The sequence below is a fragment of the Agelaius phoeniceus genome, chromosome 28 (genome assembly GCF_051311805.1).
Source record: "Agelaius phoeniceus isolate bAgePho1 chromosome 28, bAgePho1.hap1, whole genome shotgun sequence".
Classification (NCBI taxonomy): Eukaryota; Metazoa; Chordata; class Aves; order Passeriformes; family Icteridae; genus Agelaius; species Agelaius phoeniceus.
The window spans coordinates 4,527,671-5,094,744 of record NC_135292.1 but is presented as its reverse complement, the minus strand read 5'-3'; the positions used below and the strand labels follow the sequence as shown (position 1 = coordinate 5,094,744).

Genomic DNA, 567,074 nt, shown 5'->3' with positions numbered 1-567,074 from the left:
ATGCAGTCTTCGCCTCTGGGGTAAGGGACCTGGGAGAACTTAGCTCCTCCCCCCCCTTCAATAAATTGAAAAGGGGGGCTAGGTCTTCAGTTGGTATACCCAGCCAGGGCCTTACCCAATTTAAAGACCCACACAGTTGGTGGACATCCGCAAGGGTCTTGATATTAGTTTTTATAGCCAATTTCTGAGGAACAATGGTCCTCTTAGTTATTTCAAGGCCCAGGTACTTCCAGGGTGGCATCTTTTGAATTTTCTCTTGCTGGAGCTCGAACCCTGCAGCAACCAATGCATCGATTGTGAGGTCAAGAGCGTGGGCAAGTAGGTCTGTGGTTGGGGCGCACACCAATATGTCGTCCATATAATGATATAGGATAATTTCTTTTGTGACTGCACGTACTGGGGACAGCAAGGAAGCGACGTACCATTGGCATATCACTGGGCTGTTCTTCATGCCCTGTGGAAGAACACGCCAATGGTAGCGCTTGCTTGGGGATTCACGGTTGATGGCAGGAACCGTGAACGCAAAACGCGGGGCATCGTCCGGGTGCAAGGGAATTTGAAAGAAACAATCTTTGATATCTATTACGGCCAGATTCCAATCCCGAGGAAGCATCGTTGGGGACGGCATCCCTGGTTGGAGAGGCCCCATATCTTCAATGATGTTATTAATTTGGCGGAGGTCGTGAAGGAGCCGCCACTTATCTTTATTGGGCTTTTTGATAACAAAAACCGGAGAATTCCATGGAGATGTGGTCTCTATTATGTTGCCCTTAAGTAACTGCTCCTTAACGAGCTCGTTGAGCGCCTCTAATTTTTGTTTATTGAGCGGCCACTGCACTACCTGTACTGGCTTGTCAGATTTCCAATTGAGCTTCCAGGTAGGGCGCTCATCAGTGGCCGCCGCCCGAAAAACCTGGGGAGCTACTGGGAGGTCAATTCGGGCTCCCCACTGGGCCAAGAGGTCTCTCCCCCACAGGGGTTCCGCATAATCTAGAACGAATGGACGTACAGAAGCCAATTGTCCATCCGGCCCCGTAATTTGTACGATGCTTTTTGACTGCTTAGCCAATTGTAAACCCCCAACACCACGGATGTGCCCTGGCGCGGTTTGCAACTCCCAATGTGACGGCCATTCCCGTGAGGGAATGATCGTCACATCTGCCCCAGTGTCCAGCAGGCCTTTGATTTGTTTGCCTTCTCCCCCTTTTGTGATATAACAATTTAAATGCGGTCTTTCTCGTCCCAGGACTTGGGCCCAAGCGACAGCTGGGCTAGAGTTTTTGGGTGGATGGCCGATGGTCCAAGTCATTTCTGGGACAGGGATTGCTTGAGCTATCACTTGTCCCTTGGGCAAGAAGACCGGGGGCTGGACACAGTGCAATCCGACAGTAAACTTCTCTGGGTCCGATGGTAAAAGTCCCGGGATGATGTTTACTGCCGGCGGTGTGTTTTTGGTGTCACCAACCACGACGTACTTGCAGCGAATCCGTCCCCAGTTACCTGGGCATTCCGGGTTTACTGCGACGAGTTGAAGGTCGGAGGTCCTGAGATGTAGAGGCTCCGAAAGCTGCAACCTGAAAGGTGTAAAAGCAGAAAGAGTCGTTAGAACTGGTCTAGATTGGAGTGCATTAGCAGAAGTAACGTCCGGTGAAAATTCGTCAAAATCGGTTGGCGGCGGTTTCTGATTTTTCCCCTCCGTGCGCAGTGATGTTAGATTTCCCGCCTTATTTTTGTCAGAGCGCAGGGGGGCACTGCGCTCAGATCTTAGTTTTTTTGCTGGTTGGCCCCCAACTGGCCCCGCTCCCTTTTAAATTGATGGAACTCTGCCCGCAACGGGCAGTCGGGCATCCAATGCCCAACTTTCCCGCATAAATGGCATGGCGCGGTAGGTCTAGGGTGACTGGCGGCTCCGGCGAAGGAGTCAGGCGGGATCTCTTCTGCCGTGCTGGCTCGGGGTAGCGGCGCTCTTTTCTTTTCGGCTTCCCTTGATGGAACGAGCTGGACTTTTCGGACGCAGACTTCGAGCATGTCTGACAACAGGGGCGGCGGGTGCAGGGGCAGGCTGAGGATGGCGTCTCGACACGCTTGATTGGCATTCGAAGACGCCACTTCTCTGAGGATGGTCTCTCGAGCCCCTTCGTCGGCCACTTGTTGATCAACGGCTTTCCTCAACTTCTCGACGAAGTCGAGGAAAGGCTCGTCTGCGCCCTGAAAAATCTTAGCAAATGCAAGAGGAGGGGCTCCCCTAGGCAGCGATAGGAAAGCCTTTTCTGCCGCCCGAGCTGACTCTTGAAGTGCCTCCCGGGGTATGACACTCGCCTGCGAGTGCCCATCTGCCCAGATCCCGGTCCCCAGGAGCTGGTCGATGGCCAGGACGTTGCCCATGAGGTCCACCCCAGTATGGGGCTGACCCCACAGGCCCGGGAGAGCCTCCGTCACTCCCCTTTTCCAGGCCGCCTCCCACAAGGCCCGCTCACTAGGATTAAGCAGGCACTTGAAGAGGCGCCTGATGTCAAAGGGGGTGAAATCGGCTTCAGAGAGCGTTGCCTGCAACGCTCCCTGGAAATATTCGCTGTCCCGGCCATATTCTTTTTGTGCTTTGACCAGCTCCTTTATTTGAGATTGATTAAGAGGGACCCACTGTCGGCGCACCCCACCATCTCCCTCATGGTGGTAAACGACCGGGGCTGCGGATGGTATGGCAGCAGGCCCCGGTCTCCGGCTCTCGACGCCCCCCCCCCCCGACCCCAAAGCGTGGGAACCGGGAGGAGGAGCGTGGGAACCGGAAGAGAAAGGGGCAGGGGCGCGACTGGGAACCTGGGCAGGAAGGTCAGATGTAGAGGGACTCTCCCGGGAGGCGGAGTCAAGGGGCGGGGCATACTGATCGGCAGGAGGGGTAGCAACAGGAGGTGGAGCAGTGGGAGGTGGTCGTGGAGGGACCATGGGAGGAGCTACGGTGGGAAACGGGGGAGGAGAGATGGCTGGGTAGATGGGAGGAGAAGTGGGAGGTACTGAGGGGGAGTCTGAAAAGGAGGAGGGATTAAAGAAGGGGCAGGACGAAGAGGCGGGACATAGGGAGTGGCTGAGTGGCAGGAAGGGGTTAGGACTTGGTGAGAAGGGGTTCTGGGAAGAAGGAGAAGGTTTTCCCGCCAACTCAGCCATGCGGTCGCCTCCATCTTGGGCTTTCTGGGAGCCATTTTGGGTCTTCGGAGGTGACCGGGGGTAGACTGGGGATTTTGAAACCGGGGGACAAGAGCACTGGGACTTAGAAGCTGGGGATCGCGAACGCGGGGATTCTGGAACTGAGGATTTCGGGAAGGGAGCTGGGGGGACAGGAGAAGGTGAGGGGCCCCTAGGAGTCTGGCCAGGACTCCCAGGGCGAGGGGGCTGCGAATTCTGAGGGGAGCCAGGGGGAGGATGGGCGCCCTGCGCTCGGCTGGTAGAGCGGGATGCTCCCCGCAGAACCCCAGGCTTCAATCTAGAGGGTTGGGAAGTGGGGTTAGGGGTAGAGGGTAAGGTACCTGAACTGGGAGAATGTTTAATGCGAGCTGAGGTCTTTTCCGAGTTTCCCTCTTCTTTTAAGATTTTTCTAATTTGAGAAACTATTTTAGCCAATTGCAGAACGGATGCGTCTCCCGACCTGGTCAACTCCGAGAGTCTAATTTTGACTCTCCGCCAAAAAGCCGGATCCTTGACCAAGTCAGGAGAGATTTCAGGGAACTCGGAAGAGACCCACTTAATTAACTTTTTAACCTCGGATTTTTTATAAGAACAACCACCCCCAATAAGGATTCCCGCAACTTGGATAGTGAGCCCCTTTTGGGCTGCAGACAGCCGTGCACCCATGGCTAAAAGATCTTAAAGTCTGCAACCACAACCCAAAGCCCTCCTCGTCCCGGAAACGAAAAAACTAAACTAAAACGACTGCCTGCCGGCCCCTGCGGATCTATATTTTGGGGAGGGCAACAGAGTACCCTGGGGACTGGGGAGGGCCGGGAGAGTGATAAAACACTCACGTGTCCGACGGGCAGCCAACAAAAACCGTGACGAGGTGGGTCCTGCGGCGAGACGGCTCCGGGTGCAGGAGTTCCCGTCTGGTCCCCGGGGAGCGCTGCCACAGAAGGCCTGCTCTACCACGGGGTAGTGCGACGTCCAGAGGACGATGCAAGTCCAATCCACGGGGTCCGTGCGAAGATTGTAATTCCAAGCTCTACTGGCCTTAAAGGCAGCAGACCAGGAGCAGGCAGACGAAGCAGAGGGGCCCCACGTTGGGCGCCAGCACTGGAGCTGTGGCTGTAAAATACTTGTGCCCAGGCTAGAAGTGAAGTAGAGAACCAGCCACCTCCAGCTGTTCCGACACTCCTCCGGCACGAAGCCAGGAGGCGTGTGTCGACCGTGGGTCGATAGAAAAGGGCAAGAAGCCGCTGATGACGAAGGTCCAATGCCGCAGGAGAAGGAAAGAGGCGACTCTCTACTGGCTTGGGGTAAAAACGGGTTTAATGGGGAAGGACTAAGCAGGGGGGGGAACCAAGCAGAGAGAGCCCCGAGCCCTCTCGGGACCCGGGTTTTAAAGGCAGGGGGTGGGGTAACACTGAACCAATCGCAAACTGGGAGAAAGAGATACATTTAAGATGGATAGGGAGACGGAGCCTATGAAAACCGATCTGGGGCGGAGCCCCGGCCCCTCAGCCAACCACACGACGCTCCAGCCAGAAAGTTCTGGAAGAAGAGGCTGGGTGCCGGATGACAGACAGGGGACTCGGGGAGGGGCCAGGGGTGTTACATAGTAGGTAACCGGGGAAACAGGGGAGGGGTGCCGGGATTGGCATATAACAAGATTCAGGCTAAACCATAAAATACAAGAGGGGGAAAACCGAACAATCCAAACGCAGGGGGAAACTGAGCAATCCAAACGCAAACCACAACAGTCCTTGTCCTTCCTCGCCCAGAGCAGGAGCTGAGCATGGAGAGCAGGGAGGACAAATGCCCGCGGCAGAACCTGGTGGCAGAGGCCGTTTTGAGCGGCTCCACGGTGCAGGAAGCCAACGGGGAGGAAAAGGCCCGGAGATGCCGCACGAGGAGGGGCTGCAAACGCAGATGGCGGGGATGTGAGGGGGAAAGAGCCAGCCTGGGCCGGGAAGGCGGCCGGAGATGGAGCCAGAGCTCAGAGCTGGTGCTCCATGAGCAGCTCCATGATGGGGAGAAGCCCCACATGTGCATGGAGTGTGGGAAGAGCTTCAGGTGGAACTGCCGCCTGATCGTGCACGAGAGGATCCACACTGGGGAACGGCCCTACGAGTGTGGGGAGTGTGGGAAGAGCTTCAGCTGCAGCTCCAACCTGATCAGCCACCAGAGGACCCACACTGGGGAGAGGCCCTACGAGTGCTCCAAGTGTGGGAAGAGGTTTCAGACCAGGTCCCATCTTCTCCTACACTATCAGAGTCACACAGAGGAGAGGCCCTTCCAATGCCCCGACTGTGGGAAGGGATTCAAGCGTAACTCCACCCTCGTCACCCATCGGCGCATCCACACTGGGGAGAGGCCCTACGAGTGTGATAAATGCAGGAAGAGGTTTCAGACCAGCTCCAGTCTCCTCCGGCACTATTGGATTCACACAGATGAGAGGCCATTCCAATGCCCCGACTGTGGGAAGGGATTCAAGTACAACTCCCACCTCGTCCTTCACCAGCGCATCCACAGTGGGGAGAGGCCCTACGAGTGTCCCCAGTGTGGGAAGAGCTTCTCCTGCAGCTCTAACTTGACCCGACACCAACGGAGGCACCGGTAAGGGAAGCCCTGCGAGTGCCCCGAGTGCGGGAAGAGCTTCGTGCGCTGCTGCAGCTCCATCCCCTACTGGAGGAGGCACTTTGGGCACAGCCCTGGTCACTCACATTCCCTGTGATCCATGTTGGGAACACTCCTGGCTGCTTCTCCTTTGGTTTGGCCTGAATTTTTTTCTCTTCTCCATCTCTCTGTCCTCCAAAAGTCCATTGGGATGGAACAGTCACCTCAAAACCACTCAAATTCCACTGAAAATAACTGAATTTTAACCCGAAAGGGCTCAATTCCACCTCAGATTGCTTGTTCCTTCCTCAAAAAACTCAATCCCAGGCCAAACTCACTCCATTCCACAGCTGTCAAGTTGAGATGGAGTTGGAAGGAGATTGGGAGAAGTGGGATCCCAATTTGGAGCAATGGGATGGGGATGGTGTGGGGCTGGGTGTGTGGGATGTATTTGATAGCAAATAAAACTTTCAGAGTTACTGATTTCTGTCCTGTTCATTTTCAGTCATTTCTGTTTGCCGAGTGCCACCTTCTCAGCTGATTCAATTCCTATAAAAATCCCATTTTTAAATCATCTAACCCAAACAATCCAAAAACCAATATCAAAATAAAACCACCTGCACACAATTAATGTTTTAAAAATAATTTTAATTTTTCAAGAGTACTTAAGGGTGTTTTAAAAGTTTAATTGTTTGGTTGAAATGTCTGAGAAATTGTAGTGGTGTTTGGTTTTGTGTTTAGTATATTTGTAATATGAATTGTTTAACTAAGATGTGTTAGATTGCATGGTAGTTTCTTTAGATAATTTTATCTAAAGTACATTAGTCATCGAGTTAAAATTTTCAAAAGGTATTTCCTGATATATAATTTGTTTATTTATATGCATTGGTAATATTATAATAATAGTTATTGTTGGTTTGAGTTTAATCATTGTTGGAGTTGAATCATTGTAAAGAAGAGTTGAGATTTTTATATTTTATTTTTATTATAATTTATTTAATTTCAATTATTATTTCTTTGTTTATAGTTTTATTGCAATTTGTTGCGGGGATAGGAAGGAAGTTCAAGGGCAGGAACATTTTTTCCTGGCTGGGAACTGGAATTCCAGACCCAGGGAGTGTTTGCAGGACCCCACAGACTGGGATCAAATATGGGCTGGGATCAAATATGGGCTGGGATCACCTGGACTGGGATCACATGGATGGGGATCGTGTGGATCAGAACCCTCCAGACCAGGATAGCCGGAAGTGGGGTCAAATATGGACTGGGACTGTATGGACTGGGATCCCAGGGACTGGGACCATATGGATCAGGACCACACAGACTGGGATCGAATATGGGCTGGGACTGTTTTTTAAAGTAACTTTGTTCTATAGTTTTTATTTCTGTTGTTAATTAAGCTCAGTGAAATAGCTGCTTGTGTTAAACTGCCTGCTTGGATGGGATAACATCCAATGCACACGGGATGAGGACACCTGTACAGATCTGCCAACTATCAGCACTCCCTGTCTGAAGGCAGAGTGCACCAAGGCCCAAAACCTGGAGGTGATAAAGAGAATGGACTAAAGCCACAGCCAAGGAATCTGCATGCTCTAAAAAGGCAGATCCAGGGCAGAGCCATGCTAAACAGTTCTTGGAAGATGTAAACTGGGTGCATCTTGGCACTCAGGCAGGAGCACCCTGTTACCTTCAGGGATCCCCTGAAATACCTTTCCCCTTACATCAGCCTGGTGCATATTCATAGAGCCTCATGCACAGCAGCTGGGAAGGGTTTAACAGTTTACTGGGTATATTAGCGTTCAGAAACACATAATCACCAGAATGATTATATGCAGGTGCTTTTATTGAAGAGCTCTGGGTGTCAGGGGTACCAACCCAAATCTGACTCCGACATGGGTTTGGGATGAACATGTTTTTATATTCTATCGTTATATAACTTTCATGTTAATGATTAAACTTCAATTGTTCTATTGTATACATAGATTTCAGCCAAGCATGGGCTCCTTGTGGCCCCCCTCAAACTTCTAACATACTTTCTCATGATTCTTCTTATGATTAAACAATAATTATATTTAATTACTAAACAATCATCACATCTAACAATTATATCATTTATCATGTTCTGCTTACGCAGGTGCGATTTCACATGATCTGGCAAGCACAAAGCCTAACATTTTCAGAGTCTATTTTTGACATTTTTCCAGGGCCCCACTATCATTCTCCCCCCTTTGAAAGCATTTTCACTTCACTATAGGTGTAAATGTGTTCACTTGATACAGTCCTTTATTTCTCAATTTATTCTTGACGTTCTTCAAGTCCATGGTTGATGTAAACGTTGTCGTGGATGCTGTCACGCACTGGAGAACCAGAAGATGGTGGGCTCCACTCCACTTTTCTTTCAGCGGTTCTTCGTTCCAGTTCTTGATGTACACCTCATCTCCTGGATGTATGTTATGAACTGGGTTCTCGAGAGTCAGTGGTCTATTCCACACGAGGATGCTCCGGAGCCGAGCTAAAGTTTCCCGAGAGACAGAACATAATTATACACTTCCTGCTTTCCTGTGACGTGCACATTAGGGTTAGGCTCAGGAGATTCATATGGTTTCCCATGCAATATCTCATAAGGGCTGACTGACATCCCACTCCTAGGCTTTATCCGAATCCTCAACAGTGCTATTGGCAAAGCCTGGGGCCACTGCAATTTGGCTTCTTGGCATATTTTACTGATTTGCCTCTCTAGTGTCTGATTCATCCTCTCTACCTGTCCACTCGACTGGGGTCTCCATGGTGTGTGGAGGTCCCAAGTTATCCCCAGCAATCTACTTACCTCTCTTACTACTGTAGTTATGAAATGGGGCCCCCTATCTGATGATACCCTAGGGGCACCCCGAACCTGGGAATAATCTCCTGTAGTAACCACTTTACTGTTTCCTTTGCTTGGTTGGTGCGACAGGGAAGGGCTTCTGGCCACCCAGAGAATGTGTCAACCCCCACTAACAGGTATTTGTATCCTCGAGTTCTTGGCAGTTCTACAAAATCTACCTGCCAATAGTCTCCTGGCTCTATTCCTATCCGAATTCTTCCTGGCTGTGCCTGTCACCAGCCACTGGGTTGTTTTTCAAGCAGATATCGCACTTTGACATTACTGATTTTGCCATTGTTAACATCCGTACCGACATTAAACTCTGCTTTAGCAATTTTACCAATGCCTCTGCTCCCCCGTGACATTCGTTATGTTTAATTTGTAGAACTTCTCTCATTATGAAGGGGGTACCGCTATCTGTCCTTGTGCAGTCACATACCATCCCTCTGAATTCTTTTGTGCATGTAGCAAACGTGCCAGTCTCTCATCTTCTACTGAATATTTTGGTTCTGGAGGCAAATTGAATTGGGATACATTAAGCTATAAAGGTATCAATGCCATTGTTGTTTGCACCTCTCGAGCAACCTGTTGGGCTGCCCAGTCTGCCTTTTGATTTCCCTCACAGATTTTGGAGTTTCCTGATTGCTGTGCTTTGCAGTGTATGATTGCCACTTGTTCAGGTTTTTGTACCGCCTTTATCAATTGCAGGACTGCATCCTGATGTTTAATGTGCATACCCAGAGAAGGACAATAGTCCCCTTTCTTTCCACAGTGCTCCGTGTACATGCACCACTCCAAAAGCACATTTTGGGTCAGTCCAGATATTTACCCTTTTCCCTTCACTTAATTCTAGTGCCCTGGTTAAAGCAACCAGTTCTGCCTTCTGGGCAGATGTATTTGGTGGTAATGCCTTTGCCTCCACTGCTGTACTGACTGTTGTTACCGCATACCCAGCGTATCTGGTTCCATTTTCCACGAAGCTGCTCCCATCTGTAAACAGCTCCCACTCTGGCTGCTCTAGTGGGACGTCTTTCAGGTCTTCTCTTGCTGAGTAGGTGTACTCTATTACCTCCACACAGTCATGCTCTAATGGGCCTTCTTCAGTTGTGGTACCTGGGAACAAAGCTGGATTCAAAAGGTTAGTTGTTTTTAATGTGACATCACCCTGCTCAGTCAGGACTACCTGGAATTTCATCATCCTGCTTGGCGATAGCCAATGGCCCCCTTCTGCTCTAAGACAGTGGTTACCATGTGTGGTACATTGACATCTATGTGCCTTCCCATCGTGAGCTTCCTGGCTTCTTGTATCAGCATCACAGTGGCTGCGACTGCCCGCAGACATGGAGGCCACCCGGCACTTATGCTGTCAAGTTGTTTGGAAAAGTAGCCCACCGGCCTTTTCCAGCTTCCCAGACCTTGGGTCAGGACTCCGAGTGCTAGGCACAGCCTTTCATGGACAAACAGCTGAAAATCTTTAGACAGATCAGGTAAGCCTAATGCTGGAGCAGTTGTCAGTGCTTCCTTTAATTTTAGGAAGGCTTCTTTCTGTGGCTTGCCCCAGGTGAATGGCTGCATCTTCTGAGCTTCACACAGGGGCTTCGCAATCAGTCCATAGTCCATGATCCACAGGCGACACCATCCTGCCATCCCGAGGAAGACTCGCAGCTCATGTAGGTTCTGGGGCTCTGGAATAGCACAAATAGCTTGGATACGGTTAGTGCCTAGTTTTCATTGCCCTTGTGAAATTTCACATCCCAGGTAGATCACAGTCTATTGGGCAATTTGTGCCTTTCCTCTGGATACTTTATAACCTCCCATTCCCAGTAAATTTAAAATCTCAATGGTTACCTTTATACAGGTTGCCTTTTCTTTTGTAGCTGTTAGTATATCATCAACATACTGCAACAACAGGTATTGGTCTCTTGGTACTTGCCCATTCTCGGTCCAAATCTCCAGCTCCTTTGCCAGTTGGTTTCCGAATAGGGTCGGCGAGTTCTTATATCGTGTCCAGGTGAGCTGGGTCTTTCTCCCATTCCCTGGGTTTTCCCACTCACCGGCAAACAGTTTCCTACTTTCTTTGTCAAGGGGGAATGCAGAAAAAGGCATCTTTTAAATCAATTTCAGTAAACCACTTATATATCTCCTTTACGGATGTTAGCAATGTGTAAGGATTTGTTACCACTGGAGAAATGTCCTTTGTTATTTTATTTATTGCTCTCAAATCCTGCACTAATCTATATTCACCATTTGGCTTCTTTACTGGAAATATTGGTGTATGAAATTCTGATTCACATTCTTCTAAAATTTGGTATTTCAAGAATTTCTCAAAAATCTTTACTTATTCCTTGCCGTGCTTCTGGTTTTATGGGATAGTGTTTGACTTGTAGAGCCCTTGCCCCTTCTTTTAACTCTACATGCACTGCTTGTGCCAATTTAGATTTCCCTGGTATATCTGTCTCCCATACAGAGGGAATCACTGCATCTCCTACCTCCCTAGGGATAGAGGGAACAGGTTTTTCTTTGATCATTAAAATCTGTCCCATCTTTGATTCAGATATTTTCAGTATAAGTTCTCCATTTTCAAAGGTTATTACCGCATCAAGTTTCGCTAGCAAATCTCTCTCTAAAAGCGGAATTGGACACTCAGGTACGTATAGGAATTCGTGTGTTATAACTCTGTTCCCAAAACACAAATCTAGGGGTTGCAAGAATGGCCGTTTTTCCTCTTTCCCTGTAGCGCCGACTATTGTTGTTTCCTTGTCCCCAATTTGTCCTTGCAGATCATTCAATACCGAGTAAGTAGCTCCTGTATCTATTAGAAATTTGACCTCTTATGTCCTAATTGTTTATTTATAACAGGTTCCTTAACTTGTTCTACTGGCTCTGTGTCTAGTCAGCTGGTATACTCCCCCAAAACCATCCCCTTGGTAACCTGCTGGCACTGATTGCCCTGGTGAAACTGGTTGTTCAAGTGTGGACATGGTCCAATGCCCCTCCCGCTTGCAATACGCATATTGATTTAGGTTTAACCCCTGCCTGACTGGTCTCCTATTTTGACTATTCCTGTTACATCCCCTGAAATTTGGGTTCCCTTTTCCTTGTATTACTGCCAACAGATTCTGCTGCTGCCTTTTACTAGCTTCTCTTTCGCGATTGTTATATACCTTCCAGGCTACCTCAAGTAGCTTATCCAAATTCCTTCGTTCTTCCCCTTCTAATTTTGCAATTTTCTACGAATATCGTCCTGTGACTGGCCCAAGAATATGAGAGCGAGCTGAACCTTTGCTTGTTCTGTGTCCATTTGGAGATCTGTATATTTTCTTGCTACTCCTTAAGCCTCCCCAAAAATGCAGTGGGAGATTCCTTCTTTTCCTGCCAAACTTCATATAGTTTAGACCAATTTATAGTTTTGGGCACAGCATTCTGAACTCCTATTTGGATCCACTCTTGGTATTTCCATAGTGTCCCCATATTGCAAAATAAATTAGGGTCCCAATTTGGATCCTCAATTGGGAAATTCTCATCTCAATTCCCTGTTACGAATCCATTTCTGATGTTCTCTCTTACCCTTTCTTTGGCTGCCTTAAGTACCATCTCTTTCTCAGTAGAATCCATCAAAGTATGTAATATTAATATATTAGATATATTAATATATTATATATAGATATATATAAGATATATTATTATACTATATATATATATATATATATATATATATATATATATAATATTAATATACATATTATTGTATGTCATCCCAGTCAGGATTTTGAGGTTTTTATAACCATTTTTAATACTCATGCCATTTTATCAGGATTTTCTCTATGAATTCTGGCTGATTGTTTCCAAATAACTAAATCTGCAGCAGAGAAAGGCACTTTTATGAATACTGGCCCTTCCACTCCTACACTTTGTTGCAAGGGGGAAATTACAATCCATTTTTGTCTGCCTATGTCTTTTCTATCCATAACTGGGGCAAGGTTAGACCGACTCCTGGTTCTGTGGGCTACCCCATCGTTGATTCTCTCTCTCTCCTTCCTGCCACAGTTAGGTTTTGCTCATCTTCCGAGGAAGAGAGATCAGGTGACGATGGGAGAGGAGAATAAAGAGGGAAGGGTGTACTAGACGAGACAGGTTCAGGACTAGGTGGAGTAGGAGCAGGCAGTGGGATAGGGACAGATGGAACAGGTGGGATAGGGTTAGGTTCTCTTGTTCCTATTGGAGCTACCTGTAAATCAATATCTGTATAATTTTCCCTACTCAGGCTTTCTTTCAACGCCAAGTGTTCTAAACAACGTTCCTCACAAACCCCACACTTATTGCTTGCAGATGTTTTAACCATCATTAATCCACATTCATCCTGCCATTCTGGCTTTCCCCATAAAGAGAAAAACAAATCAACATACAGAATCTCATCCCATTTTCCTTCTTGTTTACACAATGACATTAACTGCGAAATAGTGTTATATTGCAAAGTACCGTATTTTGACCATTTTTCACCATACTCCAAGGCATATTCTGGCCACCATGTATTACAATAATCAATCAACTTAGCTTTACGTAATTCTTCCCCAAAATTCCCCTGTTTCCAATGTGCTAGTAAGCACCCCAAAGGAGAACTTTGCGGGATAGAGGTGTTGCCGCCCAAAATCCCTTTCAGTTTCTCCATTCCAAATATACCACAAATTGCCGAACCCACAACGCTTTCGCGATTGTCTTATGGAACGGCGCCTGGGCTTGTACCAGCAGGAATTCCTTTAGCCCAACCAAGCGTAGCTTTCGCTGCGTCTCATTGGCAGGCACCCAAACCAAAGTAAAAAGCACCTTACCTTTCTCCCGGGGACGTGGCGAGCGGCAGAAGCGGTCGCGGCCGATCGAGCTCCCTGAGAATCCCTCGGTGCCGGCTGGAGCGCGGTCGAGTCACGAAACTCGCTCAGCAGCACCCGCAGGGTCCAGCCAGGGTCGCCAAAATGTTAGCGTTCAGAAACACATAATCACAGAAGCGATTATATGCGGTGCTTTTTATTCAAGAGCTCTGGGAATCGGGGTAGTTTCCACCCAAATCTGATTCCGACCATACATTCAAGGTGAACCTGTTTTATCCTCTATCATTACATAACTTTCATGTAATTATTAAACCTATATTGTTCTATTGTATACACAGATTTCAGCTAAACATAGCCCCCTTTAAATTTCCAACACAGTTTCTCACAATTCTTCTTATGGTCATATAATAATTATATTTAATTACTAAACACTCACTATATCTAACAATTATATCTTTTATCATACTGCTTACGCAGGTGCAGTGACCTGAGAAAACACAAAGCCCAATATTTTCAAAGACTATTTTTAACATTTTCCAGGGCTCCACTATCACTTTTATTTCTTGTGGGAAAAAAACCTCCATATCAAGCAGGCACTCATGGCCAAAGCTGGGCAACTGCCTCTGGAATTCCTTATACCCAAGGATAGCTCCCAGACAAAAGCTGCCAGGAGTGACAAGTCTGGCTGGCCTTGGCTTCCTGAGGGCTGGCCCTCATCTGCCTCTGAAACACTGGGGCTGGGTGGTTTCCTGCCTTATGAAAAGAACTCTTCTTCCTGTCCAGGCACCCACAGCCAAAACTGAGATTGCACCTCCAAAATGCCCAATGTCCAAGGAAAGCCCCTAGACAAAAGGTGCCAGGAGAGACAGGTCTGGCTGGCTTGGCCTGAGGGTGGCCACCTCTCATCTTCTTCCTAAACACTTGGACTTTGTGCTTTACTTTCCTATGGGCAAAAACACCCATCTTGACCATGGCCAAAACTGGGATTCCACCTCCAAAACTCCGTACATCCAAGGATTGCTCCCAGGTGAAAGCTGCCAGGACAGACAGGTCTGGCTGCCCTTGGCCTCCTGGGGGTGCCTCTCCCCTGCTGTCCAAACACTGGGGCTGGGTGCTTTCCTTCCTATGGAAAAGAACCGTCCTTCTTATCCATGCAGAAATGGCTGAAATTGGGGTTCCACCTCCCAAATTCCCAATATCCAAGGGTTGCTTTCAGACAAAAGCTGCCAGGACAGAGAGGTCTGGCTGGCCTTGGCCTCTGATGGCCACCTTTCATCTGTCCCTGAGACACCACCGGTGTTCTGTGCTTTCCTTCCTATGGAAAAGAACCATCCTTCTCCTCCAGTGTCCATGTCTGAAACTGGGATTCCACCTCTGAAATTCTCAATATCCAAGGGTTGCACCCAGGCAAAATCTGACAGTACCATCAAGGCTGGCTGGCCTGGGCCTCTGGTGGCTGCGCCTGCAACAGCGGGGCTGGGTTCTTTCCTTCCCATGGAGATCCCTGGGACACTGTGGGGACCTCATGGAACCAAGGGGATCATTGTGGCCCCACTGGAGCCCATGGAACCAAGGGGATCATTGTGGCCCCACTGGAGCCCATGGAACCAAGGGGATCATTGTGGCACCACTGGAGCCCAGGGAACCAAGGGGATCATTGTGGGACCACTGGAGCCCAGGGAACCAAGGGGATCATTGTGGCACCACTGGAGCCCATGGAACCAAGGGGATCATTGTGGCACCACTGGAGCCCTTGGAACCAAGGGGATCATTGTGACACAGAGGGGCTCCATGGACCCAGAGACCATTGTGGCTCTGTGGGGCCTGATGGAACCATGGAGACCATTCCAACCTTCAGGGCCTGGTGTCACCAAGGGGGCATTATGACACCTCAGGGCCCCATGGAAGCAAGGGACCATTGGGACCCTGTGGGACCCCATGGAACCCTGGGAACATGGAACAGCTCTGGCTGGCTTGGCCTCCCAGGGGCCACCTGACAGCTCTGGCTGATCTTGGCATGTCAAGGGCTGCCTCTCATCAGCTCCTGGAGCACTGGGGCTCTCTGCTTTCCTTGCTATGGAAAAGAGCTGTCTGACTTTCCAGATGGTCATTGCCAAAAGGGGTACTCTCCCTAAAATAATTCCTATTTGCAAGGGTATCTCACAAAACAAAACCTGCCAGCTCTGGCTGGCCTTGGCCTCTGGTGGTCACCTCTCATCTGCCCCTGAAACACTGGGGCTCTGTTCCTTCATTCCTATGGAAAAGAACCAGCCTTCTTGTCCAGGGACCATGGCCAAAATTAGAATTTGGCCTCCCAAATTCTGTATATCCAAGGATTGCTCCCAGACTGCTCCCAAAAGTTTTGCCAAAAGTTTTGCTCCCAAAAGTAGCCAGGACAGACAGGTCGAGCTGGCCCTGTCCTCTGGTGATTTCTTTAGACCCTGAGCTGACTGTTTTCATTTGGAAAAACTTTGGAGAGGGCCCAGAGATGTCCCAAGGAGGGGGGGTTTGGAGACCTAGGGCCCATGAGCACTGTATAGGGACAAAGGAGCTCTGTGCTCAGTGGGGTGGAGACTGAGGACAGTGGAGCAGAGCCATGAGAGTGTTTAAAGAGCGATTTCAGGGATAGTGGATCCTTTTGACATAGTGGAAAACAGCCAGAGAGAGAAAGAATTAACGCCAAGGGCAGCTGGGGAGGCCCAGAGTGGCAGCAGGAGAAAGGAATTTCCCTGTCAGGGCAGGGCTGTGGTGCAGCACGTCCCCAGCAGGAGCCTGGAGCAGCCCCAGGCTTTGTGTGGGCAGGCAGGGGCAGGCAGGAGGCAGAGCTGTCAGCAAAGGAAGGGCCCAGCCAGGTGGGGCAGCCGGGGGATGCCCAGAGCCTGCAGGGACAGAGGCCAGGGCAGGGACACTGTGGGACAGCCTGGGCTGCACAGGGCACAGGGATGGGCAGCAACTGCAAGACAGCCCTGACAGAGCCAACCTGGGCAGCGCTTTGGCCATGGCTGCTGGCCCTGGGCCTGAGCCAGGAGGGGACAAGTGACCCTTGCAGGCCTGGGGCCTCATTGCCTCCTTGTCCCTGGTCAGCAGCCTGGCAGGGGCCGCCCCACGCTCCAGCCCTTGGCATTGCCCATCCCCACATGCCAGTGCCCATCCCGGGAAGAGCCCTGAGCAAGGAGGGAGGGACAGGATCTGCCTGGCCAGGCCCTGGGGCTCAGGCCTTGGCCCTTTACATTCCTGAAACAAATCCAGGTTTGCTCAGCACCAGAGACACCTTTGCCTTGTTTGTCCCCAGATGCTATCAGTGCCTCCAGTGTTCTGCTCTCCCTGGAACCTGGGGACACTTTCTCAGTGCTGTCCCTCACAGGGATCTCTTTAAAGTACAAGAAACTTCAGTATTTCAATCTCACTTGGAGCTCTTGAGAAGTCTTTGAGCCCACTCTGAGGGACTGGGTGTGATGCAAAGAGCAGCAAAGGCCCAGAGGGTGATTAAAGTCCTTGTGCTGTGTCTGTGCTGCTGAGCTGGGCCGGGCTCCTGGCCCAGAGGCAGCTCCTGGCAAGGGCAGCAGAGCTGCAGAGAGACAGCTCTGGCCAGGAGCAGCTCCTGTGCACAGCCCAGCAGGGCTGGGGCACTGCCAGGGCCCCTCAGGGACACCAGCAGGGCACAGACAGAGCTCACAGGGGCTCAGCACTGGCCGGGGCTGTGGGATGTCCCCGCGGGGGCTGTGTCACAGCAGCACCTCTGGGGCTGTGTCCCAGAGCCACAGAGCAGCTGGGATGGCAGCAAGGGGCTGTGTGACAGCACAGAGTGGGCTGTGTGACAGCACTGAGGGGGTTGTGACAGCACAGAGCTAGCTGTGACATCACAGAAGGTGGCTCTGTGACATCACAATGTGGGTTGTGACACAGAGTCACAGAGCAGCTGTGTGATGCCACAGAGAAGGCTGTCACATCACAGGGTGACAGTGACATCACAAATGTGCTGTGTGACATCACATAGCAGCGGAATGACATCATATGGAGGTTGTGTGACATAACAGAGTGATTGTGTGACATCACAGGGGCAGTGTGACATCGTGGGGGCAGTGTGACATCACAGGGACAGTGTGACATCACAGGCAGCATTGTGACATCACGGGGGCTGTGTGACATCCCGGGGGCTGTATGAGGTCCCTGGGGAGGTCACTCTGCCCCGGCCCCCTCACAGCTCCCCCCAGAGCAGTCCAACCCTGCTCGTGCACAGCGGGGTCCCCTGTCCCCCCGGGTCCCCCCGGGTCCCCCGGCCCCGCAGCCTCCCCCAGAGGATGTTCCACGAGATCGACCCCAGAGCCTGACACGGGGACGGGGGGCTGGGGCCCTGGGGGTGGCACAGGGGGACAGGGACCCCCCGGCAGCGTCCCCGTGTGCCCCAGGGCCAGAGCCTGGGCCAGGGCTCCTTCACCCTGTTATAGATAAATATCATAATATTGGCTTTTTGCAAATATTAAAATGGATTTTATATGTGTGGTGTTAAAGTAACTTTGTTCTAAAGATATAGTTTTTATTTCTGTTGTTAATTGAGCTTAGACATTGTAGTGAAATAGCTGATAGAAGTGTGCTTGTGTTAAACTGCCTGCTTGGATGGGATAACATCCAATGCACCCAGGATGAGGACACCTGTACAGATCTGCCAACTATCAGCACTCCCCGTCTGAAGGCAGAGTGCACCAAGGCCCAAAACCTGGAGGTGATAAAGAGAAGGAGCCAAAACCACAGCCAAGAAACACACATGCTCTGAAAAGGCAGACCCAAGGAGGGGCCATGTAAAATCATTCCTGGAATATGTAAAGTAGTTGATGGATATGCATGAGGCTCTATGAATATGCACCAGGCTGATGTAAGGGGAAAGGTATTTCAGGGGATCCCCGAAGGTAACAGGGTGCTCCTGGCTGAGTGCCAAGATGCACCCGGCCATAATAACCTTTGCTCCATGGTCCTGGTCTCCCATTGTCCTTTATTAAACTTTGTACATTTTCACAGGAGAGTGAACGTGTTTTTCACAAATGGAATCTCAAGGGAACAAGGGTCAGTTGTTAAGCCAAGGCTCTGCTTTGACCAAGTGGGGCCTCATGGGACACAGGTGCCACTGGGACATTGCCAGGTCTGGTAGGAACAAGGCTCCATTATTGCACAGTGTTACAGATGAGTAATGTCACAGTTGGGTCTCACAGTGAGGAGATAGATACTATGTGTGTGTTAAGATGTGTAGTGATGTTATTGTCATCTGTCCCCCATAGTCCTCTTCCCCTCCCCTTGTAATGGCCTTGGTGGTTGGGGCATTTGGGGAGGGCAGGTTTGTCACTGGAAGGCAGGCATGGCAACACCTGCTCTCCAGTCAGGTTGCAAGAAAGCATTCTCCACCAATGGACGGCCACAAAGAGTTCCCTGACAGACTTTGGGTGGGGCTAGGATTGCCTGGTGCAACACCAAAAGCCTAAAAGGAGGAGCAGCCAATTTGTGAAGGAGCCATGTGGCTGATAGCCACGGGGTGGGGAAGGGCTCCCAGTGCTGTGATTTCTCCTGTTTCAGTCCTTTGTTGTCATTTTTTTCAAGGTTGAATCAACCTTAAAATTTTAAAAGTAGCGGTCATTTGTCACAGAAAGCAAGGCCTCAGGGCGCCCAGGAGAGCGGCGTGACAATGACATCCCTGGGAACCAAGTGTCACCTGCAAACACAACGGGGCCTCATGGAAGCCAGGGGCCACTTGGATATTGCCAGGGCAGGTGGAACTCAGTGTCCATTGTGACACAGCACAGCCTCGTGGAACTCAGCAGAGCATTGGGACAGCCTGGAATCTCATGGAGCCAAGGCTCTGCTTTGGCAAAGTGGGGCCCACAGGACACAGGTGCCACTGGGACATTGCCAGCTCTTGTGGCACCCAGTTTCCACTGTGACCCAGCAGAACCTCATGGAAACATGGGGGCCACTGTGACGCAATGGAATCCCATGGAAGCAAGTGTCAGTTGTGAACGCAGCAGGGCCTCACAGAACCCAGGGGCAACGGGGACCGTGCTGTGGCTCGTGGGAGCAAGGGGCCATTGTGACCCAGCGGGGCCTCCTGGAACCCAGGAGAACATTGTGGGCCCATGGATCCTCATAGAAGCACGGCCCCATTGTGACAAAGTGCAGCATCACAATGGTCTCCTGGGTTCCATGAGTCCTCTCTGTGTTTAGAATTGACACTTGGTTCCCCAAGATTCCATGGCATCCCTCTGCTCTCCTGTGATTTGAGGCTGTGCTGTGTCACAATGGACACTTGCTTCCTCCAAGGCTGGAGATGTCCCAGTGGCACTGGGCTTCCATGAGGCCGCGCTTTGTCACAATGGGGCCTTGGTTCCATGAGATTCCATTGTCCCACAATGGTCTCCTGGGTGCCACAAGGCCTGCCTTTGTCACAGTGGAACCTTGCTTGCACCAGCCCTGGCAATGTCCCAGTGGCACAGGGGTTCCATGAGACCCTGCCGTGTCACAATGGGCCCTTGGCTCCATCAGGTTCCATTGTGTCACAGCGCTCTCCTAGGTCCCATGAGGCCTTGGTCTGACACAGTGGTGTCTTGCTCCTACCAGGCCTGACAATGTCCCTGTGGCACCTGTGTCCCATGAGACCCCACTTGATCAAAGCAGAGCCTTGCTCCCATGAGATTCCACTGTGTCACAATGTTCTGCTTGGTTTCATGGGAACCTGATGTGTTGACAATTGATCCTTGGATCCTAGAGATTCCATTGCATCACGGCTGTGTCCTTGGTTCCATGAGGCCCAGCTTTGTCATAACTGGACCCTGGTTCCATGAGATTCCATTGTATCACAGCGGTGTCCTTGGTTCCATGAGGCCCTGCTGGGTCACAGTGGAGCCTTTGTGCCATTCGTTTCCATGGTGCCACAATGGTCTCCAGCATTCCATGAGGCCATGCAGCAAAAGAGTGGACCCTTGAATCCATGAGTTTCCATTCCATCAGGATGATCTCTTGCATTCCATGAGGCCCTGCTGTGTCACTAAGGAGCCTTTGTTCCATGTATTCCCATTGGGACACCATGGTCTCCAGTGCTCCATGAGGCTGAGCCATGAAACTCTGGGCTCTTGGTTCCATGAGATCCCACCACGGTGTCACCATGGTCTCCTGGGTCCCATGAGGCCCCTCTCTGTGTCACAGTGTTTGCCTTGGTTTCCTGAGAAGCTGATGTGTTGACAGTTGACCCTTGGTTCCTTGAGATTCCATTGCATCCCAGCGGTGTCCTTGGTTTCATAAAGCCCAGGTTTGTCACAAGGGAGCCGTGGTTTCAGGATATTCCATGGTGCCACAATGGTCTCACCACTCTCTGAGGCTGCACCGTGAAACAGTGGACACCTGGTTCCATGAGATTCCGTGGGGTAACAGTCAATTCTTTTGCTTCTTTTCTGCCAAGGTCGGGATGAAATCCCAAGACAGCATTTCTTGTTTGGACTCAGGTGTTCATTAGCTCTTGTCTCTAGAACAGTCTCACAAGCTGTGAGTTCTGCAGCACTTCGCTAACAAGGTAAAAATGGAGCCCCATCTCTCTCTCTCTGCAAGGTCTTTTGAGGGTAAACTGTCCAATTAAGAAATGACACCTAAATTACTTTTACTTTTAACCCAATAACCAATCACCCGTGCCCAACATAAGGGACTTTTTTATCCAATTACACAATACCACCCAAACCCGAGGAGGAGGAGGAGGAGGAGAAGGAGGAGGAGGAGGAGGAGGAGGAGGAGAAGAAGAAGAAGAAGAAGGAGATGAAGGAGATGAAGGAGAAGAAGGTAAAGAAGGAGGAGAAGGAGGAGAAGGAGAAGGAGAAGGAGAAGGAGAAGGAGAAGGAGAAGGAGAAGGAGAAGGAGAAGGAGGAGAAGGAAGAAGGAGAAGGAGAAGAAGGAGAAGGAGAAGGAGAAGGAGAAGGAGAAGGAGAAGGAGAAGGAGAAGGAGAAGGAGAAGGAGAAGGAGAAGGAGAAGGAGAAGGAGAAGGAGAAGGAGAAGGAGAAGGAGAAGGAGAAGGAGAAGGAGAAGAAGGCAAAGAAAAAGGATCAGCCTCCGCCCTAAAACCTCCATCTTGCTTTATATATATTACTATATTCTAAAACCTTAAACTCCAAGTTGTCCACCATGTGATATTCCACCCTTCTAATCAAACTCCACACCCATAATCCCAGTTCTGTCATTCCATTTTGGAAGCCTTCTCCACAGCCTCAGGTCAAATGCAGTGTTCTCTTGGGGGTCAGTGTCTGTCAACTCAGAAAGTCTGAAATTCTCAGCAGCCCGGGTTCCAACAGGTAACAATGTTCTCCTGTGTTCCAGTAGGTTCCATTGGGCCTGGCTCTGTCACCATGGACACCTGGTTCCATGGATTCCATGGGGTGACAATGTTCTCCAGTGTCACCATGGACACCTGGTTCCATGGATTCCATGGGGTGACAATGTTCTCCAGTGTCACCATGGACACCTGGTTCCATGGATTCCATGGGGTGACAATGTTCTCCAGTGTCACCATGGACACCTGGTTCCATGGATTCCATTGGGTGACAATGTTCTCCAGTGTCACCATGGACACCAGGTTCCATGGGATTCCATTGGGTGACAATGTTCTCCAGTGTCACCATGGACACCTGGTTCCATGGATTCCATGGGGTGACAATGTTCTCCAGTGTCACCATGGACACCTGGTTCCATGGATTCCATGGGGTGACAATGTTCTCCAGTGTTCCATCAGGCCCGGCTCTGTCCCCATGGACACTCAGTTCCATGGGCAGTGTCCGTGTCCCAGTGGCACCTGTGTTCCATGGCACCCCTGTCTGACCAGGGACAGTTTGTTCCAGGACATTCCATGGAGTCCCAGCGGTCACTTGGGTTCCATGCAGGTGCCTGGGCAGCGGGAGCTCAGCCCAAATATCCTGGGGGTCCCTGGGCTGGTGTTTGTTGGGACCTTTGGATCTTGCAGGGCTCCAAAGCTGAGCTGCGGATGCCCCTTGGGACAGAGTGGAGCATCATGGAAGCCAGGAGAGCCTGATGGAGCCAGGAGACCCTGATGGAAGCCAGGAGACCCTGATGGAGCCAGGAGACCCTGATGGAGCCAGGAGAGGCTCATGGAAGCCAGGAGACCCTGATGGAGCCCGGAGACCCTGATGGAGCCAGGAGAGCCTGATGGGAGCCAGGAGACCCTGATGGAGACCAGGAGAGCCTGATGGAGCCAGGAGACCCTGATGGAGCCAAAGCTGCAGCGGGACACAGAGGGACCTCATGGGAGCCCGGGCTGGGGGAATCCTCAGGGCTGTGCAAGGAAAGGTTCAGCACAAGCAGCCCTGGAGCGAGATGTGCAGTGTGAAACAGGCCCATCACTTGTTTTTTAAATTTTAAAAGTTTAATAGAAATAAAATGGTTATAAAAATAGCAATACAATTAGAGTAACAATAATTTGGACAATTTGAATTAGGACAATATGAGACAATAGAGAGAAAGGGTTATGGAGGTCCGGGTACCTTTTTCTGGGCACCACGAGCCCGAAAAGGGACACCCGTTAACAAAGGATTAACCCTTAAAAACAACAGCCTGTTGCATATTCATACACTTCATCCAGGATGCATAAATTCCATTCAAACACAGGATTCTGTCTGGGCAGTGCCACCTTCTTCCTCCGAATCCTAACAGCGCCTTCGAGGCGGGAAAAAGTTCATTTCTTCTGATAAGAGGGAAATAAATTCCTTTTCTCTGAAAGATTTAGGTGTCCTGTGGCTGCTATCACACTGCGAGTCCTTTCTTTAAAAAAAGAATCCTTCATAGCATCGTTTCTATTTTAACATTTTTTATAACCTAAAACTATATTTAACACAAGAGAATTAATACAGCATTGCTTTCTAACACAAGACATATAATATTAATTTTAATATTTGCGAAAAGCCAATCATAAAATACATGCATTTTTCACATGCAGGCAAAGCCAGCGAGGCAGCAGAGCAAGAGAGAGAGCAGAGCCAGCGACACAACAAACGCACCGAGAGCGAGAGAGCAAGTTTGAACAGAGTTTGCAAAGGGCAAAATCAGCTCAGACCAGGTTAGACTGAAGAACAAGGAGCACCAGGCATGGGCTGATGGTCCAGGTAAAAAGTTCCAGCGTGAGGAGGACGACAGAAGCCTTCATCAAAAGAGCACCAGAAGACTGAGGGCCGCCACAGGAGGAACGGACGCAGGCGCTGAAGCCACACACGGCTGTAAAACCGGGACACAGCTTTATGCAAATGTGAGTATGCTAATGAAGTGTTGTAATTGTGACTTTTAAAATGGAGCTGAAGGCTAAAGGAGACCGAGTGGGTTTTTGCCAGAGAGATCCCCCTCGCTCCCAGCGCTGGATACACAAATCCCTGCTCTGTCTGACTGCAGAGTTTGATTTCCTCGCCCAGTTTGTCCCACTCCCCCTTTCCCTGCCCTCTCCTCCCCTCTCCCAGTCCCATTTATGGGATTTGGGGTCATTTATGGGATTTGGGGTGATTTTTGGGATTTGGGGTCATTTATGGGATTAGGGTCATTTGGGGGATTTAGGGTCATTTGGGGCATTGGGGTTCTTTGTGTGCCTTTGGGGTTATTTGGGGTTTTTTTGGGGGTTATTCAGGGTAAATTTTGGATAATTTGGGGTAGTTTTTCACATTTTTGGGTTTTTAGGGCCGTGTTTGTGGGGGGTAATTCAGGGCACTGTGTGGGTTTGGGATCATTTTATGGGATCGGAGGGGAATTTAATGGCTTTTAATAGAAATTTAGTAGGATTTTAATGGGATGTAATGGGATTTAATGGGAATTTAATGGGATTTAATGGGATTTTAATGGGATTTTATGGACTTTTAATGGAATTTGATGGGATTGTAATGGAATTTTATGGGATTTTAATGAGATGTCATGGGATTTTAATGGAGTTTAATAGGAATTTATTAGATTTTAATGGTGTTTAATGAGAATTGAGTGGAATTTAATGGGATTTTTATGGGGTTTTAATGGGATTTGATGGGGGTTTCCCCCAGTCCACAGCTCCCTCCCACCTCAATTTGGGGGTCCCATCCCCCTCTTTCCCGCCGCTCTCCCGCCCCTTCCCCATCGTTCCCCCAGTCCCCAATCCCCTCCCTCGTGCTTGGTTTTGGGGGTTCCAGGCCCCTCCTGCTCCCTTTGGGGGTCCCGACCCCCCTTTGGTTGAATTTGGGGCCCCCCCGCCCCCCTTCTCCCCGCGCCCCCCGCTCCCCCCGCGGCCGGGGGGGCTCCCAGCGCCCCCAGTGCCACCAGTGCGGCCCCAGCTGCCCCCGCACGCCCCATCCCCATCGCCGGGGTCACCGCCCCCCGCCCCCAATTCCGCTCCTGGGCACTGAGAGCCATCAGCGACAAACGCTCTGATTGGCTGGGAATGGCCCCGCGCAGTCTCTGATTGGCCAGCGCTGTGAGAGGCGCTGGGTTCTGCCCGGCACGCGATGAGTCACAGCCGAGCCGGGCGCTGATTCGCTGGAAATCGCCGGGCGGGGCCAGTGCGCCGAGTGTCTGCCCGGCAACGGGATCGTCATCAGCGCCCTACGCTCTGATTGGCCAGGATCTGTTTCGGGCTGGGGACGGGAGGAACTGGGCACCCCCAGGAGCCCCTCGGGTCTGGGGCTTTCGATCCCCCCTCGGCCCTCGGGGCGGCCCTGGGGCCACCCCAACACCCCCAAAATTGGGAGGGTCCGCGGGGCCCTTTGGAACCCCCAGAAATGGGCGGGGAGCGGCAGGAGCCGCCCCAAAAAGGGATGGAAGGGTCCGGGCCGGGAATGGGGGAGGCTCTGGGGATGGCTCCGGCCCGGATCGGGGCGGGCTGGGATTGAGGGAGGCTCGTTCAGCGGCCGGGGAGGGGCTGGGCCTGGGGAGGGCTCCGGGATTGTGGGGATGGGGCCATTCCGGGACTGCGGCGGGGCCTCTCCCTGGGGTTGGGGTCCGGCTTTGGCTCAGGGACCCTCCCCGTTCCTGTTCCGCTTCCCGATCCCGTTCCCGTTCCCGATCCCGCCGCTGGCTCCAGGGAATGTCCCTGATCTCAACCCCGACCCCAAACCCGAGGTGAGGTCAAACATTGGGGTCAAACACCCCAAATCCTGGGGTCAACTCCCCCGGACCCCAAATCCTGGGGGTTCAAACACGGGGGGGGCCAAACACCCCCAGACCCAAACTCTGCGATCTCAACCTCCCCCCCTGCCCCCCAGCCCGAACCCCAAATTTTAGGCCTTAAACCCCCCAAATCCCAGATCCTGGGGTGTCAAACACTCTGCAATTTGCAAATGTTGGGGTTAAATCCCCCAACCCCAAATCCTGGGGTTTGAAACTTTTGGGGTGTCCAATACCCCCCGTTCCCAAAGTCTGGGGTCAAACACCCCCAAATCCCAAATCCTGAGTTGTCAAACACCCCCAAGCCCCAAAGTTTGGGGTCTAAAGCCCCAATCCCCAACTCCTGGGGTTTGAAACATCTGGGGTGTCCAACCCTCCTCATCCCCAAAGTTTGGGGTCAAAGCCCCCAATCCCCAAACTCTGGGGTCAAAGGCCCCCCGATCCCAAACTCTGGGGTGTCAAATCCCCCTGATCCCCCCAACTTTGGGGTTAAATCCCCCCAAATCCTGGGCTCAATCCCCCGAATCCCCAAACTTTGGGGTCAAAACCCCCTGATCCCCAAATCCTGGGAACAAAACCTCTTAAACCCCAAATCCTGGGAACAAAAACCCCCAAATCCCAAACCCAGGGGTGTCAAACATGCCCAGTTCCCAAGGTTCGGGGTCAAAAATCCCCGAACCCTGAGGTGTCAAAATCCCCTAAACCCCAAATTTTAGGATCAAACCCCCCAATTCCCAAAGTTTGGGGTCAAACACCCCCAAACCCCGAATTTTTGTATCACACCCCCACCCCCCCCACCCCCAGTCCCAAAATTTGGGGTTATTTGGGGTTTATTTGGGGCAGCTCCAGGTGCAATGTCTGTGGAGAGACCCTGGGTACAATGCTGGGAAAAACCCCAATAACCCCTCTGGAACCCCAAAATCCCTGGGGGCTGGCAAAGGGGATTTGGGGTGAAAGAAGAAGGATTTGAGAATGCACAAAGAAGGATTTGGGATGGAGAGAGGGGATTTGGGTGGGAAACTGGGTCCCTTTTTGGCGCAGGAGATCTTCCTGGCGCTGCTCTGGGTGATGCTGAAGCCCTGCAGGGCCTCGCGGGCGGCGCCCGCCTGCACCTCGGGCTCCAAGTGCACCCAGGCGATGTCGCGGGGCCCAGGCACCAGGGCAGCTCCTGAACCCCGGGAACCTGGGCTGGGAACGGGGCCAGGAGAGCCCCAGACACCCGGGAGTGTTCCCCAGACACCCGGGAGTGTTCCCCAGACACCCGGGAATGTTCCCCAGACACCCGGGAATGTTCCCCAGAAACCTGGGAATATTCCCCCCCAAAAATCCAGAAATGTTCCCCCCCAAATGGAAAAATGTTCCCCAAAAAATCCAGAAATGTTCTCAAAAGAACGCCTGAAACATTCCCCCCAAAATCCAGAAACATTCCCCCAGAAATCCAGAAATGTTCCTCCAAAAATCCTGGAACATTCCCAAAAAATGAGGAACTTTCCCCAGAAAATCCAGAAACATTCCTCCCCAAACTATACAAAACCAACCCCATTCCCCATGCAGAAACATTCCCAAAAACTCCAGAAACATTCCCAAAAATCCAGAAATCCCTCCCCAAAAAATTCAGAAGACCCTCGCAAAAAATTCAGAAAATTCTCCCTAAAAAATCCAGAAATTTCCACCAAAATTCAAGAAATTTCCTCCCTAAAATATCCAGAATTTCCTCCCCCCAAACCCTGGTCTTTCCCAAAAATGCAGACATTCCTCCAAAATCCCGATCCTTTCCCCAGACAGTCCAGCCCCAAGCCCCCCTCACCCCTCTCGCCCCCCAAGCCCCAGAATCCCCCAATGCCCAAAGGGCCCGGAATGCCCGGAATGCCCGGGATGCCGGGATTGCCCCAGATCTCCCTGGGTGCAGAGCATGGGGAGCAGCAGCTCCTTGGGCTCCTCAGGGAGCGGGGCAGGAACAGGATGTGCTTCGGGGCTCTGCCCGCAGCTGGGGAAACGGGAGAAAAACCCCAACAGCAGCAACAAATCTGCCCCAAACCTGCCCCAAGCAGGCCCCAAATCTGCCCAAAGTCACTCTGGATACACACCAAACCATCTGCCCAAAATCCCACCAAAATCCTCCATGCTTTGACCCAGGCCTGTCTCGTCATTTTTAAGTCTTTTTCACAGTTCCAAGAAATGATATCTCAGCTTGGTGGGAAGCCTCCTCTAAACTGATGGCATTGTGACATCTACTCTCAGCAATCAGATGCAGCCCCAATGATTATTACAGAACCACTCCAACAGTTTGCTGGGTTTAAAGCATCTCTGTGCTGAGGGGATTTTGGAGGAGACAGCTCTTGCATGGTTCATTAGTCTGTCGCCCCCAGACCTTTACTCCTCAGCGCTGTTCCCAAGAGCCTTGTTTTCAATGACGTTCAGGGAATTCTCTCCCACTTAGAGCTTGGGTGGGGGCCAGGCCTTGGCTCTGCCTGGACGGGAATTTGCCAACAGACCCAGATGTTTTCTGCATCAAAACTGGATTTGAGTTGCTTTGACTTGGCCATCTGACCCTCTAGACATGACAGTTGAACTCTTTTTAAAGGCAGCTTGGGAATTATTATCTGGAAATAATGATCCAAGTCCCCCCTGAATCGAGGTTTGTCAGCTGTTTGCAGACTCTGGGATGATGGTACATTATTGCAGAGATTGCTATTTACCTCATTCCACCTACGTTGTTAGCTTTGTCTGCTATTTGAAATGTTCCTGATTGTTGTATCCAAATTATTCCCAATTGCTGTAAGTTTCTTGTCCACTGCATGTATTATTTTACTGTGATGTTGCTTCATACTCATAACAAAAGACATGCATCTCATTCTTAAAAAACAAAAAAGAAGAGGAATGAACGCCTTAAGAACGTTCAAATAATGCAATATTTACATGAGGAATTTGGAAACAAGATCATCCCATCTAAATCCCAATGGAGTGTACCACAGTGCAGCCTGATTGATTCATTCCCTTCAGGAGAAGATGTGCCTGTGTTTCATCAGCAGCAGCTCAAAGCAGTCACCTGTTCATTCCATCAGATACTGATCAGCTCTGAAGAAATGAGGCCCAGTGCAGAGAGAAGTAACCTCATCACCTTGCAGCCTTTGTGGCCAGAGCAGGAGCAGGAGGAGGCCTGGCCAGACACGGCTGTGTCTGGGCACTGACAGAGGCAATTTGCCAGCAAAAGCCTCCTGGCATCCTCATGGTACAGAGCTCCTACGAACCTTCTCCAGTTATTCCCTGTTCCAGCTGCCAGGAGACATTCAGTGGTGTCAAAGATCAACATTTCCAGCTCAAAGACTTTCTCACACTTCTCAACTCATTGGAAACAATGGTCATTTCTTTCCATTTCCCCAAGAGACATTGGACATTATTCTTTTGTCTTCTCATGCTGCAAAACCCTGTGTCAATGACTTGATGGAATTTGGTAAGTTTTGTGGATTGTAAGTGGTCTTTTATCTCTCTTATCCCATATCTAACAGATAACCAGTGATAACCTTGATGAGATAATGCCCTCACAAGAGTGAGCTGTTTCAGCATCAGAACATAGGAGCCTTTTTTAAATGAACGAGAAGGGGGAGATGTCACAGGCAGGTGGGATAATGATAAAAGAAAGGCCTTATGAAATCAGGCCTTGTTCTGCCACATTAACAGCTGGCCTGCCATCTCTTCTGAGTGCAGCTAAGCAGTTACAAGTTCCCATGGGAAGCTCTTGTGAGAATGAGACTTTGTGAACAATCTGTTCTGAGGGTGAAAAACAAATGCACCTGCAACAACAAGGGATTTGTCCGTGAGAATCAGTGAAGAGAACAGGTAAACAATACAACAGAGGGATTTGATGCACAAGTAAAATCTATTTTATTAACCAATATTAGAATAACCTGCAAGAAATCTATGAACTAACTAAAGTTGCACACGGGGTCTGTCAAACTGTGTAAAATGAGTTGTGTGAATAAAGAGTAAAGAGTTCTTCTCCAGCTCAGCTGTGTCCTCTGGGATTTGAGTTCCCCCCTTCTTTGGGGCTTTGGGTTCCTGCTTTTTGAGGCTTTGGTTTTCTTCTTCTCTGGGATTTTGGTTTCCTTCTTCTCTGGGATTTTGGTTTCCTTCTTCTCTGGGGCCTTGGCTTCCTTCTTCTGTGGTTGTTTGCTTTTCCCCTTCTCTGGTTTTGGGGGTTGCTTCCCCACAGAGACACCCTTCTTTTCCTTCTTCTGCCTCTCTTCCTCCTTCCCCCTCTCTCCCTCCTCTAAGGCTTTTGCCTCCTCCTCAAGCTTTTGAGCCGGCTGCTTCAGCTCCCTTGTGCAGACAAAACAGAAACCATGGCTGAGAGTCCCCACCAGAAACTTGGGCTCCCCAGTCCTGGCTGGCCCTGCACTTCATTCCTTGACCCTGAGGCCATTCCCGTGAATTCTCCTCAAGCCACAGGGCTTGGGAACATCCCAAGGGAGGGCATTGGTGGAAGGGGACCTCCAGGCCCAGCCAAACCTCAGCTTTGCCATCAGAGGCTCTTGACTGTGCCAGCTCCCTCTGAAGGCACAGCCAGACCCCTCCAGGCCCTGCCCAAGGCTGATCCAGCAGCTCTCTGTGCTGCTGCCTGAAAACGCCCTTTGTCTCTTGGCTTCCCAGTTTAGAGCAGAGCACAGATTGCTGACAGCTGCTCATCTCCCCTACAATTCTTACTCAGCTCATTCAGCCCCCTTCCCCCTGGGCATGGCTGAAGCATGATTGTAAAGAGTTCAGATTTCAGCTGAGGCTTAGAAGCGATTCCCATTGATCAGGATGTAAGTTAGACAGGCAGACCATAGGTTAATGATTGTGAGATGCTTAAGCTGGAGCTGATTGTTCTATTGTTTACCATTAGGAGCTCCTTTCTAGAAGGAAGTGGAGTCAGTGAACTGTTATAAGAACATCTTGAAACCAGGAGAACAATGGTTTAGCACCTGGGCTTGATGTCAATCAGTCACTAAGCAGGGGACCTTGGATGGTGCCAGAGGGTCACAGAGACCTGATGAAGACATTCCTGACTTCATCCCTTAAGACCACGGACCCAATTCAAGACCACGGACCCAATTCAAGGGAGGAATTGCACAGGTGTGAAGGACCAATGAGCTCATTTGAATACAGAGCAGGGATGGGAGGTGCTGGGCTTGTGCAGATGTATTGTATGTAAGATCTTGGGCAATAAAGAGAGGGCAAAGAACCTTGGGCAGCGCGGTCGCGCCTTTTAGGGACGGCTCTGGTGCCGCCCGCCGGTGTTAATAAACACATCACTGTCAAACTCTAATTAGTTAGAGAGTCTCTGCCCGTGATCTTGGGCTTTAACGACCCATAGCCTGCTCCTTCACGAGAACAATGCTGTCAGTCAGAAAGCAGAGGCTGCAGGAACTCCTCTCCTGCAAGGCAGGCTCTTGTCAGGCAGATTTCCTGCTGGAGCCCAGCTGGGACCAAGCAAACCAGTGCTGGCTGCCACGGAAACCATTGGAAGCAGCCTCGTCCCTCTCCTCCCCATGAAACCAACTCCAGCCTGGCCTGAAGAAGTCCTGATGCACAGGCTGGCTTGGAGCACCTCCACTCCCAGCTCCAGCCTGGGCCTGTGTGTCCTGGGCTGGGCTGCCTTGCTGGAGCTGAGCTTCTCCTGTGCTTGCCCACGGCTGCAGCTGCAGGGGAGCCTAAAGGACAGGAGCTTTTCTGGCTGCTGTCCCAGCATAAGGAGAGCCCTGGCAGATCAGCAGTGCAAGGGCTTCATCTGGGGCAGGAGCAGGGCCCAAAGCAAGGTTTGCTCTGTGCCCCACGCCTGCCCATAGCACAATCCCAGTGCTTTGGTGAAGAAGGGAGATGATGGAGAAGATGCCACTCAACACCATGGACTTCCAGACCCCTCTAGAGGCAGTGCCAAGGCAAGCCCAGAGCCCAGCTCCCTGCAGGCAGCAGCTGAGCCAGGAGGGCTCAGCACTCAGATAGAGAAGAAGATGTTGTGTCTCAACAGGAGAAGGTCCTTCCTCTCTTGGCAGCCAGGGAGCTCAGAGTGGCCATGCCTGTGTTGCTGCTGCCTTTGCTGTGCAGCACCTCTGAGCTCAGAGTCCTTGGAGCAGGGGAGCCCTGCAGGGACAATAACCCATGGCAGAGCAGGAGCCCATGGAAGGCTGACTCACCTGTCCCTGAGAGGGGCCTGAGAGGCACAGTTGATCTCGGGGGGCTCAGGGAGGAGCTGACACGTGAGGCCTCCCCGGGCACCAGCCCCTCGTAGCTGGGGCCTCCCTCCACATGGCACAGCTCCGGGACACTGCAGGTGCTGCTGAGGTGGCCAGAGAAGGTGGAGGAGACCTGCTGGCTCTCTCCTGGCTGCAGCACACCTGGCAGGGGCAGGATACTGAAAGCCTGGGGGGAAGACAGGAGAGATTGAGGTGCTGAGCATGGAAATGGATGCAGAAGAGCATCTTGGAGCAAAGGGCAGCTGTAGCCAGAGGGGCCTATTCCCCAAACACTGCCAGAATCACCCTCACCTCATCCTGCATCCATGCCACTGACCAGGGCAGGGACCATGGGCAAAATCTTCTCCCACACTCACGGGCCAATGCATTAATTAGTACATGACATGAAAGGGAGCTGGGATGTCTCCTGGCAGTAGAAATTCTCTCTGATGCACAACTTGCCTTTAAAAAGTTTAAAAGCTTCCTGCTTTTAGAAAAGGAGGAGACTCAGAGTGAGAGCTCCTGGAGCTGAGGGAAGGAGTCCAGCCCAGCTCATCTGACTCCTGAGGCTCTTGCCCTCTCTCTCTGGTTTAAATGCCGCTTTCTCAAGGTGCTGCAGCAAAAGCTCCTGCCAAAATTTCCTGTGGAGCACCTGAGGAGTTCCAGGGGGAGCAGTGCCCTGCACAGGTGCTGCACAGCGTCCTTGGGCAGCCCTGCAACGTGTCCTGCACGGCCTCTCCAACAAGCAGCTGCTCCAGCAGCACTTTGTGATGGGCCTGCAGGGATGGGAGGCCCCTCTGTGGCCAGTGCTGAGGGCCCCCAGTGGCACTGGCAGCTCCAGCCCTGCTGGCCACGCTGACAATGGGCAGGGAGACAGATTCCCTCCTGCCTTCTCCGCTCCCAGGGGAGCGTGCGCCACGTCCAGGGAGCACCTGAACCCCTCCGAGCCTCGTGGCAGGTGAGGGTGCTCAGGAGTTGGTGCTGGCACCTGGAAAACAAGCCATTTTCTGTGCTGGGAGGCAGAGACAGCCACTTTGCAAAGTCTCCCTTTGTCAGACAGCGCCAGGGCCAGCAGGGCAGCAGCAGCTCTGGGGGAAAGCAGAGCCCTGCAAACAGGGAGTCTGGCTGCCTTGGGAAGAGGCTCCATGGAGATCAGGATCATCCCAGCTGGCTCTGGGAGGGAAGCTGGAGATCTGACCAGGATGATGCAGGGAAAAGCCTCATCTTACACTGGGAAGGAAACAAGGCACAAAATCCCACACTCAGCACAGGCCTGTAGGATCTGAGTCAGCTTCTCCAAGGAAAACTCTCCTGTTTCTCCCTCCCCCTCAGCCCATGTCCAGCCACTGGCCCTGCTGCCCAGCCCACTGTCAGGGCACAGCCCAGCAGGGCAGCAAAAAGGGAGCTCAGCATGAGCAGGACTTGGTGCTGGCAGGCTGGGGAGGAACACAAGCACGGGATGGACAAGAAAATCCACCTCTGCTCCTGAAGAGTGGGGAAAATCCTGCACTTCTTTCAGGGCTGCGGCTGGCTCCTCCACATTTCTGACCTTGAAATGCCTCCATTGAGATGCCAAGGAACCCAAACTGCTTCTCTTCCCCTTTGGTGGGTGGGGTTTGACTTTAGGAGGGTAAAGCTCATCTCTGGAAAATAAGATAACCATGAACAGGGACCTGCAGTGGGAGGGAGGGACACCTGCACCAGCAGGAGCTGTTTGTGCCTCCCATCCCTCCTGTCCTTCTCCCCAGCAGCCTGGGCCTGTTTTCCCCGGCAGAATCCCTGTCCCTGTGCACCCTGCCAGGAGCAGCTGCACACAAAAACCAGGGGGGTCTGAGTGGGATTTTTTGGGATTTTTGGGGGGGATCTCACCTGTTTTCTGTTTTATTTTTGGGGGTTTCTCCTGGATTTTTTGGGGTAGGTTTGGGATTTATTTGGGTTTTTTTGGGGGGAGGGTCTCACCTGGACTTTTTGGCATTTTTGGAGGACCTCACCTAGATTTTTGAGGAATTTTTTGACGTCTCTCACCTGGATTTTTTTGGGGGGTCTCACTTGTTTTCTGGGCTTTTGGGGGGGTCTCACTGGGATTTTCGGGGGGGGGGGTCTCACCTGTTTTTTTAAAAATTTTTTTGGGGAGGTGTCTCACCTGGACTTTGGGGTTTTTGGGGGATTTTTTGGGGAGGATCTCACTTGGTTTTTTGGGGATTTTTTGGGGAGGATCTCACATGGATTTTTTGTCATTTTTGGGGGAATCTCACCCAGATTGTTTGAGATTTTTCAGGGGGGTCTGACTGGGATTTTTTGGGATTTTGAGGGGTCTCCCCTGGATTTTTTGGGATATTTTTGGGGTGTGTCACCAGTTTTTTGGGGATATTTTGGGGTCTCAGCAGCCGCAGCTCTGCCGGGCGGGGGCCGGAGCCCTCCGGGGCTGCCGGGGCTGCCGGAGCGACGCGTCCCCGTATTGGATCCCCGAGCCACCCGCTCGGGACCCAGCTCATCCCCGAACACGCCGGTGACAGCGCTGGGGCCGTGAGTGCCCAGGGCCTGCACTGCCACCACAGCTGGGATCTCTGCTGAGCTCTGGGGCTGCACAATCCCACAGGGCTTGGGGCTGGGGTCGAGCACAGCAGAGTCCTCCTTGCGTTTCTGGCAGGGACAGAATGAAATGCAGCTTCAGAGGCACCTCTGGAGAAACTTTAGACTCCTCAACATGCACCGCAACAGCAACTTACACACGCGTTTACAACTGCCCAGGACAAAGGTAAAAGGCACAAACAAGATGCAAGAATTGTAGGCTTAGCACTCCCAGGGGATCCTGCAAGGAGGCTGCCAGCACAGGCACTGGTGTCTGTGGATGCAGCAGCTTTTCACAACCCTCTCAGATCTCCCACAAGAAAAGCCCCTGAAGACCAGAACATCAACTGTTTCCTCAGGAGCTTCAACTGCCTCCTAAAGTTTACATTCGGGTAGGATCCTGTTCTCAGCAGATCTTTAAGGCTGAATAGAAACCAGCAAGGTCTTATCCAAACCCTTTTTTCCCCTAATAATCTCCTCAGTAATATTTGACAGGACGAGGTGGATGTGATGCCAAACCTGGGGAATGAGCCTGTAGCAGCCAGGAAGGGGCTGGGATTCCTCATGAGGATCTTCCTCTCATGGGGCACCTTCAGGTGGCACTCACCGTACAGCAGCACTTGGGGGGACACTTGGAGCTCAGGAACGAGACATCTGGGCAGAGAGATGACCCCAGGGCAATCAGAGATCCTGAGAGAATGGAGAACGTTTCCCCCCAGAGATTGTGCAATGGAGCAGAACACATTGGTCACTGTCCAATGCACATTGAGCAGCCCTACAGGGATAAATTGCCTTCTACCTCTGCCCACTCCAACACGTCTTGTCAAGGAGGCCCAAACCCTGAGAGGCAGCACCCAGAGGCTGCCCAGTGCCCCAGGCAGAGCCCTTTGCCCCACAGCTGCCTCAGCCCCTCCTGTACCCCAGAAGGCTTGCAAGGACTCCTGGAACAGTCCCAGTGAGCCACGAGCTCTGGGGGAGCCTTCCCAACAAGGATCAGGGCTCCCCAAGGCCCAAGGAACACACAACCCCAGTGTCTCAGTACAAATGACTCTCTTCTCTGCCATGGTGCTGCTGCCCTGCCTGAGAACTCAGCTCTTTGCCCCAGCCCTGGAGGGCACGAGACAGCAGCTGCCCCACAGAGGGGCTGATCAGCCCCTGCCAGGCCCTGCAGCTCCCTGGCTCCTGCACTGCACAGCTCCAGGCCCTGCCTGGCCCCAGCTCCACCTGCTTTACAGAATGGCAGCCCAGGCACTGCCTGCATGGCTCTGCCTGCGACAGGGAACAGCCCCAGGGAGCTGCATCCCTCTGGGCATCACACTGACACCCACAGCAGCACAGCAGCATGGAATTCTGCTGCAGCAACCACGACTGTTGGGCTCAGCTCTGACAACATTAGAGCTCAAATTGGGAAGCAGAGGGAAGGAGAAAATCTGGAGCTGACCTGCCCCACCAAGGGCTGCTTTCCCCTCGTCAGACCTTGCCCTCCCCACTCTTGCTGGGAGCCACTTCCCCCCTGCCATGGGCCCTCATGGACAGAGCCAGACCCTGACTCTCAGCAGCTGCTTGGTGTGGCCCAAACCAGTGCACGGTGCTCACCACCAGCACAACTCCACCTCTTGCAGGAAGAAGGAGAGGAGGCCCTCGGGAAATTTGTTCCCCCTCACGCACCAAAGCCCAGGCCAATCAATGATATCATTGCTGGTGCCTTTAGAAGAGGGCCCAGGCCCGTGCTGGGCTGTGAGCAGGGGTGCTTTTCACCACAGGCTGCTGCCCAAGCACTGCTGTTCTCATGTCCAGCTGGCACAACATGAGGGCATCCAGCAGCACTTCTCCTTGGCAGCTGCAGCCAGCAAAGCCTGGGCAAGGCAGTGCCTGGGGGAGCCAGGCAAGGGCTGGGACCTGGCTGTGATGATCAGGGCTGCCCCTCCCTTGCCAACACCCTCCAGGTGCACCAGCATTCTCTGGTAGAACTCCATCACCGTGTTGGAGCACAGGGTCACCTGGTGGGAGAGAAGAACAGTCAATTCTCCCTTACAAAAGCTCCTTACCCACGTGTGATATCCTCCAGATCCTGAGGGAGGATTTGGCCTTAATTCTTCTGCTGCTCCATGTGCAGAGCACAGTCTCAAGAGTAACAAAAGCCTTCTGGCAATACCAGATTTGTTAAACACCCCTTGCTATCAGGGCACAGGTCAGCTACATTGAAACATTAGACTACAGCTCTATGCACCACTGCATTCAAATTAAGGGGCCAATTTCTCATCTGACTACAATGACATCCGTGCAGAGGAAATCTGACTTGAACACAATGAGTTCAGCTTCACAGCAGGAACCAGCTCATCTTCCTGTTCATTCAAATCAGCCTGGCCATTTTCTTCTTGATCATCTTCATGCTCCTCCACATGTCTTTCAAGTCTTTGCATGTCCTCTTGAAGCGAAGCCTTCTCTGCTCCATTTCCATCCTGCGCCTTCTGGCCTCTTCTTCAGCTCTCCGGGCCGCTGCTCTCTGCTTCATGGCCGCCCTTCTGGGCCTGAGGCAGAGGAAGAAAGGCAGGAAGAGCAGCTCAGCAGCAGCCCAGTAGGGCCCCTGCTGCACGGCTGCCCAGAGCAGGGGTCCCCAGGCAGGCTCGGGTGGCTCTGGGGTAGCCTGCTCCAGGCCCTCTTTGCCCAGCTCTGCATCCTCATCCCAACTGATCACCACGGGCCGTGGGAAGTGGAAGAGGAGCAGCACCAGCAGGGCAGGGACTGATTTGGACACCATGGTCTGCAGGAGGAGAGAGACAATTTGTGCTGCTTTGCACAAGAGTTGCAAACCCGTGTGTTATTAGGGAATGGCCGCTCCTGCTGTGCCAGAGCGCTCGAGCAGGGCTGAGAATCTGGTGTCAAAGTGCATTCATGTGCTCCATGTTGCATGGGGCACCCGTGTGCAGGAATAGAGAACAACTTCCCTCAGATGGGATCTGCTGTGGCAAGGCCCCTCTGGTTTTCTCCTCCACGCAGCAGTTTGCATGCAGAATGTGGGCAGATGTAACTTGGAGGTCCTCCTGCTCACCCTTGGGTTCCCCTTGCAGAGCCTCAGCCCCTGCGTTCTGTCAGGGCCCCTGGGCAGGTGGGATATTCCCAGAGGAGAGGGGCCGGCTGTGTCCCCATTGCCCCTGTCCCTTATGTGCCTGTGCTCAGGAGGGCACAGAGAGGATGGGGACTCCTGCCTGCCCCGTGTCCTGTCTGCCTGCCGGGCCTGTCCCAGGGCAGCCGGGCTGTGATTGCTGTGCTGTGTCCCCCTGTCCCTGCTGTCCCTGCTGTCCCTGCTGTCATGGCCCACTGCAGGTTCCACACCTACACAGCCATGGTGGCTCCTGAGCTCTGCAGGGACCCGAGTGACAGTCTGAGTGGTGGCACTCCTGGTTTTCTTGCATTTGGCATCGCGCAGAGCAGAGGCTGGATCACAGCACCAAAGGAGCAGCTGCTGCAAGGGAGGAAAGGAGCCTCTGCATGGCCAAGGGCTGCTGTGGTGCCCCTGTGTCAGGAATTCCCCACAGCTGACACCTGAGTCCAGCATGGACACTCACAGACACAGCGTTTGTTCAGGCATTGCCTTTATTGCATCTTGACAGGGACTGCAGCTGCCTGAGGGAAGTCACCCTCCCGAGACAGGAGGGCAGAGAGTGTAATTTAAATTAACCAATTGTGATTATAGGCATTCGTAGCGACAGTCTATATACTGTATATATGAATATTAAACAAGACACAAAATAATTATTGGATCATGAAGATTAAGCAACATTTGCTGGTTTAGATAAAAATAAAGTATACTTCAGTTTTGGTTAACTGCAATAATTCTTGGTAATTTTGATGAATTATAAGTTCTATATAATCTAAAGAAAAGTGCAATTATTTAATTACTACATATTCTTAAAATATTTATGATCTCTTACAAGAGTATTAATCTACATTATAGTAATAAAAAGTTTGGAAAATGTTTCTAAAGACAACTATTTTTAAATAAGATATTTTAAATATTTCAAAACTATTTAAGAATTTGAATCAATCTCCAAACATTGGCCCGATGCCTTCAGATGGTGCTTTCCTCCGAGCAGATGCAAAGCCTCTGTATGGGAAAGGGTTAAAATAGATGCAGTTCCTACAGATCCCGTGAGGAGAGAGAGGGCAGAGGGGCAGGGTGTGTCAGGAGCCCGGAGCCTGTGCCCCGGCGCAGGGCTGTGCTGGGCAGCAAGCGCAGCTCTGTGCGCCGGCTGCTCACAAAGATGTGCGGCTCGCCTTGGCCGGCCCAGAGAGCATCTCCAGCAGGAAGCTTTTCTTCACACAGCCACTGCCTGTGCTCCTCCAAAAGCCTGCCCTGCCTACCTTCAGCATCCTGTTTGTATCCCTATTCATTCCAATCAGCCTGGCCATTTGCTTTTCTATTTCTTTCGTGGCCCGGCGCATTTGCTCCATGTCTTTGAATCTCTTCCTAAGGAGCCGCCTTCTCCGCTTGCTTTCCACCTTCCTCCTTCTGGCCTTTTCCTCAGCTCTCTGGGCCGCTGCTCTCTGCCTCGTGGCTGCCCTTCTGCGCCTGAGCCACCAGCCCAAAAGCAGGAGCAGCGGCTGAGCAATTTGCCAGAGCTGGTGCAGGTAGCGCAAGGCAGCCAGGAGCCAGGGTCCCCAGCCAGGCTCAGCTGGCTCTGGGGGGGCCGCTTTCATCTCCTCTGCACGGGGCTGCCCATCCCCGTGAAATCTGTCCACCACGGAAAGTGGGAACAGGAAGAGGAGCAGCACAAGCCCAGCCAGGACTGCTCTGTGCGCCATGGTCTGCAGGAGGAGAGAGACAAGGCTTTCACTGGGGCTGCCAAGGGAGCTTGTGGGGGCTGAAGTGAGGCCCGGAGGCGCAGGGATGTGAGGGCAGAAGCAGAGGGCCCCGGGCAGCTGGCAGGCAGCAGGGCCTGTGCCAGTGGGCCAGCAGCAGCAGCCCCGTGCCCCGGCCAAGGCGCCGGCCCCAGGGGCTGGCCCTGGGTGCAGGGGGACAATGCAGGCCCGGGTGCGGCGCTTGTGGCCCGGCCCTGGCCCGGCCCAGCCCCGCCACGTGCGCACTCACCGCTTGCCCAGGCTGTGCTGGGCCAGCGTTACCTGCGGGGGCCGTTTCCAGCTGCCCCCATTGTGACACGCTGCCCCTGGTGTCAAAGGGGCCAGAGGCATCACAGCCGGGCCAGCCCCGCCCTTGGTGCCCAGCCCAGCTCAGGGGCTCCCAGTGGGCCCAGCAATGAAAGCCCCGGCAGGCAGCAAGTGCAGCCCCTCTGGGAGGGGATGGGCCCCAGGGGCTCCCTTCACAAAGCAGACAGAAGTCCCCACTGATAAGGTTCCAAAGGGAAAAGATTATAATCAATAATGTTGAGTAGGATACATATTATCAACTATGAAAACACCTGAGGTGCTTTTCCTAATGGGACTCGTTCTTCTGTGAGTGGGGTTGGGTGATGGTTGCTCAGTTTTTCTTGCTTGACTTTTCCCTGATCCAGTCCATCCAAGACTTCTGTGAAACCTTCCCATTATCAGACAGCAGAAATAAAGAACTGCAGTGAAACCACTTCTAGTCCCCTTCAGATCAAGAAGGTGCAGGGGGATGGTTCTGGCAGAGAATTTGAGCTGCTCTGGACAGAGTCGCACTGCTGTGTTAGCAGGGACTGGCTGCTTGTGTTTTCCTTTGGATGAACAGAATCTTCCTTGTGTCCCCAGTGAGCACATGGAGCTCACACCAGCAGTGCCTCTTGCCCGTTCCCTGCCCAGCCAGACCTTCCAGCCCAGCTGAAATGCCCAGCGTGGCCTTTGAGCACAAAGGGATTGCAGAGCCAAAAGCATCTGTGTAGCCACCATGGTGTTCAGCGGCTGCTGCTCGGGGAAGGGCACTGAGAGGAGGCCACTGCTGCTCTTGTCAGAGCGCTGCTGTGCAGGGATGTCCCTCGCCCTGCTCAGTCCCACATCTGCCCATCTTTTGGCCTGCTCTGAGCTCAGGTGGATGCCATCTGCTCCCAGCAGACCCAGCTGCTCCACGGTAGATGCACAGGCATGGAATCCAAAACCTTGAGTATCCCCTGAGTAGCCAGGCATTCAGCTGTTCAGTTTGTCACGGCCCACAGCAGGGGTTAGAACAAGATGGTTTTTCAGATCCCTTGTGACCCGAAGCATTCCAGGCTTCTAGGATTTCTCCATGACTGACTTTGGTCCCCTCAAAAGACCTCCTCTCTCCTCTCTTCCCTCCACCTGTGGAGAACGCATTCTGATGCTGCTGCGGCTGTTGGGACAGGTTGGTGGATACTCTTCCTGCCATCCCATGGGTGTAAGCATGACTCCTCTCTGAAGCCTTTGTCCCTGAATCAGTGCCTTCAAAGAACAGTTATCTCCCCTCCTTCCTTTTCCATTCAGCACTTGAGCACACACAGCATTTCTCATCGTTTTCCACAGAACAGTACAGGTGCCAGTTCCCATCTTGTGGAGCCCTCTGCCATAAATCAGCCTGACAGGTTTATTCTCTACGTAATGGGAAATGATGACAAATGCAGCTGCATAATCTAGTTAGTAACTCACCATAATGACTGCCTCTGGGCTGATTTATGGGTTTTGTCATATGTGAGCTTTCAGAACTTTAGAGATTACATTTTTCACAGTTTTTTGTTGGAATCTCAGTTTATCAGACTTTACTGCAGCATTAATCACTTGCAGTACAACCCTGGACTCCACAAATGTATCACATCAGCGTGAAAAAAGGCAGAGAAAACAAGAACTGTTGTGAATTAATGAGCCGGGTAACACATGTCTCACAACAGCGATGAAACAACCTGTGTTCTTCTTCAAGCCACAACAGAAAGTCCCAAAGTCTGGTTATTTAATTTTTTTTTCACAAAACACAAGCAGCAGCAAAGAACTGAAACAACACAGCCAGGCTTGAAACCTGAAAGATCTGCAAGGCTGAGTCTATCCTAGTTAATGGTGAAATGATGTGTGAATCTGTCCTAGATGTTCAAATGAAGAAGATTGATTCCCAGTTATAATATGGCTTCTAAGCAAAACACTGGGATTATATAGGAGAAATGCATGTGTCATGAAACAACCAAGAAATCAGAGAGACACTTCCAAGCTCTGCTGTGAAGGTCTGGGAAATGTTCAGAGTTAGCATCTGTGGAGTTTGGTGCAGGATAAACTGGAACAAAAGGCCATCATTACCCAAATTGATTTCCTTTGGGCTGGTTTGTTGGCTTTTTGGTTTGTTTTTTGGGTTTGTTTTGTTTTGTTTTTTTGTTTGTTTTTTGTCAGATAATGTTTTATAATACTCCAAGAAATATGTTGAAAAGGTCAGCATGATCCATCAGACACAAGCAGGGGGGCTGGGGTAGATGCAACATGTTCCTTGCACTGGAGGGTAGACAGAGGCAAGATCTGGTTTGGGGTCAATCACACCTGGATCAGGGAGGTGGCTGAAACCTGGGCTGGCCAAAGCCTTAGAATCACAAAATATCCTGGGCTGGAAAGGACCCCCAAGGATCACCAAGTCCAACTCCTGGCCCTGCAGAGGACACCTCCCCAAGAATCCCACGCTGTGCCTTGGCATGTGCTGGTGGGCAGGAGCACACAGCTGGCCGTGGCTTTGGGTGCATGGGTAAGATGAGATGGTGAGGAGCATCCCTGCTCCCTGAGCTCCTGGAGAGCTGCAGACACTGATCACTGGTAAGGACAGCACCAGGGCCATGGCCTGGGGCTGGTGATCTGGTGTCTCCTTCCTGCTGCTGCTTTCTGCTACAGATAACAGCCTGGTACCAAGGTCTTGTTGCTGAGGTGATAAATGGCTGGGGAGATTCCCTCCCTGCTCTTGTCTGCACGAGTTCTTATGCTCAGCACCAGGAAGGATTGGGCCAGAATGGAGGCATTTGGGGTCTCAGGGCTGAGGCTGAGACAGACAGGCAGGCAGAGCAGCTCCTCCTGGCTGATGCAAACATTAGCCCTGTGCTGGCCAGGCCAGTGATCCATAGCTATGGGTCCACAGTGATGGTGGTGCTGGGTACTCACTGGGAGAAGAGGAGGTGTAAAATGAAGCTTCTGAAGCTGCTTGGGATCCTGGAAGCTGCTCAGACCCCACTTGACCACAGTGGTTGTTTGGCCAGCTGAAGTGATGGAATTCATTGGGCTGTGCAGGGACAGTTTTCTGTGCAAACATGAAGGACTTTCAGGGGGGATGAAATACGGCCTCATAGTAGAAACAGCTGGGCTGAACACTCTTTATTCCAGCTATGAATCTTTGCTCTGAAGAGCAACAGATTCCACCTTTCATTAAACCAGAACTTGTTGTTGTTGTTGTTGCTATTTTGAGGAACATAAATGACCTTTCTTGTTTATTTTATGAGCATTTTTAAATCTTTGTTGTTTATTTTATTAGCATTTTAAATCATCTGGTCACCCACTGCATGCATGAAACATGAGATGTTACCAAAGTGTAGCTCACTTCAGACAGGGAGTGCTGATAGTTGGCAGATCTGTACAGGTGTCCTCATCCTGGGTGCATTGGATGTTATCCCATCCAAGCAGGCAGTTTAACACAAGCAGCTATTTCACTGAGCTTAATTAACAACAGAAATAAAAACTATATCTTTAGAACAAAGTTGCTTTGACATCTACCATCACTCAGCGAGAGGTTTATTGTTATGGACACATAATATTGGCTTTTTGCAGAGATTAAAATGGATTTTCTATCTGTGGTGTTCAAGTAACTTTGTTATTGTCTTGATTTGAAAAGCCAGGTGTCTGCTAAGGAAGGCAGGAGCCTCCCCTGGAATGGAAAATGTAAACCCCTCCCTCTGAATTGTTATAATTTTGAAATTAGGGAGCTTTCAGGCAAAGATATGGGAATAGGAATAACAGTTCTTTTTTAGGAAAAATTAAAAATATAAATGCAGTAGTACAAATGAAAAAAACCCCACTGACAGAATCAGAACAGGACCTGACCCCCTGTGGGTCAGGGTGCTGGCAGCAGTCCCATTCAGTGGTGGCTGCAGCCCTCCTGCAGTGCCAGGTGTGGCTCTGTTGGAGCAGGGATCCTGGAGAAGGGTGGAGTTTTCCTCTGAAGGTCCAGGGCTGCTGTAGATAGGCCTGGGAATCTTCCTTCCTCTGGGAATCCAGTTGGAAAAGGCTGATCCTCTGGGAATGCCGTGGAGAAGAAAGACAGCTGCTCCTCTGGGAATCCAGGAGGAAAAGGCTGATCCTCTGGGAATCCCGTGGAGAAGAAAGACAGCTGCTCCTCTGGGAATCCAGGAGGAAAAGGCTGCCTACAGTGTTCCAAATCTCAGATTCTATCCAGGTAGGAATGCTTGGCTCCTCCCCCTGGGCGGAGCATCTCCCAATGCAATGATGTCATTTAATCAGCCATGCAGTGACACCCAGTGGCACATTACCAGAAGATTAATAATTAATAATCAATGGCCTATTAATGGAACACACCTCCCCACAGGGAGGATTGGTTGTGGAAGAGAGAAACTGCCCAATGAACAGAAGATAACTGCCCCACCACTGACAGATGGCAAACAGAACACACACTTATCTTGCAGTCCAGGACCCGTCCCCACTGGCTTCCCCCATTCTCCAGAGTTCATGGTGTCCAGGGAGGCTGCAGCTGCCGGTGCCGGGAACAAACGAGACGGGTCTGGGTTTCAGAAAGCTCCAGAATCCATTTCTGACCCCCGAAAGACAGAGCAAAGGCAGGGCCGTGGGGCTTTTATAGGGTATCCCAGGGCTGGAGTTTGGTTTGTGTTGGATCGGCGGGAGAAATGTGGCATGCAATATGACTGATCAGCAAGTCTCAAACTTTACTGATAGTCACACATATTTATATTGGTGTTAATAAAGCTCATACATATTGCAAAGAAGAGCTCATTATTGGTTAGTTACTTATCGGCCAACTACGCCTACTTCTGCATTCTTGTGGTTATTCTGTTGAAACTATTCTTCATATTTTTGGCAAAAGAGCCTCTTCCCTATCCTGTTGTTGCATCAAGGGCATAATGTCCTTGCCTTATATGGACACTGACTGCTGACTTCTAGACTTCTCTCCTTCTTGCTTAACCAGGGGTATTATGTCGACGTGACCTTTCTCAGCCAGCCAACTGTCCACAAAGCTCAGCGGGACAAGGCTCCTGTCCATGCTCTCCCACATTCCACAGTGCCCAGGCCACACCAGGAGTGCTCAGAGCTGCAGCCAAAAGCTTCCTATCGATCCTCTCTTGCAGAGGACACCAGCACAGAGGCACAGGTGCCACCTCCTCCAGCTAAGCCCAGGAGATGCACCTCCTCACCAGCTGCAAGAGCAGGACGCTTATGTGCCAGCCGCCCCTCCCAACCCCGTTTGTTCTTCCCCTCGTGCCTTGAAGGCGCATCCCCACCTTGAGACACCCAGGGTGGGAAGAAGAGCTGGCCCCGGACGATGTCCTTGTTAGTGTGGAAAGGAAGGTGCCCACAGAGCAGCTCATAGAGCAGGATGCCCAGGGACCAGATGGTGGCTGGCTGGCCATGGTAGCAGCCAAAGAGGATCCACTCCGGTGGGCTGTACTCCAGCGTTCCTATGGGACACGGGCGCAGCTCATCAGGCCCATGCTGCTCCCTCCCTCCCAGCCAGCTCCCATTCCACAACAGCCAGGCCCTGCCCTGCCAAAAAGCAACTTGGCTGCAGCTGGCTGAAGAAGGATTCCCCCTCCTTCCTTGCCTCCTTCCTTCCCTCCCTCTTCCCCCTCTGCCAGCCAAGGGGGGAACTCCACTGCGAAGCTGGGCCCCGGCTTTGGGCTCACCTGACATCCGGGTGTAGAACGTGTCCTGGAGGATCGTGCCGCAGCTGAAGTCAATGAGCTTCGCGTCGCCCGTGGCCAGGTTGACGAGGACGTTGTCGGCCTTGATGTGGGGGTGCAGGACGCCGCGGCTGCTGCAGTGCCCCATGGCCTCCAGCACCTGGCGGAACAGCCCCCGCGCCACGGGCTCCGTCAGGAACCGCCGCTCGTGCAGGAAGTACCAGAGGTGCTGACAGCGCTGCGGACGCTCCATGAGCAGCGCGAAGCCCTCGGGCACCTCGAACACGTCCAGGAGCCTCACGACGCCGGGGAAGCCAGGCCACGACACCATCCACAGCAGCGCCAGCTCCAGGGGCACAAGGGCGCCCTTGCGCTGCGGGGGGACCGCGATGCCCTCAGCGGGGCCGATGCTGCGCCGCGCCTCGGGCAGCCCCTGCCCGACCCCGCCGTGGTTCGCCATGGCCCGGCCCGGGGCGCTGCGCGGCCCCCGCTCACTCCACGCTCGCTGCCCTCGCAGCGTTCCGGCTGCCGCCCTGCCGGGCCTCGCCTCAGCCCCGCCCGGCACGCCCCGCCGGCTTCTCCCGCTGGCCCCGCTCACTCCCCAGCCGTGCCCACTCCGAGATGCGATCCCGGGACACTCGCTTGATGGCCGCCTGCGAGCCAAGGCTGAGCTCATCGCCTGCCGCCCTCCGAGCCGCACCCGTCTCTTCCCGGGGCGCCATCGGTGAGGCGGGGACCGGAGTAAACGCTGCCGCAGCCGCCGCTGCCCAGCAGCGGGCCCTGCCGCTAGAGCTGCTCTAGGGCAGGCCTCTCCGCCCGTGCGGGCGGCACCGCGCTGCCGCTCTTCTGCCCGGGGCACCCGCCCGCCCGGCGCGCTGCTGCTTGCCGAGCTGCCCCGGGCTGCGGCGGCTCGGGGCCGGCGGCCGAGCTGGCGAGCGGCGGAGGTCGGAGCGGGGCAGCTGCCGGCCACGCTGTCTGCCACGGGGCGAGAGCCGGGCGGCAGCGGGGCGGCTGCGGGCGGAACCGCGGCAGGGGCTTCGTTCGGGGCCGGGGCCTCGGCCGGGGCTGGGCCAGAGCCCGCGCCAGGCGCAGCCAAAAGCCCGCGCTGCTCCGCCAGCACCAGAGCGAGCGGCTCTTCCAGCGGCGCCACAGCCAGGACGGAGAGAGCCCGGCCGAGGCGGAACCACGGCGGGCCGGGCAGGGGCGGGCACGGGGCGGCCCCGCCGAGGGGCGCCTTGCGGGACGCGGCATCAGCCGGGCTGGGAGAGGCGGAACACGGACGGCACAGCACGGGACGGGAATAGAGTGAGTGTGAGAGGGAGAAGGGGATGGGGAGCGAGTGAAAAGTCGAGTGGAAAACCAATCAAGAGAAGCGCTGCTGGTGCTGCTGCAGAGCCGCCGGAGCTCGCGGCCGTTCCTGCGTTGCCCCCGCGAACCCAACGGAGGAGCCGCCGCGCGCCCCAAGGAACGAAAGAGAGAAACAAACAAATCACAACTCAAAATCATTCCTATTAGAGAAGTAACCAAAGAAAACAATGTAGCAATAACGAAGACTGTTGGCTTCTGGCTTCTTTCTTCTTTGCATGAGACCAAGCTTTTCATGGGGAACAATTGCCTCTTCTGACAATTTTGCCAGAGTGGACAGGAGCAGAGCATTTACTTTTCAAGTAGAAAAGGGAAATCGTGTCAGTAATGTCATCTCTTTTCATCCTCTGTTGACACAGTTGCAGGCTGTCAAAAGACATGGTCTGCAGGGTGGAACTTGGGGCCAAGTTTCTTTTTCTGTCAGAGGATGAGGAGGGGAAGTGTCCCAGAATCATGGAGTCGTGGCATGGTTTGGCTTGGAAGGGATCTGGAAAATCCCATGGCTGCAACCCCCCTGCTGTGGCTGGGGACCCCTTGCACTGGACCGGCTTGTCTAGAGCTCCATGCAGCCTGGCCTTGAACACTGTCAGGGACGGGACATGCCCACCTTCTCTGGGCAACCTGTTCCAGGAGAGTCTTTTTTCTGAATCCCTTACCTAAACCTAATCTCTCTCCATTTGGATCCATGCTCCCTTGTCCTGTCCTTGCCTGCCCTCGTACAAAGTCCCTGTCCAGCTTTCTTGTGTGTTGCCCTCAGGTACTGGAAGGCCGCAGCTGGATCAAGGCTGGGTCTCTTTCCCAGGCTGAAGAAGCCGAGCTGTGTCAGCCTTTCCTTGCAGGAGAGGAGCTGCAGCCCCGGCACCATCTGGGTGTCCCTGCTGGGCCCCTGCTGCAGCGTGTCCACGTCCTTGCCGTCCATGCCGGGGAGCCCGGCAGAGGCGGAGGCAGCGCTGCAGGTGCAGGGTCAGCGGCGGGGAGGAGACCCGGCCCTGGCAGCGGCTCCGGGAGCAGCGATCGGCGCTGGGCCGCCCGCACTGCAGAGAGCCGGGGCCCTTGTGCCTGCCCTTGTGCCCAGGGCGCCTTTCCCCGCCGCCCGCCCGCCCGCCCGCTCGGGGGAAATGCCCCCTGTGCCGCCCCTCAGGGCCGCCCCTCGCCGCTGCCCCGGGGGCTCCCGGCGCCGCCTGGAGGGGCCCAGGCCTCGGCCTCACCCTGCTCAGCCCGAGGCCTGGAAAAGCAGATTCAAACACCCACCCAGAAAGTGCCCCAGGATGCCAGGGTCAATCTTTTGTCACCAGCACGGCTTTGCTATCAGAGTCTGGACGGGAGTAGAAAATCACCAGGGGAAAAGAGCATGAACAAGTTCTGCCTTGGCACTACCTCAAGCTGTGGGGTACCAGTTGTTGGTTTCACTGGCTCTGGATTGAAGGCACTTGAGACAGTAATTCATGTTCAGACTCAAGTGTTTATTATTTCTTATCAGTAAAACAGCCTCATTACTGGGAGTTCAGCAGCTTTTCATTAGAAGGCACAAAATGGCCAACAATCTCTTGTTCCAAGGTCTTTTAAGACTAAACTATCCAATTAGGAACCGACACCTAGATTATTTTCCCTTTTAACCCAATAACTGATCCCAAAGAGCCTGCAATGTGGAATTTCTGCCCAATTACAAAAAGCCACCCAAACCCATGAAGAAGAAGGAAGAAGCATGAAGAAGAAACCCAGGACGAAACACTGTGCCCTCCATTTTGCTTCCATCCACAACATACTAAAAATCCCAAAACCTCAATTTCTCAGAGTCAGAGTGGACCAAAGCCAAAAAACTGGAGGTGATAAGAATGGACTAAAACCACAACCAAGGAATCTGCATCGCCCTGAAATACCTTTCCCCTTACATCAGCCTGGTGCATATTCATAGAGCCTCATGCATATCCATCAACTACTTTACATATTCCAGGAATGATTTTACAGGGCCCCTCCCTGGGTCTGCCTTTTCAGAGCATGTGTGTTTCTTGGCTGTGGTTTTGGCTCCTTCTCTTTATCACCTCCAGGTTTTGGGCCTTGGTGCACTCTGCCTTCAGACGGGGAGTGCTGATAGTTGGCAGATCTGTACAGGTGTCCTCATCCTGGGTGCATTGGATTTTATCCCATCTGTCGTGAACGGCGGGAGAAATGCAACACACTATACGCGTGAATGACAAATCTCAGAAGTTTATTGAAAACTCAGACATATTTATATTGGTGTTAATGAAGCTTATACATATTGCAAAAGCTGAGCTCATTATTGGTTAAAGCACACTTGGATCAACCACACCTACTTCTATCTTCTAATAATTATTTTGCTTCTATGTTTGCATTCTTCTAGCTTCTCTACCTAAGATAACTACATTTTCTGGCAAACGATTTTCTCCCCCGTCTTCCCGTTTCAGGGAAGGTCACTGTGACCTTTGTCAGTGATTGGACACTGGTTGCTCAGTTCCCAGCTTGTTTCCCCTATCCTTATCCATCGGTATCACATCAAAATGTCCTTTCTCAGCTAACCAATTATCCAAAAAGCCCTCTACACCCATCCAAGCAGGCAGTTTAACACAAGCAGCTATTTAACTGAGCTTAATTAACAACAGAAATAAAAACTATAGAACAAAGTTACTTTAAAAAACAGTCCCAGCCCATATTTGATCCCAGTCTGTGTGGTCCTGATCCATATGGTCCCAGTCCCTGGGATCCCAGTCCATACAGTCCCAGTCCATATTTGATCCCACTCCAGGCTATCCTGGTCTGGAGGGTTCTGATCCACACGATCCCCATCCATGTGATCCCAGCCCATATTTGATCCCAGCCCATATTTGATCCCAGCCCATATTTGATCCCAGTCCGTATTTGATCCCAGCCCATATTTGATCCCAGTCTGGGGGGTCCTGCACACACTCCCAGGGTCTGGAATTCCAGTTCCCAGCCAGGAAAAAATGTTCCTGCCCTTGAACTTCCTTCCTATCCCCTCAACAAATTGCAATAAAATTATAAACAAAGAAATAATAATTGAAATTTAAAAAATTATTATAAAAATAAAATATAAAAATCTCAACTCTTCTTTACAATACTCCAACAATGAGTCAAACCAAACCAACAACTATTACTATAATATTACCAATGTATATAAATAAACAAATTATATATCAAGAAATACCTTTTGAAAGTTTTAACTCGATGACTAATGTACTTTAGATAAAAAAATCTAAAGAAACTACCAAGCAATCTAACACCTCTTAGTTAAATAATTCATATTACAAATATATAAACACAAAACCAAACACCACTATAATTTCTCAGACATTTCAACCAAAAAATTAAACTTTAATAACATCCTTAAGTACTCTTGAAAAATTAAAATTATTTTTAAAACATTAATTGTGTGTGGGTGGTTTTATTTCAATATTGGTTTTTGGATTGTTTGGGATAGATGATTTTAAAAATGGGATTTTTATAGGAATTGAATCAGCTGAGAAGGTGGCACTCTGCAAACAGAATTGACTGAAAATGAACGAGACAGAAATCAGTAACTCTGAAAGTTTTATTTGCTATAAAATACATCCCACACACCCAGCCCCACACAATCCCCATCCCACTGCTCCAAATTGGGATCCCACTTCTCCCAATCCCCTTCCAACCCCATCTCACCCTGGTGGCTGTGGAATGGAGAGTTTGGCATGGGATTGAGGTTTTTTGAGGAGGGAACAAGGAATTTGAGGTAGGATTGAGCCTTTTTGGGTTAAAATTCAGTTATTTTCAGTGGGATTTGAGTGGTTTTGAAGTGACAGATTCATCCCTCTTTGCTTTTGGAGTAGAGAGAGATGGAAAAGAGAAAAAAATTCAGGCAAAACCAAAGGACAAGCAGCCAGGAGTGTTCCCAACATGGATCACAGGGAATGTGAGTGACCAGGGCTGTGCCCAAAGTGCCTCCTCCAGTGGGGGATGGAGCTGCAGCAGCGCACGAAGCTCTTCCCGCACTCGGGGCACTCGCAGGGCTTCCCTTACCGGTGCCTCCGTTGGTGTCGGGTCAAGTGAGAGCTCCTGGAGAAGCTCTTCCCACACTGGGGACACTCGTAGGGCCTCTCCCCAGTGTGGATGCGCCGGTGCTTGACGAGGTCAGAGTTGTACTTGAATCCCTTCCCACAGTCTGGGCAGCGGAAGGGCCTCTCCTCTGTGTGAATCCGATAGTGCAGGAGGAGATTGGAGCTGGTCTGAAACCTCTTCCTGCATTTATCACACTCGTAGGGCCTCTCCCCTGTGTGGGTGCGCCGGTGCCTGACGAGGTTGCAGTTGCGCTTGAATCCCTTCCCACAGTCAGGGCATTGGAAGGGCCTCTCCTCTGTGTGACTCTGATAGTGCTGGAGGAGACTGGAGCTGGTCTGAAACCTCTTCGCACACTTGGAACACTCATAGGGCCTCTCCCCAGTGTGGGTCCCCTGGTGCAGGATCAGGCTGGAGCTCTGGCTGAAGCTCTTCCCACACTCCCCACACTCGTAGGGCCGTTCCCCAGTGTGGATCCTCTGGTGCCTGATCAGCTCGGAGTTCCTCCTGAAGCTCTTCCCACACTCCACGCACGTGTGGGGCTTCTCCCCATCATGGAGCTGCTCATGGAGCACCAGCTCCGAGCTCCGGCTCCATCTCCGGCCGCCTTCCCGGCCCAGGCTGGCTCTTTCCCCCTCACATCCCCGCCATCTGCGTTTGCAGCCCCTCCTCGTGCGGCATCTCCGGGCCTTTTCCTCCCCGTTGGCTTCCTGCTCCGTGGAGCCGCTCAAAACGGCCTCTGCCACCAGGTTCTGCCGTGGGCATTTGTCCTCCCTGCTCTCCATGCTCAGCTCCTGCTCTGGGCGAGGAAGGACAAGGACAGCATGGGATTTGCCTCCGTGCCACAGGCAAGGGCAACGAGATCCCCCCAGGGCTGTGCTGCAGCCGGGGGCCGTGCTGGGCTGGGAGATGGAGCAGCACAGAGGGGAAAGGGGCACTGACTTCCTCCTCACCTGCCTCAGTGTCCCGGGGCATCTTCCTCTTCCTCGCAGCCTCTCAGGGTTGGCAATGGGAAATCCTGGTTTGGAAAAACAAGGGATGAGCACGTTTGTAGGAGCGTCGGGGGTAGCACGGTCGGGACGGACGGAGACGAGAGATCTCTGCAGCCAGGTCGTGGAACTTGCGGTTTATTGCAAAGGACCTGGGCGCAGGGCCCTGCTTGGAGCTGCCAGCCACAGCTTGGAGCAGGCCTGAGAGAAGAGAGGAGCAGAGAGGATGAGAGGGTGAGAGACTAAGAGGGTAAGAGTGTAAGAGAGTAAGGTTCCCGTTACAATACAATGAATCTTCTTCTGTGTTAAATATTCTATTTCTCACTAACGAGTCCAGTACAAGATACAAATCCTATAGCATTTACATATAGCCTGTAAGAATCATTACATCACCATACTGTATTACATTTTCAACCCTAAAAACTCCTCTTTGGACCCCTTCAGCTGAGCTAGTAGGGTCTGCTGTGACCCTTGGACCTGTCTGCAAGCAGTGGGAGTTGTTTCATCAGAAGAGGATAACATTCAGTTGGGCCACACCATTGTTTTCCACTTGTTCAGTAACTAAGGTATCTAAAAGCTTGCTTTCATTTCAATCTTGCTTATAGTTTCTATATTCTCAAAATCTTTTGCCAGACAATCATATTTATAAGGCTTTCCTGTTTCATCTCCCCCAACACACGTTGAGTTTAAAGGTCCCCCCGCCTGAGTCCATCTCTACAAGTCACTGGCCATCTGGGCTCCAGTAAACCCTCCTAAACACCAAGATTCAGCCCGGAAAAAGCCTCCCAGGGGTTCCCCGTCCCTGGTGCCTTCCCTCTGGTGTTCAGGGGTTCCCCCCTGTCCCAGCTGCTGGGGTCACCCTTGCATTGGGGGTCCCCCTTCTCCTGGGTGCCCGCCCTGCCCAGGCTGCTGGCAGTGCCAGCAATGCCAAAAGCTCCCCCCTCTTGGCTCTCCCCATTTCGGGATGCCGGGGCTGTTTGGGCTCCCGGGCTCCCTTCTCCCCTCATTCTCTGCTCTGCGCTGCAGCGGCTCCAAGGAGTCCCCCCTGCCCCTCTCCAGGCTCTTGAGGCTCCCGCCAATGGCGGCGCTCCCCCCTCTCTGGCCTCCCCACTTTGGCCTCCTGGGGCACACAGGGCTCTGCTCCTCCAGGCTGCCTCTGCCGGCAGCCGCCACCGCCACCCCCCGATGTCCCCCCGAGGGGCCTTTTCCGCTCAGCCTTGGACTTCTTCATTCTCCAAACATCCCCCCAGAAACCCAACCCAGGGACCCCCCGGGATATCCGGGCCGGGCTCCCCCTCCCCGCTCACCGGAGCCATGGGGGGGGCGATGATCCCACAGGTGGGGGCTGCGAATTCAGGCAGGGATCGAGACCGCGTGGCTCCCTGAGCTCAGCCTTGATCTGCCTTTGTCCCTCCTCTTCCTCTTCCTCCCATCATCCTCTTCCATCCCCCCTCCAGCTCCTCTCTTATGCCCACCGGCTTCTCAACTTCCATCCCTGCCCTTCCATCCCTTCTCCTCCTCCCTAGCCCCACCTCCTTCTCCTCCTTCCATCGCTGCTCTCTCTCCGCCTTCATCCCTCCCCTTCCATCCCTCCTCCCTTTCCTCCTCCCCCCTTACCCCGCCTCCTCCTCCCCCTCCATCCCTGCCCTTCCCTCCCTCCTCCTCCTCCCCCAGCAGCAGCCACACCCTCGGTGCCCCGTTCCCGCAGCCCTCGCAGCCCGCGGCAGCAGCGGCCATGGAGCCGGGCCAGGTCGGCATGGGCAGCGCGGGGCTCTCGGCTGCTCCCAGCCGCTGCGGGCGGGGGGAACCCGGCCCGGGCCAAAGGAGAGGCAAACTGGGCAAACTGGGGGCAGATCACAAAGCTAAGGATGCAGCAGAAAATGGAGCTGAAAGAGTTATTTTAATATTCACTCCAAACGAGGAAAAACTGGAAATTCCAAAGTTTAGGGAAGCCGAGAAAAAAGAATTAAACAAGCTAGGAAATGAACAAGATAAATCAGGGAAATAGAAACTTCTACATGACTTAATAAAATGTGCTTGCTAGGAAAATATTAGAAGACGTGCATCAGAAACCCCACTGGCGTACTCAAGTTTTGTGTGATCATTTTTTAAGGAATTTTGGGTGCACTGGGATTTTTGGTGTAGCAAAGCAAGTAACTGAAAGATGCTTAATTTGCCAAAGGATAAATAAAAAGGTGATGAGAAAAACAACATTAGGAGGTCATGAGTTAGCTCGTCGACCATTTCAAAATATCCAAGCAGAAGTTTAGATTTGTTAGGTTCTGGATTTATTTGGAAAAAAACCCATTTAATCTAGAAGAAAGAGAATATGGCATATGTTAGACAGGAGATTTTAGGAGAATAAAAATCTTTGAAGTATCAGAAACACCCGAGGAAAAAAACAAGAAAATAAAAAGGGGAAATGAAAGGGAGGGGAACAAGAGGAAAAGTCAGAAAGAGAGTGGGATCCTCTGCAGCTCTTGCCCCCTCCGTTGGCGGCCGAGGCGCCTGTCCCGGGTCCCGGCTCGCTGCCCGCCTCAGCTCCGCCTGCCCCGGTTTCCATCCCAGGTGCGGGCTCACTGCCCAGGGCAGCTCCACCTGCCCCGGCGCTGGCGGTGAATTTGTGTGCCCTGGCCCCACTGCCCGGCCCGCGGCCGCTCTGCCGGCCATGCTGGGCAAGATGGGGTTGCTCTGTCCTGCCGCGTGGGCCGAGGTCACCGCGCCGACCGCACCGAGGGCGGGTCCCAGCCATCCCATCCCCGGCTGCCCTGCCCGTGCCAGCTGCGCTGGGCAGCGCCGCTGCTGCTGCCGGGGTCTCCCACCTGCCTTTTCTCTGCCGGGAGCTGCCGGATCAGCCGCCAGAAGCCATGTGGGGGCTGCCCACGCTCCGGCTCGGCCTCCACGGGAAGATCCCCCTCTGGCGATTCCGGCAGCAGACCCTGCCCACACTGCGACCGAGCCTCGGCGGGATATCCTCCCCTGACCCCTCCTGCTCTGAGTTACGTCCCCTTGGTAACCACAGCTCCGGCTGTTCAGGGAAAATCCCTCTCTCTACAGGAAGCACCTTATCGAAACACGAGGAGCTCAGTTAAAAGGCAGCCCTCTCCAAATTCTTTCTCAAAACACGGGAGAAAGGCTACAGAAGGTAAAAAAGTGAAAGAGTTAGATGAAGGGATTGCTCTATTGCCGTGAAGAGAGGTTCCCATGGCAGGGATGCGCTGCCCCGCCCCGCGGGAGCCACCGGCGCCCCTGCCGGCCGTGCCCGGAACTGCACCCAAGGGGAAAGCGCCGCAGCCGAAAGGCCGGGACCGGCTCCGGGCTCTGTTTGTTGTCACTGCCGGAGCTGTTGATACACACTACTATTATTATATTATACACACTAGTAAAGAACCGTTATTCCTAATCCCATATCTTTGCCTGAGAGCCCCTTGATTTCACTATCCTAAAAATTAAGAGGGAGGGGCTTTGCATTCTCCATTCCAAGAGAGGCTTTTTCTGCCTTCCCAAGCAGACGCCTGTCTTGTAAAGCAAGACAAGCACCCACAGGCACTGAGGGGGGCTGCAGGAGGGGCAGAAGAAGGCCCTGCAGCACTTGGGCACAAAGGCCCAGCAGGTGAATGCAAGAAGGGAGCAGCAAAAGGCCAAGCTGAAGGCAAAGGCCAGGGCAGAGCTCCTACAGCCCCTGAGGGATCAGCCCCAGGGCCCAAGGGGGCCCCAGCACCCAGGGCACGGCTCGGCCACAAGCACCCGGCAGAGGCATTGCCCTCCTCGGCAGGGCACAGCCCACCCAAACAGCCCCTGGCAAGGAATCAGGGCTCCGGCTGCAGGGCACAAGGACACTGCAAGCAGAGACAGCAGCACCCTCAGGACCAGCAAGTCCAGCCCGTGATGGACATGGATTGGCAGGGCTGTCACAGCTCCCATCACACCAGGGACCCTCCACACTGGAGCCCTTGAGAACATTCAGGTGGGTCTGCATTGAGAGGAGGCATTTCCTGATGGACACAGGGGCCTCTCAATCTGCTCTGAATCTTAGACCTAAAGGGGAAAATAGTAAAGGAATATTTTAATTTTTAAGGGAATGAGTGGGAAAGATGAGCAGGTATGATTTGTTCAACCACTATTAGAAGCTGTGGGGGATAGGTTTGAAATAAATGAATTTCTTTTTCTTCCTCCTGTGATTGTAATTAACTAGGAAGGAGTTTGAGAGCTGGATTTTAATACTGTAAAAAGGGATACAGAGGCTAGTTCTGTTGTACCTCTGTGTCAAAAGTCTGACAAGGCCTATGCTGAAGTGAACCCAGAAGTGTGGGCAGCCCCAGGGAAATACAGAAAATTAGATATGGAGCCTCTACAAATTAAAGCAACCAGGACAAGCACTACCCTGTTCCAAGAGAGGGAAGGAAGGGCTTACAGCCTGGTATTGAGTCCCTGTTAAAGGCAGGGCTTTTGGAGCCAAGGATGTCTCCCTACAACACTCCTATCTTGCCAGTCAACAAACTGGATGGATGGACACAAGGGGGAAACACAGAATTTTCAAGTGTTAAAATTAAGATTAACTGAGGCGAGTGGCCTGGGCCTTCCAGACAGGGAAAAAGAATTTGAATTATAGGTGGACGTTAAACAGGGTCTTGCCAAAGGAATTCTTGTGCTAAAATGTTTAACCCAGTGGCCAGAGAGCAGCCTCATTGTCTGCAGAATTGTGCAGCCACAGCTTCCGTGGGAGCAGAGGCCTGAAAACTGATGACAACAGGAGGATCTCCTAGAGTTCAAGTCTGGCATCAAGTTAAAGCTTTGACAACCAAAAGAGCCTCTCAATGGATGAGCAGGGCTCGGTGATTACAGTATGAAACTTGTTCAGTGGCACAGGAGGATTCAGAACTGAGGACAGGGCAAGGGTTTAACCCAGCCTCCTGTTTGAACAGCCTGGAGAGGGGCTGGCAAGGAACCCAGGACTGCACTCAAGGGACAGAGCTCCCGAGCCAGGCTGGGAGAGATTGATGGGACATTCCCTGGCCTGAGGGAGACAATGTGTTTGTGCATGGCTCTGCAAGGGCAGCAGAAGGGAAAAGAGCTACAAGACAGGCTGTTATTAAGGACGGGGAATCAGACAAAGCGCAGGTCACCGGCCCATGCTCAGCTCAACCCGCGGAGCTGTGGCTGCTTGTAAGAGCCTGGCACTGAAGTGCCCTGAGCAGGAAGGCTTCAAAATCTTCTGCTGACACCATGGCACCTAACAGGGGGGCAAAAGCAATTCTGACTGCTTCAGCAAGCACTGGATCACTTATTAACCTATTTCTAAAAGAAATAATTCAAAGATAATGGATTGTGGAAGCCATAGATTCAGATGGGGAACTCATTTTACAGGAAAGACCCTTCAGGGGGTTATGGCAGCTTTAGGAATACAATGGGACCTCCATAACCCCTGGCAAGCCCAGAGCTCGGGTTGGGTAGAAAGAATGAATGGGGAAATAAAGAAACACCTTTGGAAGCCGGAGATGGAAACCAAGATGCCATGGGTACAGCTTTTGCCATTGGCCTTGGCAAGAAAAAGAGCCAGACCCAAGGCAGATATTCAATTATCTCCCTTGGAATTCATGTCTGGAATTCCTTACCTGGGCAATTCTCCACCTAGTGCAGGGTGGAAATAAGGGATGTAAATGTAAGGCAGGCTGTAGCCAGGATCCTGTCTCCTGTGGAATCTCTCCCCCAGGAAGCTGGGCTGGCACAGAGCCTGCCCTGGGACTTTGCTGTTGCCAACACCCAGCCAGGCCATCGGCTCCTGCCTAAGGAGTGCAAAGCAGCACCACTGGTGGCCAAGGGGCCCACGCCAAGTGTCCCTGAGGCCAGAAACAGCCGCCAGCACAGCTGAGCACGGGGGGACCCCTCAGCCTGGCCTCAGGGGCTCTGAAGCCCCGGAGATTTGCACTTCCCGCCTGCAGCAGGACCATGGGAGCCCCACTGAGCCTGCCCTGAAGGCAACGCAGCAGCAGCCAGGGCTCCACAGCGGGCCAAGCCCCTGGGCCTGCCCACAGATCCTCTGCTCAAACCCTCGGGAATCCTGGCCACCCTCCCCTGGCACCTCCAGCCACTGCGGCCAAGCCTCGCTGCCGCTGCTGCAGCTCCAGCGCTGGCTGGGCCTGCACTGCCACAGCTGCTGGGGAGCACCGCGGCACAATTCCACCCTGGGGCTCACTCACACCCACACTCTGGGCTGCCTGCGACTGCACTGCTGCAAAATGTACCCATCCTGCTTCTTTTAAATCTTATTTCTCTGCTCAGAAAGGTTTCTCTACTCAAAGGTTTGCCTTTGGGAAAGAAATTTTAAAGGTTTTATTTAAGGAGTTCCCAGTCTGTTCGGATGTTAAACTCATCTCCACCACTCAATGGAGATGAGTTTAACATCCGAACAGACTGGGAATAGCCCAAAAGACACCCACAGAGATAAGGACCAGCAACAAAACATCAACGCCCCGCAGCAAACAGCAACCAACAGCTACCCCAGACACTGCCCCCGCACAGCTGGAGACACCTGGTCTGGAAAAGGCTGAGAAGGAAATCCAGGAGTGTGGGCGGAATTCACAGCAGAGGGGAAGAAATCCGAGTCTAATAGGAAACCAAACACTAAAAACTTACACGACTTGGAAGCAATGAACATTAAAGCAGTGGATTTAGATTGGTTCAGACTACGTAAAGTTTAGGAAAAATCGGGTAAAACTGACATGTCATGGAATGATTTTTTCTGTACAGCCGGGCTATGTGTGGATGAAAGTATTTCTGTTGCCCATCCTGTCCAGAACCAAGCAATGCCTTGACTCTCTCACACTAAAGAGATTCTTGGAGAGTTTTTGTTTTCCCTACAGTTTCAGTGATAAGATTACAACATGAGAAACATTTTTTATAATAATCCTACTTTATATTGTCAGGTAGGTTTGGGACAGAAGGGTGAGAATCAATTTTTGGTCAGGGTTTTTCCATGTTCGCCTTTATGTTGCATTTTGCAAAATTGAAGAGCTTTAACCGTGATACTTTTAACTCTTAAATAGTTAATACTTTTTTTTAAAAAAGCAGATTCCGGGGGCCACATGTGACTCACCAGATGGCAGCCCTGGAAGAGAAGCTTTGGTTCTAGTCAGCCAGGAGAGGAGCTTTAGGAATGCAAATGAACCCTGCTGGGCAAAGCCTGGCCAATGTACCTGGGTCTCTTGCCTGGGGCAGGAATTGGGCTGGTTCCCCCTGCCCCTCACCCCGAGCTCTGCCTGCTTGCGCTGATGGAATTTGCACAGCTCAAGGCAGAGCCCGGGGTGAGGATATCTGACCCTGCAACAAAAACGGGTGAAGCTGCAAAGGGAAACAGCAAATGGAGAATGTTGGGAAAACTTCACTATAAATAAATGGGGGGAATCATCCCTCTGCCCACTCCAACGTGTGCTGTCACTGTCTATGTTATATAGGGTGGATTAGAGCACTGAGATGTTCTTGCTCCCACAAGTTCCGGGAAATCAGTTGGGAATCCAAGTATTTGATGATTTAATTAGAGACAAATGGTCAATTGATGCAGCCCTGGCTGGAGAGAGCGGCCAAAAATGGGGAGAAGATGAACGGCCAGCAGAACAAATCCTACAACACCATGGACCAGCCCCTGGGAACCCAAACCAATTCATATCAGGAGCCACAGAACCCATTTCTCATTTCAATGGCACCATTAGATTACAAGCTGCCCTCGGAATAACCAACCAGACAGCTCCAGCTCCTGACCTTCCTGCTGAGCAATCCACTGAAATGAGGAACACAACATTTCACCATGGGATGGGATCAGATCATTTGTTAGCAGAGAAAAGAGGAGTTTGTGGAAAATCAAATGACTCAAACTGGTCTTGGCAAATAGATGACAAAGCCAAAGTGGTGAAACAGATAACAAAGGAAACAAAAAAGCAGCTCATGTACCAGTCCAAACGTGGAAAGGATGGGAATGGGACATGGTTTTGTGGTTCCCTGGCAGACCATGGGTTAAACGAATGCTGCTTCTGCTCTGATGTGCTACAGCACCTCTCACCTTTTTACCATGCTCCACACCTTGAGAGTGCAGCTCATTCAGCAGCTGAGCGAGGGGCCAGGGACTTGTAGATAAGGAAGTAACGGGCGAAACCACCAGCTTCAATAAATGTTATTAATTAACATGGACTGCTGCTCGCAGAAAGTCCCGCTAAATTCCTGAACGTCGAGAACAAAAAAGACTTAACAGAGCCGTGAATATCGGCTGTTCTACAAAAGTGGGGGTGCACATTAACGAGGACGTGCAGTTGGCAGATCGGGAGGTCTGAACCTTCCAAGTACCTCAGCCAGTGGGCAAAGGGAGAGGGAGATGAGCCGGGAAAATGAGGATAAAAAGGAGGCTGCGAACTACAACAATGGCAGCGAGCGCACGGCAAATGCGCCACGGCCTCTCCCTCTGCTCAGCAATAAAGTCACTTGTACAGGACTCCTCTGTCTCCTCGGGGCACAGAAACCTCCGGCCACGTGAATTTCCCCGCACAGCCCCGGGCACGGGGCAGCCGCCCCTGTGCCAGCCACAGGAACCGGGCCGAGCCAGCGCTGCTCCGGCAGCGGCTCCTGCCGAGGCAGCGGCCGCAAGGAGACCGCGGGCAGCCGCTCCCGCAGCGCCCTCACGGCAGCGGCACCACGGGCCGGACACGGCACAAGGAACCCGCCTGAGCCCCCTGCCGCCCCCGAGGCCCGCAGCGAGCCCCGAGCCCCCGCACAACCCAGCGCGGCTCCCACCTGCGCTGCGGCCGCCTCCCAGCTCCGCCGCCGCCTCACCGGTGGCTCCCGGTCACTCCCAGTATGGTCCAAATCACTCCCGGTAAGATCCCAGTTGCCCCCGACACGGTCCCAGCGGCTCCCAGTCATGCCCTGTATGGTTCCTTTCACTCTCAGTCCCTCTCAGGAAGAGCCCAGTGTGGCCCCAGGCACTTCCAGGATGAGCCCGGTCACACCTTACCCGATGCCATTTGCCCCCGCTGTGGTCCCAGTTGCTGCCAGTATAAGTCCAGTCACCTCCAGTTTGATCCCAGTTACTCCCAGACACTCCCAGTACTATGCCAGTCACTCCAAGTGTCACCCCATCAGTCCCAGTATGATCCCAGTATGACCCCAGCATGGGGCAGCTGCTCCCAGTATGATCCCAGTTGCTCCCTGCATTATTCCAGTTTCTCTTCTTCACCCCTACTACAGATCTGATCACTCCCAGTATGATTCCAGTCAGTCCCAGGATGATCCAAACCATTCCCAGTCCACTCTCAATAGTCCCCTGCATGTTCCCAGTAGCCCTCAGTGTGGTCCCAGTATATCCCAGTATGATCTCTGCTGCCTCAGTTCTGCTCCCAGTGGGTTCTTTTCCCAGTCTGTCCCAGTCCATTCCAGTCTGTCCCAGTCTCTCTCCAGCAGCTGCTGCCCACCCCCCCCCCCCCCAACCCCATTCCCGGCACTGGGACCCCCCCCTGCACCCCCTTATCCTGCACCAACACCCCCCTGCACCCCCTTTCCCGGGTATCCTCCTCTCCCAGCCCCTGGATCCCCCATTTCCGTGAGCCCAGGGAGCCCCGGGCCCCCATTCCCGGCCAGCCCGGGGCACCTCAGCCCCAGCCTCCCTTTGCTGGGAAACCCGGCCTGGGCACGGGGCTCTGCGGCCGCTCTGGGATTTATGATCCCCCAAAGGAAAGGGAGAGAAGAGCAGAGAGAGAGCGAGAGAGAAGGAGATTGGGAATCAGGGATCGGGTCCCAGCGCCCAGCCCTGCTCCGCCGGGGGTGGGACCCGCACCCGCAGCAAAAATTGGCTCCGCTGCTCCCGCTGCTTGCCCGGCTTTGGGCCGAGCCCAGCGGGGTCCGGGCAGAGTTTGAGCGCAGGGCCGGGAGTTCAGCAGAGCCCGGCCCGGGGGTCCCGCAGGGCGCGGCCCTGGGGGGTCCCAGACGGATCCCCGAGGGATCCAGAGGGGTGCCAGGAGGGGATCCAGGTGAATTCCCTGGAATTCGCCCTTTCCCCCTCCCCCCGCGCTCCCTCGGGCACTTTCGCTTTCGCGTCTCTGCAGCCGCGATCGGGGACGGCTGCGATGGCCCCAGCGCTGGGGCTGGGGGTGCTCCGGGGGCTCCTGGGGCTCCTGGGGGACCCGGGGGCCGCGACCAAAGGTGAGTGGGACCCCCCGAAACCGGGACCCCCCTGAACCGCAATTTCCGGGCACCGGGACCCCCTTGATCTTCCATTCCCGGGCAGGGGAACCCTCCTGAACCCCCATTTTGGGTCATGTCACCCCCCCTCACTCCACTTCCCCAGCACCGGGACCCCCCTGTACCCCCTCATCTGGCACCGAGATCCCCTGAACCCCCATTTCTGTTCACCGGGACCCCCCTGAACCGCAATTCCTGGGCACCGGGAACTCCCTAAACCTCCATTCCCGGGTACCGGGACTCCCCTGAACCCCCATTTTCGGTCCTGTGACCCCCTCAGCACCCTTTTTCAGCTCCGGGACCCCCCTGAACCCCCATTCCTGAGCATGCGGACCCCCTTGAGCGCCCATTTCTGGGCACAGGGACCCCCCTGTACCCCCTTGCCCAGCATTGGCACCGCCCTGTACCCCCTCATGTGGCCCCAGGACCCCCCTGAATCCCCATTTCTGGTCACCGACGCCCCCGGAACCGCAATTCCCGGCCACCGGGACCCCCTTGAATCCCGAATTCCTGGAAGGAAACTCCCCCCGAACCCGCATTCCCCGGCACGGGAACCCCCTGAACCCAAATTTTTGGGCACTGGGACCCCCCTGCCCCCCCTAATCCGGGCCTAGGATCCCCCCGCACCCCCGTCAGTGCTCTGGGACGCCCTGCACGCCCATTCCCGGCCACCTCGTCCTTCCCAGACCCCAGACCCGCCCTTTTCCTCGGCTTTTGGACCCCCAGATCTCCCAAATTTCGGCGTCCCCCCAGTTCCTCATTCCCGGCGCTTCCTGGAAGGGGTTCCAGGGGCTCCCGGAGGGTCCCCTGGGGTTCCAGGGGGTCAAGAGACCCCCCTTGAACGTTCATTTCGGGGCACTGGGACCCCCCCTGTACCCCCTTCCTCAGCCCCGATAACCCCTGCACCCCCTTATCTGCAGCCTGGAACCCCCTGAGCCCCCATTCCCGGGCAGGGAAACCGCCCTGAACCCCAATTTCTGGGCACCGGGATCCACTACATCCCCTTACCCAGCACCGGGACCCCCTGAACCTCAATTTTCAGGCACCAGGACCCCTTGAACCCCGGAACTCAGGAATGAAACCCCCCGGAACCCCATTCCTGGGCACCGGGACCCCAGTGCATCCCGTTATCTGGCCCTGGGACCCCCTGCACCCCTTTTCCCAGCACCAGATCCCAGCCAGGCCATTATCTGGCACCGGCACCCCTGAACCCCCCATTCCTGGGCACCGGGACCCCACTGCATCCCCTTACACAGCACCAGGACCCCCTGAGCCCCCATTCCACTGCACCAGGACCGCCGTGCACCCCCATATCTGAGACTGGAACCCTCCCAAACCCTCCATTCTCAGGAAAAGGGACCCCCCCTGCACCCCCTTATCCAGCACGGGGACCCTCCTGCACCCCCTCATGCAGCACCAATGCCCCCCCGCACCCCCTTTCCCGGCCCTCCCCCTCTCAGACACCCCAGCCCCCGCTTTTCCTTGACCCCAGCACCCCCTGGACCCCCACTCCTGCCTTCCACAGCCCCCACCCACCACCTTCCTCAACACCGGGGCCCGTGCACCCCCTTTCCTGGGCACAGGGACCCCCTGGACACCCCATTGTTATAAAATTGACTCAAAACGAGTAATTTCCAATCAAAGAATTTATTAATTATTGAAGCAGTTATACTACGTAAGCAAAGGCTCAGTGCTGGGCGACAGGGGAGTCTCCGCTCCACTACTGCCGCCCCAACTAGTTTCTGATTCAGTCCTTTTATCCTCTCCATCCTTCAGGAGTCCATGTTATCTCAGAGTTCTCTGCGCCTGCGCTGGTTGTTGCTAGGGGGTCATCCTTCTGTCTCCTGGTGGTCGGTGATAAAGGCTGCGGAGTCTTCCTCAGCCGCGTCTTCTTCACCCTATGTCCTTATTTGGTGACTTCTCTGTGGAAAATTACCAAAATCTTATGATTAACGCAATATGTGCCCTATCAAGTTTAAGCAAGCAAATGTCCTGCCTTGCAGACTGTTTATCTGCCCCTGCCCCTTCCCCAGCTTTTCCCTGGTCATTATCTCTGTGAGTTATCTGCTTGTACCATTTGTCAGCGGGAAAGGTTTCCCTGCTGGGTGTTTATCTGCCCCTGCCCTTTCCCCAGCCTTTCCCTGGTCGTTATTTCTGTGAGTTATCTGTTTGTACCATTTGCTGCGTGGGACTATGTGTGGGCTCCTGCAACCGCTTCCCTGGTATCCTTGTGGCTCATATCTCATGAAGTAGTACAGAAATAGTCAGCAGACAACTCTTGTAACACACTGGTCTCTTTTTCATGATGAACAAAATGTAGTCCCTCATCTCACCGTCCTGTCCTTGTCCTTCCTCGCCCAGAGCAGGAGCTGAGCATGGAGAGCAGGGAGGACAAATGCCCGCGGCAGAACCTGGTGGCAGAGGCCGTTTTGAGCGGCTCCACGGCGCAGGAAGCCAACGGGGAGGAAAAGGCCCGGAGCTGCCGCACGAGGAGGGGCTGCAAACGCAGATGGCGGGGATGTGAGGGGGAAAGAGGCAGCCTGGGCCGGGAAGGCGGCCGGAGATGGAGCCAGAGCTCAGAGCTGGTGCTCCATGAGCAGCTCCATGATGGGGAGAAGCCCCACATGTGCGAGGAATGTGGGAAGAGCTTCAGGAGGAACTCCACCTGATCGTGCACCAGAGGATCCACACTGGGGAACGGCCCTACGAGTGTGGGGAGTGTGGGAAGAGCTTCAGCCAGAGCTCCCACCTTAACTCGCACCAGAGGATCCACACTGGGGAGAGGCCCTACGAGTGCTCCGATTGTGGGAAAAGGTTTCAGACCAGGTTCCATCTTCTCCAGCACTATCAGAGTCACACAGAGGAGAGGCCCTTCCAATGCCTCGACTGCGGGAAGGGATTCAAGCACAACTCCGACCTTGTCAAGCACCGGCGCATTCACACAGGGGAGAGGCCCTACCAGTGTCCCCAGTGTGGGAAGAGCTTCTCCAGGAGCTCTCACTTGACCCAACACCAACGGAGGCACCGGTAAGGGAAGCCCTGCGAGTGCCCCGAGTGCGGGAAGAGCTTCGTGCGCTGCTGCAGCTCCATCCCCCACTGGAGGAGGCACTTTGGGCACAGCCCTGGTCACTCACATTCCCTGTGATCCATGTTGGGAACACACCTGGCTGCTTCTCCTTTTGTTTGGCCTGAATTTTTTTCTCTTCTCCCTCTCTCTCTACTCCAAAAGCCAAGAGGGATGGATCTGTCACTTCAAAACCACTCAAATCCCTCTGAAAATAACTGAATTTTAACCCAAAAAGGCTCAATCCTACCTCAAATTCCTTGTTCCCTCCTAAAAAAAACTCAATCCCATGCCAAACTCACTCCATTCCACAGCCACCAGGGTGAGATGGGGTTAGAAGGGGACTGGGAGAAGTGGGATCCCAATTTGGAGCAATGGGATGGGGATTGTGTGGGGCTGGGTGTGTGGGTTGTATTTGATAGCAAATAAAACTTTCAGAGTTACTGATTTCTGTCCCGTTCATTTTCAGTCATTTCTGTTTGCAGAGTGCCACCTTCTCAGCTGATTCAATTCCTATAAAAGTCCCATTTTTTAAATCATCTAGCCTCTAACAATTAAAAAACCAATATCCAAATAAAACCATGCACCCCAATAAACCTTTTAAAAATAATTTTAATTGTTTTGGAGTACTTAAGGATGTTATTAAAGTTTAATTGTTTGGTTAAAATGTTTGAGAAATTATAGTGGTGTTTGGTTTTGTGTTTAGTATATTTGTAATATGCATTGTTTAACTAAGATCTGTTAGATTGTATGTTAGTTTTTTAGATATTTTTTATCTCAAGTATATTAGCCATCGAGTTAAAACTTTCAAAAGGTATTTCTTGATATATAATTTGTTTATTTATATGCATTGGTAATATTATAGTAATAGTTGTTGATTTGGGTTGAATCATTGTTGGAGTATTGTAAAGAAGAGTTGAGATTTTTATATTTTATTTTTATAATAATTTTTTAAATTTCAATTATTATTTCTTTGTTTATAATTTTATTGCAATTTTTTGAGAGGATAGGAAGGAAGTTCAAGGGCAGGAACATTTTTTCCTGGCTGGGAACTGGAATTCCAGACCCTGGGAGTGTGTGCAGGACCCCCCAGACTGGGATCAAAGATGGGCTTGGATCAAATATGGGCTGGGACTGTTTTTTAAAGGAACTTTGTTCTATAGTTTTTATTTCTGTCGTTAATTAAGCTTGTGAAAAAGCTGTTTGTGTTAAACTGCCTGCTTGGATGGGATAACATCCAATGCACACAGGATGAGGACACCTGTACAGATCTGCCAACTATCAGCACTCCCCGTCTGAAGGCAGAGTGCACCAAGGCCCAAAACCTGGAGGTGATAAAGAGAAGGAGCCAAAACCACAGCCAAGGAATCTGCATGCTCTAAAAAGGCAGATCCAGGGCAGAGCCATGCTAAACAGTTCTTGGAAGATGTAAACTGGGTGCATCTTGGCACTCAGCCAGGAGCACCCTGTTACCTTCAGGGATCCCCTGAAATACCTTTCCCCTTACATCAGCCTGGTGTATATTCATAGAGCCTCATGCACAGCAACTGGGAAGGGTTTAACACTTTACTGGGTATATTAGCGTTCAGAAACACATAATCACCAGAATGATTATATGCAGGTGCTTTTATTGAAGAGCTCTGGGTGTCAGGGGTACCAACCCAAATCTGACTCCAACATGGGTTCGGGATGAACATGTTTTTATATTCTATCCTTATATAACTTTCATGTTAATGATTAAACTTCAGTTGTTCTATTGTATACATAGATTTCAGCCAAGCATGGGCTCCTCATGGCCCCCCTCAAACTTCTAACATAGTTTCTCATGATTCTTCTTATGATTAAACAATAATTATATTTAATTACTAAACAATCATCACATCTAACAATTATATCATTTATCATGTTCTGCTTACGCAGGTGCGATTTCACATGATCTGGCAAGCACAAAGCCTAACATTTTCAGAGTCTATTTTTGACATTTTTCCAGGGCCCCACTATCATTCTCCCCCCTTGGAAAGCATTTTCACTTCACTATAGGTGTAAATGTTTTCACTTGATACAGTCCTTTATTTCTCAATTTATTCTTGACGTTCTTCAAGTCCATGGTTGATGTAAACGTTGTCGTGGATGCTGTCACGCACTGGAGAACCAGAAGATGGTGGGCGTGGATCTCGTGTCAGAGCCTTTATTATCTTCTGGTTCCAGGATGTTTTCTTCTGTATCTCTCCTTTTAAGATGCTGTGAACTAACCAAATTGCTAAGAATACAATTAGTAAGATTATCACAGTCTCAATGACAGATTTAATCCATGAACTCACATTCCACCCTAACCCTTTAAAGATTTTGCCTAGCCAGGTCGTAGTCAAATCCTTTTGCTCTTCTTGTGCTTCATGCTCTCTTTGTTTCAACTGATTGATGTCATATTCTACATCTGCAGTTACATTTGGGATGTGAACGCAGCAATGACCAACCCGTCCCTTTAAAAATCCACATACTCCATGCTCTTTCAGGAGTAACAAATCTAAGGCTAATCGATTTTGTCATTTCTGTGCTGGCTTGTAATTGTAGTTTAATTCTTTAAATCCTTCCCAGGTGACTCTTGCCAGTCTATCTACCTGACCTGTAAGTTTGTACAGCATCTCCCTACTCTGACAGTTTGCTGTAGGACCAAGCAAAGACTCTAGGGCCCACCCAAATTTCACTCCACCAGAGGGTTCTTGCCAAGTGTCATCTGGATTTTCATTGTCTAGAACTTCTCATCTTGCTCTTACCTGCACAAGTTCATGTTTTCCGTTAAATGGGGACTTTTTCCAAATTGGAGATGAGGTTGGGAGGCCTAAAGTAATTTCCTTTACTTTCCCATCTACAGGCAGATGTGTTGTCCAGGTGCCATCGCTTGCTGCCCATACAAATTGTCCTGGACCTCGGACTGTACTCCTGGTACATCCTACAACTGCTTTATAATTCACTCTGCCTTGTTTATGTTTGATCCCTCTGCAAGCACAGCCAGTTTGTAGGGCTATTGCCAGGGGTGGCATCTGCTTTATCTCTGCATCATCAGAAGTGCAGTCATAAGTTTTATTACATGCCCACCAACTTACTTGGTCTGCCCTCGTTCTGCTACTGGTGGCAGTGTTTGTTACTGCTGGATCTGTTTCATTCTCGGAGCCTTCCCACTTAATGCCCCAAGGGGTGTTTGCCATACATTGGAATCTTTGAAGGATACTCACAGACCACGCACTGTCCCAAGGCTCTGTCTGACCTTTCTGATCCTTGGCCTCACACTTCCATACCAGAGTGGTTTCTGTAACATTTTCTGTAATCTGTTTATAGTGTGGCAAATAGCATTGCCATTGTGTGATGCCTGCTGATTCTCCCATAGGGGTTCCTAGTGTGCCATCACTTAGAATACAGTCTTTCTGGCCCATGGGTCTCATCCATGTTCCTATTTTCTCCCAAGTTTCCTTGACTACTTGCCTCAATTCGGGTACCTGTTTGCATGCAATTGTTTTGTTCTTTTGTATTTCAGGTAGTTTTGATGTTGTGATTCCCCAATTTACTGGATCTCCTGCTGCCTTTGGTATTGGCAGACAGGAAGTTATTCTACAGGTGTTTTGCATTTTGGCAAAGTGATTAATCCAATCATTACATTCTCAGCCCAAACTGCATTAGAAACCTTTATCACCTGTGTTTCTGCTTGTACCTCTCTCTTCATTCTAGAATGAAGAGTGTTTAGTTGATCTTTTTGCATTCCACATCCCAAAGACATTAATGACCATAACGTTAGCACAATTACTGATAGCATTCTCAAAGTAATTAAACACATCTTATCTGCAGCCTTGTTGGTTCCACAGTTTACACAGTCCGTGATCCAGGATGGATTTTCTTCACTCGGGTGTAGTGAATCCAGGGGTCCACACCGGCTACTTTGGCTGCTGTAAAGGTGGTCAGCAGTACCTGGTGGGGCCCACTCGACTTTTCTTTCAGCGGTTCTTCGTTCCAGTTCTTGATGTACACCTCGTCTCCTGGATGTATGTTATGAACTGGGCTCTCGAGAGTCAGCGGTCTATTCCACACGAGGATGCTCCGGAGCCGAGCTAAAGTTTTCCCGAGAGACAGAACATAATTATACACTTCCTGCTTTCCTGTGACGTGCACATTAGGGTTAGGCTCAGGAGATTCATATGGTTTCCCATGCAATATCTCATAAGGACTGACTGACATCCCACTCCTAGGCTTTATCCGAATCCTCAACAGTGCTATTGGCAAAGCCTGGGGCCACTGCAATTTGGCTTCTTGGCATATTTTACTGATTTGCCTCCTTAGTGTCTGATTCATCCTCTCTACCTGTCCACTCGACTGGGGTCTCCACGTTGTGTGGAGGTCCCAAGTTATCCCCAGCAATCTACTTACCTCTCTTACTACTGTAGCTATGAAATGGGGCCCCCTATCTGATGATACCCTAGGGGCACCCCGAACCTGGGAATAATCTCCTGTAGTAACCACTTTACTGTTTCCTTTGCTTGGTTGGTGCGACAGGGAAGGGCTTCTGGCCACCCAGAGAATGTGTCAACCCCCACTAACAGGTATTTGTATCCTCGAGTTCTTGGCAAGTCTACAAAATCTACCTGCCAATAGTCTCCTGGCTCTATTCCTATCCGAATTCTTCCTAGCTGTGCCTGTCGCCAGCCACTGGGTTGTTTTTCAAGCAGATCTCACACTTTGACATTACTGATTTTGCCATTGTTAACATCCGTACCGAAATTAAACTCTGCTTTAGCAATTTTACCAATGCCTCTGCACCCCAATGACATTCGTTATTTTTAATTTGTAGAACTTCTCTCATTATCAAGGGGGTACCACTATCTGTCCTTGTGCAGTCACATACCATCCCTCTGAGTTCTTTTGTGCATTTAGCAAACGTGCCAGTCTCTCATCTTCTACTGAATATTTTGGTTCTGGAGGCAAATTGAATTGGGATACATTAAGCTATAAAGGTATCAATGCCATTGTTGTTTGCACCTCTCGAGCAACCTGTCAGGCTGCCCAGTCTGCCTTTCGATTTCCCTCGCAGATTTTGGAGTTTCCTGATTGCTGTGCTTTGCAGTGTATGATTGCCACTTGTTCAGGTTTTTGTACTGCTTTTATCAATTGCAGGACTGCATCCTGATGTTTAATGTGCATACCCAGAGAAGGACAATAGTCCTCTTTCTTTCAGCAGTGCTCTGTGTACATGCACCAGTCCAAAAGCATATTTTGAGTCAGTCCAGATATTTACCTTTTTCCCTTCACTTAATTCTAGTGTCCTGGTTAAAGCAACCAGTTCTGCCTTCTGGGCAGATGTATTTGGTGGTAATGCCTTTGCCTCCACTGCTGTACTGACTGTTGTTACCGCATACCCAGCGTATCTGGTTCCGTTTTCCACGAAGCTGCTCCCATCTGTAAACAGCTCCCACTCTGGCTGCTCTAGTGGGACGTCTTTCAGGTCTTCTCTTGCTGAGTAGGTGTACTCTATTACCTCCACACAGTCATGCTCTAATGGGCCTTCTTCAGTTGTGGTACCTAGGAACAAAGCTGGATTCAAAAGGTTAGTTGTTTTTAATGTGACATCATCCTGCTCAGTCAGGACTACCTGGAATTTCATCATCCTGCTTGGGGATAGCCAATGGCTCCCTTCTGCTCTAAGACAGTGGTTACCATGTGTGGTACATTGACATCTATGTGCCTTCCCATCGTGAGCTTCCTGGCTTCTTGTATCAGCATCACAGTGGCTGCGACTGCCCGCAGACATGGAGGCCACCCGGCACTTATGCTGTCAAGTTGTTTGGAAAAGTAGCCCAGCGGCCTTTTCCAGCTTCCCAGACCTTGGGTCAGGACTCCTAGTGCTAGGCGCAGCCTTTCATGGACAAACAGCTGAAAATCTTTAGACAGATCAGGTAAGCCTAATGCTGGAGCAGTTGTCAGTGCTTCCTTTAATTTTAGGAAGGCTTCTTTCTGTGGCTTGCCCCAGGTGAATGGCTGCATCTTCTGAGCTTCACACAGGGGTTTCGCAATCATTCCATAGTCCATGATCCACAGGCGACACCATCCTGCCATCCCGAGGAAGACTCGCAGCTCATGTAGATTCTGGGGCTCTGGAATAGCACAAATGGCTTGGATACGGTTAGTGCCTAGTTTTCATTGCCCTTGTGAAATTTCACATCCCAGGTAGATCACAGTCTATTGGGCAATTTGTGCCTTTCCTCTGGGTACTTTATAACCTCCCATTCCCAGGGAATTTAAAATCTCAATGGTTACCTTTATACAGGTTGCTTTTCTTCTGTAGCTATTAGTATATCATCAACATACTGCAACAACAGGTATTGGTCTCTTGGAACTTGCCCATTCTCGGTCCAAATCTCCAGCTCCTTTGCCAGTTGGTTTCCGAATAGGGTCGGCAAGTTCTTATATCGTGTCCAGGTGAGCTGGGTCTTTCTCCCATTCCCTGGGTTTTCCCACTCACAGGCAAACAGTTTCCTACTTTCTTTGTCAATGGGGATGCAGAAAAAGGCATCTTTTAAATCAATTACACTAAACCACTTATATATGTCTTTTACGGATATCAGCAATGTGTAGGGATTTTTTACCACTGGAGAAATGTCCTTTGTTATTGTATTTATTGCTCTCAAATCCTGCACTAATCTATATTCACCATTTGGTTTCTTTACTGGAAATATTGTGTATTAAATTCTGGTTCACATTCTTCTAAAATTTGGTATTTCAAGAATTTCTCAATAATCTTTACTTATTCCTTGCCATGCTTCTGGTTTTATGGAATAGTGTTTGACTTGTAGAGCCCTCACCCCTTCTTTTAACTCTACATGCACTGCTTGTGCCAATTTAGCTTTCCCTGGTATATCTGTCTCCCATACAGAGGGAATCACTGCATCTCCTACCTCCCTAGGGAGAGAGGGAACAGGTTTTTCTTTGATCATTAATATCTGTCCCGTCTTTGATTCAGATATTTTCATTATAAGCTCCCCATTTTCAAAGGTTATTACCGCATCAAGTTTCGCTAGCAAATCTCTCCCGAAAAGCGGAATTGGACACTCAGGTACGTATAGGAATTCGTGTGTTATAACTTTGTTCCCAAAACACAAATCTAGGGGTTGCAAGAATGGCCATTTTTCCTCTTTCCCTGTAGCACCGACTATTGTTGTTTCCTTGTCCCCAATTTGTCCTTGCAGATCATTCAACACCGAGTAAGTAGCTCCTGTATCTATTAGAAATTTGACCTCTTTATGTCCTAATTGTTTATTTATAACAGGTTCCTTAACTTGTTCTACTGGCTCTGTGTCTAGTCAGCTGGTATACTCCCCCAAAACCATCCCCTTGGTAACCTGCTGGCACTGATTGCCCTGGTGAAACTGGTTGTTCAAGTCTGGACATTGTCTCTTCCTGCTGAACTTCATATAGTTTAGACCAATTTATAGTTTTGGGCACAGCATTCTGAACTCCTATTTGCATCCACTCTTGATATTTCCGTAGTCTCCCCATATCGCAAAATAAATTAGGGTCCCAATTTGGATCCTCAATTGGGAAATTCTCATCTAAATTCCCTGTTATGAATCCATTTCTGATGTTCTCTCTTACCCTTTCTTTGGCTGCCTTAAGTGCCATCTCTTTCTCAGTAGAATCCATCAAAGTATCTAATATTAATATATTAGATATATTAATATATTATATATAGATATATATTAGATATGTTATTATACTATATATATTTATATATATATATAGTATATATAAATATATATGTAATATAATAATATACATATTATTGTATGTCATCCCAGTCAGGATTTTGAGTTTTTTATAACCATTTTTAATACTCATGCCATTTTATCAGGATTTTCTCTATGAATTCTGGCTGATTGTTTCCAATTAACTAAATCTGCAGCAGAGAAAGGCACTTTTACAAATACTGGCCCTTCCACTCCTACACTTTGTCGCAAGGGGGCAATTACAATCCGTTTTTGTCTGCCTATGTCTTTTCTATCCATAACTGGGGCAAGGTTAGACTGACTCCTGGTTCTGTGGGCTACCCCATCGTTGATTCTCTCTCTCTCCTTCCTGCCACAGTTAGGTTTTGCTCATCTTCCGAGGAAGAGGGATCAGGTGATGATGGGAGAGGAGGATAAAGAGGGAAGGGTGTACTAGACGAGACAGGTTCAGGACTAGGTGGGGTAGGAGCAGGCAGTGGGATAGGGACAGATGGAACAGGTGGGATAGGGTTAGGTTCTCTTGTTCCTATTGGAGCTACCTGTAAATCAATATCTGTATAATTTTCCCTACTCAGGCTTGCTTTCAACGCCAAGTGTTCTAAACAACGTTCCTCACAAACCCCACACTTATTGCTTGCAGATGTTTTAACCATCATTAATCCACATTCATCCTGCCATTCTGGCTTTCCCCATAAATAGAAAAACAAATCAACATACGGAACCTCATCCCATTTTCCTTCTTGTTTACACAATGACATAAACTGCGAAATAGTGTTCTATTGCAGAGTCCCGTATTTTGGCCATTTTTCACCATTCTCCCAGGCATATTCTGGCCACCATGTATTACAATAATCAATCAACTTAGCTTTACGTAATTCTTCCCCAAAATTCCCCTGTTTCCAATGTGCTAATAAGCACCCCAAAGGAGAACTTTGCGGGATAGAGGTGTTGCCGCCCAAAATCCCTTTCAGTTTCTCCATTCCAAATATACCACAAATTGCCGAACCCGCAACGCTTTCGCGATTGTCTTATGGAACAGCGCCTGGGCTTGTACCAGCAGGAATTCCTTTAGCCCAACCAAGCGTAGCTTTCGCTGCGTCTCATTGGCAGGCACCCAAACCAAAGTAAAAAGCACCTTACCTTTCTCCCGGGGACGTGGCGAGCAGCAGAAGCGGTCGCGGCCGATCGAGCTCCCCGAGAATCCCTCGGTGCTGGCTGGAGCGCGGTCGAGTCGCGAAACTCGCTCAGCAGCACCCGCAGGGTCCATCCGGGGTCGCCAAAATGTTAGCGTTCAGAAATCACATCAGCGATTATATGCGGTGCTTTTTATTCAAGAGCTCTGGGAATCGGGGTAGTTTCCACCCAAATCTGATTCCGACCATACATTCGAGGTGAACCTGTTTTATACTCTATCATTACATAACTTTCATGTAATTATTAAACTTATATTCTTCTATTGTATGGACAGATTTCAGCTAAACATAGCCCCCTTTAAATTTCCAACATAGTTTCTCACGATTCTTCTTATGGTCATATAATAATTATATTTAATTACTAAACACTCACTACATCTAACAATTATATCTTTTATCATACTGCTTACGCAGGTGCAGTGACCTGAGAAAACACAAAGCCCAATATTTTCAAAGACTATTTTTAACATTTTCCAGGGCTCCACTATCACTTTTATTTCTTGTGGGAAAAAACCCTCCATCTCAACCAGGCACTCATGGCCAAAATTGGGCAACTGCCTCTGGAATTCCTTATATCCAAGGATAGCTCCCAGACAAAAGCTGCCAGGACTGACAAGTCTGGCTGGCCTTGGCTTCCTGAGGGCTGGCCCTCATCTGCCTCTGAAACACTGGGGTGTTGTTCTTCTATTATTTCTAGAGTCCCATATTGTGGTTATTAGATTTCTAAAGTCCATACCTCTCTGATGTATTCTCATGGCTGCAGATCTTCACTGACTCCTTCTGCTGCATGCTGTTCTCTCTCAGGTCAGGGTTCCTCCAAGGCTCTCCCTGACTGGCTTACCCACCCCCTTTTATCCCGGTCATTTTCATCAGTTACAGCTGCAGCCCAATTAAGGACATCACAGCTGCAGCCCATCAAGGGCAACCGGGACCTCTGGGGCAAAGCCTCTATACACATATTCAAATACATTACCTCTACTATATTTCCCCCTTTGCTTTTACTTAATTTAACAGTTATACAGATGTTAAATTACAATACATACATTTCTCATGACTCACAGGTCATGCACAACCCACATTCTCCCATGACTCACAGGTCATGCACAACCCACGTAGGTCCTTGCTCAAAGGCCATACTCTTTCACAGCTCCTTGACCCAATGGCTATGTTCCGTCGCAGCTCTTGGCTGCCACAGCTCTCGGCTGTCTTATCTTCTGCGAGCAACCACCGCAGCTCTTGGCTGTTCTGTCGCAGCTCTTGGCCACCACAGCTCTCAGCTGTCTTATGCTCTGCTAACTATCACGTTGGGATCACCACTTGTTGTTCTTCTATTATTTCTAGAGTCCCATATAGTTGTTATTAGATTTCTAAAGTCCATACCTCTCTGATGTATTCTCATGGCTGCAGATCTTCACAGACTCCTTCTGCTGCATGCTGTTCTCTCTCAGGTCAGGGTTCCTCCAAGGCTCTCCCTGACTGGGGCTGGGTGTTTTCCTTCCTATGGAAAAGAACCGTCCTTCTTATCCATGCAGAAATGGCTGAAATTGGGGTTCCACCTCCCAAATTCCCGATATCCAAGGGTTGCTTTCATACAAAAGCTGCCAGGACAGAGAGGTCTGGCTGGCCTTGGCCTCTGATGGCCGCCTTTCATCTGCCCCTGAGACACCACCGGTGTTCTGTGCTTTCCTTCCTATGGAAAAGAACCATCTTCTCCTCCAGTGTCCATGTCTGAAATTGGGATTCCACCTCTGAAATTATCAATATCCCAGGGTTGCTCCCGGCAAAATCTGCCAGTACTGTCAAGGCTGGCTGGCCTGGGCCTCTGGTGGCTGCGCCTGCAACAGTGGGGCTGGGTTCTTTCCTTCCCATGGAGATCCCTGGGACACTGTGGGGACCTCATGGAACCAAGGGGATCATTGTGGCACCACTGGAGCCCATGGAACCAAGGGGATCTTTGTGGCACCACTGGAGCCCAGGGAACCAAGGGGATCATTGTGGCACCACTGGAGCCCAGGGAACCAAGGGGCCATGGTGGCACAGAGGGGCTCCATGGACCCAGAGACCATTGTGGCTCTGTGGGGCCTGATGGAACCATGGAGACCATTCCAACCTTCAGGGCCTTGTGTCACCAAGGGGGCATTATGACACCTCAGGGCCCCATGGAAGCAAGGGACCATTGGGACACTGTGGGACCCATGGAACCCAGGGAACATGGAACAGCTCTGGCTGGCTTGGCCTCCCAGGGGCCACCTGACAGCTCTGGCTGATCTTGGGATGTCAAGGGCTGCCTCTCATCAGGTCCTAAAGCACTGGGGCTCTCTGCTTTCCTTGCTATGGAAAAGAGCTGTCTGACTTTCCAGATGGTCATTGTCAAAATGGGTACTCTGCCTAAAATAATTCCTATTTGCAAGGGTATCTCACCAAACAAAACCTGCCAGCTCTGGCTGGCCTTGGCCTCTGGTGGTCACCTCTCATCTTCCCCTGAAACACTGGGGCTCTGTTCCTTCATGCCTATGGAAAAGAACCAGCCTTCTTGTCCAGGGACCATGGCCAAAATTAGAATTTGGCCTCCCAAATTCTGTATATCCAAGGATTGCTCCCAGACAAAAGTAGCCAGGAAAGACAGGTCGGGCTGGCCCTGTCCTCTGGTGATTTCTTTAGACTCTGAGCTGAATGTTTTCATTTGGAAACACCTTGGAGAGGGCCCAGAGATGTCCCAAGGAGTGGGGTTTTGGAGGCCTTGGGCCCATGAGCACTGTATAGGGACAAAGGAGCTCTGTGCTCAGTGGGATGGAGACTGAGGACAGTGGAGCAGAGCCATGAGAGTGCTTAAAGAGTGATTTCAGGGATGGTGGATCCCTTTCACATAGTGGAAAACAGCCAGAGAGAGAAAGAATTAATGCCAAGGGCAGCTGGGGAGGCCCAGAGTGGCAGCAGGAGAAAGGAATTTCCCTGTCAGGGCAGGGCTGTGGTGCAGCAGGTCCCCAGCAGGAGCCTGGAGCAGCCCCAGGCTTTGTGTGGGCAGGCAGGGGCAGGCAGGAGGCAGAGCTGTCAGCAAAGGAAGGGCCCAGCCAGGTGGGGCAGCCGGGGGATGCCCAGAGCCTGCAGGGACAGAGGCCAGGGCAGGGACACCGTGGGACAGCCTGGGCTGCACAGGGCACAGGGATGGGCAGCAGCTGCAAGACAGCCCTGACAGAGCCAACCTGGGCAGCACTTTGGCCATGGCTGCTGGGCCTGGGCCTGAGCCAGGAGGGGACAAGTGACCCTTGCAGGCCTGGGGCCTCATTGCCTCCTTGTCCCTGGTCAGCAGCCTGGCAGGGGCCGCCCCACACTCCTGCCCTTGGCATTGCCCATCCCCACATGCCAGGGCCCATCCCGGGAAGAGCCCTGAGCAAGGAGGGAGGGACAGGATCTGCCTGGCCAGGCCCTGGGGCTCAGGCCTTGGCCCTTTACATTCCTGAAACAAATCCAGGTTTGCTCAGCACCAGAGACACCTTTGCCTTGTTTGTCCCCAGCTGCCATCAGTGCCTCCAGTGTTCTGCTCTCCCTGGAACCCGGGGACACTTTCTCAGTCCTGTCCCTCACAGGGATCTCTTTAAAGTACAGGAAACTTCAGTATTTCAATCTCACTGTGAGCTCTTGAGAAGTCTTTGAGCCCACTCTGAGGGACTGGGTGTGATGCAAAGAGCAGCAAAGGCCCAGAGGGTGATTAAAGTCCTTGTGCTGTGTCTGTGCTGCTGAGCTGGGCCGGGCTCCTGGCCCAGAGGCAGCTCCTGGCAAGGGCAGCAGAGCTGCAGAGAGACAGCTCTGGCCAGGAGCAGCTCCTGTGCACAGCCCAGCAGGGCTGGGGCACTGCCAGGGCCCCTCAGGGACACGAGCAGGGCACAGACAGAGCTCACAGGGGCTCAGCACTGGCCAGGGCTGTGGGATGTCCCCGCGGGGGCTGTGTCACAGCAGCACCTCTGGGGCTGTGTCCCAGAGCCACAGAGCAGCTGGGATGGCAGCAAGGGGCTCTGTGAGAGCACAGAGTGGGCTGTGGGACAGCACTGAGGGGGTTGTGACATCACAGAGCTAGCTGTGACATCACAGAAGGCGGCTCTGTGACATCACAATGTGGGTTGTGACATAGAGTGACAGAGCAGCTGTGTGATGCCACAGAGAAGGCTGTGACATCACAGGGTGACTGTGACATCACAAATCTGCTGTGTGACATCACATAGCAGCTGAATGACATCATATGGAGGTTGTGTGACCTAACAGAGTGATTGTGTTACATCACGGGGGCTGTGTGACATCACAGGGGCTGTGTGACATCACGGGGGCTGTGTGAGGTCCCTGGGGAGGTCACTCTGCCCCGGCCCCCTCACCGCTCCCCCCAGAGCAGTCCAACCCTGCTCGTGCACAGCGGGGTCCCCCGTCCCCCCGGGTCCCCCCGGCCCGGCCCCGCAGCCTCCCCCAGAGGATGTTCCACGAGATCGACCCCAGAGCCTGACACGGGGACGGGGGCCGGGGCCCTGGGGGTGGCACAGGGGGACAGGGACCCCCTGGCAGCGTCCCCGTGTCCCCCAGGGCCAGAGCCTGGGCCAGGGCTCCTTCACTGTGTTATAGATAAATATCATAATATTGGCTTTTTGCAAATATTAAAATGGATTTTATATGTGTGGTGTTAAAATAACCTTGTTCTAAAAATATAGTTTTTATTTCTGTTGTTAATTGAGCTTAGACATAGTAGTGAAATAGCTGATAGAAGTGTGCTTGTGTTAAACTGCCTGCTTGGATGGGATAACATCCAATGCACACGGGATGAGGACACCTGTACAGATCTGCCAACTATCAGCACTCCCCGTCTGAAGGCAGAGTGCACCAAGGCCCAAAACCTGGAGGTGATAAAGAGAAGGAGCCAAAACCACAGCCAAGAAACACACATGCTCTGAAAAGGCAGACCCAAGGAGGGGCCATGTAAAATCATTCCTGGAATATGTAAAGTAGTTGATGGATATGCATGAGGCTCTATGAATATGCACCAGGCTGATGTAAGGGGAAAGGTATTTCAGGGGATCCCCGAAGGTAACAGGGTGCTCCTGGCTGAGTGCCAAGAGGCACCCGGCCATAATAACCTTTGCTCCATGGTCCTGATCTCCCATTGTCCTTTATTAAACTTTGTACATTTTCACATGAGAGTGAACGTGTTTTTCACAAATGGAATCTCAAGGAAAAAAGGGTCAGTTGTTAAGCCAAGGCTCTGCTTTGACCAAGTGGGGCCCACAGGACACAGGTGCCCCTGGGACATTGCCAGCTCTTGTGGAACCCAGTGTCCACTGTGACACAGCAGAACCTCATGGAAACATGGGGGCCACTGTGACGCAATGGAATCCCATGGAAGCAAGTGTCAGTTGTGAACGCAGCAGGGCCTCACAGAACCCAGGGGCAACGGGGACCGTGCTGTGGCTCGTGGGAGCAAGGGGCCATTGTGACCCAGCGGGGCCTCCTGGAACCCAGGAGAACATTGTGGGCCCATGGATCCTCATAGAAGCACAGCCCCGTTGTGACAAAGTGCAGCATCCCAATGGTCTCCTGGGTTCCATGAGTCCTCACTGTGTTTAGAATTGACACTTGGTTCCCCAAGATTCCATGGCATCCCTCTGCTCTCCTGTGATTTGAGGCTGTGCTGTGTCACAATGGACACTTGCTTCCTCCAAGGCTGGAGATGTCCCAGTGGCACTGGGCTTCCATGAGGCCGCGCTTTGTCACAATGGGGCCTTGCTTCCATGAGATTCCATTGTCCCACAGTGGTCTCCTGGGTGCCACAAGGCCTGCCTTTGTCACAGTGGAAACTTGCTTGCAGGAGCCCTGGCAATGTCCCAGTGGCACAGGGGTTCCATGAGACCCTGCCGTGTCACAATGGGCCCTTGGTTCCATCAGGTTCCATTGTGTCCCAGGGCTCTCCTAGGTCCCATGAGGCCTTCGTCTGACACAGTGGTGTCTTGTTCCTACCAGGCCTGACAATGTCCCAGTGGCACCTGTGTCCCATCAGGCCCCACTTGATCAAAGCAGAGCCTTGCTCCCATGAGATTCCACTGTGTCACAATGTTCTGCTTGGTTTCATGAGAACCTGATGTGTTGACAATTGATCCTTGGATCCTAGAGATTCCATTGCATCACGGCTGTGTCCTTGGTTCCATGAGGCCCAGCTTTGTCACAACTGGACCTTGGTTCCATGAGATTCCATTGTATCACAGCAGTGTCCTTGGTTCCATGAGGCCCTGCTGGGTCACAGTGGAGCCTTTGTGCCATTCGTTTCCATGGTGCCGCAATGGTCTCCAGCATTCCATGAGGCCACGTGTAGAGAGCTTTTTGGAGAATTGGTTAGCTGAGAAAGGACATTCCGATGTGATACCGATGGATAAGGGTAAGAGAAACAAGCTGGGAACTGAGCAACCGGTGCCTAATTACTGACGAAGGTCACAGTGACCTTCTCTAAAACGGGAAGACGGGGGAGAAAATTGCTTGCCAGAAAATGTAGCTATCCCAAGGTAGAGAAATTAGAAGAATGTACACATAGAAGCAAAATAATTGTTAAGAGATAGAAGTAGGTGTGTTTGATCTAAGTGTGCTTTAACCAATAATGAGCTCGGCTTTTGCAATATGTATAAGCTTCATTAACACTAATATAAATATGTGTGGAGTTTCAATAAACTTCGAGATTTGCTATTCATCGCATATGGTGTGTCGCATCTCTCCTGCCGCTACGACAAATGGTGACCCCGGACGTGTTCCTTCGGGACTAGCCACGGTCGGAGGCGTAAAAGTCATGTGCAGGTCCTTTCGCGGCTGGGGACGGCAAAAAACACCGCTGAAAAAAGAAGGTGTCGAGTGCCCCGGGTGAGCTCAGAGGAGTGCCCGGCTGCTACGTGCTGCCGGACCTGAATAGAGCCGCAAGAAGCGCGCAATCGTCGTTAAAATGGATAAAGACAGGCAAGCAGCATATGATTTATTTACTAACTTTTTATGAGGGCGTCAGATTAGAGGGATAGATTTACAGAAAGAACTTCCTGGGTTGTTAGCTTATGGGTGTGCACAGGGGCTTTTTCGTAATCCACATACAGTGCATGAATTGTCGGAGTGGCGTATATTCGGGGATAAGCTGTGGCACGCAGTCATAGATGACGATAAGACCACGAAAAAGTGGGGGAAGTTATGGCGAGTCGTTCATGATGAATTGCTAAAATACCAGGCAGAGGAAAGAGCTGCCCGGCAGGCCAGTGCAGCTCATGAAAGGAACAGGAGTTATGGGGACTGGTTTGGTTCCCCGCTGCCTCCTGTTACGTCCACAGTCAATCTGCCGCCGGCATCGCCTTCTACCTTAAACGGCAGTTCCCCACCCCCATCGGTGCCTGCTTTAAGCAGCGCGGCCCCGCCAGCTTCGGCGCCTGTTTTGACGGGCACCCCCTCACCGATTTCGGTTCCTGCCTCGGGTGGCGGTCTGCCGCCGGCACCGGCATCTGCAATAAGCGGCAGCTCCCCGCCAACCCCAGCCCCCGCTCCAGACAACGGCTCCCCGCCGCTACCAGTTCCTCTTTCGGGCAGCAGCCCCCCCCCGCGTGTCCTCCAGCCGTGCCGTCCGCGCCGCCTGTCCCGGTGTTAAGCCCTACACCTCCTCCGCTTAGCGGTTCGACCGTCCCCGGGTCGGACGGTGACCTTGCAAGGGCCGTTGCTCAGCAGCGAAGGGAGGCATGGGTGGCAGTAGCTAAAGAATTTATGGACACGGGGGATGAGGAGGCAAGATCGGCTGCTATGGAAATGGCCTGCCTGGTGATCTATTCTCCCCAGCCGGGCGGAGGGTTTCAAGCCACAATAACTGCCCTGGACTGGAAACTGTTATTGCAGTTACGATCCACAGTTAGTCAATTTGGAGTAACTAGTGAACCCACAAAACAAATGCTGGATTACATCTGGGGCACTCAGGTTTTGCTGCCGGCAGATTGCAGGACGGTAACACGGCTCATTTTTACTCAACACCAACAGCTTTTATTTAATGCCCATTGGCAGGCGATTTGTCAGCAATGTGTCGCAGTGGTACGGCAACCAGGAGACCCGTTACATGGGGTGACCCTGGAGGAGTTAATGGGGTTCGGGCCGTTTCTTAGAACGGAGGCACAAGCGTTGATTGGGCCCGAAAAGTGCAGGGAGGCTATGCGGTTAGCACGTTTAGCTATCGACAGAATTAAGGACCCGGGAGGAATTCCTTCTTACATGGGAATGAAGCAAGGTACGGAAGAGTCTTTCGGAGCTTTTATAGACAGGGTAGCCAGCGCTATTGAACGAGCAGGAGTCCCTGAATTCATGAAAGGGTCCATGCTCAAACAATGCGCACTTCAAAACGGCAATCAGCTTACCAAGAATGTGATAAATACCCTGGGGGCTAATTGGTCTATAGAGGAAGCTTTAGAGCGATTAGCTAATGTCCCACTGGGATCACAGGCAATGTTAGTAGATGCTATTAAAGAGCTAGGGGCCGGGTTGCAGAAGCAGGCAGAGTCCTCTCAAAACCAAGTACTGGCAGCCCTCGCCCCGCTCCAGGCAGCTGCAATAAATGCTCCACGAGCTCCATCCACTAGCCGATGCAGGTGCTACCGATGTGGAGGAACGGGACATGCGCGATGGGACTGTCCCACCGTCAGTGTTTGGTGTAGCCGTTGCCGCCTGGACACCCACAATACCGGAATCTGCAGACGCCGCTCGGGAAACGGCAGAGCCAGCGCGCCCGCCAGCCGCCGTGCCCAGACACAAATAGCAGCTGTCACAACTTCGACTCAACCTGCCCCCAGCCCGCAACTGCCGGGAGCCTTGGACTAGACCTCGAAGCAGCAGCAGCCGTGACTTTGATGACTACTCGCCCGGAAAAGGTTCCAACTGGGGTAAAAGGGCCACTCATTATTGACGGCTTACCTATGGGGGCTCTGCTTTTAGGGCGTTCCTCGGCTACGATGATAGGATTATTTGTTTTAGCTGGAGTAATAGATGCTGATTACACAGGAGAGATTTCTATTATGGTGCATACTCTTTTTCCACCGATGCGGATCGAAAAAGGACAAAGGATAGCTCAATTGATTCCTTTGCAGCAGTTGGCTAAGACTGTACCCCCTCACCAGGCACAGTCCAGAGGAGAGCATGGATTCGGATCCACGGGGGGCCTTGCCCTTTTGACGATGAACGTAAATGAACGGCCAAAGCGCACTGTCATTTTGGACTATCAGGGCGAAAGGCGAACCTTGGAAGGACTGTTAGACACTGGCGCAGACTCCAGCATTGTGAGTCCGGATTTTTGGCCCCACAATTGGCCATTGCAGTCAACTACTATGCCAGTAACCGGAGTTGGAGGCCTGACACTTGCAAGGAAGACACCTATGCTATCTGTGACGGTTGAGGATAAAACTGTATGGGGTGTTTTGTCAGTTGTACCTTTGCCTCCTACTGTGCAGTGTCTAATCGGTCGGGACATTCTGGCTCAGATGGGTGTGGTTTTGACAAATGAGCACCCTTTAGGCTAAGGGCCATTGCATGGACTTTCCCAATCCCATTGACCTGGACCACGAACACTCCGGTATGGGTTAAGCAGTGGCCTTTAAAAAGGGAAAGTCTCGAGCAGGTTCACATGCTGGTATACGAACAATATAAACAAGGACATTTACAGCTGTCGACAAGTCCATGGAACACGCCCATCTTTGTGATTAAGAAGAAGTCGGGAAAGTATCGCTTAATACATGATTTGCGAGCTGTGAATGAACAGATGGAGCCAATGGGAGCCCTACAACCTGGTTTACCTAACCCGGCTATGCTACCAAGGGACTGGCCACTTTTGATTATTGATCTGAAGGACTGCTTTTTTACTATTGCTCTGCATCCTCGAGATACTCGGAGGTTTGCATTCACTTTGCCGTCTTTAAACAGAGCAGAGCCAGACAAGAGATTTGAATGGGTTTCTCTTCCCCAGGGAATGCGGAACAGCGCCACCTTGTGTCAACTTTATGTCGCTGCAGCTCTACAGCCCTTGCGACATGCCTGGCCTGACACAATTATTTATCATTATATGGATGACATTCTATTTGCACAACCAGAACCTTTTGCGCGTCAACAAATTCAGGCAATACATGATGCTCTGAAGCTCCATGGACTGACTGTAGCTCCTGAAAAAATTCAGTTGTCTGCACCGTGGAAATATTTGGGGTGGACACTTACTGATCAAATTGTTACCCCTCAGAAATTGCAATTAAACATCAAATTACATTCATTGCATGATGTTCAGAAATTACTGGGGGATCTACAGTGGCTACGCCCCATTGTTGGTATCCCTAATGATCTCTTGGATGAGCTTCGACCTTTACTGAAGGGGACTGATCCGGCACAGCCTGTTCGTATAGCCCCTGAACAGGCTGAGACACTGCAGCAGATATTGGACTGTGTTACACAAGGCAGTGTTCGGAGACGTGATCTCGACCTTCCTATACAGCTGACGGTTTGGTGCGGGCCAAGATTTTTACTGGGTGCACTTACTCAGCATAACAGAAAAACGGGGGAGACATGGGCCTTAGAATGGATATCTCCTCCACTTCAACAACAGAAAACCCTTCTTCAGAAAATTGAAAGTCTAGCTGATCTGCTTAAAAAGGGTCGTGAACGGACAATGCAGATTATGGGAAAGGAACCTGATCAGATACAGATACCAATGAAAAAGGATACATTGACCTGGTATCTGGCAAACAGTATGGAGTTACAAGAGGCCCTGCTGGGAGCCGGTAGCGTGACTGCCACTGATGATATTCCCAATGTACCATTGAATTGGGTAGGACAATAGGGTTGGATTCAATGCCCAAAAAGATCACTGAAGCCCTTATCGGATGCTACAACTGCCTACACTGATGCAGGAAGAAAATCTAAAACTGCTGCAGTGACCTGGCGAGAAAAGGGACAATGGCATCATCATATACTCCGAGCTACTGAGGTGGACACTTTACAAAGATGGAGCTTTTGGCTGTTGTATGGGCCATGATGCATTTCTCTGGACCTCTTAACATTGTAACAGATTCTTTGTATGTTGCGGGAGTGTGTGAGAGAATAGAGGATGCCTCCATAAAAGAGGTTCAAAACAGGAGGTTACATGAGCTGTTTATGCAACTGCAGAGAGCAATTAGGCTAAGAAAGCATTCCTTTTGTGTTATCCATATCAGAAGTCACAAATGGGATATTGGTCTGGGAGAAGGTAACATGCGAGCAGATAAGTTAGTCTCAGTCACACAAGCAACTCCGATTCCCAAACAGACCATAGCCAGAGAGGCACACTCCATGTTCCACCAGAATGCAAAAGGCCTCCATAGAGAATTTCAAATATCTATGGAGGAGGCACGGGCAATAGTCAAAGCCTGTCCTATATGCAGTCATCATAATGGAGGCTATGGTTTAGGTCTGGGAGTTAACCCAAGAGGGCTGAGCACAAATGAGACCTGGCAAATGGATGTCACACATGTGGCAGAGTTTGGGAGGTTGAAGTATGTACATGTTACCATAGACACTTACAGTCATTTTATATGGGCCACAGTGCAGACTGGTGAGAAAGCAGGGCAGGTAGAGAGACATCTCAGCAGCTGTTTTGCAGTAATGGGAGTACCACAGCGTATCAAGACAGACAATGGGCCTGCTTACAGTAGCAAAAGAATAAAGCAATTTCTGCAAATGTGGGGAATAGAGCACATAACCGGCATCCCCAATTCTCCTATAGGACAAGCGATTGTTGAGAGAGCAAATGGTACCTTAAAAAGATATCTGAGTAAATATAAGGATACCAGAGAGCCACAAGAGAGATTGTTAAAGTGCTTGTTTGTTTTGAACCACCTGTGTGTTTTTGGGGAAAACAAGGTTCCTGCTGTGATTCGTCACTATGTACGTGAAGCAGATGGTGTAAAGAAAGATGTGTGGGTGAGATACAGGGATCCCAAGTCAGGACAATGGCAAAGTCCTGCTAAGGTGTTATATTGGGGCCGCGGATATCTTTGTGTTTCTACTCCTACAGGACCTTTGTGGGTACCTGCTAAATGGACCCGAGCAGCTGTGCTTGATGGAACATCTCGACCGGCTGAGCGAAGGGGATCGTCAGCGGGTGGAGACGAAGCTGCTGATCATCCTTCGACCGATACTTCTCAAACTGAAAGGACACTGTGATGAATTTGAGGGCATGTGTTGCATGAATCTCTCTGATCATGCACGATCTGTACACTCACAGCTCTCTGAGTTACGGAGGTTAACTGGGAACTTACAGGTGGAATCAGGCCTTGGTATTGATGGATGGCTCAAATCTTTAAACTTAGGATCATGGTTACGTTCAATTATTAAGGTTAGCATTGTAGTAGCTATTGTAGTTTTGTTGTTAGTATTAGTTTTGCCTTGTTTTTGTATATGCTTGCAGAATATGGTGCGAAAGATGATAACTACTGCATTTAATCAAACTATGCTTGTTCAACAGAAAAACAGGGGAGATGTAGAGAGCTTTTTGGAGAATTGGTTAGCTGAGAAAGGACATTCCGATGTGATACCGATGGATAAGGGTAAGAGAAACAAGCTGGGAACTGAGCAACCAGTGCCTAATTACTGACGAAGGTCACAGTGACCTTCTCTAAAACGGGAAGACGGGGGAGAAAATTGCTTGCCAGAAAATGTAGCTATCCCAAGGTAGAGAAATTAGAAGAATGTACACATAGAAGCAAAATAATTGTTAAGAGATAGAAGTAGGTGTGTTTGATCTAAGTGTGCTTTAACCAATAATGAGCTCGGCTTTTGCAATATGTATAAGCTTCATTAACACTAATATAAATATGTGTGGAGTTTCAATAAACTTCGGGATTTGCTATTCATCGCATATGGTGTGTCGCATCTCTCCCGCCGCTACGACAGCCACGCAGCAAAAGAGTGGACCCTTGAATCCATGAGTTCCCATTCCATCAGGATGATCTCTTGCATTCCATGAGACCCTGCTGTGTCACTAAGGAGCCTTTGTTCCATGTGTTCCCTTTGGGACACCATGGTCTCCAGTGCTCCATGAGGCTGAGCCATGAAACTCTGGGCTCTTGGTTCCATGAGATCCCACCACGGTGTCACCATGGTCTCCTGGGTCCTGTAACAATTCACACTTGGTTCCATGAGATCCCACCACGGTGTCACCATGGTCTCCTGGCTCCTGTAACAATTCACACTTGGTTCCATGAGATCCCACCACGGTGTCACCATGGTCTCCTGGGTCCCATGAGGGCCCCTCTCTGTGTCACAGTGTTTGCCTTGGTTTCCTGAGAGGCTGATGTGTTGACAGCTGACCCTTGGCTCCTTGAGATTCCATTGCATCCCAGTGGTGTCCTTGGTTTCATAAAGCCCAGGTTTGTCACAAGGGAGCCGTGGTTTCAGGATATTCCATGGTGACACAAGGGTCTCACCACTCTCTGAGGCTGCACCGTCAAACAGTGGACACCTGGTTCCATGAGATTTCGTGGGGTAACAGTCAATTCTTTTGCTTCTTTTCTGCCAAGGTCGGGATGAAATCCCAAGACAGCATTTCTTGTTTGGATTCAGGTGTTAATTAGCTCTTGTCTCTAGAACAGTCTCACAAGCTGTGAGTTCTGCAGCACTTCGCTAACAAGGTAAAAATGGAGCCCCATCTCTCTCTCTGCAAGGTCTTCTGAGGATAAACTGTCCAATTAAGAAATGACACCTAAATTGTTTTTAATTTTAACCCAATAACCAAGCACCCGTGCCCAACATAAGGGACTTTTTTATCCAATTACACAATACCACCGAAACACGAGGAGGAGGAGGAGAAGGAGGAGAAGGAGAAGGAGAAGGAAAAGAAGGAGGAGAAGAAGAAGAAGAAGAAGAAGAAGAAGAAGAAGAAGAAGAAGAAGAAGAAGAAGAAGAAGAAGAAGAAGCAGGTGAAGAAGGCAAAAAAAAGGATCAACCTCCACCCTAAAACCTCCATCTTGCTTTATATATATTACTATATTCTAAAACCTTAAACTCCAAGTTTTCCACCATGTGATATTACACCCTTCTATTAAAACTCCACACCCATAATCCCAGTTCCATCATTCCATTTTGGAAGCCTTCTCCACAGCCTCAGGTCAAATGCAGTGTTCTCTTGGGGGTCAGTGTCTGTCAGCTCAGAAAATCCAAAATTCTCAGCAGCCCGGGTTCCAACAGGTAACAATGTTCTCCTGTGTTCCAGTAGGTTCCATTAGGCCTGGCTCTGTCACCATGGACACCTGGTTCCATGGATTCCATGGGGTGACAATGTTCTCCAGTGTCACCATGGACACCTGGTTCCATGGGATTCCATGGGGTGACAATGTTCTCCAGTGTCACCATGGACACCTGGTTCCATGGATTCCATTGGGTGACAATGTTCTCCAGTGTCACCATGGACACCTGGTTCCATGGGATTCCATGGGGTGACAATGTTCTCCAGTGTTCCATCAGGCCCGGCTCTGTCCCCATGGACACTCGGTTCCATGGGCAGTGTCCGTGTCCCAGTGGCACCTGTGTTCCATGGCACCCCTGTCTGACCAGGGACAGTTTGTTCCAGGACATTCCATGGAGTCCCAGCGGTCACTTGGGTTCCATGCAGGTGCCTGGGCAGCGGGAGCTCAGCCCAAATATCCTGGGGGTCCCTGGGCTGGTGTTTTTTGGGGGGAACCTTTGGATCTTGCAGGGCTCCAAAGCTGAGCCGTGGATGCCCCTTGGGACAGAATGGAGCAGCATGGAAGCCAGGAGAGCCTGATGGAAGCCAGGAGACCCTGATGGAGCCAGGAGACCCTGATGGAAACCAGGAGAGCCTCATGGAAGCCAGGAGACCCTGATGGAAGCCAGGAGACCCTGATGGAAGCCAGGAGACCCTGATGGAGCCAGGAGACCCTGATGGAAGCCAAGAGAGTCTGATGGAGCCCAGGAGACCCTGATGGAGCCAGGAGACCCTGATGGAAACCAGGAGACCCTGATGGAGCCAGGAGAGCCTGATGGAGCCAGGAGACCCTGATGGGAGCCAGGAGACCCTGATGGAGCCAGGAGACCCTGATGGGAGCCAGGAGACCCTGATGGAGCCAAGGGTGCAGCGGGACACAGAGGGACCTCACGGGAGCCAGGAGAGCGTTGTGAGGCTGTGGAACAATGTGGCACCGAGGTTTCACTGGGGCTTGGCAGAAGCTCCTGGAGACAAGGAAGTGCTGGGAGCCTCCGGAATCAGCGTCTGCAGGAGGATTTTCTGCTCCCTCCTGGGATGCTGGTGGACAATAAAGCCTGAGGCAGCCTCCCAAGGGTCCGGCTGTGCCACCAGCGGGGGCCACATCTGGGGGGACGCCCGGCCAGCCCTGGCCCTGCTGCTCCTCCTGGCCGGGCCTGGAGCTGCTGGGAGCCCGGGCTGGGGGAATCCTCAGGGCTGTGCAAGGAAAGGTTCAGCACAAGCAGCCCTGGAGCGAGATGTGCAGTGTGAAACACGCCAATCACTTGATTTTGAAATTGTAAAAGTTCAATAGTAATAAAATGGTTATAAAAATAGCAATGCAATTAGAGAAATAATAATTTGGACAATTTGAATTAGGACAATATGAGACAATAGAGAAAAAGGGTTATGGAGGTCCGGGTACCTTTTTCTGGGCACCACGAGCCTGAAAAGGGACACCCGTTAACAAAGGATTAACCCTTAAAAACAACAGCCTGTTGCATATTCATACACTTCATCCAGGATGCATAAATTCCATTCAAACACAGGATTCTGTCTGGGCAGTGCCACCTTCTTCCTCCGAATCCTAACAGCGCCTTTGAGGCGGGAAGAAGTTCATTTCTTCTGATAAGAGGGCAAGAAATTCTTTTTCTCTGAAACATTTAGGTGTCCTGTGGCTGCTATCTCACTGCAAGTCCTTTCTGTAAAAAAAGAATCCTACATAGTATCGTTTCTATTTTAACATTTTTTATAACCTAAAACTATATTTAACACAGTACTTAAGAGAATTAATACAGCAGACATATAATATTAATATATACATATATTATATATAATAATTATATAATGTATGATTATATAATATATATAACAAAATTATATAATATATAATATATATTATATATTATATATTATATAATTATATATATAAGATATAAGATATATTATATATATTATATATTGTTATATATAATATATAATATATAATATATATTATATTATATTATATTATATTATATTATATTATATTATATTATATTATATTATATATATTATATATATTATATTATATATATAATATATAATATATAATAATATATAATATATAACCCTATTATATATATATAATATTATATATATATATATATATAATATTCTAACACCAGACATATAATATTCATTTTAATATTTGCGAAAAGCCAATCATAAAATACATGCATTTTTCACATGCAGGCAAAGCCAGACAGGCAGCAGAGCAAGAGAGAGAGCAGAGCCAGCGACACAACAAACGCACCGAGAGCAAGAGAGCAAGTTTGAACAGAACTTGCAAAGGGCAAAATCAGCTCAGACCAGGTTAGACTGAAGAACAAGGAGCACCAGGCATGGGCTGATGGTCCAGGTAAAAAGTTCCAGCGTGAGGAGGACGACAGAAGCCTTCATCAAAAGAGCACCAGAAGACTGAGGGCCGCCACAGGAGGAACGGACGCAGGCGCTGAAGCCACACACGGCTGTAAAACCGGGACACAGCTTTATGCAAATGTGAGTATGCTAATGAAGTGTTGTAATTGTGACTTTTGAAATGGAGCTGAAGGCTAAAGGAGACCGAGTGGGTTTTTGCCAGAGAGATCCCCCTCGCTCCCAGCGCTGGATACACAAATCCCTGCTCTGTCTGACTGCAGAGTTTGATTTCCTCGCCCAGTTTGTCCCACTCCCCCTTTCCCTGCCCTCTCCTCCCCTCTACCAATCCCATTTATGGGATTTGGGGTCATTTATGGGATTTGGGGTCATTTGGGGGATTTGGGATCTTTGTGTGCCTTTGAGGTTATCTGGGGGTTTTTCTGGGGTTATTCAGGGTAATTTGGGATAATTTGGGGTAATTTTTCACATTTTTGGGTTTTTAGGGCTGTGTGTGTGGGGATAATTCAGGGCCAATTCTGTGTAGGTTTGCAATCATTTTATGGGATGGATGGGATTTTAATGGATTTTAGTAGGAATTTAGTAGGATTTTAATAGAATTTAATGGGATTTTTATGGGGTTTTAATGGGATTTTATGGGGGTTTCCCCCAGTCCACAGCTCCCTCCCACCTCAATTTGGGGGTCTCATCCCCCTCTTTCCCCCCGCTCTCCCGCCCCTTCCCCATCGTTCCCCGAGTCCCCAATCCCCTCCCCCGTGCTTGGTTTTGCGGGTTCCAGGCCCCTCCCGCTCCCTTTGGGGTTCCCACCCCCCTTTGGTTGAATTTGGGGCCCCCCCGCCCCCCTTCTCCCTGCGCCCCCCGCTCCCCCCGCGGCCGGGGGGGCTCCCAGCGCCCCCAGTGCCACCAGTGCGGCCCCAGCTGCCCACGCACGCCCCATCCCCATCGCCGGGGTCACCGCCCCCCGCCCCAAATTCCGCTCCTGGACACTGAGAGCCATCAGCGACAAACGCTCTGATTGGCTGGGAATGGCCCCGCGCAGTCTCTGATTGGCCAGCGCTGTGAGAGGCGCTGGGTTCTGCCCTGCACGCGATGAGTCACAGCCGAGCCGGGCGCTGATTCGCTGGAAATCGCCGGGCGGGGCCAGTGCGCCGAGTTTCTGCCCGGCAACGGGATCGTCATCAGCGCCCCGCGCTCTGATTGGCCAGGATCTGTTTCGGGCTGGGGACGGGAGGAACTGGGCACCCCCAGGAGCCCCTCGGGTTTGGGGCTTTCGATCCCCCCTCGGCCCTCGGGGCGGCCCTGGGGCCACCCCAACACCCCCAAAATGGGGACGGTCCGCGGGGCCCTTTGGAACCCCCAGAAATGGGCGGGGAGCGGCAGGAGCCGCCCCAAAAAGGGATGGAAGGGTCCGGGCCGGGAATGGGGGAGGCTCTGGGGATGGCTCCGGCCCGGATCGGGGCGGGCTGGGATTGAGGGAGGCTCCGTTCAGCGGCTGGGGAGGGGCTGGGCCTGCGGAGGGCTCCGGGATTGTGGGGATGGGGCCATTCCGGGACTGCGGCGGGGCCTCTCCCTGGCGTTGGGGTCCGGCATTGGCTCAGGGACCCTCCCCGTTCCTGTTCCGCTGCCCGATCCCGTTCCCGATCCCGATCCCGCCGCTGGCTCCAGGGAATGTCCCTGATCTCAACCCCGACCCCAAACCCGAGGTGAGGTCAAACATTGGGGTCAAACACCCCAAATCCTGGGGTCAACTCCCCCGGACCCCAAATCCTGGGGTTCAAACACTGGGGGGGGCCAAACACCCCCAGACCCAAACTCTGGGATCTCAACCTCCCCCCCTGCCCCCCAGCCCGAACCCCAAATTTTAGGCCTTAAACCCCCCAAATCCCAGATCCTGAGGTGTCAAACACTCTGCAATTTGCAAATGTTGGTGTTAAATCACCCTACCCCAAATCCTGGGGTTTGAAACATTTGGGGTGTCCAACACCCCCTGTTCCTAAAGTCTTGGGTCAAACACCCCCAAATCCCAAATCCTGAGGTGTCAAACACCCCCAACCCCCAAAGTTTGGGGTCTAAAGCCCCAATCCCCAACTCCTGGGGTTTGAAACATCTGGGGGTGTCCAACCCTCCTCATCCCCAAAGTTTTGGGTCAAAGCCCCCAATCCCCAAACTTTGGGGTCAAAGGCCCCCCGATCCCAAACTCTGGGGTGTCAAATCCCCCTGATCCTCGCAACTTTGGGGTTAAATCCCCCCAAATCCTGGGCTCAGTCCCCCCAATTCCCAAACTTTGGGGTCAAAACCCCTTGACCCCAAGTCCTGAGGTTTGAAACATCTGGCGTGTCCAACCGCCCTGATCCCAAAGTTTGGGGCTCAAACCCCCTGATCCCCAAATCCTGGGGAAAAAAACTCCCAAACCCCAAATCCTGGGAGCAAAAATCCCCAAATCCCAAACCCAGGGGTGTCAAACATCCCCAATTCCCAAATTTTGGGGTCAAAAATCCCCAAACCCTGAGGTGTCAAAATCCCCTAAACCCCAAATTTTTGGATCAACCCCACCCAACCCCCAAAGTTTAGGATCAAACCCCCCAATCCCCAAAGTTTGGGGTCAAACACCCCCAAACTCCGAATTTTAGTATCACCCCTCCCCCCCCATCCCCACCCCCAGTCCCAAAATTTGGGGTCATTTGGGGTTTATTTGGGGCAGCTCCAGGTGCAATGTCTACAGAGAGACCTTGGGTACAATGCTGGGAAAAACCCCAATAACCCCTCTGGAGCCCCAAAATCCCTGGGGGCTAGGAAAGGGGATTTGGGGTGAAAGAAGAAGGATTTGGAATGCACAAAGAAGGATTTGGGATGGAGAGAGGGGATTTGGGTGGGAAACTGGGTCCCTTTTTGGCGCAGGAGATCTTCCTGGCGCTGCTCTGGGTGATGCTGAAGCCCTGCAGGGCCTCGCGGGCGGCGCCCGCCTGCACCTCGGGCTCCAACTGCACCCAGGCGATGTCGCGGGGCCCGGGCACCAGGGCAGCTCCTGAACCCCGGGAACCTGGGCTGGGAATGGGGCCAGGAGAGCCCCAGACACCCGGGAGTGTTCCCCAGCCACCCGGGAATGTTCCCCAGAAACCTGGGAATGTTCCCCAGACACCCGGGAATGTTCCCCAGACACCCGGGAATGTTCCCCAGAAACCCGGGAATGTTCCACAGACACCCGGGAGTGTTCCCCAGAAACCTGGGAATGTTCCCCAGAAACCTGGGAATGTTCCCCAGAAAAACGGGAATGTTCCCCAGACACCCGAAGCCTTCTATGCCCCATTTCCATCCTGCGCCTTCTGGCCTCTTCTTCAGCTCTCCAGGCCTCTTCTCTCTGCTTCATGGCTGCCCTTCTGGGCCTGAGGCACAGGAAGAAAGGCAGGAAGAGCAGCTCAGCAGCAGCCCAGTAGGGCCCCTGCTGCACGGCTGCCCAGAGCAGGGGTCCCCAGGCAGGCTCGGGTGCCTCTGGGGTAGCCTGCTCCAGGCCCTCTTTGCCCAGCTCTGCATCCTCATCCCAACTGATCACCACGGGCCGTGGGAAGTGGAAGAGGAGCAGCACCAGCAGGGCAGGGACTGATTTGAACACCATGGTCTGCAGGAGGAGAGAGACAATTTGTGTTGCTTTGCACAAGAGTTGCAAACCCGTGTGTTATTAGGGAATGGCCGCTCCTGCTGTGCCAGAGCGCTCGAGCAGGGGTGAGAATCTGGTGTCCAAGTGCATTCATGTGCTCCATGTTGCATGGGGCACCCGTGTGCAGGAATAGAGAGCAACTTCCCTCAGATGGGATCTGCTGTGGCAAGGCCCCTCTGGTTTTCTCCTCCACACAGCAGTTTGCATGCAGAATGTGGGCAGATGTAACTTGGAGGTCCTCCTGCTCACCCTTGGGTTCCCCTTGCAGAGCCTCAGCCCCTGCGTTCTGTCAGGGCCCCTGGGCAGGTGGGATATTCCCAGAGGAGAGGGGCCGGCTGTGTCCCCATTGCCCCTGTCCCTTATGTGCCTGTGCTCAGGAGGGCACAGAGAGGATGGGGACTCCTGCCTGCCCCGTGTCCTGTCCGCCTGCCGGGCCTGTCCCAGGGCAGCCGGGCTGTGATTGCTGTGCTGTGTCCCCCTGTCCCTGCTGTCCCTGCTGTCCCTGCTGTCCCTGCTGTCATGGCCCACTGCAGGTTCCACACCTACACAGCCATGGTGGCTCCTGAGCTCTGCCGGGACCCGAGTGACAGTCTGAGTGGTGGCACTCCTGGTTTTCTTGCATTTGGCATCGCGCAGAGCAGAGGCTGGATCACAGCACCAAAGGAGCAGCTGCTGCAGGGGAGGAAAGGAGCCTCTGCATGGCCAAGGGCTGCTGTGGTGCCCCTGTGTCAGGAATTCCCCACAGCTGACACCTGAGTCCAGCATGGACACTCACAGACACAGCGTTTGTTCAGGCATTGCCTTTATTGCATCTTGACAGGGACTGCAGCTGCCTGAGGGAAGTCACCCTCCCGAGACAGGAGGGCAGAGAGTGTAATTTAAATTAACCAATTGTGATTATAGGCATTCGTAGCGACAGTCTATGTACTGTATATATGAATATTAAACAAGACACAAAATAATTATTGGATCATGAAGATCAAGCAACATTTGCTGGTTTAGATAAAAATAAAGTATACTTCAGTTTTGGTTAACTGTAATAATTCTTGGTAATTTTGAAGAATTATATAATTAATACAATTAATTATAAATTAATTATAATATATTATTATATGTAATCTAAAGAAAAGTGCCATTATTTATTTACTACTTATTATTAAACTATTTATGATCTCTTACAAGAGAATTAATCTACATTATAGTAATAAAAAGTTTGGAAAATGTTGCTAAAGACAACTATTTTTAAATAAGATATTTTAAATATTTCAAAACTATTTAAGAATTTGAATCAATCTCCAAACATTGGCCCGATGCCTTCAGATGGTGCTTTCCTTCGAGCAGATGCAAAGGCTCTGTATGGGAAAGGGTTAAAATAGATGCAGTTCCTACAGATCCCGTGAGGAGAGAGAGGGCAGAGGGGCAGGGTGTGTCAGGAGCCCGGAGCCTGTGCCCCGGCGCAGGGCTGTGCTGGGCAGCAAGCGCAGCTCTGTGCGCCGGCTGCTCACAAAGATGTGCGGCTCGCCTTGGCCGGCCCAGAGAGCATCTCCAGCAGGAAGCTTTTCTTCACACAGCCACTGCCTGTGCTCCTCCAAAAGCCTGCCCTGCCTACCTTCAGCATCCTGTTTGTATCCCTATTCATTCCAATCAGCCTGGCCATTTGCTTTTCTATTTCTTTTGTGGCCCGGCACATTTGCTCCATGTCTTTGAATCTCTTCCTAAGGAGCCGCCTTCTCCGCTTGCTTTCCACCTTCCTCCTTCTGGCCTTTTCCTCAGCTCTCTGGGCCGCTGTTCTCTGCCTCGTGGCTGCCCTTCTGCGCCTGAGCCACCAGCCCAAAAGCAGGAGCAGCGGCTGAGCAATTTGCCAGAGCTGGTGCAGGTAGCGCAAGGCAGCCAGGAGCCAGGGTCCCCAGCCAGGCTCAGCTGGCTCTGGGGGGGCCGCTTTCATCTCCTCTGCACGGGGCTGCCTATCCCCGTGAAATCTGTCCACCACGGAAAGTGGGAACAGGAAGAGGAGCAGCACAAGCCCAGCCAGGACTGCTCTGTGCGCCATGGTCTGCAGGAGGAGAGAGACAAGGCTTTCACTGGGGCTGCCAAGGGAGCTTGTGGGGGCTGAAGTGAGGCCCGGAGGCGCAGGGATGTGAGGGCAGAAGCAGAGGGCCCCGGGCAGCTGGCAGGCAGCAGGGCCTGTGCCAGTGGGCCAGCAGCAGCAGCCCCGTGCCCCGGCCAAGGCGCCGGCCCCAGGGGCTGGCCCTGGGTGCAGGGGGACAATGCAGGCCCGGGTGCGGCGCTTGTGGCCCGGCCCTGGCCCGGCCCAGCCCCGCCACGTGCGCACTCACCGCTTGCCCAGGCTGTGCTGGGCCAGCGTTACCTGCGGGGGCCGTTTCCAGCTGCCCCCATTGTGACACGCTGCCCCTGGTGTCACAGGGGCCAGAGGCATCACAGCCGGGCCAGCCCTGCCCTTGGTGCCCAGCCCAGCTCAGGGGCTCCCAGTGGGCCCAGCAATGAAAGCCCCGGCAGGCAGCAAGTGCAGCCCCTCTGGGAGGGGATGGGCCCCAGGGGCTCCCTCCACAAAGCAGGCAGAAGTCCCCACTGATAAGTTTCCAAAGGGAAAAGATTATAATCAATAATGTTGAGTAGGATACATAATATCAACTATGAAAACACCTGAGGTGCTTTTCCTAATGGGACTTGTTCTTCTGTCAGTGGGGTTGGGTGATGGTTGCTCAGTTTTTCTTGCTTGACTATTCCCTGATCCAGTCCATCCAAGACTTCTCTGAAACCTTCCCATTATCAGACAGCAGAAATAAAGAACTGCAGTGAAACCACTTCTAGTCCCCTTCAGATCAAGAAGGTGCAGGGGGGTGGTTCTGGCAGAGAATTTGAGCTGCTCTGGACAGAGTCGCACTGCTGTGTTAGCAGGGACTGGCTGCTTGTGTTTTTCTTTGGATGAACAGAATCTTCCTTGTGTCCCCAGTGAACAAATGGAGCTCACACCAGCAGTGCCTCTTGCCCGTTCCCTGCCCAGCCAGACCTTCCAGCCCAGCTGAAATGCCCAGCGTGGCCTTTGAGCACAAAGGGATTGCAGAGCCAAAAGCATCTGTGTAGCCACCATGGTGTTCAGCGGCTGCTGCTCGGGGAAGGGCACTGAGAGGAGGCCACTGCTGCTCTTGTTCAGAGCGCTGCTGTGCAGGGATGTCCCTCGCCCTGCTCAGTCCCACATCTGCCCATCTTTTGGCCTGCTCTGAGCTCAGGTGGATGCCATCTGCTCCCAGCAGACCCAGCTGCTCCACGGTAGATGCACAGGCATGGAATCCAAAACCTTGAGTATCCCCTGAGTAGCCAGGCATTCAGCTGTTCAGTTTGTCACGGCCCACATCAGGGGTTAGAACAAGATGGTTTTTCAGATTCCTTGTGACCCAAACCATTCCAGGCTTCTAGGATTTCTCCATGACTGACTTTGGTCCCCTCAAAAGACCTCCTCTCTCCTCTCTTCCCTCCACCTGTGGAGAACGCATTCTGATGCTGCTGCTGCTGTTGGGACAGGTTGGTGGATACTCTTCCTGCCATCCCATGGGTGTAAGCATGACTCCTCTCTGAAGTCTTTGTCCCTGAATCAGTGCCTTCAAAGAACAGTTATCTCCCCTCCTTCCTTTTCCATTCAGCACTTGAGCAGACACAGCATTTCTCATTGTTTCCACAGAACAGTACAGGTGCCAGTTCCCATCTTGTGGAGCCCTCTGCCATTAATCAGCCTGACAGGTTTATTCTCTACGTAATGGGAAATGATGACAAATGCAGCTGCATAATCTAGTTAGTAACTCACCATAATGACTGCTTCTGGGCTGATTTATGGGTTTTGTCACATGTGAGCTTTCAGAACTTTAGAGGTTACATTTTTCACACTTTTTTGTTGGAATCTCAGTTTATCAGACTTTACTGCAGCATTAATCACTTGCAGTACAACCCTGGACTTCACAAATGTATCACATCAGCATGAAAAAGGCAGAGAAAACAAGAACTGTTGTGAATTAATGAGCCGGGTAACACATGTCTCACAACAGCCATGAAACAACCTGTGTTCTTCTTCAAGCCGCAACAGAAAGTCCCAAAGTCTGTTTTGGTTTTTTTTTTTCTTTTGTTTTTTTTTTTGGTTTTTTTTTTTTATTTTGGTTTTCTTTTTGTTTGTTTGTTTGTTTTTTTCTTTTTTTTTTTTTTTTTTCTTCACAAAACACAAGCAAAGAACTGAAACAACACAGCCAGGCTTGAAACCTGAAAGATCTGCAAGGCTGAGTCTCTCCTAGTTAATGGTGAAATGATGTGTGAATCTGTCCTAGATGATCAAATGAAGAAGATTGATTCACAGTTATAATATGGCTTCTAAGCAAAATACTGGGATTATATAGGAGAAATGCATGTGTCATGAAACAACCAAGAAATCAGAGAGACAGTTCCAAGCTCTATAGTGAAGGTCTGGGAAATGTTCAGAGTTACCATCTGTGGAATTTGGTGCAGGATAAACTGGAACAAAAGGCCATCATTACCCAAACTGATTTTGTTCAGGCTGGTCTGTTGGTTTTTTTTGGTTTGTTTTTTTCTTTTTCTTTTTTTTTTTTTTTTTGTTTTGTTTTGTTTTGTTTTGTTTTGTTTTGTTTTTTTGGTTTGGTTTGGTTTGGTTTGGGTTTTTTTTTGGGTTTTTTTTTTTTTTCGTTTTTTGTTTTTTATTGTTTGTCAGATAATGTTTTATAATACTCCAAGAAATATGTGGAAAAGGTCAGCATGCTCCATCAGACACAAGCAGGGGGCTGGGGTAGATGCAACATGTTCCTTGCACTGGAGGGTAGACAGAGGCAAGATCTGGTTTGGGGTCAATCACACCTGGATCAGGGAGGTGGCTGAAACCTGGGCTGGCCAAAGCCTTAGAATCACAAAATATCCTGGGCTGGAAAGGACCCCCAAGCATCACCAAGTCCAACTCCTGGCCCTGCAGAGGACACCTCCCCAAGAATCCCACGCTGTGCCTTGGCATGTGCTGGTGGGCAGGAGCACACAGCTGGCCGTGGCTTTGGGTGCATGGGTAAGATGAGATGGTGAGGAGCATCCCTGCTCCCTGAGCTCCTGGAGAGCTGCAGACACTGATCACTGGTAAGGACAGCACCAGGGCCATGGCCTGGGGCTGGTGATCTGGTGTCTCCTTCCTGCTGCTGCTTTCTGCTACAGATAACAGCCTGGTACCAAGGTCTTGTTGCTGAGGTGATAAACGGCTGGGGAGATTCCCTCCCTGCTCTTGTCTGCACGAGTTCTTATGCTCAGCACCAGGAAGGATTGGGCCAGAATGGAGGCATTTGGGGTCTCAGGGCTGAGGCTGAGACAGACAGGCAGGCAGAGCAGCTCCTCCTGGCTGATGCAAACATTAGCCCTGTGCTGGCCAGGCCAGTGATCCATAGCTATGGGTCCACAGTGATGGTGGTGCTGGGTATTCACTGGGAGAAGAGGAGGTGTAAAATGAAGCTTCTGAAGCTGCTTGGGATCCTGGAAGCTGCTCTGCCCCCACTTGACCACAGTGGTTGTTTGGCCAGCTGAAGTGATGGAATTTATTGGGCTGTGCAGGGACAGTTTTCTGTGCAAACATGAAGGACTTTCAGGGGGGATGAAATACGGCCTCATAGTAGAAACAGCTGGGCTGAACACTCTTTATTCCAGCTATGAATCTTTGCTCTTAAGAGCAACAGATTCCACCTTTCATTAAACCAGAACTTGTTGTTGTTGTTGTTGTTGTTGTTATTTTGAGGAACATAAATGACCTTTCTTGTTTATTTTATGAGCATTTTTAAATCTTTCTTGTTTATTTCATTAGCATTTTAAATACTCTTGTCACCCACTGCAGGCATGAAACATGAGATGTTCCCAAAGTGTAGCTCACTTCAGACAGGGAGTGCTGATAGTTGGCAGATCTGTACAGGTGTCCTCATCCTGGGTGCATTGGATGTTATCCCATCCAAGCAGGCAGTTTAACACAAGCAGCTATTTCACTAAGCTTAATTAACAACAGAAATAAAAACTATATCTTTATAGCAAAGTTACTTTGACATCTACCATCACTCAGTGAGAGGTTTATTGTTATGGACACATAATATTGGCTTTTTGCAGAGATTAAAATGGATTTTCTATCTGTGGTGTTCAAGTAACTTTGTTATTGTCTTGGTTTGAAAAGCCAGGTGTCTGCTAAGGAAGGCAGGAGCCTCCCCTGGAATGGAAAATGTAAACCCCCACCCTCTGAATTGTTATAATTTTGAAATTAAGGAGCTTTCAGGCAAAGATATGGGAATAGGAATAACAGTTCTTTTTTAGGAAAAAATAAAAATATAAATGCAGTAGTACAAACGAAAAAAACCCCACTGACAGAGTCAGAACAGGGCCTGATCCCCTGTGGGTCAGGGTGCTGGCAGCAGTCCCATTCAGTGGTGGCTGCAGCCCTCCTGCAGTGCCAGGTGTGGCTCTGTTGGAGCAGGGATCCTGGAGAAGGGTGGAGTTTTCCTCTGAAGGTCCAGGGCTGCTGTAGATGGGCCTGGGAATCTTCCTTCCTCTGGGAATCCAGTTGGAAAAGGCTGATCCTCTGGGAATGCCGTGGAGAAGAAAGACAGCTGCTCCTCTGGGAATCCAGGAGGAAAAGGCTGCCTACAGTGTTCCAAATCTCAGATTCTGTCCAGGTAGGAATGCTTGGCTCCTCCCCCTGGGCGGAGCATCTCCCAATGGGATGATGTCATTTAATCAGCCATGCAGTGACACTCAGTGGCCCAATACCAGAAGATAATTAATAATTAATGGCCTATTAATGGAACACACCTCCCCAGAGGGAGGATTGGTTGTGGAAGAGAGAAACTGCCCAATGAACAGAAGATAACTGCCCCACCACTGACAGATGGCAAACAGAACACACACTTATCTTGCACTCCAGGACCTGTCCCCACTGGCTGCCCCCATTCTCCAGAGTTCATGGTGTCCAGGGAGGCTGCAGCTGCCGGTGCCGGGAACAAACGAGACGGGTCTGGGTTTCAGAAAGCTCCAGAGTCCATTTCTGACCCCGAAAGACAGGGCAAAGGCAGGGCCATGGGGTTTTTATAGGGTATCCCAGGGCTGGAGTGTGGGTTTGGGTCAGGGGAGGAGTTCTTAGCAACACAAGAAGGGTGAGATCAAATTCCTGCCTCTTAGCAACAGGGGCACCCCACACAGAATGTGTCCCCAAATCCTAAATTCCCCCTCAAACACCTCTGAAATGGTGGGACTTTAGACATCTTTGATCAATTTCATTCTCTAATAACACTGATGCTGTTAGTTCCAGAGTGCCCAGGATCCGCCTGGCAAGTCAGCTCTGGCAGGAAGAAGGCGGCTGCCAGGGGGCTGCTTGTGGCCTCTGACAGCCCCATTGCTCAGGGCTTGCCAGCGCCCCAGCCCCTCAGGCCCTGCCCCAGTGCGGCCAAGCTGCCCGGCAGCAGCGCCGCAGCCCCACAGCAGCTCCAGAGCAGCCCCAGGCAGAGGCACCTGGGAGCCCTCAGCAAGGCAGCCAGCAGCAGACGGGCAGGAGGGCACGGATGGCGCTTCCTGCCTGGCACAGGGCTTGTGGCCATCTCCAGGCAGTGCTCTGGCAGGGATCCCCGCAGCTCCGGCCCTGCCCAGCCGCTCTGTGGGCAGCGCAAAGGCTTCAGCAGAACCACCAAAGGCCAAGGGCCTTCTGGCCATTTCCCCTTGCCCACTGCACGCCTGGGCAGCTGGCTGAGCACAAGCACCCTTTATCCCCTCTGCCCCTAGGCCCTGCGCACCCTGGGCAGCAAAAGAAAGATCCTGGCAGTCTGTGTATTAGAACACAGTCTATATTTACATGGTAAAGGAAAAAAAAAAAAGAAAAGAACATTCTTGAAGTAAAAGAAAAGAACATTCTTGTAGTAAAAGAAAATTTCTCCTGACTCAGGTGGCCCCAGCAAAAAGAGCTTCTGGCATCAGCTCTCCACAGAGCTACAGCAGGGCAGGCAGCCGAGCAGAGACACACGAGGCCGTGTCTTCCATGCCCTGCGCAGGTGATTTCGGAGCCACTGGAAGCTGGAGATGGGAGCCCGCTCTCCTGACTTGAGGATGCAGAGCGTTTGAATTGCCAGGCTTCCGACGGCAAGGCTGATGTCATTTGTTTTGTCTTCAAGGGCTGCAAGAGAGAGCAACAGAGCCACGGTCAGAGCCGGATCTGCGGGGAGCCGAGGAGAGCCCCCTGCAAGGGCCATGCCAGCCCGCTCTTGCCATGGCCAGGAGGGAGCAGGGAGCAAGGCGATCAGGCCGAAGCTGCGGGCCAGCAATGGCCCCCGTGGCCCTGAAAGCTCAGTGTGCTCTGGCCACGGGAGCAGAGCCCTCCGCAGCCGGGGCAGGGCTTGCAGCTCCCCCCGGCAGCCCCCGCTGCCAGCCCGCTGCCCTCACTCACCAGCGCAGATCAGCTGCAGCTCTCGCTGCTGCCCCCTCAGGCGCCGCCCGGCCATGCCTGTGAACACAGAGCCTGTCACGGCGGCAGCGGCACAGCTCCCTGCCAGCGGCGCTGCCGGCGCTGTGGCCACACGGGCTGCTGGCCCGGCAGGGCTCAGCCCGGCCCTTGGCGCACGCTGCCGCCCCAGGGCACGGCTGCCAGAGGGCCCCAGCAGCAATGCCCAGGCCAGGCGGGGCTCCACGGCGCCGGGCCCGGCTGGCGCTGCCGGGGCAGCAGGCGGGGCCGGGGCCGAGCTGCGGCGGGCCGGGCCGGGGAGGGAGCGCGGGCTCGTGGCTCACCCATGAAGCTGATGGCCGCCTCTCGCAGGGGCTCCTGTGGGCTCTGCAGGTAGCGCAGGGCCCGGCGCAGGTGCTCGGCCGCTCGGCTCCTGTCCTCTGCCAGCTGCAGAGAGCGGCAGGAGGGAAGGCTTGGCGCGGGCTCAGCGCCTGGGCCGGGCGCTGCCTGCGCCCAGCCCCGGCCTCCCCTGCCCGCACAGCCCTGAGGCGCGGCCAGCAGCCGCCGGCCAAGGGCTCCCGAGGGGAGGGGGCAGCGGGCCGGCTGCTGCCCGGGGAGCCGCGGTGCCGCCCCGCAGCCCCGCCGGGCCGGGGCTCCACGGGCACCCGGCTCGGGCCCTCGGGAGCCTGGAGAGGAGCCCGCGCGGCCTCTGGCTGCCGCAGCGGGCAGGGGCACAGCTGCCCGGCCCGCACACTGAGCGCCGCCCTCAGGGGCCTTCTCCAGCCTGAGGCTGGGCCTTGCAGGCCCTCCTTACCAGGCACTTGCTGAACTTGCACAGTTTCTGCTCCTTCACCAGCTTCTTGAGATCCCTCCTCTTCATCAACTTGACTGCACAAAGCAGCGCTTCCCGAGAAGCCTGGAGAGCAGCAGGGACGCGGAGATGGCCCCACAGCCCAGGGCACAGCACCCGCATCCCCGTGCCATGGCCTGCAGGAGGCTGCGATCCAGCAGGCGCAGGGCAGGAGGCAGCCGAGCCCCCTGCCAGGGAGACAGCAGCAGCCCACGAGTCCTCACCTCTGCCACACGCTGATTCTCATCATGGCAGTGGAAGAAGAGTGCAAGCAAGCTCTGTTGCACAGGGCTTTCCAAAGGTTTTTCTCTCTCTTCCAAATACTCCATCATGTCTCGGAAGAGTTTGATGGAGAGCAGCTGGACCTGGCTATTATCTTGTAGGAAAAAAAAAAAGAAAAACTACCTCAGCATTGGCTCCTGCAGGCCCCCCTGGGCACAGGGCTGGAAATGCACAGGGCACACAGTTTCCAGGCAGCAGCCGGCGGCTGTGGCTGGGGGCACAGAGCCTTACGTGGTCAAAGAGTGGCAGGAGCGCCTCAGCCAGCTGCAGGGCAATGGGGGTTGACATCATAATATGTGATTTGTGCAGGAATAGAAAGCTGAGTGTGATGAGGGTCATGCCAGCTATCTCTGCATCACTGTCGCACAGTAGGTCCATGAGGCTTTGGGTCAGGCTCCACATTCTTTCAGCCTGTGCAGAACACAAGTCTGTGAAAGGCCATCCTGCTGCCGCAGGGCCCAGAGGCCAAAGGCCTGTCCCGAAGCACGTGGGCAGCTGAAGCGGGAGGCAGGAGAGCTGGGAGCAGCTGCCCCAGCGCCCCAAGCCCAGGCCAGGCCAAGTGACTGTGTTCCCAGCGCAGCTTCAGCCACCGCCCCCTTCTCACCATTGAGGGATCATCAATGAGCTCCAGCAGGGCCCTGAGCGCCAGGCGACGCCTCTCCCTGCACTCGCTCTGCAGGTGCCTTGAAGAGACCTTCACAACACTGGCACCACATTCACTGGCATCCCGGCACTGGAGGAGCTGAAAGGCACAGGCCAGTGATGGGGGAGCCGGCCGGCAGGAGCCCGGAGCCGCACAGGGCTGGGCCCAGGCAGCAGCAGCAGCAGCAGCAGCAGCAGCAGCAGCAGCAGCAGCAGCAGCAGCAGCAGCACAGGGCGCGGGCAGCGTCCCAGGTGGCTGCGGCTCCCAGAGGGCAGAGGGCTGGGAGGCAGCTCAGCCAGGCAGCGCTGCACACCCGGCTCACCTCCACAAGGAACGCCAGGGCGGGCAGATCCCAGTGTGGCTCCTGTGTGCTGAGCAGCCAGAGGAGGTGGAGTGCAATACTGGAACCCAACCCAAGACAAGCATGGCGCATCTCCCTAGGAGGGCGAAAAAGGGTCCAGGAACCTGAGCAAATCTCTCCAAGGACAGGCTCGCAGAGCCTGCTGGTCTTTCACCACCATCCTGCAAGGGGACCTGGGCCCTTTAGGAGGTGTCTCCTCCTGTGCTCTCTCCCCTCCCAGCCTTTTCCAGTCTGCTTGGGCCGACCCTCGGTGACAAGGCCCTGTGACCCAGGGCCACGGAGACTGTGTGGGACAGCCTGGGCACAGGGCACAAATGCCGGGAGCAATGGGGAGAAGGGGAGTCTCACCTGGCCAGCAGACCCACGGCATAGTGGCGGGTGTCAGCACAGAGCAGCGTGTCCCAGCCACGCTTGCGTTCCACTGACAGCACCACCTCCTTGTACTGCTTTCGGCAGAGCAGGGACTTCAGGCTCTGCACTGCAAACCTGTGTGCACAGCAAAGGCCAGGTCACCCTGGCAGCACTGGCTCCTTGGCAGGCCACGTGGCAGGGACAGGAGGACTGGCATGGAGCACCTGTTGGGGCTGGTGGCAAGGCCGTGCTCTTGCAGGCATTCCTTCCAGAAGGCATCGACCTCCTCTGGCATCTCTTCTGTGCTGAAGAACACTTGGAAGAGCAGATGCACAAATAGCTGGGGGAAATACGACGTCACTACACGTGGCACATGGGGCTCCTGGAGCATCTTCCACATGACCACAGTTGCCTGCAAGGGACAAAGCCCCCCAAGACAGCGCTCAGTGCCCAGGTGTCCCTGGGGCAGGGCCCGAGCAGGGCAGGGAGAGGCGCGCAGAGACCTTGGCAGGGGGAGCACGGGGCCTGGTGGGCCTGAGGCTGCCCCTGGGCCAGGTTTCAGGCCAGTGCCTGAGGCAGGGAGATGCAGTGGGGGAAGGAGGATGGAGAGCTCCTGGAGAGGCAGCCATGGGGCCAGCAAAGGCCACTTGCAGAAACTCACAGCCAGGCCAAAGACACCCGTTTTGTCCCCATCGGAGGTGCACGTGCTGTGCTTGGGCCAGCTGCCCAGCACATCCAGGAGGATCAGCAGCACTGGCTCCGCAGTCCTGGACGAGCACATGATGGTCTTCCACATGGAGATGGCGGCTCTGCGGGGTTAGAGCTCTGTCTCAGGGGGGTCTCAGACACAGCACCGTGGCCTGGGCATCCCTAGGGGCCTGGGCTGACCACTGGCTCTGCCACTGCCCACTGGGCCTGGCCAGCAGCAGCCAGGCAGCCCAGCCCTGTGGGGACAGGCCCCTGAGGGGCGGCAAGGGAGCATGGCAGCAGGCTCGGGGGCTGACGTGCCAGGGTTGGGAAAGGCAGCAGCCAGAGGGCCCTGGAACTCTCTGTTGCTCAGACACCTGGGCCAGGCGGTACAGGGTGATGGGCTGGGGAGGCCTGAGCCCTCTGGGCAGGTGGGCCCCATACCTGTCACAGGACGGGGCCGCAAGCAGGAGCGTCACCACTGCCTCACCCGGGTGTGCTCTGGTGAGATTCAGCAGGGCCTTGTCCAGCCTGTGCTGGGCAGAATCATTGGCCAGGAGCCATCGGTGAATGGACCTCACCATGGCGGGCACCTGGAGAAGGCACGGGGAGACTTGGAAAGCTGCCAGAGGGAGCCATGTCCCCAGGGTCCCCAGAGAAGTGCTTCCCTTGCCAGCGCACTGCCATGGCCTCAAAGGCTCCCAGGGACCAGCAGGCGTGGCTGGGGAAGCCATGGGACTCATGGGGGAATTGAAGCCTGGCCCCAGGCTGCTCACTTGTTCTGGCCTGGCAACAGCCTTCTCCAGGAGCAAGTCCAGCAGGGTGGCACTGGTCTCATGACTGAGGAGCTCTGAGTGAGCTCTGAGCCCAGTGCCCATGGTGCTGGTCTCTTCCTGCCCAATGCTCCGGATAAAGTCGCAGACGAGCTGTAGGAGAAGGGCAAGAGGCCGGGGATGTTGCATGGAGTGCTGCACACACGGTGCTGGGCTGAGCAGGGACAGCAGGCCCAGCCCAGGTGGGGGTGGCTGCAGGTACCTGCGCTGTTCTGCGGAAGCGGCCACGGCTGGATTCCTGCTCTTGTGTGCGCTCCAGGGCTGCATCTGGCAAAGAGCGAGCACAGCCAGAGTTGAGGGGCTGCGGGAGAGGCCGGAGAACAGAGCCCAGCCCTGCACTGCCCAGGCAGGGAGAGCTCCAGGATGCCCCAGGGGATGGAGCACGGCCACTGCGGGGTGTCTGCCCGGCCCCTCTTCCGTCCTGTCCATAGGCATTTCCCCAGGGGATGGCATGGCATGGCATGGCATGGCATGGCATGGCATGGCATGGCATGGCATGGCATGGCATGGCATGGCATGGCGCCAATTGGCACAGGCTCCAGCCCTGCAGCCCAGCTCTGCCACTCACCCTCCTGCGGTGGATGGAACGACACCACCTCTTCTGTCTCCTGTGCTGGGGCAGCTCCAGGGCCTTCTTCTTCCTCCTCCTCCTCCTCCTCCACCCAGGCCAGCTTGGGCACTCTCGGGGGTCTCTGCTCCATGGCTGTCCCCGGAGCTACTTGCAGGAGAGATGCCTTGGGAAAGCTCCGGGGCACCAAGTCCCACGCTCTGCCCTTGAGGGCAGCTGCAGAATAGAAGCCTCAGGAAGGCCACGGGTCAGCGAGTGCTGTGCTCTGGCCTCGATCTCAGCTGCAGGAACAGCGCCGCGGAGAAGCTCCGGGTCAGACGGGAGCGAGTGCGCTGTGCGGGGGCTCCTCACGGCACCGCTCTGTCCCCTTGTGCCCCGTTGCGTGTTGCCAGCAGCCGGGCAAGCTTCTATTTCCCACGTGTCACAAAGGGGCCTTGGACACCGGCTTCCGTTCCATGGCACGGTGACCGGGCTGCAGCGTGCCACCCAGGGCCCTTGCACACACTGCCTTCTGCCCCGGGGCCGCCCCTGGCCCAGCCAAAGTGGCCCAGCTTGGAAGGAATCCCTGGCCCCAGGTGTCTGAGACAGCCCGCACAGGATCTTTAGCAAGGGCTCAGAGCATCAGCAAACGCTGCCCGGCTCTGCGGGCTCAGTCCTATCCCCATATCTTTCCCCGAAAGCATTTGAATTTCTAAATGAGAATCATTTGAAGGGAGGGGATTGACATTTTCCATTTCAGAGAAGGCTTCTGCCTTCCTTAGCAGACACCTCTCTTTTCAAACCAAGACAATTGTTTATCATCTTGCAGATCCGCACTTGCTGGGCAGCCCCGTTTTACACCCAGGGCCTGGAGAACCATTGCCAGCAACTGGGAAAATCCTAGCTGCTCCATCCTCCCAGAGATGAGGTCTCCAAATTTGCCCCGAAAGTGGCTCCAGCTTTTAGAGGCCAAAAAGAGCAAGTCCCAGTGACTTGATGATAGTTTTAGCCCAGAAAGCCCTGCAGCTGATGGCACACTTGACAATCAGCAGGGGACACAGCTAGGCCAAAGCCCAGAGCTCTGCCGGGAGCCTTTCTCCTCAAATACCCTTCAAACAAACCTCCATGCAAGTCAGTTGGGAAAGTTTCTTCAAATGATCCATTTCTGGCACTACAGAACTACACAGGGTTCTGTGAAAGATTCTAAAGCAGCTGCTCTGGAGTCCAAGAGCCAGCACTAAGAGGCCTTGACACCTATTTGTAGCTAAATCGCACTTTGGGCAATTTGAAGGAGTTTGGAAGGAGCTAGAGAGCGGACCTCTGAGTTTTTCAGATGATGCCATTGCTTTTTCTTCTCTTCTCCATAGACAGGAAGGGTGAGTTTGGCTCCCATCTGCACCGCATGGCTCACAGGGCCGCAAGACTTGTAGTTACAAGAGCTTTGAAGGATTTCTTGGTCAAGAAGACACGACCAACAAGGATATTTATGTTTTGGAGCCAATCCTTCAGTATTTCGTCTTATGGACTCATGCTCTCGGGGTCTCTGGCTGGTCAGAGTGAGCCCGAGATAAGTTCCAAAGTCTCTTTTCCCAGCCCGGCGCTCGAAGAAGGAGTCAGAGCTCTTCATTTCTGGCTCTCAAGGTTGTTTCTTGGATCTTATCTATAAAATTCTTTCTCCTGCCCCAGGGCAGCGTTATCTTTTAATCCTAAAAACTACCTGTGCAATATTCACAATTACTTTCCAATACCTATCACCTATGTTAGACAGTGAGCTTCTACTCTAAACCAATCTAAAAGTGCCACCATCACAGCAGAAGATGGAGGCCAAGAAGAAGGAGAAAGGCTGGACAAGCCCAGATTCCACCATCTTGGCCCCTGAAGCCCCATTCTAGAAACCCCAACAATCTATTTTTCACCCTGTGATAAATTCACTATCATTCGACTGAAACTGTCATGGCTCGCAATTCTTCATATAAGCTTGTTCTTTCCAAGGGCTAAATCAAAGGCACAGGAGTCTTGGGCTCTGTGCCAGGGTCTCTGAGTGCCCTGGGCAGGGGCTCGAGTCCTCCAGGGCAGCCAGAGGAATTTCCTGGGTTCTGACAAGTAGTCCTGTTGTAGTCCCTGCATTCAAGAGTTTCCTTGATCCCTTTGATGCCAGAGAGCACCAAGAACTTGAACCTTGCTGGAGTCCAGCCCTGCCTGCCTATCATGGAGAAGAGGGAAAAGATGAAGAACCTGGGTGGTGGTTGAGCCAAATTGGCATTTTTCCATTTTTGATTTCCTCCCAGCTTTTGCAGCAGGGCAACAACCCCATCACTGCAAAGCACTTCCTTTTGCAAGGCACACACTGACCTTGGTGGAAGCTCAGGGCTCTTGAAGGGGCTGCTGCAGTTGGCAACGGGAGCTGTTGTTGAATTTTTCACGTTGCTTAACCCCCCCTGCCAAATGCCATCAAGCAGTTGAGGAAGGAGAAAAAAGATTACCCTGGAGGAAGGGAGGCCAAGAGCTTGGAAAAGGAGGAAAGAAACGCTCTGATGATGAAAATGACAAAAAACCCAATTTATTTTTGGCAGCAAATGAACACCAGCCGCCCTCCAGCCCTCCCAGCCTGGCAGGCCAAGCGGTGCCGTTCCCATGGCATGAGGTGCTGGCAGCCTGCGGAGAGAAACCAGAGAGCCACGGTCAGTGGCAGCAGGCTCCTATCCCCCTGTCCCGCCATGGCCTGTGCCCGGGCCAGGCTGCTGGCTCCGGGGTTTTCTTCCAGCGCCACGAGACGTGTGCCACTGCTGCTTGCTGGGCTCCTGGATCCTCCTGTGCACAGGGAGGCATCTCTGCTGTCTCCTGGGCCAGGCAGGGCTCCTGCAGCCAAGAATGCTCAAAAAGGTCCTCCAGTGCTGGCCTGTCTGTGGGCTCCATGCATAAACACCACCTGATGAGGGGCTGGCACTCTGCGGAGAGAAACCAGAAACCACCGCCCAGCGGGACAAGGCTCCTGTCCATGCTCTCCCACATTCCACAGTTCCCAGGCCACACCAGGAGTGCTCAGAGCTGCAGCCAAAAGCTTCCTATCGATCCTCTCTTGCAGAGGACACCAGCACAGAGGCACAGGTGCCACCTCCTCCAGCTAAGCCCAGGAGATGCACCTCCTCACCAGCTGCAAGAGCAGGACGCTTATGTGTCAGCCGCCCCTCCCAGTCCCGTTCTTCCCCTCGTGCCTTGAAGGCGCATCCCCACCTTGAGACACCCGGGGTGGGAAGAAGAGCTGGCCCCGGACGATGTCCTCGTTGCTGTGGAAAGGAAGGTGCCCACAGAGCAGCTCATAGAGCAGGATGCCCAGGGACCAGATGGTGGCTGGCTGGCCATGGTAGCAGCCAAAGAGGATCCACTCCGGTGGGCTGTACTCCGGCGTTCCTATGGGACACGGGCGCAGCTCATCAGGCCCATGCTGCTCCCTCCCTCCCAGCCAGCTCCCGTTCCACAACAGCCAGCCCCTGCCCTGCCACAAAGCAACTTGGCTGCAGCTGGCTGAAGAAGGATTCCCCCTCCTTCCTTCCCTCCTTCCTTCCCTCCCTCTTCCCCCTATGCCAGCCAAGGGAGGAACTTCTGCTGCCCAGCTGGGCCCCGGCATTGGGCTCACCTGACATCCGGGTGTAGAACGTGTCCTGGAGGATCGTGCCGCAGCCGAAGTCGATGAGCTTCACCTCGCCCGTGGCCAGGTCGACGAGGACGTTCTCGGCCTTGATGTGGGGGTGCAGGACGCCGCGGCTGCTGCAGTGCCCCATGGCCTCCAGCACCTGGCGGAACAGCCCCCGCGCCACGGGCTCCGTCAGGAACCGCCGCTCGTGCAGGAAGTACCAGAGGTGCTGACAGCGCTGCGGACGCTCCATGAGCAGCGCGAAGCCCTCGGGCACCTCGAACCAGTCCAGGAGCCGCACGACGCTGAGGAAGCCAGGCCGCAACACCATCCACAGCAGCGCCAGCTCCAGGGGCACAAGGGCGCCCTTGCGCTGCAGGGGGACCGCGATGCCGTCAGCGGGGCCGAAGCTGCGCCGCGCATCGGGCAGCCCCTGCCCGGCCCCGCCGCGGCTCGCCATGGCCCGGCCCGGGGCGCTGCGCGGCCCCCGCTCACTCCACGCTCGCTGCCCTCGCAGCGTTCCGGCTGCCGCCCTGCCGGGCCTCGCCTCAGCCCCGCCCGGCACGCCCCGCCGGCTCCTCCCGCTGGCCCCACTCACTCCCCAGCCGCGCCCACTCCGAGATGTGCTCCCGGGACACTCGCTTGATGGCCGCCTGCGAGCCAAGGCCAGCGGCGGGCTGAGCTCGTCGCCCGCCGCCCGCCACCGCCCTCCGAGCCGGCCCCGTCTCTTCCCGGGGCGCCGTCGGCGAGGCGGGGACCGGAGTAAACGCTGCCGCAGCCGCCGCTGCCCAGCAGCGGGCCCTGCCGCTAGAGCTGCTCCAGGGGCGGCCTCTCCGCCCGTGCGGGCGGCACCGCGCTGCCGCTCTTCTGCCCGGGGCACCCGCCCGCCCGGCGCGCTGCTGCTTGCCGAGCTGCCCCGGGCTGCGGTGGCTCGGGGCCGGCGGCCGAGCTGGCGAGCGGCGGAGCTCGGAGCGGGGCAGCTGCCGGCCACGCTGTCAGCCACGGGGCGGGAGCCGGGCGGCAGCGGGGCGGCTGCGGGCGGAACCGCGGCAGGGGCTTCGTTCGGGGCCGGGGCCTTGGCCGGGGCTGGGCCAGAGCCCGCGCCAGGCGCATCCAAAAGCCCGCACTGCTCCGCCACCACCAGAGCGAGCGGCTCTTCCAGCGGCGCCACAGCCAGGACGGAGAGAGCCCGGCCGAGGCGGAACCACGGCGGGCCGGGCAGGGGCGGGCACGGGGCGGCCCCGCCGAGGGGCGCCTTGCGGGACGCGGCATCAGCCGGGCTGGGAGAGGCGGAACACGGACGGGACAGGACAGAAGGGGACGGGAGTAGAGTGAGTGTGAGAGGGAGAAGGGGATGGGGAGCGAGTGAAAAGTCAAGCGGAAAACCAATCAAGAGAAGCGCTGCTGGTGCTGCTGCTGCTGCTGCTGCTGCTGCGGAGCCGCCGGAGCTCGCGGCCGTTCCTCCGTTGCCCCCGCGAACCCAACGGAGGAGCCGCCGCGCGCCCCAAGGAACGAAAGAGAGAAACAAACAAATCACACCCCAAAGTCATTCCTATTAGAGAAGTAACCAAAGAAAACAATGTAGCAATAACGAAGACTGTTGGCTTCTGGCTTCTTTCTTCTTTGCACGAGACCAAGCTTTTCATGGGGAACAATTGCCTCTTGTGACAATTTTGCCAGAGTGGACTGGAGCAGAGCATTTACTTTTCAAGTAGAAAAGGGAAATCGTGTCAGTAATGTCATCTCTTTTTATCCTCTGTTGACACAGTTGCAGGCTGCCAAAAGACATGGTCTGCAGTGTGGAACTTGGGGCCAAGTTTCTTTTTCTGCCAGAGGATGAGGAGGGGAAGTATCCCAGAATCATGGAGTCGTGGCATGGTTTGGCTTGGAAGGGATCTGGAAAATCCCATGGCTGCAACCCCCCTGCTGTGGCTGGGGACCCCTTGCACTGGCCCGGCTTGTCTAGAGCTCCATGCAGCCTGGCTTGAACACTGTCAGGGACGGGACATGCCCACCTTCTCTGGGCAAGCTGTTCCAGGAGAGTCTTTTTTCTGAATCCCTTACCTAAACCTAATCTCTCTCCATTTGGATCCATGCTCCATTGTCCTGTCCTTGCCTGCCCCCGTACAAAGTCCCTGTCCAGCTTTCTTGTGTGTTGCCCTCAGGTACTGGAAGGCCGCAGCTGGATCAAGGCTGGGTCTCTTTCCCAGGCTGAAGAAGCCGAGCTGTGTCAGCCTTTCCTTGCAGGAGAGGAGCTGCAGCCCTGGCACCATCTGGGTGTCCCTGCTGGGCCCCTGCTGCAGCGTGTCCACGTCCTTGCCGTCCGTGCCGGGGAGCCCGGCAGAGGCGGAGGCAGCGCTGCAGGTGCAGGGTCAGCGGCGGGGAGGAGACCCGGCCCTGGCAGCGGCTCCGGGAGCAGCGATCGGCGCTGGGCCGCCCGCACTGCAGAGAGCCGGGGCCCTTGTGCCTGCCCTTGTGCCCAGGGCGCCTTTCCCCGCCGCCCGCCCGCCCGCCCGCTCGGGGGAAATGCCCCCTGTGCCGCCCCTCAGGGCCGCCCCTCGCCGCTGCCCCGGGCGCTCCCGGCGCCGCCTGGAGGGGCCCAGGCCTCGGCCTCACCCTGCTCAGCCCGAGGCCTGGAAAAGCAGATTCAAACACCCACCCAGAAAGTGCCCCAGGATGCCAAGGTCAATCTTTGTCACCAGCACGGCTTTGCTATCAGAGTCTGGATGGGAGTAGAAAATCACCAGGGGAAAAGAGCATGAACAAGTTCTGCCGTGGCACTACCTTAAGCTGTGGGGTACCAGTTGTTGCTTTCACTGGCTCTGGATTGAAGGCACTTGAGACAGTAATTCATGTTCAGACTCAAGTGTTTACTATTTCTTATCGGTAAACCAGCCTCATTACTGGGAGTTCAGCAGCTTTTCATTAGAAGGCACAAAATGGCCCACAATCTCTTGTTCCAAGGTCTTTTAAGACTAAACTATCCAATTAGGAACTGACACCTAGATTATTTTCCCTTTTAACCTAATTACTGATCCCAAAGAGCCTGCAATGTGGAATTTTTGCCCAATTACAAAAAGCCACCCAAACCCATGAAGAAGAAGGAAGAAGCATGAAGAAAAAACCCAGGACGAAATACTGTGCCCTCCATTTTGCTTCCATCCACAACATACTAAAAATCCCAAAACCTCAATTTCTCAGAGTCAGAGTGAACCAAAGCCCAAAAACTGGAGGTGATAAGAATGGACTAAAACCACAACCAAGGAATCTGCATTGCCCTGAAATACCTTTCCCCTTACATCAGCCTGGTGCATATTCATAGAGCCTCATGCATATCCATCAACTACTTTACATATTCCAGGAATGATTTTACATGGCCCCTCCTTGGTTCTGCCTTTTCAGAGCATGTGTGTTTCTTGGCTGTGGTTTTGGCTCCTTCTCTTTATCACCTCCAGTTTTTGGGCCTTGGTGCACTCTGCCTTCAGACGGGGAGTGCTGATAGTTGGCAGATCTGTACAGGTGTCCTCATCCCGTGTGCATTGGATGTTATCCCATCCAAGCAGGCAGTTTAACACAAGCAGCTATTTCACTGATTAACAACAGAAATAAAAACTACATAACAAAGTTACTTTAAAAAACAGTCCCAGCCCATATTTGATCCCAGTCCAGTTGATCTCAGTCTGTGTGGTCCTGATCCATATGGTCCCAGCCTGTGCAGCCCCAATCCAAAGGATCCAAGCCCATATTTGATCCCAGTCCAGGTGATCCTAGCCCATCTTTGATCCCAGTCTGTGGGGTCCTACACACTCCCAGGGTCTGGAATTCCAGTTCCCAGCCAGGAAAAAATGTTCCGGCCCTTGAACTTCCTTCCTATCCCCTCAACAAATTGCAATAAAATTATAAACAAAGAAATAATAATTGAAATTAAATAAATTATAATTAAAAAAATCTCAACTCTTCTTTACAATACTCCAACTATGATTTAACTCAAACCAAAAATAACAATTACTATAATATTACCAATGCATATAAATAAACAAATTATATATCAAGAAATACCTTTTGAAAATTTTGACTCGATGACTAATGTACTTTAGAAAAAAAAATCTAAAGAAACTAACAAGCAATCTAACACCTCTTAGTTAAACAATTCATATTACAAATATACTAAACACAAAACCAAAACACCACTATAATTTCTCAGACATTTCAACCAAACAATTAAACTTTAATAACATCCTTAAGTACTCTTGAAAAATTAAAATTATTTTTTAAACATTAATTGTGTGTGGGTGGTTTTATTTCAATATTGGTTTTTGGATTGTTTGGGTTAGATGAATTAAAAAATGCGATTTTTATAGTAATTGAATCAGCTGAGAAGGTGGCACTCTGCAAACAGAATTGACTGAAAATAAATGGGACAGAAATCAGTAACTCTGAAAGTTTTATTTGCTATCAAATACATCCCACACACCCAGCCCCACACAATCCCCATCCCATTGCTCCAAATTGGGATCCCACTTCTCCCAATCTCCTTCCAACCCCATCTCACCCTGGTGGGTGTGGAATGGATTGAGTTTGGCCTGGGATTGAGTTTTTTTGAGGAGGGAACAAGGAATTTAAGGTAGGATTGAGCCTTTTTGGGTTAACATTCAGTTATTTTCAGTGGAATTTGAGTGGTTTTGTGGTGACAGATCCATCCCTCTTGGCTTTTGGAGTAGAGAGAGAGGGAGAAGAGAAAAAAATTCAGGCCAAACAAACGGACAAGCAGCCAGGAGTGTTCCCAACATGGATCACAGGGAATGTGAGTGACCAGGGCTGTGCCCAAAGTGCCTCCTCCAGTGGGGGATGGAGCTGCAGCAGCGCACGAAGCTCTTCCCGCACTCGGGGCACTCGCAGGGCTTCCCTTACCGGTGCCTCCGTTGGTGTCGGGTCAAGTGAGAGCTCCTGGAGAAGCTCTTCCCACACTGGGGACACTCGTAGGGCCTCTCCCCAGTGTGGATGCGCCGGTGGGTGACGAGGGTGGAGTTGAGCTTGAATCCCTTCCCGCAGTCAGGGCAGCGGAAGGGCCTCTCCTCTGTGTGAATCCGATAGTGCATGAGGAGATTGGAGCTGGTCTGAAACCTCTTCCTGCATTTATCACACTCGTAGGGCCTCTCCCCTGTGTGGGTGCTCCGGTGCCTGACGAGGTTGCAGTTGCGCTTGAATCCCTTCCCACAGTCGGGGCATTGGAAGGGCCTCTCCTCTGTGTGACTCTGATAGTGCTGGAGGAGACTGGAGCTGGTCTGAAACCTCTTCGCACACTTGGAACACTCATAGGGTCTCTCTCCTGTGTGGGTCCTCTGGTGCACGATCAGGCTGGAGCTCTGGCTGAAGCTCTTCCCACACTCCCCACACTCGTAGGGCCGTTCCCCAGTGTGGATCCTCTGGTGCCTGATCAGGCGGCAGTTCCTCCTGAAGCTCTTCCCACACTCCACGCACGTGTGGGGCTTCTCCCCATCATGGAGCTGCTCATGGAGCACCAGCTCCGAGCTCTGGCTCCATCTCCGGCCGCCTTCCCGGCCCAGGCTGGCTCTTTCCCCCTCACATCCCCGCCATCTGCGTTTGCAGCCCCTCCTCGTGTGGCATCTCCGGGCCTTTTCCTCCCCGTTGGCTTCCTGCGCCGTGGAGCCGCTCAAAACTGCCTCTGCCACCAGGTTCTGCCGCGGGCATTTGTCCTCCCTGCTCTCCATGCTCAGCTCCTGCTCTGGGCGAGGAAGGACAAGGACAGCATGGGATTTGCCTCCGTGCCACAGGCAAGGGCAACGAGATCCCCCCAGGCCGTCTCTGGGGACGCACTGCCCCCTCTTGGCTCTCCCCATTTCGGGATGCCGGGGCTGTTTGGGCTCCCGGGCTCCCTTCTCCCCTCATTCTCTGCTCTGGGCTGCAGCGGCTCCAAGGAGTCCCCCCTGCCCCTCTCCAGGCTCTTGAGGCTCCCGCCAATGGCGGCGCTCCCCCCTCTCTGGCCTCCCCACTTTGGCCTCCTGGGGGACACAGGGCTCTGCTCCTCCAGGCTGCCTCTGCCCGCAGCCGCCACCGCCACCCCCCGATGTCCCCCCGAGGGGCCTTTTCCGCTCAGCCTTGGACTTCTTCATTCTCCAAACATCCCCCCAAAAACCCAACCCAGGGACTCCCTCCGGGATATCCGGGCCGGGCTCCCCCTCCCCGCTCACCGGAGCCATGGGGGGGGCGATGATCCCACAGGTGGGGGCTGCGAATTCAGGCAGGGATCGAGACCGCGTGGCTCCCGCAGCTCAACCTTGATCTGCCCTTGTCCTTCCTCTTCCTCTTCCTCCCGCTCCTCCTCTGTCTTATCTCCACCTCCCTCTCCTCCTCCCCCCTAACCCCGCCTCCATCACTGCTCTCTCTCCTCCGCCTCCTCCTCTTCCATCCCCCCTCCCCGTCCCCTCTGTTATCCCCACCTCCTTCTCCTCTTCCATCCCTTCTCCTCCTTCTCCTCCTCCTCCCTAACCCCACCTCCTTCTCCTCCTTCCATCGCTGCTCTCTCTCCGCCTTCATCCCTGCCCCTGCTCCTCCCCCCTTACCCCGCCTCCTCCTCCCCCTCCATCCCTGCCCTTCCCTCCCTCCTCCTCCTCCCCCAGCAGCAGCCACACCCTCGGTGCCCCGTTCCCGCAGCCCTCGCAGCCCGCGGCAGCAGCGGCCATGGAGCCGGGCCAGGTCGGCATGGGCAGCGCGGGGCTCTCGGCTGCTCCCAGCCGCTGCGGGCGGGGGGAACCCGGCCCGGGCCAAAGGAGAGGCAAACTGGGCAAACTGGGGGCTGCACATCCAAACTGGGCCTTGCTGGGGACCCTGCCTGGCCCCTGCCAGCCCTTGGGGCTCCTCTCGGCACATCCGCCAGGGGGGAACGCACACAGGCCTGGGGGATCCCAGCAGTGGCAGCACTGCCAGGGACTGGGCTGCACTGGGATCGTACTGGGAGCGACTGGGGCTGTGCTGGCTTTGTACTGACATCATACTGGGACTGACTGGGCTGATCTAGGAAGCAACTGGAACCACGCTGGAGGCAGCTGGGACCATACTGGGAGAGACTGGAAGCAACTGGGATTATACTGGGACCACACTGGGAGGGCTGGCATGTGACTGGGATCAAACTGGAGCTTACTGGGATCATATTGGGGTTGAAAGGGAGCGACTGGGATCACACTTTGGGCTACTGGGAGCAGCTGAGGGAAACTGGGATGATGCTGCAAGCAAACTGGAGGAACTGGGAAGGACTGGATGCATGCTGGGGGCAACTGGGATATACTGGGCATGACTGGGGGATCATACAGGGATAACTGACACCTTACTGGGGCCACTGGCAGTGCCTGGAAATGACTGCAGACATGCTGGGGGCAACTGGGATATACTGGGAGTGTCTGGAACCATCCTGGGGGGACTGGAACCACACTGGGAACAACTGGGACCATGCTGGGGACAACTGGGACCACGCTGGGGGCAACTGGGAGTGAGTGGGACCATGCTGGGAGGGACTGGGATCATATGGGGAGGGACTGGGACTAGAGCAGGGGCAACTGTGTCCAACTGGGACCATCCTGGGAGTGTCTGTAACCATAGGGGAGTGATGGAAGCACACTGGGAACAGCTGGGCCCATGCTGGGAGCAACTGGGATCCCACTGGGGGCACTGGCATCAGACTGGGAGGGACTGGGAGCAACTGGGATTGGACTGCAAGGGACTGGGATCATACTGGGAGTGGCTACACTCATACTGGGATTATACTGGGTGTGAATGGAACCTGACTGGGGCTTACTGGGAGCTACTGGGCCCATGTTGGGAGGAAAATGTGACCCACTGGGAGCAACTGGGATCGGCTGGAAGGTTCTGGAACCATGCTGAGAGGACTGAGACTACAACTGGGGCAACTGGGATCATACTGGGAGCAACTGGGGCCACCCTTTGAGCAACAGATGGAAACTGGGATGATGCTAGAGGAAACTGGGAGGAACTGGGAAAGACTGGGATCATTCTGAGGTAACTGAAACATACTGGGAGTGTCTCTAACCATACTGGGGGCACTGGAACCACACTGGGAACAGCTGGGATCATGCTGGGAGCAACTGGGACGATGCTGGGAGAAACTGAATCTACCCTGGAGGCAACTGGGCACGACTGGGACCCTGCTGGGAGGGACTGGGACTATTCTTGGGGCTACTGGGATCATCATGGGAGGAACTGGGAACAGCTGGAATTATGCTGGGAGCAACTGGGATCACACTGGGATCCCAGTGAGAGCAGCTGAGTCCATGCTGGGTTACACTGGGATCTCATTGAGAGCGACTGGAATCACACTGGGATTGACTGGGAGTGGCTGGTTTTGTGGATTTGGGGGGTTTGGATTTTGGGGGATTTTCTTGGCATTTTGAGGGGGAGTTTTTCTGGGGGTGGTTGGGGGTTTATTGAAATTTCTTGTGGCTCTTTTTGAATTTTGGGGGTTTTACTGGGATTTTGTTGGGATTTTTTGGGATTCTCAGAAATTCCTGGGGTTTTATTGAGATTTTTAGGAGATTTTGGGGCATTTTATTGGAATTGTGGTGGCATTCAGAGGGATTCATTGGGGATTTGGGGTTTTGGGGATTTTTGGTGGGATTTGGGGGGTTTTGGGTGTTGCCAGGATTTCTTTGGATCTTGGGGGAGATTTTGTGGGACTTTTTCTAGATTTGGGGACCTCTTTGGGGGATTTGCAGAGTTTAATCAGGAGTTTTGGGGTTTTTGGCATTCCAAAGGATTTTGTGGGCTTTTATTGGGATTCTAGAGTGTTCTAATGGGAGTTTGAGAGATTTCAAAGGATTTTGTGGGTTTTATTGGGACTTTTGGGGCTTTTAAGGAGATTTTGGTGCCTCTCAGCCCTTCCCCACACCCAGGGAATGCCCCAAAGCCCCCCTAAAATTCCACTAAAACCCCACAAATCCTCAAAAATTACAAGAAAACCCTCAAAAACCCCAGGGAATCTCCAAACATCCCAGTGGAACTCACCAAAATTTAAAAAAACTCACTAAACTTTCAATAAATCTCCCCCCCAAAGCCCCCACAATCCCAACAAAACACCAAAAATCCAAAATCCCCCAAATCAACAAAACGCCCCAAAATCACATAACCATCCCAAAAACAAATAATTCTTCCCAAAAACCCCAATAGTTCCCCCCAAACTCCAAACAAAATCCCCCAAAGCCCAAAAAAGCCACCCCGAAATCCCCAAAAACCCTCTCAGAACCCCAAAATCCCCACAAATCCCCCCAGACTCAGTGGGGCCGTCCTGGATCAGGGGGCACCGGCCGGTGGAAAGGAGCCACTTCAGGGGGCCCTGGGAGCTTTTTGGGGAGGGGGCACCATGGGAGACCCCCCCAAAAACCGGGGGGGGGGGGGGGAACCCCTGCAGTGCCCCCTCCCCCCGAAACCCCCAGACCCCGGTTCAGGGTGGGCCTGGGACCCCCCGGGACCCCCAAATCTCCCCCGGGACCCCTCCAGGAACCCCAAACTCCCCAGAGCTCCCCCAGTGTTGGCCCAGAACCTCTCTGGACCCCCAAACCCTCTCCAGGACCCCCAAACCCTCCCCAGGACCCTCAACCCCCCCCAGTTCTCCCCAGAATTCACCCCAGACCCACCTGAGACGCCCCCAAATCCATCAGACTGCCCCAAATCCCCCTCAGACGCCTCAATCCCCCCAAACCTCATAAAATCGCCTCAGACTCCTCGAAATTCCCCAGACCCACCTCAGAACGGCCCAGATCCTCTCGCAATCCCTCAAAATCCCCTCAGACTCTCCCAATTCCTCAGTTCCCCCTAAACCCACCTGAGAACGCTCCAGACGCTCTCAGGCTCCCCCCAAAGCTCCCTAAAGCCCCCTCAGACCCACCAAAGCCCCCTCAGACCCCCTCATTCCCCCCAAACCCACCGCACACCCTCGTGTTTCCCGTCAATGCCCCTAAAAATCCCCAATTTCCCCTCAGACCCGCCCCAAACCCCCCCAGTTTGCCCCCGGCCCCACCTCAGCTCCGCTCTCCCTCAGAATCTCGCGCCTCCACCGCGTGTGCGGGCTCCCAGCAATGGCGGCGCGCCCCGGCCCGCCCCGAACCAACCAATCAGCGCGCTGCACATCCCTGAACTAACCAATCACGGCGCGGCTCCCCTCAGCAAGGCCCACCTCCCCCACGCCGTCCCAGCCAATCAGAGGCGAGCCGGAAGCGGCGCCCCCTTCCCCGCCGCCGCCGGGACCCCCCGGGCTCGGGACAGGAGCGGGAGGGGCCTGAGAGGGGATCGGGGGGGGCGGGGGAGGGTCCGGGGGGTCTGGGGGGGCTTTGGGGAGGGGTCTGGGGGTTTGGGGGGGTCTGGGGAGGGGTCCTGGGGCATTGTGGGGGGACCTGGGGGGTGCGGATGGGTCCTAAGAGGGGTCTCGGGTGGGAGAGGGGGTCGTGGGAGGGTCTGGTGGGGTTTTGGGGAGGGGTCGTAGGAAGATCTTGGGAGGGTCTGGGGGTTGTTGGGATGGTCCTGGGGGAATTTGGGCAGGGCTCTGGGGGGTCCTGAGGGTGTCCTGGGAGGGTTTTGGAAGTTTTGGGGAGGGGCTTTGGGGGCTCTGGCAGTGTGTTAAACAGGGCCAGGAGAGCAGCTCCTTTACAAAGGCCTTTATTAAAGACAGCTCTGGGTGCGGAACCCCAGGGTCGCGCTCAGCGCCGCTGCTCCCGCAGGACCACGCTGAGCAGGAGGAGCAGGAGGAGGAGCGCAGCTTTGTCTCTCGGCAGAGCTGGGGCTTCCGTCCTCACCAGAGTCCTTAGGAAGGCAACGTTGGCTCGGAGCTCAGGGGGATCCTCCAAGCTGAGCGCTGTTAAAATTATGGTGGCAGGACGGAATCCGGCTCTGCTCAAGGGTGGGTGGTTTAGTGCGGCTCTGCTGGGTTAAAGTCATAGTTCATGGGCTGGTTTGTTGTGTTGAGAGGGTTCATGTAGTTCCCGCAGCCTCTCATTGAAATTCAGTCTGGGACGGGAAGGGATACAAATCTGGGCTGAGGCGGAAAGGGGCACAAATACAGAGTATGACGGGGAGAGATACAAATACAGGGTAAAATGGCAACACTTAATAGCGGCCACTAAAGGCAAGTCCTAGAACTCCGACATTCAATGTTTAACAACAGACCAACACTTCAAATTAAGACCCTATCCACTTGATTAACATCAACTAGCAATTATTACTCTGCAAAAGAGCTCTCATCTCCGGGGTTTCATTTCTCAAATCTATTGGAGCAAAAATGAGCAATGTGCCCTGCTGGTGTTTAGATGTTCTGAGTCCCTCAGCTGTGAGTTGGGTTCCCGTGCTGTCCTGCCTGGTGCTTGCTGGATGTGCTGGAACAAAGAGCTTGGGCCCTTGATGAAAATGAGCACAAATGAGTTCCTTGTGATTTACTGGGCTCAGAGTAAAAGGGATCAAATTCAGGTTTGGTCTAGAAAATGCTTCTTCCCTGCCAGGGTGGTGAAGTCCTGGCTTCACAGGTTGCTCAGAGAAGCAGAGTAAATAAAGTTTCAGAATTCTTCCTTTCTGTCCCATTCCTATTCCCTAAGTTCAGGTTTGGTGTTCAGAGTGCCACCTTCTCAGCTGGTTGCCATTTGTGTCCTGCTTTCTCTCCTGCCTTCCTCTGTCTGCTCCTTTTCCCTTCCAGGGTCTCTCTTTACCTGTGGCAGTTCCCAGCCAAGGACCCTCCCCTGAGGTTTTTTTTCCTTCCCAATCCAGGTGCTCAAACAGCCCTGGATGACGTTACAGAGGCTGGCAGTGAAATGTCTTTGTAAGATCTTGCTCTGCTGGTGTCTTGGCCCCTTCAGAATTCGGCCTTGAAGGGCAGGAGCATCTTTTCCTCGCTGGCAGCTGGAATTGCAGCCATTGCAGTGTGTGCCAGAGCTCTCAGAGGGCAATTGCTGAGGCTGCCAGGGTGCTGCTCCTGCCGTGCCTCCCAGGGGAGCTGTGCAGGGCAGGGTCAGGCTCCAGCAGCTGGCTGGGCCCCTGAGCAGACAGCAAAGGCGGCTTTGCTGCACATTCTGCAGCTGGAAGCAGAGGGAGGAAGGGCAGGGAGTCCCTGACAGAATCCTGGAATGCTTGTGGCTGGAAGGAACCTGCCCATGGTTCCATCCAGGCTTAAGGTGCCAGGAGGGAGAGGCGCCTCTGCCCCGGTGGAGGCACAAATGAGACCATGGGAGAACAAAACCAGATTGTTTTGGACATGGATTTTATTGAACAAGAAATGGGAGCTAGGGAGATAGAAGTACGGAAGAAGTCTTGGAGAGAGAGCTCAGAAGATGATCAGTTGGAAGTAGATACTTTTTAAGGTTCTTTCCTGCATTCTGGGATTCTAGAAGATGTGTAGATGTGCATTTTGATTTAATATTCTTCTTCTTATTATTATTTCTTCTTCTTTCTCTTCTTCTTTCTCTTCCCCTTTTTCCTCTTCTTCTTCTTCTTCTTAATTGCTACTACTATTCTTTCTTCTTCTTTAAAATATTCTTCTTCTTCTCGTTCTAATTAATCTTATTCACTTGTAATGCTTACTTACTATGTCATTCTTATTTTTTTAATATTCTTATATTAATTACTAGTTTTTCATCTTCCTCTTCATCTTCTCATTCCTATTCTCATTCTTATTATTCTTACTAAATTTACTACTACTATTTCTTCTTAATCTTCTTATTCCTATTCTTTTTTCTTAATTTTTTGAAAATACTTTTTGTGTAAGTTTTTTTCTTTTTTTTTTTTTTTTACTACTCCTATTTCTTAAACTCAACTTTAATTTGTTTTGAAAGAATGGTCTGAGTCAGAGTCCTGCAGTCACATCCATGGAGCAACAGCTCCCATCTGTGCACATTCTTCAGGGATATAATCCCAAAGGAGCAGCGCGGAATCCTTTCAAGATGAGAGGAAATGGCCTTGATGGCACCAGGGGAGGTTCGGATTCAATATCAGAAGGAATTTTTCTCTGACAGAGGGGTGAGGCGTTGGAAGAAGTTGCCCAGGGAGGTGGTGGAGTCGCTGTCTCTGAGGCGTTGAGGAGTTGTGCGGATGTGGCCCCTGGGGACGTGGTTTTGCGGTGGTGATGGTGCTGCCAGGGTCCCGGAGGCACCGGGTGAGCGTCAGGGTCTCTTCCCACCCCGATGACTCTGGGATTCCCTGCTGAGCGCTCTGGCACCAATCGTGTGCCACGCGTGCTGTTTAGGGCTGGCCCCAGCAGTGCCTGCGGGTGCTGGGGAGATGCTCCAGGCTGGCCGGGGCAGCCGAGGCTGCGGGGCCGTGTCCAGGCCGAGGCCGCCCGTGTGGCTCCCTGGGGCCCCGCGCAGGGAGCAGCCGCCATCGGCCGGCCCGGGCTGGGCAGGGCCACGGGCGCTGCTCCTGCAGCTGCCGCGCCAGGCAGGGCCAGCGGAGCAGCGCCCGCGGCGCCCGCAGCGCCCGCCTGAGGCGGCCGGGCCGTTTGCTGGGGGCAGCCGCTGCTGCCCACGGGCCTGCGCTCCCGGCTGGCCAGCTGAGGCACCGCCAGGGCTCTGCGGGGCAGGCCCCGCACTCTGGGGCCCTGCCTCGGGCCCCTGCTGGCCCATGGAGCCTTCGCTGCACAGCGAGGGAAGCGAGGCACACAGGGACTCCGCTGCCTGCCCCTCAACCCAGACCTGCTGAGGGACGGGCAGTGGCAGCCCATCTGCTGCCAGGTCTGCCAACCCTTGGGCCCTGCCGTCGCCTTCATACAGCTCCAGGACGCTGACTTCATCCCAGTCGTCGTCCTCCTCCTCCTCCCACAGCAAGGGAGTGGGCCCGAAGCTGAAGAGGCTGTTACCTTCACAGCAGTCCTGTGGCAGGTCTGTGCTGCTGCTGTCCTCCTCCGTGGAAACATCTAGGAGCTCTCTGAGCTCTGGTTCGCTGCAGTCTTCCCAGCTGGAGAGGTCTTGGGAGCTGCTGAACTCTCCATGGGACAGCTCTGGCTCTGCCTCACCTTGGCACTCTGGGGACAGCTCAGTCTGGCTGTAGGATTCCCAGTCTTCATCATTGCCCTCCTCATTCTCCTTCTCTGCCAGCACTGGGCCCTGCTCTGCCTCTTCCAGCTGCTCACTGGGGCTTTGGGCTCCCAGTGGGCTGGGTGAGGGGCTGGGGGGCAGCAGGGGCTGTCTGGAGCAGGGACTGGGCTCTGTGTCCCTGCTGATGGCACCTCCTCCCTGGGGGCAGGAGAAGGTGCCTGCTTCTCCCGGCTGTTCACGCTTCCTTGCCCTCGCTGGCTCAGCTCTGGCTCAGTCACCTCCTTTTCCATTGGGGGCAGCTCCTGGACTGTTGCCCTTTGTTGCCACTGGCAGGGCTGTTGCTGTGCCCCATCTCCCCACAGCACTCTCACAGCCACCTTCCACTGGTGCAGCTCGTGGGCACTCCTTGCTCTGCGTGGGGACGCTTCCTTCGCTGCCACTGCTGGCACCGACTGGGAGAATTCACAGCTTGTGGCCTCTTCCCTCAGGCCAAGCTCTCAGGCCCCAACATCTCCCCAGTTGTCATCTGTGTCAGGTTTCTTCTCTTCCTCCATGATGACAAAGGTTCTCTCCTCCTCCTCCTCCTCAGTGTCTGACCGTGGCCAGGCTGAGGCACCCACTGCCCCCACCAAGTGCCCGCTGAGGGCCTGGTCTTGCCCCCAGCTGGGCAGGGGCCTGGGTGACTGGAAGGAGTTGAGCTTTGTCTTGCTCTCTTCCATCTCTGAGCTCCTGTAGCACGGACAGATCCCAGGAGCTGCTTCCTTCTACGAGAGTAGCTCTCATGGGACTGGGCACCCCAGGGCTCTGCGCCCCTTATATACACCCTCAGTCATGGTGGGGCTCTCTGATGTCACAGTGGTCTCTGAGCACCACCATGTGTGAGAGTGTGTCCGAATTTTCCCTCATCTGCCTCACAATTGTCATTGAGGGACCACTGAAGAGAAGACCCCCCTGTCTAGAATCTCTGGCTCTGAAGGAGAAAGTGACAGGCCAAAGGCCCTGAGACCTGAAAGCACAGTGTTATTTGTTTCCACAGGTGTTGTTTGCTGTATGCTAAGAAGGGGGCACTGTGCCTTTTTTGCAACAAGAGCCTTGGGAGCTGTCCCACCTCTCGGCCTGGCTGGATTTCTCCTGAGTTCTGGGTGCTCTCCTGCAGAAGACCCCTCTCACTCGTTTGCAACCGCCGTGACAGACAGACGGAGATGTGAGAAGCCTCTCCATCAAGGACTGAGACATGGAACCCCCGTGTGAAAAGGCCCCTCTGCTCCTCCCAAGGACTGGGACTGAAACCCCCAGCCTGGGGCAGGCGTGTGGGGGAGGCAAGCTGACCAAAGCGAGATGTTTGCCTGCAGGTTGTGACCGCTGGACCAAGAGGACAATGGCTCTCGCTTACTGCTGAGAGCATGGACTACCTGTTACATCTATTCCTTATTGTATCTGTTTCCCATGCCCGCCCGGCAATTTCCAATAGAGTTATCATAATAAAAACTTCTGAGTTAGCCAGAGACTTCGAGATCTCTCCGATGTAACAGGCGGATCCTCGACTGGACTGGACCAAAGGACTTTGTCTCTACGTTTGGGAGCTCTATCCACCTCTTTCTTTCTCTCTCTCTTTTGTCTCTCTCTTCCTATTTTTCTCTCCCTTAATCCCTCTATCGCATTTTGCTGTGGTCATTCAATAAAGGTGAGTTTGTTTTGATTATCATTGCAAACCCCCTTGTACTGTGTCGGTTCTTTTTGCACCCGGAGATCAAATCCATGAACCATCACAAAACCCGTCCATGAGGACGGATTGTGACACCCCCCGAGGACTCCTCCCCAAATTCCCCCCCAAAGCCCCCCCAGCAGCCCCAGACTCCGCCAAAACCCCATCAAGTTCCCCCCAGACCCTCCCCAAGTACCCCCCCAAACCTCCTCAAGACCCCTCCCCAAATTCCTCTCACGATCCCTCCAGGACCCCTCACCTGTCCCTGCGCCTCCTCAGCAGCTCCCGGAGCCCCCCGTCCTCTCCCAGCGCCTCCCCCGCTCTCTCCAGCGCCTCCCGCAGGACCCGCCCGAGCCCGGGGCGGCTCCCGGGGTCCCTGAGGGGGTTCCGGGGGTCCCTGAGGGGCTCCCGGGGGTGGCGGGAGGGGAGGGGGCGGCGAGGGGGGAGGAGGCGCCCGCTCCTGCCCGGCCCAGGGTCAGGGGGCGCCGCTTCAGGCTCGGCTCTGATTGGCTGGAGCGCCGCGGGGAAGGCGGGAGTTGCTGAGGGTACACGCCCGGTGATTGGTTGTATTGGGTAGGAGGGAGGCGGGAGTTGCTGAGGGGAGGGGCATGGTGATTGGTTGGTTTGATTTAGAGCGCGGTGATTGACATGAAAGGCTCAAGGGAGGCGGGTTGCTGAGCGGAGACGCGCGGTGATTGGTTGAATAGGCGGGGGTTGCTGAGCGGAGACGCGCGGTGATTGGTTGGTTCCAGGCAAGGCAAAGGCGGGTGTTGCTGAGGGGAGCCGCGCGGTGATTGTTTGGTTCAGGGCGAGGGAGGAGGGAGTTGCTATGGGAGGCGCGCGGTGATTGGTTAGATCCAGACAAGGGAGACGGGCGTTGCTGAGGGGAGGCGTGCGGTGATTGGTTTGTTTGGGGAAGGGGGCGCCGTGATTGGGTAATTTGGGAGATGAAGTGCGATGATTGGATGATTTGGAGTGGGACGTGCCGCTATTGGCTGGGAAAAGTCCGAGATTTTTAAGGGAATATTTCCTGGTTTTTGGGGAAAAATTCTGGATGTTTTGGGAAAAATTCCCGTTTGTTAGAGGAGAAACATTTCTGGATTTTCTGACCACAAATAACCCAAATATCCCTAAATAAACGCCAAAACCACCCAAAACCAAAAACACTACCTAAAAAATGCTAATAACCCCAAACAAATCCAAATACTTCCAAATGACTCCAAGTACACCTAAATAAACCCCAAATATACCAACATAAACCCAAATAACCCCAAAGAAACCCCAAATAATTCCATATAAACAAAAAAACCAAACCAAATTAATCCAAATAAACCCAAATAACTCAAATAAACAAAAATAAACTGAAAGAACCCCAAACAAAAGAAATTAAAAACAAAAACAAAACACAAAAAACCCAAATAACCTAAAAAAACCACAAATTAAGCACAAATAAACCAATTTAAACACAAGAAAACCCCCAAAAATTCCATTAATAGCCCAAATAAATCCCAAATAATTCTTAAATAAACTCAACTAATTCCAAGTACATCTTAATAAACACCAAAGAAATCTAAAAAAAAAAATCCAAATAAACCCAAATAACTCTATAAAACCCCAAATAAACTGAATTAAACCAAAAGAACCCCAAATAAACTCCCCAAAACATCCCCCAAAACAACAAAAAAACCCCTCAAATAAACCCAAAATAATCCCTAAATAAACCCAAATAAACCCCAAATAACCCCAGTTCCTCCCATCCCCACCCCAAAACATATTCTGGCCAATCAGAACGCGCGGCAGTGATGACGACAGAGATACCCGGCAGAAGCTCAGGGCAATGGCCCCGCTCAGCGATTCTCAGCCGATCAGCGCCCGGTCCGACTCTGACTCATCAGCTGCCAGGCAGAGACCACCTCTCATAGGCCTAACCAATCAGAGATCGCATGGGGGAATTTCCAGCCAATCAGAGCGTTTGCGCTGATGACTCATCAGTTGCCAAGAACGGAAATGGGGGGGGAAGGTGACCCTGGGGATGGGGTGGGGACCCCAAATTAATCCAAAACGGGGTCGGGACCCCAAAACGGAGCAGGAGGTGCCAGGAACCCCCAAAACCAAACACGGGGGAGGGGACTGGGGGAATGATCAGAAAGCGGAGGGAGAGAGTGGAAAAGAGGGGGGTGGGACCCCAAAATTGAACTGGGAGGGGAATGGGACCCCCAAATTGAGCTGGGAGGGGGGTGGGACCCCCAAAATTGAACTGGGAGAGGGATGGGACCCCCAAAATTGAACTGGGAGGGGAATGGGACACCCCAAATTGAGCTGGGAGGGGGGTGGGATCCCCAAACAGGATGAAGCCAATTTTGTTCCTGGAATATGTAAAGTAGTTTAAGGATATGCAAAAATATCTATGAATAGGCAACACGCTGATGTAATGGGAGACAAGGACCATTGAGCAAAGGTTATTATGGCCACCAAGACCCCCCAGTTATTTTCGGGGACACCCCTTAATTATTCTGGTTTTAATTACATCAGCCTGTTGCATATTCATAGACCCTTATGCAAATCCATAAAATAATTTACATATTCCAGGAACGATTTTACACAGCACCTCCTTGGGGGTGTCTCCCCATTTCAGGAGCGTCCCCTGGAATGGAAAATGTAAATCCCACTCCCTCTGAAAAAAAAACCAAAAAAAGAAAAACAAAACAAACAAAAAACCCCAAAACAAAACAAACAAACAAACAAACAAAAAACAAAAACAAAACCCTATAAAAATGATAATTAATTTTGAAATGAAGGGGCTCTCAGGCAAAGATATGAGAGTAGAAATAACAGTTCTTTATTAGGAAAAATTAAAAATGCAAATGCACAAACAAACAAAAACAGTGAGAGAGTCAGAATAGTCTGGGAATCCAGTGGAAAAAGTTGATCCTCTGGGATTCAAGTGGGAAAAGGCTGATCCTCTGGGAATCCAGTGGGAAAAGGCTGATCCAATGGGAATCCAGTAACAAAAGCTGATCCAGTGGGAATCCAGTGGGAAAAGTTTGATCCTCTGGAAATGCAGAGGGAAAAGGCTGCTCCAATGGAAATCAAATGGGAAAAGGGCTGATCCAGTGGGAATCCAGTGGGAAAAGCTTGATCCTCTAGGAATTAAGTGGAGAATGAGGATTATCCTTTGGAATCCAGTGGGAAAAGGGCTGATTCTTTGGAATCCAGTGGGAAAAGGGCTGATCCTTTGGGAATCCATTTCTTACCCCCCAAAGACAGGGCAAGGGCACGACCGTGGGGTTTTTATAGGGTATCCCAAGGGTGGAGTTGGGGTTTGGGTCAGGGGAAGAGTTCTTAGCAACACAAGAAGGGTGAGATCAAACTCCTGCCTCTTAGCAACAGCAGCACTCCACGCAGAATGTGTCCCCAAATCCTAAATTGGCTCTAAAACAACTGAGAAATTATGGAACATCAGATATATTCGATTAATTTCCTTCATTTAACCCAGTTTTGGGTGTTTTTAAAGGATGAAGATGAAGCAGAGGAAAATTAAGGCCAAACCAAAAGGAGAAGCAGCCAGGTGTGTTCCCAACATGTATCACAGGGAATGTGAGTGACCAGGGCTGTGCCCAAAGTGCCTCCTCCAGTGGGGGATGGAGCTGCAGCAGCGCACGAAGCTCTTCCCGCACTCGGGGCACTCGCAGGGCTTCCCTTACCGGTGCCTCTGTTGGTGTTGGGTCAAGGTAGAGCTCCTGGAGAAGCTCTTCCCACACTGGGGACACTCGTAGGGCCTCTCCCCCGTGTGGATGCGCCGATGGGTGACGAGGTGGCAGTTGTACTTGAATCCCTCCCTGCAGTCGGGGCATTGGAAGGGCCTCTCCTCTGTGTGACTCTGATAGTGCCGGAGGAGATCGGAGCTGGTCTGAAACCTCTTCCTGCATTTATCACACTCGTAGGGCCTCTCCCCAGTGTGGATCCTCTGGTGGCTGATCAGGTGGGAGCTCCACCTGAAGCTCTTCCCACACTCCACGCACGTGTGGGGCTTCTCCCCATCATGGAGCTGCTCATGGAGCACCAGCTCCGAGCTCTGGCTTCATCTCCGGCCGCCTTCCCAGCCCAGGCTGGCTCTTTCCCCCTCACATCCCCGCCATCTCCGTTTGCAGCCCCTCCTCGTGCGGCATCTCCGGGCCTTTTCCTCCCCGTTGGCTTCCTGCGCCGTGGAGCCGCTCAAAACGGCCTCTGCCACCAGGTTCTGCCGCGGGCATTTGTCCTCCCTGCTTTCCATGCTCAGCTCCTGCTCTGGGCGAGGAAGGACAAGGACAGCATGGGATTTGCCTCCGTGCCACAGGCAAGGGCAACGAGATCCCCCCAGGGCCGTCTCTGGGGACGCACTGCCCCCTCTTGGCTCTCCCCATTTCGGGATGCCGGGGCTGTTTGGGCTCCCGGGCTCCCTTCTCCCCTCATTCTCTGCTCTGCGCTGCAGCGGCTCCAAGGAGTCCCCCCTGCCCCTCTCCAGGCTCTTGAGGCTCCCGCCAATGGCGGCGCTCCCCCCTCTCTGGCCTCCCCACTTTGGCCTCCTGGGGCACACAGGGCTCTGCTCCTCCAGGCTGCCTCTGCCCGCAGCCACCACCAACACCCCCCGAGGTCCCCCCGAGGGGCCTTTTCCGCTCAGCCTTGGACTTCTTCATTCTCCAAACATCCCCCCAAAAACCCAACCCAGGGACCCCCCGGGATATCCGGGCCGGGCTCCCCCTCCCCGCTCACCGGAGCCATGGGGGGGGGGGGCGATGATCCCCCAGGTGGGGGCTGCGAATTCAGGCAGGGATCGAGACTGCGTGGCTCCCGCAGCTCAGCCTTGATCCGCCTTTGTCCCTCCTCTTCCTCTTCCTCCCGCTCCTCCTCTGTCTCATCTCCGCCTCCTTCTCCTCCTGCCCTCTAACCCCGCCTCCTTCACTGCTCTTTCTCCTCCCGCTCCTCCTCTTCCATCCCCCCTCCTCCTCCTCCTCTGTGTTATCCCCACCTCCTGCTCCTTTTCCATCCCGCCCCTTCCATTCCTTCTCCCCCTCCTCCCCCCTTACCCCGCCTCCTCCTCCCCCTCCATCCCTGCCCTTCCCTCCCTCCTCCTCCTCCCCCAGCAGCAGCCACACCCTCGGTGCCCCGTTCCCGCAGCCCTCGCAGCCCGCGGCAGCAGCGGCCATGGAGCCGGGCCAGGTCGGCATGGGCAGCGCGGGGCTCTCGGCTGCTCCCAGCCGCTGCGGGCGGGGGGAACCCGGCCCGGGCCAAAGGAGAGGCAAACTGGGCAAACTGGGGGCACATCACAAAGCTAAGGATGCAGCAGAAAATGGAGCTGAAAGAGTTATGTTAATATTAACTCCAAACGAGGAAAAACTGGAAATTCCAAAGTTTAGGGAAGCCGAGAAAAAAGAATTAAACAAGACAGGAAATGAACAAGATAAATCAGGGTAATAGAAACTTCTACATGGAAGACAATTACTTAATAAAATGTGCTTACTAGGAAAAGATTAGAAGACGTGCATCAGAAACCCCACTGGCGTACTCAAGCTTTGTGTGATCATTTTTTAAGGAAGTTTGGGTGCACTGGGATTTTTGGTGTAGCAAAGCAAGTCACTGAAAGATGCTTAATTTGCCAAAGGATAAATAAAAAGGTGATGAGAAAAACAACATTAGGAGGTCATGAGTTAGCTCGTCGACCATTTCAAAATATCCAAGCAGAAGTTTAGATTTGTTAGCTTCTGGATTTATTTGGAAAAAAACCCATTTAATCTAGAAGAAAGAGAAGATGCCATATGTTAGACAGGAGATTTTAGGAGAATAAAAATCTTTGAAGTATCAGAAACACCCGAGGAAAAAACCAAGAAAATAAAAAGGGGAAATGAAAGGGAGGGGAACAAGAGGAAAAGTCAGAAAGAGAGTGGGATCCTCTGCAGCTCTTGCCCCCTGCGTTGGCGGCCGAGGCGCCTGTCCCGGGTCCCGGCTCGCTGCCCGCCTCAGCTCCGCCTGCCCCGGTTTCCATCCCAGGTGCGGGCTCACTGCCCAGGGCAGCTCCACCTGCCCCGGCGCTGGCGGTGAATTTGTGTGCCCTGGCCCCACTGCCCGGCCCGCGGCCGCTCTGCCGGCCATGCTGGGCAAGATGGGGTTGCTCTGTCCTGCCGCGTGGGCCGAGGTCACCGCGCCGACCGCACCGAGGGCGGGTCCCAGCCATCCCATCCCCGGCTGCCCTGCCCGTGCCAGCTGCGCTGGGCAGCGCCGCTGCTGCTGCCGGGGTCTCCCACCTGCCTTTTCTCTGCCGGGAGCTGCCGGATCAGCCGCCAGAAGCCATGTGGGGGCTGCCCACGCTCCGGCTCGGCCTCCACGTGAAGATCCCCCTCTGGCGATTCCGGCAGCAGACCCTGCCCACACTCCGACCGAGCCTCGGCGGGATATCCTCCCCTGACCCCTCCTGCTCTGAGTTACGGCCCCTTGGTAACCACAGCTCCGGCTGTTCAGGGAAAATCCCTCTCTCTACAGGAAGCACCTTATCGAAACACGAGGAGCTCAGTTAAAAGGCAGCCCTCTCCAAATTCTTTCCCAAAACACGGGAGAAAGGCTACAGAAGGTAAAAAAGTGAAAGAGTTAGATGAAGGGATTGCTCTATTGCCGTTAAGAGAGGTTCCCATGGCAGGGATGCGCTGCCCCGCCCCGCGGGAGCCACCGGCGCCCCTGCCGGCCGTGCCCGGAACTGCACCCAAGGGGAAAGCGCCGCAGCCGAAAGGCCGGGACCGGCTCCGGGCTCTGTTTGTTGGCACTGCCGGAGCTGTTTATACACACTACTATCATTATATTATACACACTAGTAAAGAACCGTTATTCCTAATCCCATATCTTTGCCTGAGAGCCCCTTGATTTCACTATCCTAAAAATTAAGAGGGGGTTTGCATTCTCCATTCCAAGAGAGGCTTTTTCTGCCTTCCCAAGCAGACACCTGTCTTGTAAAGCAAGACAAGCACCCACAGGCACTGAGGGGGGCTGCAGGAGGGGCAGAAGAAGGCCCTGCAGCACTTGGGCACAAAGGCCCAGCAGGTGAATGCAAGAAGGGAGCAGCAAAAGGCCAAGCTGAAGGCAAAGGCCAGGGCAGAGCTCCTACAGCCCCTGAGGGATCAGCCCCAGGGCCCAAGGGGGCCCCAGCACCCAGGGCACGGCTCGGCCACAAGCACCCGGCAGAGGCATTGCCCTCCTCGGCAGGGCACAGCCCACCCAAACAGCCCCTGGCAAGGAATCAGGGCTCCGGCTGCAGGGCACAAGGACACTGCAAGCAGAGACAGCAGCACCCTCAGGACCAGCAAGTCCAGCCCGTGATGGACATGGATTGGCAGGGCTGTCACAGCTCCCATCACACCAGGGACCCTCCACACTGGAGCCCTTGAGAACATTCAGGTGGGTCTGCATTGAGAGGAGGCATTTCCTGATGGACACAGGGGCCTCTCAATCTGCTCTGAATCTTAGACCTAAAGGGGAAAATAGTACAGGAATATTTTAATTTTTAAGGGAATGAGCGGGAAAGATGAGCAGGTATGATTTGTTCAACCACTATTAGAAGCTGTGGGGGATAGGTTTGAAATAAATGAATTTCTTTTTCTTCCTCCTGTGATTGTAATTAACTAGGAAGGAGTTTGAGAGCTGGATTTTAATACTGTAAAAAGGGATACAGAGGCTAGTTCTGTTGTACCTCTGTGTCAAAAGTCTGACAAGGCCTATGCTGAAGTGAACCCAGAAGTGTGGGCAGCCCCAGGGAAATACAGAAAATTAGATATGGAGCCTCTACAAATTAAAGCAACCCTGTTCCAAGAGAGGGAAGGAAGGGCTCACAGCCTGGTATTGAGTCCCTGTTAAAGGCAGGGCTTTTGGAGCCAAGGATGTCTCCCTACAACACTCCTATCTTGCCAGTCAACAAACTGGAGGGATGGACACAAGGAGGAAACACAGAATTTTCAAGTGTTAAAATTAAGATTAACTGAGGCGAGTGGCCTGGGCCTTCCAGACAGGGAAAAAGAATTTGAATTATAGGTGGACGTTAAACAGGGTCTTGCCAAAGGAATTCTTGTGCTAAAATGTTTAACCCAGTGGCCAGAGAGCAGCCTCATTGTCTGCAGAATTGTGCAGCCACAGCTTCCGTGGGAGCAGAGGCTGAAAACTGATGACAACAGGAGGATCTCCTAGAGTTCAAGTCTGGCATCAAGTTAAAGCTTTGACAACCAAAAGAGCCTCTAAATGGATGAGCAGGGCTCGGTGATTACAGTATGAAACTTGTTCAGTGGCACAGGAGGATTCAGAACTGAGGACAGGGCAAGGGTTTAACCCAGCCTCCTGTTTGAACAGCCTGGAGAGGGGCTGGCAAGGAACCCAGGACTGCACTCAAGGGACAGAGCTCCCGAGCCAGGCTGGGAGAGATTGATGGGACATTCCCTGGCCTGAGGGAGACAATGTGTTTGTGGATGGCTCTGCAAGGGCAGCAGAAGGGAAAAGAGCTACAAGACAGGCTGTTATTAAGGAAGGGGAATCAGACAAAGCGCAGGTCACCGGCCCATGCTCAGCTCAACCCGCGGAGCTGTGGGTGCTTGTAAGAGCCTGGCACTGAAATGCCCTGAGCAGGAAGGCTTCAAAATCTTCTGCTGACACCATGGCACCTAACAGGGGGGGCAAAAGCAATTCTGACTGCTTCAGCAAGCACTGGATCACTTATTAACCTATTGCTAAAACAAATAATTCAAAGATAATGGATTGTGGAAGCAATAGATTCAGATGGGGAACTCATTTTACAGGAAAGACCCTTCAGGGGGTTATGGCAGCTTTAGGAATACAATGGGACCTCCATAACCCCTGGCAAGCCCAGAGCTCGGGTTGGGTAGAAAGAATGAATGGGGAAATAAAGAAACACCTTTGGAAGCTGGAGATGGAAACCAAGATGCCATGGGTACAGCTTTTGCCATTGGCCTTGGCAAGAAAAAGAGCCAGACCCAAGGCAGATATTCAATTATCTCCCTTGGAATTCATGTCTGGAATTCCTTACCTGGGCAATTCTCCACCTAGTGCAGGGTGGAAATAAGGGATGTAAATTTAAGGCAGGCTGTAGCCAGAATCCTGTCTCCTGTGGAATCTCTCCCGCAGGAAGCTGGGCTGGCACAGAGCCTGCCCTGGGACTTTGCTGTTGCCAACACCCAGCCAGGCCATCGGCTCCTGCCTAAGGAGTGCAAAGCAGCACCACTGGTGGCCAAGGGGCCCACGCCAAGTGTCCCTGAGGCCAGAAACAGCCGCCAGCACAGCTGAGCACGGGGGGACCCCTCAGCCTGGCCTCAGGGGCTCTGAAGCCCCGGAGATTTGCACTTCCCGCCTGCAGCAGGACCATGGGAGCCGCCCCTGAGCCTGCCCTGAAGGCAACGCAGCAGCAGCCAGGGCTCCACAGCGGGCCAAGCCCCTGGGCCTGCCCACAGATCCTCTGCTCAAACCCTCGGGAATCCTGGCCACCCTCCCCTGGCACCTCCAGCCACTGCGGCCAAGCCTCGCTGCCGCTGCTGCAGCTCCAGCGCTGGCTGGGCCTGCACTGCCACAGCTGCTGGGGAGCACCGCGGCACAATTCCACCCTGGGGCTCACTCACACCCACACTCTGGGCTGCCTGCGACTGCACTGCTGCAAAATGTACCCATCCTGCTTCTTTTAAATCTTATTTCTCTGCTCTGAAAGGTTTCTCTACTCAAAGGTTTTCCTTTGGGAAAGAAATTTTAAAGGTTTTATTTAAGGGGTTCCCAGTCTGTTCGGATGTTAAACTCATCTCCACCACTCAATGGAGACGAGTTTAACATCCGAACAGACTGGGAATCGCCCAAAAGACACCCACAGAGATAACGACCAGCAACAAAACATCAACGCCCCGCAGCAAACAGCAACCAACAGCTACCCCAGACACTGCCCCCGCACAGCTGGAGACACCTGGTCTGGAAAAGGCTGAGAAGGAAATCCAGGAGTGTGGGCGGAATTCACAGCAGAGGGGAAGAAATCCGAGTCTAATAGGAAACCAAACACTAAAAACTTACACGACTTGGAAGCAATGAATATTAAAGCAGTGGATTTAGATTGGTTCAGACTACGTAAAGTTTAGGAAAAATCGGGTAAAACTGACATGTCATGGAATGATTTTTTCTGCACAGCCGGGCTATGTGTGGATGAAATGATTTCTGTTGCCCATCCTGGCCAGAACCAAGTAATGCCTTGACTCTCTCACACGAAAGAGATTCTTGGAGAGTTTTTGTTTTCCCTACAGTTTCAGTGATAAGATTACAACATGAGAAACCTTTTTTATAATAATCCTACTTTATATTGTCAGGTAGGTTTGGGACAGAAGGGTGAGAATCAATTTTTGGTCAGGGTTTTTCCATGTTCGCCTTTATGTTGCATTTTGCAAAATTGAAGAGCTTTAACCGTGATACTTTTAACTCTTAAATAGTTAATACTTTTTTTTAAAAAAGCAGATTCCGGGGGGCCACATGTGACTCACCAGATGGCAGCCCTGGAAGAGAAGCTTTGGTTCTAGTCAGCCAGGAGAGGAGCTTTAGGAATGCAAATGAACCCTGCCGGGCAAAGCCTGGCCAATGTACCTGGGTCTCTTGCCTGGGGCAGGAATTGGGCTGGTTCCCCCTGCCCCTCACCCCGAGCTCTGCCTGCTTGCACTGATGGAATTTGCACAGCTCAAGGCAGAGCCCGGGGTGAGGATATCTGACCCTGCAAGAGAAACGGGTGAAGCTGCACAGGGAAACAGCAAATGGAGAATGTTGGGAAAACTTCACTATAAATAAATGGGGGGGAATCATCCCTCTGCCCACTCCAACGTGTGCTGTCACTGTCTATGTTATATAGGGTGGATTAGAGCACTGAGATGTTCTTGCTACCACAAGTTCCGGGAAATCAGTTGGGAATCCAAGTATTTGATGATTTAATTAGAGACAAATGGTCAATTGATGCAGCCCTGGCTGGAGAGAGCGGCCAAAAATGGGGAGAAGATGAACGGCCAGCAGAACAAATCCTACAACACCATGGACCAGCCCCTGGGAACCCAAACCAATTCATATCAGGAGCCACAGAACCCATTTCTCATTTCAATGGCACCATTAGATTACAAGCTGTCCTCGGAATAACCAACCAGACAGCTCCAGCTCCTGACCTTCCTGCTGAGCAATCCACTGAAATGAGGAACACAACATTTCACCATGGGATGGGATCAGATCATCTGTTAGCAGAGAAAAGAGGAGTTTGTGGAAAATCAAATGACTCAAACTGGTCTTGGCAAATAGATGACAAAGCCAAAGTGGTGAAACAGATAACAAAGGAAACAAAAAAGCAGCTCATGTACCAGTCCAAACGTGGAAAGGATGGGAATGGGACATGGTTTTGTGGTTCCCTGGCAGACCATGGGTTAAACGAATGCTGCTTCTGCTCTGATGTGCTACAGCACCTCTCACCTTTTTACCGTGCTCCACACCTTGAGAGTGCAGCTCATTCAGCAGCTGAGCGAGGGGCCAGGGGCTTGTAGATAAGGAAGTAACGGGCGAAACCACAGCTTCAATAAATGTTATTAATTAACATGGACTGCTGCTCGCAGAAAGTCCCGCTAAATTCCTGAACGTCGAGAACAAAAAAGACTTAACAGAGCCGTGAATATTTTGTTCTACAAAAGTGGGGGTGCACATTAACGAGGACGTGCAGTTGGCAGATCGGGAGGTCTGAACCTTCCAAGTACCTCAGCCAGTGGGCAAAGGGAGAGGGAGATGAGCCGGGAAAATGAGGATAAAAAGGAGGCTGCGAACTACAACAATGGCAGCGAGCGCACGGCAAATGCGCCACGGCCTCTCCCTCTGCTCAGCAATAAAGTCACTTGTACAGGACTCCTCTGTCTCCTCGGGGCACGGAAACCTCCGGCCACGTGAATTTCCCCGCACAGCCCCGGGCACGGGGCAGCCGCCCCTGTGCCAGCCACAGGAACCGGGCCGAGCCAGCGCTGCTCCGGCAGCGGCTCCTGCCGAGGCAGCGGCCGCAAGGAGACCGCGGGCAGCCGCTCCCGCAGCGCCCTCACGGCAGCGGCACCACGGGCCGGACACGGCACAACGAACCCGCCTGAGCCCCCTGCCGCCCCCGAGGCCCGCAGCGAGCCCCGAGCCCCCGCACAACCCAGCGCGGCTCCCACCTGCGCTGCGGCCGCCTCCCAGCTCCGCCGCCGCCTCACCGGTGGCTCCCGGTCACTCCCAGTATGGTCCAAATCACTCCCGGTAGGATCCCAGTTGCCCCCGACACGGTCCCAGCGGCTCCCAGTCATGCCCTGTATGGTTCCTTTCACTCTCAGTCCCTCTCAGTAAGAGCCCAGTGTGGCCCCAGGCACTTCCAGGATGAGCCCGGTCACACCTTACCCGATGCCATTTGCCCCCGCTGTGGTCCCAGTTGCTGCCAGTATAAGTCCAGTCACCTCCAGTTTGATCCCAGTTACTCCCAGACACTCCCAGTACTATGCCAGTCACTCCAAGTGTCACCCCATCAGTCCCAGTATGATCCCAGTATGACCCCAGCATGACCCCAGCATGGGGCAGCTGCTCCCAGTATGATCCCAGTTTCTCCCTGCATTACTCCAGTTTCTCTTCTTCACCCCTATTACAGATCTGATCACTCCCAGTATGATTCCAGTCAGTCCCAGGATGATCCAAACCATTCCCAGTCCAATCTCAATTGTCCCCTGCATGTTCCCAGTAGCCCTCAGTGTGGTCCCAGTATATCCCAGTGTGATCTCTGCTGCCTCAGTTCTGCTCCCAGTGGGTTCTTTTCCCAGTCTGTCCCAGTCCATTCCAGTCTGTCCCAGTCTCTCTCCAGCAGCTGCTGCCCACCCCCCCCTCCCAACCCCATTCCCGGCACTGGGACCCCCCCTGCACCCCCTTATCCTGCACCAACACCCCCCTGCACCCCCTTTCCCGGGTATCCTCCTCTCCCAGCCCCTGGATCCCCCATTTCCGTGAGCCCAGGGAGCCCCGGGCCCCCATTCCCGGCCAGCCCGGGGCACCTCAGCCCCAGCCTCCCTTTGCTGGGAAACCCGGCCTGGGCACGGGGCTCTGCGGCCGCTCTGGGATTTATGATCCCCCAAAGGAAAGGGAGAGAACAGCAGAGAGAGAGCGAGAGAGAAGGAGATTGGGAATCAGGGATCGGGTCCCAGCGCCCAGCCCTGCTCCGCCGGGGGTGGGACCCGCACCCGCAGCAAAAATTGGCTCCGCTGCTCCCGCTGCTTGCCCGGCTTTGGGCCGAGCCCAGCGGGGTCCGGGCAGAGTTTGAGCGCAGGGCCGGGAGTTCAGCAGAGCCCGGCCCGGGGGTCCCGCAGGGCGCGGCCCTGGAGGGTCCCAGACGGATCGCCGAGGGATCCAGAGGGGTGCCAGGAGGGGATCCAGGTGAATTCCCTGGAATTCGCCCTTTCCCCCTCCCCCCGCGCTCCCTCGGGCACTTTGGCTTTCGCGTCTCTGCAGCCGCGATCGGGGACGGCTGCGATGGCCCCAGCGCTGGGGCTGGGGGTGCTCCGGGGGCTCCTGGGGCTCCTGGGGGACCCGGGGGCCGAGACCAAAGGTGAGTGGGACCCCCCGAAACCGGGACCCCCCTGAACCGCAATTCCCGGGCACCGGGACCCCCTTGATCTTCCATTCCCGGGCAGGGGAACCCTCTAAACCTCCATTCCCGGGCAGGGGAACCCTCCTGAACCCCCATTTTGGGTCATGCCACCCCCCCTCACTCCACTTCCCCAGCACCGGGACCCCCCTGTACCCCCTCATCTGGCACCGAGATCCCCTGAACCCCCATTTCTGTTCACCGGGACCCCCCTGAACCGCAATTCCTGGGCACCGGGAACTCCCTAAACCTCCATTCCCGGGTACCAGGACTCCCCTGAACCCCCATTTTCGGTCCTGTGACCCCCTCAGCACCCTTTTTCAGCTCCGGGACCCCCCTGAACCCCCATTCCTGAGCACGCGGACCCCCTTGAGCGCCCATTTCTGGGCACAGGGACCCCCCTGTACCCCCTTCCCCAGCATTGGCACCGCCCTGTACCCCCTCATGTGGCCCCAGGACCCCCCTGAATCCCCATTTCTGGTCACCAACGCCCCCGGAACCGCAATTCCCGGCCACCGGGACCCCCTTGAATCCCGAATTCCTGGAAGGAAACTCCCCCCGAACCCGCATTCCCCGGCACGGGAACCCCCTGAACCCCAATTTTTGGGCACTGGGACCCCCCTGCCCCCCCTAATCCGGGCCTAGGATCCCCCCGCACCCCCGTCAGTGCTCTGGGACGCCCTGCACGCCCATTCCCGGCCACCTCGTCCTTCCCAGACCCCAGACCCGCCCTTTTCCTCGGCTTTTGGACCCCCAGATCTCCCAAATTTCGGCGTCCCCCCAGTTCTTCATTCCCGGCGCTTCCTGGAAGGGGTTCCAGGGGATCCCGGAGGGTCCCCTGGGGTTCCAGGGGGTCAAGAGACCCCCCTTGAACATTCATTTCGGGGCACTGGGACCCCCCCTGTACCCCTTTCCTCAGCCCCGATAACCCCTGCACCCCCTTATCTGCAGCCTGGAACCCCCTGAGCCCCCATTCCCGGGCAGGGAAACCGCCCTGAACCCCAATTTCTGGGCACCGGGATCCACTACATCCCCTTATCCGGCACCAGGACCCCCTGAACCTCAATTTTCAGGCACCAGAACCCCTTGAACCCCGGAACTCGGGAATGGAACCCCCCGGAACCCCATTCCTGGGCACCGGGACCCCAGTGCATCCCGTTATCTGGCCCTGGGACCCCCTGCACCCCTTTTCCCAGCACCAGATCCCAGCCAGGCCATTATCTGGCACCGGCACCCCTGAACCCCCCATTCCTGGGCACCGGGACCCCACTGCATCCCCTTACACAGCACCAGGACCCCCTGAACCCCCATTCCACTGCACCAGGACCCCCGTGCACCCCCATATCTGAGACTGGAACCCTCCCAAACCCTCCGTTCTCAGGCACAGGGACCCCCCCTGCACCCCCTTATCCAGCACGGGGACCCTCCTGCACCCCCTCATGCAGCACCAATGCCCCCCCGCACCCCCTTTCCCGGCCCTCCCCCTCTCAGACACCCCAGCCCCCGCTTTTCCTTGACCCCAGCACCCCCTGGACCCCCACTCCTGCCTTCCACAGCCCCCACCCACCACCTTCCTCAACACCGGGGCCCGTGCACCCCCTTTCCTGGGCACAGGGACCCCCTGGACACCCCATTGTTATAAAATTGACTCAAAACGAGTAATTTCCAATCAAAGAATTTATTAATTATTGAAGCAGTTATACTACGTAAGCAAAGGCTCAGCGCTGGGCGACAGGGGAGTCTCCGCTCCACTACTGCCGCCCCAACTAGTTTCTGATTCAGTCCTTTTATCCTCTCCATCCTTCAGGAGTCCATGTTATCTCGGAGTTCTCTGCGCCTGCGCTGGTTGTTGCTAGGGGGTCATCCTTCTGTCTCCTGGTGGTGGGTGATAAAGGCTGCGGAGTCTTCCTCAGCCGCGTCTTCTTCACCCTATGTCCTTATTTGGTGACTTCTCTGTGGAAAATTACCAAAATCTTATGATTAACGCAATATGTGCCCTATCAAGCTTAAGGAAGCAAATGTCCTGCCTTGCAAACTGTGCCCTATCAAGCTTAAGCAAGCAAATGTCCTGCCTTGCAGACTGTTTATCTGCCCCTGCCCCTTCCCCAGCTTTTCCCTGGTCGTTATCTCTGTGAGTTATCTGCTTGTACCATTTGTCAGCGGGAAAGGTTTCCCTGCTGGGTGTTTATCTGCCCCTGCCCTTTCCCCAGCTTTTCCCTGGTCGTTATTTCTGTGAGTTATCTGTTTGTACCATTTGCTGCGTGGGACTATGTGTGGGCTCCTGCAACCCCTCCCTGGTATCCTTGTGGCTCATATCTCATGAAGTAGTACAGAAATAGTCAGCAGACAACTCTTGTAACACATTGGTCTCTTTTTCGCGACGAACAAAATGTAGTCCCTCATCTCAATCCCCCCTTTGTTTTGATACTCAATTTTGTTCGTCAAAACGCTCTAATTCCCTTTTGCTGAGCTCCAGAGATTCTTCTGGATCATCCATCTTCAAGGTTTCGTATTTTGCTCGTATGAGCATAAGGTGAGCAGCTTCTAATCTGCCTTTTACAATGCTAATCAATATATTAAAAATACAAGGGCCAAACGTGAGTCCCAATAGTAAGAGAAGTAGTGGACCCGCTATCGTTGATAATAAAGTTGGAAGCCAAGGAGAATAGTTAAACCAAGATTCATAGCAGCTTTGGTGTTCTTCCCTTTCTCTTTGTCTTCTTTCTAGCCCCTCCCTTAGTTTTGCCATTGAGTCCCGTATAATTCCGCTCTTGTTTACATATGTGCAGCATTCTTCTCTTAAAGCAGCACATAGTCCTCCTTGTTGCAGGAATAATAGATTTAACTCCCTTCGATTTTGTAAGGCTACCTCTGCTAGGGAATCTAATGATTCTGTGAGGTCTTTGATGGAGGTTTCGATCCTCCTGAGGTCTTCATCTACAGAGGCTCTTAGTTCTTGGAATCCTCGGTGTTGCTGTATGAGTGAGGCTATTCCTGTTCCTGTCCCAGCTGCACCTATTCCTAGTAACATTGCTACAGTGAAGGTTGTGAATATTTCCCGTTTCACTATGTGGGGTCCTATATTTTGATATTGTTCATAAACGTACTCTACGGGGTGGTAAAGGACTCTGGGTACTATCAATACTTGAATACAAAAGTCACTGGATTCAATAATCGGTCTATATTTATACATGGGGTGACTCCGAGAGTGTTACAGACCCATTTAGTATTTGCTGCTGGCAGTATCCAGCTGGCAGGTTTCTTAGGGTCACTCAGATTCCCCATAACCTGACATAGATGTCGTTTTTCCACTGGTACTCGTCCTATACATCTTCCTCTCCCCGTTACCCTTGCCAAGGTTATCCCTCTCGATTCTTCTCCTTCTTTTTTCCATAGGCACCTAGCTGGGTTGGTCCCATTTACTCGTCTGCTTTTTGCTGTTACCCCTATGGCTTCATAGAACGGGGGGTTTACGGTGTAACACAGCCAACATTCCTCAGTTAGATTTGGATGGGTCTCATTCAGGACTAGGAAAGTGGCCTGTAATATTTTCCACAAGTCCCCTTCTCCCGGGTTTTCAGGTCCTCGGGTCGAATCAGTAAAGTTTTGCTTATACATTTCTGGAAGACTAGTGGTTGGGGCTGTTTCTGATTCATTTCCATTATTTTCTCCTAGCGTTAGTTCTCCAGCTATCGCCTGGTTTGGTCCAATTGGTTCGGGGTCGTGTGGCACGGTTGTCTTTTGGATTATAAAGTGCCCCCCTCTGTCTGTCCCTGGTTCCCATAATTGGGCTCCCCACATTTTCCCTAATAACCAGACTTGGTCATGTGGTTTTGTCACATTAATGTAAATCATATTGCAGGTTCCATCTAACCCTCCTTCTTTCTGGGTATATGTGGAAGTGGGCTGTGTACACCCGTATGGACCCCATCCAGTTCTGATAAACCCGTCCTCGTTCCCCCCAAAGGAGCTTACTGATACACAGTCCCAATAAGCACAGTAAAAGTGTCCTGGATAGTTACAATACCCTTTTCCCAGGTTTGAGCTTGGACAAAAATAACATCCAAACTGATTTAAACATGGATTTACAGGTATTAAATCACACAAAGTACATAAAAAGCTGGGTGCGCCAGACGTGATTTTGGTCTGGATAACATACTGGTCTTCCCATCTAATCAGTGACCATTTGAAGGGTTGATGTGAATACCCTTCTGCCCCTGAACTTGTTACGATGCACCAGAAAAGAATTAAGGCTTGTAATTTGGGGCTGTCATTGTCGGAGCTCAGGTTGAATTTTACCTTTGGTTTCCCCAGTGGTGGGTTACCAATCCTGGGGCAGGACGGCCAACATTTCCTGGACATCTCATATGGGGGTCGGGGCTTCCGACGGACTCCACTGGTTATTACCTCTCTGCCTCGCCCGATGACTCGGTTGCTGCGAGCCTCGGGGTTTGCCATCTTCTCGGCAGCAGAGGTATTCTTCAGGAGCCGGATAAACCTCCCGTTTCCACTTTTTAGCACTGGCGGCCCTGTTATCAGCTTTTATTAATGAGAGGTCACGCCGCAAATTGGGGGCTTTCTTCCAACACACCACTTCCAGGATGTCCAGGAGAAAGGGGATCGGTTCGTTAGGGTGGTAGCAGAACCGATCAGGATTTACCCCTTTGGAAAAGGTTTCCCACCACTCGTCAGATCCAAGCTTTACCTCCCCCGTAGCAACTCTGCTACTAAGAATGATAGAAGTTAGTCTCCTCTCTTTCTCATAGCACGGCGTGCAAATTCCCCTAGGTGTTCTACCACTCCGACAATGAGACCACCAAGGTTCGTGACACAATTTACAGGAAAAGTATACAAGGGGGTGACAGTCACAATCTAACCAGTTACACTTTAACCTAATATCTTTGTTTTGTGCTTTTTCCCCCTCCCATGGGTGCCCTTTATGTTCTAATCTCGGGGACTTAAAGTAGGGCTTTCTCAACTCGTCCTCTAAGAGTTTGCAATATCCAAGAGCCTCCCGATTCCCTATTAGGTGGGTTTGGAGATAATGGTTATCTCCAACCCAGATTATTATCCAAATCATTTATCAGTTCGTTTCAGCTTTAATTTGGTTTCTCCCGGGAGACTGCAAACCTCCCAGCTGTGAGGGGGTTTTACCGGTCCTTTTATGCGACTAGCATGAGTCCATCCTTTTTCAGCGGTTCGTATGGCTGCTTCTGTGGTGAGGAGTACTTGGAACGGTCCTTCCCACCTTGGAGTCAAGGGGTTTTCTTTCCAGCTTTTCACGAGCACCCAATCTCCTGGCTGTACCTGGTGTAAGATAAAATCTAAAGGAGGCCGTTGTGCTAACATACCTTTTTCCCATAATGCCTTTCTGTACTTTGTCAATTCCACCAAATATTTTTGCGTACATGTGTCATTAATGACAGGATGTTCGTTAGGATTTTCTAGGTTATACGGCATCCCATACATCATTTCAAAGGGTGATACCCCTAAATCAGCTCTAGGTCTTGTTCTTATATTTAGCAACGCTAGAGGAATACATTTAACCCAGGTCAAATTGGTTTCTGCTACCAGTTTGGTCAATTGCTTTTTTATTTCCCCATTCATTCGTTCAACTCGTCCAGAGCTCTGGGGATGCCAGGGGGCATGTTGTTCCCACCGTATGCCCAGAGCTGTTGCTAAGTTTTGGGTAACTTGGGAAATAAAATGTGGCCCTCTATCTGAGTCAATGACTTCTGGGACCCCGTATCTCGGGATTATCTCTTCCATCAATATTTTCGTAACTACTTTGGCTGTTTCTCTTACGGTTGGGAAGGCTTCCACAAAATGTGTTAGGTGGTCCACCAAGACCAATAAATATTTGGTTCTCCCTACTTTGGGGAGCTCGGTGAAATCTATCTGAATGTGGGAGAAAGGCCTTTTCGCTAGCGGTCGGCCTCCCTCCGGTAATTTTCTCAAATTTTTTCTATTTACTTGTAAGCAAATTAGGCATCCTCTGGTTACTTGTTTGGCAATGTCCCAGATTCCCACACTCACATACTTTGCAGCAAAATAATCTACCAGTCCCTGTGATCCCCAATGTGTTTTTTGATGTATCTTAGTCAGTAATCTATGTGCCAATGCTCTAGGTATTATTTCTCTGCCATCTGCTAATTTCCATGCTCCTTGTGCATCCCTTTTAGCTCCTAGTTTTTGTATTTTATTCTCTTCCTCTTTATTAAACTTGATGTCGGGGTCAGGTTCTGGCGTTTGGGAGTGTTCTATGTTTTCCTGCAAGGTGAGGAGTCTCAGGGCAGCCCGTTTAGCCTCCTGGTCAGCTGCATTATTTCCCCTACTTCTCAAATCCAGTCCTTTCTGGTGACCTTTCAGGTGAACTATAGCTATTTTTCGGGGTTTTCGTAGGGCACTGAGCACGTCTAATATTAATTTACGGTGAACTAAATCTTTCCCTTGTGAATTTATTAGTCCTCTTTCCTCCCATATTTTGCCAAATGTATGGACTACCCCATAGCTATATTTCGAGTCCGTAAAAATAGTCCCATCTTTTCCTGTTAACCATTCCAGGGCTCGTAGTACAGCATATAGTTCACATGCTTGGGCGGACCAGGATCCACTAAGGGGTCCCGATTCTATCACTTCCAGGTTGGGTCCCCTTATGATAGCATATCCTGATTTTCTCCTTCCCTCAACTACTCTGGAGGATCCATCCACAGTCTTCCTCCTTTTTCCAATTCTTCTTCTTCCAAATCTGGTCTGATTTTTGTCTGTTCTTCTATAGTCACTATACAATCATGTGTTAGTGCTTCTTCTGGTCCTCCATATAAGAAGGAAGCTGGATTTTGGATATTAGTAGTTTCTAGAGTTAAATTTGGAGCCTCAATTAATATTCCTTCATATTTTAGAAGCCTTGCGTCTGAGATCCATTTTTCAGCCTTTTGCTGTAAGACTCCCCGTATGTTATGGGGGGACAGCACTTTCAGGCTGCTATTAAATGTAATTTTCTGGGCTTCTTCTACCAAAAGAGCACATCCTACAATTGCTTGTAAGCACGTAGGCCATCCTCTGCTTACTGGGTCCAAGATCTTTGATAGATAAGCCACCGGTTTCCTTTTCTCTGCCCATTCTTGAGTAAGGACCCCATATGCGACCCCCTTGTCTACGTTTATGAACAAAAAGAAGGGTCTATTAGTATTAGGTAAACTTAATACCGGGGCATGGATTAGGCTCTCTTTAAGCTCTTGCAGCCTTTCGGTGTCCTCCTGATCCCATTTTAGGAGTCCCTCTTGAGTAAGTTTCTGATACAAGAAAGTCGCCTTACTACTGTAGTTTTCAATCCATTGTTGACAATAACCAGTTAGTCCAAGTATTTGCCTGATTTGTCTCTTATTTCTTGGAATTGGTAATGCTAAAATCGCCTGTATTCGTTCGGGGTCTATTCTCTTCTCTCCTTTCTTTAGATAATGGCCTAGGTATTTTACTTCTTCTTCAACAAATTGTAGTTTTGCCTTGGAGACTTTCAATCCCTTTAATCCTAAAAAGTTCAATAACTTAATACTTTCTTTCCGTACATTCTCTTCCTGCTGCCCCGCCAGGAGTAGATCATCTACGTATTGGATTAATGTAACCCCTGGCCCCACTTGGTAATCCTGTAAAATTTGCTCTAAAACCTGCCCGAAGAGATTAGGGGACTCAGTGAATCCTTGAGGGAGTACCGTCCATCTTAATTGTTGTCTCCTTCCCCTATCGGGGTCTTCCCATTCAAATGCAAAATAATCCCGGCTTTCTTTAGCCAAAGGGCATGCCCAAAAGGCATCTTTGAGATCTATAACACTGTACCATAAATTCTCAGGCCCCAGTTTAGTCAAGAGGGTATAAGGATTTGCCACCACCGGGAACCGGGCTACAGTTCGCTTGTTTATTTCCCTTAAATCATGCACCAATCGATAGGTGCCGTTTGGCTTTTTAACTGGTAGGATGGGAGTATTGAACGGAGACATACAGGGTTCTAACAATCCATTATTCAACAACCTTTCTATTTCTGGTTTTAATCCTCGTCTCCCTTCTGGGGATAATGGGTATTGCTTAATTCGGACGGGGACATCCGGATTTTTGATAGTTACCGAAAATGGAGTGATTTTTAGCTGTCCCACGCTCTCAGGCGTGTACCAGACTTCGGGGTTAATTTGCTTTTCATCTTCTACCCTTAAAGGGCATAATTTAATTTTTAATTCCTTATTATCTACACCTATACTAATCCCTAATTCTATAATCATGTCTCGCCCGAGCAGATTATAATCTGACTCGGGTACCAATAATAGATTTCCCATCCCTATTTTGGATCCTGATTCTATAGTCACATTTTTTATGATTTGTACTTCAAAAGGTTCCCCTTTCGCCCCTATGACAGTGGCAGTTTCTTTAGAGATGGTACATCCTTTTGGTAGGTTCTGTACCGTGGATCTTTCTGCCCCCGTATCTACCAAGAATTCCATTTCTTGGTTGTGGGGACCCACTTTAAGTTTTATCAAGGGCTCTTTATGATTTTTCCGGGTCCCCACCAAATAGAGCCCCTGACCCCCCTAGTCCATTTGGAACTGCTTCTCGTCTCTGATTCGGACTCTACATTCTCGCTTAAAATGCCCTTTTTTTCCGCAATAAAAACACACCTTCACCCCTTCTGACTCCCCTATACTTTTCTCTTTTTGTTCACTCGAACCTCCCTTTCGCCCTTCTCTTTGGTACCTCCCCCCACCTGTTGCTGCGACCATCAACCTTACTTGTCTGCGGTCTCTTTCGTCGTCCCTACGGACATAATACTTTCTGTGCCTCCCTAAGCAGTTCATCCAGCCCCCTGTCCTGCCAGTCCTCTAACTTCTGGATTTTCTTCTTTATGTTGTCCCACGATTTTAAAACGAAATGGACTTTCAGCATTGACTGTGAAGTTTGGCTATCGGGGTCCATTCCGGAGTACAATCGTAAGTTCCGCCGTAATCTCTCGAGCCATTCCGTAGGCGACTCGTCCTTCTTTTGCCTATCGTTGAATGCCCGATCTATATTTTGCCCCCTCGGGACTGAGTCCCTAATCCCCTGAATAATTATGGTCCTTAAATCCTGCATATGTGTTCTATGTGCCGCATTTTGGTGGTCCCAATGGGGGTTCTGTAGGGGCCATTTAGCGTCCGCAGCCGGGCCTTGGACATGCTGTGTGTCCCAAATACACATTCCTTCCCTTCTTATCATATTCCGTTCTTCAGTAGAGAACAGAATGCCCAAAATGGACTGCATTTCTTCCCAGGTATAGATGTTTGGTCCTAAGAACTGGTCGACCCTCTCGGCTACCCCAAAAGGGTCCTCTAATAAATGTCCCATGTCCTTCTTAAAGTCTCGTACATCTGCCGAACTCAAGGGGACAGTAATAAATCCTATACCCGCCTGTGGTCCACCCATGGGCATCTCCCGTAGAGGGAATAACCCCGTCTCAACCCTACTGCGGCTCCTTGTAATCGGGCCTTGGTAACCGGTTTGGTTAACCTCCCCTTGGTTACCCTCTTCATCATTGTTCGGTGCAGGTGGTTGTGGAGGTGGTGGGGCATTGGGTGCTAGCGGTGGGACATATGGGGGCGGTGCTATAATTAAGTCGCCCAAATGATTGTCCCTCTTCCCCTTTTTGTCCGGATCCCCTTTCCCTTCTCTTAATTGGAAAACATACACTTCGGGTCTTGCTACCCATATTTTGGCATAATCACTCTCCTCTTACGAGAAGGGCTCTTTAGAATTTACCCATAGGTTCAAGTCCTGTCGAACCCAGTCTTCAGATGATCCAAACATGGGCCAAAAAACTTTTTTTTTTTTTTTTTGGAAATCTCTTTCCCACCCCATACTTCCATACAATAATGTATCATTCTGGCCCTATCCTTAGTCTCGGTCCCCGGGTAATGCTTCCAATTACTAAGCATGAATCCTAGGGGGCTGTCCCTTGGAATGGGGGGGAGTTTGACTTGGGTTGGGGTCTTGCTTTTCCCCTGCCCCATTCGTCCGGAGTGCCTTCTTTCACTCTCAAATTCCTTTCACTTCCCCTTTTTTGTGGCCCGAGCCCTTCGCGGGTCTACGGGAACCGCACTACTCAAGGGTCCGCACTCACTTGGAGAGTCCGGCTGCTGGCCCTCCTCTCATTCACACTTGTCCACCGCCACACTCCGGGATCCCAACCCCGCCCGAACGGATTCCCTTTTATACTTACGCGTCCTGCGTCTTCGTCCGGACTCCGTGCACAGATTATTAAGGGGGTCACCGGTATAATTTGTCCCGTTTGCTTACTAGTATATATTTTAGGGTCGTCGGTGAGAGTGGCGGAGGTTCTCCCAGAGGGGCCACCCAGAAAGCACTGGATGAGGCGCCCCCCACTCTGGGTAGATCCTACCCGATCCAAACTCTCATCCGAGTCACGGCACCAAATTGTTATAAAATTGACTCAAAACGAGTAATTTCCAATCAAAGAATTTATTAATTATTGAAGCAGCTATACTACGTAAGCAAAGGCTCAGCGCTGGGCGACAGGGGAGTCTCCGCTCCACTACTGCCGCCCCAACTAGTTTCTGATTCAGTCCTTTTATCCTCTCCATCCTTCAGGAGTCCATGTTATCTCGGAGTTCTCTGCGCCTGTGCTGGTTGTTGCTAGGGGGTCATCCTTCTGTCTCCTGGTGGTCGGTGATAAAGGCTGTGGAGTCTTCCTCAGCCGCGTCTTCTTCACCCTATGTCCTTATTTGGTGACTTCTCCGTGGAAAATTACCAAAATCTTATGATTAACGCAATATGTGCCCTATCAAGTTTAAGCAAGCAAATGTCCTGCCTTGCAGACTGTTTATCTGCCCCTGCCCCTTCCCCAGCTTTTCCCTGGTCGTTATCTCTGTGAGTTATCTGCTTGTACCATTTGTCAGCGGGAAAGGTTTCCCTGCTGGGTGTTAATCTGCCCCTGCCCTTTCCCCAGCCTTTCCCTGGTCGTTATTTCTGTGAGTTATCTGTTTGTACCATTTGCTGCGTGGGACTATGTGTGGGCTCCTGCAACCCCTTCCCTGGTATCCTTGTAGCTCATATCTCATGAAGTAGTACAGAAATAGTCAGCAGACAACTCTTGTAACACACTGGTCTCTTTTTCATGATGAACAAAATGTAGTCCCTCATCTCAATTCCCCCCCATTTATTTATAGTAAAGTTTTCCCAACATTCTCCATTTGCTGTTTCCCTTTGCAGCTTCACCCTGCTTTTTTTAAAAAAAGTATTAACTATTTAAGAGTTAAAAGTATCACGGTTAAAGCTCTTCAATTTTGCAAAATGCAACATAAAGGCGAACATGGAAAAAACCTGACCAAAAATTGATTCTCACCCTTCTGTCCCAAACCTACCTGACAATATAAAGTAGGACTATTATAAAAAATGTTTCTCATGTTGTAATCTTAGCACTGAAACTGTAGGGAAAACAAAAACTCTCCAAGAATCTCTTTCGTGTGAGAGAGTCAAGGCATTACTTGGTTCTGGCCAGGATGTGCAACAGAAATACTTTCATCCACACATAGCCCGGCTGTGCAGAAAAAATCATTCCATGACATGTCAGTTTTACTCGATTTTTCCTAAACTTTACGTAGTCTGAACCAATCTAAATCCACTGCTTTAATGTTCATTGCTTCCAAGTCGTGTAAGTTTTTAGTGTTTGGTTTCCTATTAGACTCGGATTTCTTCCCCTCTGCTGTGAATTCGGCCCACACTCCTGGATTTCCTTCTCAGCCTTTTCCAGACCAGGTGTCTCCAGCTGTGCGGGGGCAGTGTCTGGGGTAGCTGTTGGTTGCTGTTTGCTGCTGGGCGTTGATGTTTTGTTGCTGGTCGTTATCTCTGTGGGTGTCTTTTGGGCTATTCCCAGTCTGTTCGGATGTTAAACTCGTCTCCATTGAGTGGTGGAGATGAGTTTAACATCCGAACAGACTGGGAACCCCTTAAATAAAACCTTTAAAATTTCTTTCCCAAAGGCAAACCTTTGAGTAGAGAAACCTTTCTGAGCAGAGAAATAAGATTTAAAAGAACCAGAACGGGTACATTTTGCAGCAGTGCAGTCGCAGGCAGCCCAGAGTGTGGGTGTGAGTGAGCCCCAGGGTGGAATTGTGTCGCGGTGCTCCCCAGCAGCTGTGGCAGTGCAGGCCCAGCCAGCGCTGGAGCTGCAGCAGCGGCAGCGAGGCTTGGCCGCAGTGGCTGGAGGTGCCAGGGGAGGGTGGCCAGGATTCCTGAGGGTTTGAGCAGAGGATCTGTGGGCAGGCCCAGGGGCTTGGCCCGCTGTGGAGCCCTGGCTGCTGCTGCGTTGCCTTCAGGGCAGGCTCAGGGGCGGCTCCCATGGTCCTGCTGCAGGCGGGAAGTGCAAATCTCCGGGGCTTCAGAGCCCCTGAGGCCAGGCTGAGGGGTCCCCCCGTGCTCAGCTGTGCTGGCGGCTGTTTCTGGCCTCAGGGACACTTGGCGTGGGCCCCTTGGCCACCAGTGGTGCTGCTTTGCACTCCTTAGGCAGGAGCCGATGGCCTGGCTGGGTGTTGGCAACAGCAAAGTCCCAGGGCAGGCTCTGTGCCAGCCCAGCTTCCTGGGGGAGAGATTCCACAGGAGACAGGATCCTGGCTACAGCCTGCCTTACATTTACATCCCTTATTTCCACCCTGCACTAGGTGGAGAATTGCCCAGGTAAGGAATTCCAGACATGAATTCCAAGGGAGATAATTGAATATCTGCCTTGGGTCTGGCTCTTTTTCTTGCCAAGGCCAATGGCAAAAGCTGTACCCATGGCATCTTGGTTTCCATCTCCGGCTTCCAAAGGTGTTTCTTTATTTCCCCATTCATTCTTTCTACCCAACCCGAGCTCTGGGCTTGCCAGGGGTTATGGAGGTCCCATTGTATTCCTAAAGCTGCCATAACCCCCTGAAGGGTCTTTCCTGTAAAATGAGTTCCCCATCTGAATCTATTGCTTCCACAATCCATTATCTTTGAATTGTTTTAGCAATAGGTTAATAAGTGATCCAGTGCTTGCTGAAGCAGTCAGAATTGCTTTTGCCCCCCCTGTTAGGTGCCATGGTGTCAGCAGAAGATTTTGAAGCCTTCCTGCTCAGGGCATTTCAGTGCCAGGCTCTTACAAGCACCCACAGCTCCGCGGGTTGAGCTGAGCATGGGCCGGTGACCTGCGCTTTGTCTGATTCCCCGTCCTTAATAACAGCCTGTCTTGTAGCTCTTTTCCCTCCTGCTGCCCTTGCAGAGCCATCCACAAACACATTGTCTCCCTCAGGCCAGGGAATGTCCCATCAATCTCTCCCAGCCTGGCTCGGGAGCTCTGTCCCTTGAGTGCAGTCCTGGGTTCCTTGCCAGCCCCTCTCCAGGCTGTTCAAACAGGAGGCTGGGTTAAACCCTTGCCCTGTCCTCAGTTCTGAATCCTCCTGTGCCACTGAACAAGTTTCATACTGTAATAACCGAGCCCTGCTCATCCATTTAGAGGCTCTTTTGGTTGTCAAAGCTTTAACTTGATGCCAGACTTGAACTCTAGGAGATCCTCCTGTTGTCATCAGTTTTCAGGCCTCTGCTCCCACGGAAGCTGTGGCTGCACAATTCTGCAGACAATGAGGCTGCTCTCTGGCCACTGGGTTAAACATTTTAGCACAAGAATTCCTTTGGCAAGACCCTGTTTAACGTCCACCTATAATTCAAATTCTTTTTCCCTGTCTGGAAGGCCCAGGCCACTCGCCTCAGTTAATCTTAATTTTAACACTTGAAAATTCTGTGTTTCCTCCTTGTGTCCATCCATCCAGTTTGTTGACTGGCAAGATAGGAGTGTTGTAGGGAGACATCCTTGGCTCCAAAAGCCCTGCCTTTAACAGGGACTCAATACCAGGCTGTAAGCCCTTCCTTCCCTCTCTTGGAACAGGGTAGTGCTTGTCCTGGTTGCTTTAATTTGTAGAGGCTCCATATCTAATTTTCTGTATTTCCCTGGGGCTGCCCACACTTCTGGGTTCACTTCAGCATAGGCCTTGTCAGACTTTTGACACAGAGGTACAACAGAACTAGCCTCTGTATCCCTTTTTACAGTATTAAAATCCAGCTCTCAAACTCCTTCCTAGTTAATTACAATCACAGGAAGAAGAAAAAGAAATTTATTTCAAACCTATCCCCCACAGCTTCTAATAGTGGTTGAACAAATCATACCTGCTCATCTTTCCCACTCATTCCCTTAAAACTTAAAATATTCCTTTACTATTTTCCCCTTTAGGTCTAAGATTCAGAGCAGATTGAGAGGCCCCTGTGTCCATCAGGAAATGCCTCCTCTCAATGCAGACCCACCTGAATGTTCTCAAGGGCTCCAGTGTGGAGGGTCCCTGGTGTGATGGGAGCTGTGACAGCCCTGCCAATCCATGTCCATCACGGGCTGGACTTGCTGGTCCTGAGGGTGCTGCTGTCTCTGCTTGCAGTGTCCTTGTGCCCTGCAGCTGGAGCCCTGATTCCTTGCCAGGGGCTGTTTGGGTGGGCTGTGCCCTGCCGAGGAGGGCAATGCCTCTGCCGGGTGCTTGTGGCCGAGCCGTGCCCTGGGTGCTGGGGCCCCCTTGGGCCCTGGGGCTGATCCCTCAGGGGCTGTAGGAGCTCTGCCCTGGCCTTTGCCTTCAGCTTGGCCTTTTGCTGCTCCCTTCTTGCATTCACCTGCTGGGCCTTTGTGCCCAAGTGCTGCAGGGCCTTCTTCTGCCCCTCCTGCAGCCCCCCTCAGTGCCTGTGGGTGCTTGTCTTGCTTTACAAGACAGGTGTCTGCTTGGGAAGGCAGAAAAAGCCTCTCTTGGAATGGAGAATGCAAACCCCCTCCCTCTTAATTTTTAGGATAGTGAAATCAAGGGGCTCTCAGGCAAAGATATGGGATTAGGAATAACGGTTCTTTACTAGTGTGTATAATATAATAATAGTAGTGTGTATCAACAGCTCCGGCAGTGACAACAAACAGAGCCCGGAGCCGGTCCCGGCCTTTCGGCTGCGGCGCTTTCCCCTTGGGTGCAGTTCCGGGCACGGCCGGCAGGGGCGCCGGTGGCTCCCGCGGGGCGGGGCAGCGCATCCCTGCCATGGGAACCTCTCTGAACGGCAATAGAGCAATCCCTTCATCTAACTCTTTCACTTTTTTACCTTTTGTAGCCTTTCTCCCGTGTTTTGAGAAAGAATTTGGAGAGGGCTGCCTTTTAACTGAGCTCCTCGTGTTTCGATAAGGTGCTTCCTGTAGAGAGAGGGATTTTCCCTGAACAGCCGGAGCTGTGGTTACCAAGGGGACGTAACTCAGAGCAGGAGGGGTCAGGGGAGGATATCCCGCCGAGGCTCGGTCGGAGTGTGGGCAGGGTCTGCTGCCGGAATCGCCAGAGGGGGATCTTCCCGTGGAGGCCGAGCCGGAGCGTGGGCAGCCCCCACATGGCTTCTGGCGGCTGATCCGGCAGCTCCCGGCAGAGAAAAGGCAGGTGGGAGACCCCGGCAGCAGCAGCGGCGCTGCCCAGCGCAGCTGGCACGGGCAGGGCAGCCGGGGATGGGATGGCTGGGACCCGCCCTCGGTGCGGTCGGCGCGGTGACCTCGGCCCACGCGGCAGGACAGAGCAACCCCATCTTGCCCAGCATGGCCGGCAGAGCGGCCGCGGGCCGGGCAGTGGGGCCAGGGCACACAAATTCACCGCCAGCGCCGGGGCAGGTGGAGCTGCCCTGGGCAGTGAGCCCGCACCTGGGATGGAAACCGGGGCAGGCGGAGCTGAGGCGGGCAGCGAGCCGGGACCCGGGACAGGCGCCTCGGCCGCCAACGGAGGGGGCAAGAGCTGCAGAGGATCCCACTCTCTTTCTGACTTTTCCTCTTGTTCCCCTCCCTTTCATTTCCCCTTTTTATTTTCTTGGTTCTTTCCTCGGGTGTTTCTGATACTTCAAAGATTTTTATTCTCCTAAAATCTCCTGTCTAACATATGGCATCTTCTCTTTCTTCTAGATTAAATGGGTTTTTTTACAAATAAATCCAGAACCTAACAAATCTAAACTTCTGCTTGGATATTTTGAAATGGTCGACGAGCTAACTCATGACCTCCTAATGTTGTTTTTCTCATCACCTTTTTATTTATCCTTTGGCAAATTAAGCATCTTTCAGTGACTTGCTTTGCTACACCAAAAATCCCAGTGCACCCAAAATTCCTTAAAAAATGATCACACAAAACTTGAGTACGCCAGTGGGGTTTCTGATGCACGTCTTCTAATCTTTTCCTAGCAAGCACATTTTATTAAGTCATGTAGAAGTTTCTATTTCCCTGATTTATCTTGTTCATTTCCTATCTTGTTTAATTCTTTTTTCTCGGCTTCCCTAAACTTTGGAATTTCCAGTTTTTCCTCGTTTGGAGTTAATATTAAACTAACTCTTTCAGCTCCATTTCCTGCTGCATCCTTAGCTTTGTGATCTGCCCCCAGTTTACCCAGTTTGCCTCTCCTTTAGCCCGGGCCGGGTTCCCCCCGCCCGCAGCGGCTGGGAGCAGCCGAGAGCCCCGCGCTGCCCATGCCGACCTGGCCCGGCTCCATGGCCGCTGCTGCCGCGGGCTGCGAGGGCTGCGGGAACGGGGCACCGAGGGTGTGGCTGCTGCTGGGGGAGGAGGAGGAGGGAGGGAAGGGCAGGGATGGAGGGGGAGGAGGAGGCGGGTAGAAGGGGGAGGAGGAGGAAAGGGAGGAGGGATGGAAGGGGAGGGATGAAGGCGGAGAGAGAGCAGTGATGGAAGGAGGAGAAGGAGGTGGGGTTAGGGAGGAGGAGAAGGGATGGAAGGGCAGGGATGGAAGTTGAGAAGCCGGTGGGCATAACAGAGGAGCTGGAGGGGGGATGGAAGAGGATGATGGGAGGAAGAGGAAGAGGAGGGACAAAGGCGGATCAAGGCTGAGCTGCGGGAGCCACGCGGTCTCGAGCCCTGCCTGAATTCGCAGCCCCCACCTGTGGGATCATCGCCCCCCCCATGGCTCCGGTGAGCGGGGAGGGGGAGCCCGGCCCGGATATCCCGGGGGGTCCCTGGGTTGGGTTTTTGGGGGGATGTTTGGAGAATGAAGAAGTCCAAGGCTGAGCGGAAAAGGCCCCTCGGGGGGACATCGGGGGGTGGCGGTGGCGGCTGCGGGCAGAGGCAGCCTGGAGGAGCAGAGCCCTGTGTGCCCCAGGAGGCCAAAGTGGGGAGCCCAGAGAGGGGGGAGCGCCGCCATTGGCGGGAGCCTCAAGAGCCTGGAGAGGGGCAGGGGGGACTCCTTGGAGCCGCTGCAGCCCAGAGCAGAGAATGAGGGGAGAAGGGAGCCCGGGAGCCCAAACAGCCCCGGCATCCCGAAATGGGGAGAGCCAAGAGGGGGGAGCTTTTGGCATTGCTGGCACTGCCAGCAGCCTGGGCAGGGCGGGCACCCAGGAGAAGGGGGACCCCCAATCCAAGTTTGACCCCAGCAGCTGGGACAGGGGGGAATCCCCGAACACCAGAGGGGAGGGACCAGGGATGGGGAACTCCTGGAAGGCTTTTTCATGGCTGAATCTTGGTGTTTGGGAGGGTATTCTGGAACCCAGATGGCCGGTGACTTGTAGAGATGGACTTGGGTGGGGGGAACTTCAAACTCCAGGTGCTCATCCCTTGTTTTCTCCAAACCAGGATTTCACATTGCCAACCCCTGTGAGGCTGTGAGGAAGAGGAAGATGCTCTGGGACACTGAGGCAGGTGAGGAGGAAGTCAGTGCCCCTTTCCCCTCTGTGCTGCTCCATCTCCCAGCCCAGCAGGGCCCCCGGCTGCAGCACAGCCCTGGGGGGATCTGGTTGCCCTTGCCTGTGGCACGGAGGCAAATCCCATGCTGTCCTTGTCCTTCCTCGCCCAGAGCAGGAGCTGAGCATGGAGAGCAGGGAGGACAAATGCCCGCGGCAGAACCTGGTGGCAGAGGCCGTTTTGAGCGGCTCCACGGCGCAGGAAGCCAACGGGGAGGAAAAGGCCCGGAGATGCCGCACGAGGAGGGGCTGCAAACGCAGATGGCGGGGATGTGAGGGGGAAAGAGGCAGCCTGGGCCGGGAAGGCGGCCGGAGATGGAGGCAGAGCTCGGAGCTGGTGCTCCATGAGCAGCTCCATGATGGGGAGAAGCCCCACACATGCATGGAGTGTGGGAAGAGCTTCAGGTGGAACTGCCACCTGATCAGCCACCAGAGGATCCACACTGGGGAACGGCCCTACGAGTGTGGGGAGTGTGGGAAGAGCTTCAGCCAGAGCTCCAGCCTGATCAGGCACCAGAGGTCCCACACGGGGGAGAGGCCCTATGAGTGTGGGGAGTGTGGGAAGAGCTTCAGGAGGAGCTCCCACCTGATCAGCCACCAGAGGACCCACACTGGGGAGAGGCCCTACGAGTGTGGGGAGTGTGGGAAGAGCTTCAGGAGGAGCTCCCACCTGATCAGCCACCAGAGGACCCACACTGGGGAGAGACCCTATGAGTGCTCCAAGTGTGGGAAGAGGTTTCCGACCAGCTCCAGTCTCTTCCAGCACTATCGGATTCACACAGAGGAGAGGCCCTTCCAATGCCCCGACTGTGGGAAGGGATTCAAGAACAACTCCACCCTCGTCACCCACCAGCGCATCCACACAGGGGAGAGGCCCTACGAGTGTGATAAATGCAGGAAGAGGTTTCTGACCAGCTCCAGGCTCCTCCAGCACTATTGGATTCACACAGAGGAGAGGCCCTTCCAATGCCCCGACTGCGGGAAGGGATTCCAGCGCAACTCCCACCTCGTCACCCACCGGCGCATCCACACTGGGGAGAGGCCCTACGAGTGTCCCCAGTGTGGGAAGAGCTTCTCCAGGAGCTCTCACTTGACTCAACACCAACAGAGGCACCGGTAAGGGAAGCCCTGCGAGTGCCCCGAGTGCGGGAAGAGCTTCGTGCGCTGCTGCAGCTCCATCCCCCACTGGAGGAGGCACTTTGGGCACAGCCCTGGTCACTCACATTCCCTGTGATCCATGTTGGGAACACTCCTGGCTGCTTGTCCTTTGGTTTTGCCTGAATTTTTTTCTCTTCTCCATCTCTCTCTACTCCAAAAGCCAAGAGGGATGGATCTGTCCCCTCAAAACCACTCAAATTCCACTGAAAATAACTGAACTTTAATCCAAAAAGGCTCAATCCTACCTTAAATTCCTTGTTCCCTCCTAAAAAAAACTCAATCCCATGCCAAACTCAATCCATTCCACACCCACCAGTGTGAGATGGGGTTGGAAGGAGATTGGTAGAAGTGGGATCCCAATTTGGAGCAATGGGATGGGGATTGTGTGGGATGTATTTGATAGCAAATAAAACTTTCAGAGTTACTGATTTCTGTCCCATTTATTTTCAGTCAATTCTGTTTGAAGAGTGCCACCTTCTCAGCTGATTCAATTCCTATAAAAATCCCATGTTTTAAATCATCTAACCCAAACAATCCAAAAACCAATATCAAAATAAAACCACCTGCACACAATTAATGTTTTAAAAATAATTTTAATTTTTCAAGAGTACTTAAGGATGTTATTAAAGTTTAATTGTTTGGTTGAAATGTCTGAGAAATTATAGTGGTATTTGGTTTTGTGTTTAGTATATTTGTAATATGAATTGTTTAACTAAGAGGTGTTAGATTGCTTGTTAGTTCCTTTAGATTTTTTTATCTAAAGTACATTAGTCATTGAGTTAAAATTTTCAAAAGGTATTTCTTGATATATAATTTGTTTATTTATATGTATTGGTAATATTATAGTAATACTTATTTTTGGTTTGAGTTAAATCATAGTTGGAGTATTGCAAAGAAGAGTTGATATTTTTTTATTATAATTTATTTAATTTCAATTATTATTTCTTTGTTTATAATTTTATTGCAATTTGTTGAGGGGATAGGAAGGAAGTTCAAGGGCAGGAACATTTTTTCCTGGCTGGGAACTGGAATTCCAGACCCTGGGAGTGTGTGCAGGACCCCACAGACTGGGATCAAATATGGACTGGGATCAAATATGGGCTGGGATCAAATATGGGCTGGGATCTTTTGGATTGGGGCTGCACAGACTGGGACCATATGGATCAGGACCACACAGACTGGGATCAATTGGACTGGGATCAAATATGGGCTGGGACTGTTTCTGAAAGTAACTTTGTTATAAGTTTTTATTTCTGTTGTTAATTAAGCTCAGTGAAATAGCTGCTTGTGTTAAACTGCCTGCTTGGATGGGATAACATCCAATGCACACGGGATGAGGACACCTGTACAGATCTGCCAACTATCAGCACTCCCCGTCTGAAGGCAGAGTGCACCAAGGCCCAAAAACTGGAGGTGATAAAGAGAAGGAGCCAAAACCACAGCCAAGAAACACACATGCTCTGAAAAGGCAGACCCAGGGAGGGGCCATGTAAAATCATTCCTGGAATATGTAAAGTAGTTTATGGATATGCATGAGGCTCTATGAATATGCACCAGGCTGATGTAAGGGGAAAGGTATTTCAGGGCGATGCAGATTCCTTGGTTGTGGCTTTAGTCCATTTTTATCACCTCCAGTTTTTGGGCTTTGGTTCACTCTGACTCTGAGAAATTGAGGTTTTGGGATTTTTAGTATGTTGTGGATGGAAGCAAAATGGAGGGCACAGTGTTTCGTCCTGGGTTTTTTCTTCATGCTTCTTCCTTCTTCTTCATGGGTTTGGGTGGCTTTTTGTATTTGGGCAGAAATTCCACATTGCAGGCTCTTTGGGATCAGTTATTAGGTTAAAAGGGAAAATAATCTAGGTGTCAGTTCCTAATTGGATAGTTTAGTCTTAAAAGACCTTGGAACAAGAGATTGTTGGCCATTTTGTGCCTTCTACTGAAAAGCTGCTGAACTCCCAGTAATGAGGCTGTTTTACCGATAAGAAATAATAAACACTTGAGTCTGAACATGAATTACTGTCTCAAGTGCCTTCAATCCAGAGCCAGTGAAACCAACAACTGGTACCCCACAGCTTGAGGTAGTGCCAAGGCAGAACTTGTTCATGCTCTTTTCCCCTGGTGATTTTCTACTCCCGTCCAGACTCTGATAGCAAAGCCGTGCTGGTGACAAAAGATTGACCCTGGCATCCTGGGGCACTTTCTGGGTGGGTGTTTGAATCTGCTTTTCCAGGCCTCGGGCTGAGCAGGGTGAGGCCGAGGCCTGGGCCCCTCCAGGCGGCGCCGGGAGCGCCCGGGGCAGCGGCGAGGGGCGGCCCTGAGGGGCGGCACAGGGGGCATTTCCCCCGAGCGGGCGGGCGGGCGGGCGGCGGGGAAAGGCGCCCTGGGCACAAGGGCAGGCACAAGGGCCCCGGCTCTCTGCAGTGCGGGCGGCCCAGCGCCGATCGCTGCTCCCGGAGCCGCTGCCAGGGCCGGGTCTCCTCCCCGCCGCTGACCCTGCACCTGCAGCGCTGCCTCCGCCTCTGCCGGGCTCCCCGGCACGGACGGCAAGGACGTGGACACGCTGCAGCAGGGGCCCAGCAGGGACACCCAAATGGTGCCGGGGCTGCAGCTCCTCTCCTGCAAGGAAAGGCTGACACAGCTCGGCTTCTTCAGCCTGGGAAAGAGACCCAGCCTTGATCCAGCTGTGGCCTTCCAGTACCTGAGGGCAACACACAAGAAAGCTGGACAGGGACTTTGTACGGGGGCAGGCAAGGACAGGACAAGGGAGCATGGATCCAAATGGAGAGAGATTAGGTTTAGGTAAGGGATTCAGAAAAAAGACTCTCCTGGAACAGGTTGCCCAGAGAAGGTGGGCATGTCCCGTCCCTGACAGTGTTCCAGGCCAGGCTGCATGGAGCTCTAGACAAGCCGGTCCAGTGCAAGGGGTCCCCAGCCACAGCAGGGGGGTTGCAGCCATGGGATTTTCCAGATTCCTTCCAAGCCAAACCATGCCACGACTCCATGATTCTGGGATACTTCCCCTCCTCATCCTCTGGCAGAAAAAGAAACTTGGCCCCAAGTTCCACACTGCAGACCATGTCTTTTGGCAGCCTGCAACTGTGTCAACAGAGGATGAAAAGAGATGACATTACTGACACGATTTCCCTTTTCTACTTGAAAAGTAAATGCTCTGCTCCTGTCCACTCTGGCAAAATTGTCACAAGAGGCAATTGTTCCCCACGAAAAGCTTGGTCTCATGCAAAGAAGAAAGAAGCCAGAAGCCAACACTCTTCGTTATTGCTACATTGTTTTCTTTGGTTACTTCTCTAATAGGAATGACTTTGGTGTGTGATTTGTTTGTTTCTCTCTTTCGTTCCTTGGGGCGCGCGGCGGCTCCTCCGTTGGGTTCCCCGGGCAATGGAGGAACGGCCGCGAGCTCCGGCGGCTCCGCAGCAGCAGCAGCAGCAGCAGCAGCAGCAGCAGCAGCGCTTCTCTTGATTGGTTTTCCGCTTGACTTTTCACTCGCTCCCCATCCCCTTCTCTCTCTCACACTCACTCTATTCCCGTCCCTTGCTGTGCCGTCCGTGTTCCGCCTCTCCCAGCCCGGCTGATGCCGCGTCCCGCAAGGCGCCCCTCGGCGGGGCCGCCCCGTGCCCGCCCCTGCCCGGCCCGCCGTGGTTCCGCCTCGGCCGGGCTCTCTCCGTCCTGGCTGTGGCGCCGCTGGAAGAGCCGCTCGCTCTGGTGCTGGCGGAGCAGCGCGGGCTTTTGGCCGCGCCTGGCGCGGGCTCTGGCCCAGCCCCAGCTGAGGCCCCGGCCCCGAACGAAGCCCCTGCCGCAGTTCCGCCTGCAGCCGCCCCGCTGCCGCCCGGCTCCCGCCCCATGGCCGACAGCGTGGCCGGCAGCTGCCCCGCTCCGAGCTCCGCCGCTCGCCAGCTCGGCCGCCGGCCCCGAGCCGCCGCAGCCCGGGGCGGCTCAGCAAGCAGCAGCGCGCCGGGCGGGCGGGTGCCCCGGGCAGAAGAGCGGCAGCGCGGTGCCGCCCGCACGGGCGGAGAGGCCTCCCCTAGAGCAGCTCTAGCGGCAGGGCCCGCTGCTGGGCAGCGGCGGCTGCGGCAGCGTTTACTCCGGTCCCCGCCTCGCCGACGGCGCCCCGGGAAGAGACGGGGCCGGCTCGGAGGGCGGCGGCGGGCGGCGGGCGATGAGCTCAGCCCGCCTCTGGCCTTGGCTCGCAGGCGGCCATCAAGCGAGTGTCCCGGGAGCACATCTCGGAGTGGGCGCGGCTGGGGAGTGAGCGGGGCCAGCGGGAGGAGCCGGCGGGGCGTGCTGGGCGGGGCTGAGGCGAGGCCCGGCAGGGCGGCAGCCGGAACGCTGCGAGGGCAGCGAGCGTGGAGTGAGCGGGGGCCGCGCAGCGCCCCGGGCCGGGCCATGGCGAGCCGCGGCGGGGCTGGGCAGGGGCTGCCCGAGGCACAGCGCAGCATCAGCCCCGCTGACGGCATCGCGGTCCCCCCGCAGCGCAAGGGCGCCCTTGTGCCCCTGGAGCTGGCGCTGCTGTGGAAGGTGTCGTGGCCTGGCTTCCGAGGCGTCGTGAGGCTCCTGGACTGGTTCGAGGTGCCCGAGGGCTTCGCGCTGCTCATGGAGCGTCCGCAGCGCTGTCAGCACCTCTGGTACTTCCTGCACGAGCGGCGGTTCCTGACGGAGCCCGTGGCGCGGGGGCTGTTCCGCCAGGTGCTGGAGGCCATGGGGCACTGCAGCAGCCGCGGCGTCCTGCACCGCCACATCAAGGCCGAGAAGGTCCTCGTCAACCTGGCCACGGGTGAGGCGAAGCTCATTGACTTCGGCTGCGGCACGATCCTCCAGGACATGTTCTACACCTGGATGTCAGGTGAGCCCAAGCCGGGGCCCAGCCGGACAGCCTTGGCTGGCATAGGGGGAAGAGGGAGGGAAGGAAGGAGGCAAGGAAGGAGGGGGAATCCTTCTTCAGCCAGCTGCAAGCAAGTTGCTTTTTGGCAGGGCAGGGGCTGGCTGTTGTGGAACGGGAGCTGGCTGGGAGGGAGGGAGCAGCATGGGCCTGATGAGCTGCGCCCGTGTCCCATAGGAACGCTGGAGTACAGCCCACCGGAGTGGATCCTCTTTGGCTGCTACCATGGCCAGCCAGCCACCATCTGGTCCCTGGGCATCCTGCTCTATGAGCTGCTCTGAGGGCACCTTCCTTTCCACACCAACGAGAGGACATCGTCCGGGGCCAGCTCTTCTTCCTGCCCCGGGTGTCTCAAGGTGGGGATGCGCCTTCAAGGCACGAGGGGAAGAATGGGATTGGGAGGGGCGGCTGGCACATAAGCGTCCTGCTCTTGCAGCTGGTGAGGAGGTGGATCTCCTGGGCTTAGCTGGAGGAGGTGGCACCTGTGCCTCTGTGCTGGTGTCCTCTGCCAGAGAGGATTTATAGGAAGCTTTTGGCTGCAGCTCTGAGCACTCCTGGTGTGGCCTGGGCGCTGTGGAATGTGGGAGAGCATGGACAGGAGCCTTGTCCCGCTGAGCGGCGGTTTCTGGTTTCTCTCTGCAGAGTGCCAGCACCTCATCAGGTGGTGTTTATGCATGGAGCCCACAGACAGGCCAGCACTGGAGGACCTTTTTGAGCATTCTTGGCTGCAGGAGCCCTGCCTGGCCCAGGAGACAGCAGAGATGCCTCCCTGTGCACAGGAGGATCCAGGAGCCCAGCAAGCAGCAGCGGCACATGTCTCGTGGCGCTGGAAGAAAACCCCGGACTGTTTCACTGCGGCCGCAGCGCTGAGGAGAGAGCGCAGCTGAGGAGATGCTGCTTCTGCTGGTCCCCGCGAGCTGTGGAGGGAGCGGCTCCGTGCTGCCCGTCCCATTGGAGAAGTGGTGGCAGTGCGGTGAAGGTGCCATGAACTGGGACAGGGGAAACATCCCCCTGCAGCTCAATGGCATCGTGATGTCCCCGCAAGCCGGGGCACAGCTGGCGCGTTCTTCTGGAGCACGACGTGGAGCTGGGAACACCATCCTGGAGCTGGCCGCTGGCGGGGCAGAGCCGATTGGCTTTGGCTGCGGCCCCTGCCTGGAGGACACGCTCTGCGCCCCGATGGAATCAAGATGAGTCCCCAGCCGGCGCAGGGGCGGGGGGATGCTGGTGCTCCCAGGCACAGCAGGGCTCGGCCTGGCCACGCGCCAGAGGTTCCCCGCTCGGCGGTGCTGGGGAATATTAATTTTTCCGCCAGCTGCCGAGCTGCTTTTTGGCAGGACAGGGGATGGATGTTGTGGAAGGGGAGCCGGCTCCTGGCCTTGCTGACAGCTTCTGCCAGCCAGCCTGGCACGGGCTGAGGCGGGGGCAGCCAGCCTGACAAAAGCATCCATCCATGTGGATGGGGGCAGCAGAGGGGGACGGGTTCTGAAGCCGTGCCCCAGCTGGTCTGCTCTGCAGGCCCTTGAGGAAGGGGTGCGTTTATGGGCGGGAATGGTGGGGATTTTCCCCACCCGTGGACAGGTTTAATTCTCACATGGAGTGGTCAGACCCTCCTCAGGCCCATGAAATGGTGACAGGCTTTGTGCTTTTTCTTGTTTCCAGGTCTTGTTTTGAATTGACTTTCGTGCAATTGTTCTTTGTTTTTCCCAGGAGGATTACACCTGGTGCCTGGACCGGACGGGGAAGCGCCTGCAGCGTCCGTGGAGTGCGTCCAGTGCCAGCGCTGCCCCAGGGGCCACGGTCTGCAGGGACAGCCCCTTCCAGAAGGACGAGGACCTGGTTTGGGATCGGCTCCTCTCCTGGCAGCAGCTCTGCAGAGGTGGGCACCTGGCTCCACAGCTCGGCTGGCAGAAGGGCTCCAGGCAGGAGGCAGTGGGCGCACGGGCATCCCGCTCTTGCAGCTGCTGAGGAGGTTGCTGTGCCGGGATTAAGCAGAGGAGGTGGAACGTGGCCTGCCCCGCTGCCCTTCTCTAAAAACAGAGAATGGGTCAGGAGGTTTGGGCTCTGAGCAGAGCCAGCAGCCTGGCCCGGGCACAGGCCCTGGCGGGACAGGGGGACAGGAGCCTGCTGCCACTGACCGTGGCTCTCTGGTTTCTCTCCGCAGGCTGCCAGCACCTCATGCCATGGGAACGGCACCGCTCGGCCTGCCAGGCTGGGAGGGCTGGAGGGCGGCTGGTGTTCATTTGCTGTTAAAAATAAATTGGGGTTTTTTGTCATTGTCATCATCGGAGCGTTTCTTTCCTCCTTTTCCAAGCTCTTGGCCTCCCTTCCTCCAGGGTAATCTTTTTTGTCCTTCCTCAACCGCTTGATGGCATTTGGCAGGGGGGGTTAAGCAACATGAAAAATTCATCAACAGCTCCCGTTGCCAACTGCAGCAGCCCCTTCAAGAGCCCTGAGCTTCCACCAAGGTCAGTGTGTGCCTTGCAAAAGGAAGTGCTTTGCAGTGATGGGGTTGTTGCCCTGCTGCAAAAGCTGGGAGGAAATCAGAAATGGAAAAATGCCAATTTGGCTCAACCACCGCCCAGGTTCTTCATCTTTTCCCTCTTCTCCATGACAGGCAGGCAGTGCTGGACTCCAGTAAGGTTCAAGTTCTTGGTGCTCTCTGGCATCAAAGGGATCAAGTAAACTCTTGTACGCAGGGACTACAACAGGGCTGCTTGTCAGAACCCAGGAAATTCCTCTGGCTGCCCTGGAGGACTCGAGCCCCTGCCCAGGGTGGTCAGAGACCCTGGCACAGAGCCCAAGACCCCTGTGCCTTTGATTTAGCCCTTGGAAAAAACAAGCTTATATGAAGATTTGTGAGCCATGACACTTTAAGTAGAATGATAGTGAATTTATCCCAGGGTGGAAAATAGATTTTTGGGGGTTTCTAGAATGGGGCTTCAAGGGGCAAGATGGAGGAATCTGGGCTTGTCCATCCTTTCTCCTTCTTCTTGGCCTCCATCTTCTGCTGTGATGGTGGCACTTTCAGTTTGGTTTAGAGTAGAAGCTCACTGTCTAACATAGGTGATAGGTATTGGAAAGTCATTGTAAATATCGTACAGGTAGTTTTTAGGATAAAAAGATAACGCTGCCCTGGGGCAGGCAGAGTGCCTTAGACTGTCTTGCTGAGCGGACCTAGGCAGGACAGGAGAAAGAATTTTATAGATAAGATACAAGAAACAACCTTGAGAGCCAGAAATGAAGAGCTCTGACTCCTTTGAGCGCCGGGCTGGGAAAAGAGACTTTGGAACTTATCTCGGGCTCGCTCTGACCAGCGAGAGACCCCGAGAGCATGAGTCCGTAAGACGAAATACTGAAGGATTGGCTCCAAAACATAAATATCCTTGTTGGCCGTGTCTTCTTGACCAAGAGATCCTTCAAAGCTCTTGTAACTACAAGTCTTGCGGCCCTGTGAGCCATGCGGTGCAGATGGGAGCCCAACTCACCCTTCCTGTCTATGTAGAAGAGAAGAAAAAGCAATGGCATCATCTGAAAAACTCACAGGTCCGCTCTCTAGCTCCTTCCAAACTCCTTCAAATCGCCCAAAGTGTGATTTAGCTACAAATAGATGACAAGGACTCTTAGTGCTGGCTCTTGGACTCCAGAGCAGCTGCTTTAGAATCTTTCACAGAACCCTGTGCTGTTCTGTGGTGCCAGAAATGGATCATTTGAAGAAACTTTCCCAACTGACTTGCATGGAGGTTTGTTTGAAGGGTATTTGAGGAGAAAGGCTCCCGGCAGAGCTCTGGGCTTTGGCCTAGCTGTGTCCCCTGCTGATTGTCAAGTGTGCCATCAGCTGCAGGGCTTTCTGGGCTAAAACTGTCATCAAGTCACTGGGGCTTGCTCTTTTTGGCCTCTAAAATCTGGAGCCACTTTCGGGGCAAATTTGGAGACCTCATCTCTGGGAGGATGGAGCAGCTAGGATTTTCCCAGTTGCTGGGAATGGTTCTCCAGGCCATGGCTGTAGAACGGGGCTGCCCAGCAAGTGCAGATCTGCAAGATGATAAACAATTGTCTTGGTTTGAAAAGAGAGGTGTCTGCTAAGGAAGGCAGAAGCCTTCTCTGAAATGGAAAATGTCAATCCCCTCCCTTCAAATGATCCTCATTTAGAAATTCAAATGCTCTCAGGGAAAGATATGGGGATAGGAACTGAGCCCACAGAGCCAGGCAGCGTTTGCTGATGCTCTGAGCCCTTGCTAAAGATCCTGTGCGGGCTGTCTCAGACACCTGGGGCCAGGGATTCCTTCCAAGCTGGGCCACTTTGGCTGGGCCGGGGGCGGCCCCGGGGCAGAAGGCAGTGTGTGCAAGGGCCCTGGGTGGCACGCTGCAGCACGGTCACCGTGCCATGGAACGGAAGCCGGTGTCCAAGGCCCCTTTGTGACACGTGGGAAATAGAAGCTTGCCCGGCTGCTGGCAACACGCAACGGGGCACAAGGGGACAGAGCGGTGCCGTGAGGAGCCCCCGCACAGCGCACTCGCTCCCGTCTGACCTGGAGCTTCTCCACGGCGCTGTTCCTGCAGCTGAGCTCGAGGCCAGAGCACAGGATTCGCTGACCCGTGGCCTTCCTGAGGCTTCTATTCTGCAGCTGCCCTCAAGGGCAGAGCGTGGGACTTGGTGCCCCGGAGCTTTCCCAAGGCATCTCTCCTGCAAGGAGCTCCAGGCACAGCCATGGAGCAGAGACCCCCGAGAGTGCCCAAGCTGGCCTGGGTGGAGGAGGAGGAGGAGGAGGAAGAAGAAGGCCCTGGAGCTGCTCCAGCACAGGAGACAGAAGAGGTGGTGCCGTTCCATCCAGCGCAGGAGGGTGAGTGGCAGAGCTGGGCTGCAGGGCTGGAGCCTGCAGCCAATTGGCGCCATGCTGTGCCATGCCATGCCATGCCGTGCCATCCCCTGGGGAAATGCCCATGGACAGGAGGGAAGAGGGGCCGGGCAGACACCCCGCAGTGGCCGTGCTCCATCCCCTGGGGCATCCCGGGGCTCTCCCTGCCTGGGCAGCGCAGGGCTGGGCTGTGTTCTCCGGCCTGTCCCGCAGCCCCTCAGCTCTGGCTGCGCTCGCTCTTTGCCAGATGCAGCCCTGGAGCGCACACAAGAGCAGGGATCCAGCCGTGGCCGCTTCCGCAGAGCAGCGCAGGTACCTGCAGCCACCCCCACCTGGGCTGGGCCTGCTGTCCCTGCTCAGCCCAGCACCGTGTGTGCAGCACTCCATGCAACATCCCCGGCTTCTTGCCCTTCTCCTACAGCTCGTCTGCGACTTTATCCGGAGCATTGGGCAGGAAGAGACCAGCACCATGGGCACTGGGCTCAGAGCTCACTCAGAGCTCCTCAGTCATGAAACCAGTGCCACCCTGCTGGATTTGCTCCTGGAGAAGGCTGTTGCCAGGCCAGAACAAGTGAGCAGCCTGGGGCCAGGCTTCAATTCCCCCATGAGTCCCGTGGCTTCCCCAGCCACGCCTGCTGGTCCTTGGGAGCCTTTGAGGCCATGGCAGTGCGCTGGCAAGGGAAGCACTTCTCTGGGGACCCTGGGGACATCGCTCCCTCTGGCAGCTTTCCAAGTCTCCCCGTGCCTTCTCCAGGTGCCCGCCATGGTGAGGTCCATTCACCGATGGCTCCTGGCCAATGATTCTGCCCAGCACAGGCTGGACAAGGCCCTGCTGAGTCTCACCAGAGCACACCCGGGTGAGGCAGTGGTGACGCTGCTGCGTGTGGCCCCGTCCTGTGACAGGTATGGGGCCCACCTGCCCAGAGGGCTCAGGCCTCCCCAGCCCATCACCCTGTACCGCCTGGCCCAGGTGTCTGAGCAACAGAGAGTTCCAGGGCCCTCTGGCTGCTGCCTTTCCCAGCCCTGGAACGTCAGCCCCCGAGCCTGCTGCCTGCTCCCTTGCCGTCCTTCAGGGGCCTGTCCCCACAGGGCTGGGCTGCCTGGCTGCTGCTGGCCAGGCCCAGTGGGCAGAGGCAGAGCCGGCGGTCAGCCCGGGCCCCTAGGGATGCCCAGGCCATGGTGCTGTGTCTGAGACCCCCCTGAGACAGAGCTCTAACCCTGCAGAGCTGCCATCTCCATGTGGAAGACCATCATGTGCTCGTCCAGGACTGCGGAGCCAGTGCTGCTGATCCTCCTGGATGTGCTGGGCAGCTGGCCAGAGCGCAGCACGTGCACCTCCGATGGGGACAAAACGGGTGTCTTTGGCCTGGCTGTGAGTTTCTGCAAGTGGCCTTTGCTGGCCCCAAGGCCGCCTCTCCAGAGCTCTCCATCCTCCTTCCCCCACTGCATCTCCCTGCCTCAGGCGCTGGCCTGAAACCTGGCCCAGGGGCAGCCTCAGGCCCACCAGGCCCCGTGCTCCCCCTGCCAAGGTCTCTGCGGGCCTCTCCCTGCCCTGCTCGGGCCCTGCCCCAGGGACACCTGGGCACTGAGCACTGTCTCAAGGGCCTTTGTCCCTTGCAGGCAACTGTGGTCATGTGGAAGATGCTCCAGGAGCCCCATGTGCCACGTGTAGTGACGTCGTATTTCCCCCAGCTATTTGTGCATCTGCTCTTCCAAGTGTTCTTCAGCACAGAAGAGATGCCAGAGGAGGTCGATGCCTTCTGGAAGGAATGCCTGCAAGAGCACGGCCTTGCCACCAGCCCCAACAGGTGCTCCATGCCAGTCCTCCTGTCCCTGCCACGTGGCCTGCCAAGGAGCCAGTGCTGCCAGGGTGACCTGGCCTTTGCTGTGCACACAGGTTGGCAGTGCAGAGCCTGAAGTCCCTGCTCTGCCGAAAGCAGTACAAGGAGGTGGTGCTGTCAGTGGAACGCAAGCGTGGCTGGGACACGCTGCTCTGTGCTGACACCCGCCACTATGCCATGGGTCTGCTGGCCAGGTGAGACTCCCCTTCTCCCCATTGCTCCCGGCATTTGTGCCCTGTGCCCGGGCTGTCCCACACAGTCCCCGTGGCCCTGGGTCACAGGGCCTTGTCACCGAGGGACGGCCAAGCAGACTGGAAAAGGCTGGGAGGGGAGAGAGCACAGGAGGAGACACCTCCTAAAGGGCCCAGGTCCCCTTGCAGGATGGTGGTGAAAGACCAGCAGGCTCTGCCAGCCTGTCCTTGGAGAGATTTGCTCAGGTTCCTGGTCCCTTTTTCGCCCTCCTAGGGAGATGCGCCATGCTTGTCTTGGGTTGGGTTCCAGTATTTCACTCCACCTCCTTGGGCTGCTCAGCACACAGGAGCCACACTGGGATCTGCCCGCCCTGGCGTTCCTTGTGGAGGTGAGCCGGGTGTGCAGCGCTGCCTGGCTGAGCTGCCTCCCAGCTCTCTGCCCTCTGGGAGCCGCAGCCGCCTGGGACGCTGCCCGCGCCCTGTGCTGCTGCTGCTGCTGCTGCTGCTGCTGCTGCTGCTGCTGCTGCTGCCTGGGCCCAGCCCTGTGCGGCTCCAGGCTCCTGCCGGCCGGCTCCCCCATCACTGGCCTGTGCCTTTCAGCTCCTCCAGTGCCTGGATGCCAGTGAATGTGGTGCCAGTGTTGTGAAGGTCTCTTCAAGGTACTTGCAGAGCGAGTGCAGGGAGAGGCGTCGCCTGGCGCTCAGGGCCCTGCTGGAGCTCATTGATGATCCCTCAATGGTGAGAAGGGGGCGGTGGCTGAAGCTGCGCTGGGAACGCAGTCACTTGGCCTGGCCTGGGCTTGGGGCGCTGGGGCAGCTGCTCCCAGCTCTCCTGCCTCCCGCTTCAGCTGCCCGCGTGCTTCGGGACAGGCCTTTGGCCTCTGGGCCCTGAGGCAGCAGGATGGCCTTTCACAGACTTGTGTTCCGCACAGGCCCAAAGAATGTGGAGCCTGACCCAATGCCTCATGGACCTACTGTGTGACAATGATGCAGAGATAGCTGGCATGACCCTCATCACACTCAGCTTTCTATTCCTGCACAAATCACACATTCTGATATCAACCCCCACTGCCCTGCAGCTGGCTGAGGCGCTCCTGCCACTCTTTGACCACGTAAGGCTCTGTGCCCCCAGCCACAGCCGCTGGCTGCTGCCTGGAAACTGTGTGCCCTGTGCATTTCCAGCCCTGTGCCCAGGTGGTCTGCAGGAGCCAATGCTGAGGTAGTTTTCTTTTTTTTTCCCTACAGGATAATAGCCAGGTCCAGCTGCTCTCCATCAAACTCTTCCGAGACATGATGGAGTATTTGGAAGAGAGAGAAAACCCTTTGGAAAGCCCTGTGCAACAGAGCTTGCTTCCACTCTTCTTCCACTGCCATGATGAGAATCAGTGTGTGGCAGAGGTGAGGACTCGTGTGCTGCTTTCCCCCTGGCAGGGGGCTCGGCTGCCTCCTGCCCTGCGCCTGCTGGATCACAGCCTCCTCCAGGCCATGGCACGGGGACGCGGGTGCCGTGCCCTGGGCTGTGGGGCCATCTCCGCGTCCCTGCTGCTCTCCAGGCTTCTCGGGAAGCGCTGCTTTGTGCGGTCAAGTTGATGAAGAGGAGGGATCTCAAGAAGCTGGTGAAGGAGCAGCAACTGTGGAAGTTCAGCGAGTGCCTGGTAAGGAGGGCCTGCAAGGCCCAGCCTCAGGCTGGAGAAGGCCCCTGAGGGCGGCGCTCAGTGTGCGGGCCGGGCAGCTGTGCCCCTGCCCGCTGCTGCAGCCAGAGGCCGCGCGGGCTCCTCTCCAGGCTCCCGAGGGCCCGAGCCGGGTGCCCGTGGAGCCCCGGCCCGGCGGGGCTGCGGGGCGGCACCGCGGCTCCCCAGGCAGCAGCCGGCCCGCTGCCCCCTCCCCTCGGGAGCCCTTGGCCGGCGGCTGCTGGCCGCGCCTCAGGGCTGTGCGGGCAGGGGAGGCCGGGGCTGGGCGCAGGCAGCGCCCGGCCCAGGGGCTGAGCCCGCGCCAAGCCTTCCCTCCCGCCGCTCTCTGCAGCTGGCAGAGGACAGGAGCCGAGCGGCCGAGCACCTGCGCCGGGCCCTGCGCTACCTGCAGAGCCCGCAGGAGCCCCTGCGAGAGGCGGCCATCAGCTTCATGGGTGAGCCACGAGCCCGCGCCCCCTCCCCGGCCCGGCCCGCCGCAGCTCGGCCCCGGCCCCGCCTGCTGCCCCGGCAGCGCCAACCGGGCCCGACGCCGTGGAGCCCCGCCCGGCCTGGGCATTGCTGCTGCCGCCCTCTGGCAGCCGTGCCCTGGGGCGGCAGCGTGCGCCAAGGGCCGGGCTGAGCCCTGCCGGGCCAGCAGCCCGTGTGGCCACAGCGCCGGCAGCGCCGCTGGCAGGGAGCTGTGCCGCTGCCGCCGTGACAGGCTCTGTGTTCCCAGGCATGGCCGGGCGGCGCCTGAGGGGGCAGCAGCGAGAGCTGCAGCTGATCTGCACTGGTGAGTGAGGGCAGCGGGCTGGCAGCGGGGGCTGCCGGGGGGGAGCTGCAAGCCCTGCCCCGGCTGCGGAGGGCTCTGCTCCCGTGGCCAGAGCACACTGAGCTTTCAGGGCCACGGGGGCCATTGCTGGCCCGCAGCTTCGGCCTGATCGCCTTGCTCCCTGCTCCCTCCTGGCCATGGCAAGAGCCGGCTGGCATGGCCCTTGCAGGGGGCTCTCCTCGGCTCCCCGCACATCCGGCTCTGACCGTGGCTCTGTTGCTCTCTCTTGCAGCCCTTGAAGAAAAAACAAATGACATCAGCCTCGCCGTCGGAAGCCTGGCAATTCAAACACTCTGCATCCTCAAGTCAGGAGAGCGGGCTCCCATTTCCAGCTTCCAGTGGCTCTGAAATCACCTGCGCAGGGCATGGAAGGCACGGCCTCGTGTGTCACGGCTCGGCTGCCTGCCCTGCTGCAGCTCTGTGGAGAGCTGATCCCAGAAGCTCTTTTTGCTGGGGCCACCTGAGTCAGGAGAAATTTTCTTTTACTTCAAGAATGTTCTTTTCTTTTTTTTTTTTTTTTCCTTTACCATGTAAATATAGACTGTGTTCTAATACACAGACTGCCAGGATCTTTCTTTTGCTGCCCAGGGTGCGCAGGACCTAGGGGAAGAGGGGATAAAGGGTGCTTGTGCTCAGCCAGCTGCCCAGGCGTGCAGTGGGCGAGGGGAAATGGCCAGAAGGCCCTTGGCCTTTGGTGGTTCTGCTGAAGCCTTTGTGCTGCCCACAGAGCGGCTGGGCAGGGGCCGGAGCTGCGGGGATCCCTGCCAGAGCACTGCCTGGAGATGGCCACAAGCCCTGTGCCAGGCAGGAAGCGCCATCCATGCCCTCCTGCCCGTCTGCTGCTGGCTGCCTTGCTGAGGGCTCCCAGGTGCCTCTGCCTGGGGCTGCTCTGGAGCTGCTGTGGGGCTGCGGCGCTGCTGCCGGGCAGCTTGGCCGCGCTGGGGCAGGGCCTGAGGGGCTGGGGCGCTGGCAAGCCCTGAGCAATGAGGCTGTCAGAGGCCACAAGCAGCCCCCTGGCAGCCGCCTTCTTCCTGCCAGAGCTGACTTGCCAGACGGATCCTGGGCACTCTGGAACTAACAGCATCAGTGTTATTAGAGAATGAAAGTGATCAAAGATGTCTAAAGTCCCACCATTTCAGAGGTGTTTGGGGGGGAATTTAGGATTTGGGGACACATTCTGTGTGGAGTGCCCCTGTTGCTAAGAGGCAGGAATTTGATCTTACCCATCTTGTGTTGCTAAGAACTCCTCCCCTGACCCAAACCCAAACTCCAGCCCTGGGATACCCTATAAAAACCCCATGGCCCTGCCTTTGCCCTGTCTTTCGGGAGTCAGAAATGGATTCTGGAGCTTTCTGAAACCCAGACCCGTCTCGTTTGTTCCCGGCACCGGCAGCTGCAGCCTCCCTGGACACCATGAACTCTGGAGAATGGGGGCAGCCAGTGGGGACAGGTCCTGGACTGCAAGATAAGTGTGTGTTCTGTTTGCCATCTGTCAGTGGTGGGGCAGTTATCTTCTGTTCATTGGGCAGTTTCTCTCTTCCACAACCAATCCTCCCTCTGGGGAGGTGTGTTCCATTAATAGGCCATTGATTATTAATTATCTTCTGGTATTGGGCCACTGAGTGTCACTGCATGGCTGATTAAATGACATCATCCCATTGGGAGATGCTCCGCCCAGGGGGAGGAGCCAAGCATTCCTACCTGGATAGAATCTGAGATTTGGAACACGGTAGGCAGCCTTTTCCTCCTGGATTCCCAGAGGAGCAGCTGTCTTTCTTCTCCATGGGATTCCCAGAGGATCAGCCTTTTCCTACTGGATTCCCAGAGGACCCACTGGGTGTCAGGCCCTGTTCTGACTCTGTCAGTGGGGTTTTTTTCGTTTGTACTACTGCATTTATATTTTTAATTTTTCCTAAAAAAGAACTGTTATTCCTATTCCCATATCTTTGCCTGAAAGCTCCCTAATTTCAATATTATAACAATTCAGAGGAAGGGAGTTTACATTTTCCATTCCAGGGGAGGCTCCTGCCTTCCTTAGCAGACACCTGGCTTTTCAAACCAAGACAATAACAAAGTTACTTTAACACCACAGATAGAAAATCCATTTTAATCTCTGCAAAAAGCCAATATTATGTGTCCATAACAATAAACCTCTCGCTGAGTGATGGTAGATGTCAAAGTAACTTTGTTCTAAAGATATAGTTTTTATTTCTGTTGTTAATTAAGCTTAGTGAAATAGCTGCTTGTGTTAAACTGCCTGCTTGGATGGGATAACATCCAATGCACCCAGGATGAGGACACCTGTACAGATCTGCCAACTGTCAGCACTCCCTGTCTGAAGTGAGCTACACTTTGGTAACATCTCATGTTTCATGCATGCAGTCGGTGACCAGATGATTTAAAATGTTAATAAAATAAACAAGAAAGATTTTAAAATGCTAATAAAATAAACAAGAAAGGTCATTTTTGTTCCTCAAAATAACAACAACAACAACAACAAGTTCTGGTTTAATGAAAGGTGGAATCTGTTGCTCTTAAGAGCAAAGATTCATAGCTGGAATAAAGAGTGTTCAGCCCAGCTGTTTCTACTGTGAGGCCGTATTTCATCCCCCCTGAAAGTCCTTCATGTTTGCACAGAAAACTGTCCCTGCACAGCCCAATAAATTCCATCACTTCAGCTGGCCAAACAACCACTGTGGTCAAGTGGGGTCTGAGCAGCTTCCAGGATCCCAAGCAGCTTCAGAAGCTTCATTTTACACCTCCTCTTCTCCCAGTGAATACCCAGCACCACCATCACTGTGGACCCATAGCTATGGATCACTGGCCTGGCCAGCACAGGGCTAATGTTTGCATCAGCCAGGAGAAGCTGCTCTGCCTGGCTGTCTGTCTCAGCCTCAGCCCTGAGACCCCAAATGCCTCCATTCTGGCCCAATCCTTCCTGGTGCTGAGCATAAGAACTTGTGCAGACAAGAGCAGGGAGGGAATCTCCCCAGCCGTTTATCACCTCAGCAACAAGACCTTGGTACCAGGCTGTTATCTGTAGCAGAAAGCAGCAGCAGAAAGGAGACACCAGATCACCAGCCCCAGGCCATGGCCCTGGTGCTGTCCTTACCAGTGATCAGTGTCTGCAGCTCTCCAGGAGCTCAGGGAGCAGGGATGCTCCTCACCATCTCATCTTACCCATGCACCCAAAGCCACAGCCAGCTGTGTGCTCCTGCCCACCAGCACATGCCAAGGCACAGCGTGGGATTCTTGGGGAGGTGTCCTCTGCAGGGCCAGGAGTTGGACTTGGTGATCCTTGGGGGTCCTTTCCAGCCCAGGATATTTTGTGATTCTAAGGCTTTGGCCAGCCCAGGTTTCAGCCACCTCCCTGATCCAGGTGTGATTGACCCCAAACCAGATCTTGCCTCTGTCTACCCTCCAGTGCAAGGAACATGTTGCATCTACCCCAGCCCCCTGCTTGTGTCTGATGGATCATGCTGACCTTTTCAACATATTTCTTGGAGTATTATAAAACATTACCTGACAAACAATAAACCAAAAAAAAAAAAAAACCAACCAAAAAAACCCCCAAAAAATAAGAAAAAACAAACCAACAAACCAACAGACCAGCCCAAACGAAATCAATTTGGGTAATGATGGCCTTTTGTTCCAGTTTATCCTGCACCAAACTCCACAGATGGTAAATCTGAACATTTCCCAGACCTTCACAGCAGAGCTTGGAAGTGTCTCTCTGATTTCTTGGTTGTTTCATGACACGTGCATTTCTCCTATATAATCCCAGTGTTTTGCTAAGAAGCCATATTATAACTGTGAATCAATCTTCTTCATTTGAACATCTAGGACAGATTCACACATCATTTCACCATTAACTAGGATAGACTCAGCCTTGCAGATCTTTCAGGTTTCAAGCCTGGCTGTGTTGTTTCAGTTCTTTGCTGCTGCCTGTGTTTTGTGAAAAAAAAATTAAATAACCAGACTTTGGGACTTTCTGTTGTGGCTTGAAGAAGAACACAGGTTGTTTCATCGCTGTTGTGAGACATGTGTTACCCGGCTCATTAATTCACAACAGTTCTTGTTTTCTCTGCCTTTTTCACGCTGATGTGATACATTTGTGGAGTCCAGGGTTGTACTGCAAGTGATAATGCTGCAGTAAAGTCTGATAAACTGAGATTCCAACAAAAAAGTGTGAAAAATGTAATCTCTAAAGTTCTGAAAGCTCACATATGACAAAACCCATAAATCAGCCCAGAAGCAGTCATTATGGTGAGTTACTAACGTGATTATGCAGCTGCATTTGTCATCATTTCCCATTACGTAGAGAATAAACCTGTCAGGCTGATTTATGGCAGAGGGCTCCACAAGATGGGAACTGGCACCTGTACTGTTCTGTGGAAAACGATGAGAAATGCTGTGTGTGCTCAAGCGCTGAATGGAAAAGGAAGGAGGGGAGATAACTGTTCTTTGAAGGCACTGATTCAGGGACAAAGACTTCAGAGAGGAGTCATGCTTACACCCATGGGATGGCAGGAAGAGTATCCACCAACCTGTCCCAACAGCAGCAGCAGCAGCATCAGAATGCGTTCTCCACAGGTGGAGGGAAGAGAGGAGAGAGGAGGTCTTTTGAGGGGACCAAAGTCAGTCATGGAGAAATCCTAGAATCCTGGAATGGTTCGGGTCACAAGGAATCTGAAAAACCATCTTGTTCTAACCCCTGCTGTGGGCCGTGACAAACTGAACAGCCGAATGCCTGGCTACTCAGGGGATACTCAAGGTTTTGGATTCCATGCCTGTGCATCTACCGTGGAGCAGCTGGGTCTGCTGGGAGCAGATGGCATCCACCTGAGCTCAGAGCAGGCCAAAAGATGGGCAGATGTGGGACTGAGCAGGGCGAGGGACATCCCTGCACAGCAGCGCTCTGACAAGAGCAGCAGTGGCCTCCTCAGTGCCCTTCCCCGAGCAGCAGCCACTGAACACCATGGTGGCTACACAGATGCTTTTGGCTCTGCAATCCCTTTGTGCTCAAAGGCCACGCTGGGCATTTCAGCTGGGCTGGAAGGTCTGGCTGGGCAGGGAACGGGCAAGAGGCACTGCTGGTGTGAGCTCCATGTACTCACTGGGGACACAAGGAAGATTCTGTTCATCCAAAGAAAAACACAAGCAGCCAGTCCCTGCTAACACAGCAGTGCGACTCTGTCCAGAGCAGCTCAAACTCTCTGCCAGAACCATCCCCCTGCACCTTCTTGATCTGAAGGGGACTAGAAGTGGTTTCACTGCAGTTCTTTATTTCTGATGTCTGACAATGGGAAGGTTTCACAGAAGTCTTGGATGGACTGGATCAGGGAAGAGTCAAGCAAGAAAAACTGAGCAACCATCACCCAACCCCACTCACAGAAGAACAAGTCCCATTAGGAAAAGCACCTCAGGTGTTTTCATAGTTGATAATATGTATCCTACTCAACATTATGGATTATAATCTTTTCCCTTTCGAAACTTATCAGTGGGGACTTCTGCCTGCTTTGTGAAGGGAGCCCCTGGGGCCCATCCCCTCCCAGAGGGGCTGCACTTGCTGCCTGCCGGGGCTTTCATTGCTGGGCCCACTGGGAGCCCCTGAGCTGGGCTGGGCACCAAGGGCAGGGCTGGCCCGGCTGTGATGCCTCTGGCCCCTGTGACACCAGGGGCAGCGTGTCACAATGGGGGCAGCTGGAAAAGGCCCCCGCAGGTAACGCTGGCCCAGCACAGCCTGGGCAAGCGGTGAGTGCGCACGTGGCGGGGCTGGGCCGGGCCAGGGCCGGGCCACAAGCGCCGCACCCGGGCCTGCATTGTCCCCCTGCACCCAGGGCCAGCCCCTGGGGCCGGCGCCTTGGCCGGGGCACGGGGCTGCTGCTGCTGGCCCACTGGCACAGGCCCTGCTGCCTGCCAGCTGCCCGGGGCCCTCTGCTTCTGCCCTCACATCCCTGCGCCTCCGGGTCTCACTTCAGCCCCCACAAGCTCCCTTGGGAGCCCCAGTGAAAGCCTTGTCTCTCTCCTCCTGCAGACCATGGCGCACAGAGCAGTCCTGGCTGGGCTTGTGCTGCTCCTCTTCCTGTTCCCACTTTCCGTGGTGGACAGATTTCACGGGGATGGGCAGCCCCGTGCAGAGGAGATGAAAGCGGCCCCCCCAGAGCCAGCTGAGCCTGGCTGGGGACCCTGGCTCCTGGCTGCCTTGCGCTACCTGCACCAGCTCTGGCAAATTGCTCAGCCGCTGCTCCTGCTTTTGGGCTGGTGGCTCAGGCGTAGAAGGGCAGCCATGAGGCAGAGAGCAGCGGCCCAGAGAGCTGAGGAAAAGGCCAGAAGGAGGAAGGTGGAAAGCGAGCGGAGAAGGCGGCTCCTTAGGAAGAGAGTCAAAGACATGGAGCAAATGCGCCGGGCCACGAAAGAAATAGAAAAGCAAATGGCCAGGCTGATTGGAATGAATAGGGATACAAACAGGATGCTGAAGGTAGGCAGGGCAGGCTTTTGGAGGAGCACAGGCAGTGGCTGTGTGAAGAAAAGCTTCCTGCTGGAGATGCTCTCTGGGCCGGCCAAGGCGAGCCGCACATCTTTGTGAGCAGCCGGCGCACAGAGCTGCGCTTGCTGCCCAGCACAGCCCTGCGCCGGGGCACAGGCTCCGGGCTCCTGACACACCCTGCCCCTCTGCCCTCTCTCTCCTCACGGGATCTGTAGTAACTGCATCTATTTTAACCCTTTCCCATACAGAGCCTTTGCATCTGCTCGAAGGAAAGCACCATTTGAAGGCATCGGGCCAATGTTTGGAGATTGATTCAAGTTCTTAAATGGTTTTGAAATATTTAAAATATCTTATTTAAAAAGAATTGTCTTTAGAAATATTTTCCAAATTTTTTATTTCTATAATGTAGATTAATACTCTTGTAAGAGATCATAAATAGTTTAATAGTAAGTAGTAAATAAATAATGGCACTTTTCTTTAGATTACATATAATAATATATTATAATTAATTTATAATTAATTGTATTAATTATATAATTCTTCAAAATTACCAAGAATTATTGCAGTTAACCAAAACTGAAGTATACTTTATTTTTATCTAAACTAGCAAATGTTGCTTGATCATCATGATCCAATAATTATTTTGTGTCTTGTTTAATATTCATATATACAGTATATAGACTGTTGCTACGAATGCCTATAATCACAATTGGTTAATTTAAATTACACTCTCTGCCCTCCTGTCTCGGGAGGGTGACTTCCCTCAGGCAGCTGCAGTCCCTGTCAAGATGCAATAAAGGCAATGCCTGAACAAACGCTGTGTCTGTGAGTGTCCATGCTGGACTCAGGTGTCAGCTGTGGGGAATTCCTGACACAGGGGCACCACAGCAGCCCTTGGCCATGCAGAGGCTCCTTTCCTCCCCTGCAGCAGCTGCTCCTTTGGTGCTGTGATCCAGCCTCTGCTCTGCGCGATGCCAAATGCAAGAAAACCAGGAGTGCCACCACTCAGACTGTCACTCGGGTCCCTGCAGAGCTCAGGAGCCACCATGGCTGTGTAGGTGTGGAACCTGCAGTGGGCCATGACAGCAGGGACAGCAGGGACAGGGGGACACAGCACAGCAATCACAGCCCGGCTGCCCTGGGACAGGCCCGGCAGGCGGACAGGACACGGGGCAGGCAGGAGTCCCCATCCTCTCTGTGCCCTCCTGAGCACAGGCACATAAGGGACAGGGGCAGTGGGGACACAGCCGGCCCCTCTCCTCTGGGAATATCCCACCTGCCCAGGGGCCCTGACAGAACGCAGGGGCTGAGGCTCTGCAAGGGGAACCCAAGGGTGAGCAGGAGGACCTCCAAGTTACATCTGCCCACATTCTGCATGCAAACTGCTGCGTGGAGGAGAAAACCAGAGGGGCCTTGCCACAGCAGATCCCATCTGAGGGAAGTTGTTCTCTATTCCTGCACACGGGTGCCCCATGCAACATGGAGCACATGAATGCACTTTGACACCAGATTCTCAGCCCTGCTCGAGCGCTCTGGCACAGCAGGAGCGGCCATTCCCTAATAACACACGGGTTTGCAACTCTTGTGCAAAGCAACACAAATTGTCTCTCTCCTCCTGCAGACCATGGTGTTCAAATCAGTCCCTGCCCTGCTGGTGCTGCTCGTCTTCCACTTCCCACGGTGCGTGGTGATCAGTTGGGATGAGGATGCAGAGCTGGGCAAAGAGGGCCTGGAGCAGGCTACCCCAGAGGCACCCGAGCCTGCCTGGGGACCCCTGCTCTGGGCAGCCGTGCAGCAGGGGCCCTACTGGGCTGCTGCTGAGCTGCTCTTCCTGCCTTTCTTCCTCTGCCTCAGGCCCAGAAGGGCGGCCATGAAGCAGAGAGCAGCGGCCCGGAGAGCTGAAGAAGAGGCCAGAAGGCGCAGGATGGAAATGGGGCAGAGAAGGCTTTGCTTCAAGAGGACATGCAAAGACTTGAAGGAGCTGTGGAGGACCATGAAGATGATCAAGAAGAGAATGGCCAGGCTGATTTGAATGAACAGCAAGGTGAGCTGGTTCCTGCTGTGAAGCTGAACTCATTGTGTTCAAGTCAGATTTCCTCTGCACGGATGTCATTGTAGTCAGATGAGAAATTGGCTCCTTAATTTGAATGCAGTGGTGCATAGAGCTGTAGTCTAATGTTTCAATGTAGCTGACCTGTGCCCTGATAGCAAGGGGTGTTTAACAAATCTGGTATTGCCAGAAGGCTTTTGTGACTCTGAGACTGTGCTCTGTACATGGAGCAGCAGAAGAATTAAGGCCAAATCCTCCCTCAGGAACTGGAGGATATCACACGTGGGTAAGGAGCTTTTGTAAGGGAGAATTGACTGTTCTTCTCTTCCACCAGGTGACCCTGTGCTCCAACACGGTGATGGAGTTCTACCAGAGAATGCTGGTGCACCTGGAGGGTGTTGGCAAGGGAGGGGCAGCCCTGATCATCACAGCCAGGTCCCAGCCCTTGCCTGGCTCCCCCAGGCACTGCCTTGCCCAGGCTTTGCTGGCTGCAGTGCCAAGGAGAAGTGCTGCTGGATGCCCTCATGTTGTGCCAGCTGGACATGAGAACAGCAGTGCTTGGGCAGCAGCCTGTGGTGAAAAGCACCCCTGCTCACAGCCCAGCACGGGCCTGGGCCCTCTTCTAAAGGCACCAGCAATGATATCATTTCTTGGCCTGGGCTTTGGTGCGTGAGGGGGAACAAATTTCCCGAGGGCCTCCTCTCCTTCTTCCTGCAAGAGGTGGAGTTGTGCTGGTGGTGAGCACCGTGCACTGGTTTGGGCCACACCAAGCAGCTGCTGAGAGTCAGGGTCTGGCTCTGTCCATGAGGGCCCATGGCAGGGGGGAAGTGGCTCCCAGCAAGAGTGGGGAGGGCAAGGTCTGACGAGGGGAAAGCAGCCCTTGGTGGGGCAGGTCAGCTCCAGATTTTCTCCTTCCCTCTGCTTCCCATTTTGAGCTTTAATGTTGTCAGAGCTGAGCCCAAAAGTCGTGGTTTCTGCAGCAGAATTCCATGCTGCTGTGCTGCTGTGGGTGTCAGTGTGATGCCCAGAGGGATGCAGCTCCCTGGGGCTGTTCCCTGTCCCAGGCAGAGCCATGCAGGCAGTGCCTGGGCTGACATTCTGTAAAGCAGGTGGAGCTGGGGCCAGGCAGGGCCTGGAGCTGGGCAGTGAAGGAGCCAGGGAGCTGCAGGGCCTGGCAGGGGCTGATCAGCCCCTCTGTGGGGCAGCTGCTGTCTCGTGCCCTCCAGGGCTGGGGCAAAGAGCTGAGTTCTCAGGCAGGGCAGCAGCACCATGGCAGAGAAGGGAGTCATTTGTACTGAGACACTGGGGTTGTGTGTTCCTCGGGCCTTGGGGAGCCCTGATCCTTGTTGGGAAGGCTCCCCCAGAGCTCGTGGCTCACTGGGACTGTTCCAGGAGTCCTTGCAAGCCTTCTGGGGTACAGGAGGGGCTGAGGCAGCTGTGGGGCAAAGGGCTCTGCCTGGGGCACTGGGCAGCCTCTGGGTGCTGCCTCTCAGGGTTTGGGCCTCCTTGACAAGACGTGTTGGAGTGGGCAGAGGTAGAAGGCAATTTATCCCTGTAGGGCTGTTCAATGTGCGTTTGACAGTGACCAATGTGTTCTGCTCCATTGCACAATCTCTGGGGGGAAACGTTCTCCATTCTCTCAGGATCTCTGATTGCCCTGGGGTCATCTCTCTGCCCAGATGTCTCGTTCCTGAGCTCCAAGTGTCCCCCCAAGTGCTGCTGTACGATGAGTGCCACCTGAAGGTGCCCTAGGAGAGGAAGATCCTCATTAGGAATCCCAGCCACCTTCCTGGCTGCTATGGGCTCATTCCCCAGGTTTGGCATCACATCCACCTCCTCCTGTCAAATATTACTGAGGAGATTAGGGGAAAAAAGGGTTTGGATAAGACCTTGCTGGTTTCTATTCAGCCTTAAAGATCTGCTGAGAACAGGATCCTACCCGAATGTAAACTTTAGGAGGCAGTTGAAGCTCCTGAGGAAACAGTTGATGTTCTGGTCTTCAGGGGCTTTTCTTGTGGGAGATCTGAGAGGGTTGTGAAAAGCTGCTGCATCCACAGACACCAGTGCCTGTGCTGGCAGCCTCCTTGCAGGATCCCCTGGGAGTGCTAAGCCTACAATTCTTGCATCTTGTTTGTGCCTTTTACCTTTGTCCTGGGCAGTTGTAAACGCGTGTGTAAGTTGCTGTTGCGGTGCATGTTGAGGAGTCTAAAGTTTCTCCAGAGGTGCCTCTGAAGCTGCATTTCATTCTGTCCCTGCCAGAAACGCAAGGAGGACTCTGCTGTGCTCGACCCCAGCCCCAAGCCCTGTGGGATTGTGCAGCCCCAGAGCTCAGCAGAGATCCCAGCTGTGGTGGCAGTGCAGGCCCTGGGCACTCACGGCCCCAGTGCTGTCACCGGCGTGTTCGGGGATGAGCTGGGTCCCGAGCGGGTGGCTCGGGGATCCAATACGGGGACGCGTCGCTCCGGCAGCCCCGGCAGCCCCGGAGGGCTCCGGCCCCCGCCCGGCAGAGCTGCGGCTGCTGAGACCCCAAAATATCCCCAAAAAACAGGTGAGACACCCCAAAAATATCCCAAAAAATCCAGGGGAGACCCCTCAAAATCCCAAAAAATCCCAGTCAGAACCCCCTGAAAAATCTCAAACAATCTGGGTGAGATTCCCCCAAAAAATGCCAAAAAATCCGGGTGAGATCCTCCCCAAAAAATCCCCAAAAACCAAGTGAGATCCTCCCCAAAAAATCCCCAAAAACCCCCGAAGTCCAGGTGAGACCCCTCCCCAAAAAAATTTTTAAAAATTCAGGTGAGACCCCCCTAAAAATCTCAGGGAGACCCCCCCAAAAGCCCAGAAAACAAGTGAGACCCCCCCAAAAAATCCAGGTGAGAAACATCAAATAATTCCCCAGAAATCTAGGTGAGGTCCTCCAAAAATGCCAAAAAGTCCAGGTGAGACTCTCCCCCCAAAAAAACCCAAATAAATCCCAAACCCACCCCAAAAAATCCAGGAGAAACCCACAAAAATAAAATAAAAAACAGGTGAGATCCCCCCCAAAAATCCCAAAAAATCCCACTCAGACCCCCCTGGATTTTTTGTGTGCAGCTGCTCCTGGCAGGGTGCACAGGGACAGGGATTCTGCCGGGGAAAACAGGCCCAGGCTGCTGGGGAGAAGGACAGGAGGGATGGGAGGCACAAACAGCTCCTGCTGGTGCAGGTGTCCCTCCCTCCCACTGCAGGTCCCTGTTCATGGTTATCTTATTTTCCAGAGATGAGCTTTACTCTCCTAAAGTCAAACCCCAACCACCAAAGGGGAAGAGAAGCAGTTTGGGTTCCTTGGCATCTCAATGGAGGCATTTCAAGGTCAGAAATGTGGAGGAGCCAGTCGCAGCCCTGAAAGAAGTGCAGGATTTTCCCCACTCTTCAGGAGCAGAGGTAGATTTTCTTGTCCATCCCGTGCTTGTGCTGCCTCCCCAGCCTGCCAGCACCAAGTCCTGCTCATGCTGAGCTCCCTTTTTGCTGCCCTGCTGGGCTGTGCCCTGACAGTGGGCTGGGCAGCAGGGCCAGTGGCTGGACATGGGCTGAGGGGGAGGGAGAAACAGGAGAGTTTTCCTTGGAGAAGCTGACTCAGATCCTACAGGCCTGTGCTGAGTGTGGGATTTTGTGCCTTGTTTCCTTCCCAGTGTAAGATGAGGCTTTTCCCTGCATCATCCTGGTCAGATCTCCAGCTTCCCTCCCAGAGCAAGCTGGGATGATCCTGATCTCCATGGAGCCTCTTCCCAAGGCAGCCAGACTCCCTGTTTGCAGGGCTCTGCTTTCCCCCAGAGCTGCTGCTGCCCTGCTGGCCCTGGAGCTGTCTGACAAAGGGAGACTTTGCAAAGTGGCTGTCTCTGCCTCCCAGCACAGAAAATGGCTTGTTTTCCAGGTGCCAGCACCAACTCCTGAGCACCCTCACCTGCCACGAGGCTCGGAGGGGTTCAGGTGCTCCCTGGACGTGGCGCACGCTCCCCTGGGAGCGGAGAAGGCAGGAGGGAATCTGTCTCACTGCCCATTGTCAGCGTGGCCAGCAGGGCTGGAGCTGCCAGTGCCGCTGGGGGCCCTCAGCACTGGCCACAGAGGGGCCTCCCATCCCTGCAGGCCCATCACAAAGGGCTGCTGGAGCAGCTGCTTGTTGGAGAGGCCCTGCAGGACACGTTGCAGGGCTGCCCAAGGACGCTGGGCAGCACCTGTGCAGGGCACTGCTCCCCCTGGAACTCCTCAGGTGCTCCACAGGAAATTTTGGCAGGAGCTTTTGCTGCAGCACCTTGAGAAAGCAGCATTTAAACCAGAGAGAGAGGGCAAGAGCCTCAGGAGTCAGATGAGCTGGGCTGGACTCCTTCCCTCAGCTCCAGGAGCTCTCACTCTGAGTCTCCTCCTTTTCTAAAAGCAGGAAGCTTTTAAACTTTTTAAAGGCAAATTGTGCACCAGAGAGAATTTCTACTGCCAGGAGACATCCCAGCTCCCTTTCATGTCATGTACTAATTAATGCATTGGCCCGTGAGTGTGGGAGAAGATTTTGCCCATGGTCCCTGCCCTGGTCAGTGGCATGGATGCAGGATGCAGTGAGGGTGATTCTGGCAGTGTTTGGGGAATAGGCCCCTCTGGCTACAGCTGCCCTTTGCTCCAAGATGCTCTTCTGCATCCATTCCCATGCTCAGCACCTCAATCTCTCCTGTCTTCCACCCAGGCTTTCAGTATCCTGCCCCTGCCAGGTGTGCTGCAGCCAGGAGAGAGCCAGCAGGTCTCCTCCACCTTCTCTGGCCACCTCAGCAGCACCTGCAGTGTCCCGGAGCTGTGCCAGTGGAGGGAGGCCCCAGCTACGAGGGGCCGGTGCCCAGGGAGGCCTCACGTGTCAGCTCCTCCCTGAGCCCCCCGAGATCAACTGTGGCTCCCAGGCCCCTCTCAGGGACAGGTGAGTCAGCCTTCCATGGGCTCCTGCTCTGCCATGGGTTATTGTCCCTGCAGGGCTCCCCTGCTCCAAGGACTCTGAGCTCAGAGGTGCTGCACAGCAAAGGCAGCAGCAACACAGGCATGGCCACTCTGAGCTCCCTGGCTGCCAAGAGAGGAAGGACCTTCTCCTGTTGAGACACAACATCTTCTTCTCTATTTCAGTGCTGAGCCCTCCTGGCTCAGCTGCTGCCTGCAGGGAGCTGGGCTCTGGGCTTGCCTTGGCACTGCCTCTAGAGGGGTCTGGAAGTCCCCTGGTGTTGAGTGGCATCTTCTCCATCATCTCCCTTCTTCACCAAAGCACTGGGATTGTGCTATGGGCAGGCGTGGGGCACAGAGCAAACCTTGCTTTGGGCCCTGCTCCTGCCCCAGATGAAGCCCTTGCACTGCTGATGTGCCAGGGCTCTCCTTATGCTGGGACAGCAGCCAGAAAAGCTCCTGTCCTTTAGGCTCCCCTGCAGCTGCAGCCGTGGGCAAGCACAGGAGAAGCTCAGCTCCAGCAAGGCAGCCCAGCTCAGGACACACAGGCCCAGGCTGGAGCTGGGAGTGGAGGTGCTCCAAGCCAGCCTGTGCATCAGGACTTCTTCAGGCCAGGCTGGAGTTGGTTTCATGGGGAGGAGAGGGACCAGGCTGCTTCCAATGGTTTCTGTGGCAGCCAGCACTGGTTTGCTTGGTCCCAGCTGGGCTCCAGCAGGAAATCTGCCTGACAAGAGCCTGCCTTGCAGGAGAGGAGTTCCTGCAGCCTCTGCTTTCTGACTGATAGCATTGTTCTCGTGAAGGAGCAGGCTATGGGTCGTTAAAGCCCAAGATCACGGGCAGAGACTCTCTAACTAATTAGAGTTTGACAGTGCTGTGTTTATTAACACCGGCGGGCGGCACCAGAGCCGTCCCTAAAAGGCGAGACCACGCTGCCCAAGGTTCTTTGCCCTCTCTTTATTGCCCAAGATCTTACATACAACACATCTGCACAAGCCCAGCACCTCCCATCCCTGCTCTGTATTCAAATGAGCTCATTGGTCCTTCACACCTGTGCAATTCCTCCCTTGATTTGGGTCAGTGGTCTCGAATTGGGTCCGTGGTCTTAAGGGATGAAGTCAGGAATGTCTTCATCAGGTCTCTGTGACCCTCTGGCACCATCCAAGGTCCCCTGCTTAGTGACTGATTGACATCAAGCCCAGGTGCTAAACCATTGTTCTCCTGGTTTCAAGATGTTCTTATAACAGTTCACTGACTCCACTTCCTTCTAGAAAGGAGCTCCTAATGGTAAACAATAGAACAATCAGCTCCAGCTTAAGCATCTCACAATCATTAACCTATGGTCTGCCTGTCTAACTTACATCCTGATCAATGGGAATTGCTTCTAAGCCTCAGCTGAAATCTGAACTCTTTAAAATCATGCTTCAGCCATGCCCAGGGGGAAGGGGGCTGAATGAGCTGAGTAAGAATTGTAGGGGAGATGAGCAGCTGTCAGCAATCTGTGCTCTGCTCTAAACTGGGAAGCCAAGAGACAAAGGGCGTTTTCAGGCAGCAGCACAGAGAGCTGCTGGATCAGCCTTGGGCAGGGCCTGGAGGGGTCTGGCTGTGCCTTCAGAGGGAGCTGGCACAGTCAAGAGCCTCTGATGGCAAAGCTGAGGTTTGGCTGGGCCTGGAGGTCCCCTTCCACCAATGGCCTCCCTTGGGATGTTCCCAAGCCCTGTGGCTTGAGGAGAATTCACGGGAATGGCCTCAGGGTCAAGGAATGAAGTGCAGGGCCAGCCAGGACTGGGGAGCCCAAGTTTCTGGTGGGGACTCTCAGCCATGGCTTCTGTTTTGTCTGCACAAGGGAGCTGAAGCAGCCGGCTCAAAAGCTTGAGGAGGAGGCAAAAGCCTTAGAGGAGGGAGAGAGGGGGAAGGAGGAAGAGAGGCAGAAGAAGGAAAAGAAGGCTGTCTCTGTGGGGAAGCAACCCCCAAAACCAGAGAAGGGGAAAAGCAAACAACCACAGAAGAAGGAAGCCAAGGCCCCAGAGAAGAAGGAAACCAAAGCACCAGAGAAGAAGGAAACCAAAATCCCAGAGAAGAAGGAAACCAAAATCCCAGAGTAGAAGGAAACCAAAGCCTCAAAGAAAGGGGGAACTCAAATCCCAGAGGACACAGCTGAGCTGGAGAAGAACTCTTTACTCTTTATTCACACAACTCATTTTACACAGTTTGACAGACCTCGTGTGCAACTTTAGTTAGTTCATAGATTTCTTGCAGGTTATTCTAATATTGGTTAATAAAATAGATTTTACTTGTGCATCAAATCTCTCTGTTGTATTGTTTACCTGTTCTCTGCACTGATTCTCATGGGACAAATCCCTTGTTGTTGCAGGTGCATTTGTTTTTCACCCTCAGAACAGATTGTTCACAAAGTCTCATTCTCACAAGAGCTTCCCATGGGAACTTGTAACTGCTTAGCTGCACTCAGAAGAGATGGCAGGCCAGCTATTAATGTGGCAGAACAAGGCCTGATTTCATAAGGCCTTTCTTTTATCATTATCCCACCTGCCTGTGACATCTCCCCCTTCTCGTTCATTTAAAAAAGGCTCCTATGTTCTGATGCTGAAACAGCTCACTCTTGTCAGGGCATTATCTCATCAAGGTTATCACTGGTTATCTGTTAGATATGGGGTAAGATAGATAAAAGACCACTTACAATCAACAAAACTTACCAAATTCCATCAAGTCATCGACACAGGGTTTTGCAGCAGGAGAAGACAAAAGAATAATGTCCAATGTCTCTTAGGGAAATGGAAAGAAATGACCATTGTTTCCAATGAGTTGAGAAGTGTGAGAAAGTCTTTGAGCTGGAAATGTTGATCTTTGACACCACTGAATGTCCCCTGGCAGCTGGAACAGGGAATAACTGGAGAAGGTTCGTAGGAGCTCTGTACCATGAGGATGCCAGGAGGCTTTTGCTGGCAAATTGCCTCTGTCAGTGCCCAGACACAGCCGTGTCTGGCCAGGCCTCCTCCTGCTCCTGCTCTGGCCACAAAGGCTGCAAGGTGCTGAGGTTATTTCTCTCTGCACTGGGCCTCATTTCTTCAGAGCTGATCAGGATCTGATGCAATGAACAGGTGACTGCTTTGAGCTGCTGCTGATGAAACACAGGCACATCTTCTCCTGAAGGGAATGAATCAATCAGGCTGCACTGTGGTACACTCCATTGGGATTTAGATGGGATGATCTTGTTTCCAAATTCCTAATGTAAATATTGCATTATTCAAAATGATTCCTCGTCAAAATGTCTCATGTACATATTGCATTATTTGAACGTTCTTAAGGCGTTCATTCCTCTTCGTTTTTGTTTTTTAAGAATGAGATGCATGTCTTTTGTTATGAGCATGAAGCAACATCAAAGTAAAATAATACATGCAGTGGACAAGAAACTTACAGCAATAGGAATAATTTGGATACAACAATCAGGAACATTTCAAATAGCAGACAAAGCTAACAACGTAGGTGGAATGAGGTAAATAGCAATCTCTGCAATAATGTACCATCATCCCAGGGTCTGCAAACAGCTGACAAACCTCGATTCAGAGGGGACTTGGATCATTATGTCCAGATAATAATTCCCAAGCTGCCTTTAAAAAGAGTTCAACTGTCATGTCTAGAGGGTCAGATGGCCAAGTCAAAGCAACTCAAATCCAGTTTTGATGCAGAAAACATCTGGGTCTGTTGGCAAATTCCCGTCCAGGCAGAGCCAAGGCCTGGCCACCACCCAAGCTCTAAGTGGGAGAGAATTCCCTGAACGTCATTGAAAACAAGGCTCTTGAGAACAGCGCTGAGGAGTAAAGGTCTGGGGGCGACAGACTAATGAACCATGCAAGAGCTGTCTCCTCCAAAATCCCCTCAGCACAGAGATGCTTTAAACCCAGCAAACTGTTGGAGTGGTTCTGTAATAATCAATGGGGCTGCATCTGATTGCTGAGAGTAGATGTCACAATGCCATCAGTTTAGAGGAGGCTTCCCACCAAGCTGAGATATCATTTCTTGGAACTGTGAAAAAGACTTAAAAATGATGAGACTGCCCTGGGTCAAAGCATGGAGGATTTTGGTGGGATTTTGGGCAGATGGTTTGGTGTGTATCCAGAGTGACTTTGGGCAGATTTGGGGCCTGCTTGGGGCAGGTTTGGGGCAGATTTGTTGCTGCTGTTGGGGTTTTTCTCCCGTTTCCCCAGCTGTGGGCAGAGCCCCGAAGCACATCCTGTTCCTGCCCCGCTCCCTGAGGAGCCCAAGGAGCTGCTGCTCCCCATGCTCTGCACCCAGGGAGATCTGGGGCAATCCCGGCATCCCGGGCATTCCGGGCATTCCGGGCCCTTTGGGCATTGGGGGATTCTGGGGCTTGGGGGGCGAGAGGGGTGAGGGGGGCTTGGGGCTGGATTGTCTGGGGAAAGGATCGGGATTTTGGGGGAATGTCTGCATTTTTGGGAAAGAGCAGGGTTTGGGGGGGAGGAAATTCTGGATATTTTAGGGAGGAAATTTCTTGAATTTTTGGTGGAAATTTCTGGATTTTTTTAGGGAGGAATTTCTGAATTTTTTGCCGAGGTCTTCTGGATTTTTTGGGGAGGGGTTTCTGGATTTTTGGGAATGTTTCTGGAGTTTTTGGGAATGTTTCTGCATGGGGAATGGGGTTGGTTTTGTATAGTTTGGGGAGGAATGTTTCTGGATTTTCTGGGGAAAGTTCCTCATTTTTTTGGGAATGTTCCAGGATTTTTGGAGGAACATTTCTGGATTTCTTAGGGAATATTTCTGGATTTTTGGGGGAAAAGTTTCAGGCGTTTTTTTGAGAACCTTTCTGGATTTTTTGGGGAACATTTCTCCATTTGGGGGGGAACATTTCTGGATTTTTGGGGGGAAATATTCCCAGGTTTCTGGGGAACATTCCCAGGTTTCTGGGGAACACTCCCGGGTGTCTGGGGAACACTTCCGGGTGCCTGGGGAACATTCCCGGGTGTCTGGGGAACAGTCCCGGGTGTCTGGGGAACACTCCCGGGTGTCTGGGGAACATTCCCGGGTTTCTGGGGAACATTCCCGGGTTTCTGGGGAACACTCCCGGGTGTCTGGGGAACATTCCCGGGTGTCTGGGGAACACTCCCGGGTGTCTGGGGCTCTCCTGGCCCCGTTCCCAGCCCAGGTTCCCGGGGTTCAGGAGCTGCCCTGGTGCCCGGGCCCCGCGACATCGCCTGGGTGCAGTTGGAGCCCGAGGTGCAGGCGGGCGCCGCCCGCGAGGCCCTGCAGGGCTTCAGCATCACCCAGAGCAGCGCCAGGAAGATCTCCTGCGCCAAAAAGGGACCCAGTTTCCCACCCAAATCCCCTCTCTCCATCCCAAATCCTTCTTTGTGCATTCCAAATCCTTCTTCTTTCACCCCAAATCCCCTTTCCCAGCCCCCAGGGATTTTGGGGCTCCTGAGGGGTTATTGGGGTTTTTCCCAGCATTGTACCCAGGGTCTCTCTGCAGACATTGCACATGGAGCTGCCCCAAATAAACCCCAAATTTCCAAATTTTGGGACTGGAGGGGGGGGGGGGGTGTGATTCTAAAATTCGGGGTTTGGGGGTGTTTGACCCCAAACTTTGGGAATTGGGGGGTTTGATCCTAAAATTTGGGGGTTGTGTGGGGTTGATCCTGAAATTTGGGGGTTAGGGGATTTGACACCTCAGGCTTTGGGGATTTTTGACCCCAAAGGTTGGGAATTTGGGATGTTTGACACCCCTGGGTTTGGGATTTGGGGGTTTTTGTTCCCAGGATTTGGGGTTTGGGAGTTTTTTTCCCCAGGATTTGGAGATCAGGGGGTTTGAGCCCCAAACTTTGGGATCAGGGCGGTTGGACATCCCAGATGTTTCAAACCCCAGGAGTTGGGGATTGGGGCTTTAGACCCCAAACTTTTGGGCTTGGGGGTGTTTGACACCTCAGGATTTGGGATTTGGGGGTGTTTGACCCCAGACTTTGGGAACGGGGGCTATTGGACACCCCAAATGTTTCAAACCCCAGGATTTGGGGTCAGGGGGATTTAACCCCAACATTTGCAAACTGGAGAGCGTTTGACACCCCAGGATCTGGGATTTGGGGGGTTTAAGGCCTAAAATTTGGGGTTCGGGCTGGGGGGCAGGGGGGGAGGTTGAGATCGCAGAGTTTGGGTCTGGGGGTGTTTGGCCCCCCCCAGTGTTTGAACCCCCAGGATTTGGGGTCCGGGGGAGTTGACCCCAGGATTTGGGGTGTTTGACCCCAATGTTTGACCTCACCTCGGGTTTGGGGCCGGGGTTGAGATCAGGGACATTCCCTGGAGCCAGCGGCGGGATCGGGATCGGGAACGGGATCGGGAAGCGGAACAGGAACGGGGAGGGTCCCTGAGCCAATGCCGGACCCCAACCCCAGGGAGAGGCCCCGCCGCAGTCCCGGAATGGCCCCATCCCCACAATCCCGGAGCCCTCCCCAGGCCCAGCCCCTCCCCGGCCGCTGAACGGAGCCTCCCTCAATCCCAGCCCGCCCCGATCCGGGCCGGAGCCATCCCCAGAGCCTCCCCCATTCCCGGCCCGGACCCTTCCATCCCTTTTTGGGGCGGCTCCTGCCGCTCCCCGCCCATTCCTGGGGGTTCCAAAGGGCCCCGCGGACCCTCCCCATTTTGGGGGTGTTGGGGGGGCCCCAGGGCCGCCCCGAGGGCCGAGGGGGGATCGAAAGCCCCAAACCCGAGGGGCTCCTGGGGGTGCCCAGTTCCTCCCGTCCCCAGCCCGAAACAGATCGTGGCCAATCAGAACGTGGGGCGCTGATGACGATCCCGTTGCCGGGCGGACACTCGGCGCACTGGCCCCGCCCGGCGATTTCCAGCGAATCAGCGCCCGGCTCGGCTGTGACTCATCGCGTGCCGGGCAGAACCCAGCGCCTCTCACAGCGCTGGCCAATCAGAGACTGCGCGGGGCCATTCCCAGCCAATCAGAGCGTTTGTCGCTGATGGCTCTCAGTGTCCAGGGGCGGAATTTGGGGTGGGGGGCGGTGACCCCGGCGATGGGGATGGGGCGTGCGGGGGCAGCTGGGGCCGCACTGGTGGCACTGGGGGCGCTGGGAGCCCCCCCGGCCGCGGGGGGAGCGGGGGGCGCGGGGAGAAGGGGGGCGGGGGGGCCCCAAATTCAACCCAAGGGGGGTCGGGACCCCCAAAGGGAGCAGGAGGGGCCTGGAACCCCCAAAACCAAGCACGGGGGAGGGGATTGGGGACTGGGGGAACGATGGGGAAGGGGCGGGAGAGCGGCGGGAAGAGGGGGATGGGGCCCCCAAATTGAGGTGGGAAGGAGCTGTGGACTGGGGGAAACCCCCATCAAATCCCATTAAAATCCCATAAAAATCCCATTAAATTCCACTCAATTCCCATTAAATACCATTAAAATCCTATTAAAATATCATGACATCTCATTAAAATCCCATAAAATTCCATTACAATCCCATAACATTCCATTAAAAGTCCATAAAATCCAATTAAAATCCCATTAAATCCTATTAAATTCCTATTAAATCCCATTAAAATCCTACTAAATTCCTATTTAAATCCATTAAAATCCCATCCAATCCCATAAAATAATCCCAAACCCACACAGAATTGGCCCTGAATTACCCCCCACACACACGGCCCTAAAAAACTAACAATGTGAAAAGTTACCCCAAATGATCCCAAATTTACCCTGAATAACCCCCCAAAAAACCCCAAATAACCCCAAAGGCACACAAAGAACCCAAATCCCCCAAATGACTCCAAATCCCCCAAATGACCCAAATCCCATAAATGACCCCAAATCCCATAAATGACCCCAAATCCCATAAATGGGACTGGGAGAGGGGAGGAGAGGGCAGGGAAAGGGGGAGTGGGGCAAACTGGGCGAGGAAATCAAACTCTGCAGTCAGACAGAGCAGGGATTTGTGTATCCAGCGCTGGGAGCGAGGGGGATCTCTCTGGCAAAAACCCACTCGGTCTCCTTTAGCCTTCAGCTCCATTTCAAAAGTCACAATTACAACACTTCATTAGCATACTCACATTTGCATAAAGCTGTGTCCCGGTTTTACAGCCGTGTGTGGCTTCAGTGCCTGCGTCCGTTCCTCCTGTGGCGGCCCTCAGTCTTCTGGTGCTCTTTTGATGAAGGCTTCTGTCGTCTTCCTCACGCTGGAACTTTTTACCTGGACCATCAGCCCATGCCTGGTGCTCCTTGTTCTTCAGTCTAACCTGGTCTGAGCTGATTTTGCCCTTTGCAAGCTCTGTTCAAACTTGCGCTCTCGCTCTCGGTGCGTTTGTTGTGTCGCTGGCTCTGCTCTCTCTCTTGCTCTGCTGCCTCGCTGGCTTTGCCTGCATGGGAAAAATGCATGTATTTTATGATTGGCTTTTCGCAAATATTAAAATGAATATTATATGTCTGGTGTTAGAATATTATATATATATATAATATAATATAATATAATATAATAATATACTATAATCTATATATTATATATAAAATATATAATATATAAAATATATAATATATATAATATTATATCTTATATATTACATATATAATTATATTATATATAATATATATTATATATTATATAATTATATTATATATATTATATAATCATACATTATATAATTATTATATATAATATATTTATATATTAATATTATATGTCTGCTGTATTAATTCTCTTAAGGAGTGTGTTAAATATAGTTTTAGGTTATAAAAAATGTTAAAATAGAAACGATGCTATGTAGGATTCTTTTTTTACAGAAAGGACTCGCAGTGAGATAGCAGCCACAGGACACCTAAATCTTTCAGAGAAAAAGAATTTCTTGCCCTCTTATCAGAAGAAATGAACTTCTTTCCACCTCGAAGGCGCTGTTAGGATTCGGAGGAAGAAGGTGGCACTGCCCAGACAGAATCCTGTGTTTGAATGGAATTTATGCATCATGGATGAAGTGTATGAATATGCAACAGGCTGTTATTTTTAAGGGTTAATCCTGTGTTAACGGGTTCCTTTTTCAGGCTCGTGGTGCCCAGAAAAAGGTACCCGGACCTCCATAACCCTTTCTCTCTATTGTCTCATATTGTCCTAATTCAAATTGTCCAAATTATTATTACTCTAATTGTATAACTGTTTTTATAACCATTTTATTACTATGGAACTTTTACAATTTCAAAACCAAGTGATTGGCGTGTTTCACACTGCACATCTCGCTCCAGGGCTGCTTGTGCTGAACCTTTCCTTGCACAGCCCTGAGGATTCCCCCAGCCCGGGCTCCCAGCAGCTCCAGGCCCGGCCAGGAGGAGCAGCAGGGCCAGGGCTGGCCGGGCGTCCCCCCAGATGTGGCCCCCGCTGGTGGCACAGCCGGACCCTTGGGAGGCTGCCTCAGGCTTTATTGTCCACCAGCATCCCAGGAGGGAGCAGAAAATCCTCCTGCAGACGCTGATTCCGGAGGCTCCCAGCGCTTCCTTGTCTCCGGGAGCTTCTGCCAAGCCCCAGGGAAACCTCGGTGCCACATTGTTGACAGCCTCACAACGCTCTCCTGGCTCCCGTGAGGTCCCTCTGGGTCCCGCTGCAGCCTTGGCTCCATCAGGGTCTCCTGCCTCCCATCAGGGTCTCCTGGCTCTATCAGGGTCTCCTGGCTTCCATCAGGCTCTCCTGGCTTCCATCAGGGTCTCCTGGCTCCATCAGGGTCTCCTGGCTCCATCAGGGTCCCCTGGTCTCCATCAGGCTCTCCTGGCTCCATCAGGCTCTCCTGGCTCCATCAGGCTCTCCTGGCTTCCATGATGCTCCACTCTGTCCCAAGGGGCATCCATGGCTCAGCTTTGGAGCCCTGCAAGATCCAAAGGTTCCCCCCAAAAAACACCAGCCCAGGGACCCCCAGGATATTTGGGCTGAGCTCCCGCTGCCCAGGCACCTGCATGGAACCCAAGTGACCGCTGGGACTCCATGGAATGTCCTGGAACAAACTGTCCCTGGTCAGACAGGGGTGCCATGGAACACAGGTGCCACTGGGACACGGACACTGCCCATGGAACCGAGTGTCCATGGGGACAGAGCCGGGCCTGATGGAACACTGGAGAACATTTTCACCCCATGGAATCCATGGAACCAGGTGTCCATGGTGACACTGGAGAACATTGTCACCCCATGGAATCCCATGGAACCAGGTGTCCATGGTGACACTGGAGAACATTGTCACCCCATGGAATCCATGGAACCAGGTGTCCATGGTGGCACTGGAGAACATTGTCATCCCATGGAATCCATGGAACCAGGTGTCCATGGTGACACTGGAGAACATTGTCACCCAATGGAATCCATGGAACCAGGTGTCCATGGTGACACTGGAGAACATTGTCACCCCATGGAATCCATGGAACCAGGTGTCCATGGTGACACTGGAGAACATTGTCACCCCATGGAATCACATGGAACCAGGTGTCCATGGTGACACTGGAGAACATTGTCACCCCATGGAATCCATGGAACCAGGTGTCCATGGTGACACGGGAGAACATTGTCACCCCATGGAATCCATGGAACCAGGTGTCCATGGTGACACTGGAGAACATTGTCACCCAATGGAATCCATGGAACCAGGTGTCCATGGTGACACTGGAGAACATTGTCACCCCATGGAATCACATGGAACCAGGTGTCCATGGTGACACTGGAGAACATTGTCACCCCATGGAATCCATGGAACCAGGTGTCCATGGTGACACTGGAGAACATTGTCACCCCATGGAATCCATGGAACCAGGTGTCCATGGTGACACTGGAGAACATTGTCACCCCATGGAATCCATGGAACCAGGTGTCCATGGTGGCACTGGAGAACATTGTCACCCAATGGAATCCATGGAACCAGGTGTCCATGGTGACACTGGAGAACATTGTCACCCCATGGAATCCATGGAACCAGGTGTCCATGGTGACACTGGAGAACATTGTCACCCCATGGAATCACATGGAACCAGGTGTCCATGGTGACACTGGAGAACATTGTCACCCCATGGAATCCATGGAACCAGGTGTCCATGGTGACACTGGAGAACATTGTCACCCCATGGAATCCATGGAACCAGGTGTCCATGGTGACACTGGAGAACATTGTCACCCCATGGAATCCATGGAACCAGGTGTCCATGGTGACACTGGAGAACATTGTCACCCCATGGAATCACATGGAACCAGGTGTCCATGGTGACACTGGAGAACATTGTCACCCCATGGAATCCATGGAACCAGGTGTCCATGGTGACACTGGAGAACATTGTCACCCCATGGAATCCATGGAACCAGGTGTCCATGGTGACACTGGAGAACATTGTCACCCCATGGAATCCATGGAACCAGGTGTCCATGGTGGCACTGGAGAACATTGTCACCCCATGGAATCCATGGAACCAGGTGTCCATGGTGACACTGGAGAACATTGTCACCCCATGGAATCCATGGAACCAGGTGTCCATGGTGACACTGGAGAACATTGTCACCCCATGGAATCACATGGAACCAGGTGTCCATGGTGACACTGGAGAACATTGTCACCCCATGGAATCCATGGAACCAGGTGTCCATGGTGACACTGGAGAACATTGTCACCCCATGGAATCCATGGAACCAGGTGTCCATGGTGACACTGGAGAACATTGTCACCCCATGGAATCCATGGAACCAGGTGTCCATGGTGACACTGGAGAACATTGTCACCCCATGGAATCCATGGAACCAGGTGTCCATGGTGACACTGGAGAACATTGTCAACCCATGGAATCACATGGAACCAGGTGTCCATGGTGACACTGGAGAACATTGTCACCCCATGGAATCCATGGAACCAGGTGTCCATGGTGACACTGGAGAACATTGTCACCCCATGGAATCCATGGAACCAGGTGTCCATGGTGACACTGGAGAACATTGTCACCCCATGGAATCTCATGGAACCAGGTGTCCATGGTGACACTGGAGAACATTGTCATCCCATGGAATCCATGGAACCAGGTGTCCATGGTGACACTGGAGAACATTGTCACCCCATGGAATCCATGGAACCAGGTGTCCATGGTGACACTGGAGAACATTGTCACCCCATGGAATCCCATGGAACCAGGTGTCCATGGTGAGAGAGCCAGGCCCAATGGAACCTACTGGAACACAGGAGAACATTGTTACCTGTTGGAACCCGGGCTGCTGAGAATTTTGGACTTTCTGAGCTGACAGACACTGACCCCCAAGAGAACACTGCATTTGACCTGAGGCTGTGGAGAAGGCTTCCAAAATGGAATGATGGAACTGGGATTATGGGTGTGGAGTTTGAATAGAAGGGTGTAATATCACATGGTGGACAACTTGGAGTTTAAGGTTTTAGAATATAGTAATACATATAAAGCAATATGGAGGTTTTAGGGCGGAGGCTGATCTTTTTCTTTGCCTTCTTCTTCTTCTTCTTCTTCTTCTTCTTCTTCTTCTTCTTCTTCTTCTTCTTCTTCTTCTTCTTCTTCTCCTTCTCCTTCTCCTTCTCCTTCTCCTCCTCTTTCTCCTCCTTCTCCTTCTCCTCCTTCTCCTCCTTCTTTACCTTCTTCTTCTTCATCTCCTTCTTCTTCTTCCTCTTCTCCTTCTCCTCCTTCTTCTTCTTCTCCTTCTTCTTCTCCTTCTTCTCCTTCTTCTACCTCTTCCTCTTCCCCTTCCTCTTCCTCTTCTTCTTCTTCTTCTTCTTCTTCTTCTTCTTCTTCTTTTTCTTCTTCTTCTTCTTCTTCTTCTTCTTCTTCTTCTTCTTCTTTTTTTCTTCTTCTTCACCTTCTTCTTCCTCGTCTTCTTCTCCTTCTCCTTCTCCTTCTCCTTCTCCTTCTCCTTCTCCTTCTCCTTCTCCTTCTTCCTTCTCCTTCTCCTTCTCCTTCTCCTTCTCCTCCTCCTCCTCCTCCTCCTCCTCCTCCTCCTCGTGTTTGGCTGGTATTGTGTCATTGGATAAAAAAGTCCCTTATGTTGGGCACGGGTGCTTGGTTATTGGGTTAAAAGTAAAAATAATTTAGGTGTCATTTCTTAATTGGACAGTTTATCCTCAAAAGACCTTGCAGAGAGATAGACGGGGCTCCATTTTCACCTTGTTAGTGAAGTGCTGCAGAACTCACAGCTTGTGAGACTGTTCTAGAGACAAGAGCTAATGAACACCTGAGTCCAAACAAGAAATGCTGTCTTGGGATTTCATCCCAACCTTGGCAGAAAAGAAGCAAAAGAATTGACTGTTACCCCACGGAATCTCATGGAACCAGGTGTCCACTGTTTCACGGTGCAGCCTCAGAGAGTGGTGAGACCCTTGTGGCACCATGGAATATCCTGAAACCACGGCTCCCTTGTGACAAACCTGGGCTTTATGAAACCAAGGACACCGCTGGGATGCAATGCAATCTCAAGGAGCCAAGGGTCAACTGTCAACACATCAGCTTCTCAGGAAACCAAGGCAAACACTGTGACACAGAGAGGGGCCCGCATGGGACCCAGGAGACCATGGTGACAACGTGGTGGGATCTCATGGAACCAAGTGTGAATTGTTACAGGAGCCAGGAGACCATGGTGACACCGTGGTGGGATCTCATGGAACCAAGTGTGAATTGTTACAGGAGCCAGGAGACCATGGTGACACCGTGGTGGGATCTCATGGAACCAAGTGTGAATTGTTACAGGACCCAGGAGACCATGGTGACACCGTGGTGGGATCTCATGGAACCAAGAGCCCAAAGTTTCACGGCTCAGCCTCATGGAGCGCTGGAGACCATGGTGTCCCAAAGGGAACACATGGAACAAAGGCTCCTTAGTGACACAGCAGGGCCTCATGGAATGCAAGAGATCATCCTGATGGAATGGGAACTCATGGATTCAAGGCTCCACTCTTTTGCTGCGTGGCCTCATGGAATGCTGGAGACCATTGTGGCACCATGGAAACGAATGGCACAAAGGCTCCGCTGTGACCCAGCAGGGCCTCATGGAACCAAGGACACCGCTGTGATACAATGGAATCTCATGGAACCAAGGTCCAGTTGTGACAAAGCTGGGCCTCCTGGAACCAAGGACACAGCCGTGATGCAATGGAATCTCTGGGATCCAAGGATCAATTGTCAACACATCAGGTTCTCATGAAACCAAGCAGAACATTGTGACACAGGGGAATCTCATGGGAGCAAGGCTCTGCTTTAATCAAGTGGGGCCTCATGGGACACAGGTGCCACTGGGACATTGTCATGCCTGGTAGGAACAAGACACCACTGTGTCAGACCAAGGCCTCATGGGACCTAGGAGAGCCCTGTGACACAATGGAACCTGATGGAACCAAGGGCCCATTGTGACACGGCAGGGTCTCCTGGAACCCCTGTGCCACTGGGACATTGCCAGGGCTGGTGCAAGCAAGGTTCCACTGTGACAAAGGCAGGCCTTGTGGCACCCAGGAGACCATTGTGGGACAATGGAATCTCATGGGACCAAGGCCCCATTGTGACAAAGCGTGGCCTCATGGAAGCCCAGTGCCACTGGGACATCTCCAGCCTTGGAGGAAGCAAGTGTCCATTGTGACACAGCACAGCCTCAAATCACAGGAGAGCAGAGGGATGGAGCCATGGAATCTTGGGGAACCAAGTGTCAATTCTAAACACAGCGAGGACTCATGGAACCCAGGAGACCATTGTGATGCTGCACTTTGTCACAACGGGGCCGTGCTTCTATGAGAATCCATGGGCCCACAATGTTCTCCTGGGTTCCAGGAGGCCCCGCTGGGTCACAATGGCCCCTTGCTCCCACGAGCCACAGCACGGTCCCCGTTGCCCCTGGGTTCTGTGAGGCCCTGCTGCGTTCACAACTGACACTTGCTTCCATGGGATTCCATTTCGTCACAGTGGCCCCCATGTTTCCATGAGGTTCTGCTGGGTCACAGTGGACACTGGGTTCCACAAGAGCTGGCAATGTCCCAGTGGCACCTGTGTCCTGTGGGCCCCACTTTGCCAAAGCAGAGCCTTGGCTCCATGAGATTCCAGGCTGTCCCAATGCTCTGCTGAGTTCCACGAGGCTGTGTTGTGTCACAATGGACACTGAGTTCCACCTGCCCTGGCAATATCCAAGTGGCCCCTGGCTTCCATGAGGCCCCGTTGTGTTGGCAGGTGACACTTGGTTCCCCAAGATGTCATTGTCACACCGCTCTCCTGGGTGCCCTGAGGCCTTGCTGTCTGTGAGAAATGACCGCTACTTTTAAAATTTTAGAGTTGATTCAACCTTGAAAAAAATGACAACAAAGGACCGAAACAGGAGAAATCACAGCACTGGGAGCCCTTCCCCACCCCGTGGCTATCAGCCACGTGGCTCCTTCACAAATTGGCTGCTCCTCCTTTTAGACTTTTGGTGTTGCACCAGGCAATCCTAGCCCCACCCAAAGTCTGTCAGGTAACTCTTTGTGGCCGTCCATTGGTGGAGAATGCTTTCTTGCACCCTGACTGGAGAGCAGGTGTTGCCATGCCTGCCTTCCAGTGACAAACCTGCCCTCCCCAAATGCCCCAACCACCAAGGCCATTACAAGGGGAGGGGAAAGAGGACTATGGGGGACAGATGACAATAACATCACTACACATCTTAACACACACAAAGTATCTATCTCCTCACTGTGAGACCCAACTATGACATTACTCATCTGTAACACTGTGCAATAATGGAGCCTTGTTCCTAGCAGGCCTGGCAATGTCCCAGTGGCACCTGTGTCCCATGAGGCCCCACTTGGTCAAAGCAGAGCCTTGGCTTAACAACTGACCCTTGTTTCCTTGAGATTCCATCTGTGAAAAACACGTTCACTCTCCTGTGAAAATGTACAAAGTTTAATAAAGGACAATGGGAGACCAGGACCATGGAGCAAAGGTTATTACAGCCGGGTGCATCTTGGCACTCAGCCAGGAGCACCCTGTTACCTTTGGGGATCCCCTGAAATACCTTTCCCCTTACATCAGCCTGGTGCATATTCATAGAGCCTCATGCATATCCATAAACTACTTTACATATTCCAGGAATGATTTTACATGGCCCCTCCTTGGGTCTGCCTTTTCAGAGCATGTGTGTTTCTTGGCTGTGGTTTTGGCTCCTTCTCTTTATCACCTCCAGGTTTTGGGCCTTGGTGCACTCTGCCTTCAGACGGGGAGTGCTGATAGTTGGCAGATCTGTACAGGTGTCCTCATCCTGGGTGCATTGGATGTTATCCCATCCAAGCAGGCAGTTTAACACAAGCACACTTCTATCAGTTATTTCTCTACTATGTCTAAGCTCAATTAACAACAGAAATAAAAACTATATCTTTAGAACAAGGTTATTTTAACACCACACAGATAAAATCCATTTTAATATTTGCAAAAAGCCAATATTATGATATTTATCTATAACAGGGTGAAGCAGCCCTGGTCCAGGCTCTGGCCCTGGGGGACACGGGGACGCTGCCGGGGGGTCCCTGTCCCCCTGTGCCACCCCCAGGGCCCCGGCCCCCGTCCCCGTGTCAGGCTCTGGGGTCGATCTCGTGGAACATCCTCTGGGGGAGGCTGCGGGGCCGGGGACGGGGGGAGCCGGGGGGACAGGGGACCCCGCTGTGCACGAGCAGGGTTGGACTGCTCTGGGGGGAGCTGTGAGGGGGCCAGGGCAGAGTGACCTCCCCAGGGACCTCACACAGCCCCCGTGATGTCACACAGCCCCCGTGATGTCACAACGCTGCCTGTGATGTCACACTGCCCCTGTGATGTCACACGGCCCCTGTGATGTCACACTGCCCCGCTGATGTCACACAACCACTCTGTTATGTCACACAACCTCCATATGATGTCATTCAGCTGCTATGTGATGTCACACAGCACATTTGTGATGTCACAGTCACCCTGGGATGTGACAGCCTCCTCTGTGACATCACAAAGCTGCTCTGTGACTCTGTGTCACAACCCACATTGTGATGTCACAGAGCCACTTTCTGTGATGTCACAGCTAGCTCTGTGATGTCACAACCCCCTCAGTGCTGTCACACAGCCCACTCTGTGCTGTCACACAGCCCCTTGCTGCCATCCCAGACGCTCTGTGGCTCTGGCACACAGCCCCAGAGGTGCTGCTGTGACACAGCCCCCGCGGGGACATCCCACAGCCCCGGCCAGTGCTGAGCCCCTGTGAGCTCTGTCTGTGCCCTGCTCGTGTCCCTGAGGGGCCCTGGCAGTGCCCCAGCCCTGCTGGGCTGTGCACAGGAGCTGCTCCTGGCCAGAGCTGTCTCTCTGCAGCTCTGCTGCCCTTGCCAGGAGCTGCCTCTGGGCCAGGAGCCCGGCCCAGCTCAGCAGCACAGACACAGCACAAGGACTTTAATCACCCTCTGGGCCTTTGCTGCTCTTTGCATCACACCCAGTCCCTCAGAGTGGGCTCAAGGGCTTCTCAAGAGCTCCAAGTCAGATTGAAATACTGAAGTTTCTTGTACTTTAAAGAGATCCCTGTGAGGGACAGGACAGAGAAAGTGTCCCCGGGTTCCAGGGAGAGCAGAACACTGGAGGCACTGATGGCAGCTGGGGACAAACAAGGCAAAGGTGTCTCTGGTGCTGAGAAAACCTGGATTTGTTTCAGGAATGCAAAGGGCCAAGGCCTGAGCCCCAGGGCCTGGCCAGGCAGATCCTGTCCCTCCCTCCATGCTCAGGGCTCTTCCCGGGATGGGCACTGGCATGTGGGGATGGGCAATGCCAAGGGCAGGAGCGTGGGGCAGCCCCTGCCAGGCTGCTGAGCAGGGACAAGGAGGCAATGAGGCCCCAGGCCTGCAAGGGTCACTTGTCCCCTCCTGGCTCAGGCCCAGGCCCAGCAGCCATGGCCAAAGTGCTGCCCAGGTTGGCTCTGTCAGGGCTGTCTTGCAGCTGCTGCCCATCCCTGTGCCCTGTGCAGCCCAGGCTGTCCCACGGTGTCCCTGCCCTGGCCTCTGTCCCTGCAGGCTCTCGGCATCCCCCGGCTGCCCCACCTGGCTGGGCCCTTCCTTTGCTGACAGCTCTGCCTCCTGCCTGCCCCTGCCTGCCCACACAAAGCCTGGGGCTGCTCCAGGCTCCTGCTGGGGACGTGCTGCACCACAGCCCTGCCCTGACAGGGAAATTCCTTTCTCCTCATGCCACTCTGGGCCTCCCCAGCTGCCCTTGGTGTAATTCTTTCTCTCTCTGGCTGTTTTCCACTATGGCAAAAGGATCCACCATCCCTGAAATCGCTCTTTAAACACTCTCATGGCTCTGCTCCACTGTCGTCAGTCTCCACCCCACTGAGCACAGAGCTCCTTTGTCCCTATACAGTGCTCATGGGCCCAAAGCCTCCAAACACCCCCTCCTTGGGACATCTCTGGGCCCTCTCCAAAGTGTTTCCAAATAAAAACATTCAGCTCAGAGTCTAAAGAAATCACCAGAGGACAGGGCCAGCCCGACCTGTCTGTCCTGGCTACTTTTGTCTGGGAGCAATCCTTGGATATACAGAATTTGGGAGGCCAAATTCTAATTTTGGCCATGGTCCCTGGACAAGAAGGCCGGTTCTTTTCCATACTAATGAAGGAACAGAGCCCCAGTGTTTCAGGGGCAGATGAGAGGTGACCACCAGAGGCCAAGGTCAGCACGACCTGGCAGGTTTTGTTTTGTGAGATACCCTTGCAAATAGGAATTATTTTAGGCAGAGTACCCCTTTTGGCAATGACCATCTGGAAAGTCAGACAGCTCTTTTCCATAGCAAGGAAAGCAGAGAGCCCCAGTGCTCCAGGAGCTGATGAGAGGAAGCCCTTGACATGCCAAGATCAGCCAGAGCTGTCAGGTGGCCCCTGGGAGGCCAAGCGAGCCAGAGCTGTTCCATGTTCCCTGGGTTCCATGGGGTCCCACAGGGTCCCAATGGTCCCTTGCTTCTATGGGGCCCTGAGGTGTCATAATGCCCCCTTGGTGACACGAGGTTCTGAAGGTTGGAATGGTCTCCATGGTTCCATCAGGCCCCACAGAGCCACAATGGTCTCTGGGTCCATGGAGCCCCTCTGTGTCACCATGGCCCCTTGGTTCCCTGGGCTCCAGTGGGGCCACAATCATCCCCTTGGTTCCATGGGTTCCAGTGGGGCCACAATGATCCCCTTGGTTCCATGGGCTCTTGTGGGGCCACAATGATTCCCTTGGCTCCATGGGCTCCAGTGGGGCCACAATGATCCCCTTGGTTCCCTGGGCTCCAGTGGTGCCACAATGATCCCCTTGGTTCCATGAGGTCCCCACAGTGTCCCAGGGATCTCCATGGGAAGGAAAGAACCCAGCCCCACTGTTGCAGGCACAGCCTCCAGAGGCCCAGGCCAGCCAGCCTTGACAGTACTGGCAGATTTTGCCTGGGAGCAACCCTTGGATATTGAGAATTTCAGAGGTGGAATCCCAATTTCAGACATGGACACTGGAGGAGAAGGATGGTTCTTTTCCATAGGAAGGAAAGCACAGAACACCGGTGGTGTCTCAGGGGCAGATGAAAGGCGGCCATCAGAGGCCAAGGCCAGCCAGACCTCTCTGTCCTGGCAGCTTTTGTCTGAAAGCAACCCTTGGATATCAGGAATTTGGGAGGTGGAACCCCAATTTCGGCCGTTTCTGCATGGATAAGAAGGACGGTTCTTTTCCATAGGAAGGAAAGCACCCAGCCCCAGTGTTTGGACAGCAGGGGAGAGGCACCCCCAGGAGGCCAAGGGCAGCCAGACCTGTCTGTCCTGGCAGCTTTCACCTGCGAGCAATCCTTGGATGTACGGAGTTTTGGAGGGGGAATCCCAGTTTTGGCCATGGTCAAGATGGGTGTTTTTGCCCATAGGAAAGTAAAGCACAAAGTCCAAGTGTTTAGGAAGAAGATGAGAGGTGGCCACCCTCAGGCCAAGCCAGCCAGCCCTGTCTCTCCTGGCACCTTTTGTCTAGGGGCTTTCCTTGGACATTGGGCATTTTGGAGGTGCAATCTCAGTTTTGGCTGTGGGTGCCTGGACAGGAAGAAGAGCTCTTTTCATAAGGAAGGAAAGCACCCAGCCCCAGTGTTTCAGAGGCAGATGAGGGCCAGCCCTCAGGAAGCCAATGCCAGCCAGACTTGTCAGTCCTGGCAGCTTTTGTCTGGGAGCTATCCTTGGATATAAGGAATTCCAGAGGCAGTCACCCAGTTTTGGCCATGAGTGCCTGGTTGAGATGGAGGGTTTTTTACCACAAGAAATAAAAGTGAGAGTGGAGCCCTGGAAAATGTTAAAAATAGTCTTTGAAAATATTGGGCTTTGTGTTTTCTCAGGTCACTGCACCTGCGTAAGCAGTATGATAAAAGATATAATTGTTAGATGTGGTGATTGTTTAGTAATTAAATATAATTATTACATAACCATAAGAAGAATTGTGAGAAACTCTGTTGGAAATTTAAAGGGGGCTATGTTTAGCTTAAATCTGTGCATACAATAGAACAATATAGGTTTAATAATTACATGAAAGTTATGTAATGATAGAGGATAAAACACGTTCACCTCGAATGTATGGTCGGAATCAGATTTGGGTGGAAACTTCCCCGATTCCCAGAGCTCTTGAATAAAAAGCACCGCATATAATCGCTGATGTGATTATGTGTTTCTGAACGCTAACATTTTGGCGACCCCGGATGGGACCCTGCGGGTGCTGCTGAGCGAGTTTCGCGACTCGACCGCGCTCCAGCCGGCACCGAGGGATTCTCGGGGAGCTCGATCGGCCGCGACCGCTTCTGCCGCTCGCCACGTCCCCGGGAGAAAGGTAAGGTGCTTTTTACTTTGGTTTGGGTGCCTGCCAATGAGACGCAGCGAAAGCTACGCTTGGTTGGGCTAAAGGAATTCCTGCTGGTACAAGCCCAGGCACCGTCCCATAAGACAATCGCGAGAGCGTTGCGGGTTCGGCAATTTGTGGTATATTTGGAATGGAGAAACTGAAAGGGATTTTGGGCGGCAACACCTCTATCCCGCAAAGTTCTCCTTTGGGGTGCTTACTAGCACATTGGAAACAGGGTAATTTTGGGGAAGAATTACGTAAAGCTAAGTTGATTGATTATTGTAATACATGGTGGCCAGAATATGCCTGGGAGAATGGTGAAAAATGGCCAAAATACGGGACTCTGCAATATAACACTATTTCGCAGTTAATGTCGTTTTGTAAACAAGAAGGAAAATGGGATGAGGTTCCGTATGTTGATTTGTTTTTCTATTTACGGGCAAAGCCAGAATGGCAGGATGAATGTGGATTAATGATGGTTAAAACAACTGCAAGCAATAAGTGTGGGGTTTGTGAGGAACGTTGTTTGGAACTTGGCATTGAAAGAAAGCCTGAGTAGGGAAAATTATACAGATATTGATTTACAGGTAGCTCCAATAGGAACAAGAGAACCTAACCCTACCCCACCTGTTCCATCTGTCCCTATCCCACTGCCTGCTCCTACCCCACCTAGTCCTGAACCTGTCTCGTCTAGTACACCCTTCCCTCTTTATCCTCCTCTCCCATCGTCACCTGATCTCTCTTCCTCGGAAGATGAGCAAAACCTAACTGTGGCAGGAAGGAGAGAGAGAGAATCAATGATGGGGTAGCCCCCAGAACCAGGAGTCGGTCTAACCTTGCCCCAGTTATGGATAGAAAAGACATAGGCAGACAAAAACGGACTGTAATTGCCCCCTTGCAACAAAGTGTAGGAGTGGAAGGGCCAGTATTTGTAAAAGTGCCTTTCTCTCCTGCAGATTTAGTTATTTGGAAACAATCAGCCAGAATTCATAGAGAAAATCCTGATAAAATGGCATGAGTATTAAAAATGGTTATAAAAACCTCAAAATCCTGACTCAGATGACATAAATTAATATGTATATTAATACATATATATATAGTATATTAATATATCTAATATATATTTATATTTAGTATATTAATATATCTAATATATATTTATATTTAGTATATTAATATATCTAATATATTAATATTAGACACTTTGATGGATTCTACTGAGAAAGAGATGGTACTTAAGGCAGACAAAGAAAGGGCAAGAGAGGACATCAGAAATGGACTCGTAACAGGGAATTGAGATGAGAATTTCCCAATTGAGCATCCAAATTGGGACCCTAATTTATTTTGCGATATGGGGAGACTACGGAAATATCAAGAGTGGATCCAAATAGGAGTTCAGAATGCTGTGCCCAAAACTATAAATTGGTCTAAACTATATGAAGTTTGGCAGGAAAAGAAGGAATCTCCCACTGCATTTTTGGAGAGGCTTAAGGAGTAGCAAGAAAATATACAGATCTCCAAATGGACACAGAACAAGCAAAGGTTCAGCTCGCTCTCATATTCTTGGGCCAGTCACAGGACGATATTCGTAGAAAATTGCAAAATTAGAAGGGGAAGAACTAAGGAATTTGGATAAGCTACTTGAGGTAGCCTGGAAGGTATATAACAATCGCGAAAGAGAAGCTAGTAAAAGGCAGCAGCAGAATCTGTTGGCAGTAATACAAGGAAAAGGGAACCCAAATTTCAGGGGATGTAACAGGAATAGTCAAAATAGGAGACCAGTCACGCAGGGGTTAAACCTAAATCAATGTGCGTATTGCAAGCGGGAGGGGCACTGGAAGAGACAATGTCCAGACTTGAACAACCAGTTTCACCAGGGCAATCAGTGCCAGCAGGTTACCAAGGGGATGGTTTTGGGGGAGTATACCAGCTGACTAGACACAGAGCCAGTAGAACAAGTTAAGGAACCTGTTATAAATAAACAATTAGGACATAAAGAGGTCAAATTTCTAATAGATACAGGAGCTACTTACTCGGTATTGAATGATCTGCAAGGACAAATTGGGGACAAGCAAACAACAATAGTCGGCGCTACAGGGAAAGAGGAAAAACGGCCATTCTTGCAACCCCTAGATTTGTGTTTTGGGAACAAAGTTATAACACACGAATTCCTATACGTATCTGAGGGTCCAATTCCGCTTGTAGGGAGAGATTTGCTAGAGAAACTTGATACGGTAATAACCTTTGAAAATGGGGAGCTTATAATGAAAATACCTGAATCAAAGACGGGACAGATATTAATGATCAAAGAAAAACCTGTTCCGTCTATCCCTAGGGAGGTAGGAGATGCAGTGATTCCCTCTGTATGGGAGACAGATATACCAGGGAAATCTAAATTGGCACAACCAGTGCATGTAGAGTTAAAAGAAGGGGCGAGGGCTGTACAAGTCAAACACTATCCCATAAAACCAGAAGCACAGCAAGGAATAGTAAAGATTATTGAGAAATTCTTGAAATACCGAATTTTAGAAGAATGTGAATCAGAATTTAATACACCAATATTTCCAGTAAAGAAGCCAAATGGTGAATATAGATTAGTGCAGGATTTGAGAGCAATAAATAAAATCACAAAGGACATTTCTCCAGTGGTAACAAATCCTTACACATTGCTAACATCCGTAAAGGAGATATATAAGTGGTTTACTGAAATTGATTTAAAAGATGCCTTTTTCTGCATCCCCCCTTGACAAAGAAAGTAGGAAACTGTTTGCGTGTGAGTGGGAAAACCCAGGGAATGGGAGAAAGACCCAGCTCACCTGGACACGATATAAGAACTCGCCGACCCTATTCGGAAACCAACTGGCAAAGGAGCTGGAGATTTGGACCGAGAATGGGCAAGTACCAAGAGACCAATACCTGTTGTTGCAGTATGTTGATGATGTACTAATAGCTACAGAAGAAAAGCAACCTGTATAAAGGTAACCATTGAGATTTTAAATTCCCTGGGAATGGGAGGTTATAAAGTATCCAGAGGAAAGGCACAAATTGCCCAACAGACTGTGATCTACCTGGGATATGAAATTTCACAAGGGCAATGAAAACTAGGCACTAACCGTATCCAAGCTATTTGTGCTATTCCAGAGCCCCAGAATCTACATGAGCTGCGAGTCTTCCTCGGGATGGCAGGATGGTGTCGCCTGTGGATCATGGACTATGGACTGATTGCGAAACCCCTGTGTGAAGCTCAGAAGATGCAGCCATTCACCTGGGGCAAGCCACAGAAAGAAGCCTTCCTAAAATTAAAGGAAGCACTGACAACTGCTCCAGCATTAGGCTTACCTGATCTGTCTAAAGATTTTCAGCTGTTTGTCCATGAAAGGCTGCGCCTAGCACTAGGAGTCCTGACCCAAGGTCTGGGAAGCTGGAAAAGGCCGCTGGGCTACTTTTCCAAACAACTTGACAGCATAAGTGCCGGGTGGCCTCCATGTCTGCGGGCAGTCGCAGCCACTCTGATGCTGATACAAGAAGCCAGGAAGCTCACGATGGGAAGGCACATAGATGTCAATATACCACACATGGTAACCACTGTCTTAGAGCAGAAGGGGGCCATTGGCTATCGCCAAGCAGGATGATGAAATTCCAGGCAGTCCTGACTGAGCAGGATGATGTCACATTAAAAACAACTAACCTTTTGAATCCAGCTTTGTTCCCAGGTACCACAACTGAAGAAGGCCCATTAGAGCATGACTGTGTGGAGGTAATAGAGTACACCTACTCGGCAAGAGAAGACCTGAAAGACGTCCCACTAGAGCAGCCAGAGTGGGAGCTGTTTACAGATGGGAGCAGCTTTGTGGAAAACGGAACCAGATACGCTGGGTATGCGGTAACAACAGTCAGTACAGCAGTGGAGGCAAAGGCATTACCACCAAATACATCTGCCCAGAAGGCAGAACTGGTTGCTTTAACCAGGGCACTAGAATTAAGTGAAGGGAAAAAGGTAAATATCTGGACTGACTCAAAATATGCTTTTGGAGTGGTGCATGTACACGGAGCACTGTGGAAAGAAAGGGGACTATTGTCCTTCTCTGGGTATGCACATTAAACATCAGGATGCAGTCCTGCAATTGATAAAAGCAGTACAAAAACCTGAACAAGTGGCAATCATACACTGCAAAGCACAGCAATCAGGAAACTCCAAAATCTGTGAGGGAAATCGAAAGGCAGACTGGGCAGCCCAACAGGTTGCTCGAGAGGTGCAAACAACAATGGCATTGATACCTTTATAGCTTAATGTATCCCAATTCAATTTGCCTCCAGAACCAAAATATTCAGTAGAAGATGAGAGACTGGCACGTTTGCTAAATGCACAAAAGAATTCAGAGGAATGGTATGTGACTGCACAAGGACAGATAGTGGTACCCCCTTGATAATGAGAGAAGTTCTACAAATTAAACATAATGAATGTCACTGGGGAGCAGAGGCATTGGTAAAATTGCTAAAGCAGAGTTTAATTTCGGTACGGATGTTAACAATGGCAAAATCAGTAATGTCAAAGTGCGATATCTGCTTGAAAAACAACCCAGTGGCTGGCAACAGGCACAGCTAGGAAGAATTCGGATAGGAATAGAGCCAGGAGACTATTGGCAGGTAGATTTTGTAGAACTGCCAAGAACTCGAGGATACAAATACCTGTTAGTGGGGGTTGACACATTCTCTGGCTGGCCAGAAGCCCTTCCCTGTCGCACCAACCAAGCAAAGGAAACAGTAAAGTGGTTACTACAGGAGATTATTCCCAGATTCGGGGTGCCACTAGGGCATCATCAGATAGGGGGCCCCATTTCATAGCTACAGTAGTAAGAGAGGTAAGTAGATTGCTGGGGATAACTTGGGACCTCCACACACCATGGAGACCCCAGTCGAGTGGACAGGTAGAGAGGATGAATCAGACACTAGAGAGGCAAATCAGTAAAATATGCCAAGAAGCCAAATTGCAGTGGCCCCAGGCTTTGCCAATAGCACTGTTGAGGATTTGGATAAAGCCTAGGAGTGGGATGTCAGTCAGTCCTTAGGAGATATTGCATGGGAAACCATATGAATCTCCTGAGCCTAACCCTAATGTGCACGTCACAGGAAAGCAGGAAGTGTATAATTATGTTCTGTCTCTTGGGAAAACTTTAGCTCGGCTCCGGAGCATCCTCGTGCGGAATAGACCGCTGACTCTCGAGAACCCAGTTCATAACATACATCCAGGAGACGAGGTGTACATCAAGAACTGGAACGAAGAACCGCTGAAAGAAAAGTGGAGTGGAGCCCACCAGGTACTGCTGACCACCTTTACAGCAGCCAAAGTAGCCGGCGTGGACCCCTGGATTCACTACACCCGAGTGAAGAAAATCCATCCTGGATCACGGCCTGTGTAAACTGTGGAACCAACAAGGCTGCAGATAAGATGTGTTTAATCACTTTGAGAATGCTATCAGTAATTGTGCCAATGTTATGGTCATTAATGTCTTTGGGATGTGGAATGCAAAAAGATCAACTAACCACTCTTCATTCTAGAATGAAGAGAGAAGTACAAGGAGAAACACAGGGGATAAAGGTTTCTAATGCAGTTTGGGCTGAGAATGTAATGATTGGATTAGTCAAAGCCTTTGCCAAAATGCAAAACACCAGTAGAATAACTGCCTGTCTGCCAATACCAAAGGCAGCAGGAGACTCAGTAAATTGGGGAATCATAACATCAAAACTACCTGAAATACAAAACAACAAAACAATTGCATGCAAACAGGTACCCGAATCGAGGCAAGTAGTCAAGGAAACTTGGGAGAAAATAGGAACATGGATGAGACCCATGGGCCAGAAAGACTGTATTCTAAGTGATGGCACACTAGGAACCCCTATGGGAGAATCAGGAGGCATCACACAATGGCAATGCTATTTGCCACACTATAAACAGATTACAGAAAATGTTACAGAAACCACTCTGGTATGGAAGTGTGAGGCCAAGGATCAGGAAGATCAGACAGAGCCTTGGGACAGTGCATGGTCTGTGAGTATCCTTCAAAGATTCCAATGTATGGCAAACACCCCTTGGTGCATTAAGTGGGAAGGCTCCGAGAATGAAACAGATCCAGCAGTAACAAACACTGCCACCAGTAGCAGAACGAGGGCAGACCAAGTAAGTTGGTGGGCATGTAATAAAACTTAAGACTGCACTTCTGATGATGCAGAGATAAAGCCGATGCCACCCCTGGCAATAGCCCTACAAACTGGCTGTGCTTGCAGAGGGATCAAACATAAACAAGGCAGAGTGAATTATAAAGCAGTTGTAGGATGTACCAGAATTACAGTCCGAGGTCCAGGACAATTTGTATGGGCAGCAAGCAATGGCACCTGGACAACACATCTGCCTGTAGATGGGAAAGTAAAGGAAATTACTTTAGGCCTCCCAACCTCATGTCCAATTTGGAAAAAGTCCCCATTTAACGGAAAACATGAACTTGTGCAGATAAGAGCAAGACGAGAAGTTCTAGACAATGAAAATCCAGATGACACTTGGCAAGAACCCTCTAGTGGAGTGAAATTTGGGTGGGCCCGAGAGTCTTTGCTTGGTCCTACAGCAAACTATCAGAGTAGGGAGATGCTGTACAAACTTACAGGTCAGGTAGATAGACTGGCAAGAGTCACCCGGGAAGGATTTAAAGAATTAAGCCAGCACAAAAATGACTTTACAAAATCGATTAGCCTTAGATTTGTTACTCCTGAAAGAGCATGGAGTATGTGGATTTTTAAAGGGACGGGTTGGTCACTGCTGCGTTCACATCCCAAATGTAACTGCAGATGTAGAATATGACATCAATCAGTTGAAACAAAGAGAGCATGAAGCACAAGAAGAGCAAAAGGATTTGACTACGACCTGGCTAGGCAAAATCTTTAAAGGGTTAGGGTGGAATGTGAGTTCATGGATTAAATCTATCATTGAGAGTGTGATAATCTTACTAATTGTATTCTTAGCAATTTGGTTAGTTCACAGCATCTTGAAAGGAGAGATACAGAAGAAAACGTCCTGGAACCAGAAGATAATAAAGGCTCTGACACGAGATCCACGCCCACCATCTTCTGGTTCTCCAGTTCGTGACAGCATCCACGACAACGTTTACATCAACCATGGACCTGAAGAATGTCAAGAATAAATTGAGAAATAAAGGACTGTATCAAGTGAAAACATTTACACCTATAGTCAAGTGAAAATGCTTTCAAAGGGGGGAGAATGATAGTGGGGCCCTGGAAAAATGTCAAAAATAGACTCTGAAAATGTTAGGCTTTGTGCTTGCCAGATCATGTGAAATTGCACCTGCGTAAGCAGAACATGATAAATGATATAATTGTTAGATGTGATGATTGTTTAGTAATTAAATATAATTATTGTTTAATCATAAGAAGAATCATGAGGAACTATGTTAGAAGTTTGAGGGGGGCCACGAGGAGCCCATGCTTGGCTGAAATCTATGTATACAATAGAACAATTGAAGTTTAATCATTAACATGGAAGTTATATAAGGATAGAATATAAAAACATGTTCATCCCAAACCCATGTCGGAGTCAGATTTGGGTTGGTACCCCTGACACCCAGAGCTCTTCAATAAAAGCACCTGCATAGAATCATTCTGGTGATTATGTGTTTCTGAACGCTAATATACCCAGTAAAGTGTTAAACCCTTCCCAGCTGCTGTGCATGAGGCTCTATGAATATGCACCAGGCTGATGTAAGGGGAAAGGTATTTCAGGGGATCCCTGAAGGTAACAGGGTGCTCCTGGCTGAGTGCCAAGATGCACCCAGTTTACATCTTCCAAGAACTGTTTAGCATGGCTCTGCCCTGGATCTGCCTTTTTAGAGCATGCAGATTCCTTGGCTGTGGCTTTAGTCCATTCTCTTTATCACCTCCAGGTTTTGGGCCTTGGTGCAACCTGCCTTCAGACGGGGAGTGCTGATAGTTGGCAGATCTGTACAGGTGTCCTCACCCAGTGTGCATTGGATGTTATCCCATCCAAGCAGGCAGTTTAACACAAGCAGCTATTTCACTGAGCTTAATTAACGACAGAAATAAAAACTATAGAACAAAGCTACTTTAAAAAACAGTCCCAGCCCATATTTGATCCCAGTCTGTGTGGTCCTGATCCATATGGTCCCAGTCCCTGGGATCCCAGTCCATACAGTCCCAGTCCATATTTGATCCCACTTCAGGCTATCCTGGTCTGGAGGGTTCTGATCCACAGGATCCCCATCCATGTGATCCCAGTCCAGGTGATCCCAGTCCGTATTTGATCCCAGCCCATATTTGATCCCAGTCTGTGGGGTCCTGCACACACTCCCTGGGTCTGGAATTCCAGTTCCCAGCCAGGAAAAAATGTTCCTGCCCTTGAACTTCCTTCCTATCCCCTCAACAAATTGCAATAAAATTATAAACAAAGAAATAATAATTGAAATTAAATAAATTATAATAAAAATAAAATATAAAAATCTCAACTCTTCTTTCCAATGATTCAACTCCAACAATGATTCAACTCAAACCAACAATAACAATTACTATAATATTACCAATGCATATAAATAAACAAATTATATATCAAGAAATACCTTTTGAAAATTTTAACTCGATGACTAATGTACTTTAGATAAAAAATATGTAAAGAAATTAACATGTAATCTAACACCTCTTAGTTAAACAATTCATATTACAAATATACTAAACACAAAACCAAACACCAGTACAATTTCTCAGACATTTCAACCAAACAATTAAACTTTAATAACATCCTTAAGTACTCTTGAAAAATTAAAATTATTTTTAAAACATTAATTGTGTGCAGGTGGTTTTATTTTGATATTGGTTTTTGGATTGTTTGGGTTAGATGATTTAAAAAATGGGATTTTTATAGGAATTGAATCAGCTGAGAAGGTGGCACTCTGCAAACAGAACTGACTGAAAATGAACGGGACAGAAATCATAACTCTGAAAGTTTTATTTGCTATCAAATACATCCCACACACCCAGGCCCACACAATCCCCATCCCACTGCTCCAAATTGAGATCCCACTTCTCCCAATCTCCTTCCAACTCCATCTCAACTTGACAGTTGTGGAATGGAGTGAGTTTGGCATGGGATTGAGTTTTTTGAGGAAGGAACAAGCAATCTGACGTGGAATTGAGCCCTTTGGGGTTAAAATTCAGTTATTTTCAGTGGAATTAGAGTGGTTTTGAGGTGACTGTTCCATCCCAATGGACTTTTGGAGGACAGAGAGATGGAGAAGAGAAAAAAATTCAGGTCAAACCAAAGGAGAAGCAGCCAGGAGTGTCCCCAACATGGATCACAGGGAATGTGAGTGACCAGGGCTGTGCCCAAAGTGCCTCCTCCAGTGGGGGATGGAGCTGCAGCAGCGCACGAAGCTCTTCCCGCACTCGGGGCACTCGCAGGGCTTCCCTTACCGGTGCCTCCGTTGGTGTTTGGTCAAGTTAGAGCTGCAGGAGAAGCTCTTCCCACACTGGGGACACTCGTAGGGCCTCTCCCCTGTGTGGATGCGCCGGTGGGTGACGAGGGTGGAGTTGTGCCTGAATCCCTTCCCACAGTCGGGGCATTGGAATGGCCTCTCCTCTCTGTGAATCTGATAGTGCTGGAGGAGATGGGAGCTGGTCAGAAACCTCTTCCTGCATTTATCACACTCGTAGGGCCTCTCCCCAGTGTGGATGCGCCGATGGGTGATGAGGGCGGAGTTACGCTTGAATCCCTTCCCACAGTCGGGGCATTGGAAGGGCCTCTCCTCTGTGTGACTCTGATAGTGCAGGAGAAGATCAGAGATGGTCTGAAACCTCTTCCCACACTTGGAGCACTCATAGGGCCTCTCCCCCGTGTGGGTCCTCTGGTGCCTGATCAGGCTGGAGCTGCAGCTGAAGCTCTTCCCACACTCCCCACACTCGTAGGGCCGTTCCCCAGTGTGGATCCTCTGGTGCACGATCAGGTGGCAGTTCCACCTGAAGCTCTTCCCACACTCCACGCATGTGTGGGGCTTCTCCCCATCATGGAGCTGCTCATGGAGCACCAGCTCTGAGCTCTGGCTCCATCTCCGGCCGCCTTCCCGGCCCAGGCTGGCTCTTTCCCCCTCACATCCCCGCCATCTGCGTTTGCAGCCCCTCCTCGTGCGGCATCTCCGGGCCTTTTCCTCCCCGTTGGCTTCCTGCGCCGTGGAGCCGCTCAAAACGGCCTCTGCCACCAGGTTCTGCCGCGGGCATTTGTCCTCCCTGCTCTCCATGCTCAGCTCCTGCCCTGGGCGAGGAAGGACAAGGACAGCATGGGATTTGCCTCCGTGCCACAGGCAAGGGCAACGAGATCCCCCCAGGCCGTCTCTGGGGACGCACTGCCCCCTCTTGGCTCTCCCCATTTCGGGATGCCGGGGCTCTTTGGGCTCCCGGGCTCCCTTCTCCCCTCATTCTCTGCTCTGGGCTGCAGCGGCTCCAAGGAGTCCCCCCTGCCCCTCTCCAGGCTCTTGAGGCTCCCGCCAATGGCGGCGCTCCCCCCTCTCTGGCCTCCCCACTTTGGCCTCCTGGGGGACACAGGGCTCTGCTCCTCCAGGCTACCTCTGCCGGCAGCCGCCACCGCCACCCCCCGATGTCCCCCCGAGGGGCCTTTTCCGCTCAGCCTTGGACTTCTTCATTCTCCAAACATCCCCCCAAAAACCCAACCCAGGGACCCCTGGGATATCCAGGCCGGACTCCCCCTCCCCACTTACCTGCGCCATGAGGGAGGCGATGATCCCACAGGTGGGGGCTGTGAATTCAGGCAAGGCTGGAACGCATGGTTCCCCCAGCTCAGCCTTGATCCGCCTTTGTCCCTCCTCTTCCTCTTCCTCCCACTCCTCCTCTGTCTTATCTCCCCCACCTTCTTCTCCCCCATCCTTCCTCCCTCTCCTCCTCCCCCCTAACCCCGCCTCCTTCACTGCTCTTTCTCCTCCCGCTCCTCCTCTTCCATCCCCCCTCCTCCTCCTCCCCTGTCTTATCCCCACCACCATCTCCTCTTCCATCCCGCCCCTTCCATCCCTCCCCCTCCTTCTCCCCCCTTACCCCGCCTCCTCCTCCCCCTCCATCCCTGCCCTTCCCTCCCTCCTCCTCCTCCCCCAGCAGCAGCCACACCCTCGGTGCCCCGTTCCCGTAGCCCTCGTTCCCGCAGCCCTCGCAGCCCGCGGCAGCAGCGGCGATGGAGCCGGGCCAGGTCGGCATGGGCAGCGCGGGGCTCTCGGCTGCTCCCAGCCGCTGCGGGCGGGGGGAACCCGGGCCAAAGGAGAGGCAAACTGGGCAAACTGGGGGCTGCACATCCAAACTGGGCCTTGCTGGGGACCCTGCCTGGCCCCTGCCAGCCCTTGGGGCTCCTCTCGGCACATCCGCCAGGGGGGAGCGCACACAGGCCTGGGGGATCCCAGCAGTGGCAGCACTGCCAGGGACTGGGCTGCACTGGGATCGTACTGGGAGCGACTGGGGCTGTGCTGGCTTTGTACTGACATCAGACTGGGATCATACTGCCGTATCAGGGCAGACTGTGATTGCACCTAGGGACACTGGGATCATACTGGGAGTGAGTAGGAGCCTGTGGGGGGCACTTGAGACCATGTTAGGGACAAATGGGATTTACTGGGATGAACTGGGATGGTGCTGAGTATTACTGGGAGTAGCTGTGAACAACTGGGGACATGCTAGGAGCAACTGGGAGGAACTGGAACTGAATGGGTGCATGCTGGGGGTGATTGGAAACTGCTGGGCTTATACTGGGGTGAACTGGGATCATGCTGGAGCTGACTGGGATCATTCTGGCAGTGAGTGCCACTACACTGAGGCTGACTGGGAGTGCTTGGGAGCAAATGGGATCATACTGGAAGGAACTGCAAAGATGCTGGAGGGAACTGGGCTACACTGGGACATACTGGGAGTGCCTGGAACAAAAGTGAGGGTGAAAGAGAGCAACTGGAACCATGTGGAGCACAACTGGTTCATCCTGGCAGGGACTGGGAGCACACTGGGCTCATCTCTGGATCATACGGGGAGGGACTGGACTAATACTGGGAGGATCTGAGAGTGACTGGGAGCACACCCTGCACATCATCCCCCAGACTGGGCCTGACTGGGAGCAACTGGGAGCACGCTGGCAGCAAATGGCATCATACTGGGACTGACTGGGCTGATCTAGGGAGCAATTGGAACCATACTGGAGGCAGCTGGGACCATACTGGGAGAGACTGGAAGCAACTGGGATTATACTGGGACCACACTGGGAGGGCTGGCATGTGACTGGGATCAAACTGGAGCTTACTGAAACATACTGGGAGTGTCTGTAACCATACTGGGGGCACTGGAACCACACTGGGAACAGCTGGGACCATGCTGGGAGCAACTGGGACGATGCTGGGGGAAACTGAATCTGCCCTGGAGGCAACTGGGCACGACTGGGACCCTGCTGGGAGGGACTGGGACTATTCTTGGGGCAACTGGGATCATCATGGGAGGAACTGGGAACAGCTGGAATTATGCTGGGAGCAACTGGGATCACACTGGGATCCCAGTGAGAGCAGCTGAGTCCATGCTGGGTTACACTGGGATCTCATTGAGAGCGACTGGAATCACACTGGGATTGACTGGGAGTGGCTGGTTTTGTGGATTTGGGGGGTTTGGATTTTGGGGGATTTTCTTGGCATTTTGAGGGGGAGTTTTTCTGGGGGTGGTTGGGGGTTTATTGAAATTTCTTGAGTCTCTTTTTGAATTTTGGGGGTTTTACTGGGATTTTGTTGGGATTTTTTGGGATTCTCAGAAATTCCTGGGGTTTTATTGGGATTTTTAGGAGATTTTGGGGCATTTTATTGGAATTGTGGTGGCATTCAGGGGGATTCATTGGGGATTTGGGGATTTTTGGTGGGATTTGGGGGTTTTGGGTGTTGCCAGGATTTCTTTGGATCTTGGGGAAGATTTTTTGTGATTTTTTCTGATTTTGGGGACATCTTTGAGGGATTTGCCGAGTTTAATTTGGATTTTTGGGGTTTTTGGGATTCCAAAGGATTTTGTGGGATTTTATTTGGATTCTAGAGTGTTCTAATGGGATTTTGAGAGATTTAATTGGGATTTTGTGGGTTTTATTGGGGCTTTTGGGGCTTTTAAGGAGATTTTGGTGCCTCTCAGCCCTTCCCCACACCCAGGGAATGCCCCAAAGCCCCCCTAAAATTCCACTAAAACCCCACAAAATCCCCAAAAATTACAAGATAAACCTCAAAAACCCCAGAGAATCTCCAAACATCCCAGTGGAACTCACCAAAATTTAAAAAACTCCCCAATTTTTCAATAAATCCTTCCCCAAAAAACCTACACAACCCCAACAAAACACCAAAAATCCAAAACACCCCAAATCAACAAAATCCCCCAAAATCACATTGCCATCAGAAAACCCAATAATTCTCCCCAAAAACCCCAATAATTCCCCCCGAACTCCCAAGAAAATCTCCCAAAAAAGCCACCCCCAAATCCCCAAAACCCCTCTCAGAACCCCAAAGTCCCCACAAACCCCCCCAGACTCAGTGGGGCCGTCCTGGATCAGGGGGCACCGGCCGGTGGAAAGGAGCCACTTCAGGGGGCCCTGGGAGCTTTTTGGGGAGGGGGCACCATGGGAGACCCCCCAAAACCGGGGGAGGGAACCCCTGCAGTGCCCCCTCCCCCCGAAACCCCCAGACCCCGGTTCAGGGTGGGCCTGGGACCCCCCGGGACCCCCAAATCTCCCCCAGGACCCCTCCAGGAACCCCAAACTCCCCAGAGTCCCCCAGTGTTGGCCCAGAACCTCTCTGGACCCCCAAACCCTCCCCAGGACCCCAAAAACCTCCCCAGGACCCTCAAACCCCCCAGTTCTCCCCAAAATTCACCCCAGACCCACCTGAGACGCCCCCAAATCCATCAGACTGCCCCAAATCCCCCTCGGACCCCTCAATCCCCCCAAACCTCATGAAATCGCCTCAGACTCCTCGAAGTTCCCCAGACCCACCTCAGAACCGCCCAGATCCACTCACAACCGCCCAGTTCCTCTCGCAATCCCCCAAAATCCCCCCAGACTCTCCCAATTCCCCTCAGTTCCCCCTAAACCCACCTGAGAACGCTCCAGACGCTCTCAAGCTCCCCCCAAAGCTCCCTAAAGCCCCCTCAGACCCACCAAAGCCCCCTCAGACCCCCTCATTTCCCCCAAACCCACCGCACACCCTCGTGTTTCCCGTCGATGCCCCGAAAAATCCCCAATTTCCCCTCAGACCCGCCCCAAACCCCCCCAGTTTGCCCCCGGCCCCACCTCAGCTCCGCTCTCTCTCAGAATCGCGCGCCTCCACCGCGTGTGCGGGCTCCCAGCAATGGCGGCGCGCCCCGCCCCGAACCAACCAATCAGCGCGCTGCACATCCCTGAACTAACCAATCACGGCGCGGCTTCCCTCAGCAAGGCCCGCCTCCCCTGCGCCGTCCCAGCCAATCAGAGGCGAGCCGGAAGCGGCGCCCCCTTCCCCGCCGCCGCTGGGACCCCCCGGGCTCGGGACAGGAGCGGGAGGGGCCTGAGAGGGGATCGGGGGGGGGCGGGGGAGGGTCCGGGGGGGTCTGGGGGGGCTTTGGGGAGGGGTCCGGGGGTTTGGGGGGGTCTGGGGAGGGGTCCTGGGGCATTGTGGGGGGACCTGGGGGGTGCGGATGGGTCCTAAGAGGGGTCTTGGGAGGGGGAGGGGGTCGTGGGAGGGTCTGGGGGGGTTGGGATGGTCCTGGGGGAATTTGGGGAGGGCTCTGGGGGGTCCTGAGGGTGTCCTGGAGGGTTTTGGAGGTTTGGGGAGGGGCTTTGGGGGGTCTGGAAGGGTTTTGGGAGAGGGTCTGGTGGGGGGGGGGGGATTTGGGGAGTTTTGGGGAGAGGTCCCGGCGCGATCTGGGGAGGGGCTGGGGGAGCCTGAGTTGGGTTTGGGGAGGGGTCTGGAGGGTCCTGGGTGGGGTCTTGGGGAGGGTCTGGGGGGGGGTCTCAGGGGACATCCTGGGCTGGGCCCCATTGGGGTCTGGGGGCTCTCAGGGGGGTCCTGGGCCAACCTTGGGGGGCTCTGGGGGGCCTGGGGGAGATTTGGGGGTCCCGGGGGGGTCCCAGGCCCACCCTGAACCGGGGTCTGGGGGTTTCGGGGGGAGGGGGCACTGCAGGGGTTCCCCCCCCCCGGTTTTTGGGGGGTCTCCCATGGTGCCCCCTCCCCAAAAAGCTCCCAGGGCCCCCTGCAGTGGCTCCTGTTCCACCGGCCGGTGCCCCCTGATCCAGGACGGCCCCACTGAGTCTGGGGGGGTTTGTGGGGACTTTGGGGTTCTGAGAGGGGTTTTGGGGATTTGGGGGTGGCTTTTTTGGGCTTTTTTGGGATTTTGTTGGGAGTTTAGGAGGGATTATTGGGGGTTTGGGGGAGAATTGTTGGGGTTTGAGATGGTTATGTGATTTTGGGGGGTTTTGTTGATTTGGGGTGTTTTGGATTTTTGGTGTTTTGTTGGGGTTGTGTAGGTTTTTTGGGGAAGGATTTATTGAAAAATTGGGGAGCTTTTTAAATTTTGGTGAGTTCCACTGGGATGTTTGGTGATTCTCTGGGGTTTTTGAGGGTTATCTTGTAATTTTGGGGGATTTTGTGGGGTTTTAGTGGAATTTTAGGGGGGCTTTGGGGCATTCCCTGGGTGTGGGGAAGGGCTGAGAGGCACCAAAATCTCCTTAAAAGCCCCAAAAGTCCCAATAAAACCCACTAAATCCCAATTAAATCTCTCAAAATCCCATTAGAACACCCTAGAATCCCAATAAAAGCCCACAAAATCCTTTGGAATCCCAAAAACCCCAAAAAATCCTGATTAAACTCCACCAATCCCCCAAAGGTGTCCCGAAAACCAGAAAAAGTCCCACAAAATCTCCCCCAAGATCCAAAGAAATCCTGGCAACACCCAAACCCCCCCAAATCCCACCAAAAATCCCAAAAACCCCAAATCCCCAATGAATCCCTCTGAATGCCACCACAATTCCAATAAAATGCCCCAAAATCTCCTAAAAATCCCAATAAAACCCCAGGAATTTCTGAGAATCCCAAAAAATCCCAACAAAATCCCACTAAAATCCCCAAAATTCAGAGAGAGCCACAAAAATTTCAATAAACTCCCAACCACCCCCAGAGAAACTCCCCCTCAAAATGCCAAGAAAATCCCCCAAAATCCAAACCCCCCAAATCCACAAAACCAGCCACTCCCAGTCAATCCCAGTGTGATTCCAGTCGCTCTCAATGAGATCCCAGTGTAACCCAGCATGGACTCAGCTGCTCTCACTGGGATCCCAGTGTGATCCCAGTTGCTCCCAGCATAATTCCAGCTGTTCCCAGTTCCTCCCATGATGATCCCAGTTGCCCCAAGAATAGTCCCAGTCCCTCCCAGCAGGGTCCCAGTCGTGCCCAGTTGCCTCCAGGGTAGATTCAGTTTCCCCCAGCATCGTCCCAGTTGCTCCCAGCATGATCCCAGCTGTTCCCAGGGTGGTTCCAGTGCCCCCAGTATGGTTACAGCCACTCCCAGTATGTTTCAGTTACCTCAGAATGATCCCAGTCTTTCCCAGTTCCTCCCAGTTTCCTCTAGCATCATCCCAGTTTCCATCTGTTGCTCAAAGGGTGGCCCCAGTTGCTCCCAGGATGATCCCAGTTGCCCCAGTTGTAGTCTCAGTCCTCTCAGCATGGTTCCAGAACCTTCCAGCCGATCCCAGTTGCTCCCAGTGGGTCACATTTTCCTCCCAACATGGGCCCAGTAGCTCCCAGTAAGCCCCAGTCGGGTTCCATTCACACCCAGTATAATCCCAGTATGAGTGTAGCCACTCCCAGTATGATCCCAGTCCCTTGCAGTCTAATCCCAGTTGCTCCCAGTCACTCCCAGTCTGATGCCAGTGCCCCCAGTGGGATCCCAGTTGCTCCCAGCATGGGCCCAGCTGTTCCCAGTGTGCTTCCATCACTCCCCTATGGTTACAGACACTCCCAGTATGGTCCCAGTTGAACCCAGTTGCCCCTGCTCTAGTCCCAGTCCCTCCCCAGATGATCCCAGTCCCTCCCAGCATGGTCCCACTCACTCCCAGTTGCCCCCAGTGTGGTCCCAGTTCTCCCCAGCATGGTCCCAGTTGTTCCCAGTGTGGTTCCAGTCCCCCCAGGATGGTTCCAGACACTCCCAGTATATCCCAGTTGCCCCCAGCATGTCTGCAGTCATTTCCAGGCACTGCCAGTGGCCCCAGTAAGGTGTCAGTTATCCCAGTATGATCCCCCAGTCATGCCCAGTATATCCCAGTTGCCCCCAGCATGCATCCAGTCCTTCCCAGTTGCTCCAGTTTGCTTGCAGCATCATCCCAGTTTCCCTCAGTTGCTCCCAGTAGCCCAAAGTGTGATCCCAGTCGCTCCCTTTCAACCCCAATATGATCCCAGTAAGCTCCAGTTTGATCCCAGTCACATGCCAGCCCTCCCAGTGGGGTCCCAGTATAATCCCAGTTGTTCCAATCTCTCCCAGTATGGTCCCAGCTGCCTCCAGTATGGTTCCAGTTGCTCCCTAGATCAGCCCAGTCAGTCCCAGTATGATGCCATTTGCTGCCAGCGTGCTCCCAGTTGCTCCCAGTCAGGCCCAGTCTGGGGGATGATGTGCAGGGTGTGCTCCCAGTCACTCTCAGATCCTCCCAGTATTAGTCCAGTCCCTCCCCGTATGATCCAGAGATGAGCCCAGTGTGCTCCCAGTCCCTGCCAGGATGAACCAGTTGTGCTCCACATGGTTCCAGTTGCTCTCTTTCACCCTCACTTTTGTTCCAGGCACTCCCAGTATGTCCCAGTGTAGCCCAGTTCCCTCCAGCATCTTTCCAGTTCCTTCCAGTATGATCCCATTTGCTCCCAAGCACTCCCAGTCAGCCTCAGTGTAGTGGCACTCACTGCCAGAATGATCCCAGTCAGCTCCAGCATGATCCCAGTTCATCCCAGTTGAACTGCCCAGTTGTTTCCAATCACCCCCAGTGTGCAGCCAGTCACTCCCAGTTGCTCCTGGCATGATCCCAGTTGTTCACAGCTGTTCCCAGTCACCCTCAGCATAATCCCAGTCACCCTCTGTACGATCCCAGTGCAGCCCAGTCCCTGGCAGTGCTGCCACTGCTGGGATCTCCCAGGCCTGTGTGCGTTCCCCCCTGGCGGATGTGCCGAGAGGAGCCCCAAGGGCTGGCAGTGGCCAGGCAGGGTCCCCAGCAAGGCCCAGTTTGGATGTGCAGCCCCCAGTTTGCCCAGTTTGCCTCTCCTTTGGCCCGGGCCGGGTTCCCCCCGCCCGCAGCGGCTGGGAGCAGCCGAGAGCCCCGCGCTGCCCATGCCGACCTGGCCCGGCTCCATGGCCGCTGCTGCCGCGGGCTGCGAGGGCTGCGGGAACGGGCACCGAGGGTGTGGCTGCTGCTGGGGGAGGAGGAGGAGGGAGGGAAGGGCAGGGATGGAGGGGGAGGAGGAGGCGGGGTTAGGGGGGAGGAGGAGGAGAAGGAATGGAAGGGGAGGGATAGAAGATGAGAAGGAGGTGGGGAAAACAGAGAGGAGCGGGAGGAAGAGGAAGAGGAGGGACAAGGGCGGATCCAGGCTGAGCTCAGGGAGCCACGCGGTCTCGATCCCTGCCTGAATTCGCAGCCCCCACCTGTGGGATCATCGCCCCCCCCATGGCTCCGGTGAGCGGGGAGGGGGAGCCCGGCCCGGATATCCCGGGGGGTCCCTGGGTTGGGTTTTTGGGGGATGTTTGGAGAATGAAGAAGTCCAAGGCTGAGCGGAAAAGGCCCCTCGGGGAGACATCGGGGGGTGGCGGTGGCGGCTGCCGGCAGAGGCAGCCTGGAGGAGCAGAGCCCTGTGTGCCCCAGGAGGCCAAAGTGGGGAGGCCAGAGAGGGGGGAGCGCCGCCATTGGCGGGAGCCTCAAGAGCCTGGAGAGGGGCAGGGGGGACTCCTTGGAGCCGCTGCAGCCCAGAGCAGAGAATGAGGGGAGAAGGGAGCCCGGGAGCCCAAACAGCCCCGGCATCCCGAAATGGGGAGAGCCAAGAGGGGGGAGCTTTTGGCATTGCTGGCACTGCCAGCAGCCTGGGCAGGGCGGGCACCCAGGAGAAGGGGGACCCCCAATCCAAGTTTGACCCCAGCAGCTGGGACAGGGGGTAACCCCTGAACACCAGAGGGGAGGGATCAGGGATGGGGAACTCCTGGAAGGCTTTTTCAGGGCTGAATGTTGGTGTTTGGGAGGGTTTTCTGGAGCCCAGGTGGCCGGTGACTTGTAGAGATGGACTTGGGTGGGGGGAACTTCAAACTCCAGGTGCTCATCCCTTGTTTTCTCCAAACCAGGATTTCACATTGCCAACCCCTGTGAGGCTGTGAGGAAGAGGAAGATGCTCTGGGACACTGAGGCAGGTGAGGAGGAAGTCAGTGCCCCTTTCCCCTCTGTGCTGCTCCATCTCCCAGCCCAGCACGGCCCCCGGCTGCAGCACAGCCCTGGGGGGATCTCGTTGCCCTTGCCTGTGGCACGGAGGCAAATCCCATGCTGTCCTTGTCCTTCCTCGCCCAGAGCAGGAGCTGAGCATGGAGAGCAGGGAGGACAAATGCCCGCGGCAGAACCTGGTGGCAGAGGCCGTTTTGAGCGGCTCCACGGCGCAGGAAGCCAACGGGGAGGAAAAGGCCCGGAGATGCCGCACGAGGAGGGGCTGCAAACGCAGATGGCGGGGATGTGAGGGGGAAAGAGCCAGCCTGGGCCGGGAAGGCGGCCGGAGATGGAGGCAGAGCTCGGAGCTGGTGCTCCATGAGCAGCTCCATGATGGGGAGAAGCCCCACACGTGCGTGGAGTGTGGGAAGAACTTCAGGTGGAAGTACAACCTGACTGTGCACCAGAGGACCCACACTGGGGAACGGCCCTACGAGTGTGGGGAGTGTGGGAAGAGCTTCAGGTGGAACTCCGAGCTGATCAGGCACCAGAGGACCCACACTGGGGAGAGACCCTATGAGTGCTCCAAGTGTGGGAAGAGGTTTCAGACCAGCTCCAGTCTCCTCCAGCACTATCAGAGTCACACAGAGGAGAGGCCCTTCCAATGCCCCGACTGTGGGAAGGGATTCCAGCGTAACTGCACCCTCGTCACCCATCGGCGCATCCACACTGGGGAGAGGCCCTACGAGTGTGATAAATGCAGGAAGAGGTTTCAGACCAGCTCCAGTCTCCTCCGGCACTATCGGATTCACACAGAGGAGAGGCCATTCCAATGCCCCGACTGTGGGAAGGGATTCAGGCACAACTCCCACCTCGTCACCCACCGGCGCATCCACACAGGGGAGAGGCCCTACGAGTGTCCCCAGTGTGGGAAGAGCTTCTCCTGCAGCTCTCACTTGACCCGACACCAACGGAGGCACCGGTAAGGGAAGCCCTGCGAGTGCCCCGAGTGCGGGAAGAGCTTCGTGCGCTGCTGCAGCTCCATCCCCCACTGGAGGAGGCACTTTGGGCACAGCCCTGGTCACTCACATTCCCTGTGATCCATGTTGGGAACACACCTGGCTGCTTCTCCTTTGGTTTGGCCTGAATTTTTTTCTCTTCTCCATCTCTCTGTCCTCCAAAAGTCCATTGGGATGGAACACTCACCTCAAAACCACTCAAATTCCACTGAAAATAACTGAATTTTAACCCAAAAAGGGCTCAATTCCACGTCAGATTGCTTGTTCCCTCCTCAAAAAACTCAATCCCATGCCAAACTCACTCCATTCCACAACTGTCAAGTTGAGATGGAGTTGGAAGGAGATTGGGAGAAGTGGGATCTCAATTTGGAGCAGTGGGATGGGGATTGTGTGGGCCTGGGTGTGTGGGATGTATTTGATAGCAAATAAAACTTTCAGAGTTACTGATTTCTGTCCCGTTCATTTTCAGTCAGTTCTGTTTGCAGAGTGCCACCTTCTCAGCTGATTCAATTCCTATAAAAGTCCCATTTTTTAAATCATCTAACCCAAACAATCCAAAAACCAATATCAAAATAAAACCACCTGCACACAATTAATGTTTTAAAAATAATTTTAATTTTTCAAGAGTACTTAAGGATGTTATTAAAGTTTAATTGTTTGGTTGAAATGTCTGAGAAATTGTACTGGTGTTTGGTTTTGTGTTTAGTATATTTGTAATATGAATTGTTTAACTAAGAGGTGTTAGATTACATGTTAATTTCTTTACATATTTTTTATCTAAAGTACATTAGTCATCGAGTTAAAATTTTCAAAAGGTATTTCTTGATATATAATTTGTTTATTTATATGCATTGGTAATATTATAGTAATAGTTATTGTTGGTTTGAGTTAAATCATTGTTGGACTTGAATCATTGTAAAGAAGAGTTGAGATTTTTATATTTTATTTTTATTATAATTTATTTAATTTCAATTATTATTTCTTTGTTTATAATTTTATTGCAATTTGTTGAGGGGATAGGAAGGAAGTTCAAGGGCAGGAACATTTTTTCCTGGCTGGGAACTGGAATTCCAGACCCTGGGAGTGTGTGCAGGACCCCACAGACTGGGATCAAAGATGGGCTGGGATCAAATACGGACTGGGATCACCTGGACTGGGATCACATGGATGGGGATCCTGTGGATCAGAACCCTCCAGACCAGGATAGCCTAAAGTGGGATCAAATATGGACTGGGACTGTATGGACTGGGATCCCAGGGACTGGGACCATATGGATCAGGACCCCACAGACTGGGATCAAATATGGGCTGGGACTGTTTTTTAAAGTAACTTTGTTATGTAGTTTTTATTTCTGTCGTTAATTAAGCTCAGTGAAATAGCTGCTTGTGTTAAACTGCCTGCTTGGATGGGATAACATCCAATGCACCCAGGATGAGGACACCTGTACAGATCTGCCAACTATCAGCACTCCCTGTCTGAAGGCAGGTTGCACCAAGGCCCAAAACCTGGAGGTGATAAAGAGAATGGACTAAAACCACAGCCAAGGAATCTGCATGCTCTAAAAAGGCAGATCCAGGGCAGAGCCATGCTAAACAGTTCTTGGAAGATGTAAACTGGGTGCATCTTGGCACTCAGCCAGGAGCACCCTGTTACCTTCAGGGATCCCCTGAAATACCTTTCCCCTTACATCAGCCTGGTGCATATTCATAGAGCCTCATGCACAGCAGCTGGGAAGGGTTTAACACTTTACTGGGTATATTAGCGTTCAGAAACACATAATCACCAGAATGATTATATGCAGGTGCTTTTATTGAAGAGCTCTGGGTGTCAGGGATACCAACCCAAATCTGACTCTGACATGGGTTTGGGATGAACATCTTTTTATATTCTATCCTTATATAACTTTCATGTTAATGATTAAACTTCAATTGTTCTATTGTATACATAGATTTCAGCCAAGCATGGGCTCCTCATGGCCCCCCTCAAACTTCTAACATAGTTTCTCATTATTCTTCTTATGATTAAACAATAATTATATTTAATTACTAAACAATCATCACATCTAACCATTATATCATTTATCATGTTCTGCTTACGCAGGTGCAATTTCACATGATCTGGCAAGCACAAAGCCTAACATTTTCAGAGTCTATTTTTGACCGTTTTCCAGGGCCCCACTATCATTCTCCCCCCTTTGAAAGCATTTTCACTTCACTATAGGTGTAAATGTTTTCACTTGATACAGTCCTTTATTTTTCAATTTATTCTTGACGTTCTTCAAGTCCATGGTTGATGTAAACGTTGTCGTGGATGCTGTCACGCACTGGAGAACCAGAAGATGGTGGGCGTGGATCTCGTGTCAGAGCCTTTATTATCTTCTGGTTCCAGGATGTTTTCTTCTGTATCTCTCCTTTTAAGATGCTGTGAACTAACCAAATTGCTAAGAATACAATTAGTAAGATTATCACACTCTCAATGATAGATTTAATCCATGAACTCACATTCCACCCTAACCCTTTAAAGATTTTGCCTAGCCAGGTCGTAGTCAAATCCTTTTGCTCTTCTTGTGCTTCATGCTCTCTTTGTTTCAACTGATTGATGTCATATTCTACATCTGCAGTTACATTTGGGATGTGAACGCAGCAATGACCAACCCGTCCCTTTAAAAATCCACATACTCCATGCTCTTTCAGGAGTAACAAATCTAAGGCTAATCGATTTTGTAAAGTCATTTTTGTGCTGGCTTGTAATTGTACATTTAATTCTTTAAATCCTTCCCGGGTGACTCTAGCCAGTCTATCAACCAGACCTGTAAGTTTGTACAGCATCTTCTACTCTGATAGTTTGCTGTAGGACCAAGCAAAGACTCTCGGGCCCACCCAAATTTCACTCCACTAGAGGGTTCTTGCCAAGTGTCATCTGGATTTTCATTGTCTAGAACTTCTTGTCTTGCTCTTATCTGCACAAGTTCATGTTTTCCGTTAAATGGGGACTTTTTCCAAATTGGACATGAGGTTGGGAGGCCTAAAGTAATTTCCTTTACTTTCCCATCTACAGGCAGATGTGTTGTCCAGGTGCCATCGCTTGCTGCCCATACAAATTGTCCTGGACCTCGGACTGTACTCCTGGTACATCCTACAACTGCTTTATAATTCCCTCTGCCTTGTTTATGTTTGATCCCTCTGCAAGCACAGCCAGTGTTTAGGGCTATTGCCAGGGGTGGCATCTGCTTTATCTCTGCATCATCAGAAGTGCAGTCATAAGTTTTATTACATGCCCACCAACTTACTTGGTCTGCCCTCGTTCTGCTACTGGTGGCAGTGTTTGTTACTGCTGGATCTGTTTCATTCTCGGAGCCTTCCCACTTAATGCACCAAGGGGTGTTTGCCATACATTGGAATCTTTGAAGGATACTCACAGACCACGCACTGTCCCAAGGCTCTGTCTGATCTTCCTGATCCTTGGCCTCACACTTCCATACCAGAGTGGTTTCTGTAACATTTTCTATAATCTTTTTATAGTGTGGCAAATAGCATTGCCATTGTGTGATGCCTCCTGATTCTCCCATAGGGGTTCCTAGTGTGCCATCACTTAGAATACAGTCTTTCTGGCCCATGGGTCTCATCCATGTTCCTATTTTCTCCCAAGTTTCCTTGATTACTTGCCTCGATTTGGGTACCTGTTTACATGCAATTGTTTTGTTCTTTTGTGTTTCAGGTAGTTTTGCTGTTATGATTCCCCAGTTTACTGAGTCTCCTGCTGCCCTTTGGTATTGGCAGACAGGCAGTTATTCTACAGGTGTTTTGCATTTGGCAAAGTCTTTGACTAATCCAATCATTACATTCTCAGCCCAAACTGCATTAGAAACCTTTATCACCTGTGTTTCTGCTTGTACCTCTCTCTTCATTCTAGAATGAAGAGTGGTTAGTTGATCTTTTTGCATTCCACATCCCAAAGACATTAATGACCATACCATTGGCACAATTACTGATAGCATTCTCAAAGTGATTAAACACATCTTATCTGCAGCCTTGTTGGTTCCACAGTTTACACAGGCCGTGATCCAGGATGGATTTTCTTCACTCGGGTGTAGTGAATCCAGGGGTCCACGCCGGCTACTTTGGCTGCTGTAAAGGTGGTCAGCAGTACCTGGTGGGGCCCACTCCACTTTTCTTTCAGCGGTTCTTCGTTCCAGTTCTTGATGTACACCTCGTCTCCTGGATGTATGTTATGAACTGGGTTCTCGAGAGTCAGCGGTCTATTCCACACGAGGATGCTCCGGAGCCGAGCTAAAGTTTTCCCGAGAGACAGAACATAATTATACACTTCCTGCTTTCCTGTGACGTGCACATTAGGGTTAGGCTCAGGAGATTCATATGGTTTCCCATGCAATATCTCATAAGGGCTGACTGACATCCCACTCCTAGGCTTTATCCGAATCCTCAACAGTGCAATTGGCAAAGCCTGGGGCCACTGCAATTTGGCTTCTTGGCATATTTTACTGATTTGCCTCTCTAGTGTCTGATTCATCCTCTCTACCTGTCCACTCGACTGGGGTCTCCACGGTGTGTGGAGGTCCCAAGTTATCCCCAGCAATCTACTTACCTCTCTTACTACTGTAGCTATGAAATGGGGCCCCCTATCTGATGATACCCTAGGGGCACCCCAAACCTGGGAATAATCTCCTGTAGTAACCACTTTACTGTTTCCTTTGCTTGGTTGGTGCGACAGGGAAGGGCTTCTGGCCACCCAGAGAATGTGTCAACCCCCACTAACAGGTATTTGTATCCTCGAGTTCTTGGCAGTTCTACAAAATCTACCTGCCAATAGTCTCCTGGCTCTATTCCTATCCGAATTCTTCCTAGCTGTGCCTGTTGCCAGCCACTGGGTTGTTTTTCAAGCAGATATCGCACTTTGACAACACTGATTTTGCCATTGTTAACATCTGTACTGAAATTAAACTCTGCTTTAGCAATTTTACCAATGCCTCTGCTCCCCAGTGACATTCATTATGTTTAATTTGTACAACTTCTCTCATTATCAAGGGGGTACCACTATCTGTCCTTGTGCAGTCACATACCATCCCTCTGAATTCTTTTGTGCATTTAGCAAACGTGCCAGTCTCTCATCTTCTACTGAATATTTTGGTTCTGGAGGCAAATTGAATTGGGATACATTAAGCTTTAAAGGTATCAATGCCATTGTTGTTTGCACCTCTCGAGCAACCTGTTGGGCTGCCCAGTCTGCCTTTCGATTTCCCTCACAGATTTTGGAGTTTCCTGATTGGTGTGCTTTACAGTGTATGATTGCCACTTGTTCAGGTTTTTGTACTGCTTTTATCAATTGCAGGACAGCATTCTGATGTTTAATGTGCATACCCTGAGAAGGACAATAGTCCTCTTTCTTTCCACAGTGCTCTGTGTACATGCACCACTCCAAAAGCATATTTTGAGTCAGTCCAGATATTTATCCTTTTCCCTTCACTTAATTCTAGGGCCCTGGTTAAGGCAACCAGTTCTGCCTTCTGGGCAGATGTATTTGGTGGTAATGCCTTTGCCTCCACTGCTGTACTGACTGTTGTTACCGCATACCCAGCGTATCTGGTTCCGTTTTCCACGAAGCTGCTCCCATCTGTAAACAGCTCCCACTCTGGCTGCTCTAGTGGGACGTCTTTCAGGTCTTCTCTTGCTGAGTAGGTGTACTCTATTACCTCCACACAGTCATGCTCTAATGGGCCTTCTTCAGTTGTGGTACCTAGGAACAAAGCTGGATTCAAAAGGTTAGTTGTTTTTAATGTGACATCATCCTGCTCAGTCAGGACTACCTGGAATTTCATCATCCTGCTTGGGGGTAGCCAATGGCCCCCTTCTGCTCTAAGACAGTGGTTACCATGTGTGGTACATTGACATCTATGTGCCTTCCCATCGTGAGCTTCCTGGCTTCTTGTATCAGCATCACAGTGGCTGCGACTGCCCGCAGACATGGAGGCCACCCGGCACTTATGCTGTCAAGTTGTTTGGAAAAGTAGCCCAGCGGCCTTTTCCAGCTTCCCAGACCTTGGGTCAGGACTCCTAGTGCTAGGCGCAGCCTTTCATGGACAAACAGCTGAAAATCTTTAGACAGATCAGGTAACCCTAATGCTGGAGCAGTTGTCAGTGCTTCCTTTAATTTTAGGAAGGCTTCTTTCTGTGGCTTGCCCCAGGTGAATGGCTGCATCTTCTGAGCTTCACACAGGGGTTTCGCAATCCGTCCATAGTCCATGATCCACAGGCAACACCATCCTGCCATCCCGAGGAAGACTCGCAGCTCATGTAGATTCTGGGGCTCTGGAATAGCACAAATAGCTTGGATACGGTTAGTGCCTAGTTTTCATTGCCTTTGTGAAATTTCACATCCCAGGTAGATCACAGTCTGTGATTTGGGCAATTTGTGCCTTTCCTCTGGATACTTTATAACCTCCCATTCCCAGGGAATTTAAAATCTCAATGGTTACCTTTATACAGGTTGCTTTTCTTCTGTAGCTATTAGTATATCATCAACATACTGCAACAACAGGTATTGGTCTCTTGGTACTTGCCCATTCTCGGTCCAAATCTCCAGCTCCTTTGCCAGTTGGTTTCCGAATAGGGTCGGCAAGTTCTTATATCGTGTGCAGGTGAGCTGGGTCTTTCTCCCATTCCCTGGGTTTTCCCACTCACAGGTAAACAGTTTCCTACTTTCTTTGTCAAGGGGGATGCAGAAAAAGGCATCTTTTAAATCAATTTCAGTAAACCACTTATATATCTCTTTTACGGATGTTAGCAGTGTGTAGGGATTTGTTACCACTGGAGAAATGTCCTTTGTTATTGTATTTATTGCTCTCAAATCCTGCACTAATCTATATTCACCATTTGGCTTCTTTACTGGAAATATTGGTGTAGTAAATTCTGATTCACATTCTTCTAAAATTCGGTATTTCAAGAATTTCTCAAAAATCTTTACTATTCCTTGCCATGCTTCTGGTTTTATGGGGTACTGTTTGACTTGTAGAGGCCTCGCCCCTTCTTTTAACTCTACATGCACTGGTTGTGCCAATTTAGATTTCCCTGGTATATCTGTCTCCCATACAGAGGGAATCACTGCATCTCCTACCTCCCTAGGGATAGACGGAACAGGTTTTTCTTTGATCATTAATATCTGTCCCGTCTTTGATTCAGGTATTTTCATTATAAGCTCCCCATTTTCAAAGGTTATTACCGCATCAAGTTTCTCTAGCAAATCTCTCCCTAAAAGCGGAATTGGACACTCAGGTACGTATAGGAATTTGTGTGTTATAACTTTGTTCCCAAAACACAAATCTAGGGGTTGCAAGAATGGCCGTTTTTCCTCTTTCCCTGTAGCACCGACTATTGTTGTTTGCTTGTCCCCAATTTGTCCTTGCAAATCATTCAATACCAAGTAAGTAGCTCCTGTATCTATTAGAAATTTGACCTCTTTATGTCCTAATTGTTTATTTATAACAGGTTCCTTAACTTGTTCTACTGGCTCTGTGTCTAGTCAGCTGGTATACTCCCCCAAAACCATCCCCTTGGTAACCTGCTGGCACTGATTGCCCTGGTGAAACTGGTTGTTCAAGTCTGGACATTGTCTCTTCCAATGCCCCTCCCGCTTGCAATACGCACATTGATTTAGGTTAACCCCTGCATGACTGGTCTCCTATTTTGACTATTCCTGTTACATCCCCTGAAATTTGGGTTCCCTTTTCCTTGTATTACTGCCAAGAGATTCTGCTGCTGCCTTTTACTCGCTTATCTTTCGCGATTGTTATATACCTTCCAGGCTACCTCAAGTAGCTTATCCAAATTCCTTCGTTCTTCCCCTTCTAATTTTGCAATTTTCTATGAATATTGTCCTGTGACTGGCCCAAGAATATGAGAGCGAGCTGAACCTTTGCTTGTGCTGTGTCCATTTGGAGATCTGTATATTTTCTTGCTACTCCTTAAGCCTCTCCAAAAACGCAGTGGGAGATTCCTTCCTGTCGAACTTTGTATAGTTTAGACCAATTTATAGTTTTGGGCACAGCATTCTGAACTCCTATTTGGATCCACTCTTGATATTTCCGTAGTCTCCCCATACCGCAAAATAAATTAGGGTCCCAATTTGGATCCTCAATTGGGAAATTCTCATCTCAATTCCCTGTTACGAATCCATTTCTGATGTCCTCTCTTGCCCTTTCTTTGTCTGCCTTAAGTACCATCTCTTTCTCAGTAGAATCCATCAAAGTATCTAATATTAATATATTAGATATATTAATATATTATATATAGATATATATTAGATATATTATTATACTATATATAATTTTATATATATATAATATTAATATACATATTATTGTATGTCATCCCAGTCAGGATTTTGAGGTTTTTATAACCATTTTTAATACTCATGCCATTTTATCAGGATTTTCTCTATGAATTCTGGCTGATTGTTTCCAAATAACTAAATCTGCAGGAGAGAAAGGCACTTTTATTAATACTGGCCCTTCCACTCCTACACTTTGTCGCAAGGGGGCAATTACAGTCCGTTTTTGTCTGCCTATGTCTTTTCTATCCATAACTGGGGCAAGGTTAGACCGACTCCTGGTTCTGTGGGCTACCCCATCGTTGATTCTCTCTCTCTCCTTCCTGCCACAGTTAGGTTTTGCTCATCTTCCGAGGAAGAGGGATCAGGTGACGATGGGAGAGGAGAATAAAGAGGGAAGGGTGTACTAGATGAGACCGGTTCAGGACTAGGTGGGGTAGGAGCAGGCAGTGGGATAGGGACAGATGGAACAGGTGGGATAGGGTTAGGTTCTCTTGTTCCTATTGGAGCTACCTGTAAATCAATATCTGTCTAATTTTCCCTACTCAGGCTTTCTTCCAACGCCAAGTGTTCTAAACAACGTTCCTCACAAACCCCACACTTATTGCTTGCAGTTGTTTTAACCATCATTAATCCACATTCATCCTGCCATTCTGGCTTTGCCCGTAAATAGAAAAACAAATCAACATACGGAACCTCATCCCATTTTCCTTCTTGTTTACAAAACGACATTAACTGCGAAATAGTGTTCTATTGCAGAGTCCCGTATTTTGGCCATTTGTCACCATTCTCCAAGGCATATCCTGGCCACCATGTATTACAATAATCAATCAACTTAGCTTTACGTAATTCTTCCCCAAAATTCCCCTGTTTCCAATGTGCTAATAAGCACCCCAAAGGAGAACTTTGCGAGATAGAGGTGTTGCCGCCCAAAATCCCTTTCAGTTTCTCCCTTCCAAATATACCACAAATTGCCGAACCCGCAACGCTTTCGCGATTGTCTTATGGAACGGCGCCTGGGCTTGTACCAGCAGGAATTCCTTTAGCCCAACCAAGCGTAGCTTTCGCTGCGTCTCATTGGCAGGCACCCAAACCAAAGTAAAAAGCACCTTACCTTTCTCCCGGGGACGTGGCAAGCGGCAGAAGCGGTCGCGGCCGATCGAGCTCCCCGAGAATCCCTCGGTGCCGGCTGGAGCGCGGTCGAGTCGCAAAACTCGCTCAGCAGCACCCGCAGGGTCCCATCCGGGGTCGCCAAAATGTTAGCGTTCAGAAACACATAATCATATCAGCGATTATATGCGGTGCTTTTTATTCAAGAGCTCTGGGAATCGGGGTAGTTTCCACCCAAATCTGATTCCGACCATACATTCGAGGTGAACGTGTTTTATACTCTATCATTACATAACTTTCATGTAATTATTAAACTTATATTGTTCTATTGTATAAACAGATTTCAGCTAAACATAGCCAATTTAAATTTCCAACATAGTTTCTCACGATTCTTCTTATGGTTATGTAATAATTATATTTAATTACTAAACAATCACCACATCTAACAATTATATCTTTTATCATACTGCTTTACGCAGGTGCAGTGACCTGAGAAAACACAAAGCCCAATATTTTCAAAGACTATTTTTAACATTTTCCAGGGCTCCACTATCACTTTTATTTCTTGTGGGAAAAAAACCTCCATATCAAGCAGGCACTCATGGCCAAAGCTGGGCAACTGCCTCTGGAATTCCTTATATCCAAGGATAGCTCCCAGACAAAAGCTGCCAGCACTGACAAGTCTGGCTGGCCTAGGCTTCCTGAGGGCTGGCCCTCATCTGCCTCTGAAACACTGGGGCTGGGTGCTTTCCTTCCTTATAAAAAGAACTCTTCTTCCTCTCCAGGCACCCACAGCCAAAACTGAGATTGCACCTCCAAAATGCCCAGTGTCCAAGGAAAGCCCCTAGACAAAAGGTGCCAGGAGAGACAGGTCTGGCTGGCTTGGCCTGAGGGTGGCCACCTCTCATCTTCTTCCTAAACACTTGGACTTTGTGCTTTACTTTCCTATGGGCAAAACCACCCATCTTGACCATGGCCAAACCTGGGATTCCCCCTCCAAAACTCCGTACATCCACGGATTGCTCCCAGGTGAAAGCTGCCAGGACAGACAGGTCTGGCTGCCCTTGGCCTCCTGGGGGTGCCTCTCCCCTGCTGTCCAAACACTGGGGCTGGGTGCTTTCCTTCCTATGGAAAAGAACCATCCTTCTTATCCATGCAGAAACGGCCAAAATTGGGGTTCCACCTCCCAAATTCCCAATATCCAAGGGTTGCTTTCAGACAAAAGCTGCCAGGACAGAGAGGTCTGGCTGGCCTTGGCCTCTGATGGCCGCCTTTCATCTGCCCCTGAGACACCACCGGTGTTCTGTGCTTTCCTTCCTATGGAAAAGAACCATCCTTCTCCTCCAGTGTCCAGGTCTGAAATTGGGATTCCACCTCTGAAATTCTGAATATCCAAGGGTTGCTCCCAGGCAAAATCTGCCAGTACTGTCAAGGCTGGCTGGCCTGGGCCTCTGGTGGCTGCGCCTGCAACAGTGGGGCTGGGTTCTTTCCTTCCCATGGAGATCCCTGGGACACTGTGGGGACCTCATGGAACCAAGGGGATCATTGTGGCCCCACTGGAGCCCATGGAACCAAGGGGATCATTGTGGCACCACTGGAGCCTAGGGAACCAAGGGGATCATTGTGGCACCTCTGGAGCCCAGGGAACCAAGGGGATCATTGTGGCACCACTGGAACCCATGGAACCAAGGGGCCATGGTGACACAGAGGGGCTCCATGGACCCAGAGACCATTGTGGCTCTGTGGGGCCTGATGGAACCATGGAGACCATTCCAACCTTCAGGGCCTGGTGTCACCAAGGGGGCATTATGACACCTCAGGGCCCCATGGAAGCAAGGGACCATTGGGACACTGTGGGACCCCATGGAACCCAGGGAACATGGAACAGCTCTGGCTGGCTTGGCCTCCCAGGGGCCACCTGACAGCTCTGGCTGATCTTGGGATGTCAAGGGCTGCCTCTCATCACCTCCTGGAGCACTGGGGCTCTGTGCTTTCCTTGCTATGGAAAAGAGCTGTCTGACTTTTCAGATGCCCATTGCCAAAACGGGTACTCTCCCTAAAATAATTCCTATTTGCAAGGGTATCTCACAAAACCAAACCTGCCAGCTCTGGCTGGCCTTGGCCTCTGGTGGTCACCTCTCATCTGCCCCTGAAACACTGGGGCTCTGTTCCTTCATTCCTATGGAAAAGAACCGGCCTTCTTGTCCAGGGACCATGGCCAAAATTAAAATTTGGCCTCCCAAATTCTGTATATCCAAGGATTGCTCCCAGACAAAAGTAGCAAGGACAGACAGCTCAGGCTGGCCCTTTCCTCTGGTGATTTCTTTAGACTCTGAGCCGAATGTTTTCATTTGGAAACACCTTGGAGAGGGCCCAGAGATGTCCCAAGGAGCGGTTTGGAGGCCTTGGGCCCATGAGCACTGTATAGGGACAAAGGAGCTCTGTGCTCAGTGGGGTGGAGACTGAGGACAGTGGAGCAGAGCCATGAGAGTGTTTAAAGAGCGATTTCAGGGCTGGTGGATCCTTTTGACATAGTGGAAAACAGCCAGAGAGAGAAAGAATTAACGCCAAGGGCAGCTGGGGAGGCCCAGAGTGGCTGCAGGAGAAAGGAATTTCCCTGTCAGGGCAGGGCTGTGGTGCAGCACGTCCCCAGCAGGAGCCTGGAGCAGCCCCAGGCTCTGTGTGGGCAGGCAGGGGCAGGCAGGAGGCAGAGCTGTCAGCAAAGGAAGGGCCCAGCCAGGTGGGGCACCCGGGGGATGCCCAGAGCCTGCAGGGACAGAGGCCAGGGCAGGGACACCGTGGGACAGCCTGGGCTGCACAGGGCACAGGGATGGGCAGCAGCTGCAAGACAGCCCTGACAGAGCCAACCTGGGCAGCACTTTGGCCATGGCTGCTGGCCCTGGGCCTGAGCCAGGAGGGGACAAGTGACCCTTGCAGGCCTGGGGCCTCATTGCCTCCTTGTCCCTGCTCAGCAGCCTGGCAGGGGCTGCCCCACGCTCCTGCCCTTGGCATTGCCCATCCCCACATGCCAGGGCCCATCCCGGGAAGAGCCCTGAGCAAGGAGGGAGGGACAGGATCTGCCTGGCCAGGCCCTGGGGCTCAGGCCTTGGCCCTTTACATTCCTGAAACAAATCCAGGTTTGCTCAGCACCAGAGACACCTTTGCCTTGTTTGTCCCCAGCTGCCATCAGTGCCTCCAGTGTTCTGCTCTCCCTGGAACCTGGGAACACTTTCTCAGCCCTGTCCCTCACAGGGATCTCTTTAAAGTACAAGAAACTTCAGTATTTCAATCTCACTTGGAGCTCTTGAGAAGTCTTTGAGCCCACTCTGAGGGACTGGGTGTGATGCAAAGAGCAGCAAAGGCCCAGAGGGTGATTAAAGTCCTTGTGCTGTGTCTGTGCTGCTGAGCTGGGCCGGGCTCCTGGCCCAGAGGCAGCTCCTGGCAAGGGCAGCAGAGCTGCAGAGAGACAGCTCTGGCCAGGAGCAGCTCCTGTGCACAGCCCAGCAGGGCTGGGGCACTGCCAGGGCCCCTCAGGGACACGAGCAGGGCACAGACAGAGCTCACAGGGGCTCAGCACTGGCCGGGGCTGTGGGATGTCCCCGCGGGGGCTGTGTCATAGCAGCACCTCTGGGGCTGTGTCCCAGAGCCACAGAGCAGCTGGGATGGCAGCAAGGGGCTGTGTGACAGCACAGAGTGGGCTGTGTGACAGCACTGAGGGGGTTGTGACAGCACAGAGCTAGCTGCGACATCAGAGAAGGCAGCTCTGTGACATCACAATGTGGGTTGTGACACAGAGTCACAGAGCAGCTGTGTGATGTCACAGAGAAGGCTGTGACATCACAGGGTGACTGTGACATCACAAATGTGCTGTGTGACATCACATAGCAGCTGAATGACATCATATGGAGGTTGTGTGACATAACAGAGTGATTGTGTGACATCAACGGGGCTGTGTGACATCACAGGGGCTGTGTGACATCACGGGGGCTGTGTGAGGTCCCTGGGGAGGTCACTCTGCCCCGGCCCCCTCACAGCTCCCCCCAGAGCAGTCCAACCCTGCTCGTGCACAGCGGGGTCCCCTGTCCCCCCGGGTCTCCCCGGCCCCGGCCCCGCAGCCTCCCCCAGAGGATGTTCCACGAGATCGACCCCAGAGCCTGACACGGGGACGGGGGCCGGGGCCCTGGGGGTGGCACAGGGGGACAGGGACCCCCCGGCAACGTCCCCGTGTCCCCCAGGGCCAGAGCCTGGGCCAGGGCTCCTTCACCCTGTTATAGATAAATATCATAATATTGGCTTTTTGCAAATATTAAAATGGATTTTATATGTGTGGTGTTAAAATAACCTTGTTCTAAAGATATAGTTTTTATTTCTGTTGTTAATTGAGCTTAGACATAGTAGTGAAATAGCTGATAGAAGTGTGCTTGTGTTAAACTGCCTGCTTGGGTGGGATAACATCCAATGCACACGGGATGAGAACACCTGTACAGATCTGCCAACTATCAGCACTCCCCGTCTGAAGGCAGAGTGCACCAAGGCCCAAAACCTGGAGGTGATAAAGAGAAGGAGCCAAAACCACAGCCAAGAAACACACATGCTCTGAAAAGGCAGACCCAAGGAGGGGCCATGTAAAATCATTCCTGGAATATGTAAAGTAGTTGATGGATATGCATGAGGCTCTATGAATATGCACCAGGCTGATGTAAGGGGAAAGGTATTTCAGGGGATCCCTGAAGGGAACAGGGTGCTCCTGGCTTAGTGCCAAGATGCACCCGGCCGTAATAACCTTTGCTCCACGGTCCTGGTCTCCCATTGTCCTTTATTAAACTTTGTACATTTTCACAGGAGAGTGAACATGTTTTTCACAAATGGAATCTCAAGCAAACAAGGGTCATTTGTTAAGCCAAGGCTCTGCTTTGACCAAGTGGGGCCTCATGGGATACAGGTGCCACTGGGACATTGCCAGGTCTGGTAGGAACAAGGCTCCATTATTGCACAGTGTTACAGATGAGTAATGTCATAGTTGGGTCTCACAGTGAGGAGATAGATCCTATGTGTGTGTTAAGATGTGTAGTGATGTTATTGTCATCTGTCCCCCATAGTCCTCTTTCCCCTGCCCTTGTAATGGCCTTGGTGGTTGGGGCATTTGGGGAGGGCAGGTTTGTCACTGGAAGGCAGGCATGGCAACACCTGCTCTCCAGTCAGGTTGCAAGAAAGCATTCTCCACCAATGGACGGCCACAAAGAGTTCCCTGACAGACTTTGGGTGGGGCTAGGATTGCCTGGTGCAACACCAAAAGCCTAAAAGGAGGAGCAGCCAACTTGTGAAGGAGCCATGTGGCTGATAGCCACGGGGTGGGGAAGGGCTCCCAGTGCTGTGATTTCTCCTGTTTCAGTCCTTTGTTGTCATTTTTTTCAAGGTTGAATCAACCTTAAAATTTTAAAAGTAGCGGTCATTTGTCACAGACAGCAAGGCCTCAGGGCGCCCAGGAGAGCGGCGTGACAATGACATCTTGGGGAGCCAAGTGTCACCTGCAAACACAACGGGGCCTCATGGAAGCCAGGGGCCACTTGGATATTGCCAGGGCAGGTGGAACTCAGTGTCCATTGTGACACAGCACAGCCTCGTGGAACTCAGCAGAGCATTGGGACAGCCTGGAATCTCATGGAGCCAAGGCTCTGCCTTGGCAAAGTGGGGCCCACAGGACACAGGTGCCACTGGGACATTGCCAGCTCTTGTGGAACCCAGTGTCCACTGTGACCCAGCAGAACCTCATGGAAACATGGGGGCCACTGTGACGCAATGGAATCTCATGGAAGCAAGTGTCAGTTGTGAACGCAGCAGGGCCTCACAGAACCCAGGGGCAACGGGGACCGTGCTGTGGCTCGTGGGAGCAAGGGGCCATTGTGACCCAGCGGGGCCTCCTGGAACCCAGGAGAACATTGTGGGCCCATGGATCCTCATAGAAGCACGGCCCCATTGTGACAAAGTGCAGCATCACAATGGTCTCCTGGGTTCCATGAGTCCTCGCTGTGTTTAGAATTGACACTTGGTTCCCCAAGATTCCATGGCTCCATCCCTCTGCTCTCCTGTGATTTGAGGCTGTGCTGTGTCACAATGGACACTTGCTTCCTCCAAGGCTGGAGATGTCCCAGTGGCACTGGGCTTCCATGAGGCCGCGCTTTGTCACAATGGGGCCTTGCTTCCATGAGATTCCATTGTCCCACAATGGTCTCCTGGGTGCCACAAGGCCTGCCTTTGTCACAGTGGAACCTTGCTTGCACCAGCCCTGGCAATGTCCCAGTGGCACAGGGGTTCCAGGAGACCCTGCCGTGTCACAATGGGCCCTTGGTTCCATCAGGTTCCATGGTGTCCCAGGGCTCTCCTAGGTCCCATGAGGCCTTGGTCTGACACAGTGGTGTCTTGTTCCTACTAGGCCTGACAATGTCCCAGTGGCACCTGTGTCCCATGAGGCCCCACTTGATTAAAGCAGAGCCTTGCTCCCATGAGATTCCCCTGTGTCACAATGTTCTGCTTGGTTTCATGAGAACCTGATGTGTTGACAATTGATCCTTGGATCCTAGAGATTCCATTGCATCACAGCTGTGTCCTTGGTTCCATGAGGCCCAGCTTTGTCACAACTGGACCTTGGTTCCATGAGATTCCATTGTATCACAGCGGTGTCCTTGGTTCCATGAGGCCCTGCTGGGTCACAGTGGAGCCTTTGTGCCATTCGTTTCCATGGTGCCACAATGGTCTCCAGCATTCCATGAGGCCACACAGCAAAAGAGTGGACCCTTGAATCCATGAGTTCCCATTCCATCAGGATGATCTCTTGCATTCCATGAGGCCCTGCTGTGTCACTAAGGAGCCTTTGTTCCATGTGTTCCCATTGGGACACCATGGTCTCCAGCGCTCCATGAGGCTGAGCCGTGAAACTCTGGGCTCTTGGTTCCATGAGATCCCACCACGGTGTCACCATGGTCTCCTGGGTCCTGTAACTATTCAGACTTGGTTCCATGAGATCCCACCACGGTGTCACCATGGTCTCCTGGGTCCCATGAGGCCCCTCTCTGTGTCACAGTGTTTGCCTTGGTTTCCTGAGAAGCTGATGTGTTGACAGCTGACCCTTGGTTCCTTGAGATTCCATTGCATCCCAGCAGTTTCCTTGGTTTCATAAAGCCCAGGTTTGTCACAAGGGAGCCGTGGTTTCAGGATATTCCATGGTGACACAAGGGTCTCACCACTCTCTGAGGCTGCACCGTCAAACAGTGGACACCTGGTTCCATGAGATTCCGTGGGGTAACAGTCAATTCTTTTGCTTCTTTTCTGCCAAGGTCGGGATGAAATCCCAAGACAGCATTTCTTGTTTGGACTCAGGTGTTCATTAGCTCTTGTCTCTAGAACAGTCTCACAAGCTGTGAGTTCTGCAGCACTTCGCTAACAAGGTGAAAATGGAACCCCGTCTCTCTCTCTGCAAGGTCTTCTGAGGATAAACTGTCCAATTAAGAAATGACACCTAAATTATTTTTACTTTTAACCCAATAACCAAGCACCTGTGCCCAACATAAGGGACTTTTTTATCCAATTACACAGTACCACCCAAACCTGAGGAGGAGGAGGAGGAGGAGAAGGAGAAGGAGAAGGAAAACAAGGAGGAGGAGAAGAAGAAGAAGAAGAAGAAGAAGAAGAAGAAGAAGAAGAAGAAGAAGAAGAAGAAGAAGAAGAAGAAGAAGAAGAAGAAGAAGAAGAAGAAGAAGAAGAAGAAGAAGAAGAAGAAGAAGAAGAAGAAGAAGAAGAAGAAGGCAAAGAAAAAGGATCAGCCTCCACCCTAAAACCTCCATCTTGCTTTATATACATTACTATATTCTAAAACCTTAAACTCCAAGTTGTCCACCATGTGATATTACACCCTTCTATTCAAACTCCACACCCATAATCCCAGCTCCATCATTCCATTTTGGAAGCCTTCTCCACAGCCTCAGGTCAAATGCAGTGTTCTCTTGGGCGTCAGTGTCTGCCAGCTCAGAAAGTCCAAAATTCTCAGCAGCCCGGGTTCCAACAGGTAACAGTGTTCTCCTGTGTTCCAGTAGGTTCCATTGGGCCCGGCTCTGTCACCACGGACACCTGGTTCCATGGGATTCCATGGGGTGACAATGTTCTCCAGTGTCACCATGGACACCTGGTTCCATGGATTCCATTGGGTGACAATGTTCTCCAGTGTCACCATGGACACCTGGTTCCATGGATTCCATGGGGTGACAATGTTCTCCCATGTCACCATGGACACCTGGTTCCATGGATTCCATGGGGTGACAATGTTCTCCAGTGTCACCATGGACACCTGGTTCCATGGGATTCCATGGGGTGACAGTGTTCTCCAGTGTCACCATGGACACCTGGTTCCATGGGATTCCATGGGGTGACAATGTTCTCCAGTGTCACCATGGACACCTGGTTCCATGGATTCCATGGGGTGACAATGTTCTGCAGTGTCACCATGGACACCTGGTTCCATGGATTCCATGGGGTGACAATGTTCTCCAGTGTCACCATGGACACCTGGTTCCATGGATTCCATTGGGTGACAGTGTTCTCCAGTGTTCCATCAGGCCCGGCTCTGTCCCCATGGACACTCGGTTCCATGGGCAGTGTCCGTGTCCCAGTGGCACCTGTGTTCCATGGCACCCCTGTCTGACCAGGGACAGTTTGTTCCAGGACATTCCATGGAGTCCCAGCGGTCACTTGGGTTCCATGCAGGTGCCTGGGCAGCGGGAGCTCAGCCCAAATATCCTGGAGGTCCCTGGGCTGGTGTTTGTTGGGGGGAACCTTTGGATCTTTCAGGGCTCCAAAGCTGAGCCACAGATGCCCCTTGGGACAGAGTGGAGCATCATGGAAGCCAGGAGAGCCTGATGGAAGCCAGGAGATCCTGATGGAGACCAGGAGACCCTGATGGGAGCCAGGAGACCCTGATGGAGACCAGGAGACCCTGATGGGAGCCAGGAGACCCTGATGGAGCCAGGAGACCCTGATGGAGCCAGGAGACCCTGATGGAGCCAGGAGAGCTTGATGGAAGCCAGGAGACCCTGATGGGAGCCAGGAGACCCTGATGGAAGCCAGGAGACCCTGATGGAAACCAGGAGACCCTAATGGAAGCCAGGAGACCCTGATGGAGCCAGGAGACCCTGATGGAAGCCAGGAGATCCTGATGGAAGCCAGGAGACCCTGATGGAGCCAAGGCTGCAGCGGGACACAGAGGGACCTCACGGGAGCCAGGAGAGCGTTGTGAGGCTGTGGAACAATGTGGCACCGAGGTTTCACTGGGGCTTGGCAGAAGCTCCTGGAGACAAGGAAGCGCTGGGAGCCTCCGGAATCAGCGTCTGCAGGAGGATTTTCTGCTCCCTCCTGGGATGCTGGTGGACAATAAAGCCTGAGGCAGCCTCCCAAGGGTCCGGCTGTGCCACCAGCAGGGGCCACATCTGGGGGGACGCCCGGCCAGCCCTGGCCCTGCTGCTCCTCCTGGCCGGGCCTGGAGCTGCCGGGAGCCCGGGCTGGGGGAATCCTCAGGGCTGTGCAAGGAAAGGTTCAGCACAAGCAGCCCTGGAGCGAGATGTGCAGTGTGAAACACGCCCATCACTTGATTTTGAAATTTTTAAAGTTCAATAGTAAGAAAATGGTTATAAAAATAGTAATACAATTAGAGTAATAATAATTTGGACAATTTGAATTAGGACAATATGAGACAATAGAGAGAAAGGGTTATGGAGGTCCGGGTACCTTTTTCTGGGCACCACGAGCCCGAAAAGGGACACCCTTTAACAAAGGATTAACCCTTAAAAACAACAGCCTGTTGCATATTCATACACTTCATCCAGGATGCATAAATTCCATTCAAACACAGGATTCTGTCTGGGCAGTGCCACCTTCTTCCTCCGAATCCTAACAGCGCCTTCGAGGCGGGAAGAAGTTCATTCCTTCTGATAAGAGGGCAAGAAATTCTTTTTCTCTGAAAGATTTAGGTGTCCTGTGGCTGCTATCTCACTGCAACTTCTTTCTGTAAAAAAAGAATACTACATAGCATCGTTTCTATTTTAACATTTTTTATAACCTAAAACTATATTTAACACAGTACTTAAGAGAATTAATACAGCAGACATATAATATTAATATATAAATATATTATATATAATAATTATATAATGTATGATTATATAATATATATAATATAATTATATAATATATATTATATATTATATAATTATATATATAAGATATAAGATATAACATGATCTATATTATATATTGTTATATATTATATATTTTATATATATAATATATATTATAGTATATTATTATATTATATTATATTATATTATATTATATTATATTATATTATATTATATTATATTATATTATATTATATTATATTATATTATATTATATATATTTTTTATATATTTTATATATATATATAATATTTAACCCTATTATATATATATATTATATATATAATATTCTAACACCAGACATATAATATTCATTTTAATATTTGCGAAAAGCCAATCATAAAATACATGCATTTTTCACATGCAGGCAAAGCCAGCAAGGCAGCAGAGCAAGAGAGAGAGCAGAGCCAGCGACACAACAAACGCACCGAGAGTGAGAGAGCAAGTTTGAACAGAGCTTGCAAAGGGCAAAATCAGCTCAGACCAGCTTAGACTGAAGAACAAGGAGCACCAGGCATGGGCTGATGCTCCAGGTAAAAAGTTCCAGCGTGAGGAGGACGACAGAAGCCTTCATCAAAAGAGCACCAGAAGACTGAGGGCCGCCAGAGGAGGAACGGACGCAGGCGCTGAAGCCACACACGGCTGTAAAACCGGGACACAGCTTTATGCAAATGTGAGTATGCTAATGAAGTGCTGTAATTGTGACTTTTAAAATGGAGCTGAAGGCCAAAGGAGACCGAGTGGGTTTTTGCCAGAGAGATCCCCCTCGCTCCCAGCGCTGGATACACAAATCCCTGCTCTGTCTGACTGCAGAGTTTGATTTCCTCGCCCAGTTTGTCCCACTCCCCCTTTCCCTGCCCTCTCCTCCCCTCTCCCAATCCCATTTATGGGATTTGGGGTCATTTATGGGATTTGGGTCATTTATGGGATTGGGGTCATTTGGGGGATTTGGGTTCTTTGTGTGCCTTTGGGGTTATTTGGGGGTTTTTGGGGGGTTTTTCAGGGTGAATTTGGGATAATTTGGGGTAATTTTTCACATTTTGGGGTTTTTAGGGCTGTGTGTCTGGGGGGTAATTCAGGGCCAGTTCTGTGTGGGTTTGGGATAATTTTATGGGATTGGATGGGAATTTAATGGATTTTAATAGGAATTTAGTAGGATTTTAATGGGATTTATAGGATTTTTAATGGGATTTAATGGGATTTTAATGGGATTTTATGGACTTTTAATGGAATTTGATGGGATTGTAATGTAATTTTATGGGATTTTAATGAGATGTCATGGGATTTTAATGGGATTTTAATGGAATTTAATAGGATTTCAATGGGATTTTAATAATATTTAATGGGAATTGAGTGGAATTTAATGGGATTTTTATGGGATTTTAATGGGATTTGATGGGGGTTTCCCCCAGTCCACAGCTCCCTCCCACCTCAATTTGGGGGTCCCATCCCCTTCTTTCCCGCCCCTCTCCCGCCCCTTCCCCATCATTCCCCCAGTCCCCAATCCCCTCCCCCGTGCTTGGTTTTGGGGGTTCCAGGCCCCTCCTGCTCCCTTTGGGGGTTCCGACCCCCCTTTGGTTGAATTTGGGGCCCCCCCGCCCCCCTTCTCCCCGCGCCCCCCGCTCCCCCCGCGGCCGGGGGGGCTCCCAGCGCCCCCAGTGCCACCAGTGCGGCCCCAGCTGCCCCCGCACGCCCCATCCCCATCGCCGGGGTCACCGCCCCCCGCCCCAAATTCCGCTCCTGGACACTGAGAGCCATCAGCGACAAACGCTCTGATTGGCTGGGAATGGCTCCGCGCAGTCTCTGATTGGCCAGCGCTGTGAGAGGCGCTGGGTTCTGCCCGGCACCCGATGAGTCACAGCCGAGCCGGCCGCTGATTCGCTGGAAATCGCCGGGCGGGGCCAGTGCGCCGAGTTTCTGCCCGGCAACAGGATCGTCATCAGCGCCCCGCGCTCTGATTGGCCAGGGTCTGTTTCGGGCTGGGGACGGGAGGAACTGGGCACCCCCAGGAGCCCCTCGGGTTTGGGGCTTTCGATCCCCCCTCGGCCCTCGGGGCGGCCCTGGGGCCCCCCCCAACACCCCCAAAATGGGGAGGGTCCGCGGGGCCCTTTGGAACCCCCAGAAATGGGCGGGGAGCGGCAGGAGCCGCCCCAAAAAGGGATGGAAGGGTCCGGGCCGGGAATGGGGGAGGCTCTGGGGATGGCTCCGGCCCGGATCGGGGCGGGCTGGGATTGAGGGAGGCTCCGTTCAGCGGCCGGGGAGGGGCTGGGCCTGGGGAGGGCTCCGGGATTGTGGGGATGGGGCCATTCCGGGACTGCGGCGGGGCCTCTCCCTGGGGTTGGGGTCCGGCTTTGGCTCAGGGACCCTCCCCGTTCCTGTTCCGCTTCCCGATCCCGTTCCCGATCCCGATCCCGCCGCTGGCTCCAGGGAATGTCCCTGATCTCAACCCCGACCCCAAACCCGAGGTGAGGTCAAACATTGGGGTCAAACACCCCAAATCCTGGGGTCAACACCCCCGGACCCCAAATCCTGGGGGTTCAAACACTGGGGGGGACCAAACACCCCCAGACCCAAACTCTGGGATCTCAACCTCCCCCCCGCCCCCCAGCCCGAACCCCAAATTTTATGCCTTAAACCCCCCAAATCCCAGATCCTGGGGTGTCAAACACTGCAATTTGCAGATGTTAGGGTTAAATCCCCCTGACCCCAAATGCTGGGGTTTGAAACATTTGGGGTGTCCAACACCCCGTGTTCCCAAAGTCTGGGTTCAAACACCCCAAAATCCCAAATCCTGAGGCGTCAAACACCCCCAACCCCCAAAGTTTGGGGTCTAAACCCCCAATCCCCAACTCCTAGGGTTTGAAACATCTGGGGTGTCCAACCCTCCTCATCCCCAAAGTTTGGGGTCAATCCCCCCAATTCCCGAACTTTGGGGTCAAACCCCCTGACACCAAATCCTGGGGTTTGAAACATCTGGGGTGTCCAACCGCCCTGATCCTAAAGTTTGGGGGTCAAACCCCCTGATCCCCAAATCCTCAGGAGAAAACCTCTTAAACCCCAAATCCTGGGAACAAAAACCCCCAAATCCCAAATCCAGGGGTGTCAAACGTCCCCAGTTCCCAAAGGCTGGGGTCAAAAATCCCCAAACCCTGAGGTGTCAAAATCCCCTAAACCCCAAATTTTAGGATCAAACCCCCCAATTCCCAAAGTTTGGGGTCAAACACCCCCAAACCCCGAATTTTTGTATCACCTCCCCCCCCCCTTCAGTCCCAAAATTTGGGGTTATTTGGGGTTTATTTGGGGCAGCTCCAGGTGCAATGTCTGCAGAGAGACCCTGGGTACAATGCTGGGAAAAACCCCAATAACCCCTCAGGAGCCCCAAAACCCCTGGGGGCTGGCAAAGGGGATTTGGGGTGAAAGAAGAAGGATTTGGAATGCACAAAGAAGGATTTGGGATGGAGAGAGGGGATTTGGGTGGGAAACTGGGTCCCTTTTTGGCACAGGAGATCTTCCTGGCACTGCTCTGGGTGATGCTGAAGCCCTGCAGGGCCTCGCGGGCGGCGCCCGCCTGCACCTCGGGCTCCAAGTGCACCCAGGCGATGTCGCGGGGCCCGGGCACCAGGGCAGCTCCTGAACCCCGGGAACCTGGGCTGGGAACGGGGCCAGGAGAGCCCCAGACACCCGGGAGTGTTCCCCAGACACCCGGGAGTGTTCCCCAGGCACCCGGGAATGTTCCCCAGACACCCGGGAATGTTCCCCAGACACCCGGGAGTGTTCCCCAGAAACCTGGGAATGTTCCCCAGACACCTGGGAATGTTCCCCAGACACCCGGGAATGTTCCCCAGACACCTGGGAATGTGCCCCAGAGACCTGGGAATATTCCCCCCAAAAATCCAGAAATGTTCCCCCCCAAATGGAGAAATGTTCCCCAAAAAATCCGGAAATGTTCTCAAAAGAACGCCTGAAACATTCCCCCAAAAATCCAGAAACATTCCCAAAGAAATCCAGAAATGTTCCTCCAAAAATCCTGGAACATTCCCAAAAAATGAGGAACTTTCCCCAGAAAATCCAGAAACATTCCTCCCCAAACTATACAAAACCAACCCCATTCCCCATGCAGAAACATTCCCAAAAACTCCAGAAACATTCCCAAAAATCCAGAAACCCCTCCCCAAAAAATCCAGAAGACCTCGGCAGAAAATTCAGAAATTCCTCCCTAAAAAAATCCAGAAATTTCCACCAAAATTCAAGAAATTTCCTCCCTAAAATATCCAGAATTTCCTCCCCCCAAACCCTGCTCTTTCCCAAAAATGCAGACATCCCCCCAAAATCCCGATCCTTTCCCCAGACAATCCAGCCCCAAGCCCCCCTCACCCCTCTCGCCCCCCAAGCCCCAGAATCCCCCAATGCCCAAAGGGCCCGGAATGCCCGGGATGCCCGGGATGCCGGGATTGCCCCAGATCTCCCTGGGTGCAGAGCATGGGGAGCAGCAGCTCCTTGGGCTCCTCAGGGAGTGGGGCAGGAACAGGATGTGCTTCGGGGCTCTGCCCACAGCTGGGGAAACGGGAGAAAAACCCCAACAGCAGCAACAAATCTGCCCCAAACCTGCCCCAAGCAGGCCCCAAATCTGCCCAAAGTCACTCTGGATACACACCAAACCATCTGCCCAAAATCCCACCAAAATCCTCCATGCTTTGACCCAGGGCAGTCTCATCATTTTTAAGTCTTTTTCACAGTTCCAAGAAATGATATCTCAGCTTGGTGGGAAGCCTCCTCTAAACTGATGGCATTGTGACATCTACTCTCAGCAATCAGATGCAGCCCCAATGATTATTACAGAACCACTCCCACAGTTTGCTGGGTTTAAAGCATCTCTGTGCTGAGGGGATTTTGGAGGAGACAGCTCTTGCATGGTTCATTAGTCTGTCACCCCCAGACCTTTACTCCTCAGCGCTGTTCCCAAGAGCCTTGTTTTCAATGACGTTCAGGGAATTCTCTCCCACTTAGAGCTTGGGTGGGGGCCAGGCCTTGGCTCTGCCTGGACGGGAATTTGCCAACAGACCCAGATGTTTTCTGCATCAAAACTGGATTTGAGTTGCTTTGACTTGGCCATCTGACCCTCTAGACATGACAGTTGAACTCTTTTTAAAGGCAGCTTGGGAATTATTATCTGGAAATAATGATCCAAGTGCCCCCTGAATCGAGGTTTGTCAGCTGTTTGCAGACTCTGGGATGATGGTACATTATTGCAGAGATTGCTATTTACCTCATTCCACCTACGTTGTTAGCTTTGTCTGCTATTTGAAATGTTCCTGATTGTTGTATCCAAATTCTTCCCAATTGCTGTAAGTTTCTTGTCCACTGCATGTATTATTTTACTGTGATGGTGCTTCATACTCATAACAAAAGACATGCATCTCATTCTTAAAAAACAAAAAAGAAGAGGAATGAACGCCTTAAGAACGTTCAAATAATGCAATATGTACATGAGACATTTGGACAAGGAATCATTTTGAACAATGCAATATTTACATGAGGAATTTGGAAACAAGATCATCCCATCTAAATCCCAATGGAGTGTACCACAGTGCAGCCTGATTGATTCATTCCCTTCAGGAGAAGATGTGCCTGTGTTTCATCAGCAGCAGCTCAAAGCAGTCACCTGTTCATTGCATCAGATCCTGATCAGCTCTGAAGAAATGAGGCCCAGTGCAGAGAGAAATAACCTCATCACCTTGCAGCCTTTGTGGCCAGAGCAGGAGCAGGAGGAGGCCTGGCCAGACACGGCTGTGTCTGGGCACTGACAGAGGCAATTTGCCAGCAAAGCCTCCTGGCATCCTCATGGTACAGAGCTCCTACGAACCTTCTCCAGTTATTCCCTGTTCCAGCTGCCAGGAGCACATTCAGTGGTGTCAAAGATCAGCATTTCCAGCTCAAAGACTTTCTCACACTTCTCAACTCATTGGAAACAATGGTCATTTCTTTCCATTTCCCCAAGAGACATTGGACATTATTCTTTTGTCTTCTCATGCTGCAAAACCCTGTGGCAATGACTTGATGGAATTTGGTAAGTTTTGTGGATTGTAAGTGGTCTTTTATCTATCTTACCCCATATCTAACAGATAACCAGTGATAACCTTGATGAGATAATGCCCTGACAAGAGTGAGCTGTTTCAGCATCAGAACATAGGAGCCTTTTTTAAATGAACGAGAAGGGGGAGATGTCACAGGCAGGTAGGATAATGATAAAAGAAAGGCCTTATGAAATCAGGCCTTGTTCTGCCACATTAACAGCTGGCCTGCCATCTCTTCTGAGTGCAGCTAAGCAGCTACAAGTTCCCATGGGAAGCTCTTGTGAGAATGAGACTTTGTGAACAATCTGTTCTGAGGGTGAAAAACAAATGCACCTGCAACAACAAGGGATTTGTCCGTGAGAATCAGTGAAGAGAACAGGTAAACAATACAACAGAGAGATTTGATGCACAAGTAAAATCTATTTTATTAACCAATATTAGAATAACCTGCAAGAAATCTATGAACTAACTAAAGCTGCACACGGGGTCTGTCAAACTGTGTAAAATGAGTTGTGTGAATAAAGAGTAAAGAGTTCTTCTCCAGCTCAGCTGTGTCCTCTGGGATTTGAGTTCCCTCCTTTTTGGGGCTTTGGGTTCCCCCTTCTTTGAGGCTTTGGTTTTCTTCTTCTCTGGGATTTTGGTTTCCTTCTTCTCTGGGATTTTGGTTTCCTTCTTCTCTGGGACCTTGGCTTCCTTCTTCTGTGGTTGTTTGCTTTTCCCCTTCTCTGGTTTGGGGGGTTGCTTCCCCACAGAGACACCCTTCTTTTCCTTCTTCTGCCTCTCTTCCTCCTTCCCCCTCTCTCCCTCCTCTAAGGCTTTTTCCTCCTCCTCAAGCTTTTGAGCCGGCTGCTTCAGCTCCCTTGTGCAGACAAAACAGAAACCATGGCTGAGAGTCCCCACCAGAAACTTGGGCTCCCCAGTCCTGGCTGGCCTGCACTTCATTCCTTGACCCTGAGGCCATTCCCGTGAATTCTCCTCAACCCACAGGGCTTGGGAACATCCCAAGGGAGGGCATTGGTGGAAGGGGACCTCCAGGCCCAGCCAAACCTCAGCTTTGCCATCAGAGGCTCTTGACTGTGCCAGCTCCCTCTGAAGGCACAGCCAGACCCCTCCAGGCCCTGCCCAAGGCTGATCCAGCAGCTCTCTGTGCTGCTGCCTGAAAACGCCCTTTGTCTCTTGGCTTCCCAGTTTAGAGCAGAGCACAGATTGCTGACAGCTGCTCATCTCCCCTACAATTCTTACTCAGCTCATTCAGCCCCCTTCCCCCTGGGCATGGCTGAAGCATGATTGTAAAGAGTTCAGATTTCAGCTGAGGCTTAGAAGCAATTCCCACTGATCAGGATGTAAGTTAGACAGGCAGACCATAGGTTAATGATTCTGAGATGCTTAAGCCAGAGCTGATTGTTCTATTGTTTACCATTAGGAGCTCCTTTCTAGAAGGAAGTGGAGTCAGTGAAGTGTTATAAGAACATCTTGAAACCAGGAGAACAATGGTTTAGCACCTGGGCTTGATGCCAATCAGTCACTAAGCAGGGGACCTTGGATGGTGCCAGAGGGTCACAGAGACCTGATGAAGACATTCCTGACTTCATCCCTTAAGACCACGGACCCAATTTGAGACCACGGACCCAATTCAAGGGAAGAATTGCACAGGTGTGAAGGACCAATGAGCTCATTTGAATACAGAGCGGGGATGGGAGGTGCTGGGCTTGTGCAGATGTATTGTATGTAAGATCTTGGGCAATAAAGAGAGGGCAAAGAACCTTGGGCAGCGCGGTCGCGCCTTTTAGGGACGGCTCTGGTGCCGCCCGCCGGTGTTAATAAACACAGCACTGTCTAACTCTAATTAGTTAGAGAGTCTCTGCCCTTGATCTTGGGCTTTAACGACCCATAGCCTGCTCCTTCACGAGAACAATGCTATCAGTCAGAAAGCAGAGGCTGCAGGAACTCCTCTCCTGCAAGGCAGGCTCTTGTCAGGCAGATTTCCTGCTGGAGCCCAGCTGGGACCAAGCAAACCAGTGCTGGCTGCCACGGAAACCATTGGAAGCAGCCTGGTCCCTCTCCTCCCCATGAAACCAACTCCAGCCTGGCCTGAAGAAGTCCTGATGCACAGGCTGGCTTGGAGCACCTCCACTCCCAGCTCCAGCCTGGGCCTGTGTGTCCTGAGCTGGGCTGCCTTGCTGGAGCTGAGCTTCTCCTGTGCTTGCCCACGGCTGCAGCTGCAGGGGAGCCTAAAGGACAGGAGCTTTTCTGGCTGCTGTCCCAGCATAAGGAGAGCCCTGGCACATCAGCAGTGCAAGGGCTTCATCTGGGGCAGGAGCAGGGCCCAAAGCAAGGTTTGCTCTGTGCCCCACGCCTGCCCATAGCACAATCCCAGTGCTTTGGTGAAGAAGGGAGATGATGGAGAAGATGCCACTCAACACCATGGACTTCCAGACCCCTCTAGAGGCAGTGCCAAGGCAAGCCCAGAGCCCAGCTCCCTGCAGGCAGCAGCTGAGCCAGGAGGGCTCAGCACTCAGATAGAGAAGAAGATGTTGTGTCTCAACAGGAGAAGGTCCTTCCTCTCTTGGCAGCCAGGGAGCTCAGAGTGGCCATGCCTGTGTTGCTGCTGCCTTTGCTGTGCGGCACCTCTGAGCTCAGAGTCCTTGGAGCAGGGGAGCCCTGCAGGGACAATAACCCATGGCAGAGCAGGAGCCCATGGAAGGCTGACTCACCTGTCCCTGAGAGGGGCCTGAGAGCCACAGTTGATCTCGGGGGGCTCAGGGAGGAGCTGACACGTGAGGCCTCCCCGGGCACCAGCCCCTCGTAGCTGGGGCCTCCCTCCACGTGGCACAGCTCCGGGACACTGCAGGTGCTGCTGAGGTGGCCAGAGAAGGTGGAGGAGACCTGCTGGCTCTCTCCTGGCTGCAGCACACCTGGCAGGGGCAGGATACTGAAAGCCTGGGTGGAAGACAGGAGAGATTGAGGTGCTGAGCATGGAAATGGATGCAGAAGAGCATCTTGGAGCAAAGGGCAGCTGTAGCCAGAGGGGCCTATTCCCCAAACACTGCCAGAATCACCCTCACCTCATCCTGCATCCATGCCACTGACCAGGGCAGGGACCATGGGCAAAATCTTCTCCCACACTCACGGGCCAATGCATTAATTAGTACATGACATGAAAGGGAACTGGGATGTCTCCTGGCAGTAGAAATTCTCTCTGATGCACAACTTGCCTTTAAAAAGTTTAAAAGCTTCCTGCTTTTAGAAAAGGAGGAGACTCAGAGTGAGAGCTCCTGGAGCTGAGGGAAGGAGTCCAGCCCAGCTCATCTGACTCCTGGGGCTCTTGCCCTCTCTCTCTGATTTAAATGCTGCTTTCTCAAGGTGCTGCAGCAAAAGCTCCTGCCAAAATTTCCTGTGGAGCACCTGAGGAGTTCCAGGGGGAGCAGTGCCCTGCACAGGTGCTGCCCAGCGTCCTTGGGCAGCCCTGCAACGTGTCCTGCACGGCCTCTCCAACAAGCAGCTGCTCCAGCAGCCCTTTGTGATGGGCCTGCAGGGATGGGAGGCCCCTCTGTGGCCAGTGCTGAGGGCCCCCAGCGGCACTGGCAGCTCCAGCGCTGCTGGCCACGCTGACAATGGGCAGGGAGACAGATTCCCTCCTGCCTTCTCCGCTCCCAGGGGAGCGTGCGCCACGTCCAGGGAGCACCTGAACCCCTCCGAGCCTCGTGGCAGGTGAGGGTGCTCAGGAGTTGGTGCTGGCACCTGGAAAACAAGCCATTTTCTGTGCTGGGAGGCAGAGACAGCCACTTTGCAAAGTCTCCCTTTGTCAGACAGCTCCAGGGCCAGCAGGGCAGCAGCAGCTCTGGGGGAAAGCAGAGCCCTGCAAACAGGGAGTCTGGCTGCCTTGGGAAGAGGCTCCATGGAGATCAGGATCATCCCAGCTGGCTCTGGGAGGGAAGCTGGAGATCTGACCAGGATGATGCAGGGAAAAGCCTCATCTTACACTGGGAAGGAAACAAGGCACAAAATCCCACACTCAGCACAGGCCTGTAGGATCTGAGTCAGCTTCTCCAAGGAAAACTCTCCTGTTTCTCCCTCCCCCTCAGCCCATGTCCAGCCACTGGCCCTGCTGCCCAGCCCACTGGCAGGGCACAGCCCAGCAGGGCAGCAAAAAGGGAGCTCAGCATGAGCAGGACTTGGTGCTGGCAGGCTGGGGAGGCAGCACAAGCACGGCATGGACAAGAAAATCCACCTCTGCTCCTGAAGAGTGGGGAAAATCCTGCACTTCTTTCAGGGCTGCGACTGGCTCCTCCACATTTCTGACCTTGAAATGCCTCCATTGAGATGCCAAGGAACCCAAACTGCTTCTCTTCCCCTTTGGTGGGTGGGGTTTGACTTTAGGAGGGTAAAGCTCATCTCTGGAAAATAAGATAACCATGAACAGGGACCTGCAGTGGGAGGGAGGGACACCTGCACCAGCAGGAGCTGTTTGTGCCTCCCATCCCTCCTGTCCTTCTCCCCAGCAGCCTGTGCCTGTTTTCCCTGGCAGAATCCCTGTCCCTGTGCACCCTGCCAGGAGCAGCTGCACACAAAAAATCCAGGGGGATCTGAGTGGGATTTTTTGGGATTTTTGGGGGGGATCTCACCTGTTTTTTGTTTTATTTTGGGGGGTTTCTCCTGGATTTTTTGAAGTGGGTTTGGGATTTATTTGGGGTTTTTTTTGGGGGGGAGGGTCTCACCTGGATTTTTTGGCATTTTTGGGGGATATCATCTAGATTTTTGGGGAATTTTTTGGGGGGTCTCACCTGGATTTTTTTGGGGGTCTCACTTGTTTTCTGCGATTTTTGTGGGGGTTTCACTGAGATTTTTGGGGGAGGTCTCACCTGAAGTTTTAAATTTTTTTTGGGGGAGGTGTCTCACCTGGACTTTGGGGTTTTTTGGGGATTTTTTACGGAGGATCTCACTTGGTTTTTGGGGATTTTTTGGGGAGGATCTCACCTGGATTTTTTGTCATTTTTGGGGGAATCTCACCCAGATTGTTTGAGATTTTTCAGGGGGGTCTGACTGGGATTTTTTGGGATTTTGAGGGGTCTCCCCTGGATTTTTTGGGATATTTTTGGGGTGTCTCACCTGTTTTTTGGGGATATTTTGGGGTCTCAGCAGCCGCAGCTCTGCCGGGCGGGGGCCGGAGCCCTCCGGGGCTGCCGGGGCTGCCGGAGCGACGCGTCCCCGTATTGGATCCCCGAGCCACCCGCTCGGGACCCAGCTCATCCCCGAACACGCCGATGACAGCGCTGGGGCCGTGAGTGCCCAGGGCCTGCACTGCCACCACAGCTGGGATCTCTGCTGAGCTCTGGGGCTGCACAATCCCACAGGGCTTGGGGCTGGGGTCGAGCACAGCAGAGTCCTCCTTGCATTTCTGGCAGGGACAGAATGAAATGCAGCTTCAGAGGCACCTCTGGAGAAACTTTAGACTCCTTAACATGCACCGCAACAGCAACTTACACACGCGTTTACAACTGCCCAGGACAAAGGTAAAAGGCACAAACAAGATGCAAGAATTGTAGGCTTAGCACTCCCAGGGGATCCTGCAAGGAGGCTGCCAGCACAGGCACTGGTGTCTGTGGATGCAGCAGCTTTTCACAACCCTCTCAGATCTCCCACAAGAAAAGCCCCTGAAGACCAGAACATCAACTGTTTCCTCAGGAGCTTCAACTGCCTCCTAAAGTTTACATTCGGGTAGGATCCTGTTCTCAGCAGATCTTTAAGGCTGAATAGAAACCAGCAAGGTCTTATCCAAATCCTTTTTTCCCCTAATAATCTCCTCAGTAATATTTGACAGGAGGAGGTGGATGTGATGCCAAACCTGGGGAATGAGCCCGTAGCAGCCAGGAAGGTGGCTGGGATTCCTAATGAGGATCTTCCTCTCCTGGGGCACCTTCAGGTGGCACTCATCGTACAGCAGCACTTGGGGGGACACTTGGAGCTCAGGAACGAGACATCTGGGCAGAGAGATGACCCCAGGGCAATCAGAGATCCTGAGAGAATGGAGAACGTTTCCCCCCAGAGATTGTGCAATGGAGCAGAACACATTGGTCACTGTCAAACACACATTGAACAGCCCTACAGGGATAAATTGCCTTCTACCTCTGCCCACTCCAACACGTCTTGTCAAGGAGGCCCAAACCCTGAGAGGCAGCACCCAGAGGCTGCCCAGTGCCCCAGGCAGAACCCTTTGCCCCACAGCTGCCTCAGCCCCTCCTGTACCCCAGAAGGCTTGCAAGGACTCCTGGAACAGTCCCAGTGAGCCACGAGCTCTGGGGGAGCCTTCCCAACAAGGATCAGGGCTCCCCAAGGCTTAAGGAACACACAACCCCCGTGTCTCAGTACAAATGACTCCCTTCTCTGCCATGGTGCTGCTGCCCTGCCTGAGAACTCAGCTCTTTGCCCCAGCCCTGGAGGGCACGAGACAGCAGCTGCCCCACAGAGGGGCTGATCAGCCCCTGCCAGGCCCTGCAGCTCCCTGGCTCCTGCACTGCACAGCTCCAGGCCCTGCCTGGCCCCAGCTCCACCTGCTTTACAGAATGGCAGCCCAGGCACTGCCTGCATGGCTCTGCCTGGGACAGGGAACAGCCCCAGGGAGCTGCATCCCTCTGGGCATCACACTGACACCCACAGCAGCACAGCAGCATGGAATTCTGCTGCAGCAACCACGACTTTTGGGCTCAGCTCTGACAACATTAAAGCTCAAAATGGGAAGCAGAGGGAAGGAGAAATTCTGGAGCTGACCTGCCACACCAAGGGCTGCTTTCCCCTCGTCAGACCTTGCCCTCCCCACTCTTGCTGGGAGCCACTTCCCCCCTGCCATGGGCCCTCATGGACAGAGCCAGACCCTGACTCTCAGCAGCTGCTTGGTGTGGCCCAAACCAGTGCACGGTGCTCACCACCAGCACAACTCCACCTCTTGCAGGAAGAAGGAGAGGAGGCCCTCGGGAAATTTGTTCCCCCTCACGCACCAAAGCCCAGGCCAATCAATGATATCATTGCTGGTGCCTTTAGAAGAGGGCCCAGGCCCGTGCTGGGCTGTGAGCAGGGGTGCTTTTCACCACAGGCTGCTGCCCAAGCACTGCTGTTCTCATGTCCAGCTGGCACAACATGAGGGCATCCAGCAGCACTTCTCCTTGGCACTGCAGCCAGCAAAGCCTGGGCAAGGCAGTGCCTGGGGGAGCCAGGCAAGGGCTGGGACCTGGCTGTGATGATCAGGGTTGCCCCTCCCTTGCCAACACCCTCCAGGTGCACCAGCATTCTCTGGTAGAACTCCATCACCGTGTTGGAGCACAGGGTCACCTGGTGGGAGAGAAGAACAGTCAATTCTCCCTTACAAAAGCTCCTTACCCACGTGTGATATCCTCCAGATCCTGAGGGAGGATTTGGCCTTAATTCTTCTGCTGCTCCATGTGCAGAGCACAGTCTGAGAGTAACAAAAGCCTTCTGGCAATACCAGATTTGTTAAACACCCCTTGCTATCAGGGCACAGGTCAGCTACATTAAAACATTAGACTACAGCTCTATGCACCACTGCATTCAAATTAAGGGGCCAATTTCTCATCTGACTACAATGACATTCGTGCAGAGGAAATCTGATTAAACACAATGAGTTCAGCTTCACAGCAGGAACCAGCTCACCTTGCTGTTCATTCAAATCAGCCTGGCCATTCTCTTCTTGATCATCTTCATGGTCCTCCACATCTCCTTCAAGTCTTTTTGCATGTCCTCTTGAAGCGAAGCCTTCTCTGCTCGATTTCCCTCCTGCGCCTTCTGGCCTCTTCTTCAGCTCTCTGGGCCTCTGCTCTCTGCTTCATGGCCGCCCTTCTGGGCCTGAGGCAGAGGAAGAAAGGCAGGAAGAGCAGCTCAGCAGCAGCCCAGTAGGGCCCCTGCTGCACGGCTGCCCAGAGCAGGGGTCCCCAGGCAGGCTCGGGTGCCTCTGGGGTAGCCTGCTCCAGGCCCTCTTTGCCCAGCTCTGCATCCTCATCCCAACTGATCACCACGGGCCGTGGGAAGGGGAAGAGGAGCAGCACCAGCAGGGCAGGGACTGATTTGGACACCATGGTCTGCAGGAGGAGAGAGACAATTTGTGTTGCTTTGCACAAGAGTTGCAAACCCGTGTGTTATTAGGGAATGGCCACTCCTGCTGTGCCAGAGCGCTGGAGCAGGGCTGAGAATCTGGTGTTAAAGTGCATTCATGTGCTCCATGTTGCATGGGGCACCCGTGTGCAGGAATAGAGAACAACATCCCTCAGATGGGATCTGCTGTGGCAAGGCCCCTCTGGTTTTCTCCTCCACGCAGCAGTTTGCATGCAGAATGTGGGCAGATGTAACTCTGAGGTCCTCCTGCTCAGCCTTGGGTTCCCCTTGCAGAGCCTCAGCCCCTGCGTTCTGTCAGGGCCCCTGGGCAGGTGGGATATTCCCAGAGGAGAGGGGCCGGCTGTGTCCCCATTGCCCCTGTCCCTTATGTGCCTGTGCTCAGGAGGGCACAGAGAGGATGGGGACTCCTGCCTGCCCCGTGTCCTGTCTGCCTGCCGGGCCTGTCCCAGGGCAGCCGGGCTGTGATTGCTGTGCTGTGTCCCCCTGTCCCTGCTGTCCCTGCTGTCCCTGCTGTCATGGCCCACTGCAGGTTCCACACCTACACAGCCGTGGTGGCTCCTGAGCTCTGCCGGGACCCGAGTGACAGTCTGAGTGGTGGCACTCCTGGTTTTCTTGCATTTGGCATCGCGCAGAGCAGAGGCTGGATCACAGCACCAAAGGAGCAGCTGCTGCAGGGGAGGAAAGGAGCCTCTGCATGGCCAAGGGCTGCTGTGGTGCCCCTGTGTCAGGAATTCCCCACAGCTGACACCTGAGTCCAGCATGGACACTCACAGACACAGCGTTTGTTCAGGCATTGCCTTTATTGCACCTTGACAGGGACTGCAGCTGCCTGAGGGAAGTCACCCTCCCGAGACAGGAGGGCAGAGAGTGAAATTTAAATTAACCAATTGTGATTATAGGCATTCGTAGAAACAGTCTATATACTGTATATATGAATATTAAACAAGACACAAAATAATTATTGGATCATGAAGATCAAGCAACATTTGCTGGTTTAAACAGAAATAAAGTATACTTCAGTTTTTGTTAACTGTAATAATTCTTGGTAATTTTGATGAATTATAAGTTCTATGTAATATAAGGAAAAGTGCCATTATTTATTACTACTTAATATTAAAATATTTATGTTATCTTACAAGAGTAGTAATCTACATTATAGTAATAAAAAGTTTTGAAAATGTTTCTAAAGACAACTATTTTTAAAGAAAACATTTTAAATATTTCAGAACTATTTAAGAATTTGAATCATTCTCCAATCATTGCGCCCGATGCCTTCAGATGGAGCTTTCCTCCGAGCAGATGCAAAGGCTCTGTATGGGAAAGGGTTAAAATAGATGCAGTTCCTACAGATCCCGTGAGGAGAGAGAGGGCAGAGGGGCAGGGTGTGTCAGGAGCCCGGAGCCTGTGCCCCGGCGCAGGGCTGTGCTGGGCAGCAAGCGCAGCTCTGTGCGCCGGCTGCTCACAAAGATGTGCGGCTCGCCTTGGCCGGCCCAGAGAGCATCTCCAGCAGGAAGCTTTTCTTCACACAGCCACTGCCTGTGCTCCTCCAAAAGCCTGCCCTGCCTACCTTCAGCATCCTGGTTGTATCCCTATTCATTCCAATCAGCCTGGCCATTTGCTTTTCTATTTCTTTCGTGGCCCGGCGCATTTGCTCCATGTCTTTGAATCTCTTCCTAAGGAGCCGCCTTCTCCGCTCGCTTTCCACCTTCCTCCTTCTGGCCTTTTCCTCAGCTCTCTGGGCCACTGCTCTCTGCCTCGTGGCTGCCCTTCTGCGCCTGAGCCACCAGCCCAAAAGCAGGAGCAGCGGCTGAGCAATTTGCCAGAGCTGGTGCAGGTAGCGCAAGGCAGCCAGGAGCCAGGGTCCCCAGCCAGGCTCAGCTGGCTCTGGGGGGGCCGCTTTCATCTCCTCTGCACGGGGCTGCCCATCCCCGTGAAATCTGTCCACCACGGAAAGTGGGAACAGGAAGAGGAGCAGCACAAGCCCAGCCAGGACTGCTCTGTGCGCCATGGTCTGCAGGAGGAGAGAGACAAGGCTTTCACTGGGGCTGCCAAGGGAGCTTGTGGGGGCTGAAGTGAGGCCCGGAGGCGCAGGGATGTGAGGGCAGAAGCAGAGGGCCCCGGGCAGCTGGCAGGCAGCAGGGCCTGTGCCAGTGGGCCAGCAGCAGCAGCCCCGTGCCCCGGCCAAGGCGCCGGCCCCAGGGGCTGGCCCTGGGTGCAGGGGGACAATGCAGGCCCGGGTGCGGCGCTTGTGGCCCGGCCCTGGCCCGGCCCAGCCCCACCACGTGCGCACTCACCGCTTGCCCAGGCTGTGCTGGGCCAGCGTTACCTGCGGGGGCCTTTTCCAGCTGCCCCCATTGTGACACGCTGCCCCTGGTGTCACAGGGGCCAGAGGCATCACAGCCGGGCCAGCCCTGCCCTTGGTGCCCAGCCCAGCTCAGGGGCTCCCAGTGGGCCCAGCAATGAAAGCCCCGGCAGGCAGCAAGTGCAGCCCCTCTGGGAGGGGATGGGCCCCAGGGGCTCCCTCCACAAAGCAGGCAGAAGTTGCCAGACATGTTGTGGAAGAGAAAAGAATATAACTGATAATCTTGAAGATGATACATAATATCAACGATGAGAGCACCAGAGGTGCTTCTGTGATGGCGCTGGTTTTTCTCTCTTTCTCTGTGGAGTAGGTGAGGGTGGCTCAGTTTTTCCCGCCTGAGTCTTCCCAGATGCAGCCCATCCAAGAGCTCTGTGAAACCTTCCCATTATCGGACATCACTGAGATGGAACAGTAGCCAGACCACCTCCAGGCTCCTCTAGATCAAGAAGCAGCACACGGCTGGTTCTGGCAGAGAATTTCAGCTGTTTTGTACAAGAGTGGCACAAATTGGCCACTCGTGCTGTAGCGGAACAGCTGAGCAAGGTGCAGGAATCTCAGGTGCGAGCGCATTCATGCGCTCCAGCTGGCAGGGCCTCAGCGCCCGCCCTGTGCCCTCGCGCACGGACGGACAGGCCGGGCCCTGCTCGCTGCCCTCATGCTGGCACTCTGTCGTAGCGGCGGGAGAGATGCGACACACCATATGCGATGAATAGCAAATCCCGAAGTTTATTGAAACTCCACACATATTTATATTAGTGTTAATGAAGCTTATACATATTGCAAAAGCCGAGCTCATTATTGGTTAAAGCACACTTAGATCAAACACACCTACTTCTATCTCTTAACAATTATTTTGCTTCTATGTGTACATTCTTCTAATTTCTCTACCTTGGGATAGCTGCATTTTCTGGCAAGCAATTTTCTCCCCCGTCTTCCCGTTTTAGAGAAGGTCACTGTGACCTTCGTCAGTAATTAGGCACCGGTTGCTCAGTTCCCAGCTTGTTTCTCTTACCCTTATCCATCGGTATCACATCGGAATGTCCTTTCTCAGCTAACCAATTATCCAAAAAGCTCTCTACAGCACTCCTGGCCCCAGCGCTCTCCAAGGCCTTCTCCAGGGGCGCCTTCCTGCGGCCTTTCCGTGCCTGCACCAGGCCCAGCAGAGCCCTGCAGAGGGGCTGTGGGCCAGGGCCTGCAGGGCCAGCGCCAGGGCCAATGGCTTCTTCCCCCTGCCACAGGGCAGGCCGAGCTGGGCTCTGGGGAAGGAAGCCTTGGCTGTGAGGGCTGTGAGGCCCTGGCACAGGGTGCTCAGAGCAGCTGCGGCTGCCCCGTCCCTGCAAGTGTTCCAGTCCAGGCTGGATGGGCCTTGGAGCAACCTGGCCCAGCCAGAGGTGTCCCAGCCCATGGCACAGGGGTAGAACTGGATGGCCTTGGAGGCCACTGTGGACACTCACAGACACAGTGTTTGTTCAAGCACTGCCTTTGTTGGAACTCTGCACTGACTGCAGCTCCAGAGGGAACAGAATCCCACAAGAAATGAGGGCAGGCAGTGTCCTTTTGAAAATCTATCATATCTTTTAAACATCCTCAGGAACAAATCACAATAATAATCATCCTTACCTTAAGAATTTTTTTCTAGAGTGTTATAAAAGGTATATGAACTAATAGAATGACAATGGTTTTTGGACATTGTAGAGTGTGAAAAGTTACTTAGTGTGACAAAGATTCAACAAATATCAATTCTGGTACATTGCCATAATTCGCAGTAATTGTTACAATTAATGATCATTACTATGTAGTGAGTAGAATGTAGAATCATTCTGATAGTATTAGTAGTTGTCTCTTATAGAATTCCTACTAAAATGTACAATTTTTATACTATACAATGAAATTCTTTATAGATAAAAAAATAAACTATCTAAATTATTTCTAAACTAAGTATGAAGTTAAATCAATATCTATCTAATGCGTGCCTTGGCCACGTTTCGGGGTATCCCCGTCCGGCTGTGGCTGCTCCGGATAGCACCGTCCTGTCCAGCACAGCCTGCCTGGACTCCCAGGCAGCTTCCAGCTGCAGGCTACCTTAGCAAGCTCAGCTCATGGGGGATATCAGCTCTTTAGTGATTATCAGCAAATCATTTGGGATTTCAGCTCTTTGGCTTGCTAAGTGCCTTGGGCAGATGCGGGGAGAGAGAGGAGAAGGCTGTGTGAGGTTCCACAGAGATGTCTTTATTGGACTCTTCTGCAAAGGTTTTCAGGGACAGCCTCTTCTGCCAATCTGGGTGAAAGTAAAGGTTTTTACAGCATTCAGGGGTTTCAGAAATTGTTCAATAGTAAGGGTTGAGGCGAAAGTGACCTATAGTCGTAGACAGAGATAAGCAGGGGCCCAAAGGCGGAAGAGGGGCATCTTAGGCCCAGCCATCATGACTCAGCATTTCCTGCCTTAGGCTGCTGAACGCCAGGGAGGCCTTGCAGGCCCTGTGCCTGCCCCATCCATCCATCCATCCGGCCCAATCCTGATTCAAATGCCTCCATCCTCGAGCAAATGCAAAGCTTCTGTATGGAAAAGGGTTAAAATAGATACAGTTAACACGGATAAAGGAAGAGAGAGGGCAGAGGGGCAGGGTGTGTCAGGAGCCCGGAGCCTGTGCCCCGGCGCAGGGCTGTGCTGGGCAGCAAGCGCAGCTCTGTGCGCTGGCTGCTCACAAAGATGTGCGGCTCGCCTTGGCCAGCCCAGAGGGCATCCTGCTCACCTTGCTGTTCATTCAAATCAGCCTGGCCATTTTCTTCTTGATCACTTCCATGGTCCTCCACACCTCCTTCAAGTCTTTGCATGTCCTCTTGAAGCGAAGCCTTCTCTGCTCCATTTCCATCCTGCGCCTTCTGGCCTCTTCTTCAGCTCTCCGGGCCGCTGCTCTCTGCTTCATGGCCGCCCTTCTGGGCCTGAGGCAGAGGAAGAAAGGCAGGAAGAGCAGCTCAGCAGCAGCCCAGTAGGGCCCCTGCTGCACGGCTGCCCAGAGCAGGGGTCCCCAGGCAGGCTCGGGTGCCTCTGGGGTAGCCTGCTCCAGGCCCTCTTTGCCCAGCTCTGCATCCTCATCCCAACTGATCACCACGGGCCGTGGGAATTGGAAGAGGAGCAGCACCAGCAGGGCAGGGATTGATTTGGACACCGTGGTCTGCAGGAGGAGAGAGACAATTTGTGTTGCTTTGCACAAGAGTTGCAAACCCGTGTGTTATTAGGGAATGGCCACTCCTGCTGTGCCAGAGCGCTCGAGCAGGGCTGAGAATCGGGTGTCAAAGTGCATTCATGTGCTCCATGTTGCATGGGGCACCCGTGTGCAGGAATAGAGAACAACATCCCTCAGATGGGATCTGCTGTGGCAAGACCCCTCTGGTTTTCTCCTCCACGCAGCAGTTTGCATGCAGAATGTGGGCAGATGTAACTTGGAGGTCCTCCTGCTCAGCCTTGGGTTCCCCTTGCAGAGCCTCAGCCCCTGCGTTCTGTCAGGGCCCCTGGGCAGGTGGGATATTCCCAGAGGAGAGGGGCCGGCTGTGTCCCCATTGCCCCTGTCCCTTATGTGCCTGTGCTCAGGAGGGCACAGAGAGGATGGGGACTCCTGCCTGCCCCGTGTCCTGTCTGCCTGCCGGGCCTGTCCCAGGGCAGCCGGGCTGTGATTGCTGTGCTGTGTCCCCCTGTCCCTGCTGTCCCTGCTGTCCCTGCTGTCCCTGCTGTCATGGCCCACTGCAGGTTCCACACCTACACAGCCATGGTGGCTCCTGAGCTCTGCAGGGACCCGAGTGACAGTCTGAGTGGTGGCACTCCTGGTTTTCTTGCATTTGGCATCGCGCAGAGCAGAGGCTGGATCACAGCACCAAAGGAGCAGCTGCTGCAGGGGAGGAAAGGAGCCTCTGCATGGCCAAGGGCTGCTGTGGTGCCCCTGTGTCAGGAATTCCCCACAGCTGACACCTGAGTCCAGCATGGCCACTCACAGACACAGCGTTTGTTCAGGCATTGCCTTTATTGCATCTTGACAGGGACTGCAGCTGCCTGAGGGAAGTCACCCTCCCGAGACAGGAGGGCAGAGAGTGTAATTTAAATTAACCAATTGTGATTATAGGCATTCGTAGCGACAGTCTATATACTGTATATATGAATATTAAACAAGACACAAAATAATTATTGGATCATGAAGATCAAGCAACATTTGCTGGTTTAGATAAAAAGAAAGTATACTTCAGTTTTGGTTAACTGCAATAATTCTTGGTAATTTTGAAGAATTATAAGTTCTATATAATCTAAAGAAAATTGCCATTATTTAATTCCTACTTATTATTAAAATATTTATGATCTCTTACAAGAGTATTAATCCACATTATAGTAATAAAAAGTTTTGAAAATGTTGCTAAAGACAACTATTTTCAAAGAAAACATTTTAAATATTTCAAAACTATTTAAGAATCTGAATCAATCTCCAATCATTGGGCCCAATTCCTTCAGATGGAGCTTTCCTCCGAGCAGATGCAAAGGCTCTGCATGGAAAAGGGTTAAAATAGATGCAGTTCCTACAGATCCCGTGAGGAGAGAGAGGGCAGAGGGGCAGGGTGTGTCAGGAGCCTGGAGCCTGTGCCCCGGCGCAGGGCTGTGCTGGGCAGCAAGCGCAGCTCTGTGCGCCGGCTGCTCACAAAGATGTGCGGCTCGCCTTGGCCGGCCCAGAGAGCATCTCCAGCAGGAAGCTTTTCTTCACACAGCCACTGCCTGTGCTCCTCCAAAAGCCTGCCCTGCCTACCTTCAGCATCCTGGTTGTATCCCTATTCATTCCAATCAGCCTGGCCATTTGCTTTTCTATTTCTTTCGTGGCCCGGCGCATTTGCTCCATGTCTTTGAATCTCTTCCTAAGGAGCCGCCTTCTCCGCTCGCTTTCCACCTTCCTCCTTCTGGCCTTTTCCTCAGCTCTCTGGGCCGCTGCTCTCTGCCTCGTGGCTGCCCTTCTGCGCCTGAGTCACCAGCCCAAAAGCAGGAGCAGCGGCTGAGCAATTTGCCAGAGCTGGTGCAGGTAGCGCAAGGCAGCCAGGAGCCAGGGTCCCCAGCCAGGCTCAGCTGGCTCTGGGGGGGCCGCTTTCATCTCCTCTGCACGGGGCTGCCCATCCCCGTGAAATCTGTCCACCACGGAAAGTGGGAACAGGAAGAGGAGCAGCACAAGCCCAGCCAGGACTGCTCTGTGCGCCATGGTCTGCAGGAGGAGAGAGACAAGGCTTTCACTGGGGCTGCCAAGGGAGCTTGTGGGGGCTGAAGTGAGGCCCGGAGGCGCAGGGATGTGAGGGCAGAAGCAGAGGGCCCCGGGCAGCTGGCAGGCAGCAGGGCCTGTGCCAGTGGGCCAGCAGCAGCAGCCCCGTGCCCCGGCCAAGGCGCCGGCCCCAGGGGCTGGCCCTGGGTGCAGGGGGACAATGCAGGCCCGGGTGCGGCGCTTGTGGCCCGGCCCTGGCCCGGCCCAGCCCCACCACGTGCGCACTCACCGCTTGCCCAGGCTGTGCTGGGCCAGCGTTACCTGCGGGGGCCTTTTCCAGCTGCCCCCATTGTGACACGCTGCCCCTGGTGTCACAGGGGCCAGAGGCATCACAGCCGGGCCAGCCCTGCCCTTGGTGCCCAGCCCAGCTCAGGGGCTCCCAGTGGGCCCAGCAATGAAAGCCCCGGCAGGCAGCAAGTGCAGCCCCTCTGGGAGGGGATGGGCCCCAGGGGCTCCCTCCACAAAGCAGGCAGAAGTTGCCAGACATGTTGTGGAAGAGAAAAGAATATAACTGATAATCTCGAATAGGATACATAATATCAACTATGAGAGCACCAGAGGTGCTTCTGTGATGGCGCTGGTTTTTCTCTCTTTCTCTGTGGAGTAGGTGAGGGTGGCTCAGTTTTCCTGCCTGAGTCTTCCCAGATGCAGCCCATCCAAGAGCTCTGTGAAACCTTCCCATTATCGGACATCACTGAGATGGAACAGTAGCCAGGCCACCTCCAGGCTCCTCTAGATCAAGAAGCAGCACACAGCTGGTTCTGGCAGAGAATTTCAGCTGTTTTGTACGAGAGTGGCACAAATTGGCCACTCGTGCTGTAGCGGAACAGCTGAGCAAGGGGCAGGAATCTCAGGTCCGAGCGCATTCATGCGCTCCAGCTGGCAGGGCCTCAGCGCCCGCCCTGTGCCCTCGCGCATGGACGGACAGGCCGGGCCCTGCTCGCTGCCCTCACGGGGGCACTGCTGGCCCCAGCGCTCTCCAAGGCCTTCTCCAGGGGCGCCTTCCTGCGGCCTTTCCGTGCCTGCACCAGCCCCAGCAGAGCCCTGCAGAGGGGCTGTGGGCCAGGGCCGGCAGGGCCAGCGCCAGGGCCAATGGCTTCTTCCCCCTGCCACAGGGCAGGCCGAGCTGGGCTCTGGGGAAGGAAGCCTTGGCTGTGAGGGCTGTGAGGCCCTGGCACAGGGCGCTCAGAGCAGCTGCGGCTGCCCCGTCCCTGCAAGTGTTCCAGTCCAGGCTGGATGGGCCTTGGAGCAGCCTGGCCCAGCCAGAGGTGTCCCAGCCCATGGCACAGGGGTAGAACTGGATGGCCTTGGAAGCCACTGTGGACACTCACAGACACAGTGTTTGTTCAAGCACTGCCTTTGTTGGAAGTCTGCACTGACTGCAGCTCCAGAGGGAACAGAATGCCACAAGAAATGAGGGCAGGCAGTGTCCTTTTGAAACTCTATCATATACGTTAAACATCCTCAGGAACAAATCACAATAATAGTCATCCTTACCTTAAGAATTTTTTTCTAGAGCGTTCTAAAAGATATATGAACTAATAGAATGACAATGGTGTTTGGACATTGTAGAGTGTGAAAAGTTACTTAGTGTGACAAAGATTCAACACATATCAATTCTGGTTCATTGCCATAATTCGCAGTAATTGTTACAATTAATGATCATTACTATGTAGTAAGTAGAATGTAGAATCATTCTAATAGAATTAGTAGTTGTCTTTTATAGAATTCCTACTAAAATGTACAATTTTTATACTATACAATGAAATTCTTTATAGATAAAAAAATAAACTATCTAAATTATTTCTAAACTAAGTATGAAGTTAAATCAATATCCATCTAATGCGTGCCTCGGCCACGTTTCGGAGTATCCCTGTCCGTCTGTGGCTGCTCCAGATAGCACAGTCCTGTCCAGCACAGCCTGCCTGGACTCCCAGGCAGCTTCCAGCTGCAGGCTACCTTAGCAAGCTCAGCTCATGGGGGATATCAGCTCTTTAGTGATTATCAGCAAATCATTTGGGATTTCAGCTCTTTGGCTTGCTAAGTGCCTTGGGCAGATGCAGGGAGAGAGAGGAGAAGGCTGTGTGAGGTTCCACAGAGATGTCTTTATTGGGCTCTTCTGCAAAGGTTTTCAGGGACAGCCTCTTCTGCCAATCTGGCTGAAAGTAAAGGTTTTTATAGCATTCAGGGGTTTCAGAAATTGTTCAATAGTAAGGGTTGAGGCGAAAGTGACCTATAGTCGTAGAGAGAGATAAGCAGGGGCCCAAAGGCGGAAGAGGGGCATCTTAGGCCCAGCCATCATGACTCAGCATTTCCTGCCTTAGGCTGCTGAACGCCAGGGAGGCCTTGCAGGCCCTGTGCCTGCCCCATCCATCCATCCGGCCCAATCCTGATTCAAATGCCTCCATCCTCGAGCAAATGCAAAGCTTCTGTATGGAAAAGGGTTAAAATAGATACAGTTAACACGGATAAAGGAAGAGAGAGGGCAGAGGGGCAGGGTGTGTCAGGAGCCCGGAGCCTGTGCCCCGGCGCAGGGCTGTGCTGGGCAGCAAGCACAGCTCTGTGCGCTGGCTGCTCACAAAGATGTGCGGCTCGCCTTGGCCGGCCCAGAGAGCATCCCGCTCACCTTGCTGTTCATTCAAATCAGCCTGGCCATTTTCTTCTTGATCATCTTCATGGTACTACACAGCTCCTTCAAGTCTTTGCATGTCCTCTTGAAGCGAAGCCTTCTCTGCTCCATTTCCATCCTGCGCCTTCTGGCCTCTTCTTCAGCTCTCCGGGCCGCTGCTCTCTGCTTCATGGCCGCCCTTCTGGGCCTGAGGCAGAGGAAGAAAGGCAGGAGGAGCAGCTCAGCAGCAGCCCAGTAGGGCCCCTGCTGCACGGCTGCCCAGAGCAGGGGTCCCCAGGCAGGCTCGGGAGCCTCTGGGGTAGCCTGCTCCAGGCCCTCTTTGCCCAGCTCTGCATCCTCATCCCAACTGATCACCACGGGCCGTGGGAAGTGGAAGAGGAGCAGCACCAGCAGGGCAGGGACTGATTTGGACACCATGGTCTGTAGGAGGAGAGAGACAATTTGTGTTGCTTTGCACAAGAGTTGCAAACCCGTGTGTTATTAGGGAATGGCCGCTCCTGCTGTGCCAGAGCGCTCGAGCAGGGCTGAGAATCTGGTGTCAAAGTGCATTCATGTGCTCCATGTTGCATGGGGCACCCGTGTGCAGGAATAGAGAACAACTTCCCTCAGATGGGATCTGCTGTGGCAAGACCCCTCTGGTTTTCTCCTCCACGCAGCAGTTTGCATGCAGAATGTGGGCAGATGTAACTTGGAGGTCCTCCTGCTCAGCCTTGGGTTCCCCTTGCAGAGCCTCAGCCCCTGCGTTCTGTCAGGGCCCCTGGGCAGGTGGGATATTCCCAGAGGAGAGGGGCCGGCTGTGTCCCCATTGCCCCTGTCCCTTATGTGCCTGTGCTCAGGAGGGCACAGAGAGGATGGGGACTCCTGCCTGCCCCGTGTCCTGTCTGCCTGCCGGGCCTGTCCCAGGGCAGCCAGGCTGTGATTGCTGTGCTGTGTCCCCCTGTCCCTGCTGTCCCTGCTGTCCCTGCTGTCATGGCCCACTGCAGGTTCCACACCTACACAGCCATGGTGGCTCCTGAGCTCTGCCGGGACCCGAGTGACAGTCTGAGTGGTGGCACTCCTGGTTTTCTTGCATTTGGCATCGCGCAGAGCAGAGGCTGGATCACAGCACCAAAGGAGCAGCTGCTGCAGGGGAGGAAAGGAGCCTCTGCATGGCCAAGGGCTGCTGTGGTGCCCCTGTGTCAGGAATTCCCCACAGCTGACACCTGAGTCCAGCATGGCCACTCACAGACACAGCGTTTGTTCAGGCATTGCCTTTATTGCATCTTGACAGGGACTGCAGCTGCCTGAGGGAAGTCACCCTCCCGAGACAGGAGGGCAGAGAGTGTAATTGAAATTAACCAATTGTGATTATAGGCATTCATAGCGACAGTCTATATACTGTATATATGAATATTAAACAAGACACAAAATAATTATTGGACCATGGAGATTAAGCAATATTTGCTGGTTTAGATAAAAAGAAAGTATACTTCAGTTTTGGTTAACTGCAATAATTCTTGGTAATTTTGAAGAATTATAAGTTCTATGTAATCTAAAGAAAAGTGCCATTATTTAATTCCTACTTATTATTAAAATATTTATGATCTCTTACAGGAGTAGTAATCTACATTATAGTAATAAAAAATTTGGAAAATGTTGCTAAAGACAATTATTTTTAAAGAAAACATTTTAAATATTTCAAAACTATTTAAGAATCTGAATCATTCTCCAATCATTGGGCCCGATTCCTTCAGATGGAGCTTTCCTCCGAGCAGATGCAAAGGCTCTGTATGGAAAATGGTTAAAATAGATGCAGTTACTACAGATCCCGTGAGGAGAGAGAGGGCAGAGGGGCAGGGTGTGTCAGGAGCCCGGAGCCTGTGCCCCGGCGCAGGGCTGTGCTGGGCAGCAAGCGCAGCTCTGTGCGCCGGCTGCTCACAAAGATGTGCGGCTCGCCTTGGCCGGCCCAGAGAGCATCTCCAGCAGGAAGCTTTTCTTCACACAGCCACTGCCTGTGCTCCTCCAAAAGCCTGCCCTGCCTACCTTCAGCATCCTGTTTGTATCCCTATTCATTCCAATCAGCCTGGCCATTTGCTTTTCTATTTCTTTCGTGGCCCGGCGCATTTGCTCCATGTCTTTGAATCTCTTCCTAAGGAGCCGCCTTCTCCGCTCGCTTTCCACCTTCCTCCTTCTGGCCTTTTCCTCAGCTCTCTGGGCCGCTGCTCTCTGCCTCGTGGCTGCCCTTCTGCGCCGGAGCCACCAGCCCAAAAGCAGGAGCAGCGGCTGAGCAATTTGCCAGAGCTGGTGCAGGTAGCGCAAGGCAGCCAGGAGCCAGGGTCCCCAGCCAGGCTCAGCTGGCTCTGGGGGGGCCGCTTTCATCTCCTCTGCACGGGGCTGCCCATCCCCGTGAAATCTGTCCACCACGGAAAGTGGGAACAGGAAGAGGAGCAGCACAAGCCCAGCCAGGACTGCTCTGTGCGCCATGGTCTGCAGGAGGAGAGAGACAAGGCTTTCACTGGGGCTCCCAAGGGAGCTTGTGGGGGCTGAAGTGAGGCCCGGAGGCGCAGGGATGTGAGGGCAGAAGCAGAGGGCCCCGGGCAGCTGGCAGGCAGCAGGGCCTGTGCCAGTGGGCCAGCAGCAGCAGCCCCGTGCCCCGGCCAAGGCGCCGGCCCCAGGGGCTGGCCCTGGGTGCAGGGGGACAATGCAGGCCCGGGTGCGGCGCTTGTGGCCCGGCCCTGGCCCGGCCCAGCCCCACCACGTGCGCACTCACCGCTTGCCCAGGCTGTGCTGGGCCAGCGTTACCTGCGGGGGCCTTTTCCAGCTGCCCCCATTGTGACACGCTGCCCCTGGTGTCACAGGGGCCAGAGGCATCACAGCCGGGCCAGCCCTGCCCTTGGTGCCCAGCCCAGCTCAGGGGCTCCCAGTGGGCCCAGCAATGAAAGCCCCGGCAGGCAGCAAGTGCAGCCCCTCTGGGAGAGGATGGGCCCCAGGGGCTCCCTTCACAAAGCAGGCAGAAGTCCCCACTGATAAGTTTCCAAATGGAAAAGATTATAATCAATAATGTTGAGTAGGATACATATTTTCAACTATGAAAACACCTGAGGTGCTTTTCCTAATGGGACTTGTTCTTCTGTCAGTGGGGTTGGGTGACGGTTGCTCAGTTTTTCTTGCTTGACTCTTCCCTGATCCAGTCCATCCAAGACTTCTGTGAAACCTTCCCATTGTCAGACAGCAGAAATGAAGAACTGCAGTGAAACCACTTCTAGTCCCCTTCAGATCAAGAAGGTGCAGGGGGGTGGTTCTGGCAGAGAATTTGAGCTGCTCTGGACAGAGTCGCACAGCTGTGTTAGCAGGGACTGGCTGCTTGTGTTTTTCTTTGGATGAACAGAATCTTCCTTGTGTCCCCAGTGAACAAATGGAGCTCACACCAGCAGTGCCTCTTGCCTGTTCCCTGCCCAGCCAGACCTTCCAGCCCAGCTGAAATGCCCAGCGTGGCCTTTGAGCACAAAGGGATTGCAGAGCCAAAAGCATCTGTGTAGCCACCATGGTGTTCAGCGGCTGCTGCTCGGGGAAGGGCACTGAGAGGAGGCCACTGCTGCTCTTGTCAGAGCGCTGCTGTGCAGGGATGTCCCTTGCCCTGCTCAGTCCCACATCTGCCCATCTTTTGGCCTGCTCTGAGCTCAGGTGGATGCCATCTGCTCCCAACAGACCCAGCTGCTCCACGGTAGATGCACAGGCATGGAATCCAAAACCTTGAGTATCCCCTGAGTAGCCAGGCATTCAGCTGTTCAGTTTGTCACGGCCCACAGCAGGGGTTAGAACAAGATGGTTTTTCAGATTCCTTGTGACCCGAACCATTCCAGGCTTCTAGGATTTCTCCATGACTGACTTTGGTCCCCTCAAAAGACCTCCTCTCTCCTCTCTTCCCTCCACCTGTGGAGAACGCATTCTGATGCTGCTGCTGCTGTTGGGACAGGTTGGTGGATACTCTTCCTGCCATCCCACGGGTGTAAGCATGACTCCTCTCTGAAGTCTTTGTCCCTGAATCAGTGCCTTCAAAGAACAGTTATCTCCCCTCCTTCTTTTTCCATTCAGCACTTGAGCAGACACAGCATTTCTCATCGTTTCCACAGAACAGTACAGGTGCCAGTTCCCATCTTGTGGAGCCCTCTGCCATAAATCAGCCTGACAGGTTTATTCTCTACGTAATGGGAAATGATGACAAATGCAGCTGCATAATCTAGTTAGTAACTCACCATAATGACTGCCTCTGGGGTGATTTATGGGTTTTGTCACATGTGAGCTTTCAGAACTTTAGAGGTTACATTTTTCATACTTTTTTGTTGGAATCTCAGTTTATCAGACTTCACTGCAGCATTAATCACTTGCAGTACAACCCTGGACTTCACAAATGTATCACATCAGCGTGAAAAAGGCAGAGAAAACAAGAACTGTTGTGAATTAATGAGCCGGGTAACACATGTCTCACAACAGCGATGAAACAACCTGTGTTCTTCTTCAAGCCACTACAGAAAGTCCCAAAGTCTGGTTATTTAATTTTTTTTTTTTTTTTTCACAAAACACAGGCAGCAGCAAAGAACTGAAACAACACAGCCAGGCTTGAAACCTGAAAGATCTGCAAGGCTGAGTCTGTCCTAGTTAATGGTGAAATGATGTGTGAATCTGTCCTAGATGTTCAAATGAAGAAGATTGATTCCCAGTTATAATATGGCTTCTAAGCAAAACACTGGGATTATATAGGAGAAATGCATGTGTCATGAAACAACCAATAAATCAGAGACACAGTTCCAAGCTCTGCTGTGAAGGTCTGGGAAATGTTCAGAGTTAGCATCTGTGGAGTTTGGTGCAGGATAAACTGGAACAAAAGGCCATCATTACCCAAATTGATTTCCTTTGGGCTGGTCTGTTGGTTTTTTGGTTTGTTTTTTGGGTTTGTTTTGTTTTGTTTGTTTGTTTGGTTTTTGTCAGATAATGTTTTCTAATACTCCAAGAAATATGTTGAAAAGGTCAGCATGATCCATCAGACACAAGCAGGGGGCTGGGGTAGATGCAACATGTTCCTTGCACTGGAGGGTAGACAGAGGCAAGATCTGGTTTGGGGTCAATCACACCTGGATCAGGGAGGTGGCTGAAACCTGGGCTGGCCAAAGCCTTAGAATCACAAAATATCCTGGGCTGGAAAGGACCCCCAAGGATCACCAAGTCCAGCTCCTGGCCCTGCAGAGGACACCTCCCCAAGAATCCCACGCTGTGCCTTGGCATGTGCTGGTGGGCAGGAGCACACAGCTGGCTGTGGCTTTGGGTGCATGGGTAAGATGAGATGGTGAGGAGCATCCCTGCTCCCTGAGCTCCTGGAGAGCTGCAGACACTGATCACTGGTAAGGACAGCACCAGGGCCATGGCCTGGGGCTGGTGATCTGGTGTCTCCTTCCTGCTGCTGCTTTCTGCTACAGATAACAGCCTGGTGCCAAGGTCTTGTTGCTGAGGTGATAAACGGCTGGGGAGATTCCCTCCCTGCTCTTGTCTGCACGAGTTCTTATGCTCAGCACCAGGAAGGATTGGGCCAGAATGGAGGCATTTGGGGTCTCAGGGCTGAGGCTGAGACAGACAGGCAGGCAGAGCAGCTCCTCCTGGCTGATGCAAACATTAGCCCTGTGCTGGCCAGGCCAGTGATCCATAGCTATGGGTCCACAGTGATGGTGGTGCTGGGTACTCACTGGGAGAAGAGGAGGTGTAAAATGAAGCTTCTGAAGCTGCTTGGGATCCTGGAAGCTGCTCAGACCCCACTTGACCACAGTGGTTGTTTGGCCAGCTGAAGTGATGGAATTCATTGGGCTGTGCAGGGACAGTTTTCTGTGCAAACATGAAGGACTTTCAGGGGGGATGAAATACGGCCTCATAGTAGAAACAGCTGGGCTGAACACTCTTTATTCCAGCTATGAATCTTTGCTCTTAAGAGCAACGGATTCCACCTTTCATTAAACCAGAACTTCTTGTTGTTGTTGTTGTTATTTTGAGGAATAAAAATGACCTTTCTTGTTTATTTTATGAGCATTTTTAAATCTTTCTTGTTTATTTCATTAGCATTTTAAATCATCTTGACACTCACTGCATGCATGAAACATGAGATGTTCCCAAAGTGTAGCTCACTTCAGACAGGGAGTGCTGATAGTTGGCAGATCTGTACAGGTGTCCTCATCCTGGGTGCATTGGATGTTATCCCATCCAAGCAGGCAGTTTAACACAAGCAGCTATTTCACTGAGCTTAATTAACAACAGAAATAAAAACTATATCTTTAGAACAAAGTTACTTTGACATCTACCATCACTCAGCAAGAGGTTTATTGTTATGGACACATAATATTGGCTTTTTGCAGAGATTAAAATGGATTTTCTATCTGTGGTGTTCAAGTAACTTTGTTATTGTCTTGGTTTGAAAAGCCAGGTGTCTGCTAAGGAAGGCAGGAGCCTCCCCTGGAATGGAAAATGTCAACCCCTCCCTCTGAATTGTTATAATTTTGAAATTAAGGAGCTTTCAGGCAAAGATATGGGAATAGGAATAACAGTTCTTTTTTAGGAAAAATTAAAAATATAAATGCAGTAGTACAAATGAAAAAAACCCCACAGACAGAGTCAGAACAGGGCCTGACCCCCTGTGGGTCAGGGTGCTGGCAGCAGTCCCATTCAGTGGTGGCTGCAGCCCTCCTGCAGTGCCAGGTGTGGCTCTGTTGGAGCAGGGATCCTGGAGAAGGGTGGAGTTTCCCTCTGAAGGTCCAGGGCTGCTGTAGATGGGCCTGGGAATCTTCCTTCCTCTGGGAATCCAGTTGGAAAAGGCTGATCCTCTGGGAATCCCGTGGAGAAGAAAGACAGCTGCTCCTCTGGGAATCCAGGAGGAAAAGGCTGATCCTCTGGGAATCCCGTGGAGAAGAAAGACAGCTGCTCCTCTGGGAATCCAGGAGGAAAAGGCTGCCTACAGTGTTCCAAATCTCAGATTCTACCCAGGTAGGAATGCTTGGCTCCTTCCCCTGGGCGGAGCATCTCCCAATGGGATGATGTCATTTAATCAGCCATGCAGTGACACTCAGTGGACCATTACCAGAAGATTAATAATTAATAATCAATGGCCTATTAATGGAACACACCTCCCCACAGGGAGGATTGGTTGTGGAAGAGAGAAACTGCCCAATGAACAGAAGATAACTGCCCCACCACTGACAGATGGCAAACAGAACACACACTTATCTTGCACTCCAGGACCTGTCCCCACTGGCTGCCCCCATTCTCCAGAGTTCATGGTGTCCAGGGAGGCTGCAGCTGCCGGTGCCAGGAACAAACGAGACGGGTCTGGGTTTCAGAAAGCTCCAGAATCCATTTCTGACCCCCGAAAGACAGGGCAAAGGCAGGGCCGTGGGGCTTTTATAGGGTATCCCAAGGCTGGAGTTTGGGTTTGTGTTGGATCGGTGGGAGAAATGTGGCATGCAATATGACTGATCAGCAAGTCTCGAACTTTATTGAGAGTCACACATATTTATATTGGTGTTAATAAAGCTCATACATATTGCAAAGGAGTGCTCATTATTGGTTAGTTACTTATCAGCCAACTACGCCTCCTTCTGCATTCTTGTGGTTATTCTGTTGAAACTATTCTTCATATTTTTGGCGAAAAAAGCCTCTTCCCTATCCTGTTGTTGCATCAAGGGCACAATGTCCTTGCCTTATATGGACACTGACTGCTGACTTCTAGACTTCTCTCCTTCTTGCTTAACCAGGGGTATTATGTCGACGTGACCTTTCTCAGCCAGCCAACTGTCTACAATGCTCAGCGGGACAAGGCTCCTGTCCATGCTCTCCCACATTCCACAGTGCCCAGGCCACACCAGGAGTGCTCAGAGCTGCAGCCAAAAGCTTCCTATCGATCCTCTCTTGCGGAAGACACCAGCACAGAGGCACAGGTGCCACCTCCTCCAGCTAAGCCCAGGAGATCCACCTCCTCACCAGCTGCAAGAGCAGGATGCTTATGTGCCAGCCGCCCCTCCCAACCCTGTTCTTCCCCTCGTGCCTTGAAGGCTCATCCCCACCTTGAGACACCCGGGGCAGGAAGAAGAGCTGGCCCCGGACGATGTCCTCGTTGGTGTGGAAAGGAAGGTGCCCACAGAGCAGCTCATAGAGCAGGATGCCCAGGGACCAGATGGTGGCTGGCTGGCCATGGTAGCAGCCAAAGAGGATCCACTCCGGTGGGCTGTACTCCAGCGTTCCTATGGGACACGGGCGCAGCTCATCAGGCCCATGCTGCTCCCTCCCTCCCAGCCAGCTCCTGTTCCACAACAGCCAGGCCCTGCCCTGCCACAAAGCAACTTGGCTGCAGCTGGCTGAAGATGGATTCCCCCTCCTTCCTTGCCTCCTTCCTTCCCCCCCTCTTCCCCCTCTGCCAGCCAAGGGGGGAACTCCACTGCCCGGCTGGGCCCCGGCTTTGGGCTCACCTGACATCTGGGTGTAGAACGTGTCCTGGAGGATCGTGCCACAGCCGAAGTCGATGAGCTTCACCTTGCCCGTGGCCAGGTCGACGAGGACGTTCTCGGCCTTGATGTGGCGGTGCAGGACGCCGCGGCTGCTGCAGTGCCCCATGGCCTCCAGCACCTGGCGGAACAGCCCCCGCCCCACGGGCTCCGTCAGGAACCGCCGCTCGTGCAGGAAGTACCAGAGGTGCTGACAGCGCTGCGGACGCTCCATGAGCAGCGCGAAGCCCTCGGGCACCTCGAACCAGTCCAGGAGCCGCACGACGCCGCGGAAGCCAGGCCGTGACACCATCCACAGCAGCGCCAGCTCCAGGGGCACAAGGGCGCCCTTGCGCTGCGGGGGGACCGCGATGCCGTCAGCAGGGCCGAAGCTGCGCCGTGCCTTGGGCAGCCCCTGCCCGGCCCCGCCGCAGCTCGCCATGGCCCGGCCCGGGGCGCTGCGCGGCCCCCGCTCACTCCACGCTCGCTGCCCTCGCAGCGTTCCGGCTGCCGCCCTGCCGGGCCTCGCCTCAGCCCCGCCCGGCACGCCCCGCCGGCTCCTCCCGCTGGCCCCGCTCACTCCCCAGCCGCGCCCACTCCGAGATGCGCTCCCGGGACACTCGCTTGATGGCCGCCTGCGAGCCAAGGCTGAGCTCATCGCCCGCCGCCCGCCGCCGCCCTCCGAGCCGGCCCCGTCTCTTCCCGGGGCGCAATCGGTGAGGCGGGGACCGGAGTAAACGCTGCCGCAGCCGCCGCTGCCCAGCAGCGGGCCCTGCCGCTAGAGCTGCTCTAGGGGAGGCCTCTCCGCCCGTGCAGGCGGCACCGCGCTGCCGCTCTTCTGCCCGGGGCACCCGCCCGCCCGGCGCGCTGCTGCTTGCCGAGCCGCCCCGGGCTGCGGTGGCTCGGGGCCGGCGGCCGAGCTGGCGAGCGGCGGAGCTCGGAGCGGGGCAGCTGCCGGCCACGCTGTCGGCCACGCGGCGGGAGCCGGGCGGCAGCGGGGCGGCCGCGGGCGGAACCGCGGCAGGGGCTTCGTTCGGGTCCGGGACCTCGGCCGGGGCTGGGCCAGAGCCCGCGCCAGGCGCAGCCAAAAGCCCGCACTGCTCCGCCAGCACCAGAGCGAGCGGCTCCTCCAGCGGCGCCACAGCCAGGACGGAGAGAGCCCGGCCGAGGCGGAACCACGGCGGGCCGGGCAGGGGCGGGCACGGGGCGGCCCCGCCGAGGGGCGCCTTGCGGGACGCGGCATCAGCCGGGCTGGGAGAGGCGGAACACGGACGGAACGGCACGGTACGGGAGTAGAGTGAGTGTGAGAGGGAGAAGGGGATGGGGAGCGAGTGAAAAGTCAAGCGGAAAACCGATCGAGAGAAGCGCTGCTGGTGCTGCTGCTGCTGCTGCTGCTGCTGCTGCGGAGCCGCCGGAGCTCGCGGCCGTTCCTCCGTTGCCCCCGCGAACCCAACGGAGGAGCTGCCGCGCGCCCCAAGGAACGAAAGAGAGAAACAAACAAATCACATCCCAAAGTCATTCCTATTAGAGAAGTAACCAAAGAAAACAATGTAGCAATAACGAAGACTGTTGGCTTCTGGCTTCTTTCATCTTTGCATGAGGCCAAGCATTTCGTGGGGAACAATTGCCTCTTGTGACAATTTTGCCAGAGTGGACAGGAGCAGAGCATTTACTTTTCAAGTAGAAAAGGGAAATCATGTCAGTAATGTCATCTCTGTCTCTGTTGACACAGTTGCAGGCTGTCAAAAGACATGGTCTGCAGTGTGGAACTTGGGGCCAAGTTTCTTTTTCTGCCAGAGGATGAGGAGGGGAAGTATCCCAGAATCATGGAGTCATGGCATGGTTTGGCTTGGAAGGGATCTGGAAAATCCCATGGCTGCAACTCTCCTGCTGTGGCTGGGGATCCCTTGCACTGGACCGGCTTGTCTAGAGCTCCATGCAGCCTGGCCTTGAACACTGTCAGGGACGGGACATGCCCACCTTCTCTGGGCAACCTGTTCCAGGAGAGTCTTTTTTCTGAATCCCTTACCTAAACCTAATCTCTCTCCATTTGGATCCATGCTCCCTTGTCCTGTCCTTGCCTGCCCTCATACAAAGTCCCTGTCCAGCTTTCTTGTGTGTTGCCCTCAGGTACTGGAAGGCCACAGCTGGATCAAGGCTGGGTCTCTTTCCCAGGCTGAAGAAGCCGAGCTGTGTCAGCCTTTCCTTGCAGGAGAGGAGCTGCAGCCCCGGCACCATCTGGGTGTCCCTGCTGGGCCCCTGCTGCAGCGTGTCCACGTCCTTGCCGTCCGTGCCGGGGAGCCCGGCAGAGGCGGAGGCAGCGCTGCAGGTGCAGGGTCAGCGGCGGGGAGGAGACCCGGCCCTGGCAGCGGCTCCGGGAGCAGCGATCGGCGCTGGGCCGCCCGCACTGCAGAGAGCCGGGGCCCTTGTGCCTGCCCTTGTGCCCAGGGCGCCTTTCCCCGCCGCCCGCCCGCCCGCCCGCCCGCCCGCCCGCTCGGGGGAAATGCCCCCTGTGCCGCCCCTCAGGGCCGCCCCTCGCCGCTGCCCCGGGCGCTCCCGGCGCCGCCTGGAGGGGCCCAGGCCTCGGCCTCACCCTGCTCAGCCCGAGGCCTGGAAAAGCAGATTCAAACACCCACCCAGAAAGTGCCCCAGGATGCCAAGGTCAATCTTTTGTCACCAGCACGGCTTTGCTATCAGAGTCTGGACGGGAGTAGAAAATCACCAGGGGAAAAGAGCATGAACAAGTTCTGCCTTGGCACTACCTCAAGCTGTGGGGTACCAGTTGTTGCTTTCACTGGCTCTGGATTGAAGGCACTTGAGACAGTAATTCATGTTCAGACTCAAGTGTTTATTATTTCTTATCAGTAAAACAGCCTCATTACTGGGAGTTCAGCAGCTTTTCATTAGAAGGCACAAAATGGCCAACAATCTCTTGTTCCAAGGTCTTTTAAGACTAAACTATCCAATTAGGAACTGACACCTAGATTATTTTCCCTTTTAACCTAATAACTGATCCCAAAGAGCCTGCAATGTGGAATTTCTGCCCAATTACAAAAAGCCACCCAAACCCATGAAGAAGAAGGAAGAAGCATGAAGAAGAAACCCAGGACAAAACACTGTGCCCTCCATTTTGCTTCCATCCACAACATACTAAAAATCCCAAAACCTCAATTTCACAGAGTCAGAGTGGACCAAAGCCCAAAAACTGGAGGTGATAAGAATGGACTAAAACCACAACCAAGGAATCTGCATGCTCCGAAAAGGCAGATCCAAGGAAGAGCCTTGCTAAACAATTCTCAGAACATGAAACTAGTTTTGGGGAAAAGTTTACTATGCATGAGGGTCTATGAATATGCACCAGGCTGATGTAAGGGGAAAGGTATTTCAGGGGATCCCTGAAGGTAACAGGGTGCTCCTGGCTGAGTGCCAAGATGCACCCGGCCGTAATAACCTTTGCTCCATGGTCCTGGTCTCCCATTGTCCCTTATTAAACTTTTTACATTTCCACAGGAGAGTGGAAATACCTTTCCCCTTACATCAGCCTGGTGCATATTCATAGACACTCATGCATATCCATAAACTACTTTACATATTCCAGGAATGATTTTACATGGCCCCTCCTTGGGTCTGCCTTTTCAGAGCATGTGTGTTTCTTGGCTGTGGTTTTGGCTCCTTCTCTTTATCACCTCCAGTTTTTGGGCCTTGGTGCACTCTGCCTTCAGACAGGGAGTGCTGATAGTTGGCAGATCTGTACAGGTGTCCTCATCCTGTGTGCATTGGATTTTATCCCATCTGTCGTGAACGGCGGGAGAAATGCAACACACTATACGCGTGAATGGCAAATCTCGAAGTTTATTGAAAACTCACACATATTTATATTGGTGTTAATGAAGTTTATACATATTGCAAAAGCTGAGCTCATTATTGGTTAAAGCACCCTTGGATCAACCACACCTACTTCTATCTTCTAATAATTATTTTGCTTCTATGTTTGCATTCTTCTAGCTTCTCTACCTAAGATAACTACATTTTCTGGCAAGCGATTTTCTCCCCCGTCTTCCCGTTTCAGAGAAGGTCACTGTGACCTTTGTCAGTGATTGGACACTGGTTGCTTAGTTCCCAGCTTGTTTCCCCTATCCTTATCCATCGGTATCACATCGAAGTGTCCTTTCTCAGCTAACCAATTATCCAAAAAGCCCTCTACACCCATCCAAGCAGGCAGTTTAACACAAGCAGCTATTTCACTGAGCTTAATTAACAACAGAAATAAAAACTATAGAACAAAGTTACTTTAAAAAACAGTCCCAGCCCATATTTGATCCCAGTCTGTGTGGTCCTGATCCATATGATCCCAGTCCCTGGGATCCCAGTCCATACAGTCCCAGTCCATATTTGATCCCACTCCAGGCTATCCTGGTCTGGAGGGTTCTGATCCACACGATCCCCATCCATGTGATCCCAGCCCATATTTGATCCCAGTCCGTATTTGATCCCAGTCTGGGGGGTCCTGCACACATTCCCAGGGTCTGGAATTCCAGTTCCCAGCCAGGAAAAAATCTTCCTGCCCTTGAACTTCCTTCCTATCCTCTCAAAAAATTGCAATAAAATTATAAACAAAGAAATAATAATTGAAATTAAATAAATTATAATAAAAATAAAATATGAAAATCTCATGTCTTCTTTACAATACTCCAACTATGAGTCAAACCAAACCAACAACTATTACTATAATATTACCAATGCATATAAATAAACAAATTATATATCAAGAAATACCTTTTGAAAGTTTTAACTCGATGACTAATGTACTTTAGATAAAAAAATCTAAAGAAACTACCAAGCAATCTAACACCTCTTAGTTAAATAATTCATATTACAAATATATAAACACAAAACCAAACACCACTACAATTTCTCAGACATTTCAACCAAACAATTAAACTTTAATAACATCCTTAAGTACTCTTGAAAAATTAAAATTATTTTTAAAACATTAATTGTGTGCAGGTGGTTTTATTTTGATATTGGTTTTTGGATTGTTTGGGATAGATGATTTAAAAAATGGGATTTTTATAGGAATTGAATCAGCTGAGAAGGTGGCACTCTGCAAACAGAACTGACTGAAAATAAACGGGACAGAATCAGTAACTCTGAAAGTTTTATTTGCTATCAAATACATCCCACACACCCAGGCCCACACAATCGCTATCCCACTGCTCCAAATTGGGATCCCACTTCTCCCAATCCCCTTCGAACCCCATCTCACCCTGGTGGCTGTGGAATGGATTGAGTTTGGCATGGGATTGAGTTTTTTGAGGAGGGAACAAGGAATTTGAGGTAGGATTGAGCCTTTTTGGGTTAAAATTCAGTTATTTTCAGTGGGATTTGAGTGGTTTTGAGGGGACAGATCCATCCCTCTTGGCTTCTGGAGTAGAGAGAGATGGAGAAGAGAAAAAAATTCAGGCCAAACCAAAGGAGAAGCAGCCAGGTGTGTTCCCAACATGGATCACAGGGAATGTGAGTGACCAGGGCTGTGCCCAAAGTGCCTCCTCCAGTGGGGGATGGAGCTGCAGCAGCGCACGAAGCTCTTCCCGCACTCGGGGCACTCGCAGGGCTTCCCTTACCGGTGCCTCCGTTGGTGTCGGGTCAAGTGAGAGCTGCTGGAGAAGCTCTTCCCACACTGGGGACACTCGTAGGGCCTCTCCCCTGTGTGGATGCGCCGGTGTTTGATGAGGTCAGAGTTGCGCTGGAATCCCTTCCCACAGTCTGGGCAGCGGAATGGCCTCTCCTCTGTGTGAATCCGATAGTGCAGGAGGAGATTGGAGCTGGTCTGAAACCTCTTCCTGCATTTATCACACTCGTAGGGCCTCTCCCCTGTGTGGGTGCTCTGGTGCCTGACGAGGTTGCAGTTGCGCTTGAATCCCTTCCCACAGTCGGGGCATTGGAAGGGCCTCTCCTCTGTGTGACTCTGATAGTGCTGGAGGAGACTGGAGCTGGTCTGAAACCTCTTTGCACACTTGGAGCACTCATAGGGCCTCTCCCCAGTGTGGGTCCTCTGGTGCACGATCAGGCTGGAGCTCTGGCTGAAGCTCTTCCCACACTCCCCACACTCGTAGGGCCGTTCCCCAGTGTGGATCCTCTGGTGCCTGATCAGGTGGCAGTTCCTCCTGAAGCTCTTCCCACACTCCACGCACGTGTGGGGCTTCTCCCCATCATGGAGCTGCTCATAGAGCACCAGCTCCGAGCTCTGGCTCCATCTCCGGCCGCCTTCCCGGCCCAGGCTGCCTCTTTCCCCCTCACATCCCCGCCATCTGCGTTTGCAGCCCCTCCTCGTGCGGCATCTCCGGGCCTTTTCCTCCCCGTTGGCTTCCTGCGCCGTGGAGCCGCTCAAAACGGCCTCTGCCACCAGGTTCTGCCACGGGCATTTGTCCTCCCTGCTCTCCATGCTCAGCTCCTGCTCTGGGCGAGGAAGGACAAGGACAGCATGGGATTTGCCTCCGTGCCACAGGCAAGGGCAACGAGATCCCCCCAGGGCACACCCGGGGACGCACTGCCCCCTCTTGGCTCTCCCCATTTCGGGATGCCGGGGCTCTTTGGGCTCCCGGGCTCCCTTCTCCCTCATTCTCTGCTCTGCGCTGCAGCGGCTCCAAGGAGTCCCCCCTGCCCCTCTCCAGGCTCTTGAGGCTCCCGCCAATGGCGGCGCTCCCCCCTCTCTGGCCTCCCCACTTTGGCCTCCTGGGGCACACAGGGCTCTGCTCCTCCAGGCTGCCTCTGCCGGCAGCCGCCACCGCCACCCCCCGATGTCCTCCCGAGGGGCCTTTTCCGCTCAGCCTTGGACTTCTTCATTCTCCAAACATCCCCCCAAAAACCCAACCCAGGGACCCCCCGGGATATCCGGGCCGGGCTCCCCCTCCCCGCTCACCTGCGCCATGGGGGGGGCGATGATCCCACAGGTGGGGGCTGCGAATTCAGGCAGGGCTCGAGACCGCGTGGCTGCCTCAGCTCAACCTTGATCCGCCCTTGTCCCTCCTCTTCCTCCCGCTCCTCCTCCGTCTTATCTCCACCTCCTTCTCCTCCTCCCTCCTAACCCTGCCTCCTTCCCTGCTCTTTCTCCTCCCGCTCCTCCTCTTCCATCCCCCCTCCTCCTCCTCCCCTGTCTTATCCCCACCTCCTGCTCCTCTTCCATCCCGCCCCTTCCATTCCTTCTCCTCCTCCTCCCCCTCCATCCCTGCCCTTCCCTCCCTCCTCCTCCTCCCCCAGCAGCAGCCACACCCTCGGTGCCCCGTTCCCGCAGCCCTCGCAGCCCGCGGCAGCAGCGGCCATGGAGCCGGGCCAGGTCGGCATGGGCAGCGCGGGGCTCTCGGCTGCTCCCAGCCGCTGCGGGCGGGGGGAACCCGGCCCGGGCCAAAGGAGAGGCAAACTGGGCAAACTGGGGGCAGATCACAAAGCTAAGGATGCAGCAGAAAATGGAGCTGAAAGAGTTAGTTTAATATTCACTCCAAACGAGGAAGAACTGGAAATTCCAAAGTTTAGGGAAGCCGAGAAAAAAGAATTAAACAAGATAGGAAATGAACAAGATAAATCAGGGAAATAGAAACTTCTACATGGAAGACAATTACTTAATAAAATGTGCTTACTAGGAAAAGATTAGAAGACGTGCATCAGAAACCCCACTGGCGTACTCAAGCTTTGTGTGATCATTTTTTAAGGAATTTTGGGTGCACTGGGATTTTTGGTGTAGCAAAGCAAGTCACTGAAAGATGCTTAATTTGCCAAAGGATAAATAAAAAAGGTGATGAGAAAAACAATATTAGGAGGTCATGAGTTAGCTCGTCGACCACTTCAAAATATCCAAGCAGAAGTTTAGATTTGTTAGGTTCTGGATTTATTTGGAAAAAAACCCATTTAATCTAGAAAAAAGAGAATATGCCATATGTTAGACAGGAGATTTTAGGAGAATAAAAATCTTTGAAGTATCAGAAACACCCGAGGAAAAAACCAAGAAAATAAAAAGGGGAAATGAAAGGGAGGGGAACAAGAGGAAAAGTCAGAAAGAGAGTGGGATCCTCTGCAGCTCTTGCCCCCTCCGTTCGCGGCCGAGGCGCCTGTCCCGGGTCCCGGCTCGCTGCCCGCCTCAGCTCCGCCTGCCCCGGTTTCCATCCCAGGTGCGGGCTCACTGCCCAGGGCAGCTCCACCTGCCCCGGCGCTGGCGGTGAATTTGTGTGCCCTGGCCCCACTGCCCGGCCCGCGGCCGCTCTGCCGGCCATGCTGGGCAAGATGGGGTTGCTCTGTCCTGCCGCGTGGGCCGAGGTCACCGCGCCGACCGCACCGAGGGTGGGTCCCAGCCATCCCATCCCCGGCTGCCCTGCCCGTGCCAGCTGCGCTGGGCAGCGCCGCTGCTGCTGCCGGGGTCTCCCACCTGCCTTTTCTCTGCCGGGAGCTGCCGGATCAGCCGCCATAAGCCATGTGGGGGCTGCCCACGCTCCGGCTCGGCCTCCACGGGAAGATCCCCCTCTGGCCATTCCGGCAGCACACCCTGCCCACACTCCGACCGAGCCTCGGCGGGATATCCTCCCCTGACCCCTCCTGCTCTGAGTTACGTCCCCTTGGTAACCACAGCTCCGGCTGTTCAGGGAAAATCCCTCTCTCTACAGGAAGCACCTTATCGAAACACTAGGGGCTCAGTTAAAAGGCAGCCCTCTCCAAATTCTTTCTCAAAACACGGGAGAAAGGCTACAGAAGGTAAAAAAGTGAAAGAGTTAGATGAAGGGATTGCTCTATTGCCGTTAAGAGAGGTTCCCATGGCAGGGATGCGCTGCCCCGCCCCGCGGGAGCCACCGGCGCCCCTGCCGGCCGTGCCCGGAACTGCACCCAAGGGGAAAGCGCCGCGGCCGAAAGGCCGGGACCGGCTCCGGGCTCTGTTTGTTGTCACTGCCGGAGCTGTTTATACACACTACTATCATTATATTATACACACTAGTAAAGAACCGTTATTCCTAATCCCATATCTTTGCCTTAGAGCCCCTTGATTTCACTATCCTAAAAATTAAGAGGGAGGGGCTTTGCATTCTCCATTCCAAGAGAGGCTTTTTCTGCCTTCCCAAGCAGACACCTGTCTTGTAAAGCAAGACAAGCACCCACAGGCACTGAGGGGGGCTGCAGGAGGGGCAGAAGAAGGCCCTGCAGCACTTGGGCACAAAGGCCCAGCAGGTGAATGCAAGAAGGGAGCAGCAAAAGGCCAAGCTGAAGGCAAAGGCCAGGGCAGAGCTCCTACAGCCCCTGAGGGATCAGCCCCAGGGCCCAAGGGGGCCCCAGCACCCAGGGCACGGCTCGGCCACAAGCACCCGGCAGAGGCATTGCCCTCCTCGGCAGGGCACAGCCCACCCAAACAGCCCCTGGCAAGGAATCAGGGCTCCGGCTGCAGGGCACAAGGACACTGCAAGCAGAGACAGCAGCACCCTCAGGACCAGCAAGTCCAGCCCGTGATGGACATGGATTGGCAGGGCTGTCACAGCTCCCATCACACCAGGGACCCTCCACACTGGAGCCCTTGAGAACATTCAGGTGGGTCTGCATTGAGAGGAGGCATTTTCTGATGGACACAGGGGCCTCTCAATCTGCTCTGAATCTTAGACCTAAAGGGGAAAATAGTAAAGGAATATTTTAATTTTTAAGGGAATGAGTGGGAAAGATGAGCAGGTATGATTTGTTCAACCACTATTAGAAGCTGTGGGGCATAGGTTTGAAATAAATGAATTTCTTTTTCTTCCTCCTGTGATTGTAATTAACTAGGAAGGAGTTTGAGAGCTGGATTTTAATACTGTAAAAAGGGATACAGAGGCTAGTTCTGTTGTACCTCTGTGTCAAAAGTATGACAAGACCTATGCTGAAGTGAACCCAGAAGTGTGGGCAGCCCCAGGGAAATACAGAAAATTAGATATGGAGCCTCTACAAATTAAAGCAACCTGGACAAGCACTACCCTGTTCCAAGAGTGGGAAGGAAGGGCTCACAGCCTGGTATTGAGTCCCTGTTAAAGGCAGGGCTTTTGGAGCCAAGGATGTCTCCCTACAACACTCCTATCCTGCCAGTCAACAAACTGGATGGATGGACACAAGGAGGAAACACAGAATTTTCAAGTGTTAAAATTAAGATTAACTGAGGTGAGGGGCCTGGGCCTTCCAGACAGGGAAAAAGAATTTGAATTATAGGTGGACGTTAAACAGGGTCTTGCCAAAGGAATTCTTGTGCTAAAATGTTTAACCCAGTGGCCAGAGAGCAGCCTCATTGTCTGCAGAATTGTGCAGCCACAGCTTCCGTGGGAGCAGAGGCCTGAAAACTGATGACAACAGGAGGATCTCCTAGAGTTCAAGTCTGGCATCAAGTTAAAGCTTTGACAACCAAAAGAGCCTCTAAATGGATGAGCAGGGCTCGGTGATTACAGTATGAAACTTGTTCAGTGGCACAGGAGGATTCAGAACTGAGGACAGGGCAAGGGTTTAACCCAGCCTCCTGTTTGAACAGCCTGGAGAGGGGCTGGCAAGGAACCCAGGACTGCACTCAAGGGACAGAGCTCCCGAGCCAGGCTGGGAGAGATTGATGGGACATTCCCTGGCCTGAGGGAGACAATGTGTTTGTGGATGGCTCTGCAAGGGCAGCAGGAGGGAAAAGAGCTACAAGACAGGCTGTTATTAAGGAAGGGGAATCAGACAAAGCGCAGGTCACCGGCCCATGCTCAGCTCAACCCGCGGAGCTGTGGGTGCTTGTAAGAGCCTGGCACTGAAATGCCCTGAGCAGGAAGGCTTCAAAATCTTCTGCTGACACCATGGCACCTAACAGGGGGGCAAAAGCAATTCTGACTGCTTCAGCAATCACTGGATCACTTATTAACCTATTGCTAAAACAAATAATTCAAAGATAATGGATTGTGGAAGCAATAGATTCAGATGGGGAACTCATTTTACAGGAAAGACCCTTCAGGGGGTTATGGCAGCTTTAGGAATACAATGGGACCTCCATAACCCCTGGCAAGCCCAGAGCTCGGGTTGGGTAGAAAGAATGAATGGGGAAATAAAGAAACACCTTTGGAAGCTGGAGATAGAAACCAAGATGCCATGGGTACAGCTTTTGCCATTGGCCTTGGCAAGAAAAAGAGCCAGACCCAAGGCAGATATTCAATTATCTCCCTTGGAATTCATGTCTGGAATTCCTTACCTGGGCAATTCTCCACCTAGTGCAGGGTGGAAATAAGGGATGTAAATGTAAGGCAGGCTGTAGCCAGGATCCTGTCTCCTGTGGAATCTCTCCCCCAGGAAGCTGGGCTGGCACAGAGCCTGCCCTGGGACTTTGCTGTTGCCAACACCCAGCCAGGCCATCGGCTCCTGCCTAAGGAGTGCAAAGCAGCACCACTGGTGGCCAAGGGGCCCATGCCAAGTGTCCCTGAGGCCAGAAACAGCCGCCAGCACAGCTGAGCACGGGGGGACCCCTCAGCCTGGCCTCAGGGACAACTGGGAGTGTCTGGGAGTAACTGGGATCAAACTGGAGGTGACTGGACTTATACTGGCAGCAACTGGGACCACAGCGGGGGCAAATGGCATCGGGTAAGGTGTGACCGGGCTCATCCTGGAAGTGCCTGGGGCCACACTGGGCTCTTCCTGAGAGGGACTGAGAGTGAAAGGAACCATACAGGGCATGACTGGGAGCCGCTGGGACCGTGTCGGGGGCAACTGGGATCCTACCGGGAGTGATTTGGACCATACTGGGAGTGACCGGGAGCCACCGGTGAGGCGGCGGCGGAGCTGGGAGGCGGCCGCAGCGCAGGTGGGAGCCGCGCTGGGTTGTGCGGGGGCTCGGGGCTCGCTGCGGGCCTCGGGGGCGGCAGGGGGCTCGGGCGGGTTCCTTGTGCCGTGTCCGGCCCGTGGTGCCGCTGCCGTGAGGGCGCTGCGGGAGCGGCTGCCCGCGGTCTCCTTGCGGCCGCTGCCTCGGCAGGAGCCACTGCCGGAGCAGCGCTGGCTCGGCCCGGTTCCTGTGGCTGGCACAGGGGCGGCTGCCCCGTGCCCGCGGCTGTGCGGGGAAATTCACGTGGCCGGAGGTTTCCGTGCCCCGAGGAGACAGAGGAGTCCTGTACAAGTGACTTTATTGCTGAGCAGAGGGAGAGGCCGTGGCGCATTTGCCGTGCGCTCGCTGCCATTGTTGTAGTTCGCAGCCTCCTTTTTATCCTCATTTTCCCGGCTCATCTCCCTCTCCCTTTGCCCACTGGCTGAGGTACTTGGAAGGTTCAGACCTCCCGATCTGCCAACTGCACGTCCTCGTTAATGTGCACCCCCACTTTTGTAGAACAGCCGATATTCACGGCTCTGTTAAGTCTTTTTTGTTCTCGACGTTCAGGAATTTAGCGGGACTTTCTGTGAGCAGCAGTCCATGTTAATTAATAACATTTATTGAAGCTGGTGGTTTCGCCCGTTACTTCCTTATCTACAAGCCCCTGGCCCCTCGCTCAGCTGCTGAATGAGCTGCACTCTCAAGGTCCGGAGCATGGTAAAAAGGTGAGAGGTGCTGCAGCACATCAGAGCAGAAGCAGCATTCGTTTAACCCATGGTCTGCCAGGGAACCACAAAACCATGTCCCATTCCCATCCTTTCCACGTTTGGACTGGTACATGAGCTGCTTTTTTGTTTCCTTTGTTATCTGTTTCACCACTTTGGCTTTGTCATCTATTTGCCAAGACCAGTTTGAGTCATTTGATTTTCCACAAACTCCTCTTTTCTCTGCTAACAGATGATCTGATCCCATCCCATGGTGAAATGTTGTGTTCCTCATTTCAGTGGATTGCTCAGCAGGAAGGTCAGGAGCTGGAGCTGTCTGGTTGGTTATTCCGAGGCCAGCTTGTAATCTAATGGTGCCATTGAAATGAGGAATGGGTTCTGTGGCTCCTGATATGAATTGGTTTGGGTTCCCAGGGGCTGGTGCATGGTGTTGTAGGATTTGTTCTGCTGGCCGTTCATCTTTTCCCCATCTTTGGCCGCTCTCTCCAGCCAGGGCTGCATCAATTGACCATTTGTCTCTAATTAAATCATCAAATACTTGGATTCCCAACTGATTTCCCGGAACTTGTGGTAGCAAGAACATCTCAGTGCTCTAATCCACCCTATATAACATAGACAGTGACAGCACACGTTGGAGTGGGCAGAGGGATGATTCCCCCCCATTTATTTATAGTGAAGTTTTCCCAACATTCTCCATTTGCTGTTTCCCTTTGCAGCTTCACCCGTTTCTGTTGCAGGGTCAGATATCCTCACCCCGGGCTCTGCCTTGAGCTGTGCAAATTCCATCAGTGCAAGCAGGCAGAGCTCGGGGTGAGGGGCAGGGGGAACCAGCCCAATTCCTGCCCCAGGCAAGAGACCCAGGTACATTGGCCAGGCTTTGCCCAGCAGGGTTCATTTGCATTCCTAAAGCTCCTCTCCTGGCTGACTAGAACCAAAGCTTCTCTTCCAGGGCTGCCATCTGGTGAGTCACATGTGGCCCCCCGGAATCTGCTTTTTTAAAAAAAAGTATTCACTATTTAAGAGTTAAAAGTATCACGGTTAAAGCTCTTCAATTTTGCAAAATGCAACATAAAGGCGAACATGGACCAGACCCAGACCAAAAATTGATTCTCACCCTTCTGTCCCAAACCTACCTGACAATATAAAGTAGGATTATTATAAAAAATGTTTCTCATGTTGTAATCTTATCACTGAAACTGTAGGGAAAACAAAAACTCTCCAAGAATCTCTTTAGTGTGAGAGAGTCAAGGCATTACTTGGTTCTGGCCAGGATGTGCAACAGAAATACTTTCATCCACACATAGCCCAGCTGTGCAGAACAAATCATTCCATGACATGTCAGTTTTACCCGATTTTTCCTAAACTTTACGTAGTCTGAACCAATCTAAATCCACTGCTTTAATGTTCATTGCTTCCAAGTCGTGTAAGTTTTTAGTATTTGGTTTCCTATTAGACTCGGATTTCTTCCCCTCTGCTGTGAATTCCGCCCACACTCCTGGATTTCCTTCTCAGCCTTTTCCAGACCAGGTGTCTCCAGCTGTGCGGGGGCAGTGTCTGGGGTAGCTGTTGGTTGCTGTTTGCTGCGGGGCGTTGATGTTTTGTTGCTGGTCGTTATCTCTGTGGGTGTCTTTTGGGCTATTCCCAGTCTGTTCGGATGTTAAACTCGTCTCCATTGAGTGGTGGAGATGAGTTTAACATCCGAACAGACTGGGAACCCCTTAAATAAAACCTTTAAAATTTCTTTCCCAAAGGCAAACCTTTGAGTAGAGAAACATTTCTGAGCAGAGAAAGAAGATTTAAAAGAACCAGGATGGGTACATTTTGCAGCAGTGCAGTCGCAGGCAGCCCAGAGTGTGGGTGTGAGTGAGCCCCAGGGTGGAATTGTGCCGCGGTGCTCCCCAGCAGCTGTGGCAGTGCAGGCCCAGCCAGCGCTGGAGCTGCAGCAGCGGCAGCGAGGCTTGGCCGCAGTGGCTGGAGGTGCCAGGGGAGGGTGGCCAGGATTCCCGAGGGTTTGAGCAGAGGATCTGTGGGCAGGCCCAGGGGCTTGGCCCGCTGTGGAGCCCTGGCTGCTGCTGCGTTGCCTTCAGGGCAGGCTCAGGGGCGGCTCCCATGGTCCTGCTGCAGGCGGGAAGTGCAAATCTCCGGGGCTTCAGAGCCCCTGAGGCCAGGCTGAGGGGTCCCCCCGTGCTCAGCTGTGCTGGCGGCTGTTTCTGGCCTCAGGGACACTTGGCGTGGGCCCCTTGGCCACCAGTGGTGCTGCTTTGCACTCCTTAGGCAGGAGCCGATGGCCTGGCTGGGTGTTGGCAACAGCAAAGTCCCAGGGCAGGCTCTGTGCCAGCCCAGCTTCCTAGGGGAGAGATTCCACAGGAGACAGGATCCTGGCTACAGCCTGCCTTACATTTACATCCCTTATTTCCACCCTGCACTAGGTGGAGAATTGCCCAGGTAAGGAATTCCAGACATGAATTCCAAGGGAGATAATTGAATATCTGCCTTGGGTCTGGCTCTTTTTCTTGCCAAGGCCAATGGCAAAAGCTGTGCCCATGGCATCTTGGTTTCCATCTCCGGCTTCCAAAGGTGTTTCTTTATTTCCCCATTCATTCTTTCTACCCAACCCGAGCTCTGGGCTTGCCAGGGGTTATGGAGGTCCCATTGTATTCCTAAAGCTGCCATAACCCCCTGAAGGGTCTTTCCTGTAAAATGAGTTCCCCATCTGAATCTATTGCTTCCACAATCCATTATCTTTGAATTATTTGTTTTAGCAATAGGTTAATAAGTGATCCAGTGCTTGCTGAAGCAGTCAGAATTGCTTTTGCCCCCTGTTAGGTGCCATGGTGTCAGCAGAAGATTTTGAAGCCTTCCTGCTCAGGGCATTTCAGTGCCAGGCTCTTACAAGCACCGAGAGCTCCGCGGGTTGAGCTGAGCATGGGCCGGTGACCTGCGCTTTGTCTGATTCCCCGTCCTTAATAACAGCCTGTCTTGTAGCTCTTTTCCCTTCTGCTGCCCTTGCAGAGCCATCCACAAACACATTGTCTCCCTCAGGCCAGGGAATGTCCCATCAATCTCTCCCAGCCTGGCTCGGGAGCTCTGTCCCTTGAGTGCAGTCCTGGGTTCCTTGCCAGCCCCTCTCCAGGCTGTTCAAACAGGAGGCTGGGTTAAACCCTTGCCCTGTCCTCAGTTCTGAATCCTCCTGTGCCATTGAACAAGTTTCATACTTTAATAACCGAGCCCTGCTCATCCATTTAGAGGCTCTTTTGGTTGTCAAAGCTTTAACTTGATGCCAGACTTGAACTCTAGGAGATCCTCCTGTTGTCATCAGTTTTCAGCCTCTGCTCCCACGGAAGCTGTGGCTGCACAATTCTGCAGACAATGAGGCTGCTCTCTGGCCACTGGGTTAAACATTTTAGCACAAGAATTCCTTTGGCAAGACCCTGTTTAACGTCCACCTATAATTCAAATTCTTTTTCCCTGTCTGGAAGGGCCATGGCCACTCGCCTCAGTTAATCTTAATTTTAACACTTGAAAATTCTGTGTTTCCTCCTTGTGTCCATCCATCCAGTTTGTTGACTGGCAGGATAGGAGTGTTGTAGGGAGACACCCTTGGCTCCAATGCCCTGCCTTTAACAGGGACTCAATACCAGGCTGTGAGCCCTTCCTTCCCTCTCTTGGAACAGGGTAGTGCTTGTCCTGGTTGCTTTAATTTGTAGAGGCTCCATATCTAATTTTCTGTACTTCCCTGGGGCTGCCCACACTTCTGGGTTCACTTCAGCATAGGCCTTGTCAGACTTTTGACACAGAGGTACAACAGAACTAGCCTCTGTATCCCTTTTTACAGTACTAAAATCCAGCTCTCAAACTCCTTCCTAGTTAATTACAATCACAGGAGGAAGAAAAAGAAATTCATTTATTTCAAACCTATCCCCCACAGCTTCTAATAGTGGTTGAACAAATCATACCTGCTCATCTTTCCCACTCATTCCCTTAAAAATTAAAATATTCCTTTACTATTTTCCCCTTTAGGTCTAAGATTCAGAGCAGATTGAGAGGCCCCTGTGTCCATCAGGAAATGCCTCCTCTCAATGCAGACCCACCTGAATGTTCTCAAGGGCTCCAGTGTGGAGGGTCCCTGGTGTGATGGGAGCTGTGACAGCCCTGCCAATCCATGTCCATCACGGGCTGGACTTGCTGGTCCTGAGGGTGCTGCTGTCTCTGCTTGCAGTGTCCTTGTGCCCTGCAGCCGGAGCCCTGATTCCTTGCCAGGGGCTGTTTGGGTGGGCTGTGCCCTGCCGAGGAGGGCAATGCCTCTGCCGGGTGCTTGCGGCCGAGCCGTGCCCTGGGTGCTGGGGCCCCCTTGGGCCCTGGGGCTGATCCCTCAGGGGCTGTAGGAGCTCTGCCCTGGCCTTTGCCTTCAGCTTGGCCTTTTGCTGCTCCCTTCTTGCACTCACCTGCTGGGCCTTTGTGCCCAAGTGCTGCAGGGCCTTCTTCTGCCCCTCCTGCAGCCCCCCTCAGTGCCTGTGGGTGCTTGTCTTGCTTTACAAGACAGGCGTCTGCTTGGGAAGGCAGAAAAAGCCTCTCTTGGAATGGAGAATGCAAACCCCCTCCCTCTTAATTTTTAGGATAGTGAAATCAAGGGGCTCTCAGGCAAAGATATGGGATTAGGAATAACGGTTCTTTACTAGTGTGTATAATATAATAATAGTAGTGTGTATCAACAGCTCCGGCAGTGACAACAAACAGAGCCCGGAGCCGGTCCCGGCCTTTCGGCTGCGGCGCTTTCCCCTTGGGTGCAGTTCCGGGCACGGCCGGCAGGGGCGCCGGTGGCTCCCGCGGGGCGGGGCAGCGCATCCCTGCCATGGGAACCTCTCTGAACGGCAATAGAGCAATCCCTTCATCTAACTCTTTCACTTTTTTACCTTCTGTAGCCTTTCTCCCGTGTTTTGGGAAAGAATTTGGAGAGGGCTGCCTTTTAACTGAGCTCCTAGTGTTTCGATAAGGTGCTTCCTGTAGAGAGAGGGATTTTCCCTGAACAGCCGGAGCTGTGGTTACCAAGGGGACGTAACTCAGAGCAGGAGGGGTCAGGGGAGGATATCCCGCCGAGGCTCGGTCGGAGTGTGGGCAGGGTCTGCTGCCGGAATCGCCAGAGGGGGATCTTCCCGTGGAGGCCGAGCCGGAGCGTGGGCAGCCCCCACATGGCTTATGGCGGCTGATCCGGCAGCTCCCGGCAGAGAAAAGGCAGGTGGGAGACCCCGGCAGCAGCAGCGGCGCTGCCCAGCGCAGCTGGCACGGGCAGGGCAGCCGGGGATGGGATGGCTGGGACCCACCCTCGGTGCGGTCGGCGCGGTGACCTCGGCCCACGCGGCAGGACAGAGCAACCCCATCTTGCCCAGCATGGCCGGCAGAGCGGCCGCGGGCCGGGCAGTGGGGCCAGGGCACACAAATTCACCGCCAGCGCCGGGGCAGGTGGAGCTGCCCTGGGCAGTGAGCCCGCACCTGGGATGGAAACCGGGGCAGGCGGAGCTGAGGCGGGCAGCGAGCCGGGACCCGGGACAGGCGCCTCGGCCGCCAACGGAGGGGGCAAGAGCTGCAGAGGATCCCACTCTCTTTCTGACTTTTCCTCTTGTTCCCCTCCCTTTCATTTCCCCTTTTTATTTTCTTGTTTTTTCCTCGGGTGTTTCTGATACTTCAAAGATTTTTATTCTCCTAAAATCTCCTGTCTAACATATGGCATATTCTCTTTCTTCTAGATTAAATGGGTTTTTTTCCAAATAAATCCAGAAGCTAACAAATCTAAACTTCTGCTTGGATATTTTGAAATGGTCGACGAGCTAACTCATGACCTCCTAATGTTGTTTTTCTCATCACCTTTTTATTTATCCTTTGGCAAATTAAGCATCTTTCAGTGACTTGCTTTGCTACACCAAAAATCCCAGTGCACCCAAAATTCCTTAAAAAATGATCACACAAAGCTTGAGTATGCCAGTGGGGTTTCTGATGCACGTCTTCTAATCTTTTCCTAGTAAGCACATTTTATTAAGTCATGTAGAAGTTTCTATTTCCCTGATTTATCTTGTTCATTTCCTATCTTGTTTAATTCTTTTTTCTCGGCTTCCCTAAACTTTGGAATTTCCAGTTTTTCCTCGTTTGGAGTGAATATTAAACTAACTCTTTCAGCTCCATTTTCTGCTGCATCCTTAGCTTTGTGATCTGCCCCCAGTTTGCCCAGTTTGCCTCTCCTTTGGCCCGGGCCGGGTTCCCCCCGCCCGCAGCGGCTGGGAGCAGCCGAGAGCCCCGCGCTGCCCATGCCGACCTGGCCCGGCTCCATGGCCGCTGCTGCCGCGGGCTGCGAGGGCTGCGGGAACGGGGCACCGAGGGTGTGGCTGCTGCTGGGGGAGGAGGAGGAGGGAGGGAGGAGCAGGGATGGAGGGGGAGGAGGAGGCGGGGTTAGGGGGTAGGAGGAGGGGGAGGAATGGAAGGGGCGGGATAGAAGAGGAGATGGGGGTGGGGATAAGACAGGGGAGGAGGAGGAGGGGGGATGAAAGAGGAGGAGCGGGAGGAGAAAGAGCAGTGAAGGACGCGGGGTTAGGGGGGAGGAGGAGAGGGAGGTGGAGATAGGACAGAGGAGGAGCGGGAGGAAGAGGAAGAGGAGGGACAAAGGCGGATCAAGGCTGAGCTCAGGGAGCCACGCGGTCTCGAGCCCTGCCTGAATTCGCAGCCCCCACCTGTGGGATCATCGCCCCCCCCATGGCGCAGGTGAGCGGGGAGGGGGAGCCCGGCCCGGATGTCCCGGGGGGTCCCTGGGTTGGGTTTTTGGGGGGATGTTTGGAGAATGAAGAAGTCCAAGGCTGAGCGGAAAAGGCCCCTCGGGGAGACATCGGGGGGGTGGCGATGGCGGCTGCGGGCAGAGGCAGCCTGGAGGAGCAGAGCCCTGTGTCCCCCAGGAGGCCAAAGTGGGGAGGCCAGAGAGGGGGGAGCGCCGCCATTGGCGGGAGCCTCAAGAGCCTGGAGAGGGGCAGGGGGGACTCCTTGGAGCCGCTGCAGTGCAGAGCAGAGAATGAGGGGAGAAGGGAGCCCGGGAGCCCAAAGAGCCCCGGCATCCCGAAATGGGGAGAGCCAAGAGGGGGCAGTGCGTCCCCAGAGACGGCCTGGGGGGATCTCGTTGCCCTTGCCTGTGGCATGGAGGCAAATCCCATGCTGTCCTTGTCCTTCCTCGCCCAGAGCAGGAGCTGAGCATGGAGAGCAGGGAGGACAAATGCCCGCGGCAGAACCTGGTGGCAGAGGCCGTTTTGAGCGGCTCCACGGCGCAGGAAGCCAACGGGGAGGAAAAGGCCCGGAGCTGCCGCACGAGGAGGGGCTGCAAACGCAGATGGTGGGGATGTGAGGGGGAAAGAGCCAGCCTGGGCCGGGAAGGCGGCCGGAGATGGAGGCAGAGCTCGGAGCTGGTGCTCCATGAGCAGCTCCATGATGGGGAGAAGCCCCACACGTGCGTGGAGTGTGGGAAGAGCTTCAGGTGGAACTCCGAGCTGATCAAGCACCAGAGGATCCACACTGGGGAACAGCCCTATGAGTGTGGGGAGTGTGGGAAGAGCTTCAGCTGGAGCTCCAACCTGATCAGGCACCAGAGGACCCACACTGGGGAGAGGCCCTATGAGTGTTCCAAGTGTGGGAAGAGCTTTCAGACCAGCTCCCATCTTCTCCTGCACTATCAGAGTCACACAGAGGAGAGGCCCTTCCAATGCCCCGACTGCGGGAAGGGATTCAAGCACAACTCTGACCTCATCAAGCACCAGCGCATCCACACAGGGGAGAGGCCCTACGAGTGTGATAAATGCAGGAAGAGGTTTCAGACCAGCTTCAATCTCCTCCGGCACTATCGGATTCACACAGAGGAGAGGCCATTCCAATGCCCCGACTGTGGGAAGGGATTCAAGCACAACTCCACCCTCGTCAGGCACCGGCGCATCCACACTGGGGAGAGGCCCTACGAGTGTCCCCAGTGTGGGAAGAGCTTCTCCTGCAGCTCTACCTTGACCCAACACCAACGGAGGCACCGGTAAGGGAAGCCCTGCGAGTGCCCCGAGTGCGGGAAGAGCTTCGTGCGCTGCTGCAGCTCCATCCCCCACTGGAGGAGGCACTTTGGGCACAGCCCTGGTCACTCACATTCCCTGTGATCCATGTTGGGAACACGCCTGGCTGCTTCTCCTTTTGTTTGGCCTGAATTTTTTTCTCTTCTCCATGTGTTTCCAATCCAAAAGCCAAGAGGGATGAATCTGTCACCTCAAAAGCACTCAAATCCCTCTGAAAATAACTGAATTTTAACCCAAAAAGGCTCAATCCTACCTCAAATTCCTTGTTCCCTCCTCAAAAAACCTCAATCCCATGCTAAACTCTCCATTCCACAGCCACCAGGGTGAGATGGGGTTAGAAGGGGACTGGGAGAAGTGGGATCCCAATTTGGAGCAATGGGATGGGGATTGTGTGGGCCTGGGTGTGTGGGATGTATTTGATAGCAAATAAAACTTTCAGAGTTACTGATTTCTGTCCCGTTCATTTTCAGTCAGTTCTGTTTGCAGAGTGCCACCTTCTCAGCTGATTCAATTCCTATAAAAATCCCATTTTTTAAATCATCTAGCCTCTAACAATTAAAAAACCAATATCCAAATAAAACCACGCACCCCCAATAAACCTTTTAAAAATAATTTTAATTGTTTTGGAGTACTTAAGGATGTTATTAAAGTTTAATTGTTTGGTTGAAATGTCTGAGAAATTGCACTGGTGTTTGGTTTTGTGTTTAGTATATTTGTAATATGAATTGTTTTACTAAGGTGTGTTAGATTGCTTGGTAGTTTCTTTAGATATTTTTTATCTAAAGTACATTAGTCATCGAGTTAAAATTTTCAAAAGGTATTTCTTGATATATAATTTGTTTATTTATATGCATTGGTAATATTATAGTAATAGTTGTATCTTTGGTTTGAATCATTGTTGGAGTATTGTAAAGAAGAGTTGAGATTTTTATATTTTATTTTTATTATAATTTTTAAAATTTCAATTATTATTTCTTTGTTTATAATTTTATTGCAATTTGTTGCGGGGATAGGAAGGAAGTTCAAGGGCAGGAACATTTTTTCCTGGCTGGGAACGGGAATTCCAGACCCTGGGAGTGTGTGCAGGACCCCACAGACTGGGATCAAATATGGGCTTGGATCCTTTGGATTGGGGCTGCACAGGCTGGGACCATATGGATCAGGACCACACAGACTGAGATCAACTGGACTGGGATCAAATATGGGCTGGGACTGTTTTTTAAACTAACTTTGTTATAAGTTTTTATTTCTGTTGTTAATTAAGCTCAGTGAAATAGCTGCTTGTGTTAAACTGCCTGCTTGGGTGGGATAACATCCAATGCACACGGGATGAGGACACCTGTACAGATCTGCCAACTATCAGCACTCCCCGTCTGAACGCAGAGTGCACCAAGGCCCAAAAACTGGAGGTGATAAAGAGAATGGACTAAAACCACAGCCAAGAAACACACATGCTCTGAAAAGGCAGACCCAGGGAGGGGCCATGTAAAATCATTCCTGGAATATGTAAAGTAGTTGATGGATATGCGTGAGGGTCTATGAATATGCACCAGGCTGATGTAAGGGGAAAGGTATTTCAGGGCGATGCTGATTCCTTGGTTGTGGCTTTAGTCCATTCTTATCACCTCCAGTTTTTGGGCTTTGGTCCATTCTGACTCTGAAATTTAGGTTTTGGGATTTTTAGTATGTTGTGGATGGAAGCAAAATGGAGGGCACAGTGTTTTGTCCTGGGTTTCTTCTTCATGCTTCTTCCTTCTTCTTCATGGGTTTGGGTGGCTTTTTGTAATTGGGCAGAAATTCCACATTGCAGGCTCTTTGGGATCAGTTATTGGGTTAAAAGGGAAAATAATCTAGGTGTCAGTTCCTAATTGGATAGTTTAGTCTTAAAAGACCTTGGAACAAGAGATTGTTGGCCATTTTGTGCCTTCTACTGAAAAGCTGCTGAACTCCCAGTAATGAGGCTGTTTTACTGATAAGAAATAATAAACACTTGAGTCTGAACATGAATTACTGTCTCAAGTGCCTTCAATCCAGAGCCAGTGAAACCAACAACTGGTACCCCACAGCTTGAGGTAGTGCCAAGGCAGAACTTGTTCATGCTCTTTTCCCCTGGTGATTTTCTACTCCCGTCCAGACTCTGATAGCAAAGCCGTGCTGGTGACAAAAGATTGACCTTGGCATCCTGGGGCGCTTTCTGGGTGGGTGTTTGAATCTGCTTTTCCAGGCCTCGGGCTGAGCAGGGTGAGGCCGAGGCCTGGGCCCCTCCAGGCGGCGCCGGGAGCCCCGGGGCAGCGGCGAGGGGCGGCCCTGAGGGGCGGCACAGGGGGCATTTCCCCCGAGCGGGCGGGCGGGCGGGCGGCGGGGAAAGGCGCCCTGGGCCCAAGGGCAGGCACAAGGGCCCCGGCTCTCTGCAGTGCGGGCGGCCCAGCGCCGATCGCTGCTCCCGGAGCCGCTGCCAGGGCCGGGTCTCCTCCCCGCCGCTGACCCTGCACCTGCAGCGCTGCCTCCGCCTCTGCCGGGCTCCCCGGCACGGACGGCAAGGACGTGGACACGCTGCAGCAGGGGCCCAGCAGGGACACCCAGATGGTGCCGGGGCTGCAGCTCCTCTCCTGCAAGGAAAGGCTGACACAGCTCGGCTTCTTCAGCCTGGGAAAGAGACCCAGCCTTGATCCAGCTGCGGCCTTCCAGTACCTGAGGGCAACACACAAGAAAGCTGGACAGGGACTTTGTACGAGGGCAGGCAAGGACAGGACAAGGGAGCATGGATCCAAATGGAGAGAGATTAGGTTTAGGTAAGGGATTCAGAAAAAAGACTCTCCTGGAACAGGTTGCCCAGAGAAGGTGGGCGTGTCCCGTCCCTGACAGTGTTCAAGGCCAGGCTGCATGGAGCTCTAGACAAGCCGGTCCAGTGCAAGGGGTCCCCAGCCACAGCAGGGGGGTTGCAGCCATGGGATTTTCCAGATCCCTTCCAAGCCAAACCATGCCACGACTCCATGATTCTGGGATACTTCCCCTCCTCATCCTCTGGCAGAAAAAGAAACTTGGCCCCAAGTTCCACACTGCAGACCATGTCTTTTGGCAGCCTGCAACTGTGTCAACAGAGGATGAAAAGAGATGACATTACTGACACGATTTCCCTTTTCTACTTGAAAAGTAAATGCTCTGCTCCTGTCCACTCTGGCAAAATTGTCACAAGAGGCAATTGTTCCCCACGAAATGCTTGGTCTCATGCAAAGAAGAAAGAAGCCAGAAGCCAACAGTCTTCGTTATTGCTACGTTGTTTTCTTTGGTTACTTCTCTAATAGGAATGACTTTGGTGTGTGATTTGTTTGTTTCTCTCTTTCGTTCCTTGGGGCGCGCGGCGGCTCCTCCGTTGGGTTCCCCGGGCAATGGAGGAACGGCCGCGATCTCCGGCGGCTCCGCAGCAGCAGCAGCAGCAGCAGCAGCAGCAGCAGCAGCGCTTCTCTTGATTGGTTTTCCACTCGACTTCCCACTCGCTCCCCATCCTCTTCTCCCTCTCACACTCACTCTACTCCCGTCCCGTGCTGGGCCGTGCCGTCCATGTTCCGCCTCTCCCAGCCCGGCTGATGCCGCGTCCCGCAAGGCGCCCCTCGGCGGGGCCGCCCCGTGCCCGCCCCTGCCCGGCCCGCCGTGGTTCCGCCTCGGCCGGGCTCTCTCCGTCCTGGCTGCGGCGCCGCTGGAAGAGCCGCTCGCTCTGGTGCTGGCGGAGCAGCGCGGGCTTTTGGCTGCGCCTGGTGCGGGCTCTGGCCCAGCCCCGGCCGAGGCCCCGGCCCCGAACGAAGCCCCTGCCGCGGTTCCGCCCGCAGCCGCCCCGCTGCCGCCCGGCTCCCGCCCCGTGGCTGACAGCGTGGCCGGCAGCTCCCCCGCTCCGAGCTCCGCCGCTCGCCAGCTCGGCCGCCGGCCCCGAGCCGCCGCAGCCCGGGGCGGCTCGGCAAGCAGCAGCGCGCCGGGCGGGCGGGTGCCCCGGGCAGAAGAGCGGCAGCGCGGTGCCGCCTGCACGGGCGGAGAGGCCTCCCCTGGAGCAGCTCTAGCGGCAGGGCCCGCTGCTGGGCAGCGGCGGCTGCGGCAGCGTTTACTCCGGTCCCCGCCTCGCCGACGGCGCCCCGGGAAGAGACGGGGCCGGCTCGGAGGGCGGCGGGCGATGAGCTCAGCCTTGGCTCGCAGGCGGCCATCAAGCGAGTGTCCCGGGAGCGCATCTCGGAGTGGGCGCGGCTGGGGAGTGAGCGGGGCCAGCGGGAGGAGCCGGCGGGGCGTGCCGGGCGGGGCTGAGGCGAGGCCCAGCAGGGCGGCAGCCGGAACGCTGCGAGGGCAGCGAGCGTGGAGTGAGCGGGGGCCGCGCAGCGCCCCGGGCCGGGCCATGGCGAGCCGCGGCGGGGCCGGGCAGGGCTGCCCAAGGCACGGCGCAGCATCGGCTCCGCTGACGGCACCGCGGTCCCCCCGCAGCGCAAGGGCGCCCTTGTGCCCCTGGAGCTGGCGCTGCTGTGGATGGTGTCGCGGCCTGGCTTCCCCGGCGTCGTGCGGCTCCTGGACTGGTTCGAGGTGCCCGAGGGCTTCGCGCTGCTCATGGAGCGTCCGCAGCGCTGTCAGCACCTCTGGTACTTCCTGCACGAGCGGCGGTTCCTGACGGAGCCCGTGGCGCGGGGGCTGTTCCGCCAGGTGCTGGAGGCCATGGGGCACTGCAGCAGCCGCGGCGTCCTGCACCGCCACATCAAGGCCGAGAACGACCTCGTCGACCTGGCCACAGGCGAGGCAAAGCTCATCGACTTCGGCTGTGGCACGATCCTCCAGGACACGTTCTACACCCGGATGTCAGGTGAGCCCAAAGCCGGGGCCCAGCTGGGCAGCAGAAGTTCCTCCCTTGGCTGGCAGAGGGGGAAGAGGGAGGGAAGGAAGGAGGCAAGGAAGGAGGGGGAATCCTTCTTCAGCCAGCTGCAGCCAGGTTGCTTTTTGGCAGGGCAGGGCCTGGCTGTTGTGGAACAGGAGCTGGCTGGGAGGGAGGGTGCAGCATGGGCCTGATGAGCTGCGCCCGTGTCCCATAGGAACGCCGGAGTACAGCCCACCGGAGTGGATCCTCTTTGGCTGCTACCATGGCCAGCCAGCCACCATCTGGTCCCTGGGCATCCTGCTCTATGAGCTGCTCTGAGGGCACCTTCCTTTCCACAGCAACGAGGACATTATCTGGGGCCAGCTCTTCTTCCCGCCCCGGGGGTCTCAAGGTGGGGATGCGCCTTCAAGGCACGAGGGGAAGAACGGGGTTGGGAGGGGCGGCTGGCACATAAGCGTCCTGCTCTTGCAGCTGGTGAGGAGGTGGATCTCCTGGGCTTAGCTGGAGGAGGTGGCACCTGTGCCTCTGTGCTGGTGTCCTCCGCAAGAGAGGATCGATAGGAAGCTTTTGGCTGCAGCTCTGAGCACTCCTGGTGTGGCCTGGGCACTGTGGAATGTGGGAGAGCATGGACAGGAGCCTTGTCCCGCTGAGCGGCGGTTTCTGGTTTCTATCCGCAGAGTGCCAGCCCCTCATCAGGTGGTGTTTATGCATGGAGCCCACAGACAGGCCAGCACTGGAGGACCTTTTTGAGCATTCTTGGCTGCAGGAGCCCTGCCTGGCCCAGGAGACAGCAGAGATGCCTCCCTGTGCACAGGAGGATCCAGGAGCCCAGCAAGCAGCAGCGGCACGCGTCTCGTGGCGCTGGAAGAAAACCCTGGAGCGTTTCCCTGCGGCCGCGGCGCGGAGGAGAGAGCGCAGCCGAGGAGATGCTGCTTCTGCTGGTCCCCGCGAGCTGTGGAGGGAGCGGCTCCGTGCTGCCCGTCCCATTGGAGAAGTGGTGGCAGTGTGGTGAAGGTGCCACGGACTGGGACAGGGGAAACATCCCCCTGCAGCTCAATGGCATCGTGATGTCCCCGCAAGCCAGGGCACAGCTGGCGCGTTCTTCTGGAGCACGACGTGGAGCTGGGAACACCATCCTGGAGCTGGCCGCTGGCGGGGCAGAGCCGATTGGCTTTGGCTGCGGCCCCTGCCTGGAGGACACGCTCTGCGCCCCGATGGAATCAAGATGAGTCCCCAGCCGGCGCAGGGGCGGGGGGATGCTGGTGCTCCCAGGCACGGCAGGGCTCGGCCTGGCCACGCGCCGGAGGTTCCCCGCTCGGCGGCGCTGGGGAATATTAATTTTCCCTCCGGCCGCCGAGCTGCTTTTTGGCAGGACAGGGGATGGATGTTGTGGAAGGGGAGCCGGCTCCTGGCCTTGCTGACAGCTTCTGCCAGCCAGCCTAGCACGGGCTGAGGCGGGGGCAGCCAGCCTGACAAAAGCATCCATCCATGTGGATGGGGGCAGCAGAGGGGGACGGGTTCCGAAGCCGTGCCCCAGCTGGTCTGCTCTGCACGCCCTTGAGGAAGGGGTGCGTTTATGGGCGGGAAAGGTGGGGATTTTCCCTGCCCGTGGACAGGTTTAATTCTCACATGGAGTGGTCAGACCCTCCTCAGGCCCATGAAACGGTGACAGGCTTTGTGCTTTTTCTTGTTTCCAGGTCTTGTTTTGAATTGACTTTCGTGCAATTGTTCTTTGTTTTTCCCAGGAGGATTACACCTGGTGCCCGGACCGGACGGGGAAGCGCCTGCAGCGTCCGTGGAGCGCGTCCAGTGCCAGCGCTGCCCCAGGGGCCACGGTCTGCAGGGACAGCCCCTTCCAGAAGGACGAGGACCTGGTTTGGGATCGGCTCCTCTCCTGGCAGCAGCTCTGCAGAGGTGGGCACCCGGCTCCACAGCTCGGCTGGCAGAAGGGCTCTGGGCAGGCGGCAGCGGGCACACGGGCATCCCGCTCTTGCAGCTGCTGAGGAGGTTGCTGTGCCGGGATTAAGCAGAGGAGGTGGAACGAGGCCTGCCCTGCTGCCCTTCTCTAAAAACAGAGAATGGGTCGGGAGGTTTGGGCTCTGAGCACAGCCAGCAGCCTGGCCCGGGCACAGGCCATGGCGGGACAGGGGGACAGGAGCCTGCTGCCACTGACCGTGGCTCTCTGGTTTCTCTCCGCAGGCTGCCAGCACCTCATGCCATGGGAACGGCACCGCTCGGCCTGCCAGGCTGGGAGGGCTGGAGGGCGGCTGGTGTTCATTTGCTGTCAAAAATAAATTGGGTTTTTTTGTCATTGTCATCATCGGAGCGTTTCTTTCCTCCTTTTCCAAGCTCTTGGCCTCCCTTCCTCCAGGGTAATCTTTTTTCTCCTTCCTCAACCGCTTGATGGCATTTGGCAGGGGGGGTTAAGCAACATGAAAAATTCATCAACAGCTCCTGTTGCCAACTGCAGCAGCCCCTTCAAGAGCCCTGAGCTTCCACCAAGGTCAGTGTGTGCCTTGCAAAAGGAAGTGCTTTGCAGTGATGGGGTTGTTGCCCTGCTGCAAAAGCTGGGAGGAAATCAAAAATGGAAAAATGCCAATTGGGCTCAACCACTGCCCAGGTTCTTCATCTTTTCCCTCTTCTCCATGACAGGCAGGCAGGGCTGGACTCCAGTAAGGTTCAAGTTCTTCGTGCTCTCTGGCATCAAAGGGATCAAGGAAACTCTTGTACGCAGGGACTACAACAGGGCTGCTTGTCAGAACCCAGGAAATTCCTCTGGCTGCCCTGGAGGACTCGAGCCCCTGCCCAGGGTGGTCAGAGACCCTGGCACAGAGCCCAAGACCCCTGTGCCTTTGATTTAGCCCTTGGGAAAAACAAGCTTATATGAAGATTTGTGAGCCATGACACTTTAAGTAGAATGATAGTGAATTTATCCCAGGGTGGAAAATAGATTTTTGGGGGTTTCTAGAATGGGGCTTCAAGGGGCAAGATGGAGGAATCTGGGCTTGTCCATCCTTTCTCCTTTTTCTTGGCCTCCATCTTCTGCTGTGATGGTGGCACTTTCAGTTTGGTTTAGAGTAGGAGCTCACTGTCTAACATAGGTGATAGGTATTGGAAAGTCATTGTAAATATCGTACAGGTAGTTTTTAGGATAAAAAGATAACGCTGCCCTGGGGCAGGCAGAGTGCCTTAGACTGTGTTGCTGAGAGGACCTTGGCAGGACAGGAGAAAGAATTTTATAGATAAGATCCAAGAAACAACCTTGAGAGCCAGAAATGAAGAGCTCTGACTCCTTCTTCGAGCGCCAGGCTGGGAAAAGAGACTTTGGAACTTATCTCGGGCTCACTCTGACCAGCCAGAGACCCCGAGAGCATGAGTCCGTAAGACGAAATCTTGAAGGACTGGCTCCAAAACATAAATATCCTTGTTGGTCGTGACTTCTTGACCAAGAAATCCTTCAAAGCTCTTGTAACTACAAGTCTTGCGGCCCTGTGAGCCATGCGGTGCAGATGGGAGCCCAACTCACCCTTCCTGTCTATGTAGAAGAGAAGAAAAAGCAATGGCATCATCTGAAAAACTCAGAGGTCCGCTCTCTAGCTCCTTCCAAACTCCTTCAAATTGCCCAAAGTGTGATTTAGCTACAAATAGATGACAAGGACTCTTAGTGCTGGCTCTTGGACTCCAGAGCAGCTGCTTTAGAATCTTTCACAGAACCCTGTGCAGTTCTGTAGTGCCAGAAATGGATCATTTGAAGAAACTTTCCCAACTGACTTGCATGGAGGTTTGTTTGAAGGGTATTTGAGGAGAAAGGCTCCCGGCAGAGCTCTGGCCTTTGGCCTAGCTGTGTCCCCTGCTGATTGTCAAGTGTGCCATCAGCTGCAGGGCTTTCTGGGCTAAAACTATCATCAAGTCACTGGGACTTGCTCTTTTTGGCCTCTAAAAGCTGGAGCCACTTTCGGGGCAAATTTGGAGACCTCATCTCTGGGTGGATGGAGCAGCTAGGATTTTCCCAGTTGCTGGGAATGGTTCTCCAGGCCCTGGGTGTAAAACGGGGCTGCCCAGCAAGTGCGGATCTGCAAGATGAGAAACAATTGTCTTGGTTTGAAAAGAGAGGTGTCTGCTAAGGAAGGCAGAAGCCTTCTGTGAAATGGAAAATGTCAATCCCCTCCCTTCAAATGATTCTCATTTAGAAATTCAAATGCTCTCAGGGAAAGATATGGGGATAGGACTGAGCCCGCAGAGCTGGGCAGCGTTTGCTGATGCTCTGAGCCCTTGCTAAAGATCCTGTGCGGGCTGTCTCAGACACCTGGGGCCAGGGATTCCTTCCAAGCTGGGCCACTTTGGCTGGGCCGGGGGCGGCCCCGGGGCAGAAGGCAGTGTGTGCAAGGGCCCTGGGTGGCACGCTGCAGCACGGTCACCGTGCCATGGAACGGAAGCCGGTGTCCAAGGCCCCTTTGTGACACGTGGGAAATAGAAGCTTGCCCGGCTGCTGGCAACACGCAACGGGGCACAAGGGGACAGAGCGGTGCCGTGAGGAGCCCCCGCACAGCGCACTCGCTCCCGTCTGACCCGGAGCTTCTCCGTGGCGCTGTTCCTGCAGCTGAGCTCGAGGCCAGAGCACAGGACTCGCTGACCCGTGGCCTTCCTGAGGCTTCTATTCTGCAGCTGCCCTCAAGGGCAGAGCGTGGGACTTGGTGCCCCGGAGCTTTCCCAAGGCATCTCTCCTGCAAGTAGCTCCAGGCACAGACATGGAGCAGAGACCCCCGAGAGTGCCCAAGCTGGCCTGGGTGGAGGAGGAGGAGGAAGAAGAAGGCCCTGGAGCTGCCCCAGCACAGGAGACAGAAGAGGTGGTGCCGTTCCATCCACTGCAGGAGGGTGAGTGGCAGAGCTGGGCTGCAGGGCTGGAGCCTGCAGCCAATTGGCCCCATGCCATGCCATGCCATGCCATGCCATGCCATGTCATGCCATGCCATGCCATGCCATGCCATCCCCTGGGGAAATGCCCATGGACAGGAGGGAAGAGGGGCCGGGCAGACACCCCGCAGTGGCCGTGCTCCATCCCCTGGGGCATCCCGGGGCTCTCCCTGCCTGGGCAGTGCAGGGCTGGGCTCTGTTCTCCGGCCTCTCCCGCAGCCCCTCAGCTCTGGCTGCGCTCGCTCTTTGCCAGATGCAGCCCTGGAGGGCACACAAGAGCAGGAATCCAGCCATGGCCGCTTCCGCAGAACAGCGCAGGTACCTGCAGCCACCCCCACCTGGGCTGGGCCTGCTGTCCCTGCTCAGCCCAGCACCGTGTGTGCAGCACTCCATGCAACATCCCCGGCCTCTTGCCCTTCTCCTACAGCTCGTCTGCGACTTTATCCGGAGCATTGGGCAGGAAGAGACCAGCACCATGGGCACTGGGCTCAGAGCTCTCTCAGAGCTCCTCAGTCATGAGACCAGTGCCGCCCTGCTGCATTTGCTCCTGGAGAAGGCTGTTGCCAGGCCAGAACAAGTGAGCAGCCTGGGGCCAGGCTTCAATTCCCCCATGAGTCCCGTGGCTTCCCCAGCCACGCCTGCTGGTCCCTGGGAGCCTTTGAGGCCATGGCAGTGCGCTGGCAAGGGAAGCACTTCTCTGGGGACCCTGGGGACATCGCTCCCTCTGGCAGCTTTCCAAGTCTCCCCGTGCCTTCTCCAGGTGCCCGCCATGGTGAGGTCCATTCACCGATGCCTCCTGGCCAATGATTCTGCCCAGCACAGGCTGGACAAGGCCCTGCTGAATCTCACCAGAGCACACCCGGGTGAGGCAGTGGTGACGCTCCTGCGTGTGGCCCCGTCCTGTGACAGGTATGGGGCCCACCTGCCCAGAGGGCTCAGGCCTCCCCAGCCCATCACCCTGTACCGCCTGGCCCAGGTGTCTGAGCAACAGAGAGTTCCAGGGCCCTCTGGCTGCTGCCTTTCCCAGCCCTGGCACGTCAGCCCCCGAGCCTGCTGCCTGCTCCCTTGCCGTCCTTCAGGGGCCTGTCCCCACAGGGCTGGGCTGCCTGGCTGCTTCTGGCCAGGCCCAGTGGGCAGAGGAAGAGCCGGCGGTCAGCCCGGGCCCCTAAGGATGCCCAGGCCACGGTGCTGTGTCTGAGACCCCCCTGAGACAGAGCTCTAACCCCGCAGAGCTGCCATCTCCATGTGGAAGACCATCATGTGCTCGTCCAGGATTGCAGAGCCAGTGCTGCTGATCCTCCTGGATGTGCTGGGCAGCTGGCCAGAGCGCAGCACGTGCACCTCCGATGGGGACAAAACGGGTGTCTTTGGCCTGGCTGTGAGTTTCTGCAAGTGGCCTTTGCTGGCCACAAGGCCGCCTCTCCAGCAGCTCTCCATCCTCCTTCCCCCACTGCATCTCCCTGCCTCAGGCGCTGGCCTGAAACCTGGCCCAGGGGCAGCCTCAGGCCCACCAGGCCCCGTGCTCCCCCTGCCAAGGTCTCTGCGGGCCTCTCCCTGCCCTGCTCGGGCCCTGCCCCAGGGACACCTGGGCACTGAGCACTGTCTCGAGGGCCTTTGTCCCTTGCAGGCAACTGTGGTGATGTGGAAGATGCTCCAGGAGCCCCATGTGCCACGAGTAGTGACGTCGTATTTCCCCCAGCTATTTGTGCATCTGCTCTTCCAAGTGTTCTTCAGCACAGAAGAGATGCCAGAGGAGGTCGATGCCTTCTGGAAGGAATGCCTGCAAGAGCACGGCCTTGCCACCAGCCCCAACAGGTGCTCCATGCCAGTCCTCCTGTCCCTGCCACGTGGCCTGCCAAGGAGCCAGTGCTGCCAGGGTGACCTGGCCTTTGCTGTGCACACAGGTTTGCAGTGCAGAGCCTGAAGTCCCTGCTCTGCCGAAAGCAGTACAAGGAGGTGGTGCTGTCAGTGGAACGCAAGCGTGGCTGGGACACGCTGCTCTGTGCTGACACCCGCCACTATGCCGTGGGTCTGCTGGCCAGGTGAGACTCCCCTTCTCCCCATTGCTCCCGGCATTTGTGCCCTGTGCCCGGGCTGTCCCACACAGTCCCCGTGGCCCTGGGACACAGGGCCTTGTCACCGAGGGATGGCCAAGCAGAATGGAAAAGGCTGGGAGGGGAGAGAGCACAGGAGGAGACACCTCCTAAAGGGCCCAGGTCCCCTTGCAGGATGGTGGTGAAAGACCAGCAGGCTCTGCCAGCCTGTCCTTGGAGAGATTTGCTCAGGTTCCAGGACCCTTTTTCACCCTCCTAGGGAGATGCGCCATGCTTGTCTTGGGTTGGGTTCCAGTATTGCACTCCACCTCCTCGGGCTGCTCAGCACACAGGAGCCACACTGGGATCTGCCCGCCCTGGCGTTCCTTGTGGAGGTGAGCCGGGTGTGCAGCGCTGCCTGGCTGAGCTGCCTCCCAGCTCTCTGCCCCCTGGGAGCCGCAGCCGCCTGGGACACTGCCCGCGCCCTGTGCTGCTGCTGCTGCTGCTGCTGCTGCTGCTGCTGCCTGGGCCCAGCCCTGTGCGGCTCCGGGCTCCTGCCGGCCGGCTCCCCCATCACTGGCCTGTGCCTTTCAGCTCCTCCAGTGCCTGGATGCCAGTGAATGTGGTGCCAGTGTTGTGAAGGTCTCTTCAAGGTACCTGCAGAGCGAGTGCAGGGAGAGGCGTCGCCTGGCGCTCAGGGCCCTGCTGGAGCTCATTGATGATCCCTCAATGGTGAGAAGGGGGCGGTGGCTGAAGCTGCGCTGGGAACGCAGTCACTTGGCCTGGCCTGGGCTTGGGCCGCTGGGGCAGCTGCTCCCAGCTCTCCTGCCTCCCGCTTCAGCTGCCCGTGTGCTTCGGGACAGGCCTTTGGCCTCTGGGCCCTGCGGCAGCAGGATGGCCTTTCACAGACTTGTGTTCCGCACAGGCCGAAAGAATGTGGAGCCTGACCCAAAGCCTCATGGACCTACTGTGCGACAATGATGCAGAGATAGCTGGCATGACCCTCATCACACTCAGCTTTCTATTCCTGCACAAATCACATATTCTGATGTCAACCCCCATTGCCCTGCAGCTGGCTGAGGCGCTCCTGCCACTCTTTGACCACGTAAGGCTCTGTGCCCCCAGCCACAACCGCTGGCTGCTGCCTGGAAACTGTGTGCCCTGAGCATTTCCAGCCCTGTGCCCAGGGGGGCCTGCAGGAGCCAATGCTGAGGTAGTTTTTCTTTTTTTTTTCCTACAGGATAATAGCCAGGTCCAGCTGCTCTCCATCAAACTCTTCCAAGACATGATGGAGTATTTGGAAGAGAGAGAAAAACCTTTGGAAAGCCCTGTGCAACAGAGCCTGCTTGCACTCTTCTTCCACTGCCATGATGAGAATCAGCGTGTGGCAGAGGTGAGGACTCGTGGGCTGCTGCTGTCCCCCTGGCAGGGGGCTCGGCTGCCTCCTGCCCTGCGCCTGCTGGATCGCAGCCTCCTGCAGGCCATGGCACGGGGACGCGGGTGCCGTGCCCTGGGCTGTGGGGCCATCTCCGCGTCCCTGCTGCTCTCCAGGCTTCTCGGGAAGCGCTGCTTTGTGCGGTCAAGTTGATGAAGAGGAGGGATCTCAAGAAGCTGGTGAAGGAGCAGAAACTGTGCAAGTTCAGCGAGTGCCTGGTAAGGAGGGCCTGCAAGGCCCAGCCTCAGGCTGGAGAAGGCCCCTGAGGGCGGCGCTCAGTGTGCGGGCCGGGCAGCTGTGCCCCTGCCCGCTGCGGCAGCCAGAGGCCGCGCGGGCTCCTCTCCAGGCTCCCGAGGGCCCGAGCCGGGTGCCCGTGGAGCCCCGGCCCGGCGGGGCTGCGGGGCGGCACCGCGGCTCCCCGGGCAGCAGCCGGCCCGCTGCCCCCTGCCCTCGGGAGCCCTTGGCCGGCGGCTGCTGGCCGCGCCTCAGGGCTGTGCGGGCAGGGGAGGCCGGGGCTGGGCGCAGGCAGCGCCCGGCCCAGGGGCTGAGCCCGCGCCAAGCCTTCCCTCCTGCCGCTCTCTGCAGCTGGCAGAGGACAGGAGCCGAGCGGCCGAGCACCTGCGCCGGGCCCTGCGCTACCTGCAGAGCCCACAGGAGCCCCTGCGAGAGGCGGCCATCAGCTTCATGGGTGAGCCACGAGCCCGCGCTCCCTCCCCGGCCCGGCCCGCCGCAGCTCGGCCCCGGCCCCGCCTGCTGCCCCGGCAGCGCCAGCCGGGCCCGGCGCCGTGGAGCCCCGCCTGGGCTGGGCATTGCTGCTGCCGCCCTCTGGCAGCCGTGCCCTGGGGCGGCAGCGTGCGCCAAGGGCCGGGCTGAGCCCTGCCGGGCCAGCAGCCCGTGTGGCCACAGCGCCGGCAGCGCCGCTGGCAGGGAGCTGTGCCGCTGCCGCCGTGACAGGCTCTGTGTTCACAGGCATGGCCGGGCGGCGCCTGAGGGGGCAGCAGCGAGAGCTGCAGCTGATCTGCGCTGGTGAGTGAGGGCAGCGGGCTGGCAGCGGGGGCTGCCGGGGGAGAGCTGCAAGCCCTGCCCCGGCTGCGGAGGGCTCTGCTCCCGTGGCCAGAGCACACTGAGCTTTCAGGGCCACGGGGGCCATTGGTGGCCCGCAGCTTCGGCCTGATCGCCTTGCTCCCTGCTCCCTCCTGGCCATGGCAAGAGCCGGCTGGCATGGCCCTTGCTGGGGGCTCTCCTCGGCTCCCCGCACATCCGGCTCTGACCGTGGCTCTGTTGCTCTCTCTTGCAGCCCTTGAAGAAAAAACAAATGACATCAGCCTCGCAGTCGGAAGCCTGGCAATTCAAACGCTCTGCATCCTCAAGTCAGGAGAGCGGGCTCCCATCTCCAGCTTCCAGTGGCTCCGAAATCACCTGCGCAGGGCATGGAAGACACGGCCTCGTCTGTCGCTGCTCGGCTGCCTGCCCTGCCGCAGCTCTGTGGAGAGCTGATCCCAGAAGCTCTTTTTGCTGGGGCCACCTGAGTCAGGAGGAATTTTCTTTTACTTCAAGAATGTTCTTTTCTTTTTTTTTTTTTTCCTTTACCATGTAAATATAGACTGTGTTCTAATACACAGACTGCCAGGATCTTTCTTTTGCTGCCCAGGGTGCGCAGGGCTTAGGGGAAGAGGGGATGAAGGGTGCTTGTGCTCAGCCGGCTGCCGAGGAGTGCAGTGGGCAAGGGGAAATGGCCAGAAGGCCCTTGGCCTTTGGTGGTTCTGCTGAAGCCTTTGTGCTGCCCACAGAGCGGCTGGGCAGGGGCCGGAGCTGCGGGGATCCCTGCCCGAGCGCTGCCTGGAGATGGCCACAAGGCCTGTGCCAGGCAGGAAGCGCCATCCGTGCCCTCCTGCCCGTCTGCTGCTGGCTGCCTTGCTGAGGGCTCCCAGGTGCCTCTGCCTGGGGCTGCTCTGGAGCTGCTGTGGGGCTGCGGCGCTGCTGCCGGGCAGCTTGGCCGCGCTGGGGCAGGGCCTGAGGGGCTGGGGCGCTGGCAAGCCCTGAGCAATGGGGCTGTCAGAGGCCACAAGCAGCCCCCTGGCAGCCGCCTTCTTCCTGCCAGAGCTGACTTGCCAGGCGGATCCTGGGCACTCTGGAACTAACAGCATCAGTGTTATTAGAGAATGAAAGTGACCAAAGATGTCTAAAGTCCCACCATTTCAGAGGTGTTTGAGGGGGAATTTAGGATTTGGGGACACATTCTGTGTGGAGTGCCCCTGTTGCTAAGAGGCAGGAATTTGATCTCACCCTTCTTGTGTTGCTAAGAACTCCTCCCCTGACCCAAACCTGTGGAGAGCTTTGTGGACAGTTGGCTAGCTGAGAAAGGTCACATCGACATAATACCCCTGGTTAAGCAAGAAGGAGACAAGTCTAGGAGTCAGCAGTCAGTGTCCATATAAGGCAAGGACATTATGCCCTTGATGCAATAACAGGATAGGGAAGAGGCTCTTTTGCCAAAAATATGAAGAATAGTTTCAACAGAATAACCACAAGAATGCAGAAGGAGGCGTAGTTGGCCGATAAGTAACTAACCAATAATGAGCACTCCTTTGAAATATGTATGAGCTTTATTAACACCAATATAAATATGTGTGACTCTCAATAAAGTTCGAGACTTGCTGATCAGTCATATTGCATGCCACATTTCTCCCGCCGATCCAACACAAACCCAAACTCCAGCCCTGGGATACCCTATAAAAACCCCACGGCCCTGCCTTTGCCCTGTCTTTCGGGGGTCAGAAATGGACTCTGGAGCTTTCTGAAACCCAGACCCGTCTTGTTTGTTCCCGGCACCGGCAGCTGCAGCCTCCATGGACACCATGAACTCTGGAGAATGGGGGCAGCCAGTGGGGACAGGTCCTGGACTGCAAGATAAGTGTGTGTTCTGTTTGCCATCTGTCAGTGGTGGGGCAGTTATCTTCTGTTCATTGGGCAGTTTCTCTCTTCCACAACCAATCCTCCCTCTGGGGAGGTGTGTTCCATTAATAGGCCATTAATTATTAATTATTAATCTTCTGGTAATGGTCCACTGAGTGTCACTGCATGGCTGATTAAATGACATCATCGCATTGGGAGATGCTCTGCCCAGGGGGAGGAGCCAAGCATTCCTATCTGGACAGAATCTGAGATTTGGAACACTGTAGGCAGCCTTTTCCTCCTGGATTCCCAGAGGAGCAGCTGTCTTTCTTCTCCACGGGATTCCCAGAGGATCAGCCTTTTCCTCCTGGATTCCCAGAGGAGCAGCTGTCTTTCTTCTCCACGGGATTCCCAGAGGATCAGCCTTTTCCTACTGGATTCCCAGAAGAAGGAAGATTCCCGGGCCCATCTACAGCAGCCCTGGACCTTCAGAGGAAAACTCCACCCTTCTCCAGGATCCCTGCTCCAACAGAGCCACACCTGGCACTGCAGGAGGGCTGCAGCCACCACTGAATGGGACTGCTGCCAGCACCCTGACCCACAGGGTGTCAGGCCCTGTTCTGATTCTGTCAGTGGGGTTTTTTTCGTTTGTACTACTGCATTTATATTTTTTTTTTTTCCTAAAAAAGAACTGTTATTCCTATTCCCATATCTTTGCCTGAAAGCTCCTTAATTTCAAAATTATAACAATTCAGAGGGAGGGGTTTACATTTTCCATTCCAGGGGAGGCTCCTGCCTTCCTTAGCAGACACCTGGCTTTTCAAACCAAGACAATAACAAGGTTACTTTAACACCACAGATAGAAAATCCATTTTAATCTCTGCAAAAAGCCAATATTATGTGTCCATAACAATAAACCTCTCGCTGAGTGATGGTAGATGTCAAACTAACTTTGTTCTAAAGATATAGTTTTTATTTCTGTTGTTAATTAAGCTCAGTGAAATAGCTGCTTGTGTTAAACTGCCTGCTTGGATGGGATAACATCCAATGCACCCAGGATGAGGACACCTGTACAGATCTGCCAACTATCAGCACTCCCTGTCTGAAGTGAGCTACACTTTGGGAACATCTCATGTTTCATGCATGCAGTGGGTGACCAGATGATTTAAAATGCTAATAAAATAAACAAGAACAATTTTAAAATGCTAATAAAATAAACAAGAAAGGTTATTTTTATTCCTCAAAATAACAACAACAACAACAACAACAACAACAAGAAGTTCTGGTTTAATGAAAGGTGGAATCTGTTGCTCTTAAGAGCAAAGATTCATAGCTGGAATAAAGAGTGTTCAGCCCAGCTGTTTCTACTGTGAGGCCGTATTTCATCCCCCCTGAAAGTCCTTCATGTTTGCACAGAAAACTGTCCCTGCACAGCCCAATGAATTCCATCACTTCAGCTGGCCAAACAACCACTGTGGTCAAGTGGGGTCTGAGCAGCTTCCAGGATCCCAAGCAGCTTCAGAAGCTTCATTTTACACCTCCTCTTCTCCCAGTGAATACCCAGCACCACCATAACTGTGGACCCATAGCTATGGATCACTGGCCTGGCCAGCACAGGGCTAATGTTTGCATCAGCCAGGAGGAGCTGCTCTGCCTGCCTGTCTGTCTCAGCCTCAGCCCTGAGACCCCAAATGCCTCCATTCTGGCCCAATCCTTCCTGGTGCTGAGCATAAGAACTTGTGCAGACAAGAGCAGGGGGGGAATCTCCCCAGCCGTTTATCAGCTCAGCAACAAGACCTTGGTACCAGGCTGTTATCTGTAGCAGAAAGCAGCAGCAGGAAGGAGACACCAGATCGCCAGCCCCAGGCCATGGCCCTGGTGCTGTCCTTACCAGTGATCAGTGTCTGCAGCTCTCCAGGAGCTCAGGGAGCAGGGATGCTCCTCACCATCTCATCTTACCCATGCACCCAAAGCCACAGCCAGCTGTGTGCTCCTGCCCACCAGCACATGCCAAGGCACAGCGTGGGATTCTTGGGGAGGTGTCCTCTGCAGGGCCAGGAGCTGGACTTGGTGATGCTTGGGGGTCCTTTCCAGCCCAGGATATTTTGTGATTCTAAGGCTTTGGCCAGCCCAGGTTTCAGCCACCTCCCTGATCCAGGTGTGATTGACCCCAAACCAGATCTTGCCTCTGTCTACCCTCCAGTGCAAGGAACATGTTGCATCTACCCCAGCCCCCCTGCTTGTGTCTGATGGATCATGCTGACCTTTTCAACATATTTCTTGGAGTATTATAAAACATTATCTGACAAAAAACCAAACAAACAAAACAAAACAAACCCAAAAAACAAACCAAAAAGCCAACAAACCAGCCCAAACGAAATCAATTTGGGTAATGATGGCCTTTTGTTCCAGTTTATCCTGCACCAAACTCCACAGATGGTAACTCTGAACATTTCCCAGACCTTCATAGCAGAGCTTGGAAGTGTCTCTCTGATTTATTGGTTGTTTCATGACACATGCATTTCTCCTATATAATCCCAGTGTTTTGCTTTGAAGCCATATTATAACTGGGAATCAATCTTCTTCATTTGAACATCTAGGACAGATTCACACATCATTTCATCATTAACTAGGAGAGACTCAGCCTTGCAGATCTTTCAGGTTTCAAGCCTGGCTGTGTTGTTTCAGTTCTTTGCTGCTGCCTGTGTTTTGTGAAAAAAAAAAAAAAATTAAATAACCAGACTTTGGGACTTTCTGTTGTGGCTTGAAGAAGAACACAGGTTGTTTCATGCCTGTTGTGAGACATGTGTTACCCGGCTCATTAATTCACAACAGATCTTGTTTTCTCTGCCTTTTTTCACGCTGATGTGATACATTTGTGAAGTCCAGGGTTGTACTGCAAGTGATTAATGCTGCAGTAAAGTCTGATAAACTGAGATTCCAACAAAAAAGTGTGAAAAATGTAATCTCTAAATTTCTGAAAGCTCACATATGACAAAACCCATAAATCAGCCCAGAAGCAGTCATTATGGTGAGTTACTAACTAGATTATGCAGCTGCATTTGTCATCATTTCCCATTACGTAGAGAATAAACCTGTCAGGCTGATTTATGGCAGAGGGCTCCACAAGATGGGAACTGGCACCTGTACTGTTCTGTGGAAAACGATGAGAAATGCTGTGTCTGCTCAAGTGCTGAATGGAAAAGGAAGGAGGGGAGATAACTGTTATTTGAAGGCACTGATTCAGGGACAAAGACTTCAGAGAGGAGTCATGCTTGCACCCATGGGATGGCAGGAAGAGTATCCACCAACCTGTCCCAACAGCAGCAGCAGCATCAGAATGCGTTCTCCACAGGTGGAGGGAAGAGAGGAGAGAGGAGGTCTTTTGAGGGGACCAAAGTCAGTCATGGAGAAATCCTAGAAGCCTGGAATGCTTCGGGTCACAAGGGATCTGAAAAACCATCTTGTTCTAACCCCTGGTGTGGGCCGTGACAAACTGAACAGCTGAATGCCTGGCTACTCAGGGGATACTCAAGGTTTTGGATTCCATGCCTGTGCATCTACCGTGGAGCAGCTGGGTCTGCTGGGAGCAGATGGCATCCACCTGAGCTCAGAGCAGGCCAAAAGATGGGCAGATGTGGGACTGAGCAGGGCGAGGGACATCCCTGCACAGCAGCGCTCTGACAAGAGCAGCAGTGGCCTCCTCTCAGTGCCCTTCCCCGAGCAGCAGCCGCTGAACACCATGGTGGCTACACAGATGCTTTTGGCTCTGCAATCCCTTTGTGCTCAAAGGCCACGCTGGGCATTGCAGCTGGGCTGGAAGGTCTGGCTGGGCAGGGAACAGGCAAGAGGCACTGCTGGTGTGAGCTCCATGTGTTCACTGGGGACACAAGGAAGATTCTGTTCATCCAAAGAAAAACACAAGCAGCCAGTCCCTGCTAACACAGCAGTGCGACTCTGTCCAGAGCAGCTCAAATTCTCTGCCAGAACCATCCCCCTGCACCTTCTTGATCTGAAGGGGACTAGAAGTGGTTTCACTGCAGTTCTTTATTTCTGCTGTCTGATAATGGGAAGGTTTCAGAGAAGTCTTGGATGGACTGGATCAGGGAATAGTCAAGCAAGAAAAACTGAGCAACCATCACCCAACCCCACTCACAGAAGAACAAGTCCCATTAGGAAAAGCACCTCAGGTGTTTTCATAGTTGATATTATGTATCCTACTAAACATTATTGATTGTAATCTTTTCCCTTTGGAAACTTATCAGAGGGGACTTCTGCCTGCTTTGTGAAGGGAGCCCCTGGGGCCCATTCCCTCCCAGAGGGGCTGCACTTGCTGCCTGCCGGGGCTTTCATTGCTGGGCCCACTGGGAGCCCCTGAGCTGGGCTGGGCACCAAGGGCAGGGCTGGCCCAGCTGTGATGCCTCTGGCCCCTGTGACACCAGGGGCAGCGTGTCACAATGGGGGCAGCTGGAAAAGGCCCCCGCAGGTAACGCTGGCCCAGCACAGCCTGGGCAAGCGGTGAGTGCGCACGTGGCGGGGCTGGGCCGGGCCAGGGCCGGGCCACAAGCGCCGCACCCGGGCCTGCATTGTCCCCCTGCACCCAGGGCCAGCCCCTGGGGCCGGCGCCTTGGCCGGGGCACGGGGCTGCTGCTGCTGGCCCACTGGCACAGGCCCTGCTGCCTGCCAGCTGCCCGGGGCCCTCTGCTTCTGCCCTCACATCCCTGCGCCTCCGGGCCTCACTTCAGCCCCCACAAGCTCCCTTGGCAGCCCCAGTGAAAGCCTTGTCTCTCTCCTCCTGCAGACCATGGCGCACAGAGCAGTCCTGGCTGGGCTTGTGCTGCTCCTCTTCCTGTTCCCACTTTCCGTGGTGGACAGATTTCACGGGGATGGGCAGCCCCGTGCAGAGGAGATGAAAGCGGCCCCCCCAGAGCCAGCTGAGCCTGGCTGGGGACCCTGGCTCCTGGCTGCCTTGCGCTACCTGCACCAGCTCTGGCAAATTGCTCAGCCGCTGCTCCTGCCTTTGGGCTGGTGGCTCAGGCGCAGAAGGGCAGCCACGAGGCAGAGAGCAGCGGCCCAGAGAGCTGAGGAAAAGGCCAGAAGGAGGAAGGTGGAAAGCGAGCGGAGAAGGCGGCTCCTTAGGAAGAGATTCAAAGACATGGAGCAAATGCGCCAGGCCACGAAAGAAATAGAAAAGCAAATGGCCAGGCTGATTGGAATGAATAGGGATACAAACAGGATGCTGAAGGTAGGCAGGGCAGGCTTTTGGAGGAGCACAGGCAGTGGCTGTGTGAAGAAAAGCTTCCTGCTGGAGATGCTCTCTGGGCCGGCCAAGGCGAGCCGCACATCTTTGTGAGCAGCCGGCGCACAGAGCTGCGCTTGCTGCCCAGCACAGCCCTGCGCCGGGGCACAGGCTCCGGGCTCCTGACACACCCTGCCCCTCTGCCCTCTCTCTCCTCACGGGATCTGTAGTAACTGCATCGATTTTAACCCTTTCCCATACAGAGCCTTTGCATCTGCTCGAAGGAAAGCACCATCTGAAGGCATCGGGCCAATGTTTGGAGATTGATTCAGATTCTTCAATAGTTTTGAAATATTTAAAATATCTTATTTAAAAATAGTTGTCTTTAGCAACATTTTCCAAACTTTTTATTACTATAATGTAGATTAATTCTCTTGTAAGAGATCATAAATATTTTAATAATAAGTAGTAATTAAATAATGGCACTTTTCCTTTATATTACATAGAACTTATAATTCATCAAAATTACCAAGAATTATTGCAGTTAACCAAAACTGAAGTATACTTACTTTTTATCTAAACCAGCAAATGTTGCTTAATCTTCATGATCCAATAATTATTTTGTGTCTTGTTTAATATTCATATATACAGTACATAGACTGTCGCTACGAATGTCTATAATCACAATTGGTTAATTTAAATTACACTCTCTGCCCTCCTGTCTCGGGAGGGTGACTTCCCTCAGGCAGCTGCAGTCCCTGTCAAGATGCAATAAAGGCAATGCCTGAACAAACGCTGTGTCTGTGAGTGTCCATGCTGGACTCAGGTGTCAGCTGTGGGGAATTCCTGACACAGGGGCACCACAGCAGCCCTTGGCCATGCAGAGGCTCCTTTCCTCCCCTGCAGCAGCTGCTCCTTTGGTGCTGTGATCCAGCCTCTGCTCTGCGCGATGCCAAATGCAAGAAAACCAGGAGTGCCACCACTCAGACTGTCACTCGGGTCCCTGCAGAGCTCAGGAGCCACCATGGCTGTGTAGGTGTGGAACCTGCAGTGGGCCATGACAGCAGGGACAGCAGGGACAGCAGGGACAGGGGGACACAGCACAGCAATCACAGCCCGGCTGCCCTGGGACAGGCCCGGCAGGCAGACAGGACACGGGGCAGGCAGGAGTCCCCATCCTCTCTGTGCCCTCCTGAGCACAGGCACATAAGGGACAGGGGCAATGGGGACACAGCCGGCCCCTCTCCTCTGGGAATATCCCACCTGCCCAGGGGCCCTGACAGAACGCAGGGGCTGAGGCTCTGCAAGGGGAACCCAAGGGTGAGCAGGAGGACCTCCAAGTTACATCTGCCCACATTCTGCATGCAAACTGCTGCGTGGAGGAGAAAACCAGAGGGGCCTTGCCACAGCAGATCCCATCTGAGGGATGTTGTTCTCTATTCCTGCACACGGGTGCCCCATGCAACATGGAGCACATGAATGCACTTTGACACCAGATTCTCAGCCCTGCTCGAGCGCTCTGGCACAGCAGGAGCGGCCATTCCCTAATAACACACGGGTTTGCAACTCTTGTGCAAAGCAACACAAATTGTCTCTCTCCTCCTGCAGACCATGGTGTCCAAATCAGTCCCTGCCCTGCTGGTGCTGCTCCTCTTCCACTTCCCACGGCCCGTGGTGATCAGTTGGGATGAGGATGCAGAGCTGGGCAAAGAGGGCCTGGAGCAGGCTACCCCAGAGGCACCCGAGCCTGCCTGGGGACCCCTGCTCTGGGCAGCCGTGCAGCAGGGGCCCTACTGGGCTGCTGCTGAGCTGCTCTTCCTGCCTTTCTTCCTCTGCCTCAGGCCCAGAAGGGCGGCCATGAAGCAGAGAGCAGAGGCCCGGAGAGCTGAAGAAGAGGCCAGAAGGCGCAGGATGGAAATGGAGCAGAGAAGGCTTTGGGTGTCTGTGGAACATTCCCAGGTGTCTGTGGAACATTCCCGGGTGTCTGGGGAACATTCCCGGGTTTCTGGGGAACATTCCCGGGTGTCTGGGGAACACTCCTGGGTGTCTGTGGAACATTCCCGGGTGTCTGGGGAACATTCCCAGGTGTCTGGGGAACATTCCCGGGTGTCTGGGGAACATTCCCGGGTTTCTGGGGAACATTCCCGGGTGTCTGGGGCTCTCCTGGCCCCGTTCCCAGCCCAGGTTCCCGGGGTTCAGGAGCTGCCCTGGTGCCCGGGCCCCGCGACATCGCCTGGGTGCACTTGGAGCCCGAGGTGCAGGCGGGCGCCGCCCGCGAGGCCCTGCAGGGCTTCAGCATCACCCAGAGCAGCGCCAGGAAGATCTCCTGCGCCAAAAAGGGACCCAGTTTCCCACCCAAATCCCCTCTCTCCATCCCAAATCCTTCTTTGTGCATTCCAAATCCTTCTTCTTTCACCCCAAATCCCCTTTCCCAGCCCCCAGGGATTTTGGGGCTCCAGAGGGGTTATTGGGGTTTTTCCCAGCATTGTACCCAGGGTCTCTCTGCAGACATTGCACCTGGAGCTGCCCCAAATAAACCCCAAATAACCCCAAATTTTGGGACTGGGGGCGGGGGGGGGGGGGTGGTGATTCTAAAATTCGGGGTTTGGGGGTGTTTGACCCCAAACTTTGGGAATTGGGGGGTTTGATCCAAAAATTTGGGGGTTGGGTGGGATTGATCCTAGAATTTGGGGTTTAGGGGATTTTGACACCTCAGGGTTTGGGGATTTTTGACCCCAAACTTTGGGAATTGAGGATGTTTGACACCCCTGGATTTGGGATTTGGGGCTTTTTGTTCCCAGGATTTGGCATTTAAGAGGTTTTTTTTCCCCAGGATTTGGGGATCAAGGGGTTTGACACCCAAACTATGGGGATGAGGAGGTTTGGACACCTCAGATGTTTCAAACCCCAGGATTTGGGGTCAGGGGGTTTTGGCCCCAAAGTTCGGGAAATGGGGGGATTGATCCCAGGATTTGGGGGGATTTAACCCCAAAGCTGGGGGGATCAGGGGGATTTGACACCCCAGGTTTTGGGATCGGGGGGATCTGACTCCAAAGTTTGGGATTGGGGGTTTAGACCCCAAACTTTGGGGGTTGGGGGTGTTTGACACCTCAGGATTTGGGATTTGGGGGTGTTTGGCCCCAGACTTTGGGAACGGGGGGTGTTGGACACCCCAAATGTTTCAAACCCCAGGATTTGGGGTCAGGGGGATTTAACCCCAACATTTGCAAATTGCAGAGTGTTTGACACCCCAGGATCTGGGATTTGGGGGGTTTAAGGCCTAAAATTTGGGGTTCGGGCTGCGGGGCGGGGGGAGGTTGAGATCGCAGAGTTTGGGTCTGGGGGTGTTTGGCCCCCCCCAGTGTTTGAACCCCCAGGATTTGGGGTCCGGGGGAGTTGACCCCAGGATTTCGGGTGTTTGACCCCAATGTTTGACCTCACCTCGGGTTTGGGGTCGGGGTTGAGATCAGGGACATTCCCTGGAGCCAGCGGCGGGATCGGGATCGGGAACGGGATCGGGAAGCGGAACAGGAACGGGGAGGGTCCCTGAGCCAAAGCCGGACCCCAACCCCAGGGAGAGGCCCCGCCGCAGTCCCGGAATGGCCCCATCCCCACAATCCCGGAGCCCTCCCCAGGCCCAGCCCCTCCCCAGCCGCTGAACGGAGCCTCCCTCAATCCCAGCCCGCCCCGATCCGGGCCGGAGCCATCCCCAGAGCCTCCCCCATTCCCGGCCCGGACCCTTCCATCCCTTTTTGGGGCGGCTCCTGCCGCTCCCCGCCCATTTCTGGGGGTTCCAAAGGGCCCCGCGGACCCTCCCCATTTTGGGGGTGTTGGGGTGGCCCCAGGGCCGCCCCGAGGGCCGAGGGGGGATCGAAAGCCCCAAACCCGAGGGGCTCCTGGGGGTGCCCAGTTCCTCCCGTCCCCAGCCCGAAACAGATCCTGGCCAATCAGAGCGCGGGGCGCTGATGACGATCCTGCTGCCGGGCAGAAACTCGGCGCACTGGCCCCGCCCGGCGATTTCCAGCGAATCAGCGCCCGGCTCGGCTGTGACTCATCGCGTGCCGGGCAGAACCCAGCGCCTCTCACAGCGCTGGCCAATCAGAGACTGCGCGGGGCCATTCCCAGCCAATCAGAGCGTTTGTCGCTGATGGCTCTCAGTGCCCAGGAGCGGAATTTGGGGCGGGGGCGGTGACCCCGGCGATGGGGATGGGGCGTGCGGGGGCAGCTGGGGCCGCACTGGTGGCACTGGGGGCGCTGGGAGCCCCCCCGGCCGCGGGGGGAGCGGGGGGCGCGGGGAGAAGGGGGGCGGGGGGGCCCCAAATTCATCCAAAGGGGGGTCGGGACCCCCAAAGGGAGAAGGAGGGGCCTGGAACCCCCAAAACCAAGCACGGGGGAGGGGATTGGGGACTGGGGGAACGATGGGGAAGGGGCGGGAGAGCGGGGGAAAGAAGGGGATGGGACCCCCAAATTGAGGTGGGAGGGAGCTGTGGACTGGGGGAAACCCCCATCAAATCCCATAAAAATCCCATAAAAATCCCATTAAATTCCACTCAATTCCCATTAAACATTATTAAAATCCTATTAAATTCCATTAAAATCCTATTAAAATCCCATGACATCTCATTAAAATCCCATAAAACTCCATTACAATCCCATCAAATTCCATTAAAAATCCATAAAATCCCATTAAGATCCCATTAAATCCTATTAAATTTCTATTAAATCCCATTAAATCCCATTAAAATCCTACTAAATTCCTATTAAAATCCATTTAAATCCCCTCCAATCCCATAAAATGATCCCAAACCCACACAGAATTGGCCCTGAATTACCCCGGACACACACAGCCCTAAAAACCCAACAATGTGAAAAGTTACCCCAAATTATCCCAAATTTACCCTGAATAACCCCCCAAAAAACCCCAAATAACCTCAAAGGCACACAAAGAACCCAAATCCCCCAAATGACTCCAAATGCCCCAAATGATCCCAATCCCATAAATGACCCTAATCCCATAAATGACCCCAAATCCCATAAATGGGATTGGGAGAGGGGAGGAGAGGGCAGGGAAAGGGGGAGTGGGACAAACTGGGCGAGGAAATCAAACTCTGCAGTCAGACAGAGCAGGGATTTGTGTATCCAGCGCTGGGAGCGAGGGGGATCTCTCTGGCAAAAACCCACTCGGTCTCCTTTAGCCTTCAGCTCCATTTTAAAGTCACAATTACAACACTTCATTAGCATACTCACATTTGCATAAAGCTGTGTCCCGGTTTTACAGCCGTGTGTGGCTTCAGCGCCTGCGTCCGTTCCTCCTGTGGCGGCCCTCAGTCTTCTGGTGCTCTTTTGATGAAGGCTTCTGTCGTCCTCCTCACGCTGGAACTTTTTACCTGGACCATCAGCCCATGCCTGGTGCTCCTTGTTCTTCAGTCTAACCTGGTCTGAGCTGATTTTGCCCTTTGCAAGCTCTGTTCAAACTTGCTCTCTCGCTCTCGGTGCGTTTGTTGTGTCGCTGGCTCTGCTCTCTCTCTTGCTCTGCTGCCTCGCTGGCTTTGCCTGCATGTGAAAAATGCATGTATTTTATGATTGGCTTTTCGCAAATATTAAAATGAATATTATATGTCTGGTGTTAGAAAGTAATGCTGTATTAATTCTCTTAAGTAGTGTGTTAAATATAGTTTTAGGTTATAAAAAATGTTAAAATAGAAACATGCTATCCTACATGCTATGTAGGATTCTTTTTCTACAGAAAGGACTTGCAGTGAGATAGCAGCCACAGGACACCTAAATCTTTCAGAGAAAAAGCATTTATGGCCCTCTTATCAGAAGAAATGAACTTCTTCCCGCCTTGAAGGCGCTGTTAGGATTCGGAGGAAGAAGGTGGCACTGCCCAGACAGAATCCTGTGTTTGAATGGAATTTATGCATCATGGATGAAGTGTATGAATATACAACAGGCTGTTGTTTTTAAGGGTTAATCCTTTGTTAACGGGTGTCCCTTTTCAGGCTCGTGGTGCCCAGAAAAAGGTACCCGAACCTCCATTACCCTTTCTCTCTATTGTCTCATATTGTCCTAATTCAAATTGTCCAAATTATTATTACTCTAATTGTATTGCTATTTTTATAACCATTTTATTACTAATGAACTTTTACAATTTCAAAATCAAGTGATTGGCGTGTTTCACACTGCACATCTCGCTCCAGGGCTGCTTGTGCTGAACCTTTCCTTGCACAGCCCTGAGGATTCCCCCAGCCCGGGCTCCCAGCAGCTCCAGGCCCGGCCAGGAGGAGCAGCAGGGCCAGGGCTGGCCGGGCGTCCCCCCAGATGTGGCCCCCGCTGGTGGCACAGCCGGACCCTTGGGAGGCTGCCTCAGGCTTTATTGTCCACCAGCATCCCAGGAGGGAGCAGAAAATCCTCCTGCAGACGCTGATTCCGGAGGCTCCCAGCGCTTCCTTGTCTCCAGGAGCTTCTGCCAAGCCCCAGTGAAACCTCGGTGCCACATTGTTCCACAGCCTCACAACGCTCTCCTGGCTCCCATGAGGTCCCTCTGGGTCCCGCTGCAGCCTTGGCTCCATCAGGGTCTCCTGGCTCCATCAGGGTCTCCTGGCTCCATCAGGCTCTCCTGGCTTCCATCAGGGTCTCCTGGCTCCATCAGGGTCTCCTGGTCTCCATCAGGGTCTCCTGGCTTCCATCAGGGTCTCCTGGCTTCCATGAGGCTCTCCTGGCTTCCATCAGGGTCTCCTGGCTCCATCAGGGTCTCCTGGCTTCCATCAGGCTCTCCTGGTTCCATCAGGGTCTCCTGGCTCCATCAGGCTCTCCTGGCTTCCATGAGGCTCTCCTGGCTCCATCAGGCTCTCCTGGCTTCCATCAGGGTCTCCTGGTCTCCATCAGGCTCTCCTGGCTTCCATGATGCTCCACTCTGTCCCAAGGGGCATCCACAGCTCAGCTTTGGTGCCCTGAAAGATCCAAAGGTTCCCCCCAAAAAACACCAGCCCAGGGACCTCCAGGATATTTGGGCTGAGCTCCCACTGCCCAGGCACCTGCATGGAACCCAAGTGACCGCTGGGACTCCATGGAATGTCCTGGGACAAACTGTCCCTGGTCAGACAGGGGTGCCATGGAACACAGGTGCCACTGGGACACGGACACTGCCCATGGAACTGAGTGTCCATGGGGACAGAGCCGGGCCTGATGGAACACTGGAGAACATTGTCACCCAATGGAATCCATGGAACCAGGTGTCCATGGTGACACTGGAGAACATTGTCACCCCATGGAATCCATGGAACCAGGTGTCCATGGTGACACTGGAGAACATTGTCACCCCATGGAATCCATGGAACCAGGTGTCCATGGTGACACTGGAGAACATTGTCACCCCATGGAATCCATGGAACCAGGTGTCCATGGTGACACTGGAGAACATTGTCACCCCATGGAATCCATGGAACCAGGTGTCCATGGTGACACTGGAGAACATTGTCACCCCATGGAATCTCATGGAACCAGGTGTCCATAGTGACACTGGAGAACATTGTCACCCCATGGAATCCCATGGAACCAGGTGTCCATGGTGACAGAGCCGGGCCCAATGGAACCTACTGGAACACAGGAGAACACTGTTACCTGTTGGAACCCGGGCTGCTGAGAATTTTGGACTTTCTGAGCTGGCAGACACTGACCCCCAAGAGAACACTGCATTTGACCTGAGGCTGTGGAGAAGGCTTCCAAAATGGAATGATGGAACTGGGATTATGGGTGTGGAGTTTGAATAGAAGGGTGTAATATCACATGGTGGACAACTTGGAGTTTAAGGTTTTAGAATATAGTAATCTATATAAAGCAAGATGGAGGTTTTAGGGTGGAGGCTTCTCCTTTTTATTTGCCTTCTTCTTCTTCTTCTTCTTCTTCTTCTTCTTCTTCTTCTTCTTCTTCTTCTTCTTCTTCTTCTTCTTCTTCTTCTTCTTCTTCTTCTTCTTCTTCTTCTCCTTCTCCTCCTCCTCCTCCTCGTCCTCCTCCTCGGGTTTGGGTGGTATTGTGTAATTGGATAAAAAAGTCCCTTATGTTGGGCACAGGTGCTTGGTTATTGGGTTAAAAGTAAAAATAATTTAGGTGTCATTTCTTAATTGGACAGTTTATCCTCAGAAGACCTTGCAGAGAGAGAGACGGGGCTCCATTCTTACCTTGTTAGCGAAGTGCTGCAGAATTCACAGCTTGTGAGACTGTCCTAGAGACAAGAGCTAATGAACGCCTGAGTCCAAACAAGAAATGCTGTCTTGGGATTTCATCCCGACCTTGGCAGAAAAGAAGGAAAAGAATTGACTGTTACCCCACGGAATCTCATGGAACCAGGTGTCCACTGTTTGATGGTGCAGCCTCAGAGAGTGGTGAGACCATTGTGTCACCATGGAATATCCTGAAACCACGGCTCCCTTGTGACAAACCTGGACTTTATGAAACCAAGGACACTGCTGGGATGCAATGGAATCTCAAGGAGCCAAGGGTCAGCTGTCAACACATCAGCTTCTCAGGAAACCAAGGCAAACACTGTGACACAGAGAGGGGCCCTCATGGGACCCAGGAGACCATGGTGACACCGTGGTGGGATCTCATGGAACCAAGTGTGAATTGTTGCAGGACCCAAGAGACCATGGTGACACCATAGAATCTCATGGAACCAAGGTCCAGTTGTGACAAAGCTGGGCCTCATGGAACCAAGGACACAGCCGTGATGCAATGGAATCTCTAGGATCCAAGGATCAATTGTCAACACATCAGGTTCTCATGAAACCAAGCAGAACATTGTGACACAGGGGAATCTCATGGGAGCAAGGCTCTGCTTTGATCAAGTGGGGCCTCATGGGACACAGGTGCCACTGGGACATTGTCAGGCCTGGTAGGAACAAGACACCACTGTGGCAGACCAAGGCCTCATGGGACCTAGGAGAGCCCTGTGACACAATGGAACCTGATGGAACCAAGGGCCCATTGTGACACGGCAGGGTCTCATGGAACCCCTGTGCCACTGGGACATTGCCAGGGCTGGTGCAAGCAAGGTTCCACTGTGACAAAGGCAGGCCTTGTGGCACCCAGGAGACCATTGTGGGACAATGGAATCTCATGGAAGCAAGGCCCCATTGTGACAAAGCGCGGCCTCATGGAAGCCCAGTGCCACTGGGACATCTCCAGCCTTGGAGGAAGCAAGTGTCCATTGTGACACAGCACAGCCTCAAATCACAGGAGAGCAGAGGGATGCCATGGAATCTTGGGGAGCCAAGTGTCAATTCTAAACACAGCGAGGACTCATGGAACCCAGGAGACCATTGTGATGCTGCACTTTGTCACAATGGGGCCATGCTTCTATGAGGATCCATGGGCCCACAATGTTCTCCTGGGTTCCAGGAGACCCCGCTGGGTCACAATGGCCCCTTGCTCCCACGAGCCACAGCACGGTCCCCGTTGCCCCTGGGTTCTGTGAGGCCCTGCTGCGTTCACAACTGACACTTGCTTCCATGGGATTCCATTGCGTCACAGTGGCCCCCATGTTTCCATGAGGTTCTGCTGTGTCACAGTGGACACTGGGTTCCACAAGAGCTGGCAATGTCCCAGGGGCACCTGTGTCCTGTGGGCCCCACTTTGCCAAAGCAGAGCCTTGGCTCCATGAGATTCCAGGCTGTCCCAATGCTCTGCTGAGTTCCACGAGGCTGTGCTGTGTCACAATGGACACCGAGTTCCACCTGCCCTGGCAATATCTAAGTGGCCCCTGGCTTCCATGAGGCCCCGTTGTGTTTGCAGGTGACACTTGGTTCCCCAAGATGTCATTGTCACGCCGCTCTCCTGGGCGCCCTGAGGCCTTGCTGTGTGTGAGACATGACCGCTACTTTTAAAATTTTAAGGTTGATTCAACCTTGAAAAAAATGACAACAAAGGACTGAAACAGCACTGGGAGCCCTTCCCCACCCCGTGGCTATCAGCCACATGGCTCCTTCACAAATTGGCTGCTCCTCCTTTTAGACTTTGGTGTTGCATCAGGCAATCCTAGCCCCACCCAAAGTCTGTCAGGGAACTCTTTGTGGCCGTCCATTGGTGGAGAATGCTTTCTTGCACCCTGACTGGAGAGCAGGTGTGGCCATGCCTGCCTTCCAGTGACAAACCTGCCCTCCCCAAATGCCCCAACCACCAAGGCCATTACAAGGGGAGGGGAAGAGGACTATGGGGGACAGATGACAATAACATCACTACACATCTTAACACACACATAGGATCTATCTCCTCACTGTGAGACCCAACTATGACATTACTCATCTGTAACACTGTGCAATAATGGAGCCTTGTTCCTAGCAGACCTGGCAATGTCCCAGTGGCACCTGTGTCCCATGAGGCCCCACTTGGTCAAAGCAGAGCCTTGGCTTAACAACTGACCCTTGTTTCCTTGAGATTCCATTTGTGAAAAACACGTTCACTCTCCTGTGAAAATGCACAAAGTTTAACAAGGGACAATGGGAGACCAGGACCATGGAGCAAAGGTTATTACGGCCGGGTGCATCTTGGCACTCAGCCAGGAGCACCCTGTTACCTTTGGGGATCCCCTGATATACCTTTCCCCTTACATCAGCCTGGTGCATATTCATAGAGCCTCATGCATATCCATAAACTACTTTACATATTCCAGGAATGATTTTACATGGCCCCTCCTTGGGTCTGCCTTTTCAGAGCATGTGTGTTTCTTGGCTGTGGTTTTGGCTCCTTCTCTGTATCACCTCCAGGTTTTGGGCCTTGGTGCACTCTGCCTTCAGACGGGGAGTGCTGATAGTTGGCAGATCTGTACAGGTGTCCTCATCCTGGGTGCATTGGATGTTATCCCATCCAAGCAGGCAGTTTAACACAAGCACACTTCTATCAGCTATTTCACTACTATGTCTAAGCTCAATTAACAACAGAAATAAAAACTATATCTTTAGAACAAAGTTATTTTAACATCACACATATAAAATCCATTTTAATATTTGCAAAAAGCCAATATTATGATATTTATCTATAACACAGTGAAGGAGCCCTGGTCCAGGCTCTGGCCCTGGGGGACACGGGGACGCTGCCGGGGGGTCCCTGTCCCCCTGTGCCACCCCCAGGGCCCCGGCCCCTGTCCCCGTGTCAGGCTCTGGGGTCGATCTCGTGGAACATCCTCTGGGGGAGGCTGCGGGGCCGGGGGACCCGGGGGGCCCGGGGGGACAGGGGACCCCGCTGTGCACGAGCAGGGTTGGACTGCTCTGGGGGGAGCTGTGAGGGGGCCGGGGCAGAGTGACCTCCCCAGGGACCTCACACAGCCCCCGTGATGTCACACAGCCCCTGTGATGTCACACAGCCCCTGTGATGTCACACTGCCCCTGTTATGTCACACTGTCCCTGTGATGTCACACAATCACTCTGTTAGGTCACACAACCTCCATATGATGTCATTCAGCTGCTATGTGATGTCACACAGCACATTTGTGGTGTCACAGTCCCCCTGTGATGTGACAGCCTTCTCTGTGGCATCACACAGCTGCTCTGTGACTCTGTGTCACAACCCACATTGTGATGTCACAGAGCCGCCTTCTGTGATGTCACAGCTAGCTCTGTGCTGTCACAACCCCCTCAGTGCTGTCACACAGCCCACTCTGTGCTGTCACACAGCCCCTTGCTGCCATCCCAGCTGCTCTGTGGCTCTAGGACACAGCCCCAGAGGTGCTGCTGTGACACAGCCCCCGCGGGGACATCCCACAGCCCCGGCCAGTGCTGAGCCCCTGGGAGCTCTGTCTGTGCCCTGCTCGTGTCCCTGAGGGGCCCTGGCAGTGCCCCAGCCCTGCTGGGCTGTGCACAGGAGCTGCTCCTGGCCAGAGCTGTCTCTCTGCAGCTCTGCTGCCCTTGCCAGGAGCTGCCTCTGGGCCAGGAGCCCGGCCCAGCTCAGCAGCACAGACACAGCACAAGGACTTTAATCACCCTCTGGGCCTTTGCTGCTCTTTGCATCACACCCAGTCCCTCAGAGTGGGCTCAAAGACTTCTCAAGAGCTCCAAGTCAGATTGAAATACTGAAGTTTCTTGTACTTTAAAGAGATCCCTGTGAGGGACAACACTGAGAAAGTGTCCCCGGGTTCCAGGGAGAGCAGAACACTGGAGGCACTGATGGCAGCTGGGGACAAACAAGGCAAAGGTGTCTCTGGTGCTGAGCAAACCTGGATTTGTTTCAGGAATGTAAAGGGCCAAGGCCTGAGCCCCAGGGCCTGGCCAGGCAGATCCTGTCCCTCCCTCCTTGCTCAGGGCTCTTCCCGGGATGGGCACTGGCATGTGGGGATGGGCAATGCCAAGGGCAGGAGCGTGGGGCAGCCCCTGCCAGGCTGCTGAGCAGGGACAGGGAGGCCATGAGGCCCCAGGCCTGCAAGGGTCACTTGTCCCCTCCTGGCTCAGGCCCAGGGCCAGCAGCCATGGCCAAAGTGCTGCCCAGGTTGGCTCTGTCAGGGCTGTCTTGCAGCTGCTGCCCATCCCTGTGCCCTGTGCAGCCCAGGCTGTCCCACGGTGTCCCTGCCCTGGCCTCTGTCCCTGCAGGCTCTGGGCATCCCCCGGCTGCCCCACCTGGCTGGGCCCTTCCTTTGCTGACAGCTCTGCCTCCTGCCTGCCCCTGCCTGCCCACACAAAGCCTGGGGCTGCTCCAGGCTCCTGCTGGGGACGTGCTGCACCACAGCCCTGCCCTGACAGGGAAATTCCTTTCTCCTGCAGCCACTCTGGGCCTCCCCAGCTGCCCTTGGCGTTAATTCTTTCTCTCTCTGGCTGTTTTCCACTATGTCAAAAGGATCCACCAGCCCTGAAATCGCTCTTTAAACACTCTCATGGCTCTGCTCCACTGTCCTCAGGCTCCACCCCACTGAGCACAGAGCTCCTTTGTCCCTATACAGTGCTCATGTTCCCAAGGCCTCCAAACCCCTCCTTGGGACATCTCTGGGCCCTCTCCAAGGTGTTTCCAAATGAAAACATTCGGCTCAGAGTCTAAAGAAATCACCAGAGGACAGGGCCAGCTCGACCTGTCTGTCCTGGCTACTTTTGTCTGGGAGCGATCCTTGGATATACAGAATTTGGGAGGCCAAATTCTAATTTTGGCCATGGTCCCTGGACAAGAAGGCTGGTTCTTTTCCATAGGAATGAAGGAACAGAGCCCCAGTGTTTCAGGGGCAGATGAGAGGTGACCACCAGAGGCCAAGGCCAGCCAGAGCTGGCAGGTTTTGTTTTGTGAGATACCCTTGCATAGAGGAAATTATTTTAGGGAGAGTACCCGTTTTGGCAATGGGCATCTGAAAAGTCAGACAGCCCTTTTCCATAGCAAGGAAAGCAGAGAGCCCCAGTGCTCCAGGAGCTGATTAAAGGCAGCCCTTGACATCCCAAGATCAGCCAGAGCTGTCAGGTGGCCCCTGGGAGGCCAAGCCAGCCAGAGCTGTTCCATGTTCCCTGGGTTCCATGAGGTCCCACAGTGTCCCAATGGTCCCTTGCTTCCATGGGGCCCTGAGGTGTCATAATGCCCCCTTGGTGACACCAGGCCCTGAAGGTTGGAATGGTCTCCAAGGTTCCATCAGGCCCCACAGAGCCACAATGGTCTCTGGGTCCATGGAGCCCCTCTGTGTCACCATGGCCCCTTGGTTCCATGGGCTCCAGTGGTGCCACAATGATCCCCTTGGTTCCATGGGCTCCTGTGGGGCCACAATGATCCCCTTGGTTCCATGAGGTCCCCACAGTGTCCCAGGGATCTCCATGGGAAGGAAAGAACCCAGCCCCACTGTTGCAGGCGCAGCCACCAGAGGCCCAGGCCAGCCAGCCTTGACAGTACTGGCAGATTTTGCCTGGGAGCAACCCTTGGATATTGATAATTTCAGAGGTGGAATCCCAATTTCAGACATGGACACTGGAGGAGAAGGATGGTTCTTTTCCATAGGAAGGAAAGCACAGAACACCGGTGGTGTCTCAGGGGCAGATGCAAGGCGGCCATCAGAGGCCAAGGCCAGCCAGACCTCTCTGTCCTGGCAGCTTTTGTCTGAAAGCAACCCTTGGATATCGGGAATTTGGGAGGTGGAACCCCAATTTCGGCCGTTTCTGCATGGATAAGAAGGACGGTTCTTTTCCATAGGAAGGAAAGCACCCAGCCCCAGTGTTTGGACAGCAGAGGAGAGGCACCCCCAGGAGGCCAAGGGCAGCCAGACCTGTCTGTCCTGGCAGCTTTCACCTGGGAGCAATCCTTGGATGTACGGAGTTTTGGAGGGGGAATCCCAGTTTTGGCCATGGTCAAGATGGGTGGTTTTGCCCATAGGAAAGTAAAGCACAAAGTCCAAGTGTTTAGGAAGAAGATGAGAGGTGGCCACCCTCAGGCCAAGCCAGCCAGCCCTGTCTCTCCTGGCACCTTTTGTCTAGGGGCTTTCCTTGGACATTGGGCATTTTGGAGGTGCAATCTCAGTTTTGGCTGTGGGTGCCTGGACAGGAAGAAGAGTTCTTTTCATAAGGAAGGAAAGCACCCAGCCCCAGTGTTTCAGAGGCAGATGAGGGCCAGCCCTCAGGAAGCCAAGGCCAGCCAGACTTGTCACTCCTGGCAGCTTTTGTCTGGGAGCTATCCTTGGGTATAAGGAATTCCAGAGGCAGTCACCCAGTTTTGGCCATGAGTGCCTGGTTGAGATGAAGGGTTTTTTCCCACAAGAAATAAAAGTGATAGTGGAGCCCTGGAAAATGTTAAAAATAGTCTTTGCAAATATTGGGCTTTGTGTTTTCTCAGGTCACTGCACCTGCGTAAGCAGTATGATAAAAGATATAATTGTTAGATGTGGTGATTGTTTAGTAATTAAATATAATTATTACATAACCATAAGAAGAATTGTGAGAAACTCTGTTGGAAATTTAAAGGGGGCTATGTTTAGCTGAAATCTGTGTATACAATAGAACAATATAGGTTTAATAATTACATGAAAGTTATGTAATGATAGAGGATAAAACATGTTCACCTCGAATGTATGGTCGGAATGAGATTTGGGTGGAAACTTCCCCGATTCCCAGAGCTCTTGAATAAAAAGCACCACATATAATCGCTGATGGGATTATGTGTTTCTGAACGCTAACATTTTGGCGACCCCGGATGGGACCCTGCGGGTGCTGCTGAGCGAGTTTCACGACTCGACCGCGCTCCAGCCGGCACCGAGGGATTCTCGGGGAGCTCGATCGGCCGCGACCGCTTCTGCCGCTCGCCACGTCCCCGGGAGAAAGGTAAGGTGCTTTTTACTTTGGTTTGGGTGCCTGCCAATGAGACGCAGCGAAAGCTACGCTTGGTTGGGCTAAAGGAATTCCTGCTGGTACAAGCCCAGGCGCCGTTCCATAAGACAATCGCGAAAGCATTGCGGGTTCGGCAATTTGTGGTATATTTGGAAGGGAGAAACTGAAAGGGATTTTGGGCGGCAACACCTCTATCCCGCAAAGTTCTCCTTTGGGGTGCTTACTAGCACATTGGAAACAGGGGAATTTTGGGGAAGAATTACGTAAAGCTAAGTTGATTGATTATTGTAATACATGGTGGCCAGGATATGCCTTGGAGTATGGTGAAAAATGGCCAAAATACGGGACTCTGCAATATAACACTATTTTGCAGTTAATGTCGTTTTGTAAACAAGAAGGAAAATGGGATGAGGTTCCGTATGTTGATTTGTTTTTCTATTTACGGGCAAAGCCAGAATGGCAGGATGAATGTGAATTAATGATGGTTAAAACATCTGCAAGCAATAAGTGTGGGGTTTGTGAGGAACGTTGTTTAGAACACTTGGCGTTGAAAGAAAGCCTGAGTAGGGAAAATTATACAGATATTGATTTACAGGTAGCTCCAATAGGAACAAGAGAACCTAACCCTATCCCACCTGTTCCATCTGTCCCTATCCCACTGCCTGCTCCTACCCCACCTAGTCCTGAACCGGTCTCGTCTAGTACACCCTTCCCTCTTTAATCTCCTCTCCCATCGTCACCTGATCCCTCTTCCTCGGAAGATGAGCAAAACCTAACTGTGGTAGGAAGGAGAGAGAGAGAATCAACGATGGGGTAGCCCACAGAACCAGGAATCGGTCTAACCTTGCCCCAGTTATGGATAGAAAAGACATAGGCAGACAAAAACGGACTGTAATTGCCCCCTTGCGACAAAGTGTTGGAGTGGAAGGGCCAGTATTTATAAAAGTGCCTTTCTCTCCTGCAGATTTAGTTATTTGGAAACAATCAGCCAGAATTCATAGAGAAAATCCTGATAAAATGGCATGAGTATTAAAAATGGTTATAAAAACCTCAAAATCCTGACTGGGATGACATACAATAATATGCATATTATTATTATATATATATATAAAATTATATATCGTATAATAATATATCTAATATATATCTATATATAATATATTAATATATCTAATATATTAATATTAGATACTTTGATGGATTCTACTGAGAAAGAGATGGTACTTAAGGCAGCCAAAGAAAGGGTAAGAGAGAACATCAGAAATGGATTCGTAACAGGGAATTTAGATGAGAATTTCCCAATTGAGGATCCAAATTGGGACCCTAATTTATTTTGCGGTATGGGGAGACTACGGAAATATCAAGAGTGGATCCAAATAGGAGTTCAGAATGCTGTGCCCAAAACTATAAATTGGTCTAAACTATACAAAGTTCGACAGGAAGGAATCTCCCACTGCGTTTTTGGAGAGGCTTAAGGAGGTAGCAAGAAAATATACAGATCTCCAAATGGACACAGCACAAGCAAAGGTTCAGCTCGCTCTCATATTCTTGGGCCAGTCACAGGACAATATTCGTAGAAAATTGAAAAATTAGAAGGGGAAGAACGAAGGAATTTGAATAAGCTACATGAGGTAGCCTGGAAGGTATATAACAATCGCGAAAGAGAAGCTACTAAAAGGCAGCAGCAGAATCTGTTGGCAGTAATACAAGGAAAAGGGAACCCAAATTTCAGGGGATGTAACAGGAATAGTCAAAATAGGAGACCAGTCAGGCAGGGGTTAAACCTAAATCAATGTGCGTATTGCAAGCGGGAGGGGCATTGGAAGAGACAATGTCCAGACTTGAACAACCAGTTTCACCAGGGCAATCAGTGCCAGCAGGTTACCAAGGGGATGGTTTTGGGGGAGTATACCAGCTGACTAGACACAGAGCCAGTAGAACAAGTTAAGGAACCTGTTATAAATATACAATTAGGACATAAAGAGGTCAAATTTCTAATAGATACAGGAGCTACTTACTCGGTATTGAATGATTTGCAAGGACAAATTGGGGACAAGCAAACAACAATAGTCGGTGCTACAGGGAAAGAGGAAAAACGGCCATTCTTGCAACCCCTAGATTTGTGTTTTGGGAGCAAAGTTATAACACACGAATTCCCACATGCACCTGAGTGTCCAATTCCGCTTTTCGGGAGAGATTTCCTAGAGAAACTTGATGCGGTAATAACCTTTGAAAATGGAGAGCTTATAATGGAAATACCTGAATCAAAGACGGGACAGATTTTAATGATCAAAGAAAAACCTGTTCCCTCTCTCTCTAGGGAGGTAGGAGATGCAGTGATTCCCTCTGTATGGGAGACAGATATACCAGGGAAATCTAAATTGGCACAACCAGTGCATGTAGAGTTAAAAGAAGGGGCGAGGGCTCTACAAGTCAAACACTATTCCATAACACCAGAAGCATGGCAAGGAATAAGTAAAGATTATTGATAAGTTCTTGAAATACCGAATTCTAGAAGAATGTGAATCAGAATTTCATACACCAATATTTCCAATAAAGAAGCCAAATGGTGAATATAGATTAGTGCAGGATTTGAGAGCAATAAATAAAATAACAAAGGATATTTATTCAGTGGTAACAAATCCCTACACATTGCTGATATCCGTAAAAGAGATATATAAGTGGTTTACTGAAATTGATTTAAAAGATGCCTTTTTCTGCATCCCCCTTGACAAAGAAAGTAGGAAACTGTTTGCCTGTGAGTGGGAAAACCCAGGGAATGGGAGAAAGACCCAGCTCACCTGGACACGATATAAGAACTCGCCGACCCTATTTGGAAACCAACTGGCAAAGGAGCTGGAGATTTGGACCGAGAATGGGCAAGTACCAAGAGACCAATACCTGTTGTTGCAGTATGTTGATGATATACTAATAGCTACAGAAGAAAAGCAACCTGTATAAAGGTAACCATTGAGATTTTATATTCCCTGGGAATGGGAGGTTATAAAGTATCCAGAGGAAAGGCACAAATTGCCCAACAGACTGTGATTTACCTGGGATGTGAAATTTCACAAGGGCAATGAAAACTAGGCACTAACCGTATCCAAGCCATTTGTGCTATTCCAGAGCCCCAGAATCTACATGAGCTGCGAGTCTTCCTCGGGATGGCAGGATGGTGTCGCCTGTGGATCATGGACTATGGACTGATTGCGAAGCCCCTGTGTGAAGCTCAGAAGATGCAGCCATTCACCTGGGGCAAGCCACAGAAAGAAGCCTTCCTAAAATTAAAGGAAGCACTGACAACTGCTCCAGCATTAGGCTTACCTGATCTGTCTAAAGATTTTCAGCTGTTTGTCCATGAAAGGCTGCGCCTAGCACTAGGAGTCCTGACCCAAGGTCTGGGAAGCTGGAAAAGGCCGCTGGGCTACTTTTCCAAACAACTTGACAGCATAAGTGCCGGGTGGCCTCCATGTCTGCGGGCAGTCGCAGCCACTGTGATGCTGATACAAGAAGCCAGGAAGCTCACGATGGGAAGGCACATAGATGTCAATGTACCACACATGGTAACCACTGTCTTAGAGCAGAAGGGGGGCATTGGCTATCCCCAAGCAGGATGATGAAATTCCAGGTAGTCCTGACTGAGCAGGATGATGTCACATTAAAAACAACTAACCTTTTGAATCCAGCTTTGTTCCTAGGTACCACAACTGAAGAAGGCCCATTAGAGCATGACTGTGTGGAGGTAATAGAGTACACCTACTCAGCAAGAGAAGACCTGAAAGACGTCCCACTAGAGCAGCCAGAGTGGGAGCTGTTTACAGATGGGAGCAGCTTCGTGGAAAACGGAACCAGATACGCTGGGTATGCGGTAACAACAGTCAGTACAGCAGTGGAGGCAAAGGCATTACCACCAAATACATCTGCCCAGAAGGCAGAACTGGTTGCTTTAACCAGGGCACTAGAATTAAGTGAAGGGAAAAGGGAAAATATCTGGACTGACTCAAAATATGCTTTTGGAGTGGTGCATGTACACAGAGCACTGTGGAACGAAAGGGGACTATTGTCCTTCTCTAGGTACGCACATTAAACATCAGGATGCAGTCCTGCAATTGATAAAAGCAGTACAAAAACCTGAACAAGTGGCAATTATACACTGTAAAGCACAGCAATCAGGAAACTCCAAAATCTGTGAGGGAAATCGAAAGGCAGACTGGGCAGCCCGACAGGTTGCTCGAGAGGTGCAAACAACAATGGCATTGATACCTTTAAAGCTTAATGTATCCCAATTCAATTTGCCTCCAGAACCAAAATATTCAGTAGAAGATGAGAGACTGGCACGTTTGCTAAATGCACAAAAGAATTCAGAGGGATGGTATGTGACTGCACAAGGACAGATAGTGGCACCCCCTTGATAATGAGAGAAGTTCTACAAATTAAACATAACGAATGTCATTGGGGTACAGAGGCATTGGTAAAATTGCTAAAGCAGAGTTTAATTTCGGTACGGATGTTAACAATGGCAAAATCAGTAATGTCAAAGTGTGATATCTGCTTGAAAAACAACCCAGTGGCTGGCGACAGGCACAGCCAGGAAGAATTCGGATAGGAATAGAGCCAGGAGACTATTGGCTGGTAGATTTTGTAGACTTGCCAAGAACTCGAGGATACAAATACCTGTTAGTGGGGGTTGACACATTCTCTGGGTGGCCAGAAGCCCTTCCCTGTCGCACCAACCAAGCAAAGGAAACAGTAAAGTGGTTACTACAGGAGATTATTCCCAGGTTCGGGGTACCCCTAGGGTATCATCAGATAGGGGGCCCCATTTCATAGCTACAGTAGTAAGAGAGGTAAGTAGATTGCTGGGGATAACTTGGGACCTCCACACACCGTGGAGACCCCAGTCAAGTGGACAGGTAGAGAGGATGAATCAGACACTAAAGAGGCAAATCAGTAAAATATGCCAAGAAGCCAAATTGCAGTGGCCCCAGGCTTTGCCAATAGCACTGTTGAGGATTCGGATAAAGCCTAGGAGTGGGATGTCAGTCAGTCCTTAGGAGATATTGCATGGGAAACCATATGAATCTCCTGAGCCTAACCCTAATGTGCACGTCACAGGAAAGCAGGAAGTGTATAATTATGTTCTGTCTCTCGGGAAAACTTTAGCTCGGCTCCGGAGCATCCTCGTGTGGAATAGACCGCTGACTCTCGAGAACCCAGTTCATAACATACATCCAGGAGACGAGGTGTACATCAAGAACTGGAACGAAGAACCGCTGAAAGAAAAGTGGAGTGGGCCCCACCAGGTACTGCTGACCACCTTTACAGCAGCCAAAGTAGCCGGCGTGGACCCCTGGATTCACTATACCCTAGTGAAGAAAATCCATCCTGGATCACGGACTGTGTAAACTCTGGAACCAACAAGGCTGCAGATAAGATGTGTTTAATTACTTTGAGAATGCTATCAGTAATTGTGCCAATGTTATGGTCATTAATGTCTTTGGGATGTGGAATGCAAAAAGATCAACTAACCACTCTTCATTCTAGAATGAAGAGAGAGGTACAAGCAGAAACACAGGTGATAAAGGTTTCTAATGCAGTTTGGGCTGAGAATGTAATGATTGGATTAGTCAAAGCCTTTGCCAAAATGCAAAACACCTGTAGAATAACTGCCTGTATACCAATACCAAAGGGCAGCAGGAGATCCAGTAAATTGGGGAATCACAACATCAAAACTACCTGAAATACAAAAGAACAAAACAATTGCATGCAAACAGGTACCTGAGTCGAGGCAAGTAGTCAAGGAAACTTGGGAGAAAATAGGAACATGGATGAGACCCATGGGCCAGAAAGACTGTATTCTAAGTGATGGCACACTAGGAACCCCTATGGGAGAATCAGCAGGCATCACACAATGGCAATGCTATTTGCCACACTATAAAAAGATTACAGAAAATGTTACAGAAACCACTCTGGTATGGAAGTGTGAGGCCAAGGATCAGAAAGGTCAGACAGAGCCTTGGGACAGTGCGTGGTCTGTGAGTATCCTTCAAAGATTACAATGTATGGCAAACACCCCTTGGTGCATTAAGTGGGAAGGCTCCGAGAATGAAACAGATCCAGCAGTAACAAACACTGCCACCAGTAGCAGAACGAGGGCAGACCAAGTAAGTTGGTGGGCATGTAATAAAACTTATGACTGCACTTCTGCTGATGCAGAGATAAAGCAGATGCCACCCCTGGCAATAGCCCTACAAACTGGCTGTGCTTGCAGAGGGATCAAACATAAACAAGGCAGAGTGAATTATAAAGCAGTTGTAGGATGTACCAGGAGTACAGTCCGAGGTCCAGGACAATTTGTATGGGCAGCAAGCGATGGCACCTGGACAACACATCTGCCTGTAGATGGGAAAGTAAAGGAAATTACTTTAGGCCTCCCAACCTCATGTCCAATTTGGAAAAAGTCCCCATTTAACGGAAAACATGAACTTGTGCAGGTAAGAGCAAGACGAGAAGTTCTAGACAATGAAAATCCAGATGACACTTGGCAAGAACCCTCTGGTGGAGTGAAATTTGGGTGGGCCCTAGAGTCTTTGCTTGGTCCTACAGCAAACTATCAGAGTAGGGAGATGCTGTACAAACTTACAGGTCAGGTAGATAGACTGGCAAGAGTCACCCGGGAAGGATTTAAAGAATTAAACGTACAATTACAAGGCACCACAAAAATGACTTTACAAAATCGATTAGCCTTAGATTTGTTACTCCTGAAAGAGCATGGAGTATGTGGATTTTTAAAGGGACGGGTTGGTCATTGCTGCGTTCACATCCCAAATGTAACTGCAGATGTAGAATATGACATCAATCAGTTGAAACAAAGAGAGCATGAAGCACAAGAAGAGCAAAAGGATTTGACTACGACCTGGCTAGGCAAAATCTTTAAAGGTCTAGGGTGGAATGTGAGTTCATGGATTAAATCTATCATTGAGAGTGTGATAATCTTACTAATTGTATTCTTAGCAATTTGGTTAGTTCACAGCATCTTAAAAGGAGAGATACAGAAGAAAACGTCCTGGAACCAGAAGATAATAAAGGCACTGACACGAGATCCACGCCCACCATCTTCTGGTTCTCCAGTGCGTGACAGCATCCACGACAACGTTTACATCAACCATGGACTTGAAGAACGTCAAGAATAAATTGAGAAATAAAGGACTGTATCAAGTGAAAACATTTACACCTATAGTGAAGTGAAAATGCTTTCAAAGGGGGGAGAATGATAGTGGGGCCCTGGAAAAATGTCAAAAATAGACTCTGAAAATGTTAGGCTTTGTGCTTGCCAGATCATGTGAAATTGCACCTGCGTAAGCAGAACATGATAAATGATACAATTGTTAGATGTGATGATTGTTTAGTAATTAAGTATAATTATTGTTTAATCATAAGAAGAATCATGAGGAACTATGTTAGAAGTTTGAGGGGGGCCACGAGGAACCCATGCTTGGCTGAAATCTATGTACACAATAGAACAATATAAGTTCAATCATTAACATGAAAGTTATATAAGGATAGAATATAAAAACATGTTCATCCCAAACCCATGTCGGAGTCAGATTTGGGTTGGTACCCCTGACACCCAGAGCTCTTCAATAAAAGCACCTGCATATAATCATTCTGGTGATTATGTGTTTCTGAACGCTAATATACCCAGTAAAGTGTTAAACCCTTCCCAGCTGCTGTGCATGAGGCTCTATGAATATGCACCAGGCTGATGTAAGGGGAAAGGTATTTCAGGGGATCCCTGAAGGTAACAGGGTGCTCCTGGCTGAGTGCCAAGATGCACCCGGCTGTAATAACCTTTGCTCCATGGTCCTGCTCTCCCATTAAACTTTATTAAATTTTTAGATTTTCACAGGAGAGTGAACGCATTTTTCACACTTTTGAATGGTTGAAGTTCTTTAATTTTTCATGGGAGGGAGTTTTGAAGAGCTGCAAGTGGCCAATCTGCCTGCAACAAGCACCATTCCACGGGCTCTTATCACCTTTCCCGACACGTCTGCTGCAGCTCATGGAGGGTAAAGCCCTGGAGGCTCCTTATGGGCGGTTATGGACGATTGCAGGCAGCGCCTCCATGCCCTGGATCAGCGGTGCCCACTCCTGGGAACCCCCACGTGTTCCAGTTTCTGTGAAGCTGCCTGTGAAAAACACGTTCACTCTCCTGTGAAAATGTAAACAGGTTAATAAAGGACTTTAATAAAAGTTTAATGGGGGACCAGGACCATGGAGCAAAGGTTATTACGGCCGGGTGCATCTTGGCGCTCAGGCAGGAGCACCCTGTTACCTTCGGGGATCCCCTGAAATACCTTTCCCCTTACATCAGCCTGGGGCATATTCACAGACCCTCATGCACAGCAAACTTTTCCCCCAAACTAGTTTACGTTCCAAGAACTCGATGACTAAAGTACTTCAGATGAAAAATATCTAAAGAAACTAACATGCAATCTAACAGATCTTAGTTAAACAATTCATATTACAAATACACTAAACACAAAACCAAACACCACTACAATTTCTCAGACATTTCAACCAAACAATTAAACTTTAATAACATCCTTAAGTACTCTTGAAAAATTAAAATTATTTTGAAAACATTAATTGTGTGCGGGTGGTTTTATTTTGATAATGATTTTTGGATTGTTTGGGTTAGATGATTTAAAAAATGGGATTTTTATAGGAATTGAATCAGCTGAGAAGGTGGCACTCTGCAAACAGAACTGACTGAAAATGAAAGGGACAGAAATCAGTAACTCTGAAAGTTTTATTTGCTATCAAATACATCCCACACACCCAGGCCCACACAATCCCCATCCCACTGCTCCATATTGAGATCCCACTTCTCCCAATCTCCTTCCAACTCCATCTCAACTTGACAGCTGTGGAATGGATTGAGTTTGGCCTGGGATTGAGTTTTTTGAGGAGGGAACAAGCAATCTGAGGTGGAATTGAGCCCTTTGGGGTTAAAATTCAGTTATTTTCAGTGGAATTTGAGTGGTTTTGAGGTGACAGATCCATCCCTCTTGGCTTCTGGAGTAGAGAGAGATGGAGAAGAGAAAAAAATTCAGGTCAAACCAAAGGAGAAGCAGCCAGGAGTGTCCCCAACATGGATCACAGGGAATGTGAGTGACCAGGGCTGTGCCCAAAGTGCCTCCTCCAGTGGGGGATGGAGCTGCAGCAGCGCACGAAGCTCTTCCCGCACTCGGGGCACTCGCAGGGCTTCCCTTACCGGTGCCTCCGTTGGTGTTTGGTCAAGGTAGAGCTGCTGGAGAAGCTCTTCCCACACTGGGGACACTCGTAGGGCCTCTCCCCAGTGTGGATGCGCCGGTGGGTGACGAGGGTGCAGTTGCGCTTGAATCCCTTCCCACAGTCGGGGCATTGGAAGGGCCTCTCCTCTGTGTGAATCCGATAGTGCTGGAAGAGACTCGAGCTGGTCTGAAACCTCTTCCCGCACTTGGAGCACTCATAGGGCCTCTCCCCAGTGTGGGTCCTCTGGTGGCTGATCAGGTTGGAGCTCTGGCTGAAACTTTTCCCACACTCCCCACACTCGTAGGGCCGTTCCCCAGTGTGGGTCCTCTGGTGCCTGATCAGCTCCGAGTTCCACCTGAAGCTCTTCCCACACTCCACGCATGTGTGGGGCTTCTTCCCATCCTGGAGCTGCTCATGGAGCACCAGCTCCGAGCTCTGGCTCCATCTCCGGCCGCCTTCCCGGCCCAGGCTGCCTCTTTCCCCCTCACATCCCCGCCATCTGCGTTTGCAGCCCCTCCTCGTGCGGCATCTCCGGGCCTTTTCCTCCCCGTTGGCTTCCTGTGCCGTGGAGCCGCTCAAAACGGCCTCTGCCACCAGGTTCTGCCGCGGGCATTTGTCCTCCCTGCTCTCCATGCTCAGCTCCTGCTCTGGGCGAGGAAGGACAAGGACAGCATGGGATTTGCCTCCGTGCCACAGGCAAGGGCATCGAGATCCCCCCAGGCCGTCTCTGGGGACGCACTGCCCCCTCTTGGCTCTCCCCATTTCGGGATGCCGGGGCTCTTTGGGCTCCTGGGCTCCCTTCTCCCCTCATTCTCTGCTCTGGGCTGCAGCGGCTCCAAGGAGTCCCCCCTGCCCCTCTCCAGGCTCTTGAGGCTCCCGCCAATGGCGGCGCTCCCCCCTCTCTGGCCTCCCCACTTTGGCCTCCTGGGGGACACAGGGCTCTGCTCCTCCAGGCTGCCTCTGCCGGCAGCCGCCACCGCCACCCCCCGATGTCCCCCCGAGGGGCCTTTTCCGCTCAGCCTTGGACTTCTTCATTCTCCAAACATCCCCCCAAAAACCCAACCCAGGGACCCCCCGGGATATCCGGGCCGGGCTCCCCCTCCCCGCTCACCGGAGCCATGGGGGGGGGGCGATGATCCCACAGGTGGGGGCTGCGAATTCAGGCAGGGCTCGAGACCGCGTGGCTCCCGCAGCTCAGCCTTGATCCGCCCTTGTCCCTCCTCTTCCTCTTCCTCCCGCTCCTCCTCTGTCCTATCTCCACCTCCCTCTCCTCCTGCCCTCTAACCCCGCCTCCTTCACTGCTCTTTCTCCTCCCGCTCCTCCTCTTCCATCCCCCCTCCTCCTCCTCCCCTGTCTTATCCCCACCTCCTTCTCCTTTTCCATCCCGCCCCTTCCATTCCTTCTCCCCCTCCTCCCCCCTTACCCCGCCTCCTCCTCCCCCTCCATCCCTGCCCTTCCCTCCCTCCTCCTCCTCCCCCAGCAGCAGCCACACCCTCGGTGCCCCGTTCCCGCAGCCCTCGCAGCCTGCGGCAGCAGCGGCCATGGAGCCGGGCCAGGTCGGCATGGGCAGCGCGGGGCTCTCGGCTGCTCCCAGCCGCTGCGGGCGGGGGGAACCCGGCCCGGGCCAAAGGAGAGGCAAACTGGGCAAACTGGGGGCAGATTACAAAGCTAAGGATGCAGCAGAAAATGGAGCTGGAAGAGTTATGTTAATATTAACTCCAAACGAGGAAAAACTGGAAATTCCAAAGTTTAGGGAAGCCGAGAAAAAAGAATTAAACAAGATAGGAAATGAACAAGATAAATCAGGGAAATAGAAACTTCTACATGGAAGACAATTACTTAATAAAATGTGCTTACTAGGAAAAGATTAGAAGACGTGCATCAGAAGCCCCACTGGCGTACTCAAGCTTTGTGTGATCATTTTTTAAGGAATTCTGGGTGCACTGGGATTTTTGGTGTAGCAAAGCAAGTCACTGAAAGATGCTTAATTTGCCAAAGGATAAATAAAAAGGTGATGGGAAATACAACATTAGGAGGTCATGAGTTAGCTCGTCGACCATTTCAAAATATCCAAGCAGAAGTTTAGATTTGTTAGGTTCTGGATTTATGTGTAAAAAAACCCCATTTAATCTAGAAGAAAGAGAATATGCCATATGTTAGACAGGAGATTTTAGGAGAATAAAAATCTTTGAAGTATCAGAAACACCCGAGGAAAAAACCAAGAAAATAAAAAGGGGAAATGAAAGGGAGGGGAACCAGAGGAAAAGTCAGAAAGAGAGTGGGATCCTCTGCAGCTCTTGCCCCCTCCGTTGGCGGCCGAGGCGCCTGTCCCGGGTCCCGGCTCGCTGCCCGCCTCAGCTCCGCCTGCCCCGGTTTCCATCCCAGGTGCGGGCTCACTGCCCAGGGCAGCTCCACCTGCCCTGGCGCTGGCGGTGAATTTGTGTGCCCTGGCCCCACTGCCCGGCCCGCGGCCGCTCTGCCGGCCATGCTGGGCAAGATGGGGTTGCTCTGTCCTGCCGCGTGGGCCGAGGTCACCGCGCCGACCGCACCGAGGGCGGGTCCCAGCCATCCCATCCCCGGCTGCCCTGCCCGTGCCAGCTGCGCTGGGCAGCGCCGCTGCTGCTGCCGGGGTCTCCCACCTGCCTTTTCTCTGCCGGGAGCTGCCGGATCAGCCGCCAGAAGCCATGTGGGGGCTGCCCACGCTCCGGCTCGGCCTCCACGGGAAGATCCCCCTCTGGCGATTCCGGCAGCAGACCCTGCCCACACTCCCACCGAGCCTCGGCGGGATATCCTCCCCTGACCCCTCCTGCTCTGAGTTACGTCCCCTTGGTAACCACAGCTCCGGCTGTTCAGGGAAAACCCCTCTCTCTACAGGAAGCACCTTATCGAAACACTAGGAGCTCAGTTAAAAGGCAGCCCTCTCCAAATTCTTTCCCAAAACACGGGAGAAAGGCTACAGAAGGTAAAAAAGTGAAAGAGTTAGATGAAGGGATTGCTCTATTGCCGTTAAGAGAGGTTCCCATGGCAGGGATGCGCTGCCCCGCCCCGCGGGAGCCACCGGCGCCCCTGCCGGCCGTGCCCGGAACTGCACCCAAGGGGAAAGCGCCGCAGCCGAAAGGCCGGGACCGGCTCCGGGCTCTGTTTGTTGGCACTGCCGGAGCTGTTGATACACACTACTATTATTATATTATACACACTAGTAAAGAACCGTTATTCCTAATCCCATATCTTTGCCTGAGAGCCCCTTGATTTCACTATCCTAAAAATTAAGAGGGAGGGGGTTTGCATTCTCCATTCCAAGAGAGGCTCTTTCTGCCTTCCCAAGCAGACACCTGTCTTGTAAAGCAAGACAAGCACCCACAGGCACTGAGGGGGGCTGCAGGAGGGGCAGAAGAAGGCCCTGCAGCACTTGGGCACAAAGGCCCAGCAGGTGAATGCAAGAAGGGAGCAGCAAAAGGCCAAGCTGAAGGCAAAGGCCAGGGCAGAGCTCCTACAGCCCCTGAGGGATCAGCCCCAGGGCCCAAGGGGGCCCCAGCACCCAGGGCACGGCTCGGCCACAAGCACCCGGCAGAGGCATTGCCCTCCTCGGCAGGGCACAGCCCACCCAAACAGCCCCTGGCAAGGAATCAGGGCTCCGGCTGCAGGGCACAAGGACACTGCAAGCAGAGACAGCAGCACCCTCAGGACCAGCAAGTCCAGCCCGTGATGGACATGGATTGGCAGGGCTGTCACAGCTCCCATCACACCAGGGACCCTCCACACTGGAGCCCTTGAGAACATTCAGGTGGGTCTGCATTGAGAGGAGGCATTTCCTGATGGACACAGGGGCCTCTCAATCTGCTCTGAATCTTAGACCTAAAGGGGAAAATAGTACAGGAATATTTTAATTTTTAAGGGAATGAGTGGGAAAGATGAGCAGGTATGATTTGTTCAACCACTATTAGAAGCTGTGGGGGATAGGTTTGAAATAAATGAATTTCTTTTTCTTCCTCCTGTGATTGTAATTAACTAGGAAGGAGGTTGAGAGCTGGATTTTAATACTGTAAAAAGGGATACAGAGGCTAGTTCTGTTGTACCTCTGTGTCAAAAGTCTGACAAGGCCTATGCTGAAGTGAACCCAGAAGTGTGGGCAGCCCCAGGGAAGTACAGAAAATTAGATATGGAGCCTCTACAAATTAAAGCAACCAGGACAGGCAATACCCTGTTCCAAGAGAGGGAAGGAAGGGCTCACAGCCTGGTATTGAGTCCCTGTTAAAGGCAGGGCTTTTGGAGCCAAGGATGTCTCCCTACAACACTCCTATCTTGCCAGTCAACAAACTGGATGGATGGACACAAGGGGGAAACACAGAATTTTCAAGTGTTAAAATTAAGATTAACTGAGGCGAGTGGCCTGGGCCTTCCATACAGGGAAAAAGAATTTGAATTTTAGGTGGACGTTAAACAGGGTCTTGCCAAAGGAATTCTTGTGCTAAAATGTTTAACCCAGTGGCCAGAGAGCAGCCTCATTGTCTGCAGAATTGTGCAGCCACAGCTTCCGTGGGAGCAGAGGCTGAAAACTGATGACAACAGGAGGATCTCCTAGAGTTCAAGTCTGGCATCAAGTTAAAGCTTTGACAACCAAAAGAGCCTCTCAATGGATGAGCAGGGCTCGGTGATTACAGTATGAAACTTGTTCAATGGCACAGGAGGATTCAGAACTGAGGGCAGGGCAAGGGTTTAACCCAGCCTCCTGTTTGAACAGCCTGGAGAGGGGCTGGCAAGGAACCCAGGACTGCACTCAAGGGACAGAGCTCCCGAGCCAGGCTGGGAGAGATTGATGGGACATTCCCTGGCCTGAGGGAGACAATGTGTTTGTGGATGGCTCTGCAAGGGCAGCAGAAGGGAAAAGAGCTACAAGACAGGCTGTTATTAAGGACGGGGAATCAGACAAAGCGCAGGTCACCGCCCCATGCTCAGCCCAACCCGCGGAGCTGTGGGTGCTTGTAAGAGCCTGGCACTGAAATGCCCTGAGCAGGAAGGCTTCAAAATCTTCTGGTGACACCATGGCACCTAACAGGGGGGCAAAAGCAATTCTGACTGCTTCAGCAATCACTGGATCACTTATTAACCTATTTCTAAAAGAAATAATTCAAAGATAATGGATTGTGGAAGCAATAGATTCAGATGGGGAACTCATTTTACAGGAAAGACCCTTCAGGGGGTTATGGCAGCTTTAGGAATACAATGGGACCTCCATAACCCCTGGCAAGCCCAGAGCTCGGGTTGGGTAGAAAGAATGAATGGGGAAATAAAGAAACACCTTTGGAAGCCGGAGATGGAAACCAAGATGCCATGGGTACAGCTTTTGCCATTGGCTTTGGCAAGGAAAAGAGCCAGACCCAAGGCAGATATTCAATTATCTCCCTTGGAATTCATGTCTGGAATTCCTTACCTGGGCAATTCTCCACCTAGTGCAGGGTGGAAATAAGGGATGTAAATGTAAGGCAGGCTGTAGCCAGGATCCTGTCTCCTGTGGAATCTCTCCCCCAGGAAGCTGGGCTGGCACAGAGCCTGCCCTGGGACTTTGCTGTTGCCAACACCCAGCCAGGACCTCGGCTCCTGCCTAAGGAGTGCAAAGCAGCACCACTGGTGGCCAAGGGGCCCACGCCAAGTGTCCCTGAGGCCAGAAACAGCCGCCAGCACAGCTGAGCACGGGGGGACCCCTCAGCCTGGCCTCAGGGGCTCTGAAGCCCCGGAGATTTGCACTTCCCGCCTGCAGCAGGACCATGGGAGCCGCCCCTGAGCCTGCCCTGAAGGCAACGCAGCAGCAGCCAGGGCTCCACAGCGGGCCAAGCCCCTGGGCCTGCCCACAGATCCTCTGCTCAAACCCTCGGGAATCCTGGCCACCCTCCCCTGGCACCTCCAGCCACTGCGGCCAAGCCTCGCTGCCGCTGCTGCAGCTCCAGCGCTGGCTGGGCCTGCACTGCCACAGCTGCTGGGGAGCACCGCGGCACAATTCCACCCTGGGGCTCACTCACACCCACACTCTGGGCTGCCTGCGACTGCACTGCTGCAAAATGTACCCATCCTGCTTCTTTTAAATCTTATTTCTCTGCTCAGAAAGGTTTCTCTACTCAAAGGTTTGCCTTTGGGAAAGAAATTTTAAAGGTTTTTTTTAAGGGGTTCCCAGTCTGTTCGGATGTTAAACTCATCTCCACCACTCAATGGAGACAAGTTTAACATCCGAACAGACTGGGAATAGCCCAAAAGACACCCACAGAGATAAGGACCAGCAACAAAACATCAACGCCCCGCAGCAAACAGCAACCAACAGCTACCCCAGACACTGCCCCCGCACAGCTGGAGACACCTGGTCTGGAAAAGGCTGAGAAGGAAATCCAGGAGTGTGGGCGGAATTCACAGCAGAGGGGAAGAAATCCGAGTCTAATAGGAAACCAAACACTAAAAACTTACACGACTTGGAAGCAATGAACATTAAAGCAGTGGATTTAGATTGGTTCAGACTAGGTAAAGTTTAGGAAAAATCGAGTAAAACTGACATGTCATGGAATGATTTTTTCTGCTCAGCCGGGCTATGTGTGGATGAAATTATTTCTGTTGCCCATCCTGGCCAGAACCAAGCAATGCCTTGACTCTCTCACACTAAAGAGATTCTTGGAGAGTTTTTGTTTTCCCTACAGTTTCAGTGATAAGATTACAACATGAGAAACATTTTTTATAATAATCCTACTTTATATTGTCAGGTAGGTTTGGGACAGAAGGGTGAGAATCAATTTTTGGTCAGGGTTTTTCCATGTTCGCCTTTATGTTGCATTTTACAAAATTGAAGAGCTTTAACCGTGATACTTTTAACTCTTAAATAGTTAATACTTTTTTTTAAAAAAGCAGGGTGAAGCTGCAAAGGGAAACAGCAAATGGAGAATGTTGGGAAAACTTTACTATAAATAAATGGGGGGGAATTGAGATGAGGGACTACATTTTGTTCGTCATGAAAAAGAGACCAGTGTGTTACAAGAGTTGTCTGCTGACTATTTCTGTACTACTTCATGAGATATGAGCTACAAGGATACCAGGGAAGGGGTTGCAGGAGCCCACACATAGTCCCACGCAGCAAATGGTACAAACAGATAACTCACAGAAATAACGACCAGGGAAAGGCTGGGGAAGGGGCAGGGGCAGATAAACAGTCTGCAAGGCAGGATATTTGCTTGCTTAAGCTTGATAGGGCACAGTTTGCAAGGCAGGACATTTGCTTGCTTAAGCTTGATAGGGCACATATTGCGTTAATCATAAGATTTTGGTAATTTTCCACAGAGAAGTCACCAAATAAGGACATAGGGTGAAGAAGACGCGGCTGAGGAAGACTCCGCAGCCTTTATCACCGACCACCAGGAGACAGAAGGATGACCCCCTAGCAACAACCAGCGCAGGCGCAGAGAACTCTGAGATAACATGGACTCCTGAAGGATGGAGAGGATAAAAGGACTGAATCAGAAACTAGTTGGTGCGGCAGTAGGTGGAGCGGAGACTCCCCTGTCGCCCAGCGCTGAGCCTTTGCTTATGTAGTATAACTGCTTCAATAATTAATAAATTCTTTGATTGGAAATTACTCATTTTGAGTCAATTTTATAACAATGGGGTGTCCAGGGGGTCCCTGTGCCCAGGAAAGGGGGTGCACGGGCCCCGGTGTTGAGGAAGGTGGTGGGTGGGGGCTGTGGAAGGCAGGAGTGGGGGTCCAGGGGGTGCTGGGGTCAAGGAAAAGCGGGGGCTGGGGTGTCTGAGAGGGGGAGGGCCGGGAAAGGGGGTGCGGGGGGGCATTGGTGCTGCATGAGGGGGTGCAGGAGGGTCCCCGTGCTGGATAAGGGGGTGCAGGGGGGGTCCCTGTGCCTGAGAACGGAGGGTTTGGGAGGGTTCCAGTCTCAGATATGGGGGTGCACGGTGGTCCTGGTGCAGTGGAATGGGGGTTCAGGGGGTCCTGGTGCTGTATAAGGGGATGCAGTGGGGTCCCGGTGCCCAGGAATGGGGAGTTCAGGGGTGCCGGTGCCAGATAATGGCCTGGCTGGGATCTGGTGCTGGGAAAGGGGGTGCAGGGGGTCCCACGGCCAGATAACGGGATGCACTGGGGTCCCGGTGCCCAGGAATGGGGTTCTGGGGGGTTCCATTCCCGAGTTCCGGGGTTCAAGGGGTCCTGGTGCCTGAAAATTGAGGTTCAGGGGGTCCCGGTGCCGGATAAGGGGATGTAGTGGATCCCGGTGCCCAGAAATTGGGGTTCAGGGCGGTTTCCCTGCCCGGGAATGGGGGCTCAGGGGGTTCCAGGCTGCAGATAAGGGGGTGCAGGAGTTATCGGGGCTGAGGAAGGGGGTACAAGGGGGGTCCCAGTGCCCCGAAATGAACGTTCAAGGGGGGTTTCTTGACCCCCTGGAACCCCAGGGGACCCTCCGGGATCCCCTGGAACCCCTTCCAGGAAGCGCCGGGAATGAAGAACTGGGGGGACAACGAAATTTGGGAGATCTGGGGGTCCAAAAGCCGAGGAAAAGGGCGGGTCTGGGGTCTGGGAAGGACGAGGTGGCCGGGAATGGGCGTGCAGGGCTTCCCAGAGCACTGACGGGGGTGCGGGAGGATCCTAGGCCCGGATTAGGGGGGGCAGGGGGGTCCCAGTGCCCAAAAATTGGGGTTCAGGGGGTTCCCGTGCCGGGGAATGCGGGTTCGGGGGGAGTTTCCTTCCAGGAATTTGGGATTCAAGGGGGTCCCGGTGGCCGGGAATTGCGGTTCTGGGGGCGTCGGTGACCAGAAATGGGGATTCAGGGGGGTCCTGGGGCCACATGAGGGGGTACAGGGCGGTGCCAATGCTGGGCAAGGGGGTACAGGGGGGTCCCTGTGCCCAGAAATGGGCGCTCAAGGGGGTCCGCGTGCTCAGGAATGGGGGTTCAGGGGGGTCCCGGTGCTGAAAAAGGGTGCTGAGGGGGTCACAGGACCGAAAATGGGGGTTCAGGGGAGTCCCGGTACCCGGGAATGGAGGTTTAGGGAGTTCCCGGTGCCCAGGAATTGCGGTTCAGGGGGGTCCCGGTGAACAGAAATGGAGGTTCAGGGGATCTCGGTGCCAGATGAGGGGGTACAGGGGGGTCCCGGTGCTGGGGAAGTGGAGTGAGGGGGGGTGGCATGACCCAAAATGGGGGTTCAGGAGGGTTCCCCTGCCCGGGAATGGAAGATCAAGGGGGTCCCGGTGCCCGGGAATTGCGGTTCAGGGGGGTCCCGGTTTCGGGGGGTCCCACTCACCTTTGGTCGCGGCCCCCGGGTCCCCCAGGAGCCCCAGGAGCCCCCGGAGCACCCCCAGCCCCAGCGCTGGGGCCATCGCAGCCGTCCCCGATCGCGGCTGCAGAGACGCGAAAGCGAAAGTGCCCGAGGGAGCGCGGGGGGAGGGGGAAAGGGCGAGTTCCAGGGAATTCACCTGGATCCCCTCCTGGCACCCCTCTGGATCCCTCGGGGATCCGTCTGGGACCCTCCAGGGCCGCGCCCTGCGGGACCCCCGGGCCGGGCTCTGCTGAACTCCCGGCCCTGCGCTCAAACTCTGCCCGGACCCCGCTGGGCTCGGCCCAAAGCCGGGCAAGCAGCGGGAGCAGCGGAGCCAATTTTTGCTGCGGGTGCGGGTCCCACCCCCGGCGGAGCAGGGCTGGGCGCTGGGACCCGATCCCTGATTCCCAATCTCCTTCTCTCTCTCGCTCTCTCTCTGCTGTTCTCTCCCTTTCCTTTGGGGGATCATAAATCCCAGAGCGGCCGCAGAGCCCCGTGCCCAGGCCGGGTTTCCCAGCAAAGGGAGGCTGGGGCTGAGGTGCCCCGGGCTGGCCGGGAATGGGGGCCCGGGGCTCCCTGGGCTCACGGAAATGGGGGATCCAGGGGCTGGGAGAGGAGGATACCCGGGAAAGGGGGTGCAGGGGGGTGTTGGTGCAGGATAAGGGGGTGCAGGGGGGGGTCCCAGTGCCCGGGAATGGGGTTGGGAGGGGGGGGTGGGCAGCAGCTGCTGGAGAGAGACTGGGACAGACTGGAATGGACTGGGACAGACTGGGAAAAGAACCCACTGGGAGCAGAACTGAGGCAGCAGAGATCATACTGGGATATACTGGGACCACACTGAGGGCTACTGGGAACATGCAGGGGACAATTGAGATTGGACTGGGAATGGTTTGGATCATCCTGGGACTGACTGGAATCATACTGGGAGTGATCAGATCTGTAGTAGGGGTGAAGAAGAGAAACTGGAATAATGCAGGGAGCAACTGGGATCATACTGGGAGCAGCTGCCCCATGCTGGGGTCATACTGGGATCATACTGGGACTGATGGGGTGACACTTGGAGTGACTGGCATAGTACTGGGAGTGTCTGGGAGTAACTGGGATCAAACTGGAGGTGACTGGACTTATACTGGGAGCAACTGGGACCACAGCGGGGGCAAATGGCATCGGGTAAGGTGTGACCCGGCTCATCCTGGAAGTGCCTGGGGCCACACTGGGCTCTTCCTGAGAGGGACTGAGAGTGAAAGGAACCATACAGGGCATGACTGGGAGCCGCTGGGACCGTGTCGGGGGCAACTGGGATCCTACCGGGAGTGATTTGGACCATACTGGGAGCGAGCGGGAGCCACCGGTGAGGCGGCGGCGGAGCTGGGAGGCGGCCGCAGCGCAGGTGGGAGCCGCGCTGGGTTGTGCGGGGGCTCGGGGCTCGCTGCGGGCCTCGGGGGCGGCAGGGGGCTCAGGCGGGTTCCTTGTGCCGTGTCCGGCCCGTGGTGCCGCTGCCGTGAGGGCGCTGCGGGAGCGGCTGCCCGCGGTCTCCTTGCGGCCGCTGCCTCGGCAGGAGCCGCTGCCGGAGCAGCGCTGGCTCGGCCCGGTTCCTGTGGCTGGCACAGGGGCGGCTGCCCCGTGCCCGCGGCTGTGCGGGGAAATTCACGTGGCCGGAGGTTTCTGTGCCCCGAGGAGACAGAGGAGTCCTGTACAAGTGACTTTATTGCTGAGCAGAGGGAGAGGCCGTGGCGCATTTGCCGTGCGCTCGCTGCCATTGTTGTAGTTCGCAGCCTCCTTTTTATCCTCATTTTCCCGGCTCATCTCCCTCTCCCTTTGCCCACTGGCTGAGGTACTTGGAAGGTTCAGACCTCCCGATCTGCCAACTGCACGTCCTCGTTAATGTGCACCCCCACTTTTGTAGAACAGCCGATATTCGCGGCTCTGTTAAGTCTTTTTTGTTCTCGACGTTCAGGAATTTAGCGGGACTTTCTGCGAGCAGCAGTCCATGTTAATTAATAACATTTATTGAAGCTGGTGGTTTCGCCCGTTACTTCCTTATCTACAAGTCCCTGGCCCCTCGCTCAGCTGCTGAATGAGCTGCACTCTCAAGGTGTGGAGCATGGTAAAAAGGTGAGAGGTGCTGTAGCACATCAGAGCAGAAGCAGCATTCGTTTAACCCATGGTCTGCCAGGGAACCACAAAACCATGTCCCATTCCCATCCTTTCCACGTTTGGACTGGTACATGAGCTGCTTTTTTGTTTCCTTTGTTATCTGTTTCACCGCTTTTGCTTTGTCATCTATTTGCCAAGACCAGTTTGAGTCATTTGATTTTCCACAAACTCCTCTTTTCTCTGCTAACAGATGATCTGATCCCATCCCATGGTGAAATGTTGTGTTCCTCATTTCAGTGGATTGCTCAGCAGGAAGGTCAGGAGCTGGAGCTGTCTGGGTGGTTATTCCGAGGGCAGCTTGTAACCTAATGGTGCCATTGAAATGAGAAATGGGTTCTGTGGCTCCTGATATGAATTGGTTTGGGTTCCCAGGGGCTGGTCCATGGTGTTGTAGGATTTGTTCTGCTGGCCGTTCATCTTCTCCCCATTTTTGGCCGCTCTCTCCAGCCAGGGCTGCATCAATTGACCATTTGTCTCTAATTAAATCATCAAATACTTGGATTCCCAACTGATTTCCCGGAACTTGTGGTAGCAAGAACATCTCAGTGCTCTAATCCACCCCATATAACATAGACAGTGACAGCACACGTTGGAGTGGGCAGAGGGATGATTCCCCCCCATTTATTTATAGTGAAGTTTTCCCAACATTCTCCATTTGCTGTTTCCCTTTGCAGCTTCACCCGTTTCTGTTGCAGGGCCAGATATCCTCACCCCGGGCTCTGCCTTGAGCTGTGCAAATTCCATCAGTGCAAGCAGGCAGAGCTCGGGGTGAGGGGCAGGGGGAATCAGCCCAATTCCTGCCCCAGGCAAGAGACCCAGGTACATTGGCCAGGCTTTGCCCAGCAGGGTTCATTTGCATTCCTAAAGCTCCTCTCCTGGCTGACTAGAACCAAAGCTTCTCTTCCAGGGCTGCCATCTGGTGAGTCACATGTGGCCCCCGGAATCTGCTTTTTTAAAAAAAATTATTAACTATTTAAGAGTTAAAAGTAGCACGGTTAAAGCTCTTCAATTTTGCAAAATGCAACATAAAGGCGAACATGGAAAAACCCAGACCAAAAATTGATTCTCACCCTTCTGTCCCAAACCTACCTGACAATATAAAGTAGGATTATTATTAAAAATGTTTCTCATGTTGTAATCTTATCACTGAAACTGTAGGGAAAACAAAAACTCTCCAAGAATCTCTTTCGTGTGAGAGAGTCAAGGCATTGCTTGGTTCTGGCCAGGATGTGCAACAGAAATAATTTCATCCACACATAGCCTGGCTGTGCAGGAAAAATCATTCCATGACATGTCAGTTTTACTCGATTTTTCCTAAACTTTACCTAGTCTGAACCAATCTAAATCCACTGCTTTAATGTTCATTGCTTCCAAGTCGTGTAAGTTTTTAGTGTTTGGTTTCCTATTAGACTCGGATTTCTTCCCCTCTGCTGTGAATTCCGCCCACACTCCTGGATTTCCTTCTCAGCCTTTTCCAGACCAGGTGTCTCCAGCTGTGCGGGGGCAGTGTCTGGGGTAGCTGTTGGTTGCTGTTTGCTGCGGGGCGTTGATGTTTTGTTGCTGGTCGTTATCTCTGTGGGTGTCTTTTGGGCGATTCCCAGTCTGTTCGGATGTTAAACTCGTCTCCATTGAGTGGTGGAGATGAGTTTAACATCTGAACAGACTGGGAACCCCTTAAATAAAACCTTTAAAATTTCTTTCCCAAAGGCAAACCTTTGAGTAGAGAAACCTTTCTGAGCAGAGAAATAAGATTTAAAAGAAGCAGGATGGGTACATTTTGCAGCAGTGCAGTCGCAGGCAGCCCAGAGTGTGGGTGTGAGTGAGCCCCAGGGTGGAATTGTGCCGCGGTGCTCCCCAGCAGCTGTGGCAGTGCAGGCCCAGCCAGCGCTGGAGCTGCAGCAGCGGCAGCGAGGCTTGGCCGCAGTGGCTGGAGGTGCCAGGGGAGGGTGGCCAGGATTCCCGAGGGTTTGAGCAGAGGATCTGTGGGCAGGCCCAGGGGCTTGGCCCGCTGTGGAGCCCTGGCTGCTGCTGCGTTGCCTTCAGGGCAGGCTCAGGGGCGGCTCCCATGGTCCTGCTGCAGGCGGGAAGTGCAAATCTCCGGGGCTTCAGAGCCCCTGAGGCCAGGCTGAGGGGTCCCCCCGTGCTCAGCTGTGCTGGCGGCTGTTTCTGGCCTCAGGGACACTTGGCGTGGGCCCCTTGGCCACCAGTGGTGCTGCTTTGCACTCCTTAGGCAGGAGCCGAGGTCCTGGCTGGGTGTTGGCAACAGCAAAGTCCCAGGGCAGGCTCTGTGCCAGCCCAGCTTCCTGGGGGAGAGATTCCACAGGAGACAGGATCCTGGCTACAGCCTGCCTTACATTTACATCCCTTATTTCCACCCTGCACTAGGTGGAGAATTGCCCAGGTAAGGAATTCCAGACATGAATTCCAAGGGAGATAATTGAATATCTGCCTTGGGTCTGGCTCTTTTCCTTGCCAAAGCCAATGGCAAAAGCTGTACCCATGGCATCTTGGTTTCCATCTCCGGCTTCCAAAGGTGTTTCTTTATTTCCCCATTCATTCTTTCTACCCAACCCGAGCTCTGGGCTTGCCAGGGGTTATGGAGGTCCCATTGTATTCCTAAAGCTGCCATAACCCCCTGAAGGGTCTTTCCTGTAAAATGAGTTCCCCATCTGAATCTATTGCTTCCACAATCCATTATCTTTGAATTATTTCTTTTAGAAATAGGTTAATAAGTGATCCAGTGATTGCTGAAGCAGTCAGAATTGCTTTTGCCCCCCTGTTAGGTGCCATGGTGTCACCAGAAGATTTTGAAGCCTTCCTGCTCAGGGCATTTCAGTGCCAGGCTCTTACAAGCACCCACAGCTCCGCGGGTTGGGCTGAGCATGGGGCGGTGACCTGCGCTTTGTCTGATTCCCCTTCCTTAACAACAGCCTGTCTTGTAGCTCTTTTCCCTTCTGCTGCCCTTGCAGAGCCATCCACAAACACATTGTCTCCCTCAGGCCAGGGAATGTCCCATCAATCTCTCCCAGCCTGGCTCGGGAGCTCTGTCCCTTGAGTGCAGTCCTGGGTTCCTTGCCAGCCCCTCTCCAGGCTGTTCAAACAGGAGGCTGGGTTAAACCCTTGCCCTGCCCTCAGTTCTGAATCCTCCTGTGCCACTGAACAAGTTTCATACTGTAATCACCGAGCCCTGCTCATCCATTGAGAGGCTCTTTTGGTTGTCAAAGCTTTAACTTGATGCCAGACTTGAACTCTAGGAGATCCTCCTGTTGTCATCAGTTTTCAGGCCTCTGCTCCCAGGGAAGCTGTGGCTGCACAATTCTGCAGACAATGAGGCTGCTCTCTGGCCACTGGGTTAAACATTTTAGCACAAGAATTCCTTTGGCAAGACCCTGTTTAACGTCCACCTATAATTCAAATTCTTTTTCCCTGTCTGGAAGGCCCAGGCCACTCGCCTCAGTTAATCTTAATTTTAACACTTGAAAATTCTGTGTTTCCTCCTTGTGTCCATCCATCCAGTTTGTTGACTGGCAGGATAGGAGTGTTGTAGGGAGACATCCTTGGCTCCAAAAGCCCTGCCTTTAACAGGGACTCAATACCAGGCTGTGAGCCCTTCCTTCCCTCTCTTGGAACAGGGTAGTGCTTGTCCTGGTTGCTTTAATTTGTAGAGGCTCCATATCTAATTTTCTGTATTTCCCTGGGGCTGCCCACACTTCTGGGTTCACTTCAGCATAGGCCTTGTCAGACTTTTGACACAGAGGTACAACAGAACTAGCCTCTGTGTCCCTTTTTACAGTATTAAAATCCAGCTCTCAAACTCCTTCCTAGTTAATTACAATCACAGGAGGAAGAAAAAGAAATTCATTTATTTCAAACCTATCCCCCACAGCTTCTAATAGTGGTTGAACAAATCATACCTGCTCATCTTTCCCACTCCCTTAAAAATTAAAATATTCCTTTACTATTTTCCCCTTTAGGTCTAAGATTCAGAGCAGATTGAGAGGCCCCTGTGTCCATCAGGAAATGTCTCCTCTCAATGCAGACCCACCTGAATGTTCTCAAGGGCTCCAGTGTGGAGGGTCCCTGGTGTGATGGGAGCTGTGACAGCCCTGCCAATCCATGTCCATCACGGGCTGGACTTGCTGGTCCTGAGGGTGCTGCTGTCTCTGCTTGCAGTGTCCTTGTGCCCTGCAGCCGGAGCCCTGATTCCTTGCCAGGGGCTGTTTGGGTGGGCTGTGCCCTGCCGAGGAGGGCAATGCCTCTGCCGGGTGCTTGTGGCCGAGCCGTGCCCTGGGTGCCGGGGCCCCCTTGGGCCCTGGGGCTGATCCCTCAGGGGCTGTAGGAGCTCTGCCCTGGCCTTTGCCTTCAGCTTGGCCTTTTGCTGCTCCCTTCTTGCATTCACCTGCTGGGCCTTTGTGCCCAAGTGCTGCAGGGCCTTCTTCTGCCCCTCCTGCAGCCCCCCTCAGTGCCTGTGGGTGCTTGTCTTGCTTTACAAGACAGGCGTCTGCTTGGGAAGGCAGAAAAAGCCTCTCTTGGAATGGAGAATGCAAAGCCCCTCCCTCTTAATTTTTAGGATAGTGAAATCAAGGGGCTCTCAGGCAAAGATATGGGATTAGGAATAACGGTTCTTTCCTAGTGTGTATAATATAATAATAGTAGTGTGTATCAACAGCTCCGGCAGTGACAACAAACAGAGCCCGGAGCCGGTCCCGGCCTTTCGGCTGCGGCGCTTTCCCCTTGGGTGCAGTTCCGGGCGCGGCCGGCAGGGGCGCCGGTGGCTCCCGCGGGGCGGGGCAGCGCATCCCTGCCATGGGAACCTCTCTGAACGGCAATAGAGCAATCCCTTCATCTAACTCTTTCACTTTTTTACCTTCTGTAGCCTTTCTCCCGTGTTTTGAGAAAGAATTTGGAGAGGGCTGCCTTTTAACTGAGCTCCTAGTGTTTCGATAAGGTGCTTCCTGTAGAGAGAGGGATTTTCCCTGAACAGCCGGAGCTGTGGTTACCAAGGGGACGTAACTCAGAGCAGGAGGGGTCAGGGGAGGATATCCCGCCGAGGCTCGGTGGGAGTGTGGGCAGGGTCTGCTGCCGGAATCGCCAGAGGGGGATCTTCCCGTGGAGGCCGAGCCGGAGCGTGGGCAGCCCCCACATGGCTTCTGGCGGCTGATCCGGCAGCTCCCGGCAGAGAAAAGGCAGGTGGGAGACCCCGGCAGCAGCAGCGGCGCTGCCCAGCGCAGCTGGCACGGGCAGGGCAGCCGGGGATGGGATGGCTGGGACCCGCCCTCGGTGCGGTCGGCGCGGTGACCTCGGCCCACGCGGCAGGACAGAGCAACCCCATCTTGCCCAGCATGGCCGGCAGAGCGGCCGCGGGCCGGGCAGTGGGGCCAGGGCACACAAATTCACCGCCAGCGCCGGGGCAGGTGGAGCTGCCCTGGGCAGTGAGCCCGCACCTGGGATGGAAACCGGGGCAGGCGGAGCTGAGGCGGGCAGCGAGCCGGGACCCGGGACAGGTGCCTCGGCCGCCAACGGAGGGGGCAAGAGCTGCAGAGGATCCCACTCTCTTTCTGACTTTTCCTCTTGTTCCCCTCCCTTTCATTTCCCCTTTTTATTTTCTTGGTTTTTTCCTCGGGTGTTTCTGATACTTCAAAGATTTTTATTCTCCTAAAATCTCCTGTCTAACATATGGCATATTCTCTTTCTTCTAGATTAAATGGGTTTTTTTCCAAATAAATCCAGAACCTAACAAATCTAAACTTCTGCTTGGATATTTTGAAATGGTCGACGAGCTAACTCATGACCTCCTAATGTTGTTTTTCTCATCACCTTTTTTATTTATCCTTTGGCAAATGAAGCATCTTTCAGTTACTTGCTTTGCTACACCAAAAATCCCAGTGCACCCAAAATTCCTTAAAAAATGATCACACAAAGCTTGAGTACGCCAGTGGGGCTTCTGATGCACGTCTTCTAATCTTTTCCTAGTAAGCACATTTTATTAAGTAATTGTCTTCCATGTAGAAGTTTCTATTTCCCTGATTTATCTTGTTCATATCCTATCTTGTTTAATTCTTTTTTCTCGGCTTCCCTAAACTTTGGAATTTCCAGCTTTTCCTCGTTTGGAGTGAATATTAACATAACTCTTTCAGCTCCATTTTCTGCTGTATCCTTAGCTTTGTGATCTGCCCCCAGTTTGCCCAGTTTGCCTCTCCTTTGGCCCGGGCCGGGTTCCCCCCGCCCGCAGCGGCTGGGAGCAGCCGAGAGCCCCGCGCTGCCCATGCCGACCTGGCCCGGCTCCATGGCCGCTGCTGCCGCGGGCTGCGAGGGCTGCGGGAACGGGGCACCGAGGGTGTGGCTGCTGCTGGGGGAGGAGGAGGAGGGAGGGAAGGGCAGGGATGGAGGGGGAGGAGGAGAAGGAATGGAAGGGGCGGGATGGAAGAGGAGCAGGAGGTGGGGATAACACAGAGGAGGAGGAGGAGGGGGGATGGAAGAGGAGGAGCGGGAGGAGAGAGAGCAGGGAAGGAGGCGGGGTTAGGAGGGAGGAGGAGAAGGAGGTGGAGATAGGACAGAGGAGGAGCGGGAGGAAGAGGAAGAGGAGGGACAAAGGCGGATCAAGGCTGAGCTGCGGGAGCCACGCGGTCTCGATCCCTGCCTGAATTCGCAGCCCCCACCTGTGGGATCATCGCCCCCCCCCATGGCTCCGGTGAGCGGGGAGGGGGAGCCCGGCCCGGATATCCCGGGGGGTCCCTGGGTTGGGTTTTTGGGGGGATGTTTGGAGAATGAAGAAGTCCAAGGCTGAGCGGAAAAGGCCCCTCGGGGGGACATCGGGGGGTGGCGGTGGCGGCTGCGGGCAGAGGCAGCCTGGAGGAGCAGAGCCCTGTGTCCCCCAGGAGGCCAAAGTGGGGAGGCCAGAGAGGGGGGAGCGCCGCCATTGGCGGGAGCCTCAAGAGCCTGGAGAGGGGCAGGGGGGACTCCTTGGAGCCGCTGCAGCGCAGAGCAGAGAATGAGGGGAGAAGGGAGCCCGGGAGCCCAAACAGCCCCGGCATCCCGAAATGGGGAGAGCCAAGAGGGGGGAGCTTTTGGCATTGCTGGCACTGCCAGCAGCCTGGGCAGGGGGGGCACCCAGGAGAAGGGGGACCCCCAATCCAAGTTTGACCCCAGCAGCTGGGACAGGGGGGAATCCCCGAATTCCAGAGGGGAGGGACCAGGGATGGGGAACTCCTGGAAGGCTTTTTCATGGCTGAATCTTGGTGTTTGGGAGGGTTTTCTGGAGCCCAGATGGCCGGTGACTTGTAGAGATGGACTTGGGTGGGGGGAACTTCAAACTCCAGGTGCTCATCCCTTGTTTTCTCCAAACCAGGATTTCACATTGCCAACCCCTGTGAGGCTGTGAGAAAGAGGAAGATGCTCTGGGACACTGAGGCAGGTGAGGAGGAAGTCAGGGCCCCTTTCCCCTCTGTGCTGCTCCATCTCCCAGCCCAGCACGGCCCCCGGCTGCAGCACAGCCCTGGGGGGATCTCGTTGCCGTTGCCTGTGGCACGGAGGCAAATCCCATGCTGTCCTTGTCCTTCCTCGCCCAGAGCAGGAGCTGAGCATGGAGAGCAGGGAGGACAAATGCCCGCGGCAGAACCTGGTGGCAGAGGCCGTTTTGAGCGGCTCCACAGCGCAGGAAGCCAACGGGGAGGAAAAGGCCCGGAGATGCCGCATGAGGAGGGGCTGCAAACGCAGATGGCGGGGATGTGAGGGGGAAAGAGCCAGCCTGGGCCGGGAAGGCGGCCGGAGATGGAGGCAGAGCTCGGAGCTGGTGCTCCATGAGCAGCTCCATGATGGGGAGAAGCCCCACACATGCATGGAGTGTGGGAAGAGCTTCAGGTGGAACTGCCACCTGATCAGGCACCAGAGGATCCACACTGGGGAACGGCCCTACGAGTGTGGGGAGTGTGGGAAAAGCTTCAGAGAGAGCTCCAGCCTGATCAGGCACCAGAGGTCCCACACGGGGGAGAGGCCCTATGAGTGTGGGGAGTGTGGGAAGAGCTTCAGGAGGAGCTCCCACCTGATCAGCCACCAGAGGACCCACACTGGGGAGAGGCCCTACGAGTGTGGGGAGTGTGGGAAGAGCTTCAGGAGGAGCTCCCACCTTATCAGCCACCAGAGGACCCACACTGGGGAGAGACCCTATGAGTGCTCCAAGTGTGGGAAGAGGTTTCCGACCAGCTCCAGTCTCTTCCAGCACTATCGGATTCACACAGAGGAGAGGCCCTTCCAATGCCCCGACTGTGGGAAGGGATTCAAGAACAACTCCACCCTCGTCACCCACCAGCGCATCCACACAGGGGAGAGGCCCTACGAGTGTGATAAATGCAGGAAGAGGTTTCTGACCAGCTCCAGGCTCCTCCAGCACTATTGGATTCACACAGAGGAGAGGCCATTCCAATGCCCCGACTGTGGGAAGGGATTCAAGCTCAACTCCCACCTCATCACCCACCGGCGCATCCACACAGGGGAGAGGCCCTACGAGTGTCCCCAGTGTGGGAAGAGCTTCTCCAGCAGCTCTCACTTGACTCAACACCAACGGAGGCACCGGTAAGGGAAGCCCTGCGAGTGCCCCGAGTGCGGGAAGAGCTTCGTGCGCTGCTGCAGCTCCATCCCCCACTGGAGGAGGCACTTTGGGCACAGCCCTGGTCACTCACATTCCATGTGATCCATGTTGGGAACACTCCTGGCTGCTTGTCCTTTGGTTTGGCCTGAATTTTTTTCTCTTCTCCATCTCTCTCTACTCCAAAAGCCAAGAGGGATGGATCTGTCCCCTCAAAACCACTCAAATCCCACTGAACATAACTGAACTTTAACCCAAAAAGGCTCAATCCTACCTTAAATTCCTTGTTCCCTCCTAAAAAAAACTCAATCCCATGCCAAACTCAATCCATTCCACACCCACCAGGGTGAGATGGGGTTGGAAGGAGATTGGGAGAAGTGGGATCCCAATTTGGAGCAATGGGATGGGGATTGTGTGGGATGTATTTGATAGCAAATAAAACTTTCAGAGTTACTGATTTCTGTCCCATTTATTTTCAGTCAATTCTGTTTGCAGAGTGCCACCTTCTCAGCTGATTCAATTCCTATAAAAATCCCATGTTTTAAATCATCTAACCCAAACAATCCAAAAACCAATATCAAAATAAAACCACCCGCACACAATTAATGTTTTAAAAATAATTTTAATTTTTCAAGAGTACTTAAGGATGTTATTAAAGTTATTAAATCATAGTTGGAGTATTGTAAAGAAGAGTTGAGATTTTTTTTATTATAATTTATTTAATTTCAATTATTATTTCTTTGTTTATAATTTTATTGCAATTTGTTGAGGGGATAGGAAGGAAGTTCAAGGGCAGGAACATTTTTTCCTGGCTGGGAACTGGAATTCCAGACCCTGGGAGTGTGTGCAGGACCCCACAGACTGGGATCAAATATGGACTGGGATCAAATATGGGCTGGGATCAAATATGGGCTGGGATCTTTTGGATTGGGGCTGCACAGGCTGGGACCATATGGATCAGGACCACACAGACTGGGATCAATTGGACTGGGATCAAATATGGGCTGGGACTGTTTCTGAAAGTAACTTTGTTATAAGTTTTTATTTCTGTTGTTAATTAAGCTCAGTGAAATAGCTGCTTGTGTTAAACTGCCTGCTTGGATGGGATAACATCCAATGCACCCAGGATGAGGACACCTGTACAGATCTGCCAACTATCAGCACTCCCCGTCTGAAGGCAGAGTGCACCAAGGCCCAAAAACTGGAGGTGATAAAGAGAAGGAGCCAAAACCACAGCCAAGAAACACACATGCTCTGAAAAGGCAGACCCAAGGAGGGGCCATGTAAAATCATTCCTGGAATATGTAAAGTAGTTTATGGATATGCATGAGGCTCTATGAATATGCACCAGGCTGATGTAAGGGGAAAGGTATTTCAGGGCGATGCAGATTCCTTGGTTGTGGCTTTAGTCCATTTTTATCACCTCCAGTTTTTGGGCTTTGGTTCACTCTGACTCTGAGAAATTGAGGTTTTGGGATTTTTAGTATGTTGTGGATGGAAGCAAAATGGAGGGCACAGTGTTTCGTCCTGGGTTTTTTCTTCATGCTTCTTCCTTCTTCTTCATGGGTTTGGGTGGCTTTTTGTATTTGGGCAGAAATTCCACATTGCAGGCTCTTTGGGATCAGTTATTAGGTTAAAAGGGAAAATAATCTAGGTGTCAGTTCCTAATTGGATAGTTTAGTCTTAAAAGACCTTGGAACAAGAGATTGTTGGCCATTTTGTGCCTTCTAATGAAAAGCTGCTGAACTCCCAGTAATGAGGCTGTTTTACCGATAAGAAATAATAAACACTTGAGTCTGAACATGAATTACTGTCTCAAGTGCCTTCAATCCAGAGCCAGTGAAACCAACAACTGGTACCCCACAGCATGAGGTACTGCCAAGGCAGAACTTGTTCATGCTCTTTTCCCCTGGTGATTTTCTACTCCCGTCCAGACTCTGATAGCAAAGCCGTGCTGGTGACAAAAGATTGACCTTGGCATCCTGGGGCACTTTCTGGGTGGGTGTTTGAATCTGCTTTTCCAGGCCTCGGGCTGAGCAGGGTGAGGCCGAGGCCTGGGCCCCTCCAGGCGGCGCCGGGAGCGCCCGGGGCAGCGGCGAGGGGCGGCCCTGAGGGGCGGCACAGGGGGCATTTCCCCCGAGCGGGCGGGCGGGCGGGCGGCGGGGAAAGGCGCCCTGGGCACAAGGGCAGGCACAAGGGCCCCGGCTCTCTGCAGTGCGGGCGGCCCAGCGCCAATCGCTGCTCCCGGAGCCGCTGCCAGGGCCGGGTCTCCTCCCCGCCGCTGACCCTGCACCTGCAGCGCTGCCTCCGCCTCTGCCGGGCTCCCCGGCACGGACGGCAAGGACGTGGACACGCTGCAGCAGGGGCCCAGCAGGGACACCCAGATGGTGCCGGGGCTGCAGCTCCTCTCCTGCAAGGAAAGGCTGACACAGCTCGGCTTCTTCAGCCTGGGAAAGAGACCCAGCCTTGATCCAGCTGTGGCCTTCCAGTACCTGAGGGCAACACACAAGAAAGCTGGACAGGGACTTTGTACGAGGCCAGGCAAGGACAGGACAAGGAAGCATGGATCCAAATGGAGAGAGATTAGGTTTAGGTAAGGGATTCAGAAAAAAGGCTCTCCTGGAACAGGTTGCCCAGAGAAGGTGGGCATGTCCCGTCCCTGACAGTGTTCAAGCCAGGCTGCATGGAGCTCTAGACAAGCCGGGCCAGTGCAAGGGGTCCCCAGCCACAGCAGGGGGGTTGCAGCCATGGGATTTTCCAGATCCCTTCCAAGCCAAACCATGCCACGACTCCATGATTCTGGGATACTTCCCCTCCTCATCCTCTGGCAGAAAAAGAAACTTGGCCCCATGTTCCACACTACAGACCATGTCTTTTGGCAGCCTGCAACTGTGTCAACAGAGGATGAAAAGAGATGACATTACTGACACGATTTCCCTTTTCTACTTGAAAAGTAAATGCTCTGCTCCTGTCCACTCTGGCAAAATTGTCACAAGAGGCAATTGTTCCCCATGAAATGCTTGGTCTCGTGCAAAGAAGAAAGAAGCCAGAAGCCAACAGTCTTCGTTATTGCTACATTGTTTTCTTTGGTTACTTCTCTAATAGGAATGACTTTGGGGTGTGATTTGTTTGTTTCTCTCTTTCGTTCCTTGGGGCGCGCGGCGGCTCCTCCGTTGGGTTCGCGGGGGCAACGGAGGAACGGCCGCGAGCTCCGGCGGCTCCGCAGCAGCAGCAGCAGCAGCAGCAGCAGCAGCAGCGCTTCTCTTGATTGGTTTTCCACTCGACTTTTCACTCACTCCCCATCCCCTTCTCCCTCTCACACTCACTCTACTCCCGTCCCGTTCCGTCCTGTCCCGTCCGTGTTCCGCCTCTCCCAGCCCGGCTGATGCTGTGCCCCGCAAGGCGCCCCTCGGCGGGGCCGCCCCGTGCCCGCCCCTGCCCGGCCCGCCGTGGTTCCGCCTCGGCCGGGCTCTCTCCGTCCTGGCTGTGGCGCCGCTGGAAGAGCCGCTCGCTCTGGTGCTGGCGGAGCAGCGCGGGCTTTTGGCTGCGCCTGGCGTGGGCTCTGGCCCAGCCCCGGCCGAGGCCCCGGCCCCGAACGAAGCCCCTGCTGCGGTTCCGCCCGCAGCCGCCCCGCTGCCGCCCGGCTCCCGCCCCGTGGCTGACAGCGTGGCCGGCAGCTGCCCCGCTCCGAGCTCCGCCGCTCGCCAGCTCGGCCGCCGGCCCCGAGCCGCTGCAGCCTGGGGCGGTTCGGCAAGCAGCAGCGCGCCGGGCGGGCGGGTGCCCCGGGCAGAAGAGCGGCAGCGCGGTGCCGCCCGCACAGGCGGAGACGCCTCCCCTAGAGCAGCTCTAGCGGCAGGGCCCGCTGCTGGGCAGCGGCGGCTGCGGCAGCGTTTACTCCGGTCCCCGCCTCACCGAAGGCGCCCCGGGAAGAGACGGGGCCGGCTCGGAGGGCGGCGGCGGGCGGCGGGCGATGAGCTCAGCCCGCCGCTGGCCTTGGCTCGCAGGCGGCCATCAAGCGAGTGTCCGGGAGCGCATGTCGGAGTGGGCGCGGCTGGGGAGTGAGCGGGGCCAGCGGGAGGAGCCGGCGGGGCGTGCCGGGCGGGGCTGAGGCGAGGCCCGGCAGGGCGGCAGCCGGAACACTGCGAGGGCAGCGAGCGTGGAGTGAGCGGGGGCCGCGCAGCGCCCCGGGCCGGGCCATGGCGAGCCGCGGCGGGGCCGGGCAGGGGCTGCCCAAGGCGCGGCTCAGCATCGGCCCCGCTGACGGCATCGCGGTCCCCCCGCAGTGCAAGGGCGCCCTTGTGCCCCTGGAGCTGGCGCTGCTGTGGATGGTGTCACGGCCTGGCTTCCCCGGCGTCGTGAGGCTCTTGGACTGGTTTGAGGTGCCCGAGGGCTTCGCGCTGCTCATGGAGCGTCCGCAGCGCTGTCAGCACCTCTGGTACTTCCTGCACGAGCGGCGGTTCCTGACGGAGCCCGTGGCGCGGGGGCTGTTCCGCCAGGTGCTGGAGGCCATGGGGCACTGCAGCAGCCGCGGCGTCCTGCACCGCCACATCAAGGCCGAGAACGTCCTCGTCGACCTGGCCACAGGCGAGGCAAAGCTCATCGACTTCGGCTGCGGCACGATCCTCCAGGACACGTTCTACACCCGGATGTCAGGTGAGCCCAAGACGGGGCCCAGCCGGGCAGCGGAGTTCCCCCCTTGGCTGGCAGAGGGGGAAGAGGGAGGAAAAGAAGGAGGGAAGGAAGGAGGGGGAATCCATCTTCAGCCAGCTGCAGCCAAGTTGCTTTTTGGCAGGGCAGGCCCTGGCTGTTGTGGAACGGGAGCTGGCTGGGAGGGAGGGAGCAGCATGGGCCTGATGAGCTGCGCCCGTGTCCCATAGGAACGCCGGAGTACAGCCCACCGGAGTGGATCCTCTTTGGCTGCTACCATGGCCAGCCAGCCACCATCTGGTCCCTGGGCATCCTGCTCTATGAGCTGCTCTGAGGGCACCTTCCTTTCCACAGCAACGAGGACATCGTCTGGGGCCAGCTCTTCTTCCTGTCCCGGGTGTCTCAAGGTGGGGATGCGCCTTCAAGGCACGAGGGGAAGAACAAACGGGGTTGGGAGGGGCGGCTGGCACATAAGCGTCCTGCTCTTGCAGCTGGTGAGGAGGTGGATCTCCTGGGCTTAGCTGGAGGAGGTGGCACCTGTGCCTCTGTGCTGGTGTCCTCTGCAAGAGAGGATCGATAGGAAGCTTTTGGATGCAGCTCTGAGCACTCCTGGTGTGGCCTGGGCACTGTGGAATGTGGGAGAGCACGGACAGGAGCCTTGTCCCGCTGAGTGGCGGTTTCTGGTTTCTCTGTGCAGAGTGCCAGCACCTCATCAGGTGGTGTTTATGCATGGAGCCCACAGACAGGCCAGCACTGGAGGACCTTTTTGAGCATTCTTGGCTGCAGGAGCCCTGCCTGGCCCAGGAGACAGCAGAGATGCCTCCCTGTGCTCAGTAGGATCCAGGAGCCCAGCAAGCAGCAGCGGCACGCGTCTCGTGGCGCTGGAAGAAAACCCCGGAGCGTTTCCCTGCGGCCGCGGTGCGGAGGAGAGAGCGCAGCCGAGGAGATGCTGCTTCCGCTGGTCCCCGCGAGCTGTGGAGGCAGCGGCTCCGTGCTGCCCGTCCCATTGGAGAAGTGGTGGCAGTGCGGTGAAGGTGCCACGGACTGGGACAGGGGAAACATCCCCCTGCAGCTCAATGGCATCGTGATGTCCCCGCAAGCCGGGGCACAGCTGGCGCGTTCTTCTGGAGCACGACGTGGAGCTGGGAACACCATCCTGGAGCTGGCCGCTGGCGGGGCAGAGCCGATTGGCTTTGGCTGCGGCCCCTGCCTGGAGGACACGCTCTGCGCCCTGATGGAATCAAGATGAGTCCCCAGCCGGCGCAGGGGCGGGGGGATGCTGATGCTCCCAGGCACGGCAGGGCTCGGTCTGGCCACGTGCCGGAGGTTCCCCGCTCGGCGGCGCTGGGGAATATTAATTTTTCCGCCAGCCGCCGAGCAGCTTTTTGGCAGGACAGGGGATGGATGTTGTGGAAGGGGAGCCGGCTCCTGGCCTTGCTGACAGCTTCTGCCAGCCAGCCTGGCACGGGCTGAGGCGGGGGCAGCCAGCCTGACAAAAGCATCCATCCATGTGGATGGGGCGGCAGAGGGGGACGGGTTCCGAAGCCGTGCCCCAGCTGGTCTGCTCTGCAGGCCCTTGAGGAAGGGGTGCGTTTATGGGCGGGAAAGGTGGGGATTTTCCCTGCCCGTGGACAGGTTTAATTCTCACATGGAGTGGTCAGACCCTCCTCAGGCCCATGAAACGGTGACAGGCTTTGTGCTTTTTCTTGTTTTCAGGTCTTGTTTTGAATTGACTTTCGTGCAATTGTTCTTTGTTTTTCCCAGGAGGATTACACCTAGTGCCTAGACCGGACGGGGAAGCGCCTGCAGCGTCCGTGGAGCGCGTCCAGTGCCAGCGCTGCCCCAGGGGCCACGGTCTGCAGGGACAGCCCCTTCCAGAAGGACGAGGACCTGGTTTGGGATCGGCTCCTCTCCTGGCAGCAGCTCTGCAGAGGTGGGCACCCGGCTCCACAGCTCGGCTGGCAGAAGGGCTCCGGGCAGGCGGCAGCGGGCACACGGGCATCCTGCCCTTGCAGCTGCTGAGGAGGTTGCTGTGCCGGGATTAAGCAGAGGAGGTGGAACGTGGCCTGCCCCGCTGCCCTTCTCTAAAAACAGAGAATGGGTCGGGAGGTTTGGGCTCTGAGCACAGCCAGCAGCCTGGCCCGGGCACAGGCCCTGGCGGGACAGGGGGACAGGAGCCTGCTGCCACTGACCGTGGCTCTCTGGTTTCTCTCCGCAGGCTGCCAGCACCTCATGCCATGGGAACGGCACCGCTCGGCCTGCCAGGCTGGGAGGGCTGGAGGGCAGCCGGTGTTCATTTGCTGTCAGAAATAAATTGGGTTTTTTTGTCATTTTCATCATCAGAGCGTTTCTTTCCTCCTTTTCCAAGCTCTTGGCCTCCCTTCCTCCAGGGTAATCTTTTTTCTCCTTCCTCAACCGCTTGATGGCATTTGGCAGGGGGGGTTAAGCAACGTGAAAAATTCAACAACAGCTCCTGTTGCCAACTGCAGCAGCCCCTTCAAGAGCCCTGAGCTTCCACCTTGGTGGAAGGTCAGTGTGTGCCTTGCAAAAGGTAGTGCTTTGCAGTGATGGGGTTGTTGCCCTGCTGCAAAAGCTGGGAGGAAATCAGAAATGGAAAAATGCCAATTGGGCTCAACCACCGCCCAGGTTCTTCAACTTTTCCCTCTTCTCCATGACAGGCAAGCAGTGCTGGACTCCAGTAAGGTTCAAGTTCTTGGTGCTCTCTGGCATCAAAGGGATCAAGTAAACTCTTGTACGCAGGGACTACAACAGGGCTACTTGTCAGAACGCAGGAAATTCCTCTGGCTGCCCTGGAGGACTCGAGCCCCTGCCCAGGGGGCTCAGAGACCCTGGCACAGAGCCCAAGACCCCTGTGCCTTTGATTTAGCCCTTGGAAAAAACAACCTTACATGAAGAATTGCGAGCCATGACAGTTTCAGTAGAATGATAGTGAATTTATCCCAGGGTGGAAAATAGATTTTTGGGGGTTTCTAGAATGGGGCCTCAGGGGCCAAGATGGTGTAATCTGGGCTTGTCCATCCTTTCTCCTTCTTCTTGGCCTCCATCTTCTGCTGTGATGTTGGCACTTTCAGTTTGGTTTAGAGTAGAAGCTCACAGTCTAACATAGGTGATAGGTATTGGAAAGTCATTGTAAATATCGTACAGGTAGTTTTTAGGATAAAAAGATATCGCTGCCCTGGGGCAGGCAGAGTGCCTTAGACTGTGTTGCTGAGAGGACCTAGGCAGGACAGGAGAAAGAATTTTATAGATAAGATCCAAGAAACAACCTTGAGAGCCAGAAATGAAGAGCTCTGACTCCTTCTTCGAGCGCCGGGCTGGGAAAAGAGACTTTGGAACTTATCTCGGGCTCACTCTGACCAGCCAGAGACCCCGAGAGCATGAGTCCGTAAGACGAAATACTGAAGGATTGGCTCCAAAACATAAATATCCTTGTTGGCCGTGTCTTCTTGACCAAGAAATCCTTCAAAGCTCTTGTAACTACAAGTCTTGCGGCCCTGTGAGCCATGCGGTGCAGTTGTGAGCCAAACTCACCCTTCCTGTCTATGGAGAAGAAAAAGCAATGGCATCATCTGAAAAACTCACCAGTCCGCTCTCTAGCTCCTTCCAAACTCCTTCAAATCGCCCAAAGTGTGATTTAGCTTACAAATAGGTGTCAAGGACTCTTAGTGCTGGCTCTTGGACTCCAGAGCAGCTGCTTTAGAATCTTCCACAGAACCCTGTGCAGTTCTGTAGTGCCAGAAATGGATCATTTGAAGAAACTTTCCCAACTGACTTGCATGGAGGTTTGTTTGAAGGGTATTTGAGGAGAAAGGCTCCCGGCAGAGCTCTGGGCTTTGGCCTAGCTGTGTCCCCTGCTGATTGTCAAGTGTGCCATCAGCTGCAGGGCTTTCTGGGCTAAAACTATCATCAAGTCACTGGGACTTGCTATTTTTGCCTCTAAAAGCTGGACCCACTTTCGGGGCAAATTTGGAGACCTCATCTCTGGGTGGATGGAGCAGCTAGGATTTTCCCAGTTGCTGGGAATGGTTCTCCAGGCCCTGGGTGTAAAACGGGGCTGCCCAGCAAGTGCGGATCTGCAAGATGATAAACAATTGTCTTGGTTTGAAAAGAGAGGTGTCTGCTAAGGAAGGCAGAAGCCTTCTCTGAAATGGAAAATGTCAATCCCCTCCCTTCACATGATTCTCATTTAGAAATTCAAATGCTCTCGGGGAAAGATATGGGGATAGGACTGAGCCCGCAGAGCCAGGCAGCGTTTGCTGATGCTTTGAGCCCTTCCTAAAGATCCTGTGCGGGCTGTCTCAGACACCTGGGGCCAGGGATTCCTTCCAAGCTGGGCCACTTTGGCTGGGCCGGGGGCGGCCCCGGGGCAGAAGGCAGTGTGTGCAAGGGCCCTGGGTGGCACGCTGCAGCACGGTCACCGTGCCATGGAACGGAAGCCGGTGTCCAAGGCCCCTTTGTGACACGTGGGAAATAGAAGCTTGCCCGGCTGCTGGCAACACGCAACGGGGCACAACGGGACAGAGCGGTGCCGTGAGGAGCCCCCGCACAGCGCACTCGCTCCCGTCTGACCCGGAGCTTCTCCGCGGCGCTGTTCCTGCAGCTGAGCTCGAGGCCAGAGCACAGGACTCGCTGACCCGTGGCCTTCCTGAGGCTTCTATTCTGCAGCTGCCCTCAAGGGCAGAGCGTGGGCCTTGGTGCCCCGGAGCTTTCCCAAGGCATCTCTCCTGCAAGTAGCTCCAGGCACAGCCATGGAGCAGAGACCCCCGAGAGTGCCCAAGCTGGCCTGGGTGGAGGAGGAGGAGGAGGAGGAAGAAGAAGGCCCTGGAGCTGCCCCAGCACAGGAGACAGAAGAGGTGGTGCCGTTCCATCCACCGCAGGAGGGTGAGTGGCAGAGCTGGGCTGCAGGGCTGGAGCCTGTGCCAATTGGCGCCATGCCATGCCATGCCATGCCATGCCATGCCATGCCATCCCCTGGGGAAATGCCCATGGACAGGAAGGAAGAGGGGCCGGGCAGACACCCCGCAGTGGCCGTGCTCCATCCCCTGGGGCATCCCGGGGCTCTCCCTGCCTGGGCAGCGCAGGGCTGGGCTCTGTTCTCCGGCCTCTCCCGCAGCCCCTCAGCTCTGGCTGCGCTCGCTCTTTGCCAGATGCAGCCCTGGAGCGCACACAAGAGCAGGAATCCAGCCGTGGCCGCTTCCGCAGAACAGCGCAGGTACCTGCAGCCACCCCCACCTGGGCTGGGCCTGCTGTCCCTGCTCAGCCCAGCACCGTGTGTGCAGCACTCCATGCAACATCCCCGGCTTCTTGCCCTTCTCCTACAGCTCGTCTGCGACTTTATCCGGAGCATTGGGCAGGAAGAGATCAGCACCATGGGCACTGGGCTCAGAGCTCTCTCAGAGCTCCTCAGTCATGAGACCAGTGCCGCCCTGCTGGATTTGCTCCTGGAGAAGGGTGTTGCCAGGCCAGAACAAGTGAGCAGCCTGGGGCCATGCTTCAATTCCCCCATGAGTCCTGTGGCTTCCCCAGCCACACCTGCTGGTCCCTGGGAGCCTTTGAGGCCATGGCAGTGCGCTGGCAAGGGAAGCACTTCTCTGGGGACCCTGGGGACATCGCTCCCTCTGGCAGCTTTCCAAGTCTCCCCGTGCCTTCTCCAGGTGCCCGCCATGGTGAGGTCCATTCACCGATGGCTCCTGGCCAATGATTCTGCCCAGCACAGGCTGGACAAGGCCCTGCTGAATCTCACCAAAGCACACCCGGGTGAGGCAGTGGTGACGCTCCTGCGTGCGGCCCCGTCCTGTGACAGGTATGGGGCCCACCTGCCCAGAGGGCTCAGGCCTTCCCAGCCCATCACCCTGTACCGCCTGGCCCAGGTGTCTGAGCAACAGAGAGTTCCAGGGCCCTCTGGCTGCTGCCTTTCCCAGCCCTGGCACGTCAGCCCCCGAGCCTGCTGCCATGCTCCCTTGCCGTCCCTCAGGGGCCTGTCCCCACAGGGCTGGGCTGCCTGGCTGCTGCTGGCCAGGCCCAGTGGGCAGAGGCAGGGCCAGTGGTCAGCCCGGGCCCCTAGGGATGCCCAGGCCACGGTGCTGTGTCTGAGACCCCCCTGAGACAGAGCTCTAACCCCTCAGAGCTGCCATCTCCATGTGGAAGACCATCATGTGCTCGTCCAGGACTGCAGAGCCAGTGCTGCTGATCCTCCTGGATGTGCTGGGCAGCTGGCCAGAGCGCAGCACGTGCACCTCCGATGGGGACAAAACGGGTGTCTTTGGCCTGGCTGTGAGTTTCTGCAAGTGGCCTTTGCTGGCCCCAAGGCCGCCTCTCCAGCAGCTCTCCATCCTCCTTCCCCCACTGCATCTCCCTGCCTCAGGCGCTGGCCTGAAACCTGGCCCAGGGGCAGCCTCAGGCCCACCAGGCCCCGTGCTCCCCCTGCCAAGGTCTCTGCGGGCCTCTCCCTGCCCTGCTCGGGCCCTGCCCCAGGGACACCTGAGCACTGAGCGCTGTCTTGGGGGGGCCTTTGTCCCTTGCAGGCAACCGTGGTGATGTGGAAGATGCTCCAGGAGCCCCATGTGCCACGTGTAGTGACGTCGTATTTCCCCCAGCTATTTGTGCATCTGCTCTTCCAAGTGTTCTTCAGCACAGAAGAGATGCCAGAGGAGGTCGATGCCTTCTGGAAGGAATGCCTGCAAGAGCACGGCCTTGCCACCAGCCCCAACAGGTGCTCCATGCCAGTCCTCCTGTCCCTGCCACGTGGCCTGCCAAGGAGCCAGTGCTGCCAGGGTGACCTGGCCTTTGCTGTGCACACAGGTTTGCAGTGCAGAGCCTGAAGTCCCTGCTCTGCCGAAAGCAGTACAAGGAGGTGGTGCTGTCAGTGGAACGCAAGCGTGGCTGGGACACGCTGCTCTGTGCTGACACCCGCCACTATGCCGTGGGTCTGCTGGCCAGGTGAGACTCCCCTTCTCCCCATTGCTCCCGGCATTTGTGCCCTGTGCCCGGGCTGTCCCACACAGTCCCCGTGGCCCTGGGACACAGGGCCTTGTCACCGAGGGTCGGCCAAGCAGAATGGAAAAGACTGGGAGGGGAGAGAGCACAGGAGGAGACACCTCCTAAAGGGCCCAGGTCCCCTTGCAGGACGGTGGTGAAAGACCAGCAGGCTCTGCGAGCCTGTCCTTGGAGAGATTTGCTCAGGTTCCTGGACCCTTTTTCGCCCTCCTAGGGAGATGCGCCATGCTTGTCTTGGGTTGGCTTCCAGTATTGCACTCCACCTCCTCTGGCTGCTCAGCACACAGGAGCCACACTGGGATCTGCCCGCCCTGGCGTTCCTTGTGGAGGTGAGCCGGGTGTGCAGCGCTGCCTGGCTGAGCTGCCTCCCAGCTCTCTGCCCCCTGGGAGCCGCAGCCGCCTGGGACGCTGCCCGCGCCCTGTGCTGCTGCTGCTGCTGCTGCTGCTGCTGCTGCTGCTGCTGCTGCTGCCTGGGCCCAGCCCTGTGCGGCTCCGGGCTCCTGCCGGCCGGCTCCCCCATCACTGGCCTGTGCCTTTCAGCTCCTCCAGTGCCTGGATGCCAGTGAATGTGGTGCCAGTGTTGTGAAGGTCTCTTCAAGGTACCTGCAGAGCGAGTGCAGGGAGAGGCGTCGCCTGGCGCTCAGGGCCCTGCTGGAGCTCATTGATGATCCCTCAATGCTGAGAAGGGGGCGGTGGCTGAAGCTGCGCTGGGAACGCAGTCACTTGGCCTGGCCTGGCCTTGGGGCGCTGGGGCAGCTGCTCCCAGCTCTCCTGCCTCCCGGTTCAGCTGCCCGCGTGCTTCGGGACAGGCCTTTGGCCTCTGGGCCCTGCGGCAGCAGGATGGCCTTTCACAGACTTGTGTTCCGCACAGGCCCAAAGAATGTGGAGCCTGACCCAAAGCCTCATGGACCTACTGTGCGACAGTGATGCAGAGATAGCTGGCATGACCCTCATCACACTCAGCTTTCTATTCCTGCACAAATCACATATTCTGATGTCAACCCCCATTGCCCTGCAGCTGGCTGAGGCGCTCCTGCCACTCTTTGACCACGTAAGGCTCTGTGCCCCCAGCCACAGCCGCTGGCTGCTGCCTGGAAACTGTGTGCCCTGTGCATTTCCAGCCCTGTGCCCAGGGGGGCCTGCAGGAGCCAATGCTGAGGTAGTTTTTCTTTTTTTTATTCCTACAGGATAATAGCCAGGTCCAGCTGCTCTCCATCAAACTCTTCCGAGACATGATGGAGTATTTGGAAGAGAGAGAAAACCCTTTGGAAAGCCTTGTGCAACAGAGCTTGCTTGCACTCTTCTTCCACTGCCATGATGAGAATCAGCGTGTGGCAGAGGTGAGGACTCGTGGGCTGCTGCTGTCCCCCTGGCAGGGGGCTCGGCTGCCTCCTGCCCTGCGCCTGCTGGATCGCAGCCTCCTGCAGGCCATGGCACGGGGACGCGGGTGCCGTGCCCTGGGCTGTGGGGCCATCTCCGCGTCCCTGCTGCTCTCCAGGCTTCTCGGGAAGCGCTGCTTTGTGCGCTCAAGTTGATGAAGAGGAGGGATCTCAAGAAGCTGGTGAAGGAGCAGAAACTGTGCAAGTTCAGCGAGTGCCTGGTAAGGAGGGCCTGCAAGGCCCAGCCTCAGGCTGGAGAAGGCCCCTGAGGGCGGCGCTCAGTGTGCGGGCCGGGCAGCTGTGCCCCTGCCCGCTGCGGCAGCCAGAGGCCGCGCGGGCTCCTCTCCAGGCTCCCGAGGGCCCGAGCCGGGTGCCCGTGGAGCCCCGGCCCGGCGGGGCTGCGGGGCGGCACCGCGGCTCCCCGGGCAGCAGCCGGCCCGCTGCCCCCTCCCCTCGGGAGCCCTTGGCCGGCGGCTGCTGGCCGCGCCTCAGGGCTGTGCGGGCAGGGGAGGCCGGGGCCGGGCGCAGGCAGCGCCCGGCCCAGGGGCTGAGCCCGCGCCAAGCCTTCCCTCCTGCCGCTCTCTGCAGCTGGCAGAGGACAGGAGCCGAGCGGCCGAGCACCTGCGCCGGGCCCTGCGCTACCTGCAGAGCCCACAGGAGCCCCTGCGAGAGGCGGCCATCAGCTTCATGGGTGAGCCACGAGCCCGCGCTCCCTCCCCGGCCCGGCCCGCCGCAGCTCGGCCCCGGCCCCGCCTGCTGCCCCGGCAGCGCCAGCCGGGCCCGGCGCCGTGGAGCCCCGCCTGGGCTGGGCATTGCTGCTGCCGCCCTCTGGCAGCCGTGCCCTGGGGCGGCAGCGTGCGCCAAGGGCCGGGCTGAGCCCTGCCGGGCCAGCAGCCCGTGTGGCCACAGCGCCGGCAGCGCCGCTGGCAGGGAGCTGTGCCGCTGCCGCCGTGACAGGCTCTGTGTTCACAGGCATGGCCGGGCGGCGCCTGAGGGGGCAGCAGCGAGAGCTGCAGCTGATCTGCGCTGGTGAGTGAGGGCAGCGGGCTGGCAGCGGGGGCTGCCGGGGGGGAGCTGCAAGGCCTGCCCCGGCTGCGGAGGGCTCTGCTCCCGTGGCCAGAGCACACTGAGCTTTCAGGGCCACGGGGGCCATTGGTGGCCCGCAGCTTCGGCCTGATCGCCTTGCTCCCTGCTCCCTCCTGGCCATGGCAAGAGCCGCCTGGCATGGCCCTTGCAGGGGGCTCTCCTCGGCTCCCCGCAGATCCGGCTCTGACCGTGGCTCTGTTGCTCTCTCTTGCAGCCCTTGAAGAAAAAACAAATGACATCAGCCTCGCCGTCGGAAGCCTGGCAATTCAAACCCTCTGCATCCTCAAGTCAGGAGAGCGGGCTCCAATCTCCAGCTTCCAGTGGCTCCGAAATCACCTGCGCAGGGCATGGAAGGCACGGCCTCGTGTGTCACAGCTCGGCTGCCTACCCTGCTGCAGCTCTGTGGAGAGCTGATCCCAGAAGCTCTTTTTTCTGGGGCCACATAAATCAGGAGGAATTTTCTTTTACTACAAGAATGTTCTTTTCTTTTTTTTTTTTTTCCCTTTACATGTAAATATAGACTGTGTTCTAATACACAGACTGCCAGGATCTTTCTTGTGCTGCCCAGGGTGCGCAGGGCCTAGGGGCAGAGGGGATAAAGGGTGCTTGTGCTCAGCCAGCTGCCCAGGCGTGCAGTGGGCAAGGGGAAATGGCCAGAAGGCCCTTGGCCTTTGGTGGTTCTGCTGAAGCCTTTGTGCTGCCCACAGAGCGGCTGGGCAGGGGCCGGAGCTGCGGGGATCCCTGCCCGAGCGCTGCCTGGAGATGGCCACAAGCCCTGTGCCAGGCAGGAAGCGCCATCCGTGCCCTCCTGCCCGTCTGCTGCTGGCTGCCTTGCTGAGGGCTCCCAGGTGCCTCTGCCTGGGGCTGCTCTGGAGCTGCTGTGGGGCTGCGGCGCTGCTGCCGGGCAGCTTGGCCGCGCTGGGGCAGGGCCTGAGGGGCTGGGGCGCTGGCAAGCCCTGAGCAATGGGGCTGTCAGAGGCCACAAGCAGCCCCCTGGCAGCCGCCTTCTTCCTGCCAGAGCTGACTTGCCAGACGCATCCTGGGCACTCTGGAACTAACAGCATCAGTGTTATTAGAGAATGAAAGTGACCAAAGATGTCTAAAGTCCCACCATTTCAGAGGTGTTTGAGGGGGAATTTAGGATTTGGGGACACATTCTGTGTGGAGTGCCCCTGTTGCTAAGAGGCAGGAATTTGATCTCACCCTTCTTGTGTTGCTAAGAACTCCTCCCCTGACCCAAACCTGTGTTGAGCTTTGTGGACAATTGGCTAGCTGAGAAAGGTAACGTCGACATAAGCAAGAAGGTTAAGCTGGTTAAGCAAGAAGGAGACAAGTCTAGGAGTCAGCAGTCAGTGTCCATATAAGGCAAGGACATTGTGCCCTTGATGCAATAACAGGATAGGGAAGAGGCCCTTTTGCCAAAAATATGAAGAATAGTTTCAACAGAATAACCACAAGAATGCAGAAGGAGGTGTAGTTGGCCGATAAGTAACTAAGCAATAATGAGCACTCCTTTGCAATATGTATGAGCTTTATTAACACCAATATAAATATGTGTGACTATCAGTAAAGTTTGAGACTTGCTGATCAGTCATATTGCATGCCACATTTCTCCTGCCGATCCAACACAAACCCAAACTCCAGCCCTGGGATACCCTATAAAAACCCCACGGCCCTGCCTCTGCCCTGTCTTTCGGGGGTCAGAAATGGATTCTGGAGCTTTCTGAAACCCAGACCCGTCTCGTTTGTTCCTGGCACCGGCAGCTGCAGCCTCCCTGGACACCATGAACTCTGGAGAATGGGGGCAGCCAGTGGGGACAGGTCCTGGACTGCAAGATAAGTGTGTGTTCTGTTTGCCATCTGTCAGTGGTGGGGCAGTTATCTTCTGTTCATTGGGCAGTTTCTCTCTTCCACAACCAATCCTCCCTCTGGGGAGGTATGTTCCATTAATAGGCCATTAATTATTAATTATTAATCTTCTGGTAATGTGCCACTGAGTGTCACTGCATGGCTGATTAAATGAGATCATCCCATTGGGAGATGCTCCGCCCAGGGGGAGGAGCCAAGCATTCCTACCTGGATAGAATCTGAGATTTGGAACACTGTAGGCAGCTTTTCCTCCTGGATTCCCAGAGGAGCAGCTGTCTTTCTTCTCCACGGGATTCCCAGAGGATCAGCCTTTTCCTCCTGGATTCCCAGAGGAGCAGCTGTCTTTCTTCTCCACGGGATTCCCAGAGGATCAGCCTTTTCCTCCTGGATTCCCAGAGGAGCAGCTGTCTTTCTTCTCCACTGCATTCCCAGAGGATCAGCCTTTTCCTCCTGGATTCCCAGAGGAAGGAAGATTCCCAGGCCCATCTACAGCAGCCCTGGACCTTCAGAGGAAAACTCCACCCTTGTCCAGGATCCCTGCTCCAACAGAGCCACACCTGGCACTGCAGGAGGGCTGCAGCCACCACTGAATGGGACTGCTGCCAGCACCCTGACCCACAGGGCGTCAGGTCCTGTTCTGACTCTGTCTGTGGGGGTTTTTTTCGTCTGTACTACTGCATTTATATTTTTAATTTTTCCTAAAAAAGAACTGTTATTCCTATTCCCATATCTTTGCCTGAAAGCTCCCTAATTTCAAAATTATAACAATTCAGAGGGAGGGAGTTTACATTTTCCATTCCAGGGGAGGCTCCTGCCTTCCTTAGCAGACACCTGGCTTTTCAAACCAAGACAATAACAAAGTTACTTTAACACCACAGAAAGAAAATCCATTTTAATCTCTGCAAAAAGCCAATATTATGTGTCCATAACAATAAACCTCTCGCTGAGTGATGGTAGATGTCAAAGTAACTTTGCTATAAAGATATAGTTTTTATTTCTGTTGTTAATTAAGCTCAGTGAAAAGGCTGCTTGTGTTAAACTGCCTGCTTGGATGGGATAACATCCAATGCACCCAGGATGAGGACACCTGTACAGATCTGCCAACTATCAGCACTCCCTGTCTGAAGTGAGCTACACTTTGGGAACATCTCATGTTTCATGCATGCAGTGGGTGACCAGATGATTTAAAATGCTAATAAAATAAACAAGAACAATTTTAAAATGCTAATAAAATAAACAAGAAAGGTTATTTTTATTCCTCAAAATAACAACAACAACAACAACAACAACAACAAGAAGTTCTGGTTTAATGAAAGGTGGAATCTGTTGCTCTTAAGAGCAAAGATTCATAGCTGGAATAAAGAGTGTTCAGCCCAGCTGTTTCTACTATGAGGCCGTATTTCATCCCCCCTGAAAGTCCTTCATGTTTGCACAGAAAACTGTCCTTGCATAGCCCAATAAATTCCATCACTTCAGCTGGCCAAACAACCACTGTGGTCAAGTGGGGTCTGAGCAGCTTCCAGGATCCCAAGCAGCTTCAGAAGCTTCATTTTACACCTCCTCTTCTCCCAGTGAATACCCAGCACCACCATAACTGTGGACCCATAGCTATGGATCACTGGCCTGGCCAGCACAGGGCTAATGTTTGCATCAGCCAGGAGGAGCTGCTCTGCCTGCCTGTCTGTCTCAGCCTCAGCCCTGAGACCCCAAATGCCTCCATTCTGGCCCAATCCTTCCTGGTGCTGAGCATAAGAACTCGTGCAGACAAGAGCAGGGAGGGAATCTCACCAGCTGTTTATCACCTCAGCAACAAGACCTTGGCATCAGGCTGTTATCTGTAGCAGAAAGCAGCAGCAGGAAGGAGGCACCAGATCACCAGCCCCAGGCCATGGCCCTGGTGCTGTCCTTACCAGTGATCAGTGTCTGCAGCTCCCCAGGAGCTCAGGGAGCAGGGATGCTCCTCACCATCTCATCTTACCCATGCACCCAAAGCCACAGCCAGCTGTGTGCTCCTGCCCACCAGCACATACCAAGGCACAGCGTGGGATTCTTGGGGAGGTGTCCTCTGCAGGGCCAGGAGCTGGACTTGGTGATGCTTGGGGGTCCTTTCCAGCCCAGGATATTTTGTGATTCTAAGGCTTTGGCCAGCCCAGGTTTCAGCCACCTCCCTGATCCAGGTGTGATTGACCCCAAACCAGATCTTGCCTCTGTCTACCCTCCAGTGCAAGGAACACGTTGCATCTACCCCAGACCCCCTGCTTGTGTCTGATGGATCATGCTGACCTTTTCAACATATTTCTTGGAGTATTAAAAAACATTACCTGACAAACAATAAAAAACAAAAAACAAAACAAACAAAAAAACCCAAAAAAAACCCAAACCAAACCAAACCAAAAAACAAAACAAAACAAAAAAAAAAAAAGAAAAAAAGAAAAAAACAAACCAAAAAAACCAACAGACCAGCCTGAAGAAAATCAATTTGGGTAATGATGGCCTTTTGTTCCAGCTTATCCTGCACCAAACTCCATAGATGGTAACTCTGAACATTTCCCAGACCTTCACAGCAGAGCTTGGAACTGTCTCTCTGATTTCTTGGTTGTTTCATGACACATGCATCTCTCCTATATAATCCCAGTGTTTTGCTTAGAAGCCATATTATAACTGGGAATCAATCTTCTTCATTTGAACATCTAGGACAGATTCACACATCATTTCACCATTACCTAGGACAGACTCAGCCTTGCAGATCTTTCAGGTTTCAAGCCTGGCTGTGTTGTTTCAGTTCTTTGCTGCTGCCTGTGTTTTGTGAAAAAAAAATTAAATAACCAGACTTTGGGACTTTCTGTTGTGGCTTGAAGAAGAACACAGGTTGTTTCATCGCTGTTGTGAGACATGTGTTACCCGGCTCATTAATTCACAACAGTTCTTGTTTTCTCTGCCTTTTTCACGCTGATGTGATACATCTGTGAAGTCCAGGGTTGTACTGCAAGTGAATAATGCTGCAGTAAAGTCTGATAAACTGAGATTCCAACAAAAAAGTGTGAAAAATGTAACCTCTAAAGTTCTGAAAGCTCACATGTGACAAAACCCATAAATCACCCCAGAGGCAGTCATTATGGTGAGTTACTAACTAGATTATGCAGCTGCATTTGTCATCATTACCCATTACGTAGAGAATAAACCTGTCAGGCTGATATATGGCAGAGGGCTCCACAAGATGGGAACTGGCACCTGTACTGTTCTGTGGAAACGATGAGAAATGCTGTTTGTGCTCAAGTGCTGAATGGAAAAGGAAGGAGGGGAGATAACTGTTCTTTGAAGGCACTGATTCAGGGACAAAGGCTTCAGAGAGGAGTCATGCTTACACCCATGGGATGGCAGGAAGAGTATCCACCAACCTGTCCCAACAGCAGCAGCAGCATCAGAATGCGTTCTCCACAGGTGGAGGGAAGAGAGCAGAGAGGAGGTCTTTTGAGGGGACCAAAGTCAGTCATGGAGAAATCCTAGAATCCTGGAATGGTTTGGGTCACAAGGAATCTGAAAAACCATCTTGTTCTAACCCCTGATGTGGGCCGTGACAAACTGAACAGCTGAATGCCTGGCTACTCAGGGGATACTCAAGGTTTTGGATTCCATGCCTGTGCATCTACCGTGGAGCAGCTGGGTCTGCTGGGAGCAGATGGCATCCACCTGAGCTCAGAGCAGGCCAAAAGATGGGCAGATGTGGGACTGAGCAGGGCAAGGGACATCCCTGCACAGCAGCGCTCTGACAAGAGCAGCAGTGGCCTCCTCTCAGTGCCCTTCCCCGAGCAGCAGCCGCTGAACACCATGGTGGCTACACAGATGCTTTTGGCTCTGCAATCCCTTTGTGCTCAAAGGCCACGCTGGGCATTGCAGCTGGGCTGGAAGGTCTGGCTGGGCAGGGAACAGGCAAGAGGCACTGCTGGTGTGAGCTCCATGTGTTCACTGGGGACACAAGGAAGATTCTGTTCATCCAAAGAAAAACACAAGCAGCCAGTCCCTGCTAACACAGCAGTGCGACCCTGTCCAGAGCAGCTCAAATTCTCTGCCAGAACCACCCCCCTGCACCTTCTTGATCTGAAGGGGACTAGAAGTGGTTTCACTGCAGTTCTTTATTTCTGCTGTCTGATAATGGGAAGGTTTCACAGAAGTCTTGGATGGACTGGATCAGGGAAGAGTCAAGCAAGAAAAACTGAGCAACCATCACCCAACCCCACTCACAGAAGAACAAGTCCCATTAGGAAAAGCACCTCAGGTGTTTTCATAGTTGATAATATGTATCCTACTCAACATTACTGATTATAATCTTTTCCCTTTGGAAACTTATCAGTGGGGACTTCTGCCTGCTTTGTGAAGGGAGCCCCTGGGGCCCATCCCCTCCCAGAGGGGCTGCACTTGCTGCCTGCCGGGGCTTTCATTGCTGGGCCCACTGGGAGCCCCTGAGCTGGGCTGGGCACCAAGGGCAGGGCTGGCCCGGCTGTGATGCCTCTGGCCCCTGTGACACCAGGGGCAGCGTGTCACAATGGGGGCAGCTGGAAAAGGCCCCCGCAGGTAACGCTGGCCCAGCACAGCCTGGGCAAGCGGTGAGTGCGCACGTGGCGGGGCTGGGCCGGGCCAGGGCCGGGCCACAAGCGCCGCACCCGGGCCTGCATTGTCCCCCTGCACCCAGGGCCAGCCCCTGGGGCCGGCGCCTTGGCCGGGGCACGGGGCTGCTGCTGCTGGCCCACTGGCACAGGCCCTGCTGCCTGCCAGCTGCCCGGGGCCCTCTGCTTCTGCCCTCACATCCCTGCGCCTCCGGGCCTCACTTCAGCCCCCACAAGCTCCCTTGGCAGCCCCAGTGAAAGCCTTGTCTCTCTCCTCCTGCAGACCATGGCGCACAGAGCAGTCCTGGCTGGGCTTGTGCTGCTCATCTTCCTGTTCCCACTTTCCGTGGTGGACAGATTTCACGGGGATGGGCAGCCCCGTGCAGAGGAGATGAAAGCGGCCCCCCCAGAGCCAGCTGAGCCTGGCTGGGGACCCTGGCTCCTGGCTGCCTTGCGCTACCTGCACCAGCTCTGGCAAATTGCTCAGCCGCTGCTCCTGCCTTTGGGCTGGTGGCTCAGGCGCAGAAGGGCAGCCACAAGGCAGAGAGCAGCGGCCCAGAGAGCTGAGGAAAAGGCCAGAAGGAGGAAGGTGGAAAGCGAGCGGAGAAGGCGGCTCCTTAGGAAGAGATTCAAAGACATGGAGCAAATGCGCCGGGCCACGAAAGAAATAGAAAAGCAAATGGCCAGGCTGATTGGAATGAATAGGGATACAAACAGGATGCTGAAGGTAGGCAGGGCAGGCTTTTGGAGGAGCACAGGCAGTGGCTGTGTGAAGAAAAGCTTCCTGCTGGAGATGCTCTCTGGGCCGGCCAAGGCGAGCCGCACATCTTTGTGAGCAGCCGGCGCACAGAGCTGCGCTTGCTGCCCAGCACAGCCCTGCGCCGGGGCACAGGCTCCGGGCTCCTGACACACCCTGCCCCTCTGCCCTCTCTCTCCTCACGGGATCTGTAGGAACTGCATCGATTTTAACCCTTTTCCATGCAGAGGCTTTGCATCTGCTCGGAGGAAAGCATCATCTGAAGGAATCGGGCCCAATGATGGGAGATTGATTCAAATTCTTCAATAGTTTTGAAATATTTAAAATATCTTATTTAAAAATAGTTGTCTTTAGAAACATTTTCCAAACTTTTTATTACTATAATGTGGATTAATACTCTTGTAAGAGATCATAAATATTTTAATAATAAGTAGGAATTAAATAATGGCACTTTTCCTTATATTACATAGAACTTATAATTCATCAAAATTACCAAGAATTATTGCAGTTAAGCAAAACTGAAGTATACTTTCTTTTTATCTAAACCAGCAAATGTTGCTTAATCTTCATGATCCAATAATTATTTTGTGTCTTGTTTAATATTCATATATACAGTACATAGACTGTCGCTCTGAATGCCTACAATCACAATTGGTTAATTTAAATTACACTCTCTGCCCTCCTGTCTCGGGAGGGTGACTTCCCTCAGGCAGCTGCAGTCCCTGTCAAGATGCAATAAAGGCAATGCCTGAACAAACGCTGTGTCTGTGAGTGTCCATGCTGGACTCAGGTGTCAGCTGTGGGGAATTCCTGACACAGGGGCACCACAGCAGCCCTTGGCCATGCAGAGGCTCCTTTCCTCCCCTGCAGCAGCTGCTCCTTTGGTGCTGTGATCCAGCCTCTGCTCTGCACGATGCCAAATGCAAGAAAACCAGGAGTGCCACCACTCAGACTGTCACTCGGGTCCCTGCAGAGCTCAGGAGCCACCATGGCTCTGTAGGTGTGGAAGCTGCAGTGGGCCATGACAGCAGGGACAGCAGGGACAGCAGGGACAGGGGGACACAGCACAGCAATCACAGCCCGGCTGCCCTGGGACAGGCCCGGCAGGCAGACAGGACACGGGGCAGGCAGGAGTCCCCATCCTCTCTGTGCCCTCCTGAACACAGGCACATAAGGGACAGGGGCAATGGGGACACAGCCGGCCCCTCTCCTCTGGGAATATCCCACCTGCCCAGGGGCCCTGACAGAACGCAGGGGCTGAGGCTCTGCAAGGGGAACCCAAGGCTGAGCAGGAGGACCTCCAAGTTACATCTGCCCACATTCTGCATGCAAACTGCTGCGTGGAGGAGAAAACCAGAGGGGCCTTGCCACAGCAGATCCCATCTGAGGGAAGGTGTTCTCTATTCCTGCACACGGGTGCCCCATGCAACATGGAGCACATGAATGCACTTTGACACCAGATTCTCAGCCCTGCTCGAGCGCTCTGGCACAGCAGGAGCGGCCATTCCCTAATAACACACGGGTTTGCAACTCTTGTGCAAAGCAACACAAATTGTCTCTCTCCTCCTGCAGACCATGGTGTCCAAATCAGTCCCTGCCCTGCTGGTGCTGCTCCTCTTCCTCTTCCCACGGCCCGTGGTGATCAGTTGGGATGAGGATGCAGAGCTGGGCAAAGAGGGCCTGGAGCAGGCTACCCCAGAGGCACCCGAGCCTGCCTGGGGACCCCTGCTCTGGGCAGCCGTGCAGCAGGGGCCCTACTGGGCTGCTGCTGAGCTGCTCTTCCTGCCTTTCGTCCTCTGCCTCAGGCCCAGAAGAGCGGCCATGAAGCAGAGAGCAGTGGCCCGGAGAGCTGAAGAAGAGGCCAGAAGGCGCAGGATGGAAATGGAGCAGAGAAGGCTTCGCTTCAAGAGGACATGCAAAGACTTGAAGGAGCTGTGGAGGACCATGAAGATGATCAAGAAGAAAATGGCCAGGCTGATTTGAATGAACAGCAAGATGAGCTGGTTCCTGCTGTGCAGCTGAACTCATTGTGTTCAATCAGATTTCCTCTGCATGGATGTCATTGTAGACGGATGAGAAATTGGCCCCTTAATTTGAATGCAGTGGTGCATAGAGCTGTAGTCTAATGTTTTAATGTAGCTGACCTGTGCCCTGATAGCAAGGGGTGTTTAACAAATCTGCTATTGCCAGAAGGCTTTTGTTACTCTGAGACTGTGCTCTGTACATGGAGCAGCAGAAGAATTAAGGCCAAATCCTCCCTCAGGAACTGGAGGATATCACACGTGGGTAAGGAGCTTTTGTAAGGAAGAATTGACTGTTCTTCTCTCCCACCAGGTGACCCTGTGCTCCAACACGGCGATGGAGTTCTACCAGAGAATGCTGGTGCACCTGGAGGGTGTTGGCAAGGGAGGGGCAACCCTGATCATCACAGCCAGGTCCCAGCCCTTGCCTGGCTCCCCCAGGCACTGCCTTGCCCAGGCTTTGCTGGCTGCAGCTGCCAAGGAGAAGTGCTGCTGAATGCCCTCATGTTGTGCCAGCTGGACATGAGAACAGCAGTGCTTGGGCAGCAGCCTGTGGTGAAAAGCACCCCTGCTCACAGCCCAGCACGGGCCTGGGCCCTCTTCTAAAGGCACCAGCAATGATATCATTGATTGGCCTGGGCTTTGGTGCGTGAGGGGGAACAAATTTCCCGAGGGCCTCCTCTCCTTCTTCCTGCAAGAGGTGGAGTTGTGCTGGTGGTGAGCACTGTGCACGGGTTTGGGCCACACCAAGCAGCTGCTGAGAGTCAGGGTCTGGCTCTGTCCATGAGGGCCCATGGCAGGGGGGAAGTGGCTCCCAGCAAGAGTGGGGAGGGCAAGGTCTGACCAGGGGAAAGCAGCCCTTGGTGGGGCAGGTCAGCTCCAGATTTTCTCCTTCCCTCTGCTTCCCATTTTGAGCTTTAATGTTGTCAGAGCTGAGCCCAAAAGTCGTTGTTGCTGCAGCAGAATTCCATGCTGCTGTGCTGCTGTGGGTGTCAGTGTGATGCCCAGAGGGATGCAGCTCCCTGGGGCTGTTCCCTGTCGCAGGCAGAGCCATGCAGGCAGTGCCTGGGCTGCCATTCTGTAAAGCAGGTGGAGCTGGGGCCAGGCAGGGCCTGGAGCTGGGCAGTGCAGGAGCCAGGGAGCTGCAGGGCCTGGCAGGGGCTGATCAGCCCCTCTGTGGGGCAGCTGCTGTCTCGTGCCCTCCAGGGCTGGGGCAAAGAGCTGAGTTCTCAGGCAGGGCAGCAGCTCCATGGCAGAGAAGGGAGTCATTTGTACTGAGACACTGGGGCTGTGTGTTCCTTGAGCCCTGGGGAGCCCTGATCCTTGTTGGGAAGGCTCCCCCAGAGCTCGTGGCTCACTGGGACTGTTCCAGGAGTCCTTGCAAGCCTTCTGGGGTACAGGAGGGGCTGAGGCAGCTGTGGGGCAAAGGGCTCTGCCTGGGGCACTGGGCAGCCTCTGGGTGCTGCCTCTCAGGGTTTGGGCCTCCTTGACAAGCCATGTTGGAGTGGGCAGAGGTAGAAGGCAATTTATCCCTGTAGGGCTGTTCAATGTGCATTGGACAGTGACCAATGTGTTCTGCTCCATTGCACAATCTCTGGGGGGAAACGTTCTCCATTCTCTCAGGATCTCTGATTGCCCTGGGGTCATCTCTCTGCCCAGATGTCTCGTTCCTGAGCTCCAAGTGTCCCCCCAAGTGCTGCTGTACGATGAGTGCCACCTGAAGGTGCCCTAGGAGAGGAAGATCCTCATGAGGAATCCCAGCCACCTTCCTGGCTGCTACGGGCTCATTCCCCAGGTTTGGCATCACATCCACCTCCTCCTGTCAAATATTATTGAGGAGATTATTAGGGGAAAAAAGGGTTTGGATAAGACCTTGCTGGTTTCTATTCAGCCTTAAAGATCTGCTGAGAACAGGATCCTACCCGAATGTAAACTTTAGGAGGCAGTTGAAGCTCCTGAGGAAACAGTTGATGTTCTGGTCTTCAGGGGCTTTTCTTGTGGGAGATCTGAGAGGGTTGTGAAAAGCTGCTGCATCCACAGACACCAGTGCCTGTGCTGGCAGCCTCCTTGCAGGATCCCCTGGGAGTGCTAAGCCTACAATTCTTGCATGTTTGTGCCTTTTACCTTTGTCCTGGGCAGTTGTAAACGTGTGTGTAAGTTGCTGTTGCGGTGCATGTTAAGGAGTCTAAAGTTTCTCCAGAGGTGCCTCTGAAGCTGCATTTCATTCTGTCCCTGCCAGAAAGGCAAGGAGGACTCTGCTGTGCTCGACCCCAGCCCCAAGCCCTGTGGGATTGTGCAGCCCCAGAGCTCAGCAGAGATCCCAGCTGTGGTGGCATTGCAGGCCCTGGGCACTCACGGCCCCAGCGCTGTCACCGGCGTGTTCGGGGATGAGCTGGGTCCCGAGCGGGTGGCTCGGGGATCCAATACGGGGACGCGTCGCTCCAGCAGCCCCGGCAGCCCCGGAGGGCTCCGGCCCCCGCCCGGCAGAGCTGCGGCTGCTGAGACCCCAAAATATCCCCAAAAAACAGGTGAGACACCCCAAAAATATCCCAAAAAATCCAGGGGAGACCCCTCAAAATCCCAAAAAATCCCAGTCAGACCCCCCTGAAAAATCTCAAACAATCTGGGTGAGATTCCCCCAAAAATGCCAAAAAATTCGGGTGAGATCCTCCCCAAAAAATCCCCAAAAACCCAAAGTCCAGGTGAGACACCTCAGCAAAAAAATTTTTAAAAATTCAGGTGAGACCCCCCCCCGAAAATCCAAGTGAGACCCCCCCAAAAATCCCAAAGATTTTTTTTTTCCCAAGGAAAACAAGTGAGACCCCCCCCAAAAAATCCAGGTGAGACCCCCCCCAAAAAAACCCAAATAAATCCCAAACCCACCCCAAAAAATCCAGGAGAAACCCCCAAAAATAAAACAAAAAACAGGTGAGATCCCCCCAAAAATCCCAAAAAATCCCACTCAGACCCCCCTGGATTTTTTGTGTGCAGCTGCTCCTGGCAGGGTGCACAGGGACAGGGATTCTGCCGGGGAAAACAGGCCCAGGCTGCTGTGGAGAAGGACAGGAGGGATGGGAGGCACAAACAGCTCCTGCTGGTGCAGGTGTCCCTCCCTCCCACTGCAGGTCCCTGTTCATGGTTATCTTATTTTCCAGAGATGAGCTTTACCCTCCTGAAGTCAAACCCCACCCACCAAAGGGGAAGAGAAGCAGTTTGGGTTCCTTGGCATCTCAATGGAGGCATTCCAAGGTCAGAAATGTGGAGGAGCCAGTCGCAGCCCTGAAAGAAGTGCAGGATTTTCCCCACTCTTCAGGAGCAGAGGTAGATTTTCTTGTCCATGCCGTGCTTGTGTTCCTCCCCAGCCTGCCAGCACCAAGTCCTGCTCATGCTGAGCTCCCTTTTTGCTGCCCTGCTGGGCTGTGCCCTGCCAGTGGGCTGGGCAGCAGGGCCAGTGGCTGGACATGGGCTGAGGGGGAGGGAGAAACAGGAGAGTTTTCCTTGGAGAAGCTGACTCAGATCCTACAGGCCTGTGCTGAGTGTGGGATTTTGTGCCTTGTTTCCTTCCCAGTGTAAGATGAGGCTTTTCCCTGCATCATCCTGGTCAGATCTCCAGCTTCCCTCCCAGAGCCAGCTGGGATGATCCTGATCTCCATGGAGCCTCTTCCCAAGGCAGCCAGACTCCCTGTTTGCAGGGCTCTGCTTTCCCCCAGAGCTGCTGCTGCCCTGCTGGCCCTGGAGCTGTCTGACAAAGGGAGACTTTGCAAAGTGGCTGTCTCTGCCTCCCAGCACAGAAAATGGCTTGTTTTCCAGGTGCCAGCACCAACTCCTGAGCACCCTCACCTGCCACGAGGCTCGGAGGGGTTCAGGTGCTCCCTGGACGTGGCGCACGCTCCCCTGGGAGCGGAGAAGGCAGGAGGGAATCTGTCTCCCTGCCCATTGTCAGCGTGGCCAGCAGGGCTGGAGCTGCCAGTGCCACTGGGGGCCCTCAGCACTGGCCACAGAGGGGCCTCCCATCCCTGCAGGCCCATCACAAAGGGCTGCTGGAGCAGCTGCTTGTTGGAGAGGCCGTGCAGGACACGTTGCAGGGCTGCCCAAGGACGCTGGGCAGCACCTGTGCAGGGCACTGCTCCCCCTGGAACTCCTCAGGTGCTCCACAGGAAATTTTGGCAGGAGCTTTTGCTGCAGCACCTTGAGAAAGCAGCATTTAAATCAGAGAGAGAGGGCAAGAGCCTCAGGAGTCAGATGAGCTGGGCTGGGCTCCTTCCCTCAGCTCCAGGAGCTCTCACTCTGAGTCTCCTCCTTTTCTAAAAGCAGGAAGCTTTTAAACTTTTTAAAGGCAAGTTGTGCATCTGTGGTAGGCCAGGGACAGGCGCTCGGAAGATTTCGGGCTGTAACGGAAAGTTACAGGAATCCTTCTACCTCCCTCCCCATAGATAAGGATCACCCTTGGAATGTAGCCAGACATGTAGCCCCCCTAACCTATGCATGCCAGTAACTTTCCACTCCATACTAACCCTAGAAAGTATAGCCAAACCCCTGTCTGACATAGAGAGACCCCTTAGTCCATAAATACCCTTAAGACCCTTCAATAAAGGCCTTTAACCGTCCACCACATTGGTGTCAGCGTCCGTTATTGGCCACAAGGGATCCCACGAAGGAGATCGCAGTGCTGGACCCTGAAACCAGGTCGCCGTGGCCTTCACAAGAAGGCAACATGCATCAGAGAGAATTTCTACTGCCAGGAGACATCCCAGTTCCCTTTCATGTCATGTACTAATTAATGCATTGGCCTGTGAGTGTGGGAGAAGATTTTGCCCATGGTCCCTGCCCTGGTCAGTGGCATGGATGCAGGATGAGGTGAGGGTGATTCTGGCAGTGTTTGGGGAATAGGCCCCTCCGGCTACAGCTGCCCTTTGCTCCAAGATGCTCTTCTGCATCCATTTCCATGCTCAGCACCTCAATCTCTCCTGTCTTCCACCCAGGCTTTCAGTATCCTGCCCCTGCCAGGTGTGCTGCAGCCAGGAGAGAGCCAGCAGGTCTCCTCCACCTTCTCTGGCCACCTCAGCAGCACCTGCAGTGTCCCGGAGCTGTGCCACGTGGAGGGAGGCCCCAGCTACGAGGGGCTGGTGCCCGGGGAGGCCTCACGTGTCAGCTCCTCCCTGAGCCCCCCGAGATCAACTGTGGCTCCCAGGCCCCTCTCAGGGACAGGTGAGTCAGCCTTCCATGGGCTCCTGCTCTGCCATGGGTTATTGTCCCTGCAGGGCTCCCCTGCTCCAAGGACTCTGAGCTCAGAGGTGCTGCACAGCAAAGGCAGCAGCAACACAGGCATGGCCACTCTGAGCTCCCTGGCTGCCAAGAGAGGAAGGACCTTCTCCTGTTGAGACACAATATCTTCTTCTCTATTTGAGTGCTGAGCCCTCCTGGCTCAGCTGCTGCCTGCAGGGAGCTGGGCTCTGGGCTTGCCTTGGCACTGCCTCTAGAGGGGTCTTGAAGCGCATGGTGTTGAGTGGCATCTTCTCCATCATCTCCCTTCTTCACCAAAGCACTGGGATTGTGCTATGGGCAGGCGTGGGGCACAGAGCAAACCTTGCTTTGGGCCCTGCTCCTGCCCCAGATGAAGCCCTTGCACTGCTGATCTGCCAGGGCTCTCCTTGTGCTGGGACAGCAGCCAGAAAAGCTCCTGTCCTTTAGGCTCCCCTGCAGCTGCAGCCGTGGGCAAGCACAGGAGAAGCTCAGCTCCAGCAAGGCAGCCCAGCTCAGGACACACAGGCCCAGGCTGGAGCTGGGAGTGGAGGTGCTCCAAGCCAGCCTGTGCATCAGGACTTCTTCAGGCCAGGCTGGAGTTGGTTTCATGGGGAGGAGAGGGACGAGGCTGCTTCCAATGGTTTCCGTGGCAGCCAGCACTGGTTTGCTTGGTCCCAGCTGGGCTCCAGCAGGAAATCTGCCTGACAAGAGCCTGCCTTGCAGGAGAGGAGTTCCTGCAGCCTCTGCTTTCTGACTGATAGCATTGTTCTCATGAAGGAGCAGGCTATGGGTCGTTAAAGCCCAAGATCACGGGCAGAGACTCTCTAACTAATTAGAGTTAGACAGTGGTGTGTTTATTAACACCAGCGGGCGGCACCAGAGCCGTCCCTAAAAGGCGCGACCGCGCTGCCCAAGGTTCTTTGCCCTCTCTTTATTGCCCAAGATCTTACATACAACACATCTGCACAAGCCCAGCACCTCCCATCCCCGCTCTGTATTCAAATGAGCTCATTGGTCCTTCACACCTGTGCAATTCTTCCCTTGAATTGGGTCAGTGGTCTCGAATTGGGTCCGTGGTCTTAAGGGATGAAGTCAGGAATGTCTTCATCAGGTCTCTGTGACCCTCTGGCACCATCCAAGGTCCCCTGCTTAGTGACTGATTGACATCAAGCCCAGGTGCTAAACCATTGTTCTCCTGGTTTCAAGATGTTCTTATAACAGTTCACTGACTCCACTTCCTTCTAGAAAGGAGCTCCTAATGGTAAACAATAGAACAATCAGCTCCAGCTTAAGCATCTCATCATCATTAACCTATGGTCTGCCTGTCTAACTTACATCCTGATCAGTGGGAATTGCTTCTAAGCCTCAGCTGAAATCTGAACTCTTGAAAATCATGCTTCAGCCATGCCCAGGGGGAAGGGAGCTGAATGAGCTGAGTAAGAATTGTAGGGGAGATGAGCAGCTGTCAGCAATCTGTGCTCTGCTCTAAACTGGGAAGCCAAGAGACAAAGGGCGTTTTCAGGCAGCAGCACAGAGAGCTGCTGGATCAGCCTTGGGCAGGGCCTGGAGGGGTCTGGCTGTGCCTTCAGAGGGAGCTGGCACAGTCAAGAGCCTCTGATGGCAAAGCTGAGGTTTGGCTGGGCCTGGAGGTCCCCTTCCACCAATGCCCTCCCTTGGGATGTTCCCAGCCCCTGTGGCTTGAGGAGAATTCACGGGAATGGCCTCAGGGTCAAGGAATGAAGTGCAGGGCCAGCCAGGACTGGGGAGCCCAAGTTTCTGGTGGGGACTCTCAGCCATGGCTTCTGTTTTGTCTGCACAAGGGAGCTGAAGCAGCCGGCTCAAAAGCTTGAGGAGGAGGCAAAAGCCTTAGAGGAGGGAGAGAGGGGGAAGGAGGAAGAGAGGCAGAAGAAGGAAAAGAAGGGTGTCTCTGTGGGGAAGCAACCCCCAAAACCAGAGAAGGGGAAAAGCAAACAACCACAGAAGAAGGAAGCCAAGGCCCCAGAGAAGAAGGAATAGAAAACCCCAGAGAAGAAAGAAATCAAGGCCCCAGAGAAGAAGGAAACCAAAGCACCAGAGAGGAAAGAAACCAAAATCTTTACTCTTTTTCACACAACTCATTTTACACAGTTTGACAGACCTCATGTGCAACTTTAGTTAGTTCATAGATTTCTTAGCAGTTATTCTATTACTGGTTAATAAAATAGATTTTACTTGTGCATCAAATCTCTCTGTTGTATTGTTTACCTGTTCTCTTCACTGATTCTCACGGACAAATCCCTTGTTGTTGCAGGTGCATTTGTTTTTCACTCTCAGAACAGATTGTTCACCAAGTCTCATTCTCACAAGAGCTTCCCATGGGAACTTGTAACTGCTTAGCTGCACTCAGGAGAGATGGCAGGCCAGCTGTTAATGTGGCAGAACAAGGCCTGATTTCATAAGGCCTTTCTTTTATCATTATCCCACCTGCCTGTGACATCTCCCCCTTCTCGTTCATTTAAAAAAGGCTCCTATGTTCTGATGCTGAAACAGCTCACTCTTGTGAGGGCATTATCTCATCAAGGTTATCACTGGTTATCTGTTAGATATGGGGTAAGATAGATAAAAGACCACTTACAATCCACAAAACTTACCAACTTCCATCAAGTCATTGACACAGGGTTTTGCAGCATGAGAAGACAAAAGAATAATGTCCAATGTCTCTTGGGGAAATGGAAAGAAATGACCATTGTTTCCAATGAGTTGAGAAGTGTGAGAATGTCTTTGAGCTGGAAATGTTGATCTTTGACACCACTGAATGTCCCCTGGCAGCTGGAACAGGGAATAACTGGAGAAGGTTCGTAGGAGCTCTGTACCATGAGGATGCCAGGAGGCTTTTGCTGGCAAATTGCCTCTGTCAGTGCCCAGACACAGCCGTGTCTGGCCAGGCCTCCTCCTGCTCCTGCTCTGGCCACAAAGGCTGCAAGGTGATGAGGTTATTTCTCTCTGCACTGGGCCTCATTTCTTCAGAGCTGATCAGTATCTGATGGAATGAACAGGTGACTGCTTTGAGCTGCTGCTGATGAAACACAGGCACATCTTCTCCTGAAGGGAATGAATCAATCAGGCTGCACTGTGGAACACTCCATTGGGATTTAGATGGGATGATCTTGTTTCCAAATTCCTAATGTAAATATTGCGTTATTCAAAATGATTCCTTGTCCAAATGTCTCATGTTCATATTGCATTATTTGAACGTTCTTAAGGTGCTCATTCCTCTTCTTTTTTGTTTTTTAAGAATGAGATGCATGTCTTTTGTTATGAGTATGAAGCAACATCACAGTAAAATAATACATGCAGTGGACAAGAAACTTACAGCAATTGGGAAGAATTTGGATACAACAATCAGGAACATTTCAAATAGCAGACAAAGCTAACAACGTAGGTGGAATGAGGTAAATAGCAATCTCTGCAATAATGTACCATCATCCCAGAGTCTGCAAACAGCTGACAAACCTCGATTCAGGGGGGACTTGGATCATTATTTCCAGATAATAATTCCCAAGCTGCCTTTAAAAAGAGTTCAACTGTCATGTCTAGAGGGTCAGATGGCCAAGCCAAAGCAACTCAAATCCAGTTTTGATGCAGAAAACATCTGGGTCTGTTGGCAAATTCCCGTCCAGGCAGAGCCAAGGCCTGGCCCCCACCCAAGCTCTAAGTGGGAGAGAATTCCCTGAACGTCATTGAAAACAAGGCTCTTGAGAACAGCGCTGAGGAGTAAAGGTCTGGGGGCGACAGACTAATGAACCATGCAAGAGCTGTCTCCTCCAAAATCCCCTCAGCACAGAGATGCTTTAAACCCAGCAAACTGTTGGAGTGGTTCTGTAATAATCATTGGGGCTGCATCTGATTGCTGAGAGTAGATGTCACAATGCCATCAGTTTAGAGGAGGCTTCCCACCAAGCTGAGATATCATTTCTTGGAACTGTGAAAAAGACTTAAAAATGATGAGACAGCCCTGGGTCAAAGCATGGAGGATTTTGGTGGGATTTTGGGCAGATGGTTTGGTGTGTATCCAGAGTGACTTTGGGCAGATTTGGGGCCTGCTTGGGGCAGGTTTGGGGCAGATTTGTTGCTGCTGTTGGGGTTTTTCTCCCGTTTCCCCAGCTGTGGGCAGAGCCCCGAAGCACATCCTGTTCCTGCCCCACTCCCTGAGGAGCCCAAGGAGCTGCTGCTCCCCATGCTCTGCACCCAGGGAGATCTGGGGCAATCCCGGCATCCCGGGCATCCCGGGCATTCCGGGCCCTTTGGGCATTGGGGGATTCTGGGGCCTGGGGGGCGAGAGGGGTGAGGGGGGCTTGGGGCTGGATTGTCTGGGGAAAGGATCGGGATTTTGGGGGAATGTCTGCATTTTTGGGAAAGAGCAGGGTTTGGGGGGGAGGAAATTCTGGATGTTTTAGGGAGGAAATTTCTTGAATTTTGGTGGAAATTTCTGGATTTTTTAGGGAGGAATTTCTGAATTTTTTGCAGAGGTCTTCTGGATTTTTTGGGGAGGGATTTCTGGATTTCTGGGAATGTTTATGAAGTTTATGGGAATGTTTCTGCATGGGGAATGGGGTTGGTTTTGTATGTTTGGGGAGGAATGTTTCTGGATTTTCTGGGGAAAGTTCCTCATTTTTTGGAATGTTCCAGGATTGTTGGAGGAACATTTCTGGATTTCTTTGGGAATGTTTTGGGATTTTTGGGGGAACGTTTCAGGCATTCTTTTGAGAACATTTCTGGATTTTTTGGGGAACATTTCTCCATTTGGGGGGGAACATTTCTGGATTTTTGGGGGGGAATATTCCCAGGTGTCTGGGGAACACTCCCGGGTTTCTGGGGAACATTCCCGGGTGCCTGTGGAACATTCCCGGGTTTCTGTGGAACACTCCCGGGTGTCTGGGGAACACTCCCGGGTGTCTGGGGAACACCCCCGGGTGTCTGGGGCTCTCCTGGCCCCGTTCCCAGCCCAGGTTCCCGGGGTTCAGGAGCTGCCCTGGTGCCCGGGCCCCGCGACATCGCCTGGGTGCACTTGGAGCCCGAGGTGCAGGCGGGCGCCGCCCGCGAGGCCCTGCAGGGCTTCAGCATCACCCAGAGCAGCGCCAGGAAGATCTCCTGCGCCAAAAAGGGACCCAGTTTCCCACCCAAATCCCCTCTCTCCATCCCAAATCCTTCTTTGTGCATTCCAAATCCTTCTTCTTTCACCCCAAATCCCCTTTCCCAGCCCCCAGGGATTTTGGGGCTCCAGAGGGGTTATTGGGGTTTTTCCCAGCAGGGTCTCTCTGCAGACATTGCACCTGGAGCTGCCCCAAATAATCCCCAAATAACCCCAAATTTTGAGATTGGGGGTGGGGGGGGGCTGATACTAAAATTCGGGGTTTGGGGATGTTTGACCCCAAACTTTGGGAATTGGGGGGTTTGATCCTAAAATTTGGGGGTTGGGTGGGGTTGATGCTAAAATTTGGGGTTTAGGGGATTTTGACACCTCAGGGTTTGGGGATGTTTGACCCCAAACTTTGGGAACTGGGGATGTTTGACACCCCTGGGTTTGGGATTTGGGGGTTTTTGTTCCCAGGATTTGGGGTTTGGGAGTTTTTTTCCCCAGAATTTGGGGATCAGGGGGTTTGAGCCCCAAACTTTGGGATCAGGGTGGTTGGACACCCTAGATGTTTCAAACCCCAGGATTTTGGGTCAGGGGGTTTTGACCCCAAAGTTCGGGAATTGGGGGGATCGACCCCAGGGTTTGGGGGAATTTAACCCCAAAGTTGGGGGGATCAGGGGGATTTGACACCCCAGAGTTTGGGGTCGGGGGGCCATTGACCCCAAAGTTTGGGGATTGGGGGCTTTGACCCCAAACTTTGGGGATGAGGAGGGTTGGACACCCCCAGATGTTTCAAACCCCAGGAGTTGGGGATTGGGGCTTTAGACCCCAAACTTTGGGGCTTGGGGGTGTTTGACACCTCAGGATTTGGGATTTGGGGGTGTTTGACCCCAGACTTTGGGAACGGGGGTATTGGACACCCCAAATGTTTCAAACCCCAGGATTTGGGGTCAGGGGGATTTAACCCCAACATTTGCAAATTGCAGAGTGTTTGACACCCCAGGATCTGGGATTTGGGGGGTTTAAGGCCTAAAATTTGGGGTTCGGGCTGGGGGGTGGGGGGAGAGGTTGAGATCGCAGAGTTTGGGTCTGGGGGTGTTTGGCCCCCCCCGTGTTTGAACCCCCAGGATTTGGGGTCCGGGGGAGTTGACCCCAGGATTTGGGGTGTTTGACCCCAATGTTTGACCTCACCTCGGGTTTGGGGCCGGGGTTGAGATCAGGGACATTCCCTGGAGCCAGCGGCGGGATCGGGATCGGGAACGGGATCGGGAAGCGGAACAGGAACGGGGAGGGTCCCTGAGCCAATGCCGGACCCCAACCCCAGGGAGAGGCCCCGCCGCAGTCCCGGAATGGCCCCATCCCCACAATCCCGGAGCCCTCCCCAGGCCCAGCCCCTCCCCGGCCGCTGAACGGAGCCTCCCTCAATCCCAGCCCGCCCCGATCCGGGCCGGAGCCATCCCCAGAGCCTCCCCCATTCCCGGCCCGGACCCTTCCATCCCTTTTTGGGGCGGCTCCTGCCGCTCCCCGCCCATTTCTGGGGGTTCCAAAGGGCCCCGCGGACCCTCCCCATTTTGGGGGTGTTGGGGTGGCCCCAGGGCCGCCCCGAGGGCCGAGGGGGGATCGAAAGCCCCAAACCCGAGGGGCTCCTGGGGGTGCCCAGTTCCTCCCGTCCCCAGCCCGAAACAGATCCTGGCCAATCAGAGCGCGGGGCGCTGATGACGATCCTGCTGCCGGGCAGAAACTCGGCGCACTGGCCCCGCCCGGCGATTTCCAGCGAATCAGCGGCCGGCTCGGCTGTGACTCATCGGGTGCCGGGCAGAACCCAGCGCCTCTCACAGCGCTGGCCAATCAGAGACTGCGCGGGGCCATTCCCAGCCAATCAGAGCGTTTGTCGCTGATGGCTCTCAGTGCCCAGGAGCGGAATTTGGGGCGGGGGCGGTGACCCCGGCGATGGGGATGGGGCGTGCGGCTGCAGCTGGGGCCGCACTGGTGGCACTGGGGGCGCTGGGAGCCCCCCCGGCCGCGGGGGGAGCGGGGGGCGCGGGGAGAAGGGGGGCGGAGGGGCCCCAAATTCAACCAAAGGGGGGTCGGGACCCCCAAAGGGAGCAGGAGGGGCCTGGAACCCCCAAAACCAAGCACGGGGGAGGGGATTGGGGACTGGGGGAACGATGGGGAAGGGGCGGGAGAGCGGGGGGAAGAGGGGGATGGGACCCCCAAATTGAGGTGGGAGGGAGCTGTGGACTGGGGGAAAAGCCCATCAGATCCCATTAAAACCCCATAAAAATCCCATTAAATTCTATAAAAATCCTACTAAATTCCTATTAAAATCCATTAAAATCCCATCCATCCCATAAAATGATCCCAAACCCACACAGAATTGGCCCTGAATTACCCCGGACACACACAGCCCTAAAAACCCAACAATGTGAAAAGTTACCCGAAATTATCCCAAATTTACCCTGAATAACCCCCCAAAAAACCCCAAATAACCCCAAAGGCACACAAAGAACCCAAATCCCCCAAATGACTCCAAATGCCCCAAATGACCCCAAATCCCATAAATGACCCCAAATCCCATAAATGGGACTGGGAGAGGGGAGGAGAGGGCAGGGAAAGGGGGAGTGGGACAAACTGGGCGAGGAAATCAAACTCTGCAGTCAGACAGAGCAGGGATTTGTGTATCCAGCGCTGGGAGCGAGGGGGATCTCTCTGGCAAAAACCCACTCGGTCTCCTTTGGCCTTCAGCTCCATTTTAAAAGTCACAATTACAACACTTCATTAGCATAGTCACATTTGCATAAAGCTGTGTCCCGGTTTTACAGCCGTGTGTGGCTTCAGCGCCTGCGTCCGTTCCTCCTGTGGCGGCCCTCAGTCTTCTGGTGCTCTTTTGATGAAGGCTTCTGTCGTCCTCCTCACGCTGGAACTTTTTACCTGGACCAGCAGCCCATGCCTGGTGCTCCTTGTTCTTCAGTCTAACCTGGTCTGAGCTGATTTTGCCCTTTGCAAGTTCTGTTCAAACTTGCTCTCTCGCTCTCGGTGCGTTTGTTGTGTCGCTGGCGCTGCTCTCTCTCTCTTGCTCTGCTGCCTCGCTGGCTTTGCCTGCATGGGAAAAATGCATGTATTTTATGATTGGCTTTTCGCAAATATTAAAATGAATATTATATGTCTGGTGTTAGAAAGTAATGCTGTATTAATTCTCTTAAGTACTGTGTTAAATATAGCTTTAGGTTATAAAAAATGTTAAAATAGAAACGATGCTATGTAGGATTCTTTTTTTAAAGACACGTCTGGCAGTGAGATGGCAGCCACAGGACACCTAAATCTTTCAGGGAAAAAGAATTTATTGCCCTCTTATCAGAAGAAATGAATTTCTTCCCGCCTCGAAGGCGCTGTTAGGATTCAGAGGAAGAAGGTGGCAATGTCCAGACAGAATCCTGTGTTTGAATGGAATTTATGCATCATGGATGAAGTGTATGAATATGCAACAGGCTGTTGTTTTTAAGGGTTAATCCTTTGTTAACGGGTGTCCTTTTTCGGGCTCGTGGTGCCCAGAAAAAGGTACCGAGACCTCCATAACCCTTTTTCTCTATTGTCTCATATTGTCCTAATTCAAATTGTCCAAATTATTATTACTCTAATTGTACTGCTATTTTTATAACCATTTTATTGCTATGGAACTTTTAAAATTTCAAAATCAAGTGATTGGCATGTTTCACACTGCACATCTCGCTCCAGGGCTGCTTGTGCTGAACCTTTCCTTGCACAGCCCTGAGGATTCCCCCAGCCCGGGCTCCCAGCAGCTCCAGGCCCGGCCAGGAGGAGCAGCAGGGCCAGGGCTGGCCAGGCGTCCCCCCAGATGTGGCCCCCGCTGGTGGCACAGCCGGACCCTTGGGAGGCTGCCTCAGGCTTTATTGTCCACCAGCATCCCAGGAGGGAGCAGAAAATCCTCCTGCAGACGCTGATTCCGGAGGCTCCCAGCGCTTCCTTGTCTCCAGGAGCTTCTGCCAAGCCCCAGTGAAACCTCGGTGCCACATTGTTCCACAGCCTCACAACGCTCTCCTGGCTCCCGTGAGGTCCCTCTGTGTCCCGCTGCAGCCTTGGCTCCATCAGGCTCTCCTGGTTCCCATCAGGGTCTCCTGGCTCCATCAGGGTCTCCTGGCTCCCATCAGGGTCTCCTGGTTCCATCAGGGTCTCCTGGCTCCATCAGGCTCTCCTGGCTTCCATCAGTCTCTCCTGGCTCCATCAGGGTCTCCTGGCTTCCATCAGGGTCTCCTGGCTCCATCAGGGTCTCCTGGCTCCATCAGGCTCTCCTGGCTCCATCAGGGTCTCCTGGCTCCCATCAGGGCCTCCTGGCTCCATCAGGCTCTCCTGGTTTCCATCAGGCTCTCCTGGCTCCATCAGGGTCTCCTGGCTCCATCAGGCTCTCCTGGCTTCCATGATGCTCCACTCTGTCCCAAGGGGCATCCACGGCTCAGCTTTGGAGCCCTGCAAGATCCAAAGGTTCCCCCAAAAAAACACCAGCCCAGGGACCCCCGGGATATTTGGGCTGAGCTCCCGCTGCCCAGGCACCTGCATGGAACCCAAGTGACCGCTGGGACTCCATGGAATGTCCTGGAACAAACTGTCCCTGGTCAGACAGGGGTGCCATGGAACACAGGTGCCACTGGGACACGGACACTGCCCATGGAACTGAGTGTCCATGGGGACAGAGCCAGGCCTGATGGAACACTGGAGAACATTGTCACCCCATGGAATCCATGGAACCAGGTGTCCATGGTGACACTGGAGAACATTGTCACCCCATGGAATCCATGGAACCAGGTGTCCATGGTGACATTGGAGATCATTGTCACCCAATGGAATCCATGGAACCAGGTGTCCATGGTGACACTGGAGAATATTGTCACCCCATGGAATCCATGGAACCAGGTGTCCATGGTGACACTGGAGAACATTGTCACCCCATAGAATCCATGGAACCAGGTGTCCATGGTGACACTGGAGAACATTGTCACCCCATGGAATCCATGGAACCAGGTGTCCATGGTGACACTGGAGAACATTGTCACCCCATGGAATCCATGGAACCAGGTGTCCATGGTGACACTGGAGAACATTGTCACCCCATGGAATCCATGGAACCAGGTGTCCATGGTGACACTGGAGAATATTGTCACCCCTTGGAATCCATGGAACCAGGTGTCCATGGTGACACTGGAGAACATTGTCACCCAATGGAATCTCATGGAACCAGGTGTCCATGGTGACACTGGAGAACATTGTCACCCCATGGAATCCCATGGAACCAGGTGTCCATGGTGACACTGGAGAACATTGTCACCCCATGGAATCTCATGGAACCAGGTGTCCATGGTGACACTGGAGAACATTGTCACCCCATGGAATCTCATGGAACCAGGTGTCCATGGTGACACTGGAGAACATTGTCACCCCTTGGAATCCCATGGAACCAGGTGTCCATGGTGACAGAGCTGGGCCCAATGGAACCTACTGGAACACAGGAGAACATTGTTACCTGTTGGAACCCGGGCTGCTGAGAATTTCGGACTTTCTGAGCTGGCAGACACTGACCCCCAAGAGAACACTGCATTTGACCTGAGGCTGTGGAGAAGGCTTCCAAAATGGAATGATGGAACTGGGATTATGGGTGTGGAGTTTGAATAGAAGGGTGTAATATCACATGGTGGACAACTTGGAGTTTAAGGTTTTAGAATATAGTAATACATATAAAGCAAGATGGAGGTTTTAGGGCAGAGGCTGATCCTTCTTCTTCTTCTCCTTCTTCTCCTTCTTCTCCTTCTCCTTCTCCTTCTCCTTCTCCTTCTCCTTCTCCTTCTCCTTCTCCTTCTCCTTCTCCTTCTCCTTCTCCTTCTCCTTCTCCTTCTCCTTCTCCTTCTCCTTCTCCTTCTTCTCCTTCTTCTCCTCTTCTCCTTCTTCTTCTCCTTCTCCTTCTTCTCCTCCTTCTCCTTCTCCTCCTCCTCCTCCTCCTCCTCCTCCTCCTCCTCCTCCTCGTCCCTTATGTTGGGCACGGGTGATTGGTTATTGGGTTAAAAGTAAAAATAATTTTGGTGTCATTTCATAATTGGACAGTTTATCCTCAAAAGACCTTGCAGAGAGACAGATGGGGCTCCATTTTTACCTTGTTAGCGAAGTGCCACAGAACTCACAGCTTGTGAGACTGTTCTAGAGACAAGAGCTAATGAACACCTGAGTCCAAACAAGAAATGCTGTCTTGGGATTTCATCCCGACCTTGGCAGAAAAGAAGCAAAAGAATTGACTGTTACCCCACGGAATCTCATGGAACCAGGTGTCCACTGTTTCACGGTGCAGCCTCAGAGAGTGGTGAGACCCTTGTGGCACCACAGAATATTCTGAAACCACGGCTCCCATGTGACAAACCTGGGCTTTATGAAACCAAGGACACCGCTGGGATGCAATGGAATCTCAAGGGACCAAGGGTCAACTGTCAACACATCAGCTTCTCAGGAAACCAAGGCAAACACTGTGACACAGAGAGGGGCCTCATGGGACCCAGGAGACCATGGTGACACCGTGGTGGGATCTCATGGAACCAAGTGTGAATTGTTACAGGACCCAGGAGACCATGGTGACACCGTGGTGGGATCTCATGGAACCAAGTGTGAATTGTTACAGGACCCAGGAGACCATGGTGACACCGTGGTGGGATCTCATGGAACCAAGAGCCCAGAGTTTCACGGCTCAGCCTCATGGAGCACTGGAGACCATGGTGTCCCAAAGGGAACACATGGAACAAAGGCTCCTTAGTGACACAACAGGGCCTCATGGAATGCAAGAGATCATCCTGATGGAATGGAAACTCATGGATTCAAGGGTCCACTCTTTTGCTGCGTGGCCTCATGGAATGCTGGAGACCATTGTGGCACCATGGCAATGAATGGCACTAAAGCTCCACTGTGACCCAGCAGGGCCTCATGGAACCAAGGACACCGCTGTGATACAATGGAATCTCATGGAACCAAGGTCCAGTTGTGACAAAGCTGGGCCTCATGGAACCAAGGACACAGCCATGATTCAATGGAATCTCTAGTATCCAAGGATCAATTGTCAACACATCAGGTTCTCATGAAACCAAGCAGAACATTGTGACACAGGGGAATCTCATGGGAGCAAGGCTCTGCTTTGATCAAGTGGGGCCTCATGGGACACAGGTGCCACTGGGACATTGTCAGGCCTGGTAGGAACAAGACACCACTGTGTCAGACCAAGGCCTCATGGGACCTAGGAGAGCCCTGTGACACCATGGAACCTGATGGAACCAAGGGCCCATTGTGACACGGCAGGGTCTCATGGAACCCCTGTGCCACTGGGACATTGCCAGGGCTGGTGCAAGCAAGGTTCCACTGTGACAAAGGCAGGCCTTGTGGCACCCAGGAGACCATTGTGGGACAATGGAATCTCATGGAAGCAAGGCCCCATTGTGACAAAGCGCGGCCTCATGGAAGCCCAGTGCCACTGGGACATCTCCAGCCTTGGAGGAAGCAAGTGTCCATTGTGACACAGCACAGCCTCAAATCACAGCAGAGCAGAGGGATGGAGCCATGGAATCTTGGGGAACCAAGTGTCAATTCTAAACACAGCGAGGACTCCTGGAACCCAGGAGACCATTGTGATGCTGCACTTTGTCACAACGGGGCCGTGCTTCTATGAGGATCCATGGGCCCACAATGTTCTCCTGGGTTCCAGGAGGCCCCGCTGGGTCACAATGGCCCCTTGCTCCCACGAGCCACAGCACGGTCCCCGTTGCCCCTGGGTTCTGTGAGGCCCTGCTGCGTTCACAACTGACACTTGCTTCCATGGGATTCCATTGCGTCACAGTGGCCCCCATGTTTCCATGAGGTTCTGCTGGGTCACAGTGGACACTGGGTTCCACAAGAGCTGGCAATGTCCCAGTGGCACCTGTGTCCTGTGGGCCCCACTTTGCCAAAGCAGAGCCTTGGCTCCATGAGATTCCAGGCTGTCCCAATGCTCTGCTGAGTTCCACGAGGCTGTGCTGTGTCACAATGGACACTGAGTTCCACCTGCCCTGGCAATATCCAAGTGGCCCCTGGTTTCCATGAGGCCCCGTTGTGTTTGCAGGTGACACTTGGTTCCCCAAGATGTCATTGTCACGCCGCTCTCCTGGGCGCCCTGAGGCCTTGCTGTCTGTGAGAAATGACCGCTACTTTTAAAATTTTAAGGGTGATTCAACCTTGAAAAAAATGACAACAAAGGACTGAAACAGGAGAAATCACAGCACTGGGAGCCCTTCCCCACCCCGTGCCTATCAGCCACATGGCTCCATCACAAATTGGCCTCCTCCTTTTAGGCTTTTGGTGTTGCACCAGGTAATCCTAGCCCCACCCAAAGTCTGTCAGGTAACTCTTTGTGGCCGTCCATTGGTGGAGAATGCTTTCTTGCAACCTGACTGGAGAGCAGGTGTTGCCATGCCTGCCTTCCAGTGACAAACCTGCCCTCCCCAAATGCCCCAACCACCAAGGCCATTACAAGGGCAGGGGAAAGAGGACTATGGGGGACAGATGACAATAACATCACTACACATCTTAACACACACATAGGATCTATCTCCTCACTGTGAGACCCAACTATGACATTACTCATCTGTAACACTGTGCAATAATGGAGCCTTGTTCCTAGCAGGCCTGGCAATGTCCCAGTGGCACCTGTGTCCCATGAGGCCCCACTTGGTCAAAGCAGAGCCTTGGCTTAACAACTGACCCTTGTTTCCTTGAGATTCCATCTGTGAAAAACATGTTCACTCTCCTGTGAAAATGTACAAAGTTTAATAAAGGACAATGGGAGACCAGGACCAAGGAGCAAAGGTTATTACGGCCGGGTGCCTCTTGGCACTCAGCCAGGAGCACCCTGTTACCTTCGGGGACCCCCTGAAATACCTTTCCCCTTACATCAGCCTGGTGCATATTCATAGAGCCTCATGCATATCCATAAACTACTTTACATATTCCAGGAATGATTTTACATGGCCCCTCCTTGGGTCTGCCTTTTCAGAGCATGTGTGTTTCTTGGCTGTGGTTTTGGCTCCTTCTCTTTATCACCTCCAGGTTTTGGGCCTTGGTGCACTCTGCCTTCAGACGGGGAGTGCTGATAGTTGGCAGATCTGTACAGGTGTTCTCATCCTGTGTGCACTGGATGTTATCCCATCCAAGCAGGCAGTTTAACACAAGCACACTTCTATCAGCTATTTCACTACTATGTCTAAGCTCAATTAACAACAGAAATAAAAACTATATCTTTAGAACAAAGTCACTTTACTACCACACATATAAAATCCATTTTAATATTTGCAAAAAGCCAATATTATGATATTTATCCATAACAGGGTGAAACAGCCCTGGCCCAGGCTCTGGCCCTGGGGCACACGGGGACGCTGCCAGGGGGTCCCTGTCCCCCTGTGCCACCCCCAGGGCCCCGGCCCCCCGTCCCCGTGTCAGGCTCTGGGGTCGATCTCGTGGAACATCCTCTGGGGGAGGCTGCGGGGCCGGGGGCGGGGGGACCCGGGGGGACAGGGGACCCCGCTGTGCACGAGCAGGGTTGGACTGCTCTGGGGGGAGCTGTGAGGGGGCTGGGGCAGAGTGACCTCCCCAGGGACCTCACACAGCCCCCATGATGTCACACAACCCCCGTGATGTCACACTGCCCCTGTGATGTCACACTGCCCCTGTGATGTCACACAGCCCCGTTGATGTCACACAATCACTCTGTTATGTCACACAACCTCCATATGATATCATTCAGCTGCTATGTGATGTCCCACAGCAGATTTGTGATGTCACAGTCACCCTGTGATGTCATAGCCTCCTCTGTGGCATCACACAGCTGCTCTGTGACTCTGTGTCACAACCCACATTGTGATGTCACAGAGCCACCTTCTCTGATGTCACAGCTAGCTCTGTGATGTCACAACCCCCTCAGTGCTGTCACACAGCCCACTCTGTGCTGTCACACAGCCCCTTGCTGCCATCCCAGCTGCTCTGTGGCTCTGGGACACAGCCCCAGAGGTGCTGCTGTGACACAGCCCCCGCGGGGACATCCCACAGCCCCGGCCAGTGCTGAGCCCCTGGGAGCTCTGTCTGTGCCCTGCTCGTGTCCCTGATGGGCCCTGGCAGTGCCCCAGCCCTGCTGGGCTGTGCACAGGAGCTGCTCCTGGCCAGAGCTGTCTCTCTGCAGCTCTGCTGCCCTTGCCAGGAGCTGCCTCTGGGCCAGGAGCCCGGCCCAGCTCAGCAGCACAGACACAGCACAAGGACTTTAATCACCCTCTGGGCCTTTGCTGCTCTTTGCATCACACCCAGTCCCTCAGAGTGGGCTCAAGGGCTTCTCAAGAGCTCCAAGTGAGATTGAAATACTGAAGTTTCTTGTACTTTAAAGAGATCCCTGTGAGGGACAGCACTGAGAAAGTGTCCCCGGGTTCCAGGGAGAGCAGAACACTGGAGGCACTGATGGCAGCTGGGGACAAACAAGGCAAAGGTGTCTCTGGTGCTGAGCAAACCTGGATTTGTTTCAGGAATGCAAAGGGCCAAGGCCTGAGCCCCAGGGCCTGGCCAGGCAGATCCTGTCCCTCCCTCCTTGCTCAGGGCTCTTCCCGGGATGGGCCCTGGCATGTGGGGATGGGCAATGCCAAGGGCAGGAGCGTGGGGCAGCCCCTGCCAGGCTGCTGAGCAGGGACAAGGAGGCAATGAGGCCCCAGGCCTGCAAGGGTCACTTGTCCCCTCCTGGCTCAGGCCCAGGGCCAGCAGCCATGGCCAAAGTGCTGCCCAGGTTGGCTCTGTCAGGGCTGTCTTGCAGCTGCTGCCCATCCCTGTGCCCTGTGCAGCCCAGGCTGTCCCACGGTGTCCCTGCCCTGGCCTCTGTCCCTGCAGGCTCTGGGCATCCCCCGGCTGCCCCACCTGGCTGGGCCCTTCCTTTGCTGACAGCTCTGCCTCCTGCCTGCCCCTGCCTGCCCACACAAAGCCTGGGGCTGCTCCAGGCTCCTGCTGGGGACGTGCTGCACCACAGCCCTGCCCTGACAGGGAAATTCCTTTCTCCTGCAGCCACTCTGGGCCTCCCCAGCTGCCCTTGGTGTTAATTCTTTCTCTCTCTGGCTGTTTTCCACTATGGCAAAAGGATCCACCATCCCTGAAATCGCTCTTTAAACACTCTCATGGCTCTGCTCCACTGTCCTCAGTCTCCACCCCACTGAGCACAGAGCTCCTTTGTCCCTATACAGTGCTCATGGGCCCAAAGCCTCCAAACCCCCCCTCCTTGGGACATCTCTGGGCCCTCTCCAAGGTGTTTCCAAATGAAAACATTCGGCTCAGAGTCTAAAGAAATCACCAGAGGACAGGGCCAGCCTGACCTGTCTGCCCTGGCTACTTTTGTCTGGGAGCAATCCTTGGATATACAGAATTTGGGAGGCCAAATTCTAATTTTGGCCATGGTCCCTGGACAAGAAGGCCAGTTCTTTTCCATAGGAATGAAGGAACAGAGCCCCAGTGTTTCAGGGGCAGATGAGAGGTGACCACCAGAGGCCAAGGTCAGCACGACCTGGCAGGTTTTGTTTTGTGAGATACCCTTGCAAATAGGAATTATTTTAGGCAGAGTACCCCTTTTGGCAATGACCATCTGGAAAGTCAGACAGCTCTTTTCCATAGCAAGGAAAGCAGAGAGCCCCAGTGCTCCAGGAGCTGATGAGAGGAAGCCCTTGACATGCCAAGATCAGCCAGAGCTGTCAGGTGGCCCCTGGGAGGCCAAGCCAGCCAGAGCTGTTCCATGTTCCCTGGGTTCCATGGGGTCCCACAGGGTCCCAATGGTCCCTTGCTTCTATGGGGCCCTGAGGTGTCATAATGCCGTCTTGGTGACACGAGGCCCTGAAGGTTGGAATGGTCTCCATGGTTCCATCAGGCCCCACAGAGCCACAATGGTCTCTGGGTCCATGGAGCCCCTCTGTGTCACCATGGCCCATTGGTTCCATGGGCTGCAGTGGTGCCACAATGATCCCCTTGGTTCCCTGGGCTCCAGTGGGGCCACAATCATCCCCTTGGTTCCATGGGCTCCAGTGGGGCCACAATGATCCCCTTGGTTCCATGAGGTCCCCACAGTGTCCCAGGGATCTCCATGGGAAGGAAAGAACCCAGCCCCACTGTTGCAGGCACAGCCACCAGAGGCCCAGGCCAGCCAGCCTTGACAGTACTGGCAGATTTTGCCTGGGAGCAACCCTTGGATATTGAGAATTTCAGAGGTGGAATCCCAATTTCAGACATGGACACTGGAGGAGAAGGATGGTTCTTTTCCATAGGAAGGAAAGCACAGAACACCGGTGGTGTCTCAGGGGCAGATGAAAGGCGGCGATCAGAGGCCAAGGCCAGCCAGACCTCTCTGTCCTGGCAGCTTTTGTCTGAAAGCAACCCTTGGATATCAGGAATTTGGGAGGTGGAACCCCAATTTCGGCCGTTTCTGCATGGATAAGAAGGACGGTTCTTTTCCATAGGAAGGAAAGCACCCAGCCCCAGTGTTTGGACAGCAGGGGAGAGGCACCCCCAGGAGGCCAAGGGCAGCCAGACCTGTCTGTCCTGGCAGCTTTCACCTGGGAGCAATCCTTGGATGTACGGAGTTTTGGAGGGGGAATCCCAGTTTTGGCCATGGTCAAGATGGGTGGTTTTGCCCATAGGAAAGTAAAGCACAAAGTCCAAGTGTTTAGGAAGAAGATGAGAGGTGGCCACCCTCAGGCCAAGCCAGCCAGCCCTGTCTCTCCTGGCACCTTTTGTCTAGGGGCTTTCCTTGGACATTGGGCATTTTGGAGGTGCAATCTCAGTTTTGGCTGTGGGTGCCTGGACAGGAAGAAGAGCTCTTTTCATAAGGAAGGAAAGCACCCAGCCCCAGTGTTTCAGAGGCAGATGAGGGCCAGCCCTCAGGAAGCCAAGGCCAGCCAGACTTGTCACTCCTGGCAGCTTTTGTCTGGGAGCTATCCTTGAATATAAGGAATTCCAGAGGCAGTCACCCAGTTTTGGCCATGAGTGCCTGGTTGAGATGGAGGGTTTTTTCCCACAAGAAATAAAAGTGATAGTGGAGCCCTGGAAAATGTTAAAAATAGTCTTTGCAAATATTGGGCTTTGTGTTTTCTCAGGTCACTGCACCTGCGTAAGCAGTATGATAAAAGATATAATTGTTAGATGTGGTGATTGTTTAGTAATTAAATAGAATTATTACATAACCATAAGAAGAATTGTGAGAAACTCTGTTGGAAATTTAAAGGGGGCTATGTTTAGCTTAAATCTGTGTATACAATAGAACAATATAGGTTTAATAATTAACATGAAAGTTATGTAATGATAGAGGATAAAACAGGTTCACCTCGAATGTATGGTCGGAATCAGATTTGGGTGGAAACTTCCCCGATTCCCAGAGCTCTTGAATAAAAAGCACCGCATATAATCGCTGATGTGATTATGTGTTTCTGAACGCTAACATTTTGGCGACCCCAGATGGGACCCTGCGGGTGCTGCTGAGCGAGTTTCGCGACTCGACCGCGCTCCAGCCGGCACCGAGGGATTCTCGGGGAGCTCGATCGGCCGCGACCGCTTCTGCCGCTCGCCACGTCCCCGGGAGAAAGGTAAGGTGCTTTTTACTTTGGTTTGGGTGCCTGCCAATGAGACGCAGCGAAAGCTACGCTTGCTTGGGCTAAAGGAATTCCTGCTGGTACAAGCCCAGGCACCGTTCCATAAGACAATCGCGAGAGCGTTGCGGGTTCGGCAATTTGTGGTATATTTGGAATGGAGAAACTGAAAGGGATTTTGGGCGGCAACACCCCTATCCCGCAAAGTTCTCCTTTGGGGTGCTTATTAGCACATTGGAAACAAGGGAATTTTGGGGAAGAATTACGTAAAGCTAAGTTGATTGATTATTGTAATACATGGTGGCCAGGATATGCCTTGGAGAATGGTGACAAATGGCCAAAATACAGTACTCTGCAATATAACACTATTTCGCAGTTAATGTCGTTTTGTAAACAAGAAGGAAAATGGGATGAGGTTCCGTATGTTGATTTGTTTTTCTATTTACGGGCAAAGCCAGAATGGCAGGATGAATGTGGGTTAATGATGGTTAAAACATCTGCAAGCAATAAGTGTGGGGTTTGTGAGGAACGTTGTTTAGAACACTTGGCATTGAAAGAAAGCCTGAGTAGGGAAAATTATACAGATATTGATTTACAGGTAGCTCCAATAGGAACAAGAGAACCTAACCCTATCCCACCTGTTCCATCTGTCCCTATCCCACTGCCTGCTCCTACCCCACCTAGTCCTGAACCGGTCTCGTCTAGTACACCCTTCCCTCTTTATTCTCCTCTCCCATCGTCACCTGATCCCTCTTCCTCGGAAGATGAGCAAAACCCAACTGTGGCAGGAAGGAGAGAGAGAGAATCAACGATGGGGTAGCCCCCAGAACCAGGAGTCGGTCTAACCTTGCCCCAGTTATGGATAGAAAAGACATAGGCAGACAAAAACGAACTGTAATTGCCCCCTTGCGACAAAGTGTAGGAGTGGAAGGGCCAGTATTTGTAAAAGTGCCTTTTACTCCTGCAGATTTAGTTATTTGGAAACAATCAGACAGAATTTATAGAGAAAATCCTGATAAAATGGCATGAGTAATAAAAATGGTTATAAAAACCTCAAAATCCTGACTGGGATGACATACAATAATATGTATATTAATATTATATATATATAAAATTATATATAGTATAATAATATATCTAATATATATCTATATATAATATATTAATATATCTAATATATTAATATTAGATACTTTGATGGATTCTACTGAGAAAGAGATGGTACTTAAGGCAGCCAAAGAAAGGGTAAGACAGAACATCAGAAATGGATTCGTAACAGGGAATTTAGATGAGAATTTCCCAATTGAGGATCCAAATTGGGACCCTAATTTATTTTGCGGTATGGGGAGACTACGGAAATATCAAGAGTGGATCCAAATAGGAGTTCAGAATGCTGTGCCCAAAACTATAAATTGGTCTAAACTATACAAAGTTCGACAGGAAGGAATCTCCCACTGCGTTTTTGGAGAGGCTTAAGGAGGTAGCAAGAAAATATACAGATCTCCAAATGGACACAGCACAAGCAAAGGTTCAGCTCGCTCTCATATTCTTGGGCCAGTCACAGGACGATATTTGTAGAAAATTGCAAAATTAGAAGGGGAAGAACTAAGGAATTTGGATAAGCTACTTGAGGTAGCCTGGAAGGTATATAACAATCGCGAAAGAGAAGCTAGTAAAAGGCAGCAGCAGAATCTGTTGGCAGTAATACAAGGAAAAGGGAACCCAAATTTCAGGGGATGTAACAGGAATAGTCAAAATAGGAGACTAGTCAGGCAGGGGTTAAACCTAAATCAATGTGCGTATTGCAAGCGGGAGGGGCATTGGAAGAGACAATGTCCAGACTTGAACAACCAGTTTCACCAGGGCAATCAGTGCCAGCAGGTCACCAAGGGGATGGTTTTGGGGGAGTATACCAGCTGACTAGACACAGAGCCAGTAGAACAAGTTAAGGAACCTGTTATAAATAAACAATTAGGACATAAAGAAGTCAAATTTCTAATAGATACAGGAGCTACTCACTCGGTATTGAATGATTTGCAAGGACAAATTGGGGACAAGCAAACAACAATAGTCGGCGCTACAGGGAAAGAGGAAAAACGGCCATTCTTGCAACCCCTAGATTTGTGTTTTGGGAACAAAGTTATAACACGAATTCCTATACGTACCTGAGTGTCCAATTCCGCTTTTAGGGAGAGATTTGCTAGCAAAACTTGATGCGGTAATAACCTTTGAAAATGGGGAGCTTATAATGAAAATACCTGAATCAAAGACGGGACAGATTTTAATGATCAAAGAAAAACCTGTTCCCTCTATCCCTAGGGAGGTAGGAGATGCAGTGATTCCCTCTGTATGGGAGACAGATATACCAGGGAAATCTAAATTGGCACAACCAGTGCATGTAGAGTTAAAAGAAGGGGCGAGGGCTCTACAAGTCAAACACTATCCCATAAAACCAGAAGCACAGCAAGGAATAAGTAAAGATTATTGAGAAATTCTTGAAATACCGAATTTTAGAAGAATGTGAACCAGAATTTAATACACCAATATTCCAAATAAAGAAGCCAGATGGTGAATATAGATTAGTGCAGGATTTGGGAGCAATAAATAAAATAACAAAGGACATTTCTCCAGTGGTAACAAATCCTTACACATTGCTAACATCCGTAAAGGAGATATATAAGTGGTTTACTGAAATTGATTTAAAAGATGCCTTTTTCTGCATCCCCCCTTGACAAAGAAAGTAGGAAACTGTTTGTCTGTGAGTGGGAAAACCCAGGGAATGGGAGAAAGAACCAACTCACCTGCACACGATATAAGAACTCACCGACCCTATTTGGAAACCAACTGGCAAAGGAGCTGGAGATTTGGACCGAGAGTGGGCAAGTACCAAGAGACCAATACCTGTTGTTGCAGTATGTTGATGATATACTAATAGCTACAGAAGAAAAGCAACCTGTATAAAGGTAACCATTGAGATTTTATATTCCCTGGGAATGGGAGGTTATAAATATCCAGAGGAAAGGCACAAATTGCCCAACAGACTGTGATCTACCTGGGATGTGAAATTTCACAAAGGCAATGAAAACTAGGCACTAACCGTATCCAAGCTATTTGTGCTATTCCAGAGCCCCAGAATCTACATGAGCTGCGAGTCTTCCTCGGGATGGCAGGATGGTGTCGCCTCTGGATCATGGACTGTGGACTGATTGCAAAACCCCTGTGTGAAGCTCAGAAGATGCAGCCATTCACCTGGGGCAAGCCACAGAAAGAAGCCTTCCTAAAATTAAAGGAAGCACTGACAACTGCTCCAGCATTAGGCTTACCTGATCTGTCTAAAGATTTTCAGCTGTTTGTCCATGAAAGGCTGCGCCTAGCACTAGGAGTCCTGACCCAAGGTCTGGGAAGCTGGAAAAGGCCGCTGGGCTACTTTTCCAAACAACTTGACAGCATAAGTGCCGGGTGGCCTCCATGTCTGCGGGCAGTCGCAGCCACTGTGATGCTGATACAAGAAGCCAGGAAGCTCACGATGGGAAGGCACATAGATGTCAATGTACCACACATGGTAACCACTGTCTTAGAGCAGAAGGGGGCCATTGGCTATCGCCAAGCAGGATGATGAAATTCCAGGTAGTCCTGACTGAGCAGGATGATGTCACATTAAAAACAACTAACCTTTTGAATCCAGCTTTGTTCCCAGGTACCACAACTGAGGAAGGCCCATTAGAGCATGACTGTGTTGAGGTAATAGAGTACACCTACTCAGCAAGAGAAGACCTGAAAGACGTCCCACTCGAGCAGCCAGAGTGGGAGCTGTTTACAGATGGGAGCAGCTTCGTGGAAAACGGAACCAGATATGCTGGGTATGCGGTAACAACAGTCAGTACAGCAGTGGAGGCAAAGGCATTACCACCAAATACATCTGCCCAGAAGGCAGAACTGGTTGCTTTAACCAGGGCACTAGAATAAAGTGAAGGGAAAAGGATAAATATCTGGACTGACTCAAAATATGCTTTTGGAGTGGTGCATGTACACAGAGCACTGTGGAAAGAAAGAGGACTATTGTCCTTCTCTGGGTATGCACATTAAACATCAGGATGCAGTCCTGCAATTGATAAAGGCAGTACAAAAACCTGAACAAGTGGCAATCATACACTGTAAAGCACAGCAATCAGGAAACTCCAAAATCTGTGAGGGAAATCGAAAGGCAGACTGGGCAGCCCGACAGGTTGCTCGAGAGGTGCAAACAACAATGGCATTGATACCTTTAAAGCTTAATGTATCCCAATTCAACTTGCCTCCAGAACCAAAATATTCAGTAGAAGATGAGAGACTGGCACGTTTGCTAAATGCACAAAAGAATTCAGAAGGATGGTATGTGACTGCACAAGGACAGATAGTGGTACCCCCTTGATAATGAGAGAAGTTCTACAAATTAAACATAATGAATGTCACTGGGGAGCAGAGGCATTGGTAAAATTGCTAAAGCAGAGTTTAATTTCGGTACGGATGTTAACAATGGCAAAATCAGTAATGTCAAAGTGTGATATCTGCTTGAAAAACAACCCAGTGGCTGGCGACAGGCACAGCTAGGAAGAATTCGGATGGGAATAGAGCCAGGAGACTATTGGCAGGTAGATTTTGTAGACTTGCCAAGAACTCGAGGATACAAATACCTGTTAGTGGGGGTTGACACATTCTCTGGCTGGCCAGAAGCCCTTCCCTGTCGCACCAACCAAGCAAAGGAAACAGTAAAGTGGTTACTACAGGAGATTATTCCCAGGTTTGGGGTACCCCTAGGGGTATCATCAGATAGGGGGCCCCATTTCATAGCTACAGTAGTAAGAGAGGTAAGTAGATTGCTGGGGATAACTTGGGACCTCCACACACCGTGGAGACCCCAGTCAAGTGGACAGGTAGAGAGGATGAATCAGACACTAGAGAGGCAAATCAGTAAAATATGCCAAGAAGCCAAATTGCAATGGCCCCAGGCTTTGCCAATAGCACTGTTGAGGATTCGGATAAAGCCTAGGAGTGGGATGTCAGTCAGTCCTTATGAGATATTGCCTGGGAGACCATATGAATCTCCTGAGCCTAACCCTAATGTGCACGTCACAGGAAAGCAGGAAGTGTATAATTATGTTCTGTCTCTCGGGAAAACTTTAGCTCGGCTCCGGAGCATCCTCGTGTGGAATAGACCGCTGACTCTCGAGAACCCAGTTCATAACATACATCCAGGAGACGAGGTGTACATCAAGAACTGGAACGAAGAACCGCTGAAAGAAAAGTGGAGTGGAGCCCACCAGGTACTGCTGACCACCTTTACAGCAGCCAAAGTAGCCGGCGTGGACCCCTGGATTCACTATACCCGAGTGAAGAAAATCCATCCTGGATCACGGCCTGTGTAATCTGTGGAACCAACAAGGCTGCAGATAAGATGTGTTTAATTACTTTGAGAATGCTATCAGTAATTGTGCCAATGTTATAGTCATTAATGTCTTTGGGATGTGGAATGCAAAAAGATCAACTAAACACTTTTCATTCTAGAATGAAGAGAGAGGTACAAGCAGAAACACAGGTGATAAAGGTTTCTAATGCAGTTTGGGCTGAGAATGTAATGATTGGATTAGTCAAAGCCTTTGCCAAAATGCAAAACACCTGTAGAATAACTGCCTGTATACCAATACCAAAGGGCAGCAGGAGATCCAGTAAATTGGGGAATCACAACATCAAAACTACCTGAAATACAAAAGAACAAAACAATTGCATGCAAACAGGTACCCGAATCAAGGCAAGTAATCAAGGAAACTTGGGAGAAAATAGGAACATGGATGAGACCCATTGGCCAGAAAGACTGTATTCTAAGTGATGGCACACTAGGAACCCCTATGGGAGAATCAGCAGGCATCACACAATGGCAATGCTATTTGCCACACTATAAAAAGATTATAGAAAATGTTACAGAAACCACTCTGGTATGGAAGTGTGAGGCCAAGGATCAGAAAGGTCAGACAGAGCCTTGGGACAGTGCGTGGTCTGTGAGTATCCTTCAAAGATTCCAATGTATGGCAAACACCCCTTGGTGCATTAAGTGGGAAGGCCCCGAGAATGAAACAGATCCAGCAGTAACAAACACTGCCACCAGTAGCAGAACGAGGGCAGACAAAGTAAGGTGGTGGGCATGTAATAAAACTTATGACTGCACTTCTGCTGATGCAGAGATAAAGCAGATGCCACCCCTGGCAATAGCCCTACAAACTGGCTGTGCTTGCAGAGGGATCAAACATAAACAAGGCAGAGGGAATTATAAAGCAGTTGTAGGATGTACCAGGAGTACAGTCCGAGGTCCAGGACAATTTGTATGGGCAGCAAGCGATGGCACCTGGACAACACATCTGCCTGTAGATGGGAAAGTAAAGGAAATTACTTTAGGCCTCCCAACCTCATCTCCAATTTGGAAAAAGTCCCCATTTAACGGAAAACATGAACTTGTGCAGATAAGAGCAAGACGAGAAGTTCTAGACAATGAAAATCCAGATGACACTTGGCAAGAACCCTCTGGTGGAGTGAAATTTGGGTGGGCCCGAGAGTCTTTGCTTGGTCCTACAGCAAACTATCAGAGTAGGGAGATGCTGTACAAACTTACAGGTCAGGTAGATAGACTGGCAAGAGTCACCTGGGAAGGATTTAAAGAATTAAACGTACAATTACAAGCCACCACAAAAATGACTTTACAAAATCGATTAGCCTTAGATTTGTTACTCCTGAAAGAGCATGGAGTATGTGGATTTTTAAAGGGACGGGTTGGTCATTGCTGCCTTCACATCCCAAATGTAACTGCAGATGTAGAATATGACATCAATCAGTTGAAACAAAGAGAGCATGAAGCACAAGAAGAGCAAAAGGATTTGACTACGACCTGGCTAGGCAAAATCTTTAAAGGTCTAGGGTGGAATGTGAGTTCATGGATTAAATCTATCATTGAGAGTGTGATAATCTTACTAATTGTATTCTTAGCAATTTGGTTAGTTCACAGCATCTTGAAAGGAGAGATACAGAAGAAAACGTCCTGGAACCAGAAGATAATAAAGGCACTGACACGAGATCCACGCCCACCATCTTCTGGTTCTCCAGTGCGTGACAGCATCCACGACAACGTTTACATCAACCATGGACTTGAAGAACGTCAAGAATAAATTGAGAAATAAAGGACTGTATCAAGTGAAAACATTTACACCTATAGTGAAGTGAAAATGCTTTCAAAGGGGGGAGAATGATAGTGGGGCCCTGGAAAAATGTCAAAAATAGACTCTGAAAATGTTAGGCTTTGTGCTTGCCAGATCATGTGAAATTGCACCTGCGTAAGCAGTACATGATAAATGATATAATTGTTAGATGTGATGATTGTTTAGTAACTAAATATAATTACTGTATAATCATAAGAAGAATCATGAGAAACTATGTTAGAAGTTTGAGGGGGGCCACAAGGAGCCCATGCTTGGCTGAAATCTATGTATACAATAGAACAATTGAAGTTTAATCATTAACATGAAAGTTATATAAGGATAGAATATAAAAACATGTTCATCCCAAACCCATGTCGGAGTCAGATTTGGGTTGGTACCCCTGACACCCAGAGCTCTTCAATAAAAGCACCTGCATATAATCATTCTGGTGATTATGTGTTTCTGAACGCTAATATACCCAGTAAAGTGTTAAACCCTTCCCAGCTGCTGTGCATGAGGCTCTATGAATATGCACCAGGCTGATGTAAGGGGAAAGGTATTTCAGGGGATCCCTGAAGGAAACAGGGTGCTCCTGGCTGAGTGCCAAGATGCACCCAGTTTACATCTTCCAAGAACTGTTTAGCATGGCTCTGCCCTGGATCTGCCTTTTTAGAGCATGCAGATTCCTTGGCTGTGGCTTTAGTCCATTCTCTTTATCACCTCCAGGTTTTGGGCCTTGGTGCACTCTGCCTTCAGACGGGGAGTGCTGATAGTTGGCAGATCTGTACAGGTGTCCTCATCCTGTGTGCATTGGATGTTATCCCATCCAAGCAGGCAGTTTAACACAAGCAGCTATTTCACCGAGCTTAATTAACAACAGAAATAAAAGCTATATAACAAAATACATATATAATTTGCATATATATTTAAATATATATATATATAAAATATATATATTAAAAATATATATATAATTTACTTTAAAAAACAGTCCCAGCCTGATCCATATGGTCCCAGAAACCCGGGATCCCAGTCCATACAGTCCCAGTCCATATTTGATCCCACTTCAGGCTATCCTGGTCTGGAGGGTTCTGATCCACACGATCCCCATCCACGTGATCCCAGTCCAGGTGATCCCAGCCCATCTTTGATCCCAGCCCATATTTGATCCCAGTCCATCTTTGATCCCAGCCCATATTTGATCCCAGTCTGTGTGGTCCTGCACACACTCCCAGGGTCTGGAATTCCAGTTCCCAGCCAGGAAAAAATGTTCCTGCCCTTGAACTTCCTTCCTATCCCCTCAACAAATTGCAATAAAACTATAAACAAAGAAATAATAATTGAAATTAAATAAATTATAATAAAAATAAAATATAAAAATCTCAACTCTTCTTTACAATGATTCAACTCCAACAATGATTCAACTCAAACCAACAATAACTATTACTATAATATTACCAATGCATATAAATAAACAAATTATATATCAGGAAATACCTTTTGAAAATTTTAACTCGATGACTAATGTACTTTAGATAAAAAATATGTAAAGAAACTACCATGCAATCTAACACATCTTAGTTAAACAATTCATATTACAAATATACTAAACACAAGACCAAACACCACTACAATTTCTCAGACATTTCAACCAAACAATTAAACTTTAATAACATCCTTAAGTACTCTTGAAAAATTAAAATTATTTTTAAAACATTAATTGTGTGCAGGTGGTTTTATTTTGATATTGGTTTTTGGATTGTTTGGGTTAGATGATTTAAAAATGGGATTTTTATAGGAATTGAATCAGCTGAGAAGGTGGCACTCGGCAAACAGAACTGACTGAAAATGAACGGGACAGAAATCAGTAACTCTGAAAGTTTTATTTGCTATCAAATACATCCCACACACCCAGCCCCACACAATCCCCATCCCATTGCTCCAAATTGGGATCCCACTTCTACCAATCTCCTTCCAACTCCATCTCAACTTGACAGCTGCGCAATGGAGTGAGTTTGGCCTGGGATTGAGTTTTTGGAGGAAGGAACAAGCAATCTGAGGTGGAATTGAGCCCTTTCGGGTTAAAATTCAGTTATTTTCAGTGGAATTTGAGTAGTTTTGAGGTGACTGTTCCATCCCAATGGACTTTTGGAGGACAGAGAGATGGAGAAGAGAAAAAAATTCAGGCCAAACCAAAGGAGAAGCAGCCAGGCGTGTTCCCAACATGGATCACAGGGAATGTGAGTGACCAGGGCTGTGCCCAAAGTGCCTCCTCCAGTGGGGGATGGAGCTGCAGCAGCGCACGAAGCTCTTCCCGCACTCGGGGCACTCGCAGGGCTTCCCTTACCGGTGCCTCCGTTGGTGTTGGGTCAAGTGAGAGCTCCTGGAGAAGCTCTTCCCACACTGGGGACACTCGTAGGGCCTCTCCCCTGTGTGGATGCGCCGGTGCCTGACGAGGTGGGAGTTGTACTTGAATCCCTTCCCACAGTCGGGGCATTGGAATGGCCTCTCATCTGTGTGACTCTGATAGTGCAGGAGGAGAGTGGAGCTGGTCTGAAACCTCTTCCTGCATTTATCACACTCGTAGGGCCTCTCCCCTGTGTGGATGCGCCGGTGGGTGACGAGGGCGGAGTTACGCTTGAATCCCTTCCCACAGTCAGGGCATTGGAAGGGCCTCTCCTCTGTGTGACTCTGATAGTGCAGGAGAAGATGGGACCTGGTCTGAAACCTCTTCCCACACTTGGAGCACTCATAGGGCCTCTCCCCAGTGTGGGTCCTCTGGTGGCTGATCAGGCTGGAGCTCTGGCTGAAGCTCTTCCCACACTCCCCACACTCGTAGGGCCGTTCCCCAGTGTGGGTCCTCTGGTGCCTGATCAGGTTGGAGCTCTGGCTGAAGCTCTTCCCACACTCCCCACACTCGTAGGGCCGTTCCCCAGTGTGGATCCTCTGGTGGCTGATCAGGTTGGAGCTCTGGCTGAAGCTCTTCCCACACTCCCCACACTCGTAGGGCCGTTCCCCAGTGTGGATCCTCTGGTGGCTGATCAGGTGGCAGTTCCACCTGAAGCTCTTCCCACACTCCACGCACGTGTGGGGCTTCTCCCCATCATGGAGCTGCTCATGGAGCACCAGCTCCGAGCTCTGGCTCCATCTCCGGCCGCCTTCCCGGCCCAGGCTGGCTCTTTCCCCCTCACGTCCCCGCCATCTGCGTTTGCAGCCCCTCCTCGTGCGGCATCTCCGGGCCTTTTCCTCCCCGTTGGCTTCCTGCGCCGTGGAGCCGCTCAAAACGGCCTCTGCCACCAGGTTCTGCCGCGGGCATTTGTCCTCCCTGCTCTCCATGCTCAGCTCCTGCTCTGGGCGAGGAAGGACAAGGACAGCATGGGATTTGCCTCCGTGCCACAGGCAAGGGCAACGAGATCCCCCCAGGGCTGTGCTGCAGCCGGGGGCCGTGCTGGGCTGGGAGATGGAGCAGCACAGAGGGGAAAGGGGCATTCATCGCCAGCTCGCGGCTGTGCACACATCACAAACAGGACTGGACTGCTAGGAACGCGTCTTGAGCTGTTTTATTTTTCAGCATCAGTCTCATTTCTTGGTTATGCCAATGGGAAGATGCCAGCAGCTCACATCCCAGGTAGCAGAAAAAAACCTTAATGTTAAAACTTACTTTAAAAGGTTTTTCACCAATCACACAAAGCAAAAGCATATTGACAGTGGTTCCATCCAAGCACTATTGGTTAAAACCATGCTCCATTACTTCAAACACAATACCTATTTGTAAGCCTTAAAACACGATGAACAGAGCTCCATTATTAAGCTTGGAACTTCCTGATATCTTGCTATATATACTTTTCTGCAGGTTAGGGAGTTAGTATAGATAAGTGTTAATGCACAGACCGTTGTTCTAATGCTCCTTACTTTCTACTTCTTTTATAATTTTTCTGCTGACCAATCTTATGGCTGCTGCAAAGCTATAATCACAGTTCTCCTGTCTCTGAGGCTTGTCTTTTGAAGCTTTCCCAAAACCCTCTAAATTTAAGCATTCCAGAGACACTGACTTCCTCCTCACCTGCTTCAGTGCCCTGGAGCATCTTCCTCTTCCTCACAGCCTCCCAGGGGTTGGCAATGGGAAATCCTGGTTTGGAGAAAACAAGGGATGAGCACATTGAGTTTCAACGTCCCTCTGCCCAAGTCCATCTCTACAAGTCACCGGCCATCTGGGCTCCAGTAAACCCTCCCAAACACCAAGATGCAGCCCTGAAAAAGCCTCCCAGGAGTTCCCCGTCCCTGGTCCCTCCCCTTTGGTGTTCAGGGGTTCTACCCTGTCCCAGCTGCTGGGGTCACGCTTGGATTGGGGGTCCCCCTTCTCCTGGGTGCCCGCCCTGCCCAGGCTGCTGGCAGTGCCAGCAATGCCAAAAAGCTCCCCCCTCTTGGCTCTCCCCATTTCGGGATGCCGGGGCTGTTTGGGCTCCCGGGCTCCCTTCTCCCCTCATTCTCTGCTCTGGGCTGCAGCGGCTCCAAGGAGTCCCCCCTGCCCCTCTCCAGGCTCTTGAGGCTCCCGCCAATGGCGGCGCTCCCCCCTCTCTGGCCTCCCCAATTTGGCCTCCTGGGGCACACAGGGCTCTGCTCCTCCAGGCTGCCTCTGCCGGCAGCCGCCACCGCCACCCCCCGATGTCCCCCCGAGGGGCCTTTTCCGCTCACCCTTGGACTTCTTCATTCTCCAAACATCCCCCCAAAAACCCAACCCAGGGACCCCCCGGGATATCCGGGCCGGGCTCCCCCTCCCCGCTCACCGGAGCCATGGGGGGGGGGATGATCCCACAGGTGGGGGCTGCGAATTCAGGCAGGGCTCGAGACCGCGTGGCTCCCGCAGCTCAGCCTTGATCCGCCCTGGTCCCTCCTCTTCCTCTTCCTCCCGCTCCTCCTCTGTCCTATCTCCACCTCCCTCTCCTCCTCCCCCTAACCCCGCCTCCTTCACTGCTCTTTCTCCTCCCGCTCCTCCTCTTCCATCCCCCCTCTTCCTCCTCCCCTGTCTTATCCCCACCTCCTGCTCCTCTTCCATCCCGCCCCTTCCATTCCTTCTCCTCCTCCTCCCCCCTTACCCCGCCTCCTCCTCCCCCTCCATCCCTGCCCTTCCCTCCCTCCTCCTCCTCCCGCAGCAGCAGCCACACCCTCGGTGCCCCGTTCCCGCAGCCCTCGCAGCCCACGGCAGCAGCGGCGATGGAGCCGGGCCAGGTCGGCATGGGCAGCGCGGGGCTCTCGGCTGCTCCCAGCCGCTGCGGGCGGGGGGAACCCGGCCCGGGCCAAAGGAGAGGCAAACTGGGCAAACTGGGGGCAGATCACAAAGCTAAGGATGCAGCAGAAAATGGAGCTGAAAGAGTTTCTTTAATATTAACTCCAAACGAGGAAAAACTGGAAATTCCAAAGTTTAGGGAAGCCAAGAAAAAAGAATTAAACAAGATAGGAAATGAACAAGATAAATCAGGGAAATAGAAACTTCTACATGGAAGACAATTACTTAATAAAATGTGCTTACTAGGAAAATATCAGAAGACGTGCATCAGAAACCCCACTGGCGTACTCAAGCTTTGTGTGATCATTTTTTAAGGAATTTTGGGTGCACTGGGATTTTTGGTGTAGCAAAGCAAGTCACTGAAAGATGCTTAATTTGCCAAAGGATAAATAAAAAGGTGATGACAAAAACAACATTAGGAGGTCATGAGTTAGCTCGTCGACCATTTCAAAATATCCAAGCAGAAGTTTAGATTTGTTAGGTTCTGGATTTATTTGGAAAAAAACCCATTTAATCTAGAAGAAAGAGAAGATGCCATATGTTAGACAGGAGATTTTAGGAGAATAAAAATCTTTGAAGTATCAGAAACAGCCGAGGAAAAAACCAAGAAAATAAAAAGGGGAAATGAAAGGGAGGGGAACAAGAGGAAAAGTCAGAAAGAGAGTGGGATCCTCTGCAGCTCTTGCCCCCTCCGTTGGCGGCCGAGGCGCCTGTCCCGGGTCCCGGCTCGCTGCCCGCCTCAGCTCCGCCTGCCCCGGTTTCCATCCCAGGTGCGGGCTCACTGCCCAGGGCAGCTCCACCTGCCCCGGCGCTGGCGGTGAATTTGTGTGCCCTGGCCCCACTGCCCGGCCCGCGGCCGCTCTGCCGGCCATGCTGGGCAAGATGGGGTTGCTCTGTCCTGCCGCGTGGGCCGAGGTCACCGCGCCGACCGCACCGAGGGCGGGTCCCAGCCATCCCATCCCCGGCTGCCCTGCCCGTGCCAGCTGCGCTGGGCAGCGCCGCTGCTGCTGCCGGGGTCTCCCACCTGCCTTTTCTCTGCCGGGAGCTGCCGGATCAGCCGCCAGAAGCCATGTGGGGGCTGCCCACGCTCCGGCTCGGCCTCCACGGGAAGATCCCCCTCTGGCGATTCCGGCAGCACACCCTGCCCACACTCCGACCGAGCCTCGGCGGGATATCCTCCCCTGACCCCTCCTGCTCTGAGTTACGTCCCCTTGGTAACCACAGCTCCGGCTGTTCAGGGAAAATCCCTCTCTCTACAGGAAGCACCTTATCGAAACACTAGGAGCTCAGTTAAAAGGCAGCCCTCTCCAAATTCTTTCTCAAAACACGGGAGAAAGGCTACAGAAGGTAAAAAAGTGAAAGAGTTAGATGAAGGGATTGCTCTATTGCCGTTCAGAGAGGTTCCCATGGCAGGGATGCGCTGCCCCGCCCCGCGGGAGCCACCGGCGCCCCTGCCGGCCGTGCCCGGAACTGCACCCAAGGGGAAAGCGCCGCGGCCGAAAGGCCGGGACCGGCTCCGGGCTCTGTTTGTTGTCACTGCCGGAGCTGTTGATACACACTACTATCATTATATTATACACACTAGTAAAGAACCGTTATTCCTAATCCCATATCTTTGCCTGAGAGCCCCTTGATTTCACTATCCTAAAAATTAAGAGGGAGGGGCTTTGCATTCTCCATTCCAAGAGAGGCTTTTTCTGCCTTCCCAAGCAGACGCCTGTCTTGTAAAGCAAGACAAGCACCCACAGGCACTGAGGGGGGCTGCAGGAGGGGCAGAAGAAGGCCCTGCAGCACTTGGGCACAAAGGCCCAGCAGGTGAGTGCAAGAAGGGAGCAGCAAAAGGCCAAGCTGAAGGCAAAGGCCAGGGCAGAGCTCCTACAGCCCCTGAGGGATCAGCCCCAGGGCCCAAGGGGGCCCCGGCACCCAGGGCACGGCTCGGCCACAAGCACCCGGCAGAGGCATTGCCCTCCTCGGCAGGGCACAGCCCACCCAAACAGCCCCTGGCAAGGAATCAGGGCTCCGGCTGCAGGGCACAAGGACACTGCAAGCACAGACAGCAGCACCCTCAGGACCAGCAAGTCCAGCCCGTGATGGACATGGATTGGCAGGGCTGTCACAGCTCCCATCACACCAGGGACCCTCCACACTGGAGCCCTTGAGAACATTCAGGTGGGTCTGCATTGAGAGGAGGCATTTCCTGATGGACACAGGGGCCTCTCAATCTGCTCTGAATCTTAGACCTAAAGGGGAAAATAGTAAAGGAATATTTTAATTTTTAAGGGAATGAGTGGGAAAGATGAGCAGGTATGATTTGTTCAACCACTATTAGAAGCTGTGGGGGATAGGTTTGAAATGAATTTCTTTTTCTTCTTCCTGTGATTGTAATTAACTAGGAAGGAGTTTGAGAGCTGGATTTTAATACTGTAAAAAGGGATACAGAGGCTAGTTCTGTTGTACCTCTGTGTCAAAAGTCTGACAAGGCCTATGCTGAAGTGAACCCAGAAGTGTGGGCAGCCCCAGGGAAATACAGAAAATTAGATATGGAGCCTCTACAAATTAAAGCAACCAGGACAAGCACTACCCTGTTCCAAGAGAGGGAAGGAAGTGCTCACAGCCTGGTATTGAGTCCCTGTTAAAGGCAGGGCTTTTGGAGCCAAGGATGTCTCCCTACAACACTCCTATCTTGCCAGTCAACAAACTGGATGGATGGACACAAGGAGGAAACACAGAATTTTCAAGTGTTAAAATTAAGATTAACTGAGGCAAGTGGCCTGGGCCTTCCAGACAGGGAAAAAGAATTTGAATTATAGGTGGACGTTAAACAGGGTCTTGCCAAAGGAATTCTTGTGCTAAAATGTTTAACCCAGTGGCCAGAGAGCAGCCTCATTGTCTGCAGAATTGTGCAGCCACAGCTTCCCTGGGAGCAGAGGCCTGAAAACTGATGACAACAGGAGGATCTCCTAGAGTTCAAGTCTGGCATCAAGTTAAAGCTTTGACAACCAAAAGAGCCTCTAAATGGATGAGCAGGGCTCGGTGATTACAGTATGAAACTTGTTCAGTGGCACAGGAGGATTCAGAACTGAGGACAGGGCAAGGGTTTAACCCAGCCTCCTGTTTGAACAGCCTGGAGAGGGGCTGGCAAGGAACCCAGGACTGCACTCAAGGGACAGAGCTCCCGAGCCAGGCTGGGAGAGATTGATGGGACATTCCCTGGCCTGAGGGAGACAATGTGTTTGTGGATGGCTCTGCAAGGGCAGCAGAAGGGAAAAGAGCTACAAGACAGGCTGTTATTAAGGAAGGGGAATCAGACAAAGCCCAGGTCACCGGCCCATGCTCAGCTCAACCCGCGGAGCTGTGGCTGCTTGTAAGAGCGTGGCACTGAAATGCCCTGAGCAGGAAGGCTTCAAAATCTTCTGCTGACACCATGGAACCTAACAGGGGGGCAAAAGCAATTCTGACTGCTTCAGCAAGCACTGGATCACTTATTAACCTATTGCTAAAACAAATAATTCAAAGATAATGGATTGTGGAAGCAATAGATTCAGATGGGGAACTCATTTTACAGGAAAGACCCTTCAGGGGGTTATGGCAGCTTTAGGAATACAATGGGACCTCCATAACCCCTGGCAAGCCCAGAGCTCGGGTTGGGTAGAAAGAATGAATGGGGAAATAAAGAAACACCTTTGGAAGCCGGAGATGGAAACCAAGATGCCATGGGTACAGCTTTTGCCATTGGCCTTGGCAAGAAAAAGAGCCAGACCCAAGGCAGATATTCAATTATCTCCCTTGGAATTCATGTCTGGAATTCCTTACCTGGCAATTCTCCACCTAGTGCAGGGTGGAAATAAGGGATGTAAATTTAAGGCAGGCTGTAGCCAGGATCCTGTCTCCTGTGGAATCTCTCCCCCAGGAAGCTGGGCTGGCACAGAGCCTGCCCTGGGACTTTGCTGTTGCCAACACCCAGCCAGGCCATCGGCTCCTGCCTAAGGAGTGCAAAGCAGCACCACTGGTGGCCAAGGGGCCCACGCCAAGTGTCCCTGAGGCCAGAAACAGCCGCCAGCACAGCTGAGCACGGGGGGACCCCTCAGCCTGGCCTCAGGGGCTCTGAAGCCCCGGAGATTTGCACTTCCCGCCCGCAGCAGGACCATGGGAGCCCCACTGAGCCTGCCCTGAAGGCAACGCAGCAGCAGCCAGGGCTCCACAGCGGGCCAAGCCCCTGGGCCTGCCCACAGATCCTCTGCTCAAACCCTCGGGAATCCTGGCCACCCTCCCCTGGCACCTCCAGCCACTGCGGCCAAGCCTCGCTGCCGCTGCTGCAGCTCCAGCGCTGGCTGGGCCTGCACTGCCACAGCTGCTGGGGAGCACCGCGGCACAATTCCACCCTGGGGCTCACTCACACCCACACTCTGGGCTGCCTGCGACTGCACTGCTGCAAAATGTACCCATTCTGGTTCTTTTAAATCTTATTTCTCTGCTCAGAAAGGTTTCTCTACTCAAAGGTTTGCCTTTGGGAAAGAAATTTTAAAGGTTTTATTTAAGGGGTTCCCAGTCTGTTTGGATGTTAAACTCATCTCCACCACTCAATGGAGATGAGTTTAACATCCGAACAGACTGGGAATAGCCCAAAAGACACCCACAGAGATAACGACCAGCAACAAAACATCAACGCCCCGCAGCAAACAGCAACCAACAGCTACCCCAGACACTGCCCCGGCACAGCTGGAGACACCTGGTCTGGAAAAGGCTGAGAAGGAAATCCAGGAGTGTGGGCGGAATTCACAGCAGAGGGGAAGAAATCCGAGTCTAATAGGAAACCAAACACTAAAAACTTACACGACTTGGAAGCAATGAACATTAAAGCAGTGGATTTAGATTGGTTCAGACTAGGTAAAGTTTAGGAAAAATCGAGTAAAACTGACATGTCATGGAATGATGTTTTCTGCACAGCTGGGCTGTGTGTGGATGAAATTATTTCTGTTGCCCATCCTGGCCAGAACCAAGCAATGCCTTGACTCTCTCACACGAAAGAGATTCTTGGAGAGTTTTTGTTTTCCCTACAGTTTCAGTGATAAGATTACAACATGAGAAACATTTTTTATAATAATCCTACTTTATATTGTCAGGTAGGTTTGGGACAGAAGGGTGAGAATCAATTTTTGGTCTGGGTTTTTCCATGTTCGCCTTTATGTTGCATTTTGCAAAATTGAAGAACTTTAACCGTGATACTTTTAACTCTTAAATAGTTAATACTTTTTTTTTTAAAAAAGCAGATTCCGGGGGGCCACATGTGACTCACCAGATGGCAGCCCTGGAAGAGAAGCTTTGGTTCTAGTCAGCCAGGAGAGGAGCTTTAGGAATGCAAATGAACCCTGCTGGGCAAAGCCTGGCCAATGTACCTGGGTCTCTTGCCTGGGGCAGGAATTGGGCTGGTTCCCCCTGCCCCTCACCCCGAGCTCTGCCTGCTTGCCCTGATGGAATTTGCACAGCTCAAGGCAGAGCCCGGGGTGAGGATATCTGACCCTGCAACAGAAACGGGTGAAGCTGCACAGGGAAACAGCAAATGGAGAATGTTGGGAAAACTTCACTATAAATAAATGGGGGGAATCATCCCTCTGCCCACTCCAACGTGTGCTGTCACTGTCTATGTTATATAGGGTGGATTAGAGCACTGAGATGTTCTTGCTCCCACAAGTTCCGGGAAATCAGTTGGGAATCCAAGTATTTGATGATTTAATTAGAGAAAAATGGTCAATTGATGCAGCCCTGGCTGGAGAGAGCGGCCAAAGATGGGGAGAAGATGAACGGCCAGCAGAACAAATCCTACAACACCATGGACCAGCCCCTGGGAACCCAAACCAATTCATATCAGGAGCCACAGAACCCATTTCTCATTTCAATGGCACCATTAGATTACAAGCTGCCCTCGGAATAACCAACCAGACAGCTCCAGCTCCTGACCTTCCTGCTGAGCAATCCACTGAAATGAGGAACACAACATTTCACCATGGGATGGGATCAGATCATCTGTTAGCAGAGAAAAGAGGAGTTTGTGGAAAATCAAATGACTCCAACTGGTCTTGGCAAATAGATGACAAAGCAAAAGTGGTGAAACAGATAACAAAGGAAACAAAAAAGCAGCTCATGTACCAGTCCAAACGTGGAAAGGATGGGAATGGGACACGGTTTTGTGGTTCCCTGGCAGACCATGGGTTAAACGAATGCTGCTTCTGCTCTGATGTGCTGCAGCACCTCTCACCTTTTTACCATGCTCCACACCTTGAGAGTGCAGCTCATTCAGCAGCTGAGCAAGGGGCCAGGGGCTTGTAGATAAGGAAGTAAGGGGCGAAACCACCAGCTTCAATAAATGTTATTAATTAACATGGACTGCTGCTCACAGAAAGTCCCGCTAAATTCCTGAACGTCGAGAACAAAAAAGACTTAACAGAGCCGTGAATATCGGCTGTTCTACAAAAGTGGGGGTGCACATTAACGAGGACGTGCAGTTGGCAGATCGGGAGGTCTGAACCTTCCAAGTACCTCAGCCAGTGGGCAAAGGGAGAGGGAGATGAGCCGGGAAAATGAGGATAAAAAGGAGGCTGCGAACTACAACAATGGCAGCGAGCGCACGGCAAATGCGCCACGGCCTCTCCCTCTGCTCAGCAATAAAGTCACTTGTACAGGACTCCTCTGTCTCCTCGGGGCACAGAAACCTCCGGCCACGTGAATTTCCCCGCACAGCCGCGGGCACGGGGCAGCCGCCCCTGTGCCAGCCACAGGAACCGGGCCGAGCCAGCGCTGCTCCGGCAGCGGCTCCTGCCGAGGCAGCGGCCGCAAGGAGACCGCGGGCAGCCGCTCCCGCAGCGCCCTCACGGCAGCGGCACCACGGGCCGGACACGGCACAAGGAACCCGCCCGAGCCCCCTGCCGCCCCCGAGGCCCGCAGCGAGCCCCGAGCCCCCGCACAACCCAGCGCGGCTCCCACCTGCGCTGCGGCCGCCTCCCAGCTCCGCCGCCGCCTCACCGGTGGCTCCCGCTCGCTCCCAGTATGGTCCAAATCACTCCCGGTAGGATCCCAGTTGCCCCCGACACGGTCCCAGCGGCTCCCAGTCATGCCCTGTATGGTTCCTTTCACTCTCAGTCCCTCTCAGGAAGAGCCCAGTGTGGCCCCAGGCACTTCCAGGATGAGCCCGGTCACACCTTACCCGATGCCATTTGCCCCCGCTGTGGTCCCAGTTGCTGCCAGTATAAGTCCAGTCACCTCCAGTTTGATCCCAGTTACTCCCAGACACTCCCAGTACTATGCCAGTCACTCCAAGTGTCACCCCATCAGTCCCAGTATGATCCCAGTATGACCCCAGCATGGGGCAGCTGCTCCCAGTATGATCCCAGTTGCTCCCTGCATTATTCCAGTTTCTCTTCTTCACCCCTACTACAGATCTGATCACTCCCAGTATGATTCCAGTCAGTCCCAGGATGATCCAAACCATTCCCAGTCCAATCTCAATTGTCCCCTGCATGTTCCCAGTAGCCCTCAGTGTGGTCCCAGTATATCCCAGTATGATCTCTGCTGCCTCAGTTCTGCTCCCAGTGGGTTCTTTTCCCAGTCTGTCCCAGTCCATTCCAGTCTGTCCCTGTCTCTCTCCAGCAGCTGCTGCCCACCCCCCCCGTCCCAACCCCATTCCCGGGCACTGGGACCCCCCCCTGCACCCCCTTATCCTGCACCAACACCCCCCTGCACCCCCTTTCCCGGGTATCCTCCTCTCCCAGCCCCTGGATCCCCCATTTCCGTGAGCCCAGGGAGCCCCGGGCCCCCATTCCCGGCCAGCCCGGGGCACCTCAGCCCCAGCCTCCCTTTGCTGGGAAACCCGGCCTGGGCACGGGGCTCTGCGGCCGCTCTGGGATTTATGATCCCCCAAAGGAAAGGGAGAGAACAGCAGAGAGAGAGCGAGAGAGAAGGAGATTGGGAATCAGGGATCGGGTCCCAGCGCCCAGCCCTGCTCCGCCGGGGGTGGGACCCGCACCCGCAGCAAAAATTGGCTCCGCTGCTCCCGCTGCTTGCCCGGCTTTGGGCCGAGCCCAGCGGGGTCCGGGCAGAGTTTGAGCGCAGGGCCGGGAGTTCAGCAGAGCCCGGCCCGGGGGTCCCGCAGGGCGCGGCCCTGGAGGGTCGCAGACGGATCCCCGAGGGATCCAGAGGGGTGCCAGGAGGGGATCCAGGTGAATTCCCTGGAATTCGCCCTTTCCCCCTCCCCCCGCGCTCCCTCGGGCACTTTCGCTTTCGTGTCTCTGCAGCCGCGATCGGGGACGGCTGCGATGGCCCCAGCGCTGGGGCTGGGGGTGCTCCGGGGGCTCCTGGGGCTCCTGGGGGACCCGGGGGCCGCGACCAAAGGTGAGTGGGACCCCCCGAAACCGGGACCCCCCTGAACCGCAATTCCCGGGCACCGGGACCCCCTTGATCTTCCATTCCCGGGCAGGGGAACCCTCCTGAACCCCCATTTTGGGTCATGCCACCCCCCCTCACTCAACTTCCCCAGCACCGGGACCCCCCTGTACCCCCTCATCTGGCACCGAGATCCCCTGAACCCCCATTTCTGTTCAACGGGACCCACCTGAACCGCAATTCCTGGGCACCGGGAACTCCCTAAACCTCCATTCCCGGGTACCGGGACTCCCCTGAACCCCCATTTTCGGTCCTGTGACCTCCTCAGCACCCTTTTTCAGCACTGGGACCCCCCTGAACCCCCATTCCTGAGCACGCGGACCCCCTTGAGCGCCCATTTCTGGGCACAGGGACCCCCCTGTACCCCCTTGCCCAGCATTGGCACCGCCCTGTACCCCCTCATGTGGCCCCAGGACCCCCCTGAATCCCCATTTCTGGTCACCGACGTCCCCGGAACCGCAATTCCCGGCCACCGGGACCCCCTTGAATCCCGAATTCCTGGAAGGAAACTCCCCCCGAACCCGCATTCCCCGGCACGGGAACCCCCTGAACCCCAATTTTTGGGCACTGGGACCCCCCTGCCCCCCCTAATCCGGGCCTAGGATCCCCCCGCACCCCCGTCAGTGCTCTGGGACGCCCTGAACACCCATTCCCGGCCACCTCGTCCTTCCCAGACCCCAGACCCGCCCTTTTCCTCGGCTTTTGGACCCCCAGATCTCCCAAATTTCGGCGTCCCCCCAGTTCTTCATTCCCGGCGCTTCCTGGAAGGGGTTCCAGGGGATCCCGGAGGGTCCCCTGGGGTTCCAGGGGGTCAAGAGACCCCCCTTGAACATTCATTTCGGGGCACTGGGACCCCCCCTGTACCCCCTTCCTCAGCCCCGATAACCCCTGCACCCCCTTATCTGCAGCCTGGAACCCCCTGAGCCCCCATTCCCGGGCAGGGAAACCGCCCTGAACCCCAATTTCTGGGCACCGGGATCCACTACATCCCCTTATCCGGCACCGAGACCCCCTGAACCTCAATTTTCAGGCACCAGGACCCCTTGAACCCCGGAACTCGGGAATGGAACCCCCCGGAACCCCATTCCTGGGCACCGGGACCCCAGCGCATCCCGTTATCTGGCCCTGGGACCCCTTGCACCCCTTTTCCCAGCACCAGATCCCAGCCAGGCCATTATCTGGCACCGGCAGCCCTGAACCCCCATTCCTGGGCACGCGGACCCCCTTGAGCGCCCATTTCTGGGCACAGGGACCCCCCTGTACCCCCTTGCCCAGCATTGGCACCGCCCTGTACCCCCTCATGTGGCCCCAGGACCCCCCTGAATCCCCATTTCTGGTCACCGACGTCCCCGGAACCGCAATTCCCGGCCACCGGGACCCCCTTGAATCCCGAATTCCTGGAAGGAAACTCCCCCCGAACCCGCATTCCCCGGCACGGGAACCCCCTGAACCCCAATTTTTGGGCACTGGGACCCCCCTGCCCCCCCTAATCCGGGCCTAGGATCCCCCCGCACCCCCGTCAGTGCTCTGGGACGCCCTGAACACCCATTCCCGGCCACCTCGTCCTTCCCAGACCCCAGACCCGCCCTTTTCCTCGGCTTTTGGACCCCCAGATCTCCCAAATTTCGGCGTCCCCCCAGTTCTTCATTCCCGGCGCTTCCTGGAAGGGGTTCCAGGGGATCCCGGAGGGTCCCCTGGGGTTCCAGGGGGTCAAGAGACCCCCCTTGAACATTCATTTCGGGGCACTGGGACCCCCCCTGTACCCCCTTCCTCAGCCCCGATAACCCCTGCACCCCCTTATCTGCAGCCTGGAACCCCCTGAGCCCCCATTCCCGGGCAGGGAAACCGCCCTGAACCCCAATTTCTGGGCACCGGGATCCACTACATCCCCTTATCCGGCACCGAGACCCCCTGAACCTCAATTTTCAGGCACCAGGACCCCTTGAACCCCGGAACTCGGGAATGGAACCCCCCGGAACCCCATTCCTGGGCACCGGGACCCCAGCGCATCCCGTTATCTGGCCCTGGGACCCCTTGCACCCCTTTTCCCAGCACCAGATCCCAGCCAGGCCATTATCTGGCACCGGCAGCCCTGAACCCCCATTCCTGGGCACCGGGACCCCACTGCATCCCCTTATACAGCACCAGGACCCCCTGAACCCCCATTCCACTGCACCAGGACCGCCGTGCACCCCCATATCTGAGACTGGAACCCTCCCAAACCCTCCGTTCTCAGGCACAGGGACCCCCCCTGCACCCCCTTATCCAGCACGGGGACCCTCCTGCACCCCCTCATGCAGCACCAATGCCCCCCCGCACCCCCTTTCCCGGCCCTCCCCCTCTCAGACACCCCAGCCCCCGCTTTTCCTTGACCCCAGCACCCCCTGGACCCCCACTCCTGCCTTCCACAGCCCCCACCCACCACCTTCCTCAACACCGGGGGCCGTGCACCCCCTTTCCTGGGCACAGGGACCCCCTTGACACCCCATTGTTACAAAATTGACTCAAAACGAGTAATTTCCAATCAAATAATTTATTAATTATTGAAGCAGTTATACTACGTAAGCAAAGGCTCAGCGCTGGGCGACAGGGGAGTCTCCGCTCCACCAACTGCCGCACCAACTAGTTTCTGATTCAGTCCTTTTATCCTCTCCATCCTTCAGGAGTCCATGTTATCTCAGAGTTCTCTGCGCCTGCGCTGGTTGTTGCTAGGGGGTCATCCTTCTGTCTCCTGGTGGTCGGTGATAAAGGCTGCGGAGTCTTCCTCAGCCGCGTCTTCTTCACCCTATGTCCTTATTTGGTGACTTCTCTGTGGAAAATTACCAAAATCTTATGATTAACGCAATATGTGCCCTATCAAGCTTAAGGAAGCAAATGTCCTGCCTTGCAGACTGTGCCCTATCAAGCTTAAGCAAGCAAATATCCTGCCTTGCAGACTGTTTATCTGCCCCTGCCCCTTCCCCAGCTTTTCCCTGGTCGTTATCTCTGTGAGTTATCTGCTTGTACCATTTGTCATCGGGAAAGGTTTCCCTGCTGGGTGTTAATCTGCCCCTGCCCTTTCCCCAGCCTTTCCCTGGTCGTTATTTCTGTGAGTTATCTGCTTGTACCATTTGCTGGGTGGGACTATGTGTGGGCTCCTGCAACCCCTTCCCTGGTTTCCTTGTGGCTCATATCTCATGAAGTAGTACAGAAATAGTCAGCGACAACTCTTGTAACACACTGGTCTCTTTTTCATGACGAACAAAATGTAGTCCCTCATCTCAATCCCCCCTTTGTTTTGATACTCAATTTTGTTCGTCAAAACGCTCTAATTCCCTTTTGCTGAGCTCCAGAGATTCTTCTGGATCATCCATCTTCAAGGTTTCGTATTTTGCACGTGTGAGCATAAGGTGAGCAGCTTCTAATCTGCCTTTTACAATGCTAATCAATTTATTAAAAATACAAGGGCCAAACGTGAGTCCCAATAGTAAGAGAAGTAGTGGACCCGCTATCGTTGATAATAAAGTTGTAAGCCAAGGAGAATAGTTAAACCAAGATTCATACCAGCTTTGGTGTTCTTCCCTTTCTCTTTGTCTTCTTTCTAGCCCCTCCCTTAGTTTTGCCATTGAGTCCCGTATAATTCCGCTCTTGTTTACATATGTGCAGCATTCTTCTCTTAAAGCAGCACATAGTCCTCCTTGTTGCAGGAATAATAGATTTAACCCCCTTCGATTTTGTAAGGCTACCTCTGCTAGGGAATCTAATGATTCTGTGAGGTCTTTGATGGAGGTTTCGATCCTCCTGAGGTCTTCATCTACAGAGGCTCTTAGTTCTTGGAATCCTCGGTGTTGCTGTATGAGTGAGGCTATTCCTGTTCCTGTCCCGGCTGCAGCTATTCCTAGTAACATTGCTACAGTGAAGGTTGTGAATATTTCCCGTTTCACTATGTGGGGTCCTATATTTTGATATTGTTCATAAACATACTCTACGGGGTGGTAAAGGACTCTGGGTACTATCAATACTTGAATACAAAAGTCACTGGATTCATTAAATCGGTCTATATTTATACATGGGGTGACTCCGAGAGTGTTACAGACCCATTTAGTATTTGCTGCTGGCAGTATCCAGCTGGCAGGTTTCTTAGGGTCACTCAAATTCCCCATAACCTGACATAGATGTCGTTTTTCCACTGGTACTCGTCCTATACATCTTCCTCTCCCCGTTACCCTTGCCAAGGTTATCCCTCTCGATTCTTCTCCTTCTTTTTTCCATAGGCACCTAGCTGGGTTGGTCCCATTTACTCGTCTGCTTTTTGCTGTTACCCCTAGGGCTTCATAGAACGGGGGGTTTACGGTGTAATACAGCCAACATTCCTCAGTTAGATTTGGATGGGTCTCATTCAGGACTAGGAAAGTGGCCTGTAATATTTTCCACAAGTCCCCTTCTCCTGGGTTTTCAGGTCCTCGGGTCGAATCAGTAAAGTTTTGCTTATACATTTCTGGAAGACTAGTGGTTGGGGCTGTTTCTGATTCATTTCCATTATTTTCTCCTAGCGTTAGTTCTCCAGCTGTCGCCTGGTTTGGTCCAATTGGTTCGGGGTCGTGTGGCACGGTTGTCTTTTGGATTATAAAGTGCCCCCCTCTGTCTGTCCCTGGTTCCCATAATCGGGCTCCCCACATTTTCCCTAATAACCAGACTTGGTCATGTGGTTTTGTCACATTAATGTAAATCATATTGCATGTTCCATCTAACCCTCCTTCTTTCTGGGTATATGTGGAAGTGGGCTGTGTACCCCTGTATGGACCCCATCCAGTTCTGATAAACCCGTCCTCGTTCCCCCCAAAGGAGCTTACTGATACACAGTCCCAATAAGCACAGTAAAAGTGTCCTGGATAGTTACAATACCCTTTTCCCGGGTTTGAGCTTGGACAAAAATAATATCCAAACTGATTTAAACATGGATTTACAGGTATTAAATCACACAAAGTACATAAAAAGCTGGGTGCGCCAGACGTGATTTTGGTCTGGATAACATACTGGTCTTCCCATCTAATCAGTGACCATTTGAAGGGTTGATGTGAATACCCTTCTGCCCCTGAACTTGTTACGATGCACCAGAAAAGAATTAAGGCTTGTAATTTGGGGCTGTCATTGTCGGAGCTCAGGTTGAATTTTACCTTTGGTTTCCCCAGTGGTGGGTTACCAATCCTGGGGCAGGACGGCCAACATTTCCTGGACATCCCATATGGGGGTCGGGGCTTCCGACGGACTCCACTGGTTATTACCTCTCTGCCTCGCCCGACGACTCGGTTGCTGCGAGCCTCGGGGTTTGCCATCTTCTCGGCAGCAGGGGTATTCTTCAGGAGCCGGATAAACCTCCCGTTTCCACTTTTTAGCACTGGCGGCCCAGTTATTAGCTTTTATTAATGAGAGGTCACGCCGCAAATTGGGGGCTTTCTTCCGACACACCACTTCCAGGATGTCCAGGAGAAAGGGGATCGGTTCGTTAGGGTGGTAGCAGAACCGATCAGGATTTACCCCTTTGGAAAAGGTTTCCCACCACTCGTCAGATCCAAGCTTTACCTCCCCCGTAGCAACTCTGCTACTAAGAATGATAGAAGTTAGTCTCCTCTCTTTCTCATAGCACGGCGTACAAATTCCCCTAGGTGTTCTACCACTCCGACAATGAGACCACCAAGGTTCGTGACACAATTTACAGGAAAAGCATACAAGGGGGTGACAGTCACAATCTAACCAGTTACACTTTACCCTAATATCTTTGTTTTGTGCTTTTTCCCCCTCCCATGGGTGCCCTTTATGTTCTAATCTCGGGGACTTAAAGTAGGGCTTTCTCAACTCGTCCTCTAAGAGTTTGCAATATCCAAGAGCCTCCTGATTCCCTATTAGGTGGGTTTGGAGATAATGGTTATCTCCAACCCAGATTACTATCCAAATCATTTATCAGTTCGTTTCAGCTTTAATTTGGTTTCTCCCGGGAGACTGCAAACCTCCCAGCTGTGAGGGGGTTTTACCGGTCCTTTTATGCGACTAGCATGAGTCCATCCTTTTTCAGCGGTTCGTATGGCTGCTTCTGTGGTGAGGAGTACTTGGAACGGTCCTTCCCACCTTGGAGTCAAGGGGTTTTCTTTCCAGCTTTTCACGAGCACCCAATCTCCTGGCTGTACCTGGTGTAAGATAAAATCTAAAGGAGGCCGTTGTGCTAACATACCCTTTTCCCATAATGCCTTTCTGTACTTTGTCAATTTCACCAAATATTTTTGCGTACATGTGTCATTAATGACAGGATGTTCGTTAGGATTTTCTAGGTTATACGGCATCCCATACATCATTTCAAAGGGTGATACCCCTAAATCAGCTCTAGGTCTTGTTCTTATATTTAGCAACGCTAGAGGAATACATTTAACCCAGGTCAAATTGGTTTCTGCTACCAGTTTGGTCAATTGCTTTTTTATTTCCCCATTCATTCGTTCAACTCGTCCAGAGCTCTGGGGATGCCAGGGGGCATGTTGTTCCCACCGTATGCCCAGAGCTGTTGCTAAGTTTTGGGTAACTTGGGAAATAAAATGCGGCCCTCTATCTGAGTCAATGACTTCTGGGACCCCGTATCTCGGGATTATCTCTTCCATCAATATTTTCGTAACTACTTTGGCTGTTTCTCTTACGGTTGGGAAGGCTTCCACAAAATGTGTTAGGTGGTCCACCAAGACCAAGAAATATTTGGTTCTCCCTACTTTGGGGAGCTCGGTGAAATCTATCTGAATGTGGGAGAAAGGCCTTTTCACTAGCGGTCGGCCTCCCTCCGGTAATTTTCTCAAATTTTTTCTATTTACTTGTAAGCAAATTAGGCATCCTCTGGTTACTTGTTTGGCAATGTCCCAGATTCCCACACTCACATACTTTGCAGCAAAATAATCTACCAATCCCTGTGATCCCCAATGTGTTTTTTGATGTATCTTAGTCAGTAATCTATGTGCCAATGCTCTAGGTATTATTTCTCTGCCATCTGCTAATTTCCATGCTCCTTGTGCATCCCTTTTAGCTCCTAGTTTTTGTATTTTATTCTCTTCCTCTTTATTAAACTTGATGTCGGGGTCAGGTTCTGGCGTTTGGGAGTGTTCTATGTTTTCCTGCAAAGTGAGGAGTCTCAGGGCAGCCCGTTTAGCCTCCTGGTCAGCTGCATTATTTCCCCTACTTCTCAAATCCAGTCCTTTCTGGTGACCTTTCAGGTGAACTATAGCTATTTTTCGGGGTTTTCGTAGGGCACTGAGCACGTCTAATATTAATTTACGGTGAACTAAATCTTTCCCTTGTGAATTTATTAGTCCTCTTTCCTCCCATATTTTGCCAAATGTATGGACTACCCCATAGCTATATTTCGAGTCCGTCAAAATAGTCCCATCTTTTCCTGTTAACCATTCCAGGGCTCGTAGTACAGCATATAGTTCACATGCTTGGGCGGACCAGGATCCACTAAGGGGTCCCGATTCTATCACTTCCAGGTTGGGTCCCCTTATTATAGCATATCCTGATTTTCTCCTTCCCTCAACTACTCTGGAGGATCCATCCACAAACAGTCTTTCTCCTTTTTCCAATTCTTCTTCTTCCAAATCTGGTCTGATTTTTGTCTGTTCTTCTATAGTCACTATACAATCATGTGTTAGTGCTTCTTCTGGTCCTCCATATAAGAAGGAAGCTGGATTTTGGATATTAGTAGTTTCTAGAGTTAAATTTGGAGCCTCAATTAATATTCCTTCATATTTTAGAAGCCTTGCGTCTGAGATCCATTTTTCAGCCTTTTGCTGTAAGACTCCCCGTATGTTATGGGGGGACAGCACTTTCAGGCTGCTATTAAATGTAATTTTCCGGGCTTCTTCTACCAAAAGAGCACATCCTACAATTGCTTGTAAGCACATAGGCCATCCTCTGCTTACTGGGTCCAAGATCTTTGATAGATAAGCCACCGGTTTCCTTTTCTCTGCCCATTCTTGAGTAAGGACCCCATATGCGACCCCCTTGTCTACGTTTATGAACAAAAAGAAGGGTCTATTAGTATTAGGTAAACTTAATACCGGGGCATGGATTAGGCTCTCTTTAAGCTCTTGCAGCCTTTCGGTGTCCTCCTGATCCCATTTTAGGAGTCCCTCTTGAGTAAGTTTCTGATACAAGAAAGTCGCCTTACTACTGTAGTTTTCAATCCATTGTCGACAATAACCAGTTAGTCCAAGTATTTGCCTGATTTGTCTCTTATTTCTTGGAATTGGTAATGCTAAAATCGCCTGTATTCGTTCGGGGTCTATTCTCTTCTCTCCTTTCTTTAGATAATGGCCTAGGTATTTTACTTCTTCTTTGACAAATTGTAGTTTTGCCTTGGAGACTTTCAATCCCTTTAATCCTAAAAAGTTCAATAACTTAATACTTTCTTTCCGTACATTCTCTTCCTGCTGCCCCGCCAGGAGTAGATCATCTACGTATTGGATTAATGTAACCCCTGGCCCCACTTGGTAATCCTGTAAAATTTGCTCTAAAGCCTGCCTGAAGAGATTAGGGGACTCAGTGAATCCTTGAGGGAGTACCGTCCATCTTAATTGTTGTCTCCTTCCCGTATCGGGGTCTTCCCATTCAAATGCAAAATAATCCCGGCTTTCTTTAGCCAAAGGGCATGCCCAAAAGGCATCTTTGAAATCTATAACACTGTACCATAAATTCTCAGGCCCCAGTTTAGTCAAGAGGGTATAAGGATTTGCCACCACCGGGAACCGGGCTACAGTTCGCTTGTTTATTTCCCTTAAATCATGCACCAATCGATAGGTGCCGTTTGGCTTTTTAACTGGTAGGATGGGAGTATTGAATGGAGACATGCAGGGTTCTAACAATCCATTATTCAACAACCTTTCTATTTCTGGTTTTAATCCTCGTCTCCCTTCTGGGGATAATGGGTATTGCTTAATTCGGACGGGGACATCCGGATTTTTGATAGTTACCGAAAATGGAGTGATTTTTAGCTGTCCCACGCTCTCAGGCGTGTACCAGACTTCGGGGTTAATTTGCTTTTCATCTTCTACCCTTAAAGGGCATAATTTAATTTTTAATTCCTTATTATCTACACCTATACTAATCCCTAATTCTATAATCATGTCTCGCCCGAGCAGATTATAATCTGACTTGGGTACCAATAATAGATTTCCCATCCCTATTTTGGATCCTGATTCTATAGTCACATTTTTTATGATTTGTACTTCAAAAGGTTCCCCTTTTGCCCCTATGACAGTGGCAGTTTCTTTAGAGATGGTACATCCTTTTGGTAGGTTCTGTACCATGGATCTTTCTGCCCCCGTATCTACCAAGAATTCCATTTCTTGGTTGTGGGGACCCACTTTAAGTTTTATCAAGGGCTCTTTATGATTTTTCCGGGTCCCCACCAAATAGAGCCCCTGACCCCCCTAGTCCATTTGGAACTGCTTCTCGTCTCTGATTCGGACTCTACATTCTCGCTTAAAATGCCCTTTTTTTCCGCAATAAAAACACACCTTCACCCCTTCTGACTCCCCTATACTTTTCTCTTTTTGTTCATTCGAACCTCCCTTTCGCCCTTCTCTTTGGTACCTCCCCCCACCTGTTGCTGCGACCATCAACCTTACTTGTCTGCGGTCTCTTTCGTCGTCCCTACGGACATATACTTTCTGTGCCTCCCTAAGCAGTTCATCCAGCCCCCTGTCCTGCCAGTCCTCTAACTTCTGGATTTTCTTCTTTATGTCGTCCCACGATTTTAAAACGAAATGGACTTTCAGCATTGACTGTGAAGTTTGGCTATCGGGGTCCATTCTGGAGTACAATCGTAAGTTCCGCCGTAATCTCTCGAGCCATTCCGTAGGCGACTCGTCCTTCTTTTGCCTATCGTTGAATGCCCGATCTATATTTTGCCCCCTCAGGACTGAGTCCCTAATCCCCTGAATAATTATGGTCCTTAAATCCTGCATATGTGTTCTATGTGCCGCATTTTGGTGGTCCCAATGGGGGTTCTGTAGGGGCCATTTAGCGTCCGCAGCCGGGCCTTGGACATGCTGCGTGTCCCAAATACGCATTCCTTCCCTTCTTATCATATTCTGTTCTTCAGTAGAGAACAGAATGCCCAAAATGGTCTGCATTTCTTCCCAGGTATAGATGTTTGGTCCTAAGAACTGGTCGACCCTCTCGGCTACCCCAAAAGGGTCCTCTAATAAATGTCCCATGTCCTTCTTAAAGTCTCGTACATCTGCCGAACTCAAGGGGACAGTAATAAATCCTATACCCGCCTGTGGTCCACCCATGGGCATCTCCCGTAGAGGGAATAGCCCCGTCTCAACCCTACTGCGGCTCCTTGTAATCGGGCCTTGGTAACCGGTTTGGTTAACCTCCCCTTGGTTACCCTCTTCATCATTGTTCGGTGCAGGTGGTTGTGGAGGTGGTGGGGCATTGGGTGCTAGCAGTGGGACATATGGGGGCGGTGCTATAATTAAGTCGCCCAAATGATTGTCCCTCTTCCCCTTTTTGTCCGGATCCCCTTTCCCTTCTCTTAATTGGAAAACATACACTTCGGGTCTTGCTACCCATATTTTGGCATAATCACTCTCCTCTTACGAGAAGGGCTCTTTAGAATTTACCCATAGGTTCAAGTCCTGTCGAACCCAGTCTTCAGATGATCCAAACACGGGCCAAAAAACTTTTTTGGAAATCTCTTTCCCACCCCATACTTCCATGCAATAATGTATCATTCTGGCCCTATCCTTAGTCTCGGTCTCCGGGTAATGCTTCCAATTACTAAGCATGAATCCTAGGGGGCTGTCCCTTGGAATGGGGGGGAGTTTGACTTGGGTTGGGGTCTTGCTTTTTCCCCTGCCCCATTCGTCCGGAGTGCCTTCTTTCACTCTCAAATTCCTTTCACTTCCCCTTTTTTGTGGCCCGAGCCCTCGCGGGTCTGCGGGAACCGCACTACTCAAGGGTCCGCACTCACTTGGAGAGTCCGGCTGCCGGCCCCCCTCTCATTCACACTTGTCCACCGCCACAGTCCGGGATCCCAACCCCGCCCGAACGGATTCCCTTTTATACTTACGCGTCCTGCGTCTTCGTCCGGACTCCGTGCACAGATTATTAAGGGGTTCACTGGTATAATTTGTCCCGTTTGCTTACTAGTATATATTTTAGGGTCGTCGGTGAGAGTGGCGGAGGTTCTCCCAGAGGGGCCACCCGGAAAGCACTGGATGAGGCGCCCCCCACTCTGGGTAGATCTTACCCGATCCAAACTCTCATCCGAGTCACGACACCAAATTGTTATAAAATTGACTCAAAATGAGTAATTTCCAATCAAAGAATTTATTAATTATTGAAGCAGTTATACTACGTAAGCAAAGGCTCAGCGCTGGGCGACAGGGGAGTCTCAGCTCCACCTACTGCCGCCCCAACTAGTTTCTGATTCAGTCCTTTTATCCTCTCCATCCTTCAGGAGTCCATGTTATCTCGGAGTTCTCTGCGCCTGTGCTGGTTGTTGCTAGGGGGTCATCCTTCTGTCTCCTGGTGGTCAGTGATAAAGGCTGTGGAGTCTTCCTCAGCCGCGTCTTCTTCACCCTATGTCCTTATTTGGTGACTTCTCCGTGGAAAATTACCAAAATCTTATGATTAACGCAATATGTGCCCTATCAAGCTTAAGCAGGCAAATGTCCTGCCTTGCAAACTGTTTATCTGCCCCTGCCCCTTCCCCAGCTTTTCCCTGGTCGTTATCTCTGTGAGTTATCTGCTTGTACCATTTGTCAGCGGGAAAGGTTTCCCTGCTGGCTGTTTATCTGCCCCTGCCCTTTCCCCAGCCTTTCCCTGGTCGTTATTTCTGTGAGTTATCTGTTTGTACCATTTGCTGGGTGGGACTATGTGTGGGCTCCTGCAACCCCTTCCCTGGTATCCTTGTAGCTCATATCTCATGAAGTAGTACAGAAATAGTCAGCAGACAACTCTTGTAACACACTGGTCTCTTTTTCATGACGAACAAAATGTAGTCCCTCATCTCAATTCCCCCCCATTTATTTATAGTGAAGTTTTCCCAACATTCTCCATTTGCTGTTTCCCTTTGCAGCTTCACCCTGCTTTTTTTAAAAAAAGTATTAACTATTTAAGAGTTAAAAGTATCACGGTTAAAGTTCTTCAATTTTGCAAAATGCAACATAAAGGCGAACATGGAAAAAACCTGACCAAAAATTGATTCTCACCCTTCTGTCCCAAACCTACCTGACAATATAAAGTAGGATTATTATAAAAAATGTTTCTCATGTTGTAATCTTATCACTGAAACTGTAGGGAAAACAAAAACTCTCCAAGAATCTCTTTAGTGTGAGAGAGTCAAGGCATTGCTTGGTTCTGGCCAGGATGTGCAACAGAAATACTTTCATCCACACATAGCCCGGCTGTGCAGAAAACATCATTCCATGACATGTCAGTTTTACTCGATTTTTCCTAAACTTTACGTAGTCTGAACCAATCTAAATCCACTGCTTTAATGTTCATTGCTTCCAAGTCGTGTAAGTTTTTAGTGTTTGGTTTCCTATTAGACTCGGATTTCTTCCCCTCTGCTGTGAATTCCGCCCACACTCCTGGATTTCCTTCTCAGCCTTTTCCAGACCAGGTGTCTCCAGCTGTGCGGGGGCAGTGTCTGGGGTAGCTGTTGGTTGCTGTTTGCTGCGGGGCGTTGATGTTTTGTTGCTGGTCGTTATCTCTGTGGGTGTCTTTTGGGCTATTCCCAGTCTGTTCGGATGTTAAACCCGTCTCCATTGAGTGGTGGAGATGAGTTTAACATCCGAACAGACTGGGAACCCCTTAAATAAAACCTTTAAAATTTCTTTCCCAAAGGCAAACCTTTGAGTAGAGAAACCTTTCTGAGCAGAGAAATAAGATTTAAAAGAAGCAGGATGGGTACATTTTGCAGCAGTGCAGTCGCAGGCAGCCCAGAGTGTGGGTGTGAGTGAGCCCCAGGGTGGAATTGTGCCGCGGTGCTCCCCAGCAGCTGTGGCAGTGCAGGCCCAGCCAGCGCTGGAGCTGCAGCAGCGGCAGCGAGGCTTGGCCGCAGTGGCTGGAGGTGCCAGGGGAGGGTGGCCAGGATTCCCGAGGGTTTGAGCAGAGGATCTGTGGGCAGGCCCAGGGGCTTGGCCCGCTGTGGAGCCCTGGCTGCTGCTGCGTTGCCTTCAGGGCAGGCTCAGGGCGGCTCCCATGGTCCTGCTGCAGGCGGGAAGTGCAAATCTCCGGGGCTTCAGAGCCCCTGAGGCCAGGCTGAGGGGTCCCCCGTGCTCAGCTGTGCTGGCGGCTGTTTCTGGCCTCAGGGACACTTGGCGTGGGCCCCTTGGCCACCAGTGGTGCTGCTTTGCACTCCTTAGGCAGGAGCCGATGGCCTGGCTGCGTGTTGGCAACAGCAAAGTCCCAGGGCAGGCTCTGTGCCAGCCCAGCTTCCTGGGGGAGAGATTCCACAGGAGACAGGATCCTGGCTACAGCCTGCCTTACATTTACATCCCTTATTTCCACCCTGCACTAGGTGGAGAATTGCCCAGGTAAGGAATTCCAGACATGAATTCCAAGGGAGATAATTGAATATCTGCCTTGGGTCTGGCTCTTTTTCTTGCCAAGGCCAATGGCAAAAGCTGTACCCATGGCATCTTGGTTTCCATCTCCGGCTTCCAAAGGTGTTTCTTTATTTCCCCATTCATTCTTTCTACCCAACCCGAGCTCTGGGCTTGCCAGGGGTTATGGAGGTCCCATTGTATTCCTAAAGCTGCCATAACCCCCTGAAGGGTCTTTCCTGTAAAATGAGTTCCCCATCTGAATCTATTGCTTCCACAATCCATTATCTTTGAATTATTTGTTTTAGCAATAGGTTAATAAGTGATCCAGTGATTGCTGAAGCAGTCAGAATTGCTTTTGCCCCCCTGTTAGGTGCCATGGTGTCAGCAGAAGATATTGAAGCCTTCCTGCTCAGGGCATTTCAGTGCCAGGCTCTTACAAGCACCCACAGCTCCTTGGGTTGAGCTGAGCATGGGCCGGTGACCTGCGCTTTGTCTGATTCCCCTTCCTTAATAACAGCCTGTCTTGTAGGTCTTTTCCCTTCTGCTGCCCTTGCAGAGCCATCCACAAACACATTGTCTCCCTCAGGCCAGGGAATGTCCCATCAATCTCTCCCAGCCTGGCTCGGGAGCTCTGTCCCTTGAGTGCAGTCCTGGGTTCCTTGCCAGCCCCTCTCCAGGCTGTTCAAACAGGAGGCTGGGTTAAACCCTTGCCCTGTCCTCAGTTCTGAATCCTCCTGTGCCATTGAACAAGTTTCATACTGTAATCACCGAGCCCTGCTCATCCATTTAGAGGCTCTTTTGGTTGTCAAAGCTTTAACTTGATGCCAGACTTGAACTCTAGGAGATCCTCCTGTTGTCATCAGTTTTCAGCCTCTGCTCCCACGGAAGCTGTGGCTGCACAATTCTGCAGACAATGAGGCTGCTCTCTGGCCACTGGGTTAAACATTTTAGCACAAGAATTCCTTTGGCAAGACCCTGTTTAACGTCCACCTATAATTCAAATTCTTTTTCCCTGTCTGGAAGGCCCAGGCCACTCGCCTCAGTTAATCTTAATTTTAACACTTGAAAATTCTGTGTTTCCTCCTTGTGTCCATCCATCCAGTTTGTTGACTGGCAAGATAGGAGTGTTGTAGGGAGACACCCTTGGCTCCAATGCCCTGCCTTTAACAGGGACTCAATACCAGGCTGTGAGCCCTTCCTTCCCTCTCTTGGAACAGGGTATTGCTTGTCCTGGTTGCTTTAATTTGTAGAGGCTCCATATCTAATTTTCTGTACTTCCCTGGGACTGCCCACACTTCTGGGTTCACTTCAGCATAGGCCTTGTCAGACTTTTGACACAGAGGTACAACAGAACTAGCCTCTGTATCCCTTTTTACAGTATTAAAATCCAGCTCTCAAACTCCTTCCTAGTTAATTACAATCACAGGAAGAAGAAAAAGAAATTTATTTCAAACCTATCCCCCACAGCTTCTAATAGTGGTTGAACAAATCATACCTGCTCATCTTTCCCACTCATTCCCTTAAAAATTAAAATATTCTTTACTATTTTCCCCTTTAGGTCTAAGATTCAGAGCAGATTGAGAGGCCCCTGTGTCCATCAGAAAATGCCTCCTCTCAATGCAGACCCACCTGAATGTTCTCAAGGGCTCCAGTGTGGAGGGTCCCTGGTGTGATGGGAGCTGTGACAGCCCTGCCAATCCATGTCCATCACGGGCTGGACTTGCTGGTCCTGAGGGTGCTGCTGTCTCTGCTTGCAGTGTCCTTGTGCCCTGCAGCCGGAGCCCTGATTCCTTGCCAGGGGCTGTTTGGGTGGGCTGTGCCCTGCCGAGGAGGGCAATGCCTCTGCCGGGTGCTTGTGGCCGAGCCGTGCCCTGGGTGCTGGGGCCCCCTTGGGCCCTGGGGCTGATCCCTCAGGGGCTGTAGGAGCTCTGCCCTGGCCTTTGCCTTCAGCTTGGCCTTTTGCTGCTCCCTTCTTGCATTCACCTGCTGGGCCTTTGTGCCCAAGTGCTGCAGGGCCTTCTTCTGCCCCTCCTGCAGCCCCCCTCAGTGCCTGTGGGTGCTTGTCTTGCTTTACAAGACAGGTGTCTGCTTGGGAAGGCAGAAAAAGCCTCTCTTGGAATGGAGAATGCAAAGCCCCTCCCTCTTAATTTTTAGGATAGTGAAATCAAGGGGCTCTCAGGCAAAGATATGGGATTAGGAATAACGGTTCTTTACTAGTGTGTATAATATAATAATAGTAGTGTGTATCAACAGCTCCGGCAGTGACAACAAACAGAGCCCGGAGCCGGTCCCGGCCTTTCGGCCGCGGCGCTTTCCCCTTGGGTGCAGTTCCGGGCACGGCCGGCAGGGGCGCCGGTGGCTCCCGCGGGGCGGGGCAGCGCATCCCTGCCATGGGAACCTCTCTGAACGGCAATAGAGCAATCCCTTCATCTAACTCTTTCACTTTTTTACCTTCTGTAGCCTTTCTCCCGTGTTTTGAGAAAGAATTTGGAGAGGGCTGCCTTTTAACTGAGCTCCTAGTGTTTCGATAAGGTGCTTCCTGTAGAGAGAGGGATTTTCCCTGAACAGCAGGAGCTGTGGTTACCAAGGGGACGTAACTCAGAGCAGGAGGGGTCAGGGGAGGATATCCCGCCGAGGCTCGGTCGGAATGTGGGCAGGGTCTGCTGCCGGAATCGCCAGAGGGGGATCTTCCCGTGGAGGCCGAGCCGGAGCGTGGGCAGCCCCCACATGGCTTATGGCGGCTGATCCGGCAGCTCCCGGCAGAGAAAAGGCAGGTGGGAGACCCCGGCAGCAGCAGCGGCGCTGCCCAGCGCAGCTGGCACGGGCAGGGCAGCCGGGGATGGGATGGCTGGGACCCGCCCTCGGTGCGGTCGGCGCGGTGACCTCGGCCCACGCGGCAGGACAGAGCAACCCCATCTTGCCCAGCATGGCCGGCAGAGCGGCCGCGGGCCGGGCAGTGGGGCCAGGGCACACAAATTCACCGCCAGCGCCGGGGCAGGTGGAGCTGCCCTGGGCAGTGAGCCCGCACCTGGGATGGAAACCGGGGCAGGCGGAGCTGAGGCGGGCAGCGAGCCGGGACCCGGGACAGGCGCCTCGGCCGCCAACGGAGGGGGCAAGAGCTGCAGAGGATCCCACTCTCTTTCTGACTTTTCCTCTTGTTCCCCTCCCTTTCATTTCCCCTTTTTATTTTCTTGGTTTTTTCCTCGGGTGTTTCTGATACTTCAAAGATTTTTATTCTCCTAAAATCTCCTGTCTAACATATGGCATATTCTCTTTCTTCTAGATTAAATGGGTTTTTTTCCAAATAAATCCAGAACCTAACAAATCTAAACTTCTGCTTGGATATTTTGAAATGGTCGGCGAGCTAACTCATGACCTCCTAATGTTGTTTTTCTCATCACCTTTTTCTTTATCCTTTGGCAAATTAAGCATCTTTCAGTTACTTGCTTTGCTACACCAAAAATCCCAGTGCACCCAAAATTCCTTAAAAAATGATCACACAAAGCTTGAGTACGCCAGTGGGGTTTCTGATGCACGTCTTCTAATCTTTTCCTAGTAAGCACATTTTATTAAGTCATGTAGAAGTTTCTATTTCCCTGATTTATCTTGTTCATTTCCTATCTTGTTTAATTCTTTTTTCTCGGCTTCCCTAAACTTTGGAATTTCCAGTTTTTCCTCGTTTGGAGTTAATATTAACATAACTCTTTCAGCTCCATTTTCTGCTGCATCCTTAGCTTTGTGATCTGCCCCCAGTTTGCCCAGTTTGCCTCTCCTTTGGCCCGGGCCGGGTTCCCCCCGCCCGCAGCGGCTGGGAGCAGCCGAGAGCCCCGCGCTGCCCATGCCGACCTGGCCCGGCTCCATCGCCGCTGCTGCCGCGGGCTGCGAGGGCTGCGGGAACGGGGCACCGAGGGTGTGGCTGCTGCTGGGGGAGGAGGAGGAGGGAGGGAAGGGCAGGGATGGAGGGGGAGGAGGAGGCGGGGTAAGGGGGAGGAGGAGGAGAAGGAATGGAAGGGGCGGGATGGAAGAGGAGCAGGAGGTGGGGATAAGACAGGGGAGGAGGAGGAGGGGGGATGGAAGAGGAGGAGCGGGAGGAGAAAGAGCAGTGAAGGAGGCGGGGTTAGGGGGGAGGAGGAGAGGGAGGTGGAGATAGGACAGAGGAGGAGCGGGAGGAAGAGGAAGAGGAGGGACCAGGGCGGATCAAGGCTGAGCTGCGGGAGCCACGCGGTCTCGATCCGTGCCTGAATTCGCAGCCCCCACCTGTGGGATCATCGCCCCCCCCCCCCATGGCTCCGGTGAGCGGGGAGGGGGAGCCCGGCCCGGATATCCCGGGGGGTCCCTGGGTTGGGTTTTTGGGGGGATGTTTGGAGAACGAAGAAGTCCAAGGCTGAGCGGAAAAGGCCCCTCGGGGGGACATCGGGGGGTGGCGGTGGCGGCTGCCGGCAGAGGCAGCCTGGAGGAGCAGAGCCCTGTGTGCCCCAGGAGGCCAAAGTGGGGAGGCCAGAGAGGGGGGAGCGCCGCCATTGGCGGGAGCCTCAAGAGCCTGGAGAGGGGCAGGGGGGACTCCTTGGAGCCGCTGCAGCCCAGAGCAGAGAATGAGGGGAGAAGGGAGCCCGGGAGCCCAAAGAGCCCCGGCATCCCGAAATGGGGAGAGCCAAGAGGGGGCAGTGCGTCCCCAGAGACGGCCTGGGGGGATCTGGTTGCCCTTGCCTGTGGCACGGAGGCAAATCCCATGCTGTCCTTGTCCTTCCTCGCCCAGGGCAGGAGCTGAGCATGGAGAGCAGGGAGGACAAATGCCCGCGGCAGAACCTGGTGGCAGAGGCCGTTTTGAGCGGCTCCACGGCGCAGGAAGCCAACGGGGAGGAAAAGGCCCGGAGATGCCGCACGAGGAGGGGCTGCAAACGCAGATGGCGGGGATGTGAGGGGGAAAGAGCCAGCCTGGGCCGGGAAGGAGGCCGGAGATGGAGCCAGAGCTCGGAGCTGGTGCTCCATGAGCAGCTCCATGATGGGGAGAAGCCCCACATGTGCATGGAGTGTGGGAAGAGCTTCAGGTGGAACTCCGAGCTGATCAGGCACCAGAGGATCCACACTGGGGAGAGACCCTATGAGTGCTCCAAGTGTGGGAAGAGGTTTCAGACCAGCTCCAATCTCCTCCTGCACTATCAGAGTCACACAGAGGAGAGGCCATTCCAATGCCCCGACTGTGGGAAGGGATTCAAGCGCAACTCCGCCCTCGTCACCCATCGGCGCATCCACACAGGGGAGAGGCCCTACGAGTGTGATAAATGCCGGAAGAGTTTTCAGACCAGCTCCCATCTCCTCCAGCACTATCGGATTCACACGGATGAGAGGCCATTCCGCTGCCCCAGCTGTGGGAAGGGATTCAAGTACAACTCCCACCTCGTCCTTCACCGGCGCATCCACACCGGGGAGAGGCCCTACGAGTGTCCCCAGTGTGGGAAGAGCTTCTCCAGGAGCTCTCACTTGACCCAACACCAACGGAGGCACCGGTAAGGGAAGCCCTGCGAGTGCCCCGAGTGCGGGAAGAGCTTCGTGCGCTGCTGCAGCTCCATCCCCCACTGGAGGAGGCACTTTGGGCACAGCCCTGGTCACTCACATTCCCTGTGATCCATGTTGGGAACACACCTACCTGCTTCTCCTTTGTTTGGCCTGAATTTTTTTCTCTTCTCCATCTCTCTCTACTCCAAAAGCCAAGAGGGATCTATCTGTCACCTCAAAACCACTCAAATCCCTCTGAAAATAACTGAATTTTAACCCAAAAAGGCTCAATCCTACCTTCAATTCCTTGTTCCCTCCTCAAAAAAACTCAATCCCATGCTAAACTCTCCATTCCACAGCCACCAGGGTATAATGGGGTTGGAAGGAGATTGGGAGAAGTGGGATCCCAATTTTGAGCAGTGGGATGGGGATTGTGTGGGCCTGGGTGTGTAGGATGTATTTGATAGCAAATAAAACTTTCCGAGTTACTGATTCTGTCCCGTTCATTTTCAGTCAGTTCTGTTTGCAGAGTGCCACCTTCTCAGCTGATTCAATTCCTATAAAATTCCCATTTTTTAAATCATCTAACCCAAACAATCCAAAACCCAATATTGAAATAAAACCACCCACACACAATTTTTTAAAAATAATTTTAATTTTTCAAGAGTACTTTAGGATGTTATTAAAGTTTAATTGTTTGGTTGAAATGTCTGAGAAATTATAGTGGTGTTTGGTTTTGTGTTTAGTATATTTGTAATATGAATTGTTTAACTAAGAGGTGTTAGATTGCCTGTTTTTTTCTTTAGATTTTTTTATCTAAAGTACATTAGTCATCGAGTTAAAATTTTCAAAAGATATTTCTTGATATATAATTTGTTTATTTATATGCATTGGTAATATTATAGTAATAGTTATTTTTGGTTTGAGTTAAATCATAGTTGGAGTATTGTAAAGAAGAGTTGAGATTTTTTTTAATAATTTATTTAATTTCAATTATTATTTCTTTGTTTATAGTTTTATTGCAATTTGTTGCGGGGATAGGAAGGAAGTTCAAGGGCAGGAACATTTTTTCCTGGCTGGGAACTGGAATTCCAGACCCAGGGAGTGTGTGCAGGACCCCACAGACTGGGATCAAAGATGGGCTTGGATCAAATATGGGCTGGGATCACCTGGACTGGGATCAAATATGGGCTTGGATCCTTTGGATTGGGGCTGCACAGGCTGGGACCATATGGATCAGGACCACACAGACTGAGATCAACTGGACTGGGATCAAATATGGACTGGGACTGTTTCTGAAAGTAACTTTGTTATGTAGTTTTTATTTCTGTTATTAATCAGTGAAATAGCTGCTTGTGTTAAACTGCCTGCTTGGATGGGATAACATCCAGTGCACCCAGGATGAGGACACCTGTACAGATCTGCCAACTATCAGCACTCCCCGTCTGAAGGCAGAGTGCACCAAGGCCCAAAACCTGGAGGTGATAAAGAGAAGGAGCCAAAACCACAGCCAAGAAACACACATGCTCTGAAAAGGCAGACCCAGGGAGGGGCCATGTAAAATCATTCCTGGAATATGTAAAGTAGTTGATGGATATGCATGAGGCTCTATGAATATGCACCAGGCTGATGTAAGGGGAAAGGTATTTCAGGGCGATGCTGATTCCTTGGTTGTGGCTTTAGTCCATTCTTATCACCTCCAGTTTTTGGGCTTTGGTTCACTCTGACTCTGAGAAATTGAGGTTTTGGGATTTTTAGTATGTTGTGGATGGAAGCAAAATGGAGGGCACAGTATTTCGTCCTGGGTTTCTTCTTCATGCTTCTTCCTTCTTCTTCATGAGTTTGGGTGGCTTTTTGTATTTGGGCAGAAATTCCACATTGCAGGCTCTTTGGGATCAGTTATTGGCTTAAAAGGGAAAATAATCTAGGTGTCAGTTCCTAATTGGATAGTTTAGTCTTAAAAGACCTTGGAACAAGAGATTGTTGGCCATTTTGTGCCTTCTAATGAAAAGCTGCTGAACTCCCAGTAATGAGGCTGTTTTACTGATAAGAAATAATAAACACTTGAGTCTGAACATGAATTACTGTCTCAAGTGCCTTCAATCCAGAGCCAGTGAAACCAACAACTGGTACCCCACAGCTTGAGGTAGTGCCAAGGCAGAACTTGTCCATGCTCTTTTCCCCTGGTGATTTTCTACTCCCGTCCAGACTCTGATAGCAAAGCCGTGCTGGTGACAAAAGATTGACCTTGGCATCCTGGGGCACTTTCTGGGTGGGTGTTTGAATCTGCTTTTCCAGGCCTCGGGCTGAGCAGGGTGAGGCCGAGGCCTGGGCCCCTCCAGGCGGCGCCGGGAGCGCCCGGGGCAGCGGCGAGGGGCGGCCCTGAGGGGCGGCACAGGGGGCATTTCCCCCGAGCGGGCGGGCGGGCGGGCGGCGGGGAAAGGCGCCCTGGGCACAAGGGCAGGCACAAGGGCCCCGGCTCTCTGCAGTGCGGGCGGCCCAGCGCCAATCGCTGCTCCCGGAGCCGCTGCCAGGGCCGGGTCTCCTCCCCGCCGCTGACCCTGCACCTGCAGCGCTGCCTCCGCCTCTGCCGGGCTCCCCGGCACGGACGGCAAGGACGTGGACACGCTGCAGCAGGGGCCCAGCAGGGACACCCAGATGGTGCCGGGGCTGCAGCTCCTCTCCTGCAAGGAAAGGCTGACACAGCTCGGCTTCTTCAGCCTGGGAAAGAGACCCAGCCTTGATCCAGCTGCGGCCTTCCAGTACCTGAGGGCAACACACAAGAAAGCTGGACAGGGACTTTGTACGAGGGCAGGCAAGGACAGGACAAGGGAGCATGGATCCAAATGGAGAGAGATTAGGTTTAGGTAAGGGATTCAGAAAAAAGACTCTCCTGGAACAGGTTGCCCAGAGAAGGTGGGCATGTCCCGTCCCTGACAGTGTTCAAGGCCAGGCTGCATGGAGCTCTAGACAAGCCGGTCTAGTGCAAGGGGTCCCCAGCCACAGCAGGGGGGTTGCAGCCATGGGATTTTCCAGATCCCTTCTAAGCCAAACCATGCCACGACTCCATGATTCTGGGATACTTCCCCTCCTCATCCTCTGGCAGAAAAAGAAACCTGGCCCCAAGTTCCACACTGCAGACCATGTCTTTTGGCAGCCTGCAACTGTGTCAACAGAGACAGAGATGACATTACTGACACGATTTCCCTTTTCTACTTGAAAAGTAAATGCTCTGCTCCAGTCCACTCTGGCAAAATTGTCAGAAGAGGCAATTGTTCCCCATGAAAAGCTTGGTCTCATGCAAAGAAGAAAGAAGCCAGAAGCCAACAGTCTTCGTTATTGCTACATTGTTTTCTTTGGTTACTTCTCTAATAGGAATGACTTTGGGATGTGATTTGTTTGTTTCTCTCTTTCGTTCCTTGGGGCGCGCGGCGGCTCCTCCGTTGGGTTCGCGGGGGCAACGCAGGAACGGCCGCGAGCTCCGGCGGCTCCGCAGCAGCAGCAGCAGCAGCAGCAGTAGCAGCAGCAGCAGCGCTTCTCTCGATCGGTTTTCTGCTCGACTTCCCACTCGCTTGACATCCCCTTCTCCCTCTCACACTTACGCTACTCCCATTCCGTCCTGTCCCGTCCGTGTTCCGCCTCTCCCAGCCCGGCTGATGCCGCGTCCCTCAAGGCGCCCCTCGGCGGGGCCGCCCCGTGCCCGCCCCTGCCCGGCCCGCCGTGGTTCCGCCTCGGCCGGGCTCTCTCCGTCCTGGCTGTGGCGCCGCTGGAAGAGCCGCTCGCTCTGGTGCTGGCGGAGCAGTGCGGGCTTTTGGCTGCGCCTGGCGCGGGCTCTGGCCCAGCCCCGGCCGAGGCCCCGGGCCCGAACGAAGCCCCTGCCACGGTTCCGCCCGCAGCCGCCCCGCTGCCGCCCGGCTCCCGCCCCGTGGCCGACAGCGTGGCCGGCAGCTGCCCCGCTCCGAGCTCCGCCGCTCGCCAGCTCGGCCGCCGGCCCCGAGCCGCCGCAGCCCGGGGCAGCTCGGCAAGCAGCAGCGCGCCGGGCGGGCGGGTGCCCCAGGCAGAAGAGCGGCAGCGCGGTGCCGCCCGCACGGGCGGAGAGGCCTCCCCTGGAGCAGCTCTAGCGGCAGGGCCCGCTGCTGGGCAGCGGCGCTGCGGCAGCGTTTACTCCGGTCCCTGCCTCGCCGACGGCGCCCCGGGAAGAGACGGGGCCGGCTCAGAGGGCGGCGGCGGGCGGCGAGCGACAAGCTCAGCCCGTCGCTGGCCTTGGCTCGCAGGCAGCCATCAAGCGAGTGTCTCGGGAGCGCATCTCGGAGTGGGCGCGGCTGGGGAGTGAGCGGGGCTAGCGGGAGGAGCCGGCGGGGCGTGCCGGGCGGGGCTGAGGCGAGGCCCGGCAGGGCGGCAGCCGGAACGCTGCGAGGGCAGCGAGCGTGGAGTGAGCGGGGGCCGCGCAGCGCCCCAGGCCGGGCCATGGCGAGCCATGGCGGGGCCGGGCAGGGGCTGCCCAAGGCACGGCACAGCATCGGCGCCGCTGACGGCATCGCGGTCCCCCCGCAGCGCAAGGGCGCCCTTGTGGCCCTGGAGCTGGCGCTGCTGTGGAAGGTGTCGCGGCCTGGCTTCCCCGGCTTCGTGCAGCTCCTGGACTGGTTCGAGGTGCCCGAGGGCTTCGCGCTGCTCATGGAGCGTCCGCAGCGCTGTCAGCACCTCTGGTACTTCCTGCACGAGCGGCGGTTCCTGACGGAGCCCGTGGCGCGGGGGCTGTTCCGCCAGGTGCTGGAGGCCATGGGGCACTGCAGCAGCCGCGGCGTCCTGCACCCCCACATCAAGGCCGAGAACGTCCTCGTCAACCTGGCCACGGGCGAGGCGAAGCTCATCGACTTCGGCTGCGGCACGATCCTCCAGGACACGTTCTACACCTGGATGTCAGGTGAGCCCAAAGCCGGGGCCCAGCCGGGCAGCCTTGGCTGGCAGAGGGGGAAGAGGGAGGGAAGGAAGGAGGGAAGGAAGGAGGGGGAATCCATCTTCAGCCAGCTGCAGCCAAGTTGCTTTTTGGCAGGGCAGGGCCTGGCTGTTGTGGAACGGGAGCTGGCTGGGAGGGAGGGAGCAGCATGGGCCTAATGAGCTGCACCCGTGTCCCATGGGAACGCTGGAGTACAGCCCACCGGAGTGGATCCTCTTTGGCTGCTACCATGGCCAGCCAGCCACCATCTGGTCCCTGGGCATCCTGCTCTATGAGCTGCTCTGAGGGCACCTTCCTTTCCACAGCAACGAGGACATCGTCTGGGGCCAGCTCTTCTTCCCACCCTGGGTGTCTCAAGGTGGGGATGCGCCTTCAAGGCACGAGGGGAAGAACGGGGTTGGGAGGGGCGGCTGGCACATAAGCGTCCTGCTCTTGCAGCTGGTGAGGAGGTGGATCTCCTGGGCTTAGCTGGAGGAGGTGGCACCTGTGCCTCTGTGCTGGTGTCCTCTGCAAGAGAGGATCGATAGGAAGCTTTTGGCTGCAGCTCTGAGCACTCCTGGTGTGGCCTGGGCGCTGTGGAATGTGGGAGAGCACGGACAGGAGCCTTGTCCCGCTGAGCGGCGGTTTCTGGTTTCTCTCTGCAGAGTGCCAGCCCCTCATCAGGTGGTGTTTATGCATGGAGCCCACAGACAGGCCAGCTCTGGAGGACCTTTTTGAGCATTCTTGGCTGCAGGAGCCCTGCCTGGCCCAGGAGACAGCAGAGGTGCCTCCCTGTGCACAGGAGGATCCAGGAGCCCAGCCAGCAGCAGCGGCATGCGTCTCGTGGCGCTGGAAGAAAACCCCGGAGCGTTTCCCTGCGGCCGCGGCGCGGAGGAGAGAGCGCAGCCGAGGAGATGCTGCTTCTGCTGGTCCCCGCGAGCTGTGGAGGGAGCGGCTCCGTGCTTCCCGTCCCATTGGAGAAGTGGTGGCAGTGCGGTGAAGGTGCCACGGACTGGGACAGGGGAAACATCCCCCTGCAGCTCAATGGCATCGTGATGTCCCCGCAAGCCGAGGCACAGCTGGCGCGTTCTTCTGGAGCACGACGTGGAGCTGGGAACACCATCCTGGAGCTGGCCGCTGGCGGGGCAGAGCCGATTGGCTTTGGCTGCGGCCCCTGCCTGGAGGACACGCTCTGCGCCCCGATGGAATCAAGATGAGTCCCCAGCCGGCGCAGGGGCGGGGGGATGCTGGTGCTCCCAGGCACGGCAGGGCTCGGCCTGGCCACGCGCCGGAGGTTCCCCGCTCGGCGGTGCTGGGGAATATTAATTTTTCCGCCGGCCGCCGAGCTGCTTTTTGGCAGGACAGGGGATGGATGTTGTGGAAGGGGAGCCGGCTCCTGGCCTTGCTGACAGCTTCTGCCAGCCAGCCTGGCACGGGTTGAGGCGGGGGCAGCCAGCCTGACAAAAGCATCCATCCATGTGGATGGGGGCGGCAGAGGGGGACGGGTTCCGAAGCCGTGCCCCAGCTGGTCTGCTCTGCACGCCCTTGAGGAAGGGGTGCGTTTATGGGCGGGAAAGGTGCGGATTTTCCCTGCCCGTGGACAGGTTTAATTCTCACATGGAGTGGTCAGACCCTCCTCAGGCCCATGAAACGGTGACAGGCTTTGTGCTTTTTCTTGTTTCCAGGTCTTGTTTTGAATTGACTTTCATGCAATTGTTCTTTGTTTTTCCCAGGAGGATTACACCTGGTGCCTAGACCGGACGGGGAAGCGCCTGCAGTGTCCATGGAGCGCATCCAGTGCCAGCGCTGCCCCAGGGGCCACGGTCTGCAGGGACAGCCCCTTCCAGAAGGACGAGGACCTGGTTTGGGATCGGCTCCTCTCCTGGCAGCAGCTCTGCAGAGGTGGGCACCCGGCTCCACAGCTCGGCTGGCAGAAGGGCTCCGGGCAGGCGGCAGCGGGCACACGGGCATCCCGCTCTTGCAGCTGCTGAGGAGGTTGCTGTGCTGGGATTAAGCAGAGGAGGTGGAACGTGGCCTGCCCCGCTGCCCTTCTCTAAAAACAGAGAATGGGTCGGGAGGTTTGGGCTCTGAGCACAGCCAGCAGCCTGGCCCGGGCACAGGCCATGGCGGGACAGGGGGACAGGAGCCTGCTGCCACTGACCGTGGCTCTCTGGTTTCTCTCCGCAGGCTGCCAGCACCTCATGCCATGGGAACGGCACCGCTCGGCCTGCCAGGCTGGGAGGGCTGGAGGGTGGCCGGTGTTCATTTGCTGTCAGAAATAAATTGGGGTTTTTTGTCATTTTCATCATCAGAGCGTTTCTTTCCTCCTTTTCCAAGCTCTTGGCCTCCCTTCCTCCAGGGTAATCTTTTTTCTCCTTCCTCAACCGCTTGATGGCATTTGGCAGGGGGGGTTAAGCAACGTGAAAAATTCAACAACAGCTCCTGTTGCCAACTGCAGCAGCCCCTTCAAGAGCCCTGAGCTTCCACCAAGGTCAGTGTGTGCCTTGCAAAAGGAAGAGCTTTGCAGTGATGGGGTTGTTGCCCTGCTGCAAAAGCTGGGAGGAAATCAGAAATGGAAAAATGCCAATTTGGCTCAACCACCTCCCAGGTTCTTCATCTTTTCCCTCTTCTCCATGATAGGCAGGCAGTGCTGGACTCCAGCAAGGTTCAAGTTCTTGGTGCTCTCTGGCATCAAAGGGATCAAGGAAACTCTTGTACGCAGGGACTACAACAGGGCTACTTGTCAGAACCCAGGAAATTCCCCTGGCTGCCCTGGAGGACTCGAGCCCCTGCCCAGGGGGCTCAGAGACCCTGGCACAGAGCCCAAGACCCCTGTGCCTTTGATTTAGCCCTTGGACAAAACAACCTTACATGAAGAATTGCGAGCCATGAAAGTTTAAGTAGAATGATGGTGAATTTATCACAGGGTGAAATATAGATTGTTGGGGTTTCTAGAATGGGGCTTCAGGGGGCAAGATGGAGGAATCTGGGCATGTCCAGCCTTTCTCCTTCTTCTTGGCCTCCATCTTCTGCTGTGATGGTGGCACTTTCAGTTTGGTTTAGAGTAGAAGCACACTGTCTAACATAGGTGATGGGTATTGGAAAGTCATTGTAAATATTGTACAGGTAGTTTTTAGGATAAAAAGATAACACCACCCTGGGGCAGGCAGAATGCCATAGAATGTCTTGCTGAGCAGACCTTGGCAGGACAGGAGAAAGAATTTTATAGATAAGATACAAGAAACAACCTTGAGAGCCAGAAATGAAGAGCTCTGACTCCTTCTTTGAGCACCAGGCTGGGAAAAGAGACTTTGGAACTTATCTCGGGCTCGCTCTGACCAGCCAGAGACCCCGAGAGCATGAGTCCGTAAGACGAAATCTTGAAGGATTGGCTCCAAAACATAAATATCCTTGTTGGCCATGTCTTCTTGACCAAGAAATCCTTCAAAGCTCTTGTAACTACAAGTCTTGAGGCCCTGTGAGCCATGCGGTGCAGATGGGAGCCCAACTCACCCTTCCTGTCTATGTAGAAGAGAAGAAAAAGCAATGGCATCATCTGAAAAACTCAGAGGTCCGCTCTCTAGCTCCTTCCAAACTCCTTCAAATCACCCAAAGTGGGATTTAGCTACAAATAGGTGTCAAAGACTCTTTGTGCTGGCTCTTGGACACCAGAGCAGCTGCTTTAGAATCTTTCACAGAACCCTGTGCAGTTCTGTGGTGCCAGAAATGGATCATTTGAAGAAACTTTCCCAACTGACTTGCATGGAGGTTTGTTTGAAGGGTATTTGAGGAGAAAGGCTCCCGGCAGAGCTCTGGCCTTTGGCCTAGCTGTGTCCCCTGCTGATTGTCAAGTGTGCCATCAGCTGCAGGGCTTTCTGGGCTAAAACTATCATCAAGTCACTGGGACTTGCTCTTTTTGGCCTCTAAAAGCTGGACCCACTTTCGGGGCAAATTTGGAGACCTCATCTCTGGGTGGATGGAGCAGCTAGGATTTTCCCAGTTGCTGGGAATGGTTCTCCAGGCCCTGGGTGTAAAACGGGGCTGCCCAGCAAGTGCGGATCTGCAAGATGAGAAACAATTGTCTTGCTTTGAAAAGAGAGGTGTCTGCTAAGGAAGGCAGAAGCCTTCTCTGAAATGGAAAATGTCAATCCCCTCCCTTCAAATGATTCTCATTTAGAAATTCAAATGCTCTCAGGGAAAGATATGGGGATAGGACTGAGCCCGCAGAGCTGGGCAGCGTTTGCTGATGCTCTGAGCCCTTCCTAAAGATCCTGTGCAGGCTGTCTCAGACACCTGGGGCCAGGGATTCCTTCCAAGCTGGGCCACTTTGGCTGGGCCGGGGGCGGCCCCGGGGCAGAAGGCAGTGTGTGCAAGGGCCCTGGGTGGCACGCTGCAGCACGGTCACCGTGCCATGGAACGGAAGCCGGTGTCCAAGGCCCCTTTGTGACACGTGGGAAATAGAAGCTTGCCCGGCTGCTGGCAACACGCAACGGGGCACAAGGGGACAGAGCGGTGCCGTGAGGAGCCCCCGCACAGCGCACTCGCTCCCGTCTGACCCGGAGCTTCTCCGCGGCGCTGTTCCTGCAGCTGAGCTCGAGGCCAGAGCACAGCACTCGCTGACCCGTGGCCTTCCTGAGGCTTCTATTCTGCAGCTGCCCTCAAGGGCAGAGCGTGGGACTTGGTGCCCCGGAGCTTTCCCAAGGCATCTCTCCTGCAAGGAGCTCCAGGCACAGCCATGGAGCAGAGACCCCCGAGAGTGCCCAAGCTGGCCCGGGTGGAGGAGGAGGAGGAGGAAGAAGAAGGCCCTGGAGCTGCCCCAGCACAGGAGACAGAAGAGGTGGTGCCGTTCCATCCACCGCAGGAGGGTGAGTGGAAGAACTGGGCTGCAGGGCTGGAGCCTGCAGCCAATTGGCGCCATGCCATGCCATGCCATGCCATGCCATGCCATGCCATGCCATGCCATGCCATCCCCTGGGGAAATGCCCATGGACAGGAGGGAAGAGGGGCCGGGCAGACACCCGGCAGTGGCCGTGCTCCATCCCCTGGGGCATCCCGGGGCTCTCCCTGCCTGGGCAGTGCAGGGCTGGGCTCTGTTCTCCGGCCTCTCCCGCAGCCCCTCAGCTCTGGCTGCGCTCGCTCTTTGCCAGATGCAGCCCTGGAGCGCACACAAGAGCAGGAATCCAGCCGTGGCTGCTTCCGCAGAACAGCGCAGGTACCTGCAGCCACCCCCACCTGGGCTGGGCCTGCTGTCCCTGCTCAGCCCAGCACCGTGTGTGCAGCACTCCATGCAACATCCCCGGCCTCTTGCCCTTCTCCTACAGCTCATCTGCGACTTTATCCGGAGCATTGGGCAGGAAGAGACCAGCACCATGGGCGCTGGGCTCAGAGCTCACTCAGAGCTCCTCAGTCATGAGACCAGTGCCGCCCTGCTGGATGTGCTCCTGGAGAAGGCTGTTGCCAGGCCAGAACAAGTGAGCAGCCTGGGGCCAGGCTTCAATTCCCCCATGAGTCCCGTGGCTTCCCCAGCCACGCCTGCTGGTCCCTGGGAGCCTTTGAGGCCATGGCAGTGCGCTGGCAAGGGAAGCACTTCTCTGGGGACCCTGGGGACATCGCTCCCTCTGGCAGCTTTCCAAGTCTCCCCGTGCCTTCTCCAGGTGCCCGCCATGGTGAGGTCCATTCACCGATGGCTCCTGGCCAATGATTCTGCCCAGCACAGGCTGGACAAGGCCCTGCTGAATCTCACCAGAGCACACCCGGGTGAGGCAGTGGTGACGCTCCTGCGTGTGGCCCCGTCCTGTGACAGGTATGGGGCCCACCTGCCCAGAGGGCTCAGGCCTCCCCAGCCCATCACCCTGTACCGCCTGGCCCAGGTGTCTGAGCAACAGAGAGTTCCAGGGCCCTCTGGCTGCTGCCGTTCCCAGCCCTGGCACGTCAGCCCCCGAGCCTGCTGCCATGCTCCCTTGCCGTCCCTCAGGGGCCTGTCCCCACAGGGCTGGGCTGCCTGGCTGCTGCTGGCCAGGCCCAGTGGGCAGAGGCAGAGCCGGCACTCAGCCTGGGCCCCTAGGGATGCCCAGGCCACAGTGCTGTGTCTGAGACCCCCCTGAGACAGAGCTCTAACCCCTCAGAGCTGCCATCTCCATGTGGAAGACCATCATGTGCTCGTCCAGGACTGCAGAGCCAGTGCTGCTGATCCTCCTGGATGTGCTGGGCAGCTGGCCAGAGCGCAGCACGTGCACCTCCGATGGGGACAAAACGGGTGTCTTTGGCCTGGCTGTGAGTTTCAGCAAGTGGCCTTTGCTGGCCCCAAGGCCGCCTCTCCAGCAGCTCTCCATCCTCCTTCCCCGACTGCATCTCCCTGCCTCAGGCGCTGGCCTGAAACCTGGCCCAGGGGCAGCCTCAGGCCCACCAGGCCCCGTGCTCCCCCTGCCAAGGTCTCTGCGGGCCTCTCCCTGCCCTGCTCGGGCCCTGCCACAGGGACACCTGGGCACTGAGCACTGTCTCGGGGGCCTTTGTCCCTTGCAGGCCACCGTGGTGATGTGGAAGATGCTCCAGGAGCCCCATGTGCCACGTGTAGTGACGTCGTATTTCCCCCAGCTATTTGTGCATCTGCTCTTCCAAGTGTTCTTCAGCACAGAAGAGATGCCAGAGGAGGTCGATGCCTTCTGGAAGAAATGCCTGCAAGAGCACGGCCTTGCCACCAGCCCCAACAGGTGCTCCATGCCAGTCCTCCTGTCCCTGCCATGTGGCCTGCCAAGGAGCCAGTGCTGCCAGGGTGACCTGGCCTTTGCTGTGCACACAGGTTTGCAGTGCAGACCCTGAAGTCCCTGCTCTGCCGAAAGCAGTACAAGGAGGTGGTGGTGTCAGTGGAACGCAAGCGTGGCTGGGACACACTGCTCTGTGCTGACACCCGCCACTATGCCGTGGGTCTGCTGGCCAGGTGAGACTCCCCTTCTCCCCATTGCTCCCGGCATTTGTGCCCTGTGCCCGGGCTGTCCCACACAGTCCCCGTGGCCCTGGGTCACAGGGCCTTGTCACCGAGGGACGGCCAAGCAGACTGGAAAAGGCTGGCAGGGGAGAGAGCACAGGAGGAGACACCTCCTAAAGGGCCCAGGTCCCCTTGCAGGACGGTGGTGAAAGACCAGCAGGCTCTGCCAGCCTGTCCTTGGAGAGATTTGCTCAGGTTCCTGGTCCCTTTTTCGCCCTCCTAGGGAGATGCGCCATGCTTGTCTTGGGTTGGCTTCCAGTATTGCACTCCACCTCCTCGGGCTGCTCAGCACACAGGAGCCACACTGGGATCTGCCCGCCCTGGCGTTCCTTGTGGAGGTGAGCCGGGTGTGCAGCGCTGCCTGGCTGAGCTGCCTCCCAGCTCTCTGCCCTCTGGGAGCCGCAGCCACCTGGGACGCTGCCCGCGCCCTGTGCTGCTGCTGCTGCTGCTGCTGCTGCTGCTGCTGCTGCTGCTGCTGCTGCTGCTGCTGCTGCTGCCTGGGCCCAGCCCTGTGCGGCTCCGGGCTCCTGCCGGCCGGCTCCCCCATCACTGGCCTGTGCCTTTCAGCTCCTCCAGTGCCTGGATGCCAGTGAATGTGGTGCCAGTGTTGTGAAGGTCTCTTCAAGGTACCTGCAGAGCGAGTGCAGGGAGAGGCGTCGCCTGGCGCTCAGGGCCCTGCTGGAGCTCATTGATGATCCCTCAATGGTGAGAAGGGGGCGGTGGCTGAAGCTGCGCTGGGAACGCAGTCACTTGGCCTGGCCTGGGCTTGGGGCGCTGGGGCAGCTGCTCCCAGCTCTCCTGCCTCCCGCTTCAGCTGCCCGCGTGCTTCGGGACAGGCCTTTGGCCTCTGGGCCCTGCGGCAGCAGGATGGCCTTTCACAGACTTGTGTTCCGCACAGGCCGAAAGAATGTGGAGCCTGACCCAAAGCCTCATGGACCTACTGTGCGACAGTGATGCAGAGATAGCTGGCATGACCCTCATCACACTCAGCTTTCTATTCCTGCACAAATCACACATTCTGATGTCAACCCCCATTGCCCTGCAGCTGGCTGAGGCGCTCCTGCCACTCTTTGACCACGTAAGGCTCTGTGCCCCCACCCACAGCCGCTGGCTGCTGCCTGGAAACTGTGTGCCCTGTGCATTTCCAGCCCTATGCCCAGAGGGGCCTGCAGGAGCCAATGCTGAGCTGGTTTTTCTTTTTATTTTCCTACAGGATAATAGCCAGGTCCAGCTGCTCTCCATCAAACTCTTCCGAGACATGATGGAGTATTTGGAAGAGAGAGAAAACCCTTTGGAAATCCCTGTACAACAGAGCTTGCTTGCACTCTTCTTCCACTGCCATGATGAGAATCAGCGTGTGGCAGAGGTGAGGACTCGTGGGCTGCTGCTGTTCCCCTGGCAGGGGGCTCGGCTGCCTCCTGCCCTGCGCCTGCTGGATCGCAGCCTCCTGCAGGCCATGGCACGGGGACGCGGGTGTCGTGCCCTGGGCTGTGGGGCCACCTCCGCGTCCCTGCTGCTCTCCAGGCTTCTCGGGAAGCGCTGCTTTGTGCGCTCAAGTTGATGAAGAGGAGGGATCTCAAGAAGCTGGTGAAGGAGCAGAAACTGTGCAAGTTCAGCGAGTGCCTGGTAAGGAGGGCCTGCAAGGCCCAGCCTCAGGCTGGAGAAGGCCCCTGAGGGCGGCGCTCAGTGTGCGGGCCGGGCAGCTGTGCCCCTGCCCGCTGCGGCAGCCAGAGGCCGCGCGGGCTCCTCTCCAGGCTCCCGAGGGCCCGAGCCGGGTGCCCGTGGAGCCCCGGCCCGGCGGGGCTGCGGGGCGGCACCGCGGCTCCCCGGGCAGCAGCCGGCCCGCTGCCCCCTCCCCTCGGGAGCCCTTGGCCGGCGGCTGCTGGCCGCGCCTCAGGGCTGTGCGGGCAGGGGAGGCCGGGGCTGGGCGCAGGCAGCGCCCGGCCCAGGGGCTGAGCCCGCGCCAAGCCTTCCCTCCTGCCGCTCTCTGCAGCTGGCAGAGGACAGGAGCCGAGCGGCCGAGCACCTGCGCCAGGCCCTGCGCTACCTGCAGAGCCCACAGGAGCCCCTGCGAGAGGCGGCCATCAGCTTCATGGGTGAGCCACGAGCCCGCGCTCCCTCCCCGGCCCGGCCCGCCGCAGCTCGGCCCCGGCCCCGCCTGCTGCCCCGGCAGCGCCAGCCGGGCCCGGCGCCGTGGAGCCCCGCCTGGGCTGGGCATTGCTGCTGCCGCCCTCTGGCAGCCGTGCCCTGGGGCGGCAGCGTGCGCCAAGGGCCGGGCTGAGCCCTGCCGGGCCAGCAGCCCGTGTGGCCACAGCGCCGGCAGCGCCGCTGGCAGGGAGCTGTGCCGCTGCCGCCGTGACAGGCTCTGTGTTCACAGGCATGGCCGGGCGGCGCCTGAGGGGGCAGCAGCGACAGCTGCAGCTGATCTGCACTGGTGAGTGAGGGCAGCGGGCTGGCAGCGGGGGCTGCCGGGGGGGAGCTGCAAGCCCTGCCCCGGCTGCGGAGGGCTCTGCTCCCGTGGCCAGAGCACACTGAGCTTTCAGGGCCACGGGGGCCATTGCTGGCCCGCAGCTTCGGCCTGATCGCCTTGCTCCCTGCTCCCTCCTGGCCATGGCAAGAGCCGGCTGGCATGGCCCTTGCTGGGGGCTCTCCTCGGCTCCCCGCAGATCTGCCTCTGACCGTGGCTCTGTTGCTCTCTCTTGCAGCCCTTGAAGACAAAACAAATGACATCAGCCTCGCCGTCGGAAGCCTGGCAATTCAAACGCTCTGCATCCTCAAGTCAGGAGAGCGGGCTCCCATCTCCAGCTTCCAGTGGCTCCGAAATCACCTGCGCAGGGCATGGAAGACACGGCCTCGTGTGTCACGGCTCGGCTGCCTGCCCTGCTGCAGCTCTGTGGAGAGCTGATCCCAGAAGCTGTTTTTGCTGGGCCACCTGAGTCAGGAGGATTTTTCTTTTACTTCAAGAATGTTCTTTTCTTTGTTTTTTTTTTTTCCCTTTACTATGTAAATATAGACTGTGTTCTAATACACAGACTGCCAGGATCTTTCTTTTTCTGCCCAGGTTCCGCAGGGCCTAGGGGAAGAGGGGATAAAGGGTGCTTGTGCTCAGCCAGCTGCCCAGGCGTGCAGTGGGCAAGGGGAAATGGCCAGAAGGCCCTTGGCCTTTGGTGGTTCTGCTGAAGCCTTTGTGCTGCCCACAGAGCGGCTGGGCAGGGGCCGGAGCTGCGGGGATCCCTGCCAGAGCGCTGCCTGGAGATGGCCACAAGCCCTGTGCCAGGCAGGAAGCGCCATCCGTGCCCTCCTGCCCGTCTGCTGCTGGCTGCCTTGCTGAGGGCTCCCAGGTGCCTTTGCCTGGGGCTGCTCTGGAGCTGCTGTGGGGCTGCGGCGCTGCTGCCGGGCAGCTTGGCCGCGCTGGGGCAGGGCCTGAGGGGCTGGGGCGCTGGCAAGCCCTGAGCAATGGGGCTGTCAGAGGCCACAAGCAGCCCCCTGGCAGCCGCCTTCTTCCTGCCAGAGCTGACTTGCCAGGCGGATCCTGGGCACTCTGGAACTAACAGCATCAGTGTTATTAGAGAATGAAAGTGATCAAAGATGTCTAAAGTCCCACCATTTCAGAGGTGTTTGAGGGGGAATTCAGGATTTGGGGACACATTCTGTGTGGGGTGCCCCTGTTGCTAAGAGGCAGGAATTTGATCTCACCCTTCTTGTGTTGCTAAGAACTCCTCCCCTGACCCAAACCCACACTCCAGCCCTGGGATACCCTATAAAAACCCCACGGCCCTGCCTTTGCCCTGTCTTTCGGGGGTCAGAAATGGACTCTGGAGCTTTCTGAAACCCAGACCCGTCTCGTTTGTTCCCGGCACCGGCAGCTGCAGCCTCCATGGACACCATGAACTCTGGAGAATGGGGGCAGCCAGTGGGGACAGGTCCTGGACTGCAAGATAAGTGTGTGTTCTGTTTGCCATCTGTCAGTGGTGGGGCAGTTATCTTCTGTTCATTGGGCAGTTTCTCTCTTCCACAACCAATCCTCCCTCTGGGGAGGTGTGTTCCATTAATAGGCCATTAATTATTAATTATCTTCTGGTATTGGGCCACTGAGTGTCACTGCATGGCTGATTAAATGACATCATCCCATTGGGAGATGCTCCGCCCAGGGGGAGGAGCCAAGCATTCCTACCTGGATAGAATCTGAGATTTGGAACACTGTAGGCAGTCTTTTCCTCCTGGATTCCCAGAGGAGCAGCTGTCTTTCTTCTCCACGGGATTCCCAGAGGATCAGCCTTTTCCTCCTGGATTCCCAGAGGAAGGAAGATTCCCAGGCCCATCTACAGCAGCCCTGGACCTTCAGAGGAAAACTCCACCCTTCTCCAGGATCCCTGCTCCAACAGAGCCACACCTGGCACTGCAGGAGGGCTGCAGCCACCACTGAATGGGACTGCTGCCAGCACCCTGACCCACAGGGTGTCAGGCCCTGTTCTGACTCTGTCAGTGGGGTTTTTTTTCGTCTGTACTACTGCATTTATATTTTTAATTTTTCCTAAAAAAGAACTGTTATTCCTATTCCCATATCTTTGCCTGAAAGCTCCTTAATTTCAAAATTATAACAATTCAGAGGGAGAGGTTTACATTTTCCATTCCAGGGGAGGCTCCTGCCTTCCTTAGCAGACACCTGGCTTTTCAAACCAAGACAATAACAAAGTTACTGTAACACCACAGATAGAAAATCCATTTTAATCTCTGCAAAAAGCCAATATTATGTGTCCATAACAATAAACCTCTTGCTGAGTGATGGTAGATGTCAAAGTAACTTTGCTATAAAGATATAGTTTTTATTTCTGTTGTTAATTAAGCTCAGTGAAATAGCTGCTTGTGTTAAACTGCCTGCTTGGATGGGATAACATCCAATGCACCCAGGATGAGGACACCTGTACAGATCTGCCAACTATCAGCACTCCCTGTCTGAAGTGAGCTACACTTTGGGAACATCTCATGTTTCATGCATGCAGTGGGTGACAAGATGATTTAAAATGCTAATGAAATAAACAAGAAAGATTTAAAAATGCTAATAAAATAAACAAGAAAGGTCATTTTTATTCCTCAAAATAACAACAACAACAACAACAACAACAACAACAACAACAACAACAACAAGTTCTGGTTTAATGAAAGGTGGAATCTGTTGCTCTTAAGAGCAAAGCTTCATAGCTGGAATAAAGAGTGTTCAGCCCAGCTGTTTCCACTATGAGGCCGTTTTTCATCCCCCCTGAAAGTCCTTCATGTTTGCACAGAAAACTGTCCTTGCACAGCCCAATAAATTCCATCACTTCAGCTGGCCAAACAACCACTGTGGTCAAGTGGGGTCTGAGCAGCTTCCAGGATCCCAAGCAGCTACAGAAGCTTCATTTTACACCTCCTCTTCTCCCAGTGAATACCCAGCACCACCATCACTGTGGACCCATAGCTATGGATCACTGGCCTGGCCAGCACAGGGCTAATGTTTGCATCAGCCAGGAGGAGCTGCTCTGCCTGCCTGTCTGTCTCAGCCTCAGCCCTGAGACCCCAAATGCCTCCATTCTGGCCCAATCCTTCCTGGTGCTGAGCATAAGAACTCGTGCAGACAAGAGCAGGGAGGGAATCTCCCCAGCCGTTTATCACCTCAGCAACAAGACCTTGGCACCAGGCTGTTATCTGTAGCAGAAAGCAGCAGCAGGAAGGAGGCACCAGATCACCAGCCCCAGGCCATGGCCCTGGTGCTGTCCTTACCAGTGATCAGTGTCTGCAGCTCTCCAGGAGCTCAGGGAGCAGGGATGCTCCTCACCATCTCATCTTACCCATGCACCCAAAGCCACGGCCAGCTGTGTGCTCCTGCCCACCAGCACATGCCAAGGCACAGCGTGGGATTCTTGGGGAGGTGTCCTCTGCAGGGCCAGGAGTTGGACTTGGTGATGCTTGGGGGTCCTTTCCAGCCCAGGATATTTTGTGATTCTAAGGCTTTGGCCAGCCCAGGTTTCAGCCACCTCCCTGATCCAGGTGGGATTGACCCCAAACCAGATCTTGCCTCTGTCTACCCTCCAGTGCAAGGAACATGTTGCATCTACCCCAGCCCCCCTGCTTGTGTCTGATGGATCATGCTGACCTTTTCATCATATTTCTTGGAGTATTATAAAACATTATCTGACAAACAATAAACAAAAAAAAACCAAAAAAACCCCACAAAAAATAAGAAAAAACCAACAAAAAAACCAACAGACCAGCCCAAAGGAAATCAATTTGGGTAATGATGGCCTTTTGTTCCAGCTTATCCTGCACCAAACTACACAGATGGTGACTCTGAACATTTCCCAGACCTTCACAGTAGAGCTTGGAACTGTCTCTCTGATTTCTTGGTTGTTTCATGACACGTTCATTTCTCCTATATAATCCCAGTGTTTTGCTTAGAAGCCATATTATAACTGGGAATCAATCTTCTTCATTTGAACATCTAGGACAGATTCACACATCATTTCCCCATTAGCTAGGATAGACTCAGCCTTGCAGATCTTTCAGGTTTCAAGCCTGGCTGTGTTGTTTCAGTTCTTTGCTGCTGCTTGTGTTTTGTGAAAAAAAAAATAATTAACCAGACTTTGGGACTTTCTGTTGCGGCTTGAAGAAGAACACAGGTTGTTTCATCGCTGTTGTGAGACATGTGTTACCCGGCTCATTAATTCACAACAGTTCTTGTTTTCTCTGCCTTTTTCACGCTGATGTGATACATTTGTGAAGTCCAGGCTTGTACTGCAAGTGATTAATGCTGCAGTAAAGTCTGATAAACTGAGATTCCGACAAAAAAGTGTGAAAAATGTAACCTCTAAAGTTCTGAAGGCTCACATGTGACAAAACCCATAAATCCCCCCAGAGGCAGTCATTATGGTGAGTTACTAACTAGATTATGCAGCTGCATTTGTCATCATTTCCCATTACGTAGAGAATAAACCTGTCAGGCTGATTTATGGCAGAGGGCTCCACAAGATGGGAACTGGCACCTGTACTGTTCTGTGGAAAACGATGAGAAATGCTGTGTGTGCTCAAGTGCTGAATGGAAAAGGAAGGAGGGGAGATAACTGTTCTTTGAAGGCACTGATTCAGGGACAAAGACTTCAGAGAGGAGTCATGCTTACTCCCATGGGATGGCAGGAAGAGTATCCACCAACCTGTCCCAACAGCAGCAGCAGCATCAGAATGCGTTCTCCACAGGTGGAGGGAAGAGAGGAGAGAGGAGGTCTTTTGAGGGGACCAAAGTCAGTCATGGAGAAATCCTAGAAGCCTGGAATGGTTCGGGTCACAAGGAATCTGAAAAACCATCTTGTTCTAACCCCTGATGTGGGCCGTGACAAACTGAACAGCTGAATGCCTGGCTACTCAGGGGATACTCAAGGTTTTGGATTCCATGCCTGTGCATCTACCGTGGAGCAGCTGGGTCTGCTGGGAGCAGATGGCATCCACCTGAGCTCAGAGCAGGCCAAAAGATGGGCAGATGTGGGACTGAGCAGGGCGAGGGACATCCCTGCACAGCAGCGCTCTGACAAGAGCAGCAGTGGCCTCCTCTCAGTGCCCTTCCCCGAGCAGCAGCCGCTGAACACCATGGTGGCTACACAGATGCTTTTGGCTCTGCAATCCCTTTGTGCTCAAAGGCCACGCTGGGCATTGCAGCTGGGCTGGAAGGTCTGGCTGGGCAGGGAACAGGCAAGAGGCACTGCTGGTGTGAGCTCCATGTGCTCACTGGGGACACAAGGAAGATTCTGTTCATCCAAAGGAAAACACAAGCAGCCAGTCCCTGCTAACACAGCAGTGCAACGCTGTCCAGAGCAGCTCAAACTCTCTGCCAGAACCACCCCTCTGCACCTTCTTGATCTGAAGGGGACTAGAAGTGGTTTCAATGCAGTTCTTTATTTCTGCTGTCTGATAATGGGAAGGTTTCACAGAAGTCTTGGATGGACTGGATCAGGGAATAGTCAAGCAAGAAAAACAGCAACCATCACCCAACCCCACTCACAGAAGAACGAGTCCCATTAGGAAAAGCACCTCAGGTGTTTTCATAGTTGATAATATGTATCCTACTCAACATTATGGATTATAACCTTTTCCATTTGGAAACTTATCAGAGGGGACTTCTGCCTGCTTTGTGAAGGGAGCCCCTGGGGCCCATCCCCTCCCAGAGGGGCTGCACTTGCTGCCTGCCGGGGCTTTCATTGCTGGGCCCACTGGGAGCCCCTGAGCTGGGCTGGGCACCAAGGGCAGGACTGGCCCGGCTGTGATGCCTCTGGCCCCTGTGACACCAGGGGCAGCGTGTCACAATGGGGGCAGCTGGAAAAGGCCCCCGCAGGTAACGCTGGCCCAGCACAGCCTGGGCAAGCGGTGAGTGCGCACGTGGCGGGGCTGGGCCGGGCCAGGGCCGGGCCACAAGCGCCGCACCCGGGCCTGCATTGTCCCCCTGCACCCAGGGCCAGCCCCTGGGGCCGGCGCCTTGGCCGGGGCACGGGGCTGCTGCTGCTGGCCCACTGGCACAGGCCCTGCTGCCTGCCAGCTGCCCGGGGCCCTCTGCTTCTGCCCTCACAGCCCTGCGCCTCCGGGCCTCACTTCAGCCCCCACAAGCTCCCTTGGCAGTCCCAGTGAAAGCCTTGTCTCTCTCCTCCTGCAGACCATGGCGCACAGAGCAGTCCTGGCTGGGCTTGTGCTGCTCCTCTTCCTGTTCCCACTTTCTGTGGTGGACAGATTTCACGGGGATGGGCAGCCCCGTGCAGAGGAGATGAAAGCGGCCCCCCCAGAGCCAGCTGAGCCTGGCTGGGGACCCTGGCTCCTGGCTGCCTTGCGCTACCTGCACCAGCTCTGGCAAATTGCTCAGCCGCTGCTCCTGCTTTTGGGCTGGTGGCTCAGGCGCAGAAGGGCAGCCACGAGGCAGAGAGCAGCGGCCCAGAGAGCTGAGGAAAAGGCCAGAAGGAGGAAGGTGGAAAGCGAGCGGAGAAGGCGGCTCCTTAGGAAGAGATTCAAAGACATGGAGCAAATGCGCCGGGCCACGAAAGAAATAGAAAAGCAAATGGCCAGGCTGATTGGAATGAATAGGGATACAAACAGGATGCTGAAGGTAGGCAGGGCAGGCTCTTGGAGGAGCACAGGCAGTGGCTGTGTGAAGAAAAGCTTCCTGCTGGAGATGCTCTCTGGGCCGGCCAAGGCGAGCCGCACATCTTTGTGAGCAGCCGGCGCACAGAGCTGCGCTTGCTGCCCAGCACAGCCCTGCGCCGGGGCACAGGCTCCGGGCTCCTGACACACCCTGCCCCTCTGCCCTCTCTCTCCTCACGGGATCTGTAGTAACTGCATCTATTTTAACCCTTTCCCATACAGAGCCTTTGCATCTGCTCGGAGGAAAGCACCATTTGAAGGCATCGGGCCAATGTTTGGAGATTGATTCAAATTCTTAAATAGTTTTGAAATATTTAAAATATCTTATTTAAAAAAAGTTGTCTTTAGAAACATTTTCCAAATTTTTTATTACTATAATGTGGATTAATACTCTTGTAAGATATCATAAATATTTTAATAATATGTAGTAATTACATAATGGCACTTTTCTTTAGATTATATAGAAATTATAATTCATCAAAATTACCAAGAATTATTGCAGTTAACCAAAAATGAAGTATACTTTATTTCTGTTTAAACCAGCAAATGTTGCTTAATCTCCATGGTCCAATAATTATTTTGTGTCTTGTTTAATATTCATATATACAGTATATAGACTGTCGCTACGAATGCCTATAATCACAATTGGTTAATTTAAATTACACTCTCTGCCCTCCTGTCTCGGGAGGGTGACTTCCCTCAGGCAGCTGCAGTCCCTGTCAAGATGCAATAAAGGCAATGCCTGAACAAACGCTGTGTCTGTGAGTGTCCATGCTGGACTCAGGTGTCAGCTGTGGGGAATTCCTGACACAGGGGCACCACAGCAGCCCTTGGCCATGCAGAGGCTCCTTTCCTCCCCTGCAGCAGCTGCTCCTTTGGTGCTGTGATCCAGCCTCTGCTCTGCGCGATGCCAAATGCAAGAAAACCAGGAGTGCCACCACTCAGACTGTCACTCGGGTCCCTGCAGAGCTCAGGAGCCACCATGGCTGTGTAGGTGTGGAACCTGCAGTGGGCCATGACAGCAGGGACAGCAGGGACAGCAGGGACAGCAGGGACAGGGGGACACAGCACAGCAATCACAGCCCGGCTGCCCTGGGACAGGCCCGGCAGGCGGACAGGACACGGGGCAGGCAGGAGTCCCCATCCTCTCTGTGCCCTCCTGAGCACAGGCACATAAGGGACAGGGGCAATGGGGACACAGCCGGCCCCTCTCCTCTGGGAATATCCCACCTGCCCAGGGGCCCTGACAGAACGCAGGGGCTGAGGCTCTGCAAGGGGAACCCAAGGGTGAGCAGGAGGACCTCCAAGTTACATCTGCCCACATTCTGCATGCAAACTGCTGCGTGGAGGAGAAAACCAGAGGGGCCTTGCCACAGCAGATCCCATCTGAGGGATGTTGTTCTCTATTCCTGCACACGGGTGCCCCATGCAACATGGAGCACATGAATGCACTTTGACACCAGATTCTCACCCCTGCTCGAGCGCTCTGGCACAGCAGGAGCAGCCATTCCCTAATAACACACGGGTTTGCAACTCTTGTGCAAAGCAGCACAAATTGTCTCTCTCCTCCTGCAGACCATGGTGTCCAAATCAGTCCCTGCCCTGCTGGTGCTGCTCCTCTTCCACTTCCCACGGCCCGTGGTGATCAGTTGGGATGAGGATGCAGAGCTGGGCAAAGAGGGCCTGGAGCAGGCTACCCCAGAGCCACCCGAGCCTGCCTGGGGACCCCTGCTCTGGGCAGCCGTGCAGCAGGGGCCCTACTGGGCTGCTGCTGAGCTGCTCTTCCTGCCTTTCTTCCTCTGCCTCAGGCCCAGAAGGGCGGCCATGAAGCAGAGAGCAGCGGCCCGGAGAGCTGAAGAAGAGGCCAGAAGGCGCAGGATGGAAATGGAGCAGAGAAGGCTTTGCTTCAAGAGGACATGCAAAGACTTGAAGGAGCTGTGGAGGACCATGAAGATGATCAAGAAGAGAATGGCCAGGCTGATTTGAATGAACAGCAAGATGAGCTGGTTCCTGCTGTGAAGCTGAACTCATTGTGTTCAAGGCAGATTTCCTCTGCACGAATGTCATTGTAGTCAGATGAGAAATTGGCCCCTTAATTTGAATGCAGTGGTGCATAGAGCTGTAGTCTAATGTTTTAATGTAGTTGACCTGTGCCCTGATAGCAAGGGGTGTTTAACAAATCTGGTATTGCCAGAAGGCTTTTGTTACTCTCAGAGTGTGCTCTGCACATGGAGCAGCAGAAGAATTAAGGCCAAATCCTCCCTCAGGAACTGGAGGATATCACACGTGGGTAAGGAGCTTTTTTAAGGGAGAATTGACTGTTCTTCTCTTCCACCAGGTGACCCTGTGCTCCAACACGGTGATGGAGTTCTACCAGAGAATGCTGGTGCACCTGGAGGGTGTTGGCAAGGGAGGGGCAGCCCTGATCATCACAGCCAGGTCCCAGCCCTTGCCTGGCTCCCCCAGGCACTGCCTTGCCCAGGCTTTGCTGGCTGCAGTGCCAAGGAGAAGTGCTGCTGGATGCCCTCATGTTGTGCCAGCTGGACATGAGAACAGCAGTGCTTGGGCAGCAGCCTGTGGTGAAAAGCACCCCTGCTCACAGCCCAGCACGGGCCTGGGCCCTCTTCTAAAGGCACCAGCAATGATATCATTGATTGGCCTGGGCTTTGGTGCGTGAGGGGGAACAAGTTTCCCGAGGGCCTCCTCTCCTTCTTCCTGCAAGAGGTGGAGTTGTGCTGGTGGTGAGCACCGTGCATTGGTTTGGGCCACACCAAGCAGCTGCTGAGAGTCAGGGTCTGGCTCTGTCCATGAGGGCCCATGGCAGGGGGGAAGTGGCTCCCAGCAAGAGTGGGGAGGGCAAGGTCTGATGAGGGGAAAGCAGCCCTTGGTGTGGCAGGTCAGCTCCAGATTTTCTCCTTCCCTCTGCTTCCCAATTTGAGCTTTAATGTTGTCAGAGCTGAGCCCAAAAGTCGTTGTTGCTGCAGCAGAATTCCATGCTGCTGTGCTGCTGTGGGTGTCAGTGTGATGCCCAGAGGGATGCAGCTCCCTGGGGCTGTTCCCTGTCCCAGGCAGAGCCATGCAGGCAGTGCCTGGGCTGCCATTCTGTAAAGCAGGTGGAGCTGGGGCCAGGCAGGGCCTGGAGCTGTGCAGTGCAGGAGCCAGGGAGCTGCAGGGCCTGGCAGGGGCTGATCAGCCCCTCTGTGGGGCAGCTGCTGTCTCGTGCCCTCCAGGGCTGGGGCAAAGAGCTGAGTTCTCAGGCAGGGCAGCAGCTCCATGGCAGAGAAGGGAGTCATTTGTACTGAGACACTGGGGCTGTGTGTTCCTTGGGCCCTGGGGAGCCCTGATCCTTGTTGGGAAGGCTCCCCCAGAGCTCGTGGCTCACTGGGACTGTTCCAGGAGTCCTTGCAAGCCTTCTGGGGTACAGGAGGGGCTGAGGCAGCTGTGGGGCAAAGGGCTCTGCCTGGGGCACTGGGCAGCCTCTGGGTGCTGCCTCTCAGGGTTTGGGCCTCCTTGACAAGACATGTTGGAGTGGGCAGAGGTAGAAGGCAATTTATCCCTGTAGGGCTGTTCAATGTGCGTTTGACAGTGACCAATGTGTTCTGCTCCATTGCACAATCTCTGGGGGGAAACGTTCTCCATTCTCTCAGGATCTCTGATTGCCCTGGGGTCATCTCTCTGCCCAGATGTCTCGTTCCTGAGCTCCAAGTGTCCCCCCAAGTGCTGCTGTACGATGAGTGCCACCTGAAGGTGCCCCATGAGAGGAAGATCCTCATGAGGAATCCCAGCCACCTTCCTGGCTGCTACGGGCTCATTCCCCAGGTTTGGCATCACATCCACCTCCTCCTGTCAAATATTACTGAGGAGATTATTAGGGGAAAAAAGGGTTTGGATAAGACCTTGCTGGTTTCTATTCAGCCTTAAAGATCTGCTGAGAACAGGATCCTACCCGAATGTAAACTTTAGGAGGCAGTTGAAGCTCCTGAGGAAACAGTTGATGTTCTGGTCTTCAGGGGCTTTTCTTGTGGGAGATCTGAGAGGGTTGTGAAAAGCTGCTGCATCCACAGACACCAGTGCCTGTGCTGGCAGCCTCCTTGCAGGATCCCCTGGGAGTGCTAAGCCTACAATTCTTGCATCTTGTTTGTGCCTTTTACCTTTGTCCTGGGCAGTTGTAAACGTGTGTGTAAGTTGCTGTTGCAGTGCATGTTAAGGAGTCTAAAGTTTCTCCAGAGGTGCCTCTGAAGCTGCATTTCATTCTGTCCCTGCCAGAAACGCAAGGAGGACTCTGCTGTGCTCGACCCCAGCCCCAAGCCCTGTGGGATTGTGCAGCCCCAGAGCTCAGCAGAGATCCCAGCTGTGGTGGCAGTGCAGGCCCTGGGCACTCACGGCCCCAGCGCTGTCATCGGCGTGTTCGGGGATGAGCTGGGTCCCGAGCGGGTGGCTCGGGGATCCAATACGGGGACGCGTCGCTCCGGCAGCCCCGGCAGCCCCGGAGGGCTCCGGCCCCAGCCCGGCAGAGCTGCGGCTGCTGAGACCCCAAAATATCCCCAAAAAACAGGTGAGACACCCCAAAAATATCCCAAAAAATCCAGGGGAGACCCCTCGAAATCCCAAAAAATCCCAGTCAGACCCCCCTGGAAAATCTCAAACAATCTGGGTGAGATTCCCCCAAAAATGCCAAAACATCCGAGTGAGATCCTCCCCAAAAAATCCCCAAAAACCAAGTGAGATCCTCCCCAAAAAATCCCCAAAAAACCCCAAAGTCCAGGTGAGACAACTCCCCAAAAAAATTTTTAAAATTTCAGGTGAGACCCCCCCCCAAAAATCCCAGTGAGACCCCCCCAAAAATCCCAGAAAACAAGTGACACTCCCCAAAAAAATCCAGGTGAGACCCCCCCCAAAAATTCCTCAAAAATCTAGGTGAGATCCTCCAAAAATGCCAAAAAATCCAAGTGAGACCCTCACCCCAAAAAACCCAAATAAATCCCAAACCCACTCCAAAAAATCCAGGAGAAACCCTCAAAAAATAAAACAAAAAACAGGTGAGATCCCCCCAAAAATCCCCCAAAAATCCCACTCAGACCCCTCTGGATATTTTGTGTGCAGCTGCTCCTGGCAGGGTGCACAGGGACAGGGATTCTGCCGGGGAAAACAGGCCCAGGCTGCTGTGGAGAAGGACAGGAGGGATGGGAGGCACAAACAGCTCCTGCTGGTGCAGGTGTCCCTCCCTCCCACTGCAGGTCCCTGTTCATGGTTATCTTATTTTCCAGAGATGAGCTTTACCCTCCTGAAGTCAAACCCCACCCACCAAAGGGGAAGAGAAGCAGTTTGAGTTCCTTGGCATCTCAATGGAGGCATTTCAAGGTCAGAAATGTGGAGGAGCCAGTCGCAGCCCTGAAAGAAGTGCAGGATTTTCCCCACTCTTCAGGAGCAGAGGTGGATTTTCTTGTCCATGCCGTGCTTGTGTTCCTGCCCAGCCTGCCAGCACCAAGTCCTGCTCATGCTGAGCTCCCTTTTTGCTGCCCTGCTGGGCTGTGCCCTGACAGTGGGCTGGGCAGCAGGGCCAGTGGCTGGACATGGGCTGAGGGGGAGGGAGAAACAGGAGAGTTTTCCTTGGAGAAGCTGACTCAGATCCTACAGGCCTGTGCTGAGTGTGGGATTTTGTGCCTTGTTTCCTTCCCAGTGTAAGATGAGGCTTTTCCCTGCATCATCCTGGTCAGATCTCCAGCTTCCCTCCCAGAGCCAGCTGGGATGATCCTGATCTCCATGGAGCCTCTTCCCAAGGCAGCCAGACTCCCTGTTTGCAGGGCTCTGCTTTCCCCCAGAGCTGCTGCTGCCCTGCTGGCCCTGGAGCTGTCTGACAAAGGGAGACTTTGCAAAGTGGCTGTCTCTGCCTCCCAGCACAGAAAATGGCTTGTTTTCCAGGTGCCAGCACCAACTCCTGAGCACCCTCACCTGCCACGAGGCTCGGAGGGGTTCAGGTGCTCCCTGGACGTGGCGCACGCTCCCCTGGGAGCGGAGAAGGCAGGAGGGAATCTGTCTCCCTGCCCATTGTCAGCGTGGCCAGCAGGGCTGGAGCTGCCAGTGCCGCTGGGGGCCCTCAGCACTGGCCACAGAGGGGCCTCCCATCCCTGCAGGCCCATCACAAAGGGCTGCTGGAGCAGCTGCTTGTTGGAGAGGCCCTGCAGGACACGTTGCAGGGCTGCCCAAGGACGCTGGGCAGCACCTGTGCAGGGCACTGCTCCCCCTGGAACTCCTCAGGTGCTCCACAGGAAATTTTGGCAGGAGCTTTTGCTGCAGCACCTTGAGAAAGCAGCATTTAAATCAGAGAGAGAGGGCAAGAGCCTCAGGAGTCAGATGAGCTGGGCTGGACTCCTTCCCTCAGCTCCAGGAGCTCTCACTCTGAGTCTCCTCCTTTTCTAAAAGCAGGAAGCTTTTAAACTTTTTAAAGGCAAATTGTGCACCAGAGAGAATTTCTACTGCCAGGAGACATCCCAGTTCCCTTTCATGTCATGTACTAATTAATGCATTGGCCCGTGAGTGTGGGAGAAGATTTTGCCCATGGTCCCTGCCCTGGTCAGTGGCATGGATGCAGGATGAGGTGAGGGTGATTCTGGCAGTGTTTGGAGAATAGGCCCCTCTGGCTACAGCTGCCCTTTGCTCCAAGATGCTCTTCTGCATCCATTCCCATGCTCAGCACCTCAATCTCTCCTGTCTTCCCCCCAGGCTTTCAGTATCCTGCCCCTGACAGGTGTGCTGCAGCCAGGAGAGAGCCAGCAGGTCTCCTCCACCTTCTCTGGCCACCTCAGCAGCACCTGCAGTGTCCTGGAGCTGTGCCACGTGGAGGGAGGCCCCAGCTATGAGGGGCTGGTGCCCGGGGAGGCCTCACGTGTCAGCTCCTCCCTGAGCCCCCCGAGATCAACTGTGGCTCCCAGGCCCCTCTCAGGGACAGGTGAGTCAGCCTTCCATGGGCTCCTGCTCTGCCATGGGTTATTGTCCCTGCAGGGCTCCCCTGCTCCAAGGACTCTGAGCTCAGAGGTGCTGCACAGCAAAGGCAGCAGCAACACAGGCATGGCCACTCTGAGCTCCCTGGCTGCCAAGAGAGGAAGGACCTTCTCCTGTTGAGACACAACATCTTCTTCTCTATCTGAGTGCTGAGCCCTCCTGGCTCAGCTGCTGCCTGCAGGGAGCTGGGCTCTGGGCTTGCCTTGGCACTGCCTCTAGAGGGGTCTGGAAGTGCATGGTGTTGAGTGGCATCTTCTCCATCATCTCCCTTCTTCACCAAAGCACTGGGATTGTGCTATGGGCAGGCGTGGGGCACAGAGCAAACCTTGCTTTGGGCCCTGCTCCTGCCCCAGATGAAGCCCTTGCACTGCTGATCTGCCAGGGCTCTCCTTATGCTGGGACAGCAGCCAGAAAAGCTCCTGTCCTTTAGGCTCCCCTGCAGCTGCAGCCGTGGGCAAGCACAGGAGAAGCTCAGCTCCAGCAAGGCAGCCCAGCTCAGGACACACAGGCCCAGGCTGGAGCTGGGAGTGGAGGTGCTCCAAGCCAGCCTGTGCATCAGGACTTCTTCAGGCCAGGCTGGAGTTGGTTTCATGGGGAGGAGAGGGACGAGGCTGCTTCCAATGGTTTCCGTGGCAGCCAGCACTGGTTTGCTTGGTCCCAGCTGGGCTCCAGCAGGAAATCTGCCTGACAAGAGCCTGCCTTGCAGGAGAGGAGTTCCTGCAGCCTCTGCTTTCTGACTGATAGCATTGTTCTCATGAAGGAGCAGGCTATGGTCGTTAAAGCCCAAGATCACGGGCAGAGACTCTCTAACTAATTAGAGTTAGACAGTGCTGTGTTTATTAACACCGGCGGGCGGCACCAGAGCCGTCCCTAAAAGGCGAGACCGCGCTGCCCAAGGTTCTTTGCCCTCTCTTCATTGCCCAAGATCTTACATACAATACATCTGCACAAGCCCAGCACCTCCCATCCCTGCTCTGTATTCAAATGAGCTCATTGGTCCTTCACACCTGTGCAATTCTTCCCTTGAATTGGGTCCGTGGTCTCGAATTGGGTCCGTGGTCTTAAGGGATGAAGTCAGGAATGTCTTCATCAGGTCTCTGTGACCCTCTGGCACCATCCAAGGTCCCCTGCTTAGTGACTGATTGGCATCAAGCCCAGGTGCTAAACCATTGTTCTCCTGGTTTCAAGATGTTCTTATAACAGTTCACTGACTCCACTTCCTTCTAGAAAGAAGCTCCTAATGGTAAACAATAGAACAATCAGCTCCAGCTTAAGCATCTCACAATCATTAACCTATGGTCTGCCTGTCTAACTTACATCCTGATCAATGGGAATTGCTTCTAAGCCTCAGCTGAAATCTGAACTCTTTACAATCATGCTTCAGCCATGCCCAGGGGGAAGGGGGCTGAATGAGCTGAGTAAGAATTGTAGGGGAGATGAGCAGCTGTCAGCAATCTGTGCTCTGCTCTAAACTGGGAAGCCAAGAGACAAAGGGCGTTTTCAGGCAGCAGCACAGAGAGCTGCTGGATCAGCCTTGGGCAGGGCCTGGAGGGGTCTGGCTGTGCCTTCAGAGGGAGCTGGCACAGTCAAGAGCCTCTGATGGCAAAGCTGAGGTTTGGCTGGGCCTGGAGGTCCCCTTCCACCAATGCCCTCCCTTGGGATGTTCCCAAGCCCTGTGGCTTGAGGAGAATTCACGGGAATGGCCTCAGGGTCAAGGAATGAAGTGCAGGGCCAGCCAGGACTGGGGAGCCCAAGTTTCTGGTGGGGACTCTCAGCCATGGTTTCTGTTTTGTCTGCACAAGGGAGCTGAAGCAGCCGGCTCAAAAGCTTGAGGAGGAGGCAAAAGCCTTAGAGGAGGGAGAGAGGGGGAAGGAGGAAGAGAAGCAGAAGAAGGAAAAGAAGGGTGTCTCTGTGGGGAAGCAACCCCCAAAACCAGAGAAGGGGAAAAGCAAACAACCACAGAAGAAGGAAGCCAAGGCCCCAGAGAAGAAGGAAACCAAAATCCCAAATAAGGAAACCAAGGCCCCAGAGAAGAAGGAAAAGAAAGCCCCAGAGAAGAAGGAAACCAAGGCCCCAGAGAAGAAGGAAACCAAAATCCCAGAGAAGAAGAAAACCAAAGCCTCAAAGAAGGGGGAACCCAAAGCCCCAAAAAAGGAGGGAACTCAAATCCCAGAGGACACAGCTGAGCTGGAGAAGAACTCTTTACTCTTTATTCACACAACTCATTTTACACAGTTTGACAGACCACGTGTGCAACTCTAGTTAGTTCATAGATTTCTTGCAGGTTATTCTATTACTTGTTAATAAAATAGATTTTACTTGTGCATCAAATCTCTCTGTTGTATTGTTTACCTGTTCTCTGCACTGATGCTCACGGACAAATCCCTTGTTGTTGCAGGTGCATTTGTTTTTCACCCTCAGAACAGATTGTTCACAAAGTCTCATTCTCACAAGAGCTTCCCATGGGAACTTGTAGCTGCTTAGCTGCACTCAGAAGAGATGGCAGGCCAGCTGTTAATGTGGCAGAACAAGGCCTGATTTCATAAGGCCTTTCTGTTATCATTATCCTACCTGCCTGTGACATCTCCCCCTTCTCGTTCATTTAAAAAAGGCTCCTATGTTCTGATGCTGAAACAGCTCACTCTTGTCAGGGCATTATCTCATCAAGGTTATCACTGGTTATCTGTTAGATATGGGATAAGATTGATAAAAGACCACTTACAATCCACAAAACTTACCAAATTCCATCAAGTCATTGACACAGGGTTTTGCAGCATGAGAAGACAAAAGAATAATGTCCAATGTCTCTTGGGGAAATGGAAAGAAATGGCCATTGTTTCCAATGAGTTGAGAAGTGTGAGAAAGGCTTTGAGCTGGAAATGTTGATCTTTGACACCACTGAATGTCCCCTGGCAGCTGGAACAGGGAATAACTGGAGAAGGTTCGTAGGAGCTCTGTACCATGAGGATGCCAGGAGGCTTTTGCTGGCAAATTGCCTCTGTCAGTGCCCAGACACAGCCGTGTCTGGCCAGGCCTCCTCCTGCTCCTGCTCTGGCCACAAAGGCTGCAGGGTGATGAGGTTATTTCTCTCTGCACTGGGCCTCATTTCTTCAGAGCTGATCAGGATCTGATGCAATGAACAGGTGACTGCTTTGAGATGCTGATGATGAAACACAGGCACATCTTCTCCTGAAGGGAATGAATCAATCAGGCTGCACTGTGGAACACTCCATTGGGATTTAGATGGGATGATCTCGTTTCCAAAGTCCTCATGTAAATATTGCATTATTCAAAATGATTCCTTGTCCAAATGTCTCATGTTCATATTGCATTATTTGAACATTCTTAAGGTGCTCATTCCTCTTCTTTTTTGTTTTTTAAGAATGAGATGCATGTCTTTTGTTATGAGTATGAAGCAACATCACAGTAAAATAATACAGGCGGTGGACAAGAAACTTACAGCAATTGGGAAGAATTTGGATACAACAATCAGGAACATTTCAAATAGCAGACAAAGCTAACAACGTAGGTGGAATGAGGTAAATAGCAATCTCTGCAATAATGTACCATCATCCCAGGGTCTGCAAACAGCTGACAAACCTCGATTCAGGGGGGACTTGGATCATTATTTCCAGATAATAATTCCCAAGCTGCCTTTAAAAAGAGTTCAACTGTCATGTCTAGAGGGTCAGATGGCCAAGTCAAAGCAACTCAAATCCAGTTTTGATGCAGAAAACATCTGGGTCTGTTGGCAAATTCCCATCCAGGCAGAGCCAAGGCCTGGCCGCCACCCAAGCTCTAAGTGGGAGAGAATTCCCTGAACGTCATTGAAAACAAGGCTCTTGGGAACAGCGCTGAGGAGTAAAGGTCTGGGGGCGACAGACTAATGAACCATGCAAGAGCTGTCTCCTCCAAAATCCCCTCAGCACAGAGATGCTTTAAACCCAGCAAACTGTTGGAGTGGTTCTGTAATAATCATTGGGGCTGCATCTGATTGCTGAGAGTAGATGTCACAATGCCATCAGTTTAGAGGAGGCTTCCCACCAAGCTGAGATATCATTTCTTGGAACTGTGAAAAAGAATTAAAAATGACGAGACAGCCCTGGGTCAAAGCATGGAGGATTTTGGTGGGATTTTGGGCAGATGGTTTGGTGTGTATCCAGAGTGACTTTGGGCAGATTTGGGGCCTGCTTGGGGCAGGTTTGGGGCAGATTTGTTGCTGCTGTTGGGGTTTTTCTCCCGTTTCCCCAGCTGTGGGCAGAGCCCCGAAGCACATCCTGTTCCTGCCCCGCTCCCTGAGGAGCCCAAGGAGCTGCTGCTCCCCATGCTCTGCACCCAGGGAGATCTGGGGCAATCCCGGCATCCCGGGCATCCCGGGCATTCCGGGCCCTTTGGGCATTGGGGGATTCTGGGGCTTGGGGGGCGAGAGGGGTGAGGGGGGCTTGGGGCTGGATTGTCTGGGGAAAGGATCGGGATTTTGGGGGAATGTCTGCATTTTTGGGAAAGAGCAGGGTTTGGGGGGGAGGAAATTCTGGATTTTTTAGGGAGGAAATTACTTGAATTTTGGTGGAAATTTCTGGATTTTTTAGGGAGAATTTTCTGAATTTTTTGTGGGGCTCTTCTGGATTTTTTGGGGAGGGATTTCTGGATTTTTGGGAATGTTTCTGGAGTTTTTGGGAATGTTTCTGCATGGGGAATGGGGTTGGTTTTGTATAGTTTGGGGAGGAATGTTTCTGGATTTTCTGGGGAAAGTTCCTTATTTTTTGGGAATGTTCCAGGATTTTTGGAGGAACATTTCTGGATTTCTTTGGGAATGTTTCAGGATTTTTGGGGGAAAAGTTTCAGGCGTTCTTTTGAGAACCTTTCTGGATTTTTTGGGGAACATTTCTCCATTTGGGGGGGAACATTTCTGGATTTTTGGGGGGGAATATTCCCAGGTTTCTGGGGAACATTCCCGGGTGCCTGTGGAACATTCCTGGGTGTCTGGGGAACATTCCCGGGTGTCTGTGGAACATTCCCAGGTTTCTGGGGAACATTCCCGGGTGTCTGGGGAACACTCCCGGGTTTCTGGGGAACACTCCCGGGTGTCTGGGGAACACTCCCGGGTGTCTGTGGAACACTCCCGGGTGTCTTGGGAACACTCCCGGGTGCCTGGGGAACATTCCCGCGTGTCTGGGGAACATTCCCGGGTGTCTGGGGAACACTCCCGGGTGTCTGGGGCTCTCCTGGCCCCGTTCCCAGCCCAGGTTCCCGGGGTTCAGGAGCTGCCCTGGTGCCCGGGCCCCGCGACATCGCCTGGGTGCAGTTGGAGCCCGAGGTGCAGGCGGGCGCCGCCCGCGAGGCCCTGCAGGGCTTCAGCATCACCCAGAGCAGCACCAGGAAGATCTCCTGCGCCAAAAAGGGACCCAGTTTCCCACCCAAATCCCCTCTCTCCATCCCAAATCCTTCTTTGTGCATTCCAAATCCTTCTTCTTTCACCCCAAATCCCCTTTCCCAGCCCCCAGGGATTTTGGGGTTCCTGAGGGGTTATTGGGGTTTTTCCCAGCATTGTACCCAGGGTCTCTCTGCAGACATTGCACCTGGAGCTGCCCCAAATAAACCCCAAAAAACCCCAAAATTTGGGACTGAAGGGGGGGGGAGGTGATACAAAAATTCGGGATTTGGAGGTGTTTGACCCCAAACTTTGGGAATTGGGGGGTTTGATCCTAAAATTTGGGGTTTAGGGGATTTTGACACCTCAGGGTTTGGGGATTTTTGACCCCAACCTTTGGGAACTGGGGACGTTTGACACCCCTGGATTTGGGATTTGGGGGTTTTTGTTCCCAGGATTTGGGGTTTAAGAGGTTTTCTCCTGAGGATTTGGGGATCAGGGGGTTTGACCCCCAAACTTTAGGATCAGGGCGGTTGGACACCCCAGATGTTTCAAACCCCAGGTTTTGGTGTCAGGGGGTTTGATCCCAAAGTTCGGGAATTGGGGGGATTGACCCCAAACTTTGGGGATGAGGAGGGTTGGACACCCCAGATATTTCAAACCCCAGGAGTTGGGGATTGGGGCTTTAGACCCCAAACTTTGGGGCTTGGGGGTGTTTGACACCTCAGGATTTGGGATTTGGGGGTGTTTGACCCCAGACTTTGGGAACGGGGGGTGTTAGACACCCCAAATGTTTCAAACCCCAGGATTTGGGGTCAGGGGGATTTAACCCCAACATTTGCAAATTGCAGAGTGTTTGACACCCCAGGATCTGGGATTTGGGGGGTTTAAGGCCTAAAATTTGGGGTTCGGGCTGGGGGGCGGGGGGGAGGTTGAGATCGCAGAGTTTGGGTCTGGGGGTGTTTGGCCCCCCCCAGTGTTTGAACCCCCAGGATTTGGGGTCCGGGGGAGTTGACCCCAGGATTTGGGGTGTTTGACCCCAATGTTTGACCTCACCTCGGGTTTGGGGTCGGGGTTGAGATCAGGGACATTCCCTGGAGCCAGCGGCGGGATCGGGATCGGGAACGGGATCGGGAAGCGGAACAGGAACGGGGACGGTCCCTGAGCCAAAGCCGGACCCCAACCCCAGGGAGAGGCCCCGCCGCAGTCCCGGAATGGCCCCATCCCCACAATCCCGGAGCCCTCCCCAGGCCCAGCCCCTCCCCGGCCGCTGAACGGAGCCTCCCTCAATCCCAGCCCGCCCCGATCCGGGCCGGAGCCATCCCCAGAGCCTCCCCCATTCCCGGCCCGGACCCTTCCATCCCTTTTTGGGGCGGCTCCTGCCGCTCCCCGCCCATTTCTGGGGGTTCCAAAGGGCCCCGCGGACCCTCCCCATTTTGGGGGTGTTGGGGGGGCCCCAGGGCCGCCCCGAGGGCCGAGGGGGGATCGAAAGCCCCAAACTCGAGGGGCTCCTGGGGGTGCCCAGTTCCTCTCGTCCCCAGCCCGAAACAGATCCTGGCCAATCAGAGCGTGGAGCGCTGATGACGATCCCGTTGCCGGGCAGAAACTCGGCGCACTGGCCCCGCCCGGCGATTTCCAGCGAATCAGCGCCCGGCTCGGCTGTGACTCATCGCGTGCCGGGCAGAACCCAGCGCCTCTCACAGCGCTGGCCAATCAGAGACTGCGCGGGGCCATTCCCAGCCAATCAGAGCGTTTGTCGCTGATGGCTCTCAGTGTCCAGGAGCGGAATTTGGGGCGGGGGGCGGTGACCCCGGCGATGGGGATGGGGCGTGCGGGGGCAGCTGGGGCCGCACTGGTGGCACTGGGGGCGCTGGGAGCCCCCCCGGCCGCGGGGGGAGCGGGGGGCGCGGGGAGAAGGGGGGCGGGGGGGCCCCAAATTCAACCAAAGGGGGGTCGGGACCCCCAAAGGGAGCAGGAGGGGCCTGGAACCCCCAAAACCAAGCACGGGGGAGGGGACTGGGGACTGGGGGAACGATGGGGAAGGGGCGGGAGAGCGGGGGGAAAGAAGGGGATGGGACCCCCAAATTGAGGTGGGAGGGAGCTGTGGACTGGGGCAATGCTGTGGACTGGGGGAAACCCCCATCAAATCCCATTAAAATCCCATAAAAATCCCATTAAATTCCACTCAATTCCCATTAAACATTATTAAAATCCTATTAAATTCCATTAAAATCCTATTAAAATCCCATGACATCTCATTAAAATCCCATAAAACTCCATTACAATCCCATCAAATTCCATTAAAAATCCATAAAATCCCATTAAGATCCCATTAAATCCTATTAAATTTCTATTAAATCCCATTAAATCCCATTAAAATCCTACTAAATTCCTATTAAAATCCATTTAAATCCCCTCCAATCCCATAAAATGATCCCAAACCCACACAGAATTGGCCCTGAATTACCCCGGACACACACAGCCCTAAAAACCCAACAATGTGAAAAGTTACCCCAAATTATCCCAAATTTACCCTGAATAACCCCCCAAAAAACCCCAAATAACCCCAAAGGCACACAAAGAACCCAAATCCCCCAAATGACCCCAAATTCTCCAGATGATCCCAATCCCATAAATGACCCCAAATCCCATAAATGACCCCAAATCCCATAAATGGGACTGGGAGAGGGGAGGAGAGGGCAGGGAAAGGGGGAGTGGGACAAACTGGGTGAGGAAATCAAACTCTGCAGTCAGACAGAGCAGGGATTTGTGTATCCAGCGCTGGGAGCGAGGGGGATCTCTCTGGCAAAAACCCACTCGGTCTCCTTTAGCCTTCAGCTCCATTTTAAAAGTCACAATTACAACACTTCATTAGCATACTCACATTTGCATAAAGCTGTGTCCCGGTTTTACAGCCGTGTGTGGCTTCAGCGCCTGCGTCCGTTCCTCCTGTGGCGGCCCTCAGTCTTCTGGTGCTCTTTTGATGAAGGCTTCTGTCGTCCTCCTCACGCTGGAACTTTTTACCTGGAGCATCAGCCCATGCCTGGTGCTCCTTGTTCTTCAGTCTAACCTGGTCTGAGCTGATTTTGCCCTTTGCAAGCTCTGTTCAAACTTGCTCTCTCGCTCTCGGTGCGTTTGTTGTGTCGCTGGCTCTGCTCTCTCTCTTGCTCTGCTGCCTCGCTGGCTTTGCCTGCATGGGAAAAATGCATGTATTTTATGATTGGCTTTTCGCAAATATTAAAATGAATATTATATGTCTGCTGTTAGAAAGTAATGCTATATTAATTCTCTTAAGGAGTGTGTTAAATATAGTTTTAGGTTATAAAAATTGTTAAAATAGAAACGATGCTATGTAGGATTCTTGTTTTAAAGAAAGGACTCGCAGTGAGATAGCAGCCACAGGACACCTAAATCTTTCAGAGAAAAAGAATTTATTGCCCTCTTATCAGAAGAAATGAACTTCTTCCCACCTCGAAGGCGCTGTTAGGATTCGGAGGAAGAAGGTGGCACTGCCCAGACAGAATCCTGTGTTTGAATGGAATTTATGCATCATGGATGAAGTGTATGAATATGCAACAGGCTGTTGTTTTTAAGGGTTAATCCTTTGTTAACGGGTGTCCTTTTTCGGGCTCGCGCCGCCCTATAACCCTTTCTCTCTATTGTCTCATATTGTCCTAATTCAAATTGTCCAAATTATTATTACTCTTATTGTACTGCTATTTTAATAACCATTTTATTACTAATGAACTTTAAAAATTTCAAAATCAAGTGATGGGCGTATTTCACACTGCACATCTCGCTCCAGGGCTGCTTGTGCTGAACCTTTCCTTGCACAGCCCTGAGGATTCCCCCAGCCCGGGCTCCCAGCAGCTCCAGGCCCGGCCAGGAGGAGCAGCAGGGCCAGGGCTGGCCGGGCGTCCCCCCAGATGTGGCCCCCGCTGGTGGCACAGCCGGACCCTTGGGAGGCTGCCTCAGGCTTTATTGTCCACCAGCATCCCAGGAGGGAGCAGAAAATCCTCCTGCAGACGCTGATTCCGGAGGCTCCCAGCGCTTCCTTGTCTCCAGGAGGTTCTGCCAAGCCCCAGTGAAACCTCGGTGCCACATTGTTCCACAGCCTCACAACGCTCTCCTGGCTCCCGTGAGGTCCCTCTGTGTCCCGCTGCAGCCTTGGCTCCATCAGGGTCTCCTGGCTCCATCAGGGTCTCCTGGCTTCCATCAGGGTCTCCTGGCTCCATCAGGGTCTCCTGGCTCCATCAGGGTCTCCTGGCTTCCATCAGGCTCTCCTGGCTCCATCAGGGTCTCCTGGCTTCCATCAGGGTCTCCTGGTTTCCATAAGGCTCTCCTGGCTCCATCAGGCTCTCCTGGTTCCATCACGCTCTCCTGGCTTCCATCAGGCTCTCCTGGCTCCATCAGGGTCTCCTGGCTCCATCAGGGTCTCCTGGCTTCCATGATGCTCCACTCTGTCCCAAGGGGCATCCGTGGCTCAGCTTTGGAGCCCTGCAAGATCCAAAGGTTCCCCCAACAAACACCAACCCAGGGACCCCCAGGATATTTGGGCTGAGCTCCCACTGCCCAGGCACCTGCATGGAACCCAAGTGACCGCTGGGACTCCATGGAATGTCCTGGGACAAACTGTCCCTGGTCAGACAGGGGTGCCATGGAACACAGGTGCCACTGGGACACGGACACTGCCCATGGAACCGAGTGTCTATGGGGACAGAGCCGGGCCTGATGGAACACAGGAGATCATTGTCACCCAATGGAATCCATGGAACCAGGTGTCCATGGTGACAGAGCCCTGGAACACTGGAGAATAATGTCACCCCATGGAATCCCATGGAACCAGGTGTCCATGGTGACACTGGAGAACATTGTCACCCCATGGAATCCATGGAACCAGGTGTCCATGGTGACACTGGAGAACATTGTCACCCCATGGAATCCATGGAACCAGGTGTCCATGGTGACACTGGAGAACATTGTCACCCCATGGAATCCCATGGAACCAGGTGTCCATGGTGGCACTGGAGAACATTGTCACCCCATGGAATCCATGGAACCAGGTGTCCATGGTGACACTGGAGAACATTGTCACCCAATGGAATCCCATGGAACCAGGTGTCCATGGTGACAGAGCCGGGCCCAATGGAACCTACTGGAACACAGGAGAACATTGTTACCTGTTGGAACCCTGGCTCCTGAGAATTTCGGACTTTCTGAGCTGACAGACACTGACCCCCAAGAGAACACTGCATTTGACCTGAGGCTGTGGAGAAGGCTTCCAAAATGGAATGATGGAACTGGGATTAGGGGTGTGGAGTTTGAATAGAAGGGTGTAATATCACATGGTGGACAACTTGGAGTTTAAGGTTTTAGAATATAGTAATATATATAAAGCAAGATGGTGGTTTTAAGGTGGAGGCTGATCCTTTTCCTTTGCCTCCTTCTCCTTCTCCTTCTCCTTCTCCTTCTCCTTCTCCTTCTCCTTCTCCTTCTCCTTCTCCTTCTCCTTCTCCTCCTCCACCTCCTGGACCTCATCCTTGTCCTCCTCCTCGTCCTCCTTGTCCTCGTACTTGTCCTTGTCCACCCTCCTCTTCCTCCTCCTCCTCCTTCTCGGGTTTTGGTGGTATCGTGTCATTGGATAAAAAAGTCCCTTCTGTTGGACACGGGTGGTTGGTTATTGGGTTAAAAGTAAAAATAATTTAGGTGTCATTTCTTAATTGGACAGTTTATCCTCAAAAGACGTTGCAGAGAGAGAGACGGGGCTCCATTTTTACCTTGTTAGCGAAGTGCTGCAGAACTCACAGCTTGTGAGACTGTTCTAGAGACAAGAGCTAATGAACACCTGAGTCCAAACAAGAAATGCTGTCTTGGGATTTCATCCCGACCTTGGCAGAAAAGAAGCAAAAGAATTGACTGTTACCCCATGGAATCTCGTGGAACCAGGTGTCCACTGTTTCACGGTGCAGCCTCAGAGAGCGGTGAGACCCTTGTGTCACCATGGAATATCCTGAAACCACGGCTCCCCCGTGACAAACCTGGGCTTTATGAAACCAAGGACACCGCTGGGATGCAATGGAATCTCAAGGGACCAAGGGTCAGCTGTCAACACATCAGCTTCTCAGGAAACCAAGGCAAACACTGTGGCACAGAGAGGGGCCCTCATGGGACCCAGGAGACCATGGTGACACCGTGGTGGGATCTCATGGAACCAAGTGTGAATTGTTACAGGACCCAGGAGACCATGGTGACGCCGTGGTGGGATCTCATGGAACCAAGTGTGAATTGTTGCAGGACCCAAGAGACCATGGTGACACCATAGAATCTCATGGAACCAAGTGTGAATTGTTACAGGACCCAGGAGACCATGGTGACATCATGGTGGGATCTCATGGAACCAAGTGTGAATTGTTACAGGACCCAGGAGACCATGGTGACACCGTGGTGGGATCTCATGGAACAAAGAGCCCAGAGTTTCACGGCTCAGCCTCATGGATCACTGGAGACCATGGTGTCCCAAAGGGAACACATGGAACAAAGGCTCCTTAGTGACACAGCAGGGCCTCATGGAATGCAAGAGATCATCCTGATGGAATGGGAACTCATGGATTCAAGGGTCCACTCTTTTGCTGCGTGGCCTCATGGAATGCTGGAGACCATTGTGGCACCATGGAAACGAATGGCACAAAGGCTCCACTGTGACCCAGCAGGGCCTCATGGAACCAAGGACACTGCTGTGATACAATGGAATCTCATGGAACCAAGGTCCAGTTGTGACAAAGCTGGGCCTCATGGAACCAAGGACACAGCCGTGATGCAATGGAATCTCTAGGATCCAAGGATCAATTGTCAACACATCAGGTTCTCATGAAACCAAGCAGAACATTGTGACACAGTGGAATCTCATGGGAGCAAGGCTCTGCTTTGATCAAGTGGGGCCTCATGGGACACAGGTGCCACTGGGACATTGTCAGGCCTGGTAGGAACAAGACACCACTGTGTCAGACCAAGGCCTCATGGGACCTAGGAGAGCCCTGGGACACAATGGAACTGATGGAACCAAGGGCCCATTGTGACACGGCAGGGTCTCATGGAACCCCTGTGCCACTGGGACATTGCCAGGGCTGGTGCAAGCAAGGTTCCACTGTGACAAAGGCAGGCCTTGTGGCACCCAGGAGACCATTGTGGGACAATGGAATCTCATGGAAGCAAGGCCCCATTGTGACAAAGCGCGGCCTCATGGAAGCCCAGTGCCACTGGGACATCTCCAGCCTTGGAGGAAGCAAGTGTCCATTGTGACACAGCACAGCCTCAAATCACAGGAGAGCAGAGGGATGCCATGGAATCTTGGGGAACCAAGTGTCAATTCTAAACACAGCGAGGACTCCTGGAACCCAGGAGACCATTGTGATGCTGCACTTTGTCACAACGGGGCCGTGCTTCTATGAGGATCCATGGGCCCACAATGTTCTCCTGGGTTCCAGGAGGCCCCGCTTGGTCACAATGGCCCCTTGCTCCCACGAGCCACAGCACGGTCCCCGTTGCCCCTGGGTTCTGTGAGGCCCTGCTGCGTTCACAACTGACACTTGCTTCCATGAGATTCCATTGCGTCACAGTGGCCCCCATGTTTCCATGAGGTTCTGCTGTGTCACAGTGGACACTGGGTTCCACAAGAGCTGGCAATGTCCCAGTGGCACCTGTGTCCTGTGGGCCCCACTTTGCCAAAGCAGAGCCTTGGCTCCATGAGATTCCAGGCTGTCCCAATGCTCTGCTGAGTTCCACGAGGCTGTGCTGTGTCACAATGGACACTGAGTTCCACCTGCCCTGGCAATATCCAAGTGGCCCCTGGCTTCCATGAGGCCCCGTTGTGTTGGCAGGTGACACTTGGTTCCCCAAGATGTCATTGTCACGCCGCTCTCCTGGGCGCCCTGAGGCCTTGCTGTCTGTGAGAAATGACCGCTACTTTTAAAATTTTAAGGGTGATTCAACCTTGAAAAAAATGACAACAAAGGACTGAAACAGGAGAAATCACAGCACTGGGAGCCCTTCCCCACCCCATGGCTATCAGCCACATGGCTCCTTCACAAATTGGCTGCTCCTCCTTTTAGACTTTTGGTGTTGCACCAGGTAATCCTAGCCCCACCCAAAGTCTGTCAGGTAACTCTTTGTGGCCGTCCATTGGTGGAGAATGCTTTCTTGCACCCTGACTGGAGAGCAGGTGTTGCCATGCCTGCCTTCCAGTGACAAACCTGCCCTCCCCAAATGCCCCAACCACCAAGGCCATTACAAGGGGAGGGGAAAGAGGACTATGGGGGACAGATGACAATAACATCACTACACATCTTAACACACACATAGGATCTATCTCCTCACTGTGAGACCCAACTATGACATTACTCATCTGTAACACTGTGCAATAATGGAGCCTTGTTCCTACCAGACCTGGCAATGTCCCAGTGGCACCTGTGTCCCATGAGGCCCCACTTGGTCAAAGCAGAGCCTTGGCTTAACAACTGACCCTTGTTTCCTTGAGATTCCATTTGTGAAAAACACGTTCACTCTCCTGTGAAAATGCACAAAGTTTAATAAGGGACAATGGGAGACCAGGACCATGGAGCAAAGGTTATTACGGCCGGGTGCATCTTGGCACTCAGCCAGGAGCACCCTGTTACCTTCGGGGATTCCCTGAAATACCTTTCCCCTTACATCAGCCTGGTGCATATTCATAGAGCCTCATGCATATCCATAAACTACTTTACATATTCCAGGAATGATTTTACATGGCCCCTCCCTGGGTCTGCCTTTTCAGAGCATGTGTGTTTCTTGGCTGTGGTTCTGGCTCCTTCTCTTTATCACCTCCAGGTCTTGGGCCTTGGTGCACTCTGCCTTCAGACAGGGAGTGCTGAGAGTTGGCAGATCTGTACAGGTGTCCTCATCCCATGTGCATTGGATGTTATCCCATCCAAGCAGGCAGTTTAACACAAGCACACTTCTATGAGCTATTTCACTACTATGTCTAAGCTAAATTAACAACAGAAATAAAAACTATGTCTTTAGAACAAAGGTATTTTAACACCACACATATAAAATCCATTTTAATATTTGCAAAAAGCCAATATTATGATATTTATCCATAACAGGGTGAAGGAGCCCTGGCCCAGGCTCTGGCCCTGGGGCACACGGGGACGCTGCCAGGGGGTCCCTGTCCCCCTGTGCCACCCCAGGGCCCCGGCCCCCGTCCCCGTGTCAGGCTCTGGGGTCGATCTCGTGGAACATCCTCTGGGGGAGGCTGCGGGGCTGGGGGCGGGGGGACCCGGGGGGACAGGGGACCCCGCTGTGGACGAGCAGGGTTGGACTGCTCTGGGGGGAGCTGTGAGGGGGCCGGGGCAGAGTGACCTCCCCAGGGACCTCACACAGCCCCCGTGATGTCACACAGCCCCTGTGATGTCACACAGCCCCCGTGATGTCACAATGGTGCCTGTGATGTCACACTGCCCCTGTGATGTTACAATGCTGCCTGTGATGTCACAACACCATCTGTGATGTCCCACTGCCACCTGTGAGGTCACACAGACCCTGTGATGTCACACAGCCCTGGTGATGTCACACAACCGCTCTGTTATGTCACATAACCTCTATATGATGGCATTCAGCTGCTACGTGATGTCACACAGCACATTTGTGATGTCACAGTCACCCTGTGATGTCACAGCCTTCTCTGTGACATCACACAGCTGCTCTGTGACTCTGTGTCACAACCCACATTGTGATGTCACAGAGCCACCTTCTGTGATTTCACAGCTAGCTCTGTGCTGTCACAACCCCCTCAGTGCTGTCACACAGCCCACTCTGTGCTGTCACACAGCCCCTTGCTGCCATCCCAGCTGCTCTGTGGCTCTGGGACACAGCCCCAGAGGTGCTGCTGTGACACAGCCCCCGCGGGGACATGCCACAGCCCCGGCCAGTGCTGAGCCCCTGTGAGCTCTGTCTGTGCCCTGCTCGTGTCCCTGAGGGGCCCTGGCAGTGCCCCAGCCCTGCTGGGCTGTGCACAGGAGCTGCTCCTGCCCAGAGCTGTCTCTCTGCAGCTCTGCTGCCCTTGCCAGGAGCTGCCTCTGGGCCAGGAGCCCGGCCCAGCTCAGCAGCACAGACACAGCACAAGGACTTTAATCACCCTCTGGGCCTCTGCTGCTCTTTGCATCCCACCCAGTCCCTCAGAGTGGGCTCAAAGACTTCTCAAGAGCTCCAAGTCAGATTGAAATACTGAAGTTTCTTGTACTTTAAAGAGATCCCTGTGAGGGACAGCACTGAGAAAGTGTCCCCGGGTTCCAGGGAGAGCAGAACACTGGAGGCACTGATGGCAGCTGGGGACAAACAAGGCAAAGGTGTCTCTGGTGCTGAGCAAACCTGGATTTGTTTCAGGAATGTAAAGGGCCAAGGCCTGAGCCCCAGGGCCTGGCCAGGCAGATCCTGTCCCTCCCTCCTTGCTCAGGGCTCTTCCCGGGATGGGCCCTGGCATGTGGGGATGGGCAATGCCAAGGGCAGGAGCGTGGGGCGGCCCCTGCCAGGCTGCTGAGCAGGGACAAGGAGGCAATGAGGCCCCAGGCCTGCAAGGGTCACTTGTCCCCTCCTGGCTCAGGCCCAGGGCCAGCAGCCATGGCCAAAGTGCTGCCCAGGTTGGCTCTGGCAGGGCTGTCTTGCAGCTGCTGCCCATCCCTGTGCCCTGTGCAGCCCAGGCTGTCCCACGGTGTCCCTGCCCTGGCCTCTGTCCCTGCAGGCTCTGGGCATCCCCCGGCTGCCCCACCTGGCTGGGCCCTTCCTTTGCTGACAGCTCTGCCTCCTGCCTGCCCCTGCCTGCCCACACAAAGCCTGGGGCTGCTCCAGGCTCCTGCTGGGGACGTGCTGCACCACAGCCCTGCCCTGACAGGGAAATTCCTTTCTCCTCATGCCACTCTGGGCCTCCCCAGCTGCCCTTGGCGTTAATTCTTTCTCTCTCTGACTGTTTTCCACTATGTCAAAAGGATCCACCATCCCTGAAATCGCTCTTTAAACACTCTCATGGCTCTGCTCCACTGTCCTCAGGCTCCACCCCACTGAGCACAGAGCTCCTTTGTCCCTATACAGTGCTCATGGGCCCAAGGCCTCCAAACCCCTCCTTGGGACATCTCTGGGCCCTCTCCAAGGTGTTTCCAAATGAAAACATTCGGCTCAGAGTCTAAAGAAATCACCAGAGGACAGGGCCAGCTCGACCTGTCTGTCCTGGCTACTTTTGTCTGGGAGCAATCCTTGGATATACAGAATTTGGGAGGCCAAATTCTAATTTTGGCCATGGTCCCTGGACAAGAAGGCTGGTTCTTTTCCATAGGAATGAAGGAACAGAGCCCCAGTGTTTCAGGGGCAGATGAGAGGTGACCACCAGAGGCCAAGGCCAGCTAGACCTGGCAGGTTTTGTTTTGTGAGATACCCTTGCATAGAGGAAATTATTTTAGGGAGAGTACCCGTTTTGGCAATGGGCATCTGAAAAGTCAGACAGCTCTTTTCCATAGCAAGGAAAGCACAGAGCCCCAGTGCTCCAGGAGGTGATGAGAGGCAGCCCTTGACACCCCAAGATCAGCCAGAGCTGTCAGGTGGCCCCTGGGAGGCCAAGCCAGCCAGAGCTGTTCCATGTTCCCTGGGTTCCATGGGGCCCTACAGTGTCCCAATGGTCCCTTGCTTCCATGGGGCCCTGAGGTGTCATAATGGCCCCTTGGTGACACCAGGCCCTGAAGGTTGGAATGGTCTCCATGGTTCCATCAGGCCCCACAGAGCCACAATGGTCTCTGGGTCCATGGAGCCGCCTCTGTGTCACCATGGCCCCTTGGTTCCCTGGGCTCCAGTGGTGCCCCAATGATCCCCTTGGTTCCATGGGCTCCAGTGGTGCCACAATGATCCCCTTGGTTCCATGGGCTCCAGTGGTGCCACAATGATCCCCTTGGTTCCCTGGGCTCCAGTGGTGCCACAATGATCCCCTTGGTTCCATGAGGTCCCCACAGTGTCCCAGGGATCTCCATGGGAAGGAAAGAACCCAGCCCCACTGTTGCAGGCGCAGCCACCAGAGGCCCAGGTTAGCCAGCCTTGACAGTACTGGCAGATTTTGCCTGGGAGCAACCCTTGGATATTCAGAATTTCAGAGGTGGAATCCCAATTTCAGACATGGACACTGGAGGAGAAGGATGGTTCTTTTCCATAGGAAGGAAAGCACCCAGCCCCAGTGTTTGGACAGCAGGGGAGAGGCACCCCCAGGAGGCCAAGGGCAGCCAGACCTGTCTGTCCTGGCAGCTTTCACCTGGGAGCAATCCTTGGATGTACGGAGTTTTGGAGGTGGAATCCCAGTTTTGGCTGTGGGTGCCTGGACAGGAAGAAGAGCTCTTTTCATAAGGAAGGAAAGCACCCAGCCCCAGTGTTTCAGAGGCAGATGAGGGCCAGCCCTCAGGAAGCCAAGGCCAGCCAGACTTGTCAGTGCTGGCAGCTTTTGTCTGGGAGCTATCCTTGGGTATAAGGAATTCCAGAGGCAGTCACCCAGTTTTGGCCATGAGTGCCTGGTTGAGATGAAGGGTTTTTTCCCACAAGAAATAAAAGTGATAGTGGAGCCCTGGAAAATGTTAAAAATAGTCTTTGAAAATATTGGGCTTTGTGTTTTCTCAGGTCACTGCACCTGCATAAGCAGTATGATAAAAGATATAATTGTTAGATGTGGTGATTGTTTAGTAATTAAATAGAATTATTATATAACCATAAGAAGAATCGTGAGAAACTCTGTTGGAAATTTAAAGGGGGCTATGTTTAGCTGAAATCTGTGTATACAATAGAACAATATAGGTTTAATAATTACATGAAAGTTATGTAATGATAGAGGATAAAACAGGTTCACCTCGAATGTATGGTCGGAATCAGATTTGGGTGGAAACTCCCCGATTCCCAGAGCTCTTGAATAAAAAGCACCGCATATAATCGCTGATGTGATTATGTGTTTCTGAACGCTAACATTTTGGCGACCCCGGATGGGACCCTGCGGGTGCTGCTGAGCGAGTTTCGCAACTCGACCGCGCTCCAGCCGGCACCGAGGGATTCTCAGGGAGCTCGATCGGCCGCAACCGCTTCTGCCGCTCGCCACGTCCCCGGGAGAAAGGTAAAGTGCTTTTTACTTTGGTTTGGGTGCCTGCCAATGAGACGCAGCGAAAGCTACGCTTGGTTGGGTTAAAGGAATTCCTGCTGGTACAAGCCCAGGCGCCGTTCCATAAGACAATCGCGAAAGCGTTGCGGGTTCGGCAATTTGTGGTATATTTGGAATGGAGAAACTGAAAGGGATTTTGGGCGGCAACACCTCTATCCCGCAAAGTTCTCCTTTGGGGTGCTTATTAGCACATTGGAAACAGGGTAATTTTGGGGAAGAATTACGTAAAGCTAAGTTGATTGATTATTGTAATATATGGTGGCCAGGATATGCCTTGGAGTATGGTGAAAAATGGCCAAAATACGGGACTCTGCAATATAACACTATTTCGCAGTTAATGTCGTTTTGTAAACAAGAAGGAAAATGGGATGAGGTTCCGTATGTTGATTTGTTTTTCTATTTACGGGCAAAGCCAGAATGGCAGGATGAATGTGGATTAATGATGGTTAAAACATCTGCAAGCAATAAGTGTGGGGTTTGTGAGGAACGTTGTTTGGAACACTTGGCGTTGAAAGAAAGCCTGAGTAGGGAAAATTAGACAGATATTGATTTACAGGTAGCTCCAATAGGAACAAGAGAACCTAACCCTATCCCACCTGTTCCATCTGTCCCTATCCCACTGCCTGCTCCTACCCCACCTAGTCCTGAACCGGTCTCGACTAGTACACCCTTCACTCATTATTCTCCTATCCCATCGTCACCTGATCCCTCTTCCTCAGAAGATGAGCAAAACCTAACTGTGGTTAGAAGGACAGAGAGAGAATCAACGATGGGGTAGCCCACAGAACCAGGAGTCGGTCTAACCTTGCCCCAGTTATGGATAGAAAAGACATAGGCAGACAAAAACGAACTGTAATTGCCCCCTTGCCACAAAGTGTAGGAGTGGAAGGGCCAGTATTTATAAAAGTGCCTTTCTCTCCTGCAGATTTAGTTATTTGGAAACAATCAGCCAGAATTCATAGAGAAAATCCTGATAAAATGGCATGAGTATTAAAAATGGTTATAAAAACCTCAAAATCCTGACTGGGATGACATACAATAATATGTATATTAATATATTATATATATAATTATATATAGTATAATAATATATCTAATATATATCTATATATAGTATATTAATATATCTAATATATTAATATTAGATACTTTGATGGATTCTACTGAGAAAGAGATGGTACTTAAGGCAGACAAAGAAAGGGCAAGAGAGGACATCAGAAATGGACTCGTAACAGGGAATTGAGATGAGAATTTCCCAATTGAGCATCCAAATTGGGACCCTAATTTATTTTGCGATATGGGGAGACTACGGAAATATCAAGAGTGGATCCAAATAGGAGTTCAGAATGCTGTGCCCAAAACTATAAATTGGTCTAAACTATATGAAGTTCAGCAGGAAGAGACAATGTCCAGACTTGAACAACCAGTTTCACCAGGGCAATCAGTGCCAGCAGGTTACCAAGGGGATGGTTTTGGGGGAGTATACCAGCTGACTAGACATAGAGCCAGTAGAACAAGTTAAGGAACCTGTTATAAATAAACAATTAGGACATAAAGAGGTCAAATTTCTAATAGATACAGGAGCTACTTACTCGGTATTGAATGATTTGCAAGGACAAATTGGGGACAAGCAAACAACAATAGTCGGCGCTACAGGGAAAGAGGAAAAACGGCCATTCTTGCAACCCCTAGATTTGTGTTTTGGGAACAAAGTTATAACACACGAATTCCTATATGTACCTGAGTGTCCAATTCCGCTTTTAGGGAGAGATTTGCTAGCAAAACTTGATGCGGTAATAACCTTTGAAAATGGGGAGCTTATAATGAAAATACCTGAATCAAAGACAGGACAGATTTTAATGATCAAAGAAAAACCTGTTCCCTCTACCCCTAGGGAGGTAGGAGATGCAGTGATTCCCTCTGTATGGGAGACAGATATACCAGGGAAAGCTAAATTGGCACAACCAGTGCATGTAGAGTTAAAAGAAGGGGCGAGGCCTCTACAAGTCAAACACTATTCCATAAAACCAGAAGCATGGCAAGGAATAAGTAAAGATTATTGAGAAATTCTTGAAATACCGAATTCTAGAAGAATGTGAATCAGAATTTAATACACCAATATTTCCAATAAAGAAGCCAAATGGTGAATATAGATTAGTGCAGGATTTGAGAGCAATAAATAAAATAACAAAGGACATTTATTCATTGGTAACAAATCCTTACACATTGCTAACATCCATAAAGGAGATATATAAGTGGTTTACTGAAATTGATTTAAAAGATGCCTTTTTCTGCATCGCCCTTGACAAAGAAAGTAGGAAACTGTTTGCCTGTGAGTGGGAAAACCCAGGGAATGGGAGAAAGACCCAGCTCACCTGGACACGATATAAGAACTCGCCGACCCTGTTTGGAAACCAACTGGCAAAGGAGCTGGAGATTTGCACCGAGAGTGGGCAAGTACCAAGAGACCAATACCTGTTGTTGCAGTATGTTGATGATATACTCATAGCTACAGAAGAAAAGCAACCTGTATAAAGGTAACCATTGAGATTTTAAATTCCCTGGGAATGGGAGGTTATAAAGTACCCAGAGGAAAGGCACAAATTGCCCAACAGACTGTGATCTACCTGGGATGTGAAATTTCACAAGGGCAACGAAAACTAGGCACTAACCGTATCCAAGCCATTTGTGCTATTCCAAAGCCCCAGAATCTACATGAGCTGCGAGTCTTCCTCGGGATGGCAGGATGGTGTCGCCTGTGGATCATGGACTATGGACTGATTGCGAAACCCCTGTGTGAAGCTCAGAAGATGCAGCCATTCACCTGGGGCAAGCCGCAGAAAGAAGCCTTCCTAAAATTAAAGGAAGCACTGACAACTGCTCCAGCATTAGGCTTACCTGATCTGTCTAAAGATTTTCAGCTGTTTGTCCATGAAAGGCTGCGCCTAGCACTCGGAGTCCTGACCCAAGGTCTGGGAAGCTGGAAAAGGCCGCTGGGCTACTTTTCCAAACAACTTGACAGCATAAGTGCCGGGTGGCCTCCATGTCTGCGGGCAGTCGCAGCCACTGTGATGCTGATACAAGAAGCCAGGAAGCTCACGATGGGAAGGCACATAGATGTCAATGTACCACACATGGTAACCACTGTCTTAGAGCAGAAGGGGGCCATTGGCTATCCCCAAGCAGGATGATGAAATTCCAGGTAGTCCTGACTGAGCAGGATGATGTCACATTAAAAACAACTAACCTTTTGAATCCAGCTTTGTTCCTAGGTACCACAACTGAAGAAGGCCCATTAGAGCATGACTGTGTGGAGGTAATAGAGTACACCTACTCAGCAAGAGAAGACCTGAAAGACATCCCACTAGAGCAGCCAGAGTGGGAGCTGTTTACAGATGGGAGCAGCTTCGTAGAAAACGGAACCAGATACGCTGGGTATGCGGTAACAACAGTCAGTACAGCAGTGGAGGCAAAGGCATTACCACCAAATACATCTGCCCAGAAGGCAGAACTGGTTGCTTTAACCAGGGCACTAGAATTAAGTGAAGGGAAAAGGATAAATATCTGGACTGACTCAAAATATGCTTTTGGAGTGGTGCATGTACACAGAGCACTGTGGAAAGAAAGAGGACTATTGTCCTTCTCTGGGTATGCACATTAAACATCAGGATGCAGTCCTGCAATTGATAAAGGCAGTACAAAAACCTGAACAAGTGGCAATCATACACTGCAAAGCACAGCAATCAGGAAACTCCAAAATCTGCGAGGGAAATCGAAAGGCAGACTGGAGAGCCCGACAGGTTGCTCGAGAGGTGCAAACAACAATGGCATTGATACCTTTAAAGCTTAATGTATCCCAATTCAATTTGCCTCCAGAACCAAAATATTCAGTAGAAGATGAGAGACTGGCACGTTTGCTAAATGCACAAAAGAATTCAGAGGGATGGTATGTGACTGCACAAGGACAGATAGTGGTACCCCCTTGATAATGAGAGAAGTTCTACAAATTAAACAGAACGAATGTCACTGGGGAGCAGAGGCATTGGTAAAATTGCTAAAGCAGAGTTTAATTTCGGTACGGATGTTAACAATGGCAAAATCAGTAATGTCAAAGTGTGATATCTGCTTGAAAAACAACCCAGTGCCTAGACGACAGGCACAGCTAGGAAGAATTCGGATAGGAATAGAGCCAGGAGACTATTGGCAGGTAGATTTTGTAAAACTGCCAAGAACTCGAGGATACAAATACCTGTTAGTGGGGGTTGACACATTCTCTGGGTGGCCAGAAGCCCTTCCCTGTCGCACCAACCAAGCAAAGGAAACAGTAAAGTGGTTACTACAGGAGATTATTCCCAGGTTTGGGGTGCCCCTAGGGTATCATCAGATAGGGGGCCCCATTTCATAGCTACAGTAGTAAGAGAGGTAAGTAGATTGCTGGGGATAACTTGGGACCTCCACACACCGTGGAGACCCCAGTCAAGTGGACAGGTAGAGAGGATGAATCAGACACTAAAGAGGCAAATCAATAAAATATGCCAAGAAGCCAAATTGCAGTGGCCCCAGGCTTTGCCAATAGCACTGCTGAGGATTCGGATAAAGCCTAGGAGTGGGATGTCAGTCAGTCCTTAGGAGATATTGCATGGGAAACCATATGAATCTCCTGAGCCTAACCCTAATGTGCACGTCACAGGAAAGCAGGAAGTGTATAATTATGTTCTGTCTCTCGGGAAAACTTTAGCTCGGCTCCGGAGCATCCTCGTGTGGAATAGACCGCTGACTCTCGAGAACCCAGTTCATAACATACATCCAGGAGACGAGGTGTACATCAAGAACTGGAACAAAGAACCGCTGAAAGAAAAGTGGAGTGGGCCCCACCAGGTACTGCTGACCAACCTTTACAGCAGCCAAAGTAGCCAGCGTGGACCCCTGGATTCACTACACCCGAGTGAAGAAAATCCATCCTGGATCACAGACTGTGTAAACTCTGGAACCAACAAGGCTGCAGATAAGATGTGTTTAATTGCTTCAGAATGCTATCAGTAATTGTGCTAACGTTATGGTCATTAATGTCTTTGGGATGTGGAATGCAAAAAGATCAACTAACTACTCTTCATTCTAGAATGAAGAGAGAGGTACAAGCAGAAACACAGGTGATAAAGGTTTCTAATGCAGTTTGGGCTGAGAATGTAATGATTGGATTAGTCAAAGACTTTGCCAAAATGCAAAACACCTGTAGAATAACTGCCTGTATACCAATACCAAAGGGCAGCAGGACATCCAGTAAATTGGGGAATCACAACATCAAAACTACCTGAAACACAAAAGAACAAAACAATTGCATGCAAACAGGTACCCGAATCGAGGCAAGTAATCAAGGAAACTTGGGAGAAAATAGGAACATGGATGAGACCCATGGGCCAGAAAGACTGTATTCTAAGTGCTGGCACACTAGGAACCCCTATGGGAGAATCAGCAGGCATCACACAATGGCAATGCTATTTGCCACACTATAAACAGATTACAGAAAATGTTACAGAAACCACTCTGGTATGGAAGTTTGAGGCCAAGGATCAGAAAGATCAGACAGAGCCTTGGGACAGTGCGTGGTCTGTGAGTATCCTTCAAAGATTCCAATGTATGGCAAACACCCCTTGGTGCATTAAGTGGGAAGGCTCCGAGAATGAAACAGATCCAGCAGTAACAAACACTGCCACCAGTAGCAGAACGAGGGCAGACAAAGTAAGGTGGTGGGCATGTAATAAAACTTATGACTGCACTTCTGATGATGCAGAGATAAAGCAGATGCCACCCCTGGCAATAGCCCTAAACACTGGCTGTGCTTGCAGAGGGATCAAACATAAACAAGGCAGAGGGAATTATAAAGCAGTTGTAGGATGTACCAGGAGTACAGTCCGAGGTCCAGGACAATTTGTATGGGCAGCAAGCGATGGCACCTGGACAACACATCTGCCTGTAGATGGGAAAGTAAAGGAAATTACTTTAGGCCTCCCAACCTCATGTCCAATTTGGAAAAAGTCCCCATTTAACGGAAAACATGACCTTGTGCAGATAAGAGCAAGAAGAGAAGTTCTAGACAATGAAAATCCAGATGACACTTGGCAAGAACCCTCTGGTGGAGTGAAATTTGGGTGGGCCCTAGAGTCTTTGCTTGGTCCTACAGCAAACTATAAGAGTAGAAGATGCTGTACAAACTTACAGGTCAGGTAGATAGACTGGCAAGAGTCACCCGGGAAGGATTTAAAGAATTAAACGTACAATTACAAGCCACCACAAAAATGACTTTACAAAATCGATTAGCCTTTGATTTGTTACTCCTGAAAAAGCATGGAGTATGTGGATTTTTAAAGGGACGGGTTGGTCATTGCTGCCTTCACATCCCAAATGTAACTGCAGATGTAGAATATGACATCAATCAGTTGAAACAAAGAGAGCATGAAGCACAAGAAGAGCAAAAGGATTTGACTACGACCTGGCTAGGCAAAATCTTTAAAGGGTTAGGGTGGAATGTGAGTTCACGGATTAAATCTGTCATTGAGAGTGTGATAATCTTACTAATTGTATTCTTAGCAATTTGGTTAGTTCACAGCATCTTAAAAGGAGAGATACAGAAGAAAACATCCTGGAACCAGAAGATAATAAAGGCACTGACACGAGATCCACGCCCACCATCTTCTGGTTCTCCAGTGCGTGACAGCATCCACGACAACGTTTACATCAACCATGGACTTGAAGAACGTCAAGAATAAATTGAGAAATAAAGGCCTGTATCAATTGAAAACATTTACACCTATAGTGAAGTGAAAATGCTTTCAAAGGGGGGAGAATGATAGTGGGGCCCTGGAAAAATGTCAAAAATAGACTCTGAAAATGTTAGGCTTTGTGCTTGCCAGATCATGTGAAATTGCCCCTGCGTAAGCAGAACATGATAAATGATATAATTGTTAGATGTGATGTTTGTTTAGTACTTAAATATACTTACTGTATAATCATAGGAAGAACCATGAGAAACTATGTTAGAAGTTTGAGGGGGGCCACAAGGAGCCCATGCTTGGCTGAAATCTATGTATACAATAGAACAATATAAGTTTAATCATTAACATGAAAGTTATGTAAGGATAGAATATAAAAACATGTTCATCCCAAACCCATGTCGGAGTCAGATTTGGGTTGGTACCCCTGACACCCAGAGCTCTTCAATAAAAGCACCTGCATATAATCATTCTGGTGATTATGTGTTTCTGAACGCTAACATACCCAGTAAAGTGTTAAACCCTTCCCAGCTGCTGTGCATGAGGCTCTATGAATATGCACCAGGCTGATGTAAGGGGAAAGGTATTTCAGGGGATCCCTGAAGGTAACAGGGTGCTCCTGGCTGAGTGCCAAGATGCACCCAGTTTACATCTTCCAAGAACTGTTTAGCATGGCTCTGCCCTGGATCTGCCTCTTTAGAGCATGCAGATTCCTTGGCTGTGGCTTTAGTCCATTCTCTTTATCACCTCCAGTTTTTGGGCCTTGGTGCACTCTGCCTTCAGACGGGGAGTGCTGATAGTTGCCAGATCTGTACAGGTGTCCTCATCCTGGGTGCATTGGATGTTATCTCATCCAAGTAGGCAGTTTAACACAAGCAGCTATTTCACTGAGCTTAATTACCAACAGAAATAAAAACTATAGAACAAAGTTACTTTAAAAAACAGTCCCAGACCATATTTGCTCCCAGTCTGTGTGGTCCTGATCCATATGGTCCCAGTCCCTGGGATCCCAGTCCATACAGTCCCAGTCCATATTTGATCCCACTTCAGGCTATCCTGGTCTGGAGGGTTCTGATCCACAGGATCCCCATCCATGTGATCCCAGTCCGTATTTGATCCAAGCCCATATGTGATCCCAGTCCATATTTGATCCCAGTCTGTGGGGTCCTGCACACACTCCCTGGGTCTGGAATTCCAGTTCCCAGCCAGGAAAAAATGTTCCTGCCCTTGAACTTCCTTCCTATCCCCGCAACAAATTGCAATAAAATTATAAACAAAGAAATAATAATTGAAATTAAATAAATTATAATAAAAATAAAATATAAAAATCTCAACTCTTCTTTACAATGATTCAACTCCAACAATGACTCAACTCCAACCAACAATAACTATTACTATAATATTACCAATGCATATAAATAAACAAATTATATATCAGGAAATACCTTTTGAAAATTTTAACTCGATGACTAATGTACTTTAGATAAAATTATCTAAAGAAACTACCATGCAATCTAACACATCTTAGTTAAACAATTCATATTACAAATATACTAAACACAAAACCAAACACCAGTACAATTTCTCAGACATTTCAACCAAACAATTAAACTTTAATAACATCCTTAAGTACTCTTGAAAAATTAAAATTATTTTTAAAACATTAATTGTGTGCAGGTGGTTTTATTTTGATATTGGTTTTTGGATTGTTTGGGTTAGATGATTTAAAAATGGGATTTTTATAGGAATTGAATCAGCTGAGAAGGTGGCACTCGGCAAACAGAAATGACTGAAAATGAACGGGACAGAAATCAGTAACTCTGAAAGTTTTATTTGCTATCAAATACATCCCACACACCCAGCCCCACACAATCCCCATCCCATTGCTCCAAATTGGGATCCCACTTCTCCCAATCTCCTTCCAACTCCATCTCAACTTGACAGCTGTGGAATGGAGTGAGTTTGGCCTGGGATTGAGTTTTTTAAGGAAGGAACAAGCAATCTGAGGTGGAATTGAGCCCTTTCGGGTTAAAATTCAGTTATTTTCAGTGGAATTTGAGTGGTTTTGAGGTGACTGTTCCATCCCAATGGACTTTTGGAGGACAGAGAGATGGAGAAGAGAAAAAAATTCAGGCCAAACCAAAGGAGAAGCAGCCAGGAGTGTTCCCAACATGGATCACAGGGAATGTGAGTGACCAGGGCTGTGCCCAAAGTGCCTCCTCCAGTGGGGGATGGAGCTGCAGCAGCGCACGAAGCTCTTCCCGCACTCGGGGCACTCGCAGGGCTTCCCTTACCGGTGCCTCCGTTGGTGTCGGGTCAAGTGAGAGCTGCAGGAGAAGCTCTTCCCACACTGGGGACACTCGTAGGGCCTCTCCCCTGTGTGGATGCGCTGGTGAAGGACGAGGTGGGAGTTGTACTTGAATCCCTTCCCACAGTCGGGGCATTGGAATGGCCTCTCATCTTTGTGAATCCAATAGTGCCGGAGGAGACTGGAGCTGGTCTGAAACCTCTTCCTGCATTTATCACACTCGTAGGGCCTCTCCCCAGTGTGGATGCGCCGATGGGTGACAAGGGTGGAGTTACGCTTGAATCCCTTCCCACAGTCGGGGCATTGGAAGGGCCTCTCCTCTGTGTGACTCTGATAGTGTAGGAGAAGATGGGACCTGGTCTGAAACCTCTTCCCACACTTGGAGCACTCATAGGGCCTCTCCCCAGTGTGGGTCCTCTGGTGGCTGATCAGGTTGGAGCTCTGGCTGAAGCTCTTCCCACACTCCCCACACTCGTAGGGCCTCTCCCCAGTGTGGATCCTCTGGTGCCTGATCAGGTGGGAGCTCCAGCTGAAGCTCTTCCCACACTCCATGCACATGTGGGGCTTCTCCCCATCATGGAGCTGCTCATGGAGCACCAGATCCGAGCTCTGGCTCCATCTCCGGCCGCCTTCCCGGCCCAGGCTGCCTCTTTCCCCCTCACATCCCTGCCATCTGCGTTTGCAGCCCCTCCTCGTGCGGCATCTCCGGGCCTTTTCCTCCCCGTTGGCTTCCTGCGCTGTGGAGCCGCTCAAAACGGCCTCTGCCACCAGGTTCTGCCGCGGGCATTTGTCCTCCCTGCTCTCCATGCTCAGCTCCTGCTCTGGGCGAGGAAGGACAAGGACAGCATGGGATTTGCCTCCCTGCCACAGGCAAGGGCAACCAGATCCCCCCAGGCCATCTCTGGGGACGCACTGCCTCCTCTTGGCTCTCCCCATTTCGGGATGCCGGGGCTCTTTGGGCTCCCGGGCTCCCTTCTCCCCTCATTCTCTGCTCTGGGCTGCAGCGGCTCCAAGGAGTCCCCCCTGCCCCTCTCCAGGCTCTTGAGGCTCCCGCCAATGGCGGCGCTCCCCCCTCTCTGGCCTCCCCACTTTGGCCTCCTGGGGCACACAGGGCTCTGCTCCTCCAGGCTGCCTCTGCCGGCAGCCGCCACCGCCACCCCCCGATGTCCCCCCGAGGGGCCTTTTCCGCTCAGCTTTGGACTTCTCCATTCTCCAAACATCCCCCCAAAAACCCAACCCACGGACCCCCCGGGATATCCGGGCCGGGCTCCCCCTCCCCGCTCACCGGAGCCATGGGGGGGGCGATGATCCCACAGGTGGGGGCTGCGAATTCAGGCAGGGATCGAGACCGCGTGGCTCCCGCAGCTCAGCCTTGATCCGCCCTGGTCCCTCCTCTTCCTCTTCCTCCCGCTCCTCCTCTGTCCTATCTCCACCTCCCTCTCCTCCTCCCCCCTAACCCCGCCTTCTTCACTGCTCTTTCTCCTCCCGCTCCTCCTCTTCCATCCCCCCTCCTCCTCCTCCCCTGTCTTATCCCCACCTCCTGCTCCTCTTCCATCCCGCCCCTTCCATCCCTCCTCCATTTCCTCCTCCCCCCTAACCCCGCCTCCTCCTCCCCCTCCATCCCTGCCCTTCCCTCCCTCCTCCTCCTCCCCCAGCAGCAGCCACACCCTCGGTGCCCCGTTCCCGCAGCCCTCGCAGCCCGCGGCAGCAGCGGCCATGGAGCCGGGCCAGGTCGGCATGGGCAGCGCGGGGCTCTCGGCTGCTCCCAGCCGCTGCGGGCGGGGGGAACCCGGCCCGGGCCAAAGGAGAGGCAAACTGGGCAAACTGGGGGCAGATCACAAAGCTAAGGATGCAGCAGAAAATGGAGCTGAAAGAGTTAGTTTAATATTCACTCCAAACGAGGAAAAACTGGAAATTCCAAAGTTTAGGGAAGCCGAGAAAAAAGAATTAAACAAGATAGGAAATGAACAAGATAAATCAGAGTAATAGAAACTTCTACATGGAAGACAATTACTTAATAAAATGTGCTTACTAGGAAAAGATTAGAAGACGTGCATCAGAAACCCCACTGGCGTACTCAAGCTTTGTGTGATCATTTTTTAAGGAATTCTGGGTGCACTGGGATTTTTGGTGTAGCAAAGCAAGTCACTGAAAGATGCTTAATTTGCCAAAGGATAAATAAAAAGGTGATGAGAAAAACAACATTAGGAGGTCATGAGTTAGCTCGTCGACCATTTCAAAATATCCAAGCAGAAGTTTAGATTTGTTAGCTTCTGGATTTATTTGTAAAAAAACCCATTTAATCTAGAAGAAAGAGAAGATGCCATATGTTAGACAGGAGATTTTAGGAGAATAAAAATCTTTGAAGTATCAGAAACACCCGAGGAAAAAACCAAGAAAATAAAAAGGGGAAATGAAAGGGAGGGGAACAAGAGGAAAAGTCAGAAAGAGAGTGGGATCCTCTGCAGCTCTTGCCCCCTCCGTTGGCGGCCGAGGCGCCTGTCCCGGGTCCCGGCTCGCTGCCCGCCTCAGCTCCGCCTGCCCCGGTTTCCATCCCAGGTGCGGGCTCACTGCCCAGGGCAGCTCCACCTGCCCCGGCGCTGGCGGTGAATTTGTGTGCCCTGGCCGCACTGCCCGGCCCGCGGCCGCTCTGCCGGCCATGCTGGGCAAGATGGGGTTGCTCTGTCCTGCCGCGTGGGCCGAGGTCACCGCGCCGACCGCACCGAGGGCGGGTCCCAGCCATCCCATCCCCGGCTGCCCTGCCCGTGCCAGCTGCGCTGGGCAGCGCCGCTGCTGCTGCCGGGGTCTCCCACCTGCCTTTTCTCTGCCGGGAGCTGCCGGATCAGCCGCCAGAAGCCATGTGGGGGCTGCCCACGCTCCGGCTCGGCCTCCACGGGAAGATCCCCCTCTGGCCATTCCGGCAGCAGACCCTGCCCACACTCCGACCGAGCCTCGGCGGGATATCCTCCCCTGACCCCTCCTGCTCTGAGTTACGTCCCCTTGGTAACCACAGCTCCTGCTGTTCAGGGAAAACCCCTCTCTCTACAGGAAGCACCTTATCGAAACACTAGGAGCTCAGTTAAAAGGCAGCCCTCTCCAAATTCTTTCCCAAAACACGGGAGAAAGGCTACAGAAGGTAAAAAAGTGAAAGAGTTAGATGAAGGGATTGCTCTATTGCCGTTCAGAGAGGTTCCCATGGCAGGGATGCGCTGCCCTGCCCCGCGGGAGCCACCGGCGCCCCTGCCGGCCGTGCCCGGAACTGCACCCAAGGGGAAAGCGCCGCGGCCGAAAGGCCGGGACCGGCTCCGGGCTCTGTTTGTTGTCACTGCCGGAGCTGTTGATACACACTACTATTATTATATTATACACACTAGTAAAGAACCGTTATTCCTAATCCCCTATCTTTGCCTGAGAGCCCCTTGATTTCACTATCCTAAAAATTAAGAGGGAGGGGCTTTGCATTCTCCATTCCAAGAGAGGCTTTTTCTGCTTTCCCAAGCAGACACCTGTCTTGTAAAGCAAGACAAGCACCCACAGGCACTGAGGGGGGCTGCAGGAGGGGCAGAAGAAGGCCCTGCAGCACTTGGGCACAAAGGCCCAGCAGGTGAATGCAAGAAGGGAGCAGCAAAAGGCCAAGCTGAAGGCAAAGGCCAGGGCAGAGCTCCTACAGCCCCTGAGGGATCAGCCCCAGGGCCCAAGGGGGCCCCAGCACCCAGGGCACAGCTCGGCCACAAGCACCCGGCAGAGGCATTGCCCTCCTCGGCAGGGCACAGCCCACCCAAACAGCCCCTGGCAAGGAATCAGGGCTCCGGCTGCAGGGCACAAGGACACTGCAAGCACAGACAGCAGCACCCTCAGGACCAGCAAGTCCACCCCGTGATGGACATGGATTGGCAGGGCTGTCACAGCTCCCATCACACCAGGGACCCTCCACACTGGAGCCCTTGAGAACATTCAGGTGGGTCTGCATTGAGAGGAGGCATTTCCTGATGGACACAGGGGCCTCTCAATCTGCTCTGAATCTTAGACCTAAAGGGGAAAATAGTACAGGAATATTTTAATTTTTAAGGGAATGAGTGGGAAAGATGAGCAGGTATGATTTGTTCAACCACTATTAGAAGCTGTGGGGGATAGGTTTGAAATAAATGAATTTCTTTTTCTTCCTCCTGTGATTGTAATTAACTAGGAAGGAGGTTGAGAGCTGGATTTTAATACTGTAAAAAGGGATACAGAGGCTAGTTCTGTTGTACCTCTGTGTCAAAAGTCTGACAAGGCCTATGCTGAAGTGAACCCAGAAGTGTGGGCAGCCCCAGGGAAATACAGAAAATTAGATATGGAGCCTCTACAAATTAAAGCAACCAGGACAAGCAATACCCTGTTCCAAGAGAGGGAAGGAAGGGCTCACAGCCTGGTATTGAGTCCCTGTTAAAGGCAGGGCTTTTGGAGCCAAGGGTGTCTCCCTACAACACTCCTATCTTGCCAGTCAACAAACTGGATGGATGGACACAAGGAGGAAACACAGAATTTTCAAGTGTTAAAATTAAGATTAACTGAGGCGAGTGGCCTGGGCCTTCCAGACAGGGAAAAAGAATTTGAATTATAGGTGGACGTTAAACAGGGTCTTGCCAAAGGAATTCTTGTGCTAAAATGTTTAACCCAGTGGCCAGAGAGCAGCCTCATTGTCTGCAGAATTGTGCAGCCACAGCTTCCGTGGGAGCACAGGCTGAAAACTGATGACAACAGGAGGATCTCCTAGAGTTCAAGTCTGGCATCAAGTTAAAGCTTTGACAACCAAAAGAGCCTCTCAATGGATGAGCAGGGCTCGGTGATTACAGTATGAAACTTGTTCAGTGGCACAGGAGGATTCAGAACTGAGGACAGGGCAAGGGTTTAACCCAGCCTCCTGTTTGAACAGCCTGGAGAGGGGCTGGCAAGGAACCCAGGACTGCACTCAAGGGACAGAGCTCCCGAGCCAGGCTGGGAGAGATTGATGGGACATTCCCTGGCCTGAGGGAGACAATGTGTTTGTGGATGGCTCTGCAAGGGCAGCAGAAGGGAAAAGAGCTACAAGACAGGCTGTTATTAAGGAAGGGGAATCAGACAAAGCGCAGGTCACCGCCCCATGCTCAGCTCAACCCGCGGAGCTGTGGGTGCTTGTAAGAGCCTGGCACTGAAATGCCCTGAGCAGGAAGGCTTCAAAATCTTCTGCTGACACCATGGCACCTAACAGGGGGGCAAAAGCAATTCTGACTGCTTCAGCAATCACTGGATCACTTATTAACCTATTGCTAAAACAAATAATTCAAAGATAATGGATTGTGGAAGCAATAGATTCAGATGGGGAACTCATTTTACAGGAAAGACCCTTCAGGGGGTTATGGCAGCTTTAGGAATACAATGGGACCTCCATAACCCCTGGCAAGCCCAGAGCTCGGGTTGGGTAGAAAGAATGAATGGGGAAATAAAGAAACACCTTTGGAAGCCGGAGATAGAAACCAAGATGCCATGGGTACAGCTTTTGCCATTGGCCTTGGCAAGAAAAAGAGCCAGACCCAAGGCAGATATTCAATTATCTCCCTTGGAATTCATGTCTGGAATTCCTTACCTGGGCAATTCTCCACCTAGTGCAGGGTGGAAATAAGGGATGTAAATGTAAGGCAGGCTGTAGCCAGGATCCTGTCTCCTGTGGAATCTCTCCCCCAGGAAGCTGGGCTGGCACAGAGCCTGCCCTGGGACTTTGCTGTTGCCAACACCCAGCCAGGCCATCGGCTCCTGCCTAAGGAGTGCAAAGCAGCACCACTGGTGGCCAAGGGGCCCACGCCAAGTGTCCCTGAGGCCAGAAACAGCCGCCAGCACAGCTGAGCACGGGGGGACCCCTCAGCCTGGCCTCAGGGGCTCTGAAGCCCCGGAGATTTGCACTTCCCGCCTGCAGCAGGACCATGGGAGCCGCCCCTGAGCCTGCCCTGAAGGCAACGCAGCAGCAGCCAGGGCTCCACAGCGGGCCAAGCCCCTGGGCCTGCCCACAGATCCTCTGCTCAAACCCTCGGGAATCCTGGCCACCCTCCCCTGGCACCTCCAGCCACTGCGGCCAAGCCTCGCTGCCGCTGCTGCAGCTCCAGCGCTGGCTGGGCCTGCACTGCCACAGCTGCTGGGGAGCACCGCGGCACAATTCCACCCTGGGGCTCACTCACACCCACACTCTGGGCTGACTGCGACTGCACTGCTGCAAAATGTACCCATTCTGCTTCTTTTAAATCTTATTTCTCTGCTCAGAAAGGTTTCTCTACTCAAAGGTTTGCCTTTGGGAAAGAAATTTTAAAGGTTTTATTTAAAGGGTTCCCAGTCTGTTTGGATGTTAAACTCATCTGCACCACTCAATCGAGATGAGTTTAACATCGGAACAGACTGGGAATAGCCCAAAAGACACCCACAGAGATAACGACCAGCAACAAAACATCAACGCCCCGCAGCAAACAGCAACCAACAGCTACCCCAGACACTGCCCCCGCACAGCTGGAGACACCTGGTCTGGAAAAGGCTGAGAAGGAAATCCAGGAGTGTGGGCGGAATTCACAGCAGAGGGGAAGAAATCCGAGTCTAATAGGAAACCAAACACTAAAAACTTACACGACTTGGAAGCAATGAACATTAAAGCAGTGGATTTAGATTGGTTCAGACTACGTAAAGTTTAGGAAAAATCGGGTAAAACTGACATGTCATGGAATGATTTTTTCTGCACAGCCGGGCTATGTGTGGATGAAAGTATTTCTGTTGCACATCCTGGCCAGAACCAAGTAATGCCTTGACTCTCTCACACTAAAGAGATTCTTGGAGAGTTTTTGTTTTCCCTACAGTTTCAGTGATAAGATTACAACATGAGAAACATTTTTTATAATAATCCTACTTTATATTGTCAGGTAGGTTTGGGACAGAAGGGTGAGAATCAATTTTTGGTCTGGGTTTTTCCATGTTCACCTTTATGTTGCATTTTGCAAAATTGAAGAGCTTTAACCGTGATACTTTTAACTCTTAAATAGTTAATACTTTTTTTAAAAAAAGCAGGGTGAAGCTGCAAAGGGAAACAGCAAATGGAGAATGTTGGGAAAACTTTACTATAAATAAATGGGGGGGAAATTGAGATGAGGGACTACATTTTGTTCATCATGAAAAAGAGACCAGTGTGTTACAAGAGTTGTCTGCTGACTATTTCTGTACTACTTCATGAGATATGAGCTACAAGGATACCAGGGAAGGGGTTGCAGGAGCCCACACATAGTCCCACGCAGCAAATGGTACAAACAGATAACTCACAGAAGTAAGGACCAGGGAAAGGCTGGGGAAAGGGCAGGGGCAGATAAACACCCAGCAGGGAAACCTTTCCTGCTGACAAATGGTACAAGCAGATAACTCACAGAGATAACGACCAGGGAAAAGCTGGGGAAGGGGCAGGGGCAGATAAACAGTCCGCAAGGCAGGATATTTGCTTGCTTAAGCTTGATAGGGCACATATTGCATTAATCATAAGATTTTGGTAATTTTCCACAGAGAAGTCACCAAATAAGGACATAGGGTGAAGAAGATGCGGCTGAGGAAGACTCCGCAGCCTTTATCACCGACCACCAGGAGACAGAAGGATGACCCCCTAGCAACAACCAGCGCAGGTGCAGAGAACTCCGAGATAACATGGACTCCTGAAGGATGGAGAGGATAAAAGGACTGAATCAGAAACCAGTTGGTGCGGCAGTAGTGGAGCGGAGACTCCCCTGTCGCCCAGCGCTGAGCCTTTGCTTACGTAGTATAACTGCTTCAATAATTAATAAATTCTTTGATTGGAAATTACTCGTTTTGAGTCAATTTTATAACAATGGGGTGTCCAGGGGGTCCCTGTGCCCAGGAAAGGGGGTGCACGGGCCCCGGTGTTGAGGAAGGTGGTGGGTGGGGGCTGTGGAAGGCAGGAGTGGGGGTCCAGGGGGTGCTGGGGTCAAGGAAAAGCGGGGGCTGGGGTGTCTGAGAGGGGGAGGGCCGGGAAAGGGGGTGCGGGGGGGCATTGGTGCTGCATGAGGGGGTGCAGGAGGGTCCCCGTGCTGGATAAGGGGGTGCAGGGGGGGTCCCTGTGCCTGAGAACGGAGGGTTTGGGAGGGTTCCAGTCTCAGATATGGGGGTGCACGGCGGTCCTGGTGCAGTGGAATGGGGGCTCAGGGGGTCCTGGTGCTGTATAAGGGGATGCAGTGGGGTCCCGGTGCCCAGGAATGGGGGTTCAGGGGTGCCGGTGCCAGATAATGGCCTGGCTGGGATCTGGTGCTGGGAAAAGGGGTGCAGGGGGTCCCAGGGCCAGATAACGGGATGCACTGGGGTCCCGGTGCCGAGGAATGGGGTTCCGGGGGGTTCCATTCCCGAGTTCCGGGGTTCAAGGGGTCCCGGTGCCGGATAAGGGGATGTAGTGGATCCCGGTGCCCAGAAATTGGGGTTCAGGGTGGTTTCCCTGCCCGGGAATGGGGGCTCAGGGGGTTCCAGGCTGCAGATAAGGGGGTGCAGGGGTTATCGGGGCTGAGGAAGGGGGTACAGGGGGGGTCCCAGTGCCCCAAAATGAACGTTCAAGGGGGGTCTCTTGACCCCCTGGAGCCCCAGGGGACCCTCCGGGATCCCCTGGAACCCCTTCCAGGAAGCGCCGGGAATGAAGAACTGGGGGGACGCCGAAATTTGGGAGATCTGGGGGTCCAAAAGCCGAGGAAAAGGGCGGGTCTGGGGTCTGGGAAGGACGAGGTGGCCGGGAATGGGCGTGCAGGGCGTCCCAGAGCACTGACGGGGGTGCGGAGGGATCCTAGGCCCGGATTAGGGGGGGCATGGGGGTCCCAGTGCCCAAAAATTGGGGTTCAGGGGGTTCCCGTGCCGGGGAATGCGGGTTCGGGGGGAGTTTCCTTCCAGGAATTCGGGATTCAAGGGGGTCCCGGTGGCCGGGAATTGCGGTTCCGGGGGCGTCGGTGACCAGAAATGGGGATTCAGGGGGGTCCTGGGGCCACATGAGGGGGTACAGGGCGGTGCCAATGCTGGGCAAGGGGGTACAGGGGGGTCCCTGTGCCCAGAAATGGGCGCTCAAGGGGGTCCGCGTGCTCAGGAATGGGGGTTCAGGGGGGTCCCGGTGCTGAAAAAGGGTGCTGAGGGGGTCACAGGACCGAAAATGGGGGTTCAGGGGAGTCCCGGTACCCGGGAATGGAGGTTTAGGGAGTTCCCGGTGCCCAGGAATTGCGGTTCAGGGGGGTCCCGGTGAACAGAAATGGGGGTTCAGGGGATCTCGGTGCCAGATGAGGGGGTACAGGGGGGTCCCGGTGCTGGGGAAGTGGAGTGGGGGGGGTGGCATGACCCAAAATGGGGGTTCAGGAGGGTTCCCCTGCCCGGGAATGGAAGATCAAGGGGGTCCCGGTGCCCGGGAATTGCGGTTCAGGGGGGTCCCGGTTTCGGGGGGTCCCACTCACCTTTGGTCGCGGCCCCCGGGTCCCCCAGGAGCCCCAGGAGCCCCCGGAGCACCCCCAGCCCCAGCGCTGGGGCCATCGCAGCCGTCCCCGATCGCGGCTGCAGAGACGCGAAAGCGAAAGTGCCCGAGGGAGCGCGGGGGGAGGGGGAAAGGGCGAATTCCAGGGAATTCACCTGGATCCCCTCCTGGCACCCCTCTGGATCCCTCGGGGATCCGTCTGGGACCCTCCAGGGCCGCGCCCTGCGGGACCCCCGGGCCGGGCTCTGCTGAACTCCCGGCCCTGCGCTCAAACTCTGCCCGGACCCCGCTGGGCTCGGCCCAAAGCCGGGCAAGCAGCGGGAGCAGCGGAGCCAATTTTTGCTGCGGGTGCGGGTCCCACCCCCGGCGGAGCAGGGCTGGGCGCTGGGACCCGATCCCTGATTCCCAATCTCCTTCTCTCTCGCTCTCTCTCTGCTGTTCTCTCCCTTTCCTTTGGGGGATCATAAATCCCAGAGCGGCCGCAGAGCCCCGTGCCCAGGCCGGGTTTCCCAGCAAAGGGAGGCTGGGGCTGAGGTGCCCCGGGCTGGCCGGGAATGGGGGCCCGGGGCTCCCTGGGCTCACGGAAATGGGGGATCCAGGGGCTGGGAGAGGAGGATACCCGGGAAAGGGGGTGCAGGGGGGTGTTGGTGCAGGATAAGGGGGTGCAGGGGGGGTCCCAGTGCCGGGAATGGGGTTGGGAGGGGGGGGTGGGCAGCAGCTGCTGGAGAGAGACTGGGACAGACTGGAATGGACTGGGACAGACTGGGAAAAGAACCCACTGGGAGCAGAACTGAGGCAGCAGAGATCATACTGGGATATACTGGGACCACACTGAGGGCTACTGGGAACATGCAGGGGACAATTGAGATTGGACTGGGAGGGACTGGGAATGGTTTGGATCATCCTGGGACTGACTGGAATCATACTGGGAGTGATCAGATCTGTAGTAGGGGTGAAGAAGAGAAACTGGAATAATGCAGGGAGCAACTGGGATCATACTGGGAGCAGCTGCCCCATGCTGGGGTCATACTGGGATCATACTGGGACTGATGGGGTGACACTTGGAGTGACTGGCATAGTACTGGGAGTGTCTGGGAGTAACTGGGATCAAACTGGAGGTGACTGGACTTATACTGGCAGCAACTGGGACCACAGCGGGGGCAAATGGCATCGGGTAAGGTGTGACCGGGCTCATCCTGGAAGTGCCTGGGGCCACACTGGGCTCTTCCTGAGAGGGACTGAGAGTGAAAGGAACCATACAGGGCATGACTGGGAGCCGCTGGGACCGTGTCGGGGGCAACTGGGATCCTACCGGGAGTGATTTGGACCATACTGGGAGCGAGCGGGAGCCACCGGTGAGGCGGCGGCGGAGCTGGGAGGCGGCCGCAGCGCAGGTGGGAGCCGCGCTGGGTTGTGCGGGGGCTCGGGGCTCGCTGCGGGCCTCGGGGGCGGCAGGGGGCTCAGGCGGGTTCCTTGTGCCGTGTCCGGCCCGTGGTGCCGCTGCCGTGAGGGCGCTGCGGGAGCGGCTGCCCGCGGTCTCCTTGCGGCCGCTGCCTCGGCAGGAGCCGCTGCCGGAGCAGCGCTGGCTCGGCCCGGTTCCTGTGGCTGGCACAGGGGCGGCTGCCCCGTGCCCGGGGCTGTGCGGGGAAATTCACGTGGCCGGAGGTTTCTGTGCCCCGAGGAGACAGAGGAGTCCTGTACAAGTGACTTTATTGCTGAGCAGAGGGAGAGGCCGTGGCGCATTTGCCGTGCGCTCGCTGCCATTGTTGTAGTTCGCAGCCTCCTTTTTATCCTCATTTTCCCGGCTCATCTCCCTCTCCCTTTGCCCACTGGCTGAGGTACTTGGAAGGTTCAGACCTCCCGATCTGCCAACTGCACGTCCTCGTTAATGTGCACCCCCACTTTTGTAGAACAGCCGATATTCACGGCTCTGTTAAGTCTTTTTTGTTCTCGACGTTCAGGAATTTAGCGGGACTTTCTGTGAGCAGCAGTCCATGTTAATTAATAACATTTATTGAAGCTGGTGGTTTCGCCCCTTACTTCCTTATCTACAAGTCCCTGGCCCCTCGCTCAGCTGCTGAATGAGCTGCACTCTCAAGGTGCGGAGCATGGTAAAAAGGTGAGAAGTGCTGCAGCACATCAGAGCAGAAGCAGCATTCGTTTAACACATGGTCTGCCAGGGAACCACAAAACCATGTCCCATTCCCATCCTTTCCACGTTTGGACTGGTACATGAGCTGCTTTTTTGTTTCCTTTGTTATCTGTTTCACCACTTTTGCTTTGTCATCTATTTGCCAAGACCAGTTGGAGTCATTTGATTTTCCACAAACTCCTCTTTTCTCTGCTAACAGATGATCTGATCCCATCCCATGGTGAAATGTTGTGTTCCTCATTTCAGTGGATTGCTCAGCAGGAAGGTCAGGAGCTGGAGCTGTCTGGTTGGTTATTCCGAGGCCAGCTTGTAATCTAATGGTGCCATTGAAATGAGAAATGGGTTCTGTGGCTCCTGATATGAATTGGTTTGGGTTCCCAGGGGCTGGTCCATGGTGTTGTAGGATTTGTTCTGCTGGCTGTTCATCTTCTCCCCATTTTTGGCCGCTCTCTCCAGCCAGGGCTGCATCAATTGACCATTTGTCTCTAATTAAATCATCAAATACTTGGATTCCCAACTGATTTCCCGGAACTTGTGGTAGCAAGAACATCTCAGTGCTCTAATCCACCCTATATAACACAGACAGTGACAGCACACGTTGGAGTGGGCAGAGGGATGATTCCCCCCATTTATTTATAGTGAAGTTTTCCCAACATTCTCCATTTGCTGTTTCCCTTTGCAGCTTCACCCGTTTCTGTGGCAGGGTCAGATATCCTCACCCCGGGCTCTGCCTTGAGCTGTGCAAATTCCATCAGTGCAAGCAGGCAGAGCTCGGGGTGAGGGGCAGGGGGAACCAGCCCAATTCCTGCCCCAGGCAAGAGACCCAGGTACATTGGCCAGGCTTTGCCCAGCAGGGTTCATTTGCATTCCTAAAGCTCCTCTCCTGGCTGACTAGAACCAAAGCTTCTCTTCCAGGGCAGCCATCTGGTGAGTCACATGTGGCCCCCCGGAATCTGCTTTTTTTAAAAAAAGTATTAACTATTTAAGGGTTAAAAGTATCACGGTTAAAGCTCTTCAATTTTGCAAAATGCAACATAAAGGTGAACATGGAAAAACCCAGACCAAAAATTGATTCTCACCCTTCTGTCCCAAACCTACCTGACAATATAAAGTAGGATTATTATAAAAAATGTTTCTCATGTTGTAATCTTATCACTGAAACTGTAGGGAAAACAAAAACTCTCCAAGAATCTCTTTAGTGTGAGAGAGTCAAGGCATTGCTTGGTTCTGGCCAGGATGTGCAACAGAAATACTTTCATCCACACATAGCCCGGCTGTGCAGAAAAAATCATTCCATGACATGTCAGTTTTACTCGATTTTTCCTAAACTTTACGTAGTCTGAACCAATCTAAATCCACTGCTTTAATGTTCATTGCTTCCAAGTCGTGTAAGTTTTTAGTGTTTGGTTTCCTATTAGACTCGGATTTCTTCCCCTCTGCTGTGAATTCCGCCCACACTCCTGGATTTCCTTCTCAGCCTTTTCCAGACCAGGTGTCTCCAGCTGTGCGGGGGCAGTGTCTGGGGTAGCTGTTGGTTGCTGTTTGCTGCGGGGCGTTGATGTTTTGTTGCTGGTCCTTATCTCTGTGGGTGTCTTTTGGGCTATTCCCAGTCTGTTCGGATGTTAAACTCGTCTCCATTGAGTGGTGCAGATGAGTTTAACATCCAAACAGACTGGGAACCCCTTAAATAAAACCTTTAAAATTTCTTTCCCAAAGGCAAACCTTTGAGTAGAGAAACCTTTCTGAGCAGAGAAATAAGATTTAAAAGAAGCAGGATGGGTACATTTTGCAGCAGTGCAGTCGCAGGCAGCCCAGAGTGTGGGTGTGAGTGAGCCCCAGGGTGGAATTGTGCCGCGGTGCTCCCCAGCAGCTGTGGCAGTGCAGGCCCAGCCAGCGCTGGAGCTGCAGCAGCGGCAGCGAGGCTTGGCCGCAGTGGCTGGAGGTGCCAGGGGAGGGTGGCCAGGATTCCCGAGGGTTTGAGCAGAGGATCTGTGGGCAGGCCCAGGGGCTTGGCCCGCTGTGGAGCCCTGGCTGCTGCTGCGTTGCCTTCAGGGCAGGCTCAGGGGCGGCTCCCATGGTCCTGCTGCAGGCGGGAAGTGCAAATCTCCGGGGCTTCAGAGCCCCTGAGGCCAGGCTGAGGGGTCCCCCTGTGCTCAGCTGTGCTGGCGGCTGTTTCTGGCCTCAGGGACACTTGGCGTGGGCCCCTTGGCCACCAGTGGTGCTGCTTTGCACTCCTTAGGCAGGAGCCGATGGCCTGGCTGGGTGTTGGCAACAGCAAAGTCCCAGGGCAGGCTCTGTGCCAGCCCAGCTTCCTGCGGGAGAGATTCCACAGGAGACAGGATCCTGGCTACAGCCTGCCTTAAATTTACATCCCTTATTTCCACCCTGCACTAGGTGGAGAATTGCCCAGGTAAGGAATTCCAGACATGAATTCCAAGGGAGATAATTGAATATCTGCCTTGGGTCTGGCTCTTTTTCTTGCCAAGGCCAATGGCAAAAGCTGTACCCATGGCATCTTGGTTTCCATCTCCGGCTTCCAAAGGTGTTTCTTTATTTCCCCATTCATTCTTTCTACCCAACCCGAGCTCTGGGCTTGCCAGGGGTTATGGAGGTCCCATTGTATTCCTAAAGCTGCCATAACCCCCTGAAGGGTCTTTCCTGTAAAATGAGTTCCCCATCTGAATCTATTGCTTCCACAATCCATTATCTTTGAATTATTTGTTTTAGCAATAGGTTAATAAGTGATCCAGTGATTGCTGAAGCAGTCAGAATTGCTTTTGCCCCCCTGTTAGGTGCCATGGTGTCAGCAGAAGATTTTGAAGCCTTCCTGCTCAGGGCATTTCAGTGCCAGGCTCTTACAAGCACCCACAGCTCCGCGGGTTGAGCTGAGCATGGGGCGGTGACCTGCGCTTTGTCTGATTCCCCTTCCTTAATAACAGCCTGTCTTGTAGCTCTTTTCCCTCCTGCTGCCCTTGCAGAGCCATCCACAAACACATTGTCTCCCTCAGGCCAGGGAATGTCCCATCAATCTCTCCCAGCCTGGCTCGGGAGCTCTGTCCCTTGAGTGCAGTCCTGGGTTCCTTGCCAGCCCCTCTCCAGGCTGTTCAAACAGGAGGCTGGGTTAAACCCTTGCCCTGTCCTCAGTTCTGAATCCTCCTGTGCCACTGAACAAGTTTCATACTGTAATCACCGAGCCCTGCTCATCCATTGAGAGGCTCTTTTGGTTGTCAAAGCTTTAACTTGCTGCCAGACTTGAACTCTAGGAGATCCTCCTGTTGTCATCAGTTTTCAGGCCTCTGCTCCCACGGAAGCTGTGGCTGCACAATTCTGCAGACAATGAGGCTGCTCTCTGGCCACTGGGTTAAACATTTTAGCACAAGAATTCCTTTGGCAAGACCCTGTTTAACGTCCACCTATAATTCAAATTCTTTTTCCCTGTCTGGAAGGCCCAGGCCACTCGCCTCAGTTAATCTTAATTTTAACACTTGAAAATTCTGTGTTTCCTCCTTGTGTCCATCCATCCAGTTTGTTGACTGGCAGGATAGGAGTGTTGTAGGGAGACACCCTTGGCTCCAAAAGCCCTGCCTTTAACAGGGACTCAATACCAGGCTGTGAGCCCTTCCTTCCCTCTCTTGGAACAGGGTATTGCTTGTCCTGGTTGCTTTAATTTGTAGAGGCTCCATATCTAATTTTCTGTATTTCCCTGGGGCTGCCCACACTTCTGGGTTCACTTCAGCATAGGCCTTGTCAGACTTTTGACACAGAGGTACAACAGAACTAGCCTCTGTATCCCTTTTTACAGTATTAAAATCCAGCTCTCAACCTCCTTCCTAGTTAATTACAATCACAGGAGGAAGAAAAAGAAATTCATTTATTTCAAACCTATCCCCCACAGCTTCTAATAGTGGTTGAACAAATCATACCTGCTCATCTTTCCCACTCATTCCCTTAAAAATTAAAATATTCCTGTACTATTTTCCCCTTTAGGTCTAAGATTCAGAGCAGATTGAGAGGCCCCTGTGTCCATCAGGAAATGCCTCCTCTCAATGCAGACCCACCTGAATGTTCTCAAGGGCTCCAGTGTGGAGGGTCCCTGGTGTGATGGGAGCTGTGACAGCCCTGCCAATCCATGTCCATCACGGGCTGGACTTGCTGGTCCTGAGGGTGCTGCTGTCTGTGCTTGCAGTGTCCTTGTGCCCTGCAGCCGGAGCCCTGATTCCTTGCCAGGGGCTGTTTGGGTGGGCTGTGCCCTGCCGAGGAGGGCAATGCCTCTGCCGGGTGCTTGTGGCCGAGCCGTGCCCTGGGTGCTGGGGCCCCCTTGGGCCCTGGGGCTGATCCCTCAGGGGCTGTAGGAGCTCTGACCTGGCCTTTGCCTTCAGCTTGGCCTTTTGCTGCTCCCTTCTTGCATTCACCTGCTGGGCCTTTGTGCCCAAGTGCTGCAGGGCCTTCTTCTGCCCCTCCTGCAGCCCCCCTCAGTGCCTGTGGGTGCTTGTCTTGCTTTACAAGACGGGCGTCTGCTTGGGAAGGCAGAAAAAGCCTCTCTTGGAATGGAGAATGCACACCCCCTCCCTCTTAATTTTTAGGATAGTGAAATCAAGGGGCTCTCAGGCAAAGATATGGGATTAGGAATAACGGTTCTTTACTAGTGTGTATAATATAATAATAGTAGTGTGTATCAACAGCTCCGGCAGTGCCAACAAACAGAGCCCGGAGCCGGTCCCGGCCTTTCGGCCGCGGCGCTTTCCCCTTGGGTGCAGTTCCGGGCACGGCCGGCAGGGGCGCCGGTGGCTCCCGCGGGGCGGGGCAGCGCATCCCTGCCATGGGAACCTCTCTTCACGGCAATAGAGCAATCCCTTCATCTAACTCTTTCACTTTTTTACCTTCTCTAGCCTTTCTCCCGTGTTTTGAGAAAGAATTTGGAGAGGGCTGCCTTTTAACTGAGCTCCTCGTGTTTCGATAAGGTGCTTCCTGTAGAGAGAGGGATTTTCCCTGAACAGCCGGAGCTGTGGTTACCAAGGGGACGTAACTCAGAGCAGGAGGGGTCAGGGGAGGATATCCCGCCGAGGCTCGGTCGGAGTGTGGGCAGGGTGTGCTGCCGGAATCGCCAGAGGGGGATCTTCCCGTGGAGGCCGAGCCGGAGCGTGGGCAGCCCCCACATGGCTTCTGGCGGCTGATCCGGCAGCTCCCGGCAGAGAAAAGGCAGGTGGGAGACCCCGGCAGCAGCAGCGGCGCTGCCCAGCGCAGCTGGCACGGGCAGGGCAGCCGGGGATGGGATGGCTGGGACCCGCCCTCGGTGCGGTCGGCGCGGTGACCTCGGCCCACGCGGCAGGACAGAGCAACCCCATCTTGCCCAGCATGGCCGGCAGAGCGGCCGCGGGCCGGGCAGTGGGGCCAGGGCACACAAATTCACCGCCAGCGCCGGGGCAGGTGGAGCTGCCCTGGGCAGTGAGCCCGCACCTGGGATGGAAACCGGGGCAGGCGGAGCTGAGGCGGGCAGCGAGCCGGGACCCGGGACAGGCGCCTCGGCCGCCAACGGAGGGGGCAAGAGCTGCAGAGGATCCCACTCTCTTTCTGACTTTTCCTCTTGTTCCCCTCCCTTTCATTTCCCCTTTTTATTTTCTTGGTTTTTTCCTCGGGTGTTTCTGATACTTCAAAGATTTTTATTCTCCTAAAATCTCCTGTCTAACATATGGCATATTCTCTTTCTTCTAGATTAAATGGGTTTTTTTCCAAATAAATCCAGAACCTAACAAATCCAATGCATGGATATTTTGAAATGGTCGGCGAGCTAACTCATGACCTCCTAATGTTGTTTTTCTCATCACCTTTTTATTTATCCTTTGGCAAATTAAGCATCTTTCAGTGACTTGCTTTGCTACACCAAAAATCCCAGTGCACCCAAAATTCCTTAAAAAATGATCACACAAAGCTTGAGTACGCCAGTGGGGTTTCTGATGCACGTCTTCTAATCTTTTCCTAGTAAGCACATTTTATTAAGTAATTGTCTTCCATGTAGAAGTTTCTATTTCCCTGATTTATCTTGTTCATTTCCTATCTTGTTTAATTCTTTTTTCTCGGCTTCCATAAACTTTGGAATTTCCAGTTTTTCCTCGTTTGGAGTTAATATTAAACTAACTCTTTCAGCTCCATTTTCTGCTGCATCCTTAGCTTTGTGATGTGCCCCCAGTTTGCCCAGTTTGCCTCTCCTTTGGCCCGGGCCGGGTTCCCCCCGCCCGCAGCGGCTGGGAGCAGCCGAGAGCCCCGCGCTGCCCATGCCGACCTGGCCCGGCTCCATGGCCGCTGCTGCCGCGGGCTGCGAGGGCTGCGGGAACGGGGCACCGAGGGTGTGGCTGCTGCCGGGGGAGGAGGAGGAGGGAGGGAAGGGCAGGGATGGAGGGGGAGGAGGAGGAGAAGGAATGGAAGGGGCGGGATGGAAGAGGAGCAGGAGGCGGGGATAAGACAGAGGAGGAGGAGGAGGAGGGGGATGGAAGAGGAGGAGCGGGAGGAGAAAGAGCAGTGAAGGAGGCGGGGTTAGGAGGGAGGATGAGAGGGAGGTGGAGATAGGACAGAGGAGGAGCGGGAGGAAGAGGAGGGACAAAGGCAGATCAAGGCTGAGCTGCGGGAGCCACGCGGTCTCGATCCGTGCCTGAATTCGCAGCCCCCACCTGTGGGATCATCGCCCCCCCATGGCACAGGTGAGCGGGGAGGGGGAGCCCGGCCCGGATATCCCGGGGGGTCCCTGGGTTGTGTTTTTGGGGGGATGTTTGGAGAATGAAGAAGTCCAAGGCTGAGCGGAAAAGGCCCCTCGGGGGGACATCGGGGGGTGGCGGTGGCGGCTGCCGGCAGAGGCAGCCTGGAGGAGCAGAGCCCTGTGTGCCCCAGGAGGCCAAAGTGGGGAGGCCAGAGAGGGGGGAGCGCCGCCATTGGCGGGAGCCTCAAGAGCCTGGAGAGGGGCAGGGGGGACTCCTTGGAGCCGCTGCAGCCCAGAGCAGAGAATGAGGGGAGAAGGGAGCCCGGGAGCCCAAAGAGCCCCGGCATCCCGAAATGGGGAGAGCCAAGAGGGGGCAGTGCGTCCCCAGAGACGGCCTGGGGGGATCTCGATGCCCTTGCCTGTGGCACGGAGGCAAATCCCATGCTGTCCTTGTCCTTCCTCGCCCAGAGCAGGAGCTGAGCATGGAGAGCAGGGAGGACAAATGCCCGCGGCAGAACCTGGTGGCAGAGGCCGTTTTGAGCGGCTCCACGGCGCAGGAAGCCAACGGGGAGGAAAAGGCCCAGAGATGCCGCACGAGGAGGGGCTGCAAACGCAGATGGCGGGGATGTGAGGGGGAAAGAGCCAGCCTGGGCCGGGAAGGCGGCCGGAGATGGAGCCAGAGCTCGGAGCTGGTGCTCCATGAGCAGCTCCATGATGGGGAGAAGCCCCACACATGCATGGAGTGTGGTAAGAGCTTCAGGTGGAACTCCGAGCTGATCAGGCACCAGAGGACCCACACTGGGGAACGGCCCTACGAGTGTGGGGAGTGTGGGAAGAGCTTCAGCTGCAGCTCCAGCCTGATCAGGCACCAGAGGACCCACACTGGGGAGAGACCCTATGAGTGCTCCAAGTGTGGGAAGAGGTTTCAGACCAGCTCTGATCTTCTCCTGCACTCTCAGAGTCACACAGAGGAGAGGCCCTTCCAATGCCCCGACTGTGGGAAGGGATTCAAGCGCAACTCTGACCTCATCAAGCACCAGCGCATCCACACAGGGGAGAGGCCCTACGAGTGTGATAAATGCAGGAAGAGGTTTCAGACCAGCTCCCATCTCCTCCGGCACTATCGGATTCACACAGAGGAGAGGCCCTTCCGCTGCCCCGACTGTGGGAAGGGATTCCAGCAGAACTCCACCCTCGTCAGGCACCGGCGCATCCACACAGGGGAGAGGCCCTACGAGTGTCCCCAGTGTGGGAAGAGCTTCTCCTGCGGCTCTCACTTGACCCAACACCAACGGAGGCACCAGTAAGGGAAGCCCTGCGAGTGCCCCGAGTGCAGGAAGAGCTTCGTGCGCTGCTGCAGCTCCATCCCCCACTGGAGGAGGCACTTTGGGCACAGCCCTGGTCACTCACATTCCCTGTGATCCATGTTGGGAACACTCCTGGCTGTTTGTCCTTTGGTTTGGCCTGAATTTTTTTCTCTTCTCCATGTGTTTCCACTCCAAAAGCCAAGAGGGATGAATCTGTCACCTCAAAACCACTCAAATTCCACTGAAAATAACTGAATTTTAACCCAAAAAGGCTCAATCCTACCTCAAATTCCTTGTTCCCTCCTCAAAAAACCTCAATCCCATGCTAAACTCTCCATTCCACAGCCACCAGGGTGAGATGGGGTTAGAAGGGGACTGGGAGAAGTGGGATCCCAATTTGGAGCAATGGGATTGGGATTGTGTGGGGCTGGGTGTGTGGGTTGTATTTGATAGCAAATAAAACTTTCAGAGTTAGTGATTTCTGTCCTGTTCATTTTCAGTCAGTTCTGTTTGCAGAGTGCCACCTTCTCAGCTGATTCAATTCTTATAAAAGTCCCATTTTTTAAATCATCTAGCCTCTAACAATTAAAAAACCAATATCCAAATAAAACCACGCACCCCCAATAAACCTTTTAAAAATAATTTTAATTGTTTTGGAGTACTTAAGGATGTTATTAAAGTTTAATTGTTTGGTTGAAATGTCTGAGAAATTGTACTGGTGTTTGCTTTTGTGTTTAGTATATTTGTAATATGAATTGTTTTACTAAGGTGTGTTAGATTGCTTGGTAGTTTCTTTAGATATTTTTATCTAAAGTACATTAGTCATAGAGTTATAATTTTCAAAAGGTATTTCTTGATATATAATTTGTTTATTTATATACATTAGTAATATTATAGTAATAGTTGTTGCTTTGGTTTGAATCACTGTTGGAGTATTGTAAAGAAGATTTGAGATTTTTATATTTTATTTTTATTATAATTTTTTAAAGTTCAATTATTATTTCTTTGTTTATAATTTTATTGCAATTTGTTGCGGGGATAGGAAGGAAGTTCAAGGGCAGGAACATTTTTTCCTGGCTGGGAACTGGAATTCCAGACCCTGGGAGTGTGTGCAGGACCCCACAGACTGGGATCAAAGATGGGCTGGGATCAAATACGGACTGGGATCAAATACGGACTGGGATCAAATACGGACTGGGATCAAATATGGGCTGGGATCACATGGATGGGGATCCTGTGCATCAGAACCCTCCAGACCAGGATAGCCTGAAGTGGGATCAAATATGGACTGGGACTGTATGGACTGGGATCCCAGGGACTGGGACCATATGGATCAGGACCACACAGACTGGGATCAAATATGGGCTGGGACTGTTTTTTAAAGTAACTTTGTTCTATAGTTTTTATTTCTGTTGTTAATTAAGCTCAGTGAAATAGCTGCTTGTGTTAAACTGCCTGCTTGGATGGGATAACATCCAATGCACACGGGATGAGGACACCTGTACAGATCTGCCAACTATCAGCACTCCCCGTCTGAAGGCAGAGTGCACCAAGGCCCAAAACCTGGAGGTGATAAAGAGAAGGAGCCAAAACCACAGCCAAGAAACACACATGCTCTGAAAAGGCAGACCCAAGGAGGGGCCATGTAAAATCATTCCTGGAATATGTAAAGTAGTTTATGGGTATGCATGAGGCTCTATGAATATGCACCAGGCTGATGTAAGGGGAAAGGTATTTCAGGGCGATGCAGATTCCTTGGTTGTGGTTTTAGTCCATTTTTATCACCTCCAGTTTTTGGGCTTTGGTCTACTCTGACTCTGAGAAATTGAGGTTTTGGGATTTTTAGTATGTTGTGGATGGAAGCAAAATGGAAGGCACAGTGTTTTGTCCTGGGTTTCTTCTTCATGCTTCTTCCTTCTTCTTCATGGGTTTGGGTGGCTTTTTGTAATTGGGCAGAAATTCCACATTGCAGGCTCTTTGGGATCAGTTATTGGGTTAAAAGGGAAAATAATCTAGGTGTCAGTTCCTAATTGGATAGTTTAGTCTTAAAAGACCTTGGAACAAGAGATTGTGGGCCATTTTGTGCCTTCTAATGAAAAGCTGCTGAACTCCCAGTAATGAGGCTGTTTTACTGATAAGAAATAATAAACACTTGAGTCTGAACATGAATTACTGTCCCAAGTGCCTTCAATCCAGAGCCAGTGAAACCAACAACTGGTACCCCACAGCTTGAGGTAGTGCCAAGGCAGAACTTGTTCATGCTCTTTTCCCCTGGTGATTTTCTACTCCCGTCCAGACTCTGATAGCAAAGCCGTGCTGGTGACAAAAGATTGACCCTGGCATCCTGGGGCACTTTCTGGGTGGGTGTTTGAATCTGCTTTTCCAGGCCTCGGGCTGAGCAGGGTGAGGCCGAGGCCTGGGCCCCTCCAGGCGGCGCCGGGAGCCCCGGGGCAGCGGCGAGGGGCGGCCCTGAGGGGCGGCACAGGGGGCATTTCCCCCGAGCGGGCGGGCGGGCGGGCGGCGGGGAAAGGCGCCCTGGGCACAAGGGCAGGCACAAGGGCCCCGGCTCTCTGCAGTGCGGGCGGCCCAGCGCCAATCGCTGCTCCCGGAGCCGCTGCCAGGGCCGGGTCTCCTCCCCGCCGCTGACCCTGCACCTGCAGCGCTGCCTCCGCCTCTGCCGGGCTCCCCGGCACGGACGGCAAGGACGTGAACACGCTGCAGCAGGGGCCCAGCAGGGACACCAAGATGGTGCCAGGGCTGCAGCTCCTCTCCTGCAAGGAAAGGCTGACACAGCTCGGCTTCTTCAGCCTGGGAAAGAGACCCAGCCTTGATCCAGCTGTGGCCTTCCAGTACCTGAGGGCAACACACAAGAAAGCTGGACAGGGACTTTGTACGAGGGCAGGCAAGGACAGGACAAGGGAGCATGGATCCAAATGGAGAGAGATTAGGTTTAGGTAAGGGATTCAGAAAAAAGACTCTCCTGGAACAGGTTGCCCAGAGAAGGTGGGCATGTCCCGTCCCTGACAGTGTTCAAGGCCAGGCTGCATGGAGCTCTAGACAAGCCGGTCCAGTGCAAGGGATCCCCAGCCACAGCAGGGGGGTTGCAGCCATGGGATTTTCCAGATCCCTTCCAAGCCAAACCATGCCACGACTCCATGATTCTGGGATACTTCCCCTCCTCATCCTCTGGCAGAAAAAGAAACCTGGCCCCAAGTTCCACACTGCAGACCATGTCTTTTGGCAGCCTGCAACTGTGTCAACAGAGACAGAGATGACATTACTGACACGATTTCCCTTTTCTACTTGAAAAGTAAATGCTCTGCTCCAGTCCACTCTGGCAAAATTGTCACAAGAGGCAATTGTTCCCCATGAAAAGCTTGGTCTCATGCAAAGAAGAAAGAAGCCAGAAGCCAACAGTCTTCGTTATTGCTACATTGTTTTCTTTGGTTACTTCTCTAATAGGAATGACTTTGGGGTGTGATTTGTTTGTTTCTCTCTTTCGTTCCTTGGGGCGCGCGGCGGCTCCTCCGTTGGGTTCGCGGGGGCAACGGAGGAACGGCCGCGATCTCCGGCGGCTCCGCAGCAGCAGCAGCAGCAGCGCTTCTCTCGATCGGTTTTCTGCTCGACTTCCCACTCGCTCGACATCCCCTTCTCCCTCTCACACTCACTCTACTCCCGTACCGTGCTGTGCCGTCCGTGTTCCGCCTCTCCCAGCCCGGCTGATGCCGCGTCCCGCAAGGCGCCCCTCGGCGGGGCCGCCCCGTGCCCGCCCCTGCCCGCCCCGCCGTGGTTCCGCCTCGGCCGGGCTCTCTCCGTCCTGGCTGTGGCGCCGCTGGAAGAGCCGCTCGCTCTGGTGCTGGCGGAGCAGTGCGGGCTTTTGGCTGTGCCTGGCGCGGGCTCTGGCCCAGCCCCGGCCGAGGCCCCGGCCCCGAACGAAGCCCCTGCCGTAGTTCCGCCCGCAGCAGCCCCGCTGCCGCCCGGTACCCGCCCCGTGGCCGACAGCGTGGCCGGCAGCTGCCCCGCTCCGAGCTCCGCCGCTCGCCAGCTCGGCCGCCGGCCCCGAGCCGCCGCAGCCCGGGGCGGCTCGGCAAGCAGCAGCGCGCCGGGCGGGCGGGTGCCCCGGGCAGAAGAGCGGCAGCGCGGTGCCGCCCGCACGGGCGGAGAGGCCTCCCCTGGAGCAGCTCTAGCGGCAGGGCCCGCTGCTGGGTTGCGGCGGCTGCGGCAGCGTTTACTCCGGTCCCCGCCTCGCCGATGGCGCCCCGGGAAGAGACGGGGCTGGCTCGGAGGGCGGCGGCGGGCGGCGGGCGATGAGCTCAGCCCGCCGCTGGCCTTGGCTCGCAGGCGGCCATCAAGCGAGTGTCCGGGAGCGCATCTCGGAGTGGGCGCGGCTGGGGAGTGAGCGGGGCCAGCGGGAGGAGCCGGCGGGGCGTGCCGGGCGGGGCTGAGGCGAGGCCCGGCAGGGCGGCAGCCGGAACGCTGCGAGGGCAGCGAGCGTGGAGTGAGCGGGAGCCGCGCAGCGCCCCGGGCCGGGCCATGGCGAGCCGCGGCGGGGCCGGGCAGGGGCTGCCCGAGGCACAGCGCAGCATCGGCCCCGCTGAGGGCATCGCGGTCCCCCCGCAGCGCAAGGGCGCCCTTGTGCCCCTGGAGCTGGCGCTGCTGTGGAAGGTGTCGCAGCCTGGCTTCCCCGGCGTCGTGAGGCTCCTGGACTGGTTCGAGGTGCCCGAGGGCTTCACGCTGCTCATGGAGCGTCCGCAGCGCTGTCAGCACCTCTGGTACTTCCTGCACGAGCGGCGGTTCCTGACGGAGCCCGTGGCGCGGGGGCTGTTCCGCCAGGTGCTGGAGGCCATGGGGCACTGCAGCAGCCGCGGCGTCCTGCACCGCCACATCAAGGCCGAGAACGTCCTCGTCGACCTGGCCACGGGTGAGGCGAAGCTCATCGACTTCGGCTGCGGCACGATCCTCCAGGACACGTTCTACACCCGGATGTCAGGTGAGCCCAAAGCCGGGGCCCAGCTGGGCAGCCTTGGCTGGCATAGGGGGAAGAGGGAGGGAAGGAAGGAGGGAAGGAAGGAGGGGGAATCCTTCTTCAGCCAGCTGCAAGCAAGTTGCTTTTTGGCAGGGCAGGGGCTGGCTGTTGTGGAACGGGAGCTGGCTGGGAGGGAGGGAGCAGCATGGGCCTGATGAGCTGTGCCCGTGTCCCATAGGAACGCTGGAGTACAGCCCACCGGAGTGGATCCTCTTTGGCTGCTACCATGGCCAGCCAGCCACCATCTGGTCCCTGGGCATCCTGCTCTATGAGCTGCTCTGAGGGCACCTTCCTTTGCACAGCAACGAGGACATCGTCCGGGGCCAGCTCTTCTTCCCACCCTGGGTGTCTCAAGGTGGGGATGCGCCTTCAAGGCACGAGGGGAAGAATGGGGTTGGGAGGGGCGGCTGGCACATAAGCGTCCTGCTCTTGCAGCTGGTGAGGAGGTGCATCTCCTGGGCTTAGCTGGAGGAGGTGGCACCTGTGCCTCTGTGCTGGTGTCCTCTGCAAAAGAGGATTGATAGGAAGCTTTTGGCTGCAGCTCTGAGCACTCCTGGTGTGGCCTGGGCGCTGTGGAATGTGGGAGAGCATGGATAGGAGCCTTGTCCCGCTGAGTGGCGGTTTCTGGTTTCTCTCCGCAGAGTGCCAGCCCCTCATCAGGTGGTGTTTATGCATGGAGCCCACAGACAGGCCAGCACTGGAGGACCTTTTTGAGCATTCTTGGCTGCAGGAGCCCTGCCTGGCCCAGGAGACAGCAGAGATGCCTCCCTGTGCACAGGAGGATCCAGGAGCCCAGCAAGCAGCAGTGGCACGCGTCTCGTGGCGCTGGAAGAAAACCCCGGAGCGTTTCCCTGCGGCCGCGGCGCGGAGGAGAGAGCGCAGCCGAGGAGATGCTGCTTCCGCTGGTCCCCGCGAGCTGTGGAGGGAGTGGCTCCGTGCTGCCCGTCCCATTGGAGAAGTGGTGGCAGTGCGGTGAAGGTGCCACGGACTGGGACAGGGGAAACATCCCCCTGCAGCTCAATGGCATCGTGATGTCCCCGCAAGCCGCGGCACAGCTGGCGCGTTCTTCTGGAGCACGACGTGGAGCTGGGAACACCATCCTGGAGCTGGCCGCTGGCGGGGCAGAGCCGATTGGCTTTGGCTGCGGCCCCTGCCTGGAGGACACGCTCTGCGCCCCGATGGAATCAAGATGAGTCCCCAGCCGGCGCAGGGGCGGGGGGATGCTGGTGCTCCCAGGCACGGCAGGGCTCGGCCTGGCCACGCGCCGGAGGTTCCCCGCTTGGCGGCGCTGGGGAATATTAATTTTCCCTCCGGCCGCCGAGCTGCTTTTTGGCAGGACAGGGGATGGATGTTGTGGAAGGGGAGCCGGCTCCTGGCCTTGCTGACAGCTTCTGCCAGCCAGCCTGGCACGGGCTGAGGCGGGGGCAGCCAGCCTGACAAAAGCATCCATCCATGTGGATGGGGGTGGCAGAGGGGGACGGGTTCCGAAGCCGTGCTCCAGCTGGTCTGCTCTGCAGGCCCTTGAGGAAGGGGTGCGTTTATGGGCGGGAAAGGTGGGGATTTTCCCTGCCCGTGGACAGGTTTAATTCTCACATGGAGTGGTCAGACCCTCCTCAGGCCCATGAAACGGTGACAGGCTTTGTGCTTTTTCTTGTTTCCAGGTCTTGTGTTGAATTGACTTTCATGCAATTGTTCTTTGTTTTTCCCAGGAGGATTACACCTGGTGCCCGGACCGGACGGGGAAGCGCCTGCAGTGTCCATGGAGCGCGTCCAGTGCCAGCGCTGCCCCAGGGGCCACGGTCTGCAGGGACAGCCCCTTCCAGAAGGACGAGGACCTGGTTTGGGATCGGCTCCTCTCCTGGCAGCAGCTCTCCAGAGGTGGGCACCCGGCTCCACAGCTCGGCTGGCAGAAGGGCTCCGGGCAGGCGGCAGCGGGCACACGGGCATCCTGCTCTTGCAGCTGCTGAGGAGGTTGCTGTGCCGGGATTAAGCAGAGGAGGTGGAACGTGGCCTGCCCCGCTGCCCTTCTCTAAAAACAGAGAATGGGTCGGGAGGTTTGGGCTCTGAGCACAGCCAGCAGCCTGGCCCGGGCACAGGCCATGGCGGGACAGGGGGACAGGAGCCTGCTGCCACTGACCGTGGCTCTCTGGTTTCTCTCCGCAGGCTGCCAGCACCTCATGCCATGGGAACGGCACCGCTCGGCCTGCCAGGCTGGGAGGGCTGGAGGGCGGCCGGTGTTCATTTGCTGTCAAAAATAAATTGGGTTTTTTTGCCATTGTCATCATCGGAGCGTTTCTTTCCTCCTTTTCCAAGCTCTTGGCCTCCCTTCCTCCAGGGTAATCTTTTTTCTCCTTCCTCAACCGCTTGATGGCATTTGGCAGGGGGGGTTAAGCAACGTGAAAAATTCAACAACAGCTCCCGTTGCCAACTGCAGCAGCCCCTTCAAGAGCCCTGAGCTTCCACCAAGGTCAGTGTGTGCCTTGCAAAAGGAAGTGCTTTGCAGTGATGGGGTTGTTGCCCTGCTGCAAAAGCTGGGAGGAACTCAGAAATGGAAAAATGCCAATTGGGCTCAACCACCGCCCAGGTTCTTCATCTTTTCCCTCTTCTCCATGATAGGCAGGCAGGGCTGGACTCCAGCAAGGTTCAAGTTCTTGGTGCTCTCTGGCATCAAAGGGATCAAGGAAACTCTTGTACGCAGGGACTACAACAGGGCTACTTGTCAGATCCCAGGAAATTCCTCTGGCTGCCCTGGAGGACTCGAGGCCCTGCCCAGGGGGCTCAGAGACCCTGGCACAGAGCCCAAGACCCCTGTGCCTTTGATTTAGCCCTTGGAAAAAACAACCTTACATGAAGAATTGCGAGCCATGACAGTTTCAGTAGAATGATAGTGAATTTATCACAGGGTGAAATATAGATTTTTGGGGGTTTCTAGAATGGGGCTTCAGGGGGCAAGATGGAGGAATCTGGGCGTGTCCAGCCTTTCTCCTTCTTTTTGGCCTCCATCTTCTGCTGTGATGGTGGCACTTTTAGATTGGTTTGGAGTAGAAGCTCACAGTCTAACATAGGTGATAGGTATTGGAACGTCATTGTAAATATTGTACAGGTAGTTTTTAGGATAAAAAGATAACACTGCCCTTGGGCAGGCAGAGTGCCTTAGACTGTCTTCCTGAGCGGACCTTGGCTGGACAGGAGAAAGAATTTTATAGATAAGATCCAAGAAACAACCTTGAGAGCCAGAAATGAAGAGCTCTGACTCCTTCTTCGAGCGCCGCGCTGGGAAAAGAGACTGTGGAACTTATCTCAGGCTCACTCTGACCAGCCAGAGACCCCGAGAGCATGAGTCCATAAGACGAAATACTGAAGGATTGGCACCAAAACATAAATATCCTTGTTGGTTGTATCTTCTTGACCAAGAAATCCTTCAAAGCTCTTGTAACTACAAGTCTTGCGGCCCTGTGAGCCATGCGGTGCAGATGGGAGCCAAACTCACCCTTCCTGTCTATGGAGAAGAGAAGAAAAAGCAATGGCATCATCTAAAAAACTCAGAGGTCCGCTCTCTAGCTCCTTCCAAACTCCTTCAAATCGGCCAAAGTAGGATTTAGCTACAAATAGGTGTCAAGGACTCTTAGTGCTGGCTCTTGGACTCCAGAGCAGCTGCTTTAGAATCTTTCACAGAACCCTGTGCAGTTCTGTAGTGCCAGAAATGGATCATTTGAAGAAACTTTCCCAACTGACTTGCATGGAGGTTTGTTTGAAGGGTATTTGAGGAGAAAGGCTCCCGGCAGAGCTCTGGCCTTTGGCCTAGCTGTGTCCCCTGCTGATTGTCAAGTGTGCCATCAGCTGCAGGGCTTTCTGGGCTAAAACTATCATCAAGTCACTGGGACTTGCTCTTTTTGGCCTCTAAAAGCTGGACCCACTTTCGGGGCAAATTTGGAGACCTCATCTCTGGGAGGATGGAGCAGCTAGGATTTTCCCAGTTGCTGGCAATGGTTCTCCAGGCCCTGGGTGTAAAACGGGGCTGCCCAGCAAGTGCGGATCTGCAAGATGATAAACAATTGTCTTGCTTTGAAAAGAGAGGTGTCTGCTAAGGAAGGCAGAAGCCTTCTCTGAAATGGAAAATGTCAATCCCCTCCCTTCAAATGATTCTCATTTAGAAATTCAAATGCTCTCAGGGAAAGATATGGGGATAGGACTGAGCCCGCAGAGCCAGGCAGCATTTGCTGATGCTCTGAGCCCTTGCTAAAGATCCTGTGCGGGCTGTCTCAGACACCTGGGGCCAGGAATTCCTTCCAAGCTGGGCCACTTTGGCTGGGCCGGGGGTGGCCCCGGGGCAGAAGGCAGTGTGTGCAAGGGCCCTGGCTGGCACGCTGCAGCACGGGCACCGTGCCATGGAACGGAAGCCGGTGTCCAAGGCCCCTTTGTGACACGTGGGAAATAGAAGCTTGCCCGGCTGCTGGCAACACGCAACGGGGCACAACGGGACAGAGCGGTGCCGTGAGGAGCCCCCGCACAGCGCACTCGCTCCCGTCTGACCCGGAGCTTCTCCGCGGCGCTGTTCCTGCAGCTGAGCTCGAGGCCAGAGCACAGGACTCGCTGACCCGTGGCCTTCCTGAGGCTTCTATTCTGCAGCTGCCCTCAAGGGCAGAGCGTAGGACTTGGTGCCCCAGAGCTTTCCCAAGGCATCTCTCCTGCAAGTAGCTCCAGGCACAGACATGGAGCAGAGACCCCCGAGAGTGCCCAAGCTGGCCTGGGTGGAGGAGGAGGAGGAGGAAGAAGGCCCTGGAGCGGCCCCAGCACAGGAGACAGAAGAGGTGGTGCCGTTCCATCCACCGCAGGAGGGTGAGTGGCAGAGCTGGGCTGCAGGGCTGGAGCCTGCAGCCAATTGGCCCCATGCCATGCCATGCCATGCCATGCCATGCCATGCCATGCCATGCCATGCCATGCCATGCCATGCCATGCCATGCCATCCCCTGGGGAAATGCCCATGGACAGGAGGGAAGAGGGGCCGGGCAGACACCCCACAGTGGCCGTGCTCCAACCCCTGGGGCATCCCGGGGCTCTCCCTGCCTGGGCAGCGCAGGGCTGGGCTCTGTTCTCCGGCCTCTCCCGCAGCCCCTCAGCTCTGGCTGCGCTCGCTCTTTGCCAGATGCAGCCCTGGAGCGCCCACAAGAGCAGGAATCCAGCCGTGGCCGCTTCCGCAGAACAGCGCAGGTACCTGCAGCCACCCCCACCTGGGCTGGGCCTGCTGTCCCTGCTCAGCCCAGCACCGTGTGTGCAGCACTCCATGCAACATCCCCGGCCTCTTGCCCTTCTCCTACAGCTCGTCTGCAACTTTATCCGGAGCTTTGGGCAGGAAGAGACCAGCACCATGGGCACTGGGCTCAGAGCTCACTCAGAGCTCCTCAGTCATGAGACCAGTGCCGCCCTGCTGGATTTGCTCCTGGAGAAGGGTGTTGCCAGGCCAGAACAAGTAAGCAGCCTGGGGCCAGGCTAAAATTCCCCCATGAGTTCCGTGGCTTCCCCAGCCACGCCTGCTGGTCCCTGGGAGCCTTTGAGGCCATGGCAGTGCGCTGGCAAGGGAAGCACTTCTCTGGGGACCCTGGGGACATTGCTCCCTCTGGCAGCTTTCCAAGTCTCCCCGTGCCTTCTCCAGGTGCCCGCCATGGTGAGGTCCATTCACCGATGGCTCCTGGCCAATGATTCTGCCCAGCACAGGCTGGACAAGGCCCTGCTGAATCTCACCAGAACACACCCGGGTGAGGCAGTGGTGACGCTCCTGCGTGCGGCCCCATCCTGTGACAGGTATGGGGCCCACCTGCCCAGAGGGCTCAGGCCTCCCCAGCCCATCACCCTGTACCGCCCAGCCCAGGTGTCTGAGCAACAGAGAGTTCCAGGGCCCTCTGGCTGCTGCCTTTCCCAGCCCTGGAACGTCAGCCCCCGAGCCTGCTGCCATGCTCCCTTGCCGTCCTTCAGGGGCCTGTCCCCACAGGGCTGGGCTGCCTGGCTGCTGCTGGCCAGGCCCAGTGGGCAGAGGCAGAGCCGGCGGTCAGCCCGGGCCCCTAGGGATGCCCAGGCCACGGTGCTGTGTCTGAGACCCCCCTGAGACAGAGCTCTAACCCCGCAGAGCTGCCATCTCCATGTGGAAGACCATCATGTGCTCGTCCAGGACTGCAGAGCCAGTGCTGCTGATCCTCCTGGATGTGCTGGGCAGCTGGCCAGAGTGCAGCACGTGCACCTCCGATGGGGACAAAACGGGTGTCTTTGGCCTGGCTGTGAGTTTCTGCAAGTGGCCTTTGCTAGCCCCAGGGCCGCCTTTCCAACAGCTCTCCATCCTCCTTCCCCCACTGCATCTCCCTGCCTCAGGCTCTGGCCTGAAACCTGGCCCAGGGGCAGCCTCAGGCCCACCAGGCCCCGTGCTCCCCTTGCCAAGGTCTCTCCAGGCCTCTCCCTGCCCTGCTCGGGCCCTGCCCCAGGGACACCTGGGCACTGAGCACTGTCTCGGGGGGCTTTGTCCCTTGCAGGCAACCGTGGTGATGTGGAAGATGCTCCAGGAGCCCCACGTGCCACGTGTAGTGACGTCGTATTTCCCCCAGCTATTTGTGCATCTGCTCTTCCAAGTGTTCTTCAGCACAGAAGAGATGCCAGAGGAGGTCGATGCCTTCTGGAAGGAATGCCTGCAAGAGCACGGCCTTGCCACCAGCCCCAACAGGTGCTCCATGCCAGTCCTCCTGTCCCTGCCACGTGGCCTGCCAACGAGCCAGTGCTGCCAGTGTGACCTGGCCTTTGCTGTGGACACAGGTTTGCAGTGCAGAGCCTGAAGTCCCTGCTCTGCCGAAAGCAGTACAAGGAGGTGGTGGTGTCAGTGGAACGCAAGCGTGGCTGGGACACGCTGCTCTGTGCTGACACCCGCCACTATGCCGTGGGTCTGCTGGCCAGGTGAGACTCCCCTTCTCCCCATTGCTCCCAGCATTTGTGCCTTGTGCCCGGGCTGTCCCACACAGTCCCCGTGGCCCTGGGACACAGGGTCTTGTCACCGAGGGACGGCCAAGCAGACTGGAAAAGGCTGGGAGGGGAGAGAGCACAGGAGGAGACACCTCCTAAAGGGCCCAGGTCCCCTTGCAGGATGGTGGTGAAAGACCAGCAGGCTCTGCCAGCCTGTCCTTGGAGAGATTTGCTCAGGTTCCTGGACCCTTTTTCGCCCTCCTAGGGAGATGCGCCATGCTTGTCTTGGGTTGGGTTCCAGTATTGCACTCCACCTCCTCTGGCTGCTCAGCACACAGGAGCCACACTGGGATCTGCCCGCCCTGGCGTTCCTTGTGGAGGTGAGCCGGGTGTGCAGCGCTGCCTGGCTGAGCTGCCTCCCAGCTCTCTGCCCTCTGGGAGCCGCAGCCGCCTGGGACGCTGTCCGCGCCCTGTGCTGCTGCTGCTGCTGCTGCTGCTGCTGCTGTCTGGGCCCAGCCCTGTGCGGCTCCGGGCTCCTGCCGGCCGGCTCCCCCATCACTGGCCTGTGCCTTTCAGCTCCTCCATTGCCTGGATGCCAGTGAATGTGGTGCCAGTGTTGTGAAGGTCTCTTCAAGGTACCTGCAGAGCGAGTGCAGGGAGAGGCGTCGCCTGGCGCTCAGGGCCCTGCTGGAGCTCATTGATGATCCCTCAATGGTGAGAAGGGGGCGGTGGCTGAAGCTGTGCTGGGAACGCAGTCACTTGGCCTGGCCTGGGCTTGGGGCGCTGGGGCAGCTGCTCCCAGCTCTCCTGCCTCCCGCTTCAGCTGCCCGCGTGCTTCGGGACAGGCCTTTGGCCTCTGGGCCCTGCGGCAGCAGGATGGCCTTTCACAGACTTGTGTTCCACACAGGCCGAAAGAATGTGGAGCCTGACCCAAAGCCTCATGGACCTACTGTGCGACAATGATGCAGAGATCGCTGGCATGACCCTCATCACACTCAGCTTTCTATTCCTGCACAAATCACATATTCTGATGTCAACCCCCACTGCCCTGCAGCTGGCTGAGGCGCTCCTGCCACTCTTTGACCACGTAAGGCTCTGTGCCCCCAGCCACAGCCGCTGGCTGCTGCCTGGAAACTGTGTGCCCTGAGCATTTCCAGCCCTGTGCCCAGGGGGGCCTGGAGGAGCCAATTCTGACGTAGTTTTTCTTTTTTTTTTTCCTACAGGATAATAGCCAGGTCCGGCTGCTCTCCATCAAACTCTTCCGAGACATGATGGAGTATTTGGAAGAGAGAGAAAAACCTTTGGAAAGCCCTGTGCAACAGAGCCTGCTTGCACTCTTCTTCCACTGCCATGATGAGAATCAGCGTGTGGCAGAGGTGAGGACTCGTGGGCTGCTGCTGTTCCCCTGGCAGGGGGCTCAGCTGCCTCCTGCCCTGCGCCTGCTGGATCGCAGCCTCCTGCAGGCCATGGCACGGGGACGCGGGTGCCGTGCCCTGGGCTGTGGGGCCATCTCCGCGTCCCTGCTGCTCTCCAGGCTTCTCGGGAAGCGCTGCTTTGTGCAGTCAAGTTGATGAAGAGGAGGGATCTCAAGAAGCTGGTGAAGGAGCAGAAACTGTGCAAGTTCAGCGAGTGCCTGGTAAGGAGGGCCTGCAAGGCCCAGCCTCAGGCTGGAGAAGGCCCCTGAGGGCGGCGCTCAGTGTGTGGGCCGGGCAGCTGTGCCCCTGCCCGCTGCGGCAGCCAGAGGCCGCGCGGGCTCCTCTCCAGGCTCCCGTGGGCCCGAGCCGGGTGCCCGTGGAGCCCCGGCCCGGCGGGGCTGCGGGCCGGCACCGCGGCTCCCCGGGCAGCAGCCGGCCCGCTGCCCCCTGCCCTCGGGAGCCCTTGGCCGGCGGCTGCTGGCCGCGCCTCAGGGCTGTGCGGGCAGGGGAGGCCGGGGCTGGGCGCAGGCAGCGCCCGGCCCAGGGGCTGAGCCCGCGCCAAGCCTTCCCTCCTGCCGCTCTCTGCAGCTGGCAGAGGACAGGAGCCGAGCGGCCGAGCACCTGCGCCGGGCCCTGCGCTACCTGCAGAGCCCACAGGAACCCCTGCGAGAGGCGGCCATCAGCTTCATGGGTGAGCCACGAGCCCGCGCTCCCTCCCCGGCCCGGCCCGCCGCAGCTCGGCCCCGGCCCCGCCTGCTGCCCCGGCAGCGCCAGCCGGGCCCGGCGCCGTGGAGCCCCGCCTGGGCTGGGCATTGCTGCTGCCGCCCTCTGGCAGCCGTGCCCTGGGGCGGCAGCGTGCGCCAAGGGCCGGGCTGAGCCCTGCCGGGCCAGCAGCCCGTGTGGCCACAGCGCCGGCAGCGCCGCTGGCAGGGAGCTGTGCCGCTGGGGCCGTGACAGGCTCTGTGTTCACAGGCATGGCCGGGCGGCGCCTGAGGGGGCAGCAGCGAGAGCTGCAGCTGATCTGCGCTGGTGAGTGAGGGCAGCGGGCTGGCAGCGGGGGCTGCCGGGGGGGAGCTGCAAGCCCTGCCCCGGCTGCGGAGGGCTCTGCTCCCGTGGCCAGAGCACACTGAGCTTTCAGGGCCACGGGGGCCATTGCTGGCCCGCAGCTTCGGCCTGATCGCCTTGCTCCCTGCTCCCTCCTGGCCATGGCAAGAGCCGGCTGGCATGGCCCTTGCTGGGGGCTCTCCTCGGCTCCCCGCAGATCTGCCTCTGACCGTGGCTCTGTTGCTCTCTCTTGCAGCCCTTGAAGACAAAACAAATGACATCAGCATCGCCGTCGGAAGCCTGGCAATTCAAACGCTCTGCATCCTCAAGTCAGGAGAGCGGGCTCCCATCTCCAGCTTCCAGTGGCTCCGAAATCACCTGCGCAGGGCATGGAAGACACGGCCTCGTGTGTCACGGCTCGGCTGCCTGCCCTGCTGCAGCTCTGTGGAGAGCTGATCCCAGAAGCTCTTTTTGCTGGGGCCACCTGAGTCAGGAGGAATTTTCTTTTACTTCAAGAATGTTCTTTTCTTTTTTTTTTTTTTTCCCTTTACCATGTAAATATAGACTGTGTTCTAATACACAGACTGCCAGGATCTTTCTTTTGCTGCCCAGGGTGCGCAGGGCCTAGGGGCAGAGGGGATAAAGGGTGCTTGTGCTCAGCCAGCTGCCCAGGCGTGCAGTGGGCAAGGGGAAATGGCCAGAAGGCCCTTGGCCTTTGGTGGTTCTGCTGAAGCCTTTGTGCTGCCCACAGAGCGGCTGGGCAGGGGCCGGAGCTGCGGGGATCCCTGCCAGAGCGCTGCCTGGAGATGGCCACAAGCTCTGTGCCAGGCAGGAAGCGCCATCCGTGCCCTCCTGCCCGTCTGCTGCTGGCTGCCTTGCTGAGGGCTCCCAGGTGCCTCTGCCTGGGGCTGCTCTGGAGCTGCTGTGGGGCTGCGGCGCTGCTGCCGGGCAGCTTGGCCGCGCTGGGGCAGGGCCTGAGGGGCTGGGGCGCTGGCAAGCCCTGAGCAATGGGGCTGTCAGAGGCCACAAGCAGCCCCCTGGCAGCCGCCTTCTTCCTGCCAGAGCTGACTTGCCAGGCGGATCCTGGGCACTCTGGAACTAACAGTTTAATGAATGGTGGAATCTGTTGCTCTTAAGAGCAAAGATTCATAGCTGGAATAAAGAGTGTTCAGCCCAGCTGTTTCTACTGTGAGGCCGTATTTCATCCCCCCTGAAAGTCCTTCATGTTTGCACAGAAAACTGTCCCTGCACAGCCCAATAAATTCCATCACTTCAGCTGGCCAAACAACCACTGTGGTCAAGTGGGGTCTGAGCAGCTTCCAGGATCCCAAGCAGCTTCAGAAGCTTCATTTTACACCTCCTCTTCTCCCAGTGAATACCCAGCACCACCATCACTGTGGACCCATAGCTATGGATCACTGGCCTGGCCAGCACAGGGCTAATGTTTGCATCAGCCAGGAGGAGCTGCTCTGCCTGCCTGTCTGTCTCAGCCTCAGCCCTGAGACCCCAAATGCCTCCATTCTGGCCCAATCCTTCCTGGTGCTGAGCATAAGAACTCGTGCAGACAAGAGCAGGGAGGGAATCTCCCCAGCCGTTTATCACCTCAGCAACAAGACCTTGGCACCAGGCTGTTATCTGTAGCAGAAAGCAGCAGCAGGAAGGAGACACCAGATCACCAGCCCCAGGCCATGGCCCTGGTGCTGTCCTTACCAGTGATCAGTGTCTGCAGCTCTCCAGGAGCTCAGGGAGCAGGGATGCTCCTCACCATCTCATCTTACCCATGCACCCAAAGCCACGGCCAGCTGTGTGCTCCTGCCCACCAGCACATGCCAAGGCACAGCGTGGGATTCTTGGGGAGGTGTCCTCTGCAGGGCCAGGAGTTGGACTTGGTGATGCTTGGGGGTCCTTTCCAGCCCAGGATATTTTGTGATTCTAAGGCTTTGGCCAGCCCAGGTTTCAGCCACCTCCCTGATCCAGGTGTGATTGACCCCAAACCAGATCTTGCCTCTGTCTACCCTCCAGTGCAAGGAACATGTTGCATCAACCCCAGACCCCTGCTTGTGTCTGATGGATCATGCTGACCTTTTCAACATATTTCTTGGAGTATTATAAAACATTATATGACAAAAACCAAACAAACAAACAAAACAAAACAAAACAAACCCAAAAAACAAACCAAAAAGCCAACAGACCAGCCCAAACGGAATCAATTTGGGTAATGATGGCCTTTTGTTCCAGTTTATCCTGCACCAAACTCCACAGATGGTAACTCTGAACATTTCCCAGACCTTCACAGTAGAGCTTGGAACTGTCTCTCTGATTTCTTGGTTGTTTCATGACACGTGCATTTCTCCTATATAATCCCAGTGTTTTGCTTAGAAGCCATATTATAACTGGGAATCAATCTTCTTCATTTGAACATCTAGGACAGATTCACACATCATTTCACCATTAACTAGGATAGACTCAGCCTTGCAGATCTTTCAGGTTTCAAGCCTGGCTGTGTTGTTTCAGTTCTTTGCTGCTGCCTGTGTTTTGTGAAAAAAAAAAAATTAAATAACCAGACTTTGGGACTTTCTGTTGTGGCTTGAAGAAGAACACAGGTTGTTTCATGCCTGTTGTGAGACATGTGTTACCCGGCTCATTAATTCACAACAGTTCTTGTTTTCTCTGCCTTTTTCACGCTGATGTGATACATTTGTGGAGTCCAGGGTTGTACTGCAAGTGATTAATGCTGCAGTAAAGTCTGATAAACTGAGATTCCAACAAAAAAGTGTGAAAAATGTAACCTCTAAAGTTCTGAAAGCTCACATGTGACAAAACCCATAAATCACCCCAGAAGCAGTCATTATGGTGAGTTACTAACTAGATTATGCAGCTGCATTTGTCATCATTTCCCATTACGTAGAGAATAAACCTGTCAGGCTGATTTATGGCAGAGGGCTCCACAAGATGGGAACTGGCACCTGTACTGTTCTGTGGAAAACGATGAGAAATGCTGCGTCTGCTCAAGTGCTGAATGGAAAAGGAAGGAGGGGAGATAACTGTTATTTGAAGGCACTGATTCAGGGACAAAGGCTTCAGAGAGGAGTCATGCTTACACCCATGGGATGGCAGGAAGAGTATCCACCAACCTGTCCCAACAGCAGCAGCAGCATCAGAATGCGTTCTCCACAGGTGGAGGGAAGAGAGGAGAGAGGAGGTCTTTTGAGGGGACCAAAGTCAGTCATGGAGAAATCCTAGAAGCCTGGAATGGTTTGGGTCACAAGGAATCTGAAAAACCATCTTGTTTTACCCCCTGATGTGGGCCGTGACAAACTGAACAGCTGAATGCCTGGCTACTCAGGGGATACTCAAGGTTTTGGATTCCATGCCTGTGCATCTACCGTGGAGCAGCTGGGTCTGCTGGGAGCAGATGGCATCCACCTGAGCTCAGAGCAGGCCAAAAGATGGGCAGATGTGGGACTGAGCAGGGCGAGGGACATCCCTGCACAGCAGCGCTCTGACAAGAGCAGCAGTGGCCTCCTCTCAGTGCCCTTCCCCGAGCAGCAGCCGCTGAACACCATGGTGGCTGCACAGATGCTTTTGGCTCTGCAATCCCTTTGTGCTCAAAGGCCACGCTGGGCATTGCAGCTGGGCTGGAAGGTCTGGCTGGGCAGGGAACGGGCAAGAGGCACTGCTGGTGTGAGCTCCATGTGCTCACTGGGGACACAAGGAAGATTCTGTTCATCCAAAGAAAAACACAAGCAGCCAGTCCCTGCTAACACAGCAGTGCGACTCTGTCCAGAGCAGCTCAAATTCTCTGCCAGAACCACCCCCCTGCACCTTCTTGATCTGAAGGGGACTAGAAGTGGTTTCACTGCAGTTCTTTATTTCTGCTGTCTGATAATGGGAAGGTTTCACAGAAGTCTTGGATGGACTGGATCAGGGAAGAGTCAAGCAAGAAAAACTGAGCAACCATCACCCAACCCCACTGACAGAAGAACAAGTCCCATTAGGAAAAGCACCTCAGGTGTTTTCATAGTTGATAATATGTATCCTAATAAACATTATGGATTATAATCTTTTCCATTTGGAAACTTATCAGTGGGGACTTCTGCCTGCTTTGTGAAGGGAGCCCCTGGGGCCCATCCCCTCCCAGAGGGGCTGCACTTGCTGCCTGCCGGGGCTTTCATTGCTGGGCCCACTGGGAGCCCCTGAGCTGGGCTGGGCACCAAGGGCAGGGCTGGCCCAGCTGTGATGCCTCTGGCCCCTGTGACACCAGGGGCAGCGTGTCACAATGGGGGCAGCTGGAAAAGGCCCCCGCAGGTAACGCTGGCCCAGCACAGCCTGGGCAAGCGGTGAGTGCGCCCGTGGCGGGGCTGGGCCGGGCCAGGGCCGGGCCACAAGCGCCGCACCCGGGCCTGCATTGTCCCCCTGCACCCAGGGCCAGCCCCTGGGGCCGGCGCCTTGGCCGGGGCACGGGGCTGCTGCTGCTGGCCCACTGGCACAGGCCCTGCTGCCTGCCAGCTGCCCGGGGCCCTCTGCTTCTGCCCTCACAGCCCTGCGCCTCCGGGCCTCACTTCAGCCCCCACAAGCTCCCTTGGGAGCCCCAGTGAAAGCCTTGTCTCTCTCCTCCTGCAGACCATGGCGCACAGAGCAGTCCTGGCTGGGCTTGTGCTGCTCCTCTTCCTGTTCCCACTTTCTGTGGTGGACAGATTTCACGGGGATGGGCAGCAGCGCGCAGAGGAGATGAAAGCGGCCCCCCCAGAGCCAGCTGAGCCTGGCTGGGGACCCTGGCTCCTGGCTGCCTTGCGCTACCTGCACCAGCTCTGGCAAATTGCTCAGCCGCTGCTCCTGCCTTTGGGCTGGTGGCTCAGGCGCAGAAGGGCAGCCACGAAGCAGAGAGCAGCGGCCCAGAGAGCTGAGGAAAAGGCCAGAAGGAGGAAGGTGGAAAGCGAGCAGAGAAGGGGGCTCCTTAGGAAGAGATTCAAAGACATGGAGCAAATGCGCTGGGCCACGAAAGAAATAGAAAAGCAAATGGCCAGGCTGATTGGAATGAATAGGGATACAAACAGGATGCTGAAGGTAGGCAGGGCAGGCTTTTGGAGGAGCACAGGCAGTGGCTGTGTGAAGAAAAGCTTCCTGCTGGAGATGCTCTCTGGGCTGGCCAAGGCGAGCCGCACATCTTTGTGAGCAGCCGGCGCACAGAGCTGCGCTTGCTGCCCAGCACAGCCCTGCGCCGGGGCACAGGCTCCGGGCTCCTGACACACCCTGCCCCTCTGCCCTCTCTCTCCTCACGGGATCTGTAATAACTGCATCGATTTTAACCCTTTTCCATACAGAGCCTTTGCATCTGCTCGGAGGAAAGCACCATCTGAAGGCATCGGGCCCAATGTTTGGAGATTGATTCAAATTCTTAAATAGTTTTGAGATATTTAAAATGTTTTCTTTAAAAATAATTGTCTTTAGCAACATTTTCAAAACTTTTTATTACTATAATGTAGATTAATACTCTTCTAAGAGATCATAAATATTTTAATAATAAGTAGTAATTAAATAATGGCACTTTTCTTTAGATTACATAGAACTTATAATTCATCAGAATTACCAAGAATTATTGCAGCTAACTAAAACTGAAGTATACTTTCTTTTTATCTAAACCAGCAAATGTTGCTTAATCTTCATGATCCAATAATTACTTTGTGTCTTGTTTAATATTCATATATACAGTACATAGACTGTTGCTACGAATGCCTATAATCACAATTGGTTAATTTAAATTACACTTTCTGCCCTCCTGTCTCGGGAGGGTGACTTCCCTCAGGCAGCTGCAGTCCCTGTCAAGGTGCAATAAAGGCAATGCCTGAACAAACGCTGAGTCTGTGAGTGTCCATGCTGGACTCAGGTGTCAGCTGTGGGGAATTCCTGACACAGGGGCACCACAGCAGCCCTTGGCCATGCAGAGGCTCCTTTCCTCCCCTGCAGCAGCTGCTCCTTTGGTGCTGTGATCCAGCCTCTGCTCTGCGCGATGCCAAATGCAAGAAAACCAGGAGTGCCACCACTCAGACTGTCACTCGGGTCCCTGCAGAGCTCAGGAGCCACCATGGCTGTGTAGCTGTGGAACCTGCAGTGGGCCATGAGAGCAGGGACAGCAGGGACAGCAGGGACAGCAGGGACAGGGGGACACAGCACAGCAATCACAGCCCGGCTGCCCTGGGACAGGCCCGGCAGGCAGACAGGACACGGGGCAGGCAGGAGTCCCCATCCTCTCTGTGCCCTCCTGAGCACAGGCACATAAGGGACAGGGGCAATGGGGACACAGCCGGCCCCTCTCCTCTGGGAATATCCCACCTGCCCAGGGGCCCTGACAGAACGCAGGGGCTGAGGCTCTGCAAGGGGAACCCAAGGGTGAGCAGGAGGACCTCCAAGTTACATCTGCCCACATTCTGCATGCAAACTGCTGCGTGGAGGAGAAAACCAGAGGGGCCTTGCCACAGCAGATCCCATCTGAGGGATGTTGTTCTCTATTCCTGCACACGGGTGCCCCATGCAACATGGAGCACATGAATGCACTTTGACACCAGATTCTCAGCCCTGCTCGAGCGCTCTGGCACAGCAGGAGCGGCCATTCCCTAATAACACACGGGTTTGCAACTCTTGTGCAAAGCAACACAAATTGTCTCTCTCCTCCTGCAGACCATGGTGTCCAAATCAGTCCCTGCCCTGCTGGTGCTGCTCCTCTTCCACTTCCCATGGCCCGTGGTGATCAGTTGGGATGAGGATGCAGAGCTGGGCAAAGAGGGCCTGGAGCAGGCTACCCCAGAGCCACCCGAGCCTGCCTGGGGACCCCTGCTCTGGGCAGCCGTGCAGCAGGGGTCCTACTGGGCTGCTGCTGAGCTGCTCTTCCTGCCTTTCTTCCTCTGCCTCAGGCGCAGAAGGGCGGCCATGAAGCAGAGAGCAGCAGCCCGGAGAGCTGAAGAAGAGGCCAGAAGGCGCAGGATGGAAATGGAGCAGAGAAGGCTTCGCTTCAAGAGGACATGCAAAGACTTGAAGGAGCTGTGGAGGACCATGAAGATGATCAAGAAGAAAATGGCCAGGCTGATTTGAATGAACAGCAAGGTGAGCTGGTTCCTGCTGTGAAGCTGAACTCATTGTGTTCAAGTCAGATTTCCTCTGCACGGATGTCATTGTAGTCAGATGAGAAATTGGCCCCTTAATTGGAATGCAGTGGTGCATAGAGCTGTAGTCTAATGTTTTAATGTAGCTGACCTGTGCCCTGATAGCAAGGGGTGTTTAACAAATCTGGTATTGCCAGAAGGCTTTTGTTACTCTCAGACTGTGCTCTGCACATGGAGCAGCAGAAGAATTAAGGCCAAATCCTCCCTCAGGAACTGGAGGATATCACACGTGGGTAAGGAGCTTTTGTAAGGGAGAATTGACTGTTCTTCTGTCCCACCAGGTGACCCTGTGCTCCAACACGGTGATGGAGTTCTACCAGAGAATGCTGGTGCACCTGGAGGGTGTTGGCAAGGGAGGGGCAACCCTGATCATCACAGCCAGGTCCCAGCCCTTGCCTGGCTCCCCCAGGCACTGCCTTGCCCAGGCTTTGCTGGCTGCAGTGCCAAGGAGAAGTGCTGCTGGATGCCCTCATGTTGTGCCAGCTGGACATGAGAACAGCAGTGCTTGGGCAGCAGCCTGTGGTGAAAAGCACCCCTGCTCACAGCCCAGCACGGGCCTGGGCCCTCTTCTAAAGGCACCAGCAATGATATCATTGATTGGCCTGGGCTTTGGTGCGTGAGGGGGAACAAATTTCCCGAGGGCCTCCTCTCCTTCTTCCTGCAAGAGGTGGAGTTGTGCTGGTGGTGAGCACCGTGCACTGGTTTGGGCCACACCAAGCAGCTGCTGAGAGTCAGGGTCTGGCTCTGTCCATGAGGGCCCATGGCAGGGGGGAAGTGGCTCCCAGCAAGAGTGGGGAGGGCAAGGTCTGACGAGGGGAAAGCAGCCCTTGGTGTGGCAGGTCAGCTCCAGAATTTCTCCTTCCCTCTGCTTCCCATTTTGAGCTTTAATGTTGTCAGAGCTGAGCCCAAAAGTCGTCGTTGCTGCAGCAGAATTCCATGCTGCTGTGCTGCTGTGGGTGTCAGTGTGATGCCCAGAGGGATGCAGCTCCCTGGGGCTGTTCCCTGTCCCAGGCAGAGCCATGCAGGCAGTGCCTGGGCTGCCATTCTGTAAAGCAGGTGGAGCTGGGGCCAGGCAGGGCCTGGAGCTGTGCAGTGCAGGAGCCAGGGAGCTGCAGGACCTGGCAGGGGCTGATCAGCCCCTCTGTGGGGCAGCTGCTGTCTCGTGCCCTCCAGGGCTGGGGCAAAGAGCTGAGTTCTCAGGCAGGGCAGCAGCACCATGGCAGAGAAGGGAGTCATTTGTACTGAGACACTGGGGTTGTGTGTTCCTTGGGCCTTGGGGAGCCCTGATCCTTGTTGGGAAGGCTCCCCCAGAGCTCGTGGCTCACTGGGACTGTTCCAGGAGTCCTTGCAAGCCTTCTGGGGTGCAGGAGGGGCTGAGGCAGCTGTGGGGCAAAGGGCTCTGCCTGGGGCACTGGGCAGCCTCTGGGTGCTGCCTCTCAGGGTTTGGGCCTCCTTGACAAGACGTGTTGGAGTGGGCAGAGGTAGAAGGCAATTTATCCCTGTAGGGCTGTTCAATGTGCATTGGACAGTGACCAATGTGTTCTGCTCCATTGCACAATCTCTGGGGGGAAACGTTCTCCATTCTCTCAGGATCTCTGATTGCCCTGGGGTCATCTCTCTGCCCAGATGTCTCGTTCCTGAGCTCCAAGTGTCCCCCCAAGTGCTGCTGTACGATGAGTGCCACCTGAAGGTGCCCCATGGGAGGAAGATCCTCATTAGGAATCCCAGCCACCTTCCTGGCTGCTACGGGCTCATTCCCCAGGTTTGGCATCACATCCACCTCCTCCTGTCAAATATTACTGAGGAGATTATTAGGGGAAAAAAGGGTTTGGATAAGACCTTGCTGGTTTCTATTCAGCCTTAAAGATCTGCTGAGAACAGGATCCTACCCGAATGTAAACTTTAGGAGGCAGTTGAAGCTCCTGAGGAAACAGTTGATGTTCTGGTCTTCAGGGGCTTTTCTTGTGGGAGATCTGAGAGGGTTGTGAAAAGCTGCTGCATCCACAGACACCAGTGCCTGTGCTGGCAGCCTCCTTGCAGGATCCCCTGGGAGTGCTAAGCCTACAATTCTTGCATCTTGTTTGTGCCTTTTACCTTTGTCCTGGGCAGTTGTAAACGCGTGTGTAAGTTGCTGTTGCGGTGCATGTTAAGGAGTCTAAAGTTTCTCCAGAGGTGCCTCTGAAGCTGCATTTCATTCTGTCTCTGCCAGAAACGCAAGGAGGACTCTGCTGTGCTCGACCCCAGCCCCAAGCCCTGTGGGATTGTGCAGCCCCAGAGCTCAGCAGAGATCCCAGCTGTGGTGGCAGTGCAGGCCCTGGGCACTCACGGCCCCAGCGCTGTCACCGGCGTGTTCGGGGATGAGCTGGGTCCCGAGCGGGTGGCTCGGGGATCCAATACGGGGACGCGTCGCTCCGGCAGCCCCGGCAGCCCCGGAGGGCTCCGGCCCCCGCCTGGCAGAGCTGCGGCTGCTGAGACCCCAAAATATCCCCAAAAAACAGGTGAGACACCCCAAAAATATCCCAAAAAATCCAGGGGAGACCCCTCAAAATCCCAAAACATCCCAGTCAGACCCCCCTGGAAAATCTCAAACAATCTGGGTGAGATTCCCCCCAAAAATGCCAAAAAATCCGGGTGAGATCCTCCCCAAAAAATCCCCAAAAACCCCAAGTCCAGGTGAGACACCTCCCCAAAAAAATTTTTAAAAATTCAGGTGAGACCCCCCCCCCGAAAATCCCAGTGAGACCCCCCCCAAAAATCCGAAAGATTTTTTTTTTCCCAAAGAAAACAAGTGAGACCCCCCAAAAAAATCCAGGTGAGACCCCCCCAAAAAAAACCCAAATAAATCCCAAACCCACCCCAAAGAATCCAGGAGAAACCCCCAAAAATAAAACAAAAAACAGGTGAGATCCCCCCAAAAATCCACAAAAAATCCCACTCAGACCCCCCTGGATTTTTTGTATGCAGCTGCTCCTGGCAGGGTGCACAGGGACAGGGATTCTGCCGGGGAAAACAGGCACAGGCTGCTGGGGAGAAGGACAGGAGGGATGGGAGGCACAAACAGCTCCTGCTGGTGCAGGTGTCCCTCCCTCCCTCCCACTGCAGGTCCCTGTTCATGGTTATCTTATTTTCCAGAGATGAGCTTTACCCTCCTAAAGTCAAACCCCACCCACCAAAGGGGAAGAGAAGCAGTTTGGGTTCCTTGGCATCTCAATGGAGGCATTTCAAGGTCAGAAATGTGGAGGAGCCAGCCGCAGCCCTGAAAGAAGTGCAGGATTTTCCCCACTCTTCAGGAGCAGAGGTGGATTTTCTTGTCCATGCCGTGCTTGTGTTCCTCCCCAGCCTGCCAGCACCAAGTCCTGCTCATGCTGAGCTCCCTTTTTGCTGCCCTGCTGGGCTGTGCCCTGACAGTGGGCTGGGCAGCAGGGCCAGTGGCTGGACATGGGCTGAGGGGGAGGGAGAAACAGGAGAGTTTTCCTTGGAGAAGCTGACTCAGATCCTACAGGCCTGTGCTGAGTGTGGGATTTTGTGCCTTGTTTCCTTCCCAGTGTAAGATGAGGCTTTTCCCTGCATCATCCTGGTCAGATCTCCAGCTTCCCTCCCAGAGCCAGCTGGGATGATCCTGATCTCCATGGAGCCTCTTCCCAAGGCAGCCAGACTCCCTGTTTGCAGGGCTCTGCTTTCCCCCAGAGCTGCTGCTGCCCTGCTGGCCCTGGAGCTGTCTGACAAAGGGAGACTTTGCAAAGTGGCTGTCTCTGCCTCCCAGCACAGAAAATGGCTTGTTTTCCAGGTGCCAGCACCAACTCCTGAGCACCCTCACCTGCCACGAGGCTCGGAGGGGTTCAGGTGCTCCCTGGACGTGGCGCACGCTCCCCTGGGAGCGGAGAAGGCAGGAGGGAATCTGTCTCCCTGCCCATTGTCAGCGTGGCCAGCAGGGCTGGAGCTGCCAGTGCCGCTGGGGGCCCTCAGCACTGGCCACAGAGGGGCCTCCCATCCCTGCAGGCCCATCACAAAGGGCTGCTGGAGCAGCTGCTTGTTGGAGAGGCCCTGCAGGACACGTTGCAGGGCTGCCCAAGGACGCTGTGCAGCACCTGTGCAGGGCACTGCTCCCCCTGGAACTCCTCAGGTGCTCCACAGGAAATTTTGGCAGGAGCTTTTGCTGCAGCACCTTGAGAAAGCAGCATTTAAATCAGAGAGAGAGGGCAAGAGCCTCAGGAGTCAGATGAGCTGGGCTGGACTCCTTCCCTCAGCTCCAGGAGCTCTCACTCTGAGTCTCCTCCTTTTCTAAAAGCAGGAAGCTTTTAAACTTTTTAAAGGCAAGTTGTGCATCAGAGAGAATTTCTACTGCCAGGAGACATCCCAGCTCCCTTTCATGTCATGTACTAATTAATGCATTGGCCCGTGAGTGTGGGAGAAGATTTTGTCCATGGTCCCTGCCCTGGTCAGTGGCATGGATGCAGGATGAGGTGAGGGTGATTCTGGCAGTGTTTGGGGAATAGGCCCCTCTGGCTACAGCTGCCCTTTGCTCCAAGATGCTCTTCTGCATCCATTTCCATGCTCAGCACCTCAATCTCTCCTGTCTTCCCCCCAGGCTTTCAGTATCCTGCCCCTGCCAGGTGTGCTGCAGCCAGGAGAGAGCCAGCAGGTCTCCTCCACCTTCTCTGGCCACCTCAGCAGCACCTGCAGTGTCCCAGAGCTGTGCCACGTGGAGGGAGGCCCCAGCTACGAGGGGCTGGTGCCCGGGGAGGCCTCACGTGTCAGCTCCTCCCTGAGCCCCCCGAGATCAACTGTGGCTCCCAGGCCCCTCTCAGGGACAGGTGAGTCAGCCTTCCACGGGCTCCTGCTCTGCCATGGGTTATTGTCCCTGCAGGGCTTCCCTGCTCCAAGGACTCTGAGCTCAGAGGTGCTGCACAGCAAAGGCAGCAGCAACACAGGCATGGCCACTCTGAGCTCCCTGGCTGCCAAGAGAGGAAGGACCTTCTCCTGTTGAGACACAACATCTTCTTCTCTATCTGAGTGCTGAGCCCTCCTGGCTCAGCTGCTGCCTGCAGGGAGCTGGGCTCTGGGCTTGCCTTGGCACTGCCTCTAGAGGGGTCTGCAAGTCCATGGTGTTGAGTGGCATCTTCTCCATCATCTCCCTTCTTCACCAAAGCACTGGGATTGTGCTATGGGCAGGCATGGGGCACAGAGCAAACCTTGCTTTGGGCCCTGCTCCTGCCCCAGATGAAGCCCTTGCACTGCTGATCTGCCAGGGCTCTCCTTATGCTGGGACAGCAGCCAGAAAAGCTCCTGTCCTTTAGGCTCCCCTGCAGCTGCAGCCGTGGGCAAGCACAGGAGAAGCTCAGCTCCAGCAAGGCAGCCCAGCCCAGGACACACAGGCCCAGGCTGGAGCTGGGAGTGGAGGTGCTCCAAGCCAGCCTGTGCATCAGGACTTCTTCAGGCCAGGCTGGAGTTGGTTTCATGGGGAGGAGAGGGATGAGGCTGCTTCCAATGGTTTCTGTGGCAGCCAGCACTGGTTTGCTTGGTCCCAGCTGGGCTCCAGCAGGAAATCTGCCTGACAAGAGCCTGCCTTGCAGGAGAGGAGTTCCTGCAGCCTCTGCTTTCTGACTGATAGCATTGTTCTCATGAAGGAGCAGGCTATGGGTCGTTAAAGCCCAAGATCACGGGCAGAGACTCTCTAACTAATTAGAGTTAGACAGTGCTGTGTTTATTAACACCGGCGGGCGGCACCAGAGCCGTCCCTAAAAGGCGAGACCGCGCTGCCCAAGGTTCTTTGCCCTCTCTTTATTGCCCAAGATCTTACATACAATACATCTGCACAAGCCCAGCACCTCCCATCCCTGCTCTGTATTCAAATGAGCTCATTGGTCCTTCACACCTGTGCAATTCTTCCCTTGAATTGGGTCCGTGGTCTCGAATTGGGTCCGTGGTCTTAAGGGATGAAGTCAGGAATGTCTTCATCAGGTCTCTGTGACCCTCTGGCACCATCCAAGGTCCCCTGCTTAGTGACTGATTGACATCAAGCCCAGGTGCTAAACCATTGTTCTCCTGGTTTCAAGATGTTCTTATAACAGTTCACTGACTCCACTTCCTTCTAGAAAGAAGCTCCTAATGGTAAACAATAGAACAATCAGCTCCAGCTTAAGCATCTCACAATCATTAACCTATGGTCTGCCTGTCTAACTTACATCCTGATCAATGGGAATTGCTTCTAAGCCTCAGCTGAAATCTGAACTCTTTACAATCATGCTTCAGCCATGCCCAGGGGGAAGGGGGCTGAATGAGCTGAGTAAGAATTGTAGGGGAGATGAGCAGCTGTCAGCAATCTGTGCTCTGCTCTAAACTGGGAAGCCAAGAGACAAAGGGCATTTTCAGGCAGCAGCACAGAGAGCTGCTGGATCAGCCTTGGGCAGGGCCTGGAGGGGTCTGGCTGTGCCTTCAGAGGGAGCTGGCACAGTCAAGAGCCTCTGATGGCAAAGCTGAGGTTTGGCTGGGCCTGGAGGTTCCCTTCCACCAATGCCCTCCCTTGGGATGTTCCCAAGCCCTGTGGCTTGAGGAGAATTCACGGGAATGGCCTCAGGGTCAAGGAATGAAGTGCAGGGCCAGCCAGGACTGGGGAGCCCAAGTTTCTGGTGGGGACTCTCAGCCATGGCTTCTGTTTTGTCTGCACAAGGGAGCTGAAGCAGCCGGCTCAAAAGCTTGAGGAGGAGGCAAAAGCCTTAGAGGAGGGAGAGAGGGGGAAGGAGGAAGAGAGGCAGAAGAAGGAAAAGAAGGGTGTCTCTGTGGGGAAGCAACCCCCAAAACCAGAGAAGGGGAAAAGCAAACAACCACAGAAGAAGGAAGCCAAGGCCCCAGAGAAGAAGGAAACCAAAATCCCAAATAAGGAAACCAAGGCCCCAGAGAAGAAGGAAAAGAAAGACCCAGAGAAGAAAGAAACCAAGGCCCCAAAGAAGAAGGAAACCAAAATCCCAGAGAAGAAGAAAACCAAAGCCTCAAAGAAGGGGGAACCCAAAGCCCCAAAGAAGGGGGGAACTCAAATCCCAGAGGACACAGCTGAGCTGGAGAAGAACTCTTTACTCTTTTTCACACAACTCATTTTACACAGTTTGACAGACCTCATGTGCAACTTTAGTTAGTTCATAGATTTCTTGCAGGTTATTCTATTACTTGTTAATAAAATAGATTTTACTTGTGCATCAAATCTCTCTGTTGTATTGTTTACCTGTTCTCTGCACTGATTCTCACGGACAAATCCCTTGTTGTTGCAGGTACATTTGTTTTTCACTCTCAGAACAGATTGCTCACAAAGTCTCATTCTCACAAGAGCTTCCCATGGGAACTTGTAACTGCTTAGCTGCACTCAGAAGACACGGCAGGCCAGCTGTTAATGTGGCAGAACAAGGCCTGATTTCATAAGGCCTTTCTTTTATCATTATCCCACCTGCCTGTGACATCTCCCCCTTCTCGTTCATTTAAAAAAGGCTCCTATGTTCTGATGCTGAAACAGCTCACTCTTGTCAGGGCATTATCTCATCAAGTTTATCACTGGTTATCTGTTAGATATGGGATAAGATGGATAAAAGACCACTTACAATCCACAAAACTTACCAAATTCCATCAAGTCATTGACACAGGGTATTGCAGCATGAGAAGGCAAAAGAATAATGTCCAATGTCTCTTAGGGAAATGGAAAGAAATGGCCATTGTTTCCAATGAGTTGAGAAGTGTGAGAAAGTCTTTGAGCTGGAAATGTTGATCTTTGACACCACTGAATGTGCTCCTGGCAGCTGGAACAGGGAATAACTGGAGAAGGTTCGTAGGAGCTCTGTACCATGAGGATGCCAGGAGGCTTTGCTGGCAAATTGCCTCTGTCAGTGCCCAGACACAGCCGTGTCTGGCCAGGCCTCCTCCTGCTCCTGCTCTGGCCACAAAGGCTGCAAGGGGATGAGGTTATTTCTCTCTGCACTGGGCCTCATTTCTTCAGAGCTGATCAGGATCTGATGCAATGAACAGGTGACTGCTTTGAGCTGCTGGTGATAAAACACAGGCACATCTTCTCCTGAAGGGAATGAATCAATCAGGCTGCACTGTGGAACACTCCATTGGGATTTAGATGGGATGATCTTGTTTCCAAATTCCTCATGTAAATATTGCATTATTCAAAATGATTCCTTGTCCAAATGTCTCATGTTCATATTGCATTATTTGAACGTTCTTAAGGTGCTCATTCCTCTTCTTTTTTGTTTTTTAAGAATGAGATGCATGTCTTTTGTTATGAGCATGAAGCAACATCAAAGGAAAATAATACATGCAGTGGACAAGAAACTTAGAGCAATTAGGAAGAATTTGGATACAACAATCAGGAACATTTCAAATAGCAGACAAAGCTAAAAACGTAGGTGGAATGAGGTAAATAGCAATCCCTGCAATAATGTACCATCATCCCAGAGTCTGCAAACAGCTGACAAACCTCGATTCAGGGGGGACTTGGATCATTATTTCCAGATAATAATTCCCAAGCTGCCTTTAAAAAGAGTTCAACTGTCATGTCTAGAGGGTCAGATGGCCAAGTCAAAGCAACTCAAATCCAGTTTTGATGCAGAAAACATCTGGGTCTGTTGGCAAATTCCCGTCCAGGCAGAGCCAAGGCCTGGCCGCCACCCAAGCTCTAAGTGGGAGAGAATTCCCTGAACGTCATTGAAAACAAGGCTCTTGGGAACAGCGCTGAGGAGTAAAGGTCTGGGGGCAACAGACTAATGAACCATGCAAGAGCTGTCTCCTCCAAAATCCCCTCAGCACAGAGATGCTTTAAACCCAGCAAACTGTTGGAGTGGTTCTGTAATAATCATTGGGGCTGCATCTGATTGCTGAGAGTAGATGTCACAATGCCATCAGTTTAGAGGAGGCTTCCCACCAAGCTGAGATATCATTTCTTGGAACTGTGAAAAAGACTTAAAAATGACGAGACAGCCCTGGGTCAAAGCATGGAGGATTTTGGTGGGATTTTGGGCAGATGGTTTGGTGTGTATCCAGAGTGACTTTGGGCAGATTTGGGGCCTGCTTGGGGCAGGTTTGGGGCAGATTTGTTGCTGCTGTTGGGGTTTTTCTCCCGTTTCCCCAGCTGTGGGCAGAGCCCCGAAGCACATCCTGTTCCTGCCCCGCTCCCTGAGGAGCCCAAGGAGCTGCTGCTCCCCATGCTCTGCACCCAGGGAGATCTGGGGCAATCCCGGCATCCCGGGCATCCCGGGCATCCCGGGCCCTTTGGGGATTGGGGGATTCTGGGGCTTGGGGGGCGAGAGGGGTGAGAGGGGCTTGGGGCTGGATTGTTTGGGGAAAGGATCAGGATTTTGGGGGAATGTCTGCATTTTTGGGAAAGAGCAGGGTTTGGGGGGGAGGAAATTCTGGATATTTTAGGGAGGAAATTTCTTGAATTTTGGTGGAAATTTCTGGATTTTTTAGGGAGAATTTTCTGATTTTTTTTTTGCAGATTTTTCTGGATTTTTCTGGATTCCCCCCCCCCCCCCCCCCCCCCCCCCCCCTGGTCTTCTGGATTTCTGGGAATGTTTCTGGAGTTTTTGGGAATGTTTCTGCATGGAGAATGGGGTTGGTTTTGTATAGTTTGGGGAGGAATGTTTCTGGATTTTCTGGGGAAAGTTCCTCATGTTTTGGGAATGTTCCAGGATTTTTGGAGGAACATTTCTGGATTTCTTTGGGAATGTTTCTGGATTTTTGGGGGAATGTTTCAGGCGTTCTTTTGAGAACATTTCTGGATATTTTGGGGAACATTTCTCCATTTGGGGGGGAACATTTCTGGATTTTTGGGGGGGAATATTGCCGGGTTTCTGGGGAACATTCCCGGGTTTCTGGGGAACACTCCCGGGTGTCTGGGGAACACTCCCGGGTGTCTGGGGAACACTCCCGGGTGTCTGGGGAACATTCCCGGGTGTCTGGGGAACACTCCCGGGTGTCTGGGGAACACTCACGGGTGTCTGGGGCTCTCCTGGCCCCGTTCCCAGCCCAGGTTCCCGGGGTTCAGGAGCTGCCCTGGTGCCCGGGCCCCGCGACATCGCCTGGGTGCAGTTGGAGCCCGAGGTGCAGGCGGGCGCCGCCCGCGAGGCCCTGCAGGGCTTCAGCATCACCCAGAGCAGCGCCAGGAAGATCTCCTGCAGCAAAAAGGGACCCAGTTTCCCACCCAAATCCCCTCTCTCCATCCCAAATCCTTCTTTGTGCATTCCAAATCCTTCTTCTTTCACCCCAAATCCCCTTTCCCAGCCCCCAGGGATTTTGGGGTTCCAGAGGGGTTATTGGGGTTTTTCCCAGCATTGTACCCAGGGTCTCTCTGCAGACATTGCACCTGGAGCTGCCCCAAATAAACCCCAAATAAACCCAAATTTTGAGATTGGGGATGGGGGGGAGGCTGATACTAAAATTCGGGGTTTGGGGATGTTTGACCCCAAAGTTTGGGAATTGGGGGGTTTGATCGTAATTTGGGGGTTTGGTGGGGTTGATCCTAAAATTTGGGTTTTAGGGGATTTTGACACCTCAGGGTTTGGGGATTTTTGACGCCAAACTTTGGGAACTGCGAATGTTTGACACCCCTGGGTTTGGGATTTGGGGGTTTTTGTTCCCAGGATTTGGGGTTTGGGAGTTTTTTTCCCCAGAATTTGGGGATCAGGGGGTTTGAGCCCCAAACTTTGGGATCAGGGTGGTTGGACACCCCAGATGTTTCAAACCTCAGGATTTGGGGTCAGGGGGTTTTGATCACAAAGTTTGGGAATTGGGGGGATTGACCCCAGGATTTGGGGGGATTTAACCCCAAAGTTGGAGGGATCAGGGGGATTTGACACCCCAGAGTTTGGGATCGGGGGGCCTTTGACCCCAAAGTTTGGGGATTGGGGGCTTTGACCCAAAACTTTGGGGATGAGGAGGGTTGGACACCCCAGATGTTTCAAACCCCAGGAGTTGGGGATTGGGGCTTTAGACCCCAAACTTTGGGGGTTGGGGGTGTTTGACACCTCAGGATTTGGGATTTGGGGGTGTTTGACCCCAGACTTTGGGAACGGGGGGTGTTGGACACCCCAAATGTTTCAAACCCCAGGATTTGGGGTCAGGGGGATTTAACCCCAACATTTGCAAATTGCAGAGTGTTTGACACCCCAGGATCTGGTATTTGGGGGGTTTAAGGCCTAAAATTTGGGGTTTGGGCTGAGGGGCAGGGGGGGAGGTTGAGATCCCAGAGTTTGGGTCTGGGGGTGTTTGGCCCCCCCAGTGTTTGAACCCCAGGATTTGGGGTCCGGGGGAGTTGACCCCAGGATTTGAGGTGTTTGACCCCAATGTTTGACCTCACCTCGGGTTTGGGGTCGGGGTTGAGATCAGGGACATTCCCTGGAGCCAGCGGCGGGATCGGGATCGGGAACGGGATCGGGAAGCGGAACAGGAACGGGGAGGGTCCCTGAGCCAATGCCGGACCCCAACCCCAGGGAGAGGCCCCGCCGCAGTCCCGGAATGGCCCCATCCCCACAATCCCGGAGCCCTCCCCAGGCCCAGCCCCTCCCCAGCCGCTGAACGGAGCCTCCCTCAATCCCAGCCCGCCCCGATCCGGGCCGGAGCCATCCCCAGAGCCTCCCCCATTCCCGGCCCGGACCCTTCCATCCCTTTTTGGGGCGGCTCCTGCCGCTCCCCGCCCATTTCTGGGGGTTCCAAAGGGCCCCGCGGACCCTCCCCATTTTGGGGGTGTTGGGGGGGGCCCCAGGGCCGCCCCGAGGGCCGAGGGGGGATCGAAAGCCCCAAACCCGAGGGGCTCCTGGGGGTGCCCAGTTCCTCCCGTCCCCAGCCCGAAACAGATCCTGGCCAATCAGAGCGCGGGGCGCTGATGACGATCCCGTTGCCGGGCAGACACTCGGCGCACTGGCCCCGCCCGGCGATTTCTAGCGAATCAGCGCCCGGCTCGGCTGTGACTCATCGGGTGCCGGGCAGAACCCAGCGCCTCTCGCAGCGCTGGCCAATCAGAGACTGCGCGGGGCCATTCCCAGCCAATCAGAGCGTTTGTCGCTGATGGCTCTCAGTGCCCAGGAGCGGAATTTGGGGCGGGGGCGGTGACCCCGGCGATGGGGATGGGGCGTGCAGGGGCAGCTGGGGCCGCACTGGTGGCACTGGGGGCGCTGGGAGCCCCCCCGGCCGCGGGGGGAGCGGGGGGCGCGGGGAGAAGGGGGGCGGGGGGGCCCCAAATTCAACCCAAGGGGGGTCGGGACCCCCAAAGGGAGCAGGAGGGGCCTGGAACCCCCAAAACCAAGCACGGGGGAGGGGATTGGGGACTGGGGGAACGATGGGGAAGGGGCGGGAGAGCGGGGGAAAGAAGGGCATGGGACCCCCAAATTGAGGTGGGAGGGAGCTGTGGACTGGGGGAAACCCCCATCAAATCCCATTAAAATCCCATAAAAATCCCATTAAATTCCACTCAATTCCCATGAAACATTATTAAAATCCTATTAAATTCCATTAAAATCCTATTAAAATCCCATGACATCTCATTAAAATCCCATAAAACTCCATTACAATCCCATCAAATTCCATTAAAAATCCATAAAATCCCATTAAAATCCCATTAAATCCTATTAAATTTCTATTAAATCCCATTAAATCCCATTAAAATCCTACTAAATTCCTATTAACATCCATTTAAATCCCCTCCAATCCCATAAAATGATCCCAAACCCACACAGAATTGGCCCTGAATTACCCCGGACACACACAGCCCTAAAAACCCAACAATGTGAAAAGTTACCCCAAATTATCCCAAATTTACCCTGAATAACCCCCCAAAAAACCCCAAATAACCTCAAAGGCACACAAAGAACCCAAATCCCCCAAATGACTCCAAATGCCCCAAATGATCCCAATCCCATAAATGACCCTAATCCCATAAATGACCCCAAATCCCATAAATGGGACTGGGAGAGGGGAGGAGAGGGCAGGGAAAGGGGGAGTGGGACAAACTGGGCGAGGAAATCAAACTCTGCAGTCAGACAGAGCAGGGATTTGTGTATCCAGCGCTGGGAGCGAGGGGGATCTCTCTGGCAAAAACCCACTCGGTCTCCTTTAGCCTTCAGCTCCATTTTAAAAGTCACAATTACAACACTTCATTAGCATACTCACATTTGCATAAAGCTGTGTCCCGGTTTTACAGCCGTGTGTGGCTTCAGCGCCTGCGTCCGCTCCTCCTGTGGCGGCCCTCAGTCTTCTGGTGCTCTTTTGATGAAGGCTTCTGTCGTCCTCCTCACGTTGGAACTTTTTACCTGGACCATCAGCCCATGCCTGGTGCTCCTTGTTCTTCAGTCTAACCTGGTCTGAGCTGATTTTGCCCTTTGCAAGCTCTGTTCAAACTTGCTCTCTCGCTCTCGGTGCGTTTGTTGTGTCGCTGGCTCTGCTCTCTCTCTTGCTCTGCTGCCTCGCTGGCTTTGCCTGCATGGGAAAAATGCATGTATTTTATGATTGGCTTTTCGCAAATATTAAAATGAATATTATATGTCTGGTGTTAGAAAGTAATGCTGTATTAATTCTCTTAAGTAGTGTGTTAAATATAGGTTTAGGTTATAAAAAATGTTAAAATAGAAACATGCTATCCTACATGCTATGTAGGATTCTTTTTCTACAGAAAGGACTTGCAGTGAGATAGCAGCCACAGGACACCTAAATCTTTCAGAGAAAAAGCATTTATGGCCCTCTTATCAGAAGAAATGAACTTCTTCCCACCTCGAAGGCGCTGTTAGGATTCGGAGGAAGAAGGTGGCACTGCCCAGACAGAATCCTGTGTTTGAATGGAATTTATGCATCATGGATGAAGTGTATGAATATGCAACAGGCTGTTGTTTTTAAGGGTTAATCCTTTGTTAACGGGTGTCCTTTTTCGGACTCGTGCTGCCCAGAAAAAGGTACCTGGACCTCCATAACCCTTTTTCTCTATTGTCTCATATTGTCCTAATTCAAATTGTCCAAATTATTATTTCTCTAATTGCATTGCTATTTTTATAACCATTTTATTACTAATGAACCTTAAAAATTTCAAAATCAAGTGATTGGCATGTTTCACACTGCACATCTCGCTCCAGGGCTGCTTGTGCTGAACCTTTCCTTGCACAGCCCTGAGGATTCCCCCAGCCCGGGCTCCCAGCAGCTCCAGGCCCGGCCAGGAGGAGCAGCAGGGCCAGGGCTGGCCGGGCGTCCCCCCAGATGTGGCCCCCGCTGGTGGCACAGCCGGACCCTTGGGAGGCTGCCTCAGGCTTTATTGTCCACCAGCATCCCAGGAGGGAGCAGAAAATCCTCCTGCAGACGCTGATTCCGGAGGCTCCCAGCGCTTCCTTGTCTCCAGGAGCTTCTGCCAAGCCCCAGTGAAACCTCAGTGCCACATTGTTCCACAGCCTCACAACGCTCTCCTGGCTCCCGTGAGGTCCCTCTGGGTCCCGCTGCAGCCTTGGCTCCATCAGGGTCTCCTGGCTTCCATCAGGCTCTCCTGGCTTCCATCAGGGTCTCCTGGCTCCATCAGGCTCTCCTGGCTTCCATGAGGCTCTCCTGGCTCCATCAGGCTCTCCTGGCTTCCATCAGGGTCTCCTGGTCTCCATCAGGCTCTCCTGGCTTCCATGATGCTCCACTCTGTCCCAAGGGGCATCCACAGCTCAGCTTTGGTGCCCTGAAAGATCCAAAGGTTCCCCCCAAAAAACACCAGCCCAGGGACCTCCAGGATATTTGGGCTGAGCTCCCACTGCCCAGGCACCTGCATGGAACCCAAGTGACCGCTGGGACTCCATGGAATGTCCTGGGACAAACTGTCCCTGGTCAGACAGGGGTGCCATGGAACACAGGTGCCACTGGGACACGGACACTGCCCATGGAACCGAGTGTCCATGGGGACAGAGCCAGGCCTGATGGAACACTGGAGAACATTGTCACCCCATGGAATCCATGGAACCAGGTGTCCATGGTGACACTGGAGAACATTGTCACCCCATGGAATCCATGGAACCAGGTGTCCATGGTGACACTGGAGAACATTGTCACCCAATGGAATCCATGGAACCAGGTGTCCATGGTGACACTGGAGAACATTGTCACCCAATGGAATCCATGGAACCAGGT

The 567,074-nt window shown here is 53.3% G+C and overlaps 9 protein-coding genes and 3 pseudogenes across 11 annotated transcripts; 6 read left to right on the top strand and 6 right to left on the bottom strand.

The window, feature by feature from the left end:
- Window positions 1-5,212: 5,212 nt before the first annotated feature.
- Window positions 5,213-65,110, top strand: LOC143696097 (uncharacterized). The gene is given in 3 exon segments (XM_077191304.1): window positions 5,213-5,729; window positions 64,424-64,531; window positions 64,534-65,110. Coding segments are annotated over 3 exon segments (993 nt in total). The 3' UTR covers window positions 64,902-65,110.
- On the bottom strand, window positions 23,559-45,684 carry LOC143696026 (serine/threonine-protein kinase pim-3-like). Its single transcript, XM_077191239.1, has 2 exons — window positions 45,228-45,684; window positions 23,559-23,722 (listed from the first exon to the last, which is right to left on the bottom strand). The coding sequence occupies exons 1-2, from the start codon at window positions 45,682-45,684 to the stop codon at window positions 23,559-23,561; spliced, it is 621 nt and encodes a 206-aa protein (XP_077047354.1).
- A 44,801-nt stretch (window positions 65,111-109,911) lies between the features above and the next one.
- Window positions 109,912-115,410, bottom strand: LOC143696046 (serine/threonine-protein kinase pim-1-like; annotated as a pseudogene).
- Window positions 115,291-144,737, bottom strand: LOC143696045 (uncharacterized; annotated as a pseudogene).
- Window positions 144,738-158,138: 13,401 nt separating this feature from the next.
- LOC143696083 (uncharacterized) lies at window positions 158,139-159,506 on the top strand. The gene has a single exon (XM_077191288.1). The coding sequence runs from the start codon at window positions 158,189-158,191 to the stop codon at window positions 159,179-159,181; it is 993 nt and encodes a 330-aa protein (XP_077047403.1). The 5' UTR covers window positions 158,139-158,188; the 3' UTR covers window positions 159,182-159,506.
- Window positions 159,507-216,868: 57,362 nt separating this feature from the next.
- LOC143696084 (uncharacterized) lies at window positions 216,869-222,536 on the bottom strand. 3 transcript variants are annotated; one of them, XM_077191290.1, is made up of 3 exons: window positions 222,179-222,536; window positions 218,601-218,656; window positions 216,869-218,137 (listed from the first exon to the last, which is right to left on the bottom strand). In XM_077191290.1, the coding sequence occupies exon 3, from the start codon at window positions 218,121-218,123 to the stop codon at window positions 217,299-217,301; it is 825 nt and encodes a 274-aa protein (XP_077047405.1). In that variant the 5' UTR covers window positions 218,124-218,137; window positions 218,601-218,656; window positions 222,179-222,536; the 3' UTR covers window positions 216,869-217,298. The 3 variants fall into 3 exon arrangements, with proteins under 3 accessions (XP_077047405.1, XP_077047406.1, XP_077047404.1); XM_077191291.1 differs by lacking the exon at window positions 222,179-222,536 and having other exon boundaries at window positions 216,869-218,132; window positions 218,597-218,757; XM_077191289.1 differs by lacking the exon at window positions 222,179-222,536 and having other exon boundaries at window positions 218,601-218,757.
- Window positions 222,537-226,396: 3,860 nt separating this feature from the next.
- Window positions 226,397-232,614, top strand: LOC143696044 (uncharacterized). Its single transcript, XM_077191252.1, has 3 exons — window positions 226,397-226,573; window positions 227,230-228,145; window positions 232,517-232,614. Exons 2-3 carry the CDS (start codon window positions 227,464-227,466, stop codon window positions 232,612-232,614), a joined length of 780 nt encoding a protein of 259 aa, XP_077047367.1. The 5' UTR covers window positions 226,397-226,573; window positions 227,230-227,463.
- A 53,364-nt stretch (window positions 232,615-285,978) lies between these two features.
- LOC143696087 (uncharacterized) lies at window positions 285,979-348,362 on the bottom strand. The gene is made up of 2 exons (XM_077191295.1): window positions 347,512-348,362; window positions 285,979-287,103 (listed from the first exon to the last, which is right to left on the bottom strand). The coding sequence occupies exons 1-2, from the start codon at window positions 348,285-348,287 to the stop codon at window positions 286,587-286,589; spliced, it is 1,293 nt and encodes a 430-aa protein (XP_077047410.1). The 5' UTR covers window positions 348,288-348,362; the 3' UTR covers window positions 285,979-286,586.
- Window positions 293,499-307,451, top strand: LOC143696025 (serine/threonine-protein kinase pim-1-like; annotated as a pseudogene).
- A 17,909-nt stretch (window positions 348,363-366,271) lies between the features above and the next one.
- LOC143696082 (uncharacterized) lies at window positions 366,272-530,832 on the top strand. Its single transcript, XM_077191287.1, has 4 exons — window positions 366,272-366,387; window positions 454,249-454,939; window positions 529,712-530,120; window positions 530,196-530,832. The coding sequence occupies exons 2-4, from the start codon at window positions 454,258-454,260 to the stop codon at window positions 530,356-530,358; spliced, it is 1,254 nt and encodes a 417-aa protein (XP_077047402.1). The 5' UTR covers window positions 366,272-366,387; window positions 454,249-454,257; the 3' UTR covers window positions 530,359-530,832.
- LOC143696110 (uncharacterized) lies at window positions 366,556-367,757 on the top strand. The gene has a single exon (XM_077191312.1). It carries the CDS (start codon window positions 366,556-366,558, stop codon window positions 367,546-367,548), a length of 993 nt encoding a protein of 330 aa, XP_077047427.1. The 3' UTR covers window positions 367,549-367,757.
- Window positions 424,055-426,025, bottom strand: LOC143696085 (uncharacterized). Its single transcript, XM_077191292.1, has one exon. It carries the CDS (start codon window positions 425,677-425,679, stop codon window positions 424,534-424,536), a length of 1,146 nt encoding a protein of 381 aa, XP_077047407.1. The 5' UTR covers window positions 425,680-426,025; the 3' UTR covers window positions 424,055-424,533.
- Window positions 530,833-567,074: the final 36,242 nt, after the last annotated feature.

What these genes read in the sequence shown, in the direction of transcription:
- LOC143696026 (XM_077191239.1), bottom strand. Translation starts at nt 45,684, where the DNA reads ATGGCGAACCACGGCGGGGTCGGGCAGGGGCTGCCCGAGGCGCGGCGC. An exon ending in GTTCTACACCCGGATGTCAG is followed by an intron (nt 23,723 to 45,227) that starts GTGAGCCCAAAG and finishes CCGGTTTTACAG; the next exon opens with CCGTGTGTGGCTTCAGCGCC.
- LOC143696083 (XM_077191288.1), top strand. Translation starts at nt 158,189, where the DNA reads ATGGAGAGCAGGGAGGACAAATGCCCGCGGCAGAACCTGGTGGCAGAG.
- LOC143696084 (XM_077191290.1), bottom strand. Translation starts at nt 218,123, where the DNA reads ATGGAGAGCAGGGAGGACAAATGCCCGCGGCAGAACCTGGTGGCAGAG.
- LOC143696044 (XM_077191252.1), top strand. Translation starts at nt 227,464, where the DNA reads ATGGAGAGCAGGGAGGACAAATGCCCGCGGCAGAACCTGGTGGCAGAG. An exon ending in GCCATTCCAATGCCCCGACT is followed by an intron (nt 228,146 to 232,516) that starts GTGGGAAGGGAT and finishes TCTTCGTTCCAG; the next exon opens with TTCTTGATGTACACCTCGTC.
- LOC143696087 (XM_077191295.1), bottom strand. Translation starts at nt 348,287, where the DNA reads ATGGGGAGAGCCAAGAGGGGGCAGTGCGTCCCCAGAGACGGCCTGGGG. An exon ending in TTGACCAAACACCAACGGAG is followed by an intron (nt 287,104 to 347,511) that starts GCACCGGTAAGG and finishes CAGGCACCAGAG; the next exon opens with GATCCACACTGGGGAACGGC.
- LOC143696110 (XM_077191312.1), top strand. Translation starts at nt 366,556, where the DNA reads ATGGAGAGCAGGGAGGACAAATGCCCGCGGCAGAACCTGGTGGCAGAG.
- LOC143696085 (XM_077191292.1), bottom strand. Translation starts at nt 425,679, where the DNA reads ATGCCCCTTTCCCCTCTGTGCTGCTCCATCTCCCAGCCCAGCACGGCC.
- LOC143696082 (XM_077191287.1), top strand. Translation starts at nt 454,258, where the DNA reads ATGGAGAGCAGGGAGGACAAATGCCCGCGGCAGAACCTGGTGGCAGAG. An exon ending in GCCCTACGAGTGTCCCCAGT is followed by an intron (nt 454,940 to 529,711) that starts GTGGGAAGAGCT and finishes TGGGCCGGGAAG; the next exon opens with GCGGCCGGAGATGGAGCCAG. An exon ending in ACAGGGGAGAGGCCCTACGA is followed by an intron (nt 530,121 to 530,195) that starts GTGTGATAAATG and finishes CACAGAGGAGAG; the next exon opens with GCCCTTCCGCTGCCCCGACT.